Source organism: Capricornis sumatraensis, chromosome 6 (genome assembly GCF_032405125.1).
Source record: "Capricornis sumatraensis isolate serow.1 chromosome 6, serow.2, whole genome shotgun sequence".
Classification (NCBI taxonomy): Eukaryota; Metazoa; Chordata; class Mammalia; order Artiodactyla; family Bovidae; genus Capricornis; species Capricornis sumatraensis.
Window position 1 is genome coordinate 61,710,430 of NC_091074.1, and position 566,401 is coordinate 62,276,830.

General features: G+C 40.1%; 2 protein-coding genes, 1 non-coding gene and 1 pseudogene across 3 annotated transcripts; 3 read left to right on the top strand and 1 right to left on the bottom strand.

Annotated features, from left to right (window-relative positions):
- Positions 1-20,750: 20,750 nt before the first annotated feature.
- GNAQ (G protein subunit alpha q) lies at positions 20,751-337,052 on the bottom strand. The gene is made up of 7 exons (XM_068973670.1): positions 336,917-337,052; positions 231,306-231,490; positions 123,041-123,195; positions 103,507-103,635; positions 100,897-101,026; positions 29,530-29,683; positions 20,751-20,941 (listed from the first exon to the last, which is right to left on the bottom strand). The coding sequence occupies exons 1-7, from the start codon at positions 337,050-337,052 to the stop codon at positions 20,751-20,753; spliced, it is 1,080 nt and encodes a 359-aa protein (XP_068829771.1).
- Positions 305,072-305,144, top strand: TRNAW-CCA (transfer RNA tryptophan (anticodon CCA)). The gene has a single exon. It is a non-coding gene; the product is annotated as a tRNA-Trp (tRNA).
- A 54,520-nt stretch (positions 337,053-391,572) lies between the features above and the next one.
- LOC138081371 (26S proteasome non-ATPase regulatory subunit 14 pseudogene) lies at positions 391,573-392,634 on the top strand (annotated as a pseudogene).
- Positions 392,635-498,359: 105,725 nt separating this feature from the next.
- CEP78 (centrosomal protein 78) lies at positions 498,360-535,644 on the top strand. The gene is made up of 16 exons (XM_068973592.1): positions 498,360-498,612; positions 504,759-504,931; positions 505,023-505,095; positions 506,149-506,252; positions 507,978-508,152; positions 510,581-510,694; positions 513,253-513,317; positions 513,601-513,724; positions 516,080-516,215; positions 517,632-517,677; positions 519,561-519,689; positions 531,189-531,266; positions 532,712-532,878; positions 533,722-533,893; positions 534,220-534,267; positions 535,081-535,644. The coding sequence occupies exons 1-16, from the start codon at positions 498,360-498,362 to the stop codon at positions 535,642-535,644; spliced, it is 2,421 nt and encodes an 806-aa protein (XP_068829693.1).
- The last annotated feature ends 30,757 nt before the right edge of the window (positions 535,645-566,401 follow it).

The following is a 566,401-nucleotide window of genomic DNA, read 5'->3' on the forward strand; positions in this document are numbered from 1 at the left end:
CGGTGCTCAGCTTTCTTTATAGTCCAACTTTCACATCCATACATGACTACTAGAAAAACCATAGCTCTGACTAGACGGACTTTTGTCAGCAAAGTAATGTCTCTGCTTTTTAATATGCTGTCTAGGTTGGTCATAGCTTTTCTTCCAAGGAGCAAGCATCTTTTAATTTCATGGCTCCAGTCACCACCATCTGCAATGATTTTGAAGTCCAAGAAAATAAAGTTTCACTGTTTCCATTGTTTCCCTGTCTATTTGCTATGAAGTGATGGGAACAAATGCCATGATCTTAGTTTTCTGAATGTTGAGTTTTAAGCCAGCTTTTCCACTCTCCTCTTTCACTTTTATCAGGTGGCTCTTGAGTTTCTCTTTGCTTCCTGCCATAAGGGTTTTGTTATCTGCATATCTAAGGTTATTGATATTTCTCCCAGCAATCTTGATTCCAGCTTGAGCTTCATCCAGCCTGGCATTTCACATGATGTACTCTGCATATAAGTTAAATAAGCAGGGTGACAGACAGTATACAGCCTTGATGTACTCCTTTCCCAACTTGGAACCAGTCTGTTCCATGTCCGGTTCTAACTGTTGCTCCTTGACCTGCATACAGGTTTCTCAGGAGGCAAGTAAGGTGGTCTGGTATTCTCATCTCTTTAAGAATTTTCCACATTTTCTTGTGATCCACACTAGTCATTAAATATGTGAATATGTAACAAATATGTGAATAAAAATGATTTAGTGGGAAAACTACAAAGTATGTTGAATGTAAAAGTATAATACAAATTTTATTATGGGAACACACATATGCATCTTTAAGGGACTCAAAGAACGTACAGCAACGAGTTAACCTGCTCTGAGTCATAGCTTTTTGGTTGATTTTAATTCTCTGACATAAAATTATTTGGGGCAGCTTGCATAGAGTAATCTAGGCCCTAATTTCCTCAGCTGTAAAAATGAAAGGGGATGAACCAGAATAAACTCACAGAAATCTCCCGGCTCTAACATCAATTATTTCTTTGAAGATTTTCACTTATAAGGTAGTATAAAAACAATCATAAACCAAAAACTATTGACCAGTGATAACTAGAGAGGACTGTAAAACTAGTATATCACAAGTCAATTATTTTTATACTTTGTGTTTTTTATTCACATCTCATATTTTCCTTTAAGATCTAGGGAAGGGATGGGAATAATTTTTAATTTACTGCTTCATTTGCAACATTGTTACTGAAATTCAGCTTATTGTACATCAATGAGGGATTAAGTCGCAGAAATAGAGGTTTGGGTGAAGCAGAAAGAAATAGCTTTATTGCTTTGCTGTGGCAACTGGGCGCCACAGCAGGCTCATGCCTCAAGACTGTGTGTCTGGCCTCTGGAGGGGGTACTAAGGAGTCTTCCTGTGTGCAAGGAGCAGGACGTGATCAGCTCGTGGGCATTCTTCTGATTAGTTGGTAGTGAGATAACTAGGAGTCAGCATCATCAACTTTCTGGTTCCAGCTGGTTTGGAGTCTAAGTGCAACACACAGTTAACTTTTTCCACCTGGTCGGGGTTTCAGTATCTGCCAAGCAGCTCAAAGGACATGGTTCCGAATATTATCTGTAGCCCTTGAGGAAGAATTAAAGGACGTTGACTTTGTTTAATAGCTAAAGTATTATTTTGTCTTTGCTTGACTGTTTTCCTCCTCTCTCCATTTTCTTACTTCTTGATTAAATATATTCCTTGACTAAAGTTTCTGCAGATAAAAGGCACACAGAGGACAAAGATGGAGGTCTTTTCTGGGAAGACTTCCTTGGGCCCTGCTCAGTTACAACATCTTTACAAGAAGGGGATTTTTGAAAAGAGGTCCCAGTAAAAAAAGAATATTTGTTTTCTTAGGTTATTCCCAAGGTGCTGCAATCCCATTTCATTCCTATGAAGATCAGAGCACAGCTTGAACATGACTTTTCTGGTATCTGCCAAGTGCTGAGCTGCAAAGGTGAATTAATTGCCTGAATGTCCACTGAGCCCATGTCAAGGCTATTACCAGGCTCTGAAAATTTAGACAGACATTCCAGACTTTTGGTGGGCTATAGATAGTAGGAAGAAATAAGACTTAAGACTGTGAAATCTGAAGTCAGCCCTCCTTGCTTCCTCCCAGAGAGTGGAGCACAGAAAAATCTGGGTGGTTGCCCACATCCTACAGAGGTACACAGTGGGCCTTTCAGCTAACATCTCCCTTCCACTAAGCCTCACCTCTCCCATCACTCCTGGAATTTCAGACAAACATAACTATGTGTTCTCCCCACCTCTGTGTCTCAGTTCATGCTCTTCCCTCTTCCAGGAATGCTATATTTCACTCAAGACAGAATTAGGTACTTTCTTTCCCAAACATGTCTCTTCTGAGAAACCATCTTTCTCCACTGCCTGAGCACCTCCTATGTTCCTCTCAACAGCTCGCTTTATTACGCCTCTTTGTTTCTTCTCCTAATTCGTTAGTTACAGGTAGAGTTTTTTCTTGTTCATCTCGGTATTTCTAAATAAAATGTAGTTGACTGAATAAAACTGAAACCAAAAAGAATTAGCTGAGAAAAGAGAAAGAAGAAACTAGAAGAACATAAAGTTAAGGCGGTGGAAAATAGTGAAAAACAAACAAACAAAAAACCCACCGCCACCTCAACAACAGCAAATCGATACATGTTCAGGAAGGACTCTGTCCCTTAGAGGGAAAGAGTGCCCTGTTTCTAAGGAAATTCCAAGGAAATGTGCATTTAGAGGGCTAGAAAGACATCATTCTATTTGACAAAGGTAGCATGTTAGAATTTTAACAAATAACAGAGAATTAAATCAGCACCCTGGTGGTTCAGGCAATAAAGAATCTGCCTGCAATTCAGAAGACCCCGGGTTCTGTCCCTAGGTCGGAAGATCCCCTGGAGACAGGAATGGCCACCCACTCCAGTATTCTTGCCTGGAGAATTTCATAGACAGAGGAGTCTAGTGGGCTACAGTCCATGAGGTTGCAAGAGATATGACATGACTTAGTGATTAAAACACACACATCACACCAAATAGAATAAAAACATGACTTTGAAGTCCACAAGGCTAAAATAGCACTAATAATAATACACCTATGCTGCTTTTCAAATTGCACATATGACCCATTCTTAGGTTGTGAGCAGTATTTTTTAAGAAAAAAGTGGTATATCAATAAGAAATAACAAAAAATGGAACATGTATTTCGGTTGTAAACATAAGTACCAACTCTTAAGCAGACAAGTCATTAGTGGGGGTTTACTTCTCCATATGCTAAGTGGGTTGGTCTAAATAATCCCTAATTTTTTAATTCATTTTTCTGAGACCAACATATTCCCAGTTTTTCACTCAATTTTATAAGTTCAATGTGTTCTCTAAAATGTTGTGAGCCCTCCTCTCCCCTCCCTACGCCCCTCATTCTCCATCCAGTCATTTTTAGTTTTGATGAGTGTGGAATGTGAAAGTCAATGGGGTGGTGATGGGTATTTAGACAAATAGGTAATAATTATAACTGGTGGTTGGATGTACTTAACATCCATTTTTCTAAGACAGTCAACATGTCAACATGTTTCTCCAAAATATTTTCTGCCTGAAGACCAGAAACTGCTTATTATGTAACTTCTACTAAAAAGGCTAGAATCATAGACAATGAAGCCTGCCTTCAAACACACACGACTGTGAGTGGGCAGGAATTGCTATTGTTTGTTTCTGAATCTGACTTCCTATGGGAGGTAGGTATCTGAAGAATTTAAGAAGTAAAAATCTTTAAGATGAGGAGTTTAGACATTTTTACTTTGCTTTTCTTTCCCTTTTTGCTTAAGTCCTCTTTTCCTCCACTTACATCGCCCTCCCCCTGAATGAACAAATGTTAATAACCTATGTTTTCTTCTTCGTTACACTCCTATAATCATGTATAGAGTTATAAACACTCATTAATGTAAATACACATAGACTTACAAACACTCGTTAATGTAAATCCATATACATGGACAGAGTTTGTCATCTTTAGTTTAAAAATGAGACTGTATTATATCACATGAACTCTGTATTTTGATTTTCTCTTTTAGCAGTTTCTTAAATCTAAGTAAACTCTGATTCAGTCTTTCATACATAATATCCCTCAGTGTGAAAGGACTATAGTATATTCATTTTTCCTGTTTGAAGGACATTCTCTTTTATTTCTAATTTTGGCCACCAAAAACAAAGCTGTAATAGCATCTTTGTATGTAAGTCTTCGTGCACTTGTGTTTTTATTTCTGTGGGATAGATTCTCAGGGAAAAACTGCTGAGCTGAAGGATGCATACATTTTTCATTTCACAGATGTGGCCAGATTCCTTCCCCCCAAAATGAAAATAATTCACATTTCTACCCAAAATAGAAATACCCATGTCCCTACTAGCAATAAATATGACCACTTATGAATTTTTGGCTGCCTGAAGGGATTCAAATAATATTAAAGTGTTGCTTTACTTTGTATTTCTATGACTACTTGTGAATTTGTACATTTGTTCATAGCTTGTTAGTATTTGCACTTGTTACCCTGTGAATTGTCTATCCACATCCCTTGCTCATTTTTAAAAATTAAGTCATTTGTCTTTATCTTGACAATCTGTAAGAGGTCTTCAGTAGTACATATCAACTCTTTGTTATCTAAATTACAAATTTTCAAATATATTGTTTGTTCTTTTTATCATTTTAAATGGAATCTTTTGCCATCAAAAACTTTATTTTTACATATCCAAGCATCTCTATTTTCTTGTGTAACTTCCGGAGCCCCAGGCTTTGTAGGAAGGTCTCTCCATTTTTAGATTATACATGCAACATCTTAGATCTTCTTGCAAGCACTTTTATTATTTCATTTTTTAAATTTAAATATTTGATTCCATCTGGTGTTTATTTTTGTAAAATATGTAAGATAGGACAGTAATTTTATTTTCTTCCAGATGGAGTGCCAGTTGTACCAACATTATTTGTTGAATATTCCATTCTTTTTTCAATGAATTAAACTTCAATCTTTGTCACTGTATTACACTCTCATATTGAGATCCATTTCTTTGAGTCTACACCATTCCATGGAGCTAGCTATTTCTTTCTACATCAGTACCATCCTGATTTGATTACAGGGGCTCTTTGAAACATTTTGATATCTGATAGGCCATTGGAGAAGGAAATGGCAACCCATTCCAGTGTTCTTGCCTGGAGAATCCCAGGGACAGGGGAGCCTGGTGGGCTGCTGTCTATGGGGTCGCACAGAGTCAGATCCGACTGAAGCGACTTAGCAGCAGCAGCAGGCCATATCACCCTTTTAGAGTTATCAAACTCTTCTTAGTTGTGTTCAGATATTCTTCCATGTGAAGAAGGCTGAGCGCTGAAGAATTGATGCTTTTGAACTGTGGTGTTGGAGAAGACTCTTGAGAGTCCCTTGGACTGCAAGGAGATCAGCCCTGGGATTTCTTTGGAAGGAATGATGCTAAAGCTGAAACTCCAATACTCTGGCCACCTCATGCGAAGAGTTGACTCATTGGAAAAGACTCTGATGCTGGGAGGGATTGGAGGCAGGAGGAGAAGGGGATGACAGAGGATGAGATGGCTGGATAGCATCACTGACTTGATGGACGTGAGTCTGAGTGAACTCCGGGAGTTGGTGATGGACAGGGAGGCCTGGCGTGCTGCGATTCATGGGGTTGCAAACAGTCGGCCACGACTGAGCGACTGAACTGTACTGAACTGAACATGCATTGAGTGATTACCAGGCACCCAGAACTATGCTAATCACTTTTTACAGCTTAAGTCGCTTCATCCTCACAACAGCCCTGTGTGGCAGGTGCTGTTTCCCCCCCCACATTTTACAGATGAGGAAACTAAGGTACAAAAAAGGGTACAATTGACATATTCACAGCACTGGAGGGTGATAGAACTGGGATTCTAGTGCCAGTCTGACATCAGAGCCCATGCTCTTACCCACTATACTATGCTACCTACGTTAACAGATGAATACAGAAGTGGATCTGGTGCAGGAATCATTACTATTTGTTTAGAATATATTTCACTTTTTTTGTTAGAGTCCATGTGCCTGAGCTGTATTTGTGCATTCAAAATAGATTCACATTGTCTTTCTGGGAATAATGTTGAACTGTTTAACTTTGAATCTGCCCTGAACACTGATTCACCATTGTTATAGCAATTTTTCAGTCCAAGAAAAAGTAGATGGTCTAAGCAAAAGACATATTTGTTTGGCATCCCTATGGGAGATAGTGTCCACCATTATATGGAAATCCTATCTCATCCCTGAGGATTACAAGCAACTAATAAGTGTTCTTTAGCCACCTGATACAAAGAGCCAACTCATTGGAAAAGACCCTGATGCTGGGAAAGGTTGAGGGCAGGAGAAGAAGGGGCAACAGAGGATGAGACGGTTAGATAGCATCACCCACTCAATGGACATGAATTTGAGCAAACTCCAGGAGATAGTGAAGGACAGGCGAGCCTGGCATGCTGAGGTCCACGGGGTTGCAAAGAGTTAGACAGGACTTAGCGAATGAACAACAATAATAACAAATAAGGCTTCTGGTTCCATTCATAACACATGACCCAGGTGTGGCCTATCAGAGCACTCCATCTCCTTAATCACAGAGATTGGTTTAGAGCTGTGCACATGACCTACATGCCTGGCCAATGAGAACATTCCATCTTTTAACCAGAGATTGGTTCAGGGAATGCTAAAGGAAATCCTTCTTGAAACTTCCCAGAGCCATCTGAAAGTGTGTGTTCCCCAATTCTCTAGAAGAACAAGTTTGAAAATATGAAATAATCTGATGGCCATCTTTGCAAAGATATGGGACATTTCTCCCTATGTATGACACCAACGTAGACAGAATGTGAGCCAAGAAATGAAGAGGAAGAGAATATTCTTCTCATGATTTGAACCCCTGAATTCAGATACCTAGTTACTTCAGTTCAGTTCAGTCGCTCGGTCGTCTCCGACTCTTTGCGACCCCATGAATCGCAGCACGCCAGGCCTCCCTGTCCATCACAAACTCCCGGAGTTCACTCAGACTCACGTCCATCGAGTCCGTGATGCCATCCAGCCATCTCATCCTCGGTCGTCCCCTTCTCCTCCTGCCCCCAATCCCTCCCAGCATCAGAGTCTTTTCCAATGAGTCAGCTCTTCACATGAGGTGGCCAAAGTACTGGAGCTTCAGCTTCAGCATCATTCCTTCCAAAGAAATCCCTAGTTACTAGGTCAATAAATTTCTTTGTTTAAGCCAGGTAGATTGGATTTCTATGTCTTGCAACCAAAAGAATCATGGCTAATGTATCTGACCCATGAGAAATTAAGAGGTGGGTATTAGTTTGTAGAAAAAATTGAATACCTTGATTTCTATTAATAATTTATAGTGCCCTAATATTTCAATGCCTACTTTATTACCTTCTATAAGAAAGACTAATCGTAAATGGCCATCAGATTCTTCCTACTTTGTCACAAGAATAAGCTGGACATGGACCAGGAAGCAATCAATATAAATGAGCAAATAGGTCTTTTTAGAGTTGGCATGGGGATGGTGTTTTGGTTTGACTTCCTACCAAATTTTCTTTCTTGATTACTGCTACTTAAGGATCTGTGGTCAGATAGGTTTTTAAAAAATGCATGTGTTAGTAAATTTTTAGGAGTGGCAAATTTACAAAAATTTCCAAATACGTAAAAGAACTAAACATTTAAACCAAATTGTATAAAAAGCGCTCTCTTTAATATGGTGTCAGTTGATTTTTAAAAGCCAGCTTGTCAGAAAGATCTGTACTTGTATCAAGATTACATCGTTGAAATCTGAAGAAATACAAACAATAAGTGTATTGCTAGTAAGGCCAGTCTAGCACTGGCACTGTAGAATTTAGAGAGCAAAGGAGTCCTGGTAAATGATTACACAAACTGAAAGACTTCTCTTTAGTCTGAGTGCTGTTTGTTTCTGTTTGGATGATTTATGTAAGAGTAACATGGTTTCCCTCTGGCCATTGTCTTTATTTTCTTTGGCTCTTTAACCATTATGTATGCCAGAAGCTGCCTAGGACCCTGAGGTGCCTTAGGAACCAAATGACCTACTGGCCATTGCAAACACGTCTGACAGGTTCAGTGACCTCCTGGTCCCCCACCTCTCACACAAGAAGCTGAGCCAGCCAGGCATGGGCCCTTCTCCAGCGGTACACAAACAGGTCTAGGGGTATTTCTGAGTTTAAATTCTGACTTGGGCTGCAAGGCTGTCTTCCAAACTACCCTGACAAATTCTGTCAGTCAATCCATGCCGTCTTCTTCCATGAATGTTTACCCTTATGGCAGGGATTAGAGAAATGAAACTCCTGGCCTGCAGGGAGACTGGTCTAGCACTATAATTTTAGCCTACCCTGAAAGTACTTAGATGTGGATCATAGGCTCCAGGGTCACAGAGAGGAGCTCTTTGGGAGAGAATGTTTTCTCTATTACAAATATTCTCTTACTGAGTACACTAGTGTTTAACCTCCTTCCTTGGACATAGTCCTTACTCAGCATAATACTTCTTTTATAAACAATTAATTAATTCACTTTAAGCTCTGTTTCTTTTTTGGGAGTTTTGCTCATGTGCCTGCTGAGGTTTCTCAGAGACATGGACTATCCTGGTGTCCAAGAACAGGTTGTCATGATTTGTTCTCATCCTAAACGTCTGGCTGGGGTAAGAGCTGAAGAGCTTGTCACCAGTGGTGGGACGAATGCTGAGGCTCTCAGGGTTCTTGATTTGCCTCCCTTTTTCCATCCAGCTCCTGCCTGCCCTCACCTCTTAACACTAAAAGACAGCAACAACAGCCCCATTCGTTGTCATGAATATGTTCCAGGCACAGCATAAAATTCTGCTGGTGGATCCTCTCATTTAAAGGTGCTAGGCTTATCCACCTTTATCCATCTTTAAAGATGTGAACATTGAGGTTTGTAGAGGTTAAGGTTAGGGACGTGGTGGACCCAGAACTATCTGCCTCTCACATCTTTACTCTTAACCATAATCATATACTGGGCTACTTTAGAGCTTCCCTTGCGAGGATGTGGGGGTGGGAGTAGCGTGGGGTGTGTGTGTGGAAGTATTGTTTAGTCCACCAGGCTCCTCCATCCATGAGATTTTCCAAGCAAGAATACCGGAGTGGGTTGCCATTCCTTCTCCAGGGGATCTTCCCGACCCAGGGAGCAAACCTGTGTCTCCTGCTTGCCAGGAGGATTCTTACCACTGAGCCACCTGGGAAGCTCTGTGGGGGTACATGGTGGGGGACGGTTACTCAGAATATGTCTAAATAAAATTAAAAATTAATTTCTATCTTTGTGTGCTATATAACTTTAATATGACTAAAATTTTCCTTACTTGCTATTTGGAAATTGTTCTAGTGTAGAAAAAATTTGCAAGAATGCTATAACGAACACCAGTAAACTCTTCACCCATTGTGAACACTTCCCCCATCTGTTTTATCTTCTCTTACTCTCTCAAAATGTGTAATTGCTAAACTACTTGAAAGTAAGTTACAGACATCATGACACTTCTCCCCTATAGAATTCAACCAATGTTGCCTGAGAATTAGGATATTTTCTTACAAAAACTCTGTATGATGATCACACCTAAGAAATTTAACAATTTCATAATATAATTTAATGTACAGTGCATATTTAATTTTAACCAATTGCCTCAAAAATACATTTTACAGCTTTAAAAAAAAATCTAAGATGTAATCAAAGCTTACTCACTGCAGTTGGTTTTTATCTTAGTCTCTAATCTAGAGCCTTCCTCCTGCCTTTTGTTGCTTTTCATGTTATTGATTTTTTTTTGACAAGTTCAGGCCACTTGTAGAATATCCCACAGCTTCAATTTATCTAAGGGTTTCTCATTTCTCATTATTTGATTCTAGTTAAAAAATATTGGCAAGAACAGTACAGGTCATTTGGGTAGTTCTTATTTCATTATATTTGGAGTAGGAAATGACAACCCGCTCCAGTATTCTTGCCTGGAAAATTCCACAGACAGAGGAGCCTGGTGGGCTACAGTCCATGGGGGTCACAAAGAGTCAGACACGAGTGAGCCCTCACACACATGCACAGTGGGAATATGATTTAAAATTTTAAACTCATACATTAAAACAAACCAAAAACAAGAGAATAGTTGATTTCTTTTCTGATCGATGGATGAGAAAACCCAGTGACTTGAGCCCTTGCTATTCATAGTGCAGTCAGCAGACTTTCAACATTTAAAGCCCCAGCCTCCACCCCCCCACCCCCCAGATCTACTGAATCAAAATCTGCATTTTAACAATATTCCCAGGTGATTCATATGCACGTTAAAATTTGAGAAGGACCAGTTCAAGATATTAACTAGAGGATGGACACCTGGCATACTGACTTTTCCAAGTCAAAGGTTTATTTGTGGCAGACACTCTTAGGGCATAATATCCATTTCCTCCTTTTCCTGACTTAAAGGAAAAATTGTACCTAGCTAAAAAGCTATGTTTTCAATCTATCTTGAAGTTAGAAGTTGCCATGTGACACAGTTTTGGCTGAGGAGATGGAAATGAAAGTCACTGGGGGAAGATTTTAGAAAAGAGTGAGGATTCATTAGGGGGAAACACTACCACAGTAACCACAGACATGAGTTATTTTAACAGGAGGTCCTGGTAAGGAATGCAGAACGAACAAGCTACCACCAACCAGAAGAATTAGGGAACGGTCAAAAGGAGAGGAGATGTCAGCCCATCTGTCCTGCCAACCTCCCAGAATCATCCTCGCTGGAATCTCCATCTGGCTGAGCGCTGGCTGCGCAGGTTACCAGGAGGGACCCGAGTCCGAATGGTGGCTGGAGACAGCCTGAGACTGTGAGCCATGTCGCGGAGCAGTTCTCCTGGGTCTCCTCACCCTGCTGCTCTCCACCCAGGTGCCCCATGCCCAGAAAGCCTGTTTCTTTGTCACCACATGTGTCTCCTTGGACACTTCACTTCTAAATGTTAGAAGCCCGCTCTCGGGTCCCCCTTCCTTCAACAGACTCACCCGGCACACACATTTTGCCCTTCCCCTTCTTCCTTCCCCGTTCAGGGATAGGAAAGTGGAGGTGGAGGTGCTATTGGGGACCCTGAAGCATCAAACCACAGACTAAGGATGGCAGTGTGGCAAGAGCCGTGACGAGCCCTGGTCTGGCTACCTCCGCATCTCTTTTATGCTGGAAAAAAGGAAAAGCCTCTGGTTTAAGGCTCTGTTCAGTTGGGTTTCTTGTTACTCACAGTCAAACTGAATCTATCACAAACTAGGCTGTTTGGAGGATTTCTTGTTGGGAGATTCTGAGGAACTGCAGAGTCGCAGGGAGACGAATTCTTTCTCGATTTTTTTGCTCCACTTATGGTTTTGTCCATTGAGAAAGACTGACGTGACATGTACTCCTCACTCCCTTGTGAACAGCAACAGCTAGGTCTCCTTGGGAGGACTGTCATTAGGGAGACGGATTTCAGCTGCAAGAGCATTTTCACTGAAATTCTGCCTCCACAGATAGGCAGTAATACACATATTTTCCTGCATATGAAGACTATCTCCTACTAACAAAAAAGAGTGAACCAAAGACTTGCCTTACCCTGTGTTACAAACGTTTTTCGCTTCTCATGAGACAGTAATTCTAGCCCTTTTGATGGTTCACTATCTCTATAAGTTTCCTGTGACTTTAGCGTGGAAAGGGAAATATATGTGTACATGTGTACACTATGGCATATGTCTTTCCAAATTGTTATGTGTCTTGTTCCAAAAAATATGTGAAATAGTTCTTATATCTCAGTTTTTATCACCGCTCAGGACTGGCCTTTGCCCAGAAAAATATTTAATCTCTAGCACTTGGCTTCTTCTCCACTAGGTATAATTAATTCCTGCTAGGATGTAATAAGTTCTCACTCCAAGTTTGAAACCCCTCCTACCCCATAATCTATTGGTAAGTCCTTTTAGTCAGTAGAAGGGTTAAATATTTGTTGAATGAGTCTATTTGTTAAACATTTATTAAGCACTCTATTTGCAAGGACTGCACCTGGCCAAAGTGGTTGGCAAACTTTTCTATAAAGGGCTAGATAGTAAATATTTTGGCTTTATGAATCAAGAGACAAAAGTACATCTTACATTGCCACTTACATGATTATTTAAAATATAACTTAAAAATGTCACTTCCTACTTAACTTCATATCATAGACAAAACTTAACTCAAAATGAATCAAAGACTTAAAATGTAAGAGCTACAACTATATTTTTAGAATAAAACACAGGAGTACCACTTTGTGACCGTGGATTAGGCAATGGTCTTTTAGATATAATACCAAAAAGCAAGAAAAGAAAAAAATAGATAACTTATATTTTACCAAAATTAAAAATTTTTATGCATCAAAAGAAAATTATTAAGGTAAAAAGGCAACCTATGGAAGGGAAGGAAATGTTTGCAAATCATATCTGATAAGTGTTTAATATTCAGAATATATAATGAACTCCTGCAATCAACACAAAAAACCAAATAACCCTTTTAAGAGTTTTAAATGGGCAAAGGACTTGAATAGACATTTCTCCAAAGAAGATAAACCGAAGTTTGAAAAGATGCTCAACATCATTAGTCACTTGTGGGTGCATGCATGTTCAGTCATGTCTAACTCTTTGGGACCCCAGTGGAATTGTAGCTTGCCTGGTTCCTCTGTCCATGGGATTTTCCAGGCAAGAATACTGGAGTGGGTTGCCATTTCATCCTCCAAGGGATCTTCCAGACCCAGGGCTAGAACTCACATTTCTTGTCCCTCCTGCATTGGCATGCAGATTCTTTACCACTGTGCTACCTGGGACTTAAGTAGTGACCTTAAAAATCAGTAGCTTAAAATTGGGAATGGTGGAGGAGTATTTCACCCATGGAAATCAGCACACATTACCAGTACCATAGTCCTGCACGACTCCCTGTTAACTGTTTACCAGGATACCACTGGGTGGGTCATCTCATATTCCATGAAAAGAAAGCAGGCCCCTTTTGTTAATGCTGCTCTGAGCCTGGGAACATAGCCATTGCATCTCCAGCAACTGATGTGGGCCCTGCACCTCAGATGTGCCCTAAAGGCAAGTGTGGGATTCCTGAGGCATGGTGTCCTAGGTCAGGGAACCTCAGAGTAGACACAAACATGGTCTTGTCAGTAGCTATGGGAGCTTCCTAGCAGCTAGGCATACAAATGTGGAATTCCAGTGGCAGACTTGTAGGGTTTGCCAAGTTTCCCTTGTTGTTTTATCCTGGGACTTGCATCTCTAAAGATGCTTAAAATACCCACCATAGAAATATACTGGGCAAACTGAAAAAAGAGTGAAAGTTTCAGAGACCTTCTAAAAGTTTCAGCAGCCCATCTCAATGGGACAGGCCCATAGTCCTCTAAACTGCAAAACTCCTCCTTCAAGGCTGCCAAGGGCCAAAGCAGTGTGGTCAAAGGCCTGTGCCAAAGGGAACCCCATCAGCTCTTTGCTACTATGGTTTGGTTTAATTACCCTCTTAATTAAAGAGGGTAAGCTGCCTTATTTTACCCATGGGTTTTTGGAACAGAAAAATATCTGGCCTTTGCATTCTTGAAGAAAACAGGAAGAGAGAAAATCAACCCAGATCAGATTTCAAGTCTTGAGGGATAAGAATTCAAAGAAAAAAAGAATCTTTCCAGAATTCCCTGTGTATCTTCTTAAAGAGACCCTCACTTTATAACCAAGGCCTTATTTTGCAGGGATCTAGGAGGCTCCCTTAAAATAGACTGGGTTCAGTGCCTTGCGGCTTCCCTGGTGGCTCAGATGATAAAGAATCTGTCTGCGACATGGGAGACCTGGGTTTGATCTCTGGGGTTGGAAAGATCCCCTGGAGAAGGGAATGGCAACCCACTTCAGTATTCTTGCCTGGAGAGTCCCATGGACAGAGGAGCCTGGCCGGCTACAGTCCATGGGATCGCAAAGAGTTGGATATGACTGAGCGGCTAAACACTGCAAGCACTCTAGTATTCTGCCTAGGGAATTCCACGGACACAGGAGCCACAGGGTCACAAAGAATCTAATTCGACTGAGTGCCTTTCACTTTTCAGGGCCTTGAAATCACCTGGACCCAAATTTTAGAAAGCCTTGGCAATGAAACAAAGGTAACGCATACGTAACTTAAGAGAACAACCAGAAGCCTACCCTTAACCACGGCATTTCACTCTCCAAACCTGATCAACACTTCACTAAAGGCTTTAAATAAATACGGAGCAGCTGATGAACATGGAAATGACTCAGAATCAGACAACAAAAGAGAAAAATAAGACGCAGGCTAACTATAGAAGTTGCTCTGTACACAGTGTCAAATGAACCACTGTTGTTCCTTGGTGTCAAGTTCTACTCCCGCCTCTTTGCTATGGTTGAATTGGCATTTCAAGAGGAGAAACTGCCTATCACATCCTAAGAGAAAAACGAGAGGAGGCAGGGAAGATGAAGGGCCAGGCAGAGCAGCTCTCAACAACTCTTTGTTTCCAGGATAGGTCTGAAAAAAATCTGACTAGGCAGGCTTGCTCTAGGAGTTGAAAGGTCAAGTTAAAATATTTGGCTCAAATAATACTCAATGAGTTCCTGTCTTTTTCTGTGCATGGAGGGGTCTTCAAGATGATGATAGAGATGGACCAAAGGTCAGGTCCTGGTGGGTCAAACCCCAGCCAGAGTGAGGAGCGCTAGAGGTACTGCTTAACACCCCTGTTTCTGGGGAGAGAGGCTTTGAGAACTGTCACTCCAGGCCTGTACTAATGATGACAGTCCCCAGCACACCATTTCCTTCATAGGAGGATACAAAGAGAAGGGACACCACTTGACTGAAAATAGTCTCTAAAACATGGAAAGGATAGCAGAGCCTTAAAACTAAGGCTTTTAAGTAAAAATGACACTTTCTTTTCAAAAGTATATGGACAGAATATGATTTTAAAAGATACAAAATTCCATAAGCAAGGATTGGGCTGCCAAATACAAAAACCTTATCACAATAGTAGCAGGAGTCTCCTGTTATGGTTTCACATCCCTCCATACACACCAATTTTCTGGAAAGAACTTGCCGCTATCACCCCAAGTTCACAAAACTGCTAGAAAAAGAAAAGCTAGATTTCAGCTCCTCTCAAAAGCCTTGATGTATGTTTCTGAAAGTCACCGTCTTAAAGGACATCTACCTCAGGTCCTTTTGTCACGCGGAGTGGACCTTTCATTCCCAGGCCTGAGACAGGAAACTGTAAGCCAAGCCTCTGCCTGTGAGGCCTGTTTCTTTCTCTGACGAGACAGCCTCAGGGTGAAGACACGTGGCTTGTTATAAGTCTTTATTGAGCAGCTATTTAACCTTGTTTTAACAAATTGCTTGCAACCTAAATTAGGGCAAGATTTTTTTTTTAATTTGATAAATACTATCAATATAAATGTTTCCACTAAAGCAGTTGGAAATTTCTGATTATATTCAGAAACGAAACTCTTTTTTATTTGTTTAAAAACTATTTAACCTATCTACTTCGGGAAATGGATGTGCATCACACAGTGCTTTAGAGAAGGAACGACTGATCCCAATACTTACAATGCAAAAACATTCTAGGAGAGGCTTAGGCAACTTCCAGAGAAGGAAAACTCAAGAATGAAGCATACTGTAGTACAAACTTATGGCCAAAAATACTGTATTTTTAACCAGCAAGATCATTGGGGCATTATTATACAACATTAGGTGTTTTTTTTGCAAAACTAGTTCCCATCCCCAAACAATAGACAATACATGCATTTGAATGACATTTTAAGAACAGTAAATATGATTCTTTTAAATACTGCAAGTTAAAAATGTTTTCTGACAAAACTCCCTAAATACATAAGTCTAGGAAGGGTTTCCAACATGATGACAGGTGAGGAATCCAGCAAGTTGCATTTAGAGAGTTCTTTGAGGAAAAGAAATCCACCAAAAACATGTGTTTCAGTCAAAGTAACCTGAACAAAGTTACATAGTAATTTTCCATCTTCCTTTTCTAAATTTAAAAATATTCTACTGAAGAATATCTTCCTGTTTTTTTTTTCTTTTCTGTCTACCAAAGCTTATATGGAAGTTAGAATTCCTTCATCCAAGTGAGATCCAATTTTACCCATAATGCGTAAATGTCGTTTACTACTGGGTTGGAATTATACAGGGAAATGGAGGATACATGATAAGGGAGGTAAGAAGAAAATTAATACTTGAGCACCTACTATGTGCTAGGTATGTATGCATACTTTGAACAGATGATTTTAGAGGCAAGAGGGTTACTGAAGAGCATTGGTAGTTGAGACAGCAAGAAATTGTTATCCTGTGAGAAAAACAAATGGCAACTTTATACTAAGTATCTACGAAGTAGCAGGTGCCTGGCTCCAAAAATTTCTAGCTAATCCTATACAACTAAGCCATTTCTTTTCCTAAATTGATGGAATCAAAATGAAATCCCAAAGACATAGTTACCAGGACAGATCTATTAATGCTACATATGCTGGAAATATGCAGAGATAGATAAACATACAATATTACTAGTTTCAATTTTTGTGTGTTTCTAACCAAAGAAAAATCTTTGGAAGAAAATATGTATACCAAGCACACCTTATCTATCAATTGAGATGTTGTCAATTACCAATTAAGTGGTTTTAAACCCTTATTTAATTTTAAGAAGAGCAGCAATATACGTTACAATATTTGGGTACACTTTATTTTTATATGGGTTAACATTCTGCTATATTTCATTTCATTCATTCTTTTTGAGAAACTGAAAACAAAGGGAAATTGAGGGTAACTTGAAGATTATTTCCAACCAGTATCTTGAGTCTTGCAGTATCTCATTATGCAGCCCTTTCTTCCCATTATTTTTATATATATTTTTTGCAAATAATAGTCATTTTTGACCCATATCCAGCATAAATAGCTTTTCACCCATTACTAACTTAAGACAACTAAAATTTACAATCATGTGGCAGTATAAATTTTAAAATTACAGTTCGTACACCTTGACAATCAAGATAGTCTGAAGTACAAAAAGTAAATTGTCCTTTAGCTGAATTACCTTTTTAAATATTAGACCTGCTAGCTAATCTACAAAAAATTACAAGTTTCGGTGTTCTTCAAATACCTTTTGTAGATGTCATCTGCTAGTAAACAACATATGCAGGTTTCTAGAATATTTTCTCCCGCACTCTATTCATGACATTCAACAGAGCTCTTTATATGAAAATGTATCGAAAAACAAACAACTTTGAGGGGAGTTATTTACTTTTGAATGGGTGTGTTATTTCCCTTTGTTTCAGATATGAGGCACAAACTTCTGAATTTAAGCTCTGTAAGGCATAGTACAAACCTCCAATTTACAAACAAGGGATTCTCTGTGGGTTGGAACTGCCATGTCACGCAAAAAGGGCAAAATCATCTGTAAACTGGTACACTGCAATGTGTTAAGTGAGTCATGAGACGGCTGCTTGCCTTGGTCTGCGGAAGAAAGGTTTCTGTGTTTTTGTTTTTGAATAAGACATGCCCAAGTCACCACACAACTTGCCACAGGCCTCCGTTACTGAGAGCATCAACAAGAGGGGTCCAGCGGCACACGCTTAGAACGCTTGCAATCACGATAATAATATAAAGCATGAGTAAACTTCGTTTTTATACAAAACTGAAAAGAATCCCTTCCCACCCCAGCCCGTTCAGTAAAACCCCAAAGAAACAAAAAAGAAAATCCTTTAGCTTCAACTGACTAGTGTGGATACAATTCGGTTTCTATGCATCACTGTAACTAGGGTGATCAATTTTTTCCCTTCTCAAGAAAAGGGATCTTATCATGCACCCTAAGATGAACAGTGAAACCACAAACCTCAATTCTGCATAGCAATTCCATCCCAATTTCATGAAGACAATTATAACAATCTTTCCCTGTTTTGCTCAGCTTCTTGGAGCTCTGAGATCAGGTTTAATTGACTACATCTACTATAGCTCTATTAAATAGAATATCCTGATTCCCTAAAACTGTTAACACTTATGATCTTGTGATGAGGTTTTCTCTATACACACTGTAGGCCTTCAAATGTTGTCTATACGTTTTTTTTTCCTTTTTTTTTTTCTTTTTTTTGTTTTTTTTGCTGCACCAAATTTAAGATCGCCCTTTCAGGCAAGCAGTGGTTGCTAGCTATTAAAACATTTCCTTAGTGGATCACAATAGCTTCTAAAACTGCCTTTCTAATAAAGGCCATCAGAGAGGTAATACTAAACTGTGCATTTGCCAAATAAGAATATGAATTGTATAAAAGCTCATATTCCAATCCTAGGTCAAATGGCAAAAGTTCTACAAAGTTGGTTTCCATGTTTGTATAAAAGCTCCAACTGATTTTATGTATTTTGCTATGAAATTACCTTTGGGTCTTATAATCAGTATACCTCTACTTAGGAATGTGCAAATGATTTTATATAGCACGATGCTAGTACCGCTCTGTACGATAGTAAGGTTTTTTTTTTTTCTTTTCTAAATGGAAAAAAAAAATCCCTAGTCAGAAATAAACTGACAAATTTACATTCTCCTCTCTTAAAAAAGTAAATAAAATAACATTATTCAAAATGTGAATTAGCTATGAGACATACAATTACATAGATACATATCAATACAGCACATTCAATCTGCCAAAAAATTAATGATTACAAAGCCAGTAAGGATGATGCAATATCAAGAGAGAGATGTATGTACAATGATTAGAGCATTCATAATTGCACTATACCTACAGGCAGTCTGTTTCTTAATTAAATTACAGGTGCTTTCTGAATAAAGAGAGAAAAACCAGGTAACCTGTGTACTTTGAGGCTGGCAGAGTAAAGAATGGGAACATTCCATTATTATTGAATAACTCTGGTACTCATCTGATAAGCCATTAATTTTCTCTCTCCTTTGTTGTTTCAAAACAGTGATTTACATAAAAGTTTATAGATTCCTGCCAAATAGCACTATAGTAAAATTAGACCAGGATCATGGCCTAATTCTACCTTCCCAGCAGGTTTAAACCATCATGATTTATTTTCTTAAATTATATTTCAATTCAAGCTGCTTGACAGAAGATCATCAATACATGTGCTGTGTTTTTTTGCATTGGTTGAAAAATTGCACATATAGAATTCTAGATCTCTCTCCTACTAGGTTCAGTTACATAGATACACATTCTATAGAACAGAGAGGTTACTTATGAGTTTCGGTCCACAAATCTTCCTTAAGTTCAACTCAATCAGTCACCAGTTTAAGATCCTAAAGATGGTAAACTAGCAGTAACTTCAGAGTCTGCAAATTAAAGGTGTCAGAGAAATACTATTGACCAGTGTTTTTGGCAGACCTACTTGACCTTAAAGAACACAAAGAGAGTAAACTGGCTTCAAATGAAAAGATCAAAGCAGATTTCATGGGGTATCACACAAGACAGCTTTTCCACATTGCTGATTCAGACGCTCAACATGGAATGTGGACACTAAACAGTGTGATTTAAAGGCAAAGAAAGGATGGACTGTAAGAATCAAGTTCACAGCGACCAACAGTTTGGCAACTGGTGCTTCAGGTTCGTGCTCAGCCAAACATTTTAGGCTTCACAGTCTTACTCTCTTACATTTTAAGATACTGGCTTTCATCTTTTAAGCTTTCATTAGTTTTTTTTTTTAAAAGCCAGCTTTGGCAACATATATCCATAGTTAAAAGTCATTTTAAAATTGTGGCCCAAACACTAAGGGGGCAAAAAAAAAGAGGGAGAAGAAATTTAAGGAAAAAAAAATTAAGAGCAACCTATGAGAAGGATCTGGGCAGCAGCCATTGGGATAATGTAGTGTCTGTTGGCATATTTTTTTGGCATCTGCAATTTGAAGAAAAGAGGGTGGAGAAAAAAATGGCAAGAAACAGGAAGAACAATGGCACATGATATTTCAAAAGGAAGAACTCCTTCTGTGTCTTGGCCCTTGCTTTACTGACTTCTGTATGGTCTGCTGAGCAACCAGTTATGGCTGAAGGTAAACTTCAAAAAAAAGACCAAAACACAAGACACTTAACTGTTAAATGGGCATCCACTGTCCCAGCCCAAAGTGAGGCAAGACAATATATTTATATAAAAAGACCTCTATATGTGTATCCAGAGCAATACATGTAAAACCACAGTATTAATACTTATAATCCTTCAGCAAAAACCACAAACTGTTAAATTAAGCTGATGTCGATGGCTTAAATTGAATGACATTGTCCTGACTCTATCATTTGAGAGAAAAACTTGACCAAGAATGGAACTAGGATAAAGGCCATTGTAATGTGGGAAAAATCAAGAGGAAGGGATGGGTTGGGAAAAGGAAAATCAACTTCATTTTGCTTAATAGAAAAGAATGAGAGAGAGAGAGAGAGAGAGAGGAAGAAACAGCTCTTATTTTTGTGAGTGCATGACTGAGAATTTAAAATACATTGAGTCACAAGATTTTGCCTAAAAAAAAGAGAGGAAATGTGCTGGGACTGTACTTCAGCATCCTGTTTTTCCTCTGAATAGTTTAAATAAAATCATAATATTTACTACAAACTCTGTGGACACGCTCACACAGAGTCCAGGACGGCAATAAATTAGTATTATGCAAATTGTTTTCCACAGAAATACAGTCCCTCTTGTTTAGCTTCACTAGCCCACCAGGGAAGGGAAGGGCGGTGTCGAGGAGGCACAAATTAGACCAGATTGTACTCCTTCAGGTTCAACTGGAGGATGGTGTCCTTGACAGCAGCAAACACAAAGCGGATGTTCTCGGTGTCTGTGGCGCATGTGAAGTGCGAGTAGATGATTTTGTCACTGTCTGGGTTCAGGTCCACGAACATCTTCAGGATGAATTCTCGAGCTGCCTGGGCATCTCGCTGGGGTCCTGGTGGCCAAGAGAGAAGAGGGACATTTGTCAGCTGGCTGATCTGTTAATGCATTTGCTCCATGTTTACTAATGCTCATGAAGACCTCTTCACTGCAGATCTGATCTGTTATAAGGGTCCTCCCAACACGACTATGTGTCATGGCTCCTCTTTCTCACTTTAGCTGCACATCCATCCATGTCCATCCATCCACAGAATGTGATCTTGTGAGAACAGGCAGGTAAGTAGTGTGAAGGCCAGGCTAAGTTTAGCTCTGATTCTTTGGGACACAAGGAGCTACTACAGAATCTTCAGGTAGGGATGTGATTAGCTTACTTCTGGTTGGATTTAGTTAACTGTGCTGGTTTCAGCTGCATAACAAGCGTGCATATCATATAACTGCCTCAAGCTCTCTCGTCAACTTGCCCCTGTGTGCTCCCCACCCAACCTGCTCCCACTTCTTTATCAATCCTTTTACAGTCTCCAGACTGAAATCTCTCTAAGAATAGAAAACCTGTTTCTTAACCTCTGGTCTGTCTACAACTGTCCTCTGCAGGCTCATTTCTGGTGTTTCGGGAAAAAAAAAAAAAACAACCCACATCTACGTAGAATTTAATTCACTACATGTGATGATTTAAAAAAGCCAGTTTATGTTTTCTTACATTTATCCAGGGTCTCTCATGTGCCAAGCACTGTTTTAGATGTTTTTAAAAAGGATGTGAGTCTGAGTGAACTCCAGGAGATGGTGATGGACAGGGAGGCCTGGCGTGCTGCGATTCATGGGGTCGCAAAGAGTCGGACACGACTGAGCGACTGAACTGAACTGACTGATGATACATTTATCAGGATATATTAAGAACTTATTTCATAATTTTGCAATAGATTCTTAGATATGACACCAAAATCAAAGGCAACAGAAAAGAAAACAGATCAATTGGACTTAATCAAAATTTAGAACTTTTGCACATCAAAGGACATTATTAAGAAAGTAAAAAGACAACCTATACACTTGACTGTACAGCAGTAATTAACACATTGTAATTCAACTATACTTCAATAAAAATAAATCTAAAAAAGAATGACAAAAAAAGACAACCTACAGACTGGGACAAAACATTCGCAAATCATACATCTGATAATGGATAAATATTCAGAATATACCAAGAATTCCTCTACAACTCAGCAATAAAAAGACAACCTGATAAAAGATGGGCAAGGGATTTCAATAAACATTTCTCCCAAGAAGATATACAAATGGCCAATAAGCACGTAAAAAGATAAACATTATTAACTATTCGAGAATGCAAATCAAAACCACGATATGACACTGCTTCACATCTACCTGGGCTTCCCTGGTGGCTCAGAGGTTAAAGCATTTGCCTGCAATGAGGGAGACCCAGGTTTGATTCCCGGGTTGGGAAGATTTCCTGGAGAAGGAAATGGCAACCCACTCCAGTACTCTTGCCTGGAGAATCCCATGGATGGAGAAGCCTGGTAGGCTATAGTCCATGGGGTCGCAAAGAGCGACTTCACTCACTCATTGACTCACATCTACCTGAGCGGCTATAATCAAATCAAGTGGAAGATAACAAGCAAGCATGTGGAGGAATCCGAACCCTTGTGCATTGTTGCTACAAATGGAAAACAAACAGTGTGATGACTCCTCAAAAAGCTAAACACAGCATTACCATATAAACAGCAACCTTATTCCTAGGTATCTACCCCAAAGAAGGAAACAACCCAAGGGTCCATCAACAGAGGAATGGAAAAGCAAAGGGTAGTATATACAGACAATGGAATATTATTCAGCCATAAAAGTAAGTTCCGACAGATGCCACAACATACATGAATCTTGAAAACTTATCAGATAAAATAAGTCAGACACAAAACAACATATTCTGCAGGATTCCATTAGGTGAAGTATTGAGAAAAGGCACATTTATAGAGATAGAAAGTAGATTAGAGTTTAACAGGGGTTAGGAGGAAGGGAAAATGCGGAGATATTGTTTAATGATTATAGAATTTCGGGGGGCCATGATACAGTTTTGGAAATAGAGATGGCTGCTCTGCACTGTGTGGAGAAGGCGATGGCACCCCACTCCAGTACTCTTGCCTGGAAAATCCCATGGACGGAGGAGCCTGGTGGGCTGCAGTCCATAGGGTCACTAAGAGTCAGACACGACTGAGTGACTTCACTTTCACTTTTCACTTTCATGCATTGGAGAAGGAAATGGCAACCCACTCCACTGTTCTTGCCTGGAGGACCCCAAGGACAGGCGAGCCTGGTGGGCTGCCATCTATGGGGTCACACAGAGTCGGACACGACTGAAGCCACTTAGCAACAGCAGCTCTGCACTGTGAATGTAATTATCGTATCACTGAACTGCATGCTTCAAAATGGTTAAATGACAAAATTTCACATTACATATATTTTACCATAATTTATAAAACTAATGATACATACAAAAAAGAATTGAATTGAATGATATGCTTTAAATGAATGAATTACATAATGTGAATCATATCTCAGCAGAGCTGTTTTAAAAACATAATAGACCCTGATAAATATGTTAATTTAAAACTCGTTGTAAATTAAAAGCAATACCAAAACATTACCACCTATCAAGGACTGAGCACTTTCTTTCTTTATTCTTTATATAATTTATTTCAATTTCTGTCTGTTCTAGAATGAGCATCTTTCTTATATGTATCTTTGTGGCACTATGCATCTGAATTTCTCCCATTTTCCAGTTAGCGTTATACCATGAAAGAGGGATGAGCACTATAAGCTCTATTCCTCCTCTCTCAGCAAACCCTCTTGGGATCCACAGCTTAGATTTTTTTTTTTTTTAATCAATATTGTAATTTATTGGTTGGGATAAAGAAATCTTTGACAATACTACTGAGGGCTTACAGATTCTAACAAAATACATGTAAGTTTCAGAAAGCCAACTTGAAAACTTTTCAAACCAATCTTATAAGCAAACAAGCTTATATCCAACACTGCCAGACACTGGGAGGAAGAGCCATGAAAGCAGATTATTCTCAGTTGTACAGCTTACAAAAGGAATGTGAATTCCTGACGTACCCCAGATTGAAATTGTCAATGATTAAGATGACTGGCAGTCTATCTGTCAGATCTGGTCCCGTAAATCTATTTCTCAATTCCACTGTATAATCATAAGGGATTTGATTTAGGTCATATCTGAATGGTCTAGTGGTTTTCCTTACTTTCTTCAACATAAGTCTGAATTTGGCAATAAGGAGCTCATGATCTGATGAACTATGGACTGAGGTTTGTGACATTGTACAGGAGACAGGGATCAAGACCATCCCCATGGAAAAGAAATGCAAAAAAGCAAAATGGCTGTCTGAGGAGCCCTTACAAATAGCTGGGAAAAGAAGAGAAGTGAAAAGCAAAGGAGAAAAGGAAAGATATAAGCATCTGAATGCAGAGTTCCAAAGAATAGCAAGAAGAGATAAGAAAGCCTTCCTCAGTGATCAATGCAAAGAAATAGAGGGAAACAACAGAATGGGGAAGATTAGAGATCTCTTCAAGAAAATTAGAGATACCAAGGGAACATTTCTTGCAAAGATGGGCTCAATAAAGGACAGAAAAGGTATGGACCTAACAGAAGCAGAAGATATTAAGAAGAGGTGCTAAGAATACACAGAAGAACTGTACAAAAAAGATCTTCACGACCCAGATAATGATAGTGTGATCACTCACCTAGAGCCAGACATCCTGGAATGTGAAGTCAAGTGGGCCTTAGAAACCATCACTACGAAGAAAGCTAGTGGAGGTGATGGAATTCCAGTTGAGCTATTTCAAATCCCAAAAGATGATGCTGTGAAAGTGCTGCACTCAGTATGCCAGCAAATTTGGAAAACTCAGCAGAGGCCACAGGACTGGAAAAGATCAGTTTTCATTCCAATCCCAAACAAAGGCAATGCCAAAGAACGCTCAAACTACTGCACAATTGCACTCATCTCACACACTAGTAAAATAATGCTCAAAATTCTGCAAGCCAGGCTTCAGCAATACGTGAACTGTGAACTTCCAGATGTTCAAGCCGGTTTTAGAAAAGGCAGAGGAACCAGAGATCAAATTGCCAACATCTGTTGGGTCATTGAAAAATTCAAGAAAGTTCCAGAAAAACATCTATTTCTGCTTTACTGACTATGCCAAAGCCTTTGACTGTGTGGATCACAATCAACTGTGGAAAATTCTGAAAGAGATGGGAATACCAGACCACCTGACCTGCCTCTTGAGAAACCTGTATGCAGGTCAGGAAGCAACAGCTAGAACTAGACATGGAACAACAGACTGGTTCCAAAGAGGAAAAGGAGTACGTCAAGGCTGTATATTGTCACCCTGCTTATTTAACTTATATGCAGAGTACATCATGAGAAATGCCAGACTGGATGAAGCACAAGCTGGAATCAAGATTGCAGGAAGAAATATCAATAACCTCAGATATGCAGGTGACACCAACCTTATGGCAGAAAGTGAAGAGGAACTAAAGAGCCTCTTGATGAAAGTGAAAGAGGAGAGTGAAAAAGTTGGCTTAAAGCTCATCATTCAGAAAACTAAGATCATAGCATCCGGTCCTATCACTTCATGGGAAATAGATGGGGAATCAGTGGAAACAGTGTCAGACTTTATTTTTTTGGGCTCCAAAATCACTGCAGATGGTGACTGCAGCCATGAAATTAAAAGACGCTTACTCCTTGGAAGGAAAGTTATGACCAACCGAGATAGCATATTCAAAAGCAGAGACATTACTTTGCCAACAAATTTCCGTCTAGTCAAGGCTATGGTTTTTCCAGTGGTCATGTATGGATGTGAGAGTTGAACTGTGAAGAAAGCTGAGCACTGAAGAATTGATGCTTTTGAACTGTGGTGTTAGAGAAGACTCCTGAGAGTCCCTTGGACTGCAAGGAGATCCAACCAGTCCATTCTGAAGGAGATCAACCCTTGGTGTTCTTTGGAGGGAATGATGCTGAAGCTGAAGCTCCAGTACTTTGGCCACCTCATGCAAAGAGCTGACTCACTGGAAAAGATTCTGATGCTGGGAGGAATTGGGGGCAGGAGGAGAAGGGGACGACAGAGGATGAGATGGCTGGAGGGCATCACTGACTCTATGGACGCGAGTCTGAGTGAACTCCGGGAGATGGTGATGGACAGGGAGGCCTGGTGTGCTGCGATTCATGGGGTTGCAAAGAGTCAGACACGACTGAGCGACTGAACTGAACTGAAGAAGACTGGCACCATAATGAATTAAAGAGTGCCCCAATTAAAAACATGATATATATATATATATATATATATAAAATTATTTAGTGTCCTAGCTTATTTAATGTACTATCGTTAACTTAATTCCATTGTTGTTATTGTTCAGTTGCTCAGTCATGTCCAATCTTTGCAACCCCGTGGACTGCAGCATACCAGGCTTCCCTATCTTTCACAATCTCCCGGAGATGGACTAATAGATTGTTAGAACTGATGCAGTCTTCTATTTTCATAAAAGAACATTATCTCTCTCGTTTGTGAATGAAATTTTACTTGTTGTTTTTGGGAAACAAAAGTCTACTCTTTTGACTCTTTTATTCTTTTTTATCTCTAAAGTATATCACAATATAACTCAAGTTCACTGAAGAGCACTTGGAGTCTGTTATGCTTTTAAGCATAATTTGTTATCTGAATAAACATAAACTACAAAGAAATCATTACGGCCATCACAGCAGGAACAAAAATCCCATAGTCTCTATGAACAGTTTTGCAATTCAAGTCCATGTGGAAATGGTAATTTTCCTTCCTGAAGAGAAATAAAGAAATGACATTCATTATGATTAAGACCTTGTAAGTAAAGCAATGTGGAAGTGTGAAATTTATAATACTATAAACATGTGTATTATAAACATGTCACTGCAGAGTGGGCCTAGAATTTTTTTCTCTCAGGTCATCTTACAAGGGCCTGAAGTCTCCTGGAATGACAGTTGCATCTGCTTTAGGAATAACTATCAGCGTCTTTTATTCTTTTTCCACAGACAAGTTTCCTATATGCGTGATGTGTGTTATCAGGGGAGATGGACAGTAAAAAAAAAAAAATCTTCAGATTTAACAACACTCACAGTGGGCTCATGTTGGAAGGAAGACGCTCTTACTTATAGTGATGGGGAACCTGGGGAACTCACTGGACAAAGGAGATATGTTAAAAGAAGAGGAAGAAGCCACGGAGAGAAGGAAGAACAGGACTCGAACACTTACTGCAGGTCTTTATTGCAGGAAAACCAACCCTGGTGTGGTGTTCTGTGTGTGCTGTGTGTGTGCCTTGAGCCTTGGTGGGTCTGCTCTGTGCTCTGTCCTCCCGTAAGTATGCACATAATGAAAACATGCTGCCTACAGGCTTGTGCTATATCAGGGGGTGGTGGTCATTTCTCGTTCGTGGATTTTCACCAAATTCTGAGAAAAACTAAAACAAGTCTCCCTTTCCAGGCACATGAGGCAAGCATGTGTGTTGGGTGGTAAGCCGGAATCTTCGTGCCCATCTTATTTTGGCCGGTCTCGTGTTTAAGGAGTCAGCCTGTTGCTGTGGGAGAGAACTAGTGCTAGGTTGCCTCCTTCCATGGTTTGCTCAGGAGCACTGAGGACTACAGCCTCAGGCATCTGTGACTTGGTGGCAGGCTAGTGGCCAAGTAAAAGGAGGAAAAGAGAATAAGCTAGGCAAGTATTTGTTTTTAAAGGAACCTCAAAGCACAAAGGAAAAGCTACTTGGACAGAGGATGGGAACACACTGCTGACAAGACCAGTATGATAACATCCCTACACGTTAGAATCCTATGTGCATCTGAGAAGGAACTTCATTTCATTAACATGTAACGTTTCCCTTCCAAGAACAGCATTGCACCAAACACACGTGTGATGAAAGATGAGTGAAACTCCATCCTCGATGTGTTGGCATCTTTGGGGAAAGCTATGAGGCCAAACTGAGTATTAGTTTTGAAGTAATTACCTTTCTTAAGGGGTTTGTAGAAGTACAAAAATGCTGCTGAGTTGACATACACACCAGATAGCTTATGCTGATAAAGTATTTTTTAAAAACAGCCCGTTCTCTTGTTGAACCTCTAGAATAGGTACTTTTGGATTTGTGTTCTTCTCTCTGCCAGGCACCAAGCTACGTGACTTGCATGTGTGATTCCATTCAATTCTTTTTTACACAGGAGGAAACTGAGTACTTAAACGTGACTGAGGCCCCACTGCGGGTAAGTGGCAGAGCTGGTGCAGTACTGTGCAACATTCAAAGTTTGTCCTCTTACCTACTATTCACTTAGATCTGGGTTTGGCAAGCTTTCTCTGTTTAAGGACCACAGAGTAAATATTTTGAGGTTCTGGGCCACTTGAGCTCTATCACAACCACTTAGTTCTGCTGCTGTAGCACAAAAGCAGCCAGACAGCATATACATGAGTGGGTGTGGCTGTTTCAGTAAAATTTTACTTATAAAAAGAGGCAACAGGCCATAGTTGTTTAGTCATTCAGTCAGGTCTGACTCTTTTGCAACCCCACCAGGCTCCTCTGTCCATGGGATTTCCCAGGCAAGAATCCTGGAGTGGGTTGCCATTTCCTTCTCCAGGGGATCTTCCTGACCCAGGGATCAAAACTGAGTCTCCTGCTTGGCAGGTGGATTCTTTACCACTGAGCCACCCAGGAAGCCCACAGTTAGCCACTCCTAATCTAGACTCCAGCGTGTATGCGGAGCTGAGTGTGGATTCTGCAGGTAAGTTCTTACAGGGCAGGGGTTGTGACTCTTTCACCTGTGTCAGAGTGGCTGGTATGGATGCATTTTGTTACCAATCTGTCAGCAAGTAATATTTCTCAGAAGGGGTTGGGTGTTGTGCTCAGTCATCCAGGATTTCAGTCTAGTTGAGGAGGCAAGATTTGTTATAAGAAGGAAGTAACTAATGCAAAGTACATAGACAGGAGTCCCTAAGTGGGTGCTACAGGCAGAGCTTAAAAGATGGGTGCCTTCTCTCAGGATGATGGGGCTTCATGGGGCCATGAAGCCCTCCAAAGAAAATATCTGTGTCAGGCATCATGCAGAAATGTCGCACTTATGTTATCTATTACAGTCAACAAAACAAAAGTTTGGACCTAAAGCCCCAAGCAATTAAGTCACTCGATCAAGGTTTACAAATAGGAAGTATCAGAACTGGGATTTGAAGCTGATAGATCAACTTCAGACCATGGGCTCTTGACCACAAAATTCTGTTTTCTCTCCAGAGAGGAGAGGCAGACTGTTACCAAATGAAAGGGAACTCAAGAGGGAACTATAATGGTTGATACATAGTCAAAACTAGGGGGATGGTTCCCTCCTCTGATACAAAAGAAAGCTCCTTATATATTTTGAAGTAAGTGTAACTTTCATCACTGTTGGTAAGTGAAACATTTCAGGTCATTAAAACACAGGACAAACAATGATTCATACTCCATTAACACACGGGCTTCTGAGGCACTGATGGAGTATGGGAGTGTGTCAGCTCTGGCCCTGGTCTCAGGAGGAGGGATATTTCCCTGGCTAAGGCGCTAGCTGAAGAGTGCAGACTTACCATCGTATTCCGGGAAATAGTCAACTAGGTGGGAATACATAATTTTCTCCTCTAGAAGATCTTTCTTGTTTAAGAACAGAATAACTGAGGAGTTCTGGAACCAGGGATACGTGATAATTGTTCTAAAGAGTGCTTTGCTTTCCTCCATTCGGTTCTGAAAAAAAAAAAATCATCAGAAAAACAAGGCGTGAATCACATGATCACTCACCCTGGGAACTGTTTGCTTTAGAAGTCCAACCCATCTTTGGAATGCATTCAATTTCTGTGGCCTTGGGCTGAGCTTCCATGGCACCAGGATTTACATGCAAAAGGCTCAGCAGCTCTTTTCATTAGGCAAACTCTCAGGCTGATGAGCAGAAGAGAATAATTATAATAAATACCCACTGATATAACTTTTAAGGTAGAAAAAGAATCATCAAAGCCTAGAGAATCAAGTTGTACCTAGCACACTGTCACAAATGCCCACCAAGAATTATTCATTCATGGCCAAATACTTAAGATCTGTATCAAAAACTAAGTACTAGGCTTCATTTTACATTTCTTAATCTATATGTACTAGGGAAGTCACAATTAGTTCTATTACTTCACAGTCAAAACAAAGTTACTTTATTCTTTGCCCAAAGTGCATCAATATTTTTTAGAAGTGTTACTTTTTACTATATAAATATATATGTGTGTGTGTGTGTGTGTGTATATATATATATATACATTCCCTGATTAGAAAAACACATGGAAAAATATTTTTAGATCACACATTTCCTATTTATCAGAACACACTGTCTCCCTAAGTTTCACTGTAATTTTCATATAGAACTGTGGACCTATACATAGTAATTAGTTGGAGATACAAATGTAATATCGCTCACCACCTTCAGTGTTTTCAACTGAAGCTATCTATCAAGTCAGCCTAGGTAATAGAAAACCTCAATGAATTCTTAAGGAATTAGTCAGCCTGCTCTTACAAATGAAGATGTTTCAAGGGTACTTCTGACTTGGGTGATTACTCACCAGCCAAAAGCTAGACAGCCTCCTTGCTTAGCCCACATCTATTCACCAGCTCTTCCTTCTACAGACACACTTGCTTCTAAATCATTCCCGCCCTTGATCACAGACCAAGGCGGCATATTTGGAGAATCCTCCGTGGGCCTGCATTTTCTCAGACAACAGAGAACACTCTCCATCCCCCTGTCTTGGATCTATGTGTTATGACCAAGTCTGGGGCAATGGAAAAGTCTGCTGAGGATTGAGCCCACGTCTACTGCTAACAGGTGGCTTAATGGCTTAAGCCAGGGGATCCTATTCAAAAAGTGGATTTGATCCCTGGGTCAGGAAGATCCCTTGGAGAAGGAAATGGCAACCCATGGCAGGCTACTGTCCATAGGGTCACAAGGAGTCAGACATGACTTGGCAACTAAACAAATAATCCTATTTTCCTTGTACCTGGGGTGATTCAGGGCTGGGCTCTGAATCCAGGTTCCTGTCACTTGGACTACTGCTTTTCTTGTATTTTGGTTACCATTGTAGCCAAGCTGCTCAACCAGTCCAGTTAAACTCTAGGATTTTTGCCAAGAGCTTTGGAACAGAGAACCAGCTTTCATGAAGAAAGTGGAAGAAGCATCGTGTAGCCTTGAGCTTCCAGCAACCATTTTGAAACAGGAAGAAAAAGAAACTAGGTTTTAACTTCTTGGTCAAACCATGCCAAAACCTGGTGATGCTTCTGCATTTTTTAGTAACATCAACCAATTAAGCACTCTTTAGTTTTTAAGCTAGTTAGAACTGTATTTTTTTCTGGATCTTATTATATATAAAATACTCCTCAGAGAAAAACAATATATTATTTATATGCAGAATCTCCCCAAAAATGATGCAAATGAACTTATTTACAAAACAGAAACAGACTCACAGACTTTGAAAAAGAATGCTATTTGTAACTGAATCACTTTGCTGTACACCTGAAACTAACACAATATTGTTAACTCTGCTGCTGCTGCTGCTAAGTCACTTTAGTCTATCTGACTCTGTGCGACCCCATAGACAGCAGCCCACCAGGCTTCCCCCGTTCAATATTAAAAAAAAAAATTTAATGCTTCTTTTTGATATAGCTGGATCCACTTCATTCTCAAATTTCTAAAAGGAAGTGAATGAAAGACGTTTGAAGGATGACCTTGAAGACTAACGGTTCAAGCTGTTTACACATTCTGCTCAGCTTTTACCTTCCTGATGCAGAATGTGTCCTGAGTTTCACAGTTCATTATAGAGGCCAACTATACTCTTCTGCATTACCCTATGACTGCTGTTCCAGAAAAAGTTCTGGGAAGTTGAGCTCACCAAGCAATTTCCTATATCCTGAATATGTCTTGCTCTATTCTTCTATAAAGTGTTCCAATTCAAATCAAGCTGAAAAGGTCTACTGTTCAAAAGGAGACCTTTACCAAACCTGATAAAGTCCATCACCACCAATCGAAATTGGGCAGAATGCTGTGGGCTCCTGGTCATGGAAGCCTTCCTCTGTCCCCCATTTCTTGTTTGTAGGAAACAGGCTTCAGCCTCCATGACCTTCCCTGAGTTTCAAAGGGCAAACAGCTGCTAATCAGGGAAGTGAGGTATGCAGCCTCGGAACAGGGTCCTGGTTCCACTTCAAGGGATACACATAACAATACCTTTGAGCTTGTCTGCAGAACTAAAACCCCCAACAAATGAAAGATATTAATTACTAGACGAAACACTTCACTCCAGAGAACAGGTCACAGCTGGGATAACCCCCAGAATCATAGAAGCTCATCAGTAGACCACCTGAGGCCAGATGCAAGGAGTACAGGTCCTGCACACACCCGGATCCTCACCAGCAATCCCACCCTGATGCTCACCAGCAATCCCACCCTGATCCTCACCAGCAATTCCACCCTGAACACTGCTATGAAATTCCCCACGAAGTCCCCCTGGGTTGGGACACACCATTCTGAGGGCATTAGTCCCCTGTGGCCCCCTTTGCCTGGAAAAGCAATAAAGCTATTCTTTTCTGTTTCATTCAAAACTGTCTCTGAGATTCAATTCGACTCTGGTGCACAGAGGCCAAGTTTGTGGCATCACAATCTCTTTACCTTTACACTTTGTGCCTACCATTAGATAAATATGCAGGGATGGGTTACTTCAAGAGACAGTGTTTATTTCACAGCACATATTTAATATAAATAATATGCACAGCCTTTAAAAAGAGTATTTTTACAATCTATGTGCCTTTTACTGATTGTCATCACCAGCAAAAAGATTTTAAGCCTGGAAACAATATTCACTGAGAAATGATCTCTTGTAGCCTGAGATTTTACAGGTTGAAAATTTCATGACTGAAGGAAAGCAAAGGCCCTACTTAGAACTGAAAGAATTAAAGGATCTAAAGACAGTTAATTAGATAGTGACATCCCTGAGGGAAGAATTAACTTTTTTTCTTATTTACGGTTATAGCAATTCCAGAAAATCATACTGTGGCCTTCAGAGAAGTCATGTCTAAAGAGCGGGTATGTACACCTTGGCCTCAACCAGGCAGCCTCCATCCGAAAGGCTTATCACTGTGATTAGCACTCTCCAGAAGGGGTATGATGGGGTCCCCAGGGGAGGGCCCTACTGGGACCTTTTTTAGGTTGAAGTCTAAGGGTAAGTGGTTAGACCCTAGGTAGAGACTAGAATGGGGAGAGGAGTGGTCCTGACTTTGAGTTCATGCACAAGGAGGCACCTGACGTCTCTCTGATTAAGTTTCAAGTCAGGACTGGATCCCCCAAGCTCCAGATGGGGGTCTACTGGAAGGGGGCCTCATACTAGGACACAGTGGAGACAGTGGACCACGCCCAGCCCTGGGTCCTAGAGAAGTCTTGTGGTGGTGGCTATCCCTCTGTGCCCAGGGCTGCTGCACCCAGGGCCGTGGTGGAGGTGAGCCTGCTGACCGGCCTGGTCCCACTGAAGCTTTGCCAGTGTCTGCAGTCTGGGGTTGTTCTAGGCTGTTTTCCAACTTGGCAAATGCTGTGTGGTCTCGGCAGGAGTTTCTCACTCGGGAAAGCTAAAGAGCAACAAAGTGGGTGGCTGATCAGCAGCATTAGCACCCATATACCTCCAACCAGAACTACCAAATTCAATCTCAGGGACTTGCTTGGTGCTCAGTGGTTAAGATTCCATGCCTCCAATGCAGTGGGCATGGGTTCGATCCCTGATCAGGGAACTATGATCTCGAATGCTGTGCAGCACTGCCAAAAAAACAGCAACAACCAAAAAACCCCCTCAATCTTAGGGGGTGAGCCCTAGGAATCTACATTTTTAGCAGGCCCTCCAGGGGATTCTGATGTAGGGTTAACTTTGGGAAGCACTGTGATGGAGGTGGGCTTCTCCAAATTAGCATGTGTTAGGAATCACCTGGGGACATGGGCTGTCACTCAGCTTGGGGTGGGACCCAGGAGCCTGCATTTCTAATAAGCTTGGAAGTGAGGCTGATGCTGCTGACACACAGCATGCACTTGGAGTTGGAAGGTGCAGAGAGCTTGCTGAGCTAGGGACCACAGCAAGAAACACGACACGCTATCCTGTTTTCGTGATAAGAAGTGCTAGTTGCACATCCAGCCCAGTGCCCTAGTCGTGCAATGAAAATCTAACTGTGCTGGCGTCCTGCTTTTTGTCTCTCCCAATTAAGATTCATCATGAGAAACGCTGGGCTGGAGGAAGCACAAGCTGGAACCAAGGCTGCCAGGAAAAATATCAATAACCTCAGATATGCAGATAACACCACCCTTATGGCAGAAAGTGAAGAACTAAAGAGCCTCTTGATGAAAGTGAAAGAGGAGAGTGAAAAAGTTGGCTTAAAGCTCAACATTCAGAAAACTAAGATCATGGCATCCAGTCCCATCACTTCATGGCAGGTAGATGGGGAAATAGTGGAAATAGTAACTAAGTTTATTTGGGGGGGCTCCAAAATCACTGCACATGGTGACTGCAGCCATGAAATTAAAAGATACTTACTCCTTGGAAGGAAAGTTATGACCAACCTAGACAGCATATTCAAAAGCAGAGACGTTACTTTGCCAACAAAGGTCCATCTAGTCAAGGCTATGGTTTTTCCAGTGGTCATGTATGGATGTGAGAGCTGGACTGTGAAGAAAGCTGAGTGCAGAAGAATTGATGCTTTTGAACTGTGGTGTTGGAGAAGACTCTTGAGAGTCCCTTGGACTGCAAGGAGACCCAACCAGTCCATCCTAAAGGAGATCAGTCCTGGGTGTTCATCGAAAGGACTGATGTTATAGCTGAAGCTCCAGTACTTTGGCCACCTGATGCGAAGAGCTGACTCATTTGAAAAGACCCTGATGCTGGGAAAGACTGAGGGCAGGAGGAGAAGGGGACGACAGAGGATGAGGTGGTTGGATGGCATCACCGACTCAATGGACATGGGTTTGGGTGGACTCCAGGAGTTGGTGATGGATAGGGAGGCCTGGTGTGCTGCGGTTCATGGGGTTGCAAAGAGTCGGACACTAGTGAGTGACTGAACTGAATTAAGATTCTTACTTTATGCCGTGTAAGTTGTTTTTCACTCCACAGTGAGAATTTCTAATACTTTTAACCCCCAGGGGAATGTTTACAAATGGATATACTCCTGCTCAAAGCCCTCAGACTAAATCCTAAATGGGACTAACATCAGGTTTTTATGATGTCTCGCAAGGTGATGGACTGTGCAGAGAGGGAGGCACAATCCACTTTGCTCAGTAAAAACTCAAGTCTGTGAGGGAACAGTGTGTCCCAGGAGACTGGTGTCACTTGCTTTTTTAGTAATTCTCTAGGGCCTGGAGTTGCAAGTAAGAGAACAAAATATATACATATGAGACACTGAATTTATCAGTCATACACGTGAGGATCTGTTCACCTGTAAGACAAGTTTAAAAGCAGTCTCAGGGAAGTGGTGCAATCTTATGCTCCTCCTCTTGGGGTTAAAACCAGTCAGTTCAAAGAGGATGTCAATTAAGGTTTTTATTCTCTTCCAAACACTAAGACTGTTTATTAACCAGGTGGGACTGCCTATACTTGAGGTCCAAGGAGGTTTCTGACTTCTTGTTGACCCCATACACACTTCTCCTAAACGGAAAGCAATGAAGGGTGGCCTGGTGAGAGAGCTAGAACAGAGGGAGCAGAGATCAGTGGGCCTACCTAGTCTCCACCCACAAGTCTGAGCAAGCTCTGGGAGTTGGTGAAGCTGGCAGAAGGGAAGCCTGGAGTGCTGCAGTCCATGGAGTTGCAAACAGCCAGACACAACTGAGCGACTGAACTGACTGAGTCCCCACTCGTAGAGACGCGGGAAAAGCAAAGGGTCACAGGGACCGAGGACAGTCTGCCAGAAAGTGAGCACAGCGGGTTGAGTGGTCTCCACGCAGTCACCCTGCCTCAAGTAAACGTGGCCACAGAAATGTCAGTCTTGCCCAGACCATTTGCTATGAACTCTCTCACTCTGACGTACATATGGTGAAATCCTTACCTCCAATTTAAGTTTTCAAAAGCTAGGCCATCAGGAGGTAACTGGGATTAATGGCGTTTTTAAAAGAGACCTCACACCTTCCGCTATGTGAGGACACAGCAAGAGGATAGCCATCTATGAACCAGGAGGCAGGCGCTCACCAGATGCTGAAACTGCCCAAGGCTTGATCCTCCCAGCCCCCAGGGCTGTGAGAAACAAATGTCTGTCATTTCTAAGCCACCTGGTCAATGGTGCCAATTGCCAGATTCAGACTTAAATTGAAGAAAGTAGGGAAAACTGCTAGAACATTCAGGTATGACCTAAACCAAACCCCTTATGATTATACAGTGGAAGTGAGAAATACATTTAAGGGACTAGATCTGATAGATAGACTGCCTGATGAACTATGGACGGAGGTTCGAGACATTGTACAGGAGACAAGGATTAAGACCATGCTCATGGAAAAAAAATGCAAAAAAGCAAAATGGCTGTCTGAGGAGCCCTTACAAATAGCTGGGAAAAGAAGAGAAGCGAAAAGCAAAGGAGAAAAGGAAAGATATAAGCATCTGAATGCAGAGTTCCAAAGAATAGCAAGGAGAGATAAGAAAGCCTTCCTCAGTGATCAATGCAAAGAAATAGAGGGAAACAACAGAATGGGGAAGATTAGAGATCTCTTCAAGAAAATTAGAGATACCAAGGGAACATTTCATGCAAAGATGGGCTCGATAAAGGACAGAAATGGTCTGGACCTAACAGAAGCAGAAGATATTAAGAAGAGTTGGCAAGAATACACAGAAGAACTGTACAAAAAAGATCTTCACAACCCAGATAATCGCGATGGTTTGATCAGTCACCTAGAGCCAGACATCCTGGAATGTGAAGTCAAGTGGGCCTTAGAAACCATCACTATGAACAAAGCTAGTGGAGGTGATGGAATTCCAGTTGAGCTATTTCAAATCCTGAAAGATGATGCTGTGAAAGTGTTGCACTCGATATGCCAGCAAATTTGGAAAACTCAGCAGTGGCCACAGGACTGGAAAAGGTCAGTTTTCATTCCAATTCCAAAGAAAGGCAATGCCAAAGAATGCTCAAACTACTGCAGAATTGCACTCATCTTACATGCTAGTAAACTCATGCTCAAAATTCTGCAAGCCAGGCTTCAGCAGTACGTGAACCGTGAACTTCCAGATGTTCAAGCTGGTTTTAGAAAAGGCAGAGGAACCAGAGATCAAATTGCCAACATCCGCTGGATGGTTGAAAAAGCAAGAGAGTTCCAGAAAAAACATCTATTTCTGCTTTATTGACTATGCCAAGTCTTAGTGACTTAGTGACTGTGTGGATCACTATCAACTGTGGAAAATTCTGAAAGAGATGGGAATACCAGACTACTTTACCTGCCTCTTGAGAAACCTATATGCAGGTCAGGAAGCAACAGTTAGAACTGGACATGGAACAACAGACTGGTTCCAAACAGGAAAAGAAGTACGTCAAGGCTGTATATTGTCACCCTGCTTATTTAACTTATATGCAGAGTACATCATGAGAAACGCTGGACTGGATGAAGCACAAACTGGAATCAAGATTGCAGGAAGAAATATCAATAACCTGAGACATGCAGATGACACCATCCTTATGGCAGAAAGTGAAGAGGAACTAAAAAGCCTCTTGATGAAAGTGAAAGAGCAGAGTGAAAAAGTTGGCTTAAAGCTCAACATTCAGAAAACTAAGATCGTGGCATCTGGTCCCATCACTTCATGGGAAATAGATGGGGAAACAGTGGAAACAGTGTCAGACTTTATTTTTTTGGGCTCCAAAATCACTGCAGATGGTGACTGCAGCCATGAAATTAAAAGACGCTTACTCCTTGGAAGGAAAGTTATGACCAACAGAGATAGCATATTCAAAAGCAGAGACATTACTTTGCCAACAAAGGTCCGTCTAGTCAAGGCTATGGTTTTTCCAGTGGTCATGTTTGGATGTGAGAGTTGGACTGTGAAGAATGCTGAGCACAGAAGAATTGATGCTTTTGAACTGTGGTGTTGGAGAAGACTCTTGAGAGTCCCTTGGACTGCAAGAAGATCCAACCAGTCCATGCTGAAGGAGATCAACCCTGGGATTTCTTTGGAAGAAATGGTGCTAAAACTGAAGCTCCAGTACTTTGGCCACCTCATGCAAAGAGCTGACTCACTGGAAAAGACTCTGATGCTGGGAGGGATTGGCGGCAGGATGAGAAGGGGACGACAGAGGAAGAGATGGCTGGATGGCATCACTGACTTGATGGACGTGAGTCTGAGTGAACTCCGGGAGTTGGTGATGGACAGGGAGGCCTGCCATGTTGCAATTCATGGGGTCAAAAAGAGTCAGACACAACTGAGCGACTGAACTGAACTGAACTGAACTGATCTATGGTGTTTTGTTACCTAAGCTGAAGGAGATTTAAGACAACACTGATCAGGTGAGTCGCTCCTCCCAAGGCTGTGAAGAGGTGGGAGTGCTAATCTCTATCTTGATGTCTGGCCTGGGCTGAAGGAGAGGCTCCCTGCTCCCCACTGTGTAAATCACAAGCAGAATGGTGGAACCAAGATCATCAGAAAAGGACTGGTTCAGGCTATTGTTGAGGGGGTTTCACACCTCTAATCCTTAACATCCCATATTGATTCTCACACAAATCCAACAGCAAAAACACACAATTTCTGATTAAAACATAGGCAGAGGATCTGAACAGACATTTTCCCAAAGAAGACAGACAGATGACCAATAGTAACTACAAGAAAAGATGTTCAACAAGACTAATCATCAGGGAAATGCAAATCTAAATACTATGAGGTATCACCTCACACCTGTCAGAATGGTTAGCATCAAAAAGCCAAAAAAAAAAAGTAGGGGCAAGGAATGGAGGAAAGGGAACCCTTGTGGACAGTTGGTAGGACTATTAAAGTGGTGCAGCTGCTGTGGAAAGCAGTAAGGAAGTTCCTCAAAAAATGAAAAACAGAACTATTATATGATCTAGCAATTCCATTTTTGGGTATTTATCTGAAGGAAATGAAAACACTAACTTGAAAAGATATCTATACATCCACATTCAATGCAACATTATTTACACTAGCTAAGACATGGAAGCAACCTGCATCATCAACGGATGAATGGATCAAGAAAACTGAGATATGTATAATACATACATATGGATATGTGTAATTATTTATGTATAATGTATATATATGCATATATAGCACATTTAATCGGAGAAGGCAATGGCACCCCACTCCAGTACTCTTGCCTGCAAAATCCCATGGACGGAGGAGCCTGGTGGGCTGCAGTCCATGGGATCGCTAAGAGTTGGACACGACTGAGTGACTTCACTTTCACTTTTATGCATTGGAGAAGGAAATGGCAACCCACTCCAGTGTTCTTGCCTGGAGAATCCCAGGGACGGGGGAGCCTGGTGGGCTGCCGTTTATGGGGTAGCACAGAGTCGGACACGACTGAAGCGACTTAGCAGCAGCAGCAGCAGCAGCAGTACATTTAATATATACACATGTCAGTTCTTTATAATGTGTATATGTATAATATATATAACACACGCACACATACATATACATGCAATAGAATATTATTCAGCCATAAAAAGAAAACCACGCCATTTACAACAACATAGATGAACCTTGAGGGTATTATGCTAAGTGGAATAAATCAGACAGAGAAAGACATACTATATAATCTCATTTATGTTGATTCTTAAAAACAGGGGCTTCCCTGGTGGCTCAGGGATAAATAGTTCACCTGCCCCTCTAGGAGACATGCATTGTCTAGGAAGATTCCACATACTGCTGAGCAACTAAGCCTGTGTATCGCAACTGCTGGGCCTGTGCTCTGCAGCAAGAGAAGCCACAACAATGAGAAGCCTGAGCACTGTAACTAGAGAGTAGCCCCTGCTTGCCACAGCTAGAGGAAGCCTGCGTGCAGCAACAAAGACCCAGCACAGCCCAAACTAACCAGCTAACTCAAACAAACAAAAAAATAAAAACAAGTATACAGAGAACAGATTGGTTACCAGAGGTGGGGAGGCAGAAGATGGCTGAAACAGGTAAAGGTGGTTAAAAGGTACAAACTTCCAATTATAAAATAAGTAAGTCCTGGGGATGTAATATACAGCATGATGACTACATTTAACAGGACTATATTATATATTTGTAAGCTGCTAAGATAGTAGATCTTAAAAGTCCTCATCACAAGAAATTAAAACTGTGAGGTGATGGATGTTATCTAGACTTATTGTGGTGATCATTTTGCAATATATACAAACACTGGGTCATTATGTTGTACACCTGAAACTAATATAATGTTATCTGCCTCCTGCATCTGCATGCATGCTCAGTGGTGTCCGGTTCTTTGTGACCCCCATGGACTGTAGTCCACTAGGCTCCTCTATGCAAGGAATTTTCCAGGCAAGAATATTGAAGTGGGTTGCTGTTTACTCCTCCGGGGGATCTTCCCAACCCAGGAGGGATCAAACCGGTGTCCCCTGTAGGCGAGTTCTTTATCACTGAGCCACCAAGGAAGCACAGGTCTATGTATGAGCCCCCTAAGAGGGGTTAAAAAGAGGCTGGGGTCACATACGCAAGAAAGGTTTGAGTGGGGAAGGCTTAAAAACAATGTGGTTCTGAGTTGACTCTTGAGAGATGGAGAGATTATAAGGAAAAAAGAAGAGCAAAAGGGAATTGAAACCCAGGACCGTCTGGAGGGACCTGTGATGATTCTGTGTAAAACAGTTTGTGGAATTCTGATCTCTGCAACTTAGGTATCAAGTAAGAAAAATTCCCACGTTGAGACTGTGAAACAATTCCTCTTCATTTACATTTTACAGTGGGGGCTGGGAGGCATAAACACACTGGGCCCCATGAAGAACATATGCACTCCTGCCCCCGCCAGTTTGAAATAAGCTGCTGGCTCCCACGGCTTGCCTGTCTCCAGGGCTGGCAGGGAGCAGAGGCCAACAGGAAGCTCTATCAGACATCTCCCGTGTGGCTTGCAGAGAGAGACACAATTACCTGCCTGGAGGTAAGCAGCCTCTGCCTTCCTTCCTTTTGGCTCTCATACAAACCTCCCTCCTATCAAGAAAAAGGCCAGATCCTGTGGACGTGGCCCAAGATCCCTACAGGAAGTTGGCTTTCTTCAGGCTATGACTTTGCCCAAAACTCTGCACAAAAAATCATCAACGGGCCTCAAGGGACACTAGTTCATATCTTTAGCCCTTGTAGTCCAGCTGCCAATGACAGCGTGGGTTGGCACTCTGCCAAGGTGGTAGTTCCCTCCAGCAAGAACCAGCGTTAAACCAGATATCTGAACATCAGTTTTCCTAACTTTTGCAAGTCATTATTTTGCCAGTAAATACAAGTTCTAAGAATACAATTTAAATGAGACCCTCATTCATTTCTATGATCCAACTCACCCACCTGCCAGCCTCTCCCTGTCGCTATTTCCCCCTCATATCAGAGCCTTATTTATTTATATTCTCCGTAAAGTCTAGAACATAGCCTTTAACTAGACACAAGAAGTAAGCGTGAAGACTGCTCAGTCACCACTGAGGGCCTTACAGTCATCTAGGAGTTGTTCTCAGCTGCTATCTGAGGGAGGATGCGCCCCAGACACAATGGGATGCAGCTTTTCAGGGCTCAGAAATGCAGACAGTCTGAGTGATCCACAAATGCACTAACTGATGCCAGAACTTGGGTCAAGGGCCTGTGATTCTTTGCTTATAACTTGTGTTCACAATTCAATGATTCTGCATTTCCTGAGCTTTCTTCTACAAAAGGCCAAGTGACACACTTGATTTAAATGAGTGAGGTCCAGATACATGGACAGAGTGGTTACATGAGCACTTTGGTAAAGTAACAGACTGTTTCGCCACAAGGAAAGATACACATTTTATCATGCCTTAAATATTCTTCAGTTACAAGTTAAGACATCTGCTGGCCACACAATCACGCTCAATTTTAATGCCTAGCTGTTTGTAAGGCTGCTTCCATATACTGTGCATGATGAAAAACGTGCTGCCAAGGTACGTTCCACAAGGTACTAGTTTTATTAGCATCATTTCTGCTTCTGAAAGTGATCAGGAAAGGAGATTATTGGGATATAGGATACAGGATTATTAGGATATGCATTTTAAATACCATTCTTCACCCTTACTGCCATGACAAGCTTCACTATTTATTGTCACAATTTATCAAAGAATACCTCATAAATTACTTTATTAAAGTTATTATTTTAAAAGAGCAAAGACTAGTTGACTGTTAATGTAATGATTCATAATAATAATATAAAATTTGAATCAATCATTATCATTTGTAGTTTATCAAACACTGAATACTTCGAAAAACTCACATCCTTAACAAGGACAACTCAGGTATCAAGTAAGAAAAATTGATTTCATTTACATGTGTCGACTGGGTAAATAAATGTACCGACTCAAAAGACAGGAACTCCAAAGCCTTTATGGAAAAAAAAAAATTTGCAAGCCTGGTCTGCATCTCTTTCTTTGCTTGATTATTTAGGAAAAAGCTTGATGTACTTTGTATCTCCAGTAGGATCTCACTGATATGTGTCCGAGCTGACATCAACGCACATTCAAAACACCTGTGCTGAGCTCCTGTTGCTGGGGGGAGGTGGGAGTGGGAAGGGCCAGGACCGTGAGCTCCCTTGGTTTGAAAAATGACTCTTGTGACCTTGGGCAAGTGACTGCACCTTAGTTTCCTCGTATCTCCCAGGGCTTGGGAGCACAGAATGGAATGCTGCACGCAAAGCACTCAGCTGTGACCCCAGCACACAGCAGTTTTCTATAGTGTACTCTCAGACATGGCAAAATTGCTATGTAAGAACCTCCTGTTAAGGTGATCGCTGACCTTAAATCTTTAGCCAAACTATAAATCCAGTAAAATCTATTTCCTGAAATTGCACAAAGTTAATCTATCCATGGTTTCAAGTCCAGATACATCCGATTTATAAAAAACTGGAAAAATCATCCAGGTTTCTCCCAAATGCGTAGAGTCAGTTTCTTCCTAAGATTCTCCACATGTTAAGGGGGGGTATCTTCAAAGTATCTATAAACGGTTAATACTTACATAATCGGTCCACCCAAAACGATTGTTCACTTGCTCTCTGTATGTCCCCTGCTTGACCAGTCCCTGCTTGAAGGACAGGCTACTCACATGACTGACCTTCCCTCTTAATCACAGAACCTAAACATACTTGCCCCTAGGCCTCAGCTAGTGATTGTTCTAATCTGTGGATCAGAACATCTCCACTGTGATAGTTTATCAAAGGGCCTCCAGAGAAGGGCACACCCATCTGCTTCTTCTGGTAACTGATGAGCCAACGTGAACGTGAAGTAGCTTAGTCATGTCCAACTCTTTGCGACCCCATGGACTGTAGCCTACCAGGCTCCTCTGTCCATGGGATTTTCCAGGCAATAGTACTGGAGTGGATTGCCATTTCCTTCTCCAAGGGATCTCTCCAACCCAGGGACTGAATCCGGGTCTCCTGCATCGTAGACAGATGCTTTACCGTCTGAGCCACCAGGGAAGTCCACTGATGCAACCTGATGTCAATTCCCCTTGTAATGGTTAGCCTCCCTCCACCCCTGGGTAGAGAAGACTGCTCCTTTGTCCCACCTGCTGTCTGCCGCCACAGTGGGGTATCGCTGCAGGGCCCCTGAACTTCAGATGTGTAAGATCCCCCATCTACGAAACCATTAATATGTCTCTGGTGCTGACTCAGGGCTGTTGCCTTATTCTTGGGACTGGCAAATACTGGGCTTGTAGGTGTGCAGCCAGACAACTCTTAACCCCAGAGTAAATCAAGAAAACAACTCATTAATATATAAGTGGAGCATCTGGAATGAGAAATAATTAAAGACAGCTCCCTAGCTATCCCACTTCTGCTATCCAAATTGACAACAGGAAGATAAATAATAAAGATACTAAACTTGGCTAGACATATATCATTTCCTCTGTAATTTTCTTAGTCTTTGCAAATATTTGCAAGTGATTATTGGAGATCAAATTTGGCAAACTCTTTAGGCCTGAAGGTTTTAATAGTATAATTTCTACCCGTGCATGAACCGATGTCTTCTACCTACACAGGATGTTTAGAGAAGCAAAGAAACAGCACATTTGCTTGTGACCTCCAGGTCTAAGGTTTCTAGCAGAGATGAGGTCACAGAGCAGACGGGCCCTTGTGCAATGAACTCGTGCAGACCAGAGCGCATTGTAGGAGAGCAGGGAGGAGAGAAAAGGGTAGACAGAGATTGGAGGGACAGGGCAAGGAGAAGCGGCCACCCTCAGACCAAGGAAACCCCAGAGCCTCAACAGAGGTGAGAAGAAATATGACAAATGATGTAGAAGCCCACAGTCCCATAGCTTACAGAAGACAGGAGTACTTCCTTTCATATTTTCTAATATTTAACTTCAGGGCTTCTCTGGTGGCTCAGCGGTAAAGAAACAACAAGTGACCAAATAGCAACCTCCTTTCAGAGACTATTTTATAGCACATTGATCTTGCTATTGTTTAATTTCAATAGTTACAATATACCTTGTGCTGCTTAAAGCCGGTGAGCCAAAGTCTATCCTTAACTTATATATGCAAATTCCTTCTTTTTTTTCCCATAGTGTTAGTTGCTCAGTCGTGTCTGACTTTTTGTGACTGCATGGATTGTAGCCCGCCAGGCTCCTCTGTCCATGGAATTCTCCAGGCAAGAATACCGGAGTGAGTTGCCATGCCCTCCTCCAGGGGATCTTCCCAACCCAGGGACTGAACCAGGTCTCGTGCATTGCAGGCAGATTCTTTACCATCTGAGCCACCAGAGAAGCCTATGCTGCTGCTGCTAAGTCGCTTCAGTCGTGTCCGATTCTGTGCAACTCCATAGACGGCAGCCCACCAGGCTCCCCCGTCCCGGGGATTCTCCAGGCAAGAACACTGGAGTGGGTCGCCATTTCCTTCTCCAATGCGTGAAAGTGAAAAGTGAAAGGGAAGTTGCTCAGTCGTGTCTGACTCTTAGCCACCCCATTGACTGCAGCCCACATGGCTCCGCCGTCCATAGGATTTTCCAGGCAAGAGTACTAAAGTGGGGTGTCATTGCCTTCTCCAGAGAAGCCTATAAGGCTCCTCTATTACTGAGCTAGGATTCAGACAGTTACTGCCTTGAGTAGTCACACCATTGACTTTTAAATTCACTGACCTTCCCCCCATCTTTCCTGTAATCTACCTATACCTCAAACTGAAAAAGGATTCTGCAGACTGTATTAGAGCTGTTAGCAAGGAGCAAAGTGTGTTTGAGTGCCAGCTTCCTTTGTTTCACTTGTCCACTTTCTGATTCTATAGTTAATGAATAGTGACCTGGCCAAATTGCTGGAGAAGTTGGATAAAGAGAAATAGAAACAGGCTGTCGGGATGAAGAGGTAAGAGATTAAACTGAAAACAGGCATGGACAATACAACTGAGCTTGTAAACACTGAATAGCCTGAAAAGGTCCAAGGAAGATTTGGCTGATCTACACAAAGCAATCACGTACACATTAGTACATCAGATTGAATCTGAACAAATTCCTAGTGTGTTAGTAAAGTCTGGGAAAAACAGAAGTAAAATGAAATAAACTAAGCAATTAAGTAAAATATCTCCTTTGCTGACTTAAAATTTTTTCAGGGATGGGTCAAATTTGGCCCAGAAACATGTGGTTGCTTAATTCTTTGCCCAACGCAATAGGTGTTAGATAGGAATTTGGTTTGCCTTGTGTCCACAGAGATAAACTCAAAGAACTCGTATGGACTGCATTTTTGAGCCCTGTTCAATGGAGGCACTACCTGACCTGACTCATCCCTGATCACACATCAAAGGTGTTGACATTAACTCTTGGTTCCTAAGCCTTTTCTCTCTTCTTCCACTGCAGAAGGATCAGACAATAGGTAAAAATGGAAAATTAAGATAGGAAATAACTCTGGAATTAGAGCAGATAAACTGAACACATAACAAAAAGTTACAGAGAAAGGAGATGTAACATATTCTCAAAAGGAATATATATTCTAAAACTAAGCCCTTTGTAAAGTAAGTTTGGAGTATTATATTCCTAAAGTTTTTTTTTTAACATCTTTAAACAATAATAATTTGTCATGTAATTAACAGGGTTTTAAAAATCTTTAGTTTTATTTTCAGGAACAATATTTGATGAAACATTTCTGACTGTGACATGTATTTTTGGCTATATGAATGTTATTATTTATTTTGTATAAGGTTTAATATTAATAATAACAACCAATATTTGTTTAGTGTGCATACATACTAGACATTGTTCAAAGGATTTTAGTATGTGAAAGGAGTTGGCAGTCCTTTCTGTAAAGGACTAGACAGTAAATATTTTAGGCTTTGCAGGACACACTGTCTCTATTGTAACAACTTAACTGCCCGTGGATCAGGAAAGCATCTCTAGACAATATATAAATGTATGAGTGAGGCTAGGTTCCAATAAAACTTAGTTTTATAATCATCTTCATGTGTCACAAAATATTATTATCATTTTGACTCTTTCCCCAACCATTTACAAATGTAAAAACCAATTTTAGCTTGCAAGGTGTACATGAACAGATGGTGGGCTGGATTTGGCCTGAGGGCCAGTCTGCTGACCCTTGGTGTAGAACAGTATTTAATTCACACATCAACCCTAAGCAGAAGGCATTGCTGTGATTCCTGTTTTCTAGATGGGGAGACTGATAAAAAGCAAGTTAAAGTAACAAACCTAGTATGTAGTTACAAAACTATTTGAATCATTAGCAAATTGATATCTATATGTTTTATATTCACTTCATGTTCAGAAAATTTATAATGTATGACAAAGCACATATATCTTTGCTGTAATATCCTTCATCTTATATTTTCCTCCCTATTTACCTTTTTTTCTATAATTTTTAGTTAGATATTGAGGCCCTAAATTTATCTTCCTTTTCTTCTCCCCAGGAAAAAGTTCCGATTTTCTTTCTTTCTACAGCAGGGAGGATAAAACGTGAGAAAGACATTCAGTGTTTTAATTCATTTGCTTGATTTTCAGTGTCAGGGCAGTAGATCTATTTACTCAGATGTTGCACACATGTAAAAATGCCTTTCCAGTTGTTTTAACACCATACATCTGGCATTTTAAACCAATAAAGTTATTGTGAAATAGTCCTCATTCGAAGATAGAGATATATTTTTCATATTACTTTAAGTAGCTTCTTAAAAAAGTTAATTCTACAAACATTCCTAGTTAATAAAAAAACATTATTAAGGATCTATGTGTGGATCGGCTCTGTCTCTGCTTTTACTCTTTTCTTCCAGTGGCCTGAAGGCAACATGGAGGAAGGGCAGAGAAAAGAACCACAAAAAACTCAAACCACTCGACTGCGGTTTGTGTGTCTACTAAAACCTGAGTACAGGATCTGAAGGTAAACTTCTGGCTAAAATTCTGTTGCATGCATTATCTGCAGTTTTCAATGATCTGTTTGATCCTCGTTCTATTACCAGTGCTTTCATTTTGACACCGCACACTAGAATGAAGTCTTGGCACCTTTTAAAAGCAGTGTTTACTGTTTGCTTAAAAAAAAAAAAAAAATCAGTATCCTCATCTTGAATGACTTATTTAGAGGCTCAAGAAATTCACCAGATGAATTTTACCCGACCCTGTGGGCCAATTCAAGAGATCCCTCCTTGAAAAACAATAAAGTACTCAATTATGCTTTAGACTAAAGCACTTTAAGAAACAATAGGCTCTTTCCCTTTTGTAATTCCCAGCATTTTGTATAATATACACATGACAGGAATTAACAGAAGGTACACAGGATATATTATAAAATTTATAAATATTAACTATTATTTTTCCATCAAAAAAGCATTAATTCCACCAATGAAAAACTGAAACCTGGTTGTAAACTGCTGAAGTGGAAAGTTTCAATATTCTGCCCAAGAGGAGAGTTTGCTACTTCTCTTTGTTCTTTATTCTGACAAAACCTCGATGAATGATTTTTAAAAAACATTTACAATATAATCTTATTCCTAAATTGGGCAATCAGACAAAAAAATTTTAAGTATCAATATTCTACTATGTATGGAATATCGTATTCTGCAGGTGATGAGAAGGTGTAAGATCTCTCCCAGAAACTAACAACCAAGTGAGATCCGAGACAAGTCCAACAAAAACACCATCTGAATAAAACTAACAGAAACCTTAAAAATATACAGAATCAACTTCTTTTACAGTGAAAGAAAAGAGATGGGAGGTGTGGGTGAACAATTCAAGTATCATGAAGAAAGCAACTCTGAAAGACATGAAGGAAGACTTGGAAAGACGAGCACATGAGCAAACAGCAATTCTCATGGGAAAATCTGTGCCTGTGGTCACAGACACGCCATAGCTAGACTCACATGGTGTTACCATGGAGATTCAGTGGGAGAGGGCACACGACTGGCACACAGCCTTGAGAGAGTACATCCAACTTAAAACCTTTGTGGTTAAGGAACTTTTCAGGTATCTGGACAATACAAAGGTGTTAAGAAATTTATGAACCCACAATTCTATTGCATTGGAGACTTGACGACAGATAAAAGGAGAAACAATTAGAACTAATTCTACCGTTGAAAAGGACCAGACGAGGGAAATGGTCACCACAGATCTTGAAAGTGCCAGAGGCCGAGTGAGGCAACAATAGTTCAAGTTTAAGGATGGATGTGTGTTGTAAACTGGCTAACATTCAGTTGTGGTGAATGTCCACTGTGTCTGATCATCTTTTCAGATTAACTGGTAGCTGAGTTGTGCCAAATTTGTCAAATATTCAATACATTTTTAAGGTTTTTCAAGTTTATAAGCTATAAATTTCACTCAACTCTAAGCACATCTGAAATCCCCCAATCTGTCTCCTCCACCCCACCAATATTTTCATCTTCCTGCATGCATGCTTAAATCACTTCAGCTGTGTCCACCTCTGTGTGACCCCATGGACTAGAGCCTGCCAGGCTTCACTGTTCATGGAGTTCTCCAGGCAAGAATACTGGAGTGGGTTGCCCTGCCCTCCTCCAGGGGATCTTCCAGACCCAGGGATTGAACCTGTGTCTCTTCTGTCTCCTGCACTGGCAAGCGGGTTCTTTACCACTAGCGCCACCTGGGAAGCCCCGAAAGCCAAGTAAATGAGTGAGAATGCTATTCCTGATCTAGCTCTGAGTCCCCGGTGGAAGTTCAAAAACAAAGCAGAATGGACTTTGGGTGATAGTGATCATGTGCTCATTCATGGCTGTGATAAAAGAAGACGGGCGTAAGTCTTATCAGTTCAGTTCAGTTCAGTCGCTCAGTCGTGTCCGACTCTTTGCGACCCCATGAATCGCAGCATGCCAGGCCTCCCTGTCCATCACCATCTCCCGGAGTTCACCCAGACTCACATCCATCGAGCCCGTGATGCCATCCTGCCATCTCATCCTCAGTCGTCCCCTTCTCCTACTGCCCCCAATCCCTCCCAGCATCAGAGTCTTTTCCAATGAGTCAACTCTTCGCATGAGGTGGCCAAAGTACTGGAGTTTAATAAAATTATGATCAGGGTAGATGGTGGAAATTACATGAAGTCTGATTAAAATGAAACACCAACAAAGTCTAATGAAAAAACAGAAACGAATCCAGCTGCAGATGTGTTAAGAATATATGTCAGATATGTCATGTCTGCAATGACCCAGAAAAGATGCTGAAAGTTATTATACACCTTTTCATATGTCAGGCAGGCCTAAGACTCTATCAGTGCTAACCTTTCACTAAGAACAGAAGACTGAACTACACTGGTCCTTGGAGACGAAGAAGAACCCAGTGGAGTCAGGCTCTACAACTCATGGCTGTATAGAAACAGGGACTGGCTTATGCCATTTTTATACTTGTCAAACCTGGACTCCTAACTCAGGGAACTGCCTGGTGAGGAGGCATGGAGAAGAAAGCTGCTTACTGTTTCATTATTGTAAAATATGGGCTTCCCAGGTGGCTCAGTTGTCAAGAACCTGCCTGCCAAGCAGGAGAGGCAGGATCGATCCCTGGGTCAGGAAGATCCTCTGAAGAAGGAAATGGTAACTCACTCCAGTATTCTTGCCTGGGAAATCCCATGGACAGAGGAGCCTGGCGGGCTATAGTCCATGGGGTTGCAAAAAGAGTCAGGTATGACTTAGTGACTAAACAACAATAACTGGAAAATACCTAGGAATTCCAAACCTTTGAAAAAAAATTTCCAACATGAAAGAGAAACCTAAGCAAAGAGACAGAGAGGAAGAAAGAGAAGGAAGAAAAAGAAACCTTAGGTAAGAAATCAGTTTAAAAACTGAAAATACATTGAAAAGGGGGAAAAAAAAAAAAAAACCCTCAGGAATACATTCCTGAAACTAAAGGATACTAAATTAAAAGGGAACATATGGAGAATAAAAAGAGCTCTGAGAGGTTTTTAAAAAAGAAAATCTATAAAAGCTAAAATACAAACAATCAAAAAAGATAGTTTGGAAGATAACTTCAGGAAATTTGTCAGGCAGTAAAAAGAAAAAGAAAATTGGAGAGAAAAGTTCAGAAAAATAAAAAGCAAAAGTAGTTCTTCATTTAGTCAAAAGAAGTTATAGCAAAAGAAAACATAAAATTTTCATGTGAGTTCTAAGTAAAATTTCTTATAATTAAACTTCTAGGTAAAAGGGTCCCAGAAGAGCTGAGGGGAGGAGAGGTAGGAAGAGAGCTAGAGCAAAACCGATCTTTCCTGAAATTTGAGAATACCTAGGATAAATAAAAGTTTCTAAAACCTTCCATATGAAACAGGTTGATGTAAAAGAATAAGCAAGCACAAGAGCCACGGATTTTTGAAAGCGAATACTGGCAGACAATGGAATATTTTCAGAATGGCTTCTATCTGAGAATTCTATACCCAGCCATCAAATTTGAGGTCAGAATATGGACATTCTTAGAATGGATGGAATTTTAGGACTATCCCCCTTAGACTCTTATGCAGAAAGCTACAGGAGGATATGCCCCAGTAAAATAAGGAAATAAACCAAGAAAAAAGGCAACACTGGATCCAGAAAAAAGGTACTCAACATAGGGTTAGGGTTAGGTGAACTCCCAGGATGATGGTGAAACAAAGTTCCAGAATGATATGTGCATAAGATGTAGCTGGTCATGATTAGAAAAGGACAAAGGAAACTAGAAGGAAGATCTTCAATTAAAAGAAAAAGGAGCTGATATGTTATCAGATATGTTAACGATGTTTTTGTAAGATTTCAAAGATCTGTTGATGAATTAGGAAAAAAAATCAGTAACATACACAAACACAAAGAAAATAAAAGAAAAATATAAGGCAATTATTAACTCCAAAGAAAGTTTACTACAAAATGATTGAAACCACAATCTACTACTAATACTTAGCTCATTAATGAACAACACTTACATTGTCACACAGTGTAAACACTGAATTATACAAAAATTGTGCTATACATATGTGGAAAGTAAGGGAGAAGAAATGGGATAGGCATGTTAAGACAGTATGATCTTCATCCACCATAACAGAAGGAAAATAAACAACAAATCAACAAATAGTGGTATATGAGGGAAATAACAAAAAACAAGAGATAAGGGTTGACAGTAGTGTATCTGGTTATCAGACTGGTGGTGGGTTGTCAGCTGAGGAAGTGCTATTTTTAAAATTATACCCTAAGTTTTTCAGCTTTGTCACCATTATTGACTTAAAAATACAAATTAATTTTTAAACTAAAAAAGAAAAAAATATGTACTGGTTCATGTGGAAAAAATAAAGTTCTGGGAAGATGTACACAAAACTGCTTACTATTCCTCTAAATTTAGAAATGAAGAATACTGAGTAAGAATAGGAAACAATTTTTACTCTCTTCTACAGTCATCTGTATATAAAGAATTTTAAATGATGAACATGTATACCCTTTGGTTATTAAAATGGTAAAAAGTAGACTAATATACTTTAGGAAATTAACAATATAATTATTTTATATTTAAAAAGTAATATAAAAATATAAAAGCAAGAAATCCAAGGAAAAGACAAGCCCATTGCTAGATAAATGTCACACACAAAACAGACCTTTTAACTACTACTTTGCTCTTGATTACTCTCTCAAGGAGACGACTTCATATAGAAAAACGCAAAGAGAAGATCAATAAGAAGAAAATAAGACTGGCAAGGAGATTATGAGAGAGCACTCTAATTGCTTTACATGAGAGCAAATCTCTAGCTGGAGAGATGACATTCTAAGGCAATACATCAATCTGGTTTTAGTTATTACTGTCCTCATGAATACCAGTTTATAACACTAGCAAGACCAGCATGGAATGAGTCCAAGCTATTCGGAAAACCTTAGGTATTCTGGGGGCAACATGAAAGTCCATGCATCTATCCAGAGGACCTCCTAGACAACAGCAAGGGTAGGTGAGGTAGAATTAGAGATCAACCCCCCTGATTCTATGAATGTGCCTAGAATTGGTAGTTCCTGTGCAGGAACTTATTTCCTGAGCATATGCTTTCTGCCAGGTGGTTCACATGTTACCTAAATTAATTCACAAAACCTTGTGAGATGAAATATTTGTTTTTCCCATGGTACAGATGGAGAGACCTGAGGCCCAATTCTGAATTTCCCTGGCTACTGGGTCCATGCTTTTCCAATGCAGCCATGTGGGATATCAGTTGGAGAAGAGTTTTTCAACAGAATTCTCATTCAAAGGGCTTCCCCAGGTGGCACTGGTGGTAAAGGACCTGCCTGTCAATGCAGGAGGCATAAGAGATGCGGATTCTATCCCTGGGTCAGGAAGACCCCCAGGAGGAGGGCATGGCAACTTACTCCATTATTCTTGCCTGGAGAATCCCATGGACAGGAAGGGTAGGCGAGGAGCCCAGCAGGCTACAGTCCATGGGATCGCAAAGAGTAGGACACCACTGAAGCAACTTAGCATGCACGCATGCATTCTCATGAAAAAGCAACATGTTTAAGCTGCTAGTGGACATTCCCCCTGTTTCGATCTAGCCAGACACTGTGGTATAGAGACGGGTGTCAGGACAGCCAGGTCCTCAGGGCCACTTTGAGGGAAGTCCGTTCACCTCAAGGGGCTCCAGTTTCCTGCTCTAGAGGCCTGTCTAGCTAACATTTTAAGATGAAACAACATTCAGTGAAAGAAATACTAACAGGATAAATATTTCCAGCTTTTATTTTTAAATGGACTATTTCAATACTTAACCTTTTCTTTTAAGTCTACATCTCACTGCACTTCAAACAGTATCTTTTTGTAATGCCATCATTTCAAGGAGCTGAAAATCTAAAACCTAGGCCGTGAAAGTATAGCCAATGGCTGAGGCTTTCCTTAAATGCCCTGGAAAGATCAAAGAATTCACTGCCATTCTGGGAAAAGGAAACAGATGTACCTAGCACTCGCTTATTCCCTGACACCCCTAATTAACTTTAGTCCCTGACACCCCTAATTAACTTTTAAGGACAAGTACAAAAAGCTTTGTAAGAGCTGATGCCTTAAGCAGGCACTACAGTAAAGTGGGGCATGAATTGCCTCCCATTCAACAACTGTGAAGGGTGATGAGTGGGTCAGTTTTGAACAGCTGCCCAGAAGGCTGCATAGTAAAATTCACCATGACTCTAGGGCTTTGGTATTTTTGAAAACACTGGGTAATAGAAAAAGTTAATTAACCTGTCTTTGCTCAAACTCCCAACCCCTTCTAGTTTTAGAGAAAATGTCAAATGTTCTTGCATAAAAAGAATTTGGAAATCAATAGCACAGCATGCACAGGACAAATGTTTAATAAGTTCCACAGTAAATATATCTAAGTGTTTAATAAGTGGTTATTGGCTCACTGGTGCGGGAATCAAGTGTACCACATGGTCCAGGCACAGTGGCTGGTGTTGTATCAGGATTGTTTCTGTTATTATAGTCAGATGCCTCCAGTTTTAAAAAGTTGAGCACAGGGATGGAGAGATTTCTCAGGGCAAGCTGGAGGCAGGGTAAGCAGGGAGGAGGCCTGAGATGAGGAAGGACCCTTGGATCCTTGCTGCTGACATTTCCAAAGGCTGGCGAATCCAATGCTCTTGGCTCCTCCACTCCCCTAGTCCTCAGCCTCTGTATTTGGGAAGAACAGGGGTCCTCACTCTTCTCTCTGCCCCCTAGACTCTCCATACAATGCACGGCTTTGACATTCTCCTCTCTCCCCACTGGTCTATGCCCCTTTCCTGCTTGTAGCCCAGTCAGACTGGTACCAGCCCCTTGTGGGGGAAAAGGCTGGACCATACAGGAGCAATGAGCTGATGATGCCAACTAGACCCTCACAAAGTAAGGCTCCTGGGTGTTCACCCCACTGTACCCCTGGTCAGAATTCTCTTAACCAGGTAACAGAACGTTTTCAAAAAACATAGGCAGCAAGCTTTAAATATGTTAGCAGGTCCTTCTCATCATCTCTTTGCTCTCAGTTTCTCAGGAACATGTATGTATGGAAAGAAGCTCCTGATGAGAATGGAAGTACTTTAGAAACTTTTATTTACATAAATGATAGGCTAAGAGTGGGTCATTTTTCCTCTAGTAACTGACACCGGGCCTTAGACAGGTCTTCCAGACCAACAGTTGTGGATGTAATTCTACTTATTATGTATACAGTTGAAAGAAAGAAATAGACATTTCTCTAAAATAATGTTTTTCAAACATTATTAAGAAATTTGGTAAGAAATACAGTTCATACAGCAATCCAGTAACAAATGCACACAGAAACCGCACAATTGAAGCTGAAGTTTCACAAAACAGTATTTTCCCTTATAATATGCAATGTACTCTCTACTCAATTGCATTCTGTCTTCTCTAGGCTATTCCAACTACTCGTATTAAAAAATGCTGAACAAGATCCATTAAAGTGACTTTATACTCAGTGATGTGTCTTGATGTGCTAAAGAAAAATCTTGTAGGTATTCTGTATTTCTTCACTAATTTGGACTGTTGTCTCCTCAGTCATACTACAGTAGCAAATATTTTGCAACATTGGGCTAAAAATCTCTAGCCAAATGGATACACACGTTTGAAATCTTGCAACAGACTTTCTGACTGGCAAAAGTATAGCTGATCAGTCACAACTAAATCATCTTAAAAAAAAAAACTATTAAAATTTCCACTGAAAATTAGCTGCAAACATTCTCCTTTTATAAATGCCAAATTAATATTATATTAAAGAAGTAACCTTATAATTCTTTTCTATCAATGTGGAAATATTCCTAATGCATAGACTAATAACTTACTGTACTGATCCTTGTATTGTTAGATTATTAAGAACAGATGTACTGGATACCCAATCTTAAATGTAAAATAGGAAAAACATTCAAGCAAGCAAACAAACCTGCCTCTTCCCAACAGTTTAAATCCTAATATAGCTTTACTTATAGAGAAGGAAATGGCCACCCACTCCACTGTTCTTGCCTGGAGAATCCTGTGGACGGAGGAGCCTGGTGGGCTGCTGTCCATGGGGTCGCATAGAGCCGGACATGACGGAAGCAACTTGGCATGCATGCATGCACTGGAAAAGGAAATGGCAACCCACTCCAGTATTCTTGCCTGGAGAATCCCAGGGACAGAGTAGCCTGGTGGGCTGCCGTCTGTGGGGTCACACAGAGTCGGACACGACTGAAGTGACTTAGCAGCAGTAGCAGCTTTACTTAACTAGCAAATATAAGGACTTCCTTGGTGCCCAGTGGTTAAAGAATCTGCCTTGCAATGCAGGGGACAAGGGTTTAATCCCTGGTTGGGGGGTTAAGATCCCACATGTCATAGAGCAAATAAGCCTGCGTGCCACAACTACTGAGCCTGTACACTGCAACTAGAGAGCCTGCAGGCTGCAACAAAAGACCCCACATGATGCAAGAAAGATCATATGTGCTGCAACGAAGGCCCAATGTAACCAAATAAATTAAAGAAACCAATTAGCAAATACAGATGCTGTGCTGTGCTTAGTTGTTCAGTCACGGCCGACTCTTTGCGACCCCACGGACTGTAGCCCGCCAGACTCCTGCGTCCATGGGGATTCTCCAGGCAAGAACACTGGAGTGGGTTGCCATGTCCTCCTGCAGGGGATCTTCCCAACCCAGCGATCAAACCCAGGTTTCCCACATTACAGGCAGATTCTTTACCATTTGAGCCACCAGAGAAGCCCATGAATACTAGAGTGGGTAGCCAATCCCTTCTCCAGGGGCTCTTTCCAACCCAGGAATCGAACTGGGGTCTCTTGCATTGCAGGCGGATTCTTAACCAGCTGAGGTACCAGGGAAGCCTGAATACAGATGGGGAATTAATAAAAACATTTTAAAAGTAAAGAGGCTTTTGTGATAGTAAACCCCATTGGTAATCATCAGACTATCATTAGTATGCAACTTAGAAAAAGAAAGAAAATGAATCAGTCAAGGTCATTCCCAAGATGGTATACAGAGGCTGATCCCACACACTTTAACCAAAGGCAGTGGCTCAACCTTCCCTGAATAGGCCTATATATATATATTTTGATTTATTGCCTGTATCTCCACCATTCTGTCTGGAATATCTTTAATTCTTATCTCCCTCTTTTGAAAACTGCCCTATCTTCAAGTTTCAGCTTAAAACCCACCTCTTTCTTGAGGCCTCCTCATTCATCAAGCTGGAAAAAAGATCTCTGAAATCACACATGGTTTGTTAACATCACTTGTGATATCAACCCCCTTGACAAATTTCCTTACATTTATTCATGTATATGTTACATCAACACAGACAGACCAGGAGCTTCTTGGAGGGTAAAGGCTGTGTCTTACTTCTTATTTCTCGCCAAACTCAAACACCACCTCATCATGGCAGGTGAACAAGTCTGTTGGGTGAGCATACATTTTGAATAGGGGTAAAAAATGGCACCTACCTAAAACAGTGGCAGGAATTCATTCAACTCTAAAGTAACTGAAAAACATACTCATTCGTAAGTCTAATAAAGGGAGACCTGGTCCTGCTTTGCCTTTCCCGGTTTTCCCCTTTCGGTGTCCTCCTTTACAAAGCTCTTTCCCTTCACAGTCTTAATACATCAAGCAACATGTACAGTCAGGAGAATCCCATTTAGCAATTAGAGTTGCTTAAGGGCTGGAAGAAGCACAAGCTAGAACCAAGATTGCCGGGAGAAATATCAATCCCCTCAGATACGCAGATGACACCACCCTTATGGCAGAAAGTGAAGAGCAACTAGAGAGCCTCTTGATGAAAGTGAAAGAGGAGAGTGAAAAAGTTGGCTTAAAGCTCAACATTCAGAAAATGAAGATCATGGCATCTGGTCCCATCACTTCATGGGAAATCGATGGGGAAACAGTGGAAACAGTGTCAGACTTTATTTTTGGGAGGCTCCAAAATCACTGCAGATGGTGAATGCAGCCATGAAATTAAAAGACACTTACTCCTTGGAAAGAAAGTTATGACCAACCTAGATAGCATATTGAAAAGTAGAGACATTAGTTTGCCAACAAAGGTCTGTCTAGTCAAGGCTATGGTTTTTCCAGGGGTCATGTATGGATGTGAGAGTTGGACTGGGAAGAAAGCTGAGCGCCAAAGAATTGATGCTTTTGAACTGTGGTATTGGAGAAGACTCTTGAGAGTCCCTTGGACTGCAAGGAGATCCCACCAGTCCATTCTAAAGGAGATCAGTCCTGGGTGTTCATTGGAAGGACTGACGCTGAAGCTGAAACTCCAATACTTTGGCCACCTCATGTGAAGAGTTGAGTCACTGGAAAAGACTCTGATGCTGGGATGGATTGGAGGCAGGAGGAGAAGGGGATGACAGAGGATGAGATGGCTGGATGGTATCACTGACTCGATGGACGTGAGTTTGAGTGAACTCTGGGAGTTGGTGATAGACAGGGAGGCCTGGCGTGCTGCAATTCATGGGGCTGCAAAGACTTGGACATGACTGAGCGACTGAACTGAACTGAACTGAAGGGTGCTATTAGGCACTTGCTTTCAATATTATTCCAAACACGGGAATCAGTAATATTCTACTTTCCCCCCCAAACCCACTGCCTCATACCTTGATTTTGGAAGAGTCTGTCTAGCTTTCTTTGTGGTCTTACCTTGCTGAGGTCTATGGTGATTCAATAAGTGACAAGGAGGGGCTACCAAAAGAACAGAACTATTCTGGAGTGGGAAGGGTGGCTTCTCTGATTGAACACTTGGCCCTGAAGGAGTCCTGTACTAAGATCTAACTCTAGGTAAGATAACCAGTAAAATGTAACCAGTAAAATGAATAAGCAGATGCTATAATTGTCACTTAAGCAACCTGACTGCACTTTGAGGTAGCTGAGTAAAGCCCAGTGAAGGGAATATATGAATACAGTGGTTAGTATAGAAGTGGGCAGAAATTTTAGAATGGGGGTGGGATGGGTGGGCAGAGGAGAGAAGAGTTTAGAGCGCCTCGACCTCACTCACAGTAATGCTGCCACCCTGTGGATACCACAAACCATCTGTATCTGAGTCCACAGCTCTCCCTTCTCTTTAGTAATAAACAAGGAAGACCTTCTACTTCCTGTAATTTCTGTTTGATCGCTGTTGCCAGGACAACTAGGAAATGAGGCGAGGAACAGACAGACCTCCAAAGGAAAAAAAAAAAACACCCCTCCAAAAAAACAACCCATCCAAGTGAAATTATTATATTAACTCTAACAGGAACTGTAGCTCTGCCAAGAGAAATGTAAAACGGAATAAGAAATGTGGTGCCACGGTCTGCCGTGCCTGCATTCAGGCAGTGTGAGAGACTCGTACATAAAAGAGCGCTAGTAAATGCTTCCCTTGGAAGTGGATGACTAAGTCTTACACTGAGAAGGAAAAGCTCATTTCAAAAAAATTTGAAGTCATCTGTAAGTTAATCACCGTGGCATGTGTTTCTGTTTGCAGTTGAATTGTCAAACAGACAATAAAACAAATAGCTTACAAAGGTCTGTGCAAAACTGGAATAACTGTACCTCAGTAAAAAATGGCAGGAGCATTCCAAAATATTACAGAATTTGAAAAACTGAAGATAAAGTGTTGCAATGGTTCACTAAGAGCCTTATTAAAGAGTGACATTCTTGAGGCTTAGGAGTGTCTCATGCATTGATGGGTTACAGTAACTAGCACTGGGCAGGTGAGCAGGTAATCAATTGGTTCAGTTCAGTTCAGTCTCTCAGTCGTTTCCGACTCTTTGCGACCCCACGAATCGCAGCACGCCAGGCCTCCCTGTCCATCACCAACTCCCGGAGTCTACCCAAACCCATGTCCATCGAGTCAGTGATGCCATCCAGCCATCTCAATCCTCTGTCATCCCCTTCTCCTCCTGCCCCCAATCCCTCCCAGCATCAGAGTCATTTCCAATGAGTCAACTCTTTGCATGAGGTGGCCAAAGTATTGGAGTTTCAGCTTTAGCATCATTCCTTCCAATGAACACCCAGGACTGATCTCCTTTAGAATGGACTGGCTGGATCTTCTTGTAGTCCAAGGGACTCTCAAGAGTCTTCTCCAACACCACAGTTCAAAAGCATCAATTCTTCTGCACTCAGCTTTCTTCACAGTCCAACTCTCACATCCATACATAACCACTGGAAAAACCACAGCCTTGATTAGACAGACCTTTGTTGGCAAAGTAATGTCTCTGCTTTTGAATATGCTATCTAGGTTGGTCATAACTTTCTTTCCAAGGAGTAAGCGTCTTTTAATTTCATGGTTGCAATCTCCATCTGCAGTGATTTTGGAGCCCCCCCAAAATAAAGTCTGACACTATTTCCACAGTTTCCCCATCTATTTCCCATGAAGTGATGGGACCAGATGCCATGATCTTCATTTTCTGAATGTTGAGCTTTAAGCCAGGAAGACGGAAAGAAGCAGGGCAAAGGCTAATAGAGTTTTGCCAAGAAAACGAACTGGTCATAGCAAACACCCTCCAACAACACAAGAGAATACTCTACACATGGACATCACCAGATGGTCAACACAGAAATCAGATTGATTATATTCTTTGCAGTCAAAGATGGAGAAGCTCTATACAGTCAGCAAAAACAAGACCAGGAGCTGACTGTGGCTCAGATCATGAACTCCTTATTGCCAAATTCAGACTTAAATTGAAGAAAGTAGGGAAAACCACTAGACCATTCAGGTATGACCTAAATCAAATACCTTATGATTATACAGTGGAAGTGAGAAATAGATTTAAGGGACTAGATCTGATAGACAGAGTGTCTGATGAACTATGGACGGAGGTTCGTGACATTGTATAGGAGACAGGGATCAAGACCATACCCATGGAAAAGAAATCCAAAAAAGCAAAATGGCTGTCTGGGGAGGCCTTACAAATAGCTGTGAAAAGAAGAGAAGCGAAAAGCAAAGGAGAAAAGGAAAGATATAAGCATCTGAATGCAGAGTTCCAAAGAATAGCAAGGAGAGATAAGAAAGCCTTCCTCAGCGATCAATGCAAAGAAATAGAGGTACTCAATAAATGTTCCCTAATCAATGATAGGCCAGCCTGATAAAGGTTTGATAGGACGATGTGAATGTAGCTTTACACTCCCACTCAAGCAGTAAGACATAAATAGGAAGGAACACTGAGTTCATTCAGACCCAATCTCCTCTGTTGAGCACAGCTCCAACTGCAACTTGCAAGGCTGAAGAAGAGCTGGCTCAAAAACCCACAAAGCATTTCTGGCAACACCAAGATGAGAACTGGTTTTCTCACCCTTCACTCCAAGGCTCTCTGTTTCCTTGTTCTGTTATGTAGAACAGTGTCTGTTGTTAAACCTTGTAACCCTTGTGCAAACTTGCTGGCTTTCTATAGATGTTATTCTGCCTATGATTTTTGTTTTACTTACTCCACAGTGATTTTTAAATTGAAGGCAATTTAAAAATTAGTGTTATTATAGATGCATTTGTTGAGGACTTTTTTTTCATAAATAGGTAGAGTAGGGAACTTAAGTCCAGTTTTGGAGTGACATTGCTCAGACGTATACTTGAGATACACATTCTTCAGTATGACTATTGAGAGGTGGTATACTCATTAATTTATACATGTGTGTGTGTTGACAAGGTATTCAGGGTAAAACATGAAATAGCTACAAAAGGTACGTCTTAGTATTCACTTTTTACTAGTCTAACATGCCTTCTTGGCTTTGATGACGGACAGTTCTTTCATGAAATTAACAGTCACGCTTATTTTGCCCGTGGATGGCTCTGTGGATGCCACTCCTTTCAGAATAAGGGCTAAGATTCAAAGTTTCTTTAATTAGAACACAAATAAGCTTTCACAGATTAAAAGATGCCAGCAGATAGACTCAAATTTATATATATTTAAAATTTGCATATTTTAAAGGAAATACATTCAATATAAATATAGAATTGTTTTGGGAGGATCCTTGAGAATATCGTGATATGATTGGGGGTGACAGGGAGAGGAAGTATATAGTTTGATAATTTAAACCATTCTCATGGGTTAGATAAAAATACTTTTTTCCCCTAGAGAAGTCTAGAAATACCGATAATGATATGTAGCTGGTGATTATGTTTAACATTATTTAAAATGCTTCCTAAAACCACAATTACATAATATGAATGGCAGAAAAGCCAGTGGATATTCTCCCTTGAAAAACAATACATTTGAATTAACTGCAATGTTCACGAGCCACTGGGATATTTAACAGTGTTAGTCTGTGTGTGTGTGTGTGTGTGTGTGTGTGTGTGTGTGTGTGTGTGTATATATATATATATATGTTATAATGATTGACTAACTTTATTTTTTTTGGTGGGGGGGCACACTTCGTGGCTTGTGGGATCTTAGTTCCTCAACCAGGGATCAAACTCAGGACATAGTATTGAAAGTGCCAAGTTCTAACCCCTGGACCTCCAGGGAATTCTGATTTCCTAATCTGAAACAGTGAAAGCAAAATCTCCCAGAACTATTATGTCCTGATGTTATCTTTATCAAACCACTTTCCTTTCTTTGTGTGTGGGGATCAACTTCACAATGCCAAAGAAAAGGTAAAAAATATCTTATGAAAGAAAAATCTTGATCTTTTTTATCTCTGTGACTCCTGATGAGTGGACTATTGAGAAGGAACACTGGAGGAGTGTGGGGAGGCCAAATTAAAAAAGGACGTTCAAGGTCTCGGAGTCTGTCTTGCAAACGCCTACCTGTTAGGCGTCGGTCCAGGCATGCTTCCTTGGGACTGCTGCTACTGCTAAGTCACTTCAGTCGTGTCCGACTCTGTGTGACCCCATAGACAGCAGCCCACCAGGCTCCCCCATCCCTGGGATTCTCCAGGCAAGAACACTGGAGTGGGTTGCCATTTCCTTCTCCGATGCATGAAAGTGAAAAGTGAAAGTGAAGTCGCTCAGTTGTGTCCGACCCTTAGCAACCCCATGGACTGCAGCCCACCAGGCTCCCCATCCATGGGACTTTCCAGGCAAGAGCAGTGCCTTCTCCTTGGGACTAGGTCCCTCCAAGCCAGGGTTGGGTGCCTTTTTGTTTCTGTCCCCACATCATCCACACGTACTGCTATGGAAGAGCTCTGCTGTCACGCGGCACTATCCCTGCCCACTTACTTGCATGTCTCCTCTAGAGGGCTGGGAGGTTGTTTAAGGACAGGGGCCATATCTTACAGACAAGAACATCCTAAGCTTCTAGCACAGTTCTTGGATCATTCCACTCTGTAAGTATTTCCTGACATTTTGTATGTCTTATCTCCCTTAACATTCATAACAAGTTCCCAAATCATAACAGCTATTTTATTTTAATGACCCCAGGTTAAAAACAAACAAACAAACATGTGAATCCTCCCAGGTCTGGATATAATAGTAGGACCTTGAAGGCTGACACCATGTGATTCTGGGTTGTGGGCATGTTATGACCAGGAAAGTGATGCTCTTTGCTATACGAGTGTCCAGCATAGGATATGGGGATCTACAGCAGTTAGTAACAGCAAAGATGGTTCTAAGACTTGCCATGTATGTCAAATTAGGACACTGACTTCAAGGGCACATTATAACCTGGATGGAAACCATGTGACATGGTTGTGGATTTCTGAAAACCAAAACTGCTGACCACACCTGACTGGGAGTCTGGTCTTCATCTATGGCAGAGACCACTCGCTGTCCCTCAGAAAGGCTTCTCCCTCCTCCTTTTAATAACAGAACTGTAGCCAGACACCTGACTTTCTAGCCAGACTCCATGTCCAAGCATCTCCTGAAGTTACATGTGACCATCTGACTAAATTCTTACCAACGGGACAGAACAAAGTGATGGGCGCCAGTCTGAGTCTGGGTCTTGGACCGCAGATATAATCCACATGCTGTCCTCTACTTCCTGTTGAATGAACCCTGATGGGGCAGTGACCCAGCTTCGCCTGCCCACATGATAACCATGCCTTAGGGAATGTGGAACAATGACCTGAGAGAACTTGGGCTCCTGACTGTTCACGAGCAGCAGAACTGCTGGGCTGAACTGGGTTGCTTCCTTAGAAAAGAAATTAATGTCGATAACTCTTGAAGCCACTGTATTTTCAGGATGCTTTGTTACAGAAGCTGAGCTTTCCCCTAATAAACTAAGGAGAACGTGAATTAGGAGAAGATGGTGGCCTCATTTCAGCTTCACATTTCTGTGCTTTAAGTTTCCTTATCTGTGAAATAAGAAGGGTAACTGATATCCTTTCTGACTGCAAAATTCTATGATTCATTGTTATTCTCCTTCCCATGAGACCTACTCAAGCCCACCCTAATAAGCACTCCGCCTCCTCCAGCTTACTTTTCCTGGGCCTTGTCAAGGTCTGCTCCACAGCTTTCATTACACTGGTAACAGCTTTTTATCTCAACTTGGAGCTTGTGTCATTTACTGAGGATCAAAGCCTTAAGACAGAGTTCATATCTGAAAGTTCAGGTATCAACTGGAATTGATGAGATTTTAGAAAAGCAAGGACTCCATGAAATTATTCTAGTGAAATAGAACCTTTAAGTTAAGGTCTGGTTGTATTAAAAACATAAGCATGCTGTAATTTGTAATAACTGTTTTCTAACAGGCTAAAATCTATCCCAAGTACTTCAAACTGCATCCCCTTTGTTTATTTATTTTTAACCAGTAAAGGACCCATCCTCAAGGACCTATGATAACATAATGATTTCTGTGACTTTCGGCTACCCCAATATTTATTTACCTTCAGCAGCCATACAAATAATCAACGTTCTCCCAGGTAAAACATCTCTTCTCCCTATTTCTACAATTACTCTTATGTCCCTAAGTCATTTTCTCTCCCTTTCTGCCTCCTCCTTAGCTCATAAATAGTGCCTGTTAGAAAGAGAACTGCTAATATGACTTTCATATCTGTATCTCTTAGAGTCCAGTATCTGTTTTTATAGGCTTGGGCTTCCAATTCTTACTGGCACAGGAAATACTCACTACAATATTTTCTATCACTATTACCAAGCCATCAGCTATCACCTTAAAGCTCTCACTGCATCTCGGGTATCAATGTGTATAAGGACCTTATCAACCAAAGCTGCATTTCTGGCTTCCACAAGCTCTGTGAGTCCATGAGCTACACAAATGTTCTTCAGTTTCACTAACTGTATACATACCTCCTACTGTACACCAATTATTTCTTCAGTTTCCAAGAGTCTAATAACTAGCTCCAGGCACAACTGAAGCCCTTTTTAAGTTCTTACCAATCAACATACAGCTCCCAAGATATAAATATCACACACACTTGAATTGCTTTGAAATTCTCTAAGCCTGCTAAATTCACCTTTGTCCCTAAGAGCTAAAAGTAAAATTCTAAAAGATACAAATATTAATCATTGCAACTTCTTAATTAAATACCTAATCTAAAAATATTATATAAACTTAAGTCAAATTAAAGTCTAAAAGTTTATTGGAAACCTCAAGTAAAAAGGATTATTTACCTCCAGCAGTGGTATTCTTATATTTGAGAATTTTATTTTTACCCATTTCCAAATTATCTTTGCCTTTATACAAGCTGCATGTGTTTTTTACATGATTTTCCCTAAAGCTACTGAGCGTAGGTATCAATATCTTTGAGTTAAAGCAGCAACTCAACTAAAAGCCCTGAAGACATAAACATTCAAAACACTATGTAAGGGAATACATTCAAGAAACATTTCATAAGTAAAAAGCAGAAGTATACTGAGACGGCACAAATGATATGCATGACACATCTATGTTTTAATAGTTACTAAATATGAAAGTATTCGTTTCTAAACTAATTGCTTGATTTTAAAATGAAAATTACATATACATCAAAAAATAAAGAAAAGTAGGAATTTCTCCTATTACAGATCCATATTACCTCCCATTTTTTCTTCTATCATTTTGGAAAAATAGTATGTACATACAAACATATAATATGTATTAGGTATTCATAATTTTTAGATAAATGGAAATATACTATATGTACTGTCTATGCTTTTTTTTCCACGTAATTATATGCTTTTGAGACTATTCTATGTTAGCACATGTAAACCTAGCTTCCATGTTTTTGAAAAGTTTGAGTAATTTTCTAAGTCAGTCATTTTGATGATCATTCAGTTTTTCTCCCTAGTCTTTTCATTCTCTGCACATAAGTTTTTGTACAAATGTGCACAAACAAGTAATACTTCTGAGGCAAAGGGCATGTGTATTTGAAATTTTGAAAGACATCGAAACTGCTTTCAAAAGAGACTGCTGTATATTTGATTTAAAAAACATATCATGGCATTTGTAAAGACTAAAAACAGCCCATTAAAATAAATATACAGATAAAAGTAAATAAAAGAACTTAACAGAGTGTCCTTAGGATATGAACCAATCTGGATATGTATAAGCCTCTAAAGACATACTTTCTTGGAAGAATTCTATAGACTCCCCTTGAAATTACATATTTCAGATTTTATAAATCAATGTTATTTTTATAGATCAATGTAAATAAGGTATTCAAAACAACATCATGCAAATGTTATCAGTAATCCAAACGTAATGCCATTATGTGCAGAAAAGAAATCATAATTTTATAGCTCTCTAATATCTTTACACATTTTAGTAAATCATTATTTTTTTGGCCTTTCAATGAGTAATTAGAAAATTGGGTATTAAATGAACAGGACAAATCCAAAATCTTCTACATTTCTGTTAAATTCAATCATAGAAAAAAGTGAACTTTCTTCATTAGGGTATTTTTCAAAACAAAAAACAAAGATGGGATAGTCCCTTGTCAATCAGAATTTTGAGATAACATGTTTTTCTCTTTATATGCCAAATATTTAGAAGCCCCTGTTCAGCTCAGTTTCCTTAATCACCAAATGCAGGATGTTCCTATAATTACTGCTCTCTTTACCGCAAATAGGAGGTAGGTCTGTGGAACAGGGCAGAGGACAGACTGACGTGTCCTCCTTCAACACATAACCCAGGAAACCATGCCCTCAAACTTGGGACAACTTAAGAAAAGGCCAGACAGTGACATAGATACTTTCCAGATATCTAGAAGAATGAAACAAAGAAAAAGGCTAGCCACAGAAGCAAAGCAGCTAGTTGGAAATTTTTTAAGATGTAAAACAAAGCTCAAGACTGCAACGTGTGTATTGAATCAGTACAGTACATGAAAGGGGAACAAGGTTTTCGCCTCCCTTTGCCTTCAAGAACTATATACATTGTGATAATAATATTTTATGTACAAAGCAATTTAAATTGTTTTCCCCACATCCCTGTTTTCTATGAGCCAATTATCTTGCCATTTGTGATTTCACTAATTGGTGTACTTTTCAAGGAGGTAATAACTCTGACTTTGGTGAGGGATTAGTGTATTGTGATAGATCAAATGTGAAGAGATATCATTTACATTCATTGCCAGGGTAAACAAAAACTGTTACTCTGAACACTACTGAGCTGTACAAATGTGAAGCTGAAAATGTCCTGTTTGGTGGGATGATTCTGTAAACAGACATACATGGAGTGAAAAGCAAAGCACACTGGTAATGCAGTCCCAATTTACTTAGAAGACAGGTGAGAAACAGCAAGTGAAAATCTGTAAATGATTAGCAGCCTTGAGGACTGCAAGCTCCTCTGGGAAGCCCATAGAAATGTTCCACATAAGCGCTATATTTATACATCCTGCAATATATTGCTATAAAATAGTATTAGAGCATCTTGTTAGTAGTGCTGTTTTAATTGCAGGCTTACATATTACTGGTACTGTTTAGCGCCAACACTAGTAAATGTGAAAATTGCAAAAGGTTTAAAAATGGTTAGCTGTTGCCTAAATTTTCATCCAAAGCCATTAGAAAAGATAAACAGAAATTCATACCATTTTACTGTGGGAAAGAAAAATAAAGCTATGCTCTGAAACTAGAAAAAACGGTTAAATCAGGGAAGTATTGGGGTTCCCAGGTGGTGCTAGTGGTAAAGAACCTGCCTGCCAATGCAGGAGACATAAGAGATGCTGGTTTGATCCCTGAGTTGGGAAGATCCCTGGGAGGAGGGGATGACAACCCACTCCAATATTCTTGCCTGGAGAATCCCAACAAGAGAGGGGCCTGGTGGGCTACAGTCCATGGGCCGCAAAGAGTCGGACAGGACTGAAGCGATTTAGCACACCTGCAGGGAAATAGCAGGCTTCTGGACTAAATTTTTACATAACATAGAGCCTGAGGGTCATCTACATACAGTAAATTCAATCTCTTAATTTAATGATAGGTGTGCTCAGACTGGGATATTAAGTGATCTTCCCAAGATTAATCGGTAAACTAGTGGAATTCTGTTTTCTTAATCTATAGCTCACGGGTACTTCACAAGAGCAATACTGTATCTTGGTCATTTTCATAGTTTGCTTTACGCATGGAAGAAGTTACACAAGCCTAGGTCCTAGCACCCTCCAGGACACTCTAGGAAGACTTTCTGATAGTCAGCAATGGCAATATGGAAAATTAGATTAAATATCAGATGGGGAGTAAAACCCTGGCTTTGTCGGTAACTAGCTATCACATTTGGCAATTACTTAACCTCACTGGATCCCAATTTTCTCATTTTTAAGGAGCAAGTCAATAATAAGAGGTAAACCCTAACTTTAAGTTCTAACATTTTATAAACGTGGTCAGTTTGTCAAAAAAGAAAAAAAAAATACCATATTTTTGTGAAGCAGCTAGTCTTTGTCAGGACAACTTTGGAGTTTACCTTCAGCTTTATGCAAATACTTCCCTTCTTTAGCTAGGGTACCATCTAGTGGACATTTGGTTGACTTGACAGTCAACAGCAATAAGAACTTCAATTTACGAAAGTGCTAATAAGAACTATTTATTCATTTTCAAAAAACCAAAGGACTGGAAGGACATTAAAAGATCATACTGATCATTCTCCCTGCCTTCAGAATGGGTCACAATGATTATCATTGACATATACGAATCTATCTTCTTATTACTAAAGTGACTGTGGGCCATTTAGTAGTAAGCTAGAAAAACAATGACTTCAAGAAGCTGGTATTACCTATGGAACGGGAAAGAATATGCAAATCATATATCACAGAATTTAATATTCAGACTATGTAAATAATTCTTAAAACACAATAACATAAGAAAAAAAAACCTGATTCAGAAGAACTGAAAGACATTTCTCCATAGACACACAAATAAACACATAAAAAGATGCTCAACATCACTAATCATTAGGGAAATCAAAATCACAGTGAGATATTACTTCATATCTATTAGGATTGCTTTTATAAAAAGCAAAACAAAACCCAAAATAATAACTGTTGGGCAAGGACCTAGTAAAATTTGAATCCTTATACTTGAATAAAAATACTCAAGCCATTATGAAAAACAGTATGACAGTTTCTCAAAAAATTACAAATAGAAATACTATATAATCCAACAATCCACTTTCGGGAAGAAGAAAGAAATGAAAGCAGTAACTCAAAGCAAGAACTTGAACAGAATATTTATATATCCATTTCATACTTTGGCCATCTGATGCAAAGAGCTGACTCACAAAAAAGACCTACATGCTGGGAAAGACTGAGGGTAGGAGGAGAAGGACACAGCAGAAGATGAGATGGTTGGATGGCATCATCGACTCAATGGACAAGAGTCTGAGCAAATTCCAAGAGAGGACAGGGAAGACTGGCATGCTGTAGTCCCTGGTGTTGCAAAGAGCTGGACACAACTGAATGACTAAACAACAACAACAAACACCCAATCCATAGTAGCATTATTCGAATGGCCAAAAAGCAGAAGTAATCTAAATGTTTACTGATGGATGAATGGAAAAATAAAACGTGGTGCATACATACAGTGGCCTCCCAGGTGGCTCAGTTGGTAAAGCGTCTGCCTGCAATGCGGGAGACCTGACTTTGATCCCTGGGTCAGGAAGATCCCCTGGAGAAGGACATGGCAACCCACTCCAGTATTCTTGCCTGGAGAATTCCATGGACAGAGGAGCCTGGTAGGTTACAGTCCAAGGGGTCATACATACAGTGAAGTATTATTCAGCCTCAAAACGGAAGGAAAATGTGATACATACTACATGGATGATCCTTGAAGACATTATGCTAAGCAAAATATGTCAATCAAAAAAGGACAAATAATGTATGATTCCACTTATGAAATGGGCTTCACTGATAGCTCAGTTGGTAAAGAATCTGCCTGCAATGCAGGAGACCCCAGTTTGATTCCTGGGTTGGGAAGATACCCTGGAGAAGGGGTAGGCTACCCACTTCAATATCTGGGGGCTTCCCTTGCGGCTCAGCTGGTAAAGAATCCACCTGCAGTGCGGGAGTGCTGGGATCAATCCCTGGGTTGGGTAGATACCCTGGAGAAGGGAAAGGCTACCCACTCCAGTATTCTGGCCTGGAGAAGTCCATGGAGTACAGTCCATGGGGCTGCAAAGAGTCGGACACAACTGAGTGAGTTTCAATTTCAGTTTCACTTATGAAATACCAAGAGTAGTCAAATTTCTAGAGACAAACAATGTAACAGTCGTCAGGGGCGGGGTGGGGGAGGGGAAGTGGAGAGTTAATAATGGGTTCAGCTTGTTTACAAAGAAAAAATTCTGGAGAAGGATGGTGGACTGATAGCTGTACAACAGTGAACTATACACCTAAAAAGAGGGAAATTAATTGTGAAAGGAAGAAGCAAAAAAATGAAGACTGTCTTTAAAGAAAAACTCGTTTCCTTAAAACTTTATTTTAAAACTCTCCTAGTTCTTTTACCATTAACTCAAAATACATACGAGAGAGTGAATTTTTCTTGATAACTGTTGGAACACTTTCAAAAGAGGACGGTATACTTCTAAGCATTTGGGAGAAAGAAAACAATCATCATTGTCCCTTGTGAAGGTGTTAGTTGCTCAGTCGTGTCTGACTCTTTGTGACCCCACGGACTGTAGCCTACCAGGTTTCTATGTCTGCGGAGTTATCCAGACAAGAATACTAAAGAATACTAGAGTTGGTTGCCATTCCCTTCTCCAGGGGTTCCTCCTGACCCAAGGATTGAACCCGGGTCTCCAGCACTGCAGGCAGATTCTTTACCGTCTGGAAGTCAGTCCCTTGTGATTGTTGACTAATAAATAAGGCATATTTGATGAGACTTCTGAGTGTCCCTGACTTTCTCTGAGTGTGATCCAGAAGGAAGAGGTGTTAACCGCACAAACACTTGGTTTCAGGCTGTGTTCAGCACCAGGGGCACACAGACCATGACACTCAGACGCCAGGGTGCTGGTTATGTGGTTTTGCTGCCATGGTCTGCAGCCCAAGGGAGGGACTGTAAGCTAGTGACAGCTGGAACTGCTTCTGCTGGAGCGGACCAGCACTCCATAAAGAATGACTGCCTCTATGTGAATACCCTGTGCTCTCATTTTCAATGAGGTGGCTGCATGGGGCCCATGACAGGGGCAGTTTACAAAAAATGGCTGTCCTTAGCAAAAATTAATTAACTTTAGGTACTGGTGAGGCCTTTCCAGTGCCTTTCCCTTCTGAAATACTCTCTGTGCTCCTGTACTTCATCTTTCTCTACAAAATCTACCTTTGGGAAGAGATCTTGGGCAATTGACATAGCCCTAATATATAATGCCAGGGGAAGCCTGATGAGTGTTGCCATTTTAATGAGGTCTGACACAGGCCAAATGTAGGGACCTCTAACTTTGGAATCCTTGATTCAGTGAGCTGGCAAGGGGATGAACTAGGGGAAAGGTATGGTGGTTCCCTGGGTTCCTTTAAAGCTGTGTTTTCCAACCTCAGCCCTATTGACATTTGGGGCAGGATAATTCTTCATGCTGAGGGGCTGTCCTCTGCATTGCAGGATGTTGAGCAGAACCCTGACCTTTCCCACTTAGACGCCAGTGGTACTCCTCTAACTGTGAGACCTAAAAACATCTCTAATACTGGCAAATGTTCCCTGGGGAGCAAAGAGTCCCCGCCCCCCCCCCTCCGCCTCCCGCAACCCTGTTGTACTGCCACTGCTGTAAATGTACCATGTAGGTGGTCAGCTGCTCCACCAAGAGGCATCACTAGCTATTCTTGCCAAGTAACTTATAAGCTCCCTAAGGAATTCAGATCTACATAGAAACTATTAGAAAATGACACACACCAGGAAACAGGATTAATTGCTCAAAAGTGAAACAATGACAGTAACTCTTGTCAGATTTCAACAAGGGCCTTCCAGTGCAATTTGATAAAATGGAATGAGAATATTAATGTCTAAGGAGAAGTCTCTCCTTTTAAGATGACAAAACTGCTTAAAGGAGAAAGAACAATATAGATCTCAAATTGGACTATTTTCATGAGATCTCATGTGTAAAACCTTCCACCTTCTTCATCCCCCTTCAACCCATCGTGAATATTTAATCAAGACTACGAAGTTTTGAAGTAACAATCCCCCCCTGCCCTCTATCTGGCTCCTTCTGGAAGGGAATAAGCCCTACAATATCCTCTAAAGCAGATAATTCATGTTTTAATGTTTTGAGGCTGTACCTTTGTTTTTAATTAATTTGGCTGCACTGGGTCTTAGTTGTGGCACAAGGAATCTTTGCTACGGTGCTCAGGCTTAGCTGCCCTGTGGCATGTGGAATTGTGGTTTTCCAACCAGGGATGGAACCCACTTCCCCAGCATTGCAAGGTGGAGTTTTAATCACCAGGGAAGTCCTGAGGTTATAACTTTTGAAAACAAGGGCCTGTGTTGCCCTGGAAGGCAGGGATAAAAGCTGGCCTTTGTTCCTTGTACCCCCCTGGAGTAGCACCGTACATTACACCACTCAACAGGAACAAATCTGCCACACAACACAGCAAGGGGAGAGAAGAAACTGCAAACTCCCCTCAACCTTCACACAGCCATCCCCAGGCAGGTGTGTGTGTGCTAAATTGCTTCAGTAGTGTCGCAGGCATAAGGTACAATAAGAATGTTTGAGTTTCTTATCTACAGAGACTGTTATACTCTCTCAGAAGAAGAACACCAATTGTAATAATTACGAAAAGAATTACCTTTTTTCAAAGAAACAGACTCTTAATGGAGGGTTGTATACTTGATTAATGAAATAGCAATGATCACTAGTTTTTCTCCTAGTAATGATGCAAAGAAAGGTAATGCCAAAGAATGCTTAAACTACCGCACAATTGCACTCATCTCACATGCTAGTAAAGTAATGCTCAAAATTCTCCAAGCCAGGCTTCACCAATACGTGAACCGTGAACTTCCAGATGTTCAAGCTGGTTTTAGAAACGGCAGAGGAACCAGAGATCAAATTGCCAACATCGGGTGGATCATCAAAAAAGCAAGAGAGTTCCAGAAAAACATCTATTTCTGCTTTATTGACTATGCCAAAGCCTTTGACTGTGTGGATCACAATAAACTGTGGAAAATTCTTCAAGAGATGGGAACACCAGACCACCTGACCTGCCTCTTGAGAAACCTATATGCAGGTCAGGAAGCAACAGTTAGAACTGGACATGGAACAACAGACTGGTTCCAAATAGGAAAAGGAGTACATCCAGGCTATATGTTGTCACCCTGCTTATTTGCAGACTACATCATGAGAAAAGCTGGGCTGGAAGAAGCACAAGCTGGAATCAAAACTGCCGGGATAAATATCAATAACCTCAGATATGCAGATGACACCACCCTTATGGCAGAAAGTGAAGAGGAGCTAAAAAGCCTCTTGATGAAAGTGAAAGAGGAGAGTGAAAAAGTTGACTTAAAGCTCAACATTCAGAAAATGAAGATCATGGCATCCTGTCCCATCACTTCATGGGAAATAGATGGGGAAGCAGTGGAAACAGTGTAAGACTTTATTTTGGGGGGCTCCAAAATCACTGCCGATGGTGATTGCAGCCATGAAATTAAAAGACGCTTACTCCTTGGAAGGAAAGTTATGACCAACCTAGACAGCATATTCAAAAGCAGAGACATTACTTTGCCAACCAAGGTCCGTCTAGTCAAGGCTATGGTTTTTCCAGTAGTCATGTATGGATATGCGAGTTGGACTGTGAAGAAAGCTGAGTGCAGAAGAATTGATGCTTTTGAACTGTGGTGTTGGAGAAGACTCTTGAGAGTCCCTTGGACAGCAAGGAAATCCAACCAGCTCATTCTGAAGGAGATCAGTCCTGGGTGTTCGTTGGAAGGAATGATGCTAAAGCTGAAACTCCAGTATTTTGGCCACCTCATATGAAGAGTTGACTCATTGGAAAAGACTCTGATGCTGGGAGGGATTGGGGGCAGGAGGAGAAGGGGACGACAGAGGATGAGATGGCTGGATGGCATCACCTACTCGATGGACGTGAGTCTGAGTGAACTCCGGGAGTTGGTGATGGACAGGGAGGCCTGGCGTGCTGCGATTCATGGGGTCGCAAAGAGTTGGACACGACTGAGCAACTGAACTGAACTGAATGATGTATGTTGGTTACTGGAACTGAATAATGAGCAAAATGATTGGCATAATGAGAAATTTCAGGTTAGCTTAAGAATTTAGCATATGGTCTGGAATATTGATAAATCTATGTTGAAGCTGAAACTCCAATACTTTGGCCACCTCATGCGAAGAGCTGACTCATTTGAAAAGACCCTGATGCTGGGAAACATTGAAGGCAGGAGGAGAAGGGGACGACAGAGGATGAGATGGTTGGATGGCATCACTGACTCAATGGACATGGGTTTGGGTAGACTCTGGGAGTTGGTGATGGACAGGGAGGCCTGGTGTGCTGCGGTTCATGTGGTCGCAAAGAGTCAGACACGACTGAGCAACTCAACTGAACTGAATGTTAATTTCAGTGTTATTATGTCTATCATTCAACAAGATTAGGTTTCAAATTTATCTTCAGTTAAGGTTTAAAAGGTACTCTCAAGAGAAGAAAGACAATGATCATGTCTAACAATGAACATTCATTCACTGTCTGATCATGAGTGAGGATCAGACAACTAGATCATTCAACTACCCTGGAAGGCAGGGAGCAAACATGGCCTCTGTTCCTTGTACTGCGCAGGAGTAGCACCCTACATTACACCACTCAATAAGAACAAATCTGCCACACAACACAGCAAGGGGAGGGAAGAAACTGCAAACTCTCCTTGACCTTCACACAGCCATCCCCAGGCAGGCATAAGGTCCAGTAAGAATGTATGAGTTTTATTCAACTAGATGTTGGTTCATTTATAATCTGCTTGTTGCCTGGAGGATTTGTGGAAAGGCAGGTAAACACTTCACTTCATGTGCCAAGACCCCAAAAACACAATCTCAAATGAAACCAGAGACCAGAGCCTGCCTGACTCAAAAAAAAAGCAGGAAACTCATTATTAGTGTCAACAACGGGCTTTTGTCAGAAAAGACCTCCTCCCCCTGGTTCTTTTCTCTGTCTTTCCCTTTGAAAGAGCTCACTTCTGTGTGAGGCAGCGTCTGAAATTCCAACCTGTGAATCATTGAGCTGATGGCTCAAACCGCACTAAATTCCTGCTCCAACTTCAGGAAGTTTTTGGCTTTTGGCTTTTAGGAGCTTTTCCTTTTGGTTTGACAAATTCCAGAGCAAGACCTCAGGCAAGACCTTCCTTCTCAGTAGGAAAGCAACTTAAGGCATGGAACCTCTGGTCACTGTAGTGAATCTGAATCAAAACAAAAGATTATATATGTTTTATATCTGTGCCAATGGGACTCTTACTGGGCGCTGGGCAATCTGGACATTCAATCACAAAGCAAAGGGAGAACTTTTAAGATTTTTATTTTTTGGGTTATGAAAAATAAAACATGCTTCACCCATTTCCTGTATTGTTTTTAATTAGTGGGGGTTTTCTTGGCAGGGAAGTGTTAGCAGTGGACTGGGTCTAGCCATTAACCTAGTTTCATGGACAATCGTAAGATGAGCTGAGAAGTACTCTGGTACATGAACACTATCTGTTAAAAACTCAGTTTAATGAATACACAGCATGTGTGAAAGACCTTTTAAATCTGATGCTGTCTCTTTCTTTTTAGTAAGTTGACAGCCTGCTTAAAGGATGCAGGGCCAGTGAAGGGATGGGGAGAAATAGGGCATACATTAAACATAAGCTTGGGCTGCCACAGATTCAAGGATTAGTTTAGCCTGAGTTTGTTGAGCATGTCAGCCTGGCACCGCTGGGGAAGTGAGGCAGGAAACCAGCTGCTAATTATGGTATGCATTAACATGCTGAAAATTAATCAGAAAGAGCATGTTTAGTGTCATTATTTTTTTTAGAAAATGAAAACGAAGAGGCACCAGGTGAAACTAAACAGAGAATTAAAGATATATTCCTCTTGTCTGTATCACATGAGCACAAGTGAGCGGGAAGGATGTCTACAATCTTCTGCGAGGGACAAAACTGACTTGAACTACTGATCCCTCTGATTCAGTGTTTAGTGGACGGGACTGGCTACGTAATTTGCAGGGCCCAGTGCAAAACAAAGAATGTGTGGCCCACATTCAGAAACGAATATGGTGACATCAGAGCATTAAACCAAAAGTGAGGCCCTGTGTGACTGCATGTGCTTGAACAACCTGGGAAGCTGGTCCCGTCACTGGAAGAGATTCTGCAAGTTAAAACATACAAACCAGATAGAATTTACGGTTGCAGCACTTTCTGACAGTTTTACCTTAAACTGAGCCACAGGAAAAAATATGTCCCCAGACACTCAAACCAAAAACAAAATCCAAACCCAACTCTGTTAACTGGGAGGTTGGGAGGCAACTATTTCCCACATGCCCACTTCAAACTTGCTGTTCTTCCTAATGGAGACGAAGATCCCAGCAACAAGCAGATCACCTTCCCACAGATGACAATGACTTGCCAGTGAAGAGCATTACGCAATGCAGACCTGGAATCCTTCTAAACTATACTCTAAAGTTTACATTGCACTTGGTCCAAACACACACATTCACACAGATACAACAGAAATTGAAGTTTCACGAAACAATCATTCTCCTGACTGTGACATTCTTTGACAGCTTCTATACAATTTCATTTAAATTTCTCTTTAAAAATAAAATATTATTTTTTAATGAGACTGCTCAAGACTCACCATATGGAGTTCACAACTCAGTAACAGTTCCAACTCACTGTACTGAAATCACAATTTGGAAGCACTGTTACAGTGGCTACTGTTTTCCTCTTTTTCCTGCCAGGTGTGTTCTCCTCCACACGCCCCAGTCTTTCGGAAATCCAATCTGCCTCTGACCACTAGGTCAGTGTATCAGCCCCTCCTTGAGATTTTCAGTTCTGAGCTGGAGTGGAAACTCCATTTTCTGTTGGGTTGCTAAGCTGGGAAGATGTAATTTGGGATTGTTTGAGGAGGAGAAAAGAGAGATTAGCAACTAAATTCCTGGTTCAAGGAACCTGGAAGGCAGCTTCCCAGCTGCATGAACCACTATGTGCTTGAGTAAGTTTGTGAGAATTTCTCTCTTTAATTCCAAAGTACTAACATAAACACTATGATAAGCAAAACATGTAAGCAGATAACAAGTTATGAATATGAGTAGCTGTATCTTAAAAGCATATTGACTTCAGCTCCTTTATTAATGCATAATAAAAAACCCTTTCCTTCTGTTCTTAAAGGAATTTTCTTAAAAAAAAAACAACTTCCTTTTTTTAGCATTTGCACAAATAACACTTTTAATCATGTTTTTATCTTATTGAACAAATATTAATTAGGTCTATTACTCTAGCTATAAGGCATAAATGTCAAATTAGAGTTCTTTTAAAGAACTCATCTCTACTGAATTAGCCACAGATGCTGATGTTTAGAAATGAAACTTATACCAGCATTTCTTTCACTATTAAAATTATCAATAATATGAATCATCATTTGCCAAATGGACAGCTATGTGCTCCAATTAGTCTACATATTATTTATTTTAATAATCCTCATGACACTGAGACAAATAGCATCCTTATTTTGTGCATTAAAAGGGAGGCACAGGCATAACTAATATACTTTGGCTATACTTTAATATAAAATAAAAAGGTAAAAAAAACACGTTACACAGCTTGAAATGGGTGTAGCTGCAATTCAAACCAGGACTCTTTTTACTTCCTACTTTCCTGTTGCCTCTTAAAGGACTGTCTTCTAATGTTCCCAAAAAGAAACCTCTGTTCCCTTATTCATTTTTGAAAGTGACAATTCACATCACATGAACTGGCAATTCAAAAAATAAAATATTGCTCTCATTCATTTCATCACTTCATTGATAAAAACATACTAGTGATGTCACTGTAGCAGATTTAACTAAGGCAGCAGAAAAAATGTAAACAATGATGGCTATTCTTGCCTCAGAGAGAGTCTTAATCTAATCTCTTTGAAGAAAATTTCATGCAATCCGGACTTCCTATTAAATACTGAGTCTGGAATTCCATCAAATGTGCTATTTTTCTGGAGAAAATAATCCATCACAACATTGTATAAAACTGTAAATAATTGAGAACAACTAAATTATCCATAAGTAGAGATGTGTGAAACAAATCAGACTACATCTTAAAAAAATACTATTTTAGATACTAAAAATGATATTATGGATGTATAATTAATACCAAATAGAAAGTTGTTCATTATATATTGATGTAAAAAATAAATTCAAAATAACACTATTTTAAAAATAATTTTAAGATTTATTATATTTTAATTATTTTAATATTTAATGATTTAAATACATTTTTAAATGCATCTGATTTTGATGATATAATACAGGTGTTTTTATTGATGCATACAAAATATCTGGAAGGTTAATGTGAAACTGTTAATGGGGATTATCTCTGAATGGTTGGATTAAGGCCAATTTTGTTTTTATGTGTCATTTATTTTGCTCATCTGCATTTTCTGATGTTTTCCATGAACATATATATTATGTGAATTAAGAAACTAGATATTTTAAAAGTTTAAGAAATCTTATTTTTTAAGCTTATGGATTAAATGCAGTTAAATTTTTTTAAAAAGCTTTTTAGGCTGCTTTTTCTTTTCCTAATTGCTTTAAGAAGCATATAGTGGAGGTGTGAGTGAATAGAGAAATAAGTACAAATGGCTAGTCAAAGAAGCTTAGCCATATTAGAAAACATCCATTTTCTGTCAATTTGCTGAAAATGTCTTCAAAACTGAGACAGCCTTTGGAGACAATGCAAATTAAGGAGTTCACTGAAGTAAGGGAGAGAGTTTTATGAGGCTAGGATTTATCTCAGTATTTGTTTGTTCATCTTAGATGGAGCAAATGCAGAGGGTTTAAAGCTCAAAATAAATAAAAGCTCTACCTTTGCAGATGCTTAAAACGCTGTGAACTGGATGAATCTGGACCACTTTAGTGGCTTCCCAGGAGGCTCAGTGGTAAAGAATCCGCCTATCAAGGTAGGAGACAAATGTTTGACTCCTGAGTTAGGAAGATTCCATGGAGGAGGAAATGGCAACCCACTCCAGTAATCCTGCTGGAAAAATCCCATGGGCAGAGAAGTCTGGCGTGCTACAGGCCTTGGGGTCACGAAGAGTCAGATACAACTGAGCCATTGAGCATGAAAGCATAAATCTCTAGCAGCAGAATTACCGGATCAAAGGGCATAACCACCTCAAAGGGTTTTACGTATTACCATACAACTGGCAGACTGTACCAATTTATCCTTCTGCCAGCAGTATAGGGCTTCCCTGGTGGTTCAGACAGTAAAGAATGTGCCTGTAATGCAGGAGACCCGGGTTTGATGCCTGTGTCAGGAAGATTCCCCTGGAGAAGGGAATGGCCACTCACTGCAGTATTGTTGCCTGGAGAATTCTACGGACAGAGGAGTCTGGTGGGCTACAGTCCATGGGGTTGCATAGAGTTGGACACGACTGAGTGATTATCAATTTCACCAGCAGTATATAAGAATGTCTGTTTCTCTACATCTCTTTCCTTTTAATCATTGTCATTCTAATTGCTTAAAAAAGACACTTTCACATATCGCCTGTACTTCTGTGATTATAGAAGGATCAAATTTAGCTTTAAAAATCAACTTAGAGAAACACATACAGAGGAAGAAGGAAGAACCTCCACAACACAAATGAAGTGGTACACGCTGTCAGTATCAGTAATTCTAAACCTCTGAAAACTAATCAAAGGCTTGCTACAATCTAAAGAGAAACAACTTAAGGAAAACTGAACTGGGTGAGAACAGTGAGTTTTGTGGCATTTTAACTTGTGCTATTCCCACCCCTCTTCCCAACTCTACGGTAGTCTTGAAAATTAACAAGTCTCCCAGCCACAGCAGCTGTAAAAACCAGCAATAATATTAAATTTAAATGAACTAACACTCCAATAGGCATACTGGCAGAATGGGAAAAAGAATACAATCCAACCATATCCTGGCTACGAGAGATTTACTTTAGATTCAGACACAAAAAGGTTTAAAAATGAAAAGATAGAAAAAGACATACTACACAAAAGTAATCAAAAAAGAGTTGAGGTGACCACACTAGTATGGGACAAAATGGACTTTAAGACAAAAAATTGTTACTAGAGACAAAATGGGACATTTTATAATGATAAAGGTTAAATTCATCAAGAAAATCTAACAAGTATAAACACATAATGCCAAAATGTAGTCGCAAATACATGAAGCAAAAACTGACAGAATTGAAAGGAGAAAGACAATGGAAGAGTTTAAAAACTTCAAAACTTCACTTTCAATAATGGATAGAACAACTAGGCAGAAGATGAACAAATAGAAAGGAGACTTGGAAAACACAAAAACCAACTAGAACCAACACATATGCACAGACACAACAACAGAATTCACATTCCTCTCAAACGTTCAGATGGCAATACTCTCCTGATTGAAAGACATCTTAAACATCATCCCTATCAAATCCCAGCTGGATTGTTTTTTCAAGAAATGGATAAGCTGATCCTAAAATTTATATGGAAAGACCCAGAATAAGGTCTTTGCATTAAGGAAAGGCCTTTCCTTAACCATATTTAAAAATTAACTCTTATGGATCAAAAATTAAAATGTAAATGCTAAATGCTCATTTTTTTTAGAGGGAAACATAGGGGTAAATTTTCATAACCTTAAATTATATTTCTTAGATATAATACCTCAGCATAAGCAATTAAAGAGAAATTGTTGTTTAGTTGCTAAGTTGTCTGACCTCATGGACTGTATAGCCCACTCTGTCCATGGGATTTCCCAGGCAAGAATAGTGGAGTGTGTTGCCATTTCCTTCTTCAGGAGATCTTCCCAATCCAGGCATCGAACCCATGCTTCCTGCACTGGCAGGAAGATTCTTTACCACTGGCCACCAGAGAAACCCAAAGAGAAATTAGATTTCATTAACATTAAAAACTTTTGTTCATCAAAGGACACTTTCAAGAAGGTGAAAAGATCATCCAGAGAATGGGAGCATATATTTGTAAATTATATTTCTGATAAAAGCTTGAAAAGTGAGTGTGAAAGCCATGTGCTACTCTTTGCAACCCCATGGACATGGGATTTCCCAGGCAAACAAACTGGAGTGGGTTGCCATTTCCTTCTCCAGGGGATCTTGACCACCCAGGGATCAAACCTGGGTCTCCTGCATCCCAGGCAGATTCTTCACCATCTGAGCCACCAGGGAAGCCCGGTGAAAGCTTAGAATGTACTATATACAAAGAATTCTTACAACCTAACGATAAAAAGACAAAAAAACCTATTTAAAATGGGCAAAATTTGGATAGATACTTATCACAAAAAGATATACAAACGGCCAGTAAACAAATAAAAATGTTATTGGTTATTGAGGACATCAAAACTACAATAAGATATCATTTTATAACCAATAGCATGGCTAAAATTTTAAAAAAAGCAGACAATAACAAGTGTTGGCTAGGATATGGAGAAGTTAGAACTTTAATACTGGTAAAGTAATACTGGTAAACTTTAATACTGGTAGGATTGCAAAGTGGTACAGTTACAATGAGAACAGTCTGGTAATTCTTCAAATGCAACCACAGAATTACCAAACAACCCAGAAATTTTACTCCTAGGAGTATCCAAAAGAAGGGAAAATACATGTCCAAAGAAAAAAGTGTACACAAATGGTCATAGCAGCATCATCTGTAACAATAATAAGTGTATCAACCCAAATGGCCATGCAGTGGAATATTATATGGCAATGAACAGGCACTAAAATATTATCACATTATACGATTTCATTTGCATGACTGTTCAGAATAGGCAAATCCATAGAGACAGAAAGTAGATTAGTGGTTGCCTAAAGGCAGGGAGTGGAAGGAAGAGGGAATGACAGATGATCATGAAAGAGTTTCACTTTGGGTGATTAAAATACCCTGAAATAACAGAGCAGTGACTTCCTGTTTCTAGTCTGGCATGTAGGGAGCTTGGAAGTTGCCACTCCATCCTAACAAATAAAAAGGTGAACAAAAGTTAAGATCAATAACTCTTCAAATCCAACAGAGAAGGATGGACATAAAGCAAACCACTGTCCCCTGGAGAGACAGATTATGTGGGTAGAGAATCACAACCTGCTACAGGAGAGACCATGAGAAAAAAATCTCTATAGGAACCAGTGCTGAGGTAGGAAAACCTAAATTGTAATTGACAAATTGCTGGAGCTCAATGTGGACAAGACCATTATGAAAAGAACAGAGCATTCTGTTCTTCTTAACAAGGGCTGCCCTCAAGAGAAACTATTTTACCAGAGTCTAAAGTATTGGGGTTTTATTAGAGCTTAACTAAGCTGGGGAAAGGAAACGGCCACTTTCAAATAATCTGAGCCATGCTATCCCATCTAACGAGGCAGGTGTATATGTTGAGGGGACATGGAAGATATGAGAGGTATCTGCAAAGGTCATAACTTAGTAGCACAGATTTAATAAAAGACTGAGACCTCATCATAGGACTACAGAATGCTTCTCCTTCCCCATACCTGGCAACCACATTACTAACAGACCTACTTACAGAAGTTCCTTTCACCCAGTATATCTTTAACAGCTATCAAGAAAAAAATCACAAGATATATGTAGTTACCATTAAAAGGCTAAAATTCAGTTTAAGAGAGCAAGTGTCAGAATGAGACTTGGATATGGTAGGGAATGTTGGAATTATTCAACTGGTAATTTAAAACAACTATGGTTAATATGCTACAGAAGCTAATGGATAAAGCAGACAGCACGCAAGAACACGTAATATAAGGAGAGAGACGGAAATTCTAAGAATGAAAAAGAAATGGTAGAGGTCAAAAACATTGTAACAGAAATGAAGAGAGCATTTGTTTACTAGAAAAAACATGCTGAGGAAAGAACTGCTGAGCTTAATAATATCTCAATAGAAACTTCCAAAACTGAAAAGCAAAGAGGAAAAAGACTAAAATCATTAAAAGGAGCATAGCCAAGAACTGTGGGCAATGACAAGAGGTGTAACATATGCATAACGGGAATAAAAGAAGGACAAAAAGTGAGAGAGAAAAAGGAAAAGGAGAAATACTTGAAGCAGTAACAACTGGGTATTTCCCCAAATTAAAGTCAGATACTAAGTGGGATAAATATTAAAAAAAAAAAAAAGAAAGCAAAAACAAACAGAAAAACCAAATGTAGGCATATTATATTTAAGCTGCAAAAAAGACAAAGAAAAAATCTTGGAAGAAGCCAGAGGGGAAAAAAGCTCCCATAGAGAAGCGAAGATAAGAATTGCACCAGACCCTTTTTCAGAAAACATGTAAGCAAGAAGAGAGAGCAGTGATATATTTAAAGTGTTGAGGTGAAAAAAAAATAACCACCATAGAATTCTGTACCCTATGAAATTATCCCTCAAAAGTGAAGGAAATATAACACCTTTCTCAGACAAAAAGTGAGAAAACCTACTGCCAGTAGATATGCCTTGAAAGAAAAGAAATTATTTAGAAGGAAAATGATATAGGTCAGAAATTCAGATTTACATGGAAATAGAATAAATGAAGGTCAAACAAAAACATCTGTTTTTCTTATTCTTAATTGATCTTAATTGATTTTGAACTGTTTGCTCAAAATAATAAGAGAATAATGTATTTGACTATGAGTGCTTACATATATGCCTATGTATTCTTATGTAAGTAGGAATGAATGACAGCAATGATACAAGAGGTGGAAGGGAGGAATTAAGACTGTTTTGTTATAAGTTATATATACAACCTAATGCTTTCATATAAAATATTCAATTAAACCCACAAGAGACAGAAAAGAAGACAAAACAGGATCAAAGAATAAAGGCAATGGATAGAAAACAATATCAAATATGGCAGATACTGTTCCAACCATATTAATAATCAGTTTAAATGTCATTGGTTTAAAGACACCAATTTAAAAGCAGAAATTATAAAAATTGATCAAAAAAATAAGACCAATTATATGTTATCTACAAGAAAATCACTTCAAATATTCAGACACGTGTCAATTAAGGATAAATGGATGAAGATATATATACTACACTAATACTAATCAAAATAAAGCTGAACTAGCTATATTAATTCGGAGAAGGCAATGGCACCCCACTCTAGTACTCTTGCCTGGAAAATCCCATGGACGGAGGCGCCTGGTGGGCTGCAGTCCATGGGGTCGCTAAGAGTTGGACACGGCTGAGTGCCTTCACTTTCACTTTTCCCTTTCATGCATTGGAGAAGGAAACGGCAACCCACTCCAGTGTTCTTGCCTGGAGAATCCCAGGGACGGGGGAGCCTGGTTGGCTGCCATCTCTGGGGTCGCACAGAGTCGAACACGACTGAAGCAACTTAGCAGCAGCAGCAGCTATATTAATTTCAGACAGAGCAGACTTCAGAGAAGGATAGTTATCAGGAATAAAGAAGGACATTACATAAAGGGCTTAATTTTCCAAGAAGACATAACAATACTTTAATGTAAGTGAAAGTGAAACTGAAGTCGCTTAGTCCTGTCCAACTCTTTGCAATCCCATGGACAGTAGCCTACCAGGCTTCTCCGTCCACATGATTTTCTAGGCAAGGGTACTGAAGTGGGTTGCCATTTCCTTCTCCAGGGGATCTTCCCAACCCAGGAATTGAACCGGGGTCTCCCTCACTGCAGGCAGAGGCTTTACCCTCTGAGCCACCAGGGAAGCCCCACTTTAATGTAAACCTGCACTTAAAATTAGAGTGTCACAATATATGAGGTAAAAACTGATATAACAACATCCTTCTATCATAAACAGACAGATTCAGCAGGCAAAAAATCAGGACATAGCTGAACTCAACAGCGCTATCAGCTGAATATAACTGACAGCTATTGCTGACTTCATTCTAAAATAGCAGACTAGAAATTCTACTCAAACTCACACTCAACATTAATAAGACAGACCACATTTTGGGTCATAAAGCATACCTTAATATATATAAGAAATGACACAAGGTATGCTCTCAGACCACAAGAGCATTAGACTAGAAATCAATAGCAGAAACATGACTGGAAAATCCGAAAATATGTAGAGGTTAAAAAACACACAAAAGGGGAAAAAGAAATTTTAAGATAAATTTTATAATATTTTGAACTAAATAAAAAAAATTATCACACTTGGGGGAAATTTATAGCATTGAATGCAAATATTAGAAAAGAGGAAAGATCATATAAGAGATTAGATAGAAGAAAGATCAATTATTTATGGTTCCACCTTAGAAAACTAGAAAAAAGGAGAAAATCAAATCCATAGTATGCAGACAAAAATAAATAATAAATATCAGAGCAGAAGTCAATAACACTGAAATCAGGAAATTATCTAGTTGTTCTCCACAAACTGAATCATTGAAAAGATCACATTAGATCATTAATAATAATAATAAATAAATAAAATTAGTACACTTTAAGCCAGGTTAACTGAGGAAAAAAGAGAAGATACATATTATTGATATCATAAATGAAAGAAGGGACATTATTACAGATCTTAAGAACATTAAAAGGATAATAAAAGATATTATAATTTCCCCAAATTTGATAATCTTCATGAAATGGATCAATTTGTTGAAAGATACAATCTGCCAAAACTTATACAAGAAGAAATAGACAATCTAAATATCCAGTAAAGAAACTGAATCAACAGTTAATAATCTTCCAAACCAGAAAACAAAAAGCCCAGATGGCTTCATTAGTGAATTTTATCAAATATTTAAGGGAGAAGTTATGCCAGTTATCTGTAATCCCTTCCAGAAGACAGAAGCAGAAGGAATACTTTCTAACTTATTCCATGAAACCGCATTACTCAAATAGCAAAAGCAAAAACATTAAAAGAAAACTACAGACCAGTATCTCTCATGAACTTAAGATGCAAATATCCTCAACAAACATTAACAAATCAAATGCAACAATGTATGAAAAGAATTGTACACACCATGTCCAATGGGATTTATTCCATGTAGGAAAGGATAGCTCAATACCTTAAAATCAATTAATGAAATTCATCACATCAATGGGCTAAAAAAGAAAAATCACATGATCCTATTGATTGATGAAGAAAAAGCATTTGATAATATTCAACACTCATTCATGATAAAAATTCTCAGGAAAACTGGAAATAAAAAGGAACTTCTTTGACTTGATAGAGAACATCTAAAAAAATCCTACAGCTAACCTCATGCTTAATGGTGAGAAACTAGAAGCTTTCTGGCTCAGACCAGAAACAAAGCAAGAATGTCCTCTCTCACCAATACTTTTCAACACTGTAATGGAAGGCCAGCTTAATGTAGTAAGACAAGACAAGGAAATAAAGGTATATAATTTGGGAAGAAATAAAGATTTTGTTTGTCATAGATGACATGATCATTATACAGTATCATTTACATTAGCAGAAAAAAATGAAATACATAGGTGTAAATCTAATAAAACATGTACAAGATCTCAATGAAAAGAACTACAAATTTGATGAAAAAAATCAAAGAACTAAATAAATGGAGAGCTATTTCATGTTCTCAGAAAAGACTCAGTAACACCAAGGTATCCGTTTTTCCTTACTGACCTACAGATCCAACAACATTTCAATCAAAATCATAGCTAGTTACTTTATAGATATCAACAAACTGATTCTAGGTTTATATGGATTAATAAAAGTCCCAGAATGGACAACACAATATTGAAGAAGAATAAAGTTGGAAGACTGACAACTACCTGACTTCAAGACTTACTATAAAGGTGTCATAATCAAGATAATATAGGTGAAAGAACAGACAAACAGAAAACCCATAAACAGACCCACATAATTATAGGCAACTGATCTTTGACAAAAGAACAAAGGCAATAAAATGGAGAAAAGATAAGTCTTTATAATAAATGTTGCTGGAATGACTGGACATCCATTCATTTTAAAAAAAGGACTCTAAGTCTAGATCTTTCACAAAAATTAACTAAAAATTGATCATAAACCTGAAAGTAAAATGCAAAACTATGAAAACATAGGATAAAATCTAGATGACTCTGGTAGTGCAATGATGTTTTAAGCTATAACACCAAAGGCACAATTTATGAAAGAAATATTTGATAAACTAGACTATGTTAAGATTAAAGACTACTCTGCAAAAAACAATGTAAAAATAATAAGAAAAACTACAAACTGGGAGAAAATATATGCAAAAGATGTAAAGGATAAAGAGCATTATCCAGAATATACAAAGAACACTTAAAATTCAATAGTAAGAAAACTAACATGAGAAAAAAAAAATGGGCCAAATATCTAAACAAACAATTCACCAACAGATGACAAGCAAGCTTATGAAAAGATGCTCCATATCATAGGCTGTTAGGAAATGCTAATTAAAGAAATATCTCTACATACTCATTAAAATGGCCCAACTCTGGAACACTGCCAACATCCAGTGTTGGGGAGGATGTGGAGCAACAGTTTTCATCAAATGCTACTGGAGATGCAAAATGGTATTGCAGTTTTGCAAGACAGTTTGGTAGTTTTTAAATTTTTTTTAACAAAACAACATACTCTTATCATATGATCCAGTAAACTGCACTCACTTGTATTTATACAAAGGAGATGATAACTTAGGTTCACACAAAAACCTGGACATGGATGCTGATAGCAGCCTTATTCGTAACTGCCAAAACTTGGAAGCAACTAAGATGTCCTTCTGCACGTGAATAGATTCACACACTACAGTACATCCAGACAATGGAACAGTATTTACCACTAAAACAAAGCCATAAAAACACATGGAGGAACCTTAAATGCATTTTACTAAGTAATAGGAGCCAATATGACAAGTCTACATACTGTATAATCCCAACTACATGACATTTACTGAAGACAGTGAAACGAACAGCAGCTGCTGGCGAGCAGGCGGGAGGGAGAGAGGAAGGACGAAGAGGCAGAGCACAGAGGGTTTGAGACTAGTAAAACTGTTCTGTGTGACACCACAGTGGTGAATACATGTCATTGTATCAATACATTTTTCAAAATCCATAGGCTATACAACAGAAAGAGGGAATCCTGAAGCAAACTATGGACTTTGAGTGATAATCAAGTTTCAACGTAGGTTCACTGATTCTAACAAATGTACCATGTAACAAACTCCTTGCTAGAGGATGAAGATAATGGGAGAAGCTACTCATGAGTGGGGAAAATAGCTGTACTGTTTCCTCAATTTTTCTGTGGACCTAAAGCTGCTCTAAAAGAAACCCCAGTGTTTTTATATATAAAAAATAATTATACAAGAGTGATTTTGTCCAATTCAATCAAAATACTAAAATCCACTGATGTGTATACTTTAAAAGAGCAAATGTGATATTTTATGAATTAAATTTTAATAGGATGTTTAAGCGGTTTAATGGCTCAGCTGTATTCAATTCTTGGTGACTCCATGGACTGTAGCCTGCCAGGCTCCTCTGTCTGTGGAACTCTCCAGGTGAGAATACTGGCGTGGGTAGCTATTCCCTTCTCCAGGGGATCTTCCTGACCCAGGGATCAAACCCAGGTCTCCTGCATTGTAGGCAGATTCTTTACCATCTGAGCCACCAGGGAAGCCCCTTAATCTTTTCTACTACTTTGCAATAGACTCTTTTCTACTTCCTATATGGCTGGACTCTGCTTCTGACATACTCTTTCCCTCCCAAGCGAGTCACCAGCTTAACAAATCTCTCTCATGTGTATAGTCTGCCCATTGCTGCCCTCGCCCCGATGCTGCCACCAACTGGCTTCCTACTGCTCAGTCCCCACCTCTTATTAAAAAAACAAAACAAAACAAAACAACACAGCGTCTTTGGTAGACTCACCTAGGCTGAAAGAAAGGACACTAGCGCTTCTGGTTTGCTCTTGCATAGCTGCTTTATTTCAGCAAAGAGCATTTCTGCCATCTTCTTGATGACAATAAGGATAAATCAACAGGAAAAATAAAAATTCCACTTATAATGTACATAATAACAAAGTCTCAAACATAAAAGTGTGGAATTAAAAAAATAGACAAGTTTATGACCAAAGTGGGATAGTAGGGGAAAGGAAAAAAAGTAAGTTGGGGGAGAGGAATATATGTATTATTTTTCAGATGGCTTTATTTTCTCATCCCCAAAGTGAGAGGGCATTTTTTCTCTTTTTTTCCCTTCTTTTCAGGGATTCATTTCTGTATACTTTTATGAGCCAACCAAGCTATACAAAATATATTTTTAATAATACAAGATTGTGTATTATATATCAAATTACCCTACAGTGTATGTAAAATTTACTTTATACATATATTTTCATTTACTTAAAAGAAATATATAGTTTATCTTAAAACAGAAGTTTAATTTATATTAAATTATTTAAATTTTCTCTAGTGTTCCCAAATTACATAAATGGGTAGTTACTATGCAAATTATTTTAATATCAAAGAAAAATCACAAGCGAGTGGTTACTTATGTTTATAACATTAAAATGCTGGTGTTAATATTAGCATTTAATTTTAAAATGAATTTAGAATTATAAAAAGGTCCGTACAGTCAAAGCTATGGTTTTTCCAATAGTCATGTATGGATGTGAGAGCTGGACCATAAAGAAGGCTGAACACTGAAGAACTGATGCTTTCAAACTGTGGTGCTGGAGAAGACTCTTGAGAGTTCCCTTGGACAGCAAGGGGATCAAACCAGTCAATCCTGAAGGCAATCAACCCTGAATATTCATTGGAAGGACTGATGCTGAAGCTGAAGCTCCAATACTTTGGCCACCTGATGCGAACAGCCGACTCACTGGAAAAGACCCTGATGTTGGGAAAGACTGAGGGCGGGAGGATAAAAGGGTGACAGAGGATGGGATGGCATCACCGACTCAATGGACATGAGTTTGCGCAAACTCCGGGAGATGAAGAGAAGGACAGGGAAGCCTGGGGTACTGTAGTCCATGGGGTCCCAGAGTAGGACATGAATAAGTGAATGAACAACAACATAGAATCAAAAAATAAAGGTGGAACTGTACAGGTAGCATTCAAAAAACAAAAAAAATTACAGCAAATGTCATGTTAAGAAGTCCATTTCCAAAATATACATGCTATGCACTATAATTGGGAGGGAAGATTCCTTATGGAGGATATGTAAAGGAAAAATTTAAAAGACCAATAGAATGAACCACACTAAAACACATTATTTAAGGACATAAAAAAGCAAGTCAATGAGTAGCAGAAGTTACTTGCAATACAGATAACTTACAAAGAACTTGTATCAAGAATATAAAAAGAAGAAAAAGAATATAAGAACTCTATGTTAATGTTTTTCCAAAAAGGCAGATCAATATAAAACTGGCAACAGAAATGAATAGGCTCTTCAAAAAGAGAACATACAATGGTAAAGAAATATACAAAGAACTCCAACTCATTATAATCAGGGAAATGTAAACTGATACCACAAGGAGATGCTGCTGCTGCTGCTGCTAAGTCGCTTCAGTCATGCCCGACTCTGTGCGACCCCATAGATGGCAGCCCACCAGGCTCCCCCATCCCTGGGATTCTCCAGGCAAGAACACTGGAGTGGGTTGCCATTTCCTTCTCCAATTATACACCTAATATAATGACTATAGTTTAAAAGTTGACAATATATATCTAAGCTGGCAAGGATACTGATCAACTGGAACACACATATACTACTGTTTTCAAAGTTCAAACTGGTAGCATAAGTGGGTTGAATGGTGACCCCCTCAAAAGGTACGTCCATGCTGTATTCCTTAGAACCTGTGAAGGCAACCTGATCTGGAAAAAGAGTCTGTGACTATAATGAAGTTAAGGATCTTGAGATCACTTCGGATTATCTACTAGGCCCTAAATCCAATGACAAGAGTCCTTATAAGACAGCAGAGAAGACACAGACATAGAAGAGAAGGCCATGTGAAGACAGGCAGAGACAGGATGAGAAAAAGAAGGGATTTTCCCCTATAGCCTTCAGAGGGATTTCAGCCTGCTGATACATTGACTTTAGACTTCTAACCTCCAGAATTATGAGCTAGTAAATGTCTCTGGTTGTAATCCACCAAATCTATGGTGATTTGTTACAGCAGCCCTAGGAAATGAATACAGGCAGTATCTAGCACAGTTGAACATATACATTCCTTGTGAATGATCAATTCTACTTCTATCCAAGAGACAATGAGCCATATATAAGACAAAAATATGAGAACATTCATATTACCATTATTTGCAACAGTCCCAAAGAGAAAACCACTTAGATATCCATCAAAAATAGGATGGAAAGATAAACTGTGATGTATTCATTCAACTGAATAATATACAGTAATCAAAATAAAAAACTGCAGCTACGCACAACATGGATTTATCTAATAAACTTATTCTGAACACAAGAAGGTAACACAAAAGAATTTACTTTCATTTATATGAAGTTCAAAATAAGTAAAATTAATCTACAACGTTAGTACCCTGGGAAAGTGGGGATGGAATGGTTTTAACATACATAATGTTAGAACTTTGCACTGCAAAATAAGAAATCACAATTTCAAGCACATATGGAACATTTATAAAAATTGGCCACTTCAATGACAAAAGCAGCATTCTAAACAATAAATGGTGAGCTATACAAATGTCACATTTATGGATGGTGATATTTAATAAAGTTGAGAAACAAACCTCAAATTTACCTATACGTTTATTAAAGTCCCAATCAAATTTGTGTTTTGGAATTTGATAGGCTGATCTTAAAATTCAAGTGAAAGACTAAAAGACCAAGAATACCCAAGAAAATTCTGAAGAACGAGATAGTTAGATTTGATGCTCTAGAGATATAAACTAGTGATTTTATAACTTTTATATTGCTACAGGAGTAGTAAATAGATCAAATAGAGGGCCCAGAGGAAGACGCAGGCCTGTAATAAAACCTGACGCACATCTCCCATGTCACTATTATCAGTGCGAAGGAGGACCACTGAAAGAGCTGACAAAAACAAAACCAAAAAACACCTGCTTAACGTCCTTGGAGAGCTACAAAGTAGTGAAGAAATACAGGTCAGGATTTGGGGAGTGACAAGTCTGGAGGAATGAGCCCAGGTTTGGGGGCTACTTTCCCAAGGAGTTATTTGCTGATTCTGGAGATGGCAGCTGAGAGACTTCAAGGGATGAGGCTCAGTGAACCATCAGGGATCTTGCAGGCTATGCACTAGGAGCGAGGGTATGTCCAATGAGAGAGGCCCCTGCATGCACTACAGCTCAGGTCTACAGCCACCAAAAGGGCTAACAGGACAACATCAAGGGTTGGCAAAGATGGGAAGCGACAGACTTTCAGGCATAGCTGGTGGGGCTGTAAATTGGTTCATTCACTTTGGAAAATACTTTTGCCTTATCTACCGAAGTTGAAGATATGTATTCCCTAGATGCCTTCAATTCTACTCCTAGGTAGATAGGCAGTAGAAATGTAAACCAAGGTACACAAAGACTTTTACAGGAATAGTCACAGTAGCATGATCTGTAATGTTCCCCTACTGGAAACACACAAAAAGTCTATGCTTAGTAGAATGGATAAACAATTTGTGGTATTTTTAGGCAACAGAGTACTATTTGGCGATGTATTGATAAATGAATGAACTATATAAAATATACATACCTTACAAAGATAACACTGAACAAAAGCCAGATATCAAGGTTTATACAAATAGCATTCCATCTGTATAAAGGTCAAAGAGCACACTATTTGATTCCTTTGTATAACAGTTGAACACTAGTAAAAACTGTAGTATTCAGTGATACATATTAAAGCATTAAAACTAAAGAGAAGAGCAAGGAAGACATGCGAGAGCAGTGGTGACCTGCTGGGGGAGAGGCACTAGCAGGGCTGTGGTGGTCTTGCAAAAAGCAATGGCCTATTTCTTGGACACACAGATGCTTTGTGATAAACCAATATGCAGTACATGTTTAAAATTTGTGTACTTTTCTTTACATATATGTGTATCTTTCAATAATCAAAAAGGTAAGAAAACATCAGTGGATATGGATGATGGATTTTATCATTCCATAAGGGATACTGGATCAACTGAACAGAAATATGGCAAGAGTATATCAAATATTTACTTCCTATCACACACACAAATCAACTGGAGGTGTATTAAAAACCTAGGAAAAGCAAAAATCTTTTAAATTTTACTAGAAAATATGGGATATATCATCATATTCTATGAGATAAACTTAATTCCTATAACATGAAGTCTAAATACACAGCTTGTATTCATCGTATTCTATGGGATAAATCATCATATTCTGTGGGATACAGTGAATTCCTGAAGAAAATACAATAATATGATCAGTAAAAGCAAAGGGTGAGTTGACCATATTATGATTAAAACTCTTCTCTAAGATAAAGTCAAAAGACAAACCACACATGGAGAATTTTACAGTCTCCTGAATCAGAGAAGGCAATGGCCACCCCACTCCAGTACTCTTGCCTGGAAAATCCCATGGATGGAGGAGCCTGGTGGGCTGAGTCCGTGGGGTCGCAAAGAGTTGTACACAACTCAGCGACTTCACTTTCACTTTTCACTTTCATGCATGGAGAAGGAAATGGCAACCCACTCCAGTGTTCTTGCCTGGAGAGTCCCAGGGACGGGGGAGCCTGGTGGGCTGCTGTCTGTGGGGTCGCACAGAGTCGGACACAACTGAAGTGACTTAGCAGCAGCAGTATCACTGAAATAGTTTATAAAAACAAAGGTAAACAAAATCTACTTTCCTGACCATTCTTTGTTTTATTCTTATATCAAGCTGTGTATTTAGACTTCATATTACTGGCCTGTCACAAACTTTGATGTTACAACACTGACTTACACTGAGATAAACTGGCCTTAGGAATTCTGATATTTGGTTTCCTGGAAGAGTATTATCACAGATACAATTTACGACCTCCTGCAGTATCTCTGTACAAACAAACTTGCTGGAACAGTCACTTGGAGGGCTCTGTACCAGGAGAAATTTTATTTTTTTAAACAGACAAAGTGAACCCTGTAACAGACTATGATTATTTCCTTTTAAAGGACAGAAATGGTATGGACCTAACAGAAGCAAAAGATATTAAGAAGAGGTGGCAAGAATACATGGAAGAACTGTACAAAAAAGATCTTCATGACCAAGATAATCATGATGATGTGATCACTAATCTAGAGCCAGACATCTTGGAATGTGAAGTCAAGTGGGCCTTAGAAAGCATCACTACGAACAAAGCTAGTGGAGGTGATGGAATTCCAGTGGAGCTGTTTCAACTCCTGAAAGATGATGCTGTGAAAGTGCTGCACTCAATATGCCAGCAAATTTGGAAAACTCAGCAGTGGACACAGGACTGGAAAAGGTCAGTTTTCATTCCAATTCCAAAGAAAGGCAATGCAAAAGAATGCTCAAACTACTGCACAATTGCACTCATCTCACATGCTAGTAAAGTAATGCACAAAATTCTGCAAGCCAGGCTTCAGCAATACATGAACCATGAACTCCCTGATGTTCAAGCTGGTTTTAGAAAAGGCAGAGGAACCAGAGATCAAATTGCCAACATCAGCTGGATCATGGAAAAAGCAAGAGAGTTTGAGAAAAACATCTAATTCTGCTTTATTGACTATGCCAAAGCCTTTGTCTGTGTGGATCAAAATATACTGTGGAAAATTCTTAAAGACATGCGAATACCAGACCACCTAACCTGCCTCTTGAGAAATCTGTATGCAGGTCAGGAAGCAACAGTTACAACTGGACATGGAACAACAGACTGGTTCCAAACAGGAAAAGAAGTACGACAAGGCTGTATATTGTCACCCTGCTTATTTAACTCATATGCAGAGTACATCATGAGAAACGCTGGACTGGAAGAAACACAAGCTGGAATCAAGACTGCAGGAAGAAATATCAATAACCTCAGATATGCAGATGACACCACCCTTATGGCAGAAAGTGAAGAGGAGCTAAAAAGCCTCTTGATGAAAGTGAAAGAGGAGAGCAAAAAAGTTGGCTTAAAGCTCAACATTTAGAAAACGAAGATCATGGCATCCGGTCCCATCACTTCATGGGAAATAGATGGGGAAACAGTGGAAACAGTGTCAGACTATTTTGGGGGGCTCCAAAATCACTGCAGATGGTGACTGCAGCCATGAAATTAAAAGACGCTTACTCCTTGGAAGAAAAGTTATGACCAACCTAGATAGCATATTCAAAAGCAGAGACATTACTTTGCCAACAAAGGTCTGTCTAGTCAAGGCTATGGTTTTTCCAGTGGTCATGTATGGATGTGAGAGTTGGACTGTGAAGAAGGCTGAGCGCTGAAGAATTGATGCTTTTGAACTGTGGTGTTGCAGAAGACTCTTGAGAGTCCCTTGGACTGCGAGGAGATCCAACCAGTCCATTCTGAAGAAGATCAGCCCTGGGATTTCTTTGGAAGGAATGATGCTAAAACTGAAGCTCCAGTACTTTGGCCACCTCATGAGAAGAGTTGACTCATTGGAAAAGACTCTGATGCTGGGAGGGATTAGGGGCAGGAGGAGAAGGGGACAACTGAGGATGAGATGGCTGGATGGCATCACTGACTCGATGGACGTGAGTCTGAGTGAACTCCGGGAGTTGGTGATGGACAGGGAGGCCTGGCGTGCTGCAATTCATGGGGTCGCAAAGAGTTGGAGACGACTGAGCGACTGAACTAAACTGACTGATTGGTAACTAAGAGACACTTGCGGAGAAGGCGATGGCATCCACTCCAGTATTCTTGCCTGGAAAATCCCATGGACGGAGGAGCCTGGTCGGCTGCAGTCCATGGGGTCGCTAACAGTTGGGCACAACTGAGCGACTTCACTTTCACGCACTGGAGAAGGAAATGGCAACCCACTCCAGTATTCTTGCCTGGAGATTCCCAGGGACAGAGGAGCCTAGTAGGCTGCCATCTATGGGGTTGCACAGAGTCAGACACGACTGAAGCGACTTAGCAGCAGCAGCAGCAGCAAGAGACACTTGACTAAATCTATGGACTACCGCTGGAAAGGTACCTAATTGTGTGGTTTTATTTCAATTCTTAATCTCTTTCCAATCCTTACTGTCTTTTCAACCAGATTTTTTAGGTGATTTATTTCATCCTACTGTGTGTATGTGATTATGTACACACACACAAGCACATATACACACACAGAGAGGCATATAACATTAATATAAAGGAAAAATCTAATAGATATTTATTATATTAAAGTTTATAATTTCTGTTGATCAAAAGATATCATTAAGAGAATAAATGGCAAGCTACAGAGTAGAATAAGATGTTGGAAATATGCATAACAAAAGGCTCAAATCCAAGAATATAAGCAACTTCCACAAATCAGTAAAAAAAAAAAAGATAATTGAAAAGAAAAATGAACAAAGTTTGTAGACAGCAGAGCTAAAGTTCCAATCTGATGTCTTGCTTTATTTTACTTAAAAAAATTATTATTTTACTTATTTGTAATGCTATCACCTAGCAACAGTGACAATCACTGTTTACACTTTGGTCTTGGTAGAAAATCTTCTATTTCCTTTCTTTTTTCAGGGGAATGGGTGGATGCTAATAACCTTCTCTATATAACACTTATATATGCAATTTGTTGCAATTACAGAAATCAGATTATACCAAATACAGTATTTTACAATATTTTCCATATAATTAATAAAAAACTATTTCAGAGATTATACTAATACATGTTCCATGTAAAGTCTTTAAAAGATCTGCAATATACACCCACACAAAAAGTATCCCTGTGTATCTACTTCCCCACACCCTTACCAGCACCAAGTGCAGGCCTCTGGTTCAGACTCATAAATGGTGGTCAGAACACTTCCTCCTTGCTTCCTTCAAACATTGAGAACAAAGAAATTAAGAAGGAGCAAAATAATGAGGAAACAGAAATGCCAGGGAATGAAAAGGGTGTGTGATGGAGTTTAGAAAAGAAACAAGTGGCTGAAAGTGAACAAAGGAATGAGGAAATGGGAAAGGGGTTAATGTTTTTTTTTTTTTTTAAGTAGGACATCTTTCAGGAATATTCCTATTAATCAGGCCATGACTCAGAGATAACTATACTAATGACTGAGGAGCAAGATGTAGTTTCTGACTTCATAATTTGATTGAGAGTGGATAAAGGAGGGCTAGACTGAGATGACTTAGCAGCAGCAGAACCAATCCCACCAAGACTGGATACCTTAACTTAAGCTTTAACTTTTGGAGTTTGGGTTTCTTCTCAATTTTTAGTCAGTTTCCTCTCGCCAGAGCTGAATTTTATCTGAGAAAAATTCCCAAACTTCACTTGGAGTTTTTAGAGTAGAACAAAGCATGTGCTTCACACTTTCAAAGAAAATGTTCAGGCTCTGGTTGCAGTTGAATAATTTCAAAATGGCTTCATTTAAAGACTTCATATAAATATGAAAAAAATTGATGAACAAAAATTTAATCTATAAAGTAAGCTGAGAGCAGAAGAATTGATGCTTTTGAACTGTGGTGTTGGAGAAGACTCTTCAGAGTCCCTTGGACCGCGAGGAGGTCCAACCAGTCCATCCTAAAGGAGATCAGTCCTGAATGTTCATTGGAAGGACTGATGTTAAAGATGAAACTCCAATACTTTGGCCACCTGATGCAAAGAGCTGACTCATTGGAAAAGACCCTGATGCTGGGAAAGATTGAGGGCAGGAGAAGCAGGGGACAACAGAGGATGAGATGGTTGGATGGTATTACCGACTTTTGATGGACAGGGAGGCCTGGAGTGCTGTGGTCCATGGGGTCGCAAAGTGTTGGACATGACTGAGCGACTGAACTGAACCGGGAAGCATACACTCAAAGAAGAAGTGTTGAAGAAAAAGAGTCTGAGTTTTTGTGATTCTATAAAAAGCTTGGTCTGTAAGACAGTCCCTGAGTCAGTATCTGAGAAATAACAATGTTTTAGTGCTCAGATATTCACATAACAGAGAACCACAAAAACAGGATTAAAAGATGGAATTTGGATACACACTGATGACCTGAACTATGTTATGCAAATGCTTTATTGTGTTTCTTGGGCTTTAAGGGACACTGAAATAATTATTGTACATGTGAAAGGATTACAGCAGAATAGCTGGCTCCATGCTGGTATGCTATCACAGGGAAACCAAGACAGCAAACGGAATATGGAAATCAACACAGCTCTACAACCCTGATTATGCTCACCCACTGTTTGCCCACATATTTCCTTCTTTGGAGAAAAAAAATAAAGAAATTAATTCCCCAAACTCTTAGAAGACAGAATCTAGACAGACAAAAGCATATCTACATAAAAATTATGAGGACTAATACATAAAGTTTTAAAATATTAAAAGCCAAAGCAATAACCTAAAATAAAATACGTCCTTTAACTGCTTTTGCTAGTGGTCTGCAATGCATTTTCCACAGTTCCCCAAGATAAAAAGGCAACTGTCAGCATCCATTCCCACGTTTTTCTCATGAATATATATCAAGGGAAGTACAACAAAGTCTGCTTTGGATTAGAGTTATGAACATCAGATTTCAAAAGAACAAAATGTTTTAGGAGTTTATTCCAGCTTTGTCTCACCAAACCCTAAAAATGTGGGGAAAGTAGAATTCTATAGTTCTGAGTTTTCTTAAAGATTTTACAAAGTAGAGAGGCAATGACATTTTCATATATTATTCTAATTGGAAAATAAAAAAGAATAATGGACTACATCCCAACACTTAAAAATACTTTTGATAGTGTTTTCCAATTACCAACAGTGATGACTATGGATAACATAGATGAAGAAATTAATGAGCAGCATTATTTTTTCTTATTATGTTTAAGGCCATCTCCAGTACTACCAATCAGACTTGACTTGATGTTTGAGAAAAGAACATCATAAAATTACAAGGTAGGCTTAAAAAGTATGCACAAGTGATAAAGGAGTCCTAATGAATAGTAATAGATTTATTATTTTAATTTGCAGCATAAGACATCACCACAGGAATCAAGAAACTGACATATTTTTAGATGTACATTAAGTACTTATACACTGAATGGCAAGTTACTGTGGAAACTTTCATTCTTTGGAAACTTTAACTGGATTTATGTGCTAGAATTAGCTGATGAGTTGCAAGTTTTGAAGTGGTAAACTCATTAGCATTAAATCACAAAATATATTTCTTTATAAATATAATGCATTTATCTTATATAAAATATGTATTGGTAAATATTTGTTTTCCTCTAGCTATATGTAAATAGTGACAAAAGAAATTAATGTATGCATGCTTCTTATATCTTCTCTGTAGTTGAAAACATCTTAAAATTTTATTTCACTGGACAGCAAATTAAAGAAGAGAAATGATGACCTTTATAACTAAGGACTTTTTCCTCTCCTACTCTCTATACTGACAAAAGCATCTTTCTTTTTATGAGGTCCTTTAGGTCAGTGTCAATTTTTTTCCCCCATTTCTGTATCTCTTTAGATACCCTGGTATCAAGCACAGAGTAGAATGAGCCCTCAAAATATCTTTTGTCTTGATTCAACATTCAAATAAGTGAAAAATGTTGTCGTATTCTCCCCAAATATGCAATGTATTTAAAATATTATATCCAAAGATTATGGAATAACAAACAGCTATAAAAATAAAAATACATACTGAGATATCATAGCTAAAATTCTGATGGCAACTGCTTAACTCAAGTGTGATAATTCTCATATATCTTATACTTTGTAGGCACTTGGTGTTACAGAAGGCAAATGGTGATTAAACCTCATTATTAAAAAGAAGTCCCTTAAATAACAAGATATATATGAAAAAAAAAAAAAGAACTTCTTTGGTTCAAAAGCCATATACTTATAACCCAGGAAACATTCAAAATGTATGAATAGGTAACTTATCTCCATATGGGATATTTGTTCATCAACTTTTTATCAATCCTATATACAAAAGAAATGCTAAAGAGGACTGGGTCTGTATTTTAATGGAAATACTAACACCTGAAGAAAAATAAAATATTTAAAAGGACCAAGAAGCCAGAATTCTTGTGTACCCCAAAAATGTACAGAATTAGAAGTACATTTTAATATGCCAGATCTTATTTTAATCAGCTATTGGGGATTTCTCACGTCCTTCTCTTTATTTTCTACCCTATTAGGATGATATTTAACATCTGCTATTGGCATGTCAGTCTGCAAACTCTGCCTCTAGCAGGAAAACAATGGTGTCTTCTCCATTTCCCCAATACACACACCGCACTCCAGATCAAAGTCACTGCTTTATATGGCCCTTAATTATTCTCCACAATCAACTCTGACTCATGATGGCACCTTTATCATCCTAAAAATCCTTATTTATACTTGTTAGAATTTTATGCAATAGGGAGATGACAACCCTGAATCAGCTCTCCAGACTGGCATATCAAGGATGCTTTTTCATTCACTCAGTGCTTAGAAGAGATTAAGTTATGCAATAGCCTCCAGAATTCTGTAAGAGCAGAGAGGCCACATCACCAGGACACTTCTTGGCTCCAGAACAAACTGATTTAGAGCCCAGCTGCAAAATCACTCACATTTGCCAAGAGAGATTTTGAGTATTCTTTGGGACCCACCCCTCACACAAACAATGATTCAAACAAAATGAAAACAAAACAAAACAGGCTGACTCACTCCAACACTCTTAGCTCCATCCTGTAGGAAGAAGGCTATAAAATAGTGTGATGACTAGCCTAGGGATTTCCTGGTTATTTTCATTTTCAGAGCCTCTGTCTAGTGTAAAAAGTATCAAATGGGGTCTAATTAGACCTGAACACACAGACCTGCTCAAACATCTTATTGTTCTGAGTTAAAAAATTCTCAAATCAGTAGTTAAGAAAGTAATGAAGTCAGTTTACCCCAAGCCCCATCAGTTATTTGTATCAGATATTAAAATGATAATCCATTGCCTGTTCACAGAGCACTCACCTCATTGTCTGACTCCACGAGAACTTGATCATATTCACTAAGCGCTACTAGAAACATGATAGAGGTGACGTTTTCAAAGCAGTGTATCCATTTTCTTCTCTCTGACCTCTGGCCCCCTACATCGACCATTCTGCAAGGTTAATAACATTCATATTAATGGCACATAAAGAAAAGCATCAATATAGCTTTACTTATAAACTTAAGAAGTGTACTTTCTGAAGAGAATGGTCACCAAAGTCAATTCAATTAATATTTATTGACCACCTACTAATTTTCTTTTACCCAAAATCAAAGTCAAGACATTCCACATAATAAATCATTGCAGTTATTAAAAGATTACCTGGCATGTATGAAAATTATGACCTTGTAAAAAAAAAAAAAAAAAGAAAAGAAAGAAATCCTGTGCTAAGCCAAGCAAAGAGGGTATTTTATTTGACCAAGCACAGAAGAGTCAGAAACAAAATGAGTTTTATTTGTGTTCACCTCTAATAGCAAATAGTATCTTCAGTTTCTTTTCCTATAAAATGAGAATGAAGATCTTCATGTATTTCTCAAGGAAGCTAGAAATGTTACCCAGAAGCTAGAAGTATTACCCAGAAAGAGCAGCAGTAGTGAAGGAGAAAGTAGTAAATTTTCATTCTATTTTCCTATGCAAATTTAGGCTAGGTTAATCAAATGCATTTAAAAGATGTAAGATGCCATACATTTCAACATGAGCGTGTAAATGCAAGTAAATTTGCAAACACAACCCCACTGATCTTCAAGCGTTTGAGGCTGTTTTTTTCTTCCAATATTGACAATAATTTGTACAATCATGCCGATAGCATGGTGCAATAAGCCTTACGCACAAATCAGCTTGCTATGCTGCTAGAAGTCATGAGTATAGAATTAAAATGCTGTAAGAAGCCACCATATGAATTATTTCAAGAATTTGTTTTTTACACATCAACTCTGTGCTAACTCGTTGCTCAGGAACTGACATCAATTAACTTGGATGCTAATGTCCACATGAAAATATCTAGCAGAACTTAATACTGAATCTAAGTTTCTTCAAACTGTTGACTAAAATGTACACAATGTCTACAAGATAAATATTTTCAGAAATTGAGAGTTTTAGGTACAAAAGTTTGAGAGTAGGGTTCTGAAAGTGTTTGTTGAGAACTGTAGTTGTTCTTGGCGTCTTCCTGGCTCTCAGGGTCAAACCTAAATTAAGAAATCAAGGTTGTTCCAGTGATTGTTTTGAAAAGTGTTCATGAAAGAGATATCTGAGGGGCAAAACGATGGATCCATGGAGACCTATGAACTACAGCCATCAAAACTAGATTCTTAGACATCAAAACTAGAATCTTATATAAATATTAAAATGCTAGCTCTTCTCTGGTATTGAGTGAATAGTATGTTCATTTATACGAAATCCTCATTTCCTGAAATCCTGTCATGCTAAGCTCTATAACATGCTTTTGATTGTAGCAAAAAATTATTATTCTGTCATTATTTTTATTGAAGTACCAAAAAATGTCCTTTAAAAGCTAGTGCACAAAAAAAAAAAAAAAGCTAGTGCACAAAATGAAGGAAACAACCTCCCAAGATGGAATAGTGACATGGTTTCAGATTTCGCTAATCATAAAGCAAAGAGGAGATGATCCACGAAATGCTACATGTGTTCTGAAAATATTCTAACAAGGTTAGGAGCAGATGGAAATGTGGTATTTCAAATTAAAGATCTCTAAATGCTATGAACTCAAAACTTAATCCAGAATGCTAAAGATATAAGGAACCTTAGTGATCATCTAATGTAACCATTTTATTAATGAAAAAAATGATGCTCAGAAGTTATTTCCAAAGTGTCTTTATGGACACTTTCTCTTTATGGATATGTCTAACAGAGTAGTGTATGGCAGCCAGATGCCACCGCAGGTGCTGAGACTGATTAGAATAAAACACACAGTGCTTTGCAGGCAATGATGAAGGACCTGCTTATCAGAGTAACAGAGCAGAGTCACACTGTAGAAGTTACGTTAACTCCCACTTCACAACCTTGTATTCTATGTAGCTGCCTTAAATGGGTTGGGTTCTTCCAAGTAACTCAGCTTTCTAGACCCAAAAGCATATTCACATGGTTTCATTCCTCCATGCACCATGTGGCTTGTATTCTAACTAAAAGTACATCTGAGCGATTGTGTAATAAGAGGTTAAATGAAAGCAGTCTTATTTTTTGTCATCTTAGAAAAAATTAGACTACTTCTGCTGAAGACCCAGAAAGAATAGCAGTAGTGAAGGAGAAATTAATAAATTTTCATTCTATTTTCCTATGTAAATTTAGGCTAGGTTAATCAATGCATTTTCAAAACCATGCAGTTTTAAATTTTTGAAGCAACTTATTTTGATTTCACTGATTTCTAAGTGATTTAATCTGAAATAAGAAACCAGTTCATGCATTTTTCTTCTACTTCCTCTCTCAGGGACACATTACTTCATTTGTGTATCTAATGATAATAATTGGTATAAAGGTGTTATTGTTTTAAAGTCTAGACATGATTTCAATATATATTCACCAACATGCTCTACGTGTAAGAGCTCGGAAGTGGATTTTCTGGACTCAGTTATTACCTGAAAATGACACTTTGTAAATCAAAGGGGTATTCGATGATCCCTGTGGTGGGGACTCGAACTCTGAGCACATCTTGTTGCGTAGGCAGGTAGGCAGGGTCGGCAACACGGTCCAAGTCATTAAGATAGCTGGAGGAGGGAAGACAGTGAGAATGTCAGTGACGCCATCGTACATGGCCTACTGATGGAGAAGGAAGGGAAACAATGCATCCTAAGAGAAAAGAAAGAGAAAATCACAAAGTGACAGATGCCGTCAGCCTTCCACAAGTCATAGCAAGGCTGTCCATCTACGATGATCCGGTTCGCAGTATTTCTCATTTCTTCTCTTGCAATCAAATAGAACCCAGACCAAAAGTAAAGGGGGAGAAGAAAATAATTAAATCAGTCTCCTGCCCTCTACTTGTTTAGCAGGTCTGGTGATTGAGCAGGAGTTTTAAGCAAATAGCTTTTGAATTATGTACACAAATGTTATTTGTATAAATAAACAGATAACAGAGTGACATATAAGGTCTGGATGCATTTTTTTTTTTTTTTCCTTTTTTACAGAACACCAGAGTCCTTTCCTGGAATGTATTTCCTTATAAGACAAGAGCATACTATGTCCTCAACGCTATCCAAAGTTTGAGTCATTCACAATTAATGTGAAGCCACGAGATTTCTAGCTACTGAGGCATCAATATCTAACGCCAGATATTCCCAGTATATAGAATCATCACACCTAAACTTTAAATGTATCTGCTTATATAACATGTCTCCATTAAAAAAAAAAGGCTTTTCACTGTGAAATAATTTTAGACTCATAAGCAGCTGCAATAATATTACAGAGAATTCTCCTGTGCCCTTATTTAATTTCCCCCAAAACATCTTATGTGACCATAGTACATTATCAAAACCAGGAATCTGACATTGATCCAATAATATTAACTAAACTACAGACATTATTTAGATTTCATCAATTTTTACACACATACACACACACATTTTTGGAGGGTATATACAACTATGAAATTTTATTTCACATAAAGATCTGTGCAGTCACCACCACAATCAGGATACAGAATTGTTCTGCTATCAGAAAAACTTCTTTGTGTTACTCATCCCAATTCTAACCCCTGGCAACCACACATATGTTCTCTACCAGTAGAATTTTGTCATTTCAAAAATGTTGTATTTCATTCTCTAAAATTACAAAAATATCTGCAACTGTGAGAATCACATAATTGGTGAGAAATCACATAACTGATGAGAAACAGGTAAATATAACTGTTCTGCATGGTATCCTCATGATTTCAAAGAGGCCCTATATTTCCTTTGGCCCTGAAAGGGATGGAGCACAGATAAGATTTCAAAACATGCAACTACAAAGGATATACAGAAAGTAACTAACATGTGAATAAGATTTAGAGAAAAGGTAGAACCATTATAGACATGAAAGAGACTATATCCTCAATACCTTTATGCCCACGAACAAGACAGAGTGAGTTCTGAGATACAGAACGGGGGATGTCTGGTGTGAGGCATAACTTAGCAAGAGCATAAAAACTCAGTTGACATGACCTATCCAGGACAAAGATTTTGTCTCACCCTCTGTTATTCCTTACTACGTAAACGAGTGCCTGGCAAATAGTACTTCATGATTATTTGCTGATTGGATGGATGATTTCCTATGCTGAGAGTTAGTTTTAACATTATTCAAATATCCTTCTTACTAGTGGTGTTTCCATATCAATGATACGGTTAAATTTGAAACTGAGTAGTGAAAAAAATACCACATTAAGTCTCTAAGATTCATGGGATCATAAAACAGTAGAGCTAGGTCTGGCTTTAATAAAGAAATAAATTACCGCCTTTTTGCAGCTGTATCAATTGACAAAAAAGTATTAGTCTGGAAATTTTTAATACAAAACAACTAATGAATATTCTAGTGACCTTACCTCAAACATATCAATGATTCTCTAGCTGGCAATTAGCTCTCTACTGACTGATAGGAATCAGCCTGATACTTTTAATTATTACAAAAGTAGCTAGGGGACAAAAGAAGGGAGAGGCTGGGAGAATATGAGCTTGAGAGGCAGGAAGGAAGTATAAAAATGGACTGGACTCCAAATTTGAGGCAATGTCTTGGCACAGTCTTGGAGGTGCCTGATGGGGTTAATGAGCCAATGTTCTGGGAGCTGGCCTGTATCTCATTCTACAGATAAACCAGCTCATCACTCCATAAATGTAAATATAACTGGTTACTCTGTATAATGGAGTATTCTGATTTACCAGGTACTGATTTGAAAAACTTGAAATGAACATACATTTTGAAATCTGCAAGATCATCATTTATTTAACTACCATATACAAAAATTTAATTCAGAGGAATCAGAGAACTTCCAGTTCCCATTGGCAAGCTTGTTTAGAAACAAGCTGCCCAATAAATCACTTCTACTCACTTCACCTTATCCAGAGGTCAGAACAGAAAGTGACCAAGTCTTGTACACAAGGTGTTCATGTGTTCCAGTGGGAAGAGAAATTGTGACTTTCCGTTTCTTGAAGATGAACTCAACAGACCACACCTTGCCACTTTGTTTTTAAATATGCATTTTGCACAGAGGGCTTCCCAGGTGGCACTAATGATAAAGAACCCGCCTGCCAAGGCAGGAGACATGAGATGTGGGTTTGATCCTTGAGTCAGGAATATCCCCTGAAGGCACGGCAAGATCTCCTGAAGGAGGGCATGGCGACCCACTCCAGTATCCTTGACTGGAGAATCCCCATGGACAGAGGAGCTTGGAGGACTACAGTCCATGCAGTCAGAAAGAGTTGGACGTGACTGAAGTGCCTTAGGATGCGGGCGCATGCACTTTGCACAGAATTGAAAGAACCCGCATATGAAGTGGGAGATTTCCTGTCACACTGCACGTGAGAACCTTGCAGGCCTCTCTCTCCAATTTAGAAGGGGAACTGAGCTCTGGGAAAAACACGATGGAGTAAGAGTCAGGATACACATATGCAACTGAAAGCCACTGACCTGAGTTCAGAGGCTGCCCTAAAAGTATTGTCAGTGGTGCGTCTTCCTGAACCTCAGGCACTACTGAGATGGTAGCTAAATATCTGAAGCATTCACACTTGCAAGAATATTTTCCCCCTTCATCATTCTTTTGCTCCTTTTCAATATAAGCATAGTTCAGAGAGTAACAACGTCAACCTAACAATTAGCCTATACTGGGTGCTTGCTGCTTGCTAGGCTCTATTCTGTCTATTCATTGCCCAGGTTTCAACATATTTCAAGGCAAGGAAATGGTCATTAAAGATTCTCATACATTTCCAATTAGCTGGAAAGCAAACTGCACTTCTTGCCTGACATCCTTGTTGTTTTGCTGCAGTTGGATGGTGTAAAGAAAGGTCCGGTTCACTGATATAGTCCAACAAAAGAAAAAAAAACACGAAAGGAACTGGTATCAAGGTCTGCTAGTTGCAACATACATTATCTAGAGCCAGAATCAAGTTAAACAAAATCCAACCTCAGTTCAGTTTAGTTCAGTCGTTCAGTCGTCTCTGACTCTCTTCGACCCCATGAATCACAGCACGCCAGGCCTCCCTGTCCATCACCAACTCCCGGAGTTCACTCAGACTCACGTTCATCGAGTCAGTTATGCCATCCAGCCATCTCATCCTCTGTCGTCCCCTTCTCCTCCTGCCCCCAATCCCTCCCAGCATCAGAGTCCTTTCCAATGAGTCAACTCTTCGCATGAGGTGGCCAAAGTACTGGAGTTTCAGCTTTAGCATCATTCCCTCCAAAGAAATCCCAGAGCTGATCTTCAGAATGGACTCGCTGGATCTCCTTGCAGTCCAAGGGACTCTCAGGAGTCTTCTGCAACACCACAGTTCAAAAGCATCAATTCTTCGGCGCTCAGCCTTCTTCACAGTCCAACTCTCACATCCATACATGACCACAGGAAAAACCATAGCCTTGACTAGATGGACCTTAGTCAGCAAAGTAATGTCTCTGCTTTTGAATATGCTATCCAACCTAGAACACCCCAAAACAAGACTAGAAAAACAGAACAACAAACCCTCCAACCAAACCAAAGACATCCAAACTCTCTTCTCCTACAGGAAGATCTGGGTGGCTAAGAAGCTACACCAGGACTGAAGACTTGTTGCAGATAATTGGAGGAACTGGCAAAACGTGCCTAGATGAGCATCTTCACTGCCGAAGAGGCCAATGTGGACAGCTTCTACCTGCATAAGCCTCAGTCCCATGTGGCCCCCTCATTCCGGGCTTCAGGACTTGGGAGGGACTCACAGCACCTCTTGCATTTCACATTTGCTTAGGGAAAATAGTCACTCTATTCCCTTAGAAGTGGAATTCTAGCACGATAAGACTACTGCCTGCTCATTTGCTGATTCTTGTCTCATTCTGAGAAGAGGTAACAATGGAATAATCTCGTAACTGAATTGCACTTTCCACTGAAGCACCTCCAATTTTGGGGGAAAATTTTGATGGAATATGGGAGGGATGGGTTCATTCTGGATTATTCCATTCATTTAACCTTTAACAGAGAAACACTGAGGTCTGGACAAACTTATATTGCAGAGTAAATTCAGAGAGTTAATTATAGCTACAATTTGTTTTGTAGGAATGATTTTGAGTGGCTGCTGAGGTCATTCTTGGGGTGTTGTTATGGTGACAGGTACAAGGTACATTTCCAAGGCAATGTGTATGTAACAAGTAGCTTGTAGTAGCTCTTTCCTGATGTCAGAGAGAGAAAACTCCATGGTTCACATGGGACTTATTTAACTGTCTAGGAATGAACACTTATTTAGGATTGTGCTAGAAAATGGGAAGTTTAGTTGATTAAACTCATTTTACTCCAATCCATTCATGGGGATTTAATCACTTTTCACTGCTTTGAGACACTTAATAATTGAAAACTTCATAACTGCTTTTTTTTAAAAAAAAAGACTCAACATTTTCCCCACAGACGATTGCCCATTTAGGGTTCTCACATTCCATGGGGTCAGGGACCATGATTCCCTTTGTTCGCGGCTGGTCACCAACACTCCACCAAGGGACTGGAAAATAGCAGTTGCTCAACATGTGACCCAAATTAAAACTACTTTATAGAAAACACTGTAGTGGTTAGAAAGGTAGGTTATACCTTCTAGGAGAAAACAAAAGAGGATGGGGGTTGTTAGGTACCCATCTTCATGTAACTACCTCTCTGGGTTATTACTGGCCTGCATTGTGCAAGAACCAAATTCTGAATTAACATGCCTCTAATGAATGTAAAGACAACACAGAAAGGAAAGGCAGCATCCATTTAACTTCATTGAGTTGATGTGTTTCCTGATATTCTTTTAGGGCCTGGCCACTGAATGATATAATTGGTATATCCGTTTTATGCCTATCAGTATCAAGCTTTCCGGCCCTGGAATTCACTCTGCTGCTGCTGCTGCTAAGTCACTTCAGTTGTGTCTGACTCTGTGTGACCCCATAGACGGCAGCCCACCAGGCTCCCCTGTCCCTGGGATTCTCCAGGCAAGAACACTGGAGTGGGTTGCCATTTCCTTCTCCAATGCATGAAAGTGAAAAGTGAAAGTGAAGTTGCTCAGTCGTGTCCAACTGTTCGCGACCCCATGGACTGCAGCCTACCAGGCTCCCCCGTCCACGGGATTTTCCAGGCAAGAGTACTGGAGTGGGGTGCCATTGCCTTCTCCATATTAACAGATGATTGTGACATAATATCTTTAATGGAAGAAACAGGCTTCTGATGGTTTACAGTGAAAAGCAAGACAACAAAGAGACTCATGTTAGTAAAAGTTCCATGGTTCCTTTCCTACCATGAAAAAATGCAAGGTCATTCTGAAATTCAACAACCATCTCGAAGGGAGCTGAGGAAATGAAGATCCCCAGGATATGGTCCCTGCCTGAAAGGAGTTTACCAACTTGTGGGAAGAAAAGGGTTATATGAAGAGGAGGAACAGGGGAGTTTATCAGGGAAGGAAAGAATGCATATTTTGGAAAGAGTCATTTTCTGGGAAACTTTTTGATCTGTCTCTAATCCTTGGGGATTATCCACGAACCATCCTTCTCTTGCATGACTGATTTATATGAAAGACTTAAGGAAATGATGCCCATTTGTTCATAATTACACTTTGTAATTGCTAAATTCCTTTTACACTTAACTTCAGGATCCCATCTCTGGTTGCAGAACAATAATAAATTCATAAACGGAATATAATCCATTACTTTAAATGATTAAAAATATATGGGATAAACTTGAATGTCACTAAAATAGTATGCTCCAAATTAAATATGGCATCCTTCTTCTGAATATTTTTAAAAGAGATTCCTTAGTTTTTGACAAGTTTGTCAGTTACCGGTTTTGAAAATGTTCGTTGCTCAGTCATGTCCGACTCTTTGAGACCCCATTGACTGCAACCTGTCAGGGCCCTCGGTCCATGGGTTTCTCTAGGCAAGAATACTGTTTTGAGTTGACCTTCAAATTTAATTTATGCTCCAATTTGACATGTAATGAGAACTTTTTAAAAGTAAATAGAAAAAGCCCTACTCTACTACCTATGACTGGAAGGATAATTGAAATCTAAGCCAAGAATAGCATAGAAATTAGAAATTCAAGTGGTTTTTTTTTTTTAAGTGAAAGAAACATGAATAAAATTTTGAGATGACTCAGCAAGTAAACTGTACCAATTTACAGCTGGGGTTACAAAAAGTTAACACAAGTATTAGGCATACAAGCCTTATCAATTACACCAAAAGGGGGAAAGAACCGATGGGTGGTAAGTGGAAAAAGAAATCTCTGACATTGGGTCTAAATCAAACCACACATAGTAAGATAACTGAATACAGCAACTTGGAGCATTTAATGTAACAACACTATGGGCCATGTATCAGGGTTCTTTAACTCCTGTGTAAGAGCCTCCTACCAAGGCTGTTTATTAGTAAGAGATTTGCAGTTCAGGTCAGATATTAAGATGAAGCCCCAGTACAGAAAATGATTCTGTGTAGAATTTTACATTTTTAATTATTGAAAAGGTTAGAAAAACTAGGTTGACTTCATTAAAGAAAAAAACAAAAAACTAAGACCTCATTGTAAGAGGAACAGTTTTAGGGTACTTGAAAGCTGGATCATGCCTGAGATCTTGTTTGACACTGTCAAAAGCAGTAGAAGCTAAGAAACTAGAAACACACAGTCACTATACAGTTGCGATGTGACCACAGGATTCAAAGGAAAAAAGTAAAAGAAACATTCAAAGTGGACTTTTTTTTTTTCAAAAAAGAAAGTAACCGTTCTGCAAAACTGCCATCCTGAGGGGACAGTCAAGCACAGATTTTGGTGCCAAAACCCACCTATGTGTCCCCTTTCTTTTGGTAGATCCTGCTGTTCAGAACAGCCTGGCTGGTAATCTGGTTAGGTGGCTTAGCTGCACAGGATTTCTGATTACTCATTACACAAACACTTTTATCTTCTCAAGAGCTCAACTTTCCTTTTTCCTCTTTAAATCTGGCACACCATGATCAGAGTTCAAGGAGGTAGAGCAGAGAATTTGTTCATAGGAAATTATTTGTTTTAAATACAAAATTCCAGATTTAAAACAAGATCACCTAGTGGTAGCAGGGGGCTACAATCTCACAGTTTATGAAAGCTACTCAAGGGAAAATATTCTGTGGTATAAAACAGGAAAGACCATGTATTTCAATCTTTCTTTGCCAAAAAACTAAACCAACTCAGAAAATCAGATTTTTTGAAAGTAAATTAAATAGCTCATAAAAAGATACTATATCACTACATTTATAAACAGTTTCAGTATGTTATATATGGATAGTTGATCTCAATGTCAACCATAAAAAGACTACCAGTGTCAAGTGGGGAAGGAGCTGGCAGCTCTATGTGATTCAGGCAGGCTCCAGGACCAGGCCTAGGTCAGAGCAAAAGACTCCTAACTAAGTCTGTTGCTCAAACAAATTGACCTTGTAATTAAAAGAGCAAAAAAACAAACAACAATGGTGGGGGAAGGGATAAATCAGGAGCTTGGAATGCATATACACACACAACTATATACGAAATAGATGATCAACAAGGACCTACTCTATAGCACAGAGGACTCTACTTAAGGTTCTATGATAAGCTATGTGAGAAAAGAATCTGAAAAAGAATGAATATATGTACATGTATAACTGAATACGTATACAAATAACTGGATCAATTTGCTGTGCACTGGAACTAACACTGTAAATCAACCATGTGGTGTGGTGGTGGTTTAGTCACTAAGTTGGGTCTGACTCTGGGGACCCCATGGACTGTGGCCCATCAGGCTCCTCTGTCCATGGTATTTCCCAGGCAAGAATACTGGAGTGGGTTGACATTTCCTTCTCCAGGGCATCTTCCTGACCCAGAGATTGAACTTGCATCATCTGCATTGCAGGTGGATTCTTTACAGCAGAACTACCATGGAGTCCCAAATTAACTATATCACAACAACCAAAACAACGGAAGAGACAGTGAAAGAGACAGAGATACAGAAAGAGAAGAGGAGGGGAAAAGAGAGGCCTTTTCAATTTGCCTGTTTGGCTTTCTTAATTTATTCATCTTTTATATGACAATTTTCAAAGCTGTTGACTAATTATGACACAATTTTTATACTTCTAAGATGTATCAAGCATCAGAAGGCTACTTTCTATTCTAGTCTGCCTTTCTTGAACTGTAATGACAGTGCTTAATTCATTTTTCAGTTAATTTACACATATTTATTGAAAATCTGTTGTATGTCAAATTCAAGTCACTGTGTGTGTTGGAGAAGGAGGGGGGCTAGCACAGGGAGCTGGTAAAAAATACTTCTATGTGTATAAATATATATATATATACACACACACACATATATATATACATATTCTTTGCCTGTAGAGACATCAGGTTACCTGGGAAGTAAAGATAGCACAGATGAATCAATTAAGAAATAATTAAGTGCCAAATTGTGAGGTGCTAACTATGAATGCATTAAGAAGGGAGAGATGATTATGAACTGGTCACTGGAGAATTGTGTAGAAAAGTGGAGGATGAGTTACATGGTGCAGACCTAAGGGGACTAGAACAGGCTAAAGAGGAAAGAGAAGAGAGATGGGAAGAAATCAGCAGACACATAAGTTACTTACTCTTTTATCATTATCATTCAACAACTTTCCCTGAAAGCCTATATTGAAGGCTGGGCACTGTGCATAGCCCTGGGTGGGAGCCACAAAGAAAAAAAAAAGATGTGAATCCTGTCCTCAAGGAGCTTGCATTCTAGCAGTGGAGATAAATGTGCCAGCTAACAGCCATCTGACAGTGCAGATAAGATGTGGCTCACCCAGTGACAGTAGACAAGAGATGGCCGTGAGCGAAAGGTTGCTGACTAAAGCCGGCCTCTCATGGTCATGTCTCCATAACTTGGATACTGGTTCTGTAGAATCAAAACTTCCATTTTAACAAGGATGTCTGGGTTTGAGGAGCTGGTCATATTAAGTTAGTTAAACTAATTACAGATCAAAATTCTTTAAATCAAGATGCCCTTGTGCTCATGAAGAAGAACATCAGGGTAAGCCCATCAGAGTTCAAAGAGGGCTTGGCAGGTGAGGAGTCAAAATAAAGGAATGGGCCAGATGGAGAAAGCAGAGGTCCTGAGCTCACCTGAGACGAGGTGGGGTTACCTCCCAGTCAGGCACGTGTTATGTTAGGCCCCTTTCAGAAGCAGGTCAGTCCTACCTTTGGTTACACTGACTGTTAAATCCCATCATGCCCGCCTAAACCAGCTATACCAGGCACCACATGGGGCCAAAGACAAGACACATAAGACACAATCCTTGTCCTCAGAGCCAAATCTACTCAGTCAATGTTTCTGGTCATTTATTCCATCATTAGTACTGGACATCCTTGCATGGCATTTAGAGGTACTGCCAGGGAATACAATCTGGCACTCTCTGAAGCTCACTTCCTATCTGAAATTTTCTTGTGCAAAGCAAGTTTACTGAAGGAGTACTGCTGAGGGCCAGCAGGCCATCCTTTCTCCATTCTCAAAAACCAATCTCCAGGTTGATTTTGAGCATCCCAGGCATAAGGTAGGGTCTCCCTAAATGGCAGAAATGGAAGCAGAATATTAGCTGCCTTTTAATATTCAGTCTTCTTCCATGGAGGAAGAAGTTGCAACTTTTTTCTTTTCTTTTGTGGGGTCGGGGTGGGGGCTGAAATCAGATAGTAAGTATTTTAGGCTCTGTGTGCCATTCAGCTTCTGTTGCAACGATTCAAACTCTGCCACTGGGCACAAAACGAGCTTTGGACAATACATAAACAAATGGACTTGGCTATGTTCTAATAAAACCTAATTTATAAAGATAGGCAGCAGGCTGAGTTTGGCCTACAGGTTTTCCAATCCTGTTCTGTAGTAACAGCGCCCCTGTTTTCATCTGGGTACCATGTCATCCTGAGTGGATTGTGGTAAGGGACTGTAAAGAAGAGGAAAAGCAACTGAACATGCAAATGCTCTGCCGAAACACGAGCAAGCAGCAAGAGTGAAGCGTGTCTCCCATGCCCAGCCTACTCTTCAAGCAGAGTGCATGAATGATCAGCAGGTGTTGAGGTAAGCCTTTTCCCTATCACATCTCTGTAATAAAGGTTAGAAAGAAGTTAGTCTTATCTAAGTCTTACCATCTCTAGCGGCTCCAGGCATTTTGAAAAAGCGATACTAGAGATCAAGTCTTAGAATCTGATGGATTCTTCACTGTGGAAGACAAATTACAGGATGCGTGCATGCTCAGTTGTGTCCAAGTCTTTGAGATTCCATGGACTGTGTAGTCCGCCAGGCTCCTCTGTCCATGGGATTCTCCAGGCAAGAATACTGGAGTGGGTTACCATTTCCTCCTCCAGGGGATCTTTGCAACCCAGGGATCAAACCAGAGTCTCCTACATTTTCTGCACTGGCAGGTGAATTCTTTACCATTGTTTCATTCTTGTGAAAGGTTATTAGGAGATATGGCTCATTAGATAAAAGAAAACAAAAATAGAAGTAAATATGTCACTCAGGTGAAAAAAAGGTCCATTCCATGTTATTACTGTCACTCTTTGGCGGGAGCCGGGGGGAAGCAAACATATTCAAGATCAATTATCCTCTTCTGAGCTCAAAATAGCATTTTGAGTAATTTAACCATGTAGAGAATAATCTCTCTGCCTATACATTTCCAGGTAAATTTGGGGAGGAGTGCCAGGTTTTCACTTGATTGCATAGGATAATGGTTTCTCACATAAAGGCAATCTACTGTTACAGAATCAAAGGATTTCAGAATTTACAAGAGAGTTTAGAGATGGCGCAGAGGTTAAAGTGTCTGCCTGCAATGTGGGAGACCTGGGTTCAATCCCTGGGTCAGGAAGATCCCCTAGAGAAGGAAATGGCAATCCACTCCAGTATTCTTGCCCGGAGAATCCCATGGACGGAGGAACTTGGTGGGCTACAGTCCATGGGTCGCAAAGAGTTGGACACGACTGAGCGACTTCACTTTCACTTTCATTCACTTTAGAGATTACAGAGCACATACATCTGAGGCAAATGAAACTTACAGAGCCAAAGCCCCACAGGTGAGGAGAGGCAGATGTAATTCCACTAAATGCTAGACTTTGACTCAATGGTCTCACCATATGATGTCTCATCTGCCTCTAAAAGCCTGCAGTAGGCTTATACTTCCTTTTAATCATCAGATAAAGGGTAAAGTTATAACGGCTACGAGAGTCAGAGCCTACATACTCTTGGGTTCAAGTGTTTCGTACAGGAGTCAGTTAACAAGGTACTTCTTCAAGGATTCAGCCTGAAATCAAGTAGATATGCTAACCTACCTCCAAAAACTCATTTTGCATTTAAAATCCAACACTCAAATTCCTTGTGCATTTTTAAATTAAAAATTTAAACATGAAGTTAGAAGTAAACTCCAAACCTGACTTATGCTCAAAAGTCAATTATCATGTACTTTGGATTTATGGGCTGTAACACATGCAGAAATTTCAAAAAGGTTTCTGATTTACTGACAACCTTGGAGGGCACTTCAGGAAAGCAAGATTAGGGATTACTTGGTCCCTTATGGTGAACATACACTGTATAGTCCATGGGGATCACAAAGAGTCAGATACGACTGAATGACTTTCACTTTCACTTTACAGTGAACATGGACAGAGCAGCCCTTTGCCAAGCACCTGCAGTGTGAAGACTGCACACTACATGACAAGTTGATTGAGATCTGTGTTCTCTAGCTAATGTCAGGGAACTTTTGGTACTGTAGGCAGTGAACTCATTTGACCTGATGTCTCACTATATTAAGGCAAGTGGTGAACCACAGCAAAAAAAGGGGGGAAAAAAAAGTAAACCTACAGCCATCTGTTTATTGTGCTCTTTACCTAAAGATATTCAGAGTCCTCAGACTTAAAAAAAAAAAAATCAACAACAAAAAAGGTAATAAGGGACTCTACAAAACTCTCCTGCATCTTAGAATGCTTTTTTAGTCTTTCATTAAATAGAACTGGAAGAATATGCCAAATGAAAGCCAACTGCAAATTTTTCCTAAACTGCTCATCTAGAATTTCCCATCTCTTTGCTTCTACCAGTGTTGCCTGTCCTTTTGAGCCATCTGATTGTTTTATTATGATCAGCAAGTTGGCTAATCAAAGTAGAATAAGGAAAGCTCAAATTATTTTAGTGTTTTTATGGCTCTAGTCTGACTCCAGTAAAAAGTTATTGGATGAAATATGGGAAAAAAGGGTTCAAACTCTAGACTAAAATAAACAAACAGTATTCTCAATTATTTGTGACTTACAAAATCTTCCATGTTGTATGAAAAACTGATATATTGTTAAACACAGATAGAGCTTCCTAGGTGGCACAGTTAAATTTTCTGGATGATAATCAAAACCCTTGTGGGTGTATTTCCCAGTAAATTCTACTTAATTTTCCCATTGATCTTACACACACAGAACTACATACAGGCAACACTATCATGCTCATACTCAGTCATGCCTGGCCCTTTGCAACCCCAAGGACTGTAGACTGCCACGTTCCCCTGTCCATTGAATTTTCCAGGCAAGAATACTGGAGTGGGTGACCATTTCCTACTCCAGGGGATCTTCTTGACCTAGGGACTAAACCCACGTCTCTGGCATCTCCTGCATTGACAGGCAGGTTCATTACCATTGTACCACCTGGCACTGCAATAACATTATGAAGATTAATAAGTAATTTGCATCTTTCATGGTAAGTGATTTTAAACTCATAGATATTTATCTACTGGCTTCCCTGGTGTGTCAGTGGTAAAGAATCTGCCTGCCAATGCAGGAGACATGGGTTTGATCCCTACATGGGATCCCTGGAGAAGGAAATGGCAACCCACTCCAGTATTCTTTCCCGGGAAATCCCATGGACAGAGAAGCCTGGTGGGCTACAGTCCACCAGGGGTTGCAAAAGAGTTGGACATGGCTCAGGGACTAAGCAAACAAAAAATTTATTTATTAGTCTATCATCAAAATACCTGTCAATTATCAATCAATCTCTTATTCATTCCTTCAACTCTCTCTCTATCTATCCATCCATCTATCCTCCTTTGTGAGGGTGGGTTTCAGTTATTAAAAACTTGGGCTCCGGAGGCAGCAAATCTGACTTTAGTTCTTCCTTCTATCACTTACTAATTGTGTGACCTTGAACAAGTTACTCAGCCCCTCTGAGACCCTATTTTCTCCTCTGTTTCATGGAGATAATAAGAAATATCTACAGCTTTGCATGTAAACAACTACAGAGAATCTAACACATAGGAAGCGTTCAACAACAAAAAAAAAGTGTTCAAGCTCTTTTGGTAATAGCTTTTCAAGGATGCCAGACATTCAAAAACGGCAGGAAAAGAAGAGACTTAAATGCCTGTAGCTCTGGCACATCATAGTTCATTTACAACAGCCAAAGACAGATAGTGCCTAAGTCATGGTCACTGAAACTGTGGAAATTATCTAAGTGTTATTTCATGGAACAATCATTTGCAAAGGTGAAACATGAGCACCCAATGTTAAGCACTATGGGCAGAGGGGAGAGACACTTCAGTAAGTATGATAACAGATACAAAAGAGATTTGTACAAGTGTTAAGATACAGGGCAGGGCTTCCCAGATGGCTCAGTGGCAAAGAATCTGCCTGCCAACGGAGGAGCATTGGCTCAATCCCTGGTCCGGGAGGACCTCACATGCCACAGTGCAACTAAGCCCATGTCTCACAACTATTTAGCCTGAGCTCCAGAGCCTGGGAACTGCAACTTCTGAAGCCTGTGTGCCCGAGAGCCCATGCTTGCAAACAAGAGAAACCATTGCAGCAAGAAGCCTATGCACCACAACTAGAGGGACGGCCCTGCTTGCTGCAACTAAAGGAAAGCCCGCAAAGCAACGAAGACCCAGCACAGCCATTAAAGAAAACATACACGGCAGAGTGACACATAACCTCTGGTATTGGACAAGACTTTCAGAGGGTGTGACTCTTGAATTGGGTCTTGAAGGATAAACAGGAGTTCACCAGAGAGAAAAGAAGAAGAGAGGCATGCTTGGGCTCTGTTCTGTTTTCCTGGCAAGTGGCCTGCAGTGATTCTCACAACCAGCAGGTTTCTGGAGAAAACTGCTGTTAAGCTGCAAACTTTAAGCAGATGTGCATGGCAGGCACCAATTCTCACACTGCTAGAGATCAGATATCGATATCTAAATGTTCCCCAAATCTAAACTGAAGAGTCGCAAGAGAGACAGTCAATACTCAGGGAGGCTGGTCTTAAATTCTGTAAGGTGGTGATACTGTTCAAGAAATTAGATCCAGAATATCAACAAAGTTTTAAAATTTTTATCATAAAGATAGAGCAACATAGAAGCCCCCACATGGAGCAAAGATGCAGGATAAAATACTGAAGATATATCAGTGGAAAGTACACAAAAGTCAGAAAGGAAAAGAGTAACAACTATCTCGAATTCAGAGAAAGGAACTGTGTTGAGTCACCCTGTGAAAATGAATTCAGTATTGGGAGTGAGTGATGCTCAAGACTGGTGAGCTACAGCCTCATCAGCACCATTCCTGAACTTCAGAGGACCTTCCCTGGACCACACTGGAATGACATGTGGAATACACAAGCAAATGGGTGAATCCAAAGAGCCATTGGACTTCTCTGCATGCTGGGAGGGTTTTCCTGGCTAAGAAAAGGAAAGTGCCCAGGACTAAGATGGGGAAGAATAAAGAGACTCCAATACTTGGCCTCCTGGCACAATGGAATTAAAGGCAGGCCAGCTAGACATCTTGGGCACTGAGCTATAATACAAAAAGTGCCAAAATGTCCTATGAAGATAACAGAAACATGGGGCCAGCTAACTCAGGGTCGACACACAATGTCCATAATTGGCAGGAACTGATTGGTTCTAATCCCTGAAAGTAAAGAAGAGTCTTCAAGAGAAAACAAAGGGAAAAATGAAACCTCCGGTTTCATTTAGCTAAGACGATCAAATGTTCCTGCTTGACTAGGAGATTTCCAGTTTACACCTGTTATTTCACTATAAGTATTAATAGCAACCCTTTCCTTCATAAAATGTCCTGGTTTTGATGATAAATTATACAGTCACCATCTATTTAGTCTATGTAACAAGTTACTGTAACAAAAAGATTGAAACATATACTTTTTGGCAGAAAATGTATTTCAGGATAATCAAATAGCATCAAGAGAAGAAAACCTTGTACTTCACAGAAGAATCCCAATGCAGACCAACCGATAAAAGTTGGAATTCTTATACCAGACAAGACTTAATGATTGGAATTAAAACATCAGGTGAAGAGTTTATGGGGAACTGGAGACTACACAATGACAAAGTCACATCACACAGATTGTTTTTGGTGGCAGAAGGAAAAAAACCTAAGTTTATCATGGAGGCTGTCAGTGCCCAAACACTGTGGTGAAACTTAACTTACCAGTGACAGATAAACCAGCGCATGTGATCACTTAGAGTATGTTCTACTCACTGGTAAACCTTAACTTACCAATGATAAGTAAACCAGTGCACAAGATCACTTAGAGTGTGTTCTACTCATTGGTGAACATTAACTTACCAATGACGTGTAAACCAGTGCACAAAATCTTGTGTGTTCTACTCACAGTGTTTAACTGGAATCTAACCAAGCCTTTAAATGTGACTTTCAGTTTGTAGAAAATCCAAGAGGTGGCGGCGAAAGTTAAATCATGCCATGAGGCAGCAGTCAGACCCAATCCAGGCCAGTCTTTTTGACATGCCAGTGAAATGAGAAACAGGCTTCTATTAGATTAAAACACTCAAGGGACATAAAAACCAAATGCAGTGTATTGTCCTAAAATCAACTGACTCTGAAGAACATTTTGGAAGAATTTGGGAAATATGAAAATGGACTGGATATAGAATGATAGAAAGGACTGATGATTAGTTTTTTAGGTATAATATGGTATTATTTATTATGTAAGAAAATGTCTTTTTTTTTAAAAAAGATGAACACTGAAATGTGGATATAGGGACATGTTGTTATAACGTACTTTATTACTTTTGCATAAATATATGCAATATGAAATAGGTGTATGTGCATACACACATATATCCACATGTATATGTTTAGAAAAGAGATCTCCCTATCCCCACCAAGGGAAACTAGAACTGTTTAAACAGTCATCATCTGCAGGGGTTGATATCAGCCTGTCCCAGGTGCCCCCACATCTTGAGCTCTAACATGAGGGATGTGCCCACAGAGTGAGCGTGTTTTTATGGCAAAGGCAGCCCATGTGACCGAAGTCTAAGATGGTGGCTTTTCCCAGCATCACAGTGCTAACATGGGCCTGGAGTAACTGTCGTAGATAACTCTTAGCCTTAAAGCAACTCATGGGTACCTGTCTGCTGCTGCTGCTGCTAAGTCACTTCAGTCGTGTCCGACTCTGCCACCCAGAGATGGCAGCCCACCAGGCTCCCCTGTCCCTGGGATTCTCCAGGCAAGAACACTGGAGTGGGTTGCCATTTCCTTCTCCAATGCATGAAAGTGAAAAGTGAAAGTGATGTTGCTCAGTCATGTCCGACTCTTAGCGACCCCATGGACTGCAGCCTACCAGGCTCCTCCATCCATGGGATTTGCCAGGCAACTCATGGGTATCTGTCTAGGGATCCACAAATCTGAGCTGAAGTAATGTCACCAGACATGTGGTAGAGTTTTGTCTCAAGAATACAGCTGCAGCAGCTGACCCAGGTGTCCTCAGGGCAAACAGGAATCTCTCAGAAGGCCTATTCCAGGAGCAGGAGGCAAATCATTTCCTAATGGGAAGCCCTAACTCGGTAAGCACATCATTACCGGACACTGGTGCTCTGATGCCCTGATATAGACTTCTCTGTAGAGAGAAGAGACCTAGGTGACAGGTAGAGACTAGAACAGATGAGGAGGGGGAGAGACAGGATTTACGCTGAAGTAAAAAGAAAGGGGTTTAGAAATGATGGGAGGCGAGAGGATTTCTTGGTGAATAAAACTTTTTAATGGAGGAGTTCTTCATTGGTAGGGGCCAGGAGAGGCATCACCGTAGTGAATCGAGAAGTGGAGGAGTTAAAGCAGGACCAGAGCTGAGGGCGAATGAGGAACCCAGCAGACAGGGGAAGACACAGTGAGCAGGAACAAGGACAAGGGGTAAAACACAGTAGCAACGTGGGGAGATGGATGAGATCCGAAATGGCAGAGGAAACAGAAGGACAGAGGGGGCAGCATGGAAAAGGAAGACAGCTGGTCAAAGGTTGAGGGGGCAGAATTTGGAACAAAAAAGAGCTGAATGCATCCTCTCATCTCTGTACTTACAGAAACTTACACAGTTGGAACTCGGGGAGGGGAGAGGAGAGAGGGAAAGAGGAAGGAGGTGGGGCGAAGGAAGGCAGGCAGACACAGAAGAGGAAGACAGGCAGTGTGCAAGGAGGACCAAGGAAGCCAGGAATGAGCAAGCACGCATTTCAGAGACACACGGGGTGGGTATTGGCTTAAACACGACGTACACGGTCTCCTGAGCATTTCGCGTCACTTTTCAGAATGACGTAATTCAGATTTACCTTGGGAATCCAAGTACTGTTTTGGCCAGGCAATACTTCTGTGGCTGACCTGAATCATAACTTATCTTAAACAAATGCCTAGAACTAGGGTAAGAGCGTGATCTACTTTACTGCAAAAACAGAGCCCAACTGCTCTTGGATCTTCCCCGAACTGTTAAGCGATGTCAATCTGCATGTAGGGCTCCTTATTTCCCCTACAGTCCAGCCCTCATTCAGAGGGTCATTTCAACATACAAACTGGCCTAAGTCTCAACCAGTCCATTCTAAAGATCAGCCCTGGGTGTTCTTTGGAAGGAATGATGCTAAAGCTGAAACTCCAGTACTTGGGCCACCTCATGTGAAGAGCTGACTCATCGGAAAAGACTCTGATGCTGGGAGGGATTGGGGGCAGGAGGAAAAGGGGATGACAGAGGATGAGATGGCTGGATGGCATCACTGACTCAATGGACGTGCGTTTAAGTGAACTCCGGGAGTTGGTGATGGACAGGGAGGCCTGGCGTTCTGCAATTCGTGGGGCTGCAAAGAGTCGGACACGACTGAGCAACTGAACTGAACTGAACTGAAAGCTGCTGAATACTTTCCACCCTTTCCTCTGTCTGCCCAGAACCAATAGAAGAGGCAAATGCTGGGTTAACATAATTAATGGAGACAGAAATCTGAAAAAAACCACTAAAAAAAACAAAATTCCATTTTTCAGGCGCCTGATTATCTACATTGCTGACCACATTGATTACATTAATCCAATGATTGCCAAATCTTTACTTTTCTTTTTATTAGGCAAGATTTAATCTAGAGAACTAACGAATCTCTCTAGGATGCAAATCCCTCCTAGGACACATGACTGTGATCGACAGCTCACAAAATAATTCTGGAATGCATGCAAAATTAGACTCACACGCAATTTCCATGCAAAAGCAAACCTATCCATCAACAAAACAGTGGGTCCCAGAAAGCAGTCAAGGACCTATGGAAACCAGGAAGTCTGATGTTTGAGAAGCCATAGTTAAGAGTATTTATTAGAGGTTCATCTGTGTAGGTGCTTTCCAACACACGAATAAGATCAGAAACTTGCATTAAAATTGATTATTATCAGATTTGAAATCACATGAAATACATGTTTGAGAATCACTGGTTTACAATATGAGGGAAGAGATGGGTTAGTTAATGCAGATTCCTAGAGTCTCCAATTGGTTTTCAAACAGAAAACAATAAAAGAAATACTCTCTCTGACTCACAATGCCAATCCCTTACAGAGTCTAAATTTATAAAGCTGGCAGAAATTTAATTCTATACTTCCTAACTGTGCAGTCAGAATCAGATACGATACACAGGACCGAGAAGGTCTCATTGCAGAGAGCCATGAAAGAAAAGAGGAAGATGCAAAGGGCCTCCTGGAGGAATACTCACTATTTGGTAGAGTCAGATAACTGATATTCTCGTCGTCTGTCATAGCATTCCTGGATTCCAGGATCATTCCATAAACTCTTTATTGCATCTACATATGGATTCTCAAATGCAGATACCTTCTCCACATCAACTTCTCGAACTAACTGTGCATGAGCCTGTTTAAAAAAAAAAAAAAAGCAGTTTTAATCTCCTTCCCATCGAAGAAAACTGCCTTGGCTTGCACACTGCATTATGCACAAGTGAGGTCTTTCCTCATATATTGGTTTTCAAACTGGTTTATAATAAAGTAATGCTGCTTCTGTTTTCTTTTCCTTAGATAAAACCCAGCCCCAAATCTTTTCCTCCAGAGTAAATGCTGAAGCTACCTAGAGATGACAAGAGAAAAGCAGACTGTTCAGCTCCCATGGAAACAATGAGGATGGTATGCTACAAATAATGACTATTTTCACGTGATGATCATAATCCTAAAACAGTTCATATTATTAAAAGGAAAAGGACTGGGTTATTTATCCCCTCTATGTTTATAGTTTATTATAATCAAACACATAATATACCCAGCCCATGAGTGTTACATCTTAGCAGAAACTCAATCAGACTCAACTAATCAGCATTAGTTTCTATGATTCACTGTGAGGATTAGGGTGTAAAATTACTAGAAGAACAGTTAGTAGTAATGATTTGATTTTCACAATAGTGACCATGCCCCCTCTACTCCCACACACCCAAATTTTCAATATGTACTTTATATCTACCTCATATCTTATCAGATTGAAGAGCCTATTCAATTTTTTTTTAATGGAGAAAAAGGACTTTGTTATTTTCATTATATACAACATTTAGTAGGAAAGAGATAAAAAGACTTTTAAAAAATTTTCAACAAGATTAAAATCAAAATGTATGGTCAGCCTCCAAATTCACCAGCATACACCACTGCCTAACAATCTCAACAAAATAGATTTCATAGGTGTAGTATACATGTAAATTATACAGTACATAAATGTGCAAATCAACAGATATAATAACTAATTATCTTGAAAACTGGAGGCAGATAGCTACTAATTTATTAAAACAGTTCTGATTGTGTACAGATATACAAACTTCTGAACTAGGTTAGTGAATGGCTATCTTGATTATATGATGACCTAATTATTCCTTCCATAGAGTTTCAAGCAGATAGAATTTAATAAATTTAAACTTGTGATTAGGCATGTCTGGTTCCCAATCTTTCTCTTCCTTCTCATCCCATAAGATGGAAGGGAATCCATGTCATTAGACTAATCTTTACTTAAATAAGGTTTTACAAAGCCCAACATGCCGAGATTGAAGAAACCACCTTTCTTGCTGGTTCTACTTTGACTGTGACTGTCAGATCTGGTAAGTGAGAAGCCCTATAGCTCTGCCCTGCACCTAATATTTGAAGATGAATCCCTAAAATTGCTTTATGTACCTAGCCCCTGCCCAGACAATCTGTCCTATCCCAGCAATCTGACTATCCTGAAGTCCTGTTTCCAAGTGTCACTCCAGGTAGGCCTAGGCCAATCATAGCTTTCCATGAAACTCCCGCTTTGAAAATATGTCACTGGTTCCCCAGTGAATCCCCAGTGCTATGCTCTGCCTGGCTCTGTAGCACCCGTTGCTCTATGTCGATACCAAAGACTGTCCTGGTCCCACCTGCTCAAGTGGACCTCCTCTAAGCACAAAACACTGGGCATGGGGCATACTCCACTCTGCCCAGCAGGTATGTCTATACCTTATACCTTAAGGTCAAGCTTTGGGCCCTGTCCTTCTGCCTTTGCTCACTGAATACAAACAAGTTCTAATTCTTTGTGTCCTGAGATATGACAATGATCATGCATGGTATAATCCTAAATTCGATTTCCTGGCTACATCTGATTTACAGGGTTCTCTAGAGGATTCTGTGCAAGTGGGAAGGCAGATCCAAGGCAGCAACGGGCATGCACAGGATGGTTTCCTACTGGACACACTCTGAAGACATGGTTTTCATCAGACTCTGCTTCTTCTTTTGACACTGGATAAGTTGCATCATCTTTCCAAGTGTTATCTCTGGTGGGCAACATCTTGTCCCACCAAGTCCATGTGGCTTATTACTGTGCTGCAATACAGTAGGTGAGTGGTTCTCAAAAGGTGGTCCACACACCAGCAGCATTACTTGGGAATTTGATAAAAATGCAATCCTTCAATCCTACATCAAAATTTCTGGATGTGAAACTGATTAACAATCTGTTTCAAGAGGGCCTCTGGATGATTCAGATGCATGGAAAAGTTTGAGAACCACGGCAAGCTATCAAGCATCATGTAGACACTAGCTGTTGTGGTCGTAATTACTGGCTGGCTGGCCATGAAATTGTTATTGGAAACTAAAGAGAAGAGGCCCAGAAAGGCAACAGCACTCCAAAACAAGGGGCATTACAAGGGCCAGGAAGCCACAGAAATGAGTAAAACAGGCTGGATGTAGGTAAGAGTGAGTGACGAGAACTGCGGCACACTGAGAAACACAGACCCTAAAGAAAGAGGACAGCTGCTATTTAGCTCCAACTAATTGTTGCCATTGGGACACAAGCTGAGTGTTGCCGGATTTTCTGAGTTATCAAGGGAAGCCAAAAATCTAGATCTTTCCATGAAATATCTCTAATTTTTATTCTTGGCAACGCTATAAAAGATAAAGTGTATCTGTGGCTGAGTTGGATCAGGTACCAATCATTTGCTTCTCCATGGACTTCCCTAATAAGATTGACCAATAACACCATGTCCTACACAGAACCTGGGACACAGCAGCTGGCCACTTAACACATGCTAATGGGGAAGTAATTCTGCAGCACTTTCCTACAATGATATTTAGACAAACTATTATACTATCCATAGGGAGAAATGGACGAGACTTCTTTGAATTGGGTAAAAGCTACATGATGACACAGAATAGTGCAGGCAATATTTAAAAACTGAATCTGATACTCATTACAACAGGCCAACCATGTCATATGGAAGGAGTTCTATTTCTGTTTCTAAGGTAGGGAACTTAGAGAAAACAGTTTTAACAGAGCAGACACTTTTCATGATGATGATTAAATGTTTATTGAACCCAAGTGAAATGCTAGGTAATACAGCAATTAAAGACTTAGACACAGTTCCTATGAGGTGCAGGGGTAGGTTGGCGGTAGGGGGAACAGTCCATATAGCTGGCAACCAAAGCACAGGATTATGTGCTCCAGGAGGAGAAATGAGAGGAACATTCGCATTTCCATCTTTAATTTCAGTTGACTGAAATAGACAACATTCTCAACAGTTGTATAACTGAAAAGTCTTCCTGTAAAATGAGATTACTTTTTACTGTTGGAAAACTCCTCCAATTTCCTCTCTTGATCTACCTCGATGTGCTTTTTCTTACATCTGGAAGACCTTCTCTATTCCCTTCCATACCTCTTTTAGCTTTTGTTCAGGCACCATATCCTATGCTGTCTCTTAGAGGAAGATATTCCCAATGTTCCTCCTCTCTCCCAAAATGTGATCTTTGCATCTTCTGAACCACGGAACTTCTACATTTCTTGACTTACTGTCTTCTAGACCATACATTGAAGGAAGGGGCTGTAGCTCCTGGCTCTCATTTCTTTTGGGGCCCAGCACAGAGTGAGCAGACAACAAATATTTGTCAGATTTAAAAGTCATACATAAACCCAACTTCCTACAAGCCAAAGTCGAGTCTGTTAAGGGAATCTTCCACCCATTACCTACTCTCTCAGAACCACATGATCCTTAACAGCACTTATGTCAGTAGCTAGCGTACATCTATCCGGATGATATTTGTTAGTATCCTTCTCCCTAATCACAGTACAAGTTCCGAGACAAACTCAGCGTTGCAGTATCAGGGTCTAGCAGAGTGCCTGTCACTGATGCTCAACAAATATTTGTTGAACGAAGAATACAGGAAGGAAAAGTAGAAATTTTACTGAGCTGCAAACAGGGACACCTAAATCCTAGGCCTGGCTTTACACCTAAACAAGCAATAACCCTTAGAAGAAATTATTTACTTCTTTACAACTTCATTTTCCTGGTCTATAAGATTATGCAATTGAAACAAATCATCTCCCTATGGCTTCATCTAGACATATACGGCATGATCATAAATAAATACATTTAGTATACACGGAGCACCAAGGACTTATGATCCTGTCCCTCCAGGAGCACATAATATTATCGTTTATTGCAACAAAACCTCACTATTTCAAAAGTGCCTGATAATACAGGGCAGAACATGATGAAGTCTGTATATGAGTGATGGTATATTGGGACTGAACAAGAAGAACTCAGTATGGCCAGACAAGGTGTCAGAGAGAAGACAGGATTTAGCTGGCAGGTGGAGATAAAGCTGTGTGACGAGAGGAGGAGGAACAGATGAACAAAGGTTTGGTAGACAAAATAAACATGGCACTCTCTTAACTGTGAGAAAAACAGTCTAGTGAGGAAATTTCATGCTGACCCTTAATGCAAATTAACCTCCACAGTGAAAGCTATAATATTAACCTCATCTGTGAACCATAACTAATATCCACTTAAGTCAAATCCTGTATGAATTTGCAGTAGAGGCAACGAATAGATTCAAGGGACTAGATCTAGTTAACAGTGTGCCTGAAGAACCATGGATAGAAGTCTGTAACACAGGAGGCAGTGAACAAAACCATCCCAGAGAAAAAGAAAAGCAAGAAGGCAAAGTGGTTATCTGAGGAGGCTTTACAAATAGCAGAAGAATGAAGAGAAGTGAAAAGCAAGGGAGAGAGGGAAAGATACACCCAATTAAACACAGAGTTCCAAAGAACAGCTTAAAGAGACAAGAAGGCCTTTTTCAATGAACAGTGCTTAATAATAGAAGAAAACAAAAGGGGAAAGACTGGAGATCTCTTCAGGAAAACTGGAAACATCAAGGGAGCATTCCACCCAAAGAAGGGCACAATAAAGGATAAAAATGGTAGAGACCTAGTAGATGTTAAAGACTTCAAGAAGAGATGGAAAGAATACATGAAGAATTGTATAAAAAAGATCTTAATGAACTGAATTACTACGATGGTGTGGTTAGTCACCCTGAGCCAGACATTCTGGAGTGCAAAGTCAAGTGGGCCTTAAGAAGCACTGCCGTTAATAAAGCTAGTGGATGCGATGAAATTCCAGTAGAACTATTCAAATTCCTAAAGGATGATGCCATCAAGGTTTTGCATTTGTTACGTCAGCAAACCTGGAAGACCCAGGAGTGGCCAGAGGACTGGAAAAGGTCAATCCTCACCCCAATTCCCAAGAAGGGTAGTACCAAAGAATGTGCTAACCATTGGACAATTGCACTCATCTCCCATGCTAGTAACCACCAGTGAAGTTGCCCAGTCGGGTCTGACTCTTTGCGATCCCGTGGACTATATCCTCCATCCATGGAATTTTCCAGGCAAGAGTACTGGAGTAGGTTGCCATTTCCTTCTCCAGGGGATCTTCCCAACCCAGGGATCAAACCCAGGTCTCCTGCATTGCAGGCAGATGCTTTACCATCTGAGTTACCATGGAAGCCCTCCATGCTAGTAAGGTCATGCTTAAAACCTTGCATGCTAGGCTTCAGCATTATGGAAGCCAAGAACTTCCAGATGTTCAAGCTGGGTTTAGAAAAGGAAGAGGAACTAGGGATCAAACTGCCAACATTTGCTGGATTATAAAGCAAGGGAATTTCAGAAAAACATCTATCTGGGTTTCATCGATTGTACTAATGCCTTTGACTGTGTCAGTCAGTCAGTCAGTTCAGTCGCTCAGTCGTGCCCGACTCTTTGTGACCCCATGAACTGCAGCATGCCAAGCCTCCCTGTCCATCACCGACTCCTGGAGTTCACTCAGACTCACGTCCATCGAGTCAGTGATGCCATCCAGCCATCTCATCGTCTGTCGTCCCCTTCTCCTCCTGCCCCCAATCCCTCCCAGCATCAGAGTCTTTTCCAATGTGTCAACTCTTTGCATGAGGTGGCCAAAGTATTGGTAGATCATGACAAACTGTGGAAAGCTCTTAGAGATGGGAGTACCAGACCATCTTACTTGTCTCCTGAGAAACATATATGTGGGTCAAGAAGCAAAAGTTAGAACCCAGTATGGAACAACTGATTGGTTCAAGAAAGGAGTACAACAGGGCTGTCTGCTGTCACCCTGTTTGCTTAACCTATACATCGAGCACATCAAGAGAAATGTCGGGCTGGATGAGTTATAATCTGGAATCAAGATAAGTGCGAGAAACATTAACAACCTCAGATATGCAGATGGTACCACTCTAATGGCAGAAAATACAGAGGAATTAAGAGTCTCTTGATGAGGGTGAAGGAGAGTGAAAGATCCGTATTAAGACTAAATATTAAAAAAACTAAGGCCATGGCCTCCAGTCCCATTACTGCGTGGCAAACAAAGGGGAAAAGATGGAAGCAGTGACAGATTTCCTCTTCTTGGGCTCCAAAATCACTGTGGACTGTGACTGAAGCCATGAAATCAGAAGATGATTGCTTCTTGGCAGAAAAGTGATGACAAACCTAGACAGTATGCTAAAAAGCAGAGACATCACCCTGCTGACAAAGGTCTGTATAGTCAAGGCTATGTGGTCATGTATGATTGTGAGAGCTGGACCGTAAAGAAGGCAGAACAACAAATATTGACGCCTTCGAACTGTGGTGCTGGTAAAGACCCCGAAAGTCCCCTGAACGGCAAGGAGATCAAACCAGTTAATTTTAAGGGAGATCAACCCTGAATATTCACTGGAAGGACTGATGCTGAAGCTGAAGCTCCAGTATTTTAGTCATCTGATGTGAACAGGCGACTCATTGGAAAAGTCCCTGATGCTGGGAAAGATCAAGGGCAGAAGGAGAAGACAGTGTCAGAGGATGAGATGGTTGGACAGCATCACTGATGCTATGAATGTGAAATCCCACCAACTCTGGGAGATGGTGAGGGACAGGGAGGCCTGGCATGCTGTGGTCCATGGAATTGCAAAGAGTCGGACGTGACTAGGCGACTAAACAACAACAACAATGAACCATAACCGATGTCTACCATCTATGGAAGTATAGTGGCCTCAAAAAATGCAAAGATCACTACTTTGCCTTCATCCAGGTCTGAATTTCTAAGTCACTTTTATTGCCTCCTAAGCTTTGTTTTTTAATTCTATCCTTGCTGTTTTGTAAAATGACATTCAAATATAATCTACTGTAATTTGCATTTATGTAAGAGCTTTCACCTGAAGTTCTCAAGTTATTTAAAACTATGACAGCATTTTACAAAATACACATAGAATTTTTAAAATGCCTATATAAATGTCCTCAACAAAAGTGCAATTCTTTTTTGGTAAAAAAATTTCTGTATATGAAAAGAATATTTTTTAGTGTATTAGAGTAGGAAGATAAATTAGACCCTTTTCTATTTTTCCAAATATCAAATGTGAAGTAGTAAAAATCACAAGCAATTATGCAAAATTAAACCACTTACTAATGAAATAGCCTATGATGAAAAGGAAAGAAGTCATTTCTAATAATACAAATAACAATTAAAATTGACTATCCTTTTTATTTTGAATATCATTCATATAAAAGCAAAACAGGTATGAGTGAATTAATCATATAAACCAAATGCAAAATATAATTCTATTTCAAGTTACAGTTGAACACACTGGATGGAAATATTTAATAATGAATGTGAGCTTTCAGAATTCTTAGCAAGCTGGTGGCAAGCCTCAGAGGGAACATTGTGAGAACCAAGTAACTACTCCTAGGAACTCTGGCAGAATTCTAGGGAAAGACCACATGGAAACCACAGGATGTGCCAATGTGGTAATGTCTTGTTTTTGTGATTCGGTGGTCATAAAATTCAGGTAAATCTTAGGTCTGTTGATATTTCCAAGACTGCTTCAGCAAAAGGAAGGAAGAACTGAGTTCCCACCACAGTGAGTCTTACCCTGCCCACAGAAGGCCAAGACTTCAGATGAAATAAAAAAGATCTTATAGTCACTTTGGACGGATTTTCAAAAACTCATTAACAGCTCAGGGCGGCTTTAGGCTGGAATGTCACACCTATTCCGGTTCCTACACTCCAGAAGTAGAAAACCAAATGGTAATTTCCACATTTGTTGAAGCTCTTAGACACAAATATTCAGCTCATTAGGGCAGCTCTATTTGAAAGGATGCCCAGCACAGACAGAGGGCCTCTGATTTAGTAAAATCCTGAACTTCTGTCTGAGTATGTTTTAATACTGAACTGAGAAGCACATTTTCTTCCCCCTACCTTCGGTGCTTATTTTCATTTTGGCATTTGATTCTAAATTATGGGGGGATAAAAGAAACAGAAAACTCTCAGGCTTTTTTTGTTTTCTTCTCAAAGGAAATACAGAGATGGGATCAAATCTCTGCGTTGCAATACCACCTCCAGCCAGAACTAGTTGAACAAGCTATTTAACATTTGTAAACCTTTATTTCCTAATCTATTAAATGGGGTAACAACAGTACTTACTTTGATGGTTAAATGACGTAATGGATGTAAAACACTTAAAGACAGCATCTAACACCCAAAGCTGCTAATTGTTTAGAAAGCAAAAGAAAAGGAAAATAGCACAGAAAGTGCAAAAGGCATAGTATATGCCCTTCTTAGCTCTGAGACTTTGGGCAAACTGCCCACATTTATTTGCTCAAAGTGAAAGAACATTCTAGAGATCATCCTGGATAATGGATATTAATGAGTCCTCAAATTTGCAAATACTCTGTAAAATTTCCTACCAAAAACTTGGGCAAGAACTGTCATTTCTTAGACCATTTCACCTTCTCTGACTTCATCAGTGTACACTTCTCTGTGTATGGTGCACCGTACACAGAGTGACAGCTGTTGATGCATTTTCTTATGGGCATGACTGCAAAACTGACAAAGAACAGCAAAGTCACACTGAGCTACTGCTGGCTGGGTTCTCAAAACCAGTGACTCATTTCTATAGTACAGCCTCTCCACACTTATGATTCAACTCATGGCTCAGCAAAACTACAAATTACTACATGACACAGCCTTTTGAAGTCTCTGATGAAAATGTTGAATCCTGTATGTAATCTTTCAGTGCTAGGGATCTACCAATTCTCCTTTGTTACAGCACCCATGTCCCTCTACACACAGTATCAGAAGAACAGAGTAGGTATGTGCAGATGCTCAAGGCCCTTATAAAAATGTCTTGGTATTTGTATATAACCTATGCATCCTCCTGTATATTTAAAATCATCTCTAGATTACTTATATTACTTAATACAATGTAAATGCTATGCTAGTTGTTGCTAGGGTACAACAAATTCAAGCTTTGATTTTTGGAGCTTTCTGGAATTCCTTCCCCCTAACAATATTTTCCATCCTTAGCTGGTTGAATTTGCTGATATCGAGGGTCAACTGTATTGAATCTCTCTCTCACTGAGTAACCCAGAGAACCAAAGTAGCAAAGAGGAAGTCCAGGAACAACAGCTTGAGAAGCAACCAGACTTCAGTTATAACTGTCGCATTTCAGCCCTGTGTGTTCAGGCTGGTCTCTCAAGTTTCCTGAACCTCAGCTATCTCATCTATGAAACAACAAAAAAAATTTCTTTTAGGGTAGTTAGGAAGGTTATAAGAATTGTTAACAAAATACATAAAATACAAGTAGTATAATTGCTATGAAATCTTGTGGTATTTCAAAATTATCATTAATAAATACTAATTATTTCAACAAACACAATACTTATCTGGGTCAGGCAATATACTAGATACTAATGAAGTGAATCTGTGTGAAGTAAAATGTTCCAGAGAGCAAAATACTCAATAAAATTTTTATTAAACTGTTGCATATTGTTCTTCTTTAAGATTTTACAAATTGATTATCATGAGTAGATTTGCTTTTCTATGGTGAGAGGCTTTTCCCCCCGACAAACGTCTTTTTTCCTCCAACATGATTTACTTATTTATGGCTGTGCTGGCTCTTCACTGCTGGGCAAGGGTTTCTCTAGCTGCAGCAGGTGGAGGCTACTTTCTAGTTGCAGCGTATGGGCTTCTCATTGTGGCAACTTCTCTTGCCGTAGCTCCGCAACATGTGGAATCTTTCCAGACGAGGGATTGAACCTATGTCCCTTACACTGCCAGGCAGACTCTTGACCACTGGACCACCAGGGAAGTCCTAGGGTTTATTTTTAATCTTTACTGTGGCATTCACCAAGGCAATCAATGACTGTAAGGCACACTTCTTTCCCTCAAGACATTTGCTGAGAATGTATTTCTCTTTTTGGTTTTGTTTCACTAAAAGGTACATTTGCTTATTCTAACATATATTGGATTTCTTCCTTGGTGGAGAAAATACTCCTTTATTATTTAAGATGGTCTTTTTCTTTTCAAGAACTCCATCTCTTTCTTGGCTCTACCACTGTACCTTTTCACACACAAATATTCTTCTATTTCGTCCTCTGCTTATCATTTTCCCTTTTCATGTCTGCAGGCCATGTCATAATTATCAGGATCAGCAACATCTGTAGGTCAGAGCTTGATGCACTATGGCATAACACACTCCAAGCAGTTCCAAAGAGTCTGTTGACTGATGTAATAACATGGTTCCATTATGAAGAATTGTGCCCTCAGGGCTGCAAAATCTTGGGATGAAATAAAAAAACTGTGCGCTGTTTGAAATGCTACTTATTACCTTCATGATTATGATGGTTATACACATGAATACACTATCAATGCTACAAAAAAGTCTATTTTCAAAGAATTTATTCAAAGTCATAGTGACAAAAAATAAATTAGAAGATTCTTTTAAAATTATACATGCTTACTAAGATTAAAAAGAATCAGGTATACTTGTATGGCTGCTGTCAAAGAATATTTGAGGACCATTAGTTACTTGGGATTTTCATGGCTGTTTGAAAAGTAGGTTCTACAGCCAAAGTCAGATAACTGTAGCATGAAAGTCACTCAGTCATGTCTGACTCTTTTCGACCCCATGGACTACACAGTCCATGGAATTCTCCAGGGCAGAATACTGGAGTGGGTAGCCTTTCCCTTCTCCAAGGTATATTCCCGACCAAGGAATCAAACCCAGGTCTCATTGAAGGCAGATTCTTTACCAGCTGAGCCACAAGGGAAGCCCAACTTCAGAGAATAATATTTATAAAAAGCTAAATAGATGGTGCATACTACAGGACTCAGTACCTCTAATAACATAATGGGGCTAGGAATCCATGGGTATGGGGCAAGGGTGGAGACATCACTGTATGACCATGGCAGCATCTTCCCCCTCAAATCAGCTGATGAGACTGGTGTTCTCTGAACCACACTTTGCAAAACAGTGACTGAACAAACACCGAGACTACCAATAACCAAGTGGGGACTGGTTTTACACAAGCAAAACAACCGACTAACTGGTTTTCCCCCACGCTGGCATAATAGGCTAATGCCTGCTTTATAGATTCACATCATCCTCATTGTTGAGTTCACATTTTGCATGTGGTTCATTTCCTGATATTACATCTCAGAAAAAAACATAATCATTTTAGCCCTTTGCAATGTCTGGGCTCCTACAATCTTATTAACCAGAGGAGTGTGCTGCTGGTTTGGAATTTTATTTTGTTTGACAATAGGAAAAACAGATCAAGAAGATTTCCTTGCCCAGCTTGATAGACATTCAGACAAAGATGGAAAAAATAATGGAAAGGACAAGCTTTTCAATGAAGGGAGGCCCAGGTGTCCCCAGAAATTTCAGGAGCCTACAGTTTTTCTGGGACGCCCACTACAAAACTTGACCACTGCGGCTGTAGAAACTGTGTTCAGGAAAACTGAAAGTGAAAGGCTCCTAGCCCCAGAATTTTGCAGAAAAGAAATTTCCTAGAACACATGTCTAAAGGTCTCTTTAATTCAGAGACCAAGAAGTTGTTCCAACAGTAAGACTGTAAAGAGAATCAACAGCAGTTATGCTTACTTGTCCAATGAAGAAGGGTAATGAACATCTAGAATCTGAATAGGAAGAAAGGAAGAGAAATAAGAGAATCCTATCTCACTAGGCACTCTTGGGGGCAAATAGTAATAGATATAAATTGTCACTTTGAGGAAGGACCCAATTTCAGGAAGATTATGGATAAGAATCAATTGTAAAATGTTACTATTTGGACCAGTGTTGAGAAACTGTTAACATTCTAATGAGACTATAATATAGTTTATAGTCTATATATAACACTTTTGAATATGAAAAAGACTATTAAAAATAGTTAATGTTATATATCTTTGAAATATTATTTGTTGACCAACATATCAGGTATATTATATAGGTATTATTACAATATTTTCAAACATAAAGTACTTTCTAAAAGAATAAAACTTTCATATATCCATATAAAGTTAAAAAAAAGACTATTTTTTCAATATGGATATATTATATATTTAACTTTCATAAAATTGCCTGAAATAATTTTAAAAATTGCATTAACCATTTTAGGTTAATAAATTTGAAAATATAACATTTTCAATTGGATCCTACTCTATAGACCTTGATATTCTTAATTGAAAAATATTCTCTCTTAGGGGCTGAATAATCTGGTAAGCACAAAAAAAATTCTGCTACATGGTAGATATTCTTAACTCTATTGTTTTTTCAAGTGCAAATTTATAAACATTTCAGATCAAATATTTTCATAAGAAGTATCTCCTTTATCAATTCATAATATTTTTCTTTCACAGATACTTTGAGGAAACAAAACTCAAGATTGGTAGATTATCATAGCTTGTCTGAACACAAGTACGACTTGTGTGTGAGTCATGAATTGCAAGTACATTTCTGCTCCATAGGCTTAATTTAATAATTGTTTTACCATGACATTGTGCATCACCAAACACTATATTCTTATCATTACCATGAAATATTTTTTATCTTCAACATTTTTTAAAAAGCAAAAACACTTATAGTATTCAAAATAATAATAGATATTTTACTTTATCCAAATTAACTATCAAAAGCTGCACCTTGATTCCACAAATTAAAAAAAGGAGAAAACCAAATTATCAATTGTTCGCAACGGTTTCCTTCGGCTAAGGGAGTTAACAGATGAATAGTTATTGCCTCATTTTTTTTGCACCTGCAGAAGAAAACTTGGAATAAAAAATGAACTAAATTAACTTTGAAGGAAAGTCACTTGATTTAAATGAAGTCATGCTTCACACAGTAAGATAAAAATGCGTTTTCTGCAGCTGACTATGCTAAAATGTCATCTTTGGGCACAATCTACTGAATATAAAGCTAACTGTTGAAGTAGATGCTGATATTTTTTTCAGAAGATCTGTGTCTCTCAAACTTTTTGTGGTTGATGATATCACTGTGGCTATAATGGTGGATGCTAAATATCAACAAGCTGTTTTGTATAAGTTATACATCACCATTCATTTTCTTGAGGAGCAAAAATTCAGTACTAAATTTTGTTACATATGCATTTTCAGGGTTAAAAAAATTTATTGTGGCCAAAAGAATTTATTACAAAATAAAAGCATTATCAAACAACAAAACAAACACCAAAAATAAATGGTAAAACCATGGAAGCAAAAGCTATCAGACCACCATAGCAAGACTGCTCAACCTGATTTTATACATACATTTCATATACACCTAACAATTTCCCACTGATTCTGCTCATTGAAGAACTGGTGTGTTACTGGACCTTGTAGCTTATAGACCAGAGCACAGCATGACTGGCTAATGACAAAAGGTTGATAAAGGCAGCAACAGCATATCCTTCACTACTACCCTAGACACCGGAAGGAACTGGCTATCCCTGGTCACTCTTGTCCACACTTATTCCATTATTAGCGGTGAGTCCCCACACACGGTCTTTGAAAAAAAGATCTGGTTACACTGCATCTGCAAAAGATTTGGAAAAGAGCTGGAACATCTTTCAGATTCAACCAACTGCTAAAGTCAAGAAATCTGTTCAACTGCATGGGCAGGGTTTGGAAATACTAAGTGGAAGTCTATCAAATCCATTTTGGATTATTTTAATGCAGCTAATAATAAGAATGCACCATTAAAAATGGGGGTAAGGGACTTCCCTGGTGGTCCAGTGGTTAAGAATCTGCCTTGCAATGCAGGGAACCAGGGTTCAATCCCTGGTCTGGGAACTAATATCCCACATGCCGAGGACTAAGACTGCACACCTCAACTACTGAGCCTGCGCCCTGCAACTAGAGTTGGTATGCTACAATGAAAGATCTTGCATGCCACAACTAAGACCCAATACGGCCAAATAAATAAATAAATAATAATATTTATTTTTGAAAAAATGGGAAACTAGAACAAATGTTCAATAACGGGGATGCTGGGACAAGAGGTATAAACTACAAATGCCTCAGGCAAATCGGGACTCGGGGTGACCTCTGTGTGGGGAAGATTTGGGGCTGAAGATCAAGAAAACTAGAAGTGAGCTGATGGTCTGTAGACCTGCTTGGTCTTGTACAAATGATTTTTTTTGAAAGCCGTTAACACTTAAAATTGAGAACTTTTCCATTAGACAGATAAACAGATTCCCTACTTCTCTTGATAAACTGTAAGATCCAGCAACACTACCCATGTTCCAAGGAGACAAGAAGGCCACAGTCAGAAAGCTACTATCTGCCTCTCACTATTGTCAGTAATTATAAGAAAGAGCATAATTATCTCTGGAAGTGAAGAATATCCTCTGTTCTGTTAAGGCCAAAACTACCTAATTAACTGAGCTGTGTCAACATAATCTGAGCAGCTTCACAATACCTGCATGCTGCTGCTGCTGCTGCCAAGTTGCTTCAGCCGGGTCTGACTCTGTGCAACCGCATAGACAGCAGCCCACCAGACTCCTCCGTCCCTGGGATTCTTCAGGCAAGAACACTGGAGTGGGTTGCCATTTCCTTCTCCACAATACCTGCATGGTCCTGAAGAAATCTGATTTTATTCTCTACCTTCCACCCTCAACTCCCACACAGTTTGTGTAATCTGTGCATCCTTAGTGTGATAAAGAGGCTTATACATCTGCATAAGAGGAACTGAGAATCACATTGCATTTGATTCCTACCAGTGAGTATTTTCTGAGTGTCCTGGTCACGATCCGTTAAAAAATGCTGTGCACCTGTGATTGTCCAGTGTTTTCCCCTAATCAGCCCCTTAAACTATATCCTGAAGCCGTGGTTACAATGAACCGTAAATGTCTGTATTATCAGTTCCCACCCACTCTGGTTTAATCAAGGGAACCAGGGCTTGTGTTAGGTAGGAAATGGTACTGTGTGGTTTGAGTTGTTTCAAGTGCTCAGGACCACCACAAGGTGTAGCTAAGGCAGGGTCTGTGGCTTTGGAGCCAGTGAGTTTCACCCATGCTTCCATTTACTTGCTCTGGGGCTTCTCCAAGCTTCAATTTCCTTATCCCTAAATCGAGATAATGATACTTTCCTTACAGCACTGTCATGAAGCCTGAAGGTAATACTATACTCGAAAGAGCACAGTAAAAAGCACACACTAATGTCTCAGTAAATAGAAGAAGCCTCTAATTTGTACTTCAGATATGATCCAAGGAGAATTATGGTGAAATGCCTTCTACCCAGCCTTTTTCTTACATTTTGTGAACCAACCCTTCGGGGGTTCAACTTTGGGGAATCTATTTCAAAAATATAAAATAAATTCCATGATTCCTACCAAATACATGACATCACCAACAGTCTAACATCTTAAGGAAATGCTATGTTAAACTCTTACTTAAATTATGGATTATATACAGTATTTAGAGTGACATTGGTGATTATTTTACAGTTAAAATTGTTTTTCCAAATAGCAGCACATTTTTATTCACATACAAATTTTCTCATCTCCACAGGTAGACCCAAGTCTCATTACACTGTATTCATCTCAATGTTGAGTTTTCAAAACATGCAAAGGTCATAACTTGACTAAAACTTTTTCTTAGACACCCAAATAGATATGCATGAAGCTTTTATCAGATATTTTATATCCAGATGTTCTCTTTCCCTTAAATTCTGATGAGCTTCCCATGACTGGCTGATTGGTGAGATAGCACATGGGTCATGAAATAAAAATCAAACCAAATTCACCTTTATATAACTCAAAAAGACAGCATTTTCACTGCTTTTTTTTTTAAATAAAAAAGCATATTGCATTTTTAATGTGTTCTTAGCTATATATCTATTTTTGAAAAGCTTTCATGTAATTTCTAAATTTAGCTCCTACTTCCTTTTTCCTTGTACCATCTGAGCTATAATTCATCTCTGATAACATTCTGATCTTTACTCCAAAGAACCTCCACAGAAACAGACTCTCGAAAAGAAGACTGACTTTCACTAACCTCTTCTTGCACGTAGTACAAGGCGACCACTTTCTTCCCTCGGCAGTTTCTATGGGCTTTATCTACATATGGTTTAAAATTATCTTCACTTGGTGGTAGGAAATATTAACTGTTCTAGAACATCAACATCTTTTATCAGAATGACCTCCTGTTAGGAAAATTAGTTCAGGGAAGAAATTCACCTCTTTTAACCTAAAGCAGATGAATAGGTTAAAAACAATGGCACACATGTAGTTAGGGATTTCAGAATAGTTTATCTAGATTAATTATCATTCTATGAAAATGTTCCTTTCTTTTGATTTTCCAGTCATTAATATCAGATTTAATACCTTGAATTATATAGATAAGAAAACTTTGGTAGGAGGAGCTAACGTCTAGCAATACAGTCATCCCTCATTATCTGCAGTAGACTGGTTCCAGGAGCGCCTAGAATACCAACTCTGTGGATGAACAAGGCGCTTGTATAAAATGGTGTGGTACAATCAATACAGCTGGCCCTCTACTCATCCATGGTTTCTGCATCTGTGGATTCAACTGCAGATATGGTGGGTTGACTGCAGGCAGAAACAATCTGAGTGTGTAGCCAGTAAATGGCAGCATAGAAGCCTTGCATTTATGAAGGAAATCACTGGTAAGGAGCCTGCAGTCCTTAATTAAAAAGGTAACCTACAGATCTGGCAAAGAAAGGATACAGTGGGGACTCAGTCTTCCAAGAATCCTATCCATCCTTCCACTTAAGCTTTTCTTAATTATTCCTGTCTTCTTGGTGCATGTATAGTCTTCATAAAACACTTATGGGGCACCAAACTATATACCGTCTGGCACTGCTATTTACGTGCTCCGTGTTTATAGGTATAGAATTTCCAATAATTCTATAAATTACTTCAGGGTAGGGACTGCCGAATATTTCTTATATTTTAGCACAATGCTGGGCTACTCAATAAATATTCTACTATGGAAATGAACTGTCTTCCTTTCTTATGTATTTGTCCAGAAATGAGATTTAACAAGACTGAGGATAAGAAGACTTAAACTGAAGAAAGTAGGGAAAACCGCTAGACCATTCAGGTATGACCTAAATCAAATCCCTTATGATTATACAGTGGAAGTGAGAAATAGATTTAAGGGCCCAGATCTGATAGAGTGCCTGATGAACTATGGAATGAGGTTCGTGACACTGTATAGGAGACAGGGATCAAGGCTATCCCCATGGAAAAGAAATGCGAAAAAAGCAAAATGGCTGTCTGGGGAGGCCTTACAAATAGCTGTGAAAAGAAGATAAGCGAAAAGCAAAGGAAAAAAGGAAAGATATAAGTATCTGAATGCAGAGTTCTAAAGAATAGTAAGGAGAGACAAGAAAGCCTTCTTCAGCGATCAATGTAAAGAAATAGAGGAAAACAACAGAACGGGAAAGACTAGAGATCACTTCAAGAAAAGAGATACCAGGGAACATTTCATGCAAAAATGGGCTCAATAAAGGACAGAAATGGTACGGACCTAACAGAAGCAGAAGATATTAAGAAGAGGTGGCAAAAATACACAGAAGAACTGTACAAAAATGATCTTCAAGAACAAGATAATCACGATGGTGTGATCACTCACCTAGAGCCAGACATCCTGGAATGTGAAGTCAAGTGGGCGTTAGAAAGCATCACTACGAACAAAGCTAGTGGAGGTGATGGAATTCCAGTTGACCTATTTCAAATTCTGAAAGATGATGCTGTGAAAGTGCTGCACTCAATATGGCAGCAAGTTTGGAAAACTCAGCAGTGCCCACAGGACTGGAAAAGGTCATTTTCATTCCAATCCCAAACAAAGGCAATGCCAAAGAATGCTCAAACTACCACACAATTGCACTCATCTTACATGCTAGTAAAGCAATGCTCAAAATTCTGCAAGCCAGGCTTCAGCAATACATGAACCATGAACTTCCAGATGTTCAAGCTGGTTTTAGAAAAGGCAGATGAACCAGGGATCAAATTGCCAACATCCACTGGATCATGGAAAAAGCAAGAGAGTTCCAGAAAAACATCTATTTCTGCTTTATTGACTATGCCAAAGCCTTTGACTGTGTCGATCACAACCAACTGTGGAAAATTCTGAACAAGATGAGAATACCAGACTACCTGACCTGCCTCTTGAGAAATCTGTATGCAGGTCAGGAAGCAACAGTTAGAACTGGACATGGAACAACAGACTGGTTCCAAATAGGAAAAGGAGTACGTCAAGGCTGTATATTGTCACCCTGCTTATTTAACTTATATGCAGAGTACATCATGAGAAACGCTGGACTGGAAGAAGCACAAGCTGGAATCAAGATTGCTGGGAGAAATATCAATAACCTCAGATATGCAGATGACACCACCCTTATGGCAGAAAGTGAAGAGGAGCTAAAAAGCCTCTTGATGAAAGTGAAAGAGGAGAGTGAAAAAGTTGGCTTAAAGCTCAACATTCAGAAAACTAACATCATGGCATCTGGTCCCATCACTTCATGGCAAATAGACGGGGAAACAGTGGAAACAGTGTCAGACTTTATTTTTTGGGGGCTCCAAAATCACTGCAGATGGTGATTGCAGCCGTGAAATTAAAAGACACTTACTCCTTGGAAGGAAAGTTATGACCAACCTAGACAGCATATTCAAAAGCAGAGACATTACTTTGCCAACAAAGGTCTGTCTAGTCAAGGCTATGGTTTTTCCAGTGGTCATGTGTGGATGTGAGAGTTGCACTGTGAAGAAAGCTGAGCGCAGAAGAATTGATGCTTTTGAACTGTGGTGTTGGAGAAGACTCTTGAGAGTCCCTTGGACTGCAAGGAGATCCAACCAGTCCATTCTGAAGGCAATGGATCCTGGGTGTTCTTTGGAAGGAATGATGCTGAAGCTGAAACTCCAGTACTTTGGCCACCTCATGCGAAGAGCTGACTCATTGGAAAGGACTCTGATGCTGGGAGGGATTAGGGGCAGGAGGAAAAGGGGACAACAGAGGATGAGATGGCTGGATGGCATCACCAACTCGATGGACATGAGTTTGGGTGAACTCCGGGAGCTGGTGATAGACAGGGAGGCCTAGCATGCTGCAATTCATGGGGTTGCAAAGAGTCAGACACAACTGAGGGACTTAACTGAACTGAATTGAGGATAAGAAGAAAAAAAAATGACCAATACAGAACAGAGGAAACAGTTCTGCCCAAGAAGTTGGGAGGTCTGGCTGGGGCTCTGGCATGATGTTAGACTAGCTTCTTTTTTTTTTTTAGATTAGTTTCTTAACATATATAGGTTAAGTACTGACTTCTGTAAATAAGTTAATTGGACTAGAGAATGGCAGAAGTGCCGTGCCCTTGTGATATACATTCAAACGTAAGTTAGGATGAAATTGTTCATCCAATGGTATTGCATAGACACTAAGTCAAACAGAACAGAGCAGGGCTCTGGACTTCCCTTGCCATGCCAGACATCAACCTTTTAGCTCCTGGACTGTGAAGTGGTCAAGAGGGTCTCAGGTGCTGGGGTCACTGAAGGAACTGGAGCGGTGGCTATAATAGAATTTTTTAAAATGTTAATGCTGGTACAATAGGTAACAGGTAGGGCTGGATACCAGCTCTATAAGTAATGTCTTCTGAGTGATAGATGTGCTTATTTTATTCAAAACTGATTATTCATCTGATGGTGCAGGACTACCTAAGAGCTTACAATAAAATGAAAACAGAAATTCCCACCAATACTATCAATAATGAATCTTCCTGTTTCCATTCCTCCCCATACTTCTAAGTCAATCCTTTTTCTTATTTAAAGGTAGCCATTCTACAACTTCTGGCTTTCCTTCATGAGCATGAGTCCACCAGTATTCTTGCCTGGAGAATCCCATGGACAGAGAAGCCTGGCAGGCTGGAGTCCGTAGGGTCACAGGGAGTTGGACACGACCTAAGTGACTTAGCACACACACATGCACCTTGCAATGAGGAGCCCAAACTGTGCTCCAAGTCCTGCTTTGCTAAATAAATAAAGCATAACATCCAAGAACAGACCTAACTACAACCTTGGTTTCGCAGATGAAGAAAGTGCTATTCTCTGTTCACAATAAAATTCCCTGTGACGTGTGACAGCAGTAACGTTTCCATCTAGGGATTTGAGGCCTCTCTGGACACACTGCAGCTCATGGCATACCAGTAGCCCTGAGAGCCAAGAAGATGAAAAGGAGACATGGGGAGGGCTGATGTAACCCTTGCACAAAGTGGTACTAAGTATTAGTGTCACTGAGTTTTTGCACTTCGAGTGAACACTGGAATCACCTGGGGAACTTTAAAACACACACACACACGTCTAGGTCCCACCCTTGGAGATTCTTAGATTCTGTTCATAAGCTTTATTTAATTGTTTTAAAGTTTTTATTTTACATTGGAATATAGCCGATTAACAACGCTGTGACAGTTTCAGGTGCACAGCAAAGGGTCTCAGCCATACATATACATATATCTATTCTCCCCCAAACTCCCCTCTCATCCAGGCTGCCACATAACATTGAACAGAGTTCCCCGTGCTGTACAGTAGGTCCTTGTGGGTTATCCATTTAAAATATAGCATGTGCACATTCTGATTTGGGTTTTCCAGGTAGCTCAGCAGTCAAAGAATCTACCTGGCAATGCAGGAGATGTGGGTTCAATCCTTGGGTCCGGAAGATCTCCTGGAAAAGGCAATGGCAACTCACTCCAGTATTCTTGCCTGGGAAATTTCATGGACAGAGGACCCTGGAGGGCTACGGTCCATGGGGTTGCAAAGAGCTGAACATGACTCAGCAACTAAATCAACAACAATTTGATTTAATTGGTCTGGGAAGTGGTCAAGGTTCTATAACACTTTCCAGGCAGTACAGTCAGAGTAGAGAAACACTGGTGGACACCTTGGGCTCCCAAGTATGGGGCACATAACTAACCATGGGGTACAGGAAGGCACTATCAAAACCTGTGTGTTTAATATGAAAAGGAGAAAGATATTACGTTGTCCTGTATTTAACAGATGGCATAACAATGGTACCCTCCGACGTCTGATGGCCATGTACAGTGTGAGTCCTGAGAGAAAGGCAGGAAGGTCCCAAGGAGTCTTTAATCCTTTGTGCATTTTCAGTGTGCTGCTACACACCCCCATTAATATGTCCCCAGTGGCTGATGTACAGATCCTAGTATCTTAAAGAGAAGAACACTGACAATTTATAAAGAGAAGGGAATTAATCAGGAAGACATTTTGAGGCATGAGAGGTTTCCTCATTATGTGATGGCAAACTACTGACAAGAATTGTAGAACTCAAAGAAGAGTTATACATTTCTCTTTTATAAAATGACAAGTGTTCCAAATATTTTTTTTCTTTGTCATGACGAGGGGAATGAAGGAGCAGTTTTTTTCTGGCTGATACTTTTATTAAAATAAACATATTTAAACTATCTCTTCAAGGCCAAAGAGCATTTTAAAAATGAATGAGAGAGAAACTGCTAGGAAACTTGCACTGTGGAAATGGATATTTGGAAATGTTCTCACCGTGATGTGATTTTGCTGTTAAAATCAACATAAGGTGTGATACCAGGTGGGGGAAAAAAAAAACAAAACTATCTTATGTATAAACTTTAAAAGCTTGAGTAAACCATATTTTAAAGAAAGAGGTTTAGTGGGGTTTTTATCCCATTTGTTAAAGATGAATAATGTAACACTCTTCAGTTGGTTTGAAAAAAGGGCTGACTGATACCCGGTAAGATGGAAATTTACTAGCAAAATTTCAATGAAAAACTTTCACATAATTGGTGAATGGGGTTGAAAACGAGCACTGGGATTTCATAGGCACAGCCAATGATGGAGCTCCTTCCATTGACAGGTACGTATCTTGTGTGATATCTTTTTATTTATAAGACACTAAAAATAACTACTGACTTAAAATGAACTTAGAACGAGACCACTGAATCACTGTCACACAGAATTTAACAATTTTTTTAAACATTTAAATGTTTTACATCACAAAGAACTCAAAAACATCATCAAACAGAACTTCAATAAAAGTCAAAATAATTTTTATTGATGGGGTATGTGTTTCCAAAAAGTGTGGACCATTTAACAGATCCTGGGCATTCACTCAGCCACTCCAAGATCTGATGTGCAGCGAGGAGAAAGGAGGTGTGCACTGCTACCTGTCGGGGTGGTAGTGTACAATAGGAAACATTAGAAATCCTATGCCAGAGAGTGAGCCATGAAGAAACTTCTGGAACTCTGCTAAAGACTGGCTTAGGAATCAAGCATAATTGCTTCAGCAGGCAGGTATACATTTCACTAGATCAATGAACCTATGGAGGGACTGTGCCCCTATTTTCATTGTCTCAGCATCTCGTATGATGATTTTATATGGTAGGTGTGCAAGAGATGTGGTTGACAAAAACAATGACTTTTGGTGAAAAAAAAAACTGTACATTTTCAGTATATTGGTGGGGTCCATTTCTACTAATGGAACACAAAATCACCATTCTTATCATGGATAATGTGTCCCGAATCAATATCTACAATGGTCAGCCACTGGGAAGTGGAAAAATTATTAACTGGTCTCCCTGAATTATAAAAAGCCTCTGTTAAATATAGTACAGTGGAAAACTACGAGACAGTGTTCTGAGCCCCAGAAGACACCCACTTTCAATGTGTCAGAATTATCTGTTTCACACCCCATGAATTAATGTTTGCTTTAGCTGCTAAAAATCACTAAAACATCTTGTTCTTAATATTGTGCCTTTAAAAATGCTCATACTGTTATATAGAGATTACATCTTATATGATCACAGAAACTGTCTCTGCTTTTGTGAAATCTTGCCCTGAAAAGCAAATCTTCATGCAAATGTATTAGGTACAAGCAATAAATATTCATGAACAGTTTTATATATTCCATATAACCTGGCCTTTGGTTCTTTTACAATGTTAGGGTCTCTCATGACCTAAACTAGTTGCATGCAACTGTCCTCACCAGCTTGCCTCTCAGAACACATTAATGAGCAGAAGAATCCTCCACTGGCTTGGGACCACGTGCTTCTCTCACCTGAGGTGCCCCTGCTCTGGGTAACTGAGGATATAGCACATGTAGGTCAAAGACATACTTTGTAAAGATTTAAATCCAACCCCAACCTCAGGCAGCATTTAGAGCATCCCTCCGACCTTCCACTGCTTTTCTATTTTTCAATATGGGGCACAAAGATCTGAATTTTAGTAAGACAAAAACCTCACGCTCCTTATGGTTCTCCACCAAGTATCCATCACATACAACTGCTCTACTCCTTTTCTTTTTTGCTCCCTGCTTGCTGATTTCATGAAGAAGAGACAGAAAAGGAACAAAGTAAATCCAGTTTAGGCTTCACCCACCAGGACATTTTATTGTTCCTCAAACCTAGATGTTCAATAACCCAGGCCTTGCTCTAATTATTCACAATGGCTACTTGGTTTGAAAGTTAGGATAGAGACTAGATATCCAGCTCTGTAGACCTATATATACTACACTGAGGTGCCAACCTAGTGGGTGGAAAGAAATGGATGGGGTACACCTGGTAGAAGATTCAGGGTGCCTGGAGTCAAAGTTTATGGGAACAAAATTTTACTTGGATAAGTGAGACTTCACAGCATCCCTACTATTAAAATGCGTATTTAGAAAAGCACCAAGGAAACCCCAAAACGTGATCTTGGGAGTACTCAAGTCCATGACAACAGGTACTTTCTGTTCCCCTTTTTGGGGAAGGCTGACTGGGTATTTCCCAGTCCTTCTGGACTCTTTTTTATTTGCTACTAATCCTCCTATCATTTATAGGGAGTGATGTGGGAAATACTTTATTCCATTTTCTGTCTAAGCACCTACTTTGTGCCCAGCACTACGGTAGGCACTTCAGGACAGACACAGGTGCACATGGTTAGAAAGACAGTTATAAAGATGAATAATAAAAGAAAGGAAGCTGCAAAAGAATTCAGATATGGAAGGGTTCAATTAAGAGGCATCCCTGTAAGTGCACATTCTGGGGAAATATGAAGGTCCTTCTCGGAGCTCTTCACAAGTTTACCCCCACACTAAAATCTGTGATGCCCCCGGGAGAGGAAGCTGAGAGAGCAGGTTGCACACAGTCATGTGATTTGTTGCACATGGTCCTGAGCCAAGGGGGCAGTGGGAACCGAAACCTTGCCCATGTGCTGCTGGCCAGGCACACAGGGTCCACTCCCAGGAAGGCCTTTTCCATGTCACACAAAGGCACTGCCCTGATAAGGGCTCGCCTGCAGGAGATGCAGCAACTTTATAGCCCATACAGATTTCTCTTTTTTGCCTCCAGGTAGCATTTATGGCATGTGCTAATGATACACTGTCTTGTGCTATTCTCATTTCTTTATTTTTAAATATCATCTCCCTAGCTAGACTTCACTTGGGTGGCATGTCTCTCTGTTGTGTGAGCCCTTCCTTCAAGGGGTTCCCTTAGCTGGTTCTGAATGTCTTTGTTTCAAGAACCTGTTTGGATCAGAAGTGCAAAGTAAACAACTGTGCTTTGTACCCAGCCACTGAAGGTTAATGACAATTACACAGGGTGTGTGGTAAATCATGTTCATTGCTTTCCACGGTTTTCTGGTTCACACCTTTGTACCTGGCCATGAATAGACCTGAAGCCATTCTTGAAAATATGTATCCAGGCTGAAAGTTTGGTTTTCATTTCCTCACACGCTCCTGCTGAAGAAAAATTGGAAATTGAGAAGTCTTTTTAAGAATGTCCCTCGCATGATATAGCAATGGCTTTGAAGAGTGAGGAAGCAAGATCCATTTCCTCTTTAGGCAGTGAGTCTGGTCATAGACACAACTATTTTTAATCCAACATTCTACTGCTAAGGAGGCAATTTGCTCAATAAGGCAAACTGCAAACGTTTTATGTAAATCCTACAGCTGCCACTCTTTCTTTTGTAGAAGCAGGCTCTTCACAAGGAGAAGCTGATCCAATGGTTAAAGTATGAAAGGCTTGGCTGTTGTAGAAAAAATATTTTCTTCCAACATCGAGGCAAAGACAATGTCCAAAATTCCTACAGTCTGATAAAATTAAAACCACATGCTGAATAGTGTTGAGTTGGTTTTTCTTTTTCCCTTTTTTTTTTTTTTAACATGGAGAAAAATATGTAATCATACATTTAGAAACTGAGTACTGGATACTAATGAAGAGTATCAGTTTTTGAAACTGAGTGTTGAAATTCTCAGTGTTAAAAAAGAAAGTAAGTAATAATATTTGTGCAATAATGGCTTCCTGTCACACTGCAGCTATACATTCGTAACTCCTGAAATAGTGAGAAGAGTTTAAGATTTTTGTCTTAGCCCTCAAATGCACAGCAGGTGAGTTTTTATGGAAGGAGTTGTTATAATATTATCTACTTCCTCATCTTGTTTCCCTGTAGTTTACAATCATTTAGGGGACACACTGACTATTTGAGAGATTAATTATAACATACATTCAGTTCAGTTCAGTCACTCAGTCGTGTCCGACTCTTTGCGACCCCATGAATCGCAGCACGCCAGGCCTCCCTGTCCATCACCAACCCCCGGAGTTCACTCAAACTCACGTCCATCGAGTCAGTGATGCCATCCAGCCATCTCATCCTCTGTTGTCCCCTTTTCCTCCTGCTCCCAATCCCTCCCAGCATCAGGGTCTTTTCCAACGAGTCAACTCTTTGCATGAGGTAGCCAAAGTACTGGAGTTTCAGCTTTAGCATCACTCCTCCCAGAGAAATCCCAGGGCTGATCTCCTTCAGAATGGACTGGTTGGATCTCCTTGCAATCCAAGGACTCTCAACAGTCCTCTCCAACACCACAGTTCAAAAGCATCAATTCTTCAGCACTCAGCTTTCTTCACAGTCCAACTCTCACATCCATACATGACCACTGGAAAAACCATAGCCTTGACTAGACGGACCTTAGTCGGCAAAGTAATGTCTCTGCTTTTGAATATGCTGTCTAGGTTGGTCATAACTTTCCTTCCAAGGAGTAAGCGTCTTTTAATTTCACGGCTGCAATCACCATCTGCAGTGATTTTGGAGCCAAAAAAAATAAAATCTGACACTGTTTCCAGTTTCCCCATCTATTTCCATGAAGTGATGGGACCACCAGATGCCACGATCTTCGTTTTCTGAATGTTGAGCTTTAAGCCAACTTTTTCGTTCTCCTCTTTCACTTTCATCAAGAGGCTCTTTAGTTCCTCTTCACTTTCTGCCATAAGGGTGGTGTCATCTGACATACATTATGGACTGTTAAATAACAGTGCTTTTTTATTCAGTTAAGGTCTGTAGTTCTTAGCAGATATGACTTTACACCTTTAGGTTACCCACAATTGAGATTTCAGGGCTTACACAAATTTTGGTACAGAATTTTAAAATTGGGGACTGTTCTTTCACATATACTATGACTCCACCTATTTTCAACGGAACACTGCCAAGATGTACATCATTAGCCAAATTTAATGTACCACATTTTGCAACTCTGGTTGATTTTAAAAGAATTGCAAATCTTATTTTAAGAACAAAGCCTGGCCCACATTTGCCTAAAGTGTCCCGAGGCAATTGGATTCCTGGCATGGATGCTGGCAGAGAAGCCGCCTGCAAGTACTGGAAAGGTAGTGATTTCTGGCATCTGGTAGGAAGTAGTCTTTGGAATGAACAAGAAAGCTTGACCCACCTCCAATCTGCTCTTTAAATTTTTTTTAATGCCTAGGAAGATAGGAATAGTGAAGATTTACTTTCAGGTCCTTGAACTGGAGCTTTGAAAGAACTGTGGCTCCTCAGGTGGCGCTACTAGTGAAGAACCTGCCTGCCAATGCAGGAGACCTAGCAGATGCGGGTTTGACCCCTGGGTCGGGAAGATCCCCTGGAGGAGGGCATGGCAACCCACTCCAGTATTCCTGCTTGGAGAATCCAATGGACAGAGGAGCCTGGCGGGCTATGGTCCATAGGGTTGCAAAGAGTTGGACACAAGTGAAGCGACTTAGCATGCATATTGCAGGCAACTTCTTATTGGTTGAGTTTTCAACTTCAGATTAGCAAAAGAACACATTACTGGGAGAAACCCATATATGGCAACCCACTCCAATATTCTTGCCTGCAGAGTCCCAAGGACAGAGGAGCCTGGCAGGCTACAATCCATGGGTGACAAAGAGTTGAACACAACTGAAGTAACTGTGCATGCTATACACTCGTTACTAACTTTAGAGCAGAACTGACTAGTGAGGAGATGAACTCTAATACTTTAAATCTAATGACAAAGTACTGGGACAGGAGAATAACTTCTATAGTATCATTTTGAACCAAAGAAGGGAAAAATTTTTATACTGAAAAATTATGTATAACCAGATATAGTAAGGACAGAAAAATGTCTATCTTTGAACACTTACTGTGTGCTAGGCAGACACAGTCCTAAGAACTCTAATACAGAATATGCATTTAATCTTTACAACAACCACAGAAGCTAGGTACTATTCTTAGCTCTACTCATTGGGGTGGGAGTGGGGGAATTGTTAACTAACTTGCCCAAGGTCACTCATATAAATGGCAGAATAAATATTCAACCTTATAAAGCTGGTTCCAGAATGCCTGTATCATAATGATACACCAATAATGGAAAAAGAGCAAAAGTAACTTATCTTTATAATTTAGATAATCTGAAGATAGTAATTCCAAGGTGTCGATACAGTGGAAATGTTTCCAAAAGTGACTATGAGATAGGCTTCTTATCAGATGATTTTAAGATATTAAGGGAAAAAAGAAAAGAAAAAAACTGAGGTCTGAACACTCAGCATTATATACTTAGGCCAAAACAATCAATCTAAGCAGCTATATTTGGGGAACTACGATTGAAGACACAGGAGTGGATGGAAGCCACCAGGTGAAGTAAATTAGATCTGCAAACATTTTCCTACACTTTTCTTCAAATACACTCATTTCCTGATCTCCATGATTACAGGCCACCAGGATCTATCAAAGCTCTCTAACTCCAAGGGATTCCAATATACTGGATATCCCATGATTACACTAGTTGGTCAAATTCTTGGAATTAGGGGGAATTATGAAAGTGATAAGAAGAAAATGCTCATGCAGATTACTAAGAGCAGTAAAAAACACCATTGTTTAAGCAGTGTTAGATTTGAAATAATCACTTTTATTTCTTCTTTTATATCATACACCAAACCTCTAGATAGAAAAATCAAGCCAGGTTCAAGGGGGAAAAAAAAATCTTACTGACCTCAGTCTTCTCCACTGTAATTATCAATGCCAGGAAATACGAGAGCAATGTCTACAAATTGAGGAGGGAACTGAACAAGATTTTCTGAAGACAATAAGACTGGGAATATAGTACCCATGTTAAAATAAAAATTGATAATACAAACAAAAAGTAAATAGTAAAATAAAAACAGAACCTGAAACAATAAAAACCAAACTACAAGATGTTTAAATTCATTGAACTTGAGAAAAGAACTAGTAGTAACTCCTGTACCTGGTAAGCCTACCATTAAAATTAAATGGTGGAAATTATGTTTACATTTAGCTTGACAATGTAAAAATAATACAGTAACCTTCACATGCTGAAAGACGGCTGAAGGAGAAGTAGGTCACAGAATTCTTCTAATTTCCTATCTTTCAATGGCAACAAGTAAACAGAAAAGGTGTATATTAAATGTACAGCTTAGAAAACTACTTCAAAATTATGATGTTTCTATTATTTTCTACTTTTATCAGGAGAAACTATTAGGAACTAATTTTCTCTGTGATGAAATGTATATCTGAAATTCAGTGATTTTTTTTCACTGTCTCAGTTTCTCTCTACTACTTCTGAGTTGAAGTAAAATTTAAATAGTTAATATATAATATTTATGTAGAAAGATATAATAAGGTCAATCAGTCTTTCTATCCATTTGGAATGATGTTCACCAAATGCTGATGACAGCTATTTCTCAAGGGTGGAATTCTGAGTATTCTTTTAAAGTTATTTCTTCACAGTGATTGACTTAAAAAAATAGCATATTATTTTTCAAAAGAGGAATAAAATCATTACCCTTAAAAAAGCATCAAATGTATATTAACTGACAAGAAAAGGTGCTAAAAATATAATACTGGAACTAAATGATAGATTGTAAAATAGTAAAATGTCATTTTTAGTTTTGAAATCTATATACATGAAATAAATTCACACACACAAAAATAGAGCAAATGATTAAGGATGGTTCATTTCTAAACTGATCTTCATCAGCATTTGCTGATTTGTCTACAAAGAATTACATTACTCATGCAATTTAAGACAAATAAACATACACATTCTAAATAGTAACTTGAAAATTTTTACTGGGGTATAATTTCTAATGGATACCCTGAAGAGAGTAAGATAGCACCTATGAGTCTAATAAGGTGGCGGGGTGGGGGAAACGATTGTGAAACAGCTTTTATTTCTGAGAACTGATTTTGTGGACGGAACATATACGGAACCCTCTTTACAATCGTCATCTTTGAGGTCCATGCTGGTTGAGATGGAGACTCCCCTTCTCTCTCCTTTCGTTGCTCCCAAACTTCATTTCTGGTTCTTAGGCTCCATCTCTCTTCCCTTCGGTCTCCTGGTTGACTACACTATATTATTAGCAAGTGAATAACCAAAGGGCTTCCCAGAGGCACAATGGTAAAGAATCTGCCTGCAATGCAGGAGATGCAAGTGATGAGGGTTCGATCCCTGGGTCAGGAAGATTCCCTGGGAGGAAGACATGGCAACCCACTCCAGTATTCTTGCCTGTAAAACTCCATTGGCAGAGGAGCCTGGTGGGCTACATTCCATGGGGTTGCAGAGTCAGTAAGACACAAGACTGAACATGCACACAAAAAAGAAACAAATCTCTTTCTGAGCAATGTTAACCCAAACTGGAGTCAGATTTGATTGGTCAAAGACCAGATTTGATTGTTCAAGACCAGAAGACCACATCAAGAATTTTGATTTTTAAATTGAAAGGAGATAGTCATTCAAATATTGAGAATCCTCCGATAGCTTACCTGGGACTAAGATAATTAAAGGAGGACTGATAGGATAATTTCCAAAGGACTGGAATCTACTCTCCATAAATCATTATACCTCTCAACTTCATTCAGCGGGTCTGTGAGCTACAAGGTACCCAAAGTCCTGGCCGACCATGTGGAAGAAAAGAGGGTGAGGAATCTGACACTTTCAAATTATAGCTAGCCTTCATACTCAGGCCAGAGTTGGCTTACGATTCCTCAATGGATTTGGTTTTAACTACAGGCTTCCTGAAAAAGGGCACTTTTCACTTTCCAGCATGTGCTGCCCTGTGATTACTGAAATCATCCAGGGGTTGCCAGGGTCAGCCAGGGGCTCATGTGCTACCGAGCCTTTAACCTCTTGTGTGCCACAACCTAACGACCCTCTATGGATGGGAGAGAACCAGGTGGGCAGGTAAGTGCAGTTCTGATGGCAAGAGTTAATTCTACTTTCCTTGGAGAAAACATGTGATTAGATTTGGATAATGGGCAAAGTTTTTTATTAAGAAATAACATCTTACTCCACATAGTGGGTTAGAAACATGAATGTTATCCTCACCTTTCTGATAAGGGTGTTGAAAAACACAAGAACCTTGAATTTAATTAGTACATTAACTTAGCGATACTCTAGCATTCTTGTGCCCAATTTATGATGACAAGGAGCTTTGTTTTTTATCACTGCTGAGATTTCTGAGAGGGCCAAGTTCAACTTTTGACTGTTTTATTTTCTTCACCTGCAACTGGAGACCTTTCCAAATGACTCAGTGATTCATCTTTAATTAATTTTTCCTGACTGGGAACCTGGACATTTCTCTCTGCAAATGCTCGAGAAGGACATGTTTCATTTTTTAAAGAAAATGTTACAGCTCTTCCTTTGCCATTCTGGATACACAGTGCACTTAGTCAATGGTTGATTGAATAATTTTTAAAAAAATACATATTCTGGTGCTATGAAAAAATTCATGTACTTCTAAATAGAACATTTCCTTCAGTGTAAAAAAAAATGAATGGATTAGTATGTAGATAGGTGCAAATTATTATCTCAGTTCTCATTCCTGGATTGGGTGTTTGGTGCAAATGTGTGCTGTTTATTATGATTTGTAACATTTTAGGTAGAGTCTTATGTCTTAATCAAATATTTTAAAACAAAAAAGTGAATGGACAAAGGATCAGTCTTCCATCATTAATGTTCAAGTCTAGGTCATGACACTGTGCCAGTCTCAGGGAAGGGATGAGAGGAAATGAGGTGCTCCCGGACTTAAGTTGGCAGCAGCAGTTCCTTTTTCTTGGAGCCCGAGGTCACAACTCAGATTCCTCCTGTCCCTTCAGGGACAGCACTGGAGACAGCACGGGAACAAGGCAGCAGGCAAGGAGAACAGATCAGACTTGGCTACACCTGATCACTAGAAAGGCCTCTCAACTGCGGTGAGACATGGTAGGAACACCACTCCTTCTGCAGTGCCTGCCTAGTCCCTCCTGGTACACTTGCACGTCCAGATCTTATGCCTCATGCATTCATGTTTAAAAAAACAACTCAGCCCAGCTGAAATGGACTGAAGCACAGACCCACACATAAAAAATTTTCAGTAATATTTTCTGCCTCCTATGGGAGTTTATGCTGACCTATAAAAGAAAAAACTCTCTGTACACATAACACACATATTAGAGAACCTTTCTTAACTGCTTTGTGGTGAGAGATTGGCATTAAAAATAGACATTGGAAGCATTTAAATAAAAAATTATCCAGCATCTCATACTGAAGTCAAATTTTGCATTGACATATCCTGCAAGGGCAAATGGGAGGGGGAAAAAAAGGCCAAATCCTTCAGCATATATTTAAAACAGCATGGCCACAGAGAAATGATTGGCAAAGGAACAATCATCTTTCTGCAATTTTCACACAATAAATTGGGGAAAAATCACTGCAATTTGGTATAAATGTCCCTGTCAGGTGTAATTCTCAGAGCAGCCATTATATTTTATTCTAATTTTTTTTTCCCCTTCCTTCCTCTGACTTAGTTGCATTCTAGAATTTTCATTCGAAACAAATCTACAATAATCATTATTACTTTGTGCCAGATATATGAAGGGTTATTACACCGAATTATTAGTAAGTAATTAAACACAAAAAATGAGTTAGTAAAACAAAATCATATGTAATTTACACCAGCTTTTAGAATGATAGCTTGGCACTAATAAAAGTCCTCTGATAAAGAATGACTTCATTATAAGAATGACTCTGATTAGGCACCACCCTTCACAGTGAGATTACATTTTTACTTATTTAAAAATTTTATTTGTTTATTTTAGGTCACATGGTACAGCATATGAGATCCTAGTCCCCCAACCAGGAATTGAACCCACATCTCCTGCCTTGGAAGGGCTGAGTCTTAACCACTGGACCATCATGGAAATCCCTGACACTGTTTTTAAAAACAATGAGAAACTGAGGCAGAGGTAAATTCTTACCCAGGGTGCCCAGTAGTTGAGGTTGAGGTAAGAAATTCTGGTTTGTATACTAAAGTTGGGAATGCCTTTCAAAGCCATGGCTTCAGTTATGTTATTCAGGAGGCTCTGTGTGATATATAACAAAATCTTTTAAAAAATAAGAATAGCCCTTTTACTCATCCATAGATATATAGCTTAGAAAGCATTCAATGACTGTTTGACTTGGGAGTTTCACTTTCAATAAATCAAACCCTCCTAGGAAGGCTCATATGCCACAAGAAATGATATGATATTGAACTTCTTGAGGATCTTTCCCCCGACAAGCAGATGTCACAATTTAGCAACGTCCCCCAAGCCCTATGCTGGCTTCCAGTTCCAACCTCTCCTGTTCTGAGGAGGTGTGGGAGTATCTGCTGCTGACCTTGAACTGAGATGGGAGCTACAACCCAATCTCCAGTGCTCTAACCGAAGTGAGGAAAGCTGGATTGAAACTATCAGATGCATTCCCTCTTTATGGCCTGATCAATCTCGACAGTACAGTATGAACAGAAGGGCATAGACTCAACAAACAACATTCCTTGGCTGAGAATATGAACCCAGTATTCATCAAAACCAGTTTCAGCATGTTACTGGGTAAAATGTAGAAAGAAGCCTGGTGAATATTTGGGGATGGAAAACAACTATGTTTTGAAGAAATGAGATTTTTCTTAATTTTGACTTTTATTTGTTATGTTTTGAAGATGTTTCACTGAAGACTGCCTAGAGAGATAGGAAAGTGGAAAGATCATGCTGATGATACACACCTTACAAGGCTGGGGATGCTGGGACCTGAGACATCTACCTGCTGCCCACATGCTGCTGACCCTGGACCTTGGGATTCTCTCAGTCTTGGCAGGAGAGCCCCTCCACTTCCTCAGAGACCAGGTGTGTGGCTCAACAAAGCTGAGCTGGCGTCAGTTTCCAGGGATGCTCTGATGAGGCTCTAATGGATATGTGCACCTCTGCCAGGCTCCCAGAATTCTGTAGGTAACCTCATTGCAAGGATACTCATTATGAGCAGCACCACGTTGACCCACAACTTCTATTACACAGCAATGCCTACGGTATGGAAGAGAATATCAACCCCAAGTTCCAGTGGGTTACAGTGTATAACCGGCACCCCCTTAAGCCTTTCCTGAGCAGAAAACAATGAGATGTACCCAGGGTTTCACCTCTAAAATAATGATCCCACTCCTGGGCAAGAGGGCAAGGAAGCAGAAGAGGGATTCCTCATCCTTTTCCTTAACCACCCCGTCCACTCCGACTCCTCCCCATTAAAATAGAGTCTAGGGAGAAAAGGACCCATTCAGCTGACTGGATGGATGTTTATGTCATTCTTTATATTATTTTTCCAGGGACATGTGTGTTTTGACCAGAGACAAATACAGAGAAACAGAAGAAACCATTCAGATAAATTCTAATCGGAACATTTCGGGCTTCAGCTGCTAAGTGTAGAATGGATCCCTCACATCCTGAAAATCAGAAATTATAGGAAGAAATTAAAAATGGAAGGTGAGTATTTGAACCATCTTTCTGTGTGCCCTTGGGCAAGTCATATCATAACTCTGAATCTGGTTATCTTTAATGTATAAAATAAAATTAGAAATCTTTTCAAAACTATTTTATCTACCTCATCATATAAGTACAGGATGAGGCAAGATCCTAAAGAATGTTTGAACCTCTGTGTGATACTCTAGCATCACCTTATTTTTTAGTTTGTCAAGGCTGTGACTCATTGGGATTATAACTCAAAGGCTAAAGTTGTTAAAACAGTCCATTTTTACATTGGTTCTTGGTGCCATCTTGTTAGAAAACCTAAAATTATAGTTCATTTCACTTCCCCTAATAATAACGTCTACTGTTTGCTCCTTGTAATAAATCAGTGGCAAGTGTCAAAAGCAACTGTGGAACCTAAGCTGGGGCTGAGTCTTCCCTTTTAAACACAATTTTCTGGTGGCAAATTCCTTCAGTGGATATACTTTCACTATAAACTTGAGGTGGAATCATGGAAATTCCTGATAATCCATCTGGCACCAAGAACAGATGTAGATTAAATTGGTATGTTCACACTGGAAACAACAGAAAAATCTACCCAATTCCTTTGTGGACATTATTTTTAAGAAGTAGCTTCACCTGAGCAGGGGTTATATCCTCACATAAACCCCTAAAAAGTCACTCCCAGGAAATAATTTCAAGTTCACCACTAATTGTAAGGCTTGTATCCACTCTCTGCAATCCATCTCTCACTGTCTCACAGGCATCTCTTTATAAAAAAAAAGATGACCTCCTACCCAGGAACAGGGAAAGAAGAAAATATCCTTACTGTAAGCTTTTACAGGGTATAAACAATTAGGAACAGATGAACAGTGATGGGTATGAGAAGTCACCCCACTAGAAAGAGTGGTTCCTTGGAGTGTCAACTACTAGAAAAACCTAGGATTAGAAGGGTTTAGGCAGTGTAGACAAAGAGATCCCAAGAGAATGTCATCATCCACTAAAGAAAGAGTTGCTTGCCTGGAGTGGGAGCTATATTACAGTAGATTAGAGAGAGACACAGCCAAGAGAGGCTGCAGATAGGAAGAGGCAGAAAAGGAGGCTGCTGCTGCTGCTAAGCTGCGTCAGTCGTGTCCTATTCTGTGCGACCCCATAGACAGCAGCCCACCAGGCTCCCCCGTCCCTGGGATTCTCCAGGCAAGAACACTGGAGTGGGTTGCCATTTCCTTCTCCAATGCATGAAAGTGAAAAGTGAAAGTGAAGTCGCTCAGTCGTGTCTGACTCCTCGTGACCCCATGGACTACAGACAACAAGGCTCCTCTGTCCATGGGATTTCCCAGGCAAGAATACTGGAGTGGGGTGCCATTGCCTTCTCCGAAAGGAGGCCGATGGTCTAGCTAAGTATTGCATCAATGTACCATCCAAAATGTGCTCAAACACCTAAGAAGGTCACACATCAGGAGCTCCATAGTCAAGCGTGGCTCACAAATGTATTGTCTGGGTACACTCTGTTTATTCGCAGATTACTAAAAACACAGTGACGGCCATAAAAAAGAATGAAACATTGCCATTCGTAGCAGTGTGGATGGACCTAGAGCATAGATTACTAAGTAAAGTAAGTCAGACAATGACAAATATTGTATTATATCACTTATATGTGGAATCTAAAAATGATACAAATGAATCCATGTAGAAAAACAGAAACAGACTCACAGACATAGAAAATAAACTTATGGTTACCAAATGGGAGAAGGAGAAAGAAATCAGGAGTATGGGATTAACAGATACACACTCCTATATATAAAATAGACAACAAGGATTCACTGTATAGCACAGGAAACTATATTCAATATTTTGTAATAAGCTATAATGAAATAAAACCTGAAAAAATAACAATCACTCCGCTGCACACCTTAAACACAAATTATAAATCAACTATACTTTAATAAAAAATAATGAAGTAGATCCTAGTATTAAAAATTAGAAAATGTCACATAAAACTTGGGATTTCTGCCTTCTCTGGAAAATTCTGGAGACGAGTGACAGAGTCAGAGGCTGAGCTGCCTAAAGCCGAGCGCAGCCAGCCCTCCCTGCAATGGACACGCACCCCTGGCCCGCTGCTTTCTCCACCACCCCTCTCACCCTGCTCTGTTACTTAGTTCACAGGCACACCGCAGCTAGGATAGCAAACTGGCCAGGAGAGGCTGATCATGACAGAAAGAAGAGGACTGCAGGGGTGAGATCTTGGGTGGGCAATCCAGGGTGGACCGTAGTCACTGAGGGGGGCAAGGAGGTGAGTGAAATGTGGATCTTCTTATTTTCTGCTTTAAATAGGGAGAAAACAAAGATAAAGTACATATCCACTTTGACCTAAGTGTCAGGTATAAGGTTCTTGCCTTGGTTAGTCTGCTTGTGGACAGCAGTATCTTTAGAGGGTAATACAAACCACATTGTTACAGCGCTTTAGGATTAGTAAAGCACTGTTATGCACATTTTCTTTAATGTGTCCCCAACTATAATTTTGTGAGCTGGACTAGGCAAACAGTATTACTGTGTATCACAGATACACACACAAAGGAGAAAACAGGCTAAGGAACTTTGATGGGATTCAGACCAGGCTTTTGTCACCAGAGCCCACAGACTTGCCAGTCCTTGGCAAAGATCTGTCTGAGACCAGGAGGAACACTGGGCCACTTCAACAGGCCCAGGCAGAGGTTGTTCAGACACAAGAGCCGCCAGTGACTTAGAGGAGGTGTCTCCCTTACTAGGATGATCTTCCCCTGAGCCGATTCGCCCCCACCCCCAAACTCAGACCGCCAGGAGTTCACTTAGCCTGCAAGGCAGTGGTCATTTGTGTCTAGAAACATCCCTTATTTGTTCACGAAAGGCCCGCAAATATTTTGGCAAATAAATTCAGAAAGCCGGAAACGCTAATTATTAGGCAGAGACAAACCCACGGTAATAACATAAACAACAAAGTGCCTTTTCAGCGCTGCTATTCAATGTGCCTTCCTGTGGCTGGTGCCACAAAAAACACGCCGGGAATGGCCTGGAGGGGATGGAAAGGGAAACGGCTGCTTCCAAGACCTCGTCCCATGGGCAGGCTGCGGCCCTCCCCTTTGCGACAGCAGATTCAGAGAGGAAGGGCAGCAGGGGTATGTGCAGGCAGAGAAAAATGGCTCAAAGAATGAGTTCCTTAAGAATGCTGGAAAGGTGGGACATGCATAATTCTTTAAAGGATGAACTTTTTTTTTTTAGGTTAGAAATAAAAGGAGTGGGGAGGTAAAGATTTTGCTCAACTGGTTGCAAATGCATGAAAACCAGTCCTTTGTCAAGACAGATGCCCATCTCAGTTCTTCACATATGGTTGTGTTTGTGTTGTGCCCTGTGTAAAAGTGAGTGCTCAGTGGGGTCAAACTGGGGCCTGAAACCTTTCCACCATTCTGCCCACCCAGCTGTGTGCCTTGTTGAGCCAGGAAGAAACACCTTCTTGTAAGTAGACGCCTGTTTTCATTTGCACAAAGGCTCTCGCTGTGCTAGCAGCAGCCCTGACCTGGGTGGAGGGCTACACATGTCAGCTTCTGGCCCTTCAAGCCTGTGTCATTTTAAGCAACAGAGTCACGTTGGATGTCCTGAACTTGAGTACCAGCCACACACAGCCTTACACAAACCAGGTAAGAGCTCTTTTGCTTGACTTTCTCCAGGCAGAGCAGTGAGAACAGCTCCATTTACCCGTCTCCTCAGGGCCCCTGTGAAGCCAATGCCAAAAGGCTAATCCTATTTCTTTCTCCAACGTGTCCAGAAACGTCTTCCACTGAGCATTCCTGCAAATTAACATGACATTCCCCTTCTTCATTTATGTTCCAAGGAAATAAAAGAAGAAAGAGTATAACTTCCATGATGTGCTATGTGTCCAGGGACCACTGGCCCATTTTAATAGGACAACTTCCATTTCCCAAGCAAATCATACTCGTTCTTGAGGCTAAATTCCAGCCACAGCCACAGATCTTCAAGCCATTTCACTAGAACCTCATGGTGCAACCTTCCTAAGCAACGCCATGGCTGGCATCTCTGAGGCTGCAAATCAAATGCCAAATTGGCTTGCTTCCCCACAGACTTTTGGGACACAGGCTCCTGACCAACTGCAAGAGAGCTGGCTGCTCAAGACTGCTTCCAGAGTTGGCCTGGCCAGGGTGATGTTAGAACGACTGGTCTCACTGCCTTCTGAGATGACTGTTAATTAGCGTGCGGGGAATGAGGAGCCGCCTCTCCAAGGAGCCAAGCCTCTGCTGTTTCCTTCTGAAGCATGTGGCACTGGCCTCTCGTCGGAGCCCAAGTCTGCATCGTAAGATGTACTGGGGAGGTTTCTGGGCCCCCATGAAGCAGCCTGGGGGGGCTGCTTCACGGGACAGAAGACCTTCCAAGGAGTTCTTTGCTGGGGAACAAGAAAGATGAAAGAACTCCAATATCACTGAAAATTCAACTTAGAACCAGAGATAAATAGTTGGCAGCAAAACGCAGTATGTTAAAGGCTACATCATTCTAGACATAATAAAGGGAAAAAAGGACAAATGTTTCATTGAGAAGTGCCTCAGAGCACGGCATAAGGAATGTGTGGTGACAGGAATCCAGTCCATTGAGGAAAATCCAAGCTCAGTGACAAGGTCCTCAGCAGGCTTTATTAAGCACTCGCACCAAGCGCACGGCTCAACACGCCGTGAACGAGAACGCATGAGTCACAGGATGGCATCCTCCTGACTCGAGCTGACAGCAAAGGACATCACTTATTTAACTGTGGGAGAGGATGACTAATAACTCTCAAGGGCTTTCTAGAAAGGAACATAGTATCTCAACGCACAGATGGGTGAATTAAAACATGACTCTCAAAACAAGCATCCTAAAACTATTTTTAAAATATAATCATTTAGAAATAATGAAAAGTCTTTTATGAAAGGCTGTATATGCTTCATAGTGCACCAAAATTCCTAAGCTATAGGCAAAGCCTTGACACTGGGGTGGGGCTGGCAGTTCAATTAAAGGTCATGTAGAATCTAAAATTTACTCTTGGTTTAACCATGAGCCTGAGATCCCCCATCTTCCAGTTCCCTCTGTCCCTTCCCCCAGCCAAACTGAATTACAGTGGTCATCAGAACTGGCATTTCAACCTGTCCCCAGCCCACCAGCTCCAAGCCTGCTGGAACTTACCTTCCACTCCCCCAACACTGCACTAGCCAAGATGATCAAATCTGAGGGGCCCTTTTCAGTTCTTGTCTTTTTTTCAATATTTGATAATACTGACTGCTCTATCTCAAACCGTATTCTGTGATTTTTCTGATACTACGTTAGCATCAAAATGTAGAAATGCCAGGAGCACCCGGTGTTTTTTACCAGAACACCAGGAGCACCCTGTCTTCCTAGCAGAACTTCCAAACATCTGCAAGGCACTCTACTTGATGTTCTTAGTCACCTTCTACCCCCATATGTCCTCCAAACATTTCCTGTTCATGTCCCAACCCCCCAAAGCGAGTCTTGTTTATCCGTCACAGGTAATGGCATTCTCATTCACCCAATCACCTCAGTTAGAAACTCTGGACAGTTCTGGCTCCTTTCTGCCTCCTGAAACTCATATTCTCAGTCACTGAGTATTATTCGAGTCTTCTGCCTACCCACCTGTTGAGCTGTGTCCCTCCTTTCCACCCCCTCATCCACTGCCTTGGGTCAGGAGGTCATTCTGCTCTGTGTGGACCACACAGCAGCAGCTTTGTCCTCCCCTTCCTGCACTGGGGGAGCTCTCTTTGAAATCCATCTTCCACACCATTATCCAAGAATTTCTCGTGAACATAAACTCACTCACGTGACTCATCTACTCAAAATCCTCCACCTCCCATCCCAGTTTCCCACTCTCTACAGGACAGAATATCCAGTGTAAACCCCAAAGAACCTCCTGGTCTCCTCAGCTCCCACTCTGCACCATTAATCTTAGCCAAGAGGACCCCTCTCAGTTCCCCTGGCAAGCCTATTCGTATTACCATGCTTCTCTCTAGAGGTTCTCTTTGCAGTACAATCCCCCGGTTCAGCCTGCAAAACTGCTACTTGTCCTTCACTACCCAAATCAAATGGCTCCTTTTCTCTGAAGTCTTTCCTGCCCCTCACCATGCCCACTCCCAGGAAGTCACTAGTGTCTCTTTACTCCTTCAGTAAACGTGCATCTTCAACTGGTCAGTCTCACACAGGATCCAGGCTGGCCTGAGGACAGAGACCACTACTTCTTTCCTCTCCTTCTCTCTAGCTCCTAAAGTGATCAGCACCTTTTAAACTATAAATAAACAGTTACTATAAAAGAGAGAAGATGCTGCCCATCTTAGACCTTCACGGGTATATGTAAATTTACACCCTTTCTTTCTCCATCCAAACCTGTGATGGGAATGCACACACACATGTTCATTTCACTCAACAAGCACAAGTCTAAGATGGGGAAGGAGTGGCAAAGTTGTATGGTTAACCTAACATCTAGAAGGCAAAGATTCAGAAACCCAGATTTTCAGATAAAAGATCTGCTTTTTTCCTTTATGACTGACAAACGTTTTCTGCAATAAAGCTCCCTAGAAACAAAATTGGAAACATTCAGTGATAAGTCTTCTGAAATGCATCATTACCTAGGTATTTGGGTATTATCATGTGAGGGGTAATGATCTCTGGTCCCATGGAGAGTATACACAACACATGCTCTAAGGTCATTTTTGTCCTTACTAGAGGTCGCTGAAAAGGACCCAAATTCAACAGGATGGGTAGAGTACACTGTGTGCATGCTCAGTTGTTTCAGCCATGTCTGACTCTCTACAACCCTATGGACTGTAGCCTGCCAGGCTCCTCTGTCCATGGGATTCTCCAGGGAAGAAAACTGGAGTGGGCTGCCATTTCCTTCTCCAGGGATCTTCCTGACCCAGGGATCAAACCCTCGACTCTTACTCTCCTGTATTGGTAGGTGGGTTATTTACCACTAGTGCCACCTGGGAGGATTACATTAAGCCAAATTAAAAACAACTGTTTTAACTGTTCTGCTTTAGTTTCTATCTGCAGGCTGTGTCCCTGTGTGGTCCCTCTTGTCAGTCTCCAACTTGATTACCCCCTCTCCTACCAACACTACCCTGCTTGGTTTGGGGGAGGTGATTTCAGGTACTGGTGGCAGCACGTAGTAGGACAGTGAGATGCTTGCTCTCCCTCCTTTAATTGCTGCTTCCCTCCATCTATTTGCTAGAAGTTTCCTTTACTCTCCTCTCTCCATCATTTTTCAGTCTCATGCAGCCACACACCTCATATACCAAATGACCTGGCATCTCCCCTTCAATGTAAAGCTTCAGAAGAAGGTGTTTTTTTCCCCCCTGACTTATGAGGCTTTCCCTTTCAGCCCTGGGTGGAAATCAGCACAGATTCCTGTTCTTATCAACTGAGTGCTTAAGTAAACAGAGCAGGTGCCAGAGTCAATAGGATATGGAAAACGAGATTTTGCTGAAGATTATTTGTAATGGGGTTCCGCTGCTGACACACAATCAGGAGTTCACACTTGGTGAGAAAGAGCATGACAGGGGAAAAGGGCCAGAACTTCACAAAGGGGGCAGGCCTGGTTTGCCTGGATCTAACTGGCCAGGTAAGGTTCATGCATTTGTAAACCTGGACAGAATTTCCTCCTCTCGCCGAAAGAACACTCTCGTCTGTATATGCAGACAAGAAATACACCATCCTGCCCCACCCTCATTTCAACAGACTGTCCCTTAGGCCACCTGACCACTTTTCCCACTTATGGCACTGCCTGCTTTGCCTGGACTCTGAGTTCAGAGGTACAAGAGCTTTGGCAGAGTGCTGAGGAAAGGGGACACACTGTCACTGTACCGAGGAAGCATAGCCATGGAAACCACGGTTTGGCAAACGGTTCTGCCTTGCTAAGGTCTGGAAGCCCCGTGCCCACTGAACTGGGTGTATCGCTCCTGGTTCTCACACCCTCCATCAGCAGCAGGATTCAAACAGTTGGCTCTTCTAGTCCACCTACGGCATGAATTTACCTCCTCTTTCCAGGTATCCATTAATCATCTCTAGAAGTATTGCTGCTCAGCCGTGGGGCCTTGGGAAGACTCCTGGCACAGTGCCCTTGGTCCCCACTCTTCTCTTTTGTCCTTCAAAACACAGTACCTTTTGCAGGCAGCTCAGGTATCTCAATATCTGAGGAAGAAACCTCAGATATTTGTTCTAATGTTTGCAATGATACCCCTGACCTTGTATTTACAATTATACTTTTTCTAAAGAGCTGAAAGAAGATGACATCAATCCCTTCAAGTCAAGGCAGAGATGACTTGATTTCCATTTGACCAGTGGGGAAACTGAGACAAGGTTGAAGGATTTGTATCCTGGTAGTCAGCGGTAAGGCTGTCAAAATAGAGGCTCTTTTAGCATACATCTTTGGGCATTCACAAATGGAGAAAAGACGATCCAGTAGGCCACATATTTTTTCTTTTCTCTTTCTATAAAAATCGAAGGCATTTTATATAAAAACAAAAGAGAGACAAAGGTAGAGAAGCACTGTCATCAATCAAATGATGCCAACAGAAAGAAAATTTTAGAAGGGCATATTACAGGTCACTTTCTTTAACCCAGAAAAACAGAGAATCTGTTGGTAGCAGTCAGGAGTCAGATATGAGCTGGAGTTATATGACTGTATGGCTCTGCCAGCAAATTTTAAACTTCTTAGCTCCTCATCTGAAAATAAGGATGGGGTAGTTACCTTAAAGGGATGCTATGTACATGAAATGATGTATGTAGATAGTGCTAACAAGACCCAGTCCAAGGCAAACCGTTAATAAAATTAGTTCTTATTATTATTTATACCACTGGGGCATAACAGATCCTGACTTCAGTAACAGCGAGCATAACATTTTGTTTTCAAAATCATAACCATGGAAACCATTCTCTCGACCAAGAACTTGACAGCCTTTCTAATAGTACAGATAGATCAGAAGGGTCACCATCATGCTAGATTTTGCGTCATACCCTGAGAAATCTTGATCAATTGGCAGTTTGAAAAATGGACCTATGTACTCATAACCATAAGTCACAGATACAGACATGCTGGGTATAATACAGAACAGCATACAATGGCTACACTCGAGTGCCCTATTATTCCACTAAATTTCAATTTAGGATCTTTGTAAAACTACGACAAAAAAACGACGGCACTATTTCATTAGAAAAAAGCAATTATCTTATTATATTCAGCCTGTCCCATTTCTAAGAATCTTTCCACTATTACATAAACCACCTAAATGAATTTTGGAGCACCTCCAGGCAAGAGGACAGAGCTTGCTGCAGATCTGTGGATATGATAATGGCAAGTTATTGCTATAGGAAAAACTCAGTTAGGGGCCCAAACTATTTTTGAGCCTATATTGGAAAAATCTCTTTCTGATTTTCATCCTGCCACCCAATTACAATTATTTCATACGGACCACACATCTCCCCTGAATGCTTTATATTTTTGTAACTTTAAAATGTAGACTCATAAATACACAGTATAAGTGTATTAAATCCCTTTCTAGAAAAGGACTCTGATTTGTTTTGTTTTAAATCCTTTTAGCCCAGGGATGAATGTATTTAAGATTATTAAAAAATGCAATGGTTGAAAAACACTATCTCATGAGAAATAAAGAATTTATCAACTTTGAGATTAGATGTAATATAATTTATAGTCTCTACTTCCTTCTTAGAAATTATAGGTTGCATCAATTTCAAAATTAAAATTATGGAAATGTTCACAGGAAAACAGAGGGACTTCCTTGGTGGTCCAGCAGTTACAAGTCTGCCTTGTGGGGGATGTGGATTTGATCCCTGGTTAGGGAACTAAGATCCCACATACCACACAGTGAGGCCAAAAAACTAAAAAGAAAGAAATGAAAATAGGGAATATTCATCATGTGGTCAGACTAAAACACAGGTGAAGAGTCAGTAGCATCAACGCTGGGGTAATGATCTGTTCATTCACTACCTCAGATTTCATTTGTTAATGATTACTCTTTCTTTTTAAATGGCCCCAAAAGCCGGACACAAAGCAGGAAGATGTGAAAATGTCCTATTTTCTCTGCCCTGGTCTGTTCTACTCATTCATGAATAAATGTCCGAGTGCCTTTTAAGGAGACGAGGCCAAGGCAGGTGTTTTCCTTCTCTCTACACTAAACTAGCATGTCATATACCTCAGTTGGAAAGGTGCACTTCATGCAATCTCTAGGGACAAAGATGTAGCTGGTATAATGTACAGATTGGCATGGTATGTATGCCAAAGGTATTGATTCTGCTTTCCCACTGAGAAAGTACAATTACAACGTGTAAGATTTGCTCACCTAGAAGTTCAATGTTTTGTGTGGAATAGAAAAGTTCATTGTAACTGAGAAAAAAAAAAAAATCTAACCCTGTATTTTCAAAGAACAAATAACCAGGCACTTTAAAACTAGGAAATGAGAGAATTTGATAAAGTTCTGCAAATAGTTTATTGGTTACTGTCTTTTGCCCCAAAAATGATTTCAATGGCGTAATATGAAAGTACCTTTTGCCCTTGTCCTAGCCCCAAAGAAATTACATAGAATTGCTTCCTAAGAACGGCCAGACGGCATCTTAGTAAAAAAATTTCTCTGAAAACACAAATGGAAATATAGAAGGAAAACAAGAAGAGAAAGGAAACTTGGTGTAATGCTGCAGGAAAAATTAGGAAGCAGCAGCAGCAAAAGTAACTGCAGAGGATACAAATAATTGTAGAGACCAGAGAACCTTGTCAAAGACTTTAAAAAGCTTTTTTTCCCCTCCCACAAAACGTTCCCTTTCATTAAAAAATAGGAATTAATAAAAGACCCAGATGCTTCTTGGCTAGAGAAGCAAGCTATGTTTTAAATCATGGCCCCTAAAGAATGCTTTTCCAGGTTTACTTTTTGATGATGCTTGGTATATCCGTGAAACTAGCTCATTATCTCACCTCTTTTCCTCTTTGTTGGCTGAAATGAAATCTATTTTGCATGAAAACATGGGATATATCCATCATTAGAATGAAAATTCCATGATTAAACCATGCAGAAACAAACACGATTACTCACAGCAAGAAACAAACGCCGTCACTGGTAATGGTAATCTATTAAAACACTTAAGGGTAAAGATGCTGAGTTTTAATTTCCTAGTGAAAGTCCCACTACCTTCCAATAATAATTTTAAAAATGCAATAAAATGAACTATAAAGAGAAGCCCTCTGCCATTTGCTACAAACATCATAAACATCCACGAGAACAAAAAAAGAAGTGAATCTATCAGATGTATCTTCTGATATTTTGTAACTGCATTAAACATAGGAAAGCATTTAGTTCTTATAATTAGTTCTTTTATTTACACAGACTTTAATCAAAGTATACATTCAGTACACCCAGTCAAAGGAATATGAAAATAACACAAACTATAGCTAAATTCCTGGCATAGGAGTTGGTTCACAGGTTTTGTTTATTAAATGGTTGTTGAATGAATAAATAATCTAAGTATCATTTATATTTGCTTTCTATTTTGGCATGGAAAGTGCTTGCTTTTCAATGAAAGGCACTCCTGGGCCCACACAACTATTTTCATTCCCTGACTGCTGTGGGCAGAGGCTGTGATTTAAGGATATGGTTTTACCCTACTGTGAACCACCACCTCTAGAGGAACTGAAGAGATGTCTAGGTTCTTAGTCTTTTCACTTCAGCCTCAGCTTTTCCGTATGAAAGCCAAGTGTGATAGCCTAGAACAGAGGAGGCGTACATTTTATATTCACATATGTATGTGTTGCATATATAAAGAACTGAAAGATTTAGAAATAGGTATTATTGCTTTGGAATGAAAGGTAGGTATAGATATATATTCTATATATAAACTTATTAAACTATTACATAAACTATTAAACTGTTGCTGCTGCTGCTGCTGCTGCTGCTGCTAAGTCGCTTCAGTCGTGTCCGACTCTGTACGACCCCATAGAGAGCAGCCCACCAGGCTCCGCCGTCCCTGGGATTTTCTAGGCGAGAACACTGGAGTGGGTTGCCGTTTCCTTCTCCAATGCATGTAAGCGAAAAGGGAAAGTGAAGTTGCTGAGTCGTGTCCAACTCTCAGCAACCCCATGGACTGCAGCCCACCAGGCTCCTCTGTCCATGGGATTTTCCAGGCAAGAGTACTAGAGTGGGGTGCCATTGCCTTCTCCAATTAAACTGTTACTAACAAGTAATTAAGCAGATTATCTCAATTTTTAAACAAACTGGAAACCAGAAATTTTTTCTAGAGTAACTGATTATAATCGGCACTTCAGACATGAATAATTTACCTTTGGCAGCATGTAACATCTAAGTGACTCTTTTCTGATGGAGAACACCTAAGGATGAAATTTACCCCAAACGTCCACTTATATGAGATCCTAAAATCACTTGAGAAACAGATTAAACTTCCAACACGATGGTGGCAGAGAAGGGAAAGGACAAAGAAAGACAATCAGAACTAAGGGGACTTTTTTTTCATCTTTTTTTAACCATTTAAAAATTATAGCTAATTAATAGTGTTGTGTGAGCTTCAGGTATACAGCAAGATGACTTCTTTAGATAATTAAAGTTATTTTTATGGTCTGTACTCAGTCGCTCAGTCATGTCTGACTTTGTGCAACCCCACAGACTGTAGCCCACCAGGCTCCTCTGGCCATGGAGTTTTTCAGGCAAGAATACTGGAGTGGGTTGCTATTTCCCACTCCAAGGGATCTTTCCGACCCAGGGACCCAACCCCGTATCTCCTGAATTGGCCAGTGGATTCTTTACCACTGAGCCACCTGGGAAGCCCCTGTATCTATACTCCCGGTATCTTCTAAATGGGTCTGCTTAGTAAGCAATTAAAAATTATTAGAATAGTAAGGCTGGGTATTAATTAAGCCTTTGTTACTTTTAAATTATTTTGCCTTGAAAATCAACAACATGAAGTACAGAAGGGATTTAAATGTGACCTCTTATTGCCAGTTCTTTTAAACATTTATTCAAATGAAAGGGAATTTTGTGAAGAGGATGGAAATAATTCATGAAATCAAGAAGTATTATTACCATTTGGATCCATACCTCTTTCAAATTCCCTCTCTCACTGAGCTCTCCCTTCTATTATGGAAAAAAGAAAAGTGGACCCTCTAGGTAATGGAATCATCACCTTCTCTAAAATTGCAGAAAAGCTGAGAAGTGAAGTGAGGCAATTAGGGAAGGCAAGGGAGGGAAATTCAGACCCATGCTGATTCACATGTGGTGGAAAACCCAAACATGGAATTGACTGGGTTCTCTTTATCACTGTTGGCCTTAGCATGTTGCTACCTCCGGCTCTTTGCTTTACCACACATGGAATTCTATATTGTAAATTTCAACTATTTTCAACAGGCCTCTAAAGCTTGACCTACATCTCTCAGTTTTGTGAGGTTAGTGGTGTACCATTCTCTGAAATGCCATTTTTTTTTTTAAAACAATATGATGCTTCTTATCTAGATCTCTGTCTAACCTGCAGGGATCCAGACCCTGTGTGGTACCCACTGCATTATAACCCACAGGACAAGGAGAGAGGGAGAGAGGCTGCTGCTGCTGCTGCTAAGTTGCGTCTGACTCTGTGCGACTCCATAGACAGCAGCCCACCAGGCTCCCCTATCCCTGGGATTCTCCAGGCAAGAACACTGGAGTGGGTTGCCATTTCCTTCTCCAGTGCATGAAAGTGAAAAGGGAAAGTGAAGTTGCTCAGTTGTGTCCGACTCTTTGCGACCCCATGGACTGCAACCTACCAGGCTCCTCCGCCCATGGGATTTTCTAGCAAGAGTACTGGAATGGGTTGCCATTGCCTGTTCTGAGGGAGAGAGGAATCTACCTAAATTCCTGCCCTGAATGGAAATGCCTGTTAATAATAAGAGAAAAAATCTTCCTGTTCTTTTTAAAAGGCCATTTTCTTTTCTGCTGTTTAACCTAATGGAAAAACAAAAACAATAGGTAAAGCATGTTGAGAAGGCAATAATGGCTCTTTCTTTTCTGTTTTGAATTTAGGTTACATGTTTCACATAGCATTAGGCTTCTTTTCATTTCCTTACAAACTCCCCCAAAGCTTTTTTAAACAGAGCTGTCAGTTCTGTTTGTTCCAGTCTCTGATTTACAAAGAGCCCGTGGATGCGAGCAAGCACCCATTCGAGAGTTGCTGCTCCATTTCCACTACGATCCTGCTTGTGAACTAAGAGTAGGAATTGACCCTTCTTGCTTTCCACAGTGATGCTCCCAGCTCACCCCCAGTACAAGGTGGAGACAAGATGGGATGGGGAAGGGGATGGTTTTCTGCCCTGGCTCCACCATGGCACTAAGTCCCCAGATGGGACAGTAGTATAGGTTCTGTGTTTCATCCTCTAGCACTGGGATGCTCATTCGGAGACTTGGAACCCGGACCGTGGAACCTGGGAGAGCTTCTCAACAAAGCACACAGCCAACCCCACATCCCCCACACAGAACCACAGCACCACAGCCACAGCAAGGAGCAAATCAAAGATAGAGGAGGGTTTGGATGCGACCCGTTGGTCCCCCTCAGATACCTGGAGTGACCGCTGATATCTTTATTTCCCAGCCAGGCCAAGGGTTGGTGCATCACTTCTCACTAGTCCTAATTCCTCTCTCTCAGTCAATCTTTCACTCTCAGTGGGCAGCCAACGTAAGTCTCCAAAGATCTACCTGCACCTTGCCTCAGTCTTCATTCTCTTCCATAACACCTGACACCATTAGTCACCTCCTCCTCCTTGAAACTACCGGCTGGTTCTCAGCCACCCCTGTAGCTCCACCTCTTTACTCTCCGGCCACTTTCTGTCCTCTGGCTGACCCCCGGATGCAATCATTCCTCCAGAATTTTGTGCTGAGCCCACTATTTTTCTCTCTGTCCTTGACATTCCCTGAGCTGCAGCTATCAAAACCCACGTCTCTGGCTTTACCAGCCCACTCATCCTTTAAAGCTCCTGGTTCTGCTTGGTGACAGCCTGCCAGCATTTTTACTGTTCTAAGTCGGTGAGGGCTGTGTGTACCTCAGGTCAATAACTCCTTCCCTTCTCTTTTTCTGTAACTGTCATTCCCTCTATACTTAGGGCCCAACATACCAGCTACACATCTCAGCTTTTTGATCTGTTTTTGTGGCTCTGCCCTACACACCAGACCACAGTAGCAGCGCCCTGCCTGTTCCTCCCCAGAATGGTCCCCCTGTGCTGACATCCCCAAGTTCACATCAGCTGCATGAGTGTCTACACCTCCTTAAAAACTAACTCTTGGAAGATGTCTTCTCCAGTACCCCTCGAACACAAGGCCTCTCTTCTAAGGATTACTGTCTGTAGCACAATTGTGACACTGATGAATTACTAATAAATAACAACAAAATGAAACTCATAAGCTAAGAGTCAAGGAAGGTTTATCCTTACAGTATAGTCAGAAAAATTAACCTCTTTGTTCCCCTAATGGGTTGGTTGGTTTTGCTTTCACTACAGAAACAGGATAATGAGAAATAATGATACATATAATAATTTCAATAAATCAATCCCACACCTATGATCCATCTCTGTTTGGTCACACTGTGTATAATAAAAAGCAGATCAAGCTGATTAGCTCATTAGTATGAAACCTGAAAACATGATGTAGAAATTCTCTCCATTTGTGTAACTTGGAATCTTTGTTTTAACATAAAGAAGCAGCAGTTGCTTTGTTTAACATAAAAATATCAACTCTAAGCCCTGGCAACCATAAGTTCCACAATTATAATGGGATCCAAAGTTCAAGAAAATTTTGAACTCAGTGGGAGAAGGCGAAAGTGGGATGGCTTGAGAGAAAAGCTGAAACATGTACCTTACCATATGTAAAATAGATGACCAGTGTAAGGTTGATGCATGAAACAGGAAGGATACCCAAAGCTGGTGCTCTGGGACAATCCAGAGGGATAGGGTAGGGAGGAACTGGGAGGGGGGTTCAGGATGTGGGGGACACATGTATACCTGCGGCCGATTCACGTTGATGTATGGCAAAAACCATCGCAATATTGTAGTGTAATTATCCTAAAATTAAAATAAATAAATTTGAGGAAAAAAACAACCAAAGTTAAGAAAACTAGGTACGGTCAAGATGCTCACGTGTTCATAAATGTGAACAAGCTATATACAACAGCATTTTTTCAAGAGAAGGCAAGATTTTTAAATGCTATTTTAACGTACTGCTAAGCTGACACCTGCCATACAGAATGCAGAGAAGTATAAGGCCAACTGTGTGGGATGACGAGTAATTGCATTGAACCTACCCTGCAGCTATTCTGAGTCTGAAGAGAGTGAAGCTCCCAATGGCCCCAGCAAGCCACTTGTGAGTGAGCAAAATTATAACTTTTTATGCTGAATTTAGTAAATTATGTAGTGGTAGAAACATTCAACTACTTGAGCAAAGGAAAAAAAAATCCCTAGGCACAGATATCTATAATTTATCCTCTATATTAGGAAGAGGAAGGTCAGGAGAGAAATGATGAAGTGCGATTTCATCCAAATATTCTTCTTCCACATGTAACAGAAGCCAAGAAATACTCGTAGGTTGAGATTTCACATCAAGGTTGCATGGGAGCCGATGGGTATTTCTCAGTAGAGGAGCCCATGGCCCGCAGGACATCTGCTGGCCAGTGGGGGCAGGGAGCCAAGGAAGACCAGCTGGTGTCTCATTCCCCAGGGCTTTCTCAGACCTGAGGCTCAGATTGCCCGCCCTCCTGACTGGGTTCTCTGCCAGACTATGCGCACGTGTTACTACTAGTGACACAAGTGACCTGGAGAAGTGGATATTATCTCTGATTTACAGATGAGGAAACTAAATTCAGGAGAATGGAAGTCACAGGCCTTTACTGGGGAGATTGGTGTGCCTCTAAATACCAGTACTACCCTTTTCACCTCCAGTGGTTCTCAATGAAGGCTGACCGCCTCCCCCTACCCTCCGCCAGGTATTTTGGTTGCTACAACTGTGGGACCCTACTGGTATTGAGTGGGTGGAGACAACAAATTTTAAATGTTCTGTAACACACTGGACAGTCCTTACTTAAGGAAGAAACGGGGACTTCCCTGGTGGTCTAGTGGTTAAGACTCTGCACTTTGAAAGCAGGAGTGTCAATTCGATCCCTGGTTAACTAAGATCCCACACACCGTGAGGCACAGTCGAGGGGGTGGTAGGGGAAGAACTGTCTTGCCCCACATACAACAGCTCCCCATCAAGAAACACTCTGCCAGTATGCTCCTGGAGACTGAAGGGAGAGAAACTGCTTTGAGAGGTCTCATCAATTACTGTTCTCAGTAGGCTTGGGGTGGCCTGGGGGAAGCAGGGAATGTTCACTAACACTGGTGTCTAAGTGAACACACATGAACCTTTTCTTAATTAACAGCATGCAGCTAACACAAGAAGGAACAATTTAAAGAAGACTTTGCTATAAATACTTGCAGATAACAAAAGGGAAACAAATACTGGCTGAACTACAGAACTAAATGATACAGCTTCTCCCATCATCCTAACTCCTCTGCCGGGTGATGGGCACTTCATTAGCAATGACTGCACAATAACTGCTTGCTTGCTTGCTTGCTTAGTTGCTCAGTCATGTTCGACTCTTTGCGACCCCATGGACGGTAGCCCACCAGGCTCCTCTGTCCATGAGATTCTCCAGGCAAAAATACTGGAGTGAGTTGCCATGCCCTTCTCCAGGGGATCTTCCCAACCCAGAGAGCGAACCCAGGTCTCCCACCTTGCAGGCAGATTCTTTACCATCTGAGCCACCAGGGAAGCCCAAGAATATTGGAGTGGGTAGCCTAACTCTTCTCCAAGGGATCTTCCTGACCCAGGAATTGAACCGGGGTCTCCTGCACTGCAGGCAGATTCTTTACCAGTTGAGTCACCAGGCCAGCACAAAAACTATACTGAGGCAGAAAGTCTTCCAGAAGTCAAGACCTAGGATGCCTACAGTTCCTTTGTGGGACAGGTTCAGTTTGCCCCTTCTGGTCCCTCCTTCTCCCTTGCCTCCCTGTATGGAGTACACTACATCAACAGTGTGCCTACACCTTCTGGCTTTCAGATGGGTTCAGCCAATGGCGAGCTCTGGCAGGAGGCTTGAAGGCACAGCATTTACTTCCCTGGCTTTTTTCTACAAGGTTACCTTAGGCTAGATGGATTCCTGACTAAAGTTCACAGCTTGCTGAAGCTAACAAACTCTATGCATCTTTCACTTTTTGTGGTAGGCAGAATAATATGCCCCCCACCAATACCCATGTCCTAGTTCCCAGGATCTGTTAATATATTATCTTACATGACAAAAGGAAATTAAGGTTGCAAATGAAATTAAAGTTAATTACATGATCTTAAATAGGGAAATTATCCTGGATTACCCTGAGTGAAAATATAATCACAGGAGTCCTTAAACATTTAAAAGGGTGGCAGAAGAGGTCAGAGCGGTGCTATGTGAGATGGACTTGACCCACTGCTGCTGGCTGTGAAAACGGAGGAAGGAACAGTGGCCACGGAATGACTCTAAAAGCCAGAAAAGCTAAGGAAATGATTCTCTTCTAGAGCCTCCAGAAAGGAAAGCAGCCCTGCTGACACTATGATTTTTGGCCCATGAAACCCACTTCAGACTTCTGACCTCCAGAAGTCTTGTTTTAAAAGCCACTGATTTCATGGTAATTTGTTACAGCAGCAACAGGAAACTAATACACTCTTTTCAGGTTCTGGGCCACTCATTCTCCTTTCCGGCCTAGGTCCCTGACTCTCCTTGGTGGTTCCCATTCGTACCTTTGCAGAGAGCTTCTTTAAATAAACCATACTCTACATTTTGACTGCACTCCTGTTGGAACCCAGAGTAAACAGACCTACCTTATCATTAGGCTTTTTCCCACTAAAAAAAGATCAAACCAGCCAATACTAAAGGGAATGACTGAAGCTGAAACTCCAATACTTTGGCCACCTGATGTGAAGAGCTGACTCACTGGAAAAAGCCCTGATGCTTGGAAAGATTGAGGGCAGGGGGAGAAGGAGGCCACAGAGGATGAGATAGTTGGATGGCATCACCGACTCAATGAAGATGAGTTTGAGCAAACTCCAGGAGATAGTGAAGGACAGGGAGGCCTGGTGTGCTGCAGTCCCTGGGGTCGCAAAGAGGCAGACACGACTTAGCGACTGAACAACACTAAAATAAAATAAATCCAGTTTCACTCTAAACTCCAAATGGAGCCAAATTAAAACCCAGGCCTCTTCTGTATTTGTCAGTAACTGGTGAGTTTATTTCTCTCAATAAACAACTCACTGGGCTATTCCACGTTTCCTTCCCTACCTGAAAGGTCTCTAGGCCAATCATCATAGGCCAACTCAGCTCAAACTGATGACACCTGGCACAAATTTTTTCAGAATGTTATTTCAAGAAACTGCATGTAGTTTATAATATGATAATAAAAGTGCCCTTCCCTCAATCTTATCTATGCATTTTTGTGAAATTACTGAACTTACAAGGGCAAGAAAGCTCTCTGCTTCATATAATCTGTATTCTGGAACTTCTGGAACTTTCTGGCTCTGTTAGATGTCAGCCTTGGTTTGAAATATGTTACTTCAGGATAATCCAGTTAGATATTGTAAATACCAGGGAGCAAAGTCCTTGGAGCTATATGTGTAGAAAGCAGCATTACCAACTATGTATAACACTGAACTGTTGGGGAGAGAGGACTGAGGAGTCAGTGGGCAGTGGCAAGGAGTGCAATGGGAACATGGTCTGACCACACAGCACCCAGAGCGCCATGCCTGACTCTGCCAGTCACAGGCTCTGTGTCCTTCAGCAGGTCAATGTTTTCTCTGGATCTCAGCTTTTCCCCATTCATAATAAAAGGAATTAGATCACCTTTAATAATCACTCCAGCGCTCATGTGCTATATGACTTTATGAAATACTGAGTTGGAAAGTGCTACAAAATGCTAATGAAGAGGTGAGTAATGATTATAATCAGCTTTAGCAATGCTCATTCACTCATTCAGTAGTCAAAGAAGATAACTGTGCCAGGTACTATTTCAGGTGCTGGAACTAAAATGATGATCAAGATATCTATCCCTATCCATGAAAGAACTTGTTTTGAAGAGGAATACATATTAAATTGTTAATGTTGTTATATTAGAACTTTACATTTGATTTAAAGGGGACACAGATAATAGTGTTCGATTTTAACGTTCGTGGAAGTGGAAGGAACAATGATGCTTGATAATACTTTTTAATTATTTACCACTAGCTGGTAAAATAAAGATAAGCAGTGGTTAAAAACAATTAACAATAAAATAAAACTAGATCATCACAGTCAAAATTGTTTGTTGTGTTATCTTGTCAATCTTTATTGATTGCCAGGGCTGAGCAAATTATCACATTACCAGTTGGTATATATTAACCGTATGGTATATATGAACCACATTGATGGACTAAATAATCCAGTTAAGAGAACTTCTCTAGCAACATCACAGAATAACTTTATAGTTGCATACAACAATAAGTTATAAAAGGTATATAAAAATAACAACCGAGGAATTCTTAAATTAAGCATCACTATTGTTGAGTTGGCTTCCCTAGTGGCCCAGATGTAAAGAATTCACCTGCAATGCAGGAGACCTGGATTCGATCCCTGGGATGGGAAGATCCCCTGGAGGAGGGCATGGCAACCCAATCTAGTATTCTTGCCTGGAGAACCCCCATGGGCAGAGGCGCCTAGCGGGCTACAGCCCATGGGGTCACAAAGAGTCAGACATGACTGAACCGACTTAGCACAGCACACACATCGTGAATAAAAACACATACAGGCTTAGAAAGTAGCTGATAAAAAATTTAGTCAAATATCTTGTCTAAATTAAAACTTAAAATGGTGGCACTAAAAAAGCTATCTTTTTTACTGAAATAGTAGTCTAGAATTTATTAACACTGTCTTAAAGAAATATATTCATGCCTTGCATCTTAAAATGAGAATTAAAAGATATGCTCCACATTAGATTTTAAAACAGTAGTTGCTGAGCTTGAAGAACATACCAGGTGACATCAGAGCTTCTTTAGTAAGATGGAGTACATTCTGAACATCCTTTCTGTATCTCTCATATGTGCAGACAACAACTTTTATCAGCTGCCACCCTGCCCCACCCTGTGCTTCATTTCAAGACCCAGCTCAAATGCCCCCTCTTCTTGCCTGAGCATCCGATTTCTCTAGGAACTCTCTGCTCAGATTGACTGCCTGTGCCACCCATTTGGGCAGCTCAACATGTAATGACAGTTCTGTTGTTGCTTTAACTATTCATTTGTATCCTCTCAACTGAAGCTTCCATAGAAACTAACATCAGATTCCAAAGTTTCTTGAATCACAAATACTGTTTTCCGTTTTTCAACTACTTTCAATTTCTGTTATTTTGCTCTTCGGATCAAGGCTGAGTATAAACAAAAGAAATAAAGGATTCCCCAATAAGGGCCAGAACAGTGTCCTAGATATGGTAAGGGCTTATGCCCATGGTGTGAATGCATCTCCAATGGTATGGCCCTTAGGAGGACAAAGGCACCTTCTTCTGTTAATGGGAGGAAGACTGCCAATAACTGGGTGTGAGAGCATCACCTGAAAGAGCACAAGTTCAGAAGAATAATCCCGATTTTAAAGTGCAATCCTTTCTATGAATTAAAGTTGTTTGTGATTGAGAACTGGCTTAATCCCATCTGGATTATGGAAGAGGACTGGAGACAGGTCTGAAGATACTCAGGAATAAACAGAGCCTTTCAGACATCTCAACATCATTAAGTCCCATTGAAAGAACTCAAGTAGGCTATGAGCACAAATCACTAATCAACCTGGGCCAAAAAGTAGCTTTACAATATGAACCAGTCCCCAAACTACCAGCTCACAGGCACAAATATCAGCACTCTCAGATCTCAACAGAGCTACTTTTGCTTACGGGCAGTCAACAGATGTGAATTACCAAGACTCTGATCTCTAGTCACAGAGGCAGTAAAAGAAGCACCGGCATGTATTACAAAATACAGTCCTCCTCTAGTATCCGTGGGGATTGGTTCCAGGCCCCCCTTGGATACCAAAATCCAGGTATGCTCAAGCCCCCTATATAAAATGGCATAGTATCTGCATATGACCTATGTACTTCCTCCAGTATATTTTAAATAATCTCTAGATTACTTATAATACTTAACACTTTGTAAATAGTTGCAAATACAATGTAAATCTACATAAATAGTTGCCAGTATGCAGTGAATTCAATTTCTACTTTCTGGAATTTTCTGGGATTTCCTTTTCCTCCAAATATTTTTGATCCATGGTTGGTTGAATCCACAGATGCAGAAACTGCTGGTACAGAAGGCCAAGTATACCTTTATGTTTGTAAATATTTATCATAGGATATAGTCTATGAATGTGTGTTACTTAGTAATAGAAATAGTAGCAAATTGTATTACTAAACCAATTTAATCTGGGCTTTCCTGGTGGTTTAGCTGGTAAAGAATCCACCTGCAATGTGGGAGACCTGGGTTTGATCCCTGGGTTGGGAAGATCCCCTGGAGAAGGGAAAGGCTACCCACTCCAGTATTCTGGCCTGGAGAATCCCATGGTCTGTACAGTTCAAGGGGTCACAAAGAGTTGGACAAGACTGAATGACTTTCACAAACCAATTTAATCTAAGGACAGCTCTATGGTTATACTTCAAAATAACACACTCCACCAATTTTTGGTTTTGGTGTGACAGTCACCTGTTTGTTCCAACTGCAATAATGTTTTTCAAATAAAAAGTCAACCTTCACTGAAACAGACCAACCTTTATGAATTACGAATCAGAAGATACTTAACAATTTGTAGCATACCTTAGTTAATAGGCTTATTTTTAATAAGAAAAGTTTATTAAGTTTCTTCTTGAATGATGACATTTCCCCAAATTAAATATACAATTTAACTCTTCAACATGAATGCTAAATAGTAGGAGATAAGTTGTATTTATTGACCTAGTCTATGTATTTATTATCAACAATATTATTTTCAACTATTTCCCCACTGACTGCCTTTGTTAATGCTTACTGACATAAAATTTTAATTTCTAAATAAACTAATCATGTAAACTCTTCTTTCTTTCATTATTTTGATTGGAAAAAAACCACAAAGAATTGACATCCAAGAGAGGAAATTTAGTTGTGTAATTTGTAGGACAAACCTGATTAAATGAAGTCAGAAAATTTTATTTTCTACTCTTCAATATTAAGCCATTTTCTTTAAGTGGAAATAACAAGACTCAACCAAAAGTGCTTTAGGAGAAAATGCTGGACAAAGAATGAGAAAACTAACAGGTCATGGTTGCCTATGTTTACCATATTCCAGGGACATATAGAATATTTATAGAAGACTGGTTATATAGGAACATAATTTTGGGGTCAAAAAGGCTAAACCAGGGTAATCAGATTAAGGATAAATTTGAATTATCCCCTCTTGGGATAATTTACTTAGCTAACTTGGTAAACAACCATATTTGTTACATAAAAATGTAGAGAATAAAACAGGAATTAAATCTTCTTAAATACTACCTTAATGACATCACTGTCTTGCTGAAAAATTCATAACTACTTTCAAATGCTTCTATGATAAAATCCAAACTTCCCGGTGCAGCCTGTAAAATGCTCCTTAATTTGGTCACTTCCTAAGTATATAATTTTATGAACCAATACCCTTCAGCAGGGCCATGACTCACTCTCCCCTCAATGGACTTGACTGCCTTCTCTTTGCTCAACACTCTCCCCTTCCTGGAAGCCCTCCACACTTACCATCACTCCAGGCCTGACACAGGGTCTCCCCACTTTGCCACTAAGCTCTTCCAAACACTCAAGCCACAGAAAATGCTGAAAATATTTAGAATTTCTAATTAGACAGATAGATGTGAAATTTCCAATTTATATATCTAAATGTATATATAGAGTCTAAGAAGGGTCATGATAGTGGGGACTTTGAGATCTTTGAAACATCTGCAAAAAGAAACACTGCTGAGCAGGACAAATAACTGCTTCCCTTCATCACTTGGTTCAATAACTTTTGAAGGTAATATGCTGATATGACAGTTTGTAAGACTAGGATAAAAAATTTACCTTCTGGGTCAAGAAGGCTATGAGCTTAATTAGCTAATGGAAAATTTTTAAATAGTCACCTTTGGGGATGATTTAGTTATGTGATATTGACAAATACATTTGTGACATATAAATGAGGTTAGAGGAAGCAGTTTGAGAAGCATGTTTGAAATGCCAGATATAAGTTTGATGCCATTTTTAGGTGTTAGCTTTTTATCCACCAACAGCACATACTTTACCCCAGTTGTAACACCTCAAACTATATCCTTGAAATAGGCACATTTTATCAGTTGAGAAGTGTATCTCAAATTTAAATTTTTTAAAAAAAATCTTAGTTATGATTCTGCCTACAACACATATAATAGACTACACATGGTTGCTAAAGAAACTATTAAATTAGTTGACAAAAGACAATTCAGTTTCTTCTTTCTTATGATAATATTGTTTTAAGACATATCTTCTGGGTTCATGGGAAGAGAATGATAGCCTTTCATTCAGCACTGACCTCTTCCCAAATCACAACCATTATTCATACCCAGTACTACACTCAGGAACCAGGAACAGGCAGCCAGAACAGTGGTCTGCTCAGAGGAGACGAGTTAAACATACTGTTCAGAAAAGTCATCTCAAAACACTTAGACTGGCTTATATTTCTCCTTGCTTCTTTAAAGCACAGAGTTTTTGGTTTGGGGGGACATTGGAAGGGTAGAGGGATATCTCTTAGGAAGTCTCAGAGGGGGTCTTCAAGAGCCAAGGGCTTAGCTGACCCAATGTCTTCTGCAAAGGCAAGTATTCCAGTGCTGCTCTTTGCTGACTTCCGCCCTCCATACCCTCACCTTGCTTTGCTTCCAATGCCTGATTCCATGGTGAGCTCCCAGATGGAGTGGTAAAGATGTGTCAGGAACCCAAAGTGTGCTACAAAAATGTCACTCTCCTCTGATCTGTAACAGAACTGCAGAATTTTATTACCTGAGCGGACAAATGTGAAACCTGTGGGTCTTTATTATCAGAGACCAGCTGTCATAAGAGGAAAAAGTACTCCCGTAGGACAACTTGAGATTTTTTAATTATTGGAGCAACTTTCCCCAGGGTGTGGGTGTTCACAAAAATCGCTACAGTACAGGGAAGGGGCAAGAATGGAGGCCAAAATTTTGGACAAAACACTGCTGTGCCCTAAATTACATCTCAAGTAGGCTGAATCTAAATGTTTACTTTATTCCAGGGATAATAGAGAATGGGTTTTAATAGTTCCTCCAAACCAAATACTAGGAAGCATGAGCATCCAAACTTTCCTGAAGGACAAATGCTATTGCTTGTTTGTCAAAGTCTTAGAACTTCCTACTATATTATAGTATTATTTAGTATTTCCTAGGCATTCACTCAGCACTGAGCTAAGTAATGCAAACTATGTGAAGTAAAATGCAAACACATTATGGTTTGGTTGTAAAATCTGCACTTGATAAAACTTATATATGGTCAAAATTACCCATGAAAATTCCTAAAATCACTGTCAAATTATCCTTAACTTACTAGTGAATTCTTGAACACTTAGACAAAAATGATTTCTTTTGTTTTTTTTTAAGCATGTCAGCTGTCGCTTTCTACACCTAGGGCAATGGAAGCCAAGGTTAGCTTCAGGGGGCACTTCTAAGTAAGGTGACTTTGCCAGCTGCTAAATGTGTGTATCATACAGCTCCACTGGGTTAAGAAGCTGTTTCTGACTTTAGTAAACTCACACTACAAATATATATTTCATGAGGTGCAGATTACAAGGTACATTTAAACTCACTTCAGCAAACTGAGTTCTTGACCACATACTTGTGGGTCTGGTGTTGAAGAAACGACCCTCCATTTCACAGATGGGGATGCTGAAGCCCTGTGAAACGGAGATAATACAAGGTCCCACACACAAGGACCCTCGGGGGTTCTGATCTGGTCCTCTGCCGTTACACCACACCAGCCTCTGCATACATACCATCCCATGGAGGCAGGAAAGGGGCTCCATACACACAGTAAGCAACACAACAGCCCCCTGAGGTTGTGCACACTGACAGCATATTCTTCCAGGGGTAAAGACTAATGCAAAAGGACACCCAAGGTAGAATGTGGCAGAAGGAAGGTCTGGCTGAGAGGAGAGTGGCAGGATATTCCAGGCCATGAGAATGTGCCCACAAAAGGCAATGGAGGCAGGGAACATGGAGCAAATTTGCCTCACTGGAAGGAAGAATGTACTGGAAAGTACAATAGGATGGTGAGGTTTTGTGTTCCTCCCTTGGGGTCTAACCCTGAGGATGTTACAATACTCAAACACCCCACACAGCTGAAGCTGGTTGAAGAAAAGAAATGGAATAGCAGTAACAGTGTGAGCAGATGCTTGCCCACACAAAGAAACAGCTTTATCGGTTTTCATATGCAAAGTAGAACAGCTGATATCTACTCGTGGTTGGGCACAAATAGGAAATAAACCTTATTATATCTGTCATCCTTTCAGAGGCTGGACTTTGCCCCAAGGATGTAAATGCTCATGTGTTCTCTAACAGGGCTAAAGGCAGAGATGCCTGTTTATTTTACATTTATTTGCAGTGTTCCCAGGGGTTGAAAACTACCCCCCACCTCTGGCCAAATGAAAGCATATGCAGGAATCAAATCACCAAGCTGCTCTTCTTTTACTGCAAATAATGCATTTAGGGATTCGTCAGCAGGTGCTTCAACAGAAGGATAAGGAAGGGATGGGAAGGGCCAGGAGGAAGGAGCCAGTCAAGAAGAAATGCTGCATGGAGGAGACAATGAAAGGCAAGCCACTGGCCTGGGCCCCGGGGGGGGGCAAGACGAGATGAAATGCCCCAAAGCAGCTGTGTGCCAGGGCATTCACCAAACTCAGGACAAAAACTCAACATCTCTTGCATTTATGTTCAGACTTCATGAGCACAGATGGTTTACACAAATGCATCTAAAGCCTTCCACCACTTCTTTTTCTTAAGCAGAGAAAAGGCCAGGCACCTCACATAGGATATTAGGCTCAGACCTGCCTTGTGTAAATCCATAAAGAAGGTGAAATGAGTCTGTCTCACTTACCCTCTCGGGAACTTTCTACCTATTTCTGGACAAGGCATGAACTCTTGGGACAGTGACCCAGGTTCCAAGATGCTCTTCCTTCCACCTCCTCGTACTGCCCACCCGATTTCAATCTATCCCCTTAACCCAGGAGCCCAATCTAGTCCACCTTAACCCAGGAGCCCAGATAGAGCTAGTTAACAGCAGCCTCAAGAGAAAGGAACTGGTCATGTCAAGGCTGGAGGCAGCCTCTGGGGCAGGCGGCTTTCCCCATGGTTCTCAGAGCCCCCTGGACTCAGTTGTTTGGTTGCTAAGTTGTGCCCGACTCTTTTGTGACTCCATGGACTGCAGCCCAACCATTTCTACATACATTTAGGGTAGCCTGGCAAGGTAAGCCATCGAAAGTTTCAAGTTAAGTGTGATTTATTTGACCCACTGAGATCACTGAAAAACAAATTCTCAGGTTAGGCCTGAGTGAATAGCAAAGCAGAAGTTAAGAGACGACTTTATCATTGCTTCAGATAAGCAACACACTTCAAATTTTAAAAAGGGCAGCTGGATACCCTACATCCCAGAACTACTTCCACTTGTGTTAGAAATTAAATACTCTACACAGTCTATGTGAATCTCTCCAGTCAAAGGGCAAGCGGTTACATTAGCCCACATCTTTGCAGTTAGTAGGGCTTCCCTTGTGGCTCAGTTGGTAAAGAATCCGCCCACAATGAGGGAGACCTGGGTTCAACCCCTAGGTCGGGAAGATCCCCTGCAGAAGGGATAGGCTACCCACTCCAGTACTCTGGCCTGGAAAATTCCGTGGACTGTATAGTCGGACACGACTGAGCGACTTTCACTTCCTACTTGCTTGCAGTTAGGACAGTAAACATAAATATAATTTAACTTTTTATTATGCTCAACAACAATCATCTGTGCTAACCATCCCCCAAAGGAAGGAAGCAACCACCAGTCAGGCCAACAAGCTACTAGGCTGAGAGTCTGACCATCACTACAGACGGGTCCATCTGCTGATTGGATTTGCTTCCCGCAAATACATCTCCATGGAGCTCTTGGGAATGGGGAAATGTCTTGGAAAATGACCACTTCCATAGATCAGAGCCAACTTTAATGCCAATAAAGAGCCTCAGAAGCTGAGCTCATCACCCTTTTCCTGGCAATGAGAAGAATCACAGAAGCCACAATGCGGACAGTCATGCAGATGATGGGAACCTCTCAGAGTGAGTGACAGAAAGACCGTGCTCCATCACAGAATTCAGAAAAGCCCAACTGGAGAAGGGATAGGTTAACCACTCCAGTATTCTTGGGCTTCCCTGGTGGCTCAGATGGTAAAGAATCCACCTGCAATGCAGCAGACCTGGGTTTGATTCCCTGGATTGGGAAGATCCTCTGGAGGAGGGCATGGCAACCTGCTCCAGTATTCTTGCCTGCCTGGCGGGCTGCAGTGCATGGGGTCACAAAGAGCTGGACACGACTGAGCATCTAAGTACACAAACAAAGAACCTTGGGATTTCCTTGGCAGTCCAGTGGTTAAGACTCTGTGATCCCAACGCAGGGGGTGCAGGTTCAATCCCTGGGCAGGGAACTAAGATCCCACATGCCTAGTGCCATGGTCAGTCAATTAATAAACTAAGAACCTAACCCCAACCCACCCTCTATTCACACGCCAACTGGGCTGACTTAACTTACCGCTGCTATTTTTTGTGGTGCGGGGGGAAAAGGAGAGTTTGGTTGAAAAGAGGAAGACAATGGAGAGAGAGACCTACACAAAGTGAGGTGCATGCCAGGCAGCAGTTTCCCCAATCCAGTCACCCTCGTGTTCCACCAAACCATTTCCTGCCATATCTGCATACCACCAGGATTATTTCATCCTATGTTAAAAGACACTTTGTATCATAGCTAAAATGAGAAAACAAATATCACATTCTCTGTAACCGTCCCCATTCACACAAAGTCTAATTGCTGACTTTTTAAAAGGTGTCTATTACAGTTGCTCCTGCTGCTGTTTCAACTCTAAAACAAGGACAGGCAAACACAGCTCCAGTAAGAACTGCTCTAAAGTCACTGTTTTCAGCTAAGGTTTATGAAGGGATTGCTTACTGGGTGCCAGGCATTATGCTAAGCACAGAACTTTAATGCTCATTTGATCCTTATCTCTCTCTAGCCTCCCAATAACCCTATAAGGTAAGTATGCCTATTCTACAGAAGAAACAAGTGGGACTTGCCCCTGGTTATCCGGTAATAAATCAGTGAGCTGGCTTCCACTCTGGTCTCTGTGAAAGCAATTAAAAACTGGAGAACTGCAGGAGCATAAACTCTACGACAGCACCACCCTCCACTTGACATTCATTACCTCCTAACCACAAAATATAGCCTTAAAAGGCCAAAACCCTCCATACAGAGCAACTGAGGAAAAATCAATTAAAATAGATTTTCATGTCTATTATATTATAAATTAAATGTAATAAATCCTTTCAACTAAATTTATTTTCAATATACTAGCCAAAAAACCCATACTTGGAAACACTTGAGATGAACCATTTTTAATACTCACATTCCCAAGAAGGATGAGAAAGTCCTATGAATGAGTGGGTCACTGTAATTATCCTGTAACATTTTTCTCTGATAATGCGTCTAATGCTTGTCTTGCAGACCAACTCTCTCCAAAGAATACTGGGGTAGCTATTCAAATATTCTGTACTCTCACATAACTTGTTTACATTCCCTGTTTCATTTCAGAGACTGTCATTATGAAGGTTATGATTACTATACGTTTTTCATGAGATCTGAATACTAACTGCATGGCCTCAGTAACAGAGCTTCTCAAACACTGGATGTAACGATGAGAGGAGGTAAAAACCCATCAGTTCTTTTCAAAGGACACTTGAAATAGATTCAACTTTCAGAGAAGTGGAACTGATAGCTGACAAGTTAATACATTTTCAAGCACAGATTCTATACATTTGTTGACAGACTGCTGTATTATTTTTTAAATTGGGAACTCTGCCAAGTGGGAAGAAACACAGGTGGGTAATAAATGTCCATCCTCCCAAAATGAAGGTTGTTATTTGAGGAGAGATGTGATACAACTGAAGTATTCTGCTTTAATCAAAAAATTTTCATATGAAACTATTTATGATCCTATTTTCTACTCAATCTAACAGGAATAAAACATTTTCACTGAGCCAGGGCAGGAGGAAATGGGTTTAAACTGCCCTGCAAACGACAGAGTCTCTCTGCCATGACTACTTACCTCCGTCATCCTAATTCTTATTTATTGCCCTGAGGTTCAAGTTCCATTAGCTCTGGTAAGTGTGTCATTCCCCTATCCCACCCCCACAACATCCAGTGCATTCACAGTCCAGTCCACTGCCTAAAGCTTACTTTTTTTTGGCGGGGGAGTAGGCAGGGGGGGCACTCTCCATGGCATATGGGATCTTAATTCTCCAACCAGGGATCGAATGTATACCCCCTGCAGTAGAAGTGTGGAATCTTAACCACTGTACTGCCAGGGAAGTCTCAAAGCTTACCTTTTAACTGTCCCACACACCAACTGCTTCCCCATTCGATCTGGTCATCACACTTGGAATGACCACATCCCTCCCCCAGTGGTGTGCTCCATGAGGACGGAAGTGAAGAGTCTCATTCTCCCCTTGAACCCCAGCACCTAGCACAGTTCTCATAATTTGATGTCATGATTAATAAATGTGTTGAATGCATTACTGCTTTTGTTTAGTATCTACCCTGACTGCCAGTATACACAGGAATATTAGATGGATAAAGTTCTGGCTCTCTGGTAGGAATCATGCCAAAGCAGTGTAGGAAAAAAAAAAAGAAAAAAACACAACTTTTTTTCAGAAGCCCCTCCAAATATAAAAATGCTACTCAAAATTTTTATATTCAGTCTGGAAAAAATGGTCCAGGGTAATGCCATAAAGGGAAGGAGAACGAAGACTGGAAAACTATGTGCTTTAATTCAGAATGGCTGAGGTCCACGTGCACCTTTGCGCCTTACAGGTTATATGACTTGTGCAATTTAATCTTTGTGGGCTGGGTTCTTCGTCTCTGAAACAGGGTGTCTGAGGACTTAAAGGTGTAGCATATAAAACATATGCACACTTCCTGGGTCATAAAATATACCCAGTATGTTGCCTTTCTTGTGTTTCCCAGAGCCACTTTTCAATCTCTAATCATTTGACAAAGAAACCATGATAAATACTCTCCTAGGGTATTAATTCAGAGAAGGCAATGGCAACCCACTCCAGTATTCTTGCCTGGAGAATCCGAGGGACAGAGAAGCCTACTGGGCTGCCGTCTATGGGGTTGCACAGAGTCGGCCACGACTGAAGCGACTTAGCAGCAGCAGCAGCAGGGTATTAATTAAGTGGGGAGGAGTAAAAATCAAGGTCAGTCACAGTGCTATTTGGGGTGCCCAGGTGGCGCTAGTGGTAAAGAAAACACCTGTCAATGCAGGATGAGTTGAAGGTTCTATCCTGGGGCGGGGGGGCGAAGATTTTCTGGAAAAGGAAATGGCAACCCATTCCAGAATTCTTGCCTAGAAAATTCCATATGCAGAGGAGCCTGGTGGGCTACAGTCCATGGGGTTGCAAAGAGTCGCAAACAACTGAGCAACTGAGCATAGAGCTATTAAGCTATTTAAGATAGAAATATTTAAGTTTATAAGAGATTTTGACTAATAATACTTTTAAAATGAAGAAAATGATGAGTCTGAAAAGTAATAACAAGAAGCGTGTGAAAAATCTGGAAAAGATACAGGAAAAGACTGCAGTTTTAACAGTTTAATTCTAAAATGCCTATTTTTCTGTGGCAAGTCATTCTTAAATTGGTCTTCCTAGAGATGGATTACTCTTATTGAACATAACGCCTTTGAGTAATATCTAATAGAGACTTATTACAAGGGCAAATTCTACCTCTGATGATTATATTCTTGACAACCACAACTCAATATCTAATAGATATTATACACAATGGCTTTGATGACAAAACCATATTCTTACAATGTTACCACTCAAGGGACAGATTTGACAGAGTGAGCTTCAACAGAAAGATCTGAGTTGTGTCTATAAACAAATCAGACCAGAACAGAACAATCTCATCTAATCAGTTCACTAAGGTGGAACTTAATTCTACCCCTTGGGTTCAGCTGTGTTGCTGGGTTTGAGAAATCCTGGCTAGATGAATTTTACCAGCTCCATCTGGTTTTCATGATGTGTGCAGCACATTTTCTTTCAAGGAAAATAGAGTTCAGTAATTTGTTTATAGTTTCCGCATGCCACACAGCACATTAATGAGTAGAAATCGATTATCAGTTCAAGGAAAGGTGAGAGGAAATTATCTCATAATTGATGTTATTTAGAAATGTACTTATCAATCAGTCCTTCTGATGAACAAGAAGTGTGACGGAAATGGAAACACACAGGCCCTGGGAGAGGTGGGAGCAAACGTAGGTCTCTGTGAATCCGGCTCACAGCAACTCAGCGGTGAGTTCATGTCAGCTTGGGAACAAGTCCTGCAACCGCCTGTATCTCAGTTTTCCCACTGTAAAATGGGGCAAGCTGAGAAAGATGCCCTGGCTGATCCTTTTGGGTTTAGGGTTTCAAAATCACCTATACATTCCACTGAATTCCAAATGGGATTATTTATACCCTTTCTCACGCAGTTTAGACGTTACCAATAAGCCTAAATATTTCACTAGACTATATTTCATTTCAGAAAGCCTACTTCATGAATTTCATGGCATCCTAAATTTTATTTAGCTCACTAGGGGAAAGAATTCTCATTCATTGTAGAGAACTTTTGGTTCCTTCTGAGCCCAATTTCTTTCCCATTTGTTTACCCAGCTGACCCAGGTATGCACAGAGGATGTCTTTTGTACTTTTCTACATGAAAAAGATAGGCTCTCCAGGGCCTGCCCCAGCATGACAGGCCTGGCTGCTCAAGGCTGTCCTCCAGATGACCATAAGCAAGGCAGGCACTGGGGCCTAGTACATTCTGGATTGGTGTGCCTGGGTATGCAACAACTCTTCAGCCCTTGCAGTCCTGGACCATGGCACATCCCTGCCAGGTATAGGTTGGCATACTCCATCCTTCTCTCCTACAAATTTCTTGGCCCAAATGTCAGCGTCTCACTGAGGCCAACATCTTCCTTCATTCTGTACATTATGGCCCATCCTCCTTACACTACTGTCTGTTTTGTTCTTGTGACACTGATATCTTCTCACACACTACGCAAACTACTGCACACCACCTCCCCCCTGTATGCTGCCGCGTCAGCTGCACAGGTACAGGAACCGCTCACTGGTTTGCTCCAAGCACCCAGAATGGTTCATAGGAGGGGCTCAAAATCTCTTTGGTGAATAAATGAATAGTGACCCTCTGATTAATTTTCTTTTAGTCAGATGAAAGAGTTGATTGACCCTGTCAGTCACAACTTGTTTTCTGCCCAATTATTGTCCTTCATGGCATTTTATGGACACAAACCAAGGGTGTATAGAGGATTCCTACTCTAAGTGCTGTTGACTCAATCAGCTGAGATTTTAAACAGTATTATGAATGCACTGCCAAGACTTCAGTTTTGAGAAAAATAGGCCCAGTTAACAAAGGAGTCCATTTGAAATTCTTTTCTCTTTCCCCAGATGATATACAAAATTGAAAAGTAACACACAAAATGAGAGAGGAGAAATGCTGTTTGAAATCTTATATTTAAGTGATCTAAACTGAACCCAGAATCCCAGAAAAATAAGCCCTCCTGGAGGGGGATGTCGCAAAAGCTTGGGAATGAGCAAGTAACACTTCCAAAAATTTATCTGAAAGTTGCAATCAAGCAAGTGTAAAAGTTTTTCAAGAATTTCACTGCAGCATTGCTTGTATTAGTGAACAGCTAGAAATAGTCTAAATATCCCACAATCTCAGTGGATTACACAAGCTATTTATAAGCCATACAATAGGAACCTGCACAGTCACCAATACAGGGCTAGAAAAGACGGTCAAATGACATGAGAAGGCATTCACAATGAGGTTCAAGAAAATGAAAGGCTGAGTTCCAGTTTTTGATTCAGAGCAAAACTAATAGAGAGTTTAGCTCTGTTAATGATTTCCACGCCACCAAGTCTGTTGTTCTTAGCATACACATATACCAAAGGCATGCTTAACAGAGTCAGGGCCCTTCTACGGAAAAAGCAAATTCTTGAAATCAGAATGCAAACATTTCAGTTCATAGCTTTTTAACCCCCAAGAAATTCTCTTATAAGAGAAACAAAGTGATGAGTAAAATCAATTATGATATTGAGGTGACTGGGAAAGTATAGTTTAATAGCTGGAGATACAGAGGAACAAATGTTTTCCCCATCTGAATTCCATCATTTAACTGAAATCAAATTCATACCCCCATCTATTCACCTTCCAGTAAAAACAACACACGCTTTAGCCTGACTCTCCACAGCATGCTTCAGCCTCACCTCTCCCAGCGCCTGGGGAAGTGACATCACACGACATATGGAGTCAGAGAACTGTTTCGGCAGCATCTAAGACACCCAGATGTTTCACTCACCTGAACGCTCACTGCTGCTTTCACAGAGAAGAAACAAAGGAACACGGTAAGGCTGCTTTTCTAGGCAGCCTGAGGATCAGTAGGTGATTCCTTCTCACAGGAAAAAGGGGCTGTTGTTGTTTTTTGTTTTTTTCCCAAGGCTTGGATTTCAACACACTTGCTTCCCTGGTAAGTCTATGGATCACTTGTCAACCAGGGTAGGAACCGTCTTTATCTTCCGAGGAAAATCTACTCCCTTTCAGGCTGTCACACCTTCGTCAGTGCTGTTGACTCACCCCCGTCCCAAACTGCCCAATTCCTGCTCCCTGCCGACCCCCACCCAAAATAACAGTTGGTGAAGTAGAAACTACCAAGTTCGTCCAACACTGCCACAGGCTTTCAGATTCTCAAGATTTTTGTGTTTCAGGAAAAATGAGTTTATCTGAGAACAAAGGATGTCTTGCCTTACCCAGTATGCTCCCTAAACAGACATGGAGGGAGACTTCCCTGAAGACAGACAAAATTCCTGAATGGGTGGCTGCTCTAAATAGGAAGAAAGTCGTGCAAAACTGCAGGAAGCAACAGCCAGCCCAAGAACATGCTCAAAGCTACTAACATTTCTTAACTTCAGAAATACTCTCGGGGTTGGAAATGGGGGGAGAAAAAGATATATTATACATTCCCTCCGTTAAGTTGTGTAGGTGAGTCTTCCCGCACTTGCTCTGGCAAGTTCCTACGGGGGTGTGAAGCCTTTCTCCTCCAGTCTGCCTGGAGCACCAGCTGCCTTCAGGACGTTCCGTACTGGCTGGCTCTAGTCAGCACACTGGCCATTTTGCCCGAAGTCTCTATTCTGCTGTCTTTCAGAGCAAGAGCAGAGGCAAACGATTATGAAATCAAAGGGGGTTTATTTGAAATAGGGGGAAAAATTAAAGCATCAAAGAACACAATGAATGAAGCAAGCTGCAACAAAAGCAAAACTTTCCATAATGATGAATAAGAAGTTAGGAATCTCAGTTCTTCCCAGTGGCAAAGAATGGAGATGCCTAGAGAATACGTTGTCTGCCACACCTCCCCTCTTCAAACTGAGGTCAGAACTCCAGCCTATACATTGTGCCTTTGATCACTGCCCTTAGGAAAGCTCATCTGTTCCCAGAGAGGGCAGGCCGTGGCTGTTCAGTTTTGAGGTCTAGTTGGCACACTAGTCTCCTGCTAATACACCCTACATTTCATTCCTTTTACTAGGGAAGAGCCACTGTCCCAAGGACACTGTGGATTAAGAAACTTGCCAGAAATGAGTGATATGTAGCTTAACAAGGGTCAGGATTTAGAGAGGGAGACTTTGAGGAGGAAGTACTCTTCTCTCCTTTTCAATTTTGTGTTACAGTTTAGCCCTTAAGTGACAACTGACGGTGAAGCTTCTTCCAAAAGAAAGCCAGAAGCGTTCACTGTCTCCTAGTACTGGCTACCACTGACCCTCTCTCTCCTTGGTTCTGTTTTCTTTAAGGGCAAAAGATTGCAGTTCATTTCTCTTTCCTAAACTGTTCAGAGACCCAAACTCGTGGCAGCTGTTTCCATGAAGGGAAAAAAGGTTGTAAAATGGGAGAAATTCAATAAACCCATCTGTCCAGGCTTCCTGGACCCATCTCCCTACTCTTAAATCAGGTCTCTAAGGATGTGCACTTTAATACCACACTGCAAGTGACCTTGCTTTGGAGAAGTGGCAGGTAGTTTACAATTAGGACATTCGTTTATTCGCAAAGATAAAATGTTGTGCGTGCAATAGTAAAAGACAAAAGCAAATGTTCAAAACTTCAGTTTTGAAGACTGACCCTTTATCCATGCTCGTGTCTTGCAGGTAGCCACGATGCTGACGGAAGAAAAGTGCCCACTGTCTGGTGCAGCAACTCAGAACCCTGAGTCTATATCAGAATCACCTGAAGGGCTTGTTTAAACAGATTCCTGGGTCCCACTCCTCCCATGTTCCTGATTCAGTGGATCTGGGGTAGGACCTGAGAATCTACATTTCTAACAAGTTCCCAAGAGATGATGATGGTTCTGGTCTGGGGACCATAATTGGAGAATCACTGCTCTGGTGCAATTTTTTTAAAATGCTGGGTCCCTCTAGCTAACCCATAGGCCATTAAAGTGGTCCTGGCAAGAAACAAACTCAAGCACTTGGTACCTAGTCTATCCAGAATATGGGCACTGACTTCCAGTCCCTAACAGCTTGTCAAACCTCCATTATTGTCCATCCATGCCTTCGTGCATGTCACCTTGGATCCAGAAAGACAGATGTTTTATGGACAGCTGCAACCCAGAATCACAGAAGCTGATGAGAGGAGTCTGTCCCTCCCATTCCTTCTCCTTTCTCAACCAAGCCTTCATAAGTTAGGATTCCTTAGGGGTATTTAAGAGTGAAAGCTTTGTTAAGAGATCTTGATTAAAAAATTTCCTTACCATTTACTAGTGGCTGTTTCTTAAACAAGTTTATTATCTCTGAGCCTCAATTTCCTTGTCTACAAAACCAAGCTAATAATATTTACATCATAAGACTCTGCACAAAGTGCCTAGCAGTTTGCAGGCCACAGAGTCAGCCCTCAATAAAAATGGTGGCCAATGACCTTCCCCTTTTTGGGAAGCAGCAGGCAGAGTAGAGAAAAGCAATTGTATCAGATGATCATGGCTTGAAATCCCAACTCTACGACTCAAAGAGTTCTGTAACTTTGGGAATATCCAGTGACTTGTCAAAGCCTTATATAGAAAATGGAGAAAACAGTGGTGTCTACCTGCTGAATTTCTAAAGGCTAAATAAGACACAGATTCCTGGTCCATAACAAGCTATTCAAAGTTAGGGATTATTACTGTTACTATAACAGCAGGGCTGGGATGTACTTTAGAGATCTCTTAGTCCTGCATCTTCATTTTACAACTAAGACAACTGGAGTTGAGGGAAAATAAGAGATGTGCTCAAGGTCTTGGCTTTTTGGGAACCTCAGACACATAAGTACACAGACCTGTAAGTTCTGCTCATTCTCAGGAAATCAGCATGCTCAAAGAGCTAAGAATGCCAGACAAGCCAGATACAAAGCAAAATAAAGATGAAGATGAAAACAAGAGTCCCAAAACAAATTGGAATTGTAAGAGAGCTTTGCTGAACACTGTGGGCTCTGTAGGTTTTAATGAATTCATTTCTTTCTATTGGTAAGGGGAAAGAAAAGAAAAGAAAAACACACACACACACACACACACACACACACACACACACACACACACACCAAAAAGGTCTATCCCTGACCCATACAGCTCTCCTGAGGGTTAACTGTGTTTTAGTAACCAAGTTTGGGAAGAGAGAAAAAGCACCCAAAAAAAAAAAAAAGAAAATTATAAATTAGATTTAAATAACAGTATAAATTAGATTTAAATGATACTATAAATTAGATTTTTTTAACTTTCTCAGGAGCTATTCTAGATTTACAGCTCACAAAAATGATCTTTTGTCTTTATGATTTTGAAATTACCAGCCCCCAAATCTACAGTTATTGTCTCACTAGAGGTGGAAAAGTCCCTTTTCAAACTCACTAAATCATTCATGATTGTGCATAACTTGTGTTTCCATAAAACTGATTTTTTTTTAAATGACAGTGAAAGAGGGAACCTCCCGGATAAGAGAGAAAAAGAAAAGGATGAGGACTGTGATTGCTGTGATTTATAATAAGAAATATATATTTGGTATTCATCCCCATACCTGGTAAAGGGTTCCTAAAAACTTCTGGAATTTCTTAAGTGACACTTTCCATTAAGGTGAAAGGAGAGTCTTTTATTATCTATAACAAGCCCTTTCCAAACACAAGAGAGTTTATGTTAATGAGTCATTTTTGGAAAGCCTCTATGATAGGGGTTGGTTGCTCTGGGAGAAGTAACCACAGGATTAGAGATCCTGCTTCCCTGGTAGCTCAGATGGTAATGAGTCTGTCTCCAGTGCAGGAGACCCGGGTTTGATTCCTGGGCTGGAAAGATCACCTGGAGAAGGAAATGGCAACCCACTCCAGCATTCTTGTCTGGAAAATCTGATGGACAGAGGAGCCTGGCAGGCTACATACAGTTCATGGGATCACAAAAAATCTGACACAACTGAGCAACTAACACTTTCACTTTTCAATTGAATCAGTTACCAACAGCCAATGATTTAGTCAACCATGCCTACATCATTAAGCCTCTATAAAAATCCCTGAAGTAGGAGGTTTGAAGACCTCCTCCCACACAGGTTGGGCAGGCTGGGAGGGTGGTATACCTCCTATGGAAAGGACAAGGCAGCACCATGCCCTTCCACATTCCTTGCTCTGTGCATCTCCTCTTCTAGCTGTTCCTGGGTTATGTATGTGCTCATCCACTCAATTGTATCCAACTCTCTGAGGCCTCATGGACTGCAGCCTGCCAGGTTCCTCTGTCCATGGGATTCTCCAGGCAAAAATACTGGAGTGGGTTGCCATTTCCTTCTCCAATGCATGAAACTGAAAAGTGAAAGTGAAGTCGCTCAGTTGTGTCCGACTCTCAGCAAACCCCTGGACTGCAGCTTACCAGACTCCACTGTCCATGGGATTTTGAAGGCAAGAGTACTGGAGTGGGTTGCCATTGCCATTGCCTTCTGACCAGGGATCAAACCGAGACCCCTGCCTTGGGAGGATAAAGTCTCAGCCACTGAACCACTTAGGAAGCCCTTCCTGGGTTACAGTCCTTTATAAAAGACCAGTATTCTAATAAGTAAACTGTATTCTGAATTCTTTGAGCTACTCTAGCAAATTTCCAAACCCAAGGAGAGGGCTGGGGAAACCTCTGATTTATAGCTGGCTGGTCAGAAGCCCATGGAAAACCAGGATTTGAGATCAGCACCAGAAGTGCGGTTAGGGGGCAGTCTTGTGATACTGAACCTTTTGCCTGTGGGGTCTGGAACGAACTACAGGAAAAGAAAGTCAGAATTGAATTGAACTGTAGGACATTAGCTGGTGTCACAGAAGTGCTTGGTGTGGGGGTGATCCGTCACATTTGGTGGTCAGGAGTACTGAGTATAAGCAGAGCACAGAGAAGAGGAGTAAAAGCTTTACCTTTAAGGACAAGAAAAGCGGTATTATCATCTTGACAATATGTCTTTTGTTGAAAGCAGATTCAAATTCAATAAATGCTGATGTTAAAAGAACATAAAAATCTTCCCCTTAAGGTTACAACTTCTAATATGATTTAGTGACCTATTAAAATGCTCTAATAGACTGTTCTCAGCATTTAAAAAGCAGTGCCATTTTTAATTTTGAAAAATTAAATAAAACTGGGGAAATCTGTCAGAAAAATATATTAATACAACTTACCTAAACTGAAATTTTAGCAGTGACTATGAGTTTCAGGAAAAAAGAAGCCTCTTAGTAGCTAATTTCTCACATTTGAACCATTTCTCCTAGAAAGTCAGAGCATTATGAGTTGTTGCAGTGCAGAAAAAAGGCCTCTTAGAATCCTAGAATGAATTCTCAATTAAAAAAAAAAAATGGATTCCACTGGCTCAAAACAAAGGTTAGCAGGAAAGATTTTGGTTGGTGAGACATTCAAACATATCATCTAATAATAGGGTGTTTAGAAAACAAATGAAAGAATAAGGGATGTAAAATAAACTTTATTAAGACTGAAATATCAGTGGCTGTATAGGCAATCAAAGAGAAAGAAAATGCCGTGGACAAGCTACTTATATCTGCTCTACTAAAGTTACAGTAAAGCTTAGCACAGCTACCACTTCAGCAACGCCCCCGAAAATAGAGAAGCAGCTGCCTAGAAAAGCTGAGTGGGGTCTCCCACGTTTGTCAAAGAGCTCTGTGCTTACTTTGACTGATGATAGAACAAATGAATGAAGCACAATTTCTGAACACTGGCAGATACACTTAACGTTGCCAAAAACTGAAGACATATATCCTGCATTTCAAGGTAAAGATCTTAAAGCAAAGTTACCTGTTCTTTCAGGTTATAATTTTAAATCAAAATGGATTTAATACCTTTTCTTGCCTTTATCAAAGAAAATAAAGAAACAGGTTTTAGGGCTCAGCCAAAGACTGATTATTAGGCTTAAAACAAATCATCAGATCGTTTCCTATCTGACTGCTTTACTCCCTAAACTTCTATCTTCCCCAAAGACAAGACTAGTTTTGTGGCCTCATATGTAGTTTGATGCTCATGCACACATGAGGTAAGGAATGCCAGTTACACTGGCACTGACACTCAGGTAAGGAATGCCTTCTTCAGCAATCAGTGCAAAGAAATAGAGGAAAAGAACAGAATAGGAAAGACTAGAGATCTTTTCAAGAAAATTAGAGATACCAAGGGAACATCTCATGCAAAGATGGGCTCGATAAAGGACAGAAATAGTATGGACCTAACAGAAGCAAAAAATACTAAGAACAGGTGGTAAGAATACACGGAAGAACTGTACAAAAAAGATCTTCACGACCCGGATAATCATGGTGTGATCACTCATCTAGAGCCAGACATCCTGGAATGTAAAGTCAAGTGGGCCTTAGAAAGCATCACTATGAACAAAGCTAGTGGAGGTGATGGAATTCCAGTAAAGCTATTTCAAATCTTGAAAGATGATGCTGTGAAAGTGCTGCATTCAATATGCCAGCAAATTTGGAAAACTCAGCAGTGGATACAGGACTGGAAAAGGTCAGTTTTCATTCCAATCCCAAAGAAAAGCAATGCCAAAGAATGTTCAAACTACTGCACAATTGCACTCATCTCACATGCTAGTAAAGAAATGCTCAAAATTCTCCAGCCAGGCTTCAGCAATATGTGAACCGTGAACTCCCTGATGTTCAAGCTGGATTTAGAAAAGGCAGAGGAACCAGAGATCAAATTGCCAACATCTGCTGGATCATGGAAAAAGCAAGAGACTTCCAGAAAACCATCTATTCTGCTTTATTGACTATGCCAAAGCCTTTGACTGTGTGGATCACAATCAACTGTGGAAAATTCTGAAAGAGATGGGAATACCAGACCACCGGACCTGCCTCTTGAGAAACCTGTATGCAGGTCGGGAAGCAACAGTTAGAACTGGACATGGAACAACAGACTGGATTCAAATAGGAAAAGGAGTATGTCAAGGCTGTATATTGTCACCCTGCTTATTTAACTCATATTCAGAGTACATCATGAGAAACGCTGGACTGGAAGAAACACAAGCTGGAATCAAGGTTGCCAGGAGAAATATCAATAACCTCAGATAGGCAGATGACACCACCCTTATGGCAGAAAGTGAAGAGGAACTAAAAAGCCTCTTGAGGAAAGTGAAAGAGGAGAGTGAAAAAGTTGGCTTAAAGCTCAACATTCAGAAAACGAAGATCATGGCATCTGGTCCCATCACTTCATGGGAAATAGATGGGGAAACAGTGGAAACAGTGTCAGACTTCATTTTTTTGGGCTCCAAAATCACTGCAGATGGTGACTACAGCCATGAAATTAAAAGACGCTTACTCCTTGGAAGGAAAGTTATCACCAACCTAGACAGCATATTCAAAAGCAGAGACATTACTTTGCCGACTAAGGTCCGTCTAGTCAAGGCTATGGTTTTCCTGTGGTCATGTATGGATGTGAAGAGTTGGACTGTGAAGAAGGCTGAGCGCTGAAGAATGGATGCTTTTGAACTGTGGTGTTGGAGAAGACTCTTGAGAGTCCCTTGGACTGCAAGGAGATCCAACCAGTCCATTCTGAAGATCAGCCCTGGGATTTCTTTGGAAGGAATGATGCTAAAGCTGAAACTCCAGTACTTTGGCCACCTCATGCAAAGAGTTGATTCATTGGAAAAGACTCTGATGCTGGGAGGGATTGGGGGCAGGAGGAGAAGGGGACGACCGAGGATGAGATGGCTGGATGGCATCACTGACTCAATGGACGTGAGTCTGAGTGAACTCCAGGAGTTGGTGATGGACAGGGAGGCCTGGCGTGCTGTGATTCATGGGGTCGCAAAGAGTCAGACACGACTGAGTGACTGAACTGAACTGAACTGAACTGAACTGAAGGAATGCCAGTTACACTGGCACTCAGGTAAGGAATACCAGTGGCATTGGGTAAGGAATGCCAATGGCACTCAGGTAAGGAATGCTACACTGGCACTCAGGTAAGGAATGCCAGTTACACTGGAAACATTTGCTGAGGGTGCACTATTAGTCTGTTCTAGCTGTCATAGCCAGAGATTCAGGGAATCTTGGAATATATGCAGTCCTACCAGATGAAGCAAACTGTTCATATCATTAGTCTTAATGTTAAAAACACTGACTCAATGTATTATATGAATGCTACACGTTATAAAATGTTACTATATAATTAGTGTATCAGTTCAGTTCAGTTGCTAGTCATGTCCGACTCTTTGCAAACCCATGGATTTTAGTACGCCAGGCCTCCCTGTCCATCACCAACTCCAGGAGTTCATTCAGACTCATGTCCGTCGAATCAGTGATGCCATCCAGCCATCTCATCCTCTGTCGTCCCCTTCTCCTCCTGACCCTAATCCCTCCCAGCATCAGAGTCTTTTCCAATGAGTCAACTCTTCATATGAGGTGTATATAATCATATAATTAATAAACACAGTTAATGTTCTGTTGTATGTTTACTGAATGTCATGTTACTAGCATTATTTCATTCATACACTTAAAATACGCGTCTATTAAACACTCATTATGAGTTAACTATTAGCTCTTTTAATAATTCTGTTTCTTAGCAATTAGCAATCTGGATCAGTAGTTCTCTCACAGTATGATCTGGCTACCCTGGGGTTGCTAAAGATCCCTGAAGAAGGTACGGGGGGTTTAACTGCTTTCACGGTTAATAGTAAGACATGTTGTGCTTTCATTGTTCACATTCTCTCATGATGGTACAGTGGAGTTTTCCAGAGGTGACAAATCATGTGATGATGCCTGTTGCTCTGACAACTAATGAAATGTGTGCTTGTATATGTTTGTGTTTTGACAGTGTCTGAATTTTAATTTTTCATAGGGTAAATATCATAGACCTCATTTATATAAACAAAAGTCCATGCTAGAGTCCACAACAATTTTTAAGAATGCAAAGAGGTACTGAGACTAAAAGGTTTGAGAATCTCATTCTAGATAACTAGCAATAATTCCTCCTGTAACTACACATATTTCAAAGTAGTAATTCCTGGATGACTTCTGGAACTCTTATCTTTCAAAATGAGCGTTCCCAGAGAAAATATCTAATTAAGAAAGTATAGCAATAACAGCTCAGCTAAACAACTTTACTGGGTGTGGTAGGAGAGAGACAGGAAAGAGGCCAGTGGTTAGCTGCAAGAGCGAAAACAGTTTACATGTGTGTTAACTGTCACCAGTCCCCTAATGTCTCAGTATAAGGTCACTCTTAAAATACCTATTTGGGGTAACCTTGTGGTTGGAGTTCTGCTTGCCTTGAAAGAAAAAAAAAGAAAGAAAGTACCTGAATCTAAAACACTCAACATTTAGTCTGTTTCTTCTGCACATGGGACTCTTGTTGAGAAGACTGTCTGCTTTTGGAAAACCGTCTTTGGCATGGGTTTACGAGAAAGATAAGGAAGATGATCGTTCCTGTAAATCAAAGAGCAGAGTGGGAGCCTCCAGATGACTCATTAGCAATTAGTCCAGCAAAGTCCCTTAAGTGTCTGATGCAACAGAGCACTAAAGCCATGTGCAGTTAAGAGAGGAGAGAATGGGAGGGGTCATAGAAGAGTTTGTATTTGCAACACGAAGAATTAAGTCAGAAAACCAGAAAAATCTAATATTCTACTTATAAGCCTGAACTCCCCTTTGTCACTCTCACTTTTTAGACCCAGTTTCCCTTTAAACAGTATGTATCATCTTTTTAACTAAATCCCTCAAAACACTTTTTAATTTATTCCCCTATTAGTCAAAATATACATACTGAATTGAATATATGAAAAATTCATTTAATTGTATCTAATCTTGGATAAGAATGTTTATTAATTTCTGACCTGTTTCTAGCATCTTGCCTTTGTAAATATGGCATTCCAGGCGTTTTTCAGGATATTTTCAAAGAAGGATCATCACCCCAATGCTGACACAGTGTTGATCTCTCGTCGTTCCATGCCCTGTTGCAAGGTCATTTTCAATTTGCTGTCTCACTAGACCCTTGATATGAGGCAAAATCATTCCACGTTTTTCTCTCTTCCCTTTATTATCATAGTCTCTAATGAGTTCTGCTTGCTGAATTCAATTAGTTTGCTTCTCTTTGTCAAAATAAATCATTGTTTATTCTTATCTAATGCACTGCCATCTATCAATTCTTTTGTTATGTTTCCCCAGAATCTTACATTACCATAGCCTAGAAATTTTAATAAATAGCCAACTCATTCTGGTTTGGAGCTTTTGTCTTGATCTTTAGAATAATTTTTCAGTTATGAGATAATGTTTTCGTCAAAGTCAATTTATATTAATTTCATATGCAGAAATTCTGTAACATACTATATCATACACAGTGAACTTAAAACTACAATTTAGTTGCTCCTTTTATCTATTTACTAGCAAAACACATAAAAACTAATCCTCCAAACATACACTGATTTATTTGCTTGACACACTTTATTCTTTAAGATTTTAGTAAAATTTTTATTCAAAATTTTTTTTCTCTCCAACACCACATTCTCATGGAAATAATGTATCTTAATTCTCTTCTAATTTTAATTTCCTCTCTGCACATATCTTTGCATTGATTATTTGGGCAGGTAGAACAGCATGATCCTAGAATCCCCCCCAGTCTCTGTCAAACCCCAAACAAATATTTGATTTGACTGTAAAAACTTCATAAATTTACCCAAGCAACCCAGCATTGCCTAAGCTGTGTGTAAGGCAGTTTCAATAGCAGTCATTTCCTAACTTCCTAAGAGAAACAGGAGAATCAGAAACGTGTTAAAAAGTGTCTAACACAAATGCAACGGAGGAGAGGTGATGAGGATACCCACGCTGAGTGTTCAAAAGAGCTGAAATCTTTGTACTGGGATCATTTGGCCAGAGACTCGTAAAGTGAGAATATCTCATTCAAACTCACAGTATTAAAAGAAAATGCTTTCATTTCCATAATCTGTTTTTCAAAAAACTGTCCTTATTTCAGACCTTCTTTAACTTTCTAATTCATAAACATAACATTCAAAGATAAAACGCACTTCAGCAAAAATAAAGCAGCTTTAGTGTTCTTTACTCAGGCTTTTTTTTTTTTTTTAACAGCACCCATTTTGCTGTTTTTTAAATCCTCATACATATTCTCAACTATTCTTATCATGCCTAATCTCACTGACCAACCCATTACACATACTCCCTATCTCTAGCTTTTCTAACAGCATTCTTATCTTTCCTCTGAAAGTTTCAATAGTTTTTGCATATTGTCCTTGGATGCTTTCCCTTGTGCAAAATAGGGTGGTGTTTTGTTTCATTTTGCCGTGTTTGGGGCAGGGGGCAAAAGATAGGGAAGTGCTTATTTTAAATCTTAAAAATCTAGCAATTTACTCATCTTGCCCCATACATATATTCAGAGAAAATTTAGTGTCCAAGTTCATTTTGCAAAGCTCGGCACACACTGCCATTGTTGTGTCTTTCTATGTGAATGATGCCTAATATCTTCATAAGTGCTCCAGCTTTGGGGCCTTGCCTTTGCCAGTGAGTGGGGTCTACTCACTGCCCTCAAGTACAGGAAGGAAAAAGATGGTTCTCCTTCCTCCTCGCTGGCCCTGCTGGAAACACGCGGTCACAACTTTGCACAGCACACTATTTCTTAAAACAGAGGCCTCTGTGCCAGGCATACAGAACATGCTAATATGTGCAGTGCTGGTCCTTCAAAGTGATATGGTTAGAGTACATTCCAAAACTCCCTTCCTCTCATTTCTCAGCTGGTATTTCCCCCACTCTTTAAGCCCATTTTAAACTGTTAAGCAACGGATCCTTGTGGACAGACCCCTTTGAACCAGAGCTTTGAAGCCAGGTCATTGCCTTAGGCATGAAACAGGATGAGAAATAAGTCTTCAATTACTAACTTCACCAAACTCTGCCTTTTTCAGAAGCCAAGGTTTATATCCAGAAAGTCTCCTTTTTCAGCTTTCCAACAGGTTGAGAGCTCCGAATTTGTTTCTTAAAAACGGATTCTAATTTCACTTGTCCTTCTTGGCATCTAGGGAATCTTAAATTCAGTCTTGTAAATAGATCTCAGGTCCACTGAGTTCTCTCCAATGTTATCCGACCCACTCGCCGCCTCTGTCCTCACCTCATTTTTATAGTCAGACCTTCCAGCCAATGGTCAGTCCCCACCCCTCCGCTCTCCCCCTCATCCCTCTGTAGCGCTCCACCCATCACAAACACCTTCTTCCATTCCTTAGGCCATGCCCATTCATTCAGGAGGTTTGAAGCTCTCCTTCAACTTTTACAACTGATCATCAAATGCAAAATAAACGGAAAGGAGGACATGATCTTAAATTAATAGATTCAATGTTGGCTACCACTTACGTCCACACTGACTTCTTCTAGGTCAGTGCCCATTTTCATGTAAGCATTTAGAGGGAGATGATGTTTTCCATTTTACCAGACTGAATTTTGTAATCACAGCGTATTCAATGATACAAAGTCCCTCAGTGTTGCAGAGAGTGATTTTTAACAATAGCCATGAGCAATGCTTTGTTAGAAACTGAAGCTGAAGAGCATTATTGACTATCAACATGACCTGGGTTTTATTCTGTGGCATTATTGGTGTGGAAATTAAATATATGCTGGCCATTCTTCTGTGAATAATGCTTCATTTATGCAACATAGATAAGAATCTCTGAGTAGATTCTTGAACAATCCCTTCTGGAAATAATGCAGCTATTTAGTTAATAACACAGATTTTGAAAAGAAAGAAAAATCTCTTGTCATATCTTACAAAGCTTTTGCTTAACCTCTGGCATAGGAGAAAAATTAAGAAGTGGATAGAATACACTCGTGTTTGAATTTAGTAAAAGGAGAATTCCACTGAAATGTCACATGGTTTTATTCTTCCATCCAATTCCTGACTTTCTGAGGGTAAACTGTCCATTTCATAGGTTAACTATGAGGTTTAGAAACCTCAGTCTGCCCCAGCTGGGTCATGAAAAGGTGAACTAGGAGGTCATATGAATATTTCTAGAACAAGTTTTGGTAAATGTAGAGGTTCTTGTCTGTTTGGCACCTTGAGAAGAATTCAAGAAAAGCAGGTCCTTGGATTTGGGCCGTTAGATTCTGCAGCCTCAGCATCAGCAAGAGTACAGCAGGTCTTCCCACAGGGGCTATCAGTCCTGTATGTCACCTACCCCGCCCACATTCTCAGCAAGTACATTGCGCTAAGCTGCCATAGCCTTGGACACATCTGCAGAGCGACTCTCACAAACCAGGAACTCTGTGAGGGCTTCGAGGCTCTCCTTACCCCCACCACGGACCTCCCTGCAGGCCTCATGTTCCCATTTCAGAGTTGAGGGAGATGTGGCCTCGAGAGATTATCCAAAAGGGCAATAAGGAAAAAAGGTAGCATTCCAATTCAGATGTCTAGTTTCTATACTCTTTCTCTTCCTAGAATGGCATGTCATCTGTGCTATTTCTTTGTATTAACTGTACCCCATAGAAAAGGGTGTTACTAAATCCCCAAAATATCAATTTTAAGTCATGAACAGTAAAAAGCAGTATTGCTAGTAATACACTGACTGAACAGAATTATTCTGTACTTTGTGATAAGATGGGGAGACTAAATAACAAATTACTTTTTTCATCAATCATATAAGCATTATTTCCCAAAAATGTTTTTTATATAAGAAAACCTAAGGAGAATGGTAACAAATATTTATGAGTATTTATTCTATGAAAAGCACTCTAGTAGTTACTTTATATATTTATTTCATTTAATCATCACCTCGTGAGCTATTTATTATCATCACTTTAACCAAGGAAAAAACTGAAGCACAGGAAATGCAATTGACTGGCCCAAGATCACAGCTAATAAGTGGCGGTGGCGACACCCAAATCGTGGTATTAGGGGATCTGATCACTGGGCAATCCTGCCACATTCAGGGAACTCAGCCTGGTTACGTGACAGATCCAGGAGGCCTCAGACATGAGCAGTGAGGTGGAGCACTCCCAGGAGACCCTCCCCTTGGTCCCAGCCCCCAGAAGGGTAGGGGCAGGCCAGCATAGCCTTTTGGTAGGAGTAGAGCTCTTGACACTCTCCCTTCCTTCTTGTGACAGATGACAAGGAACAGAGAGGGCTAGGCAGAGAGCAAGATGGAACATTCTTGAGTTAGAGAATACTAAATGTGCGCGATTCAGTAGAGAATGGTCGGAGGTATAATGAGGTAGTGAGGTATCCTGGGGGGAAACCTGGTCATACTTTTACAGACAAATCTTGAGGGTGAGGGTGGGGATTAGCATTTATTTAGTTAATCCATTATCCCCATTTCAAAACGTAGGAATTTACAACCAAAGAAGTTGAAATGGAACGTTTTGTAAATTACTTAATAAAATACAATAGCTATTTCCTTCTGAAGAACTTACGTCTCAGTCACCTTCAGTTCAGTTGCTCAGTCGTGTCTAACTCTGTGACCACATGGACTGCAGCACATCAGGCTTCCCTGTCCATCACCAACTCCCAGGGCTTACTCAAACTCAGTCACCTGAAGGCACCACTATTCAAACATACATAAAAGTCTGAGGAGGGGTCAAATGAATCCCCATAACCCAACAATCATCCAGACTTTGCCAGACTGTACTATCTGCTTCACCACTCCACCCTTGATAATTTTTCTGCTCAAGTATTTCAGAGTAAACGGCACTTGTCCTAAAGTGGCCATTTACCCCTCCAGGATTCAGAATATATTCATTACACAGAACACAGTCTGAATAATCATTGGTATCAGGCCTGGTCCATTTTTAAATTCCGCTGTTTATCTAAGAATTACTTTCTTTAACTTGTTTTGTTCAAATCAGGATATCCAAACAAAGAACATTTACTGCATTTCATTTCTTTAGTTCCTTTTAATATGTAACAGCCCCTCCTCAACTTCCCTTTTTGAATCAGGCTATCAGCTTAAGGGAGAAACTAGCACAATTACAATCATTTTTAGTCACTTCATGTCCCTGATCATTTACCATGAGCCTCAGAACACAGTGGACCTGCCTGAGACTTTCCAGCCTCACTTTTTGTCTTCAGTTCTTCAGTTCTTCTTTTCCTTCACTTTTTGTCTTTAAAGTAGAAAACAACCACATATGACATGTCATTCGGGCAGCTGTGTTTTGTCTTCCAGAAGTGATCCACATTATGAAGGACTCCGCATATCTGTTATTACAGTGATACTTAATTACAATGGGAAGCACACTGAAGTCCTTGAGAGACGGGTAGGAACCCAGCCAACCCACCCCTTTGCCCCATTACAAAGAAGGAATCAGAGCCAAACCTGGGTAATTCTCTTAAGAACAGAGCTGCCCATTGTTAATTCTGGAGCTTGGGGAATTAGTAGGCCAACAGACGGCTGTGGTGCAGGGGAAAATCAGTTTGCTGTATCACAGGATGTACTGGGCTCATTGTCTTTGTCACAAGTTTTTAATTATTTAGGATGAAGCTCCAGTGCATGTTTTGTAATAATAATGAAGTCTGAGGAACACAAAACCTCGCTGCAGCAGGACACGGCTATTAAATCTTTGCTGAGAGCAGGATGAGAGGGTCAGGGCTTCTGACCAGCTCTTTGGGACTGGCAATGCCCATCAGGTCTGTAAACAAAAAAGGGAGAATTAGCCAGCTCTGAATGGCAAATCCGATTGTGTCATGGAAGCCACCAGAGGCCAAGTGACTCTGGAATGGCCTGTTGTGGGGATGGCTCTCTCCTCTCTGCCATCATACAGCTCACCCTGCAGCAACAGGCTGGAGCCAAGGGTTGATGAGCCTGAGAGGCCCTGAGTAAAGCTTCCTGTGGAATTGTCCCCAGAGACTCTCATCAAGGGCGGCCTTTTTACACTCCTAGATTATATTCTATGAAACAAAACACCAAAAAAGGCATACGTTGAGTGAAGTGAGGCCATCCAGGATCTGGGCGCTGCTGCAAGTGGTCCTTGATAGGAGGCTGGAAGGCACTGGCTCCCCCCTCCCACTCCCTGGCACGCCACAGTTACTCATTCAAACCAATTATTTTATTTCAGAAATTACCATGATTAAAAAGAAATTAGTGAACAATTAAAAAGACTTTCTCTGGGAGGGGGAAAAAAAGGGCAATCCAAGACATGCTTCATTAGAATGAAGCAACCGAATAAGAAGGGCTAAGAAGGCCCGAAGGAAAACATGACTCAGGAGTGTCATGGACCCTGAATCCATGGGGGAGTGACATCTTTATAGACAATGACACACTGCCCTCTTAACTACACAGGGGCCAACTCTTCTGTGACTTGATCATCCAGGTTATTCTCCCTCTTTCTTGCCAATCTGAAGCTATCAGCTCACATGGTGTAGTTTGGCTGCTGCTGCTGCTGCTAAGTCGCTTCAGTCGTGTCTGACTCTGTGCGACCCCATAGACGGCAGCCCACCAGGCTCCCCTGTCCCTGGGATTCTCCAAGCAAGAACACTGGAGTGGGTTGCCATTTCTACTGAGTGCTAAAAAAAGGCACGCTCTCTCCAAGAGCTTATGGGTTTCTGGGGGACACAGCTTATGTTGAAATAAGCCCAGAGGTTTGCACAGAGTAGGCACTCAAAAAATAAAAGCTTGAGCAAAAAAGTCTTAGGGAGCCTCTCTGTGCTCCTCACCCAACCAGACCATTGCCAGTCCAAGGTATGCTATAGTTTCTCCCATTAGAACACTTATACTGAATTGGCCATGTACTTGCTTGTGGTCCCAGCCAGTAGTTTAGCAACCCAAGAGCAGCTTGTTATTAGTTAAATACAAAATGCTTAGCACAGTGCCTGGCACATATCTTGAATGAACTAATGAATGAAGAGGGCAGAGAATGAAGTTTATAGTCAAAAAAAGCTACATTTTTTTTTTCAAATAAATTACATACAAAAGAACTGAAAGTGGAGCTTTGATTCCACAACTCAAAAATGAACCTATTAAGAGCTTATTGTGTATCCATCTAGTCTTTTTCTCATTCACCTACAATATATACATTTGGGGGGTTTTCTTTTTTATTAAAAAAGATTACACTATGCATAACAGTTTGCAATTTGCTTTTTAAAGAACACAATAATAAATATGTCACATATGACTTCCCAGATTTAGTATATACAGTTCCTCTCATTGTTTATTTCAGCTGTGTTAAACTTCAAACAGTGACTATAGCATAATTCACCTATTCCTTTGTTGAGAGATATTTGGGTCATTTCCAAGTGTTCACTATTACAAAGAATGCTGTAGAGAAGCTCACTTTTAGTGTGTGCATGTGTCTGTGTACACACATGGATTTGACTCTGCACCAAGCACTGTGTAAGCCAGGCCTTGGGATATAATGGTGAACAGATACCACCTTGCTCTCAGGAATATCAGAGCTTGATGAGAGAGAAAGACATTATTTAGAGAATCTCATTAACACATAAACAATCACCAAATGGAATATATGCTCAGAAAGAAAAGGATACAATCATATGAAAGCATCTCATCAAAGAATCTAGAGGAATGGGGAGGCAGGTGGCATGTGCAAGGGCCCAGTGCAGGAGGGACCAGAGCAGAAGTACAGAAGTGACAGGTGATCTGGCTGGATGTCCCCGAGCTTCACGCACTCCCATCTTTCTGAGCAGATGGTCCTACCTATCAGTTCTGATGAAACCGATTAGGATGTCTGGTAAAAGCTGCCTTCTTCTCTACCTCGAATTTCCGAACTTTGCCAGTTCTCTTTTCACTTCTAACAGTTTTCAAGCAATGCTTCCAGGCTTGGTTTTATTTTATGTTCTCCATATTGTCAACAGTTGCCCTCTTTACCAGCCATCTTCCCCTGACCTATACACACCCTCAGTTCTCCTCTTACTGAAAAAAACAAACAAAATAACTTGTTTAGATCCTGCTTCTGGGTCCCCACTCAAGCTGCCATTTCAACCCGATGCCCATCCCTTTCATCCTGGTTACGATTCTAATCACCCCGTTTCCCACGCATTCCTCCAGTTTCTAGACACTGCCATCTGGCACACTTTCAGCCCACCTGAACTCTGAGAACATAGACTCCCGTCACCTCTTTTTTCTACCCCTGGATCTCGGCAGCCCTGTGGCAGGAAAAATCAACCTCAGGAGTATGGAAGTTAGGCTCCTCACAATCTGACTCCCTTCTATCTTTCAAGCCTGAACTCCCACCATAAAACCTGCCCATCCTGCTGTCTTTGTCCCTCAAGTCACTCCAGCTGCCCCAGAACTGCCCTGTGCTTTCCTGTTCTGTATCTTTGCTCCTCACCTCCCCACCACTCCCATTCATCTGTTAGAATTCTCTCCATCTTTCAGGAACCAGTGCAAATGTCACCTGGCAGAGCTTTCCTGGTACCACCCACCCACCCCGCCCCCCTCGCCCATGAGAGCTCTTCTCTTCGACTTCACCCCTTCCATGTCTCTCACTGAGCAGCACACTCACCCCTGTGTTCCTCACACTGCTGGCCTAGGATCCTCATCATGAATCCATCTTTCCCGCACTTTTGCAACTTCAGCCTTGTTACCTAGGCTCTTTATCAGTAACTGGGGTTATTAAAAATACCCACCTTTTAGGATTAAATTTAAATTATATTTATTGTAACCCACTGGGTGAAGCAAAATGAAATCCTCTCAGAATTTCTGTATACCTAAGGGAAGCTCCTTTATATCAATAACCTCAGATATGCAGATGACACCACCCTTATGGCAAAAAGGGAAGAAGTAATAAAGAGCCTCTTGATGAAAGTAAAAGATGAGAGTGAAAAAGTTGGCTTGAAACTCAACTTTCAGAAAACAAAGATCATGGCATCCGGTCCTATCACTTCATGGGAAATAGATGGGGAAACAGTGGAAACAGTGGCTGACTTTTATTTTTTCTGGGCTCCAAAATCACTGCAGATGATGACTGCAGCCATGAAATTAAAAGACGCTTACTCCTTGGAAGGAAAGTTACAACCAACCTAGAGAGCATATTCAAAAGCAGAGACATTACTTTGCCAACAAAGGTCTGTCTAGTCAAGGCTATGGTTTTTCCAGTGGTCATGTATGGATGTGAGGGTTGGACTGTGAAGAAAGCTGAGCGCCGAAGAATTGATGCTTTTGAACTGTGGTGTTGGAGAAGACTCTTGATAGTCCCTTGAACTGCAAGGAGATTCAACCAGTCCATTCCAAAGGAGATCAGTCCTGGGTGTTCATTGGAAGGACTGATGCTGAAGCTGAAACTCCAATACTTCGGCCATCTGATGGGAAGAGCTGACTCATTTGAAAAGACCCTGATGCTGGGAAAGATTGAAGGTGGGAGGAGAAGGGGATGACAGAGGATGAGAGGGTTGGATGGCATCACCGACTCAGTGGGCATGAGTTTGAGTAAACTCCAGGAGTTGGTGATGGACAGGGAGGCCTGGCATGCTCAAGTCCATGGGGTCGCAAAGAGTCGGACACGACTGAGCGACTGAACTGAACTGAACTGAAGGGAAGCTCCAAATATAGAGAAGATATGTCCAGTTTGCTTTCTACTTGCTGTTATCACAATTCATTTCAAAATAATATAGTTCATCTGATGAAAAATACCTTTTGGGAGAGGGAGAGGGTGGGATGATTTTGGAGAATGGCATTGAAACATGTATAATATATATATGAAACGGATCGCCAGTCCAGGTTCGATGCATGATACTGGATGCTTGGGGCTGGTACACTGGGATGACCCAAAGGGATGGTACGGGAAGGGAGGAAGGAGGGAGGTTCAGGATGGGGAACACGTGTATACCTGTGGTGGATTCATGTTGATGTATGGCAAAACCAATACAATATTGTAAAGTAATTAACCTCCAATTAAAATAAATAAATTTATATTTAGGAAAAAAAAGAAAAATACCTTTTTCTCTGTTTCATCAAACATGCTAGTCAATAATATTACTTTGACTATTAGAATTAGCATCTTCCTTAATTAAAATCTCATCCTTTTTGCAGACATCCATGATTAAAAAACAAAAGAAAAAAACCTTGCTGTGCAAGATATACCTTAGCAGGTTATGACAGTAACAGATGAGCCACTTGGTCTGACATGGCACATCAGCTAAAATGTTTAAGTTCCAAAAAAAAATAGGTAAGCAAAAATGTTAAAAATAATAAAGGAAAGGAAATCTATTTTTTTTAATATCAAGAATCCACAAAATGTTATCAATGACAATGATATGTAATGATCTGAGACTTAGGAACAGGGTTTACAGAAACTAAATTGGGGTAGAAAAATGAATATGAATTTATTTTTGGATAAAATGGTAAATTTAAGTGGAGACTGTGAAATTTCACCCAGGTTTTCTGTGGTGGCCCCAGAGTGTGTACAATTGCTTCCCAATTAGTCAGCCTGGCTTCTTACCATGAGCCACGGTAACCGAGTTAACTTATTTCACAGTTTTCTTTTACTTCACTCACTAGCTCAACATGCAATCTTGGAGTTTCTGTTTTAATTATTTTGCAATTTGGCCCAGACTTCGGTATCACACACAGTTCATAACCATAAGAGGAAGTAAAATTCATAGCTGTCACCAATCTCCAGGCAGACATCATGGCCTGTTAGGTGGTGATAGAAGCAAGGCCTGGGAGGAGTGGCCAGCATCTCAGCTAGTCAGAACAAGGGCTGGAAGGTACCACGAGCAATGTCGGTCAGAGGTCATAGGTAGGAGATCAACTCAGGGTGGTACATCAGGCACCTAAGGATGAAAGGCAGACTGGACATAAAAGATTAAGCTTTGAGGCACTCCAGGTCCCAGCCTATCCGACCAGGCTCAGTCACAGACACAAGATTAGGGAAGTGAGCAAGGATGGAGCCTGATGGCTGAGGTGGCCTGACCAAGACCTGCGCCATGGAGCCAGGTGGCGTGGGTGTTACACCCATCGAGAGATGCCACATATTCACTTTGTAGCCTTGAATATTATCTTACCTCATAAAGCCTTGGTTTTCTTATTATAGAGGGAGAATATAGTAAGTAGCAGGAAGTGTGAGAAATAAAGTGGGACACCTCGAGGAAGCTCCTAAGACTTCTGGCACCTGTCTGGTATTGGACAAACAGACAAGATAAAAGTAAAGCTCTTATTAAATGATAATTCCCTTCCTTTAAGAGGTTACAGGTGACTCTCCACTCAGCCTCTCTCTGGTTTACAGGTAGGCAAGTGACCCACTCTGTGAGACTGCAAAGGGTAAGGAAGCAAAATAATCTGACACTGGTCATTCTAGTCCAAACACATCATTACAGCTTATATGTAAATCTACCTTACTTTCAAAAGAAGAGAGAAAAAAAAAATGTCCAAAAGTAAATTGTCAGTTTTCAAAATGCAACTCCAGGGTTGTATGACTCTGGGGAGGCCACCTGTTCCTCACATCTAACAGCCAGGCTACATGTATTGCCCATGTTTGAGAGAAACACAAAACCAAACCAAAAATCCCCTCAAATCACTTTAAAACTGAAGGCAAAATGTAAATACCCTCGGGTGTCCCAGGTGTTGCTAGGGGTAAAGAACCTGCCTGCCAACGTAGGAGACAGAAGAGATGTGGGTTCGATCCCTGGGAAGGGAGGATCCCTTGGAGGAGGGCATGGCTACCCACTCCAGTATTCTTGTCTGGAGAATCCCATGGACAGAGGAGCCTGGCAGGCTATAGTCCATAGCGTCGCAAAGAGACAGACACAACTGAAGTGACTTAGCATGCACGCATGTAAATGCCCTTATAAGGACAGTGAGGGGATGATGTTTGACTTTTCATACCTATTTGGGTTATCTGGCAAGCCAGATCAGATTTGCTGATCTGAGCGAACGCAGAGCCCCCTTTCCTGCAACAGTGAACACGTGCAGTGCAGAGGCAATCAACGATAACCCTGTTCCCACTGGGACTCTCCTATCAGTCGGACTTAAACCTTTGCTTTTCATTGAGTCAAAAGCTGACTGTGGGGACCATAAATCATCAGTCTTCAGGACACAAAGGGATCTGGGTGATTGAGCAGATGGGTGTTCACACATCTGCTTATGTTTTTAAGAACAAGGTTCACAAAATAATTAGTCCTTAGGTCACATAATTAGCAAGTATCCTGGGCTGACCCAAATTAACATGGTGTAGGCTAACATCCTTTTATGTTTCTTTGCTCCAGAGTGCTGACCTGCATGGTTAGGTTGGAAAATGATACAAATGATTTATCTATTGTTTACAAACGTGCCTACAACAGGATCCCCAAGGAAGCCACTAGATTCCATACAGGCTCATTTCAAAACAGAAAAATAAAGAAAGTTATACATACATAGACTGAAAGGAAAGGAAATGCAAACTTTAAAAAAATCACAGAAGAGTCAGATCACGTCAACAGGAAAATTTCTAGTTTGCTTCTAGTATTCTATTGCTCAGCTTAAAAAACTAATCACTTTACAAAAATTTCTTTATCATAAAAAACTGCTGCATGTATTTGTTTTGTCTGTGTTTAAAAGTTAAGAATGGTCCTTATTTCAAGTACTTATTTCCTATTACCAAGAAATAAAACTCCACCAGATATTAAGGATGGTGAATACAAAACTGCCTCATTCATTTAATATGAAACTTTGACTAATACTGAGTTATCACATACATCTAAGACATTCCTAAGCATGCCATTAACAAGAACTGTTATGATCATCTTTACTGCATTATAATAACAATACCTCAATTAAAAGTATAAAATCACTTCGGGTGATTACTACCATTGTTGTTATAACCTGATTAAACTCAGACCTGGGCTATTTTTCTCAAGGTAGTCCAAGACCTGCAGGGTTCAATCTCCAGTGCGTGACCTCAGCTACCTGCATGGTAATTAAACTCCCCAGGTGATTCCAGACCTGGTTATCAACATCTAAGAACCACTGTCTCAGATTCAGGGGAAATCTTTTCAGACCGGATAAAACTTCAAAACTCCTCTTTTAGAGTAAGTGCGGCTGTACTATCTTACAGCTGTCAGAAAACCATATGAGTAAGTGCACAGGGCCTGAGGGCACAGTCTTACTCATTCTTACCTGAAAGTTGATGATACGCTCAAAGAGATTTCAAGCCAAACACTTCAGGTGTGAATGCCGTTCAATACCTCTTCTGTATTCAGGAAATTTCTGTACAAATGATCCTTGAAAGAGTCCTCACAGTTGGCACAACCAGACTTATTGGGGACACTCTGATGAACCACACTTGAGAATGAGCCAGCCAGGGATTAAACACAGCTTGCTGACACCAACAGAGACACTGGTTCTACATCACCACTCACTTTTTAAATGAAACAACCACTGCAAGTGATCATACCTGACATATACAGCATCTCCAAAAACATCATGAGGTGATAGTCTCAGTTTAATGACTTGGAAATGTCCCAACCTCTGCAATCAATGAATCTACAAGAAAGTCTACAGGCAAACACTTATGACAAGAACTACAGGGACGTCCCTGGCGGTCCAAGCAGCTGGGGATAAGGGTTCAGTTCCTGGTTGGGGAACTGAGGTCCAGCATGCCACCACGTATAATGCCCGCTCCCACACAAAAGAACTATATCATTAGTACTGAAAAAGGTAAAGTATTGCTTTAGTCTATTAGATTGGCAAGATTTAAAACATCAATAAAATGCAGAATTTGCAAGGATGTGGTAAATTACAGGCATGTTCAGACCCTACACTGAAACTTGGTACGATCTTTCGAGGTGGCGCTACCAGTAAAGAACTCACCTGCCAATGCAGGAGACGCGAGAGATGCAGGTTTGATCCCTGGGTCAGGAAGATCCCCTGGAGGAGGAAATGGCAACCCAACCCTTGCCTGGGAAATACCATTTGTGCCTGGGAAATCCCGTGGGCAGAGGAGCCTAGTATGCCACAGTCCGTGGGGTCACTAACAGTCAGACACGACTGAGTGACAGCATGCACACACTTCAGGATGGCAATTCAGCAGGCTTTATCAAAACTCTTAACCCAGCAACTCCATTTCTAACAATGTGTCCTGTAAGAATGCTCAATATGGCACAAGTGAGAAAGCAAGTCAGAAAAAAAGTATTTGTGGTGTACAGCCAATAAAAACAATTAGTATTTACATACAGGTCCACATACCCGTGTCTAAAATCTGAATTCTCAAAAGTTCCAAGAACTGAAAGATATTTTTTTTATGATGCATTTATAGGAAAATGTGACTTACTACAAGAATATTAAGAGTCTTTATACCCTTAATGATAAATACTTTGCTACTGAAACATTAATGTATTTGATTACAGGGACCTATTCCATACCTCGATGGTAGCTGTACAAAATAAATATTTCTCAGGTTATCTTCCTAAAATCTAAAAAGAGAAAAATCTTTGAATTCAGAAACAATCTGGACTACAAAGTTCTGGATAAAGGATAGTGATCCTCCCTTTATACGTGTATAGTTGAATTTTAGTATGTCTGCCTACCATAATATTCACAGGGACTTTCTCACATGGTAATACAAGCGATCTTTACTTTCTTCCTTTGCTTTCAGATGTCGTCTAAATTTTCTTTTCATGGGCTTCCCTTGTGGTTCAGCTGGTGAAGAATTCACCTGCAATGTGGGAGACCTGGGTTCGATCCCTGGGTTGGGAAGATCCCCTGTAGAAGGCAAAGGCTACCCACTCCAGTATTCTGGCCTGGAGAATTCCATGGACTGTGTAGTCCATGGGGTCGCCAAGAGTCAGACATGACTGAGTGACTTTCACTTTCACTTTTACTTTCTTCCTTTGCTTTCAGGTGTGAAATTTCATAATGAGCACATTTATCTTCATTCTTATAAAATTCAATGTATTTCCACTTGGGAAAAAGAGGTGGGGGAAAAAACCTGGTCCTTATGAAAACACTCAATCAAATTTCTTAATTTCACATATTATAGCTCTGTTCACATAACTATGTATTTTGTAATTAAGAGTCAAGTGATTTTTCTGCTGAGTACACATTCCACTTTCTTGATTTGTGATCAAATTCACATCATGTAGCAAGACAGACTGGCAGCCCAGGAGTGCAGCAGGTGAGACACCTTCCCTGGCTCCCATAAGAGATATCTCCTTGGGCAACGGTCAGAAAACAGACAGAAGCCCAACAGTGTCAGACGTATCACCACATGTACCACCAGACAGACAGGAAGGACAAAGGAAGGGAAAATCACAAAAAGAAGAAAAACATAACCTTTCATGTAGAAATCCTTGTCTTGACTGAAAATTAGAGAATTTAAGAATTTTGTTGGGTATCTTATCTCTCTCTTTCTAATGAGACTCCAAGTCCCCGAAGCAAAATACATGTCTCATATTTCCTTCTGTCCTAAGGAAATGAAAAACGCTTAGTTTTAAAAAATTAACTAGCTGTTAAATGGGCTTCCCTGGTGGCTCAGATGGTAAAGGATCCGCCTGCAATTCAGGAGACCTGGGTTCGATCCCTGGGTCGGGAAGGTTACCTGGAGGAGGGCATGGCAACCCACTCCAGTATTCTTGCCTGGAGAATCCCCATGGACAGAGAAGCCTGGCGGGCTAGAGTCAGACACGACTGAGCGACTAAGCACAGCATAGCTGTGATAGAAGTAGCCACGCTCTTAACTGAAAATCTGTGTGTGCTCAGTCATGTCCGACTCTGCAACCCATGGACTGTAGCCCACCAACCTCCTCTGTCCATAGGATCCTCCAGGCAAGAATACTGGAGTGGGTTGCCATTTCCTACTCCAGATTAATATAGAGGTAATTAAAAAGAGTTATAGTCAGGAAACAGCAGTCAGATGGAAGATTATAAGAATGAAGAGCTTAAAAGGCCCACAATCACACAACCAGCTTTGTTCGATTACATTTTGGTTCCTTCATTCTGCTTAGACATTTACTGCTCCTGAACGTGTATCAGGCAGAGTGCTAGGTTCTGAGACACAGCAGTGAGCAGTGCAGTCTTTCCTCCGGCCGTGAGGGGCGAGGTAGGTGGGACAGCTGCAGTGGCTGCAGAGAACTCCACTTGCTCTCTCATAAGGAATTTATATGTGTGTGTCCTGGTGCCAAAGGTGTGCATGGATGGAGTCAAGCACAGTGCTGCCTTTTGGAATTATTAAGCCTAACTCTGGTTTTAAAATCCAGCCCCATAAACTTACAAATGGAGATTGGAGACATACATTTTAAACATTTTTTTTTTTATTATTAGTGAAATTAGAATACTACCTACACTCACACTTCTGAGCATGGGTGCTCAGACATGGTGCTCAAGTCTGTTTGTTCGGCTGGTTGGTTGGCTTTCCTGGGCAAAGGTTATTTCTCTCCCTTTTCTTTCCTCCACACCCCCTTCCACTTTCTTCACTAGACTGGCTGCCCCCTCTTACTTGCAAACACCCTGGAGTCAGGATAATAAGATACCTTGACCACTAGGAAAGCATCTGTGTTCCTTGACCCCAGCAGCAACGTCAACCACGAACCTCTTCTGAGTCCCCGCTGTTACTTATACTCCAAGAAGCTGTCCTAGGTTTCACCAGAGGCCAGACCGCTACTTCCTGGAGACCACGGGTATATTTGATGATGGGGAACTCACATCTCATTGTTGTGTCGTAGCCTCTTCAGCATCTTCAAACATTAGCAGTTTCTCTTCACACATTCTGTGCTTCATCCAAGGGCTCATATGTCTTCCCTGTCCCAAAACTTTCTGGGAAGAATTTGACACCAACCATTCAGTGAACACTTACTATACTGACGTTACTATCCTAAAAGTTTTGTATCTATATTCTCTTAAGAATGCCCACATTGACTACAGGAAGTGGGTAACATTATCATTCTCACTTTTCAGATGACGAAGGCATAGCTTAGAAAGTTTGTAACCTGCTGAATGTCCTTTAACTGAAATCCTATGGATGTATCGGTTCTGGGATCTTTACTCAAAGAAGTCCACTGATGATTTCACACTGCCTCTGGTGGTTGTCAGTTATTTCAAAGATAACTCTACTTCAGGCAACTTCAGTATCACCTGGGAGCTTGTGAGGAAGTAGAATCTTGAATCTTCCCAGATACACTGAAATACCATCTACATTTTAGCTAGATCTCCACTTGGTTCACACACATTGAAGTTTGAGAAGCACTGTTCTAGAATATAAAATTGCCATTTCCAACCTCATATTCAGTTAGGATGACCCAAAGCTGTCATGCAGATGACACCACCCTTACGGCAGAAAGTGAAGAGGAACTAAAAAGCCTCTTGAGGAAAGTGAAAGAGGAGAGTGAACAAGTTGGCTTAAAGCTCAACATTCAGAAAACGAAGATCATGGCATCTGGTCCCATCACTTCATGGCAAATAGATGGGGAAACAGTGGAAACAGTGTCAGACTTTATCTTTTTGGGCTCCCAAATCACTGCAGACGGTGACTGCAGCCATGAAATTAAAAGACGCTTACTCATTGGAAGAAAAGTTATGACCAACCTAGACAGCATATTCAAAAGTAGAGACATTACTTTGCCAACAAAGGTCCATTTAGTCAAGGCTATGGTTTTTCCAGTAGTCATGTATGGATGCGACAGTTGGACTGTGAAGAAAGCTGAGTGCTGAAGAATTAATGCTTTTGAACTGTGGTGTTGGAGAAGACTCTTGAGAGTCCCTTGGACTGCAAGGAGATCCAACCAGTCCATTCTGAAGGCGATCAGCCCTGGGATTTCTTTGGAAGGAATGATGCTAAAGCTGAAACTCCAGTACTTTGGCCACCTCATGTGAAGAGTTGACTCATTGGAAAAGACTCTGATGCTGGGAGGGATTGGGGGCAGGAGGAGAAGGGGACGACAGAGGATGAGATGGCTGGATGGCATCACGGACTCGATGGACGTGAGTTTGAGTGAACTCTGGGAGTTGGTAATGAACAGGGAGGCCTGGTGTGCTGTGATTCATGGGGTTGCAAAGAGTCGGACACGACTGAGAGAATGAACTGAACTGAACTGAAAGCTGCCATTGGACTATATGGCACTTATACGCAAATTAGAAGGCATCTCATCTTCATAAAGCATTTGTCAGAAAGTGTCACTGTTCAAAGAAAAAGAACTCTTCCTTCAGGCCACCCTTCTCCCCCAAAGCTGGGCACACATCACATGATATCTACACAGGCCATCAGCAAAGTATATGGTATTGGCCATTTTATGTCAATATCAAATTCTTGGCTAAACAGCATACCAACACTGCACTTAGCTTTGCTAAAGCCAAAATTCCTAAAACTCTGACAAGCACTGTTAACACTAAATTTTCCATTACAATATGGAATAAAAGACAAAGGTCAAGTGAAGGACAACTGAATTTACAAATATTTTAACATCCAACTTTAGTGAGAGTTTGGTTGCAGTGTAATATAACCAAATAGTTACATACTGATGCCTCTGCCATGAGGATAGCCTGAGAGTGAAGACAGGGCTAATGCCTTCAATACACATAAGGAAAACGATGACCTGAACAGCCAAACTCCTACCACAGAACCAATGACTCCAAGGACTGTTCACTACCTCCCAGACAGGCGAGTGCCTACGACAGTCGGCACAGCCTTCTTTTTTGCTCAGAACCATTATACTATTTACCACAGAGGATGTGTGTACATTGAAAGAAGCAGATAATCCACCAACCAGTCTATAATCTTACACATCTTGACACAGTCATGGTGTCAAGTTTCTTGATATATGCCGTTAATGCCAGCCCTTTCTAAGTCATTTTACATTTTAAACAACACAAGACTGTAAGAAAACTGCATAATACTCTTACAAAGTAGTGGCGGTGACAACATAAAATCAGGAAAATAAATGTGTTTGAAGTATCTGAATCTGAAGTCGCTCAGTCGTGTCTGACTCTTTGTGACCCCATGGACTGTAGCCTACCAGGCTCCTTTGTCCATGGGATTTTCCAGGCAATGGTACTGGAGTGGATTGCCATTTCCTTCTCCAAGGGATCTTCCCAACCCAGGGATTGAACCTGGGTCTCCCGCAGCGTAGACAGACGCTTTACTGTCTGAGCCACCAGTTCAAAGTATAGGTTTACAATGAATCAGTCAAAACTAGTGATCATAGCTTTAAATGGGGCATTTCTTTTTTATCCTTTGAAAGCCAAGTGTCACATATAATGTGACACAAAAATTGTCATTATTTTCTTAAGGTACATTTCCTTGATGATATTCATGTTTGGATACATGCATATATTCATGAAAATCACAGTAGAATGACAATATGCTATTTAAAAGCACAATTATATAGTATAAGTGACTTATGGTAAACAATACAAAGAAGAATAGAGTACAAGAAACAAGATTTTAGCCTTTGATATATGTGACCATGCTGTCTTTTTGCTAAACCCTAAGCAAGTCTCACCTTAAATGTCAACAACAGCAAAAAGTAAGTTCAGAGCTGAAATTATTTCTTTAGCGGTATGAGAATGAAGAGGAAAAATGCTAGCATTTCTCATACTCTTACTCACGCTCGTGTTTACTCACTCAGTCATATCTGACTCTGAGATCCCAAGGGCTATAGCCTGTCAGGCTCCTCTGCCCATGGGATTCTCCAGGCAAGAATACTGGAGTGGGTTGTCATTCCCTTCTCTAGGGAGTCTTCCTGACCAAGGGATCGAACCCAGGTTTCCTGCATTGCAGGTGGCTTCTTTACTGTCTGAGCTACCAGGGAAGCCCCATACTCTCACTAGATCCCTTCAAACTCCATTAGGCATTCACTTTTTTTGGTTCCAACAAATAGATTTTGACTCTCTAATTGGAAATAGATGCATTGTTTTAAAATTAAAGGGGAAAGTCATGCATTACTTGGTTTAAAAGAACAAGGAAAATATTTATGTGATGCTTTGCCAGGAGTTAACTAAGAACAGCCTAATGACCAGATTCACAACTTCCTACTAAAATGTGTTAAACTATGCCACATGTATTTTATATGGTGGCTGTCAGTCCCCAGACATCCAAGGTCTGAGCAGCTGAAAGGGATTTAGAGGGAGAGTGCTTAAACAGAGTTCTTGCATGTGTTTGGACAAGTCAGTAATGTTCCTTAGAGCACTTGCTTTCTTCCTTTTTAAAAACAGCCAAATTGGTTTATGTTGATTTTCACATAGGAAATTTTACTAAATATTTGTTGAATGACAAAGTAAAAGATGACAGATACTGCACTGCACTGGGCAAAGGATGCTCTTTTCAATAAATGAATTAATTATATATCCATATGAAAAAAATAAAACCTGATCCCCAACTCCACCTCACACCATATAATACAATCCATCTGAAATAGATTTTTAGATCCAAATGTAGAAAGCAAAACAACTAAGAATTTAGAAGAAAAATCTGCATATTATCTATACAACCTTAAAATAGGCAAAGATTACTTCAAAAGGATACAAAAACACAAGTCAAACGGGTAAAAAATATATATAATAAACTGGACTATATTACAGTTAAGTACTTCTTTTCACTAAAGAACTATGAAGAAAATAAAAAGCCACAAAGTAGTGACAATATTTGAAATACATTTACTCAACTGAGATTCCTTAATGTGTGGAGAATTCCTACAAAACAATAAGAAATCAGACAATCCAATAGGGAAGAAAAAGGTATAAAATATTTTTAAAAATATAACCAAATGGTTGATAAATATATAAAAGAGTTGATCAACATGTCTCCTTATCAAAGAAATACAACAATGTGACACCACTATACAGTCACCAGAATAGTAATAAAAAGTGTTGTCAAGGATACAGGGCAAATAGAACTCTCACAGAGAAGAAATACATGCTTATGTTCACCAAAAGACAGGTACAGGAATGTTTATAATGGCATTATTTATAATAGCAAGAAACTCCAACAAATTTCTATGATAGGATGTAAGCAACTGTAGTATATTCATAAAATGGAATATTATACAACTCTACTATCTGATACAGTAGCCATTAGTCATGTGTAAAAATCAATTTAAAAGATTAAGTGAAGTAAAAATTTAGTACCTAATTCACAATGGCCACGTTTCACAGGCTCAAAAGTCACATGTGGCTAACAGCTACCATATTGTACAGCACAGACATAAACCACTTTCATAAAGTTCTATGGGGCATTGCTATTAAACACCAATGAGAATTCCACAAATGTAATGTTGGGTTAAATAAACCAGACACAAAGGAGTCTATACTGTATGCTTCTATTCATATAAAGTTCAAAAACTAACAGAACTAATCTATGTTATTAGAAGGTAGGATAGTGGTCCCCCTTGGTGGTTGGGCCTATTTTGAAGAAAGCCTGAGGAGGCTTCTGAATTTCTGGTCATGTTAATCTGGATGAACAGATCTGTATGCAAATGTGTTCATATGGGAAAAAATACATGGACAACATGAATGACGTGTGTACTTTTCTGTACACAAAAATTACCAAAATAAGAAAAGTAATCAGCCTCAGTCTATTGCTCAAGTCTTTCTTTGCTTCAGAGTTCTCCTCTGATGAACATGAGCTCAAGATAACTCATCCTGCATAAATGATATGGTATGCCTTGGGATTACAGATTAATTTTGGCCAAGGAAGGGGGATTACAAAATCTCATATTCATTTTCTATTTTTATGACTGCCATGGGTGTAGAATGAATAAAGAACTACAGTGGAACAAGGACAGAGTGAGGAAAAAATTCGGCTAGGACATATTTGCAAGATATTAAAAGTGAAGGTATACAAAGGGATTTTGAAAGCAGATAAAGGTAGTAGAGAATCCATGTTGATCAACTCCCCAACATGAGTCCTTAAAGAGAAATGAAAAGGTGGTAAACGAGCCTCAGAAAAAAAATGTGCTTTACAGACCAAGTTGGCCATGGAAAGTCTCTAGATTCCTTTACACTCTTTATTAGAAAGAAAACTCTCAAAAATTTGTAGATGCAGGAGTTGAAAGTTGCCCTGTGAAAAATTATAGGCTGTCTTTGGTGGCCAGTAGTCAACGACCCAGTTAAAATAACTATCACTACTAATACCCACAAAACCTGCATCTGATTTTGAACTTTGAACACTGTTTAAAAAAAACTTACATAGACATAAATATTATAATCACTTATGGGACTGAGTGGAGAAGGAAATGGCGACTCACTCCAGTATTCTTATCTAGAGAATCCTGTGGACAGAGGAGCCTGGTGGGCTGCGTCCATTAGGGTCGCACAGAGTTGGACACAACTGAAGTGACTTAGCATGCATGCATTGGAGAAGGAAATGGCAACCCACTCCAGTATCCTTGCCTGGAGAATCCCAGGGACAGGGGAGCCTGGTGGGCTGCCGTCTATGGGGTCACACAGAGTCAGACATGACTGAAGCGACTTAGCAGCAGCACAGCACTGAGATTCAAAGAAAGAAAAATCTCCGTTTCACTACAGACCACTGTCAAAACAAATCTGTTTTTAATTGTCTTTTTTGGTTCCCTTAAATTTTCATAGTACTCTGGAATGGACCTTGTCCAAAAAAGGTTGGAGCTTTAAATTATAATAAAGTAACTTTAACAACAGCTCATCTCTTTGCTAAAGTTCTGGAATCAGAGAATCGGCATGGAAAAAAAAAAAAAAATTGTGTTGGAAAGCATTTGAGAGGTTGCCTAGTCCATCCCTGGTCTTATTTCAGCAAAATTGCCTTAAAGTATTTCACATGTTAAAAATACATTCTATTTTTGAACACATCCAGATAAGGAGATTTTTGTACCTCCCTTGGTATCCCATTTCAATGACTGTCACTCTGAGGAAAGTTTTCCTTAGATACCTCCTAAATCTGGTTATACTGTTTAAATTATTTTCAGTTTGTTTTATTCTTAATAAAGATGGAAGATGAGTAGCATTTATTCTCTCCATGATAACAAATTCATCTTATAATAATTGACAAACTCACATAGATTATCTATTTAGCCCTTCAAATAATCCTTTTGGCATCTGCACCATCAAACAGATGAGGACATTCAGGCTTAGAGAGTAAAGAAATTCATGTGTCAGCAGAAAATGTGACAATCCCAAGGCTATTCAGTTATTCAGTGTATGGGCCCAAGCTCAGTTACTCACTTTCACTTCATAACTGCTGCTACGTCGCTAACTCCTCAACTTCCCCCACGTCCTACAACAGGCATGCGGAGCGCAACTGGAGGGCCTGCACTGATGGAGAATCCATGTGTCATTTTATTTTTTAAATTGGTGGCATGATTTTGCAGTGGTTAATTGTGATTTGTGCCAGCATCATTCCTCTTCTACTAACTGTACCCAGATTTCCCTCAGGGACTGTCAATCAAATTGCCCAGCCTACTCCAGACAGCTAGCACAGAAGCCAGGCTGGATGAATCCAGCAAGTTTTCCCAGGAATTTGAATCCTGACTGGGGTGACAAAGACTGAAAATGGTCAGAGTTCATGCTTCTCCCGATGAGTTCCGCAGACCTGTCCCGGTTTCCAGGAGTTGGTCCTTTTGCTTCTTTTCAATTCTCTGAGTGACCTCATGGGCCCATCAGTTCTTTTTCTACTTAAATTAATTAAATGCTGGTGTTGGCTTCTGTTGCTTGCAAGCAGAGAACACTGACTGACAACTCTTCAGAGGGCTAGATACCAAAATATACTGATTAAGGTCTGCCTTTATCATGTTCTTACCACTGAGATGACAAATATTAAATTGCAATCAGTCTCTTAGAAAATTCCCCCATGTTGAAAAACGTAGTACAGTAATTTCTTGTCCAACTGATCAAAGGCAGGCAGAAATAAGTTGGCAAACCTTCCAGAATCTTGGCTACATTTTTCTTTTAAAAAATAGCTTCTGGAAGCTTAGATTTTTCAGGGATTAGAGAAAATTCAGAAAGCTGTAAATGTGTTTAAGCAGGTACTTTCCCTATGACATGTCCTTTCTTAGAAAGGTTCTGGGAGGACAAGAGGTACTACAGTAACATGTCCCCTCAACCTCTCCACCCTGGAAACCTTCTGGCTGGCTGGTCAAAGGCGGCTGCAGCCTCGGTGCCAAGAGAGCCCTGGTCATCAGGACTTTCGAGTCTAACAGCAGAAACTAGAACAGAAGAGGACCATGTCTACCCAACATCAGCACATGGCTGAGTTCTACTCATAACTATCCTGAGTTCACTGCATGAAGACTCATCAGATTCTTTTCTCTTCCTGGGATTGGCAACGTGAGCAAAGGCCTGCCAATACTTTAAAACTGCTGTAAGAATACCTGGATTTCACAGAAATCATAAGCCAACAGTAAAGGGATACCGGGACCCACTAGCCAGAGTCATTTGTTCAGGGTACAAAAGCTCGTATAACATTCCTGGCATGCTGTGTGGGAGACAAGAAGAAGCTTCCTCATTGTAAGGTAATCTGCAGTCAACTAAGAAAATAACACACACGCATGTGAAACAACAGCAACAGGCAAAGCAGCAAGAATGCCCACTGCCAGGGACACACAGTAAGCACATACAAATCAAGAGTTCGAAGCCTTGCGATCTACCTCCCTGAGCTGTAACTCAAGACACATCTTAACCATGTTAACAAAGAAATTTTATTGAGCTGATTTCAAGGCTCAACTGAAGAATAATCAGAAGAGCATGCCTGTATAAAATAGGAAAGCATAAAATAACAGGGATGAAAACATCCTTTCTTTTGGAAAGTAAGAAATGACAGAGTGATCTATTTCACTGTTGAATGCCTTGCATCTAGTGGGGTCTTAAATGGATCTTTTGATTTGACTAAGCAATAAATAGTTAGTCCCTTTCAGCGTTAACTATTAACACTTGTGTTTAAGGAAAAGGCAAACTAATATTTAGAAATAAATAAACTCAAGTTCAAAGTGTTCAGAAGTCCTCAAACATGCTCTCTTACTTGGGCTGAGTCCAACCAGCTCACCTATAAATATTACTTGTTTGGCAAAAAACGTCCAAGAACAGGATAGTGGAAACACAACCAGGGAAGAATTAATCTATTTTTGGTAAAAGTTTTCAATTTATTACAAGCTCCCCTGGAACTGAAGATCCCTGGAGCACTGAGCAAGGGCTGTGAAGAGACGTGCAATGTCACGCCATCACCTGGGCAGAGGCTGTGGCCTGGACTCCCTCTGACCGCTGTGCCAGCCCCTAGCTAACCAATAAGACTCTCAATTCAGTGAAGTAACACACAGGAGCAAGACAAATTCTAATATTTTGGCACAATAGTCCCATAGACTAGACCAATTTCACAGTAAAAAAAAACAAAAAACAAAAAACAGTGAACAATTTCTCAGTTAAGAATGGGCCACATCATTTGTAAGCTACATTTTGCTTTACAAAATATATGAACTCAGAAGCAAGAACAAAATTAGGCTGGACAATATTGGAAAATGTTTATTTTTATTTATGCTGCTGCCATAGACCATGGCCAATGTGGCAGTAGATACAAAGAAGCTTTTTAATAAATCAATCAGTTATGTATTTTATACCTTTAGGGTCACAAAATAATACAAATCACAAGGCATGGCCTCCAAGTAATTGCTAGTAAAATGCACACTAACCTTTAAAATATTTACAAAATATTAGAGCACACTGTAACCAGAAACTGTTGTAGAAAATTCTAACCAAAACACAAATTATTATTAAGTAGGTATCATAAATAGAAGAAAATAAAATTCAAACTTCTTAGCCTGGCCAAGGTGTCGGTGGTATAGTGGTTAGCATAGTTGCCTTTCAAACTTCTCAGCCTGGATTCAAAACCTTTCAGAAGCACATTTTAAACTTTTTGTTTATTTTGCTCTTATTTCTCCAGTTATCTTCTATAGGAATTCTGTTCAAGTTAAACCAGCCAGTTTGCACATTGCATACACATCCCTTTCTCTGAACATTTACTCCAGCCATTCCTCCTCTCCAAATTGCCTCTCCCTCAGCTCTGCCCTTGTGTCTTTCTGGATTGCTTCTGCCTAGCCCTGGCTGACCTTCTCTGCTTCCCTGGCAGCCCATTGCATTTATTCCCTTATGCATCAACAGCTATCTACTGACCTGAACAATCACTTCAACAATGGGGTGGGGCTGGGGGGCGGGATTCAGGGCAGAAGAGGAGGCTTTCAGTTGTTTACACTTACAAATGATTTACTTACTCATAAAGCAAGTATTTTTATGAACACTACTGTGTACAAGATACTATGCCAGGGTCAATGAAGAATGCCAAGATAGAAGTTGCCAAGAATGCCAAGATTTACTTTCAAAGAGCCTAGAAGCTAGTCAGAAAAATAAGATTAATACCCAAATCATCATAACTAACACAAGCTAGGCAATTATCAATACTCCACTGTAGGTTCTGCTAAAGGGGGTGGGATCACTTAGTGCTACATAGGGAGCTGAGAAGAACTCCGGGAGAAAGTGGCAGCTGGGTGGAAAAGCAAGGAGACAGACAACATTATTTCCTTAATAAGCTTTAACAAAGGCAAGGAGGGTCAGAGCTCAGGAAGTTAATGGAGGAAGTAAGGGGTGATACTTTAAAACTCATGTGTGTTGTAGAGAAATGGAGCAAATGTGAGAGTGATTTTTGTTATGAACTGAAAGGAATTAAACATTTTAAGGAATTCAGGGGTCAGCACACTCTAATATCACTGTATTAGGTAGTATGTTAAGTAACCAAGAGACATGGGAAGATTTCATAGGCTAATTATGATCTCTGAGAAAACCTTGTGTTATTACAGTAATGTTTTATGATGTTGATTTTTAACTGAATGGTATCCAACACAGTAAAGCCTACTTAACTAGAAGTGATACAAAGAGCTCCAATAACATACACTGAGCATTCTTCTATTGATTAAGGCATCAATTTAATTGATTGATGGCCTTTAATTGATTAAGGCATCAATTTCACGTCATCTTCTACATCTATATGACTGTACAATGTCTTCATGTGAAAATCTATCATCAAGGCAAGATCCTGAAGGAGTCTTCTGGAGCACCAAGAAAAATGGTTTAGAGGTATATAAGGAGTTGGTATTGTACTTTAATGTGTACAAAGAACTAAATAAAGTGAAGTTGCTCAGTCATGTCCGACTCTTTGAGACCCCATGGACTGTAGCCTACCAGGCTTCTCTGTCCATGGGATTCTCCAGGCAAGAATACTGGAGTGGGTTACCATTTCCTTCACCAGGGGATCTTCCCGACCCAGGGATCGAACCCGGGTCTCCCGCATTGGAGGCAGACGCTTTAACCTCTGAGCCACTAGGGACTGGCATTATGTATGTGTATATATATGTATTGATAAGACATATACACACATCAATTACACCACACATGTGATAACCAGAATTCATCAGATCATCATATTATCAACCAACTGTAGTCATCAGCATTTAAAAAAAAAAAATTTCTTCAACAGAATACTCATAACCGCAACAAAACAAGCATACCACCTATTTCAGAAACTCACTACACTGAGATTTCTGAAGGGGAAAATTCCTGATCCTTTTGAATTCAGACTGCTTCCATATCCAGACAGCTTCCTGTGATTCAGGTACCATATTTCCATGAACCTACTCAGATCTTTCCATTCTTGAGAGGAGAAGCTGGGAGGACTATTTGTGGAAGGTCTCGCTGTTATTTGTGGAGAGACTCTCGCTGCCATCGGAAAATGAAGTGTGAAGGTATCAATTAGATAAGAAACAGCCAGTTCATTTTAAGGAACCACCTCCAAAAAAGAAATGCCTGATTTGAAAATGATCTGTATATTTAGAAGCTTCTAAATAGTAAAAGAAGTGGAGGTACAGAGAACTGCTCTATTTTACCTATGATTCATGTTTGTGAGTTACATCTCAGCTTATGAGTCATACTGGGCATGCAGACTTCTTGTTAGTACCCATTGATCCTGGTATATGAAAATACCCTCAAGAGGAGAATATCAAGAGTACTAAGAGAATGAAAATGAATGCTTTGATTGAAGGTCCTCAAACAACTGCAGGTACAAATGCAGTGTTTTATCAACAAAAGGTTAAGGTTTTACCAACTTACAAGATCAGCACCTACATGCTGTAAGGAATGAAGACTGCATCCACCCTTAGACATTCTGATTGATTAATAGGAAGGGAAGACGTTTCTACAATTCTGCTTCCCTCATAAACTCCCAGTATAAACTCAAACCCGAGGACACCCTCAGATGCACCAAACTTGTTAGGGATCACGTAGTTATAATATTTGGAGGGTAAGCAATGACAGCATTTGTTTTTACCTGAATAAAAAAATCTGGCTTTCTATTTCAGTTAAGAAATAATGCTGAATACTGGGAAAGTTTGCTTGGTTTTTAAAAAGCTAAAATTTTAGACTTTTTTCCCCTAACCCTTTCTCAAGTGATTTTAGAAGTTTCCATTATTTTAACACAACTGCAGGGAAACGTGTTTGAAAGGTTACTGGAAGCGACAGATGGGCTTATTTTGAAATAAAATTAAGCCTGTGGTACTACTGAAAGGAAGTCACGAAATCCAAAATTAAACTGGACAGAATGGTCTGAAGCTGTTTTTGTTCTTTATTCAAGGAAGCACAAAGAGTGGGAGGCTGAGGCAAGGCCACCACTTCTCATGTGAATCCCCTCACTCGGGTCAGTTTGTCTTGAACTGATAAAACTCTCTTCTTAACGTAACATGCGCCCCCACATTTTAAACATCCATACACCTACTGTCAAATATCCAGACATGTCCTTCACTGATATCACTAAGAATACAACTCCAATCTTTTATAGCTGTGACTTTATAAAGACTTAAGGAAGAAAAAAACATTTATAAACAACTGTGCTAAGCTATTAAAAACCCCATTTTAGGATGAGATGGAAAATGCCCATTTAAAACAGACAATGTGCATCCCAGACATGTGAAGAGACCATTCGCCCTGGGATGGCTTTGCCAGCCGTTCTCAGGAGGAGCCACGCCTACCTTATTGTGCTCGTACTTGTAGGGGATCTTGAGCGTGTCCATGGCTCTGATCATAGCCTGCATGGCCGTGAAGATGTTCTGATACACCAGCTTGGTGAAGCCCCTTTTGTCTTCATCAGAGTAGCCCGACCCATGGATGATTCTCATCTGCTTGATAAATGTACTCTTGCCACTCTCTCCTGTCCCTGCAAGAGAAACGACAGCAGCTCATCAGACCATGAGACCTTCTCACAGTCTTCCAGACAACTACACTATTAAAAGGAGCAGGCCTTGGATGTGGCATCCTGAGGGCCTGCTGAGAGGAGCATCAGAGGAGAGCAGCATCACCAGCGGGGGAAGGGCCACCGAGGGTGAGCACTCAGCAAGATGAGACGAGTGAGACTCCCGCTCAGAGGCAGACTTTAAGAAAATAAACAAACAACTGTCACCTTTTTGGAAGCCACTCAGCACGGAATTTTGATAGTGATTTGTAACCATGTATCTTATAAGAAACATAATGAAAGCAGCATGGTTTGAACAGAATAAACACTTGATAAAGCTCTCTTCCCTGCAGTATGTCTGAAACGCTTCCAGCAGACCAGGATGTTTAGCCAGGATCTGGATCTGGAGATGACAATGCACTTATACAAATGCTGTTCAGACATCAGTAAGACAACACGCCGGAAAATTTCTAGACACTTTCTCATACTTTAAAATGGGGTATATGGAGAGCATGGTATCCAGGTAAGAATCCAGATACTTCGGGATAGCAAGTAGCAACTGTATTTATTTCCAGGGGGTTCAGTTGGCTGAGTCGTGTCAAGGAATTACTCAATTCAGGAAAGACACAGGAACTTTCCTTCTTTCTGCCTACTCTTAACTATGACACAGAAATTCACTATTACTGATTTTCTTTCTTCTGTGTTCTCATTTTCCCCTTCTTCAGTATTCCTTTTTGGTGACCATGAGCGTACAGAGAATCCATAACAAAGCTACAAATGCCCACTGGGGAGGAGGAAAGACAGAAAGATGATATCATTTCACTGAATGACAACATATTTCTTCTATGGTGAATCTGAAACTATAAATCTAAAAACTTCATTTTTTAAAATGTAAGTTGTTTTGGAGGGTGTGCAACTTCATTTCTGAATATCTCTCTCTCACTGTCAAATCTTGAAATTTTCAAAATGATAAATGTCTTCCCCACGATGTGGGGGAAAAAATAAAAGTTTTTAGGACAGTAAGGATAGCAGAATATAATAATAATAATAATACTCAGGATGATTGCAGCGCTCTTGATGCCATTTCCTATCAACAAGACATTAAAAAAAAAAAAAAAGGCGGAAAAGGAGAACTGAAAACTAGGAATACGACATCTGTCCTAACTTTGGTTTTTCTGGTGGTTGGATTTCATTACTATCTTTATAAACAATCATGAAAAATTCAAATAAGTATTACAGTTTTCATAGAAGCACTCTTAAATGACTACAGATGTCTTGGTAAACACAGAAGCCTCATATAATTACAAAGATGATTTCTAGCCCCACAGTCCTGTGGTCGCCAATTCTTTATCCTTTTCATATGACCTTTAATAAAGTGATCTGGAATTTCTTGAAATATAAAGTTAACATTTCCTTTATCATTTTCATATGATTTTAATAAAGTGATTCAGAATTCCTTGAAGCATAAAGTTAACACTGCAATATGAATGCAATCAACACATTTTAACAAAATTAATGCAAGGAGTTAAAAATGAACATATAATTCCATCCATGAATACTGGGGTGGGGAGGGTGGGGGTGCAATATCTAAAGAGAAGTATCCCTAATGGAAATAAAGCTAGGAAATTGTTTCTCATTAGCAATCAACAATTTATAGGAAGAAACCAGTATCTTTACTTTTCTGAGCAATTCAAAGTATGGAAGAAAAAGATCCAAATTGCTTCTCTGCTTATTATCCTTATCCTTGCTCTGAGGGCCCAACTAGAGACATAATCATCAAATCAGAACCTCTGCCAGTTTTTTCCACACCAAAACCAGAAAGAAACCTTAATATGTGAGGTTACCTGACCTGCCTCTTGAGAAACCTATATGCAAGTCAGGAAGCAACAGTTAGAACTGGACATGGAACAACAGACTGGTTCCAAATAGGAAAAGGAGTACGTCAAGGCTGTATATTGTCACCCTGCTTATTTAACTCATATGCAGAGTACATCACGAGAAACGCTGCGCTGGAAGAAGCACAAGCTGGAATTAAGATTGCCGGGAGAAATATCAATAACCTCAGATAGGCAGATGACACCACCCTTATGGCAGAAAGTGAAGAGGAACTAAAAAGCCTCTTGAGAAAAGTGAAAGAGGAGAGTGAAAAAGTTGGCTTAAAGCTCAACATTCAGAAAATGAAGATCATGGCATCTGGTCCCATCACTTCATGGCAAATAGATGGGGAAACAGTGGAAACAGTGTCAGACTTTATTTTTGGGGGCTCCAAAATCACTGCAGATGGTGATTGTAGCCATGAAATTAAAAGACGCTTACTCCTTGGAAGAAAAGTTATGACCAACCTAGATAGCATATTGAAAAGCAGAGACATTACTTTGCCAACAAAGGTCCATCTAATCAAGGCTATGATTTTTCCAGTGGTCATGTATGGATGTGAGAGTTGGACTGTGAAGAAAGCTGAGCCCCGAAGAATTGATGCTTTTGAACTCTGGTGTTGGAGAAGACTCTTGAGAGTCCCTTGGACTGCAAGGAGATCCAACAAGTCCATTCTAAAGGAGATCAGCCCTGGGTGTTCTCTGGAAGGACTGATGCTGAAGCTGAAACTCCAATACTTTGGCCACCTCATGTGAAGAGTCGACTCATTGGAAAAGACTCTGATGCTGGGAAGGTTGGGGGCAGGAGGAGAAGGGGACAACAGAGGATGAGATGGTTGGATGGCATCACCAACTCGATGGACATGAGTTTGAGTGAACTCCGGGAGGTGGTGATGGACAGGGAGGCCTGGCGTGCTGCAATTCATGGGGTCACAAAGAGTCGGACACGACTAAGTGACTGAACTGAACTGAACTGAATGACATGAAAAGAAAAGGAAAGAGAGTCAAGCAAGAGGCCGCTTCTCCTAGCTGAAGGCTTTTACATACTCCCCCCACATCCACATAAAATCAAGAAAGTAAAGAGAAGACATCTAAACCATGCTGTCCTGTTTCAATTAAGTCATGTTGGGCAAGAGCAGTCAACACCTGGCCACTCTTGGGATCTACACTAAGCTCCGGGGCATCACACTAATGAAGACTCCAAATACAGGTGGAACACAGGACCCATGAATGAATGGAATGGGGAAAGAGGAAAGGAGAAAAGAATCCAAAACCTAACTCCAAAGTTAAGATATTTTCCTGTTGCCCCAGACACACCCTGGGATCCTCTCTCTCCATTATATCATCTTGCTTTGTGCCCCAGGAGGCTGGCTGGGAAGGATTTCACATCAACAGCTCTCTTGGCTTCAGTCTTCTTGGGTTTAATCCATAGGAGACACCAGGAAGAGAACACAGAGCAAGAGGATGAGAAAGGGGCATCTATTTCCCCAGTCTGCTTCCTGCAAGGGCCCCACAGATACGCTGTGTCCCCTTCAAGAGTCTACAGCTCCTGCCAGGTGGCCCTGTCTGGGTTCCTGTACCTGCTCCCTTGCCTTGCTGGCCCCTGGTTACTGTACTCATTAGCTCTTATTGGTTGCCTACACTGGATTAATACCTTGTAAACAGTCCCTGAACAAAACTCTGCTCAGTCACCTAGCTGGAGTGGACCATTTGTTTCCTGCTGAGACCCTGACAGATGTAAATACCCAATGGAGAGCAGGGGCAGCTTGATAAATGAACGAATAAGAAGGCAAGGGAATGGGGGGGGGGGTGCCTTTTCTTCTTCTGCCCTTTCTCTGTAAGTCTTATTTATAAGGTGTGCTCTTGTTTACAAAGTACTTCCTTTTTTCTAGTCACTAATTCACTCTTTTAACACTCTTCTGGCAGCCAATCATGATGATAGAGCCCAAACTAGAATCCAGAGCTCCCAACTCATCTTCAAAGTGTTAATGAATCTAGTACTTGTCCCCCATGTACACTTGAGCCCACCTGCGCCCAAGCAACACATACTTCAAGATTAATCTCTAATCTGACAAGGCAAATGGTGGGCTCCACCCGCTGAACATCCTGTCTCTTGTAAAGGAAACTAAAGAAATGTGTTCAAGGCACGTGGACACAGAGGGGGAGGGGGAGGGTGAAATGAACTGGGAGAGCAGCACTGACATATAGACAATATCACATGTAAATAGCTGGCTGGTGGGGAGCTGCGGCACAGCACGGGGAGTTCAGCTTGGTGCTCTGTGATGACCTAGAGAGGGGCAGTCAGGGAGGTTCAAGAAAGAGGAGGTATATATGCATACATATATTTAACAGCCCATTCACCTCGTTGTACAGCAAAAACTAATACAATATTGTAAAGCAATTATATTCCAATTTAAAAAATGTAAAGAATAAATCCGTGTTCAACCCTTTATATTCTGCCACTGTGAAATACACCGACACTATCCTCTCAAAACTCTGAGATAGATGACTTTTCCCTCATTCCATGGAAAAGAAAAGGCCTTGGAGAGGTGAAGCATCTGAGCAAAGATGACAAGGCTGGTAAATGCCAGCACAAGGGCTCAAGCCCAGCCTGCACTTGCCCAGCCTGGGTTTGGCGATACTTTCACAATCACGGCTGTGCAAATCCAAGATAATTAATTTCTACTGCCTGTAGTCCAAAAATGTCTCCACTTGGTCTTGACTACATTCAACTTTCATCCATCTAACTGAATTCTGAATTTCCAAATATTACTTCAATTAATAGTATTTTGAACCTTGGTGTCATCTTCCAAGACTGGCCATCCCTCCCAGGTAAATTTCACATACAAATTTTACACTCACTCACGCTTTGATCGGAGAAGGCAATGGCAACCCACTCCAGTACTCTTGCCTGGAAAATCCCATGGATGGAGGAGCCTGGTAGGCTGCAGTCCATGGGGTTGCTAAGAGTCGGGTACGAATGAGCGACTTCACTTTCACTTTTCATTTTCATGCATTGGAGAAGGAAATGGCAACCCACTTCAGTGTTCTTGCCTGGAGAATCCCAGGGATGGGGGAGCCTGATGAGCTGCCATCTATGGGGTTGCACAGAGTCGGACATGACTGAAGCAACTTAGCAGCAGCAGCACACTTTGATGCTATTGTATAACTGCTGCAAATTTAAAGTGAATACAACGCTTCACTTAAGAGGAAATCTGTGTAACGCAAATGCTACAGGTACAATGATAAAAGTAGTCAAATGAAGTATTATTCTGTACTATGGAATAAAACATCAACCCAGCAGAAAACTCAGCTTCTTTGTTCCAGGAAGAGTTCTATCATGGGAGATGAATGAACTATTCTTCACAAATGTGTAAACCAAATTTCATGTTTTTCTCCTATTTTCATAAACTTATACAATATTCTTGGGGTTTGAAACGGACATTTAAAATATCTACTCTGGATTAGAATTTCTAGAATCTGTTTAAAAACAAACAAACAAACAAACCAAAACACCCAGCTGTTCCAGATTATAAAAATGACTCTGTTTCCTAAGGCCACATGGAAAGCATAATGAGAGCCTTCACAATTCTTTATCTCTGAATGAACGAAGCACACTTCTACTAGTAGGTTGGTCTGTGAATCCGGTGCCGGCTAAACTCTTTTCACAGCACTGAGCATAAGCAACTTTTGACCTACCTCAAGAAATACAAACCTACTGTTTCCAAAGCCACTGATGAAATAAAATCTAGCAAGGAGCCCTTACATTAAATCTGGGGGTGGGAGCTCCACCTTTGCTAATTTGAGTATATCTCCAATCATATTATATAATAACAAGTATATCAAGATATACAAGGAAGGATGTGAGTCTAGAAAAATTTTGCTTTTCATCTTCATTAATCTCTATAAATGTGGCTGAAAATTTTCACCAAAAGTTATTTGCACCTTTTGTCAAGTACTATGCCTTTTCTTATCTCAGCCCATCAAAATACCCAGAAATAAAACTATTTAAGAATCATGCTATGGGTTTCCCTGGCAGTCCAGTGGTTAAGACTCTGCACTTCCAATGCAGGGGACACGTTTCAATTCCTGGTCAGGGAATGAAGATTCCACAAGCTGCACGGTGTGTTTCAAAAAAAAAAAAAAAGAATCATGCTGGCCACTTCATCTAGCAAGTACAATTGGTTTTGAGGGATACTGTTTTTCTTCCCTACCCACTGGATCCAGATAAGGCACAGAGAGCAATCCCATTTCATTTCACATGTCTTTCCATCAGGACAAACATAATATATAAATTTAATATCCTACTGTGGACTGCATTACTTTGTAAGGTATTAGAATACAGCATGTTTGATGTACAGACTCTCTCACACATACAATGTGATACTTTAGGCTTTGCCAAGATCTTTTCAACACAAGAGTATTCCTATATACAGCTTCTGCCACAAATCCATATTTACTCTATGTATCCTACTCATACTAAGCCTCTATACACTGACTACTCTGCCCATTCTCAAGATGCAGTCTGCAATCAGTTCCATCCAATTCTAAAAGCAGGCCAGTTTTTCTTTCTTTGGAGTTCTTGCTCAGCATAATCTTTTAAAATTTATTTTACTGAAGTATTAATATGCCTTACTGTTTGGTCGCTAGGTCGTATTTGAATCTTTTGGGACCCCATGGACTATAGCCTGCCAGGCTCCTCTGTCCATGGGATTTCCCAGGCAAGAATAGTGGAGTGGGTTGCCAATGCCCTTCTTTGTCCGCAGGTGATCTTCTAGACCCAGGGATCAAATCCCTATCTCTTGCATAGGCAGGCATATTCCTTACCACTAAACTACCGGGGAAGCCTTTACTAAAGTATGCTGCTGCTGCTGCTGCTGCTGCTGCTGCTAAGTCACTTCAGTTCTGTCCGACTCTGTGTGACCCCAAGGACGGCAGCCCACCAGGCTCCCCTGTCCCTGGGATTCTCCAAGGAAGAACACTGGAGTGGGTTGCCATTTCCTTCTCCAATGCATGAAAGTGAAAAGTGAAAGTGAAGCCGCTCAGTCGTGTCCGACTCTAAGCGACCCCATGGACTGCAGTCTACCAGGCTCCTCTGTCCATGGGATTTTCCAGGCAAGAGTATACTTTAGCTATACTAAAGTATAGCTGACTATAATGTGTTAATGTCTACTGCACAGCAAAGTGATTCAGTTATGTATGTGTGTATGTATATACACATTCTTTTTCATATTCTTTTCCATTATGGTTCATCACAGGATACTAAACATAGCTCCCTGTGCTTTACAATAGAGCCTTATTGTTTAGAAGACAGTTTTTCTTATCCCATACCCTGACAGTTCTAAATCCAATAACATATTACCTTCTTAATGGTTTCATGAATTGTCACTTGTAGTTGAAAGCAATCAAGGACTCAATAGTTCCTTCTTTGCCATGGAAGTTGGCTTCCTGGGCTACATTTTATCAAAAGGGCTATGAAGCACAATCCACATATACACAAGAATTGCTCAGTGTCCTAAAAATGTCAGTTACAACTGTCACTGTCTGAAGAATACGCTGTGCCCCGTTTCCCCTGGAAAACAATCACTGACCACTGCATGTGCAGGAGCTGCAAGGGTTCGTTTCTTTTATTCTACAAGTCAGAAAACAGACCTTCTCAGGGCCTCTTATAGGCTCAGTGAGACCCACACCACTGCCACTTTTTTTAGGCTCCCAGGAAAAAGAAGAAATGCCAAAACAGAGCTCTAAAGACTGTGGTATTTAAAGTTGTACAGTGAATATATCCGTTTTATCCTTCCAGTGCCTTTCATGACTGTATTTGGAGATATTGTCAAACCATCAGAGGTCTACATCTAAAGCCTTTAATTAATGTGAACGCTCAGGCCAAATGCCCCTGCCCTGCCCTCTTGATTGGCCAGCACCCAGATAAAGAGCTGCTAAGAACAAACCCAAGTCTCATGGAGCTCAATTGTAATCCAAGTATCTGCACTTAAGGTCCACTGGTTTAGGCCAAGAGTCTAAAATATGGAATCTCAGCACCACCAAGCTGAACTTGGGCTACTTCCACATAAACTTGGATAAAGCAGAACCAGAAATTTCAAGGAGGAATTTTCTACCCACAAGCACATCATCAACCCACACCTGCAAAGACTTAATAGCACTGAGATAAAAGTGATTTAATAACACTGAGTCAAAATGCAATCCATGTGCCGTCCACATTCTGGCTTATGTACTTTAAAATACACATATTCTGCCTCCCACTCATTTTCCTCCACTTATACTGGAAGCCTGCTCATGAAACTGAGCAGCTCTAATACCACAATCACCATGACTTCCTCTCCTTAAAGACGGTCCTTGGAGAGCAAGGGTTGGTAATACTTAACTCTTTATCCCCAGCAAGGCTGAAGAAGGTACTGGATAAGGTACTGAATAGTTTTTTAAATGTAGCATGGAAATGAACTGAATTGAAAATCACCCACTGTAAATGGAAACTGAAGAGATGAATAAGTTAGTAGTAACCAGAACTGTTAATAAAAACTCACTCAGTCACGTTATTTTTACGAAAGGCAAAAATGCACTGAGAATGCAATTTATTGAAGATGTTTTGGAAGAGGGTGATTACCTAGTCCTTCAGTTGGGAAGATGCCCTGGAGGAGAAAATGGCAACTCACTCTAGTATTCGTGCCCAGAGAATCCCATGGATAGAGGAGCCTGGCAGCTACAGTCCACAGGGTCTGAGTTGGACACAACTGAGGAACTTTCACTTTCACTTCCAGGCGTCTTAGAATAGAAAATCCTCCTGAAAAAGGTGCTTCCAAGGTTACTCAAAGATACACGAGTATTTTCTTAGAATGCCCATTTTACCAGAGCATGTTCATGGTAAACATCCATGTATTAAAACCTATCATCAGTTGATTGCACCATCTTGTGACTATACCAAACACCATTAAAATGGACAGTTTAAAATGATGAACTTATGATATGTAAACTTCGTACTAATTTAAGAAAATTTAAACTAAATCAACATGATGTTAGAGATGTAAGAAACAAGCATTCGATCCCTTGGTCAGGAAGATCTCTGGAGAAGGAAATGGTAACCCACTCCAGTATTCTTGCCTGGAGAACCCCACGGACTAAGGAGTCCATAGGGTTGCGAAGGGTCGGACACGACTGAAACGATTTAGCTTGTATGCACGTAGTGTAGTTTGGGGAACAGGAAGTTTATACAAATATTCAGGCTAAAACTTTTTCAGGTTTCTTTGAGCCAACATGCCCAACCTGCTCTGCACCCCCAGCCCTCTCCTCTAGGAGAGCTTGTTCACGCCCATCTGCCTCTGGATATATTTCAGAGAAAAAGTTTAAGAAGCTCCAAACTCACTTATTTTCCAAAGGAGGGAAGCAAAGTGACTTGTTCAAGGATTTTGCTCGTTGAAAACTAATTAGGAAGAAGATGGACTATAATCTACCAAGGCCTGTTTGTCCAGGGCTCTTGATCTTAAGTCCTTGTAAACTTTCTTTTTATTAAACATTCTTCCAACTTAAAAAGTTACAGTTATTTATTATAGAGAATTCGGAAAAACAAGAGAGTTTTCAAAGTTCCTAAAATCTGAATATTGTGGTATATTTCTTTCCAGACTTCTTTTCTGAGCAAGGGCTTCCCTTGTGGCTCAGCTGGTAAAGAATCCGCCTGCAGTGTGGGAGACCTGGGTTTGAGAAGATTCCCTGGAGAAGGGAAAGGCTACCCACTCCAGTATTCTGGCCTGGAGAAATCCATGGACTGTATAGTTCAAGGGGTAACAGAGTCAGACACAACTGAGCAACTTTCACTTCACAAATGTTCCTTTTTCTGTTTATTTTCTAAACTAAAAATGGAATAATCCTGTATACTGTTACTTTTCACTTAACATATTTTGATAATTATTCCAAGATACTAATTATTCTTCAGAAACAGTTCATGATTGTCTAAAAGGCCATCATAAGAATGTGTGATAACTGAACAATTCTCCTGTCATAACACGTTTTGAGTACTTCTAATTTTTCAGTTTTATAAATAATTTTGTGATATACATCCCTGAAGGAAGGCATCAAAGAAATGCAATTAAGTGAAAACAGATGTAAAGGCTCTGGCCAGCCTATATGCATTATCAGTTGACACATCCATCAGACCTTTCTTTACCTCACTTTTTAAGAAAGCCACACCCTTGATTTACGGTTTTATAATATATATTTGGTCTCCATCCAAGTTTTTGGCACAGGGCTCCTAAAACCCTTGGAATTTCTTAAGGAAAGAGAGCAAAAGGGTGTTTTTGTTATGTTAATAAGGTGACTTTTGGAAAGAGCCTAAGGAATGGCTCTGTTTGTCCCAGGAATCAGCCTCCAACAGAGAAGCAGAACTTTTAGTCTCCCCCACCCACCCCCCGACCTGTGGGGAAGGGAGAAGGGATCAGCAATTTGAGTTCAGTCACCAAAGGTCAGGTGGGGCTCGGTTCAGTTCAGTCACTCAGTTGTGTCCGACTCTTTGCAACCCCATGGACTGTAGCACTCCAGGCTTCCCTCTCCTTAACCAATTTCCAGAGCTTGCTCAAACTCATGTCCATTGAGTCTGTGATGCTATTCAACCATCTTGTCCTCTGCTGTCCCCCTTTTTCTGCCTTCAATCTTTCCCAGCATCAAGGTCTTTTCCAATGAGTTAGTTCTTCGAATCAGATAGTGAAAGTACTGGAGTTTCAGCTTCAGCACCAGCCCTTCCAATGAATGTTAAGGACTGACTTCCTTTAGGATTGGCTAGTTTGATCTCCTTGCAGTCCCAGGGTCTCTCAAGAGTCTCTGACATGACAATTCAAATGCATCAATTCTTCTGTGCTCAGCTTTCTTTATGGTCCAACTCTCACCTCCATATATGACTACTAGAAAAACCATAGCAAGTAATGTCTCTGCTTTTTATTGTGCTGTCTAGGTTGGTCAAAGTTTTTCTTCCAGGGACCAAGTGTCTTTTAATTTCACGGCTGCAGTCACCATCTGCAGGGATTTTGGAGCCCCCCAAAATAAACTCTCTCACTGTTTCCATTGTTTCCCCATCTATTTGCCCATGAAGTGATGGGACCAAATGCCATGATCTTCATTCTTTGAATGTTGAGTTTTAAGCCAGCCTTTTCACTCTCCTCTTTCACTTTCATCAAGAGGCTCTTGAGTTCCTCTTCGTTTTCTGCCATAAGGGTGGTGGTATCTGCATATCTGCGGTTATTGACATTTCTCCCAACAATCTTGATTCCTGTTGTGCTTCATCCAGCCCAGCATTTCGCATGATGCACTCTGCATAGAACTTAAAAAAGAAGGGTGACAATATACAGCCTTGACGTACTCCTTTCCCTATTTGGAACCAATCTGTTGTTCCATGTCAGGTTCTAACTGTTGCTTCTTGACCTGTATACAGGTTTTGGAGAAGACAGGTAAGGTGGTCTAGTATTCCCATGTCTTGAATTTTCCAGTTTGTTGTGATTGAAAGTCAAAGGCTTTGGCATAGTCAATAAAATGGCAGAAGATGTTTTTCTGAAACTTTCCTGCTTTTTCTATGATCCAACGTATGTTGGCAACTTGATTTCTGGTTCTGCTTTTTCTAAATCCAGCTTGAACATCTGGGAGTTCTTGGTTCACGTACTGTTGAAGTCTAACTTGGAGAATTTCAAGCATTACTTTGCTTGCATGTGAGACAAGCGCAATTGTGTGGTAGTTTGAGCATTCTTTGGCATTGCCTTTCTTTGGGATTGGAACGAAAACTGACCTTTTCCGGTCCTGTGGCCACCGCTGAGGTTTCCACATTTGCTGGCATATTGAGTGTAGCACTTTCACAGCATCATTTTTCAGGATTTGAAATAGCTCAACTGGAATTCTATCACCTCCACTAGCTTTGTTTGTAGTGATGCTTCCAAAGGCCCACTTGACTTTGCCCTCCAGGATGTCTGGCTCTAGGTGAGTGATCACACCATCGTGGTCATCTGGGTCATGAAAATCTGTTTTGTATAGTTCTTCTGTGTATTCTTGCCATGTCTTCTTAATATCTTCTGCTTCTGTTAGGGTCATACCATTTCTGTCCTTTATTGTGCCTATCTTTGCATGAAATGTTCCCTTGATATCTCTAAATTTCTTGAAGGATCTCTAGTCTTTCCCATTCTATTGTTTTCCTCTATATCTTTGCATTGATTACTGAGGAAGCCTTTCTTATCTCTCCTTGGTATTCTTTGGAACTCTGCATTCAGATGGGTAAATCTTTCCTTTTCTCCTTTGCCATTCACTTCTCTTCTCAGATGTTTGTAAGGCCTCCTCAGACAACCATTCTGCCTTTTGCATTTCTTTTTCTTGGGAATGGTTTTGATCAGTGACTCCTGTACAATGTCATGAACCTCCATCCATAGTTCTTCAGGCACTCTGTCTATCAGATCTAATCCCTTGAATCCATCAGGAAGCTTCCAGGTGGCACTAGTGGTACAGAATCTGCCTGTCAATGCAGGAGACGCAAGATACTCAGGTTCAATCCCTGAGTCAGGAAGATCCCTTGGAATAGTAAATGATATCCCACTCCAGTATTTTTGCCTGGAAAATTCCATGGGCAGAGGAGCCTGGCAGGCTACGGTCCACAGGGTCACAAAGAGTCAGAAATGACTGAGCAACTGAGCACGCACACACAAACACCAAGGCTAATGATTTAATCACTCATATTTTTACGATGAAACCTCCATAAAAACCCATAAGGACAGGGTTCAGAGAGCTTTCAGATTGGTGAACACATGGAGATTTGGGGAGAACACACACTCTGGAAAGGATGTGCAAGCTCTGTGCCCTTTCCCACTTACTTTACCCTATGCATTTCTTCCATGAGGGTGGTCCTGAGTTAGACCCTTTTATAACAAACCTACAAGCTAGTAAGAAAAATGTTTTCCTGAGTTCTGTGAGCTGCTCAAGCAAATTAACCCAACCCAAGGGGTGGAGGGTGGGGTGGGAGTTGGTCCTGGAAACATCTGATTTCTAGACCTTCAATCAGACGCATAGGTAATAGCCTGGTCTTGAGATTGACATCTAAAGTGAAGAACGGTTTTGTAGGATTGAATTTTTAATCTGTGGGATCTGACCCTATCTCCAGGTAGAGAGATCCCAATCTATTCAGAAATCTGTTTCTATCCATATGATATATTCTGCATAAGCTGCCTATCCTGGTTTCTCTTCACAGCACTGAGACCTTGGGGAAGGTACTTGGCCTCTCAAAGCCCATTTCCTCATCTGTAAATAACACTACCTACTGCTTTGCTATGAGTTTTCAGTGAGTTAATCCAAGTAAAAGCACAGTATCTGATACACAGTAAGGTCTCAATAAATTCTAGCTATAATTTACAGTATAAAATCAAATGGGAAAATGAGAGAACAGTCTGATACAGGCAGGGCTGGGGTAAAAGACAAAAACTAAATAATCGAGAGGATAGTTGATGCAGTATTTTTCAAAGTGGAAATTAATGCCTCCCAAATCCATGATGAACACATAACACAAATTTAAATAAGGATACTTTATTTATAATAAAACACAGTGCTGCCTTGTGCCAGACTGATATCTGAGAAGCTGCTTTAAATTTTGTATTCAAGGCAAGTACTTTATTCACCTTATTCTGGTCTCAGCCCTGATCCTAATTCTCCTCCCCAAAATAACTGAGACAATCATCCCTAGTATCTCAATATCTGAAGTCACATTGCTCAGAGACTTTTAGTTTGAATCCTTTATTCACAACTTTATTGGGTGTCAGCTGCATGCCATGCAGTCTTATAGACATCAGGATCCAAGATACACAGTCCTTGTTTTAACAAAGAGAACACCCAAGTGTGACTGGCAGATGACACACAGAAGACGAATTAAAAAAATAAATCTGATGGAGACAGATGATATGCATTGAAGAATTAAAGAAAAATGAAGTACAGAGTGACTTGGGAGGGGTTTTAATTTGGAAGTCAGGGACAGCCTTTCTAAGAAGGTACATTTAATGCTGATATCTGAATATTCAAGATCTAGCCACACACACACATAAAAAAAATTAGAGCAGCAAAAACTGAAACACCATTCCAGACAGTAAACCAGCTGACACAGAGGTCAAGGTGACAACAAGCTTGGGCGGTACACCTGAGGTACAAGACGGTCAATGTGGCTGAGGTGTAGTAGTTACTGGGGAAGGAGGGAGAGAATACTGGTGCATCAGCTACAAATACAGAGGCTAAGACACACAGGGTGCTGTATACAGGACATATGCCTGAATTTTATTCTAAGTGCACTAGCCAGCACTAGTTGGAGAATTTTAACCAGGGAAGTGATATGGTTTGACTTATGCTAAGTAAGGGCTTCCTAAGTGGTGCCAGTAGTAAAGAATCTGCCTGCCAATGCAGGAAATGCAGGAAATCCAGGTTAGATCCTAGGTCAGGAAGATCCCCTGGAGGAGGCAACCCACTCCAGTGTTCTTTCCCGGAAAGTTCTATGGACAGAGGAGCCTGGTAGGCTACAGGCCATGGAGTCGCAAAGAGCTGGACACTGAGTGAGTACGCGTGCACGCACGCACACACACACACACACAGTAAGTAAAGAATGGAGTGTAAGAACAAGCAAGTAGGGTATTTCAGTAATCCAAGCAAAAGAATGGTAGTTCAGACTAGGATGGCAGCAGACATGATGGAGAAAAGTGGAACAATTCAGGATTAAGTCTGGAGTTGGATGAAAAGTGGGTGGTGAAGGAAGGAGATAAAACAGAGATAACACCGTCTAGATTTTTGGCCTACGTAACCAGATGGATGAACGCTCTAGATTCTTAGTTACAGAAGCCTGAACAGGAAAAGATTTGGGTAGAAAGAAGTACGTTCAGTTTGAAATGCTTACTCACGCTAACAATAACCACTTTTGTACACTTACAAGTTTTGCCACACTGATGTAGGCGATACACATGAAATAAAAAATCTGGCTTCTGTCCTACATTCTCTGGAACTTCAACAAAAGCAAGGACACAGTCATGACTGAGGTCTTTACGCTAATGGATGAGTCAGACCAGACTGCAATACTGAGGCTATAATTTCATTTCCTGTGAGATAAAGCTCCTTATGTAAAAAAAAAAAAGAAAGAAAAAATGAGACTTTTTAAGGTCTAAGTTACACACACACATACTTTATAGGCTTCTATTTATATTGCTACACGCACACCTCTTTAGAGAAGACTGGGAATTCAAGGAATATTATCTGGATGCATGAAGATACCATAAAACTACAAAGTCATCATCATAGCAACATTTTAAGAAGTAGGAACCAGTCAGAATAAATACCTACCCACAGATGTTTAGCATTGATTACTTCAGGCCATAAAAAACGTGAATGTAAATGGCCCAGACTTTCAGGTTACACTCAGTCATAAACTGCATACTTTAAAAATGCACGAGTTGGAAAAGGATCAGACACCACGCTCTGGAAAGCACTGTGAAGGCCTCATCAAACCAGTAAATTCCTGCTCAGGATAGAATGGCTCACGTGGCCTTCCCTCAAGGAAAGCAACAAATAAAAACTACAGTGGAGGAAAAGGCCCAGGCCGGATCTGAAATGTCATTTTCTGCCTCGTTTCATATTTCTCATGAGATGATCTACAGGCAGGTGTGTGGAAAGAGCGTCCACCCAGGCTGGCCACATGGTGAGCAGTGACCCTCACGTGGTCACTCGGCTGCAGAGGAGGGGAACATGCCTGGAAGGCCTCAAGGGCTCCCTTCGGCTTTTGGACTTGAAGATTATGTTCCTTCTCTGTATATAGCACAGCATTAAAAATCATTCATTATATTTCTCATGAGGCAGGGGAAAAAAACTGACCTATTATTTTCACTATGTTTTTAAATATTAATTCAAATGACTTGACTAAAAACTACAGTAGCCTTCTTTCAAGGTTAATATGTCAAGATTTTTTTTCCTTTGACTCATGTGGTTCTTCACTTTGAGCTTCTAAAACTAATTATCTTTTGAGGTAGGGGAATTAAGGTGCTGGAAGGAGAGAGCATTGCTCCAATTAAGAGAAGCAATGATCTGGGCTGTCTCACAAGATACATGGGTATTCAGATTGCATGTTTTTGAATTAGGATCACTTCAGTATTTCAATTCGGAGAAGGAAATGGCAACCCACTCTAGTGTTCTTGCCTGGAGAATCCCAGGGATGGGGGAGCCTGGTGGGCTGCCGTCTATGAGGTCACATAGAGTTGGACACGACTGAAGAGACTTAGCAGCAGCAGCAGTATTTCAATTAGTGACACCAGGAATACTGAGAAAGGCTTCGATACATTCCAAGTCTGCCTAATAAGCAAAAAAAAAAAAAAAAACTAAGAAAGGATCTTGAAGAGACTATACTATGGAAAACAAGAGTTCGTGAATCTGCTTACTCGGGTAGAGTGTGGTTCCCAAGCTAGGAGAGACTTTCAAAAGTTCATGAAGCATCTGAAATTTAATTAAAATGAAAACTAAACTTGAGGAAAAAGAACATGATTTTAAAACATATAAAAGTGAGCCAAATCTATGCACTATTCACAGTTTTAAAGTTCTCTCCGGGTGCGGGGTGGGGATGATGATGTTGATCAAAAACCATAATACCTGCTGGGGGTGCCATTATTAGCATGAACACCACCCAGACTTACAGGCTTCCCTGGTGGCTCAGATGGTAAAGAATCTGCCTCTAATGCAGGAGACCTGGGTTTGATTCCCAGGTTGGGAAGATACCCTGCAGAAGGGAATGGCCACCCACTCCAGTATTCTTGCCTAGAGAATTCGATGAACAGGAGCCTGGTGGGCTACAGTTCACAGGGTTGCGAAGAGTCAGGCATGACTGAGGGACTAACGCTTTCACTTTCACTAAAGACTTAAAATTAATCATTTCCAAATGGTTATTTGGGAGGACTCAAAAACCACACCATGGAGAGATGAATTAATCATTCGAGTTCTCCATTCCCCAAGAAGCATAAAACAACAACAACAAAAAATTTAAGATTCCACTTTTTTTAAAAAAGCTGGCTCATTTACCAATGGAGGAGGTAAGCGGCCTCTTTGCAGTTCATGCTCAGGGAGTTCTGAAGACAGGGACATGAAATGCTCACTCTTTTAGATCTGAATTACTCCAAAGTGAACAGCAATGGTCACAGGACTGGAAAAGGTCAGTTTTCATTGTAACCCAAAAGAAGGGCAATGCCAAAGAATGTTCAAACTACTGCACAATTGCACTCATCTCACCCACTAGCAAAGTAATGCTCAAAATTCTCAAAGCTAGACTTCAACAGTACGTGAACCGAGAACTCCCAGATGTCCAAGCTGAATTGAGAAAAGGCAGAAGAACCAGAAATCAAATTGCCAACATCTGCTGGACCACAGAAAAAGCTAGAGAATTCTAGAAAAACACCTACTTCTACTTCATTGACTACGCTAAAGCCTTTGACTGTGGATCACAACAAACTGTGGAAAATTCTTCACGAGATAGGAATACCAGACCACCCTACCCGCTTACTCCAAAACCTGTATGCAGGTCCAGAAGCAACAGTTAGAACTGGACATGGAACAATGGACTGGTTCTGAATAGGGAAAGGAGTATGTCAAGGCTGTATATTGTTACCCTGCTTACTTAACTTATATGCAGAGTACATCATGAGAAACGCTGGGCTGGAGGAAGCACAAGCTGGAATTAAGACTGCTGGGAGAAATATCAATAACCTCAGATATGCACATACCACCACCCTTATGGCAGAAAACGAAGAGGAACTCAAGAGCCTCTTGATGAAAGTTAAAGAGGAGAGTGAAAAAGTTGGCTTAAAACTCAACATTCAGAAAATGAATTATCATGGCATTTGGTCCCATTACTTCAAGGCAAATAGGTGGAGAAACAATGGAAACAGTGAGAGACTTTATTTTGGGGGGCTCCAAAATCACTGCAGATGGTGACTGCAGCCATGAAATTAAAAGACACTTGGTCCCTGGAAGAAAAGCTATGACAAACCTAGACAGCATATTAAAAGAGACATTACTTTGCCGATCTGTCTAGTCAAAGCTATGGTTTTTCCAGTAGTTATGTATGGATGTGAGAGCTAGACCATAAATAAAGCTGAGTGCTGAAGAATTGATGCTTTTGAACTGTGGTGTTGGGGAAGACTCTGGAGAGTCCCTTGGAGACTGCAAGGAGATCAAGTCACACAACCCTAAAGGAGATCAACCCTGAATATTCACTGGAAGGACTGATGCTGAAGCTAAAGCATCAACACTTTGGCCACCTGATGCAAAGAACCAACTCACTAGAAAAGACTCTCATGCTGGGAAAGACTGAAGGCAGGAGGGGAAGGGAATGACAGAGAATGAGATGGTTGGCTGGTATCACCAACTCAGTGGACATGAGTTTGAGCAAGCTCCGGGAGATAGTGAAGGACAGAGAAGCCTGGTGCACTGCAGTCCATGGGGTCACAAAGAGTCAGCCACTGCTGAGCGCCTGAAGAACAACAGCAACAAAGCAGCCCACTGCTGCATCTTGGACACTCATTTGAGTCACCCAAAGAAAAGGTGGCAACATCTGGTACCACCAACTGATGGCAAGACAGTTTCCCCAGTCCATTAAAGAGCTGTCCTATGATTTGTTTCATTAATTAAAATTTTATCCTCTAATTTACTTTGCCTGATAGCCATATGTTTCTCCAATGTTCAAGCCAGGGGCAATAACAGACATGCAGCAGAATAGTAATGGAGCAGGTCCCTTCCTCCTGCTTGTTTCTCCCCCTGGCTTTTTCAAAAACAGCAATGGTCAACCTGAGTCTCAAACAAGAAAGGCCTTTTTCCATACTCTTTAGTAAGTTTACACATTATCTTGGATTATGAGTCTCTTTCCCTTTAACTCTCACTTTTGTTTCCTGGAACAGTCCCATGGATTGTGTAGTAAGAGGAGAGACTCAGTTTAAATCAAGAGAATAATTAATTTCTTGAAATATGTCTTTTCCCTGAAAGGAGACAATCACACACTCTTTGCTCAAAAGGATCACACCTAGAAACGTATAAATCAGTGGGCAGGAAAAAGGAAAGGGCAGACTTAAAACTACATTTGCTCCTTGAAGAAGTAAAAGTAGAGAGAAGCACACTGGTACAATTTACTAAGGTTTCGTAAGGATTGCCGGAGAAGGCAATGGCACCCCACTCCAGTACTCTCTCCTGGAAAATCCCATGGACGAAGGAGCCTGGTAGGCTGCAGTCCATGGGTTTGCTAAGGGTCGGACACGACTGAGCGACTTCACTTTCACTTTTCACTTTCATGCATTGGAGAAGGAAATGGCAACCCACTCCAGTGTTCTTGCCTGGAGAATCCCAGGGACGGGGGAGCCTGGTGGGCTGCCGTCTACAGGGTCACACAGAGTCAGACACAACTGAAGTGACTTAGCAGCAGTAGCAAAGGATTGCACATATGATGACTTCTTACCATTTGACTGATAAAGGAGGAAGTGAAACTAATTATTCTCTTGACTTAAATTGAGTCTTTCCTCTTACTACACAATCCATCAGACTGTTCCAAGAAACAAAAGTGAGGGTTAAAGGGAAAGAAACTCATAATCCAAGATAATGTGTAAACTCACTAAACTCCTGGTTTAAGACCCCATGATCCAACAAATTTTGTCCAAATTATATTAGTATATACTCATATGTGATTTCTTATAAATTGACCCAGTAATACATTAATATAACATTGTTGCTGTATAATAGTAGTTTGAGTAAAAATGAAACAATCAGAAACTGACCATCTTAAGTGTAGCCTTTTCTCTTTCATTACATACACACAGAGTTGGGGCAGAGCTTGAAAATCCTAATGCTTTAGTTTAATGCTAACCCTATAATCACTTGTGATCTATATACAGCTTTCTCAAGTATACTCACCATTGATTATTTAAAAGCCTGTTAATATACTACATACTATATGAAATGACTATTACAATATTCTGGATACTCTACACAGTTAAGAATATAGGTGGGAAATATTCCCTTATCATGTTTATCATTCTTCTTAATAAATATGTCTAAGGTGATTAAGTCATTGCTTACTGTTTGTATTGTACTATAACAGATGCCACTAGAAGTCTATAAATTATGGCAAACAAATTTGTTAGTAGCAATTTTACTGAGACATAATTCATATAATCTTCCATTCATACAGTTAAAGTGTAGAACTCAATGATCTTTAGTAGATTCACCACCACCACAATCAACTCTAGAACATTTTCATCTTGGGTAATAAAACTTCAATGAGCTGCCAAATATCTAACTTGCCAAAATATCAGACTACTTATTAGAAGAGCTTGCTGCTAAATGCATTCCCTCCTCTCTGAAAGTATGTGTTTAGATTTGGGTTTTGTTGGAGCTGTTTTGTTCTTCTTCTGCTTACCACATGCTGAAGAGTCTGATTCAACAGCCTATAAGGAATCACTGAAAATATCTGAGGTGGTCTGACCTCCATCCTAGGAATCCACTAAAAAGACAGAGACATGGCGTAATAGATGGCTTAGATTTTGCATTTTGCAGGGAAGAAACAGACAATGAAATGAGACCAAAGAAAGTTATTGCAAAAGCCCAGACAGGAGGTCTGAGCCTTAACTTCTGTAGTGAAAATAGGCAAGAAGGAAGAAGGTGAACACTACTGAAAAGACAGAACGGACAGGTGTGACTCTAATCTGTGGTGGAGGCGGAGAACAAGGGAGTCACAGAGGACAGTGAGGCTCACGGAGGGAGAGTGGGGAAACTGGGGCACCTTTAGCACAACAGGGACCCCAGGAGGAAACACTCCTTCCAGGGGGAAGCTGATCGGCCACTTTCAGATGTGTGATGTTGGCAAATGCATTTCCAGGGCATGGTAGAGACTAGAAAGTGTAATTGCCAAAAATCATCTGGTTGGGCTTATGGAAGGGAAAGGATGCTCAGTGTTGTGCACAGCTGAATTTATGAGACAAGGGACAAAAGCGTCTCTGACAATTCTGATGGGGTGGGGAGAGCAGCGGGGACCAGGCAGATGGGACTGGAATGACCCATCCGACATTCTGATGGGGTGGGGAGAGCAGCGGGGACCAGGCAGATGGGACTGGAATGACCCATCCGACATTCTGATGGGGTGGGGAGAGCAGCGGGGACCAGGCAGATGGGACTGGAATGACCCACAGTCTCTCTGCATGCACATGGCTACACAGAGAAGAAAGAGGGGTGTGCAGAAGGGCTGGGCATGAAGTCCTGCCTAGGATACCCTGGAAGAGGAGAAATCGAGCCACTCACTGTCACCTCTTTCTCATTATTGCTCCAGTATCAGGCATGTCCCCACATGTCTTCCTAATGGCAGCATAAGGACTGAGGAGGAAGGTTCTAGAAATGCTGAATATACACACACATTTAGTGCATTCCCTTCTAGCAATGGCCACTGGAGGCCACCTCAGAAGCTCCACTGGGCCATAGAAAATTTCTGAACCCTATTAATGCATCCAACACTGGGCTTCAGCCACGTGCCTTCAGTTTGATCAGAAAATTGTGATCCTGCCTCACAAAGAACTGTATGTGTCTCTTCAAACCTGTTCAGGAACATTTGAGTCACCTTATTAAAAGTTCACTTACAAACTCTGGACTGGGACCTTCACTGCCTTACACGAGAGAGGAAGTCAGGATAGCAGCTCGCATCAGATAGCCTGTGCCCTTTTATAGGTAATGCCTTATTATGTGATCACAAGAGAAAATGAGAAGACCAACTCCAGGCTGAATGACTGATCCAGTCATTTTATAAATTTTTAAGTTATAAGAATATTAATAATGAAATGGTCTCTAAGAAATAGGAGACCTCATAAACTTACCTTAATGTTAGCTCATGCCTTGGAATCAATTCTACAAAGGGTCTGAACTCTCGTTAACACACAATGCACTGAAAACAAGATCTAATACACTGGGTCAAACTATCTGCAAAACTGCAAAGAGTTTATACTAAACTGCATAGAACACTAGCAAATCATATTTTAAAATCTCCCAATGAAGAGAAGTTAGGGGGAAAACCTTTAATCAATTAAAAAGCAATTTAGCCTCATCTAGTGTTAAAAAAAAATTACAAATTCAAATGACAATGATATAATTAATTTTCATTTATTAAATTGGTAAACATTGTTTGAAAATGATAATATGCAGGACTCTCAAGTCTTGTAATGTTTCATGTATTCTGTCCCAGTGACTCCATTCTTAGGGACTTTTCCCATGGAAATAATTACAAATTGTGCACATATTAGCTATATAGGATATGAATCCTATAATTGGTTAGAAACAACAAAAATTAATCTAAACATGCACCAGGAAAGAATGGGTAAAATAAACGATGTGATACACATGCAGCCATGAAAAATGGTATTTTATTACATTATTAAGTATGAAAATGTTCATGATAAATGAAGACAGAAATGGAAAACATGGAATACAAATCCGTATGCAAACAACATACCAGTTCTTGAAAATTTAATTACACACAACCAGAATCACTGCAGATGATGGCTGTAGCCATGAAGTTAAAAGACGCTTATTCCTCGGAAGGAAAGCTTTGACAAACTCAGAAATGTATTAAAAAGCAGGGACATCACTTTGCAGACAAAGGTCCATATATTCAAAACTATGGTTTTTCCACTAGTTATGTACAAATGTGAGAGCTGGACCATAAAGAAGGCTGAGCACTGAAGAACTGATGCTTTTGAATTGTGGTGCTGACGAAGACTCTTGAGAGTCCCTTGGACTGCAAGGGGATAAAAACCACTCAGTCCTAAAAGAAGTCAACCCTGAATATTCAGGAAGAACTGATGCTGAAGCTGAAGCTCCAATACTCTGGCCACCTGATGTGAAGAACCAACTCATTGGAAAAGACCCTGATACTGGGAAATATTGAAGGGAGGAGAAGGGGACGACAGAGGATGAGATGATTAGATAGCATCACCAACTCAACGGACAAGAATTTGAACAAACTCCGGGAGATACTGAAGGACAGGGGAGCCTGGTGTGCTGCTGTCCGTGGGGTCAAAAAGAGTCGGATATGATTTAGCAACTGAAGAACAACAGAAACACACACTCTCTCACACACACACAAACATACACACACATCTATACACAGAAAAAGGTAGGGCAGAAAGATTTATAATAATGCATTACAAGTGGTTACCTGCGTGGTGGATGAGCAACTTTTCCTTTTACTAGCGTATTTTCACAATTTAATGCACCAAACAGGTATCATTTTGTTAAAGAAAAATTATTAAAAAGAAACTGAAAAAATATATTCTACCCCGTTACAGAGGGCTTTACATCACAGATGGAACAGCATCAGTGAAAGAGCTGAAAGACTGAAAGAGCTTTCAGTCAGAAGTAAAAAAAAAAAAGAAAGAAAGAAAAAAATGAGGTGGGTTAGAGCTCTACTTGGACTTCCCCAAGACCCAGTCTTCTGAGGATAAAAATGAGATAAAACACATACGAAAATCTTAATAGGAAGTCAAGTATCGTATAAGAAGTGATTTCAGTGGATAGTCTGCCCCTAAATGTGGCAGAACACGCACTTTGGGCTGTGCTGTGTTACTAACTGTACAGTGATCCAACACTCTACTTTATGAGCATTGTGATGCATTTGCACATGGTTTATGAGAGTATAAAGTAAACTGGCGCTGGACTGAAACTATAACCTCACTTCATTAGTCCCTGTTCTAATCAAAGGAAGAAAAAAAATATGTAAGACAGTCACAACAGGTTTCCTAAGGAACTCACTCAAATATAGGAAATGAATCAATTTCCACTAAATACATTAGTAGAAGTCCTTGCTTTTAGGACCTTAAACACAGTAGGGGTTCAAAGAAAAAAAGGTTGATCAATAATTATTAAAAAAAAAAAATTCAAGCATACATTATCAAAAGTAAACAAACACTGAAATTTACCAAAATGGTACTAATAGCTGTTTGAGAGCTATGAGAATACAGGTGATATTATTTTTTTCTATTTTATAAATTTTAAATGATCATTTATTATATTAAATTTTAAACAGTCTTTGCAAGTCCCAGGAATCTACTGCACTTGAACCCAATGGTTATATGACTGTAAACAAGTTGATTTACCTACCCAGGTTTCATGCTCTTCAAACTAAATCTAGGAAAGAGCGGAGACAATGGAATTGCTGACTGAAGACATCTGAAGTGTCTAGTACAAAGCAGAAACTGCTTTAAGAGTGATGCCTGTTTAATGGATAGGAACAGTATCTATGAATAAAATATTACTTGTTATTGTTATTCATTGTAGTTTCACTAATTCCAGGTTAGCATATAAGGCAAATAACCTCAAAGGGCAAGTACCAGGCAGTGTAGAATCCATTTCTGGCCTCTGAAGCTCTCAAGTCAAAACAGATCTGAAGATTTTTCTAACCTATAGAACCAAAAAAAATGGGCTCCCCTTGGAGGCTTTGGTTTGTGGGCCAAATTTAAATCTCAGGATCATTTTAAAGCCAACCTACAAACCACAGAAGAAACCCAGAGATATTCACTACAGTATATGCTGTCACAAGTTCAACTATGTCTTGAGAAAAGGAAGGTGTGATGTATTTGTCAAGTGTGATGTGATACAGCGGACAAAGAACACCAGGAATGCTAGTCCCTGTTTTTGCCATTAAAGACATTTGACCTTGAGCAGTCACATAAATAATATGGGTCATAATTCCCTTATATATATACAATAAGAGAGTCAGACTAAATAAATTCAAAAGCTCCTTTTATTTCTATCATGATATAAATCTCTAGGACCCACATTCATACAAGGCTATCCTTATTAAAGCTGGGTTTTCCCTACAATGCAAACTGGGTTTTTTACTCAAGTACCTTTGTCACGAGTGACTAACATCTTATTTTAAGGTTATCCCACATAATGTTAGGCAACTATAAAAGTAAAGCTTTAGAAATATTTAATAGTGAGAGAATACATTCATTATCTATTAGTGGAGAAGGTAGGCAGTATGAACACGTGATACCTGTTCAAAGTCTACTGAAGCATATAAAACAGACACGTAACAGTAACAATGCAACATCTGCTTGGAGGCAACACCAGTGGTGTTTGCTACTTATTTTGTATTTTCTAAATTCGGTAGACTATTTTTACAATCAGAATCTAATAATAAGGCATATTTTAGAACTATTCTAAAAGGGCTCACAAATTTTCAGTCGTACAAGGTAATCTGGCTCCATTTGTCTTCTTTCTAAGGTAATTCAGAAGCCAAAGAGGTGAACAATAGAGGCTGTTTTGTAAAGCTTAGTATAAGATGCAGGTTATCACCAGGCATCTATGCACCATCAAGCTGCCTCTCTCCCCATCCACCTCTCTTTAGACCAGACACCAAACCACTCATCTACCCTCTCCCCATTACACTTAACCATTGGTCAAACCACACATTCTCTGCGGCCCCTCTAGTTGGGCCTGTGGAGAAGATGTTTGGGGCAAGCGGAGCCTCATGGGGCCCTCGTGTCAACTGCCATCTCTCCTGCAAGGTATTGCTCCAACCTCGGCCACTCACTGTAATGCAAGAACACACTGGGGTCCCCGTATTGGCACAGAGTGGGATTAACCAGATGAAGTGCACTCAAATAATCAACGGACATAATGTGTCACATTGCCTCTCTATAGCAGCTGTGATCCCATAATTACCTCCTCATGACTGGAGCGGCAAGAACATCTGAATAATTCAGGTACTCAATGTCTAAATACTCCAAGATGCACGGGGGGGACATAAGTTCAAAGATGCTGCAGGAAAAGAGAGCTATTCAGCTCGGGAGGATGTCTGACCCCAGAACACGGAGGGTCTTGGCTCACCACAGACAACAACTCAGCCAACTATCTGGGAAGGAGAGGTCTACCTGTCAGCTTTCCAGGTCCTTCTGAGTCTATCTTCAGAGTGGGACTTCCTTCTTTGTAGGAAGTGGTGTAAATTCTCAGAAGATCAGGCACACCCATGCTCAAATCTAAGTACAAAAACACACTGCAAAGCCAAATACAAATGGTTCCTCCACTGTTAATTGGAAGCCATCCATCAGATAAGGTTGATTTTCTTCTACGTGTTTAATATGGCACCTTTACAAGAGATAAGAACACTTAATGAAAATCTACTTGCCAACTTTAAAAAGTTAGCACTCAAAACACATATGAAGTGATGGTAAAGCTGCTTTACACAAAAAGTAGGAAAGTAAGGAGTAAACAGAAAACAGATTTTCTTAAATCCACACTGCTTTGTTACCACTCTACCAAATGTACTGCCTAAGGTCACGTTCGTCTGGGTTATGATCACATACAAAACACAGGCCAGAACTGCTCTCCATATTTTATTCATGTGGCTTTTCAAGAAAATGTAAGATGATATTTATGTTTATTAAGAAGATAGAAAAAGCTTTTCTACTTTGTAAAGTGCTTAATTACATAGGTTAAAGGTAAGCTGCATACTCAAATGAAAAATAGATCCTCTTAGGAAAAAAATATGGTTGTCCTAATTATACATGGATGATCTAATTAAACTGTCATTCACAATTCATTACAGCTATTAATAAAGTGTACACGAGAAAATGGTTATTACAGCTAAATTGACAGGAGTGTTAAACCCTCTTAAACATAAAGACAGCTAAGAACTGGTGAAATTTCATTAGAAGTACATGAATGTTAGACCTCCTTAGAGATCTTTAAAGGCCTCTTCTAAAGACCCTAGACCTGCCTCCTTGTTTATAAACGAGGAAATTGAGGTCTACTGAAGTTAAGTGAATTGTATAAGTTCACATCCACTAACTAACTTTCCCACCACTTACATGCTTGCCACATTTCCTGAACTGCATGTATTTCTTGGTTCTAAACAGATAACGCTAACATGCCCTGCTGCTGTCAGAGCCAAGGAGGGTAAGGATTCCCAGAGCAGTTCACAGAGCAAACTATTAGAAGGAAAGTTAATTGATGCAGAGGAGAGAGGACCAAATGCTGAGGTGGTAACATCACCAAGTACAGGAGAACCACCATGCTGGTAGCTGATGGTACATCAAGGCAGAAGCAGTAGAAACTAAAGAAAACAGAAAGTCCTTATTATATCTGCTGTGTCTAGACAGAAAGAGTTCCTATGAATTTCAAGGTGAATAAAATATCCCTATTACTACTCTGCCTACTGACAGAAGAAAGTTTTTCACTTAAAACAAGATAGTACGACACTATCGACCGCAACAGCAGAATCACCACTATGTCCGTAAGGATTTAAAGAATAAACAGAACACTCTTCTTTTCCAGCTTGAGGAATCTCGTGTTTTCTTCTTAAGATTCCACATTTTAAAGAATGCTCCAAACTACCTAGGCAAAGGAAAACCCAAAGGTAGGTCATGCTGCAGTGGTAGTAAGTGCCTGAACCCCAGCCGTTGCATACAAACCCTGGGCATATGAACCCACACACTCTACCACTGGAAACCTAGTTTCTCAAAATGACTCAGAATCAAACAACAGCAACAAAAACAAAACGTGTAACTGTATTCACTTTAAACATAGTAGTATATTTATGATGACTTTCAAAGTACCTGCTGCTAAACAGACTGCTGGCCCCACATTGGGAAGCACACTGACTAAAGCCCAAGTTCACAGATCCAGACACCATGATTAGCTATGTGGCCTTAGGGCAAGTTACCTAATCTCTGCTGTGACTTTTCCTCATCTGCAAAATGAAGATAACGAAGCTTATCTCACCAAAGGGAATTCTGCAGATGAAATTCATGTAAAGCTCTTCCTAGACTAGCTGCCACAGAGTAATATTCCATAGCCATATTATAGTTAATAAAGCCTACAGCCATTCATTGTGCAGCCTCATCTCCCATCTCTGCCCACACACTGGCCATGCTCCAGGCCACACGCAACTCCCCTCAACCCACAACAGGCAATGCTCTTCAGACCCCTCTTCCCTTTGTTCCATATGCCCTTCTCTGTCTGGCAAAAATCTCCCTCATTCTTGTTCTTGAAGTTGGCCAACACCTCCGAGGCAGGTTAGCTGCTCATTATGTGATTACATTTGGATTATAATTACTCATGTAACAAGAAAAAAGTTTCTTTACTAGAATGAGGCAAGGGAGGGGGAAAAGGAGCACAGGAAGGTTACTGTGGCAAGGGGCCAGGCTACACTTCCCAGAGAGAAGAGGCTTTAAAAAGGGTCTGTCTCAACAGGAAAGCAGAAATGAAAAAATGCAAAAAGCCACACATGAGATGTGACTGCCCTGTTATTAAATCTCACAAAAAGCAGTCACAGATTTTATTTTCTGGGGCTTCAAAATCACTGCAGACAGTGGTTGCAGTCATGAAATTAAAAGACACTTACTCCTTGGGAGAAAAGCCATGACAAACCTAGGCAGTGTATTAAAAAGCAGAGACATCACTTAGCAGACAAAGGTCTACGGTCTTCCCAGTAGTCATGTATGGATGTGAGAGTTGGACCATAAAAAAGACTGAGTGCCGAAGAACTGATGCTTTCAAACTGTGGTGCTAGAGAAGACTCTTGGGAGTCCCTTGGACTGCAAGGAGATCAAACTAGTCAATCCAAAAGGAAATCATCCCTGAATACTCATTGGAAGGACTGAGCTGAAGCTCCAATACTACGGCCACCTAATGCAAAGAGCCGACTCATTGGAAAAGACCTTGATGCTGGGAAAGACTGAAGGCAAAAGAAGCAAGCAGCAGAGGATGAAACTGTTCGACAGCATCACTGACTCAATGAACATGAATCTGAGCCAACTCCAGGAAATAGTGGAGGACAGAGAAGACTGTGGTGCTGCAGTCTATATGGTCATAAAGAGTCAGGCACGACTTAGCGACTGAACAGCAACAACAATATGTATGTATGCATGTGAACAGGGAAAGACAAGAGGCACGAGCGTGTCCACAAGGATGTCTGGGAAAGGTTCTGAAATGCCTGAAGCACTAAATTCGCATTCAGGCTAAGTTTTAGTCAAGTGTCTAAAGGGCAGAAAGTTACCATGTACCATGAGTTATAAATGTTTATATGCCCATTTGCCAGCTTACACTGTTCCCCCACCATCAAGTTCTCATGGCTGGAGAAACGGGAACACAGAGTGGTTTGGGCAGTGATTCTCGAACTTGACTGTGCATTTCAGTCCAGTCTGAAAATATTACTGAAATGCATGTTCTGGCTCCGGGGTGCTGGGGCAGAACCTGATATTCCGCTTGTCTAACCGGCTCCCAGGTGATGCGACACCGAGGCACCACTTTAGCAGCGAGACCTCGGAGCAGACACGAAAACCAGGCTGCCTGTGTTCACAGCCTGGCTCTGCTACTTAATAGCCGTGTGACCTTGAGCACATTAGTTAAGCTCTCTGAGTCTCTCTTTCCCTTCATTTGTACATAAGAGAAAACTTCATAAGGTAGCTATTGACGATTCATGAGTAAACACGCCCAGAAGAGTACCTGGCACAGAGAAAGTACTAGATTAATGCTACCATTTTTCTTATTAACACTCATCTCTTAATATCTCCTGTACCTATCATAATAGTAGAAATTTTAAAAAGCAGAAATTAATGTTTTTGAACAAAATGCTATTTTTGAATAACACTAACATGTTTATCACCAGGCCTTCCCTGGTGGCTCAGATGGTAAAGCATCTGCCTATAATGCGGGAGACCCGGGTTCAATCCCTGGGTCAGGAAGATCTCCTGGAGAAGGAAATGGCAACCCACTCCAGTATTCTTGCCTGGAAAATCCCATGGACGGAAGAGCCTGGTAGGCTACAGTTCATGGGATCGCAAAGAGTCGGACATGACTGAGTGACTTTCTTTTTTTTTCAACATGTTTATCAGACAGCATGAACAATAAATAAAACAGTGTAGGTGTGTTTTAAAGTTCCCAGGAACTGTAGCTAGCCAGGCTTCTCTGTCCATGGAATTCTCCAGGCAAGAATACTGGAATGGGTTGCCATTCCCTTCTCTAGGGTATCTTCCTGACCCAGAGATCAAACCTGGGTCTCTTGCATTGCAGACAGTAACTACATTAAAATCCCTGGAGGACAGTACTGTAATAAAACAGTGACAATATTTAAGACTACTTATTTTAAACTGGGGGCTTCCCTGGTAAAGAATCCTCTAGCAATTCAGAAGACTTTAGGTTCAATCTCTGGATTGGAAAGATTCCTTGGAGAAGGGAATGGCTACCCACTCCAGTTTTCTTGCCTGGAGAATTCCATGGGCAGAGGAGCCTGGTAGGCTACAGTCCATGGGGTTGCAAAGAGTTGGACATGACTGAGCCACTAACACCCACACATTTTAAACTGATAAGAAGTTGCATCCATATCCTCCATCTCTCAAGATCTTTGACTACTTCAGTTCACTACCCCAACTCCAGGATACAAACTGTAGGTACTTGTGGGCCTTTTACCCTTTTCCCAGGTAGAGGAGGCAGGCTGAGATCTGACATGAGGCTACGGGGGAATGCGGGGGCCAGACAGGTGGGGATGAAGAGGACTGAAGGTCTGCAGCGGACTGAAGCTGACGTGGGGGTGAGCCAGCAGGGCAGTCTAAGCTCCCTGGGCTAGAGCAAGCTCTAAGTGATGATCCAGGCTCCCAGGGATGCCAGAACTAGCACAGTGTCCTAACAAGAGGGCAGAGTAAAGAAGAATGATGGCCACTGCCATGGACGGGTTATCCATGATGTTTCAGGCTCTATTTGTCCCATTCATCCATACAGTGACCCTGTGAAGTTAAGTTTTATCACTTCCAGAGAGTAGGAGGCCTCCCAGTGCTGTTTGACCCATCCTCAAAATGAATAATCCCACAGCCACTGGCCCTGGAACCTCGGGACAAAAGAGAGCAGCGGTCGGACCCCAAACCCATGGCTCTTCTAAGGCAGTTGCTCTTGACACTTTCAATCCGGGGTTCCTGCTAGAAACTGACATTTGCTTCTCTGCTCACATGTCTTGATAAAGATGGCACACCTCTCCCATACGACTGTGGTCTCTTCAAGGTGCCCCAGGATCTCTCCAAGAGAATTTCACACATGCCTCGAAGCCTTACATGAAATCCTCCACATTTTAAATCAATCCCTCCACGTTTACCTCTAGCAGCCACTTTCTTAGGATGAGATCACATACATGCAAACAGAAATTCTTATTATTAAAACAAAACGAGGGCACTGATGCTGAGAAGATAAGTCACTTGCCTGAACCCACAGAAACACCATGTGCAAAGCCGGTCCCAGAACCCAGCTGTGCTAGACCCACGCACAGACACTTAAGCCACCATGCCACAGAGCAGCAGGCACACTCAGGAGCCTGGACGTCAAGATCTGAAGAGAACAGTCACAGAGAGTTTCACCCAGACATGGAGATGAAGTTTAAGGGTAGGACAGAAACAAGAAAGAAAGAGTGCAACGGGACCACAGGACTCACGAGAGGAGAGGAGGCAGGAGAGGGAGAGGGAGGCAGGTTGTCATGGCAGTGGCTCACTGCAGGAACCAATCAGAAATCAAGTCCTGAAACTTGACAGTGATTCAGATCAGATAAGTTTCCCAGCAGAAAACTCGGGGAGTAAGGCAGGAGCCCGAGATCGGGATGGACCATACCACAGGTCAGCAGCAATGAGCGCCTCTGGGTTATTTTTGTTTTTTTACTTTTTATTTTACATTGGAGTATACTTGATTAACAATATTGTGTTAGTTTGAGGTATACAACAAAGTGATTCAGTTATACATATACATGTATCTATTCTTTTTCAAATTTCCTTCCCCAACTAGGTTGTTACAGAATGTTAAGCAGAGTTCCCTGTGCTATGCAGTAGGGTCCTTGTTAGTTATCTCTTTTATATATAGCAATATATACATGTCAGTCTCAAACTTCCTAACTACCCCCTCATTCCTCCCATCCCCGCAACCCTAAATTCATTCACAGTGAGGGCCTCGAGTCTTAAAGCAGTTGGCTGGGATAAGGGGGTGAATGACAGCAGCTGGGGCGGGGCACACCAGTATCTCACACCACCCCCCCAATCACATCTCTGGGAGGTGGGTTTCGGAGAGCTACAGGAGGGGACATGTACTGCTCCATCAGTAGAGAATGTGGGGGCTAATGCCAAATCCAGCAGAGCTGGGTGCGTCACTATATATCAAAAGAAAACATTAAGAGACTTGTATGCAAATTCTCCTGTGGGCAGGAAGCTTTTCCATATTTTCTTATATCTTTATTCATATTCAAATTGAGAGGAAACTATGGCTTGGTTCAGAATCCTCTTCTCCAATTCCCTGGAATCTCATTTAGGTATTGAACCCAAGGAAGGAACTACCTTCATAAGATTCCTCATTCATGCGGCCAAGTCTTACCCCGTCTGGTGTAAAACAACCCCTCTCCCCACCACTGTTTCTTCCTGTACTTTATTTCTTACAGATGTACCTCCTTATTTATCCTGACTCTTCCCTTACTAAAAACCTCATCATATCTGGTTTAAACTACTTACTGCAATGCTGTCACCAGATTCCCTTCCTGAAATGATGCTCCTCTGGAGGCTATTATAAACAATTCCATTAAGCTTCCATCCATGTGTTGGTCAGCTCTAAAATCATCACCAAATGCTCAGTTTCCTACAAAGGAAATTTTCCACTTCAGGGAACAACATCATTCCCGGTCTACAGTAGGCTAAGCTTGCTCACTTCTTCTCTGTGCTGGTTCTTTCTTGACTTGTTTCTATACCTCCAGTCTAAATGGCTGTCACTATGTGATTCAGGAAATCACATTATAACATATTTAAATTCCATCTCAGAATCCACACCAGCAGCCATTTGCTCCAGCAAGTCTTCCCGTGAGGCCCACAACTACACTTCCAGGCTCATCTCTGCACCCTAATTGTGCATCCACTCCAAACCTTCGTTATTCTAACATCTGCCTTCTTGTGTATTAAAAACCAAAAACATTTGACAGATAAAGAAGAAAATATTTAGAACTGGTTACCCGCCCTCTAGGGAGGGACTAGGAAAAGGGAAGGCAGTTTTCCCCCTCATTTTATACATCTCTGTGCTATCTGAAATTTCTTAATAAATACTCATTATGAAAGAACCAGTTGAGTGAAAAAAAATATATATATAATGCAGAACTGATTCACTTTGCTGCACACTTGAAACAGAACGTTGTAAATCTAGCATATTTCAATCAAAAAAAAATCTTTTTTTAAAGAACCAGTTAACTAGTGTAGAAAAATATACGTACAGGGATAGTCACTGGCCTGTCATTATGTCTGGGAAAAAAGTAAGGGTAGACAGTAACAGGTGAAAACTAGGAACACCTGAGTCCGTCAGTAAACGGGGTCAGTGCAATAAGTCAGATTACATCTATAAAAGACTGCACCATGCTTAGTCTTTCAGTCGTGTCTGACAATTTGTGACCCCACTGACTGTAGCCTGCCAGGCTCCTCTGTCCATGGGGATTCTCCAAGGCAAGAATACTGGAGTGGGCCATGCCCCCTCCAGGGGATCTTCCCAACCTAGGGATCGAACCCAGGTCTCCCACACTGCAGGCAGATTCTTTACCATCAAAAGACAATACTGGCACTTCATGATGTATGTAAGTCAAATCTCTATGCTGTAGACCTTAAAGTCGCACTCTGTTTTATGTTAATTATATCTCAATAAAACTGGAAGAAAAAAATGAAAAAAAAAAAAAGACAATACTGGGCAGCTCCTAAAAATACTATATTGTCATTGAAAACAACTATAATGTATTAAAAACAGGTTAGGAAACAACACATGTCTTATGTTTAAAATCTCCATCTTTAATAAGATGGAAAGCATCATGAAGGCAAGATTTACATTCTCTACCTACCTTTAGCCCAGTGTGCTTTAAGATGCATCGATAAAAAATGAATGCTGAACATTGTCAACTTTTACCAGAATGATCTTCATTCACATATTTTAATCAGTCAACCATTGCTAAATAATGCATGTGGACTCATCTTTCACAATTACCTTCACAGTCGGTTTACAGATTACGCAAGGCAAGCAAAGTCTCTCAGCTTTACAGTTTTATTTATCTCAAATGTTTTCTTCTAGATGGGCAACTTCTTTGTATAAAGCCCAATCTTTTCTCAGTCCATGGTTGGAATGAGCCCTCACTTGGATTCTAGACAGGAAAAGAGTTCCTTAAAGGAGCAAAAGCTACAAAGATGAACTCCAAGGTCCTTTCCACTCTCAAACTTAAGACTCTCCATACTCAATTAGTAGGAAAGACCATTAAGGGGATCAGCTTGATGAGTCACCAAATCCAAGAGTTCTGAATGATCTCAAAGAAAGTTTACATTTCAGAATTTAATATCTGTATTTTGTATTTCTCTATCCCACTCAATAAAGTGAAAAAATATGCCAAAACTAGGCTGATTCAAAATAGGAAATATAATCATTTTTATATTGAAGAGGTAGTTTTTGTGTGACAGTTGTTCTAAAAGTAACATTAGGGTAGAACATGACCAAGCAGTTCTACAAAACTGGAAAATAAAGAAAGCTCTCAAACTGAACTTTTCTTCCATGTGCCAAACCCAACATAAAAATGAAAACAACACAGAGGATATTTGTTTTACAAGAAATTCTCTTTTCTATCTCTTAATTTTTAGTTCAGAGAAGGCAATGGCACCCCACTCCAGTACTCTTGACTGGCAAATCCCACGGATGGAGGAGCCTGGTAGGCTGCAGTCCATGGGGTCACTAGGAGTCGGACACGACTGAGAGACTTGACTTTCACTTTTCACTTTCATGCATTGGAGAAGGAAATGGCAACCCACTCCAGTGTTCTTGCCTGGAGAATACCAGGGATGGGGGAGCCTGGTGGGCTGCCGTCTCTGGGGTCGCAGACAGCTGGACACAACTGAAGCGACTTAGCAGCAGCAGCAGCAGCAGCAACTTTTAGTTATTCTATCACAAAAATAGAGTGATAGAACACAAATAGGAAAGAAAAAAATACTACTATGACACACTGTGCCTTTATCTCAAAGGACTCAAGTTAATCATATATTTTTTTAAAAGATTAACTTAAAACAGGAAAAGAAAAATAAGACTGCAGGAAAATTCGGTTTTAGCTTTTATAAAGTTATTCTTTAAGTTGTTTACCAAATTTCAACACAAAATGCCCATTACACATTTAATTTATAAAATGCTTTCCAAACTCAGTTTACCATGCTAAATCAGAAATACGTCACTTGGCCACTAAACTCAACATTTGTTTCATTCCATCTAATGCTTAATAATTCATAGGTAAATGCCTAAGAATTGTTCATTAATAAATAATGAACAAAAACAAAATATTGGATGTCATGCTGATGATTCAAACCAAAAGACAAGGTTGAGACTGGGAAAACATGAAGAATACTTCCCACAGAGAGAACAGAGGAATATAAAATGTATCTTTAAAAAGAACCCTATCAAAATGAGCAGTTCTCTATAATGCACTACTCAGAGGTTTTAATAAACATCAAAAAATTTTTTTAACTTAGACATGGACAAAATCACATTCTCCAATAACAGCTGCACGTACCATGCTGCATGGTCAAGTCCATTATCTCCAATACTAGAAAGAAATCATGCGAACAATGTGGAAGTGAGGTCAGAGAAGGCAGAGTGCTCCTAATGCTGCTCTTGGAGTTACCCCTCCACTCTAAGTGTGTTCCCAGTGGGGCCCGTCCCTGGAGGTGTGGGGTCAGGTATATTTTGGCAAGGACCTGAAATGCTTCTGATGTGCATCAAAGTGCAAGATCCCTTGGGTATTCCCTGCTGTCTCTCAACAAAATCATTTTTGGGTGTTTATTGTGGTTCCCGTGTTTATGATATAAAAAATAATAATTTGTACGCTGTAAAAATAGTTCAGTGTTTTTAAGGTAATAACCAAAAGGTGGTGTCCATTAGACTAAAAAACTGCATGAAGGAGAGGTGCAGTCTCACCTTGGCCCTTTCCCAGAACGCAACCTAAAGGAGGCTGGCCTGGCAGTGTGCCATTTGAAAGGGGTGAGAATCAGAAACTGCTTCAGGGGCCTGTCTCCCAACTGGCTCTACCCTGCAGTGAATCTCTGTGCTCCTAAACCCAGTGGCAAGCCTTCTTTTCCTTTTTTAACAAAAATAAAATATTTGAGCAGATAGTTCATGTGTGACTGCTTTGTTAAGTAAAATAATCCTCTTTTGGTGTTTAATCTGCCTATGTTTGAACAGATAATAACAGTCGTGCCTCAAAACTAAGGAAGTAAATCGAATACAGCTGGCTGGCAATGAGACAGAACCAAACAACAATTACAATGAACTCTTGCACCAGTGACCTCGTTTAATACCTGCTGTGGCACGGCCTGCCCTGAAAACCAAACTCAGCCCTTGGGATTTCTCCTTCCTCAACACAAACTCACTGTTAAAGAACTGATTAAACTGTTATCTCTCAACATCACAATACTTAAGTCTCTATTCTCATCAAACTCGAGTCTGGCCATGAATATTTTGTATCCCACTTAACTGAATGGCAGAAAACATGCTTTGTCCCAGAAAAAAAAATTTAAGATGTCTTTGAAACTACATAATGAAAGCTGTTTCCTCATCACCTGAGTTTTTCACACGATCTTGGAAAGTCCAGTTTCATGCTTTGGTTGCATCTGATACTGACAAATGGTCATATCATCATGGAGACTGAATCCCCCTGGGTTGCAATGAAGAGGCACTAAAACTAGATTTGCATCCTCTCTAGAATATTTCGTCTTCTTCGCAATTCACCCACCATACACCAAGTGGTTTTAGAGAATTCCAGTTAATAGGAAGTCATATTCCTGTCATTAAATCGGTGTCAAAGCAAAGTGTGTCGAATGCATCATCAACCTGGTCACGGTGCCGCCATAGTGGGTCTTAAGGAACAGAACTGAGAGTACTTGAATTTTCAGACTGGTGTTTCAGAAGCACCCTCAAGGTTGATAAAAGAGGCGAATGATAGCAAGAATTGGTCTCAGTGACACCGTTGAGTGTACCAGCTGGGTGACTTTCCACTGTGTCTCAAAATTTCCTGGATGGTTTACCATCAAATCCTAATTAACTCAGATCAGCATTCAAGGCTTATCATATTTCAAAGAACATTCAAGCTAAAGAGATACAAAATTAGGATCCCAGTATTGCAAAGGGCCTTCAAGAGCCTCCACCTCGAACCCTCATTTATTGCAGATCTATAAACTGAAGCACAGAGCACTGAAAAGCTCAGACGAAATTCATATCAGGCTAACGACAAAACCAGTTTCTAGCAAAAAGGTCTCTTGACTTTTGCTACAGTGCTATTCAGCTGACAAAATGTCCTCAGTCATTCCTGGGTTAACCACCAACACAATAACAAAGCCCTTCTAAGGAAAGCAATGGAGGCATCCAGATAAAATGCTATATTAGCACTCTGGGTAACATGCTCAATGTTCATTAAATTTGATCCTGACCATTACAAGACTTCTGTTAAACCAGGTCTCTCTTGCATAACCAAAGAATAATAAAGCTAGCCAGAAAATAAGCCTGAAATAGTTTAAGAAGATGCAGGTATGATACCTGTTATACTATCAATTTTGAAAATGTTCAAAATCTACAGTAATTACTCCAGGATACATACAGGTCAGGGGGAGGTACGCTTCTAGAATCTTTACTTATTACTGAAGTCATCAAAGAAAGGTATTTGTTACATTTTGTTTCTCCATATGCAAAGCAATTTATATAATAATACATAACAGTAAGTTCTATTAAGCAAAGTTGGCAAACCAAGATGTTTGCTCAATAATTCTCAAAAAGCTTAAATCAATTTGTTAAAAGTTTGACTAGTATAAACATGAAAAAAAGCAGGCATTTAATTTGCCTACTTCAATTCACTTAGTAGATTAATTTTATGGATTAATCCTAACTCTTTTTTATAGGCATTATAGACCTTTAGATTTAGAGGGTCATTAAATCTAACACTTAAGATTTACAGGACATAAAGGAAGTGCTCTCTACTAACAACGTTGCCTGCAACATTCAGTAGACTTCTTTGATTTAGATTTGTACAAAATCACCAGCACATAAAACTGCCTGACACACTGATGACAGGTAATCACTGTTTCCACTCAAAACCAAGATGTTTCCTTTCTTCCATTCTTCTTCAGTGAGTCCATGAATAAGCCACATCCATGACAAAGAACTTCGTGTGAAATGGTTTTGATTTCTCTTTTTCTTTACCAAAGAGTCATTTTTCATTATTAAATAGTAACAACAATATGGGTGTTGAGCACTTGTTCCTTACCAGGCTTTGTTCTAACTTCCTCTACCTTTGTCAACTAATTTAACCTTTCTAACAACCTTATAAAAGGTAGATAATATTACTGTTTTTACACTGAAACCCAGCATCAGCCCATCTTAAATGGACTGGCATGACTCACTAGACCCCATACTGAGGGAGAAATGCACAGCGCCCCCAAAACAGGGAATCTGAAGGTAGCACCTAGTAAAATAACTGGTGATTTCTTATGCAAATTTAAATCCTTAACTACCTTGCTAAGACCCTGTCATGACCCTTGCCGAGTTTCCTTTCTCATATCCTCAGAATGTGGGAAGGGTTGAGAAAATGGTTCCCAATTCCAGAAAGATCATGTTTTCCATTTAATACAGTATATTCCCTACTTTTGAAGCCATGTATCCTGAGAAGATCAACGTCTAAGGCAAACACTACAAGACTTTTAGATTAGCACTGCTCAATTACAGAATCACTTCTTGACATTCTAAATTCTAGTTTTCAACCTCTCCCAATCCAGTGGCGAATACAGAGCCCCACAAAAGGTGACAATTGATGACACCCTCTCATCCTGGAGAAGGAAATGGCACCCCACTCCAGTAGTCTTGACTGGAAAATCCCATGGATGGAGGAACCTGGTAAGCTACAGTCCATGGGGTTGCAAAAAGTCGGGCATGACTGAGCAACTTCATTCATTCTCATCCCTACTCTCAGCCAAAAGAAGAGAAAATATATAAACTAACCACAGTTTTGGAGGTGGAGGAGACCATACCTCAGCAATGCAACATGTATTCACTACGCTCCACATTTCGGGAGGGCCCCTCCATGCCTAACGCTGGGCACCTGGAATACACCGCCTCCCTCCTCAAAGACAGCAGGTGAGGGAGTTAGAGAACACCTGACTCATACCACAGCAATCGAACGAAACAAAGAATGGTATAAAGAGTCACATAGCGCAGCATCACTTACTCTGGCTTTTGAAACAGGAAGAAGTATTTCCCAAGTGCTTGGACGGATGGGCCAAAGAAATAGTAAGGGTACAGCTCACGCACAGGTATGATAAAGCCCTGACGCAGTACTCTGAATGGAGATGACAGCTGATCAAGTAACCTCATTTCAAAGGACCGTTGGAGACCGTAAGATCGAAATAAATGTTGGCAGTGTAAAAATAAAATAATAAGATCCACGACAGATAAGGCCCCTATCCCTGGGGGCATGCAGCATGTCACCATTTGCACGACACTCGGGAAGGAACAGAGTCACGCTTGCACGGGAAGCAGTTAATGAGAAGTGACTGCTCCAAGGGCGGTGGAGAGCATGGGGAATTCGCCTATTCTTTGCGAACTAGGTCAGATTCACAGAGGCGACGGGATTTCATGAGTAACTTGAATGAAAGGAAGGTCAGGTATCTGAAGGAAGGAGGAGGTTGCAGGCATCAGGGAGCCCACCTTCTGGTGTTAGGGTGGACCCTCCATTACAGAATAAAGGAGGAATAGGTTTGCACCTGCTAAAGGGAGCAAACTGTGGGAGCCCCAGGGGCAAAGTCCAATCCAAATAGGATTTGTTTAAGCAAGCAGCTAGTGCCACCAAGACACTTCTGCTGGCCCCACTGTCTGTGTGATATGTCAACTGTGTGGGTTTATACAGTGTCCTAAAAAAAACAAACAAACATATTAAATGGCAGGCGCATTCTTACAAGATCAAACACCATATTATTAGTCTAAGGTTAACAATGGAAACAGAGACAGCCTTTGTATTTTCTTGGGCTACAAAAATCACTGCAGTTGGTGACTGCAGCCATGAAATTAAAAGATGCTCCTTGGAAGAAAAGCTATGACAAACCTAGACAACGTATTAAAAAGCAGAGACATTACTTAACACACAAAGGTTCATATAGTCAAAATTATGGTTTTTCCAGTAGTCACATATGGATGTGAGAGTTGGACCATAAAGAAGGCTGAGCACTGAAGAATTGATGCTTTTAAACTGTGGTGCTGGAGAAGACTCTTGAGAGTCCCTTGGACTGCAAGAAGATCAAACCAGTCAATCCTAAAGGAAATCAAACCTGAATATTCATTGGAAGGACTGATGCTGAAGCGCCAATACTTGGGTCACCAGATATGAAGGGCCTACTCATTAGAAAAGACCCTGATGCTGGGAAAGATAGAAGGCAGGAAGAGAAGGGAACAGAGGACGAGATGGTTGGGTGGCATCATCACCAACCCAATGGACATGAGTCTGAGCAAGCTCCAGGAGATGGTGAAAGACAGGGAAGCCTGGCATGCCGCAGTCCGCTGGGTTACAAAGAGTCAGACACAAATCAGTGACTGAACAACAACAACAAATTAAATTCACAAACATGTTTTTTAAAACACAAATTTTGTCTTTATAAATGAAATGTGAGCAACTTACTTGATGTTTATAAATATCACTTTCTTCACATTTATAAAAGCGACAATAGCACAGCTATTAACTGATAAACTTGTTGGAAGGATTAAAAATACAAATAATGGTGTTCAGCTTAGCACCTGGACCATAGTAAGTTTTCAGTAAATGCTGCTAGTTATTCTTCATTGTTTTTTAAACAAGGCCTTTTGAGGCCCAGAATTTACGCTTTCCATGATCAGTCATGGGCTACGTGTCTTCTTTATCCTACTGTTAATACAAAGAGAATAAAGATTATTTTTAACAACTGATCAAGTAAAATGTATTTTTAAAGTACAACTATAGACCTAAGCCATAAAATACACTGCTAAAAAAATGATTTTCAAATTTTGCATTATTATGGGTTACTCTGGTCTGCATTAGGCCAAAATTTTAAAACTTCCTTTGGAGGTTATGAAATTGACCAAATGTAAGAATGATTATATGCAAGACTGATTATATATTTACAGAACCAACTAAGGTTAAATTATTTGCTAAAGTTTTTAACTGGGCCGAGATGTCTGTAACTAAGTGACTCTAAGGTCAGTCATAATCTAACGTCATTAACACTGAGCCAGGTGAGGGGCGTGCAGGAAGTGGGAGTGCAGGGCAACAGGAAGTAGTACAGTCTGTGACCAAGCAGATGGCTTAGCCTGTATAAAGTCACTCAAAATGTAAAGAAGGGTGAGAGGTGAGCAGACCACCATGCACAAAATACAAAATATACCTGGAGGCTGATTTCAACCCAGAGACTAGCATACCGCACCCCCTGATAAACTCAGTTCTCTGATGATTTCCCTTTTCCCAACTCAAAGTGAAAGTAGGAGTTAGTAGCCCTGTGACCCCTGTAGCCCACCAGGCTTTTCTGTCCATAGGATTTCCCAGGCAAGAATGCTGGAATGGGTAGCCATTCCCTTCTCCAGGGGATTTTCCTGATCCAGGGTTTGAATTCGGGTCTCCTGCATTGCAACCAGATTATTTACCTCTGAGCCACCAGGGAAGCCCCTCAAAGGTACTCCACAAATTACATGTACTTATGAAAAGAGAAATAAAGACAAATGAAAGAAATAAAGAGAAATAAAGACTTCACTATGCATACAATATAAGCCTCAATGTCACTCTTTTTCCAAAGAGTGTTGTACAAATACCTACATCCGAATCATGCAGGGAGAGTGTCCAGCATTTTTAACAAGTTTCCCGGGGTGACTATTCACACACTGAAGAGAACCCTCTTCTCCCTATAATAATTCTTTTATTTTGTAAAATTTTTCTTTCCTATTCAAAGGGTTAGCTAAGCTCTGTCACTCCAAAGTCTCTAGTTTCATTTAAATTTTCCAACTTTCACTCTATAATCATATATTTTCTTTTCTCATATACTATACATTGAAGAACTATTAGTTTGTAATCATCTATTTCATCTCATTTACTTTTTTATTTTTATAGGTCTTATTACCTCTTTATACTTAGAGATAATGTGAAATGTGTAAATATTAAATGTGTGATATTGAAAACCTCCATAAAATACAAATAGACCTTTAAAAAGAGACTGTCATCACAAATCAGGATTTTATAAAAATAGTTCTTTGAATAAATCTTTACACTAATACTTGCAAATATTAATCTACCTCAAAGTATGCTTTTAAGGAAATCACAGTTTTGAATATTTATGAAAACATTACAGCACAGCATATAATGAACATCCAGCGAGTATCTTTTCAGTTCAGTTCAGTCACTCAGTCTTGTCCGACTCTTTGCGACCCCATGAACTGCAGCACGCCAGGCCTCCCTGCCCATCACCAACTCCCGGAGTCTACCCAAACCCATGTCCATTGAGTCGGTGGTGCCATCTAATCATCTCATCCTCTGTTGTCCCCTTGTCCTCCTGCCCTCAATCTTTCTCAGCATCAGGGTCTTTTCAAACGAGTCAGCTCTTCACATCAGGTGGCCAAAGTATTGGAGTTTCAGCTTCAACATCAATCCTTCCAATGAACACCCAGGGCTGATCTCCTTTACTCACTGTTTTATTCCCTCACTTATTTTTTATTTCTATAGTTACTAAGAATCTTTTTTTTTTTTAGTTTTAGAATCTTTAGAATTAAAGAATCTTTAATTCATTTATAATTACTTTTTCCTTTCTACTCCCCACGATATTTACACTATGATTATAAATATTCAAAGTAAAGTTTTTAAAAGTCAGGGAAATCTAGGCTTTCCAAATAACTGCTGACAAATCTAACTATAATGAAATCAATTTCCTATAGTGATATTCTCTGAAACTAAGAATGTCAACATTCAGACCCAAAGAAAAAGGTGCTCCACAGTTCTGAGAATCCTGTGTGTTCAGCCTGGGCCTCTCCCTGTGGGGCCTCGGGGCCTGCAGGGGGAAGGTGAATGGGACCTGCTGTGTCGCCATCACCCTCCCACCAGCAAAGGTAAATGGATCCCTTGCCTCTCATTTAATGCCAGCTCTTTCCTTTTTACTCACATAAGGATAACCCTGAACTAAGTGTGACAACTATCATTAGTCTTCTGGGTACTGGGGCTTCCCAGGTGGGTCAATAGTAAAGAATCTGCCTGTCAATGCAGGAGATGCAGGTTCGATCCCTGAGCCGGGAAGATTCCCTCATGAAGGAAATGGCTAGCAACTTTCCTGGAAAATCCCATGGACAAAGACTGGCAGACTACAGTCAATGGGGTCGCAAAGTCAAACACAACGCAGCCACTGAGCATGCACGCACACTTCTGGGTATCAGAGAAGACAACGGGTGCAACTTTGGGTTTGTTTTTTATTAGAGATAAAGAAACTATATAATTCTACTAAAAATGCTCTACTGAATCATTCTGCCCTTTCTTTTCAAATCTTTCCATTCTTTCATTTTCTCTACTCTCTTCATTTTCTTCTCTCCTAACCCCCTCAAAATCAAAGACTGGGGAAATAATTGAAATTGGTTGGTTATGATAGGAATCTCTTTTTCAAGTCCTATCTTTATTTTAATATATTTGGCTTACTCTATGAATTTTAATAGATTTGAAAAAAATTTCCAAATGGTATAAAATGTACCCTGGGTTTTATTTTTATTCAGATACAGTGAGGCCAACAGATCAGGAAGACAATGGCATTGAAAACACAGCTTGTTGCTCACAGTTCCCAAGAATGGACATCTCACACCACATGGGGCCTAAAGGGGAAGCACCAGGGTCAGGCAGGAGACAGTGAGGGAGAATACCGGCCAGAGTCCTCACTGCGGTTTTCACAGGAAGAAACAGGCCAGCAGATGGGATGGGCTAATCTGAACCATCTCCAGGGCTCTGGTGTATTGGAACTGCCCCTAGTTGTTTAACACCAAGTCCTGGGGTGATATTAGGGCTGCAGGATGACGGCTCACCTATGAGAGCTCTAGATGTGATAGTGGGTCAGTGTGGGCTCTGGACTGGTTGGTTTGCATATGAAAAGTATGCTCACAGGAAAGTCAGTTGCTATCTCTAGGAATTAGCCAGCCCTGAGAGCAGCAGTCTCTCCAGAATCAGCAAAGCCCTAGATGCAAGATGGTCAAGAATATATGGCTAACACAAAATACCATTTGTAAAAGATGTGATAACCGATTTAAATTAACACCACAGAGAATCCAAAGTATCATGTTAGCATGTTACATCAACTTTCCCTGCACTAACACAAGTTTAAAAGTTCATTTTCTGGGCTTTCCTGGTGGCTCGGTGGTAAAGAACATGCCTGCCAATGTTGAAGACACGAGTTCAATCCCTGGTCCAGGAAGATCCCACACGCCAAGCAGCAACTAAGCCCATGCATCACAACTACTGAGCCCCGTGCTCTAGAGTCCAGATGCTCCAACTACCGAAACCTGTGGGCCCGAGGGCCCATGCTCTGCAACAAGCGAAGCCATCGCAATGAGGAGCCCGCACTAGAGAGTAGTCCTCGCTCACCACAACTAGAGAAAAGTTCATGCAGCAACGAAGAACCAACAGCCAAAAATAAACAAACACACACATCGTTTTTGGCTTTTTTAAGAGTGATGGCTTAAAAAAAAATTTCACTTTCTTTCCTTCATTTTTTTTAATGCCATTTTTTTTTAAATGTAGGACTAATGAGTACAGAAAGCCTGGAAATTATTTTGTACAAGCAACCATTTCATAAAAGATGTATGATATCATTCTCTGTATGAGATATCTTTAATATATTTCATTTTTTGAAACACACAGTTAGGGATCCAACAAACAAAACCATAGAAAATTCTCTTCCTTAAGCATACCTAAGAGAAGTAAATAAAATATTCTTTCCTTCAAAAGTAACAGTTGGTAATATTTTTACATACAAAATTAAACTAACAAAGATAAATGCTTTCAGAACCTGATTACAACAGAGTGTGAATGTATATTCATTATTAAAAACAAACAATGGGAAATAACTAGAAAATCAAATAAAATATACAAAATAATTATTTTAAGATACTGAGTAATAGGCAATACAGGAATACTAATAAGATAAAACCTATGGTTGCCCTCAGATAACTTCCTGAATGCAGTTTCTACACAACATCATGTCAAGGACAGAGGTGAGAGTTCAGGTAGGCTGAGAATGCTAAAATCTGCATGATAGCATGTTGCAAAGAGAGAGATGAGTAGAAGGAAAGCTCTGGAGATGGGAAGAGGCACATTCTTGAATCTCTGACTCAAAAATGATCTAAGAATGAGTGGGGTAACATTCCATGAGGCTTGGAAAAGAAGCACTAGAAAGCATAATCCAAACAATTTCCAAAGTTCACACATGTTCACATTCCCACCAGTCAGAGAGAATAATACACGGGTCCTTGAATCATCAGAAGTTAAGTTTACATAACCACAGAATAAAGACTGCTCTAAGCTCACCCGGAAAGTGAAAGAAAGTGAAAGTGTTGGTCGCTCAGTTGTGTCCAACTCTTTGTGACCCTATGGACTGTAGCCCGCCAGGCTCTTCTTTCCATGGAAATCTCCAGGCAAGAATACTAGAGTGGTTTGCCATGCCCTCCTCCAGAGGATCTTCCTGCACCAGGGATCAAACCTAGTCCTCTGCACTGTAGGCGGATCCTTTATCATCTGAGCCACCAGGGAAGTCCAAAACTCACCCTACCAAAGCCTAAAAGCAAGTCTGAAAACTATCAAACTGATTCCAAGTGATTTAGCTACATGACAGAATGAAGCCCACCGCTATTTAAAGGACTCCCCCAAATCCAGCAACCAACAGTGTAAGATTCACAATGTCTGGCATCTAATCCAAAACTATTAGGTAAATAAAGAAACAGGAAAAGATGATGTAGAAGTAGGAGAAAATCAATAAAATTATATTCAGAAAAGATAAGCACATTGGAATTAGCAGACAAGAATATATTTTCAAAAAGCTATACTAATTCTGTTCCACAAGCTTAAAAAGCAGAAGAAAACATAATGAAGAAAGAAAGGAATACAGAAGAAAATCCAAAGGGAACTTCCAGTGATTAAAAGCATAGTATCTAAGATGAAAAATACAAAAGAAGAAAGTAATAGCAGATAAAAGAAAAACCAAAAAGAAAACATAAGTAAATCTGAAGAAAATGCGAGAGAAATCATAAAAAATGAAGCACAGAGACACAAAAACTGGAAAGAAATTAACAGACTCAGTAATGTGTGGAACAATATCAAGTTACTGATATTGTTCTAATTCTAACATACTTAGAATTTGAGTCCTAGAAGCAGAGAAGAGTGAAGTAGGGACATTAAAACAAAATTTTTTAAAGAAACAGGAAAAAAGACACATTACACATAGAGACTCCATTATTCATTGCTTTCAAGAAACACTTCAAATATAAAGGTAAAAATGGTTTAAAATTAAAAGGAGGGAAAAAATATACCATGCTAACACAAGTCAAAAGAAAATGATAGTAGGTACAGTAAAAATAGACAAAGCAGACTTTAAAGAAAATAAAATTTATTTCATAATGAGAGAAGTGTTAACTTATGGAAAAAACATATCAATCCTAAATGTTTATGTACCAAATAACAAAGCTTGAAAATATAAGAAGCATATGTCAGAACTGCAGAGAGCAATAAACAACTCTACAGTTATATTTAGTGGTTTCAATATATTTTCTCAAAAATTAATACAACAAATAGAAAAGCATGAAATATAAAGAAGACTTGAACAATACTAATACCCAATTTATCTAACAGACAGTTATAGAACACTTTGCCCAGCAACAATGGAAAAAAAAAAAACCTTTCAAGTACATACAACCATTTATTAAGATAGACCATATTCTGAGCTATAAGACTAGTCTTAAATTTTGTAAGATTCCTACAAAATAAAAAGATTCATAGAAATATGTTCTCTCAGTATAATGGAGTTTTTAAAAAATCAATAAACTTATCATGGAATCATTTCATGTATATGTAATTCAAATCAGTATGCCATACACTGTAAATTTATACAGTGCTGTGTATCAATTATGCCCCAATAAAACTGGAAGAAATAAAAATTTAACAATAAAAACTTTAAAAATAAATAACACAAAGATATCTACAGAAAAACTAAGAAGCCCATTTTTAAACAACACGTTAAAAATCAAAAGAGAAAGAAGAAAGCATTAAAAAAATGAAAAAGAAAACAGAAAATGTCAAAAGTGAAATGCCACTAAAGTAGTACTTAGAAACTAACAGCACCAAATACGTATATTTAGAAAGACAAAAAATCCACCTTTAAAAGATGAATTTTTTAAAAAGAGCAAATTAAACCCAAAGATAGATAGAAGAAAGGAAAACTAAAGATCAGAAGAGAAATGCATTAAGTAGTTCACCACTTAACAAACCAAAGAAGCATTTGAAAAAACATCCCACAACCATTCCTTATAAAAATTCTCAGCAAACTAGGAATAGCAGGGAGTGTTCTGTAGCTGGTAAACAGAATCTATGAAAAACCTACAGCTCACATCACTCTCACTGAGAAGACTGAATGCTTTCACCAGAAGATCAGGAGTAAGACAAAGATGTCCTCTCTTACCACTTCCACTCACGATGTTCTGAAAGTTCTAGTCAATGCAATAAGTAAGAAAAAGAAATACAAGGCATCCAGATAGAAAAAGTCCTATGCACAGATAACATAACCTCAGATCAATATTCAAAAATCCTCTTTTTATATACTACCAGCAAATGAATACTAAATTTTAAAAACTACCATTTATAATACAATCAAAAAACTATGATAAACTATGACAACAGATGTGCAAGAATGTACAGAACATTGCTAAAAAAAATTTTTTTAAACCCTCATAAACAAGAAATATACTGTTTTTCTTCAGAATTATTAAGGTGTCAGTTCTCCCTGTACTGATCTACAGAATTAAGTCAATCCTTTGTCAAAATCCCAGAGGTCTCTACCATAGAAACTGACAAGTTGATAGCAAAATTCATATGAAAATACAAGGACTTAAAAGACCCAAAACAAAATGAAAAAAGAACAAAGTTGGAGGGCTAATATTTGATTTGAAGACATTAAAAAGCTACACTAATCAGGACTCTGGTATTGGCATCAAGGAAAACAAATATTAGATCAAAGGAACATACAGGACACACACACACACACACACACACACACACACACATTATTGACAAAGGTGCAAAGGCAATTTGGGAGAGAAAAGATAATCTTCAACAGATGGTGCTGGAACCACTAGACAGCTATATGCGTAAAAAATAAAATTTGATCCATACCTCATGCCATCTACAGAAATTAACTTAAAAGATGTTCTCCTATGTTTTCTTGTAGAAGTGTTATAGTTACAGGTTTTACATTAGATCTAGAAGGAAACAGGAGAAAATCTGTGACCTTGGGTAAAGCAAAGATTTCTTAGCTATGACACCAACTGCATAGTTGATTAAAAAAAAAAAATTTGATAGAATGGATTTCATCAAAATAAAAAACTGCTTTTCAAAAGGATACCATTAGAATAAAAAGACAAGCCACAGACAAAAAGAAAATATTTACAAAGCATATATCTGAACTTGAACCCAAGAAATATTAAGAACTCTCAAAACTCAATAAGAAAACAACTAATCTAAATCAAAAAAATGGGCAAAAGATGCTCATACTTCACCAAAGAAGTTATACAGATGGCAAAGCAGATGAAAAACTACTTGGCAACATTAGTCATTAGGAAAATGTAAGGTAAAACCACACTGAGATACTACTTCACATCTACTGACATGACAAAGATTTAAAGAACTGGCTATGCCCAATGCTGACAAGAATATAGAGCAATGGGGGCTCATGCATGGCTACTGGGAATGCAAAATGTCATAACCACCCTGAAAAACAACTTGATCAGTTTTTAAAAAGTTAAACAAAACCATACCATGTATTCCAGCCATGTATACCTATGGCTGATTCATTTTGATGCCTAAGAGAAGAAAACAAAATCCTGTAAAGCAATTATCCTTCAATTAAAAAATAAATAAACTAAAATAGAAAAAGAGGAAGAAAGCCTATGTCCATACAAGGACCTATATACTCACAGCAGCTTTACCCGTGGTAGCCAAAACCTGGAAACAATCAAAATATTCACTAATAGGTGAATGGATAAAGAAAATGTGGTAAATCCATATAATAGACTATGTTGTAGGTCAAAAAGGAGCAAAAGGATAGATACATGTAACACTATACATAAATCTCAAAGTAATTTTCACTGAATAGGGAAAAAAAAAAGACAAAGTGAACATACTACATAATCATGTATGTATTAAACTCTAAGCAGAGACATTACTTTGTCAACAAAGGTCCATTTAGTCAAGGCTATGGTTTTTCCAGTAGTCATGTATGGATGTGAGAGTTGAATTATAAATAAAGCTGAGCTCCGAAGAATTGATGCTTTTGAACTGTGGTGCTGGAGAAGACTCTTCAGAGTCCCCTTGGACTGCAAGGAGATCCAACCAGTCCATCCTAAAGGAGATCAGTCCTGGGTGTTCATTGGAAGGACTGAAGTTGAAGCTGAAACTCCAATATTTTGGCCACCTGATGCAAAGAGCTGATTCATTTGAAAAGACCCTGATGTTGGGAAAGACTGAAGGCAGGAGGAGAAGGGGACAACAGAGGATGAGATGGTTAGATGGCATCACTGACTTGATGGACATGAGTTTGGGTAAACTCCGGGAGTTGGTGATGGACAGGGAGGCCTGGCGTGCTGCGATTCATGGGGTCGCCAAGAGTCAGACACAACTGAGCAACTGAACTGAACTGAACTAAATAAAAGCAAATTAGTCTGTACTGCTGCTGCTGCTGCTGCTGCTGCTAAGCTGCTTCAGTCGTGTCCGACTCTGCGACCCCATAGACGGCAGCCCATACTAACAGGAATCAAATTAGTTGTTGTCCCAGGGGGACAGAGATTGGGAGAGTTGGAAACAGACAACTTTTGGGTTTGATAAATATGTTCTTTACCTTGATGGCAGTGATGTATATAAATGACAAAATTTATCAAAATTTACATGTTAAATATTTTCAATTTACTGTTTATCAATTATATCTCAAAAAAGTTGTTACAAAATATTATAAAACACTATAAGAGCTTATCTGAATTATATTTTACAGAGATCACATTACATAAAACAGAATATTTTGCCATATATGTTTTTCTTTGTAATAGCATTTTACTACCTTGCAAAGCACAATTTTGCCTTTTTTTAAAGTAATTATGATTCTCTGAAGGGATAAAATTTATTTTCCTTAGGTGAGGTACACTACACAAGATACTAAAGCAGAGGCAAAACTTCACTCAAGGGAAAGGAAACAGGACATTAATAAACAAGAAAACAAAGTTTATTCATCAAAAAGTCAGGAAATCGCAAGCTAAGAGACTCACATACGGGAAGAAACAATGGAGTTTGGGGAAAATAATGACAGTCAATGTGTAACTGCAAACCTGCCTCTTGAAATGTCACAGTTTTCCAATAATAATCCTTAGCATGAATGAGGGACCATGAATCCCATCATTCTCCAATACTCTGTGTTCCTTCCCAGTGTCCAGACATGCTTTCTCAGCAGAGGTTAAAGGTTTAGCCCTCCTCGCATGGTGCCCGACTTGCCCTCTGCCATGGTCAACACTAATTCCTATCCCGGGTCCTTCCCTGGCCTGAGTTTGGTCGGTCATCCATCAGTCGCCACTTCCCCCTCTTTCGTGGCCTCTTTCGGATTCATTCTGCATCATTCTCCCTATGGCTTTTTTTTTCCCCCCCAGTTTTTTGGTTTTTTTTTTTTAATTTCACTTGCTTTTCAAAGCTTTTACCTTCAAGGAAAATCTAAAATAAAGGTGAGGAAGCTTTTTTAACCCTAAATGCCTCTTGGGACGAATATTTAACACAGGAAATGCAGAGTAGGAAGCTAACCTTGTCCTCAATACATTGACAGCCTGGTGACCAAACAACAGCTTCTCGTGTGTGTGTGTTGCTGGGGGGGGGGGGGGGGGGGCAGGTGGGGGTGGGATTGAGGGGCGTATTCTATTCCCTAGGTCAAAGCCAACCATGTGTTACACCACCAAGGGTCCATGTCCCTAGGCTGTAGTTTTTTGTATTTGAATGTCACTCACACAGCTATTAGGCTTCAGCCACCGGCAGTGCCTAGAATCAGCCCCTCTTCATCTCACTGGCAGATGCTCACTCCACACTTCACCATGCTCAGAAGTGCCTCTCTGTTACCCACCATAAAAAGCTGAGAAGTATTGGTTACTTGCTACGACAGGGATAAACCTTAAAAACATGGCAAGTGAACAAAGGTACACACAAAAGGCCACACACTGTACGATTCCATGTATATGAGAAGTCCAGAATAGGCAAATCCATAGGCACAGAAGGTAGACTAGCAGTGACCTGGGGCTGGGGGAGAGGGGCAGGGAGAGTGACTGAGGGTTGCACAGGTTCCTTGCGGGGGAGGGGGGTGGGGGGTGATGACATATTCTGGAATTGGATGGCAGCAATGGTTTCACAACTCTGAATATTCTAAAAACCACTGAATTGTACACTTTACAATGGTGAATTTTATGTAAATTATACCTTAATTTTTTTAAAAAAGATATCTAAAGAACTAAAACTGTACAAAGAGTGAAACAAAGATACCAAGGATTCCGTTTTCTTGGTATAAAGTCTTTAGGGCCACTTCAGATAAAATTAAGTCCCTACAAACTAAATGAACCTCTAAATTCAGAGTGGATTATTTTCTTTTTCTCTGCAGAAAATCAAAAACTAAAGATTTCTTTTAGGTGTTTTCTAATTCTTAGACCAACGATAACAAATGAATCAAGATACCTAAGCACTCATTTACCAAGTTTCCTTCCTCTTGGGCTCTGAAGTCTATCTCGAACAACCTAATGCAACAGTACAGGAAAAAGTCATTTCAATTAGGCTATTAGACAAGGCAGTGGCATTTGATGCATTTAATGTATTTCCCAGACACCATCTCAAATGCTTTCCATTTCCCAATCAACAACACTGTTCTAATAGATCTGGCCATCAGATGTAATTGGCCTTCAATTACATTTCATTCCAAATTAATCTTCACAAGTGTAGCAAACCAAAGAAAAGATGGTGCTGTTTGCATTGCACTAATACGCCGGGCCTCTTAAAGAGAACTCAGGTAGAAAACCAGAGCCAGGGTTCAGTGTGTGAGTAATTACTACATGTGGGGATTTTATGGGAAATCACATCCTGTGGGAAAGTTCATTCCCCTTTCACAGAAGCCAGGGGAAGAGATGCCACGGGCATCTGCATCTGTGTGAGGTCGATATTCTCCCCAGTGATGCATGATTGCAGGGTGCAAGAGTTTACTCCAAATAAAAACTAATTTGGGCAAATCATGATAGCATAGTACTTTTTCACTGAAGAAATTCAAATACATGTCTGCTCTGAGGCTCCCTTAGTGTTCCCAGGTCTGGTATTTCTAAGCACTGGGAGATTGAATAATTCCTTCCGAAAGTGGCCAAGCAGCCCATTCAGCCTTATTCCACCCCTAAATGCTCCCTCTGGCCTTGCCACCTGCAGGTGGCAAATACAACTGTGGCTCCCTTCATGATTTCACACCCCTGCGACTCCCCATAATTTCCTCACACACCCGAATGACTATCCTGGACCCTAAAGCAGCAATGTAAGAATTTCTGCTGGCCTGAAAGTTACTGCAACTATCAAAGTTTCCAACTTAAACTCGGGAATGAGCTTGCTTACTGCCCAAGATGTTGCCTCCCTGAACAATTAGTCCAAAATGACGGTTCAACACTGAAGAATAAAACTAAGCCCAATGTGTAAACAGAAAGTCATGAAATGGAGAGGACCACGTGAGGCAATAAATAACTTAGATGTCCAATCTTTCATCTGGTGAAGGAGAAAACCAGTAGAGGAGAGATTATAAATATGTGTGTGTGTTAGTACATATCACAGGTTTTACTAACATACAAAGGATTTAAATATCATACAGCAAAATGGTTTCCAAGGTTTTAGCAGCCCTGAAACCAACCTGGCTTACTTACTAGCCACATCACCAGTTCAATCCTATGGATTTTCCAGGAAATCTGGGGCAGTTCTGTGTTTATACACATAAAGGCACATTTATTTACTGAGCTTCTACTAAACAGAAGGCAAAAGTAATGTTTTCTCTCTCAAGCATGTGTTTCAGAGATTCAGAGGACCAGCATCCCTGTTTCTCCAATTCACTGTCAAGTTCTTCATGAGCAACTCATGCTAAAGGTTTGAAGTCTGTGATGAAAGCTGACATGGTCACCAACCTCTCCTCGTCCAACGTGGGCTCAGTTACACACTGTCAACCTGCATGACCTCCGCTCTGGACATGTTTGCTTCGGCGGTTCCATTCACCATGCAGCTATGAGAAGGCCCAAGTGCACACATGGCTCGGAGAGCACCTGGAGCCTCTCAAAGGCAGCATCTGTGGGCCACGGTCAAAACTGGGGGCGTTGGTAGGGGTTCGTCCTTCTCCCATCCTGTGGGGTTTATGTGTATATGGCAGGAAAAGAAATCCATCACCTTCACTCTTCTCAGAAAACAGATGAAAGAAGAAGCACTTTCCTGTTCTGGATGTTCCACATTCGATCCATCCAAACCACAGTGGACACATCTCCTAGAACATTATCCCTATCCCAGCAGAGAGTTAAAAACATAACAGGTGATCAAGAATTCTTCTCTAAATTTTGGACTTAGCAGGTTTGCCCTGTTTCTTAAACAAGCAAGCTTTCCAGAGCTATCATTTTAAGTCTAGAACATAAAAGACCAATAAAGGCGCTAAACAGAGCTTTAAACAAACAAAAAAAAACTTATACTCATGATTTTTCAGATTTCAGTGATTCTATCTTTGACAAATAGAACTTTCTTCAATGATACAAATGTTCTTTATCCATCTGGTCTTTATCTATGTTCCACAGTAGTGACTATCTAAACATGCCTATTGAGCACTTGAAACATAGTGCAATTAAGGGACTGAATTTATTTTTATTTCACTTCAGTTAATTTTACGTTAAATTGCCATGTGTGGCTAATGGCTACATTTTGGCGCAGGTTTAGACAGACAGGGTCCTTGATACAGGAATGAGAATCATGGCAACAGACCCTGGTCCAAATCCCAAATCTGCTACTTCCTAACAAACTTCAGCAAGCTATTCAAACTTTCTTGTTACTCCCCAAGTGTAAAGTAGCATGTTAGTGGGAGTAATGTCTGAAGTAAGCAAAGAACTTTTCCATCAGTGTTACTTTCCCTGCTGTTATTATCTGCCCCCCCAATTTATGCTCCTGCAGAGAAAACACACAACCAGCCAAAGCCTGGAAGGGTAGATATCGAACCAAAAATGGTTTGATCTTTGAGTCTGGAAGATCCCCTGGAGAAGGGAATAGCTAACCATTCCAGTATTCTTGCCTGAAAAATCTCATGGACAGAGGAGTCTGGCAGGCTACAGTCCAAAGGGTCGCAAAGAATCAGATACCACTGAGCATTCATGATACATATACCGTGTTAAATAATATTAAGAAAAAATAAATCAAAGGCTGCCATTGGTGTCAGTTTTACAGATGAGTTCTGGCAAACTATTAAGGACTGACATGATTTAAATTCTATCAAAGCCAAAAAAAGTGGAATTTTTAACATCTATTTTATTGGGCTAGCATAACAAAAAATACTGAAGAAATTCTAATTTCTTAAGATATAAAATCATTAAAAACAGAAAATTAAATTCAGTAATATATTAGAACAGAGATTATTCTAGGAATTCAACAATACTTTAATAATAGCACTATAAAGAGGGAGAAATAAATTATCACATAATTCAAAAGTAGACAATCTAATAATCACCTCAATATATGTGTACTGACTCTATTCCTGTTCCTAAAAAAAAAAAAACAAAAAACTCTAGTAAACTAGGAAGAGAAATAAATATCTTTAATGTAACTTAAATAAAAATCTTCCTCAAACTCCCAATAGTAAAACACTATAGATATTCGCATTAAATTCAGGACCAAAAATGAAGCCTACTATGGTGACTATCACTGGATACTGCACAGGAAAGTCTAGCAAAATACTAAGACAAGAATTAAAATGAAAGAAGCAAGTCCTAGAAAGGAAGGAGACAAAATTATTACTATTTAGGAAAAATATAATTGCTTTTCTTGTAAAAGACAAGAGAAACAACGGAAAAATTCTGTAACAATATAATTAAGAAAGTTAAGAAGCAGTCCACAAATACTGAGTACGGATCACAGTAAATCCTGAGATAGATGCTAGGCATATAGCAGTGAATAAAACTAGAGATCCCAGGTACCTTTTTGAATCTAACAGAGAATAAAATAAAAATACATGTTCCCCATGTTTTTTCCTGTGTTCATGAACAGAACACATGTAGACAACATCATTTCCCATTTTCAGGCAACAAAAAATAGGCTTTGGAAACCCACTTACAAATGTACAAAATCAACAGCTCTTCTATAATCAGCAAACATCAGTTACAAGATATAATTTAAGAACAGCCTATTCGCTACAGCAATCAAAAGCAATTTAAAATACCTAGAAATAAATTTAACAGGAAATGTGTAGGACCTATATAAATAAAAGTACAAGTTTTCACTTACTGAGGTAAAAAAGGAGAAGGCATTTTTTAAGCAGGAGGAGGCATACCGTGCCATGTTCCTGGACTGTAAAAGTGTAAATTTTCCCCTAAATTAATCTATATATTTAGTGCAATCACACTTTAAATTACCAGTGGGATTTTTTTTTAAGAAGTTGACAAAACTATTCTAAATTTCATTTGAAGAATGTGTGAGAATGTTCAAATTTTTTAAGAGAAAACATGAAGTGCTCCAAAAGAGATGTCATGACATCATACACAAATTTTCAGACACAAGTGGGCTGAGAGCTCAGCTCTGCTGTGTGTGCAGCTCTAAAGGCTGGTGTGTATTTTTATATGCAGCCAGTGTACTGTTTTATCTCTAAATAATCCCTGTGGCAGAGCAGCACCCTCAAAAAAGGAGGCCTCAGAAGCCAGATGTGTGCAAGGCCATTAATATGTATGAGAGAGTTCTACGAGCACAAAGAACACATCTCCAGTAGGTAGGATTCTAATGTACACAGAAATTCAAGTCAATTCCTTGTGAAAGAGGGGTGGCGGTGGTTGTTGCTTAGTTGCTAAGTCGGGTCTGACTCTTTTGCGACCCATGGACTGTAGCCCGCCAGGCTCCTCTGTTCATGAGGGTGGGGGAAACCTGGTGAATGTATATTCCGGGTCTTCATGTTCAATATTAAAGATTTCCAGGAAACACAAAAATTGAGTGATCAATAAAAAGCCTTTATTTGGTAATTATAAGGAAAAAAAATTTAATTTCCTCACTCGACAAATACTTTATATTTGGATTCCTATGAAAACCCCAAATCAAATCAATAATATTTAGTAGTTACATTTACCAGAGAAGGCAATGGCACCCCACTCCAGTACTCTTGCCTGGAGAAATCCCATGGATGGAGGAGCCTGGTTGGCTGTAGTCCATGGGGTCGCTGAGGGTCATCTCCTTTCATTTTTAGTAGCATTTTACAGTATAATTCATTTACCCACCCCCTTCCCAACAATTACCTCCTCCCAATGCTTTCCAAGTGGATGGAAACTCAGTACACTTGATCAAGAGTAAGAAGTTAGGCCGTTTTACAGACACAGATAAGAAACTTTCAGAGCCTTAAGAATGTGTCATGTATCACAGAACAAGTGAGCTGCAGCTGAGACTGGGGTTGAGCTTTCAGTTTCTGAGTCTGAAATAGGGCCCCTCCAAACTCTCCCCCACCCGCCACCATCTGTTTCCACAGTCATGGAGCTAATGAGGTCCAGAGTACTGTAAAGTTATGAGTTTCTATCCTCCTGTGCTCAGGCAGCTGTATTCTGTTCTGAAACTACAGGCTGCATGCCCAAGCCAGACCAAACAGCAGTCTTTAAAATTTTAATATTGATTGTTCCAAGAGGGACCCATGATAATAACTAACACATGTTGTGCTTCCTGTTTGCCAGACCCTGTTCTAAGCACTTCAAAGATACTTACTCATGTAAATCTGTACAGGACTCCTTATGAAACAGACTAGTACAATCATACCTCAAATTAGAGATGAAGAAACTAAGGCACAGAGAGTCCACCTAACTTCCCTAAGATCTCAGGGGCTCTGCTCCAGGGCCTGCGCTTTCGATCTGGGCGCCAGGCTGCCACGAGTCACGTCTGCTAACAGATTTCCATCTCTCTGCATACCCCAAAGCCAGCTAACAGCAGTCTCTGTAGTGATAAAAGATGAGTATGATGGCCCAACCTAAATTACCTGTGATAAGGTTTAATTATTACTAACGGCAAAGCATAGCTAATTGCTGTTGTTCCACTCTCTCCTCTAATGATGCATATAAAAATACTCAGGTAAGTCCTCATGGTACTTTTTATATAGCTGAAAATATTCTTGTACAGTGTTTGGAATTATTCAAACTATAAAAATCTAGCTCCAAAAAAAGGTCAGTCACTCTGTGAAATCTTACTCTGGTATAAGTCCACTGTGACCATCCCTCTCTGAATGGTTGGGATGGTCCTCGGCACAGCCTGTTTTGTACTGGTTGTGTACACTCATTTTGTCAACCATAATACAAACTCCTTCAGAGTTTCTATTACTAGGGGCCACCCCACAGAACCTTACAAAATACTCTGTACATAGGTACTTAACACATTTTTGGTGGCCAGGGATAAAGTGGAACAAGAGAGTGTGTGTGTGTGTGTGTGTGTGTGTGTGTGTGTGTGTGCAGCAAACAAACCAAAATATTTAAGCCCTGTAAATACATCTTGGATAGCCACATTTTATCATTTTGACAACTAACTTCCCACTATCAGCAATTTTTTCACCTCATCACATAGACAAACACTTCCTGGGTACCAGGAACTACAATGAGTGCTATATTCAAACTAAGCCAGTTCAGCCACACAACTGTCCTATGACAGTGAGTCCATTATATAAACATTTCCATATTACAGATGAAGAAACAGAGGTTTAGGAAAATAAAGCAACCTATCCAAGGTCCCACCACTAATCACGGATTGCGTTAGGATTCAAACCCAGGCTCTCTACTTTCAGAGGCTGGACTCTTCACTGCCTGTCTCCCTAACCATTTTAGGTTATCTCCACCCTGGCTCCCCACTAGCTTAAATGAGACCAACAGAATGCTTTTTTCCTACAGCCCAGTCCTCCTCAAGATCTCATCTCTTAAATCACACTTCAGCGTAAAATGTTACCAGCTTTTTAGTGAGGGCAATGGAAAGAACAGTTCTACAAAACTCATATGATTCAGCAAGTTCCTTTGAAGACCCTGATCTCAGCTTCGGTGAAAGCCATGCTTCTATTCAACAACTTGTTTCAAAGACATGACAACCTGTATATCTGATAAAACTTCTCTGTTAAGCAAGCTGCCCAATCTGTGCTTCACTGAAATGCTTATATATGTGTACAAATAATTTCATTCTAATTCCATTTATATTCTGTTCTCACCTTTTCACCTACTTCTAATTTATCTTATGGAGAATGAGAGCATCTTTAAATTGCTTTGAGGACAAGATGGAATGAAAGCAAAGTGCCCAGGAGATGTACAGCTTGTTTTGGACAATCAAGGCAGAACAACTGGGAGAGAGGATTTACAGTCCTAACCAGAGGAAAACACTGGACGTTATCCAACCAACAGGCTTGTTTTTAAATTCTAGACAGTAGTTTTCATTTTGTAAAATTAGGTGGCAACATTTAATATCCAAGAGATGACACACAAATATCTAAATTCCTTGTTTTTCTTGAAAAACTGGAAGCTCTGAAAACCCTAAGCCTGTTCTCTATACATGACAACATTGGAAGCTCAACAAAGGCTTCAACGAACCATGAGATTTTAGTATGCCAGAGTCCCCACCCTGATGGTGCTACACCTTTAAAACCACCTGCTGTGGCATTTAACTTTGCAGCCCTGGATTAAATCAACAGCAAATCAATCTCTGACAGAGAAATCTGCAACTATAATTAGGCAGGATTTTCTACCTGCTGGGGGAACCTCAGAGAATACCCTCTTTTATCTCCTCTTATCTCAAAAAGGTGGGGGTTATTTAGAAATTTGGTTGGAAAGAGGCAAAAAGGGACTAGATAAAGGCACCTATTTACACAATCTCCTAAGCTAGGGTGCATCCTTGAGCCGTTGGCATGAACTCCCTGGTTTAAGCTCCTTCATCAGACTCCATTCCCCACCCAAACCCCATTACTCTTCTGCTGATCTCAAGAAACACAGACTAAAGCTAAAAGCAAAACTGGCACAACCAAGTTATCATTCTCCCAGGCCTCCTACCTCAGCAAGACCTTCCTTGACCGCCCACCTGGAGGCGCCATGAACACAACAATCCACACAGGGTAAAAACAAAACCAAGCCCCTTCTTGAAAAACAACGCTGCAGCCATTGTTCAATCCACAGGCGTTTGGAAGGTTCACGCAGAAAAGTCAAGAAATTTCCCCTTGCAGGAAGTTCCTGGAAGGAAGTCGATGCCCAGAAGCTCAGCCACTCCTCAGACCAGAGAAAACAAAGGCAATGCCGGCCTCTATTCTCCAGAATGGCTACAGCATTCTAGAAAAGGAAGCAGGATCTTGAGACTGCAGGAGCCTTATTAGCACAGGTGCTGGGCTTTCCAGGCAGGCTTTGATCAGAAAAGCCATCCACGTTGCATCTTTGAGGAAGGGTGGTGGGGGTTTTGCCCCATTTTGATCAGGAACCAAGCATGGAAACAGCTGACTACTTGAAAGGGGCTGTGAGTGTACATTACTTGTCGCCTCACCCCGCTTAACCACTGCCCAGTTCTTTGGAAACTAGAGCCTCCACCACTGGCAAGAGCAATCCCTAGGAGCCTAGTGGTATAGTAGTGATGTCACAGAACGTATGGAAAGTTATTCCTGACACCGTACATCCACAACTGTTGAAATTCTTCCTTTTCCTTAAATTCTTCTAAAAGTAAAGCATATGCAGCTAAATTCTTCCAAACAGAACTAGATGGTAATAAATGTGTTCAGTGTCTCTGGGCCCATATTCCCCACGTCTACTCCCTTCCGTTACTACTGTTCTTACCGTCCTTCTGTGGTTATCAGCTTAACTAAATAATAGGCGTGTATCTCGTCTTGATTTGTCAACTTCAGACAAAATCTACTGACTTAACTGCCTACCTTCCTCCTATCTCCCACATTCACACTTCCTTCACCTCTAATTCTTTCCTAGCTTTCTTGATTGTGCTATTTTTAGTTCTTCAATTGGTTAGCTGTCTCTTGTTTCAACAGCATTATGCGGTATTTCTGGACATCCCACCATGAAAGAGAAGGAAATTAGCATCTGACATATCCCCCAACACCTCTCTTTCCCTCCTACCACCTAGCCAGCCACAAATTCTGTCAAGTCTTCCACTCTTTTTTGCACTGTCAGGTTTTTAAATCTTGGGTTTAGATTTTTTTTTTTTCCCCCTTGTACTTGTATTATATCTTCTTTGTCTTGTGTAGAGATGAACCACCAAACTATTTACCTGCATTTACAACATTATGATTATGCAAATGCTACTTCCTGCAGAACCAATAACTGTACTCAACTCCTGAAGAGGGAAATAGAATCTTTAGTCAGTGAAGCTGGCTAGACCTCAGGGTCAGATGAGTTCTCTTTTCTTATACTATTAAGACAATAAAAAGCATCCCTGAGGCCTAAAGACTCCAAGGTATATGTCCAAGGGGAGAGATGACCACCAGGTGAAGAGATGATTCACTTAGCATGGCTACTTTGTCTTTCTTTTTTACCCTCTGCGTGCAGTTGGCTTATGTGATCAGCTTCTTAGCTACCTAATTTTTTTTTTTATTATTTGCTTTTTAAAAAAAAGATAATAAAAAGCATGCATAATTTAAATTATATACTTAGCAACATTACAAAACAGAAAATAGGTCATAACATCTAGCAGAGAGAAAATTGCTTGCTCCAAAAGACAAATTAATTTCTGAACTAGGTAAAAGTTACAGGAGAAGCAATGTCGCATAGTAGAGAGAACAGCAGTTTAAGGGTAGGACAAAGTTGGGTTTAAATCCTAGATAAAGGCTTTCTTTGTAGTCTTGGTACATTTACTGAAGCTTTCTGAACTTCTGATTCCAAATCTATGAACAGGCCAAACACACTTCTTTCTCAAGGGTACTATGAAGACAAAACAGGATTACGCATATAATTCAACCAGGAGAGTCTGTGCACTTGCTAATCAGCTAATCAGTGCTTACTAACACTAGATCTTATATGCCCAGGAGCAACTATCTCTGAAATGAGCTATAATATGAGACTGGGCAGCAAGTTATATTTATTAAGGTCCTAGGAAGAAACAGGAGAGTGAGGTGGCAGGCAAGTAATATTAAGGATCTAGTCATAAAACTAAAGGAAATGTACAAAATGAAGAAAGACATACAATACTAGACACACACACAATAACTTACTACAAAACTGTTTTGCAATTAGACTTTGGAAGATTTTTTTTTAAGACTGTTCTTTGATTATAATTCTGAACTACACTTATGACAATGTTTCCTAGGCAACATATACCTTACACCACCGACAATTAAGAAACCACCCCAAAAGATACCACTTTACTAGCAAAAAAGGAAAAAAAATTCATAATTCAAATGTAACCAAATGTATGGTTTAAAGAGAGAGAGAGAGGCTTTGTATGAATCACTTTAAGTTGATCACAAAATTATGAATTCTCAAACTCTGGCTGATGAATACTCCCACACATTGTACATATGTAAGAATCATGCAAAAAAATGTGGTGTCACTAAAACTTCTCCAAAACCACGGCAATATTTCAAGCTCCACCTCTCACAGTTATACTGATTTTAGATCTGAAATCTTAAGTCTCTTCTTTAATTTGCTTGCACTTGCTTAATCCATGCTGTATCAGTGATGTAAACGTAAAATGATTTCAAGCCAAAATCATATTACTAGACTCCTACATGCTTACAAAAATAACTTCTGTTTGAAAGTGAGTGGTGAGGTGTTAAGATCTGGACCACCATCTAAATGCATGAACTTATCCATATTTAATTATATTAGTATGTAGTATTATTAGCAAGTCTTTTCTTTCATTATTTCTTTGCCTTCCACTGTTTCTCCAAAAGGTTAACGTTAAATCTACTTTCCATTTCTCCTCACTGCCAATATTCTGCCATGTAACCGTGTTTCTTTCAATCAGCCGAGAAAGAAGAAAAATGGCAAATACTTAAAATGTTCTCCCTCTTACTCATCAAAAGAAGGGAAGAGGGCACGAAAATAAGAAAGATACCTGAGTTCATGAAGGTGATACTTTCAACTATCTCAGAAATTCACTTCAACACAGAACATCTTTCTACTCCCTCTGTAGAAGGTAACTGACAAGATGCTGTCCTACAGGAAGGCAACAGCCAGGAGCCTTGGTGCAGAAGGCGAGAATATCCACTGTACTCCGGGGCAGATCAGAACACGGTAGATGGAAATGAAGAGGCACAAAAATAACCCTTACTGTGAATCAAGTAAATTCATGGCTGGTTGCCCACTCTTAGGTTTGTATATTCAATTTTGTAGCCAACTAAAAGCCCAGCAGCAGAAGTGGTTTTAAAATACTCATCCCTTTGGCCAATCTTATCTTAAATCTCATTTCATATTTCAAGGTTATTGCTCATATCCCAAATCTTAAAGAAGAGCTATTAGGTAGTTAATAAGAATTGAATCTCCATGTTTTCATCATTACTCCAGAACTCTTTTTTTCTTATGGCTCAGAAACCAGAAAGCTGCTGGATTTTTACTCAGCTGCTCAACTTTACCTCAATTATAATACCACATCATTTCCATCTCGCTTGTTAACTGCCTAACCATCCACAAGAGTTTACAAATGATGGAATTATAATCTAACAATTAACTGATTTGGTAGCTTGAGGAGAGTGTTCTGCTTCTATATTCAGCCTCCTGAGGTGGAAATGTTTCTTGGAATTTGATTCAGGTTCCTATCTGAAGGCAGGACCACATCTAAACCATCCAAGGCAGATGCTGTAAGAACCTACTGTTCACTCCAGGCACAAAACAATTACACAGTCTCTGCAAAGGGTGACTACCATTATTGGTAGCATTTCATACACACTCATCCTGTTTGTCTACGTGCTTATGAAAAAAGTCTTTTCTACAGAACATTTTTAGCAAAGCAGAATCACTATTCTCAGAAAGAATTTTATAAAAAGGAAATGATTCTGGTGTTCGTGAGGAGGCGTGGGCTCAAACTCCACTCCTGACACACACTGTTTAAACAAAAAAAAAGGCGGGGGGGAACCTCTGACCACTGATGCCGGGAAAATGCATGCACACACACACACACACACGTGAATCCTTTTATCTAAGGACGTGAGGGGGTCAAAGATTCATCAGTTATGATAATGGCATTATGCACTACAGAAACCCTAAAGGTATTTTTCACACAGAAACTCTACACCGTTTCATGGGACTGACAAGAATACACGAGACAGATGTATATAACATGGGGGAAAGGGAAACTGCAGTCATGTCCTCAAACAAACACGAGCCTTTTCTGAGAAGTAACGTGAAGTTACTGAAAAGCATTTGTAAAGGTATTAATGTTTCAAGGTAACAAAAATGCCATCAAATATTCACTGCACAGTAGCAAAAAATCCATTTTCATTAGTGAATCCTCTACCTGGATCCAGTGTTCGATTCTATGTCTAAAAAAAAATAAAGTCAACATAAGCATTACCAAGATAAATGCTGTTGCTTTTGTGTTAATTTTCAGTTATGCTGGGTCTTTGTTGCTGTGCCAGTTTTTCCTGAGTTGCAGCGTGCGGGCTTCTCACCGCGGTGGCTTCTCTGTTGGAGCGTGCTAGCTCTGGAGCACATGGGCTTCAGTAGCTGCAGCTCCTGGACTCTTGAGCACAGGTTCAACAGTCGTGATGAATGCACTTAGCTGTCCCGTGGTAGATGGGATCTTCCCAGACCAGGGATCAAACCCGAGTCTGCTGCAATGGCAAGCAGATTCTTTACACTGAACCACCAGGGAGGCCCCAAATTAAATGTTTTTTTATCTTTATGAGAAGCCTCATAAAGAAAATACATAAAAGGGTCTCTAACTGGTGCCTCTATAATGTACCAGTGCTTGACTTCATCAGATACTTACATTCCAGCACTCAACTGTACTGATGTATAAAAAACTGAAGAAACGGTGCAAACACTTCCTTAGTAGAAACAGATTTCGTTTTTAACTTAGCAGCTAGTTCTCTTTAATAGCATGATCTCACATATGGTGATAACATTTACCTGGTATATATTCACAGACTGCCAAATAGCAACAAAAAGCAACTTCATTGTTTTCTAAAGGTTCTCATATAATAGAGCCGATGTTATGGTAGCCAGTTTGTGCTTCAAACAATCTGATAGAGATTGTGCGGATGTGGCTCTCTTCTGTTGTTGTTGTCCAGTCGCAAACTCATGTCTGACTGTGACCCCATGGACTGCAGCACGCCAGCTTCCTCTGTCCTCCACTATCTCCCCAAGTTTGCTCAAACTCATGTCTGTTGAGTCAGTGATGACATTCAACCACCTCATCCTCTGTCGTCCCCTTCTCCTCCTGTCTTTCTTTCTTTCTTTCTTTCTTTCTTTCTTTCTCCTCTCAATCTCTCCCAGCATCAGGGTCTTTTCCAATGAGCCTGCTCTTCGCATCAGGTGGCCAAAGTATTGGAGCTTCAGCATCAGTCCTTTCAATGAATATTCAGGACCGATTTCCTTTAGGATTGACTAGTTTGATCTCCTTGCAACCCAAGGGACTCTCAAGAGTCTTCTCCAGCACAACTCAAATGCATCAATTCTTCAGCGCTCAGCCTTCTTTATGGTCCAACTCTCACATCTGTACATGACTACTGGAAAAACTATATGGATATTTGTCAGCAAAGTGATGTCTCTTGCTTTTTAATATGCTGTCTAGGTTTGTCATAGCTTTTCTTCCAAGGAGTAAGCATCTTTTAATTTCATGGCTGCAGTCACCGTCCACAGTTATTTTGGAGCCCAGGAAAATAAAATCTGTCACTCCTTCCACTTTTTCCCCTTCTATTTGACACGAAGTGATGGGATCAGATGCCACAAACTTCATTTTTTGAATGTTGAGTTTCAAGCCAACTTCCTAACTCCCTTCCAAATTCCTCTCCGGGCGGCCTCCAGGCATCTCTACCACTTTTGGAACACTCCCCCTAAGCCCTTTCTCCCGCCACTGAGAGAAGTGCTGCAGCCTTGGGCCTTTCTGAAGAGCTGTCATTCCTCATGGCTGGTGGCTGTGTACTGCACTTCTCTCTCTCAAGGCCCTCCTGCCTGTGGCACTAGCTTGGGCTGATTTACGAGCACCTGGTCCGTGCTCATTTTCTGATATTTTATGGAAATGCAATAAATGTACCAGCAAGCTATGCAGGTATAAGGTGCATCACTGGCATGTCTGGCCTTGGCTGTGGCATCATCAGGAGGAGACTCTGGGGACGCCAATGACCATTCACTCAACTGCACTCTCTCAGCAGAGGAGATCTTTCCCTGAGGAGTCACAGTTGGAACTCACTGTGTCCGAGAGAAAGTGCACTCCCAGACATCTCAGGGAGAGGAGGAATGACCGAGAATTCTGCTACGTTACCAGGCATTTTGCTCAGTACTGGGGGATACGGAACTAAAAGACCCAATTTTTTTATCCTTCTAGCCAAAGACTATTTTCCGCTTCCTCAAAAATCATACTGGATCATTACCATATATGCAAATAGAATTGAGGAAGAAAATTTTCAAAAAAACAAAAAAACCAGTAGACCAAGTGGTCAGGTAGCCAAGCAGGCTACCAACAGGAAATGGCTGATTCTCAGGTGAGCTACCTATAGAACTGTGATTATTATTATTACAAAGTATCGTACAGAGCTGATGTGATAATTAATCAAGTCCTCAGAATATACGAGATTCCTAAAAAGATAAAATTCATTTTATTTTTGTTTTCTTTAGAAACCTTACACAAATTATCATGCCTTTGTTGTCTTAAAATATCTTTTTTTAAGCATCATGAAAAAAATTCCCCTTCTTACAGCATCACTTCTCTACAAGTTGGCTCATGGAGAACAGGCAGGTAAATCATAAGATCTACTCTGAAAAGAATTTGGTCAAAATTTGAAAAGAACCAGCCGTGAGTAACATTTTAGATAATACTTATAAGTATAGACTAGAGCTCTAGAGTGGACTTGTTTAAGCTTCTGATGCTCTCTGCCACCATAGAATTATCACAATAATGTTCAAATGTGTGGGATGAAGTCATGAAAATTACACAGTCCTAAGGACTTGTGGGCACCAAGCTACAACACGAACCCTTATTTGGATCCTAGAGTTTTGTATTCGGGAGAATACAATATATGCAGGGATCTGCAGTTTTAGCACGAGCAGCCAGGAGGCTCTGGTGAAGATGCTCTGGTGCAGATGCCCCTACCCTACACTGGGAAAGCCTGCTGTGGAGGGCACAGAGCAGAGCCAGAGAGACAGAGACTCTCTGATCTACCACTGGAGTCAACAACGGCAACAAGTTCCAGGGTCAGCACTGAAGCAATTCTCAATCATATTTCAGTACTGAAGAGCTGAGAGAAGGCAGAGAATTGCATAACTAATGAGAACTACCATTTGATGATCTCAATACTATGGCAAAGAAACGGCCATTCTACAGCATGGACATAAACCACTTGCTCTGAAAGCAGTTTGTGGAGTTTTGACGAGGTCTGGTTTTCCTCCTATGGAAACCCAAGTCACACTACATCATGGAGCAGGTTCAAGAATCCATCGTTAGTGCTCATTTCTGCAGAAATTCCTATCCCACAGAGTAAAGGACGGTTTTGTCAATTACAATATACCATACTGCTAACACGTACAAGGGGTTCACCCTTACATGGTGCAAAACACTGCAAGCAACTGGCTCTTGCTAGATTAGTACAAGTACAATTTTTTCCAACCAGCTGTCATTCAATCCAAATTTAAATGAACTTTGATCTTCCCAACAAGACAAAAACATGAAGACTTTTTCCTATTTATTTATTTAGCTGAAGAATTTAACTTTATACAAACCTTATATTTGAACCACACAGATACCTTACTACTGCTGTTACTTCCTTGAATTTCCTGGCATTGCCATGGTTTAAAGTCCCACATCAATATTTGCTTATTCTTCGACCATGTCAATTATAGCTGCCACCGCCCTTTCCCTTGTCACATAGCTGCTGCCTAGATATCCTGGTCACACATGCTGTTTGCATACACTCTCTCCCTCTTACAGAATCCTGTTGCTCTAAGCAACATAATCAACCTCCTGTAAACAGACATTCTTCCTAAGTAACCTTTGAATCTCAGGGAACTTCCCAATACTATGTACTCTGTTACAGGGACCTAATACGTGAGGCTCACTGTGACTGTTGCTAGTGAAACAACAAAATAATCTCTTTAAAACTAGACTCTCACACCCACTCAAAGGTCAAAGCTTAAGTTTCTAGGAGAGATCCACCCCAGGCCCTCCACCATCACTCCCTAACTCTGTTTTTGTTCTTTCTCTCCAGAGTTTTGATCACGGTTTATTAGTTATTTACCTACGGGTGTACTGGTTATATATCTGTTTTTCCTACTTTTTTTGAGAAGTTTCATTGAGAACAGGGATTTTGTTTTCTCGTTTTTTTTTCTGGCCAAGTGGCATGTGGAACTCTCTGGCCAAGGATAGAACCTGTGTGCCCTGCAGTGGAAGCACAGAGTCTTAACCATTTGACCACCAGGGAAAGAGGACAGGGATCTTGTAACATTATTTATTTATACCACTATATTCCTAGCACTTAGCACAGTTTCTGGTAGCACAGTGGTGAAAGAAACATTTTTTAAATGACAGAAACTACTCAAGATACCATAAGTACAAAGGCCTCATCAGTCAAAGCTGGTGACCACCACTGCCATATGTATCTCCAGTCTGGTCTGGAGTGGGAGGGGCATCCTTCCTCGCTGAACACATTGGTTAACCTGACTTAGCGCTCTCTTCTTTACCTGTCATCATGCTTTTGGGGTAGCAAAAACAACATTACTTCCATATGAAGTTCTGCCTTCATTTGGCTTATCATCTACAGGTAGCACCATGCAAACTACAGAAATGTCAGTATCATCTTAAGTGTCTCTACGTCAGCAGAATCATTGGCACATGGAAGTATCAAGGTGACTGTCTTCAAGGCTTCCAAACGCTCAAAGTCAGTTAGGCTGGATAATTTTTCATGTAGTTGAGAATTGACATCTAGGTCCTGTGCTTGGAGGAATATCAAGAGTAAAATATGCTGAGTGAAATCAGATACTCTGATTCACTCCTGGTGACAGAAAAGGACTAGATACTGCTAACCTGGTAGAAACATTTAAAGGAGATTTTCCAATTAAGTAACACCATGTCCTTGTGAGTATCTCTCAGCAGTCCACCTGCTTGATCACGGCCAGAGATCTAATCTATGGACAAATCACCCAACTCATTCAATTGGGCAACAACATTTACAAAGATGACACACTGTACCAGGCTCCCTTCTCAGCACTGGGAGTCTAGCAATATACAAAACAGACAAAACCTCTCATAGGGAAAGAGGGACATCAATCAACATACAGGATGTAAACTCCTGAAAATTCCTAAGAAGAAAAGAAAGAAAAACAAGGATTAGCGGTTGCCATGGAGAGTGGTGGTGAGGTGCTCACAGAGATGACTAAGTGAAAATATGAAAGAGAGGAAGGGATGAGCTATGCTGACTCCTGGTGCAAGAGCAGTCCAGGATAGACACACCTCAAACCAAAGTCCCAGAAAGAAGGCTGATAGGTTGAGGAGTAGCAAGGAGAACGAACCAAGGAGCAGAGCCAGAGGAGGAAGGGAAGAGGAGCAGGAGGTGAAATGAGAGTGGAGGGAGCAGGGACAGGGAAGGCAGACAACCAGCAGGTCCTCCACGATGTCAGCTTCTACTCAGGGTGGGACAGGAGGCCCCGGACAGTTCTCAGCAGATCAGACACAACTGCTTTGTGCTTTAACAGGATAACTGACTCTCTGGGAAGAGTAAACTGGGAGGGGGGCAGGGCCAGAGAGCTTCCTTGAATACCTGCCACATTGGCCAGAGTACAGCTTTGTTCTCTGCTGTGACTGAAAGGCATCTTGGAGCATATCGATTAACCTGCTGAAGGGTTAGATCTAGCATCTTTCCATCAATGGAGAACAGAACTTCTGCTTTCTCATCTTGCTTCTTTTGAAGAAGTAGGATACATCAGAAACACGGGATTTAGGACCAGACAGACCTGGTTTTGAATCCTACCTGCTCCAGTTGTAGGATGGGGAGCATGTGCAAGGTTATGTTTTCTCCTTTGGAAGAAAATAAATGGTGAACATACTACCTGTCAAGCATGGGGCCTGGCAGAGCGTGCACAGGATGAAAAAAGATGGCTGTGACCATTAACCTCTGTAGGAACAATGATCAGAGATCTCAAGGCTTTTACAAAATCCCACAAGCTGCAGAAGGTCAATGAAGACATAATAACACCTTCCTCATTTATGCATCTCAACTGAAACACTCTCTTTAAAGTACAGTACTAGGGATTTTTTCTAAAGCAAGTGCAAGTCTAAATACTTACACTTCATTGAGAAATTAACTCATGAGATTCAGGGAGAATGGCAGTGAGCCTAAGAAGATCAAAGATGAGGGACAGCTATAGACTTAGAACTCCATTATTCTTGGTGATGGAAATAAAATGATGATTGATCCTAACCTTATGCCACAAGGTGCCACATGGGAATTCCTGGATAACTGCTCAACTGGGGTTAGTTTTTTAAAAATAAATTGTTACTTTTTGGCAAAATGTGTCTTCTCTTTACAAAAAATAGATTGTTGTTTTCTAAAAGTAACCCAGAAAGCTGAAAGTTTCATTTGATAGACACATTTCATAATCTTTCCAAAATTTCATTCTTTCCCATCATTTTCTGTTTACGAAGGCAGATACCTCTGGTTGCCGACCCAACATCCACTCCCCCTTAACTCTTGCTGCTGCTGCTGCTAAGTCGCTTCAGTCGTGTCCGACCCTGTTAGAGCATCCACTCCTCCCTCACACACCTCAAAAGATGATGGGTGGCCCTGCCCTCAGTTCAGGTGTGAATTCTGAGTCCCACACAGGACCATGAGTGCATCCAAGGTCCAGTTTTACGTGCAAGTGGGGTGAGCTGACCTTGCAAGGCAGGTCTGACTCGGAGACTCAGGGAAGGGCTGAAAACCAACAGTGGCCGCGGTTGTACTGGAGGGAACTTGGGGAAGTTTGCCTTGCTTCCAAGAAGGAAACGCCAGAAGAAAGAGATCTTTCTGTCTCTAGATGGGCTGCATCTGGATATGGAGCTAGAAGCCTCATGGCTGGCCTGCTAAGCACCTATGAATCCCAGAGACACCAGCGCCGAAGCCAGAGACCCCAGGTGTGACATCTGGAGTCTTCCCTACCTCCGGACTGCTTGTTACAAGAAAAAACTAATTTCCTCCTTGCTGAGGCCAATTAGAATCAAGTGTTTCTGCTGCCATCGATCTGCTAACACAGTGGTTTAATAAACAATTACTAATTTTCTTTTAATACAGTCTTATTGCTGAAAATTCATTTTGGTAAATGACATCACACTTGTACAAATGAATAAACAGATCACTTTTTCCTCCTTCTACTTTATAAGTGTAATGTAATCCCTTTCTGAAAATCATTTTAAAATCTCATAAAAGAACTGAGTAAACCCTGAGTTGTTTTTTTAATTGTCTTCACTTTTATGAAACTTACATTCTTGTTTATTTACAAAAGCTAATGGTAACTCTGTATCCATATATGCTCATGGTATTCTCATAATTATAAGGCTGGAAAGATTTACTACAACCTCTGAGTTGTGCTTTTTTTCTATAGGTATTCAGTGCCTCATGGAATTACAGGGTTTTTGTTGAAAATTAGTCTCTTTGGGGCCTTTACCTGAGTCCTTCCTAAAGGTCTCAGACTTCTGACACTTATCCCTGCATCAGTGTCTCAAGAATTCCATGGGATATAAGGGTGCATGCACGTGTGGGTGCATGTATACATACAAGGCATGCGTGAATCTACATTATCAGACGTTTCTGTCCTTGGAGACAACTGCAGTCGGAATCCAAAATTTTGCCTAATCATTTCACTAGATGACAACTTTCCTACAAAATGGATTCACAGAAGCCAAGTGTGGTTACAGTATGCTAATAAACATCATTTCCTTCCTTTCATACACAAAGAGAAGATATTTATTTGCTTGCTCTCTTAGACACACATGACCTAAGAATGCATTCCTTGCATAACTCCAAGTGGATCTTTCTTATATGTAGAAAAGAAAATCTCCACCGGAGCCACTTATCTCAACGCCAAATGAATTTCCTTTGACATGTTCCTAATAGAGAGTCCTGTGAATTTCAGATTTCAAGGCAGTGTACATATTTAAAGTATAGGAACTGCTTTCAAGTATCTACAATAGAAACTGCATAAAGTGAAACAAAAAATTTTTGGCAATAAAACTGCTTTTACACTGGTTAGAGAATAGCCCTATTGACGTAGCACTGTTCACCATTTACAGCTGACACATCACTTGCTCAGAGAACTCTTCATAGCAAAGCAGGTGGTTTTCAGTGGAATGTGGACGTGCAGGTGGCTGAAGCAGTGGCCTCTTCAAGCTAGCCTGGTAGCTTCTTGAAAGGTATGCCAAAAGTTTGCTGATGCCCGCCTGCTTTCTCTTCTTCTCTCAGTGATGGTTCTCACCATAGCAGAAAGAATATACTAAGGGTTAGAGGCCACAGTAGAACTGAAATGACCTGAAATACCAGAGAAGGCTTAAATTCAGTCACATTTCAACACTAACCACTACAGTCCTTAACGGGGACCAGCACTCCAGCCAGCAGCAGGAGACAGGATCACAGCGACAACCAGCTTTTTAATTTCCACCCTCACACATCCACTGCATGTCACATCTTCACTACATTTTCAACTCCTTTCAGAACTTCTTTCCCTCCTGGTTTACCTCTCTCCCCATTTTGTTTCTACCATTTTCCTCTGCAGCGTAAAATCATGCAAGAAACATTTAAAATTGGCCAATTACTGTCATTTCCATCAGAAAGTTAAAGTTTTCCACTGGGCTTTTGGCATTTATGCCACATCCAAGTTAGCCATGGACTAAAGACTAAGGCCACCAAATACTATATTGCCTCGTAGGCATGAGTTTTATTCTAAAAAGTAAGAATAATAAACCCTAAAGTTTACTGGGTTTTTTTACCCTTTTTTTAAGACTCTCAGACTTCTGAGTGACAGGACAGTGATCTGGCCAAAGTCCAAAAATACATGAAAATTTTCTAAAAAATTAAGATGAAAATTCTTGATTCAACAAACCACTACAAAAGGAATAGAAATCATTTATTCTGTCTCTGTAACTTTTAAAAGGCTAGCAGATTTGAAGCAAAAGAGGAAATAGACTGTAGCTCAAATTATATTTTATAATTTTCCTGTTCTAATCAAAACATTTCTTATCCTCTAACAAGACACATTCTAATATTGCTACCTTAAATATCCAGCTATCTTAATGGATTCATATAAAATATGGTGACTTTATTTGCATTAGAAGCTCATTAAATTCAATATAAGTCAACTTCATTTAGCTCATACTCTAAAGGTCTAAACCACAGAATTTATAGTTTGCCTTCTCTCTAATGCAAAAATATGCTTTGATATCCAATTTTTTAACTAGTTGTGAGAAAATACTAATAATCATTATATAAGTAGACTGTGTCAGCTATAATCACATTAGTCTTTAGCAAAGCAAATAACAAAGGAATATAAACACACTATTCATTTTTGCGTATTGCTCTAATGAGGAAAAAAGTACATTAAAGTACAGGTAAATTTATCATTTATTATAAAGTATCCATTCATGTTTACAGTATTACCTGAAGCATTCCTTCGACAGAAAAAATAATATTTCAAGATTAGTTTAGCTACATGGACTTCTAACTGTAAAAGATCTTTTTGAAATGATTTATATAAAATTAAAATTAGTTACTAATACCATGTTTTAAACTAATAAAGGATGAAAAACAACTACAATAAAATTATGAAGTAAGGAGACATTTATAATACTCCCTTAATGAAGCTGCTCTGTAAACACAACTGTGCTGAGTTTGTTTTAGACATGGCATATGTGGAGTTATTTCTGAACACCAGGTATATGTTAATATACTTTAGGGGCTTAATTAGCCCTATTGTTCTGCTTGCTTCCCTGGTGGCTCAGAGGTTAAAGCGTCTGCCTCCAATGCAGGAGACCCAGGTTCAATTCCTGAGTCAGGAAGATCCCCTGGAGAAGGAAATGGCAACCCACTCCAGTATTCTTGCCTGGAGAATCCCCCGGACGGAGAAGGCTGGTAGGCTACCGTCCATGGGGTCGCAAAGAGTCGGACACGACTGAGCGACTTCACCTCACCTCACCTTCTGCTGGCTTCACTTTATGATAAAGACGTTTACAAATGTTACTATTTCTTCAGAGCTGAAGTGGGACACTTTAACCTACCTCCTGAATGAACTACTATTATCTCAGATTCGTTTATTTCCTGATGTGTTACTGCCTTCTAGGGCCCACTTTAACTTATTTTTACTAATTCCTACTCCTATATGCACTTACAATACACCTTCACCACTAATACCACTTCCCAGTCAAGTCATCTCTTCTCAAACTCAAAATGAACCACAATTCCATTCTCATCTAGGCTGAATTACTTCTGTTTTCCTGCACTTTAGCTTGTTTTTATTACTTCTCTCCCCCTTTTCAAAATCATTTAGTATACCTCCTGCAAGGACTTTCATAAAACTCCACCTGAAAAATCCATTCTCATACCATAAGTACATCTTTAAGTAGCTTCTTGATTCTAGGTTTAAATGAGTACCATATACAACCAAATCCTAGTTACACAGTTCATATGAAATTTCTCCTCAAGGTAGCTATTCTAACATTTGAATGTTCTTACTAATAATGAGTATAACTTTGTTTGATAGGTCCTCATTAACTAAGAAATTCCATTTTAAATACATGAGAAATAAGCTCCTACTTTTGTTACAGCAGATCATATTACTCTATTATAATACTCTAAAATAAAGGTTAACAGGTAGTGCCTGTCTTGTGCCAGACAAATATAAGTACTCATTATACAAAAACTCATATGATTTAATCCTCACAGCAGTGATAGTACAGATGAGCTAAAACTGTTAATACCTCCATTTATAAATGAAGAAACTAGGACAAGAAGAACCCTTGCAAATGTCCAAAATGCTATAACTATTAAGCAGGAGATCCAGACGCAAACTCAGTTCTATAGCTGTAGAATCCATGCCTTAACTACTGTGTGATGTGTTATGTTATTTAAATGTGTAGAATTCAAAGGAATTTCAATACGACCAATGATGTCCATCGAGAGATGAATGGATAAAGATGTGATATCTATGTGCAGTGGAATATTGCTCAGCCATAAAAAATGAGAAACCTGCCGTTTGCAATGACATGGATGAACCTAGAGGCATTATAATAAATAAGACAGACACAGAAGGACAAATATTATGTGATTTTACTTAAATGTGGAATCTAAAAAACAAAACGAGTGAACAGACATAACAAAACAGAAACAGAGCTATAGACACAGAGAATAAACAGGTGGCTGCCAGAGAGGAAGGAAAGAGGTGGAGGAGGAGAGAAAGAGGTGAGGAAGATTAAGAGGTACACATTCAGTTACAAAATAAAGGAGTCATTGGGTATGAAATGTACAGTGTGGGGAATGGTGATAGTAACTAGACTTCTTATGGTGATCATTATGAAATGCATAGATATATGGATTCACTATGTTGTATAACTGAAACTAACATAGTTCTGTAGGTGACTTATACTTCACAACAAACAAACTCATAGAAAAAGTGATCAGATTTATGATTATCAAAGGCAGAAGGGACAGGAGGCGGTGCTGGATGAAGCCAGTCAACAGGTACAAACTTCCCGGTAAAAGATAAGTAAATAGTAAGGACGTAATGTACAACATAATAAATATAATTAACACTGCTGTATGTTATACATGAAAGTTGTTAAAAGAAAAAAGCCTAAGATTTCTCATCACAAAGAAAACTTTCCTCTATTTAATTTTGTATCTGTATGAGATGAGGGATATTTATTAAACTTATCGTGACAATCATTTCATGATGTAATTCAAATCATTATGGTGTACACCTTAAACTCATACTGTGCTGTCTGTCAATTACATCTCAATAAAATTGGAATAAAAATAAGATGACCAATAATGGTACAATTGGGGTGAAGTAATATAGGTTGGAGGAAGGCATCATCAAGAAATTTTCAGGGTATAAAATTAAGGTGGGAAGGTAGAAGCATAAGGATACCATTAACACAATATTCTTACATGAAGACCTAAAGTTATATATCACGGGGAATTTTCATTTCTGGAATTCATTAGAGCCTTAGTTTCAAAAACTGACATTTTCACTTAAGAAACAGGGTTTGATAAGTGTAATTCCTTAAAAGTAAAGAAAAAAAAACTGTAAGGCATTTATGTGACTAGCCTTTGCCCCACTTTCCATTTGCATACAGAAATAAGAATGAAGAATTTATTACTTATAAAGAAGGCATCACCTCAGTTGCATCTAGCAGTTCCTCTGTCTACCAGAACATAATCAAGAATTAACACGAAACAGCATCCGTCAGAGAAGTGGAGCACAGTATAGGGCCTAAGAGGCTGCAGCCTAACAATAATCAGGACCCAAGAGTTTCTCAATACGTACCTAAAAATACTCCCAGGCCTATCTCTTGAATTAACTGGGACTTGCAGTGATTAAGGGCTTTCTTTTCATTTTACCCTATTTACTAATAAGTTTACAACTTGAGAGAAAATGCACTGATTTTCACTGCACACATGACAAGCACAAATACTGACACTGAAGTCATCTGTAGCCAACTATCAGAAAAAAGCCATGGCTAGATAAATTAAGATTTTAACATATCTTTCCTTTGCTTACACACATAAAACTTCATTTCGTAATCTATTTCACAAAAAAAAATCCAGACTCAAGGCTACACTTTGTTCTGATCTCATTAAGTTAGAAAATAAGCAGTGTTTCCTAGTCACTAACTTTCTTCTATGAACCTGAGTCAGATATAGATCAACAAGGGCTGCACAGTAATAACAACAACAGCTAACTTTTGTTGAGGATTTATTATTGCTAAGCCCTATACAATACAGCTAATACATATCATATCTCATTTATTCTTTACAGTAATCGCTGTGATTATGCCCCATTTTACAGATGAGGCAACTGAGACTCAGAAAGAGAAAGCAACTTTTAATCCGTTATCACACAGGTAACAAATGCTGGAGTCACAATTCAAACCCAGGCAGGGTTTGAATGTCACCCCTACCTTTAGCTTCCATACTTCATTCATCTTAAAAGATGGCTTGGGAGCTGTCTCATCAAAACAGGTGACAGTAAGACAGAAAGAACCTGTTTGGGTCCCCCAAGGTCTCCAGATTATGCAGTCACCCTTCTCTATAAAATGTAAATCAAAAGGGCTTGAGCCCACCTCCCAAATTCCACCTGCATGTCCACGCTGGCCTTTCACGTCTCCAGAAGTTTCTCAGGGCTTAGGTGCTCTGGAACCTCCAGCTCCAACTTCCTGCTCCCACCAGATTCTCCCCCGGGGTACCTCTTACCTTGCTGAGCTCCTCCCCCAGCAGAGCTTGGCATCTCACCAGGTGACAGAGCTCAGTCTGGGATCTCCCTCCTGTGGCTAAGAGCTGCGCCTGATGCCCAGAACAAGGCCTCAAGTAGGAGGCAGAACCACCAAATCAATAAATGCCTGACCTGACAGAGGAGGCTGCAGCTCCAGGCTAGAACTGGCCTACATCCTCACTCAAGACCTAGATTCACGGTGTAATCGTGCCAAGCCATTCATCACAGGGACCCCGGCAACAGGGGCTGTCCCCAGGCCCCACTGTGTCTCATCCCAAAGGGCATCTCAAGAGGAATCTGAAGAGGCTCGCGAAAGTGATCGTTAAACCGCTGATGCATATGGTAAGTGACTTCCTTAGAAAGAAGATGACCCACATCAGGACTTAGGCCAAGAAACTAGCCGAAGGGAAGGACCTGCTGCCTCTCCTTCAATGAAGGCATTCACAACAGCCGCAAACTCAAATAAGCGCGTGCTCGCTCTCTCTCTCTCTCTGAGGCCAGGGTCCAGAATCAGACCCTCCAGCCCTCCCTCCAATGCCTGTGGAAGGGCGAGTGGCCGTTTACTCAGCAGGAAGGGCAGGGTCAGGCCGCTGGCTTCCTGTTGCAGGCGGCCCCAGGCGTTCCCACCGATACTGAGAACACACTCAGCTCACGGGCAGCTCACGGGTAGCACACGCCAAGGAAAAATGGCACCAGCTTCTCTCATGGCATTTTAAAAATAATTTACAAAGTACATACTTCCAAAACAGATTGGAAGTTAGAACCTGGTTTCTATGAAATACTCCCAACATGAATTGCATAAACTGTAGATTCATGCTGACTATTACTCTGCGCTCCTTAGTAAATCTATGCTCCAGCTCCTAGCCGTTAAAAAAGTGACAACAGCATCCCTGTTTTCTACATTCCTTCTGCTTTCTGCATGTGGGCTGTCACGGGCAACAGCTCCCTGTTACGTCAGGCCAAAGCACTGGATGTGACTCTGACTTCAGAGGAAATACACATATACCACTATCTCTAAGGAGGTACTCAAACTCTGATGAATATGCAGGAGTCAAAGTAATTATCTGTACTACTGTGTACTGTGTGAAACCAAAGACAAAAGTGTTTACTAACCGTATTTAAGAACCACCACCATAAAGACTTGAAGAAAAAGATGAATTTGTAACAGAGGCCATCAGTCTGGCACAACTGTAGACCACCTGTGGATGTTTAGAATTGTCCCTCTCCTCAAATGCAAACCAAATCAGCAAGCAAATAATTCTGGCTTACAATATCCAATTCCAATCATCTAAAAAAGAATTTATTCCAGCCAGGAAGTCAGGGCCAGCCTGGATGGCTAGGAAGAATATGAAATAGAAAGCAAATTTTTTCTGATTTAAATATTTCCCCCCCTACTTCTGCTAAACAATCTCTTAAGCTTGACAGACAAATGTTTCTGCATTCCTTCAAACCCAGATTCAGTATTTCCACAGCTGATAGAGAAATTCATTTACCTAGAAGAATCTGCTGCCACAGAAAACGTTCTCCAATCATGAAAAGATCAGATCATGCCAATCTGCAGAAGAACTAAGGAATTAGGCCTCCAAAGACAGAATCAATACAAAGACCTCATTTTCCTGCCAGGTGCCTAAACAAAAGAAAGACTTTAAACAAGCCTCTGGGGAACTGTTTATTACAGCAAATATTTATCTGTCTCCTCTGGGCCTAGCATTGTGCTAAGAGCTGAGGACATATAGACACAAAGAAATAACAAGAAATGATTCGTTCTTTTAGAAGCTCTGGGCCAACTTTAAAATCAAATTTCATAGACTACTCTACCGAAATCACAAAATATGGAAAATGTGTGAAGTCAACACAAATAAACAAAGAACAACTTCCCGTAATTAGGTTAGTTCCCTAGTTGGAAAACAGTAATGTTATTAAAGCTCTAATATCAGGTAACACTTAGTAAATGAGTTATCTAGGCTTCCCTGAACCAGAGAGACTGCTCCCTCATCAGTTTTAGATTATAACTTAAGGAAAGAATAAGTTAGCATGTTTAGACAATATGAGAAGCACACATTAATGAAGAAATTTTGCTTGTAGAACAAATTGAGCAAGATACTTCTGTTTCAGAAAACCATCTAATAACAGTTCATATATTAGAGAAAACAAACTATTAGTAACCAAAATCTAACATATCACATCGAATTACAATTGAAAGAAGTAAAAAGAGGGTAATTCATTTTCTTTCCTGCATTGAAAACTATGAAATGATTTAGACCGATGAAAACTAGGCTCACAATTACATACCAGTAGAATTCAGAGAAACTTGTCAGTCCACTGGTAAATCTGCTTAATGATCCAACAGTTCACACACAGAAACAAAAGGAGCTTTAAGGTGTCTCCATACATATCATTAGAAAAATTATGTAACAGATGCTATATCGCATCTATGTCTCAGAAAGACCACATGACCCAGAGATGAGACAGGTTTTCTCTCAATTCAAGTGAAAGTGGTTGCCACTAAAAATAACCACAACTATTATAAAGAAAGCTTGTTTGATGATACGTGCAGAAGACGAAGAGTAAGCAAAATGAATATATAATTACAATGTGTCACCTCACTGACATGGATTACACCAATAAGCATAATAATTTGCCAAGATTACACACTGATAATTAGCCTTCCAACGTGGGACTGATAATACATAGTTCTATTAGCATTAACTCAAGATTATTTTGGAAAAATAACTATCAGTGCTTGCTCAGATAAAGTCATAAACAGGAAACTGGCAAATTCTTAGTATTCATCTTTTAATTTAGTAGAATTTACTAAAATAAACTTTTCTTTTAAAAGATATATTCTAAAACTCTACACAGGAAAAATGTTTAAGAGCATGTAACACCCAGTTAAATTCAAAACATTTAGTAACCCAACAGTAACACACCTACCAATCAGAACAAGCACATCAACCCCATCAGAACAAAGACACAAAGCAATCAGAACAAAGGCATCAACCAATCAGTAGAGACACACTATCCATAAGAATAAATGCAGGGTTAAAAAAAAAACATTAGACGCTTAGAGAGAGGAGAAAGAAAAGAGACATTTACAGAGATCCTTTCATGTGTTCAGTCTTATCATTTTATATATTTTTCATAAAACACATAGAAGATATGATTATCCTTAGTTTACAAATAAAAGAGCTCCAAGGCCTTAAGAACTTAAGCAAAGTTATAAAACTATAAGTAGTCGAGCTAAGCTTCAGACCTGGAGGACTCTACTCCACAAGGTCACATAATCTTTCCAGGCCATTCATGATGGGTACTATGTGTGTATTTCATCAAAATCCTCTGTTTTTCAAATGAAATCACTCATGTTGAAGGGCTTCAGTCGTGTCCTACTCTTTGAGACCCCACGGACTGTAGCCCATCAGACTCCTCTGTCCGTGGGATTCTCCAGGTAAGAATACCAAAGTGGGCTGCCATTTCCTTCTCCATCATAAAGTATAATGGTTACATACTTATCCAGACTACAGGATTTGTCAATATGGAAAAACGTGATTTCATTTTTAGTGTTTTGTACTTTTTTCTTTGTATTCTTTTAACTTTAGCAGTCAACCCAACTGTATTTAGTAAGTGATGAGAATGAATCAGAGGAAGGCAAGTTTCCTCCCCAAACACACTGAGAAACAACTCTCATCACTTACTCCTTCCCCTGCTGCTGCTGCTAAGTCACTTCAGTCGTGTTGTGTCCAACTCTGTGCGACCCCATAGACGGCAGCCCACCAGGCTCTCCAGTTCATGGGAGTCTCCAGGCGAGAACACTGGAGTGGGTTGCCATTTCCTTCTCCAATGCATAAAAATGAAAGTGAAGTCGCTCAGTCGTGCCTGACTCTCAGCGACCCCATGGACTGCAGCCCACCAGGCTCCTCCATCCATGGGATTTTCCAGGCAAGAGTACTGGAGTAGGGTGCCACTGCCTTCTCCTAAGTCACCTTATCGAGGGCACCCATGTAAAGAGATTATACCAGCTGTCAAAGGCCAAAAAGAACCAAAGTGAACAGGATTATGAAGTGAGTATTTAAAATATTTATGGACTCAAGAAAGAACACAGAAAAGATAAAGATGAAAAAGAATCAAGAATCCTGATTTGTTTGCTAGTTTCATTACAAGATAGAGGCACCTGCCATAACTTGAGGTCCCATCTGGACACCAAACCAGACCTCGGGTTTTGAGGTAAACAAGGGCTGCATGTCCTTGATCTCCTTGCAGTCTCTTCTATACTGGCCCACTTTCCAAAGATGAGACAGAATACTGTTCATTCTTTGTTTTACTCTCTCATCACACCAGCTTACCATTCCACCTGCAGATAAATTCCACTATTTACAGGATTATACATTTCAACTATGAATCTGAATCCACAATTTACACAATCTGAAAACGAAATATACGAAATCAGGACTGAATGGAAAAAACAAATCAAAGATATACAGCCCTAAACACTTACTGTGACTAGCCCTAAACACTTACTGTGTTTTCTGTCATATTCATATTGACTTTTATCCCCATTTAAATTATTATTGAGGGCCAAGAGAAGAAAGTCTTATACTTCCTTTCAACCAACCAACCATAGAACCATAGGTGGTTCTAACCAACCAGATACATAGGTGGTCTTAAACCAATATTTAGTGGTTATTAAACATCAGAAAAGCTCCACATCATAGAAAGTTATTTAAATGCTGGGCTTTATGTGTCACTAGAAAAATGAAATTTGGGAAAGGACATTCAAAAGAAAAAAGAGCTTTAACAATTCAGAGTAAATTTAGCAACCAGATCAAATATTTGACTTAACTTTTATGATAAGAAAACCAAAATTTTGTCCCTCATCTAGGAAATCCAAATATGAAGCAACACAGAAAACAAAAGAACAGAAGTCCCTGAAGGAATAAAGAGGAAAGTGCCTTCAAGAGGGAAAACTCAATGAGACAGAGCCAACTGCCCTAAAGCTCCGCACCAAAATTCTTCTCTTGAGCCATTTGCTATTTTCATCTTAAAACTGTTTTAGAAATCCTGAAGAGGCAATTTTTGCTTTCTTCCAGGGCTGTCTCCTCTCTTGTATCTATTAACCCTGGCCCACAAGCAACAGGTCACTGTCACCTTCAGAGATCTAGGCCCAGAAAGGACGCTCTGGTAGGCCTTTATCTTAGACCCTGAGATTAGGAAGGTAAAACTCGAGTTTTCACTGGGCTGGACTGTCAACTGCACTTGTAATACCTGATCAAGGTAGAGAGCAGCACCAGTCCACTCATTCACTGTGCAAATACAAAACCATAATGTGAGCTGGATGTTGCTAGGAAAGTAGGTGAATTACAGATCCTACCGTCAAGGATCTGAGAGTCTGGCATGGAGGACAAGAAATGCACAAATAATCATAGTTACAAGACAGAGCAGACTTTGAACCATCTAAGCAGACTTCCAACTGCAGAGACCTCAGATATTTGCACCCTCTTTGCCTGAGGGCTTTCTCTCCAAGTCAGGGACAGCAACTTGACAGGCCACAGGTAGCAAAGAGTCCCCACCTAATGACCACCAAAGCTGATATATAAATACCCTAGCTCCCTCACTCTTCAGGTGAAGAATTTTATAGCATCACTGTTTTCCAAAATGGGGCCTGTGGACCCATGCCAACAGCATTACTACCACCCAGGATCTTGTGAGAAATACAGATTCTCAGACCTCACTCCAGGTGAGAGCCTGCCTCCGCTTTGTAATCAGACCTTCAGGTGAGTCTCATAACACAGTGTGAGAAGCCCTGCTAGACACCATCAACCAGAGCTTCTTCCCAGGCTTGAGCTCCGACTGCCCACCACAGTGGCTGATTTAATAATGTACCTTTCCTGGCTCCCTTCCTCAGCTACCGCACTTCTATCCCCTGCCAATGCTTCCTGCACCTATCCAATAAATGCAGACACGTAGCAAAGATAAAACGTCATGAGAGTTCAAAACAGACTCTGACTAGCAGAGATCAGAGCTGTTGAGGAAGAGGCGGCAGCTGAGACAGGCTTTTGCACAGGCAGAAGAGGAGGGTGGGTAAAGGAGGGAGGTGTGGAATAGAGGAGGGCCAAAGGAAGGATAATGACAAAGATGTGAAGATGGAGAAAGGAAGAAAAGTGTTAATGCCCAAGAGTTCAGTGAGAGTGTCAGGTGCATGAAGGCAAGCAGGAGAAAATAAGGAAGGAAGGGTAGGATCAGATGAATCCGACCAGCAGATGAAGATCCGGTCTTTATTTTGCAACTAATGGTAAGTAATTAATGGTTTGAACCATAATCAAGACAGTTGAAAAGTCACTAAGAGCAACGTGGAAATGGACAGAGTGTGGGCAGTCCTTATCTATAATATCCCTATTATCTATCATTCTTGTAGGGCCAGCCCATTGAGAAAGTTGGTATCTGCCTGGTCTAGTTTGGAGAAAGAGGCCTAACACTATCTGAAGGGTAGATAAGTGAGTATTCTACATGCATATAATTTTGCAGAGACCAAAATGTATTATGAAAGAAGGAAAATAATCCTATCACCGTGCATGTGTCTGGGTGATGATTTGGTGCTTTCAGGAGCATACACAAACACCATCTCACACAGGGCAGCCCCTGGTCCATAGGTCAGACCACAGTGTGAACCCCTGGCCCAGGCACCCACATTAACCAAGCTGAGAGCCTCAGGAGTTGATGACGGAGTCTGTGTCGGGGTCCTCAAGACCAGCCCCAGGTCTGATGGCTCACTCAGTGGATTCACAGGACTCAGCATGTAGTCACACTCATGGCCATGCTTTATCACAACAAAGCAAGATCAGCAAAGGCAAAAAGGTGCATGGAGCAAAGTCTGAAAGAAACCAAGCCCAGGCTTCGGAGGGTCCTCTCTCAGTGGAGCCACACAGGATGCACTTAATCCCCCCAGCCCCAGTAGTGACAGGACCGGGAAATGCCGCTCACCAGGGGAGGTCGCCTGAGCCTGGGAGTTCAGGGTATTTGTCGGAGGGTCAGTCACGTAGGCACCGTCAGCCTAGCACCTGCCAAAATTCCAAACTCCCAAAAGGAAAAGCAGGTGTTCAACATAAACCACACTGTTCATATAAACAGTTCAGGCACCGTGAGCCACTCTAATCAGTTCTGAGAGTGGTGGGAACTCTCTGGAAATCAAAGTTTGCAGACACCCAGTCAGGGGCCAATCCTGTCCTTTCAAAGGACAGCAGCCAGACTTGCTCTGTCAACTCTTTCCTATACAGCGTCACAACACACTCTTGGAGCTTGAGTTCTAATCCTGCTATTGATTTAAAGTCCTGGCTACTTAAGCGGAAGCAACTTCATATGTAGGTCTTTAGGGGAAACCTGAGGAGGTTGAATAGTGAAATACAAGGATGTAGGTAGATATGCCAGTTTTTCCTGCATAAATTTGTTCTAACCTGTCGGCTAATTTCAGGAAGTAGTAGGATATAAAACAAATTAATTATGTGTGTATAATAAGAAATGTAATTACACATTTCTATCTGGCTGCAATTTAAAAGAAACATATAGCCCCTGACCTGTAAGATCCCAATTAATTAGGACTGTCTCCTTCCACTGAAATACGGAACCAGCGGCCCCCCTCCAAAAGAGCATCAACACACACAAAAAATCTTAGAGGAAAAAAACTCTACCAGACACTGAGAGGTAAACCCAGTTTCCCCAGGCTGTTCTCAGCCTGTCTCTAATTAGTACTGCCAAAAAACCAATAATCTGAAACCTTAGGACTTAAACATTCAAACTTAAAGATAGTGACTTTTCCCTTTGGTTTTATCACGCATTATCACGCGTTCAGAAATAATGCTTATCTGCCATTCTCCTAAAATTTCTCTTTTGTAAATTTACTACAAAGTGATGAAGGAAGTTCAGAAGTTTACATACATGTGCTAACTTAAAACTCTCTAAAGTAACAAATAAAGGCAGGTTTGAGACTTTCCTTCTAACTCACAAGGACATTTTACAATGTAACACACAATTTTCTTAACCTCGGAGCTATGGCCTTGGCTGGATGCGGTAAAAGATCACATGAGGTGACTGGATGAGTTCCTTGGCATGCCAGGAGTAAATTTCAGTTTTCTGCTAGTACGGTTTAGCACGGTGTGTGATGTTATTTCTCATGCAAACAAGAGAGGAGCAAACCATTTTCTGCAACCTGGATCATATGGTTTTGCCAGAGTCTTTCACCAGTGCAGATTCTCCCCGTTGACAGAAAGGACTGAGTTCACACTCAGAGGCCAGACAGCATTTGTACCTCAAAAGCACTGACACAGAACCTAAGTCTTTATAGTTTCAAGATAACCTACTCATCACCCAGAGACTAAGAGGAAAGGAATAACTGTAAAGGAAAAAACATTCAACGAAATGAAATTAGCACTAATAGTTGTCCCTTGTCTTTCTATTTCAGCTGGAAAAGAACACTTGAAAACAGACGGAGTAAGGAGCTATTTAAAAGATTATCTGTGGGGGAGGGGGGGACAAAGGACATTTGCAAAAATGAAAACCTTTAGACCAAAATATTAAATTTTTAATAAAAAATAAAATAATAGTATAAATACAGATTCTGATGCTGATAAATTTATTCATTGCATTCCCTCACTTAGGCAAGCCACCCACTGGAAAATAGGGAAGACGGGGGAAAAAAAAAATCAGCCTCTGCACCATCTGATTTACCATGAGTCCTAAGAATTTATATGCAAGAACATACAGAAAGGATTGGAAAAGGCATGGCTTGTGGAGCCATGCATTATTAATTTCAATTTCAACAGGTACAAACTATACTTCGTTTGCTCAAAGCAAATGTCAGCACAACCACATTTTTTTTTTCTCTTAAAAGGAACCTTGATCATTGAAATTATACAAGAAGCACACCTACAACGAGGGCAGCTCCTAAAAGAGCACTTTGGTAAATCAGGGTCACTTCCACGTGCAGTCCTTACCTTGTGAGATCCCGCACATCTTGGAATGTAGCCGTAACTGATCTGTACACACTCAGCATTATTTTAAAACTCAGGTTTGGCTTCCAAGGCTGACATCTCCCGAAAGGTATACAGTATCTTGTTAACTATAACTGGATTTAGGACAGTGTGTCCTGTTGTAAATCCAGGTATAGAACACTTTTAAAACATTGGTATGAAGGCCAAATTCTTTTTAGAATAATCCTCATTGGTAAGAGAGAAGGAAACAAAGATGACATCAGGCATTTCAACAAGCTACAAGAATCAGGACTAGAATAGAATACATTCTAGTAAATTACCAAATTAATGAAGAAATAAACTTACTCCTGATAGCACTGCTTACAAGGAACAAGCCCATTTTTCCAATAAGGTGAGACTAAAAACAATGATATTAAGGTGTATTTGAGCAGCATACACACGCATGGCAGGGAGAAAGATTGCCCCATGAAAAGTGACATGATCAAACTGTCACACACTCATCTTTTCGGTTAAAAGTTCTAGAAAAAGGGCTCCCCACTACCTCAAAATCAATATCCACCCACTGTGAAGAAGAGCCTTCAACCTATGGTTGGGAGCCACATGGGCACAGGCCAGACTCAAGAAACTAGGGTAAGGAAGGACAAGATTTCTTCTCAGTTTTTGCTAAAGAAAGAGAATAATTTACTGTCAGCTTCTCTCCCACCATGACCACCACCGTCCAACTGGAAGGACTGAGTTTATTTCATATTAAACAATTACACATTCACATACATGTATCAGGGCCATGGACAGAGGAGCCTGGCAGGCTATAGTCCGTGGGGTTGCGAAGAGTCAGACACGACTGACTGACTAATAAACACAACATACACGTATCAGGCTTCCCCAGGGGCTCAGAGGTCAAGAATCTTCTCATAACGCAGGGGATACAGATTCATTCCCTGGGTCAGGTTAATCCCCTGGAGAAGGGCACGGCAACCCACTCCAGTGTTCTTGCCTGGAGAATCCCATGGCGAGAGAAGCCTGGAGGGCTACAGTCCACAGGGTCACAAAGAGTCAGACACGACTAAAGCGACTGAGCATGCATGCATACACATATTCATACACCCACACACACAAACCCACTCACACTGAATAAAACAACTTACACTCAATCATCGAATTTCCTACATGAGAAAACGCAACTGTTAAAAATGTGAATATGATGTCAAATTCTATAAAATAAAGTACACAGAATTATAAGTTGATTTCTGTCTTTAACAACTACTTGCCTTATGGGAAGAAAAAAAGCAATTAAACCAATTTGGCTGTGAAGAAAATAGGTACCAAATGAAATCTGTTTCTCCAAAAATATTCCTTTTCTTCTACATTAAAATTAGAATCCAAAGAGGTCAAGGAATTAGAAAATGCTCCTTAGCTCCTTAATGATCATGTGCCTTATAAACTGACTGGCTACCTAGACTTTAGGATGAGGGATTAAAACTGGCTAGTCACAATGTGCAGAGTCAGGGGTGCTACCACTTTACACACTGGCCCCATCTACCCAAAGGCAGGAACTGTGAGTTTCACTGAAGCAGGGCAACCAGACTGCCTGCCATGATAGGAGACCAGGCCATGGTCAAGGAAGAAAAAGCAGATGTACTTTTCTTGATTTCTCGATTTCCTTTTATACCAACAGAAATTAAATACTGAGGTCAAATTCAGGTAGTATACTTTGGGTTCTATTAAGGTTTGCAAACAACAAAATAAAACCAAATCAACTGGAGGTTTGAATGATGGGGGCTTCCCTGGTGGCTCAGAAGGTAAAGAATCCACCTGTAATGCAGGAGATCCTGGTTCAATCCCTGGGTTGGGAAAATCCCCTGGAGAAGGGAATGGCTGCCCCATCTAGTATTCTTGCCTGGAGAATTCCATGAACAGAGAAGCCTGGCAGGCTACAATCCATGGGGTTGCACAGAGGTGGACAGGACTGAGCAACCATCACTTTCACTTTCACACTCTAAATGATAGACTGTGGGGATCTGACCTGAAATCTAATACCTTCCACATCTTTACTGACTGTATTAACAAAAACACTTGTCTTAATGTAATTCTTAATAAATCTTACTATGATAGGTTCATCTATTTTTCTCTGAGAATGAAACAGAAAGGATTAGAAATACTAGATGTTGAAAAAAAGTTGAAATGATCTTGGCATCTATGCTCCCAACAGAAGCAGAATGGAATTCAATAGAAAGTAGTGCTCTCAGCAACTGGCAGGGGATGGGGTGAGAGCCCTATGCAAATATATAATAAATGCAAAAATGCGGAGGATTGTATGCAGATCATAGAAGACCACAAGTCAAAAACAGAGCTACAAATAAATAGTTCTGTACTGAAGAAAAATTATAAGAATCATCACAGTATTGGTAGAGGAAAGTTACAGATGCCCTCTGTACTCAAAATTGCTTTATTTCTTGGGATGATTTGCTTAGACAAAAGACAAAGATTTCTGAAGTCACATGTGTCTCAGTTCAGGAAAAGATACTACTCTGACTTCATAAAAACATACCAAGTGTTAGGTTCCACTTGGGTTTTTTGTTTTTCTTTTTTAAGAAAACTAGAATGATAAAGAGCAAGACGTTATTCCTGCCTTATGAGAAATGATAGAAAGAACTCACAATGTTAAACATAAAGAAGAAAGCAAACCGCAGGTGTGTCATGAGGACAACTTCAATTATTTGGAAAAGTAGATGTGTTCCAGGGGCTTTGAGAATCCCTGTGTCTTCAAGGGATTGATGAAACTAGATTCAGGATAGTTTTCAGCCCAGTATATGAATATTTTCTAAGCAACACAGATGACGGAAGAGAAGTTATTCCTCTTGGGGGCATGATTTCCTACCACTTAACACAGAAGAGAACAAAATAACAATAAATTGGGAGATCTTACAGAGGTGATTCAAGTACGGGCTGCAAGCTTGGACTTTAAAGCATATAAGAGATGCTATAATTATAACTCTCTGTGAAAGACTTCACATGTGTTAATTACAGTCATTGAGACTCATAAAGCAGACTTCCTGGAAAGAAGGCAAAGTGCTCTTAAAAACAACAACAACAACAACTTCCTTTCCATCCCTCAAAATGTACAAAAAGAAAAAAGTAGAGAAGAAATCTCATCTTTATTAATAAAAGCAAAAGACTTATCAACCAGAAGCAATACAAGTAGGCTACAAATCTGCTGGGTCTATGCACAGCTCTTCTGCTGGTAAAACAGTGTAGTTTGAGGGATCAAGTAGCTGACGTTCCGAAAGACTTCCTGGTATCCCTTAACTTGGAGGAGTTGGTAGCATCCTACTGAAACTCACCTCTCCTAGCAGAGGGGCTAAAGAGACACTGTACAGCCAAGCAATCCCAGTCTCTCCCTCTGACCTGGCAGTGCTGAGGGCTGAAAGCAGGCCTCCTGAGCAAAGTGGTCTAAGAATTCGGAGAAATACACCCAACAGATGCACAGAACAAAAATCCAAGGCATCATCTTTCATCAAATGAGAACAATTTCTCATCAGAATGGTGGCACACCCAAAAGGAAAAGGAAAATGGAACTGGTTGTAAAATACAACAAAATTAAGAAGCAAAGCCCACAGATTGAAGCTGCCTGATGCCACAGACCCCACCACGACCTCACTCCAACAACTGAATGGCTAAAAATAGAATATATACTATCATCTTCCAGCCTGCCAGCTCAAGTGCTGAGAGAAAGACACACACAGACCCAAGACAAATAGGGAAGGAAGTCAATGAGATTCCACCCACACTATTTTTGGACAAACAGTGGGGCCAGACAAAATTTGGAGCATTCCTAAGAAAAAATGAAGACAAGGCACAGAACGTGCAGAAAGAAAAGAAAGAGAACACTCTAGAAGACTTACTCTAGGAAACAGAAGAAAAAACTAAGAATATAACCATTCTCTGCTATTAAGAAAATCGAAGGAAATGTGAAGTGTTTGAAACAGGATAAAAGAAATAAAATAACATAGAAATTGTCAGAGGCTTTAAAAAAGGAAATAAGGAGGAAAAAATAATATTGAAGAACTTAAAAACAAAATCAGAACATCAAATATGTATAGCAGGCACTTCAGTCATTCAAAACGTACTTACTGACACTTGACATTTATATGCCAACCACTGCCAAATCAGTTGCTGACAAGAAACTTAAATCACACAAGAATGGAGAAATGAAGCCAAATATAAGCAGTAAAATTAAATAACACAACATATTTCTTTTATTTTATATATATTATATACATGTATCCACAGAACAAAAGTTGACTATATATTGGGCTATAATAAACTTCAAAAAGTAAGAATACAGACCACAATCTGTTATCAAAACGATGTAAGACAAGGCATAAATAACAAGGGCTAAAAAAAAAAAAAATCACAACCACTTGGAAAATTTTAAACTGTCTTAATCCTGGTTCAAAGATAAAAATCATAAATTTAGAATGTCTATAAAAGAATGATATGAACACTAGGTAGTAACAAGCAGAAAAATTCAAAGCTTTAAACACTTCAAATTTAAATCAACAAAATGTTAAAATAATCTAAGAATTTCAAGAAAATTTTAAAATTACAACCAAATAAACCTATACTAATTGCAGGAAAGCGAAAGTGAAGTCGCTCAGTCGTGTCCGACTCTTTGCAACCCCATGGACTGTAGCCTACCAGGCTCCTCTGTCCATAGGATTTTCCAGGCAATAGTACTGGAGTGGATTGCTATTTCCTTCTCCAGCGGATCTTCCTGACCCAGAGATGGAACCCAGGTCTCCCGCATTGTAGACAGACGCTTTACCGTCTGAGCCACCTTGTAAGAAAGTAAAAAATGTAAGGCAAAAATAAATTAATAAGGGTATCAAGACTATACAATGGAAAAAGAATGTCTTTTCAACAAATGATGCTGTTATAACTACATACCCCCTTACAAAAGAATGAAATCATAACCCAACCTCACACCACATACAAAAATCAACTCAATGTGGATCAAAGACCTAAATGTAAAATCTAAAACTATACAACTCTTGGGGCTTCCCTGATAGCGCTGCTTGTTAAAAAACCTGCTTGCCAATGCAGGAGACATAAGAGACGCGGGTTCGATCCCTGGGTCCAGAAGATCCCCCAGAGGAGGGCATGGCATAGTCTTCCTGCCTAGAGAATCCCATATACTGAGAGGCCTGGCAGGTTACAGGCCATAGGGTTGCAAAGAGTCAGACATGGCTGAAGCGACTTAGCATGCACACACGCATACAGCTCTTAGAAGAAAACATGGAGGTAAATCTTTGTAACCTTGGATTTAGCAATATGTGACACAAAAAGCATCAGCAACAAAAGAAAAAATATAAACTGGACTTCATTACAAGTAAAAGCTTCTGTATTACGGTACAATTTTGCACACAGCCAAACCTCACCAGTTCTATTTTCTTTTTCCCTTGGAGACATTCATCCTAGGGCACTCCATTCTTCCATAGATAAAAAGGTCAATTTTCTAGAAATATCTCAGTTATTAAAGTTGAAGCTAAAAGTGGTTTAAAAAATCTAACTAAACCTAAAGTAAACCTTAAACCTAAACTAAATAACAGATAGAGGCACCTGTTAGTTATTTTTGTAAATAGGCAGTTTAGAAAAGAATTTGAAAACTTTATAACAGAAATTCAATAAAAGCAAGAATTTTTTTTGCCCATCAGATTAATAAAAATCTAATGATAATAAGATGGGCCAAAACAGTTACTAACATAAACTAGAGGTGGGAAATAAACCAACACAACCTTTCTAAAAGGCAGAGGGTGGTAATGTGTATCAAAATGTTAAATAAGCCTATCATTGAACTAATGATACAACTTTGAGGAACTTATCTGAACATATAAATGTACAAAGATGGATCCCCTACAATATTGAGCAGTGATTATGAAAAAAATTTAATGGCCTCAAACTAAATATGTATTAACAAGGGGTCAGGTATGCTGGCATACAGGAGCGGTGTGCTGGCAAATTTTTAACTAGTTTTGCAGGCGTGGGTAAGGGAGAGCTCTTATTCAAAATATTAGCCTACTTCTGTGATATGAATACCCCAGTCATGGCTATTTCAAGTATCAAAATGAAGTCAGTGAATGCAGAGTTGAGAAGAAACGTATAAAACGGGCTTTGATGAGCAGGTGCAAGCTAGCCACAGTGCGCCACTGCATGTTTCCTAATACACTGGACCAGTAACAAAGAAACACACTACAACACCAAAAAGCTATAAACATAATACAAAAGATTTATATTAAATGGCAAGATATCTATTACATATTACTAGATGAAAAGAGCCAAGCCCATACAGAACAACTTATGTTGTATAATCTGGGATGCTGTAAATTTATGTGTATGCATTTCATTTTCATTTTCAAAGAAAAAGAACCATACAACAGTGATGTGTAAACATTATATTCAATTGAGTTGCATCCATAGCAAGAACAGCAAATCTGATTTTTGTGGAGTATCTAAAACAGATTAAGATTTTTATTTTAAAAAAGAATAGCAAAAGATCACCAGATTTGGCTTCAAAGTAATTAAAAACTTCTGTATTAAATAATACAAAACCAAGTAAAAGAAAAACAACAGACGGGGATTAAGTTATTTGCAGTAAACATGAAAAAGGGTAATTTCATTGTAAGCTCAGAGTTCACAAACAGGCAAAGGAAATGAAGAGACAACTTACAAACTAAGGAATTCAACTAGAAACAAACATACAGGAAATGGTCAATCTTAGCAGTGATCAAATAAGCACACGTTTTAAGTGCAGGCCTACTAATTTATTACAATCTTATTGTAATGTTCATGATGTTCCGAATTGTACACAATCATTTCAGAATATGTTTAAGCTGTATGTAATCAAGAGTTGTAAAATGTTTCATGTCCTTTAACTTAGAAGTAACGGTTCTATTTATCTATTCTAACAAAAGTGTGCAACTGTGTGTGTTTTTAAAAAAATGCAGTGTATGCCAAGAACTTCATTACAGTGTTACGGGAAAACTGAAACACTGGGAGAAACCTAAATGCTAAAAAATAAAAAAAGAGTAAGCAAGCTAATTAATATATACCCTCTAACAGAATATTATACAATTCTAAATATTAATATGAAGTTTATACAGGCACACAGAAAATGCTTATAACATGTTAAACTGTACAGTATGATTACATCCATACAAGAAACATAAAAATAAAAGTCTAGAAAGGAATATACAAAAAACGAAAAAATCATGCTGTTTGGATCAGAATGGTACATTTAGTTAAACTTATGAGTAAGCTTTAAAACATTTTTCATATTTTGTCTAATAAACTACTGCATTATTCATAAAATTTCAAAAACACTGAAAAACACAACAAAAAAATATTATGAACAGTTATTTCAAAGGCCATGAAAATAACAAAATGTCATTCTTAATCATGTAAGAAAATTCTTATTTGGAAGAAAAGTACTCCTTGACTCAAACTTTGACTGTCTATTCAATACAATAGTTTGTTTCATTATTAAACCTTAAGCAACCATACCATCAGAGGATATATCTCTCAAATGCTTTTCATTATTTCATTTTTAAAGGAGAATCAAAAGCAATATAAATTCAGGCAGTAGCATACTGCTTGAAGATACATAAAGAAAGAATATTTTTTAATAGAAAAAATAAATCATTGTGTGATGATGTGATTCTGTGTTAGTGATGCATAACACTTTAATTCTGGGAAGGAAACATTGTAATTTGAATAGCAATTCACAGATAGACTCTAGGGATTTAGAAAAACCCTAGACAAGAATCCCTGTTCCAATCATAAGCATGGTCTGGAGTGGAAAGCCCTACAGAAAATGTGTTTTTCAAACGACGTATCTGGTGACTTCTGTGAAAATGTATTTGGACTTAAGATTTCCCTGAAGAACTATTAATGAAGTCTAATGATTTCCTCCATTAAAATGCAGTCCTTTGTCAAGAATCATATGGATGGGGAAATACAAATCATTTCTCCAAAACTGATTAAGCAAGATACAGGTATCTCCTCTGACCAGAAGATGGGAAACCAAGGAGACCCCTCATTACAAGAGTTGGCATGTGCCCCAAATGTTCTAGTCATTTCTAAGGTGTTTCAGACAACATCTTAGATGGTGACTCAACACTTAACAGGATGTGCAGAGGTTATCCCATTCATTACTCTTTGAACAGATCAACGCCCTGCCACCTCTAGAATCCATGTCTGGCCCAAGGTTGGCTCGAGAGAAGCCAATACTATGTTAATTCATTACCTCTTAATCCAAGGGGAATGATTAGAATTAGATCAGCCTCTAATAAAAAAAGAGGCTGATTTCAAGTATCTTTTTGTTTCAGCATTCATTAGCTCTGCTCTCAAATTATTCAAAATTATTCAAATTATTCAAAATATATTTGCCTACATTTTGAATCAAGAAATCCACTTAATTATATTATGGACAAATGAAGCCCATTTTGCATGATGGTTGTAAACAGACTTTAGGAACCCTGAATGATATACTCCCTGGACTTGGATATGACAGCCCAGAATGTGAACGGCTCCTAAGAGAACACAACCAACACACAGGTGCCCTTCTCAGCTAAAAATTACAAATGACTTCTATATTACATCACTCCACCCAAGCAAGAATCCACTGGCAAGAATATCTCATGATAACAATTAATCTTACTGCCTCGGGCAACTGAAAAGGCACTCTACTGTAGGAGAAGAAAGCCACTGGGAAAGCAGATTTCCTAAGCAAGAGACGTCCTAATAACCTGTTACCAGATTAGCAGAGTTCTCAATACAGTAATAGATGCATTTCTATCACCTTAACCAGCTAACAGGGAAAAAACAACAACAACAAAAATACTTGGAGGAGTCTGGTTGTAACTCTTCCTTTTAATGTATGAATGGTTTTCCTCAGGACACAGTCTGACCTCAGCTATCTTAACCACCTCTGGGAGCAAAGGACCCAAAGAGTGCATGCAACAAAAACGCCTCCCATGCCACCCAGACTTCTACACATGCTCATCTCCCAACCCGTGATCTGGGAGAGGAAGGGCATGGCAGATGTGACGACAGTGCAGAAACTCGGTAGGGAGTTGGGTGAGTGGAGCTGAGAAGTGGAAGCTGCCTTGGTCGGGCTTGGCCTGATTGGTGTGGTCAAGTCAAGGCACAGCACAGCGCCCCTCTTCTCTGCCCTCCTCCCTTTCCTCCATAGCTTAAGGAACAACTGGCGACCCCACCCCTACAAGCAGCAATATCCTCTGCCCTGCCAAGCCCCTCAATATCCCCCATCACTCTCCCTCACCTGCAGCTGTTCTCCTGTTTCCCTGCACCTGTCCCATTCCAAATCTGAAAACAAGGAAAGTGAGCCTGGAGCTGATAAGATAATGAGACAGCCGTAGGCCAGGAGGAAAGTAGGGTCAAGGAATGCAAAGAGCCTGTCTGGCACCTCCAGTGGGTCTGGGCTCCTGTAACAGTGTTTCTCCAAACCTAGGATTTGAGTCCAGCTGCTCCTTCTTCGGTCACAGAGCCCTTTCTTCAGAGTGCAGACAAGGGACCAGGAAGTTTCTCTGATCGTGGTCATGACAATTATGTGCAGTTCAGAGGCCACAGAAATGTGTGTGTGCACACACACACACAAATATATTTTTAAAAAATATGAAATGTCTTACTTCATAGTATGAATGTGTCAACCCTTATCTATTCTTCTGGTTTCAATGAAAGCCCCAAGGAAAAAATGGACACCATAATGGAAGAAGAAAAGGACTCAGGTGGTCCATCCAAGGGTTAACTCTAAATCTTTCCTAGAAAGCCCTGGAAAAAGGACCCACTGGCTCCAAATACAGAACATCCCCCAACGTGCTCCACTAAGGTGTGTGAGGCACTCCCAGTGCTCAGGGTCAAAAAGCCAACCTGCTGTCACTGAAAAAGGGCAGAAATGCACTTGGGCAGCAGAGATTCCTTGCAAGCAAATGAAAAGCATTACTTAAATGTCAGCGGAGAAGGAGGGGGAGGAGGAAGTCCAAGGTAGCTGCCTAAGAGTATCTAAGAACACACACACAGGCCTGAGCAGGGCCGCTCAGGAGCATTGAGCCTCTGTGTCTCCTAGGATGTCGCCCTTCCTACAGGAAGCAAGAGCCCCATGCTGATATGACAGGAGGCTTTTGATACCACTCCCTGAGAAGGCAGTGAAACTATCAGCAGTGTGCCAGGCAGCACGAGGGCAGCTCCAGGCAGACTCGCTAATGTTGCCTCACAGCTCTGGCCCAGACCTCTCCAAGTTGTCTGTGCCTGCCTGTGGGGAAGAGAGAGGAGAGTGAGAGTGGCCAGGCGGACCCCACCTGACCTTGCTATGCCTCCCATGGTAGCTGATCACTCCTGGGAGGCGGAGTCTCAGGAGCCTTGTCCAGGGGTCAGAGAGGGGCTGCAAAGTGGCTGAGATGCCAAAGCTGCAGAAGGGAAGCAAAGAAAACTTCAAAGTTCAAACAGCCCTTAGATATGGTCCAATCTCTGCATTCTGTGGGTTTCTATAGAAACAGTAAAGGAACAAAGGAACAAAACACCCCTGGGTTAGCTCAGAGTGGTAGGTAGGAGTTCTCGATGGCCTTTCAGTTACGGGCTTTAGAAAAGATACTCATGACTACAGCAACGTGCAGAGCCATAGGAGTATTTCGTGGTTTGCTCAAATAAATTCTTACAAAGCCAGGGTGCCATTGTTTTTGATTATTTACTGGTACTCAACAAGAGTCAGAGAGAAAAAGAGAGTTAAACTCTTAACAAGTACCCCAGCATTCTTTTAAGGGCAAACCAGGAACAAGAATTAAAGTCATCCTATATTATTAGAACAAGTCAAAGGAAATGGGTCAGCTCTTTAGGACAAGAGGAAAATTGCATTTGCCATCTGCAGAAAGAACCTATAATACAACGAAGGAGCTCTGAAAAGTGTAGATCTTAAAATATCAATTCACATGGCAAGAAAATTTCATTGCATCTCTACCTTAAAAAATAAATAAAACAAAGAAACCTACTCAGACTGACTGGGTATAATGAAAGCAAAGGCTGCTGCTCAAGCCACTGTCCCTTTGGGGAAAGGAACACAGAAAGAGATGTTTTAAAGCTCTCAAGTGAGGTGAAGACATTCAATTCAACAAATGCAGAAGAAGCACTATTACCCAACAGAGGACCCCAGCTCCTTCTCCCCTTCTAGCACACGCACTACATCTTATTTTGAAACCGGGTGGCTTGTGACAGATGATCCAGCTTGGGCTCGCTAGCTTTCTGCTGGTAAGTGCACACCAATCTCAAGTCCCCGCCCTCTGGAAATGGAGAATTTTACATTTTGTTTGATAACGTCTTTTGTTTTGCAGACCACAGCGTTGCTGCAGAAAGTTAATCATCTCCTAAAAGCACATTCGCAAGTGTCTTTTAATGCATTAAAGCACCCAACTTCCCCTCTCACCAGCTCACTGCCACTTGATGTTTGAAAGACGCACCAACTTGGAAGTTCCCTAAATCTTAAAGAAATGCACCCACCAGAGAATCTAAAGAATCCCTCCTTGCACTTGGTTAAGAACGCTGTGATAAGAGTAAATGGGTGGGTGGGTTACCATGGAAGGGTCTTCTGGGGGGCCTGCAGCAAAAAGCTGGAAGACTGAGTAACGGGTGGATGAGACTGCTGCATCTCTCTAGAAACAACTGCTCAGCAGCAGTCACCAGGAAATACACGGAAAAAGCCACCAATCACCCCACCACCTCCTCACCAAACAGAAATGTAAAAGACATAAAGTAAAAATGAAAACCGTGGGGAAAAAAAAGTATTTAAAACCATAAAAAAAGCAAAAGAAAAACTCTCTTCAACTATTTACTAAGTGATGATGATTGGAAAAAAACGGGGGGGGGTATCAAATTTTGGAAAGCGGCAATTAATTCATGATTTCAGTTCTCCAAAGGGGGAAAAAACATGAGGCTATCTCTCAGAAATATACATGAACATATTTCTAAACATCACTATCTACTTCCTGCAACAGAGACAAAAAGTCTCACTCTGTTTTTCTTTAATTTGTGGATCAATTATTGCTCCCTTCTGTGAGGTTTCAGAAATCTAATAGCATTAAAAACATTCTGGTTCCAACCACACCACAATCCATCACACACTTCCTTGAAAAAACTATTTTGTTTTCAAAGCAGTCAAACTGCTCACAATCCAAAATTAATCCTGTAAGAAAGGTGTGTAGAATGTTCAAATTTCAAAGGACCTGTGTAACAGTTTTCCATTCAAATTGCTGGATAAACTACGATCGATTTATCAACCTGCAACAATTATGAAAATGTTCAACTGAATCATTTTCCTAAGACAATGAATGAGAAGCAGGCATAGAGACAAAAATGACTTTGCCTTTAAACCAGAATATCTTTTACCATGCCCCAAGTGGCCCACAAAAGGACAAAGAGGTGTGGTAAATGGAGAGCAAATCAATGATACCCATTAGAAGAAAGCAAGATGTTTAAATTCACTCCCTCCAATTGCTCTGCTTCTGGGAACCCAGCTGCCCACCCTGCCCGCATCGTCCTACATCCACAAGTTCCCAGATACTGAGTCCCCAGTTATACCAGAATGACTGTAAACTGAGCAAGAGAAGGTGCTTTGCAGAGCTACCAAGAAACCAGGGCCACTATCTTTGTCCTCATGTACCTTCCCTGGTGGCTCAGATGGTAAAGGACCTGCCTGCAACACAGGAGACCAGATTAGATCCCCGGGTCGGGAAGATCCCAAGGAAGGAAGTGGCTGTCCACTCCAGTATTCTTGCCTGAAGAATTCCATGGACAGAAGAGCATGGGGGGCTACAGTCCATGGGGTCACAAAGAGTCAGATGCGACTGAGCAACTAACAAACACATACAGCTTCCACTTGAGTTAGAAACACAGGGCAAGTGGTCACTAACAGTTTCTCAGAGTTGAAGGCAAAAAAAAGATATGCTGCCTCCGAGGAAATAATATATATCACTCAGGAGTTCAAATTCTCAAGACCATCTGCTTCCCCAGTTGTGTAATCCCCAGGAAGCTTCTAGAATGGCCTTCAGATTATTTTGTCTTTTTCTTTGTATTAAGAGCCAATCAAAAAGCCAGCCCCAGGAAGGATAACACCCAGAAGGACATGTCAGGCTGAGGGCGTCAACTGTAAAACAACAAGAACTGTGAAAATTGCTTGTAGTCTTTCCTGCCGGCAAATAAGAAACAAGGGTGTGTCACACAGCACAGTATTTTATACACAGTAGGTGCTCAATATCTGTTCATTTGACCAGCATTCCGTATGCAACTGTTCTTTCTTATGGCACATCTGGTTAAAAAAGAAAAGAAAGAAATTTTAGAGGAAATGTTTGCTTTCCCAAAACTGGCAAGTGTTTGTTAAATAAATGAATCTGAAGATCTTGATAACTCTATTTTTAAATAATACTAATTTTGTTCTTCAAATTGAAATATTAGGCTCTTAACAAAATATTCTGCACTGATTTCAGAAATTATGGCTAGGTATAAAGGTCAACTCCAGAGCTATTTAGCAAATTCAAATTCAGTCTTTGGTTCTCAACACTGATATGGATGTTTATTTTGTTTATAAAGCCCAGATTCATGACCACCTAAGATTTATGAACTCATTTATGACAGAATATTTAGGTCCTTTTTTTCCTTTTTATTACATGGCAGATAAGAAATTAGACAGGTTTTTTACATATCGGTAAGGTAACAAATCATAGGTGATTGTCAAACAACTGCCTATAATTTTATTAGTAACAGCTGTTCACACAAAATAGTGTTTGGGTCTGAGAATAGCTCTTTCTTTAATGGTACTCCATCCGGCAGAACGAGAAAACACTCACTGTTTACTGTAGTCAGTAAGTGCCACAGATTTAATTACCAACAATCACACATTTTTCCTTCTATTACTATTTCACACTTCCCTAGGATTAATTCTGCAGAGATCATAACATTGCTTTAAAGCCATTATAAAAGTTTCCCTTTGAAAAGTCACTGCCCTCCCCCTTCAACCAGAAAATTAGACTTAAAATTTGCTGTTACAAATACTTGCATTTCCCTCAACCCAAAACAGAGAGTCTGGAGAAAACAGATTCTCTCCACCTTCTGAGGGAGAAAGCAATCCTAACCTTCTTAAAATGGCTTCTCTCTCTTTCAAGATGTACCCTTTGAGCTCTCTTATTTTTCCTCTATAACCCTCAATCCACACTTCCATTAATACCAAAAGAACTAATAACCTCCCCTTAAAGAAAAACTAATATGAATGCTGGAATCAAAATCATCCTTGGCAAATCTTGTTCATTTCTTTTCAAGTATAAGTTTGCCTGGAGCATGAAGAAAAATGTGTTCCTTTTTACTGCTAAGTTTAGCATAGCACGCAGTCTCACAACTGCAAAAGCTGTTTAAGGTCCTTAAAAATTCATCTGTAATAAAAATCATAACTATATTTAATAGGCATCTCTGAAAATTGAACATAAGCCATCTCATATAAAGTGCAGCTGGGTTGTTTGATATTTTTAATGAAAAAGAGGCTATAAAATTTATTTGTAACAAAATGGCTACTATTCTTCTGATTCTCCTTCCTAAGTTTACCTAAAAATACGTGAATAGATATATACTAGATAGCTTCATTGTTCAGTAGGGTTGTAATTTGCCCCCAAAATTCCCATATGAAGAAACAATATATTAATACATAAGTACGAGATTGGCAGTTATATGGCAGATTCAGACAATGAATCTACATGGTTCAAAGCAAAAATCTTACTCTGAAGGCTTTGTTATTTGGTCAGAGCTCCAGTTTTGATTTTTATGAGGGACGCTGCCACTTCACTCTTCAGATACAAACTATAAATACTTGGTTTCCAAAAAAGAATAAACAAATAAGGAAAGAAAAAAAAAGAGGAAATGCATTCAAACAAATCCTGACGTTTAGAAACATATTCAACACTTGGAAACTAAAAGAGTAGCAAAAATAAAACTGGTTGATCTTAAAGCAGCCTCATAATCACCATATTATGGTATTTCCAGGGAGATTCTGTTATTAGGGCTGCTTGGAAGGAAGCTTTCATTCTGCAGTTCTGAGTAGCCATCGTAGACAGCCACTAACCTCTCGGTTAACTTAGGCAATCAACACCCCCATCCTTGCGCCAGTGAACTCTACAGAGGGGTGGTGGGGTGGGTGTTTTTACCCAGACCTGTGTGAATGAACTCTCCACATATGCTAAATTTGTCAGAACACTCCCAACCTTCCAGGTACCTTCCTGCTCTGTAACTGTTTGGTTTTCAGTACAAATGTATATTGCTCAAATTAAAATCATTCTTTCTACAATTCCTAAAAGTTAACCACTGTGGTTCTTCTCATGTAATTATATATAGGTAAATTGTAAATCTCTTCAGTCACCACCACCTGTGCTCTAGAGAATTTAAAAATTCACTCTGCTGAACGTGTCGTGGAGAAAAGTAGATGGCAAAAAGATGAGAGGGTTAAGCTAGCTTCTATACAAAAAAAAGTAATCAAGACATGGCATGATTTTTTTTTCCTTTAAACTTTAATATTTTAAACATGATTGTTATCATTCCCAAATGCAACCAGCACAGAACTGTAATACACTGGTTCACTATTCGATAAAACATCTTACATTAACACTTCCAATCCCGAAACTAATTTGTAATCAATTGGCTCAGAGTTACACATAGTTATTTTCAAAGGTCATGCTGCCACAGAATAAAACCTCCACATTTCTCCATGTCGCTATAATGTCTTCATTGTTTTATGGTCCCAATTTCTATTAGGTTATAAAGAAGCTTACTTAATAAATACTTACTGAGAGCACTCTATGAGTTAGAGATTGTGCTAGAAGCTGGGATTTTATAGTGTGCAACAGGGAAATCTGTTCCTACCCTCCTCAGCTTCCAGTCTAGAATAGGAAAAAAATTTCCAACCACAGTTGTAATTCAGTTAGAAGAGCAAGAACATATATTCTTTCATCTAAAACTGGCCTAAACTTTGCCTCTTCAGTAAGTGGAATCCAATCAATAAAAAAACAGCAAAATCTTTTTTGCTAAATCTTTCTATTTGATGATTAAGATCTGAAGAGTAAAGAGTTTAAAACATGTAAAGGAAGAACATGTTAAAAGGGAGAAAAAAATGTATCTTTAAGAAGCCGAAATTTTCAGAAGAATATCGTTGACCGGAAGCAGGTATTCAATGGCACTTGTTTTATAAAGACTTACAGACAGATTATATTAAATAGTGACCTACGTACCACCAATAGAAATATTTAGTTAATATTTATAAATATTAATTAAAGGAAGTAATGTATATTACATCTAAGAAGTATATAAAAACTTCAGATTAAAATATTCTCTTGTATATCTATGTAGACTATAAACAGTTTTCTGAGTTGTCTAAGAAAATAAATACTAACATAAATGAATTCAGAAAATGAATAAAGAAAATTCAAAATTTAATATATTTTATGACAGTAGGTTTCTGAGTTCACTTTTTAAAAAATAAGCATCAAAATAAGTATCATAGAATTTGAAACATATTGGCATAATTGCTGGATATGTATCAAGGCAGCCCATATTTCACTGCCATGCTTTCATCTAGGCAGGTAACCACTATTTTCTCTTGTTAATTTCTTCACAATATAAAATTAGCTAATTATGTGAACTAACAAGGGGCTCCTGCCAAATACACCCATTTTCCTTAAAATGGCATCATGCTTTGAACTAACATTTACTTTGAAAATAATTTTACACTGAATTTCATTTAAATACAATGGTGATCCCTTAATTTAAATAAAGTAGTTAAAAATATTGGTGAATCTTTTGAAGGGCCTCAGGAATGAAGATTCAGTGCACTCATCAAAGCAGCACATCAGGCATTCCTCAAAAGGAACTCCTTCTGATACCTTCCCTGATTCAAATCAACCATCACTCCTCTCCTGGATTCAAAAATCACGAGCACACACACAAATCTACAGTGAGTATACATCACTGGCTACACAGCATAGGTACTGCAGTAGTTATGTTACAAAAGCAACATACCCAGAACATGAAGCTGTAGTAAACCTTACGTGATGTCTAGGGATTGGGTTTCTAACAAAAAGTTGTACAGTTTTAAAGTGCTAATAAATGTAGGTGCTAAACTGATGTCCTACTTTTCTACCACTTCTAATAGGCCATATTAGGGGGCTGGGGTGAGGCTGTATTAAACCTTAGTCAAAAATCTAATAAGAAGGGGACAAAGAAAGTTCTCCACACTACCACTTCAGTGGTAAAACTGTTTTACTTTAGTTTTTGTCCTTATAAAATTATCTCCAAGTTCATTTTTTAAAGCATAATATGTTACTTAAGTCCACAGTATGTAACTAAGCATCCATCTATGGGTATTTCCCCCAAAGTCCTCCTTCTAGACATTCAAACCTAGGCCCTCAGACAAATTCCCTGAGCTCTAATTCAGCTGCTAGGAACCCAGGGCTGCCACATGTCAGGCAATGGGGTTGGCCTAAGGGACCTCAAATGCCCTATTCACAGCCAAACAAACAAACTCTGCACAGGGCAAAAGAAAAAGAAAAACCATCCTCAAGTCTTTCTAAAACACATGCTTTTCCCCTTAATCATGCACTTAAACTCCATTCGTGTCTCCTACCCACTCTAGTTTCTTCTCAATCTTGAGAATTCAGAAAACATTCAACTACACCTTTTCAGCCATGAGAAGTAGCTCAAAATGAGAATAAACATAAAAAATAAAAAGATCTTCCTTTTGCAATTGCAGTTTTCCCCTTCCCTGGCTTCATTCCCTAAAGCCCGCCCCTTTTATCCAGGGTTTGCCTTCTGTTCTTTATAAATGTGCACATTTATCTAATCTGGTTTCAAAATGAAGACATTAAGCATGGCATGTGAATTAACCATTTGTAACTATTCGTGATCATTATGTTTTGTTCCTTCTTGTAAACGATCCAGTACATAGCAGTTCCCTCCCAAAGGCAATTGGTTCCTTGAACCAGGAGACAGAATGCTCAAGATTAGAAGGAAAATGCATGCTTCTCAAATCAGAATTGACAATATTCTCCTCCAGAAATGTCTGAGAAACCTATTTATTATACACGCAAATATCCGGAACATGAGTGCAGACATTTTTCAGGCCTGTTACTGCAAAGCTGTTCTTCCTAACACAATAGCTCAGAGTTATGTCGCGCTGGCCTGAACGTTGATTCTGAACATTCTCCCAGAGATAACAATCAATAAAATTCCTAATGGAGAAATGGCATTTTCTTGCTAACTTAATGTGAAGGCAGAATAGTGGGTTATTTTTTAGAGATTAAAGGGACATTTTTTGCTGTTCACTTCCCGTTTTCCTTCTAGCCCAGATTCCAAAGATATTAAAAATGCTGTCCGTTTTAAACAAAAGGTTTCTATTTGATTCCATGAGAGTAATTGAGAGGCTGTACTGGCAATTATTGTGAATTCAGGCCTACATCTGGGTTGCCACATTAAACAAAAGATACCCATCGCTGTCAACAACCACACAGCACAACCCTCCCGTATCCCTCATCTTTATCTGGAAGGGATGGTGGAGACAAGAAACACGCCTGTCACCATTAAGAAACTCTTCTGGGTCCCTCCTTTAGGTGGTCTGGTGGCTAGAGAACAGCACTCGTGTGACACATATATGCTCACCTCCCCGCTCCCGGAATATGTTAGCCCCCTTTCTTCAGAGAGCCAACCACTCAGCTCCCTCATCATCACTCCTTGGAGAATCCAGTCGCGAGTCTGCTCACCGTTCCACCATTCGCTCCCGACCCCTAAAAGCACTGATAAAAGATGCACACAGGCCACCCCACCGCACGCCCTGGCTCCGCTTGACACCTAAGGCCACACGCACACACAGTTCTCCTCTCCACCACCCCACCGGGCGCCACGGCCACGACACTGGAAGTTCAACCCTCCTGCCCACCTTCCCACCCACGCTTCTCCCCGAAGCGATTTGCCATTCAGCAGATGCACAGCAGACAAACGCGCACCCCGAGTGCACAGCCCTCAGGGCTACCGAAAGGGACAAGCCGAGGCCCTGGGCAGAGCAGCCGCGACCCCTCTGCGCGTGCCTGCGTCTGCACGCGCGCGCGCGCCCTTCAGGGTGCGGGTAGTGGCCGGGGCCGCGCCCGGGGAGGGCAGGGGCAAGCCGCCCGCGCCCTGGGGCCGGGGCCGTAGAACGGGGACTGGGGGTGGTGGGCAGGAGGCGCAGAGGTCCGGCGGGGGGGCCCGCTGCGTACGGCCGCGGCGGTACTCACCGAGCAGCAGCAGCTTGAGCTCCCGGCGGGCGTCCCTCTTGTCCCTGCGGAGCTGCCGCTCAATCTCGTCGTTGATCCGCCGGGCTTCCTTGGCCTCCTCGCTCAGGCAGCACGCCATGATGGACTCCAGAGTCATTCTTTCAAAGTGCCTCCGCTGCAGCCCCGCCGGCACCCCCTGCTCACACGCGCGCACACACACCCTCCCGCCCTCGCTCCCCCGAGGCAGCGGTGGCCGCCGAGCCCCCGCCGCCCGGGCGCGCGTCCGGGACGAGCTCAGGGAACCGCTGCAGGGGCCGCGGCCACGACCGGGGCCACCAGGTGGGCCGGGGGTGCGGCGGCTGCTGGCGGCTCTGGCTGCCGGGAGGAGCGAGGCCGGCGCGGGAGGCGGCCGCGGGCGCTGGCTTGGGGGGCGCGCTAGGGAAGGCCGCCGCGCCCGGCCTCGCTCAGACGCCCGCGCCTCCTTCCCCGGGAACAGGCGGCCCGCCTGGCCCCCCGCGCCGTCGCCGCCGCCGCCGCCGCCGAGGCTCCCCTAAGCCGTGCGCCCGGCAGCGAGAGCACATCCACCGGGGCGTACCCGCAGCGAGCGGTCGCCGACGGCTCCCCGCGCGTGGCGCGCCGGCTCCTAGCTGCCGCCTGACTCGGCTCCCGGGCGCCCTCGGCCCTGCCCGCGCCCACCGCCCGGCTCGCGCGCAAACCCGGCTCGCCGGCCCGCCCGCCCGGCCGCCGCGCGCTCCTCCGCCTCCGCCAGACGCCCACCCCCGGCCCCGATTGCCAGGCGCAGAGCGGCTGCTCAGTGCTCTCCCTCCCCCTCGCCACACACACACATTTTCTTCTTTCTCTGAACTGGAGCACAGATCCGGGAGGGAGGCGGCGGCGGCGGCAGAGGGAGGAGGTGGAGGGAGGGGAGGGGACGGGCGCGGGAGGAGGGGAGAGGGAGGCGGTGCCGCCCGGCCCCTCCTGGGAAGGCTTTCCTGGGCTCGCAGCCGCCGCGGCGCGCCTCCCAGTGCGGCTTTCGCTTCGCTCGCGCCGCTCCCTCGCTGAGCCGGCCCCCTCGGGCTCTGCGGGCGCCTCCCGCTCCCGCGCCCTCGGTCGGGCCCGCGGACTCAGCGGTCACGGCCGCCCCCGGCGGGAGGCGGGGCCGGGTCGCCGAGGCGCAGCCGGGGCCGCCGCCAACCTGCCGCTGCCGGCCCGCCGCCCGGGCGTGGTAAACCGGGAATATGGCGGCCTCCGCCAGCCGGCTGCCCCCTGCCTCCGGAACGCAGCCGCGGCTTCTCCGGCAAGGCGGGGATCTCGGCCCCGTAAGCCCCCAGCACTCGCCGCCCCGCGAACACCCGTCCGGTTCCCCCGAAGGCAGCCTAGGCGCTGGCGCCTCCCGCCTGCCGCTCTGCAGCGCGGAGCAGATCCGTGGGGCGGCTCTTCGCCTAGTTCAGTGTTCTTTCCCGTTCCTATTTCTAAAACGCCATTCGGTTAGAAAGTATGTCCCGTCACCTCTGATCCAAGTTGAGTAGTAGAAAATAATATACACTCAACTGTGCAGTGCGACTGGGGAGGACACGGGATTGTCACTGTCTCGCAGAGGGGCAAGGGAGACTTAATAGGTGAAACTATCCGCAAAGTTCCTGGAGACAGAAATCTAAATCATTAAAAAAAAAATGAAAAAGAAAAATCTAAATCCTGAGCAGAAAAATAAAGCGGCCCAGTTTCCAAGAGCCTCCTACTAGCTTCCAACTTTTTATGCCATTGGAGTTGTTTTTGTTTTCTTCTTACAAGCTCTCCTGTCGTTTTTGAAAAAGGCACACGATATTTAACAGCCAAGTAAATCGACTTCACCATTCTAGACCGAGATGAAATTATGACTTATGAGAAAATGCAAAATAATGTGAAGATAAAGGAAAGAATGAAAGAAAAATGGGAAAACCAGGATCGCCACAGCAAAATTCCATTCTGGTATTTTGTTTTTCCACTTTCAATTGAGGTAGTTTACTTTAAAATGTGGTTCGCTTATATTTTGTTGTAACATGTGACAGCCAAAAAAAAATCCTTGCTCTTTCAAATTTTATTTGATCTAATAGCTACAAGAGGTGTAACTCATACTGCTTTCTGCCTTAATGGAACCTCAGAGGAAATTGTATCTTAAGAAAGGAATCCGTTTTTCCCATTTTATGTTGTTTCTGAGAAGTCTCTGAACCTGTTGATCCAGAATGGAAAATGAGGGCATGATTCTACTATTACTGCAGGTCAAGAGTGCATATAGGATTGTCAGATGACAGGTGTGTGACTGCCTTCTTTCATTTGCCATTACCTCCACCCCTAGACACACACATACCATGACTTAGATCAAACAAGTCCTCTAGACATAAGATCTATATTTTAGACTTCCCATTTAAAGGATATTTGGCCTAGAAAATGCAGTTGCCCTTAGTTGAATTCAAGGATGCAGAACCTGGAGAAGAGTCGACTATAATTAAATTTCACCTTGGCTAGGAAAGCAGAAAGGGCAGACTTCACCAGCTTCACCCCCTTATGTGAATGCTGTGAAATTAAAATTTAAAATTAACTGACTAATTAAACATTGAAATTCAACATGCCAAAATTTTAAATGGCATCAAGGGAAAAAAATTATAAGTTTGCATCCTCTAAATATGTCTATACATGAGTTGCAGAGAGACAGAAAACATTAGAAAATCAAGTAAAAGTCAGGAATCTTCAAGTAAGTGTCCGATTTCCTAGCCAAAGATCTAAGATCTTTGAAAACGTCTCCCAGCCTGGGCTCCTGAACACTATCAGGTACTCCATTTTGACTGAATTGAGCTATTTTTTGATGAACAGAATTAAATTGTTTCAACACATTGTGGAACAATAAGTCTATTTCATCACCCCTGTATGCCTAGCATCAGGGACAGTCCTTGGCATTTAGTAGATATTTGAATGGATTAGACAAATAGAGGAGGATGTTCCTTCAAGCACTGGGAATAAATTGGGAAGTAAGGAAAACCAACACTCTACAATGATAAAGTCATATATGAGTGTCAATAAGGAAACAGGAAATTTTCAAGTCTGAGCCCAGATCTATTCAGAAACCTTTGCATGTGTATCTGGAAAGCATTTGCCAAGCAAATAGTCACATAACCTAAATCACACAAACAAAATCCATGTAGAAACTACTGAAGTTGTGACCATATTCCACAAGCAAATATGCTAAAATAGTCAACTAAATGTGAATCATGTTACAAAGTCTTAGTTCATTAAATCAACAAATGTATTCATTGTCTACCATATGTAAATAACTAAGATGAAAGTGCAAGAAGACCGATACTAGGATGAATAAAATATAGTCCTTGTCTTCAACAGGCTTGAAGTCTCAGGGCATTATGTAGCTCTGAACACTTACAATAAAAGAAAATGAAATCAATTTGTATTAAAGTTGGGATACAAGTAACACTATAAAGGTATAAAAAGGAAGGGATCCTTCTGTTCAGGAGAACTGAAGACTTCACAGGAAAGGGGACATTTGAAATGAATAGGTTTTCAATAAATACGTTTCTACACCACTTAAAATTAAATCTGCTATTTCAAATCACCCCCAGATAGACAGTGAGAAGATAAACCATTTGGAGAATTCGAAGGCAATTACTGATGGCTGAAAAGCAAACCACAAAACCCTAGGAGCAGTGAACAGAGGAAAATGGAAACTCATCTCCTCTGTGGCATTCTACCTCCACCGTCATGTAACCCTGTTCTTTAGGCACTGGCAAAGAAAAACAGTCAAAGGCACAGTTCAGTCTCCAGGACTGATGCTAGGGTCAAAGAACGAAAAAGCCACAACCACACTCACAAAAGATGCTCCCAGGGAGGGAAAAGCACTTCTCCGGTTTCCAGAATCATCTAGCATGGCTGCTTCACACCACCCACTGCACCACTGTAATACCACTGTCTGTCTATTTCTCTTTCTCATTCTCTTTCACAAGATTGAGAGCTGCTTGAAAGTAGAGGCCTTATCTTTCATAACTGTTTTCAGTGCATCCAAAAGAGTGCCTAGCCTGCAATGGATACTCAGTAAGAGATGAATAAACACAATACCAGAACCTACATCAACAACTCACAGACTGTGCCTGTCACAAGCAGTGCCCTATGCCAGATGCCTGAGGCATACAAAGCCCTTAAAGTCTTCATGATCTATTTGGGCAGGCAGTCTGCATGCATAAAACAACAATGTGAAGTGAGAAACCCTGGCTCCTAATGAGAATGACTTGCTAGAGGGAATTGGGAAGAAGGAGCAGTTATCCAAGCTACCATGCGAAGCAACCTGAAGAAATATGGATAGGCACACGATGGCTACCTGAAGGACCAATTAGAAGTCCGCCTAAAGCACTGCAGCTCCTACAAGAGCTGGGAAAGAGCTCCTCTGTTCTGTGCTTGCTGGCAAAGCTGGCTGACCAAGGAATAAAAGTGGCTTTGCTTTGGGGGAAGGCAGGCAAGCAGGCTCTGGAAGACTCAGAGAGCTATAAATAGCGCCACCTAGAGGACAGTCTCATAACAGCAGAAAGATTATGGTGTTTCTAGTGGAAGATTTCAGGGTCAACAGGAGGAGAAGGGGGCAACAGAGGATGAGATGATTGGATGTCATCTCTGTCTCAATGGACATGAGTTAGAGCAAACTCCAGGAGATAGTGAAGGGCAGGGAAGCCTGGAATGCTGCAGCCCATGGGGTCGCAAAGAGTTGGACACGACTTAGCGACTGAACAAATGCATGAAAAAGAATGCTTTCTTCTGAAAGATAAGATACCCACACTGCAAAGTCACCAGGCAGATATTCTAGATAGAGTAGTTCAGTGACATCTTTCCATCACCAACCTTAGAAATGCATCCAAGTAATCCTCTGTGCTTAGTTGCTCAGTCATGTGACCCCATGGACTGTAGCCCGCCAGGCTCCTCTGTCTGTGGAATTCTCCAGGCAAGAATACTGGAGTGGTAGCCTTTCACTTCTCCAGGGGATCTTCCTGAACCAGGGATCGAACCCCGGTCTCCTACACTGCAGGCAGATTCTTTATCATCTGAGCCGCCACGGAAACCCAAATGATCCTTTGAAAGTGAAAGTGAAAATCGCTCCAATTCTTTGTGACCCAGAATTCTCCAGGCCAGAATTCTGGAGTGGGTAGCCTTTCCCTTCTCCAAGGGATCTTCCCAATATTGGGATCCAACCCAGGTCTCCCGCATTGCAGGCAGATTCTTTACCAGCTGAGCCACAAGGGAAACCCAAGAATACTGGAGTGAAAAAAAAGGAAAGCCTATCCTTTCTCCAGCAGATCTCCCCAATCCAGTAATCAAACCAGAGTCTCCCGCATTGCAGGCAGATTCTTTACCAACTGAGCTACTAGGGAAGCCCCCAAATGATCCTCTGGTTCTAGTCAAATGTATCTGTATATTTTGTGCTTACTCAAGTTTTGCATTGAGCTTGCCAGGTGGCACTAATGGTAAAGAACCCACCTATCAGTGCAGGAGATGTAAGAGATGTCAGTTTGGTCCCTAGATCGGGAAGGTCCCCTGCAGGAGGGCATCCCAATCCACTCCAGTAATCTTGCCTAGAGAATCCCATGGACAGAGGACTATTGCAGGCTATGGTCTGTAGGGTCGCAAAGAGTCGGACATGACTGAAACGACTTAGCATGCACTCACACAAGGTTAGCATTGTCACAGGCAGCATTGTATCTCACAGTGTGAAGGCCATCAAAGGCCCACTGCACTGGAAGGCCCTACCTACAAGATGGACCACACGGGGTCCATTTTTAAGCTGAGTAGACCAATGTTTCAGCCAGAAATGTCATTTACTAAGGTTTAATGAGTGAATCAATGAGCAAATGAATGAACATATACTAAAATCAAGTAGTGAGACATAAGATTACCCAAATCATGGATTAAAATCCTTTTGACACCCAAAGGATCAATAATGACTTAGCTAATATAGGAACTTCCTGCCTTGTCATTACTACAAGTTGGAGCCATCTGTCCCACAAGATTCTTTGGTTTTGCTGGACTCCTGTGTGGATCACAATAAACTATGGAAAATTCTGAAAGAGATGGGAATACCAGACCACCTGACCTGCCTCTTGAGAAGCCTATATGCAGGTCAGGAAGCAACAGTTAGAACTGGACATGGAACAACAGACTGGTTCCAAACAGGAAAAGGAGTACGTCAAGGCTGTATATTGTCACCCTGCTTATTCAACTTATATGCAGAGTACATCAATAGAAACGCTGGGCTGGAAGAAGCACAAGCTGGAATCAAGATTGTCGGGAGAAATATCAATAACCTCAGATATGCAGATGACACCACCCTTATGGCAGAAAGTGAAGAAGAACTAAAAAGCCTCTTGATAAAAGTGAAAGAGGAGAGAGAAAAAGTTGGCCTAAAGCTCAACATTCAGAAAACGAAGATCATGGCATCTGGTCCCATCACTTCATGGGAAATAGATGGGGAAACAGTGTCAGACTTTATTTTTCTGGGCTCCAAAATCACTGCAGATGGTGATTGCAGCCATGAAATTAAAAGACACTTACTCCTTGGAAGGAAAGTTATGACCAACCTAGATAGCATATTCAAAAGCAGAGACATTACTTTGCCGACTAAGGTCCGTCTAGTCACGGCTACGGTTTTTCCAGTGGTCATGCATGGATGTGAGAGTTGGACTGTGAAGAAAGCTGAGTGCTGAAGAATTGATGCGTTTGAACTGTGGTGTTGGAGAAGATTCTTGAGAGTCCCTTGGACTGCAAGGAGATCCAACCAGTCCATTCTGAAGGAGATCACCCCTGGGATTTCTTTGGAAGGAATGATGCTAAAGCTGAAACTCCAGTACTTTGACTACCTCATGTGAAGAGTTGACTCATTGGAAAAGACTCTGATGCTGGGCAAAGGAGGAGAAGGGGACGACAGAGGATGAGATGGCTGGATGACATCACCGACTCGATGGACGTGAGTTTCAGTGAACTCCGAGAGTTGGTGATGGACAGGCCTGGCGTGCTGCAATTCATGGGGTCGCCAAGAGTCGGACACAACTAAGCGACTGAACTGAACTGAACCTAAGACCAAGGCTGCAAACTCCCTGGTCTCTGAGCTACAGAAGGGTTGCTTTAGATTCAGTGGTACTTTTGCAAAAATTGAATTAACTGTCATAACTTAAACATCTAGTGATTCACACAGAAATGGGTGTTTCAGTTCTTGGTCAACATCTGGCAATCCTAGCCCTGTATTCCCAGATGGCAACGTTTTCCACAACCTGCTTTACTCCCCATTGCTGTAAAACCTAAACCAATTTAGATTCCACATTATAGTAACATGCTGTATGTGTGAGCATTCCAGGTGGACCCTGGAAGGCAATTAGCTGGGTGAGGATTGGATTTTGCAATTAATCAGGTAGTTGACAGAGGCAATTGATTTCTTTCCTATTCATTGTTTCCCTGTCTTTAAATCGAATAATCATTTATCCCATTTATACTCATCTCCCTTTGGTGATTTCTTATATATACCTCAATAAGAATCAAGATCTTTGTCTATTGAACCCAGTACCTAGAACAGGGCCTGAAATTAGTAGATGCTTAATAAGTATTTGCTGAATGAATTTAAAAAAAACCCTACAGGCAGATGAACTTAGAGCTTGTTATATACAAAGTGGAGTAAGTCAGAAAAACAAATATCATGTATTAACACATATATATGGTATCTAGAAAAATGGTACTGATGAACCTATGCGCAGGGCAGGAATAGGACACAGACATAGAGAACAGACTTTGGACGTAGTGGGGGAAGGAGAGGGTGGGACGAATTGAGAGAGTAGTATTGAAACATATACATTACCAAATGTAAAAAAGATAGCTAATGGGAAGTTGCTGTGTAACACAGGGAGCTCAACCTGGTGCTCTATGACAACCTAGAGGGATGGGATGAGGTTCAAGAGGGAAGGGACATATGTATACTTATGGCTGATCCACGTTGTTGTATGGGAGAAGCCAATACAATATTGTAAAGCAATTATGCTCCAGTTAAAAGTAAATTTAAAAAGATAATAAGAGACCCTTCCATCAAAGAGTCCATAGATTGGCCACATAGCGGTCTGCCTTTTTTTTTTTTTTTTTTTTTCCTTCACCAAATGGTACCCACTGAAGCTTGGCTCCCTCAATATAAAATGTTCCTTGGCTCTGGGCTTTAAGATCTTGCCTCAAATGGGTTCATCAAAGAAAATTAGCCATACTAGGGTATCAAGAAAACTGTGGATGAAACATATTGTTCCAAACCCAGTGGAAATGTATTAATTCCATCTAAATCAACTGTATAGGAAAGTTGATTTCGTATCCTCAATTCATTTTTAGTAATAAAAATGATATACATTTAAGATCATGACACAATATATAGTCAATTTGTTAATTACTCAATGTAGCTGGTTTTAGAAAAGGCAGAGGAACCAGAGATCAAATTGCCAACATCTGCTGGATCATGGAAAAAGCAAGAGAGTTCCAGAAAAACATCTATTTCTGCTTTATTGACTATGCCAAAGCCTTTGACTGTGTGGATCACAAGAAACTGTGGAAAATTCTGAAAGAGATGGGAATACCAGACCACCTGACCTGCCTCTTGAGAAGCCTATATGCAGGTCAGGAAGCAACAGTTAGAACTGGACATGGAACAACAGACAGGTTCCAAACAGGAAAAGAAGTACGTCAAGGCTGTATATTGTCACCCTGCTTATTTAACTTCTATGCAGAGTACATCATGAGAAATGCTGGGCTGGAAGAAGCACAAGCTGGAATCAAGATTGCCAGGAGAAATATCAATCATCTCAGACATGCAGATGACACCACCCTTATGGCAGAAAGTGAAGAAGAACTAAAAAGCCTCTTGATAAAAGTGAAAGAGGAGAGAGAAAAAGTTGGCCTAAAGCTCAACATTCAGAAAACGAAGATCATGGCATCTGGTCCCGTCACTTCATGGGAAATAGATGGGGAAACAGTGGAAACAGTGTCAGACTTTATTTTTCTGGGCTTCAGAATCACTGCAGATGGTGATTGCAGCCATGAAATTAAAAGACGCTTACTCCTTGGAAGGAAAGTTACGACCAACCTAGATAGCATATTCAAAAGCAGAGACATTACTTTGCCAACAAAAGTCCATCTAGTCAAGGCTATGGTTTTTCCAGTGGTCATGTATGGATGCCAGAGTTGGACTGTGAAGAAAGCTGAGCGCCGAAGAATTAATGCTTTTGAAGTGTGGTGTTGGAGAAGACTCTTGAGAGTCCCTTGGACTGCAAGGAGATCCAACCAGTCCATTCTGAAGGAGATCAGTCCTGGGTGTTCACTGGAAGGACTGATGCTGAAGCTGAAACTCCAATACTTCGGCCATCTGATGGGAAGAGCTGACTCATTGGAAAAGACCCTGATGCTGGGAGGGATTGAGGGCAGGAGGAGAAGGGGATGACAGAGGATGAGATGGCTGGATGACATCACCGACTTGGTAGACATAAATTTGAGTAAACTCCGAGAGTTGGTGATGGACAGGGAGGCCTGGCGTGCTGCTGAATAGCCAGGGGTTGCAAAGAGTCGGACACGACTAAGCGACTGAACTGAATTGAACTGAACTGAATGATAGATTAATGAAACAGCACATGGGTGATGAAAAATACATAAGTAATTGAATTATGTTATGCTGCCTTCTCAGTGATTGAAATGGTCTTAATAATCACCTTTATTTACTAATTAGTTACTATCCTTGCAAAATTTTTCAATCTGCCATTCTGAATTTTACCAAGATGTAAGAAATCTAATGGATTTCCCAGGTGGCACAGTGGTAAAGAATCTGCCTGCATGTCGATGTAGAAATGCAAGAGACTCAGGCTCAATCCCTCGGTCAGGGAGATCCCCTGGAGAAGGAAATGACAACCCATTCCAGTGTTCTTGCTGGAGAATATCGTGGACAGAGGAGCCTGGTGGGCTATAGTCCATGGGGTGGCAGAGAGTTGGACATGACTGAGCACAGTAGCACAAGAAACCTAATGGATTTTCAGTCTTAAATAGGAATATAAAATATCTCTTCCTGACCACAAAATTAAACATAAAGATATCTCTCGTTCATTTTCTCTTTCTTTTCTTATCTGTTAGGCCTACCAAAATCTATTTGAGCCACAAAATTTCCGAGAGACCTCTTCCAAATTTGTCAATGTATTTCCATCTCTCCATTCTTATACAAATTGCATTTTTTTGTGTGGTCAATTTTTTTTTAAATTAGTGCTTCCCTGGCGGCTCAGATAATAAAGAATCTGCAGGCAATGTGGGATACCGGGGTTTCACCCCTGCATCTGGAAGATCCCCTGGAGGAGGGCATGGCAAGCCACTCCAGTATTCTTGCCTGGAGAATTACATGGAGAGGAGCCTGGCAAGCTGCAGTTCACGGGGTCACTAAGAGTTGGACACAACTGAGTGACTAACATGCACACACATTTTTAAAAATTAGAGTGTAGTAGATTTATGATGTTGTCATAGTTTTAGGTGTACAGCAAAGTGATTCATATATATATATATATATATATATATATAGTTGTTGCTGTTTTTTAGTCACAAAGAGTAGTACATTACTGAAGCAGCTTAGCACACATGCATGCATATATGTATGTGTGTGTGTGTCTGTATATACATATTTTTTCAGATTATAGGTTTTCCATTATAGATTATTATAAGACATTAAATATCATTCTCTATATTATACAGTGAAAGTGAAAGTGAAGTCGCTCAGTCGTGTCCAACTCTTTGCGACCCCATGGACTGTAGCTGCTCCTCCGTCCATGGAATTTTTCAGGCAAGAGAACTGGAGTGGGCTGCCATTTCCTTCTCCAGGGGATCTTCCTGACCCAGGGATCGAACCTGTGTCTCCCACATTGCAAGCAGACACTTTTATCACCTGAGCCACCAGGGAAGCTGGTAGGTCTTTGTTTTTCTATTTCATATATAGTAGTGTGTTTTTGTTAATCCCAAACTCCTAACTTATCCTTCCCCATCTCCTGTTTTTCCATTTCATAACCATAAGGTTTTTCCCTATGTCTGTGAGTCTATTTCTGTTTTGTAAATGAGTTCATTTGTATCATTTTTTTAAGATTTCACATATAAGTGGTATCATATGATATTTGTCTTTATTAAGTGACTTACTTCACTTAATAAGTAATCTTTAGCTCCACCCATATTGCTACAAAGATTTTATTTGTTATGGCTGAGTAATATTTCATTGTGTGTATATATATATATATATATATATATATATACACACACACACACTCACACACACACACACCACATCTTCTTTAGCCATTCATCTGTCATTGGGCACCTAGGTTGCCTCCATCTCCCCTATTGTAAACAGTGCTGCTGTGAACACTTGGGTGCATGTATCTTTTTGAATTAGAGTTTTCTCTGAATATATGCCCAGGAGTTGGATTGTGGACCATGTGGTAACTGTATTTTTAGTTTTTTGAAGAACTTCCATACTGTTTTCCATAGTGGCTATACCCATGTATATTCCCACCAGCAGTGTTGGAGGCTCCTTTTTCCCCACACCCTCTCCAGCATTTCTTGTAGATTTTTTTAAATGATGGCCATTCTGACTGGTGTAAGGTGGTACTTCATTGCATTTTTTGACTTGCGTTTCTCTAATAATTAGCGATGATGAGCAGCTTTTCATGTGCCTGTTGGACATCTGTATGTCCCCTTTGGAGAAATGTCTGTTTAGGTCTTCTGCCCATTTTTTGATTGGATGGCTTGTGTTTTTGTTACTGAACTGCAGGAGCTGTTTGTATATTTTCAAAATTAATCCCTTGTCAGTCTCATTTGCAAATATTTTCTCCCAGTCCATAGTATGTCATTTTGTTTTGTTTATGGTTTCTTTTGCTGGACAAAAGCTTATAGTTTGATTAGGTTCCATTTGATCTTATACAAATTCTTAAGAACTTATTTGTGATGAATACTTTCAACAGTTGGAGAAGGCAATGGCACCCCACTATGGAATGGGACCTAGGATAGATTGGAGTGAGCGAAGTACTTTTATTTTTTTGCCATGGGCTCCAGTATGGTTCATCAGAGAACTACTGGTGATCTTCCCTTTATTTAAAATTCTTATAATTTGTTCTTCATGGATTTTTGTATTAATTACTGAGTTTTTTGGTACTCTCTTAAATGTTGTAGCCAAGACAAAAAGCTCACTTGCCTTACCCTTTCCTGGCCCTGGTATGGAAGTTATATATGAGCTGGTATACAAGTGAGAGATTTGTCACTCCTGGGAAGGAATGAGCTGTGGAAAGTTATCTACTTTTTACAACTTAAAAATATCCAGGGCTTCTGCATGTGACACTGGAACAAGAAAACTGGGTTGAAAAGTCATTGATCATCCAATGGAAGTAGAAGCATCCCCAGAATACCTTAAAACACACGGTATCAGGAAAATCAAACCCCCCCAACACGATGAGAAAATACAGGAAAAAATCACATATTTTAGGTTCACTATTGGGCTTACGTTAAAAAGTGAAGATTGTAGAATAGGAGAGCTAAGAAGCCATGTGATCTGGGGAAAATTTTTTTAAATTTATTTATTTTAAACTGAAGAATAATTGCTTTACAATATTACATTGTTTTCTACCAAACATTAGCATGAACCAGCCATAGGTTTACCCCGGTCCTCTCCCCCTTGAACATCTCTCCCCATCCTACCCCTCTAGGTTGTTACAGAGCTCTGGTTTGAGTTCTCTGAGTCATACAGCAGATTCTAGGGAATTTTTTTTTTAAATCCTGGAATCATCTCTTTAAAATGAAGCATACTGGAGAGCCAATCTATAAATCTATAAATAAGTCAATCCACTGGTGGGGGCTAGGGTGTGTAACATGGAATCCCCACACTTCTTTCCTTGTCCCTCAGGCTGTTTTCAAAACCTCTGTGCTAATCCAGTTGGCACATTTTACAACAAGGTCATACCTAGAAGTTCTATAAACTGATCCAGGTTCTCCAACCAGGAAGTGGCAAGAACAGAACTAGAACTTGGATTTCTCATTCTCAGCTTTCTATTCCCTATGCCCCCAAACTGAAGGAGTCTTGGAAGAAGCTGCATTTGGCCTCCAGCTTTCCTGGTCTCAGAATTTGTCATGTTTGGGAAAGAATCTATAGTTCAGTTAATCTTTTACCTTTATTCTCAGGAAGCCTATAACCTACTGATAATAAATCACAGCACCCTTGCAGGCATATTCACATTTTCAACTAGATCAAAGCTCTGGGTTAAAGTGTGGTTCTGACCATTGGCTGCACATTAGAATCACCTGAGGAGACTTTAATAATACTAGATGCTGAATTCTCACCTCACATATTCAGATTTAAGTGGTTTGGGGTAAAGCTTAGTATATTTTTGGTATTTTTTTTTTAATGCCCCAATGTGCCAGCAAGACTGAGAACTGAGTTATAGTAATAAAACTAATTATATATGTGTAGACCTCAGCCAATAGATGAATAGTTAGCCATAATTACCTACTGCAGCTTGGAAGTAAGGCCAGCCTTGACTAACACAGCAGCAGTGCTAGGCTCAATGCTCACATCACCAAACCAAGCAAGCCCCTCCCCAACCAACTGCCTCATTAGGACTTTAGACATTTTTAAACATTATTAATAAATTAGTTTAGGCTGCACTGTGAGACATGCAGGGTCCTCGATCTCTGACCAGGGATTGGATCCATGCCCCCTGGAGTGGAAGGGCAGAGTCCTAACCACTGAACCACCAGGGAATTCCCTCTTTAGACATTTTTAAATTTCCCTTTTCCTCTCTTTATATTCTTAAAATCTTTATCAATGTTGATTGTCCTGGGATGGGAGGAGGGTCAGAAAATACAGGAAAATACATGGAAGAAAATTAATATTATCCATAACCCTACCACCCAAAGATAACCCTTGTTTACATTTTTTGTTTGATCTTGAATCTTTTCTATTCAGATGGATAGACATGAAGTTATTTACAAGTTAAGATCATACTGGACATAATACGTATTTATTTTTTAATTTGTACAGGCATATGGAAAATGCTCAAATAGGATGAAACCTTACACAAGAAGTAAATCTCCCCTCCCACTGCCTACCCACCTCTCACCTCCTCAGAGGCAGCTGGTGTTACTAGTTCTGTGGCAGACTTACAGAAATATTGATAGCTATATCTTCTAGTTACAAAAATGGTTGCATACTACACAACCTATTCTATGATTTGCTTTCCTTGTAATACATCTCAGAGATGGGTCCATGGTCTTCACCTTTCTTTCTGACCCTGCATAATTTTCCAGTGCAGATTCCCTACAATTTCTTAACCAGTCCATTACTGGTGAGTATTTGTTTCCAATGTTCTGCTACTTTTATAATAAATATTTATTTACGTGTTTAGTTCTTTGTTCTTCCCTTAAATTTTTTTCATTTACTAAGTATACTTAAAAAATTATGCTAATGGCTACTGGGCATTACATTGTGTGAATTTATAATAATCTATTCAAATAATACTGAACTGTTAGACATCTATGTTGTTTCCATTTTTATCATTATGAATGATGATGCAGTGAACAATCCTTACATATAAATCTTTGTATCTCCATGTCCCTAGAATAAACAAAACAGGGTATAATTATTGATCCAAAGGACATACTCTACTTAAGGCTTTTGAGAGTGCCAAATTGTTCTACAGAAAGTTCATAGCAACTTCCATGAGTAATATATTAAAAGTTTAATTTCCACATCTTCTTTAAACTACAGTTACTGACTTTCAAATTATAGGATTGAATGATTGAAGTGAAGTCGCTCAGCTGTGTCTGACTCTGCAACCCCACGGACTGTACCCACCAGGCTCTTCTGTTCATAGAATTCTCCAGGCAAGAGTATTGGAGTGGGTTGCCATTTCTTCCTCCAGGGGATATTCCCGACCCAGGGATTGAACCCGGATCTCCCGCATTGCAGTCAGACACTTTACCATCTGAGCCACCAGGGAAGCGCAATTATAGGATTGGCCCACTCTAATTTGAAAAGATACATGTACCCCAATGTTCACAGCATTATTTACAATAGCCAAGACATGAAAACAACTCAAGGGCCATTAACGGACTATTGATTCAAGAGGATGTGGTGGTGTGTGTGTGTGTGTGTATGAAATGGAACATTACTCAGCCATTAAAAAGAATGAAATAATGCCATTTGTAGCAACATGGATGTACCTACATAATATCATATTAAGTGAAATAAGTCAGACAAAGACAAATATTATATGATATCACTTATATGTGTAACCTAAAGAATAATACAAATGAATCTACGTATAAAACAGAAATAGGCTCAGAAACATAGAAAACAAACTTATGGTTAGCAAAGGGAACAGGGAAGGGACAAATTAGAAGTATAGGATTAACAGATATAAACTACTCTACATAAAATAGATAAACAACAAATAAGGATTTCTTGTACAGCACAGGGAATTATTTTCTATATCTTGTAATAACCTATAATGGAAAATAATCTGCAAATGTATATATATATATATAACCGAATCACTTTGATGTACACCTGAAACTAACATAATATTGTAAATCAACTCTATTTATAAAACAATGATGATAATAAAAAAGTATTAGAATGGAAAAAAAAATTATGGGATTGGTTTGGGCTCAAAATACTTATAATTTATTATCTAACTGTAATCTTTCTTCATCATTATGAAATACTCTGAGGCTTCAATAATTTCAGAGTTTTTTTAATAGACATATGCATCTATCTAATCACAACAAACACTATTTTAACTGAATAATTAGCCATGTAGATAACTACGTTTTAGAAACTTGAAAGCCATTTTATTTTAGGGAATTCAAATAAAACCCATCATTCAGAGAAAAGTCTTCTTGGTAGCTCATCCAAAATATTCCAGACTTAAACACAAATCTACCAGATCCCTAGTTTGGATACACCTTGAGCTTGTTCCGTATGTATTTCCAAAACTTCATTCTGAAGATGCACAACCCCCTTTTAACTTTTTGTATCTAGGGGTATATAGTTTGTAAAAAGTAAATAGAAGTTCTATAGGCTGAGCCTTCACTTTCATTCACAAGGAGTCCAAGGGAAGGATCAGTTTGCTTAGCTTCCTGAGGATTGGACCTCAATGGTGACATTTTGCAGGGATCAAGGAAAGGATGTTACCAATTAGTGAGGGAAAAAATGCTCCCTAGGAAGAGAGGAAGTCCTATTTAATATCTACTTAAGCTATCTATTTAATAGGCTACATGCTACACATTTGCCACTGTATTTATAGGGAAAGTCTCCCAATAAAGTACATTTCAATTGATTTTTTAAAAATAAGAGCTAGATTAACTGAGGGTGAAGCAATTTCACAGGAACTCTTTCAACCATTCAGTGCTTAAATCTTTTTAAAGTCAGCACACATCACTTCTCTTGGACTCTATGTCCTGCCAAGTGATTAATATCTAAAGGTCTGAAATCACTCAAATGCACCTAAATTATAGTTAGAATTTACCTGACGTACATGCCTTACAAGATGTTTTAGTTGAGCCTGCCTGGAGAATTTTGAGGCATGTGGTGGAATGTCAATGAGATGGCAGATTGCTCAGATGCATGTGGTTGGCTCTGAAATGCCACCTAAGCCATGACACTATGCCAAAGGTATTTATTTCAGTGTACATTTTTCCACAAGGATGGATGCAAGGCTGCCAGTTCCACTAACTGCACTTCCAGGACTATAGATTCTAAACTTCTTCAAGGCAGAAACAGAAAAAGAAAGGTTATCTGAGGATTCGAGAACCATTCTCTTCTCTTCATTGAAGTAAGAGGAGTATTTCAATACCAGGTTGATCCACAGAAGCTTGATGACCATAAGGAAGGCAGAATATTGATAAAATGGCAGGAAAACAATTTGTGTCTCCTCAATGCATCATATTCAAATGATTTCAGTCTTATTTATTCTGAGGCCACATCTGTCAACTTAGTAAAATAGACATATCTTACAAAGGCTGTGTTATGTCACTGAATAACAACCTCAAACTCTATGATTTAACCGTGGGGACCACTCATGGCATGTCTTAGGACTGGAGTTGGTAGGCATCGTATTAGGGTGATAAGGGGAGAAGTGGGCAGTGTAAGGGGAGGATCATACTTTTTTTGCCCGTTGAAGCCTGACAGATCCTGCTCTAGCTTCTTTCTGAGGCTGTTTAGTATTACTCAGTGCTCAAGAATTGGAGCTATATGAGCTCAAGGTTCAAATAACCCCATTTATTCCTTTCATCATTTTTATTCATTCACCCATATATTTAACCAATTCCCATTTTGCTTAAGTCAGAATACATCCCTGCTGGCTCAGAGGTTAAAGCGTCTGCCTCCAATGCGGGAGACCTGGGTTCGATCCCTGGGTCAGGAAGATCCCCTGGAGAAGGAAATGGTAACCCACTCCAGTATTCTTGCCTGGAGAATCCCATGGATGGAGAAGCCTGGTGGGCTATAGTCCACGGGGTCGCAAAGAGTCGGACACAACTGAGCGACTTCACTTCACTTCACTTTAGGATACAGAAAGAGGAAGAAGACTGTGACTGGAAGGACTGGCATCAGGATTGAGAAAGTTGGCCACAAGGCAGGGAGACTGGAACCTGGTTCTAGTTCCTGGAACAGGCTAAGTCCTCTGGGGAACTGGGTTCAAGGGAGGTTAGCAAAACAGAATTTAGGGGCCAAGACCAAATCTGGTACACTGCCTCAAAGGGGGTTTTGCACAATGTGATATATTGCTTATGCCCAGACAGTAGAGCTGGTGCTGATTCCCAGAAAGTCAGGCTCAACTGTAAGTCCTAGATTGGTCCTGTGAATTGGAGATGGACCATTCCTGTGCTGGGAACTCATTGCTATTTGGTGGAAGCAGGCACTGAGCTTCCTTGGTGATTCAGTCAGTAAAAGAATCTGCCGGCAATGCAGGAGACCCAGGTTTGATCTCCAGGTCAGGAAGATCCCCTGGAGAAGGGAATGGCTAACTACTCCAGTATTCTTGCCTAGAGAATCCCATGGACAGAGGAGCCTGGCGGGCTACAGTCCACAGTGTCACAAAGAGTCAGATACGACTGAGGAACTAACACTTTCACTTACTTTCAGGCACTTGACAATTCTTTCCTTCCCTTTCCAAGCAGGATCTGCTTAACAATTTCCTATTCTAGGTTTAGTTAAAACCAGTTTCCAACAACTTTAGATTTCTTCAAAATTAATCTTTCATAATATTTTGTCTATTCATCAAATAAATACTTTAAAATAATAATACAGACGGATATATTGTTCTAACACTTTACTCATAGGCAAGTGTTCTTTTTAGAAAATAAAATGAAACTTCAAAATTATTAATATTGCTTCTAGAATTATATAGTACACATCCTCAGACATACATTTCTGGAAGCCTCCATATTTTGTTCTGCATGGTAATTGTTAGTACTTAGTAATTTTGTTAAATTTTCTCACCATAAAGAGAGGAAAACAAAGACAAAAAGGAAGAGAGAAAGAAAGAAGCCATTATGAAAACTGAGGATCCTTGATTGCAAAGAAAGGACAGGAATTATCACCTTAGGGTGTCAGTATAATAGTTTAGACCATGTCCAAAGTAGAAACCATACTTCTTTGCATATTTTATAATACTATTTTCTGATTAGAAAATAACATGTGCTTACTCTGAAAAATTTGGGAAATACAAAAAAGTATAAAGGAGGATAATAAAGTTACTCTGAAGCCCAGCATGGCAAATATTTTTCTACATATCATCTATCTATTTTCTTTTTCTTTAAATCACACTGTGCAGCTTTTAGGAACTTCCCTGACCAGGGATTGAACCTGGGCCACAGCAGTGAAAGCCTGGAATCCTAACCAGCAGGCCATCAGGGAACTCTATTTCCCTATAGAAATGTAAATATGCTTTTTTGAACAAAGTTAGGATTAGGTATTACATCCCATTTTGAATGTCTGCTCTTTTTACTTAGTAATCTCTTATGTTTTTTTTTTCTCATCCTTACATATTTTATAACATATTTCTTCATTGAGCATTTAATAATTTATATTCACCTTTCTCCCACTGGAGCACATTTTAATTTTGCCTTTTTCTCCTCATTAATGTAAACAGCCCTATCACAAACATCCTTGTCAAAATCTTTTGAGTACCCCTGAATTGTCATCCCAGTCAGAAAGTTAATGACTGGGACAGAGGAATCAAATCATACTATGATTATTTTTATGGAGATAATTCAAAACTAGAAGATTAGCAAAACATAGAGAAGAGAGAGGCCTGTTTTATCTTCAACAAACTCCCTAATTCCTACCATCTACAAGACTTGTTCTGTTAGTCCTGCGTCTCATTCCTCCCACCTGGCCACTCCTGAGACACGGTGTTTACTCTGGAAGGAATGGTAACTGGTAGTACATGGTAAACAGAGCAGAAGGAGCTAAGACCCAGGCCTGGAACCACCAGAGGACACTGGATATGTAATGCAGGAGCTGTTCCACCTTCAGACTGGCGGAGAAATCACAGCTGTGGATCAGATGATGCATTCGTGGGGCCCAGTGGGATCTGGGGCTGTTCAACGATACAGAAGGGAGTTCTAGCAAATGGAATGAGCCAGCTGTGTGCAATCTAGAATGAGTGCTACTGAAGGATTAGGTAGGCTGTCATTATTCCTAAAATCTGTCTGTGAGGTTGCTGCTGCTGCTAAGTCACTTTAGTCGTGTCCGACTCTGTGCGACCCTATAGACAGCAGCCCACCAGGCTCCCCCATCCCTGGGAATCTCCAGGCAAGAACACTGGAGTGGGTCGCCATTTCCTTCTCCAAGGCATGAAAGTGAAAAGTGACAGTGAAGTCGCTCAGTCGTGTCCGACTCTTCGCGACCCCATGGACTGCAGCCTACCAGGCTCCTCCGCCCATGGGATTTTCCAGGCAAGAGTACTGGAGTGGGGTGCCATTGCCTTCTCCGGTCTGTGAGGTTAGCCAAGGCTAAAGTTCAGAGACAGGGATGCAGTCTGCAAGATCAGGAAGTGGCAAAGTTTTGACAAGGAACCAGGGAAGCAGGTCGAGACCTGGGATTATACCTGTGAATGAGAAAATGTTCTGACTTGGGGACTAAATAAATGAATAAATCACCTGGAGTAAAAATCCCATTTTGGGGGAGGTGTGTCAGTTAAATCAGGCAAATGAAGTGGCAGGAACAAGCAACCCCTGCATCTAAACAGTTTAAAAAAACATGTTATTTGTTCCTCATGTCCACTGCATAGCAGCAGGGGGGCTCCAATGTACATCGTCCTTACTCCGGAATCCCATAATAATCTGTATTATCTACAGTTGCCATACTGGGGTGAAAGGACTGGAAGTTCAACTTCAGTAATTAAATGGTTTCATTTATATTTCCTTGGCCAGAGCAAGTCAGAGCAAGTCACATGGCCATGACTAACATCCAGGGAAGAGCCTGGAAGGAGGGGTGAACTTCAAATCTTGATGAGCATTGGCAGTGGCTGCCAGATAATGACCAAACCTAGGTTCTAAAGAAGAGAGACTATGAAGGGAGGGAAGATTCAAGGCGTTAAACTACCACTTACCTGAATCCTAAGGTCTCTTCATCTGGAACCGACAGTGTGAGTCAGGTTTCAGCAGACTGGGGATCCTGTCCAGCTGACTTTGAGAAGGAGCAGCAGGCACATGGTGGACACTGAATTGGGAGGATGGTGCAGTTAGAGAAACCCCACCCAACAGCTGCTTTCTTGAGTTCATGACTCAAAAGGATGAATTATAGTCTGTCCAGGCTATCCAGGTTGCCACATAATCTGTTCCTCAAATTTGTACTTTTAGGTACAGTTTTCCCCGCTGTCTGAAAGTAGAGCATTCCTATAAAAACTTTCATAAGCCAAAAGGGTGTGAACAAAGAAGCAATTACCTTAAGACACATATTGCTAACAGATGCACAAAATGAATCAAGATGAAGCACAGATGCTCACAGACACAGTTCAAAGCTATGGCGGCTGATGCTGAGATGCTGAGTGTAGTTCCCAGGGAGGGAGGTTTTTGGGGTTGCTCTCTCTGCTCTGGTTGCGTGCTGACTCCGTAACAACTCACTATGAAACAAATGTTGAACGGTGCTGTCACTTTTCACCTCTTGACAAAAATCTTCTGATTTGTTTCGGTACAGAGTAGGTCCTTCATAAAAGTGAGGTGGCTTAAAGTAAACTTCTGAAAAGTGGGATGTACCCACATTTGCTGGCCTATTTTTGATAACCCCTTCAGCAGGGTTGTCATGATTTAGCTCCCATGGGAAGAAGAAAGCATTTGTGTGCATCCAGGTATATAGAAGCAAATGTCAAACAGCTGAATGGCATGAGATGCGTTTATCTCAGGCATATTTGGAGACATTTGTTTAAGGTACATTACATGCCAACCAGGGCCTCTCATTTTGGTTATTATAGTTTTGGGGGGGGCTTCCTAGGCTCCTTACAACCCTTAAGTATTTCTAGAACACCTGCTGTGCCCTCGGGACTGTGCAGGGTGTGGCTCCTGACGTTAAGCAATTATAGCAGCAAGATGACAGGAGAAAGTAAGCACTCGCTTGGTGTCCATTTCAAACAGTTCAAATTTTGGAGGATCTTCTGAAGAGTCAGAAAAATGCTAATTTCACACTCAAATTAACAAGAAAGAAGCTTGTGGTTTTTCTCTTCATAAAAAGCTTTTCTAAAGGAAGAGATTTTTAATTTAGACGAAGTTTATCCAGTCTAAGGTTGGGGAGGGAAACAATTGAGTAAGTGTGGAAATCACTTAATTTTATGATTGTTTCGTTGTTCCAGTTGCTAAGTCATGTCTGACTCTTTTGAGACCCCATGATAACCCCACCCAAGTGCCACGTCATGGCAAACAGAAAAGCATTACTCCCTTAATCGTGTCCGACTATTTGCAACAGAAAGTGTGAATTACAAACCTTCTCCAACACAGGATACATTTTTCGCTAATTAGTAAATGCAGTCTACAAGTCAAGCGTCCTAATTGATTTGCAAAAGGTTAGGGTTGTCAAAACTAGCTCCCATGGTCAACACCACGCTTAATTCTTGCATGGATCCCGATAAAGCACATGCCTGGAATAAACGTGTGGCTCAATTTCTGTCTGCATGGGTTCATTTAAACAGCTGGATACCAAGTAATAAGTGCTTGGACATTTTAAGTGTGTGACCGTAGAGATCCCCAGAAATTAGATCCCTTACAACACTTTATTTCCTTTATAAAAAAAAAAAATGTTCAACTATAAGAATCATAAATTTTCTCCTTTCAAAAGAGAATGTATATGAGTAAAATATTTGACATTTATAGAAACTTTAAAATTAAAAAAAAAATTCCCAGAAAAACTTTTATGATTAATTTCCTGCAAATCTTTGGAAGTCTTTGAAATAGAAAAAAAAAAAAAAGTGCCCTCAGAGGCAGTCTTCTACCTGTTGGTGGTCAATTCAATTACTCTGACCAAAAGAAGGAAATTTTATAATTCATAATTTACTTTGGTGATTTATCCAATTTTCATGGGATAAATATTATTCTTATTAGAAAAATAACCCCTCTTATTATTTAAGAAGCCTCACACAGGGGTTGAAAATGATGATACAGCCATTTCATAGTGACAGCAATGGCAAAATCAAGGACAATAAAGTTTTATCCTATGTATCTTTATGGCATTATGCCCAAATCATTTAGAATGTAGTTGTAGTTAGGACCCTAAACAAGTTTAAAAGGCAAAAAACTAATATTTCACATTCCTCAGGACCTAAATGGCTCAGTGGTTTGAAGAAAAATATACAGCTTAAAGCATTGGAGGTTTTGAAATTCAGGTTAAGTACTGCCAAGAAATCCAAACTTGAATACGTTTAACAGACAAATACAATAAGGCTTTCCTCATAATACATTATTATTTAAAGGAGATGAACCTTGTTTCTTCCATTCTCAGATGAGTTTTAAAATTTCTTCCATTTTTGGTGCTTTTAAAAGATGACTATGTTAATTTCAATTTTCTGATCTCTGAACATAACCCTTCCTTTCATTTTCCCATAGTGCAAGCTGTATCGATGTGTTTTGTTTGGTGGAGATTTAGCTTTCTTTTTAAATTAATTGTCAAGCATTAGTGATAATGTGAAGAAATGGGCATGCTCTACTCTTCTGGAGAGCAATTTAGTGACAGTAAAATAAATGAGTAAATAAAAGCCTAAAAGACCAGGCATTATTTTTGACCTAGTAAAATGACATTTCTAGAAATCAAATGTTAGAGAATTGGCTAAATACATTATGCTGTATCATGCGATAGATTATGAAGTAACCATGAATAAGCGTGCTACATAAAAAAATACCTAATGATTGTTAAAAACAAATGAAATACACTGTTGAAAAGCAGATTTTCAAACAATGTGAACAGAATGCTAATTAGGTTTGTTAAAGTTATATATATTTAATATGATACAATATAATATGATATAATAAGGATGTAGATCCAACCAGTCCATCCTAAAGGAGATCAGTCCTGGGTCTTCATTGGCAGGACTGATGTTGAAGCTGAAACTCCAATACTTTGGCCACCTGATGCGAAGAGCTGACTCATTGGAAAAGACCCTGATGCTGGGAGGGATTGAGGGCAGGAGGAAAAGGGGATGACAGAGGATGGATGAGATGGCTGGATGGCATCATTGACTCGATGGACATGGGTTTGGGCGGACTCCTGGAGTTGGTGATGGACACGGAGGCCTGGCATGCTGTGGTTCATGGGGTCACAAAGAGCCAGACACGACTGAGCGACTGAACTGAACTGAACTGAATAGGGATGTGTTTGAAAGGTTGTACACCAAAATATCAATAGCTGTATCTTTGGGAAGGGAAATTTTGGGTAACTTTTACTTTATACTTTCTGCTCTCCTGTATTTTTAAAGTTTCAAAAAGAACCTATTTTACTTTTGCAATTAAAATTATGTATGTATATTAAAATACATTTCTTAGAATGTAGCATTATGAATGCATTTAATGCCACTGGGTTGTATGTTATGTATATTTTACCACAATAAAAAGGATACATTTATCTACTAAAAAATCTGGGTGTCCTTGCATTTGGTGATGACTTTTTAGGTACAACACCAATATGATGCAGGAAAGAAAAAGTTGGACTTCATTAAACTTAGAAACTTCTTCTCTAAGAAAGAAACTATTATGAGAATGAAAAGATAAGCCACATATTGGGAGAAAATATTTATAAAACATATATCTGATGAAAGACTGGTATCCAAAATATGTAAAGAACTCTTAAAACTTAACAAAAAGAAAATGGCCAACTCAATTTACAATGGGCAAGAGATCTGAATAGACATCTCACTGAAGAAAATATATAGATGGCAAGTAAGCAGCAGCAGCAGCAAGCATATGAAAAGATGCTCAACATCATACATCATCAGAGAAAAGCAAATTTAAAATGACAATGAGATACAACTACCTACCTATTAGGATGGCTAAACTCCAAAACATTGATGCCACCAAACGCTGATGAGGGTGAGGAGCACGAGGAACTCTCATCCACCATTGGTGGGAATGCAAAATGGTATTGTCACTTTGCAAGATAGTTTGGCAGTTTCTTACAAAATTAAACGTATGCTTGCCAGACAATCCAGCAGCTGTGCTCCTTGGTTTTTGCCAAAAGGGTTGAAAACTTTCATCCATACAAAGACTTGCACATGGATGTTTATAGCAGCTTTCTTCAGAACTGCCAAAATTTGGAAGTTACCAAGGTGTCCTTCAGTGGGTGAATAAGCAAATAAACCGTGGTACATCTAGAGAATGGGAAGAAATGAACGATCAAGTTGTGAAAAGACATGGAGGAATTTTCAATGCATATTTTTAAGTGAAAGAAGGCAATGATTCCAACTCTGACATTCTGGGAAAGACAAAACTCTGAAGACAGTAAAAAGATCAATGATGGCCAGGTTTTCAGGGGAGGAAGGACAGAAATGAAGCACAGAAATGTTTAAGGCACTGAAGTTATTCTATACGATACTGTAATGGTGGATAAATATCATTATACATTTGTCAAAACCCATGAAATGTGTAACACAAAAGTGAATCTTAATGTAAACTATGGACTTTAATTAATAATTATAAATTAATATTATCTAATAAAAATAAACCCAAAAAGTTACATTAAAATATTATCTATATTGAAAAAATACAGTTATTAACCGAAATAAAGGTCACTGTTTCCTGTCACAATTCTGCTTTAAAAATATTCATTTCCATAATTACCTCTTGGTTACTTAATGCTGCATGGTAATTTATGACATCTGACAGCAACCTCCAGAAATTTGCAAGCAGATAATTTTCATATTATGTAACAATGATTTGGTCACTGATTCAGTATGAATTCCAAGTCCCATCATTTTTACATTTTGATTAAATAATTTCACTATCTTGATTAAATAATCCACATCAAGTTTGGGGATCTAATTTCTCAAGAGTCTAATAAATGTTTCAATAGAAACCAAGGGCAAAACATACAGAACACTTTAGAATTCTGTCACTTTTGATGATAAGACAGTATAAGGAAAAAGGAAAAACGAGATGTCAAGGGTATTCGTTGAGCACAAATGTTTATTATTCTCTGTGAAGACACACACAGATCTAATTTTCACAATATGGATGGGTCAGCTTGGAAGAATTTTGGGGCTTCAGTACTGGGTCTGGGGCTGAGAAGGACTTTTCTATCAATCATCACAGAAGCAAACAGTATGAATAGCAACATGGAGAATGATGTGGCTAATTCAGACCTGGTCATGCCAAGGGATATGTTTCTGTTTAGGTGAGTAGAATAAAACTAAAGGGGCCTCCTGACAACACTATTACTCAAAGATCCATGGGTTCATGATGCTTCTGAGATTTAATAGAGTAGAATTCATCAGCTGGAAATCTGAAAGCTGAAGTTAAGTTTTGAGGTGAGGAAGGTGGACAGAGCTGGGCACTTTGGGGTGTTCCCAGGTATTTTGCATAGAATTGAGCCTAAGACACCAGTCCCCTCAGAGAACCTGGAGTGAAATCAGGTAACCAATGTCAGAAGCCAGTCTTTTCCTTAAAGCAAACACTGCAGTTCTGAGTTCCACTACTGTTGTGGATGGGACTGTAGTGAACTCACTGTGGTGGTCTAGTTAAGACTTCAGAACTGCCCAGGGCTCTGCTGTCTGAGCTGTGACAACTCCAAAAACGAAGGAGTAACACCTAAGTCAACTTTATTTTCATGTATGTCTTTTGGCCTGATGTTAAGATACTACTTTAGCTCATAGAGTAAAACAGAGTAGTCAGACTTGCATACTGTCACAAGAGCAATTATCCCCATTAGATTCTAGTCCTCTGGAATCAGCCTTGCCCGGAGCTATGCATTTTGAAATATCAGGTATTTTCTCATATGAGTTGGCAAGTCATCCAACTCACTATTTGATGTTGCAATCAGGTGGCTGATGTTATAGATCAGTAGATACTCAAATCTCTACCCTACAGGGAATGCTGACATTGGCATGAGACAGCTTGTTCATTTTGGCTTTGTGTATTGCACATTTGATTGAGCCAGTGTTATGCAAAGGGAAGGTGCATCATAGCTTCTCATAATGGAATAGCAAAGCTAAAAGATACTGAATGTCTAAATCTTGCACTCTCATTTTACATGTGTTCCCCAAAACACTGTAAAATTCTAGAGGGCAGGGACAATGTCTTATTTGTTTCTACCTGATCAACATAACTTCCTTCTTTATACTTGGCATGCAAAGTAATTTAGATGATTTACATTTACATTCCTCTGAGAAGCAAACCTCTTCTGTTTATTGCAAACATGTCTTTTCTCCATGAGTCCCTCATGCTAAGGCCAAAGCCCACAGGAGTGTGGTGCTTACTATGTCAAATAGTCCAGTCTTGCTTATTAGTGCCTCAAGAAGTACAGAGGGAGAATCAGCCACTTCCTCAGGGGTGGGTCCTTTCATTGCCCCATAACATCAATGAGGGAAGGGCAGAGGGCTCAGTGCAAGGCTTGATCTATCACACTAGGCTTTCTTGGTCCTCCATGAGTGAAAGATGCAGAGGATGGACCAGAGTTCCTAAGGTTAAATGTTTTTCCAAGACACTTTATACGCACAGAACAATTTATCTCCCAAGACATTCAGAAAGTGTTTTTGTAGTAGCCCATCATGTGCCTAGAATTAGCTTCTACGAATCTCCTCCATTTCTATCCTTGTGACAATCTTTTATATCAGAAGGATTGGTGCCCTTCCTTGCACATAGGATCGTCTCGGTTCATCCCAATAATGTGTTAGTAATTCTGAGACTCCAAGAAAAGCCTAACTCCTAGTCTCCCTTTTCTCAGAAGGGCCCTTGGTTCTAGGAAAGCTTGCCCACCACTCAGACTGCTTCTAGTTGAAGCATTAATTCCTCGTAGTCATTTGCTCCTCCCTTTCTCCTTCCTTTTGCTATGCATGTCATGGAGTATCCTCCCAATCCCCAGGGTGTTGAATTTGGTCATGTGACCTGTTTTGGCCTCTGCAATAAGAGCAGTTAGTGATGGTTTCAGCTGAGGTCTTACGATTCACACCAACCCTTGTGTACCTCTGCCATGCATCCATAGAAAGAACATGTACTAAGAATCTGTTGTTCCTTTAGGCTGGGTTCTAGAACAGAAGACCAGCGGGTTAGACCTGAAACTGAGCTGTGGCCTAGAGCCAAGCCTCGTTGAATCCTGCTAGGATCAACAATCCCACCAGAGGCTGACTCACCTGCAGACCAATGAGCAAGAAATGTTTGTTGTCATATGCCACTGAGATTGTTTGTTATTCGGCATTAATGTAGTGATAGCTAACTAACGTACTTCATATACTACCAGTGAGTATGGGGGAAAGGGAGCAAGGCACCTGGTGGAATTTAGTGTTCAGGACACTTATTATTGAATCCTCTTGGGATCAACACCTGTGGATAGGAGGAGAGGAAGCAGGATTGCACATAGGGAGAAGCTCTACTGAAATGCCTGCCCGACAACTGACTCAACTGACCATGCGGGACCTCTGGAGATAAAAACAGCAATTCTATTGCAACAAACACACTCAGTGCCCAGATCTTGGTATCTAACACCATTTTGCAATAAAAAGAACCACACCTCCCTGGAGAAACGACAAGGTCAACAGTTGGGGCAGGGAATGTACAAGATGCCTGGAGCATCTTACAGTGCCAGATAGTAAAGAAGTGCCCAAAACAACAACAACGATGACCACAAACTGATGTGTCAGAGAAACACAGGAGCCAACCAAAAGAGCAGCCATGGCCAAAGTTGGAATAATTTGAGCAAGAGAGAAAATAAGGCAATATGCAATTCTAGTTCAAAGCATAAAACAAATATCCAGAGTCCATATTCATATAAATAAATGCTTAAATAAATAAATAAGGATGAATAACCAAATCTTTTGTACAGAAGCATTCCAAATGATTTATGTCCATACTGCTCCCGCAGGAAGGAACAGCATAACTCCCCACTCTTTACTATGGGCATAGTAATTTCTTTCCACAAAGGACAGTATACAAAGAGAGATAAAAAAGTCACTGCATAGTAGGAAAACATAGCAAATACTACAGCAGGCGTATACATAAGTTTCATATCATCAATGATAAATCATGGTGATAGTCTGTACCCTGATTATGACGTAAGGAGAATGGTACTTTATCTCTATTGTCTTCTTCCACAAAACCTAACCTCATTCTAACTGCGAGAAAAACATCAGACAAACCAGAGACAAACAATCATCAGACAAACCCACCAGTTCTGAAAAGTACCTGACCAGTATGCCTCAAGACTGTCAAGGTCATCAAAACCACGGAAAGTCTGAACAACCGTCACAGTCCCCAAGGATCCTAAGGAAACATGACATGTATGTAATGTGTCCTCAATAGGATTCTGAGGCAGAAAAAGAATGTTAAGCAAAGTCTAAGAAAATCTGCATAAAATATGGACTTTAATAAATAACACTAATGTATTAATCAATATTGCTTCATTAGTTGTGACAGATACATTATCCTAATGGAAGATGTTAATGATAGGTGAGACTGGGTACAGAGTATATGGGAAGTCTCTTTGTTTTGCAACTTTTGAAAATTTAAAACTATTCTAAAACAACTTCTAAAATAAGAAGTTTGTTTTTAAAAAGCTAGGACTTAGAAAAGAAGGAGGTGTTTAGCTTTGTTTTCTATCTGTTTTTAAAATTTTGTCCTCTACAAAGTAAAAAAGTCACTTGTTGCATATTTCTATGTTGTAAGAATGGTCTCTGCAGTAGAAGGATGGGGGATTTATAGGTCTCCTGGATAGAAGGTTGTTGTTTTTTTTAAAGGTAACTGTGGATGGGGATGAATAGGCAGGGTACATCATGCCATGAAATTAAAAGATGCTTCCTCTTTGGAAGGAAAGTTATGACCAATGTAGACAGCATATTAAAAAGCAGAGACATTACTTTGCCAACAAAGGTCCATCTAGTCAAGGCTATGGTTTTTCCAGTAGTCATGTATAGATGTGAGAGTTGGACTATAAAGAAAGCTGAGTGCCAAAGAATTGATGTTTTTGAACTGTCATGTTGGAGGAGACTCTTGAGAGTCCCTTGGACTGCAAGGAGGTCCAACCAGTCCATCCTAAAGGAGATCAGTCCTGGGTGTTCATTGGAAGGACTGATGTTGAAGCTGAGACTCCAATACTTTGGCTACCTGATGCAAAGAGCTGACTCACTGGAAAAGACCCTGATGCTGGGAAAGATTGAGGGCAGGAGGAGAAGGGGACGACAGAGGACGAGATGTTTGGATGGCATCACCGACTCAATGGACATGAGTTTGGGTAAACTCCAGGAGCTGGTGATGGACAGGGAGGCCTGGCGTGCTGCAATCCATGGGGTCGCAAAGAGTCGGACACAACTGAGTGACTGAACTGAATTGGATAGAAGGTTACTGATTTTTTTCTTCCAGCGCTTGCTTCTTGGGCTTGTTAGCATTCAGCTACCTTTGGCCAGTGAATTGGCTGTCTTCCTGTGTTTGACAGATTGCTAACTCTCCCAGGCCAATTCACAGTATAAAGCTCCTTAGCTAAATGGAGGAGAAATGTTGACAGTATCCTTGCCAGTTACTGTTTTTAGTCCCACTGATGCTTCTGAAATATTAAAGGAGTAGGCCCTTGTTTAGAGGAAGCTTTCATTATTTTCATTTTTAATTAACTAATTAATTTGGTTGCATTATGCAGCTTATGGAATCTTAGTTCCCCAACCAGGGGTCGAATCTGGGCCCTCTGCAGTGAAGGCACAGAGACCCTGAGGGACTGCCAGGGAATTCCCTCCTTTTCCAAAAAGAATATTCTCTCATAGGTACTTTTGGGTGTGTCCTTCTCTCACAATGATTTCCGCTTCTCTTAATCTCTGCTTTTTCATTCACTGGCTCTCCGGGTGGGCATCTGCACCATTTTTACAGTAGGTAGCTCTGGCCCCCGGCCACTGCTGATTGGATGGATGGTGGTAGCTCCCAGACTCAGTGGACCTGTCAGGATTCCTTCTTGAGGATTTAGAATTGGGGTTGAGATTTCCATCTCAGAACTTAATTGGCCTCTTGAGTTGAGGACATGAAAGCTCCTGAGACCAGCAGCACAATTATCTTTAGCCATGCCAGTTTCCTATTGCTTGTAGCCAGAAGCATTCTTATTGCTTCAGAGCAAATCTATTTCTAGCGAGTATAGAAAAGGGTGAGAAAGAAAGTTAACATCTGATGTGCCAAGTCTCGTGCTAGGGAATTTGTATTTATCCTCTTGAGAATATTTGTGTTTTAATAAAACAAAATTGGTCAGATAATATGATCACAGGATCCATGTCCTCATCAGAACCTTGATAAGTCTCCAAGATTTGGATTATTAGTGTCCATCAAATATATCGACAGAATGTGAGTTCTGCCTTTCTCATTCTAACTCATTCCTAGAATATTTCCTGTTGTGGATGTGTATTGTTTTTGGCTTCCCATTGTCCATTCATTGATCTTCTGGTGACAGGAGACCGATTTTCCTTGAGGAAACTATCCTCTTGGGATTTGGTCATGCTTAAAGATTATCTACTCCTAGAGTTTTCAGTCACATGAACCAATAACAACCCCTTTGTGAAGCCAGTTTGAGCAGGGATCTTGACCCTTGCAATGTCAAGAGTCCTGTTTCACATACTTACAAGAAGTACCTGTTCATGTTATGAATGGGCTCCACTTATTTCCTCTGTACACCCTCTGACTCAGTGCCAAGGCTTCCTTTCCACCTTCACTCTCCCCCTCCCACCCAAAATTCACCCCTCTATCTCCATGAGTGTGTGTGTTTGTGTGTGTGTGTCTGTATCTTCCAACAGGGCCTTGGTTTAAAAATGCATATCATTTAAAAGACAATGGAGCTGGTTTGTTTTCACAGTTGATTAGCAAAAAGTGTTTTAAATGCGTGCTTGAAAATCCTTATTCTCAATTTCTATATATCTCTTTCCACAAAGTAGAAACTACTGTCAATGATATGTCAGAGCGTGAATCTTGGCATGCATCAAAATGATATCCTACATTTTTAGAACCAATATAGCTGACAGTGCACGTTCACATGTGTTAGTTCATTTCACCCTAATATGTAAAGGAGATGTTGCCTTTATTGTTACGATGAGAAAACAGAATCAAAGAAGTTAAGGGCCTCCTCCCTAAATACAGAATAATGGCTAAGAGTTACATGAGAGAGGGCATCCAGTGTGCCAATATACCTTTCATGTTTTAATCCAATGTCAGGAGTATTATATTACATCTGCACTTTACAGATATAGAAACTGAGACAAAAATGTCAAAGCATCTGCTATTCCATATCTGCTAATCGGCAAAACCAGAGCTTGAATTCTGACCCAAGTCAAATGACTTTTGCACAGTTATCATTTAATATAGCAACGTGCCAAGAGCCAACAACTGGAGACAAGAATGAACTTGACCTGATGGGGAGATCATCAAACTAGAATCTGGAAGCATTATTTTTTCTTGTAACTCTAATAATGATGCATAAATATACATGTATTTTGCATCAAAATTTGTACTATTTTAATCAACTAAAACTAAGATAACTTATAGACTAGCACATATGAATAGAGATTTGAGAATTTTCAGATGGAGTACTGAGTTCTTTTTATATTCCATTTCTTAAAAATCAATTAATATGTTGTATCCCCTAGTCCTGCCATAAGTAAAAAAATCTACTTTTAAATCATTTAGCATTTAAGATAATTATTAAGCTTTGGAGAAATAATATTTCTTCAATAACACATAACATATGTATAGATAATAAAAAATCTAATGGTTTCTTTCAAAAAACATAGCCTTAAAAAGGTTAATTGGGTTAGAAGTGCATGTATATGTGTGTGTGAGTGTATAAAACTGTGCAGCTTTAAATTTTATTTATCAGCAGCTGCCCTTAAGGAATAAAACTGGCTTTTTGCTTTTTAGTGATTTTAAAAATAGAATTATAAATAATACCTGCCAGTTAGAGCAATTTGACTTATAGTATCAACATTTCCAAAGAATTACTTGTTGTCTCTTATCAAGTTACTTTTTCACTGTATTTCCATTTCCCCATCTATGAAACAAAGACAATGATATTGATTTTCACATACTTATACAAGAAAATGAATTTGTCACAAAACTTCTGTGGTAGTCTTCCAATGGCAATTCATTGTTCCAGAAAGAAAAGACTAGTGGCCACCAGCTAACTTGCTACTCCCTTAGATTAGACTTGGTACTTTCCAACTTTTATCCCAAATAGGATTTGAAAATCCATGGACATGGTCAGGGTGTAGGGAGATCCAGTGTCCAGGGAGAAGCCCTAAATCAGGCCAGAGAGAAGGGCCAATCCAATGAACTGGGAAAGATGTAAAAGCAAGTAGGAAACAAAAAGAACAGGAGCAGGGACACCAGAATGGAGCCAGCACATTCTGGATGGGCATTGCAAGGGTGCACTGTCATGGATGGAAGAGGCTCACCTAGGGTGCAGAGTACCTACGGGCCTTTCTTAGGAAGAGGAAGATTTAGTACAGAGTGTGGGTCACAGCCTTGTTCCATAGTAGAATTTTCCTTAGGTTCAAATAAGGAAATCTTTGTTTCCCATTTTCAAAAGCATTTTACTTTGGAAATTTTTAGACACAACAGTAAAGAATGATGAATTTCTATGTACTATTACCCTGCTTCAACTATTGCCACAATTTGCCATTCTTCTTTCATTTATCCTCCCCTACCTTATTCATTTATTACTCTGATTGGAGTATTTTAAAGGTCATTCCAGATGTCAGACTTTAATACTTTTCACTGCATATCTCCAACTGGTACTTCATGAAACATCTCTAATTGATAAGTAAGCTGAAAATTTAACAAGCCTTTCATGCTATATAATACCACATTCATATTATATTTTAATCTTTAATTTTATTTTTATTTTATAATATTATGATTGTCTCAAAGATATTTGGTTTGGATCAGGGTCCAAACAAGACTCACATGTTGATTTTGGTTATTTGTCTCTTAAGTTTCTCTTATTCTATACTGGCCCCCCTTGCCCAGCTACCTGTTTTCCATGTCTTTGATTTATTGGAGAAACTGGGTCATTTGTCCTGTAGAACAATGTCCCATATTTTGCATCTTCTCACTTGCTCCACTACCTCCCTTTTCCCCCCTAAATTAGAATATAGATATAGACGCTTGATGAGATTCAGATTAGTTCTTTCAGGCAAGAATATGTCATAGCAGGTGCTATATATAAAATATTTACAACCCATCTGGCAAACCCATACACATGGTTTTATGTGGCCCATAGAATTTATGTTTATTTGGCTCATATATTTTAAAAAAGTAAAGGTTGAATTAGTTTCTGAGTCAACCCAAGTTTGGGCAGGAAACAGAACATTTTATCGGAATATGGACAGAGTTAGGGAAGCAACAGAGCACGGTAAGACACTCTGGGGCTTGTACATGCAAGGAGCCATCATGTCCCCATCCCTGAAGGGCTTGTGGACAGGAGCCTTTGGCAGAGGATTGTAACCAGGGCCAGCCCGAAGCAACCCAATACTCTACGGAGCTGGAGAGGGAGAAATCACTCTCCTCCCTCAATTACCCACTAGTTCGTGACTCCCACTGGCTGAGCTCAACAGGAAGCTGGGGCTATATGAAAAAAGAATTAAAAAAAAGAGTGGATATATGTATATGTATAACTGATTCACTTCACTGTACACCATGAAAGCGAAAGTTGCTCAGCGGTGTCCAGCTTTCTGCGACCCCATGATAGTCCATGGAATTTTCCAGGCAAGAATACTGGAGTGGGTTGCCATACCCTTCTCCAGGGGATCTTCCTAACCCAGGGATGGAACTCAGGTCTCTCACATTGCAGGAGGATTCTTTACCAGCTGAGCCACCAGGGATGCCCCCGTGAAACTCATACAATATTGTGAATCAACTATACCCCAATAAATATTAAAAAGAGAAACAGGAAGCTAGAAGACAAAGCAACCCATTGATACTGACATTAAAGGCCAGCCTCTCTGCACAAAACAGAGTCAAGAAGGGTGAAGAGTGGGTTTAGAGGGGCAGAAAATTTGCCAATATTTACAAGTGGGAATACTTTTACATAAAATTCTGGATTTCTAGTTTCTCTCATCCTACGAGATGATCATGCAGGCCCAAGACCAAGTGTTGACAACTGGTTAGAGTTAAGCATCGGTTGCCCTATGTCGGATACAGAAGCAGTGCTGTGGATGTCAGATCAATCCTAGGAAGGAAGGGAATGAAGAGAGAAGAGAATCCTGGAACAAAACTGATTACCTACCCAAAAGAAACTGAATCCATAAGGAGCTGAGTTTACTATGAAATGGCCAGATAATGTTTTCAGCTATTAGAAGAAATGGAAGCTTATGTGAATTTAGCTCAGTTTGACTAGAGAAAACTAAAGGAATAAAAATTTTTCACATTTGAATATTGTACTAATATGAAGTGTTATTATCCTCATGATAACAAGGAAAAGAATATGGAAAAGAAAATCCACATAGGGAATTCCCTGGCAGTCCAGCGGTTAGGACTCTGTGCTTTCACTGAAGTAAGGTTCTGCAAACCCGGAGGTGCAGCAAAGAAAGAAAGAGAAAGAAAAGAAAATCCACATATATTTAGAGGTGAGCTGAATATGCATATATACATTTTGGCTGATTGCCAACTGACTGTGTGCTAAGATGGATGCTCTGCTGAACGCAGTTGTTACATTTTAGAATGAACTCCTAGCCTACAGGAACAAAGGTGAAAATATTTTCTTAAAAGCAATGATTACTCATGTTTTATTCTTGAAAACCTTAAAACCAACTAAAATTTTTGACATTATAGTGCAGGAACGATCATTTCTCAGCTCCCAGGTTGTTAATAAGGTCAAGATTCTGCCTATTGCTGACACCAAATATACCAGGTCACTGTATATAGCAGCTCAGGTTATACACTACCCAAGGCTAGGGAGGGCCAGTTGCTGTGTGACATCTATAAATAGGCATTTTTTGGTTGTGGCTAAAGATTCCTCATGCTGCAACTAAGACCAGGTGCAGTCAAATAAATATTTTTTTTTTTTAAAGAACTTGCCACAAACCCTTGCCTTCCACAGGGGGGAAGGAAATCAAAGAATGTGCATCTATCCCAGACATCAGAGTATCCTTGAAGCTCACTGCCAAGCCAGCAGCTTAAAAATGATGGGCAGTGTGAAGACACGGAGAGTGTGGGTCAAAAACAAGAGGGGTAGAGATGAGAACAGTGAGCAGGAATTAAGAGGCAGAGCCAGGAAGCTAAGCTTTTGCTTCCTAGACAGACGTTTTTCACTGCCTCTTTTTCTTAATTCTCACAGCCATTGCCATGGGTCCTGCTTCCCTTATCTCTCTCCTGAACTATTGTACAAGACTGGGAATCAGATTCTTAAACTTAGGTTAGAGGATAGAGACTGCACATAAAGCAAAAATTTTAAGTGACTCAGTCATTTCCCACAAAGCACAGCATGTGTGGTTTTGTGTACACAGTTTAGCTACATTCATGCACCTCTAAGTTTGAGAACCACTGAGTTAACAAGAGAAATGGAAGGAAAATAAAGATCATTTATGTCTGGGTGGTCAAGCTGGGCTTTCTTTAAGAAAGAGGGAAAGGCAGGGTAGGATGAATTGGGAGATTAGGATTGACACATATAAACTATTGACACTATGTATAAAATAATAACTAATGAGAACATACTGTAGAGCACAGGAACTCTACTTAAGGGCACTATGCTGACCTGAATGCGAAGGAAGTCCCAAAAGGAGGGAATATATGTATACGTATGGCTGATTCATTTTGCTGTACAAGAAGGACTAATGTAATATTGTAAAGTCACTTTAATAAAATTAATTAAAAAAAAATGAAACTATCAACTCCCTTGTGTTGAGAGTAAATGGGTGAAAAATTTCAAGGTATTTACTCAGTTTCACTAACATTAAGCCCTTGTAACTTTAATGCATGCTGAGAGATTTTTTTCTTTCCTGTTGTGAGGATTTAAGGAGTCACATCTTACAAGGGGATTCAGTTCTACATTCTGACCATAACTTAAAATCATAGTTCTCTAAACTGTCCTAAATTTTCCTTCTGGAATGTAGATCTATTCACATCACTCCTTTATAAAATTCTTCCATGCCCTGAGCTCTTGACTTTTGATTTCATTGCCAATAATTCCTGGGCACAATAGGTGGACCAAAGAGCAACCTTTATCCCCAGTGGAGAGGCATGCTATGGTCTGTTCTCTCTCACATGCAAGCACGTGACTCACGAGGCACAGGCCATAGTTTGGGTTTACTGTAAACTCAATTTGGATCACCGTTACGTTGACTTGATTAAACCACACAGGCAGTTGCAGCGTCAGCCATCATAGATGCATAATCCAAAGGCACTTGGGCATCAGGAGAAGTGTATGAACTTGTATCAGTCAGACTGAAATGAGGGTGTGCCATTCTGAGTACTGTAGCCTTATAAGGGAAGTGGGAGGTGTTTGCATTCAGGAGCTGCTGTTATTAGTGTCAGGTACAAGCCTTTGGAAAATCTGACGCCTGTCAACCGATGGCGCAGGAGCGGCCGAGAGGAGCTACCCCACGTCCAAGGTCAGGGGCGGCGGCCGTCAGGAGCTACCCTATTTCCAAGGTAAGGAGCAGCGGCTGCGCTTTGCTGGAGCAGCTGTGAAGAGATACCCAACGTCCAAGGTAAGAGAAATCCAAGTAAGATGGTAGGTGATGAGAGAGGGCATCAGAGGGGAGACAGACTGAATCCATAATCACAGAAAACTTGCCAATCTGATCATATGGACCACAGCCTTGTCTAACTCTGAAACTAAGCCATGCCCTGTGGGGCCACCCAAGACGGGCAGGCATGGTGGAGAGGTCTGATGGGATGTGGTCCACTGGAGAAGGGAATGGCAAACCACTTCAGTATTCTTGCCTTGAGAACCCCATGAACAGTATGAAAAGGCAAAATGATAGGATACTGGAAGAGGAACTCCCCAGGTTCAGTAGGTGCCTAATATGCTACTGGAGATCAGTGGAGAAATAACTCCAGAAAGAATGAAGGAATGGAGCCAAAGCATAAACAATACCCAGTTGTGGATGTGACTGGTGATAGAAGCAAGGTCTGATGCTGTAAAGAGCAATATTGCATAGGAACCTGGAATGTCAGGTCCATGAATCAAGGCAAATTGGAAGTGGTCAAACAGGAGATGGCAAGGGTGAACATGGACATTCTAGGAATCAGTGAACTAAAATGGACTGGAATGGGTGAATTTAACTCAGATGACTATTATATCTACCACTGAGGGCAGGAATCCCTCAGAAGAAATGGAGTAGCCATGACGGTCAACAAAAGAGTCTGAAATGCAGTACTTGGATGCAATCTCAAAAATGACAGAATGATCTCTGTTCGTCTCCAAGGCAAACCATTCAATATCACAGTAATCCAAGCCTATGCCCCAACCCGTCACGCTGAATAAGCTGAAGTTGAATGGTTTTATGAAGACCTACAAGACCTTCTAGAACTAACACCCCCAAAAGATGTCCTTTTCATTATAGGGGTCTGGAGTGCAAAAGTAGGAAGTCAAGAAACACCTGGAGTAACAGCCAAATTTGGCCTTGGAATGCGGAATGAAGCAGGGAAAAGAGTTCTGCCAAAGGAACATACTGGTCATAGCAAACACCCTCTTCCAACAACACAAGAGAAGACTCTACACATGGACATCACCAGATGGTGAGCACCAAAATCAGGCTGATTGTATTCTTTGCAGCCAAAGATGGAGAAGCTCTATTCAGTCAGCAAAAACAAAACTGGGAGCTAACTGTGGCTCAGATCATGAACTCCTTATTGCTGACTTTAGAATTAAATTGAAGAAAGTAGGGAAAACCATTAGACCATTCAGGTATGACCTAAATCAAATCCCTTACGACTATACAGTGGAAGTGAAAAATAGATTTAAGGGATTAGATCTGATAGACAGAGTGCCTAATGAACTATGGATGGAGGTTTGTGACATTGTACATGAGACAGGAATCAAGACCATCCCCAAGAAAAAGAAATGCAAAAAAGCAAAATGGCTGTCTGAGTAGGCCTTACAAATAGCTGTGAAAAGAAGGGAAGTGAAAAGCAAAGGATAAATGGAAAGATATACCCATTTGAATGCAAAGTTCTAAAGAACAGCAAGGAGAGATAAGAAAGCCTTCCTCAGTGATCAGTGCAAAGAAATAGAGGAAAACAATAGAATGGGAAAGACTAGAGATCTCTTCAAGAAAATTAGAGATACCAAGGGAACATTTCATGCAAAGATGAGCTCAATAAATGACAGAAATGGTATGGACCTAACAGAAGCAGAAGATATTAAGAAGAGGTGACAAGAATACACAGAACTGTATAAAAAAGATCTTCATGACCCAGATAATCATGACGGTGTGATCACTCACACTCACCTAGAGCCAGACGTCCTGGAATGTGAAGTCAAGTGGGCCTTACGAAGCATCACTACAAACAAAGCTAGTGGAGGTGATGGAATTCCAGTTGAGCTATTTCAAATCCTGAAAGATGATGTTGTGAAAGTGTTGCACTCAATATGCCAGCAAATATGGAAAACTCAGCAGTGGCCACAGGACTGGAAAAGGTCAGTTTTCATTCCAATCCTAAAGAAAGGCAATGCCAAAGAATGCTCAAACTACTGCACAATTGCACTCATCTCACATGCCAGTAAAGTAATGCTCAAAATTCTCCAAGCCAGGCTTCAGCAATACGTGGACTGTGAACTTCCAGATGTTCAAGCTGGATTTAGAAAAGGCAGAAGAACCAGAGATCAAATTGCCAACATCTGCTGGATCATGGAAAAAGCAAGAGAGTTCCAGAAAAACATATATTTCTGCTTTGTTGACTATGCCAAAGCCTTTGTGTGGATCACAATAAACTGTGGAAAATTCTTCAAGAGATGGGAATACCAGACCACCAGACCTGCCTCTTGAGAAATCTGTATGCAGGTCAGGAAGCAACAGTTAGAACTGGACATGGAACAACAGACTGGTTCCAAATAGGAAAAGGAGTACATCAAGGCTATATATTGTCACCCTGCTTATTTAACTTCTATGCAGAGTACATCATGAGAAATGATGGGCTGGATGACGCACAAGCTGGGATCAAGATTGCCAGGAGAAATATCAATAATCTCAGGTATGCAGATGACACCACCCTTATGGCAGAAAGTGAAGAAGAACTAAAGAGCCTCTTGATGAAAATGAAAGAGGAGAGTGAAAAAAATTGGCTTAAAGCTCAACATTCAGAAATCTAAGATCATGGCATCTGGTCCCATCACTTCACGGGAAATAGATGGGGAAACAGTGGAAACAGTGTCAGACTTTATTTTTCTGGGCTCCAAAATCACTGCAGATGGTGACTGCAGCCATGAAATTAAAAGACGCTTACTCCTTGGAAGGAAAGTTATGACCAACCTAGATAGCATATTCAAAAGCAGAGACATTACTTTGTCAACAAAAGTCCATCTAGTCAAGACTATAGTTTTTCCTGTAGTCATGTATGGATGTGAGAGTTGGACTATAAAGAAAGCTGAGCACCGAAGAATTGATGCTTTTGAACTGTGGTGTTGGAGAAGATTCTTGAGAGTCCCTTGGACTGCAAGGAGGTCCAACCAGTCCATTCTAAAGGAGATCAGTCCTAGGTCTTCATTGGAAGGACTGCTGCTGAAGCTGAAACTCCCGTACTTTGGCCACCTGATGTGAAGAGCTGACTCACTGGAAAAGACCCTGATGCTGGGAAAGATTGATGGCAGGAGGAGAAGGGGATGACAGGATGAGATGGTTGGATGGCATCTCCGACTTGATGGACATGGGTTTGGGTGGACTCCGGAAGTTGATAATGGACAGGGAGGCCTGGTGTGCTGTGGTTCATGGGGTTGCAAAGAGTCAGACACGACTGAGCGACTGAAATGAACTGAAAGTATCAGCTTGTGTTGAACTTTCAACCTTCCAGCTTCGTCCTTTGCAACTAGCCACATGTATCACATTTCTCACTACAAGGACTGACTTGTGCCCTGTATGATACCTCCATTCCTTTGCACATTCAGCACTTCCTTTCTGCAATGCCCTTCCTCAGTCCTTCTGTGTGGAACTTTTCTTTGACAGTCCTCCTGAATGAGTTCTCTACAAAGTGTTCCTTCTTATTTTACCACGCCTGTAAAATATAGTTCCTTCCTTGGACATTAAGTCCACTATTACTTTTCATAACGATAATGTAATTCATTACCTACAGAAAGTTAAAAAGGAAGGAGGAAGGAAGGAAGGGAGGGAGGGCGGGAAGTAAGGAAGGGTAAAGGGAGGAATGAAGATAGAAGATAGAAAAGATAGAAAAATAAAGAAAGACGGAAAAGAGGAAGGGATGGTAAGACGGTAGGTGGAGCAGAATGCAGAGGGGAAGAAGAAAGGGAAGGAGGGAAGGAAGAATAAATGTAGGGAGAGACATGGGGAAGAATGGGGACATGGTTTAGGATAGAGGATGACCATTACTAGAAGTATAATATGTGAGGCAGGCTTTTCTAAAATGGTTAGGGACAGAGGATCAAAACTATTGCTTCTCCAGCTATAGCTCCTAACTATCCAGGACTCCATAAAGTCTTCTGTAGATTTCTGAAGTCACACTTGTCTCACTCTTTAGGGTTTAATCCACCTGTCCCCATGCCCAGTCAGGTTCACCTAGCAAATTCATCTTTCTCTGTAAACTCCTCTCCTAGCCTTATCATGATGAGAGCTTTCAACTCTGTCTTGCCCTGTGTTATGTCATGAAGCATCCTGTGTTAATTTGATTATGGAGGTCACCATGTGCTTTTCTCTTCTACATCTCCAGGAGCAGGTAACAAGGGGGTTTCTTTGGCAGAGCAAATGAACATTTGCTTATTTATTAATATACTCATCCCCACCTCCCACTCCTATTCCATTCACAGACTCAGCAAACATTTTCTGTGTGGTATTAAATGAAAGATACTTGCCAGGGGCTGCATAATCTACTTAGATTAGAGAAATGAATCATTCTTTGAATCTTCCTTTTCAAGACTTTTCTTTTGCTCTCTTCCTCTCACAAAACCCCACATAACTGTTCTTATCTTATTTCCTTTGTGGGTCTCTATATTATTCTTTGCAGCAATTTTGATTAAAAACTTTTTTAACCATACAGCAACAGTCAAGCAACAGCAGTTCCGGAAGCATCTTCATAGTGCTGAGTTCATTCTTCAACTTTTCAGGCAAAATTTTGCCAAGAAGCCCTTCTCCTGCCCAGTCCCCTTAGAAACATTTTGCCTCACCCAAGTGGCTAGGGTGCTTTTTTCTCAGGTTTCTATTTTAGGGTTTCTCCCCCAGAAAATTCCTGACACACGACTTTGGTTCAGGCAGTCTGTTTGAGGTAGTTTCTACCATTGCAGCCAGGAGTGACTTGAAGAGTGACCCTACAGGCTTTCCTGTGCCCTGGTTTGGGAGCAGATAGTAGACATCACCTTATCCTGATTTACACAGGAGTAGAAAAGCTGGTGACCTGGAGCCAGCTTATATTATCTGTCTTCACCTTTCATTATTTCTTAAATGAATGCAAAGTTTTAACCAGAAACCATTCAAGAGGTAGTTATTTCAATGGTAGTTCTTTCAAACCCTTTCAGAATTTGATTTCTTAGCAGAAAGAAAAGAAGGGTGGTGGCGGCATTTTCATTCTTATTAGTTCAGCTTTGCCCTAAACAGTGGTCTAATCTGCTTAGAAGCAACCCAGGGGTTATGCCAGGGGCCCTAGGGCCTTCCAGAGGCCTGGCTCCAAAGTCAGTTCTGCTTTCCCGTGACCATGTTATTCCCATTCATCATTGTGTTGCTGATGATCACATATTTATTATTTAAAAAGTGGAAACATACAGATTGTTTTCAATTTTAGTTTTTACAGCTTCTCTGTGTCTATAAACATAAAGAATGTCTATTTAGAATACTCAAAAAAGGCAAATAGAATAAAATGAAAAGATTCAAATTAGCAATTAGAAATAATCACTTTTAACATTTTGGCATCTACCTTACCTTTGTATATATAAAAGTTATCCATACATTTTTATGTAAAATTAATAACACATTATACATCTTCACATATAACTTCATTTTTATACCTATCAGGTGTAAATTATTTTCACCTAAAATTGATTTTTAAAGATTTCAGTTTTTGCACTGTGTAACATTTTATTATTTTTTGACATCTTTGAGTAAAGCTGTTTGATTTAAAAAAAAAAGTGAGGCATTCATTTATCTTTCTCTAATGGGTAAACTCATATATAAACCCACCAGTCAATATTTTCTGGCCATTAAAAATTCTCTCTAGCTCAAGAACTAGAAAGTAGCATTAAGAAAAAAAACCAAACAAGAGTTTCTTGGCAGTTTATCTAAAGACTGGCCTTTATAGGATATGAATATTTTAGAATTTGATTCCTATGAACATTTACATTGACCTTTTTCTCTATTTGCTTTGGAAATGTACAAGATGTGATGAGTCTAAGCATTATCAAATGCTTTTAATAAAAAATAAATTCCATTTCTCCAAGAACAAGAAGTCATACTCTTTATTTGAACAATGTTAGGAAGCTATAAATGAAAAGAAAATTACAGTGAAATCATTGATTAAAAAGAACTCAAATTCTCTTCCCACTGTATAAACATACCCGTTTATGGGCAGTGAGCCCCCTCGCTCCGAGGAAACACTGTTCTGAGACCATCAAAATATATGATATTTTTTGGAAAATTACTCACTTTTGTGCAGTGATATACATCTTGAAAAGCACTGTCAAACATACCAGCTTATCGAATTCTCATGAAAAGCCTGCAAGCTGGGCAGACCAGGGTTAATATTCTGTTTTATAGGAGAGTTTGGTAAGCCAACTCTTAGATGGCCTCAATGATCCCCAATCATTCTTGCCTTCATTTAATCCTCAGCCCTTGAACATAGACTAGGGTTGTGACTCTTTCCTAAACAACAGAACATGGCAAAGGTGACAGCATGTCACTCTGTGATAAGGTTAGAAATGACTACAATTTCTATCTTATCAGCAGATTTTCTCTATTGCTTTTCTACTTGCCTGCTTGAATGAAGCAAGGTGTCATGGCTGGGAAGGCCCATGTGATAAGGAACTAAATCCTACCAACAGCCCTGTGAGCTTGCAAGTGGATCCTTCTCCAATTAAACCTAGAGACAATTACAGCCCAACCAACTCCCTGCTTGCAGCTCATGGGAGACCTTGAAGTACAGAAGCCAGCTAAACCAGGCCAGATCTCTGACCCATTGAAACTATGAGAAAATAAATGTGTATTGTTGCAAGTCACTTTGTGGCAATGTGTTATACAGCAAGAAAGAACTAATACCAATGGTAGTCTGAGGCTGAATGTAACCGGTTTGCAAAAATAGTGAAATATGGCCACAATTCTCTGATACATCTGCCATACATAGGTGAGTTCTAGGTCCCTTCCGGTTGCATCTGGACAGGCCTGTGATTGCTTCCATCCACAGAGTTCACTCGAAGTGATGCTCTTTGACTTCTAAGGCAGGGATATAAATACATCTTACTTATATCTTTACATATTTATTATTATTATTATTATTATTTTTTTAAGAGACAGGGTCTTGCTATGTTGCCCAGGCTGGAGTACAGTGGCTATTCACAGGCGCGATCCCACTACTGATCAGCACGGGAGTTTTGACCTGCTCCGTTTCTGACCTGGGCTGGTTCACCCCTCCTTAGGCAACCTGGTGGTCCCCTGCTCCTGGGAGGTCACCATATTGATGCCGAACTTAGTACGGACACCCGATCGGAACTCATGAGCTCAAGTGATCCTCCAGCCTCAGCCTCCCCAGTAGCTGGGATTACAGGCGCGCGCCACCACGCCCAGCTATTGTTCTTTTTAATGAATCAAGCTTATACATTTTGTTGAATGCTTATATCTTTATTGAATTATAGTTCACAGGATATACCATTAAATTCAAGAGTTTTAACTTTCATGGTTCTAAAGATTTGCAAGTTACTCTGAAGGTCAGTGACATGTAAATATTTATCATTTTATTGGGCACACACAGTTTTGATGTTTGATTAATAAAACATTCACTTTTGAAGTGAGCTAATTAATAAAACACTCACATTTGAAGCCCTGAGGTGCTGTTAAAGAAGGCCTACAACCCTGAGGCTGCCATGCTGTTAGGAAGCCCAAGCCACTTGAAGAGGCTTCACCTACTTGATCACAGTCATAGTTGAGCCTACTTATCCAAGCCCAAGCACCAGGCAAGTAAGTGAAGATTCCAGATGATTCCAGCCTCAGTCATTCAAATCTTCTCAGCTGGGTCCCTGAACATTGTGAAGCAGCTTGGAAGAAGTAGAGTTGGAACTGAGATCCAAGTTTTCTCATTCTTACTTCAGTATTCTTTCTGCCATTCCAGATGTTGCCTTTCTATCTAGGGTGTTTATATTTCCTTTTACTTGTTAGGAGAGAATCTCTAGTACAGTGGTGGTCAACTTTGGCAGCATACTAGAACCACTATGAAAGTACTGATTTCTGGTTCCCAGCACCAAAGATGCTGACTCTTTGGTTTTGTGTGCAGCCAAAGCATCAGGATTTTTATAAAAGTTCCTAGCTGACTCTAATATACAGCCATGTTTGGGACCCACTACTCTATACATGCTTATCTCTGCCAAAGGTGACACTTGGTAAAGATCAAATCGATTCTCAATGATCCATCCTAGTGAAACGAAGCAGAGTCGTAGAGAATCCAAAAGAGCAGATTATTTTAAAATCATAGTTCTATTAAATATAAATTATGTGTGTGTATGTGTATGAAAGTACACACAAACACCACTGTGTATGTGATTATCTCGGAGGAAGAAGATAAACTTTCCAACTTGTGTATGCCAGGCAGCATGTGAAGCACCAGGAGTTACAATAGTGCTAAGCCCTAATATGTTTGCAATAAAGAAACTTACCCTCCAGTAATAAGAGAAAGAAGAGCAGAGCCTTGGAACCCAAGAAACCCTAGATTTTGGAAGTATTATTATCCCACCTAATAGGATAATCACATAATAGGACTCATCACTTAGGAAAGTCATGATAAGTATAGAACTGTGAAGTCACATTGAAACATAAGTGCTGAGCACAGTTTATCTTAGTAGCTACATGACTTACTTCTGGATGCTAGCTTCACAGCACTCAAAAATCAAAATTGTGCATATGCCCAATAAAATGATAAATATTTACAAGTCACAGAACTTCAGGGTAACTTGCAAATCTTTAGAATCACAAAAGTTAAAATTCTTGAATATGCAGGTCTATCCTGTGAAATTTAATTCAATAAAGATATAAACATTCAATAAAATATACAACTTTGATTCATTAAAGAGAATAATAATAAATAAGTAAAGATACAAACAGTGGTATAGGAGCATAGAAAAAACAATTGCTTTTTCTGTGATTTGTTTAAACCAAGAAAGATTAAGAAATTTGACTTGAAGGAGAAATTATCTAGGCTGTGTGTATGTGTTAAAGAGTCTACATATACAATTATCCTTATATAAGCTACATATTAAATGCTATAAAATTATAGATAACAATGTTATAATAATCAAACATCTCTAGATCTTAATTATTCCCATTAAAAATGTAATTATGTGATATAATAGAGGTGATAACTAGCACTACAGTGGCAATCATATTACAATACATAAATATATCAATCAACATGTTGTACACCTTGAATTTATACAATGTTTAATGTCAAATATGTTAAAAGTTAATTAAACTTAAAAGCTTTGTAAAACAAATGAAACCATAAAGAAAATAAAAAGACAATCCACAGGATGGGAGAAAATATTTGCAAATGAAGTGATTGACAAGGGATTAATCTCCAAAATATACAAACACTTCATGCAGCTCAGTGTAAAAAAATGAACCAAAAAATGGGCCAAAGATCTAAATAGGCATTTATTCAAAGAAGACAGATGGCTAAACAGCACAAGAAAATATGCTCATCATCAGTAGTTATTAGAGAAACACAAATCAAAACTACAATGTGGTATCAGTTCACATCGATTGGAATGGCTATCATCAAAAAGTACACAAACAATAAATGCTGGAGAGGGTTTGGAGAAAAGGGAACTCTTCCACACTGTTGGTGGGAATTTAAATTGGTACAGCCACTATGGAGAACAGTATGGAAGTTCCTTAAAAATTAATAATAGAGCTGCCATATGATCTAGCAAACTCACTCCTGGGCATATATTCAGAGAAAACCATAATTTGAAAAGCTACATGCACCCCAATGTTTGTTGCAGCACTATTTACAATCACTAGGACATGGAAGCATCAAAGTGTCCATCAACAGATGAATGGACAAAGAAGAGTACATATATACTCAATGGAATACTACTCAGCCATAAAAAGGATGAAATAATGCCATTTGCAGCAATATGGCTGGACCTAAAGATTGTCATATTGAGTGATGTAAGTCAGAGAAAGACAAATATGTGATATTGGATATATGTGGACTCTAAACAATGGTACAAATGAACTTACTTACAAAACAGAAATAGGATCACGGATGTAGAAAACAAATTTACAGTTACCAAGGGGTAAGAAGGAGACGGATAAACTGGGAGACTGGGATTGACCTATACATACTACTATATATAAAATAGATAACTAATGAGAACCTACTGTATAGCACAGAGAACTCTACTTAATACTTGGTAATGGCCTAAATGGGAAAAGAATCTAAATGAGAGTGACTATATGTCCATGTACAACTGATTCAGTTAGCCGTACAGCAGAAACCAATACAACATTGTAAATCAACTATACTCTAATAAAAATTAACAAAATGCAAAAGAAAATTATGCTGCATTAGCTGAGACATGACTGAACAAAATCATGGTTCTAATTCTAAATACATTTGCATTCCTTGCAACATAGCCCTGTGATAAAGAACAGGTTCTCTTTTTAGCGCACACCACCTGTGTGTGTGTTGATAGAATACATTAATTCTGTTTTTATCCTTCTTTTCTGACTCTACAGGTATGTGTGTTGCCCTGACTGGCTGCCCATTAAATTAGACTCTGTCATTTACAACATGCTTTTGCTTGGTGTTAGCCTTAAATTGTGTCCAAGAATCATCCTACTTTGCCGTCCTAGAGCTTTCACTTCTTTATGAGTTTAAAAAAAACACCATGTTTTCTCATTTCCTATTTCAAAGTTCATACTGAAGAAACGCTACACAATAAACCTCACTGTACTGCTTGGGTGAGTCTTCATCGCAGAGGTATTTTTTGAGCTGGCCCTGAAGAAAGCCTGTTGGAAACTCTGAAGTACTAAACAGACTCAGTACAAAGCCTTCAGGAAGTCTGTATCACAGTTAGGGAATCAAGAAGTAAAACTGGTGAAAATTAAATCACAAAACAACACTGCAAGATATGTCCAAAAAAGCTTAAATATTTGGCAAGTTCTTGGTATAGACAACTGATATTGGTTTAGAACAGGAAGATTCCTCCTTGACAAGGAGTAGATTGAAGTAGGTGGACCTCAGCAGACAGTGAACTTGTGGACGTGTACATACGTGGAAAGATGGAGTAGCAGGAGAAGTAAAGGAAAAACAGGGTGTAAGCGGGAATACATCACTGCCTGCCCTCACAGAGAGGGAGGGCTCGTTCAACATGTGTTGGTGGCTTAGTATCACCACCTTGGAGTAAATTCATATAATGTAGTAATTGAAAAGATTTAATAATCCATAAACATCTGCTCCTAAATTGACTGCAGTATTCTGCTTTTGGTGGCTGCTACTTTCATTTCTATTCTTTAGTTCCTCTCCCATGAGCTTGCCACATATCTGCATTTTCACAAGACAGTGGGTGTTTTTGGTGAGTGGACTGGCAAATGAAAGGCAGAGGGAACTAGTTGGTTATTTCCGGTAATGACTTGCGGTTTCACCATTAAGCAGAGAAGAGATGCTATGATGTGTTGTGGTCTTTCAGCTTTCTATCTACGCTAAGTTCATTTCCCATTTTCTAGGCACTTTCTTGGGCAGCTCTGCAGCAATCAAATTAAGGGGGCTATCACTGTGATAATTAAACGCTTTCAATTGTTAATGCTTGATGTTGCACCTCCTCCCAGGGTAGTATACAATGCAAGAGGTGGAAATGCCCTGGAAGCTGGAATTACCCTGCTCTCAGTGATAGGTAAGAACATGCTTCATAATATTTGTGTAAAACAAAAGTCATTTGTGAAGCAAGCGAAGCCTAAATGCTTCCATCTGTACATATACCACAAGTAACTAAATATAGGGAAAATTTGATTAAGGTGTTGGGGAGCAGGATAAGGCAACTATTTGATTATACTTTAGGTTTATAGGAAACAATTTCTAAAAGATTTTTCTCCCTTGAAGATCCTGTTCACATGTTCTCAGAGGCTGGAAAAAAAAATATGTGGGTGGGTAGATCCCAAGGCATTTGCTTAGGGCTGGTTCAGATAACCTGCTCTGCAGATCTTTATGTGATGAGAGCGAATCATCACTTTGATGCACTGCTGATCAATAGAAGGAAATTGTAGAGCAGTAAGTATAACTGTTAAAAGAAATGCAAAGAAAACTGCATGCATGGATAGATGGATGTGTAGACATATCTCTCTAACCATCTATCTGCCTATCATTTGTCTGTCTATCCATGCAAAGGAAAAATCTGGAAGGCTCCACACCTAACTGTTAATCATGGTTAATTCAAGGAAGGGAATTTGGTAGGGATGGAGTGAGAACAATGAAGACGGATGACATATTTTACTTATGTACTTCTGTTTTGTTTAAATTATTTGCAATTAATTACTTCTGAAGTTTAAAGATGCCTCATAAGAGAAGATAGCAAGTAAATAAATCACCAGCTGGGATCCAAAATATAAAAGTGAGTTGTTTAAAATGACAGCATAATATTTTTTTAGCAGTGACAAATTAACTGCTTTGATCTCAGTATGATGAGTTTATAAGAGCTTATGGGGAAAAATGATAAATATTTAGTTATAACAGTTTTTTCAGTGGCAAATATCTTGTTCCTTGGAAACAAACTGAAAAGAATAAGAGGTAAAGTATGAGGATGAAAGTGCTACAAAATAGAAAGTCCTGGGATTGAGCTGTCACTTTCATGTAAAGGTGCATCTGAGGCAATACAAACAGAACAATGACAACAAACCTACATGTTTGAATGATAGTGACTGCACTACTTTGTGTGTGTGTGAGTTCTCAATCATGCCCAGCTCTTTGCGACCCAACAGACTGTAGCCCACCAGGATCCTCTGTCCGTTGGACTGTCCAGGCAAGAATACTGGAGTGGGTTGCCATTCCCTTCTCCAGGGGCACTACTTTACTATCTACATTCAGTTTAATAGACTTGTGATTATGTAGTGTTATGGACTCAGTTGTGGCCCCCATCCCCCCAAATCTGTATATTGAAGCCTTAACCTCCACTGTAACTGTATTTGGAGGTAGGTCCTTTAATGAGATAATTAAGGTTAAATGAGGTCATAAGGGCAGGGTCCTAATCCAATAGGACTGATGTCTTTATAAGAAGAGGGAAAAACTCCAGGAATGTGTGTGCACAGAGAAAGGCCAGTGGGAAGGTGGCCATCTACAAGCCAGGAAGAAAGGTCTCACCAGAAGCCAATCTTGCTGGCAACTTGATCTTGGACTTTCCAGCCTCCAGAACTGTGAGAAAATAAACTCTACTGTTTAAGCCAACCAGTCTATGGTATTCTATTATGGCAGCCCAAGCCAATACATTTACCTTACCATATGCAGTTTGTGTGAGAGTAGAAGAATGATTACAGAAATGAACACTACCAGGACTCTGCCTTCTAGGATCGAAGCACAGTAATACATGATTAAGGACATGATTCTGGAGCAAGACTGTACTGTGTGACCGTGAGCAAGTTACTTAACCTTTCTGATACTCTATTTCCAGTCTGTAAATTGAAGATAATAATAGTATGTAGGTTATATATTATGAGGTTAAATGCTTACTATTTGTAAAGAACCTAGAACAATATCTGGAACACAATAAAAACAATCTAAGTATTTGTTAAACAAATAGATGAGTATTGTCCATTGGAAAAGAGGCTATAAGATCAGAAATATGAAGAATAACTTAAAATAGTAAGGAGTTATTTATAATTTTCATTTAACACCTCAGATAAACTTAAGCATTCTCTATAAAGATTATGAAGTGCCTCTATTAATGTAAATCCAAATTATGATGCTAAGAAGAAGATGAAATTAATAGTAATATACCAGTGTTGCTTTATTAATTGTGACAAGTATACTATATTTCTGTAAGATGTTAATAATAGGGGACATTGACTATGAGATATACAAGAACTCTTTGTGCTATTTTTTCAATAATTATAGGTAAGTCTGAGACTATTCTTAAAAATTATATTTAGAAAAGAAGATAAACTAAGGAATAATTATTTACTTCAGTGAAATATTGACCATTAAATAATAAAATTTAGGCGTCTAGCAATAGTAATTTTTCATTCAAACCTGTCTATTTTACAGAGGATGGTTGATTTCAGTTTCCTTTACAAATATCTAATTTTCAAGATCAAATTCACATGGGAATCAAAAGGTCTAGAGAAAAGGGCATTAATCTAGAAGGCGGGATAAATAATGTTTCACTGAGTTCTGCCTCAAACTGGAGTATGGCCTGGCTCACATCACAGTGATGTCGAGGCATCAGTTTCCATTGGTCACTTTTCCTCCCACTTTTTAAATTCTAAACCTTTTGGTATCTACTTCACAAACCAAGGCAGCTCCAGGAGGCAGACTCTAACCTATGAAACAGTCATCCAGGCCTAGAGCAAAACTGCTATAGGCAGCTGGTGTGCCAGTTTTTCAGTATGTGCAAGAGGGTTGTGAAACAACCAGAGAACACACATTTTAGAGTCAGAATTCAGGGGTAGGTTTTCATAGTGTATACTATTCAACAGATCAGTCATTCAGGTTTATATAGGAGTAACTAATGAACCAACCCTGACACTAAAATATTTACATAAAGCTTGCAAGGGGCAATGACATTATAAATAAGTACATGTCCTAAGGGCATGTTCAGTTCAGTTCAGTCGCTCAGTCGTGTCTGACCCTTTGCGACCCCATGAATCGCATTACGCCAGGCCTCTATTAACAGATAAATTTTGATGCAGAGAAAGAGGGGGCTAGAAATGTCCTGCAGAGGCAAGGAGAAATAAAGTTATGAATTAAGGCAACATTTCAAGCCAAAGAGAAGAAAGCATATAAAGTTTAAAAGAGCTGACACCATCAGATCATCGGCCTGATGCCAACTGATGTTGAAGAAATGCCATCACAGATATACTCTGATGAGATAATACACAGTCTTGGCTCTGAAGGCCACCTGTTGAAAAAGCAGGAATAATGACACCTGTTCAATCAATACATCTGTTGAGAAATTCAGTTGTCCCAGAAGTCCTTTTCTATTCCACTACTAGTTTAAATTGTTATTCATGTTGTCAAGTTTACTGTTAAAGTTGCATTATTTTCCTTTTGTGAATTACTCTCATAACACATTTATATGTATTCAATGATTACATGTAAAAGAAAATAATGATTTGTGGACTATGATTTCTTTTTTGCCTAAAGAACTCATATTCTCATCTTAGCAAATTATAAAACCCATGAAAGCCCCCACATCCTTCATGTCCTGCATGTTGTTTGATTAGATGTGATTGCACACAGATGTGCAGTGAAGTTTATTTTTCTTTTAACCATTTTAAAAGCATTGATTTAGACAGAAGTTCAAGAAAATGGACAGCTACTGTATTGGCTTTGGTCTTGATATAATTTAAAATATCTGTGCTTAAAATATTGAAAACTAACAGCACTCCTAATTGTTCTAACACTATTAACAATTTCAAGTCAATCTTTTTGGGAAGACATATATAAGCAGAATATTTACATTCTAGAAAACAACGATGTATTCTAGGTAGAGTAAAAGGGATTCTCTTCTGCTTATATTCTGTCTAGAAGCATGTTTTATCAAGCAGAAGGCTGGACAGAAGTGGTGAGATATTTGTGTTTTTTTTTTTTCAGTGAAGAGAAAGCTCTTCTGAACCGAAGCAACTTAGGCAACAATTGTTCTTTACAACTCTAGCTCTCATGATGTAAACAGTGTGTCTAACAACCAATAACATGTTCTGAAGCTGCAAATATGTCCAGTCTATATATATATGCAATCAGCTTATTATGTTTGATCTATATTTACATGTAATCAGTTAAATAAAACTTTGCATTTCAGGACTTCCTTGGTGGTCCAATAATAAAGACTTAGTGCTTCCTCCACAGGAGGCGCAAGTTCAGTCCCTGATAGGGGTACTAAGATCTCACACCTAGACCAATTTCTAATCATTATATTCTAGCTTAAGGTCACCACATTGTACAACATCAGGAGACTTTATTTACATCATACTCCACATATAACTCTACAATGAGGTTAGGTGAATTGTGCCCTCTTTCCCTCTTTGAATTGTACAGCATAGTTTCCCTGCTATAGTTCATAAAATCTATGAAATGATAAATGCATATCAATAAATCTTATCACTAAATTATTCCTCTCACTTTTAGCAAAATCAGACTTTCAAAGACCATAGTATAATATTTTTCAAAGCGAGATCTTGTCTTAGATATTTTCTTTTCTTTTCCTTTTCCTTCTAGCATTCCCTTCTTTGGGACAAAGACTCTTCCCCCACTTTCAGCAATTTTGGTGATGATATCATTCTCCAGTGATTACAGTGATGGACATGGCATCCAGGCCTGACCAATTATGGCAGGTATTGCCTAGAAGACAGTGATTGGTCCAAGGGTCAGCACGTGATCCCAGCAGGGCCAATCATAGTTCTTCCATGAGGTTTGATATGTGGATATAGTGCTGTGAAAACGTATTTCTGGGGAAGTTGGCAGCAATTTCCTCTATTAGAGGGAAATCACCGATGTAAAATTAGAGCAAGAGGTAAAAGCCAAGTAGAGAAAAGAAAAGTAAAGGGATGAGAAACAGGAAAATACTCCTGAGGACATCTACTTGAATCCTTGGATTTACCTCTAATCTCCCAGCTATGTTTGAAAATTACTTACTTTGTGTGCAAATAACTTGATTACCAGAACTCATGATTACAAGTTTTTCATTCCTCTCAGGAGACTATTCTGAGTCTGGTCAACTTAAAGCCGTATAATTATACGTCCTCTCTCAGAAAGAGAAACAGAAAAAAAAATTATTTAAAACACTGGTGTTATTAATTCACTTGATCCAAGATATTAAGGCAATGTTTCCAGGAATAGTTAAGGTTACTAATGTTATATAGCAGATATAGTGAGTGAAATTTTAAAAATACCTTCTTCATTATAAAACTTTTTGAAAGAGCACAATTTTTTTAGAATAAGATAAGGGCTACTTATATCACTACCACCAAGTGTTACCAAATCTTCACATGTTTTCACACTAAGAAAGTGGAATTAATTTCCCCTTTTACGTGCTATAGATTCTTTCCCATATTAAGTGCACAGAGGAAAAGTCAAGATATGAGCATTAGCAGCGGAGGCCCGGGCGATTCTTTTGAATGGAATCGGGCTGATTCATCGCCGGTTCGCCTAGCCAGAGCCGGGCCCAGTCCAAGCTGCTGCTGTCGCTGTCGCCGCCGCTGCGTCATCGCTCCTGGAAGACAAGGGTCCAGACCGCGACCTCCCGCTCCGCCCGCCTTCAGGAGAGACAGGCGGGGCGGGGGAAAAGCCTTGGGGAAAAATATACCTGCCAGTATTAACAAGAGCTTGAATTAAGAAATTTTTCAAACTCAGCAAATTGAAGCTTAATACCACAAGAGCTGTAGCTACTGACCAGAAATATGGACAGACTTCTTAGACTTGGAGGAGGTATGCCTGGACGGGGCCAGGGGCCACCTACAGATGCTCCTGCAGTGGACACAGCAGAACAAGTCTATATCTCTTCCCTGGCACTGTTAAAAATGTTAAAACATGGTTGAGCTGGAGTTCCAAAGGAAGTTATGGGTCTTATGCTTGGAGAATTTGTGGATGATTACACCGTCAGAGTGACTGATGTGTTTGCTATGATACAATCAGGAACAGGCAGACAGTGTGGAGGCAGTTGATCCAGTGTTCCAAGCTAAAACGTTGGATATGTTGAAGCAGACAGGAAGGCCTGAGATGGTTGTTGGTTGGTATCACAGTCACCCTGGCTTTGGTTGTTGGCTTTCTGGTGTGGATATCAACACTCAGCAGAGCTTTGAAACCTTGTCAGAGAGAGCTGTGGCAGTGGTTGTGGATCCCATTCAGAGTGTAAAAGGAAAGGTTGTTATTGATGCCTTCAGACTGATCAATGCTAATATGATGGTCTTAGAACATGAACCAAGACAAACAACCTCAAATCTGGGTCACCTAAACAAGCCATCTATTCAGGCATTAATTCATGGACTAAACAGACATTATTACTCCATTACTATTAACTATTGGAAAAATGAATTGGAACAGAAGATGTTATTAAATTTGCATAAGAAGAGTTGGATGGAAGGTTTGACACTTCAGGACTACAGTGAACACTGTAAACATAATGAATCAGTGGTAAAAGAGATGTTGGAATTAGCAAAAAATTACAATAAGGCTGTAGAAGAAGATAAGATGACCCCTGAACAGCTGGCAATAAAGAATGTTGGCAAGCAGGACCCCAAACGTCATTTGGAGGAACATGTGGATGTACTTATGACTTCAAATATTGTCCAGTGTTTAGCAGCTATGTTGGATACTGTTGTGTTGAAATAAAGTAATGGAAAAAGCTTTTAGTGATACTTTCAGTGTATAGTCCTCTGTTGTTCCTAATGCTCAAAATCAAGGGACCTCTGAAGGTGCATTTGGCTAAAAGTAAGACATCTGGCATCATTTGCAGCACTGTAACACCTTCACTCTCCATTGTGCAATTACTTCTATTCCTTTAGTCAGGGTCTTTGCAGATTCCAAAGTTGTAGAAGAACACATCAAAGTGGACAAATCTTGTTAAGATCCCATTTAATATTTGAAGAAATCAGTAACACAAATATACTTTGATTGTTGCTTACAAAATAAAATACATTTACAATCTAAAGATATGAGCATTAATTCTCATCCAAATTCTGTCAGTAATTTATGTCCCCACTTAAAAACCCCCAAAATCAAATCAAATCATACTTCTTAGGATGATTGTGGGAGTCAAGTGATATATATATATAAATCAAGTACCATGACCAGAATTTAACCAACGGGACAGAAGCTGTCTAACAAATGGTAGTTGTTGTTTTATAAACAAGGAGACTAAGGCATAGAGTGCAAAGAAAGCAAATAAAAGTCTTTAAAAGCAGAAGAGTTTTGATTCTAAATGCCATGTTCCAATCTCCTTCTCTGTCCTTCCAGTGAAGCAGTCTGCAAAAAGCTTCTTCACACTTTCTTCTATTTGATCTTTATAACAACCCTAAAAGGTTTATGCAGAAAATTGCTCTTTATCTCTGTGGAGAAGTGAATTTTAATGGATGAGTATTAATGGCTGCTTAAGCTAATTGAAAAGATTGACCAGCATCACAACTCCAACAAGAGAAGTTGAGTAGAGAGACAAAGAATAACACACACGTGAACTGAGAAGCCCAAGAATACGAGGCTGATGGCACTACCCAGAACATACACATCAATAGTGACTTGCAAAAGCTGGAGTCTAAACTCACGCTCACCTGATCCTAATAGGCAGTTCCCTTACTTTTTATTTTTTGTTATTTTAGTTACTTATCCAAAAGCGTGGAAAGAGGTTCCAGAAGGACATAAAGAAAGATTTTCCTTATTCCCTCAATCCTCTCAGGAGGCAAAGTTGCTGCTATTACTATTATTATTTTAAATAAGGTAACATTTAATACAATTGGTAACATTCGGAATTCCTGCTGCTGCTGCTAAGTCACTTCAGTCGTGTCTGACTCTGTGTGACCCATAGACGGCAGCCCACCAGGCTTCCCTGCCCCTGGGGTTCTCCAGGCAAGAACACTGGAGTGGGTTGCCATTTCCTTCTCCAATGCATGAAAGTGAAAAGTGAAAGTGAAGTCACTCAGTCATGTCCGACTCTTAGCGACCCCATGGACTGCAGCCTACCAGGCTCCTCTGTCCATGGAATTTTCCAGGCAAGAGTACTGGAGTGGGTCAGAATTCCTAATTTGTACAAAACACTATGAAAGTTACTTAAGCTCTAATTCTTTCAACAATCTTTCTCTGGTAACAGAGAAGCCCTAGATCACCCAGCTGGAATTCTTTTTTCTTCTTCCTCTTCCTCTTCCTTATTTCTTCCTCCCTCCCTCCTTGTCTCTCTGCCCCTCTCTCTTACACACACACACACACTCACACTCACACTCACACTCACACTCACAGAGGCATTTATTTATTTTGCATTGCTGCAGAATGACAACTCTGTACCATAAGTTCTGTCTCAAAGTAAAACAGTTACCTTAATGTTTTGTATTCTTTTCCAAACAGAATATCCTCAATTTGCTGTACACCAGAAACTATTAAAACATTGTACATCAAATATACTTTAATAAAAAAACATATTGGGCAGCTTCAAAACACTCAAGCCAATGGTTATAAGGGAAAAGACATATTTGGGAAGTTGTGGTGAGTTTACCTTCCATGTTGAACTCTCCATCCATCTAACAGTTTCAATCATCATTCCTAAATATGCACAGATCATTTGTTTAGAAAGTATTCACTGAGTATACATGAAAATCCTACAGGCACCGTTAACCTATTGGTAAGCAAAAAATTAAAATCCTTTGTGATAGATCAAATTACAGAGTTCTCTTTCACTGACTATAGTAAGATGAAAGAGGGAAGTTATTAACCTGCTGAAGAGTTCAGTAAAGTTCAACTTCATATTATCAAATTCCATTCTTTTTTTTATTCCATTGGTTTGCCCCAGATGTTTAAAGCATACTATGGTTTGAATAATTTATCAGGTAGACTTGAAATTCACATGTATTAGTACGCTGACATATACAGTTTTTAAAGAGAAGAGAAGGAACTCCCTAGAGTTCGGCAGCATTGTGGCCCCAGGATTCTACCTCAGAGACATTTCTTCACAATGTCTATTTTCCGTAGATAAGCGGAGTCAAAGACCATACGTTTTTGTAGCAGAGGCTGTGTTGGTGTGGTGAAAAGATTCAAGAACTGACCCTCAGGAGATCTGGATTTTAAAACTCCCAAGTCATTCACTAGCTGGATGACAACAGTGAGCCTCAGTTTTCTTAATAGCAAAAATAACAGATTGCATGATTGGATGATTTTGAAGGTCTGTTTCAGATAGAAGACATGAATCATTACAGTTTTTAGAACTTATAAACTACTTCTGATGTCTACATAAAGAATGGATTAGTCTCATTTATCTGTTAATTTATTCATTTAATTATTCATTCATTCATTCCTAGCATACTGCAGTTAATATCATGAGTTTTATGGTCAAGTCCTTTGGTTCAGGGCTTGGTATCTCTACTTACTAGATAAATGACCATGAACAATTAACTTGCTAACTTCTTTGTAACCCTGTTTCCTCATTTCTCAATGAAAATAATTTTACCTTCATCATAAGACTACTGGAAGGTGTATCAGTTAAGGACTCTTCAAAGAAACAGAACAAACAGAATGTGTGTGTGTGTTGAGAGAGAGAGAGTTTAAGGAATTGGCTTACAAGATTGTGAAGGTTGGGAAGTTCACAATCTGCAAGGCAAGGAAGCAGGCAAGACCCAGGAAAAAACTGATGTGGCATCTTGAGTTCAAAGGCAATCTGGTGGCAGAATTCCCTCTTTCTCGGAGGAGGTCAGTCTTTTTCTTAAGGCCTTCAATTGATTGAATGAGGCCCACCCATATTATGGAAGGCAATGGCTTTACCCAAAGTATATTATTGATTTATATGTTAATCTTATCTAAAAATACTTTTACAGCAACATCCAGATGTATTTGACCAAACTTCTGGGTCCCATGGCCTAGCTAAGTTAACACATAAAATTAACTATCACAGGAGGAATACTGATAAAGTGGGTGACAAACTTACCACAATGTCTAACATAAAAAGCAAAGAATAAAAATTATCTATTATTATCACACTTGTTTTGCTGGATATTAGGTTAGGTTCTGAAGACATAACAACTCCATACGATACAATCTTTGTTGGTCCTTAATGAACTTACAGTCTAAACATGGACGCTAATAAGCTACCTGACCATTACAACAGAGAATTCTGAATACTGAGAGGGAAAGGGTACTATGAGAAATATGAGTGGCATAAGAATACATAAAGGGGCCTCAAATCAGAATGGATAGAGGGATAACAGCTAAGATCTAATGAATGAATAGACTTTGGTCAGGTAAATGGACATGGAAGGAAAGAAGTGTATGGAACTAAAAATGAGAAAGAACATTATCTATTCATAGAAGGCAAGTAGTTTATCATTTGTTGGGACACTGGATGGAAGAAGCAAGTGAAGACAAAAAAGAGAGATGGACAGGGCGAAGCCTATAAACAGCTCTTGCCAAGATAAGGAGTTTGGACTTTACCCCCAGAGCAATAATGATCTAAATATAGTTGCAATGCTGGGAATAGAGAGAAGAGCCAAATTTGGGAGATCTTAATAGATGGGTGGATAAGACATGATGATGAATTAAATGTTTGAGGTGGAAAGAAGGAGGAATGCTGAATCTTAGGAGTCAGCTGATGCTATGTTTAGAAGCTGCTATAACTTTTTTGGACCCGATAAACGATATCTGGAAGAATACTGGAGAACTTTTCACTAGTCATCTACACTTTCTGTTCTTCATTTTCCTCATCGGTAAAATGAAGATGCTAGACTCAATGCTCTTTGAAAGGCCTTGTTTTGCTCTAAAATTCTATAGTCCTATGACTGTTTTTTAACTTTGTACATGAATGCATATTTTGGGAAAACGGATTTTGTATGACCAACTCAGTAAACTGAAGAGCAATGAACAGTATCATCATAGTGGTATTTAACTATGATTTTGCAATTATTACAGGATGCCACAATGAGAAAGATGAGGAAATTAGATTACACATTCTAGTATCTTTTACAATCTGAACTGTCAGAAAAATATGGGTGGTTGATGTTGCAGATCTAAAAAGATTAGATGAATTGTTCTAACTAGAATCAGAGTTGATAAGGAAATTTCTGTGAGTAGTGAAACAGACCAAAAAGCTGATTGGTGAAAAAAATGCATGGGAGAGAGAAATGAGTGAGCTCTTCTTTTTCTGCTATGTGTCTGCAAAAAAAAAAAAAAAAAAAATTGATTGCTCTGGTTTCAAGCACTTGATTTATCCTTTATGATACTTGTAAAATAGTATTTGCTCTATGTGTTACATCACTTCAGTCATGTCTGACTCTTTGTGATGCTATGGACTGTAGCCCACTGGGTTCCACTGTCCATGGGATTCTTCAGGCAAGAATACTGGGGCATGTTGCCATTTCCTCCTCCAGGGGTCTAACCTACATCTCTTACAATTCCTGCATTGGCAGGTGGGTTCTTTACCACTAAAACTACCTGGGAAGACATGTGATTTTGCTCTATATTTTAGAGTTTATTTGGTGTTTTAATAAAGGAGCTGCAGACTCAGAGGGAGAGGATGAAATCAAATGAGGATTTGAACCGTTTGAATTAAAAACCAATCTAGATGGTCATCAAACTCAAGCTGAATTTGAAATATTATGTAGAAGTCTTTTTGAACAAGAACTGAATGGTGAAAAGATTTTCAGAGATAATCTGGGATAAGCAATTCAGAACCTGGTTGATTGGATACTAGTGTTCCTTTTACCTGGAAAACTTAAGGAAACTAACATAATACTGTAATTCAACTTTCTGCTCTTCTAATAGAGTACTGGGAACAAATATCTTGCAACATGAATATTGTATGTATTAATATTAGTTATCATTTATTTGGTTGGACTGACAGAAAATGATTAGAAAACATTTTATCAAAAATTAAGAATGCATTTCTAATTTAGATGAAATTCAAGTTGGTTGGGAAGGTGTCTACAATTTGCTAGACAGTGTCTTAAAAACAATCAACAAATTTAGTTCCAAGTAATTTGTTCTCATTTTATTGTACCTAATTGTATAAATAATCATTACAGACCATATTAGTAACTAACTTTCTTGGGAGAAGGAGGAAAATCTGTATTCAAGCCTCACTTTGACAAAGTCTGCCATAATATTACCAAGTACTATTCTAAGGGCTATGGGATTTATCTAAGGGCTATATGATTTCAATAAATTTTCTGACCTCACAATAATAATTGAAAATAATATTATCTTTATCAATTCACTGAATTAATAATTGAATACTGACTCACATTCTTCCCTGACTTAATTTTAAACCTGTGAGTTACCTCTTCCTGATAGCCATTCTCAAATGATCCTTTCATTGTACAGCTATAACTCTAATTTAACTCTTTTCAAATATGTTTGAATTACAGATCAATTTTTTTTTCTGCCAAATTCTACCACAATGTAAATTTAAATACCTTATTCCAAGGCAATAAATGAATTCAGATAACCTTAGGATTGATGAACCAGGTGAGACTTAATCCAAATAATAATACTTTATATAATTTTGCTGATGTCATATTCAGTCTATTTTGTCTCTATTTTACTATAATCCTCTAAAGGCAAGGATAGCGCTTATTTTTCAAAATGTATTTCAAGTACTCACTGAAATTTTCAGTCCCTACTGGTATTCAAATCAAGAAGAGTTGACCAAGTTGAGGCACCTGTGCTGGTGGTACATTCATACCAGCATTTGGAGTCCAGAATAGAGGAACCAACTACAACTGAAGATGCTTCTGAATTGACAAGGAAAGGTAAGGGCCAGAGGTTTGATTCCAAAATCAAGGCATCAGACATTGTCAAGGAGCAAGCCAGGTAAACAGAGGTAAGTAAGAAAGTGAAAAGGGAAAGAAAAAGAAACAAAAAAAGAGAGGTGAGTCAAGAATCAAAAGCTGAGCAGAACCCAAGTTAAGTGGGTACAAGGGCAGGACCTGAAACAGCAGGGTCCTCTTGTGACCACAACGCCTGCAGAAGGTTCCAGGGTCTCTGTCCTTATGGACTCTCAGGCAGACCAGAATGAACTTTGCATAAACCATGGGACATTTTTCCTGGCCTAGAAGCTAAGTTACCTGGCCTAGTACGAAGTTACTTTTGGGCCCAACCTTGTGCCTACTTTGCTTCCAAAGATGGGGGCATCTCCTTTCAGGCAGAGGAATGAGGTCAGGGACCATTTATTTTTACAAGTTCAGAGAAAGGAAGAAAGAACACAAAGTATTTCCAAAGAGATCCAGGAATATTTCATCTCATTTCTATTTTATTGATAAACACTTTACTTCTCCCTGGTGGCTCAGATGGTAAACAATCTGCCTGAAGTACAGGAGATGCAGGTTCCATCCCTGGGTTGGGAAGGTTGCCTGGAAAAGGGAAAGGCTACCCACTCCAGTATTCTTGCCTGGAGAATTTCATGGATAGAGGAGTTTGGCAAGCTACAGTCCAGGAGGTTGCAAACAGCTGGCCACGACTGAGTGACCAACAACACTTTCCTTTTCCCAGCAGATCTTTGCTCCCTAGTACAGTGGTTTATATGTATCTTTGTTGTCCACTTTTTCTGTGCCCTTTACTTGAGGTCTTTTCTTTTGGTAGAATGGTGAGGTGGTGAGGGAAGACATAAAGCTCTGAGTGTCCCCTAAGGGTTTGCACGTGGGGCTGTAATTCTCCTCTATTATGATGTTTCCTGGATTAACCCATCTACACTATATACCAACCAGAGGTGATGTGGTTGCTACTCACTGCCCCTCAAAGGAATATCAATGGAAAATCAGAAGAAAACAGCTATTCTAATCCATGCCATTATTTCTCTTATTTATCTGGGACCAGTAACAGGGACAACTCAGGTTCTCAAGTCCATAAATGAATGATGCATTAACATAGCTACAGAATCCTCTAAAACTTGATAGAGCATCATTTCAAGTCACATTATGAATTAGACAAAGGAAGTTCCCCTAGTCTCTTCCCCATTTGTTAAGTGTTATCAACAAAACCGTACAAAAAAGGTCCTCATGACCCAGATAAGCACAGTGGTGTGGTCACTCACCTAGAGTCAGACATCATGGATTGTTTTTGAAATCAAGTGGGACTTAGGAAGCATTACTATGAACAAAGCTAGTGGAGGTGATGGAATTCCAGTCGAGCTATTTCAAATCCTAAAAGATGATGCTGTGAAAGTGCTGCATTCAATGTGCCAGCAAATTTGGAAAACTCAGCAATGGCCATAGGTTTGGAAAAGGTCAATTTTCATTCCAGTCCCAAAGAAGGGCAATGCCAAAGAAGGTTCAAACTACCATATAACTGTGCTCTTTTCACATGTTAGCAAGGTAATGCTCAAAATCCTTCAAGCAAGGCTTCAACAGTATGTGAACTGAGAACTTCAAGATTAGAAGCTGGATTTAGAAAAGACAGAGGAACCAGAAATCAAATTGTCAACATCCATTGGATCATAGGAAAAGCAAGGGAATTCCAGAAAAACATCTACTTCTGCTTCATTGACTATGCTAAAGCTTTTGACTGTGTGGATCACAACAAACTGTGGAAAATTCTTAAAGAGGTGGGAATACCGGACCACCTGACCTGCCTTCTGAGAAACCTGTATGCAAGTCAAAAAGCAACAGTTAGAACCAGACCTGGAACAGCAGACAAAATTGGGACAGGAGTATATCAAGATTGTATATTGTCATCCTGCTTATTTAACATCTATAAGAGAATGTCATGTGAAATGCCAGACTGGATGACTCACAAGGTTGAATCAAGATTGCTGGGAGAAATATCAATAACTTCAGACACTCAGATGATACCACCCTAATGGCAGAAAGTGAAAAGTAACCAAAGAGCCTCTTGATGAAAGTGAAAGAGAAGAGTGAAAAATCTGGCTTAAAACTCAACATTCAAAAAACTAAGATCATGGCATATGGTCCCATCACTTCACAGCAAATAGATGGGGAAAAAGTATAAACAGTAAGAGATTTTATTTTCTTGGGCTCCAAAATCACTGCAAATGGTGACTGCAGCCATGAAATTAAAAGACACTTACTCCTTGGAAGAAAAGCTATGACCAACCTAGACAGCATATTAAAAAGCAGAGACATCACTTTGCCTACAGAGGTCTGTCTAGTCAAAGCTATGGTTTTTCCAGTAGTCATGTACAGATGTGAGTTTGACCATAAAGAAGGCTGAATGCAAAAGAATTGATGTTTTTGAACTGTGGTGTTGGAGAAGACTCTTGAGAGTCCCTTGGACTATAAGGAGATCCAACCAGTCCATCCTAAAGGAAATCAGTCCTGAATATTCATTGGAAGAACTGATGCTTAAGCTGAAACTCCAATACTTTGGCCACCTGATGTGAAGAGCCAACTCATTGGAAAAGACCCTCATGCTGGTAAAGATTGAGGACAGGAAGAGAAATGGGCGACAGAGAATAAGATGGTTGGATGACATCACTGACTCGATGGACATGAGTTTGAACAGACTAAGGGAGACAGTGAAGGACAGGAAAGCCTGGCATGCTACAGGCCATGGGGTTGCAGAGTCTACAGACAGGACTGAGTGACTGAACAGCAACAAGAAATCAACAGAGCAGAACAAAAGAATAAACTCACTTGATTAGATTTCCAGAAGAATGCAAATAATAATGATATATTATGTTAATAAAATGGGATATTACAATTAAGATAGCTCAGTAAACATACACACATACACACCTCTTCTCATTATTGATTCCTTTTTAATTAATTCCTTTTTAATCACAAGGAAATGAAAGTTCTGAAAAAAAATCAGAGAGGTCCCATTTAGTTGCCATATTCTTATCTTTTAGCAGCTATAGTCAGGGCTGCTTCCATTAGAATTAAGTAGCTGGTCAGAGGATTGAAGAATTTCAATTTAAAGTCTCTTATGCGTATCACTTTTCCAAAAGTTACACTATCACCTGAACACATAAAATGTCACAGCAGCAGAACTATATCCATATCCATACATTTTAGACAAGAAGATTGGCTAGTGTCTAAATATCAAGTTCCTTATACCGAAATGTTTCAAAACACAATCCGTGGAAATTAAAGATGTGCTTAGCAAGGATGGGAATAGTGGTCAAACAGAGAGGTGTCGCCACAAAACTAAGTTCAGTTCAGTTCAGTCGCTCAGTCGTGTCCAACTCTTTGTGACCCCATGAATTGCAGCACGCCAGGCCTCCCTGTCCATCACCAACTCCCGGAGTTCACTCAGACTCACGTCCATTGAGTCAGTGATGCTATCTAGCCATCTCATCCTCTGTCGCCCCCTTCTTCTTCTGCCCCCAATCCCTCCCAGTATCAGAGTCTTTTCCAATGAGTCAACTCTTCGCATGAGGTGGCCAAAGTACTGGAGTTTCAGCTTTAGCATCATTCCCTCCAAAGAAATCCCAGGGCTGATCTCCTTCAGAATGGACTCGTTAGATCTCCTTGCAGTCTAAGGGACTATCAAGAGTCTTCTCCAACACCACAGTTCAAAAGCATCAATTCTTTGGCACTCAGCCTTCTTCACTAGTCCAACTCTCACATCCATACATGACCACAGGAAAAACCATAGCCTTGACTAGGCGGACCTTAGTCAGCAAAGTAATGTCTCTGCTTTTGAATATGCTATCTAGGTTGCTCATAACTTTTCTTCCAAGTAGTAAGAGTCTTTTAATTTCATGGCTGCAATCACCATCTGCAGTGATTTTGGAGCCCAAATTAGAAAGCATCACTACGAACAAAGCTAGTGGAGGTGATGGAATTCCAGTAAAGCTATTTCAAATCCTGAAAGATCATCCTGTGAAAGTGTTGCACTCAATATGCCAGCAAATTTGGAAAACTCAGCAGTGGCCACAGGACTGGAAAAGGTCAGTTTTCATTCCAATCCCTAAGAAAGGCAATGGCAAAGAATGCTCAAACTACCACACAATTGTACTCATCTCACACGCTAGTAAAGTAATGCTCAAAATTCTCCAAGCCAGACTTCAGCAATACGTGAACTGTGAACTTCCAGATGTTCAAGCTGGTTTTAGAAAAGGCAGAGGAACCAGAGATCAAATTGCCAACATCCGCTGGATCATGGAAAAAGCAAGAAAGTTCCAGAAAAACATCTATTTCTGCTTTATTGACTATGCCAAAGCCTTTGACTGTGTGGATCACAATAAACTGTGGAAAATTCTGAAAGAGATGCGAATACCAGACCACCTGACCTGCCTCTTGAGAAACCTGTAGAACCTGTAAAACAGTTAGAACTGGACATGGAACAACAGACTGGTTCCAAATAGGAAAAGGAGTACGTCAAGGCTGTATATTGTCACCCTGCTTATTTAACTTATATGCAGGGTACATCATGAGAAATGCTGGACTGGAAGAAACACAAGCTGGAATCAAGATTGCCGGGAGAAATATCAATAACCTCAGATATGCAGATGACACCCTTATGGCAGAAAGTGAAGAGGAACTAAAAAGCCTCTTGATGAAAGTGAAAGAGGAGAGTGAAAAAGTTGGCTTAAATCTCAACATTCAAGTAGCTTCATTTAAAAAAGTATTATATACATATATATAATATATATATGGTCTCCTCAGAATATCTTATTCGAAAAACAGATTCGGATCTTCCTGAAAGAAACTGGAAATTATTGCCATGTAAAATAAAGTTTTCCAAGCTGAAGTAGTGCTTCCAGACTATTTCCAATAAATGTCTCATAATCAAGAATCATATGGCTGTACAGCTGTAGATCTTGGGGGCATTGGAGGGTAGGGAGGCTGGGAAAGGACAGCAAAATCCCTTCCCTCTGAGAAAATCAAAGAAAAAACTTCATGGTTTCTATTCATCAAGTGCAATCAATTAATCCATGCCAGTTGACCAGTGACCATCACCTCTGAACTTAAAAACTCAAGTGGCCACCCAGGAATTTCACTTCTGGATATTTATTTGAGGGAGGAGAAAGACTAAGTCCACAAAAAGCCTTCTATGGAAATGTTCACAGTAAATTTATTTATCATAATTCCAAGCTGGAATCAGCTCAGATGCCCATCAGCAGGACAAACTGTGGTACGTCCACACCACAGAATCATTTGGCAATAAAAATGAAACTATGGATACATGCCAAAATAGGAAAAAAAAATCTCAAAGCTATCGTGTGGAGTCAACAAAGCCAGACCAGATAAAAATCACTATGCATTGCATGATTCCATTCACAGGAAGTTCTAGACTCTAAATCTAATGTATGGCAGAAAAAAAATCAGAACAGTGGTGACTTCGGGGAAGGTTGACAGGGAAGGGGCACAAAGAAGTTTCTAGACTGATGGAAACATTCTACATTTTGATTGAGGTATAGGTTATATGACTATATTTGTTGAAACTGGTCAAACAATACACTTCAGAGTTGTGCATTTCACTGTATGAACATTTTATCTCAACAGATTGAACTTGTGGGGAAAATATGTATCTGAAAAATTAGATAGGAGAAAAATTATAAGAAAGTGCTTTTAAAACCTTATGAGCTCAGAGTAGAAAACAATTTCTTTTTTAAAAATTAATTTTAATTGAAGGATAATTACTTTCCAAAATTGTGATGGTTTTTGCCATACATCAACATGAATTTGCACAGCTATAAATGTGTTTCCCCCATTCTGACCCCCCCCCCCCAACCCTATGCCTCTGGGTTGTCCCAGAGCACCAGCTTTGGGTGCCCTGCTTCTTAAATAAGACATTCTAAGTTCTATATAGAAAATATTGCCCAATATCCTTATCAAAATTTAAAATCTGTGTGATGAGGAACACACAGGAAAAAGTCAATTCAGAAATGATCAATAAGCATTCAAAAGGATGCATGATCTCAGGAGTAATCAGACGAACACAAGTTGTTAAAAAAGAAACTATTTCACACCTATCATGTGATGCTAATTTCAGTCTTATGATCTGGTAAAGCTGTGGGATTGTAAATCATACTGTGTTGTGGGATGGTCCAGCAGTTTGGCCATTTTAGTAAAAAAAGCACATTCTAGTATCTGGTCACTGAATTTCTCTTATAGATCCTAAAGAAAGTCAGACATGTGTACAAGGAGCATATGCAAGCATGGTTATTATAGCAGTGTTTATATTACTGAAAAAATGGTTTCCACCTGACTGTCCATTAAAAAAGATATGCATAAGTAAAAGGTGATATAGACTCATCTGACGTAATATTACATGGTAGTTAAAAAGTTTAAACTAGATCAACATCTATCAAGATGGATAGATTTCAAAAACATAAATTTATTCCTCAGTTTTATAGACACATATTTATATTCAAATCTGTAAAAGCTGGATCTTGATATTGGCTACATCTTGGGAGCAGAGAGTGGAAAAGTGAAGTCATTACTGAAAGGGATTCTATCTGAAATGTATTATTTTAAAATACCTGGAAGGGGAATTCCCTGGCAGTCCAGTGGTTAGGACTTCACACTCCCAATGCAGGGGCATGGGTTTGATCCCTGGTTAGGGAGTTAAGACCCCATATCACCTGGTGTGACCAAAAAGATAAAAATAAATAAGTAAAATACCTGGAAGAAGGATGATTATATAAATAAATGAATCTTGATTCATTTCTCACACCTTAAACAGAGATTAACTCCAAATGACTCGTAAACATTTAGTTGTTGATTCTAGTTTATTACTTTCGGATAGGCAAATTAGTTCTAAGGTATGACACCTAAAGCACAAGCCATAAGAGAAAACTAATGATTAAATTGGATTTCATCAACATGCTTTTGCTTTCTGAAAGACACTACTGCTGCTGCTGCTGCTGCTAAGTTGCTTCAGTCATGTCCGACTCTGTGCGACCCCATAGACGGCAGCCCACCAGGCTCCTCCGCCCCTGGGATTCTCCAGGCAAGAACCCTGGAGTGGGTTGCCATTTCCTTCTCCAGTACATGAAAGTGAAAAGTGAAAGTGAAGTCGCAGAGTTGTGTCTGACTCTGTGCAACCCCAGGACTTAGCCCATCAGGCTCCTCCATCCATGGGATTTTCCAGGCAAGAGTACTGGAGTGGGGTGCCATTGCCTTCTCCAGAAAGACACTATTAAAAACATGAAAAGACAAGTCATAGAATGGAAGCAAATATTTGCAAATCACATATCAGACAGAAAACTTGTGTACCGAATTTATGAAGAGTTATCAAAACTCAACAAGAAAAAAATAACTGATTTGTTTTGTTTAAGGAGCAAAAATTTGAACAGACACTTCACCAAAGATGATATGTGTGCTATGCTTAGTCGCCCAGTCACGTCTGACTCTTTGCGACCCCATGAACTGCAGCATGCCAGGCCTCCCTGTCCATCAACAAATCCCAGAGCTTACTCAAACTCATATCCCTCGAGTTGGGTGATGCCATCCAACCATCTCATCCTCTGTCGTCCCCTTCTCCTCCTGCCCTCAATTTTTCCCAGCATCAGGGTCTCTTCCAGTGAGTCAGCTCTTTGCATCAGGTGACCAAAGTATTGGAATTTCAGCTTCAATATCAGTCTTTCCAAAGAATATTCAGGACTGATTTAGGATGGACTGGTTGGATCTCCTTGCAGTTCAAGGGACACCCAAGAGTCTTCTCCAACATCACCGTTCAAAAGCATCAATTCTTTGGTGCTCAGCTTTCTTTATAGTCCAACTCTCACACCATACATGACTACTGGAAAAACCATAGCCTTGACTAGATGGACCTTTGTTGACAAAGTAATGTCTCTGCTTTTTAATATGCTGTCTAGGTTGGTCATAACTTTCCTTTCGAGGAATAAGCGTCTTTTAATTTCATGGCTGCACTCACCATCTGCAGTGATTTTGGAGCCCCCCAAAATAAAGTCAGCCACTGTTTCCACATCTATTTTCCATGAAGTGATGGGATCAGATATCATGACCTTAGTTTTCTGAATGTTGAGCTTTAAGTCAACGTTTTCACTTTCCTCTTTCATCAAGAGGCTCTTTAGTTCCTCTTCACTTTCTGCCATAACGGTGGTGTCATCTGCATATCTGAGGTTATTGATATTTCTCCTGGCAATCTTGATTCCAGCTTGTGCTTCCTCCAGCCCAGCATTTCTCATGACGTATTCTGCATACAAGTTAAATAAGTAGGGTGACAATATACAGCTTTGACACACAGCTTTTCCTATTTGGAACCAGTCTGTTGTTCCATATCCAGTTCTAACTGTTGCTTCCTGACCTGCATACAGATTTCTCAAGAGGCAGGTCAGGTGGTCTGCTATTCCCATCTCTTTCAGAATTTTCCAGTTTCTTGTGATCCACACAGTCAAAGGCTTTAGCGTAGTCAATAAAGCAGAAATAGATGTTTTTCTGGAACTCTCTTCCTTTTTCCATGATCCAGAAGATATTGGCAATTTGATTTCTGGTTCCTCTGCCTTTTCTAAAACCAGCTTGAAGATCTGGAAGTTCACAGTTCACGTATTGCTGAAGCCTTGCTTGGAGAAGTTTGAGCATCGCTTTGCTAACATGTGAGATGAGTGCAATTGTGCGGTAGTTTGAGCATTATTTGGCATTGCCTTTACTAGAGATTGGAATGAAAACAGACCTTTTCCAGTCCTGTGGTCACCACTGAATTTTCCAAATTTGCTGGCATATTGAGTGCAGTACTTTCTCAGCATCATCTTTTAGGATTTGAAATAGCTCCACTGGAATTCCATCACCTCCATTAGCTTTGTTCGTAGTGATGCTCCCTAAGGTCCACTTGTCTTCACGTTCCAGGATGTCTGGGTCTAGGTGAGTGATCACACCATCGTGATTATCTGGGTCATGAAGATCTTTTTTGTACATTTCTTCTGTGTATTCTTGCCACCTCATCTTAATATCTTCTGCTTCTGTTAGGTCCATACAATTTCTGTCCTTTATTGAGCCCATTTTTGCATGAAATGTTTCCTTGGTATCTCTAATTTTCTTGAAGAGATCTCTAGTCTTTCCCATTCTATTGTTTTCCTCTCTTTCTTTGAGCTGAAAACAGCACCCAGTTGTGGATGTGACTGGTGATAGAAGCCTCTTTGATGCTATAAAGAGCAATATTGCATAGGAACCTGGAATATCAGGTCCATGAATCAAGGCAAATTGGAAGTAGTCAAACAAGAGATGGCAAGAGTGAACATAGACATTCTAGGAATCAGCGAACTAAAATGGACTGGAATGGGTGAATTTAACTCAGATGACAATTATATCTAATACTGTGCACAAGAATCCCTTAGAAGAAATGGAGTAGTCATTGTAGTCAACAAAAGAGTCTGAAATGCAGTAGTTGGATGTAATCTCAAAAACTACAGAATGCTCTCTGTTCGTTTCCAGGGCAAACCATTCAATATCACAGTAATCCAAATCTATGCCCCGACCAGTAAGGCTGAAGAAGCTGAAGTTGAACGGTTCTATGAAGACCTACAAGACCTTCTAGAACTAACACCCAAAAAAAGATGTCCTTTTCATTATAGGGGACTGGAAAGCAAAATTAGGAAGTCAAGAAACACCTGGAGTAATAGACAAATTTGGCCTTGGAGTACAGAATGAAGTAGGGCAGGCCAATAGAGTTCTGCTGAGAGAATGCACTGGTCATAGCAAACACCCTCTTCCAACAACACAAGAGAAGACTCTACACATGGACATCACCAAGTGGCCAACATTGAAATCAGATTGATTATATTCTTTGCAGCCAAAGATGGAGAAGCACTATATAGTCAGCAAAACAAGACCAGGAGCAGACTATGGCTCAGATCATGAACTCCTTATTGCCAAATTCAGAGTTAAATTGAAGAAAGTGGGGAAAACCACTAGACCATTCAGGTATGACCTAAGTCACATCCCTTATGACTATCCAGTAGAAGTGAGAAATAGATTTAAGGGACTAGATCTGATAGAATGCCTGATGAACTATGGATGGAGGTTTGCAACATTGTACACGAGACAAAATCAAGACCATCCCCAAGAAAAAGAAATGCAAAAAACCAAAATGGCTGTCTGAGGAGGCCTTACAAATAACTATGATGAGAAGCAAAAAGCAAAGGAGAAAAGGAAAGATATGCCCATTTGAATGCAGAGTTCCAAAGAACAGCAAGGAGAGATACGAAAGCCTTCCTCAGTGATCAGTGCTATACAGTAGGTCTTTGTATATCTGTTTCATATTCAGTAGTATGTTTTTGTTAATCCCAAATTCCTAATTTTTCCCTCCTCACTGCTTTCCTATTTCATAACCGTAAATTTATTTTTTATGCCTATAAGTCTATTTCTGTTTTGTAAATAAGTTCATTTGTATTATTTTTTTGATTCCACATACAAGTAATGTCATTGGCATGGGTTGCCATGCCCTACTCCAGCGGATCTTCCCAGCCCAGGGACTGAATCCAGCTCTCCCTCATTGCAGGCGGATTCTTTACTGTCTGAGCCACCAGCCAAGCCCAGAGGGAATATATGGATAGGCTAATAAGTACATTAAAGATGCTTAACATCACTAGACATTCAGTTCAGTTCAGTCGCTCAGTCGTGTCCAACTCTTTGCAACCCCATGAATTGCAGCACGCCAGGCCTCCCTGTCCATCACCAACTCCCAGAGTTCACTCAAACTCATGCCCATCGAGTCAGTGATGCCATCCAGCCATGGAAATGCAAATTAAAATCCCGAAGAGAACGCACTTAACAGAATAGCTTTTGATAAAAAAAGAACGTGACCATTCCTTGCAGATGGGGATGAGGGGCACCTGGAATCTCGGGTATGTTGCTGGAAAATCAGTAGTCCAGCCACTTTGGAAAGCTTCAGGCAAAGAAGCGTAGGTGCTGCTGTTTAAATGACAGCCAATGAGGAAGTGGTAAGAACAAGAGAATATGGGTGGGGTACCCGCAGTGTCTGTTTCCACCCCCATATTACTGTCTGTCAGTTCCCACTTTACCAAGGGCCCTGACAGATTCCTGTAAGGAGGTCAATCTAGCCATAAAAAGTCACTCTTTTATATCCCACAAGGCTTTTCCCATAACCTTGACTAAGGAACACAAAAAAACAGTAAAGAAAACAGGCTGCCTGTCACCAAACTGGAGACACAATCAAACCAATAGCCTACACAGCAATGTCCTGTGTATTTCTAGGTAAGCCTGTTGTGTCCTTGGAGAAGAATGACCACATTCCACTTTGTGTATGGAATGTTACTCAACAGATGCGAAAATTGCTTTTGTAGACTGAGGTTACTGAGACGGTCTAGTGAAGAGGTAGAGGGTGAGGGAGATGAAGGAAAGGAAAAGAACAGAACCCCCTACATTTCTGCCAGTGCCCCCTCCAGCTCACGAGGTCCTCTCCCAGGGCAAGGCAGATTCCCTCTATATGCAGGGAGGTCCAGAATGACTTCTTCATGCAGTTTAAAGTCCCCTGGCAACTTGTGCCCACCTCTGCACCTCCTCCACAAGTTCATCTAGATCTGCTGTCCTGCACCAAATGTTATTTGTATCTCTGCTGCTGCTAAGTCACTTCAGTCGTGTCTGACTCTGTGCGACCCCATAGACGGCAGCCCATCAGGCTCCCCCGTCCCTGGGATTCTCCAGGCAAGAACATTGGAGTGGGTTGCTATTTCCTTCTCCAATGCATGAAAGTGAAAAGTGAAAGTGAAGTCGCTCAGTCATGTCCGACTCTTAGCGACCCTGTGGACTGCAGCCTATCAGGCTCCTCTGTCCATGGGATTTTCCAGGCAAGAGTACTGGAGTGAGGTGCCATTGCCTTCTCCTTATTTTTATCTCTAGGAGATTTAAATACTGGTCACGATGCCATCTACTATAGTAGACAATGATGGGAAAAAAAAAATTAGACAAGGACCCACTTGATTTTCTCTCTTTTCTCGGACAACTCTACTAGGTAACTTTTAAAAACTATCTTTAGTACATAAAATTTGCATGAAATAAAATGCATGCATTTTAACAAATGCATATTACCATATATAAGTACTACTATAGTTGAGATAACAAATCATTTCTATCATGCCCAAACATGCCCTTTGCAGCCAATCTCTGCCCCAGGAAACCACAGCTCTACTTTCCGTTATTACAGTTTAGTCTTGTGTTTTCTAGGATTTCATATAAACGGGATTATACATTATCGTGTTTTTAGATCTGATTTCTTTTACTCAGTCTAATTTTTGAAATTCATTCATTTTATTGTGCGTGTTAGTTCAGTATAAAAGTTCACTCCTTTTATACTGAATAATATTCCAGATCATTTTAAAGTATAAGAACAACATTTTCACACCTGGATTAAGAGGTAGACAGGAGATAGCAAGCTTAAATTCCTAGAAGCCAGGCAAGTAATGTAAATGACAGGAAGGGGCTGGTGTGAGAAAGTTTATTCTTGAAGCACTAGGCCTCCTTGTTATATCTTTGTTTTCCAAAGGAATATTTTTCCTTCAACTTTGGGGAAAAGATAAGAATAAGTATGATGGTAAATGGCAATGGTGCTTGGCCTTGATATGGCAGGGGGCAGAAAGGAAAGCAGGGGAGAGTGGCAGCTTTAGAATCTACATACTAAAGGAAGCAACTTTGCTAGGTGGAATGGGGAACCAGGTTTGAAATCTTATTTTCCTGGAGAAGTAGGAAACCTGGGTTTGCGTGGGAAATCTCCTGAGTTTTTAATTTCAGAAATAAATTTAAATTTTATTAAATTATGAAACAGGACCCCACCCCCACCCCCACCTGGGAGGCATTATGTTTTCATTCTCCGGACAGACTAAAAGCCAGCCCAAGCCACCCACCCTGGCTTGCCTCCTGTGGCATCACCCTGGTCCTGGGAGAACCTCCCACCTAGAGGAAGGCCCAGGGTTGGCTTACCTCACCAGGTCACTGTAGAAACAGGAAGAAAGAAAAGCAAAATCTTTCCAAGGTCCCAAGAAGAAGAAAGGAAGCAAATATTCACTACTGCTGCTGCTGCTGCTGCTAAGTCGCTTCAGTCGTGTCTGACTCTGCGACCCCATAGACGGCAGCCCACCAGGCTCCCCCTCCCTGGGATTCTCCAGGCAAGAACACTGGAATAGGGTGCCATTGCCTTCTCCCATTCACTACAGGCCAGTTATTATTCTCTTTCACTGCTCCCACCCTGCAGCAGTGTGGAGACACAGGCATTGGAATCACCTGGAGCGGGGAAGACACAGATTCCTGGACGCCCTCCCAATTTTCTTAGACTCTCTAGTGGCTGGGCTGGCTGAGGATTTCTATTTTGACAAGCCCCTCGTGTAATTCTTATCCACATGGAACTCTGACACCCACTGCATTGGATTTTTCTGCCTTTACTACAAATGGTTCTGTAGACATTAGGGGTCCATTTTGTTCTACATCTAATATTAAGGTCTCTTGTGGAAACACTAATGGGGACAAAGGGAAAGCCTTGTGCACCCCCTAGGGGTTAGCTTGTACAGGAACAGCCTTAGCATACGTGCTTTTTTCCAGAAGTGGCTCAGACTGTAAAGAATCTGCCTGCAATGCAGGAGACCCAGGTTCAATTCCTGGGTTGGGAAGATCCCCTGGAGGAGGAAATGGCAACCCACTCCAGTACTCTTGCCTGGAGAATCCCATGGACAGAGAAGCCTGGCAGGCTGCAGTCCATGGAGTAGCAAATTGTTGGACACGACTGAGCAACTAACATTTAAACCTTAAACTTAAGGAATAAAAATAATAGGTAATATTTTTGATCCTTTAGTGGCATCAGACATTGTTATTAGCTGTTTACATAAATTATCCCTTTTAAGCCTAGGAGGCAGGCAATATTGTTACCTGCATTTTACAGAAGAGGAAATTTACCTTATCCAGTGGTGTGGTTGCTCATGCCTTCAGCCTCAGTATAATTTCTTCACTTGGCTTAAGGATGCCATATGGTTTCTCATCTGCCTTCCACATCACTGGTTCTTCCTCCTCAGTCTTTATTGTAATCCTCCTGTTCCCCATACTTATTAATTTTGGTGTATCCCAGTGACAGTGACTCCCGAATGTCTATCCTGTAGGTGACCAAACTCTCTCCTGAACTGTGGACCCATATATGCAACTCCTTACTTGGCACGTTCACTTGGATGCCTCACTGACATGTCAAATTTAACATACCTAAAAGTGACATTCTCATTTTCTCCCACAAATCAATCCCATCGGAGGATTTTCCCCTTTCAGTTAATGAGACTCCATCCTCCCAGCTGCTCCTATTCCAAACTTTGGTCTCACTACTGTCTCCTCACACTCACACCACTTCCCTCCACCCCCACAGCCACCACCGTGGTTTAAGGCATCATCATTTCTCACTTGGATTATTGTTGCAGTATCCTACTTGGTCCTCTTGTTCCAGAATGGGCCATTCAAGAGACTATTCCCAACACAAAAACCAGAGTGATCTTTCTATGATGTAACTCAAATGGAATAATTTCTCTGCCTAAACTCCTCCCAGGGCTTCCCATTTCATCTAGACTAAATACTAGGTTCCTTCAATGGCCAGTGAGGTCCTCTACCAACAAGGTTGTTTCTGGATCTACCTCTGACCTCGTCTCCTGTTTAACTCTCTCTTCATGACTCCATTCCTGTCACGCTGGTCTCCATGCTATGGAGACCATATCCCTGGTTTGTTTCTGCCATTAAACTTTCACCCTGGCTTATCCATCTGCCTGAAACATTCTTCCCTCGGAAATCCACTTACCTGACTAGTTCATCTGCAAATCTTTACTCAAGTGTCATCTCCTCTATTAAAAATGGCAACCTGTCTGTAAGCACAACTCCTTGCCATGCTTTACTTTTCCTTCAGTTCAGTTCAGTCGCTCAGTTGTGTCCGACTCTTTGCGACCCCATGAATCGCAGCACGCCAAGCCTCCCTGTCCATCACCAACTCCCGGAGTTCACTCAAACTCACGTCCATCGAGTCGGTGATGCCATCCAGCCATCTCATCCTCTGTCGTCCCCTTTTCCTCCTGCCCCCAATCCCTCCCAGCATCAGATTCTTCGCCAATGAGTCAACTCTTCGCATGAGGCAGCCAAAGTACTGGAGCTTCAGCTTTAGCATCATTCTTTCCAAAAAACATGCAGGGCTGATCTCCTTCAGAATGGGCTGGTTGGATCTCCTTGCAGTCCAAGGGACTCTCAGGAATCTTCTCCAACACCACAGTCCAAAAGCATCAATTCTTCAGCACTCAGCTTTCTTCACAGTCCAACTCTGGCATCCATACATGACCACTGGGAAAACCATAGCCTTGACTAAACGGACCTTTGTTGGCTCTGCTTTTTAATATGCTATCTAGGTTGGTCATAACTTTTCTTCCAAGGAGTAAGTGTCTTTTAATTTCATGGCTGCAGTCACCATCTGCAGTGATTTTGGAGTCCTTAAAAATAAAGTCTGACACTGTTTCCACTGTTTCCCCATCTATTTCCCAGGAAGTGATGGGACCAGATGCCATGATTTTCGTTTTCTGAATGTTGAGCTTTAAGCCAACTTTTTCACTCTCCTCTTTCACTTTCATCAAGAGGCTTTTTAGTTCCTCTTCACTTTCTGCCATAACGGTGGTGTCATCTGCATATCTGAGGTTATTGATATTTCTCCTGGCAATCTTGATTCCAGCTTGTGTTTCTTCCAGCCCAGCGTTTCTCATGATGTACTCTCCATAGAAGTTAAATAAGCAGGGTGCCAATATACAGCCTTGATGTACTCCTTTTCCTATTTGGAACCAGTCTGTTGTTCCATGTCCAGTTCTAACTGTTGCTTCCTGACCTGCATACAGATTTCTCAAGAGGCAGGTCAGGTGGTCTGGTATTCCCATGTCTTTCAGAATTTTCCACAGTTTATTGTGATCCACACAGTCAAAGGCTTTGGCAGAGTCAATAAAGCAGAAATAGATGTTTTTCTGGAAATTTCTTGCTTTTTCGATGATCCAGCGGATGTTGGCAATTTGATCTCTGGCTTGATAACTTTCAAACATATCAATGTTATGTAATATGTTTATTATGCTTCTAGTTATTTTTCTCTCTCACTAGAATGTAAGCTCCGAAAAGGCAGGGTTTTTTTTTTAATCATTTTGTCCGTTCCTAAGTACATTTTCCATATTCCAAGGCCAAATTTGCCCATTACCCCAGGTGTTTCTTGCTTACTTTTGCATTCCAGTCCCCTATAATGAAAAGGACATCTTTTCTGGGTGTTAGTTCTAAAAGGCCTACAACAAAGGTCCGTCTAGTCAAGGCTATGGTTTTTCCAGTGGTCATGTATGGATGCCAGAGTTGGACTGTGAAGAAAGCTGAGCGACGAAGAATAGGTGCTTTTGAACTATGGTGTTGGAGAAGACTCCTGAGAGTCTCTTGGACTGTAAGGAGATCCAACCTGTCCATTCTAAAGGTTATCGGTCCTGGGTGTTCTTTGGAAGGACTGATGCTGAAGCTGAAATTCCAATACTTTGGCCACCTCATGCGAAGAGTTGACTCATTGGAAAGGACTCTGATGCTGGGAGGGTTTGGGCCCAGGAGGAGAAGAGGACGACAGAGGATGAGATGGCTGGATAGCATCACCAACTCAATGGACGTGAATTTGAGTGAACTCTGGGAGATGGTGATGGACAGGGAGGCCTGGCGTGCTGTGATTCATGGGGTCGCAGAGTCGGACACGACTGAATGACTGAACTGAACTGAATGTACATTTTATAATTAGCTTGTCAATTTTTTTGTACTCATTTATTTTTTAAATTTTTATAATTGTGTAGTCACTAAGTTATGTCAGAATATTTTTTTCAATTTAATTCATTTAATTGGAGGGTAATTACTTCCCAATGTTGTGATGGTTTTTGCCATACATCAACATAAATTTGCCATAGGTATACATGTGCCTTCCCCCATCCTGAATCCTACTTCGACCTCCCTCCCCAACCTATCACTCTAGGTTGCCCCAGAGCACTGGCTCCGGGTGCCCAAGGCAAGGGTTTTTATCTGTTTTGTTTACGAACATACTGCAAGCACATAGATCACTCCCTGAAACATAATTGGAATATTTGTTGAATGAAGAAGACATGGAAAGAGTATGTACCTTGTCCTAAGTGTTTTAATGATCCATTTGAGAAGTAAACCTGAATGATAAACAATTGTTCTCTCCTTGTAGTTGATTTGGGCAGCGTCTATGGGGATGAATGCTGGGTACCAGCATCTAGAGCCCCTCCCCACCATTTAAAGAAGTAACATACAATAAACATGTTAGGTGTATGACTCACCTCTTCTGGAGTAAAGCAGAGCATCAATAACATCATCCACAGAACTGGGCATTGTTTTCTTTACCCAATTTACTTTGGGAATATAATGCTAAGTTACATGTAGTATTTTTCCTTATATCGAAAAGCAATATGCAGTCTGTGGTGTATGTTTTTATATACTATTATTTGTGGTTTAAAGATGAATTCCTAGAAGTTATAACTCACAAAAGGAAATCTTGTAAAATTCTGTGAAATGGATTTTCTATAACTAGGTCACTGAGTTAGGCTGACTTGCCATCTGATATATCGAAAATCTTGATAAAAGATGCAGCAAATGGCTCTGCTTGGCACTTTCTGAATTTCCTGCCATTGTGATTCTCACTGAGAGGCAAGTGACAGCTTCCTGTAGTAAGAACTTCAGGGCACTGGCATGCCCACCGCTGTTTGTCACCGGGATGAGTAGCACAGGGCTCTGGCAATATATTCTTCATGTCCTCTACTTAGCTGGTCAAACCCGAGCTAACCAGTTACAGAGTCCATCTCCCAACCCCAGCTGTAGACTGTCTTCCAAAGATCCAGGCTTCTGAAAGAAACCCAGATCCTCTTCTCCATGCTTCTCCTCTTTACCAGAAAGCCTACCCTGATCTCAAGTCTTGTCTTTCCCAATCCTCCTAACATTATAACCATATGATAGTTTCCAACCTGATCCATATAGAAAAAGTGAAAGATTAAAGACCAGATTGTGCAAAACTTGATGAATTAACAATTTGAAGCATTTGTTTCCACAATTCATTTTTTTCCCACTTAAAACCCAAGGGGCAAGAAAAACAGTCTGTACCTCCTGAAACATTTTTCAAATTTACTCATGCAAATTCCCACCAATCTGATCACAGACTCAACGACTTAGATTTATAGTTCTATTTCTCAGAATTGGACAATATGCTTCAAGGACAAGAGTCAGCTAGACAGAAAATTTGGAGATGAAAGAAAAAATTCTAGTTTACGTCAATAATTAAATTGTGTCAATGCTGTGTTTTTTGGTTGCAGAAGTAAAATCAGCTCAAAAGTATATATAAACAGAATAATACATTTAAATCACAGTGACGATATTTTCTTGTGGCCATCATTTACTCATAAACAGCCACCCCAAAACTTGGCATATTCCACAGGAGCCAAGGTTTTCTTCACAACAGATATCTGGTGGTCACTTATGATAAGGTGGCTTTGTAGCACATGCAACTGAACTTGTTGAAATACTTGCTTCCCTGACACCCAGGCCACTACACTATCCAAATTTTCCTCTCACTTTCCTGCCACTTCTCAGTCTTATTTCTGGTCCTTCTCATCACCTTGGCTTCTGGTCATTTGGACTGACGGCCATGGCCTCAGTCCCTGAACCTCTTCTCTAGATTCTCTCCAGCAATGATCTCAGCCAGTCTTTATGAAATCATCTATATACTGATGATTCCCACTTTCCCATCTTTAGCTGAGAACTCTCTCTTGAATTTCAGACATTCCTAAAAGAAAAGCTTACTTGACATCTCCATTTGTCTATCTAATAAGCACATCAAGTCTAACATTCCCCAAACTCAACTCCTGCTATCTGCCCCACTTACATCCAACAGTCTTTCCCATCTCAGTAAATGGCAGTTCATCTAGATGGTTAGTCTAAAATCCTTGACTCATTCCTTTATTTCTTAGATCCCCATATTCAGTCCTTCAGTAAATCCCATTAGATCTATTTTCAACTTGCATCCAAAATCCAACCACTTTCACCACCTCCTCTGCTACCACCTTGAACTGAAGCTGTCACCAGTTTTTCCTGGAATATTGCAAATATACACCTCACTGGATCCCCTGCTTCTACTGTTGCTTCTCCTAAAAACTCTTCTCTATGTCAGTGATCCTTACAGTGCAGTCCCAGACCAGAAGGATCAGCATCACCTAGGAACTTGCTAGGAGTGCAAATTCTCCTGCACCACACCAGACAGATTCCATCAGAAGCTCTGGGGATGGGCCCAAAGTTGTAACAAGCTCCCAGAAGTGACTGGGATGCATACACCACTTGGGGAACCACTGCTCTACAGAAGTCGTTAGCCAGGATGATCCTTTTAAAATATAAATGGATCATAGGCCCCTCTCCCTTCAAAATCCTGTAGTAGCTTTGCACTCATTAGGGCAGGAGCCCGAGTCCTCGTGATGGCCCACAAGGCCCACACGGAGCCCATTTCCATTCCCACCATGTCTGTAACCCCCTCTCTATTTTCCCTTCACTCACACTGCCCAAGCCATTCTGGCCATTTTGCTTCACTTCAGGGTCTTTGTACTTGCTGTTCCCTCTGCCTCGAATGCCATCGCTTCCTCCTTGCCCACATACCCATGTGGCTCTCTCCCTCTTCTTCCTCTGGCCTCTGCTCAGATGTCAGCTTGTCAGAAGGCTCTTCCCAGCCACCATGTTAAAATAACAGCCCTCACTCCCTGTGCTGTGTTCCCCTCTACTTCCCAGTATTTTCTCCATAACGCCCAACACCATCTGGCATAAGCTACACTGTGTGTATTTACTTGTATAATGGTCATTGCACCTCTCAAGAATATACATTCTATGAGGCAGGGATCTGCTTCTGTTTTGCCAGAGCCTGGAACAATGCTGGCATGTGGTAGAGGCTTCATAATTATTTGTTGAATAAGTGAATATCTAAATAATTATGATCAGAATATTCTTCTGCAGAGATGACACATTTATTCCATTGATATTACCATTGCTCAGAATATTTTTAGGGCAATAGTAGAAGTAGGGAGACCTGTTAGAAGGAGGCTATTTGCAATAATCCTAGAGAAAGATGATGATAGAGTCAACTAGAACAGGTGATAGAAGAAGTGATGTCGAGAAGTTATTGGCTTCTGGATACAATTTGAATATAGATCCAATGGGTTGAGGTTAATTTTCCTGTTACATATGGAACTAGTCTCAGTGTTTATAAGAGATCTTCCCATTAAAAAAAGTAAAAAGTACAGCTGCTCAGCTTAATTGCACACATTATTTGCTCGTCCAAGAATCATATGACATTTGGCCATTGCAGAAATCAAATTTCCCCCTGAAAAGTGAAACACAGAAGCACTGGAGATATTTATGGGCTCCGAATGAAATTCCCTGAATGATAAAAGAACAATTCTGATTTTTTTATGAGTACATTTTTGTATTTATGTGATTTAATTCTCATAGCAATCCTTTGAGGTCCTTGTTATTAACCCCATTTTTCAGATGAAAGAAAGGAGGCTCAGTGAGGTGAGCTAATTCCCTCAGAAACTCCCAGCTGCAGAGCTGGAGGATTTAAATTCAGGCCACTTCACACATGCGCTAGATGAATAAGAGCGACGTGTTGGGAGCAAATGTACATGCTGCTGGAAAAGAACACCCTTTTGGGGCATCTCAGTATGATTTATCTAATTTCTCTCTTTCAACTTCATAGTCACATCTCATAAGGACAACTCCAAGAGCGTGGGAGACCTGTAGCGAACCTGAGACGTCAGAGCCAGACACCAGGACTAGTTGTGTTCTGCTGCTTAGACTGGGAACAAGCTTCTTGTCAATGGCCAGGGCCCTGGGTCAGGTGTTCCTCCAGACACTGTTTCCAGAGTCCCTGGGAGAAAACGCTGCCATTGCCATGGGGATTCTATGCTTTCCAGGGCTATGTAGCCAGCATTGTCTCAAGACAAGAAGCTATTGTTTGGACAGAAAGAGAGCATGTTTCTCACTGGGGATTTGGACTTGAATAAGGATTCACATTCCAACAATGCCTCCTTTTGTAAAAATGACTTTTTTTTTTAGGCTTTTGTGGGTCTTTTTCAGACTCAGATCATGGCTCCTAACAACTATTTCCCCTACAGTGTATGTTTGGGTGTAAGGTTCTCATGGAACAAACATCCCTTTGCATATTGACATGAAGGCTTCATGCTGTTCTGAGTGGACTCTGACTTTGCTGTGGCAGGAAGATGGGGAGTGGCGGGATGATGGGTGCTGGGTGGGAATTGGCATTTATGGAGAATGGCATCTAATGTGACAGACACTTTAGATACATTATTCCAGTTAATCCTCACAATCACCTCAGCAGATATTATGCAAGTTTTACAAGCAAAGAATGTAATTAGGTGACTGGAGCAAAAATCACACAGCTGGTGAGAATGGAATCTGGGATGAATTCCCAGATCTCACTTCAAACCTGCTCTCTTTCCGCTTCCTGTTCCAGGTTCCCTTACTGACCTTTTCAAATTTCATTTTCTCAGATGAGCCACCTGGTAGAAAGACTGCATGAAATGGTGCTTGTGACCGCCTCTGATACAGGGCTTGTCACATAAACACTCAGTAAAAATCACATTTTCTCCCATCTTCCTCCTGCCTCATCTCATCTTACCTTTTGAATTTCTCTTTTTCTTCTCTCTCATATTCTTTCAACTCCTGCTTTCTTTCACTCTCATATGCTTTTTTTCTGTAGAAAAGCAAAATCTAAAGATCCCATTCCCAGTGGCAACATAAGTTTTTTAAAAATCCCCTTGGAATAAACCAACAAGAACAATGCAAGATCCATGTGAAGAAAACTATTAAAATTTCTTGAAGAGACAAAAGAAGACCCAAATACATGGAAAGCTATACATGCTTCTGGAGGAAAGATGTGATATTTTAAAGATGTCAACTTTGCAAATTAATCCATAAGTTCAATGCAATCCCGATTCAAATCCTAACAGGAGATTTACTGAACTTGGGAAGCTGAGTTTAGAGTTCATGTGGAAGAGAAAAAGATGAAAACAAACAAAAAAACTAAAGGGGGGAAAAAAAAGAACAATGAGGAAGGACTTTACTTTTTAGTTACCAAAATATACCAAGTTTATGCTAATTATAGAATGTTGTATTGGTTCAGAATAAAAACATGGAAAAATTGAATCAAAAACAACAATTCAGGGACAAAGGGACATTCAGAATATATAAAGGGAGAGATTCAAATCAGAATAAAAAGGACAGATTGTTCAAAAATGATATTGAGAGGGTTAGAAATCCTGAAAAAAATAATTTAGATTCCAGTATCACATCATACACACAAAAATCCAAGTGAATTAAATTCTACACTAAGCTAAAAAAGAAAAAAATCAGAAAGGAACTTGAGTAAAATATAGTATATCAGTTTGTATAATTTTACAGGGTGATGAAAGCCTTCCTAATAAGTAAGACTCAAATTCTAGGAGCCATTAATAAAAATATCTTATTTCAAAAAATAAAAAGTAATTTATGAAATAAGGCCCCCCTAAAAAAATGTCCCAGTGAAAGGCTGTAAAATATGTAAAACAAAGTATACAAAACATACGAGTTCCTAAAATTATTAAAAGACATAAAATGCAAAACTGGGAAAAAGAAATGAAGAGATAATTCACAAAAATTCAGTCAGTTCAGTTCAGTTGCCCAGTTGTGCCCGACTCTGCAACCCCATGGACTGCAGCATGCCAGGCCTCCCTGTCCATCACCCGATCCCGGAGTTTACTCAAACTCATATCCATTGAGTCAATGATGCCATACAACCATCTCAACCTCTGTCGTCCCATTCTCCTCCCACCTTTAATCTTTCACAGCATTCAGGGTTTTTTCTAGTGAGTCAGTTCGTTGAATCAGGTGGCCCAAAGTATTGGAGTTTCAGCTTCAGCATCAGTCCTTCCAGTCAATATTCAGGGCTGATTTCCTTTAGGATGGACTTGTTGGATTTCCTTGCAGTTCAAGGGACTGTCAAGAGTCTTCTCCAACAACACAGTTCAAAAGCATCAATTCTTTGGCACTCAGCTTTCTTTATAGTCCAACTCTCACATCCATACATGATTATGAAAAAACCATAGCTTTGACTAGACTGACCTTTATTGCCAAAGTAATGTCTATGTTTTTTAATTAGCTGTCTAGGGGTTTTCTTCCAAAGAGCAAGCATCTTTTAATTTCATGGCGGTAGTCACCATCTGCAGTGATTTTGGAGCCCTCCAAAATAAAATCTGTCACCATTTCCACTGTTTCCCCATCTATTTGCCATGAAGTGATGGGACTGGATGCCATGATCTTAATTTTCTTGCAAAAATTAAAACACTGATAAAATATAAAAATGCTTAATCTCAAAATAATAAATGAAATGTAAACTAAAGCAAAGGTATACTTTATAAACCAACCAGGTTGTTTAAAAAATTTAATAGATTGATACCAGTATTATCAGGTGGAAATGGGCAGTTTCACACAGTTTGTTTTTTTTTTTTTTTTGCTGCAACACACAGCTAGTGAGATCTTAGTTTCCTGACCAGGGATCGAACCCAGGTCCTTGGCAGTGAGAGCACAGTGTCCTAACCACTGGACTGCCAAAGAATTCCCTCACATAGTTTTTAGAGTGTAAATTTGTACAATCTTTTTTGATGACAACTCAGAAATAGCTATCAAAATTTAAAATAAGTAGGTTTTTTGGAGTTCTTAATTCCATTTCTAAGAATTGATTCTTTTGAAATATTCACAGATGTTCATAAGTATAGCTAGTAATTGAAGCTTTATTTATAATAAAGAAAAATTGGAAAAAGAGAAATTTTGTTCAATTAGAGGATGATTAGATTAAATATGGTACATTTATATTGTGGAATACTATATGATGATGGGGCTTCCCTGGTGGCTCAGAGAGTAAAGAATCCGCCTGCAGTGTGAGAGACCAGGGTTCGATCCCTGGGTCAGGAAGATTCCCCTGGAGAAAGGAATGGCTACCCACTCCAGTATTCTTGCCTGGAGAATTCCAGGGACAGAGGAAACTGGAGGCTACGGTCCATAGGGTCACAAAGACTCAGACATAACTAAGCGACTAACACTTTCCCTTTCATAGTATATGATAAAAATGAACATATCTGCAGGGCAGCAATAGAGACACAGACATAGAGAATAGACTTATGAACACAGGGTGGAGGGCATTGGGGGAGGAAGAAGAGGGTGGGATGTTGTGGAGAGAGTAACATGGAAACAAATATATTACCATATATAAAATAAATAGCCAATGGAAATTTGCTGTAAAACTCAGGGAACTGGAACTGGGCCTGTGTAACAACCTAGAGGAATGAGATGGGGAGGGAGGTTCAAGAAGGAAGGGACATTGGTTTGCCTATGGCTGATTCATGCTGATGTTTGGCAGAAACAAACACAATTTTATAAAGCAATTTTCTTTCAATTAAAAATAAATAAATTTAATTATTTTTTAAAAAATGAGGTAGATTTATATTTATTTCATAGAAGAGCCTAAAGATATATGGTTGAATGAAAAAATAGAGCAAGATACCACATACTGCAGGTAAAGGGGATTTGGTTTTTCACTCTTTTTCATATTATTTGCATTATTTATAGTAAGCATGTTTTGTTTATGTAAATAAGAATAAGAGGAATCTTACTTCATTGTATGTCATTTGATCCAAGTAACCATAGCAGTATTAGTACTATTCTCATGTATTCAGTAAATTTCCTACACTACACTCTCCCAAGTCAAGGATGAGTTGGTGGCACTCCGGGCTGGAGGCCCAAGAGAATAAAGCTGAGGTGATGCTGAACTAGTACAAGAATGCTTCTCCTCAGCTCTCAACCCAGTGTCTTAGCTATCAGCAAGAATCATTTACTGAATTTCCTCTTTTGCTTTGGGCTTTAGTGAAGTCCTTCTGGCTGTAAAAGCACCTACCGCAGTACCTACTACCCAACAATGTGGTATCCATCTTCTCTTTCTTGGTAAACTCTTTCCTTCATAGGGAAAAAACAGCACCAGCTCACTCCCTCCTCCCTCCTCTTCTCCAAAATCTTCACTCTTGTTTAGCTGAAATATTTAGGATAAAAAAAACTCAAAAAAAATTTTTAGCAGTGTAAACCTACTTGCATGAAGAGTATACATTAAACTTTGCATTAAACATCATTTTTTCCTGGAAAATGTTCTTTAGAAAATTAAAAAGAAAACTATCATCATTTATGACAGTCATTATTCTCCTACAATATTTTTTTAATATATAGTTCTTCTAATTAGCTTGTACTCTTTTTGACCATTTTCAAAATATTTCTCTTCCAATTAGGTTTTTCATCTTTTAATTATTTTTTTAATGTTTTCCGATTTTTTTCAAATGAGTATATTGGTTAGCTGAAGGCTTACATGATAGCAAGCTAGTACTTAAACAGCAAGAATTAGAAAAACATGAAAGCAGAAGGAATAATTCTGTATATACGGAACAATAACCAAAGTACTTCAGCATTTCAAGCAGAATTGAACTCTGGTATGAAAATCAAGAGACTTCAGCTCTGTCATTCAGTGTAACCTTGGACAAGTGTGTATCCTCTTAGATATTTTATAGACGGATAAATTTCTTTACCTGTAAATTAAGTGGATTGAGTAACAAAATTTTAAAACTCCCTTCCACTGATAAGATCCAAAGATTTCCATTGATGGTTGGTTTGTAGAACAATTGGCAAGCAGAACTTGGGAAAAATGGACCTAGAGATTATCATACTAAGTGAAGTAAGTCAGAGAAAGACAAATATCATATGATATTACTTATATGTGGAATCCAAAATATAATACAAGTGAACTTACTTACAAAATGGAAACAGACTCACAGACATAGAAAACAAACTTAAAGTTATCAAAGAGGAAAAGGGGGGAAATAAATTAGGAGTTTAAGATTAGCAGATACAAACTACTATATATAAAATCGATAAACAACAAGGACCTGTTGTATAGCACAGGAAACTATGCTACTCAATATCTTATAATAAACTCTAATGGAAAAGAATCAGAAAAAGAATATACATACATTTATAACTGAATCACTTTGCTGTACATCAGAAACTAAAACAACATTGTAAATCAAATATACATCCATTTTAAAAGAAAGAAACAACAATGCCAGTAACATTAGTAGCTACCATTTCATGTGTACTTACCATCTGCCAAGAACTAGGCCGTGTGCTTTATAGATGTCATCTTATTTCTTAGAACAGCTATTTGAAGTTGAGATTACTTCTTCCATTCTTTAAATAAAGAAATGGAGACTCAGAGAAAGTAAATCACTCGGGATATACAGTCAGAAGTGGGAAGTCCTAAAGGCAGGTCTGATTCCACAGTTTTTGTTCTTAAGCAGAGGGCTCACCACAACCTTCAAGTCTCTTTAAGGCTCCCTCTGCATTGCACCATTACTGCTACTGTGCAGGAGGAGGTGAAGAGAGAGAAGAGGGGAGGCTGGCAAGCTGAGATTGTGGCAGTAGAGGGAAATACCACATCCACCAAGTGAGATTGCCAAGTGAGGGTCCATGGCTCAGGGCAGGAAAGGATTCTAGAGCCAGCCAGAGTAAAGGGAAAGCAAATTTATTTAGAGATACACATTCTATAGGCAGAATGTGGATGGCTCAGGAAATGAGAGCCGCTTTGTCCTGCCCTTTCCCTCCCATCTCAAGACCTTCAAGAGTCCCTTGTTTCAGAAAGTGAACATGACTCAAAGCTTCTTCCACTCCCTAGAATGTTCAACTGTGGATGGGGCAATGAATTTTCTTATAAGACTGGAAAATTATAGCCATGAGGGCATCCTGAAGACAGATGAATCTCCCAGTTGAGTCTTAGCACTTCCAGGTTAGGTTCCTCGGCTGTCCTGGATGCTTGCGATTCCCTTATTATGTGATTAAGTGATGGGCTTATATTTCCAGAGCTAATGATTCAAAAGTTTTCTGTGATGTTAAACTCAGACATGTGAAAAAACAACAGGAAATTAGAAGCAATCAAATCATCCCAAAATTTAAGATTCTATTTCTTCATTTGCTAAATGATTCATCAAAGAAATCAGTAATTTTTTTAAAGCCATGAATATGATATACAGAGAATTAGAACAGCAATAAGTTTTAAAGTGTATCCATGCTTCCCATAATGCTTAGAATATTTAGGACTGAGCCATTTTTCATAGTTTTATTCTGTTGTATTTTTTTTAGACCTGTGCGTTTCAACACTTTTTTGAGTAATGTTTCTCTTTCAGTTTTGATAGATGAATGGGCACGTAACTTTGTGAATGCCAGAAAAATCTTTATAAGCATCAAAGAGTAAAATCGCATTGAGCTATTTACATAAGTGGTCATGTATAGATATGAGAGTTGGACTATAAAGAAAGCTGAGCACAGTAGAATTGATGCTTTTGAACTATGGTGTTGGAGAAGACTCTTGAGAGTCCCTTGGACTGAAAGGAGATCCAACAAGTACATCCTATAGGAGATCAGTCCTGGGTGTTCATTGGAAGGACTGATGTTGAAGCTGAAACTCCAATATTTTGGCCACATGATGCGAAGAGCTGACTCATTGGAAAAGACCCTGATGCTGGGAAAGATTGAGGGTAGGAGGAGAAGGGGACGACAGAGGATGAGATGGTTGGATGGCATCACTGACTCAATGGACATGGGTTTGGGTGGATTCCGGGAGTTGGTGATGGACAGGGAGGCCTGGAGTTCTGTGGTTCATGGGGTCTCAAAGAGTCAGACAAGACTGAGAAACTGAACTGAACTGAACTGAATCTAGTAAATTGCACTGGGCAAGCTTCTCTTCATTGGGTTTTGGTGTGTAAGATGTTTGAAGATCCCTGACGTCATAGTCAACCACGGGGATCTTGAGGTTTGTGAGTGTACCATCATCTTCAGCCAGTAAGAACCTACCAAGGGATAGAAAACAGGATTAAAAATAGTAATTTTTCCATTCAAACAACTACTCTGCTTCTTTAATTGGCATTTTGATTTTGCTCAAGGCTGAATTCAACACCTTTTCATATGAAACAGCATTTTACCATTCAATCCTATATCCTCTTTCCCTGCTCAGTCCATTAGTCATTCATGTCTTTCTCTTCTATTCTCTTAGGTGGCACACATACACCTTTTTCAGTTTCTCTAATTTATTGAAGTTTTTCCTGACTGTCGTCTCTACACCTATTGTCACCTCTGCCTGAAAACTGCCACAACCTCTCTCCCCTTTTCCAGCCAGCTCATTCTTTAGGTTTGAACTTGAATGTCAATCACACCTTTGGAGAGGTCTTCCTTATACCTTTTTAAGTATATCCCCTATTTCTCTCCATTTGGTCCTGTTACTTTAAAAAACTCACATAATGTTACTTCTTTCTTTTAGAGCAATCAAAATTCTAATTGTATATGTAAAAAATATATATTCTTTTGTTACTTCTGACTTTCCAACATGACTGTAAACTTCATGAGAGATTATACCTTAAGGTACACACGTATAATATTGCTCTTAAGTCATATAAGAAAACTACAGACCAATATTCCTCATGAATAGAGATGGAAGTATCCTTAACAAAATAGTAAATAGGTCTCTGCACCATATAAAATTAATTATACATCATGATCAACTGGAGTTTATCCTAAAATATAAGGTCAGTTAAATGTCTGAAATTAATGTAATAGACAATATTAATATAGAATGATGGACAGAAACCATATTATCATGTCATAAATTCAGAAAAGCATCTGGTCAAATTTAATATCTATTTATGATAAAAAAAAACTCTCAACAAACTTCCTCAACCTGATAAAGGACATCTCTGAAAAACTTAACAATTAATATTATACTTGGTGAAAGACTGAATTCTTTCCCTGTAATATCAGGAATAAGACAAGTATGTTCACTCTCATCACTTCTATTCAATATTGTATTGGAAATTTTAGCCAGTGTGGCAAGAAGTAAAGATACTAGAGGCATAAAGATTGGAAAGAAAGAAATAAAACTGTCTTATTTGTGATGACATAGTCTTGTATGTAGAAAATCCTAAGGAATGTACCAAAAAACCCTACTAGAACAAATAGCCTAGGTTAGCAAGTTCCAGTATGCAAGATCAATATACAAAATTCAATTTTATTTCTATAAGCTAACAATGAATAATCCAAAAATGAAATTAAGGAAACAGTCCCATTCATGATACTATATGAAAAACTTAGAAATATATTTGATAAAGAAGTACAGGACTTTTAGGGAAAACTGCCTGCGTGTGGGAGACCCAGTTTCGATACCTGAGTTGGGAAGATCCCCTGGAGAAGGGAGTGGAAATCCACTCCAGTATCCTTGCCTAGAGAATTCCATGGACAGAGGAGCCTGGCAGGCTACAGTCCATGAGGTCGCAAAAAGTCAGACACAACTGAGCAACTAACACTTTCACACTTTCACATAAATAATTGTGGAGAAAAATTAAGAAGATAGATAAATAGAGACATTTCACATTCACGGATGGCTAAGACTTAATATTGTTAAGCTGACAATTCCTTCCAAGTTAACTTATTAATTCAATGCAATTCTTATCAAAATTCCAGCAGGCTTTTTTTTTTGGTTAGAAATTGACAAGCAGATCCTAAAAGTCATAGAGACATAGTTATTTGATTTGAGACTTACTGTAAAGCTTTGGCAATCAAGACAATGTGGTATCAGCATAAGGAAAGGTGTAATCAGTGGAACAGAATATAGAGAGCCTAGAAATAAACTTTCTATATATTTCCAATATGTTTTTTATAAAGGATCCAAAGAATTCCAATAGGATAATAATCATCTTTTTTAACAAATGGCGTTTGGAAAACTGCATACCTGCACACAAAAAATAAACCTAGTCCTTTTCCTCATGCCATATACAAAAACTTACTCAAGACAGATTGTAGACCTAAATATAAAAACTAAAACCATAAATCTAGAAGTAAACAAATATGAAAATCTTTGTGCTCTTGGGTTAGGCAAAATTTTTCTTAGACATGACACCAAAAGCATTCTCCATAAAGGGAAAAACTGAAAAACTGGCATTCATTAAAACTGAAAACTTTTGTTTTTCAAAGGACATTTTAAAAGATGAACTGACAAACCATATACTGGAAGAAAACATTTGCGAAACATAAACTTAATAAAGAACTGTATTTAAATATTTATTTAAAACTTGTAGCTTAGTAATTAGAAAACAACAACCCAATAGAAGAAAATGGACAAAATATTTGAACAATATTTCACCAAAGAAGAAACAACAACTTGCAAATAAGCAGATGACAAGATAGTCAATATTATTAATCACTGCTGCTGCTGCTGCTAAGTTGCTTCAGTCGTGTCCAACTCTGTGCGACCCCATAGACGGCAGCCCACCAGGCTCCCCCGTCCCTGGGATTATCCAGGCAAGAACACTGAAGTGGGTTACCATTTCCTTCTCCAGTGCATGAAAGTGAAAAGTGAAGGTGAAGTCGCTCAGTTGTGTCCGACTGTTAGCGACCCCATGGACTGCAGCCTACCAGGCTCCTCCATCCATGGGGTTTTCCAGGCAAGAGTCCTGGAGTGGGGTGTCATTGCTAGGGAAATGCAAATTGAAATCATAATGAGATACCACTACACATCCACTAGAAAGGCCAAAATAAAAAAGGCTGACAGTACCAAGTACTAGCAAAGATGTGGAAGGTCTTTGCTTTTGAGGGAATTCATGTAAGAGGAAGATAAATGAGTATTATGTGCATAATGATGCCTTACAGAGGAGATGTAGCTGACACTTTTTAATTGGGTAAGTCTGCAAATGGTTCTGCGAGGTGACATATTCTCAGTTTTTAATTGAGAGAACTGTTTTGACTATTAGAGGAGCCATACAGTTAGTTCCTTCCTCCAGAATATGGCTAAGTAGAAGGGAGAGGAAATGTATTGCAGGCAAGGGAGAAAGTTACACAGAGTTTTAAGTGGCTATGATAAGTGTGTGTGTGACAATGAGAGACCAGCTTGAATGGGGATAGGCTGCAGGCAGATGAGCTTTAGGAAGCAAATCTGGAGAGTGTAACATCAGTTTGGTTGTCCTTAAAACCTCAACACTGGAAAACTTGGCTTGAAAAATGTACAAAGCAATATAAAGTATAGGAACAGCATTTTTTACTCTTAAGATAAACTTCTGTTTCTTCACTCATTTGGGTGAGAAATTCCAAAGCAATTTAATTATCTAGGCAACTGCACCGCAACCCTTTAACAAGAAATAGTGAAACATGAAATAGTGAAACAAATTATCGAAGGGTAAGTTTTACATCCTTCTCATTTCTGGCATCTTGGTTTCTCCTCTGAACTATTTTACAATTTTTAATTGAAGGTAAAATTTCATACAGTGACTATCAGTAAAAAATGAATCATTAATATACACGAAAGTTTTGAGTTTGACATGCCTGAGTATGACAGGTGATACTTCATGGATTATTTACAGCGTCCTTGAAAATTTTACTTACCTAGCTATGGTGCACATTCTTATGAGATATCACTAGCTTTACTTTACAGGGAAGATTCAGAGGAAATATATGCGAAAAATAGATTTCATCAGACAAATATTTAAATAATTTGTTTTTATTAATCCAACTTGATAATAACTCAGACTATGTACTGTCTGATTTAAATTTTGACAGAACTAGAACTGACTCGGAGAAGGCAATGGCACCCCACTCCAGTACTCTTGCCTCGAGAATCCCATGGACAGAGGAGCCTGGTGGGCTGCAGTCCATGGGGTCGCTAACAGTCGGACACGACTTCACTTTCACTTTCACTTTCATACATTGGAGAAGGAAATGGCAACCCACTCCAGTGTTCTTGCCTGGAGAATCCCAGGGACGGGGGAGCCTGGTGGGCTGCCGTCTATGGGGTCGCACAGAGTCGGACACGACTGAAGCGACTTAGCAGCAGCAGCAGAACTGAGTCAATGGACATGAGTTTGAGCAAACCCCAGGAGACAATGAAGGAGAGGAAGCCTGGCGTGCTGCAGTCCATGCAGTCACAGAGTCGGACACAACTGAGAAACTGAACAATCCATCTTCCCATTCTTTTCTTTTGATTAGGCTGTTTGATACAGTAAAGCAAACATTCTGTTTAAAAGGTTAGTTTATGCTAAAAAATTTTATATGATATTGAATTAGTGAGAAGATAAATGATTTCACCATCCTGTTTGACTAAGGTAAAGCTAACATTTGATCGTCCAGTCACTATCTGTAAAGATCCTATCCAATGAGAGGGAAATTGTTGCTTTACCAAGTAAGCATTCTCCTTGTTAGATAATACTTTCATTTGCAGGTATAACATGCTCAATTTTATGATTTTTAAATTAAGAAAATTAGGTATTGTTTTCCTATCTATGAACATTCTTTGATTTAAAAAAAAATCAAAGACATGCTATGTTGTGATGCTCAAGGGAAATTAATAATCATCCACTCATTACTGAATGGTCAGTAGTGGGAAACAATTCATTTGTATAGGGTAGACCATTTGATTCTTTTGTGACCAAGGAAACTATATTCTTAAGCAGGATGGTTCAGTGGTTTACTTCGGCTTGTTTTAACTTCCATTGATACTACTATTTATGATAGTATATTTAAACCAGAGAAAAATGCCTATGTGAAGTCATAATCATTAAAAGGAGAGTAAAGTCTCGCCTGAAGCATACAGTGAGACATAAGAGGACATTGAAGAAGGTTAAAGAAAGTAACATATCTGTCTCGCATCTGTATGTTTCAATAGGACAATGAGCATAAGGAAAAGGAAACTCATAATGGTTCCTGAGTCTGATGTAGGTGCCACCATATTATGTAATGACTCTCAACCATTGCTTAAGGCATTAGATGTACTGGACGGGAAGCCAAAATCAAAGAAGTTCTTGAGTCTTCTCATTTCTTACTAGAATATTACTTACTAGTAATATTACTTACTAGAATATTTGCTAGTAAGTCTTCAAAGACTTAGAAACCATCAAAGAAAGCAACAGAAGAGCTGAAGACCAGAGTGCAGAAAAAAAAAATGCAATTCAAGGGAAGTTGCAGAAGTTTCAGGAGAGTGAATAAAGAAACCATGAAGACAGACTACCTTCATAGCTTTATCCCATGGGAAAAGATGTCATCTGTCCATATCAAAACTGGAGACTTTCAGAAGCTCATGGTCAAAGGAGGCACTCTCCATAAAGATAAGTCTTGTTTGGGAGTGATTGGCATCTAGCATTTCAGTCAACTCCAAACATTGAAATATTCCCTGCACATTTTTTCTTTTTGGCCAAATCAGTATAGTTCTTGGTATGATTTTTTTAGTTGATTCAACTTTTTAAACTTTAATGCATTTATTTAAAATGAAAAAATATGTAATGGAAATCTAGGAAAGTTGCTTTTATTTTTTTTATTTTTTTATTTTTTTTTGAAGGTTTTATTCACTTTATTTTTTTTTAATTTTTTTTTAATTTAATTTTAAAATCTTTAATTCTTACATGTGTTCCCAAACATGAACCCCCCTCCCACCTCCCTCCCCATAACATCTCTGTGGGTCATCCCCATGCACCAGCCCCAAGCATGCTGTATCCTGCGTCAGACATAGACTGGCGATTCAAATTCTTACATGATAGTATACATGATAGAATGCCATTCTCCCAAATCATCCCACCCTCTCCCTCTCCCTCTGAGTCCAAAAGTCCGTTATACACCGCTGTCTTTTTTCCTGTCTTGCATACAGGGTCGTCATTGCCATCTTTCTAAATTCCATATATATGTGTTAGTATACTGTATTGATGTTTTTCTTTCTGGCTTACTTCACTCTGGATAATCAGCTCCAGTTTCATCCATCTCATCAGAACTGATTCAAATGAATTCTTTTTAACAGCTGAGTAATACTCCATTGTGTACATGTACCAAAGCTTTCTTATCCATTCATCTGCTGATGGACATCTAGGTTGTTTCCATGTCCTGGCTATTATAAACAGTGCTGCGATGAACATTGGGGTACATGTGTCTCTTTCAATTCTGGTTTCCTTGGTGTGTATGCCCAGCAGTGGGATTTTTTAATATAAATTTATTTATTTTAATTGGAGGCTGATTACAATATTATATTGTTTTGCCATACATCAACATGAATCCATCATGGGTGTACACATGTTTCCCATCCTGAACCCCCCTCCCACCTCCCTCCCCATTCCATCCCTCTGGGTCATCCCAGTGCACCAGCCCCAAGCATCCTGTATCATGCATCGAAACTGGACTGGCGATTCATTTCATATATGATATTATACATGTTTCAATGCCATTCTCCCAAATCATCCCAACCTCTCCCTCTCCCACAGAGTCTAAAAGACTGTTCTATACATCTGTGTCTCTTTTGCTGTCTTGCATACAGGGTTATTGTTACCATCTTTCTAAATTTCATATATATGCATTAGTATACTGTATTGGTATTTTTCTTTCTGGCTTACTTCGCTCTGTATAATAGGCTCCAGTTTCATCTGCCTCATTAGAACTGATTCAATGTATTCTTTTTAATGGCCGAGTAATATTCCATCGCGTATATGTACCACAGCTTTCTTATCCATTCATTTGCTGATGGACATCTAGGTTGCTTCCATGTCCTGGCTATTATGAACAGTGCTGTGATGAACATTGGGGTACACATGTCTCTTTCAATTCTGGTTTCCTCAGTGTGTATGCCCAGCAGTGGTATTGCTGGGTCATAAGGCAGTTCTATTTCCAGTTTTTTAAGGAATCTCCACACTGTTCTCCACAGTGGCTGTACTAGTTTGCATTCCCACCAACAGTGTAAGAGGGTTCCCTCTTCTCCACTCCCTCTCCAGCATTTATTGCTTGTAGCCTTTTAGCAGCCATTCTGACTGGCATGAAATGGTACCTCATTGTGGTTTTGATTTGCATTTCTCTGATAATGAGTGATGTTGAGCATCTTTTCATGTGTTTGTTAGCCATCTGTATGTCTTCTTTGGAGAAATGTCTGTTTAGGTCTTTGGCCCATTTTTCATTTTCATTTTCGTTTACTTTTTCTGGAATTGAACTGCAGGAGCTGCTTGTATATTTTTGAGATTAATTCTTTGTCAGTTGCTTCATTTGCTATTATTTTCTCCCATTCTGAAGTCTGTCTTTTCACTTTGCTTATAGTTTCCTTTGTTGTGCAGAAGCTTTTAATTTTAATTAGGTCCCATTTGTTTATTTTTGCTTTTATTTCCAGTATTCTGGGAGGTGGGTCATAGAGGATCCTGCGGTGATTTATGTCAGAGAGTGTTTTGCCTATGTTAGGCAACCATTAAAATAAATACAGATTAAATTAAAAAATCACTTTTTGTCAATCTTCAGTTAAGTATTATAGATTGCTGAAGGTTCTGGGGAGGAGTTGAAGATATTACTGAGAAGAGATGAAAGAAAATCAAAAGGGGAAACATTTGTATATCAGGTTGAATCATCTCTTATACCATTGGTTGTATTATCTGGTACATATATAGGTTGCTTTCAGTATTTTGAATGAGTTCTATTCAATAATTTAAAAATACATTTTTAGAGCCTGGAAAGGGGAGGTTCTAGAGTCATGCAGAGGAATGTTTTTTGCTTGTGTGTTTGCTTTTTAATATTTACTTACTTATTTGGCTGCACTGGGTCTTAGTTGCAGCATGAGAACTCTTAGTTACCTCTGTGATCTCTTACTTACCTCTGTGATCTCTTACTTGTGGCATGTGGGATCTGGTTCCCTGACCAAGAATCGAATCCAGAGCTTCTGCACTGGGAGTGTGGAATCTTAGCCATTGGACCACAGGAGAAGACACTTATTCAATACTTTTTAAATTCTTTACTGCTTTTTAAACTTTTATTCTGTGAATGGAGTCTTCTCTTGCTCTTGAGTTAAAATTTGAGCAGCTCCCATGATTTTGCTTGGTCATTCTCTGATAGTTAAAATCCAAAGATCATATCAAGTGACAAATACATCCTTGCTTTTAAAACTATGCCTTCTCTCTGCTACCAGAGCTAGCTGTAATCAAGGTGTGAGAGTCTTATTACACAGTTTTCTTTATTACAAGCCAAAATCTACTTTCTGATCTCTCCCATGCCTAGATCCTACCTCTGCTCTCTGGATACCTTCTGCATAAGTCCCATTCTTTTCCTCTGAGTTAGTTCTTCATATAATTGAACACAGAAATCTTGGCTTCTTTCATTCAATCTTTTAAAACCCCAAATTGCCTCTTATCTTGGTTTCTCAGGATAAAATTTCCTCTTTAAAATTTTCAAACCTGCAGAAAAGTTGAAAGACCTATACAATATCCACCTATGTATCCTTCATCTCAAATTTATATGAGTTGTTCTTATTTTTCCTGAGCTATTTGAAAGAAAGCTAGAAACATCATACTACTTTATGCTTAAGGATTTTAGCATGACAATGTGTATCTCCTAAGAGTAAGGACACTGTCTTCAAAATCACAATATCATTACTCACTTAAGAAAATTAACAGCAATTTAATAAATTTAATAATGCCATATATAGACCATATAAGATTTCCCTATTATTCAAATAATGCCTTTTCAGCTTTTATTTTCATTCTATGATCAAATAAAAGATCTCATATTACATTTGGTTTCCCTGACTCTTTCGTTTCCTTTATTCTTGAATAGTTCATCCAATTTTCTATAAATTTCACAGCATTGCTCAAGTTAAAGCCATCCTGGATCAACCTCAGCCTTACAAGATATAGGCCCACAGCCTCCACCAGATATAGACAGGCAAAAACAATTTAGAGAAAGATCAATATCTCCTTTCCTTAAAAGTTTTTTAGCAACTGCAATATTGTCGACAGTTGGTTCCTGTGGTCAAACAAATCACAGCACAGGTCCATTTCTTACACCTGTCAGGTTGGATCTTCTCCATCTTGGAGTTATGTAGTTACATTTTTGAGCTTGCTTACAAAATCCACCTGGTGGCATCTTTCTTGTTGTTTTGGATCACTCATGAAAAATAGTTGTGGTCATTTTGAAGGCTGAGTGTGCCTTCGTTCACACCAGCTGTCACTCTGATTTGTTATGTGCCCATATGAGATGAGTACAGCTCAGCAGCAGGAGAGAAGAGCTGGGCACAGGAGTTGCTCACTCAGCAGGACCAGCACAGGGCAGATTGACTGACTAAAAGATGGCTGCAGAGTTTCAGGCTGGCAAGCAGAGAATGGTGACCTAGGGTCCCAACAATCTCTGTTTTATTCCAGACAAAAGGCCAGCAAGTGTAGGAGTTGTGAAGATTCCAAATGGTACTGATATCTTCACAAGAGGGCAGTGAACCTAGAAGCATTCTGATGTGGAACATTGAGAATCCAGCAGGCAGACAGACCACAGAAGGGAAATGTGTGCCTGGGGAAATATCCTTGCCCCCAAGCAAAGTTTCAGGAGCAGATTTCCTGTCCCCAGACAGAGACCTGCATAAAGCAAAGCAAGGCTGCAATGAAGAATTTGTTTAAATAGGGGGCTAGAGATGGAGTTTATAACAGAGGCAGAAGTAGAAGGTGGGTCTGCAGAAGATCTGTATTCAAGAATATATCCAAAACCAACTGTGGTTTCAGGGCTGGGTGTGTATTTGTCACCCTTTGATTGTCTTCCTCAATTCATTCAGTTTGAGCCTCACTTTACCTTTTGGCTCAAAACCTAACTCAAACACAAAAAGAAAAAAAATCTCAAAATCCCCTCAAATCCTTTTCATTAAAATAATCTCTATTTTACTGAAAGTCAGTGGTTCTTTGTATTTTCAGTTGGAGTAGAAATTAATAATATACTTGCTATTCCAGGGGATTTCTTATGTTTTGCTTTCTCCAGCCAGGTCTCGTGTATATCTTATCTTGGATCCTGCACTTATGGGGATTGCCCTGGTTTTTCCCATAATACTCTTTCACTGCCAACCCCTGAAGCCTGTAGATTCTCCCTGGTGAGCAGAAATGCTCTATTCTCATCACCAAAGCTATTGATCTTGCAGGGTGTGTCAGAAGAAGCTAGGTTATGCTGCAGTAACAAATAGATCCCCTGCCCCATCCCAGTGGTTTCTAACACAAAGATTTCTCATTACAGTTCACATTCATTACAAGTCAGTGCAGCTTTGTTCATATGGCATTTACCCTGGGAATAGCCTCTGTCTGGAACATTGCCAGTCTCGTGGTTGAGAAAAAGGAGAAATGACACATACTGGGTCCAAAGTGACTGTCTGGAAATAACACATGCTACTTCTGCTTATGCTTCATTGGCTAGAGGAAATCTCATGGACTGGCCTGACATCAATGACATGAGGAAGTATAATCCACCCAATAGGATGCACGTATTCAAGAATAATAGTTCAATTTACATAAGTGTTCATGCTATCAGGGTGTATGTTGCTTTCTATCAGGGTTCATGTGCCTATCAGGATATGTCTGCTTCTTCATCAGAATACAAGTGCCATTGATTAAGGATAAGAAGCTTCAGGGCCATTGGCTAGGACTGAGTTTCTGGTTGGTATACTGGCTCCTAGCTCCTCCCCAGGCCAGGTTTCCAGTATTTTTCCTTCTCATTCTATCTGAGAACCAATCCATTGTGTGTTTAGAACCTGCCTTAGGATCAGGCTTTGGTCAGGATTGACAAGCTAAGAATGAGCAAGGGCTGACTCTTTTTCCCTTCCTACTAGCAACTGGGTCACAGCTGAGCCTTCTTTTTGGCCCATGCAGCTTCTTTCTGGAACAGTTTTTGTTTTTCTATTTATTATGTTTTTCATCCTGGTCAACCATTTCATAACACACTGCCAGCAGATTTAATTTGCCTTTCTTTCTTTTTGGAGGGACTTTTTTCTGTAGGACTTAAAAAAAAAATCCAGTTCATTCTTGGTTTTGGCCTGCTTGTCACTATTGTTGTAGGTTTCTGTCAAACTTTTCAATTTATTTCTCTGCAACTAAAATTTTCCCAGGCTTCTTAAGGCTATGAGTACAAATGAGATCACATTTACAGTTATGGCTCAAGTTCTTTTGACTCATCTTGCCCACTCGCTCATGTAAGATTCCCTGACCTCACCAAAGTTCTCAATTTTTTTCTGTGTGTGCAGGAGTGAGGGCTAAGGTCAGAAGTCCTCACACATACTTCTGTCTAGGCCCTCACCAAATGAATGTCCCCTGCCAGTGAACCCAACTTGACACTTTGGTTATTTGGGTCTCACGTCATGGAAACCAACGTGAGCCAACTGAATTAACACAGAGAGTTCATGATAGGCATATGAGGCCAATCTCTCAGAATACATGGAATACAGCTGGCCCTCAAGAAAGTCCTATTAGACTAGAAAAATGAAATGTTTAAGAATCTCCCCTCTTTTATCTGCTTGTTTCTGGGTATTTGCTTTATCAGCTTGCTTTTGCAGACTGGATTTTTCTGCTCTTGCATGCATACTGGAGGAGATTCCCTGGTTTTCTTTGAATCTCAAATCCAGTTTCTGAGAGGATGCCTTTCAGCCTGGATTTTAAATAAAAGTTAATAATGATGATAAGGGGGCATCCCTGATGGGCCAGTGACTGAGAGTCAGCCCTGCAGTGTTAAGGGATGGCAGTTCAATCCCTGATCTGGGAGGATCCCACATGTCGTGGGGCATGGGCCTCTGTGCCCTACCGATCCTATGTTCTGGAGCCTGCGAGCCCACATGAAGCAACTCCCGAAGCTTGCTTGCTCTAGAGCCCATACTCCACAACAAGAGAAGTCACTGCAATGAGTAGCTGGCGTGCCACAACTAGAGAGTAGCCCCTGCTCACTGCAGCTAGAGAAAGCCCATGCACAACAGCAAAAACCCAGCACAACCAAAAAAAGAAAAAAAGAAGATGAAGGTTACTTAGCAAAAAAGGAGTTTGAAGTTTCACTCAGTGATTTGGCCAAATCAGGCAGGAACAGGGGAAGAAAGATTTTTCTTGAGTTTCCCAGAACTTCCATAACAAAATATAGACTGAGTGGCTTAAACAACAGGAATTTATTTTCTCTTAGTTCTGGAGGTTAGCAGTGCAAGAACAGGGTTTTGGCAGGGCTTATTTCTCCTGAGGCCTCCTTGCTTACACCTTCTCACTGTGTCCTTACATGGCCTTTCCTCTGTACCTGAGCATTCATGGAGTTTCTCTGTATGTCCTAATATCCTCTTTTGAGGGCACTAGTCAGATTGGATCAGGGCCTACCCTAATCATTTAAAGCCTACCCTACGATTTTAACATAATCATATCTTTAAAGGCCATTCTCCAAATATAATCACATTCTGAGGCATTGAGATTACACTGGTGGAGGCGGGGGGTACATAATTCAGTCCCTAACATCTATTGCCTGTCAAATCACCTCAAAACTTAGTGGTATAAAACAACATTTTATTCCATGCTCATATATTCTGTAGGTCAAAAATTCAGAAGAGATATGGTAGGGATGGCTCTGCTTGCTCCATGATTTCTGGGCTCTCAGCTGGGTGCTGATAAGCAGCTGAGGTAGGGGATTCCCTTCTAAGATAGCTTTTCATTCACATGTTTCATGCTTGGGCTGAGATGGCTGATATACGTGCTCAGATGGTACTGCTGACCACAACTCCGTGTGGCTTTGGCTTCCTCACAGTATGGCAGCCCAGGGCTTGAAGAGCACTCCAGTGATCAAGGAACACAGTGTCACTTATACTCTACTGATTAAAGCAGTCACAGGCTCAGAAAAGTGTCAAAGAATTTGTGACCATGTTACAAAACTGCCACGTAGTTTGCCATATTCAAAATGTCTACTATAACACTATCCCATGTGCCCTCTGTGAGAAGACCAATTCTCTCCCGAGGCTATTGGTTCTTGATGTTCTCCAAAGTTTGGTAAGCTTTTTATCCATTTAATTTCTATCAGTCCCAATATATCAACAATCACATTTGAGTTCTTTTCTAGCCATACATCTTAAATTTGCAATATTTCTCAGTCTCATACCTCTCTCTCCATTTGCCTGTGGGTACTTAAGTCTGCCAGTCTCTGGTGAGAGAGATACTTTTGGTATCTCTTTTCTGAGTCATTAGAGGCATGCCAAAGTTTTAAAGCTGAAATATAATCGACATACAACATTATATTAGTTTCAGATATACAACATACTGATTCAATATTTGGGTACATTGTGAAGTTATTACCACAATGTCTAGTTGCCATTTGTCACATACACTGCTGCTGCTGCTGCTAAGTCGCTTCAGTCATGTCCGACTCTGTGTGATCCCATAGACGGCAGCCCACCAGGCTCCCCCATCCCTGGGATTCTCCAGGCAAGAACACTGGAGTGGGTTGCCATTTCCTTCTCCAATGCATGAAAGTGAAAAGTGAAAGTGAAGGCGCTCAGTCGTGTCCGACTCTTAGCAAGCGACCCCGTGGACTGCAGCCCACCAGGCTCCTCCGTCCATGGGATTTTCCAGGCAAGAGTACTGGAGTGGGGTGCCATTGCCTTCACAGTTACATTTCTTTCTTGTGTTATGATCTTTTAAGATTCACTCTCTTAGCAATTTTCAAATGTAATACTGTGTTATTAATATTCATAATAAATATAACTATTATATGATAGTTATTTTAATTATTATAGTATTAGTAATTAATAATTGTAGTCACTATGTTGTACATTACTGCCCTCTGCCTTATTTTACAGCTGGAAGTTAGCACCGTTTGGCCACTTTTACTCATTTGATCCGCCTCATACCCTCTACCTCTGGCAATTTACCAATGTATTCTCTGTATCTATGAGCTTGGTTGTTGGTTTTTCATTGTCACTGTGGAAGTTAGATTTCACTATAAATGACAGCATATGGTACTTCCCTTTCTTTGTCTGACTTATTTCGCTTAGCAAAGTGCCCACAAAGTTCATCCATATCGTCACATGTGTCAAGACTTCATTCTTTTTTATGGCTGAACTATGTTTCATTATATATATATATATACACACACACATACACGTACCGCATTTTCTTTATCTATTCATTCATTGATGGACACTTAGGTTGCTTCCATATCTTGGCTACTGTAATAATGCTGCAATGAACATGGGGATGCAGATATCTTTTTGAGTTAGTGCTGTCATTCTCTTCTGATAAATACCCTGAAATGGAATTGTTGGATCATACAGTAGTTCTAATTTCTTGAGGAACCTCTATACTGCTTTCTGTAGTGCCTGTTACATTCCCACCAACAGTGCACAAAGTTCCTTTTTCTTCACATCCTCACCAAAACTTTCTTTTTGATAATAGCCTAACAGGTGTGAGGTGTTAGCCACTGCGGTTTTGACTTGTATTTCCCTGATGATTAGTGATGTTGAGCACCTTTTTATGTGCCCTTTGGCCATCTGTATGTCTTCTTTGGAAAAATGTTTATTCAGATCCTCTGCCCCATTTTAAAATCAGATTGTTTGTAGTTTTCTTGTTACTGACTTTATGAGTTATTCACGTATTTAGGATATCAAATCCTTATGAGATTTATGACTCGCAAATATATTCCCCCATTCAGTAGGTTGCCTTTTCATTTTGTTGATAGTTTTCTTTTGTTGTAAGGAAGCTTTTAAGTTTAATGTGGTCTCATTTGTTTATTTTTTTCTTTTGTTGTGTTTGCTTTTGATGTCAAATCCAAAAAAGTCATGCCAAGGCCTATATCAAGAAGCTTATCAGCTATGTTTTATTTTAGGAGTTTTATGATTTCAGATTTTATGTTCAAGCCTTTAATCCATCTTGGCCTAATTTTTTATGGATGTTAAGTGACTGGGTTTTATTTTTTTTCTTTGCATGTGGCTATCCAGTTTTCCCAACAGCATTTATTGAAAAAACTGTCATTTCCCCTTGTCTAATATTGGCTCCTTTGTTGTAAATTAATTGACCACATGTGTATTAGTCTCTCAGTCCTGTCTGACTCTTTGCGACCCCATGGACTGTAGCCTATCAGGCTTCTCTGTCCATGGAATTCTCCAGGCAAGAATACTGGAGTGGGTTGCCATTCTCCTCTCCAGGAGATCTTCCCAACCCAGGGATCGAGCCCAGGTCTCCGATGTTGCAGGCATATTCTTTACCATCTAAGCCACCAGGGAAGCCTATTGACCATATATGTGTGGTTTATTTCTAAGCTCTCTATTCTGTTCCCTTGGTCTATGGGTCTGTTTTTAAACCAATACCATACTATTTTGATTATTATAGCTTTGTAATAAATTTTGAAATCAGAAAGCATAATGCCTTCAGTTTTGTTCTTTCTCAAGATTGCTTTGGCTATTTAGGGTCTTGTGTGTGTGCATGTGTGTGTGTGTGTGTGTGTGTGTGCGTGTGTGCACATGGGCATGTGTGCATGCATGTTCAGTCATGTCTGACTCTTTGTGACTCCATGGACTATAGCTTACCAGGCTCCTCTATCCATGGAATTTTCCAGGTAAGAATACTGGAGCATGTTTCCACTTCTTACTCTAGGGGATCTTCCCAACCCAGGGATCAAACCTGCATCTTTTGTTCTCCTGCACTGGCAGGAGTATTCTTTACCACTGTGCCACCTGGAAACCCAGGATCTTTCATAGTTCCATTCAAATTTCAGGATTGTTTATTTCTGTAAAAAATTCCACTGGAATTTTTCTTGGTATTGCATTCAATCTGTACGTTGCTTTGGGTAATATGGACAATAAAACAATATTAATTTTTCCATTTATGAACATGGAATATCTTTCCATTTGTTTGTGTTTTTTCAGCTTATTTTGTTGACTTGCTATACTTTTCATTGTACAGGTTTTTCATCTCATTTAAAAAATTTATTTCTAGGTAATTTTATTCTTTTTGATATAATATAAATGAGATATTTTCTTAATTGATCTTTTTGATAGTTTGATATTAATGTATAAAAATGCAACAGATGTAAGTTGATTTTGTATTCTGCAATTTTATGGAATTTGTTTATTACTTCTAACAGTTTTTGCTAGAGTCTTTACAATTTTCTACATATAATATCATGTTATGCAAATACTGAAAATTTTACTTCCTCCCCAATTTGGATGAGTTTTCTTTTTCTGCCTAATTGGTCTGCTAAATACTATATTAAATATAAGCACCTTTGTCTTGTTCCTTGATAATTTTTGAGTGAGTACTGAACATTGTCGATTTTATATTGTTTGGGGCCATTTGTATTCCTTTTAAAAACGTGTTGAATATTTTTTGCTAGTAAGTAAGTTACTGTCAAGGGTTGATCCTTTTCGAAGTTTTCAGAAAGATTTTATAGACTTGGTCTTGAAGACCCCTTTTCTGTAGCTAATTTAGCCCCATTTCTCAGGTGTGTCCATCTTGGGCTCTCCTCAGAATGCCCTTGTACTAATTGAAGTCCCTCCAGTTGGCTTGGAGAAACTCTAACGATCAATGTGTGAGCCTGTGCACTATTCATCTGACAACTCCTCAGAAGTTCCTCAGAAACTGTTCTTTTCCTGTTTCATGGGTTCTTGTCATATGCATTTGCAGACTGGTATTTTGTCAAACACGGAGGAATCCCTACACAAGTTTCAGGGGTTCTTTCTCTATGTAACTCTGTTCCCTCCAGTACTCAGTGCCACAGATTTCTAGTTGCCAAAATCTAATCTCTGTCTCCTTAATTCAAGATGTCAAACTCTTTGTGTCACAGTCCAAGAATTGTCCCAGAAGAGATACCTAGGCAATGGGAGGCATCACCTCTTTTATTTCTCTTTTCTCAGAGATAAAGAGCATTTTGCCTTTTGTCTAATGTCCAAAAAATAGTTTCTTCCTATATTTCCTCCATTTTTCTCATTGTTTATGGTGGAAAGATAATTCCACAATCTTACTTTCTTATAGGTGGAAGGAAAAAATGGGTATGATATTTTAATAACTAATCAAAACACTTAAGCTAAAGAGTTCAGCTACTTCAATTGTTTACTAATCTATGTCTAAGCCTCCTGGAATTCAATGACTGATTACAAGGGCATCTATACAGATATTACAAACTCACAATTAGCTTCCTATATCATCAAGTACATTTAAAACTTTTTTGCATCAGAAACATTTCCAATTGAATAGAAAGAATTTTATTTACAGAAACCTCTTTTCACTAGCCATTTGTCTTTTTTCTGTTTTTAAAATTGCTTTTTATAGTCTAAAGTGTATATATATATATATATATAATTATTTCTCAGTTTTCCCCTCTTCATTCTGACATTCTCCATGTTAATAAAAATCAGATTTCTATCACTTCTACATTGTTATAATTACTTCTCTTTTCTTTAGAATTGGTCCAAGTTAGTAGTTCCATTCATTCCTTTCACCACCCACTTAGGGAAAGTGAGTATCAGAGCAGAATATACTAGTGCTCTGTTTTTAGGAAAATGAGACTTTGAGCAGGCATGTATCTGTTCAGGAGAATTTTTTCATCCTTTTTTATACCTTGTCTATAGGCCAGTCTTGTAATCTGCAAGAGGAAAGTATTTTTTGAGGCAGTCTGTAAAACATATTCCCATATATTAATAAAGCTCACCAAGGGGACGACAGAGGATGAGATGGCTGGATGGCATCACTGACTTGATGGACGTGAGTCTGAGTGAACTCCAGGAGTTGGTGATGGGCAGGGAGGCCTGGCGTGCTGCGATTCATGGAATCGCAAAGAGTCAGACACGACTGAGCGACTGAACTGAACTGAACTGAATCTATTCCAATCTTAGATTAATTTTATCTATATGTCCTCTGAATTCATTTCAGTGATGGGGTGGATGTATGTAATTGGTTTTAGTATAGAATATAGCTCTTTTCACATTAACAGTGTCTCAAAGCCAAACGCCGATTATTTGTTATTCCCCCTAGAATTCTTGCACTCTGTTATCTCACTCAGCAAGAGTAAAGCAGTAGGATACAGGCAACAATGTCAAGCCATCAAACTCCCAGGGTTAGGAAAAAAAGTCTTAGGTTCAAGGAAAGATTGTTTGGTGATATAAATGGAGAAGCAGAGGAGTGGAAGCAGCTGTGTCTATTATTTTGAGTGGGCTAATAAATAAAAATACAGCCTGTACCTTTATCATTGATTAGAATTTTGTGAGGTTAGTTGATTTTCAAAAACTACAATATATTTTCCATGACCATAATTTAGCATCATATACATTAGCTCCCTTTGGGAGTGTACACAAAATTTATGGAAAAGAAAGGTACACACTCTCAAATGAGAAAAATAGCCAGCTCTGTGTGCCTGAACATCAAATGTAAAAGGACCAAGTACTGACAAGCTGACTGGAGTGTTGATGCATACAAAAAGCAGAAAACAAAAGTGGCTTCAAAAATACAGATTTTTCAATGTACTTAAGCCTAACAGTATTTACAGCCCTCACCAGACATGACTGGTATTAGCATGTAGCATCCTAGGTGACTAATGCAAATACTGAAAAGTCCAACAGGGCTTTTAGTTTCTCTAGATTTTGGGCTCGAACCCAGAACCTTAAGCACAGAACAATGGAAGGCTCTCCATTGTGAGCAAGATAGTGGAATTAGAAGCTTTTACCACTCCCATATTATTAAAAGCAAGTTAATCATTCCTTTGAAAAACTGAGTGCAATTTTTTTAAAATAAAAGATTAATTTTTCCTAATGTTTAATGAAGGTCATTGTCTCCCTCTGCAAGGGACAGAGACATTATTTCCAAGAAGTCATAATATAGATGTAAGAGGATTGGTTACTTTGATGATCTGGCTACATTCAAATTGTTTGGTACCATTTCCCCAAACCATTATTCATATGTAACACATAGGGGTGGAGAGAGAGAGAGAACAAGAGAATGAACGCACAATGGCTTATTAACTTAGAGACTAAATCTGCTCTATACTTTAAGTAAGAGTGAATTATGTGAGTGTCATCCCAGTGTTCAAAACTATTGACATAGAGAATGGCCAAGACGGCAGAGTAGGAAGACCATGAGTTCACATACTCCCTCAGGCACACCAAAATTACAACTATTTTCAGAGCAACTATTAATGAAAAAGATCTGAAAGCAAGCAGAAAAAAATCTTTTACAACTAGCTATAAAGGGATAAAGAAGAAACCACAATGAGACAAAAGACTGGGCAAAGAGACCTTCTGATAGCTAGCTACAAGAGGCTCAGATAAAGACTCCAGTAAGGCCATAACCTTCCATCCAGGTGGTGGAAGGTCCCGGGCCAGCCATGTCCGCTTCTGTCTAAGCACTCGCCATGGCTTTCAGGTAGGCCAAGGTCGTCAGTCACAGGAACGCGAACACGCTGGTCCACTGCATACCTTGTTTCTTCTGACAAAAGTGGCGTTTCTAGAATTTATCTCAGGAGGTGGTTGCTCCCTGTTCCTCCAGCTTTTCCCCTGAAGAACCATCTTCAGGAGCATTCATAATGGTTACTAAAAATTACTGAGCCGAGTTCCTCGTACTATACAGAGGATTCTGTATGAACTGAACCACAAGGCAAGCCCAAGAAAACTGGAGTGGGTAGCCCATTCCTTCTCCAGCAGATCTTCCTGCCCCAGGAATGGGATCTCCTGCACTGAAGCGGCTGTGCAGCGCTGGAGGGGTGAGCAGCGGCTGTATGGCGCTGCAAGAGGTCGAGAGGAGATACCCCACATCCAAAGTCAGAAGTGGTGGCCTAGAGGAGATACCCCACATTCAAGGTCAGGAGAGGCAGCTGTGAGGAGATATCCCATGTCCAAGGTAAGAGAAACCCCAGTAAGACAGTAGGCGCTGAGAGAGGGCATCAGAGAGTAGACAGTGAAACTACAATCACAGAAAACTAGCCAATCTGATGACATGGACCACAGCCTAGTCTAACTCAATGAAACTAAGCCATGCCATGTAGGGCCACCCAAGACGGACAGGTCATGGTGGAGAGTTCTGACAAAATGAGGTCCACTAGAGAAGGGAATGGTAAACCACTTCAGTATTCTTGCCTTGAGAACCCCATGAACAGTATGAAAAGGCAGGAAGATAGGACACTGAAAGATGAACTCCCCAGGTCAGTAGATGCCCAACATGCTACTGGAGATCAGTGAAGAAATAACTCTAGAAAGAATGAAGGCATGGAACCAAAGCAAAAACAACACCCAGTTGTGGATATGATTGGTGATAGAAGCAAGGTCTGATGCTTTAAAGAGTAATATTGCATAGGAACCTGGAATGTTAGGTCCATGAAGCAAATCGAATTGGAAGTGGACAAACAGGAGACGGCAAGAGTGAACATCGACATTCTCAGTTCAGTTCAGTCGCTCAGTCGTGTCCGACTCTTTGCAACCCCATGAATCGCAGCACGCCATGCCTCCCTGTCCATCACCAACTCCTGGAGTTTGCTCAGATTCACGTCCATCAAGTCAGTGATGCCATCCAGCCATCTCATCCTCTGTTGCCCCCATCTCCTCCTGCCCCCAATCCCTCCCAGCATCAAAGTCTTTTCCAATGAGTCAACTCTTTGCATGAGGTGGCCAAAGTACTGGAGTTTCGGCTTTAGCATCATTCCTTCCAAAGAAATCCCAGGGTTTCTAGGAACCAGCAAACTGAAATGGACTGGAATGGGTGAATTTAACTCAGATGACCATTATGTCTACTATGGTGGGCAGGAATCCCTTAGAAGAAATGGAGTAGCCATCATAGTCAACAAAAAAGTCTGAAACACAGACTTGGATGCAATCTCAAAAACTACAAAATGATCTCTGTTTCTTTCCAAGGCAAACCATTCAATATCACACTAATCCAAGTCTGTGCCCCAACCAGTAATGCTGAAGAAACTGAAGTTGAACGGTTCTATGAAGACCTACAAGACCTTTTAGAACTAACACTCGAAAAAGATGTCCTTTTCATTATAGGGGACTGGAATGCAAAAGTAGGAAGTCAAGAAACACCTGGGTTAACAGACAAATTTGGCCTTGGAGTACAGAATGAAGCAGGGCAAAGGCTAATAGAGTTTTGCCAAGGGCACTGGTCATAGCAAACACCCTCTTCCAACAACACAAGAGAAGACTCTATACATGGACATCACCAAGTGGCCAACATCGAAATCAGATTGATTACATTCTTTGCAGTCAAAGATGGAGAAGCTCTATATAGTCAGCTAAAACAAGACCAGGAGCAGACTATGGCTCAGATCATGAACTCCTTATTGCCAAATTCAGACTTAAATTGAAGAAAGTGGGGAAAACCACTAGACCATTCAGGTAACCTAAATCAAATCCCTTATGATTATACAGTGGAAGTGACAAATAGATTTAAGGGACTAGATCTGATAGACAGAGTGCCTGATGAACTATGGAGGTTTATGACATTGTACATGAGACAGGAATCAAGACCATCCCCAAGAAAAAGAAATGCAAAAAAGCAAAATGGCTGTCTGAGGAGGCCTTACAAATAGCAGTGAAAAGAAGAGAAGTGGAAAGCAAAGGAGAAAAGGAAAGATATACCCATTTGAATGCAGAGTTCCAAAGAATAGCAAGGAGAGATAAGAAAGCCTTCCTCAATGATCAATGCAAAGAAATAGAGGAAAACAATAGAATGGGAAAGACTAGAGATCTCTTCAAGAAAATTTGAGATACCAAGGGAACATTTCATGTAAAGACGGGCTCAATAAAGGACAGAAATGGTATGGACCTAACATTTTGTTGTATTTGCTAGAAATGTGCTTTTCCCATTGTATAGCTGGGCTGTAGAAAATGACATGGGCATCATTTAAGATTTCAATCTTCATAATTTCTTCTTTTCTCAGTAAAAATGTGACTTTCTTTTTGGTTATTGTTTTTCTTAATATAGAATCAAAGTACATTTATATTTGAAAATTTAAAAATGAAGAAAAACTAACAGTAAGTTAAAAATAAATGCCTTCATTTACTACAAACCATTCAGAGGTAACCACCGAAATGCTGTGTTTGTCATCTGGTAATATCTTCAGCCGTGAAGAGATACCCCACACCCAAGGTAAGAGAAACCCAGGTAAGATGGTAGGTGTTGCAAGAGGGCATCTGAGGGCAGACACACTGAAACCATACTCACAGAAAACTAGTCAATCTAATCACACTAGGACCACACCCTTGTCTAATTCAATGAAACCAAGCCATGCCTGCGCGGCAACCCAAGACGGGCAGGTCATGGTGGAGAGGTCTGACAGAATGTGGTCCACTGGAGAAGGGAATGGCAAACCACTTCAGTATTCTTGCCTTGAGAACCCCATGAACAGTAGGAAAAGGCAAAATGATAGGATACTGAAAGAGGAACTTCCCAGGTCAGTAGGTGCCCAATATGCTACTGGAGATCAGTGGAGAAATAACTCCAGAAAGAATGAAGGGATGAAGCCAAAGCAAAAACAATACACAGCTGTGGATGTGACTGGTGAGAAAAGCAAGGTCCGACGCTGTAAAGAGCAATATTGCGTAGGAACCTGAAATGTCAGGTCCATGAATCAAGGCAAATTGGAAGTGGTCAAACAAGAGATGGCAAGAATGAACGTCGACATTCTAGGAATCAGCAAACTAAAATGGACTGGAATGGGTGAATTTAACTCAGATGACCATTATATCTACTGCTGCGGGCAGGAATCCCTCAGAAGAAATGGAGTAGCCATCATGGTCAACAAAAGAGTCCGAAATGCAGTCCTTGGATGCAATCTCAAAAATGACAGAATGATCTCTGGTCGTCTCCAAGGCAAACCATTCAATATCACACTAATCCAAGTCTATGCCCCAACCAGTAACGCTGAAGAAGCTGAAGTTGAACGGTTTTATGAAGACCTACAAGACCTGCTAGAACTAACACCCCAAAAAGATGTCCTTTTCAGTATAGGGGACTGGAATGCAAAAGTAGGAAGTCAAGAAACACCTGGAGTAACAGGCAAATTTGGCCTTGGAATGTGGAATGAAGCAGGGCAAAGACTAATAGAGTTTTGCCAAGAAAATGCACTGGTCATAGCAAACACCCTCTTGCAACAACACAAGAGAAGACTCTACACATGGACATCACCAGATGGTCAACACCGAAATCAGATTGATTATATTCTTTGCAGGCAAAGATGGGGAAGCTCTATACAGTCAGCAGAAACAAGACCAGGAGCTGACTGTGGCTCAGATCATGAACTCCTTATTGCCAAATTCAGACTTAAATTGAAGAAAGTGGGGAAAACCACTAGACCATTCAGGTATGACCTAAATCAAATCCCTTATGATTATACAGTAGAAGTGAGAAATAGATTTAAGGGCCTAGATCTGATAGATAGAGTGCCTGATGAACTATGGAATGAGGTTTGTGACATTGTACAGGAGACAGGGATCAAGACCATCCCCATGGAAAAGAAATGCAAAAAAGCAAAATGGCTGTCTGAGGAGACCTTACAAATAGCTGTGGAAAGAAGAGAGGTGAAAAGCAAAGGAGAAAAGGAAAGATATAAGCATCTGAATTCAGAGTTCCAAAGAATAGCAAGGAGAGATAAGAAAGCCTTCCTCAGTGATCAATGCAAAGAAACAGAGGAAAACAACAGAATGGGGAAGACTAGAGATCTCTTCGAGAAAATTAGAGATACCAAGGGAACACGTCATGCAAAGATGGGCTTCATAAAGGACAGAAATGGTCTGGACCTAATAGAAGCAGAAGATATTAAGAAGAGGTGGCAAGAATACACAGAAGAACTATATAAAAAAGATCTTCATGACCCAGATGATCATGATGGTGTGATCACTCACCTAGAGCCAGACATCCTGGAATGTGAAGTCAAGTGGGCCTTAGAAAGCATCGCTACGAACAAAGCTAGTGGAGGTGATGGAATTCCAGTTGAGCTATTTCAAATCCTGAAAGATGATGCTGTGAAAGTGCTGCACTCAATATGCCAGCAAATTTGGAAAACTCAGCAGTGGCCACAGGACTGGAAAAGGTCAGTTTTCATTCCAATCCCAAAGAAAGGCAATGCTAAAGAATGCTCAAACTACCACACAATTGCACTCATCTCACACGCTAGTAAAGTAATGCTCAAAATTCTCCAAGCCAGGCTTCAGCAATACGTGAACTGTGAACTTCCTGATGTTCAAGCTGGTTTTAGAAAAGGCAGAGGAACCAGAGATCAAATTGCCAACATCCGCTGGATCATGGAAAAAGCAAGAGAGTTCCAGAAAAACATCTATTTCTGCTTTGACTATGCCAAAGCCTTTGACTGTGTGGACCACAATCAACTGTGGAAAATTCTTCAGGAGAGGGGAATACCAGAACACCTGACCTGCCTCTTGAGAAATCTGTATGCAGGTCAGGAAGCAGCAGTTAGAACTGGACATGGAACAACAGACTGGTTCCAAATAGGAAAAGGAGTACAAGGCTGTATATTGTCACCCTGCTTATTTAACTTCTATGCAGAGTACATCATGAGAAACGCTGGGTTGGAAGAAGCACAAGCTGGAATCAAGATTTCTGGGAGAAATATCAATAACCTCAGATATGCAGATGACACCACCCTTATGGCAGAAAGTGAAGAGGACCTAAAAAGCTTCTTGATGAAAGTGAAAGTGGAGAGTGAAAAAGTTGGCCTAGAGCTCAACATTCAGAAAATGAAAATCATGGCATCCGGTCCCATCATTTCTTGGGAAATAGATGGGGAAACAGTGGAAACATTGTCAGACTTTTTTTTTTTTTTTTTGGCTCCCAAATCACTGCAGATGGTGACTGCAGCCATGAAATTAAAAGACGCTTACTCCTTGGAAGAAAAGTTATGACCAACCTACATAGTATATTGAAAAGCAGAGACATTACTTTGCCGACTAATGTCCATCTAGTCAATTATATGGTTTTTCCTGTGGTCATGTGTGGATGTGAGATTTGGATTGTGAAGAAGGCTAAGCACTGAAGAATTGATGCTTTTGAACTGTGGTGTTGGAGAAACTCTTGGGAGTCCCTTGGACTCCAAGGAGATCCAACCAGTCCATTCTGAAGGAGATCAGCCCTGGGATTTCTTTGGAGGGAATGATGCTGAAGCTGAAACTCCAATACTTTGGCCACCTCATGCGAAGAGTTGACTCATTGGAAAAGACTCTGATGCTGGGAGGGATTGGGGGCAGGAGGAGAAGGGGATGACAGAGGATGAGATGGCTGGATGGCATCACGGACTCGATGGACGTGAGTCTGAGTGAACTCCGGGAGTTGGTGATGGACAGGGAGGCCTGGGGTGCTGTGATTCATGGGGTTGCAAAGAGTCGGACACGACTGAGCGACTGAACTGAACGGAACTGAACTGAATGTCTTTTATGGAAAGTACTTTATTTAACCAAAAACTGGATATTCACATATTAACTTATTGGACATCTTTTGTCTCTCAATTAATTTATTGTCAAACATTTTCCAGTCAATGAATATACTTTAGCCCGGTTAGTTATAATGGCTCAAAGACTGGTTATACCATAGAAACTCAAGCAAAAACTATATGTACTAACATTATGTACGTGAAAGAAAGGAACAAAGGAAAAGACAGATATCATGTGTTTACATAGAGATATAGAGTGTAGATATAGAGATTCCCTTGGACTACAAGGAGATCCAACCAGTCCCTCCTAAAGGAGATCAGTCCTGGGTGTTCATTGGAAGGACTGATGTTGAAGCTGAAACTCCAACACTTTGGCTACCTGATGCCAAGTGCTGACTCATTTGAAAAGACCCTGATGCTGGGAAAGATTGAGGGCAGGAGGAGAAGGGGACGACAGAGGATAGGATGGTTGGATGGCATCACTGACTCAATGGACATGGGTTTGGGTATACTCCAGGAGTTGGTGATGGACAGGGAAGCCTGGTGTGCTGCGGTTTATGTGGTCCCAAGGATTTGGACACGACTGAGCAAATGAACTGAACTGAACTGATGGGACCAGATGCTATGATCTTAGTTTTCTGAATGTTGAGTTTTAAGCCAACTTTTTTCATTCTTCTCTTTCACTTTCATCAACAGGTTCTTTAGTTAGCTCCTCTTTGCTTTCTGCTATAAGGGTGGTGTCATCTGTGTATCTGAGGTTATTGATATTTCTCCTGGCAATCTAGATTCCAGCTTGTGCTTCATCCAGCCCTGCATTTCGTATGATGTACTCTGCATATAAGTTAAATAAGCAGGGTGACAATATTGATACAACCAAGATATAGAAATAAACTATTCCCATTTAGTAAAGTGGATCATTTTTGCACCCTAGCATGAACAAATATAAAATTTCCAAAAGTTCTTTTTTATTTCAAATCACAGTTAAGGTTAAGCATTTTTAAAGGGAAAATAAAGCCTAATCAACTTCAAGATCATCCATATTTACCTGTTCTATCTTTAATCAATGCATAAATATTCATATTTTAACTTAGTCATATGCTGTTTATACTTGTATAATCTGGTTATGGTTTTTCCCTAGAAGTATTGCCAGGTGTGGGAGTGGTATGAGGCTAGAGTGCTCAGGAGGGTAAGAGGGCATAAATGGTCTGTTTTTTGAGGCTTCCATTACCTCATCTAGAATCCAATAATAAATAAACCCAATAAAGTCTCCCTTAAAGGAGTAAACAGAAATGGTACATTTAAATCGCCTATCAGTGCCTGAACTTATAGTAAGCACGTAGTAGATACTTTTGCATCCCTCATCACAGCTGCATATTTTTTAAAAGGGCTTAGAATAATGCTTTGTAGATGATGGGGACTAGCTATCTGTTATATTAAAATGTCATACTTTCAAAGTGAGTCATTAATCTGATTGTTAGTATCTTCAAGCTAAAAACTCTTAGAATTTTGTAAAGGATTCTATAAACAATATTTTTGGATATACTCTTTTTTGGACTTGCTTAGAATTCTCCACTGTGGCAGACACTTCTGGGTGCCTGTCTTACAGCCATTTGCCCATGGTCCCTCTTGATGGAAAGATACTATTTTCCACCATGGATGAGAGAAACCAGATATTCAGTTTCCTAGTATCCTTTGATGCCAGAAAATGGGCAAATAACCCAATCCTAGCCAAAAGGATCTGAGAATATGATGGGAAACCTTCTAGGGAAAATTTCTCCTTTGATAGAATAGAAATCCTCTCACTCTTCCTGCTTTTGTTACTAGAGAGAATGTTGCTTAGAGCTACAGCAGCCATCTGGTGACCATTCAAGCAAGTGAACTAAGTTCCTTTCACCATGTCTGACCCTTTGTGACCCTATGGACTGTAGCCTACCAGGCTCTTATGTCCACGGGATTCTCCAGGCAAGAATACTGGAGTGGGTTGCCATGCCCTCCTCCAGGGGATCTTCCAGACCCAGGGAAGTCTCTTAAGTCTCCTGCATTGGCCGGCGGGCTCTTTACCACTCCTGCCACATGAGAAGCCCTTGTGACCATGAGGGGAGGCCAAAAGAATCTCAGAAAAGCTCAGCCTAGTGCCACTGCCTACAAACTCTAGTTACATGAGAAAGGATCCCTATTATGTAAGCTATTCTTAGTCAGATGTTCTGTTCCTTGTAGCCATAAATATCTTTCAAATATATTCACGATAAATTTAAATTGTATAGCCTTGTAACTGATACCGCATTCTAACTAGTGCTGGTGGAATGGGCAGATTAACACTTGTATTTCTGTTTATTTCTATTTACCAGCTAATCAAAAAATTTTCTTTTTAGCTAAGCCAAATCAGCATATTACCTATCCTCTGCACTGAGTTGGGTGGTGGTGGTTGCTTTCAAACTCAAGATAGCTTTATTCTAAATAAATTAAATTATGTCTGATTTTAAATTAAAACCTAATATTGGTTTTTTTAGAAGTCACATAATTCAGCAAAATATTAAAAAGAAGGACAAATCATTCTTAGTTCTACTTAGGAAAAACCATAGATACCATTTCGCTGTGTTTCCTTCTGGATTCTAACTGCAATAATTTTAGTTATTGTTGCTATTTACTTATGTTATGACAGCATCAGATTACTCTAGAGAGCAAATCCACGGTGCCAGGTGGCTGTCAGAATCCAGAAGTCTTCTGTTTACATAGTCAGAGGAACAGCAGTTTATTAGCATACCTGGAAGCCCTAACTTGTGTTTGGCATGGAATCTGTCCAGCCCACTTTGGAGAGATATTGGACTTATACAAGCTGGACTGTTTTTAATTTCCCTACACTGATTAAATCTAGTCTCAGCACCCAAGGGAGCAGATGTTCACCAGGGGTCTGGAAGGTCCCACAGCAAAGGAAGGAAATCTGTACTGACTCAAAATGTTAATAGTTTGGAGCTGGCTGGGAAAGGAAAGCTACTTTCTAGTATACAGGGAGCCAAGCTGGTAAACCAAGAAGGGCAGCAAGTCAGAATCGCAACATCTTAAGGGAATGTCCCTCTAAAACTCACATTGTGCTTAAACATTTGAAAGGCTCTGACAAGTACTGCAGTGAAGATTTTACAAAACATATTCTCTAGATAGTAGCCTCCCACTTTTTTTCTATTAACACCAGAGTTCTAAAGAACACACTTTGGGAAACACTCCTATTGACAAATTGAAAATTGGAAGTTAAAGAAAGTCCACTGTAACATGTTCCATTTGTGTTTGTAATCATAATAGTTTGAGACCTTCTTGGGAACAAGGAAATAATCTGGTGGAGAGGTTTTCGGACTTTGTTATTTCAAACCAAATATTACATAGAACCCTAGTGTCTAAAACTGAGAGAAGCAGAGCTGCTCTGTTTCCACCAAACCTAAGAGCAAAGCCCCCACGCTGGAGTTCTCTGTGTCACCCTTCCTACCTGTGCCCCTGAGAAAGCCTCACGGAACTTTAGAAAGTCAGTGCAGGTCCCTCATTTTTAGACTGTCACACAACTGGGTCTGTGGTCCAACCCCATCAAGCCCAGTGAATTTTTTACTGCATTATGTTGCTCTAAGTCTTTGTCCTAATACCACTTGTGTATATCCTTGTGATTACTCTGTTTCACTGCTGGTTCCTAATGTCACAGCATCAGTGAACATAATGAACCTTGTTCTGCTTAAGAATCTCCCTGGAAATAGGCATTACATGGAGAACCATCTAGCCCATTACTTGTGAGCTAAATAATAGCATCCTAATGGCATGAACAAGTTAATGTTTCTACCCAAGTGTCAAATGCACTAATAGAAAGTGACTTGACCGTGGGCCAGATTCTGCCACAAAGATTAACAGCTTTTTAGAAAACTTCCTGAACAATAGTTTATTTCAACCTCAGAATAAGATAAAAATTATTTTGAGAGCAAAATTCTCCACAGATTTAACTTCTGAAGATCTGGATGTGATTGTGTTTAAAATATTTCAGAAACAGTCATATAGGTATGGAAGAAGCACTAATAACATTCACCTTTGTGCATGTCTCTCTGCTAAGCCTTCATCTACTAATCAATATGCCCTTTGGGAATCTTACTACTATAAAAGCGAAAATTTGTATATTAAATTGTATAAATAACAGAAAACAAGTAAATGGGACAGCAGTGCAGAAAGTATATTGCTCACAGCCTCCGGAAATCTCCCATGTCGTAAAACAGGAATTTCCTTAATAAATGGAACCACTTAACATCAATCATTGTTTCTCTTTTACATACATTTACAAGAATTTGCTTGCTTACAAGGTGCAGGTTTGTTTGGTTTTTACAAAAATGAGATCACACTACGCTTATTATTTTGAAACAGTCTTTTTTCATCTAAAAATATCAGAGACTTCTTTCCAAATATATAGTTATCTCTTTCTTTTAAATTACTGCATAATACTTTACAGCATAAATCTATCCCAGTTTATTCAACAGTTTTTCATTGTATAGATGGTGAGGTTGTCTTCTTGTTTTCTAACAGCATCAGATGTTTCCAATCCTTGTCATTTTGAGGAAAAACACCTTGTTTTATTAATTGGCATTTACCTGTTCAACAGCAGTTCAGTTTAGTTGCTCAGTCATGTCTGACTCTTTGTGACCCCATGGACTGAAGCACACGGGGACTCCCTGTCCATCACCGACTCCCAGAGTTTACTCAAACTCGTGTCCATCGAGTCAGTGATGCCATCCAGCCATCTCATCCTTTGTCATCCACTTCTCCTCCTGCCTTCAGTCCTTCCCAGCATCAGAATCTTTTCCAATGAATCAGTTCTTCACATCAGGTGGCCAAAGTGTTGGAGTTTCAGCTTCAGCATCAGTCCTTCCAATGAATATTCAGAACTGATTTCCTTTAGGATGGACTGGTTGGATCTCCTTGCAGTCCAAGGGACTCTCAAGAGTCTTCTCCAACACCACAGTTCAAAAGCATCAATTCTTTGGCACTCAGCTTTCTTTATAGTCCAACTCTCACATCTATACATGACTACTGGAAAAACCATAGCTTTGACTAGACAGACCTTTGCTGGCAAAGTAATGTCTCTGCTTTTGAATATGCTGTCTAGGTTTGTCATAGCTTTTCTTCTAAGAACAAGTGTCTTTTAATTTCATGGCTGCAATCACCATCTGCAGTGATTTGGGAGCCCCCAAAAATAAAGTCTGACAGTTTCCACTGTTTCCCCTTCTATTTTCCATGAAGTGATGGGACCAGATGCCATGATCTTAGTTTTCTGAATGTTGAGCTTTAAGCCAACATTTTCGCTCTCCTCTTTCAGTTTCATCAAGAGGCTCTTTAGTTCTTCTTCGCTTTCTGCCGTAAGGGTGGTGTCATCTGCATATCTGAGGTTATTGATATTTCTCCTGGCAATCTTGATTCCAGCTTGTGTTTCATCAAGCAAGGTTAAGTTAATTTTGTCTGTTCCTTAGCCATTTAGAATTTTCTCTTCTCTAAATTGATTGTGCAAGTGTTTGTCCATATTTTTAGTGCATTTGTTAGTTTTTCTTATCAATGAATAGGAGTAATCTGTATATCAGAGATTAGTCACAGCTTATCTTAGCTTTGCAACTTACTTATATTTTTATCATTAAAAGTTTGATGTCAAATTTTAAGATCTTTCCCTTTACAATTTTTGTTTCTGTGTCTTACTTAGAAATTCTTCTGATCTGGAGACCCTAAGGTTTTTTTCCTAAAAGTTTTTGAAATTTTATTTTATCACATTTATGTCTTAGACTCATCTCACATTTACATTTATGTGTAGCCTGAGATACAGTGCTGGTGTTATTTTGTCCATGTGGAAAACCAATTTTCCTTCATTCTCGATTCTTTTCCATCTCTAAAGGATTTTCCTCAAATGCCTGTCAAAGATGAGTTGCAGGCACATCTATATCAAAACACACTGTAGGAGGAAAAGGGAATAACCAGAGCAAGAGATTTTCTTTTAACTAAGTGAAGCTGAAGTCACACATGCCACTTTTGCTCCCATTCTAGTTATTGGAATTTAACCACCATGTCATATGTAGCAATAAGGGACACTAGGAAAGCCATCTTTAGCTAAGCAGCCATGTACCAAAGAAAGTGAGACTGAATTTGAGTCAACAACCAGAAGCCTCTACCAATATCCATTTCTCCCATATTCCTTAGTAAAAGAAGCAAATTCTATTTATGAGAGCAACAAATTCACTAAAAATCAAAAACAAACATAAAGAAAGCAACTATCTTGCTGCTTGCTATGGTTAGGTGACTATATGCAGTTTAAGTTGATGGGTGAGACTTCTGGGACAGGTCCTTCGAATACAGACGGCTAGCTTGGTACACCTTTTAACCTCTCCTGCCCTCTTTCTTCCTATTTCCTGGAAGGTGGATACTACTGCTGGAGTTCCAGAAAGCTTCTTCGAAGAAGAGAAACACTGAGAATGAAAATCAAGGACTCAGATTGGCAAAACACAAAGTCAGAGGCTATCTCAGTGGTTGATGACTTCTGCTCTCCACCCTGGACAGCCCATCTCCCCTGCCTGTACTATCCAGGGGAGGTGTTCATCTCCCAGCACTCTGGTAGTTTGTTTTTTCTCTGGTACTAATTTTTTCTGGCCTTAAAAACTCTAACTCTGTTAATGAAAAGCTTAGTATTTGTTCAATATTTAAGGGGTCTGCTGTGTAGATTTCCAGATCTTCTTTACAGAGCTTTCTTCTCTACATTAGCCTTCCAGGTAGATTCCAGCCATCCTAGGATTCCTGAATCCTGATCCTGTCTCTTTGCCTCATTGAGACTGTTGTGCTCTGCTGTGCTCTGCTCCATTTTTGCATCATCATGCAGAAAGTGTGTCTGTGGAGAAATCCAAAATGTTTATCAGTCTGAATTCATTTGTTTCCATTCTCTCAGGGACCACATTCTCTCAATCCTGAAAGGTCTACTGAATATTGTCTAAAAATGATTAATTACATGTATCTTTTAAAAATTTTTTACTGGTGGAAGCCCTACCTCTGTTAGTTATGTCAATAAAACTCTATCCAGTACTTGAACAAAATCTGGGTGCCTATAAGAGTTTTGAAAGGAAGACAGTGGTATACAGGCTTAGAGAGAGACTTTTGCGGAGGCAGTCATTGCATATTTCATTATAGAGAATCTTACTTTTTAAGGTTTCCCTCTTTTTGTTTTTGCTATGATGAGTACATCAAAGAATTATTTTGTTTATCCTGCTCTGGATTCATTGCTTTTCTCTCATTTGAAAACTGATGTGTGTTTCATCAATTATTGAAAATTCCTCATTATTAAATAAGCAAATATTGCCTCTTACCCATCATTCTCTTTATTTTCTTCCTTTGGAGAACTTAAATATAATTAGGCCATTTCATTCTACCTTTCAGTATACTACTCTTTCATTTTGTTCTTGTTTTAGACTTCGTTTTGCTTTTCTTAGATCTATCATCTAGTTCACTAATGCCATTCAGCTGTGTCTAATCTGCTGTTTAACCTGTTCAGTAAGTTTGTGACTTCAACATTTATATTTTTCATTTCTAGAAAAATTATTTGGTTCTTTTCAAACATGCTTGATTCTTCTCTTTCTCTTTCCCTCTTTTTCTTCCTTCCTCTTTTTCCTGTTACAATCAATAAATTGATTTGATCTGGACTGTAAGTAACAAAAGGCCCAGTGTAAATTGTTTAAAGTACAAGAAGTTTACCCTGGATAATAGAAAATTCAGGGTTTAGGCAGCTCCAGAGTAGTCAAATTCAGTGGATCAGTAATGTTATCATGGACTCAAGGTCTTTCCATGTTTCTGCTCTTCATCCTAAATATTTGGCTTTTGCACAAGATGGCTGTAGCAGCTTCAAGTATCTCATTCTTATGCACTTTGTCCAATGTGGTAAAAAGGAGGATGCACATTGAAATGTACATTTATTTGATCAATGAAGACTTTGCCAAAAGCCTGCAGCAGGTTTTCCTCATATCTTGTTGACCAGAATTGAGCCACATGCCCTTCCTAAGTCAGAAGGCAATGGAATGAGCATGACTGACTATTACAACTTGCCTCCTAAGGCTGGGAAGGAGCCTAGTATCCCCGGATACACAGGACTGCTTATGATCTGAACAAAAGTAGCAATAAGCAAGAAATTGGAAGACAGAGCTATTTGGTACCAATCAATGATATCCATTTGATACCAATCATCAATCTTCATTTAGAAAAATATAATTATGTAAATATTAATAAATACTTATTCTTAAGAGTTGTTCAGATTGTTTTATTTATTATAGTCTTAGAGTCATAATAATTCTGATTATCTGCTAGTGATAGCTGTCTCGTGTTAATCACTTCCTTAATGTGGCATGGAATTTTCTTATAATAAGCATATCTTCATTAGGGATTTTATTTCCCTGTTGGGAATTTTATAAACATGGAATTGTAAAAGTGGTCTATGGTTTTATTAGTTTAAATGTTTGCTTCAGCTGTGATGCCCTAGAGTTCTGACTAATATGACACTTGTTTTTTCAGCATGGGGAATACTATACTAAATGCATAATTCCATGTTATGTATGGTTCAGACATGAGATTTTGATGTCTTACAGAAGGTAAGTTTAATTTCTACTCTGAGGTTCATGGATTCAAACTTTATTTTGGCTTCCCAGTACCAGTGGACATAATTTTTTTAGTTTTCCCTTTCCAGAAGTGGCAGTCCTTCCAGAGACCTGGTTTCCAGGATTTATCCTTCTTGACGAGACTGTTGCACACCTCTAGGGAATTACTGTTCTTGTGGGAACTGTCCTTCTGGCTGAATTTGCATTGTGCTCTGTTTCCTCTAGGCTGGTGGAGCTCATTTCCAAGTCCTTAGACCTAAGAGACTATGTTTCATCTGAGCTCTCCCTCTGGGGGATGTCCTTTCTTTGTTTTGAGTGCTGATGAGAACTTAATCTTTTTTGTTCATGTTTTATCTAGCAGTTCAAAGTGCTTGTGGTTGAGGGAGAGGGGTCTATATTGGTTTGATCACCTTGTTATTAAAATACTTTATTTTACTTATAAACACTTATTATAGCTTTATTTCTTTTTATATTTTAACACACTTTATGTGCTTTTTTCTGATGCTAATTGGTATAGATGTTTAGAAAAGCTACTGAGTTTTGTCTGTTGATTCTAAATACCTAGAAACATATAGTCTTTCTTTTTTGTGGTTTATTTTCTTACATTCTGTCTGTAGCAGTAATGTTGGCTACATATAATAGTATTGCCTCTTGTATGCCCTACTTATATGTAAACCTCTTACCACTTGTTTTCCTCATGTTTTATTGCATTGTTTACGTTTGCTGTGATGGAGAGTAGGGGTATCAGTGACCACCATGCCAAACTTTCAGAGATAACTCTAAGTCACCGCTTTTTTAAATCAAGTTAAGGTGGGTACACAGATGTACTGCCCAGATTCCCTTTCAAGGAAGGACTTGTTATTATGGCTCTCAGTTCTTTCAGGGTTTCCCTCAGCTCCAGACAGCTACCTCAGCCATAAGCACACCCTTCCTGGGTTCCTCCAAATCCAGTGATTGATCAAGGCATGAGTATAATGGTTCACCCTTCTGTATCCAATGCAGGACAACAATGACAGGCTTTTTTCTCTGCCAAATCCTGCTGTCTCCTCCCTTCCACAGGGATTGATGACTAAAAAATATCCTGTATACTGAAATCTACGTTTCTGGCTTTATTTTTGACCATATTCTATTGGACCACTCTCTCATAATCACTTATTTCTATCTAATTCATAATTTTAGCTCTTTAACACATTATTGACTGGAGGATTTTTGCAGAAACCAATGCCTCTGGCTGGCAATTTGTTATGGAAGTGAATACCAAAATGTCTCTGGTCAATAATGTTCGGGTAACAAAATATGTATTGATATGACTTTGGTCAATAAGTTGTTAAAATCTCTAATCCAAAATTCACTTTAAAAACTTTCTTTATTCTAGTTGTGTGACTTTAATGCACACATATACCTACTTTTTAATATCAATTTAAAATTTTTATTTAATTATGTTTGAAGAATATAACCCTGTATATTTCTCTAGAATTTATTGAGATTTTATTTGTGGTCTAATATTTGGCCCAACGCTACATATTATTCAGAGGTATTAGAAAAAAAGGTGATTTTCTTCACACTGGAAACATAGTTAGTATATCCATTAAGTCATTCTTACTGATTAAATATTAAAATTTGCAAACTTTTGCATTCTTATTTAAATTCTGAGTGTTTGATATATCAAGTATGACAAAGTTTTGTTACAGTTTGCCACTGCTGTCATGCATTTTAAATTTTCTTTTAGCATTTCTAGCGTTATTTCCTTTATGCACTGTGGTTCTATGTTACTTGGGGTATAAAGACTTACAACTCTTATCTTCTTGGAGGATTCTACCTTTTCTCAATAAACATTTCTTGGTTTAATGATTTACTTCTTAATTCTGGCATGTTTAACTAAATATTATCATATGCCTTATTTTTGTCATCCTTTATTTAATGTACTTTGCCCTTCCTTCTATTTTAATCATTCTGTTTTGTTTTGTTTTGTTTTTTTAATATAAATTTATTTATTTTAATTGGAGGTTAATTACTTTACAATATTGTATTGGTTTTGCCATACATCAATATGAATCCGCCACGGGTGTACACGTGTTCCCTATCCTGAACCCCCCTCTCACCTCCCTCCCCGTACCATCCCTCTGGGTCATCCCAGTATTTTAAACCCTTTTTGAAAGATGATGTCTTTTAACATGGACATTTTGCTCATACATGTGAAATGCTACATCCTTCTTAGATTTGTACAACTTGGCCTGGAAAAGCAAGGAAATTAGGAAAAGATTAGATAGGAATCATCTGGCGTAAGTAAGAGTTTGTCTTTCCATGAGAAGTTAGAAAAGTTTTATGCTGAGTGCTCAGTCATATCCGATTCTTTGTGATCCCACGGACTGTAGCCCACCAGTCTTCTCTGTCCATGAGATTCTCCAGGCAAAAACACTGGAGTGGGTTACCATTTCCTTCGCCAGGGGATCTTCCTGATACAGGGATGGAACCTATGTCTCCTGCACCAGCACGTGAATTCCTTACCACTGCGCCACCTGGGAAGTCCACCTAATAAAGTTAAACAAACATGTTATTATAGGAACTCAGGACTCAGGAGCCCCTTGTGCTCTGCAGCTGAGTGAGGTGCAGGAAAGCATGAACACAGAGGTGAAGAATGGAGATTTGGGAGCTGACATGGCAGGCCTGGCTCTGACCTTCCTGTGTGACTGTGGGCGATTCCTCTGTTTGGTGTGGCTATTTGACTGTGTTTCAGAAGAGCTGTCACATCAATTTGCAGTTTGGACAACTGGCCAGGGCCAAAGACGTCCTGAAAAGAGACCTAATTTCTGGAGATTTTTGAAACCAGTCTTACTAAAAGGTATGCTCTTTCAGTTGCGGAAGCAGTCTAAGTAAAGCCTCATAATTCCTCTCTCTTCTACTTCCAATGCCAGAAACTAGAAGTGAAAATAAGTTGGTTAATAAAATACATACTTGTACAATGTGGTTAGAGCCTGAACTTGGAGTAAGAGTAGAAAGGGGGTCAAGAAAAGAAGAGGTTCAAACAAATAAACAAACATACAAAAAAGCTCCCCTTCAAATTATTTTAAGACAATTGCAATAGTTTCAGTCCATTTCAGGGCTCAGCCAAGTTTCCAAAAGCCATATTGCTGTTGTTGAAGCTTCTCACAGAAAATACTAAAGTAAACCATCTTGTTAAGAATTGCTTATTTTTCTTCATACTGTTTATATCTGTTGCTCCGTGTTCTCCAGTTTCAGACTGACAAAAGACTGCTGGGAGTAACTCATAAAGACTAAGGGCTTGGCCTCGTTTTGTTTTGTTTTTACACGGGCAGAAAAAAAGGCTGCTGAGTACAGATTCAAATACCTCTGTATGGTTGAGTGCTTTTTGGTGTTCGTGGGTGCCTGAGGTCTGTTTATTTTGGGAAGCATATTGGTATTCATTTCCACTAGAAAGTAGCAGAAGGAAGCCAGATCCTTTTTTTCCCACAGAAAGAGAGCAATAAATATTTTTAAATAATATTTAGAAAGGTTGATCAGTGATAAGTAGGAGCATGTCAAGGAATATTACGTGTTCTGTTTTAGGAACTTTGAAAGTGCTTAGTGCCTGAGAAATCAGGAAAGCTGCTTTTGTTGTAAGGAAATGGCAATTTGAAAGTAATCTATTTCTAAATCTCAGGGGTGGTACTGTGAGTCTACCCAAAGATCTGAGGTCTAAGTACAACGGAAAGGGGAAGTGAAAAATAGGGAACAAGCAGAACCCAATTTAAAAAGAGGTAGCCTATTCCACTGAAGAAACACTGGACACAGATTCTGTACTAGGCAATAGGCATTTTCATGCAGGGCTGTTTGAATTACCAATAGATTCCCAAGTGAGAGATCAGTTAAGAACTGAATCACATAGGAACTGAAATATGAAAGAACATGGTATACTCAGTTTGTAGAGGATTGGCCCATTATTCCTTTCTGCATTTTTAATTTTATACAGCTATCCTTCCAAGCTGAAGAAATGGATGGCTTCTGTGTGATTTCATTACTGGACATTTCTCTGACACTGTGGCCTACATGGTTATTAAAATTCAAAAAGCTTTCAGAAGACTTTTCAGATTTTTTCAGAGAAAAGACAAAATTCTCACCACTAAGTATTGGAACCTTGGACCAAAAGAACCCATCTGAACATCTAACCAAAAGTAAGATGGACGTATGACTTATGACAGCTCATGGGATTTCTGCCTAGAAACAATGGCTGCCCGGTTTTTAGCCAAGGCCCTTAAAACAGGCTAGAGTTGCAACAGTTGATCTCTGAGACAGTTGCATGGACACTGATACACTCCTTCCTGTGCCAGATATAGATCTATTCAAGTAAATTGACACAACAATCCGTCTTTGAATAATCTATCCCACAGAAGTAAAAGCACTAAGATTTAAGTCCGAGAATGTTTATTGCAGCAATGTTTAAAGGAGAAACAAGGCTGAAAAAATCAATGGCTGTCACTGCTGCTGCTAAGTCGCTTCAGTCTTGTCCAACTCTGTGCAACCCCATAGATGGCAGCCCACCAGGCTCCCCCGTCCCTGGGATTCTCCAGGCAAGAACACTGGAGTGGGCTGCCATTTTCCTCTCCAATGCATGAAAGTGAAAGGTGAAAGTGAAGTCGCTCAGTCGTGTCTGATTCTTAGAGACCCCATGGACTGCAGCCTACCAGGCTCCTCTGTCCACGGGATTTTCCAGGCAAGAGAACTGGAGTGGGGTGCCATTGTCTTCTTCATGGCTGTTACTAGGAATGGTCAAATGAATGTTGGAACCTCCATTCTATGGAATATTATACAGCTACTTAAAAATGAGTTAAATCCCAATCTACTAATGTCAGGTATAGTAACCAGCATTTTTAGAATGCTTACTATGTATGTGTCAGCTCTGCACTATGTGTTTTACAATCTTAAAAAATGAGAACTATTATTTTCTCTATTTTATAGATTAAAACTGAGCACAAAGATTGTTAAATAATTTTCTGAACATATCAGAGCTAGTTAGCAAGGAGGCAGGATTCAAGCCTAGTAAGTTTAATTGTGCTTTTTATCCTTATACTAGCTTACAAGTTGCAGAGAAATGGAAAGTGAGATAACATTTGAATATTAACAAGTAACCCCCTAGAACTAGGTACTGTATATAAATATGTACAAACATGAAGAAAAGTATGGAGAGATGCAACCAGGTATTAACATGGATTACCCTAGGGAGCCAAGTGTGGGTGGGGATGGATGGATTGGGAGAGTTTATTAACGCTTTATACATCTTTGTATGGCTTTCCAGGTTATAGGCAGCACATCTAATAGCTGTATCTCCAGTCTAACTGATAAAGTTCTTTGTGCATCCACAATACATTCCAGGATTCATCCAAAGAACACTTATTGAATATTTATTATAGGTCAAGCCCTAAGTCAGGCATGAAAGTGAAAGCCGCTGTCATGTCCAACTCTTTGAGACCCCATGGACTATACGGTCCATGGCATTCTCCAGGCCAGAATACTGGAATGGATAGCCTTTCCCTTCTCCAGGGTATCCTCCCAACCCAGGGGTCAAATCCAGGTCTCCAACATTGCAGGCAGATTCTTTACCAGCTGAGCCACCAGTGAAGTCCAAGAATACTGGTGTGGGTAGCTTATCCTTTCTCCAGGGGGTCTTCCCAACCTAGGAATTGAACCAGTGTCTCCTGCATTGCAGGCGGATTCTTTACCAGCTGAGCTGCCATGAAGTTAGGCATAGGGATACATATATTAAAGCTATCTAGAGACACTTCAAGGAGACAAATAGAACATGTCATAAGCATTAGAACAGCAGTAAAGAAAGAAATTAGGGACAGTTATTACAGGCAGGACTCAGGTGTGAGGGGAGTGGTGGAAAGAATGGTAGTCCTGAAATGTATCCTCTCAAAGCAGCACCAGATAGCCTTAGTTCAGCAATTCCCTATATTCCCCTATCATCTTAACTTCACTATTAGTGCCTCTTTTCTTTTATTCTGTTTTATTTCAGTTCAGTTTCTGGGTTATAGAAATAGCAAGGTGGATTAAATAGAGCCTGGGCTTGAAATCCTAATTCCAGTTTACTAGTTGTGAAACTTTGGGCAAGGCATGTTTTATTTCTCTGAACCACAGCTCCTTTATCTGTTAAAATCTGATATTAGGAACTACTTTTAGAACAAGGTGAGTATCCTGTGCATCTATTAAATACCTCCCCCAATTTACAGGTTAAATATAATTACATCATATATTTTGCCCATGAATCTGCAGCTTGGGCTGAGTTTAGGTGCTCATTCCTATTCCACACAGTGGATCAGTTGGGATGACTTGGCTACAGCTGAAGGATCCATTTTCCAGTTCACTCTCACGGCTAGCAAATTCATACTGGGTCTTTTCCACACTGCTTTCTCCATGGGGTTCTCGGGGCTTTCTCATAGCACGGCAACTGGATTCTAGGAGCCAATGTTTCAAGGGATAGGAAGTGCAAGCTAGCAATTTTTTAAGGCCTGGGCCCAGATACTATACAGACTCGCATCTGCTGGATTCTACTGGTCAAAGCAGTTACAGAGCCCACCAAGATTCAAGAGAAGGCGTGTATTAGGAAACAGTGAGGAATACAAATCTATACAACTCATGGCCAGAGAAATTCCTGAGACAAAGAAATGTAGGTTCTGGCAGTAGAAAGTTGGGCCTGCAGTGAATTGAAAGGGCTAGATTGAGGAGATACTTCACCCAGCCCAGGCTGTAAGCTGCTTGAATTATAGAAATCTTTGGAGAAACAAATAAGTGTTCAATAAATGATTATAGAAGAAATGAATGACTATAAGAAAATTGACCCTAAGTGTAAACATGGGGGCTAAACCCCAAGAGCCTGGCATAACATAAAACCAGGGATCAGAAAACTATAACCAGCAGACCAAATCTTGCTTATCACCTGTTTTTATAAATAAAGTTTTGATGGAATACAGGCCTTCCTGTTCACTTATATGTTGCCTATGGCTGCTTTCATGCCATGATAGCAGAGAGAGTCACTGTGACAAAAAAAACCTACAGACAACCAAGTACAGAATATTTACTCTCCATCTTATACAGAAGTTTGCCAAGCTCTGTCACAGAGCACTGACATCTGAACAGTCTACATCCACACTTCTTATCCGTTCTCCCTTATTTCCTGTTTGCTTTCCTTTATTATCAAAGGTTATCTGCCACTTTTCAAAATGTTGCTTTATACCATTTTGCGTTTATGAGAGACCTACACTAGAACCTGCTTTCTCTAACCAAAAGAAACCCAAAGAGAAACCCTTCGCTTTAACCAAGGGGAAAAAATAAAAAGCAAAAGAAAGGCAATGCCAAAGAATGCTCAAACTATCGCACGATTGCACTCATCTCACACGCTAGTAAAGTAATGTTCAAAATTCTCCAAGCCAGGCTTCAGCAATACGTGAACCGTGAACTCCCTGATGTTCAAGCTGGTTTTAGAAAAGGCAGAGGAACCAGAGATCAAATTGCCAACATCCGCTGGATCATGGAAAAAGCAAGAGAGTTCCAGAAAAACATCTATTTCTGCTTTATTGACTATGTCAAAGCCTTTGACTGTGTGGATCACAATAAACTGTGGAAAATTCTGAAAGAGATGGGAATACCAGACCACCTGACCTGCCTCTTGAGAAATCTATATGCAGGTCAGGAAGCAACAGTTAGAACTGGACATGGAACAGCCTGGTTCCAAATAGGAAAAGGAGTGCGTCAAGGCTGTATATTGCCACCCTGCTTATTTAACTTGTATGCAGAGTACATCATGAGAAACGCTGGGTTGGAAGAAACACAAGCTGGAATCAAGATTTCTGGGAGAAATATCAATAACCTCAGATATGCAGATGACACCACCCTTATGGCAGAAAGTGAAGAGGAACTAAAAAGCCTCTTGATGAAAGTGAAAGAGGAGAGTGAAAAAGTTGGCTTAAAGCTCAACATTCAGAAAACGAAGATCATGGCATCTGGTCCCATCACTTCATGGCAAATAGATGGGGAAACAGAGGAAACAGTGTCAGACATTATTTTTTTGGCTCCAAAATCACTGCAGATGGTGATTGCAGCCATGAAATTAAAAGACGCTTACTCCTTGGAAGAAAAGTTATGACCAATCTAGATAGCATATTCAAAAGCAGAGACATTACTTTGCCGACTAAGGTCTGTCTAGTCAAGGCTATGGTTTTTCCTGTGGTCATGTATGGATGCGAGAGTTGGACTGTGAAGAAGGCTAAGCACTGAAGAATTGATGCTTTTGAACTGTGGTGTTGGAGAAGACTCTTGGGAGTCCCTTGGACTGCAAGGAGATCCAACCAGTCCATTCTGAAGGAGATCAGCCCTGGGATTTCTTTGGAAGGAATGATGCTAAAGCTGAAACTCCAGTACTTTGGACACCTCATGCGAAGAGTTGACTAATTGGAAAAGACTCTGATGCTGGGAGGGATTGGGGGCAGGAGGAGAAGGGGGCGACAGAGGATGAGATGGCTGGATGGCATCACGGACTCGATGAACGTGAGTCTGAGAGAACTCCGGGAGATGGTGATGGACAGGGAGGCCTGGCGTGCTGCAATTCATGGGGTCACAAAGAGTCGGACACGACTGAGCGACTGAACTGAACTGAACTGAACTTGTCTTGCAGGAAGCCCTTATAGAAGAGGAATGAACCCTGAGCGGTGTGAGTGGCACCACCAAGTTCCTTCCCTGGAAACTTCCCTCAGCATCTCAGCGTCAAGCCACCATAGCCTTGAACTGTGTCTATAAGCATCTGGATTTGCTCTGTTTATCTGTTAGCAAGATGTATCATAAGGTAACTGCTTCTTTGCTTTATATCATTTCAGCCTAGGGAAGGTTTCATGGGAATGCTCAGCATTTGGATCACAGGGGAAACCTGTATTTATCTATCATGGGGTACCCAACCCACCTGCCAGTGCAAGAGACATAAGAGATGCAGGTTCAATCCCTGGGTCAGGAAGATCCCCTGGAGAAGGAAATGGCAACCCACTCCAGTATTCTTGCCTGAAGAATCTCATGGACAGAGGAGCCTGGTGGGCTACAGTCCACAGGGTCACAAAGAGCAATACACAACGAAGGAACTTAGCATGCATACACATTTACCCAAGGCCTAGGTATAACTTCAGGGGAGAGAGCGGACTTGACCCTAAGATCCAGGAGAAAAACTTTACTTGAACCATTTCTACTTTAACGAACGCAGCTACTACAAACGGAGGAAGAGGAGAAAAGGAATGGTTAGAGCAGAGAATCTAATAAAAATTTTGATGCTCTTATTAAACAGTTCATTTAACTGCCCCCTTTTTTTGTGACAAGGACTGACTGCTACATTTATACCACATTTGCCTGTCATTTTGCCAAAGAGTCTCAGTTAGGTATAAATAACAAAACAAATTCTGGGTAATTTAATCAGAAAGGGATGATGGAAGAAGGCAAAGTCTTCATGATACTGTGATAGTATTACAGCCCAGAAACAAGGGATATCCAAAGTCCTTACAGAATTCCTAATGGAGAGAATGAAGTAGGTGGAATAATAGGCAAAAGGCCAAAGACATTATTACTTTTAAAATCATTAACAAGATAGACAATGCAAGGCTCTCTCATTGACTCTATGTTCAAAAACATGACTACGGTGATCTGAGTAAGTCCTCCTGCTCCTCTGCATGTGAACAACACAACTGTATTTGCAGAGAAAAGGATGGTCTGTACCCTGGTCCACTTACATGCACAACCTCAAGGAACAGAAGCAGATGAAGAACAGCGTTTTATATCCTTGCACCAGGGTTGAAATTTAGGACCAGATAATTCTTTGTTGGGAAGAGGGGTGTGCTTTGGAGGATGTTTAGCAGCATCCCTGACCTCTACCCATAAAATAATATCATACATCCACTCCAGGATATGACAACTAAAAATGTCTTCAGACACTGATAAATGTTGCAGGGAGGCCAGGCGGGGAGAGGGGGGTAGGCAAAATCCTTCTGGTTGGGAACTGCTGGAGAAGAGAATGGCTGGTCTGTCTCTGGGAAGCAGACTCTGCTTTGTTTTGAGACAGTAAGACAAGAGACACACAGAGATGCAGATTTAAAAGTGCAATAACCCTACCCATAAGTAAACAAGAAAACAAACAAAAACAGCCAGTACCTGCCTTGGGTTCTTCTGATGCTGATTAACGACTGTCCTTCTCAAGGAAGCAGGAACAGGTGGACAGAGGAAACTGACATGTCCCCTCCCCTTCATTTTTGATTGCCTCTCATTACCTCAGGATGGCACACAGAGGCTAAGTTCGCTGATGGTGGGCTCCACGCACACAGGGTGAGATGGTTAATTCTGCGTGTCAACTTGATTGGACTAAGGAATGTCCAGATAGTTGGTAAAACATTATTACTGGGATTATCTGTGAAGGCATCTCCGGCAGAGATAAGCATTTGAATAGACCAAGTAAAGGACACTGTCTCCACCAAAGTAGGTGGGCATCTACCAATCCATTGAGAGTTTGAATAGAACAAAAAGGTAGAGCAAGGGCAAATTTGCTCTCTTGCTTGAGATGGGATGTCTGTCCTCTCCTGCCCTTGAACATGAATGCTCCTAGTTCTCAGACCATTAGACTCAGATGAAACACCATTGGCTCCCCTGGTTCCCAGGCCTTCAGGTCTCAGATGGAATTATCCAACCAGATTTCCTGAGTCTGCAGCTTGCAGAGGGCAGACTGGGGGCCTTCTCAGCCTCCAGCATCTTGTGAAGCAGTAGCTCACCTAAGTCTTTATACACATATATTCGATACGCCCTATTAATTCTGTTTCTCTGGAGAACCCTAATACACAAGGAGAAGGGGAAAGTTTCCAGGACACTAAAAAAGCCCAGGCAAATGAGGACAAGTTGGTTACTTCATCAAAGATCAGTAATACTTTAAAGTACTGAGGCCCTCCTGAAACTTGGAGGAGTCCCTGCAATATTATGTCATCACTTCTCCTTAGAACCCTCCTAGAATTAGCTTAGCTACACTGCCCCAAAGCCTCCAAAATGAGGTACAATAATATATTAAGTTAACTTAAAGCCTAACAGGATACTTAAATTCACCTTCTATTTTCCATTCTCTATGTACAATCAAGGGTCTTTCCAGGTGGTGCTAGTGGTAAAGAAGCCGCTTGCCAATGCAGGAGACACGAGACGCAGGTTGATTCCTAGGTGGGGAACCCAGGAGCAACTCACTCCAGTATTTTCCCTGGAGAATCCCATGGTCAGAGGAGCCTGGAGGGCTACAGTCCATAAGGTTGCAAAGAGTTGGACACAACTGAAGTGACTTAGCACACACGCAGGCATAATCGTGATGTTTAAGCTGGCTCACCAGAGTTTGTAACACAAATCTAAGTAAAACAATAAAGAATATGCCAGACTTGAAACATGTGAATTGTCTCCCATTTAATCCACTAGAGAGAAGGTGGATCCTAACACAAATTCACCCTCCTTTTGTTGAAATTAAAGTCTGAAAGAAATTACAGTCCATTATTCTCTTCATCCTCGTTTCTTATTTTGTTCACTCTCAATTAGAGTTGCTTCACTCACATGGAGTCTCAATTCCTTTTTTCACAGCTGTGGCCTGTAACATCTTCCATGGGATGGGTAACAGCTCCCACAAACTGCTCTAAAATTGGATTAATCCAAACCCACTTGTCTCACCGCTCTGGCTTTCAGAAGTTCATAGGGTTAGTAGAACATACATGAACATCAACAAATCAGTCTACCCCTACAGAGTACATATGAATACCTAGCCAAGACAGCTGTTTATTTCTAAGCCAAGTTATTTCTCTAGATCCCTGCATATGGTATAATCCAGACAGTACTGCTGTTGGAAGTCAAAGAACATAGCAGAGACTTAATGATTTCTGAGGGGAGACCAAGAAACAGGAGAGAGAAAATAGAAGACATGCTTCATATTCTTCTGGTTCTGACTATAAGACTAATGCCTAGTTTTATCGGACAATCATATTCCTCTTTGAGTTTTGAAGCAAACTTGAATCCTGGAGGCACAGTATTTGGGCACAAGCTTTTAAATTTCCTTTTCAGCTCTTAGATTTTTAATAATCTCATGGAATTTTTTCTATGTGTCAACCTAATAAGGGTTTTAATTTCTCCATAAATGTTTGTTTGAAACAAAATCACCTTCCATACCAAACTTCAATCACACTTCAACACAGCTGAACCTACAAGCTTAGCTCACATCTATGATTTGAGCTTATAAAATGAACAAATTAGAAGCAGTGTGAGGCCATTTGCTGATGGTGAGGGGCCAGAGTAGTGGATTCCAGGACCTAAGGACAAGCCACATGAATCCAGAACTGAATTCCACAGTGATTTTCTTTTCCTTGTATCCTCTTCAAAGTAGCATGAAGAGGAACTAGATTTGGAACTACCATTCTGGAACTACCATTCTACCTACCCATGCCAAGTACCAAGAATTAAAAATGCAAATGTTTCACAAATTAGTGTTCTCTAGTCCTCAGAAGTCAAATGGTTTTTATAGTTTAAAATACTGTCTCACAGTCATAGCTGAGTAATACAATGAAGAGAAACATGAGCTCTGGTAACAACAATGACAAACTACACCACTACTACCTGGAACAGCTGTATACTGAAGCTCTGTTTGTCTTGAGATGAGTATTTTCTGACTCAAAAAGTCCCTCTGTTCCTTAAAATCTAATTCTCATATTAAGTCAGGACGTCAGCTGGCCCAGGTGCACAAAGAACCTCAGTATTCCTATACGGTGCTGCTGCTGCTGCTCTCGTCACTAAGTTGTGCCCAACTCTTTGCGACTCCATGGACTGTAATCTGCCAGGCTCCTCTGTCCATGGGACTTCCCAGGCAAGAATACTGGAGTGGGTAGCCATTCCCTTCTCCAAGGGATCTTCCTGACCCAGGGATCAAACCCACAACTCCTCTATTGGCAGGCAGATTCTTTACCACTGAGCCACCAGGGAAGCCCCTTCCCCTCTGGTACTTTGACATAAATATCAGTTTTTCTGTAAATATCCACACGAGCACACATTGGGTATCATTAAGTACTGGTTTGAGATGCTATTATTACTGCCAAGTATCCAACAATCCTGCCCAGATGCTCATCTCTCCTCCTTAGGATTTCAAGTCATATATATGCAAGACGAATAGCCAAGTGGGAAACATAGCCTTTATTAATGGCAAGAACCATATACAACCGTAGACCTATGCCATTGTATTGCAGGCCTGAAGATATGCCACCATAATTCAAAAATCCCTAGGGATTTCTGGAAGAAGCAAAACAGAGGGAATGCACTTATGGCAAAACCCAACAGAACTGAACAATTCTAAACCTGATATGAGATAAAGGGAAATATTTATAAGAAGAACTCTGAAATACACTCGAGCTCAAAAATAGAGTTGAAAAATGTTGTTCAAGGAAAAATCAGATAAACTCAATAAACAGAACTAATCTTCATAGATGCCAAGTCAATACAGGAAACATAAAAGAATAGAGTTGGTAACCTGAGAGAGATTTGGTAGGATATTCTTCAAGCAAAAATTTTGCTGTGAATAATAAGCCCTTAGTAATTTTACTGAAATACAAAACTAAGTTTAATGGAGGGCTGAACAATAGCATGGACCCTATGAAGATTAAATCAATGAGCTGGAATATCAATCACATTATTCTTGCATAACATCCAAAAGAAGACAGAAGAAAGGTATTAGAAAACAAGATAAAAGTCACAGAAGTCTTTCTCTGGGTCTCTAATGTCTCAGCTTCATGAGAAGAATTGAATGGAGAACAGAAGAAGTCCACCGTGTTGGAAAATGCTTGAGCATTCAGATGAGAAGACTCCATCTACCAGATGATGACCAAGAGAAATAATTTTAAAAATACCTACCAAAGTCCTACCTATCAAAACTTGAAGTATAAAAATGAATATACTAAATTATCTAGAGAGAATAAAAAAGTATAACAGAGAAAGAATCAGATTGACTTCAAACTTTTCATTTGAAATACAGGAAAGGGACGCCCCTGGTGGTCCAGTGGTTAAGAATCCACGTGCAAAAGCAGGGGACATGGGTTTGATCCCTGGTCCAGAAAGATCCCAAATGACATGGGGCAACCAAGCCTGTGTGCTGCAACCACTGAAGCTTATTTCATTTAAATGAAATAAATAGTATGATATCAATAACCTCAGATATGCAGATGACACCACCCTTATGGCAGAAAGTGAAGAGGAACTAAAAAGCCTCTTGATGAAAGTGAAAGAGGAGAGTGAAAAAGTTGGCTTAAAGCTCAACATTCAGAAAACGAAGATCATGGCATCCGGTCCCATCACTTCATGGGAAATAGTTGGGGAAACAGTGGAAACAGTATCAGACTTTATTTTGGGGGCTCCAAAATCACTGCAGATGGTGACCGCAGCCATGAAGTTAAAAGACGTTTACTCCTTGGAAGAAAAGTTATGACCAATCTAGATAGCATATTCAAAAGCAGAGACATTACTTTATTGACTAAGGTCCATCTAGTCAAGGCTATGGTTTTTCCTGTGGTCATGTATGGATGTGAGAGTTGGACTGTGAAGAAGGCTGAGCGCTGAAGAATGGATGCTTTTGAACTGTGGTGTTGCAGAAGACTCTTGAGAGTCCCTTGGACTGCAAGGAGATCCAACCAGTCCATTCTGAAGGAGATCAGCCCTGGGATTTCTTTGGAAGGAATGATGCTAAAGCTGAAATTCCAGTACTTTGGCCACCTCATGCGAAGAGTTGACTCATTGGAAGACTCTGATGCTGGGAGGGATTGGGGGCAGGAGGAGAAGGGGACGACAGAGGATGAGATGGCTGGATGGCATCACTGACTCGATGGACGTGAGTCTGAGTGAACTCTAGGAGTTGGTGATGGACAGGGAGGCCTGGTGTGCTGGGATTCATGGGGTCGCAGAGTCGGAGACGACTGAGCCAAAGAACTGAACTGAATATCTATAAAGGAGGGTACAAAATATATATAGGAGATTTATAATTTTAAAGAATAAGCAGTGGGGACTTTTCTGGCAGTCCAGTGGTTAAGACTTCGTCTTTCATTGCAGGGGGTGTAGATTTGATCCCTGATCAGGGAACTAAGATTGCACATGCGTGACAGCCATAAAACCAAAACATAAAAAAAGAAGCAACATTGTAACAAATTCAATAAAGACATTACAAATGGTCCACATTAAAAAAAAAAGTAAATAAAAAAATAAACAGAAAGGGATTCTCTCCATTCTCTGCCACACCATTGCCATGCTATCATATTCAATTCTCTTCTAGCAGGTAATGTCAACAGCAGAGGGGGTATCTTTGTAGCTTCCTCTCAGGTTCTAGATCCAAGAAAAGATCAAGGGACTAATGAGGTAAAGAACTATTTAACAACATGGCATTTTGTGCTTATCTGCCCCTGTACCCTTCCTTTTGTCTCTAGGTGGTTAACCAAAGGTGTTGAATAAGATAAGGGCTGACCTCATGTCATACTAGGGCAAATAGAAATGAAAATGGGCCAAAGAACTAAACAGACATTTCTCCAAAGAAGACATACAGATGGCTAACAAACACATGAAAAGATGCTCAACACCACTCATTACCAGAGAAATGCAAATCAAAACCACACTGAGGTACCATTTCACATCAGTCAGAATGCTGCTATCCAAAGTCTACAAGCAATAAATGCTGGAGAGGGTGTGGAGAAAAGGGAACTCTCTTACACTGTTGGTGGTAATGCAAACTCGTACAGCCACTATGGAGAACAGTGTGGAGATTCCTTAAAAAACTGGAAACAGAACTGCCTTATGACCCAGCAATTGCACTGCTGGACGTACACACCAAGGAAACCAGAATTGAAAGAGACACGTGTACCCCAATGTTCATCGCAGCACTGTTTATAATAGCCAGGACATGGAAGCAACCTAGATGTCCATCAGCAGATGAATGGATAAGAAATCTGTGGTACATGTACACAATGGAGTATTACTCAGCCATTAAAAAGAATACATTGAATCAGTTCTAATGAGGTGGATGAAACTGGAGCCTATTATACAGAGTGAAGTAAGCCAGAAAGGAAAACACCAATACAGTATACTAACACATATATATGGAATTTAGAAAGATGGTAACAATAACCCTGTATGCGAGATAGCAAAAGAGACACAGATGTATAGAACAGTCTTTTGGACTTTGTGGGAGAGGGCAAGGTTGGGATGATTTGGGAGAATGGCATTGAAACATGTATAATATCATATGTGAAACGAATCACCAGTCCAGGTTCGATGCATGATACAGGATGCTCGGGGCTGGTGCACTGGGATGACCCAGGGGGATGGTATGGGGAGGGAGGTGGGAGGGGGGTTCAGGATGGGGAACATGTGTACATCTGTGGCAGATTCATGTTGATGTGTGGCAAAACCAATACAATATTGTAAAGTAATCAGCCTCCGATTAAAATAAATAAATTTATAAGTCAGACACGACTGAGCGACTTCATTTTCACTTTTCACTTTCATGCATTGGAGAAGGAAATGGCAACCCACTCAGTGTTCTTGCCTGGAGAATCCCAGGGATGGGGGAGCCTGGTGGGCTGCCGTCTATGGGGTCGCACAGAGTCGGACGACTGAAGCAACTTAGCAGCATATTTTAAAAAATAAAAAACAGAACTTTAGACATAAAATTAGAAAAAAAATGAATTATGTGGGACTCACAAAAGCATATCATGAGATACAATTTTCTTCAGTATACAGAGAGGTGTTAACAAACACATAAACACATTTCACTACTTGTTTTGAACATTAACTTTCACTAGTACCAATGTAAGGGTCCTTTACTGTTGCTGTCTGATAAAACAAGTTTCTGAGATGCCATTTGACTTGTGTCCTGAGAAAAGAGCTCAGGAGCAGTGCTGCAGCACATGTCCCCCCAAAAATAGCCCTGAGAATGTTTGTGATTAGGCCTCCTGGAATGGATAATTTCCATTTCTATTCTTGACATTTATTCTTATATTATCAATGTGGGGAGTTCAGTTCAGTTGCTCAGTCGGACTCTTTGCGACCCGATGAATCACAGCATGCAAGGCCTCCCTGTCCATCATCAACTCCCGGAGTTCACTCAGACTCACGTCCATTGAGTCAGTGATGCCACCCAGCCATCTCATCCTCGGTCGTCCCCTTCTCCTCCTGCCCCCAATCCCTCCCAGCATCAGAGTCTTTTCCAATGAGTCAACTCTTCGCATGAGGTGGCCAAACTACTGGAGTTTCAGCTTTAGCATCATTCCCTCCAAAGAAATCCCAGGGCTGATCTCCTTGCAGTCCAAGGGACTCTCAACAGTCTTTTCCAACACCACAGTTCAAAAGCATCAATTCTTCAGTGCTCAGCTTTCTTCATAGTCCAACTCTCACATCCATACATGACCACTGGAAAAACCATCTCCTTGACTAGATGGATCTTTGTTGGCAAAGTAATGTCTCTGCTTTTGAATACATGCTATCTAGGTTGGTCATAACTTTCCTTCCAAGGAGTAAGTAAGTGTCTTTTAATTTCATGGCTGCAATCACCATCTGCAGTGATTTTGGAGCCCCCCAAAATAAAGTCTGACACTGTTTCCACTGTTTCCCCATCTATTTCCCATGGAGTGATGGGACCAGGGTGGTACATAAACTGCTTCTGGACTTATCTACTATTAATTTTGGACCTTTGAATAGGAGATGTTTTTAAAAGTCACATCTCCACCTGTGATCTGGAGACACAGAGAATAAGCTAAAAAGTAGACTGTACCTGACTCACAATTTCCAATGCTGTGAAAAGGAGAGGCCACATCAACAGGATAGAACAGAGAAAGGAAAACAGTCTCCTGGGAGCAATTCTGAGACTCATTAATGTACCCTATCACTGATTCTGCAATAGAACCAGCAGGAGTTGTCCTAGTCTCCCATTGGGAGGCAAATAATTACTTTCTGGGAAAGGTAATTCAAATGGGGTTGTTATAGAAAGCAAATAAGCATATGTAAGTCATACTATCAGATAAAAGAATATCCTTGGAACAAAAGAAATAAAGTGCAGAATGAAAGAATGTAGGCTATAACAACATAAAATTTCCCTATTTCCCCCTGCTAGTTTTCTCCTCTCAATTTCTAAAACACCTCTAAACTAAAAAAACAGAAGTGACAAGCATCATGACTCAGATTAATATAAAAGGAAACCCTGTTTGTGTCTGTAAATACATAAAATGAAACACATAAGATTACAAAGAATATCAGCAATATTGAAATGCAATGGTCAAAGTATTAAAATAACATTTATGGTAATATAAGTGCTGCATTATTAGCAAAAAACAATATCTAACAGCTGATCTACTACCAAAATTTTATAGTAAATTATATTACAGGATATCTGCAACAACTGTAATGTGATGTGCACAACAGAATCTCCACCCTGAGTCCCTTGACACACTTCTTCCACCGTCAGTATAAGGGTTAACATGTCTATTTCTGATGCATGGCCCCTTGAGAAGAAGAAGTATTGAGAAGACCCCAGACCATTTTAGTGTCTCCCTTCAGAGTCTCTGAATCTAAGGATGGAGCAAAGCTCTGATTCTGGAGTTGTATCAGTACAACCAACCTTAAGAGGTTCCTTGAGACCTCTCATAAAATAAGCCTTAAGTCTCTTTCAACCCATTTTTCAAAGTTCTGTACTAGCCTAAATGTTGCCACTGAATTTTAAAACTCTCGCAACTTGGGTTGGGTGACCGGACTTGCATGGTGATTTCACTTTTGATAAATAGTACCACATGGAAAGCAAACTAGAGTCTTCAATGCCAGCCTTTGGGAAGTTTGGGGTTGCGGGAGTGCTAAGTATTCCCTTTTGAGGATACCCCCCAATCCATGACATAGTTGCTGGTTAGAGACAGGATGTTGAGGCAGTGGGCATGCCTGTATCATTTCCAAGGCCTATGTCTCCTTGGTGCTCAAATCTTAACTCTATTACTAAGTCTTCTTGGAGTGTTGCTATCAATGACCCCTTTTCTTCTTCAGCCCTGATTCAGTTCAGTTCAGTTGCTCAGTCGTGTCCGACTCTATGACCCCATGAATCGCAGCACGCCCTGTCCATCACCATCTCCCGGAGTTCACTCAGACTCCATCGAGTCAGTGATGCCATCCAGCCATCTCATCCTCTGTCGTCCCCTTCTCCTCCTGCCCCCAATCCCTCCCAGCATCAGAGTCTTTTCCAATGGGTCAACTCTTCGCATGAGGTGGTCAAAGTACTGGAGCTTCAGCTTTAGCATCATTCTTTCCAAAGAAATCCCAGGGCTGATCTTCAGAATGGACTGGTTGGATCTCCTTGCAGTCCAAGGGACGCTCAAGAGTCTTCTCCAACACCACAGTTCAAAAGCATCAATTCTTTGGCACTCAGCTTTCTTCACAGTCCAACTCTCACATCCATACATGACCACAGGAAAAACCATAGCCTTGACTAGACGGATCTTAGTTGGCAAAGTAATGTCTCTGCTTTTGAATATACTGTCTAGGTTGGTCATAACTTTTCTTCCAAGGAGTAAACGTCTTTTAATTTCATGGCTGCAATCACCATCTGCAGTGATTTTTGAGCCCCGCAAAATAAAGTCTGACACTGTTTCCACTGTTTCCTCAACTATTTCCCATGAAGTGATAGGACCGGATGCCATGATCTTCATTTTCTGAATGTTCCTATTTGGAACCAGTCTGTTGTTCCATGTCCAGTTCTAACTATTGCTTCCTGAATTCAAGCAACTCCAGGGGTCACTGGTGAAACCTAATAATTTCTGGCTATAATTTTCTCCCATTCTGACCTAATCTCATTTCTTCAAGCAGGGCTCCCCTGCTCTTCATCATTAATGGCCAATTGTAGACATAGCTCCAGCATGAACTAGTCATTAGAAGATTTTCCCTTTCATGCTGATGCACAGTTGATTCCAACTGATTGCCAATAGGTTATACAACCCACTCTGCAGGGCCCAGAATATAGAAATAGTTAATGTAGAATGTAGAATATAGAAATACAGTTAATCTAGAATACAGAAAGAGCACAGAGAACAAGTCAATGGGTGCTTGGAACAATGGCTCTCAAACTTGGTTGCCTGCTATGATCACCTGTGGAGTCTTTGAAAAATGCTTAGTCCTTGGAAAACAGTATGGAGGTTCCTAAAAAAACTAAAAATAGAACTACCATATGATCCCACAATTCCACTCCTGGGTTTGTATCCGAAACAAACAAAACACTAATTTGAAAGGAGACATGTATCCCAATGTTCACAGCAGCATAATTTACATTAGCCAGGATATGAAAGCAACCTAACTGGCCATCAACAGATGAATAGATAAAGAAGATGTGGTACGTGTGTGTGTGTACACACACACACACACATATATATATAAAGTGAAATATTATTCATCCATAAAAAGAATGAACTTCTGCCTTTTGCAACAATGTGGATGGATGCAGAGGCTATTAAATGAAACAAGTCAGACAGAGAAAGACAAATGCTATATGTTTTCACTTACATGTGAAATCTAAAAATTAAAACGAATGAGTGAAGCAAAACAGAAATAAACTCAGAGACATAGAGAACTAACTAGTGGTTACCAGCACAAAGAGGGAAAGGGGAGGAGCAAGATAGTTATAGGGGACTAAGAGATACAAACAACTATGTATAAAAACAAATAAGCAACAAGGATATATTGTACAGCACAGGGAACATAGCCATTATTTTTTATACTTCAAACAGAAAATAATGTATTAAAACATTGAATAGCAATATATACCTGAAACTAATATTATAAATCAACTATACTTCAATTTTTTAAAAAAGTAAGAAAAATGTTGTATCCAGAACATATCCCTATCAAGTAAATCTGAATATGTGGAATAGGACCCAAGCATTGTTACATTATTATCACAACTATGAAAAAAAATATGATCTCACTATGTCTTTGGGTGATATGACTACTCATGGCTCTTTTTCATTTTCTAAGTTTCTTTGCAGTTTTAGCTTTCTGCCATAACTGTGAATGGCTTTTATGATATGTAAGTGATTAATCCATTTTTGATCTAATAACAAACAGGAATAGAGTTGCAAGGCTTCATATTGTTACTGAAATGCAGATCTGTGTACCTGACGCACAATGAGGCCAAACGATACCAAAACATTGGGGTTTGGAACAGAGAAAGGTTTATTGCAAGTCCCACAAGATGGGTGACTCATGCCTTAAAAAACCCCAAACTCCCCAAAAGCTTTCAGCAAAGCCCTTTTATAGGAAAGGTGAGGGAGGGGTGTAGTTAATTGTTGCAAACTTCTTGGTGTCAGATTCTTTGTTCTTGAGGTCAGGTCATGGTCAGGTAATGACATTTCTGTAAATCTCTACCAAACAAACATTATTCTCTGTTCTGACAAGGAAGGGTGAGATCCCAAGGCACAAAACTTTTACCCTCTAATGTCCTGATCCTGATTTAAGAGGAAGCAGAGCTAGTTGGGAGCTCCCTGAGGGGCCAGTTCCCCAGATTCTGCCAGCTGTCATCACTGAGGGAGCCAGGCACCCAACCCAACTGGCCCTCAGTGTCCTCAGGCCGCCCAAAGAGGGTAAGACCAGGTCCCACAGACTGTGGGACCAGGCAGATGCTACTGCTATTAGGTTGCAGAGACCAGGATGGAGGAGAGGTTCACCGCTGCCTCAAGGCCCGGCCCGAGGCTAGTGGGTGGCCTTGGTGACGGCTCTAAAGCCTTGCAGGACACATCTCCAAGCCTGTTCTCTGGGCATCCCAGCTCACCCACTGGGCTAGGGCCAGGTGAGCTGGAGAGCCTTGGGGAGAAGGCCGGGATCTGCCTCTTAACATCACTCTCCACCTCACAACCACCACTCAACTGTTGTCTCAATCCCCTCACTAACTGTCCTTTCTTAACAGTTGGTTGTTTGTGGGTGGTGCCCGCTGCTGCGCTATCCAATGGCTGAGCAGGACCACTAATGGGTGGCTCATTGACAGTTGGTTGCCAGTGCGGGGGCCCACTAAGGCACCAACCAATGACTGAGCAGGACCAATTGCCTGGGAACAGGGCGTAATGATGCATGACAATGGCTGCTGTGTTAAGAGCCTAAGAGCCGAACTCACTGCGTTCTGTTACGCACAGACTGCCCGCTCAGGCAGACTGCCTCTGCGATTGGCTGCAGAGGTGGGGATGGGAGAGAGGTTCACTGCTGCTTCAAGGCTTGGGCCAAGGCCAGTGGATGACCTTGGTGAGGATCCTGGAGCCCTGCAAGACACAGCACCTAGCCTGTTCCCTGGGGGCCCCAACTCATCCCAGGGAGGCCAGGACCGCATCTTCCTTCACTGCCCGCCTGAAGATCACCACTCTACCAACTGTTGGCTGAATGACTAACTGTCGCTCATTGGCAGTTGGTCACTTGGAGGAGGGGCCACTGAAGGGCTAACAATAGCTGAGCAGGACCACTAATAGTCATGTGGTAATCGTTGCCTGGTTATGGGGTGGTGAGGGAATGGCCGGTGGGGTAACTGGCGCATACCAACGGGGTCGTGTTATGGGATGCGAATGGCTGTGTTCTGTTAAAACCTTATAGAAAGACAAAAAAATCCCCTGCTCTGAGAAGTATAGGGAAAGGTGATGAGCAAAGAGAGTGGGAGAATCTGAAATAACTTGCTTTTTTCATATAACTTGAGTTTTTCAGTCAAGCACGTGACATTACAGGTTGTAACCTGGAGTTTATGAACTTTGGTCAGTCCTACAATCTCCAGAAATTGAGTGGAAGTACTGAGTTTCTGTCTTTCTGGTAAAAGATATTCAATGAGTTAGGCAGATTTTAAAGGAGACTCACAACTCCACTGCTTCAGATCCTTGGTGTCTGAAGGTGTGATGTAAGAATCACCTGCATGGGAAATACCATGGGTTTTGTTAAAATGCAGTTTTAAGTTCTACTGCAGGCCCACTGATTTAGAAATGTTCAGATAAATAAGATACTTTTTTTTAAATTAAAAGTAAATTTCAATTATTCCATGGGTTATACTAAAAAAAGAAAAAATTCATTTACTGTTACCTACAACCACAAGGATAAATCTTAAAAGTATTATGCTAAATGAAAAAAGCCAGACACAAATGGTTATGTAATATATGATTCTACTTACATGATATAGGGGAAGAGGTAAGTTTATAATGATGGAAGTCTGATCAATGTTTCTCAGGGACAGAGGGTGAGTTGTGTGGGACAGAGACAGTAGGGATTGATTAAAAAGGGAAATGGAGGTATTTGGGGGGTGATGAAAACATTCTATATCTTGAGCATGGTAGTAGTTACATTATGTATACATTTGTAAATAGATGTATATCCCTAAAAGGGGAAATTTTATGTGTGTAAATTATATCTCAGTAAAGCTAATTTTAAAAATTAATTTCATCTGAAATTAAAATTTTGGCATATATTTTAATTTACTGAATCTGTCAATCCTGTCTGATACTGAAGTGAAAAAACTCCTTTTTTAGAAAGAACCTCCAGTAATTTGTAGCTACACCATACACAGATGTTTTGTTACTTCAATGCTAGAGCTCTTCTGTGAACTTAATACTATACCACCAATCACTGGACAAACAAGATTGTATCACTTGTTTACGATGGCCTGGGTAACTCTGGTCCCTGCCTAAAGTGGATTTTTATAGTTATTAGAAGCAACCATGTGCTTTATACCATAGGCTGCCCAGTTTTGCAATGTACAGTGGCTAGCAGGAAGAAATTTTTGTTTTGATCATTTCAGCCTGGCAGTTTCAGACAGTGCTGATGCCTCTTTGTGGGCTGAAACCAGGAAGTGTGGTTGAAAAGTTGCTAATGAAAAGGCAGTAAGGCAGTGTTTTCCTTTCTGTTTCAGAAAGGGACCTGCAAACGCTAATAACCATCCTTTTGCTGAGGGAACATTGCCACCTAGCAACAGAATCAAGGCTCCAGACCAAGGATACATTCCAGCTACACATTTTCAAGTGCACGGAGGTGCAAGTTTGGCTTTTAGTTGCTTTCCACTTAGCATTTAGGGTCTGTATGCTTTCCACGAGAAACAAGAGAAAAAGTCATTAACCAGTAGAACCTAGGTTTGTGAAAAGCAAGTGGAAAAGATTTTTTTTAAAAGACAGTAATATAAATAAGAATAGATTCCCTTTAGTAAGCACTAATATGAGGAAAAACTAAGCAAAACTAAATAAACTACATCGAAAAAAACTTCTTCCTGCCAAAAGCTATGTGTATGAAATTCACATTTATTTTGCAATGAATAAATGTCCTAGTTTCTGATGTATACAAAAGGCTGAATAAAAATGATCAGCAATTAATACATAGAATCTCGTATATAAAAACAGCATTACTTGGAAGCATTAAGCTTGGCTCCCACTTGAAATTCCAGGATTAAGAAAATGTTTCTCCCAAATCTAGCTAATCCTGCAGTCTCCAAACTTATGCCTACAAAATTCACTAAGTCTCCTGCCGTGTGTGTAATATAGGAAACAAATCTTGCCATCAGAGAGGAGAAACTAGTTAGAATTTCCCAAGCATTTGATGTGGGCTTTTTTTTTTTTTTTTTTTTGACAAATAGTAACTCCTGGCTGAGCACAACCAATTTTTTAATAAATATGTTCTGTGACCTGTAGCAACAAAGATTATATTGCTGTAATAAATATTTACTGTCCTTTATTTGATGCTGAAGAATCATGATTCCAAGATAGTGTGTGGTCTTACAGTTAGTTTCTAAGTATGGATATGTTTTATAAAATTGTATAACCTCCATCAATGAGATTATTTCATGGAGAAAAAAAATCTTGAATTGTCAATCAAAGCAGTCACCTCTTTCTTATGGCAAACTTATAATGGGTCAGACATAGAAGTACAAACACAGAAAGGAGAGAAGAGTATCATTATGTCCATTTTACATGTGAAAAAACTGAAGCTTGGAGGGCATAAGTAATTTGGCTGAGATCACACAGCTAGCAAGTATCAGAACCACACTTCAGGTAAGGGTGGGATGATTTGAGAGAATAGCACTGACACATGTATATTACCATATGTAAACCAGATGGCCAGTGCAAATTCACCATATGAAGTAGGGCACCCAAAGCTGGTGCTCTGGGACAATACAGAGGGATAAGGTGAGGAGGGAGTTGAGAAGGGGGGATTCAGGATAGTGGGGGCACACATGTAGCCCTGTGACAGATTTGTTGATGTATGCCAAAAACCATCACAATATTGTAAGCATCCTTCAGTTAAAAAAAAAAAAAAAAAAGAACCACATTCAATGCCACTGGCTGGAACTCCAGAGGATGAGAGTTCCTTACTAGCAAGGCAGTAAACACTTGAAATACTTGGCTACATCTCTACTTAAGCCAGGCTGAAGCAGGTAATGCCTACATACCTAGTCAATCTTCTTCAGGTTGTGTCCTAAAAGAAGGATAGTTGAACTCCAGAGAAACCCACAGCCAGATTTCAAGGCCATCTATCCTACCAGAGAAGACTCCAGCTGTCTCAGGTAGGGTACTGAACAGGTAGTGTTCCAGTAATCAAATGCTATCCTAAACCAACTACCTAAAACCTAGTGGATTAAAAGACCAACCATATTTTTTCTATTCACGAATCTGCAATTTGGACAGAGATCAATGGAGACAGCTCATCTCAGCACCAACTGGTACAGCTCAGAGGCTGGCACTGAAGTCACTGAGGGCCTCTTCACTTACATGACTGGTGATTAATACTAGCTGAGGGCTGGAACTTTAGCTATGGCTGCCAGTCAGAATACCTATATGTGACCTTCTCATGTGCCCAGGGCTTCCTCACAAAATGGTAGCTGGGTTCCAAAGGTGAGCATTCTTAAAGAAAGTTTCAGTTAGAAGTTGGATTGCCTCTTATGACAACTTTAGAAATCACTTAACCTCACTGTTGTGCATTGAACTGTGTCCCTTCAAAAGACATGTTCAAGTTCTAACCCCCAGTACCTGTGAATGTGATGTTACTGGGAAATTGGGTCTTTGCAGAGGCAATAAAATTAAAATGAGCTCATATTAGATTAGGTTAGGCCCTAATCCAGTGACTTGTGCCCTTAGAAGAAGAGGGGGATTTGGAGATGGGACACATAAGGAAGAATGCTTTATATAACAACAGCAGAGAATGAAATTATGCATCTACCAACTAAAGAATGCCAACGATCTCTGGCAAACACCAGAAACTAAGAGGCATGGACAGATTTTCCCTTGTGTTAGTCTCTCAGTCATGTCTGACTCTGCAATCGCATGGACGGTAGCCCATCAGATTCCTGTCCATGGGATTTCCCAGGCAAGACTACTGGAAGGGGCAGCCATTTCCTTTTCCAGGCGATCTTCCCAACCCAGGGACTGAACCCAGGTCTCCTGAACTGCAGGCAGATTCTTTATCATCTGAGCCACCAGGGAAGCCCAGATTTTCCCTCAGAGCTCTCCAAAAAACTCAATCTTGCTGACATCTTTATTTCAGACTTCCAGCCCATAAGAGAATAAATTTCTGTTGTTTAAACCATCCAGGTACTTTGTTATGGCAGCCCTAAGAAAGTAATACAATCACATCTGCTGCATTCTATGCACTGAGACAGCCACAAAGTCCCACCCAACGGAAAGGTAAACAAACTCCAAATTTTAGTGGAGACTAGCAAAACTCTGGAAGAGACTGTGGAATTTGAAATACTGCTGTCTTTATTTTGGGGAAATACAATTTGCTGCAAGAAGAAAACTCTAATCCATAAGACTTGACCATCTTTGGGCAGCTGCTTTGCTGAACTCTATATCCTGGACTACCTAAAGTTTTCAATATATTCTTGACTTGATGTTGCAAAGATACTGAGATTAGAATTCACTTCTTACTACATTGTGTGCTGGGGTTAGTTTCATAAATGAAGATTTATCCTATATACATATATATATATATTCCCTCAAAGTAAGAGCTGCAAACACTTCCTTTTTTTTTTTTTTTTCATTCCTACAAAAAGAGCTTTGAATGAACTTTTGTATATGGTTTGACATAAAAACTAGTGACAATCTAGCATGTTTATCCATTTGTACCTAATTTAAAGAATTTTGTGACCCAAGAAGCTGGGCTCTGAGGATGTTGTGTCCTTTTTACTGACAAGATGCAGCCAATTCATGCATTTTGGCTGCCGTGACATGAGAAGTCGGTGTGAGCCTTGGTGGTGAATAAGCCCAGGTCCAGGAAGTCCCATTCCCCTTGTGTTTAATGTCAGTGACATCTGCTAAGGAAGAATTCTTCCTACTCTCTGTACAACTCCGAAGAAATGGATGAGGGCCCCTGGGTTATGCCACCTGTGAGCCCAGGGAGTGGACACAGAGCACTAGAAAATGTTCCCTAGTGCCAGTGTCGTCCTCTTCCTGCCATTACACAGCCACTGAGCTTTACTTTTTTTCCATGTTCCCATACAGACAAGAGTTGGGGAGGAGGAGTTGGGCATCTCTCCGAGACAATTCCCCACTCTCCATTTGGGACACTAGCGCCCTCAGTATAGAAATCCTGTCTGACTGTTCTACCACATACACGGGTGTGTATGAAGATAACAAAAACAAGACCACAGTCCCACTTGACACCTCGATTACAGCCTGAGGCTGAGGTACCCAGGTAAGTCACACCTGGGTTCCTGAAACCAACGGAAACTGAGATCATAAATGTGTGTTGCTTTAAGCTGCTAAATTTTGTGGTAATTTGTTATGAAGCAATATATGATATGTACTCATTTGCATCTGGCTTTTTTCAGTTGACATTAAATTTGTGAGAGTAAGCCATATTTTTGCATATAGCAAGAGTTCATTCACTTTCACTGTTTACTGTTGTATTGAAGTTACCACAATTTATTCCCTTCTTGGCCCATATTTGGGTTATTTCTAGTTTGGGACTATATGACTAGTGCTTCTTTGAACAGTCTTCTGTGTGTCTCTTGGGACATATATGTACATAGATCCGCTGAGGATACCCTAGGAGTGCAATTGCCAGGTCACAGGCTAGGCATCCATTCAGCTTCCCACAGTATGGCCAGCATAAAGTGCTGATACCGATTTACTGCTCCGCTAGCAATGCATGGAGTTCCAGTTGCTCCACTTCATCAACTCTCTTTCTCATCTTAGCTATACTGATGTGGTGATACATATAGTGATATCACATTGTGGTTTTAATTGCTTTTCCCTGATTAATTATTGTTTGCTTTAATTTAATTAACTTTCACTTCCCTCATTAGGATGAGCATCTTATGTTTTTTGATTATTTTGGGTATTCTCCTTTGTGATGTGCCTGTTCAAGCATTTCCCATTTTTCTGTCAAGTGGCCTTTTAGTTATTGGGTTTTTATACAAACTGGAATCAAGTTCTTGTTAAAAACAGATATTGAAAAGACTGGTCATTATTTGATTGAAAAAATCCATTTATTGAAAGACACTGTACTGTCACCTTTGTCATAAATGAAGTGACCATATATGAGTCTACATTCAAACCTTTCTGTTCCATTGCTCTATTTCAATTCTGTGTCAACACCACATTGTTGTAATTATCATAGCTTCAATGAGTCTTGTTGTCTGATAGTGTGAGTCCTCTGACTTTGTTCTTGTTTTTCATGTCTTACATTGCTTGGTCCTAAGAATCTCCAACTAAATCTTAGATTCAGTTTGAATTTATTCACACATTCACACACACATATGCACACACACACACACACACACACACACACACACACAAGGATTCTGACTCCTGTTGCAAGGAACTTGTAAAATGTGTGGAGATCACTGATTTTCCTATTGCATCAAATCTGCAGTAAATGTGAAGATTATTGATTTACAATGCTGAGTCTTGCAATGAATGACCATGATATATTTGTCCATTTATTTACATCTGATTTAATTTTTCCCAATAAAGTTTCTCAGTTTTCTGTGCAGAATTTTTGCAAACTTTCCAGTATACTTATTCCTATGTGTTTGACTTAAAAATAAAAACAAAATACTATTACTATAAAATAAAACATAAAGGAACCATGTAGATAAATTTATAGCTTAATGATTTTCCAAGACAAATTCCCTTGTAATTGACACCCAGGAGAAGAAACAGAACTTTGCCTAAAGCCCCTCCATATGTCCTGATCCAATTATAACTCCTTTCTTCCAAAATATAATCATTTTCCTGACTTTTATAATTAGCTTTTCCTTAAACTTCTTTATAAGTGTATCACCCTACATTACTTCCCTAGACAGGATGGTTTAGTTTTGTCTAGTTTTAAATAATGATTTTTTTCTCTTTTAATCTACAGGTCACTTTTTCATTCTGTTATCGCCCTTCAATTTATCTGCTGAAGAACACAAGGCATTTGACATGTAGCGTTTCCCACAATACAGGTTTTCCTAAATATATGTCCATGGTGAAGTTCAATATGTTCCTCTGTTCTATTTCCTATAAAATAGGAAACTGATCAATCCTTTTGGAAAGACTATAGATAGTGATTGGAGAAGGCAACGGCACCCCACTCCAGTACTCTTGCCTGGACAATCCCATGGACGGAGGAGCCTGGTAGGCTGCAGTCCATGCTAAGGGTCGGACATGACTGAGCGACTTCCCTTTCACTTTTCACTTTCATGCATTGGAGAAGGAAATGGCAACGCACTCCAGTGCTCTTGCCTGGAGAATCCCAGGGACGGGGGAGCCTGGTGGGCTGCCGTCTAGGGGGTCACACAGAGTTGGACACGACTGAAGTGACTTAGCAGCAGCAGCAGCATAGATAGTGATGTATTACTTCATCAGGAAGCAGACAACATCTAGCTCTTTTCTTTTTGTGATGTTAGCAATCACTGATACTTAGTGACTAGATCTGTTAGTTTGCAAAATTATGATATTCAAATTCAGTCATTTGTTTTTCCTTTTATTGGCTGAGCTACTTTCCTTTTTTCCCATAGAAACTGTCCCACAATTTCAAAAAGTTCTCAAAGGTGAAAAAGTTTATACGACATTTATCAAATTTGCAAATGCCAATAAAAATGCTAAGGCAACACTGTCCAAATTGCAATCTTCTGTGAGATCACCCAAATTTAAATATATACACACATTCTAAATTCAACTTAAGATATCTGACATGTTTTGGCCAACGGAGTGTTAGTAGACATGATGCTAGCAGAAGCCTTAAATGGGATTGTGCGGTTGGGCTCACCTCTTGCGTTTCAGTGAACTCTGTGAGAAGACCATGCCTAGGAGCTGCAGCCCTACAGTTGGGCTCCAGAGTAAGATTTGTGGGAAAGACCTCAAAACTACATAAAGCATGGAGCAAAACTGCCCACTTAGAGGTCTAAAAGAGAGACACTGCAGCTAGAGCTCACAGGTCCAAGAAAAATAAATCCTTGTTTGTGTAACTGAGTTTTAGGACAATTCATTCTAAAGCATTATCAGAGCAAGAGCTGACCAATACAACATTCTCCAAATCATTGTTATGTTGATGGCTGCCACCATGCTTACATGTAATTGTGTACTCAAATTTTGAGACTTCTTGGTACCTCTCCAACACATTTTACACAGTTAAAGTTTCCCCAAATAAGTTGTTTAGTAATGTACCATGAAGACGTCTCCCTAAGCTTTTATTAAATGTAATGCAAAGCCTTTCTATTCATTTTCTGCTTGTAGGTAGTTAAAATGCTTTTCATGAATCTAAAAGGATGGAAAATTGTAAAGAAACATCTTTGTGGATAGGTGTTATTCACAAGGTAAAATTACAAACAAAACAGGCATTTCACTGAGTGTAGAGCAGTGATGTCATGGTGCCTCTAAATGCCAAGTGAACAAAGGCACTTAATAAATAGTGAATCCTCCTCGCTCCACTTGAGAGGGAGAACAAGCTGTTATAGAATGGTAGAGAAATGCTCTTAAAAGCTATTTACAAGACCCCGTGAGCTTGGATACTGTGCAGCCACAAAGCAACCTCTGTCTAAGGCAATGGATTATAGAAACTTGAAAGTGGAAAAAGAGCGAAAGAATGAAAGAATACTCTTCTTATGGTGACTCATTCACTCATTCATTCATTCACCAAATATTTACTGATGTAACACTGTTATAATCATAACTGCACAGAACACAGAGAGGTACGCTGGCTCTCAGGAAGCTTAGACACCAGAGAGGGAGATAAGATATAAATGACTTACGCAGTTCCACATATATTCTGTGTAACTGTTTACAAGTTGAGAGGAAAGAAGGGATCCATAGCATGCTTGGATTCTCAGTGAAGTTTTCCCAGAGAAGGAGGTGTAAAATACACTGACTAAAATATATATATATATATATATATATATATAATAAGTGGATCAGGAAGGGAGCAAATATGCAGAGACAATTAGACCCATTTATTTAAAAAAGAGAAAGTGAAATTAAAGTCAAATTACAGAGGGTCTTGAATGTCAATCTTAAAGAGTTTGGCTGTATTGATTGGTAATGGGTGTCATGGATAGTTTGGAACAGGGCGATTGCATAATGAAAGCACCTTGGGAGGTGTAATAAAGGATATAGGCAAGAAGGTGGGACGACCTGAAGCAACCACCATAATTCCGGTATAAAATAATAAATGGCAAGCTAGCGTAATGGCAACACAAATGGAAGGGAGAAGTATGAGAGATGTTACTAAGAAAAACTGTCAGGGCTTAGTCATTGATTGGATACATTCATTTGTTCATTTAACAGATGTTGTCAGTGGCTGAGCCAGTCACTGGGGATGTAGCAGTAAGCAAAACAGACATGATCTCTTCCTCATGGACTATAAGGTGACACCTGTCTAAAAACGGATGTGAAATATGATGAAGGCTATAGACTAGAGGTGTTATGCAAGCTTATGATATGGTGATCTGATGAGGTAAGTATGTCAGGGGATGCTTTCTTGATGAAGTGATGCATGAGAAAGAAGAGATAAGAAGGATGAGGAAGAATTAATCAGGTGCAAACAAAACAGAAGGACACTCCATGCAGAGGGGACAGCAGGGACAACGTGCCGCTGTAAGTATGCGGGACTGAAAAGAGGCCACTGTGGGCTGGACGATTGAGAATGAAAGGGAATGAGGCGTAAGAGCAAGATGAGGCTGTAGAGACCACGCTCTATCATGTCCAGCAGACATCCTGCTCTGCATACTAGTGCGCTAAGAATGCCAGTGCACAAGAGGGAAGCTTACTCTAGAATGCAACTCAACACACTGCTTCTTTCACCAGGAAAGCCCTGCCTGTTGAACTAAACAGTATATCTAGTGGTGATATGATTTACTTTCTGAAGCAAGCTCCTTATCTTAGAGAATGGCAACAGTTTTCAACCAGCAGCCAGTCAGTGACTCCACATTTTTGACCACTGTGAGGAGGTTTGTCTTTATCCTAATAACAATGGGAAGTCACAGAAGAATTTTAAGAAGGGGGGTTGCTGCTGCTGCTGCTAAGTCACTTCAGTCGTGTCCAACTCTGTGCGACCCCATAGACAGCAGCCCACCAGGCTTCCCCGTCCCTGGGACTCTCGAGGCAAGAACACTGGAGTGGGTTGCCATTTCCTTCTCCAAAGCATCAAAGTGAAAAGTGAAAGTGAAGTCACTCAGTCATGTTCGACTTTTAGCGACCCCATGGACTGTAGCGTACCAGGCTCCTCCGTCCATGGGATTTTCCAGGCAAGAATACTGGAGTGGGGTGCCAGTGCCTTCTCCAAGAGGGAGGGTTAGTGGCTGCATTACAGAGAATGAACTGGAAGGAAGCCAGGGTTAACAGAAGAGGAGGAAGTTGGTGTGTGAAATCTCACTTTTCTTGGTGAAATAAGAGGTATTCTCTTCAGATGAGAGAGCAGGGACATCGAATAGTCTAACAGGACAGGACAAGAGTAGAGATTTGGAAGTGTCATTGTGAACAATCATAAGTAAGGGAGGGGAAGGAAGAAATGGGGCCCATATGTCAAAAATAAGACAGCCTATGTTATTGACATAGCTCTGTGACCAGATCCAAAAAAAACGTAATGCTCTGAAAGCAGGTGTGAAGATGAATGTTACAGATGAACAGAAAGCATCAGCACCAAGGTTTCATGGGAAGAGAAGACACCTTGGCAGTGTGGGTACAATGTTGGCATGATGGACCAGGGGTTGAGTACAGGGACTAATAAGAGGCAAACAAAACAAAACAAAACACTGTATTCTAGTCAAACTTACACTCAGCAGACCCCTGAAGGAGGACCATTTCCTGTACCACTCAGTAGGCCTGTCCCTCCCAGCTCAGGTCCCTACGGAGAAGCCAAGGCATTTTGTCTGAGCCAGACATGGACCTAAATTGTCAGAGGATCCCAGAGGTGCTGTGGGAAGGCAGCTTTTGCTCATCATGTTCCTAGAAATATGTGGGTAGAAAACATCAGATGCTGAAAGAGGAACCAACGCTGCTACTAAGCCATAATTAAATATAAGTAGGGGAGAGAATGGGCTTCCTTGATAGCTCAGATGGTAAAGAATCTACCTGCAATGCAGGAGACCCCGGTTCAATTCCTGGGTCAGGAAGATCCCCTGGAGAAGGGCTAGGGTACTCCACTATTCCTGGGCCTCCCCTGGTAGCTCAGATGGTAAAGAATCTGCCTGCAATGCAAGAGACCTGGGTTTGATCCCTGGGTGGGGAAGATCCTCTGGAGGGCATGGCAACCCACTCTAGTATTCTTGCTTGGAGAATCCCCATGGACAGAGGACTCTGGTGGGCTACAGTCCATGGGTTGCAAAGAGTTGGACAGGACTGAGCAACTAAGCACACAGGGGAGAGAATATCAGACAAACTTTGAAAGAAATCCTGCCAGATAGAACACAGTAAGCTCGAGGAAAATAAAGTTTAAGTTAATATGTTAAATGACTAACTAATATGATGAAAGCTTGCCTGATCTGCATCTGCAGTAATGACTTGTATGGAGAAGAGATGAAAATGTTCCAGTAATCATTAATCAGCACTTCATTTGTACCAACACCATGCCAGGCACAGCGAATACAAGGATCAATGAGACATGGTCCCTGCCTTCAAAGGGCTTACTGTTCATGGAAGGAAAACCATCTAAAAAGATGCTGGGAATTCCCTGGCAATTCAAAGGTTAAAATTCTGTGCTTCCACTGCAGGGGGCATGGGTTCAATCTCTGGTCTGGGAACTAAGATCCCACATGTTATATGGCAGTTATAAATAGATTTATTTATAAACAATTAAAATAAATAAATTTATTTATAAATAAATGATTAACAAATAAAAAGATGCTTGCCACTGGAGATATGAAGTATTTGACACGGGGATGTCAGGGAGTAGAGTAGTGAGGCACCAAAAAAGCAGAAGAGAAAGGAGGACTAGGGAAAGAAGGCCTCCCAGGGAAGCCGGTCCCCAACCTGAGGCCGGGAAACCAGTGGACATCAGCTCACTGAAGAGCAAGCAGAAGTGGAGGGTCTTAGTAAAGCAGCAGCATCTGTAAAGGCTCAGATAGAAACGACAGAACATCAGAAATTTCAAGCTGTTCCACACATCTAGAGAAGACATTCAGGAAGGAATAGAGCAAGAAATAAGACAACAGAGGTAGTCAAATCATGATGGAGCTCATATGCCAAGCTAAAGAATACAGACCTGATTGCTGAGGACAATGAGAAATCTACGGCTTTCCAGGAAGCAGTCTGAAGTTCCAGGAGGAACTGGAGAGAGAGATCTTTGTTAGAAGGCATCACCCTGGAGGGGGAAGTTAAGCCTGAGCAGGAAATAAGATCACTCAGAGAAATTGAAATGTCAAAAGGGGTGCACACTGGGGATAGGAATCTGAAGAATACCAACATTTAAAATGGGCCAACATTTAAAATGGGTAAGCAAGAGACATCTGAGAGTGAGACTGAAAAGAAGGCATTAGAGAGGGATAAAAAAACCCAAGTGGCTTGAAAGTGGCTTGATGGAAAACAGAAGAGGGAGCTTTAAGAAGATAGGAGACAACTACACTAGATGATGCTGGAGAATAAACAAAATGGATGCAGCAAGAAATAAATTATACCGAAAATTGGAAACAATTTAAATTACCATCAACAGGAAACTATACAAATAAATTATGCTATCTCCCTACTTGGGACTTCTATACATCAAGGGAAATACATGAAAGCTCAACTTTTTCACTCTGCTCTTTCATCAAGAAGCTTTTTAGTTCCTCTTCACTTTCTGCCATAAGGGTGGTGTCATCTGCATGAGGTGATTGATATTTCTCCCAGAAATCTTGATTCCAGCTTATGCTTCTTCCAGCCCAGCGTTTCCCATGATGTACTCTGCATAGAAGTTAAATAAGCAGGGTGACAATATACAGCCTTGACGTACTCCTTTTCCTATTTGGAACCAGTCTGTTGTTCCATGTTCAGTTCTCACTGTTGCTTCCTGACCTGCATACAGGTTTCTCAAGAGGCAGGTCCGGTGGTCTGGTATTCCCATCTCTTTCAGAATTTTCTACAGTTTATTGTGATCCACACAGTCAAAGGCTTTGGCATAGTCAACAAAGCAGAAATAGATGTTTTTCTGGAACTCTCTTGCTTTTTTGATGATCCAGCGGATGTTGGCAATTTGATCTCTGGTTCCTCTGCCTTTTCTAAATCCAGCTTGAACATCTGGAAATTCATGGTTCACATAATGCTGAAGCCTGGATTGGAGAATTTTGAGCATTACTTTACTAGCATGTGAGATGAGTGCAATTGTGCGGTAGTTTGATCATTCTTTGGCATTGCCTTTCTTTGGGATTGGAGTGAAAACTGACCCTTTTCCAGTCCCATGGCCACTGCTGAGTTTTCCAAATTTGCTGGCAAATTGAGTGCAACACTTTCACAGCATCATCTTCCAGGATTTGAAATAGCTCAACTGGAATTCCATCACCTCCACTAGCTTTGTTGGTAGTGATGCTTTCTAAGGCTTAGGGAGTTGGTGATGGACAGGGAGGCCTGGCATGCTGCGATTCACCGGGTCGCAAACAGTCGGACACAACTGACTGAACTGAACTGAACTGACACCTTCATATGTCAGCATGGATGAACCTAGGAAAGATAACACTAAACAAAGCAAGCAGCAAAAGAAAACATAGAATATTATATGCTGTTTAAGAATAGTTACAAATGTAGCATAAATATAAAGACATCCACTGCAGTGATGAATACCAAGTTCCGTTACCCAAGGTCAGCTGGGGAATGGTTGTGATTGGGAGTCTCCAACAGAAATGGTAATGTTTCATTTCACAAGTTGGTTGAAAGATAGAGGTAGTGTTTGGCTATATTTTGATCATGTTGTAGGTAAAAGTCATTACCATCCACATCTAGGAAATTTTAGTGTAGCATGTGTGCCCATGGAGAAGGCAATGGTACCCAACTCCAGTACTCTTGCCTGGACAATCCCATGGATGGAGGAGCCTGGTAGGCTGCAGTCTATGGGGTCGTCGAGAGTCGGACACAACTGAGTGACTTCACTTTCACTTTTCGCTTTCATGCATTGGAGAAGGACATGGGAACCCACTCCAGTGTTCTTGCCTGGAGAATCCCAGGGACAGGGGAGCCTGGTAGGCTGCTGTCTATGGGGTCGCACAGAGTTGGACACGACTGAAGCGACTTAGCAGCCACAGCAGCAGCAGTAGCAGCAGCAGCATGTGTGCCCATGCTAGTAGTAGGCAGAGGTATCCAGAATGCAGTGGGTAGAAAAGGAATGCTGTAAACATAATGGCAAGGCCGCAAAGAGTCGGACAAGGCTGAGCGACTGAACAGCTGAACTGAACTGAACTGAGGACACACAAAGTGCTAGTTACCAGACACAGTCATCATTATCAGTCCGAAACAAAATGATTACTAGTAATTACGATAATGTTCTTAATGCATGGAACACGAAACCATTTGCCATCAACTGTGTCAAGCAGGCAGAAACTAGAGAAATAAGACTTCTCTGCAGAAATTAACACACACGTGACGATTTAATGATCCACAGGTGTCTTTCATTCAGCCGTTCATGCATCCTTACGGGGTGTACTCCCTCTCTTGGGTGGTGCAAGCACAGACACTTACCGGGAGTTTAGACCATTGTAAAATGCGTTGATACAACCATATCTCACTTTCATTTGGATCAGTAAACGCTTTTTGTAATCCCCGAATGCCCTAAACCACCTACCTTTTGCACCGCCCTCTTCTCGAAGCTCCCGCCCGGATCCTCCGGCACTGTCCCCACGGGAGGCGGGGCCTGCGTGCTGACGCACGGGGAGCGCGCTGACGTATTCGTGCACCCGCCTGCCCGCTTGAATCGCGATCGCGCGCCGCGGAGAGCGATGAGGCGGGCGCCAACGGCCGGTGCCGTGGGGCGGGAGGCAGCGCGGAAACACGGCATCTAGGGGGCTACCTAGCCGGGGCCTGGGGCGCTGAGTCTTCTGGCGGCTCCCCCGCTCCTGCTCACGCTGAGCGGCAGCAGCCGCCCGGCGGTGGGCGCCCAGGAGCCGGATAGCGACCCGGGGCCCCGAGGCGGGGTGCGGGCATAGTGTCCGCAGCCTGCGTCCCCCGCAGCCGCGCTCGGGCCATGATCGACTCGGTGAAGCTGCGCCGCGATAGCGCGGCCGACTTCTTTTCGCACTATGAGTACCTGTGCGCGCTGCAGGACTCCGTGCCGCTGCCCGCAGTGCGCGCCTGTCTGCGGGAGGGCGTGTTGGACTTCAACGCCGACCGCCTCCGCGTGGCCGACTGGACGCCGCTTCTGAGCACCCTCAAGAATGATAAAGATCTGCCCTTGATTTGCATCAAGAGCTTCTTCCAGCCGTGGCTTGGCGAAACAGGTTTGTAGTTCCGGCTTTCAGGGGCCCCCATCACCGCTGCGAGGCGGAGTTTTACATGGTGCAACGCGTAGCCTGGGTACTGGAAGGGTGCCCAGTGCCCCTTGTGTGTACAGGAGATGGGGCACGCGGCCTAGGACTCCTGCTGGCTCCGCGACCCCGGTCGAGTGCCTTAAGGATCGCTGTGTTCATCTGTTAACGTGGGCTTCACGTGTCTGTGGTTGTCGCAGAATTCACTTCTGTTAATGCACAGTTTGGAGCGTTGTTAATTGTTCGACAGATGTTACCTGGTCTATTGAATAACTTTGCGTTGTACAGAACAAAGAGATTAGGAAACTGATATATCCCAGATTCATTTCCTTTTGATTAAGACAGGACTCAGAAAAAAAGAAAAGTTGTATCACATAGTGGAAAGAGCATAAATGTGAAGGCAGCTTAGGGTTTGAATTCCAGATCTTATACTGTTTTGACCTGGGCAGGTTACTTTTCAACTGCAATCTCCACACTTGTAAAATGACATTAAAAACCACTTTTTCCATGGGTTCTTAGATTTAGGCAGGTTATGTGTGTAAAGTACCCTTGCACATGAAAGAGTTCAGTCATCTCCTGCCCTGGATGATCTCCCCTTCTACCAGGCAGCAGGTAGATACAAGCACTGTAGTCAGTACTCTGAAAGAGTGAGTTCTTGAGTTACAGAGCATAGGATTTTTTAAATTGAATTTTTTATTTTATATTGGCGTATAATTGATTTACAGTGTTATTGTAGTTTCAAGTATACAGTAAAATGATCAGTTATACATACATATATATCTCCATTCTTTCTCAGATTCTTTTCCCATACTGGTTATCAAGTAGAGTTTTCTGTGCTATACAGTAGGTTCTTGTTGGTTATCTATTTTATATATAATAGTGTGTATAGGTTAATCTCAGGCTCCTAATTCATCCTTCCCCTCCACCTTTCCCCTGTGCAAAGCACAGAATCTTGGAAGAAAAGGTTCAGAGCAGGCTTCTGGAGGCAGTACCATCCTTTCTAAGGATATGTAGAAGCTTCTGGGGTGGCAGGAGGGAGCAGTTTGTGTTAGAGGTTGAGAAATATAAGAAAAAATGGCAAAACTAAGGTACCAGAGTGGAACTCAGGGTTTGGGAAAGATGAGAGTTGATACTGGAAATACTGTGGGGCCAGACAGAAAGGGGCTTTGTTTGTCCTGTCAGAAGGTTGGTTGTTTATCCTGAGGACTGTGGGAAACACTAAGAACAATGAGATGGACTTTTGATTTAGAAGTTCACTCTGACCTCCATGTGAAAGACAGTTAATTGGATGCAGATGAATTGAATCTAAGGGTCCAAATTAAGTTATAAATGGTTGGACTGGATTTTAGAGATCAATGATTCAGAATGGGTGGGACCTAGTGACCAGTTAGAAAAAGGAAGGCAGCAAGCCTGGGTGAAAAGCCACATCTTTCTGAGAGATACAGAGCACGGTAGGAAGGGAGTGGGGATGGGGAGAGGACGTTACTTCCTCTTCAGTGCTTTAGAGCCAACTGGTAAACAGGCCTGGGCCCAAGGTATAGATCTGGGTTTTGTGGAGGACAGGTGTTTGAAGGCATGAGGTTATGCGCAAAGAAGATCCAGTGAGTTGTAGTTCTGAGATGTTTTTTAAGTGGACACACCTGAGAATGTTTATGAATGAGAGAAAGTAGCCAGAAGAGGAGATGTGTGTAGATCTAGGAGAGGAAATGATTTTTTTAAAAAAAACCTGAATGCTTATCATGTACCTGGCCCTTTTCTAGGATCTAGGGTTCACACCATCTGTTAACTCTTCTCCAAGGACTGCTGCTAAGCTGCTAAGTAGCTTCAGTCGTGTCCAACTCTGTGCGACCCCAGAGATAGCAGCCCACCAGGCTCCCTCGTCCCTGGGATTCTCCAGGCAAGAACACTGGAGTGGGTTGCCATTTCCTTCTCCAGTGCATCAAAGTGAAAAGTGAAAGTGAAGTCGCTCAGTCGTGTCTGACTCCTAGCGACCCCATGGACTGCAGCCTTCCAGGCTCCTCCGTCCATGGGATTTGCCAGACAAGAGTACTGGAGTGGGTTGCCATTGCCTTCTCCAAGGACAGCTCAGCTCATCCCCTGGTGAAAGGAAGTCAGATTATTCTCTGCATCCCATTCAGGTGTAGGAACTGTTCCTTACCTCTGAAGGCACTTACTTACAGCTGAAAGGGACCTTAAAGGCCACTGTACTTAATTTTCCCTAATATTTTGCATTGAGTATAAGAAAAATATATGGCAGAAAGCATTCTCTTCATAGTTCCTTCACTGAACTTTCTTTATGTCTTGCATCCAGTGGGTCTAGCTTGTAGATTTTGGTCTCTTCCTAAACTTGCTTCTTCATCCATATTATTACATTTTGCCTGGACTATTGCAGAAGCACTTAGGTGGTTTTGCTACCCTTGGGCTTAGTTCCTCTAAGGTGATTTTGCTACCCTTGGGCTTAGTTCCTCTAAGTCCATCTGCCTACTTAGCTTGAGTGATGTTCTAAAATAAAAAGATATGTTTAAAACAATGCTTGCAATAACTTTCCCACACAGGATTATTGCATGTTAGTTGCACAGCTTGTGTTTTGCACAGAAGGATGAAATCTGAACTGTGCTCTGCCAAGCCTCATGGGGCTCTTTGGCCCTGAGGAAGGGTTCTTTTTCTAATCATTCCCTTTATCTAATTGGTCCTTCAGCAGCGGGGCTCCTTTTTCTAATCACCGGCGGCACCCTTATTGAGCCAGCGGTAGCCCCAGCCCTCATGACCTATGGGATAAAAGCCATACTCTCTCCCAGACTTGCTTCAGCTAACATCTCTATCATTTTTATTTTTTTAATATTCAAATGTTCAGAGCAGTTTTATTTTCAGTAGCCCCAAAGTGGAAACAACTTAAGTGTCCATCAGTAGGTTTATTGATAAATTGTAGCACGTCCTTACAACAAAATACCACCCAGCAATTAAAAGGAATGAGCTATGCACAACAGCCTGAATAATTGTTGTTGTTCACTTGCTCAGTCATGTCCTACTCTTTACGACCCCATGAACTGCAGCTTGCCAGGCTTCCCTGTCCTCGCTATCTCCTGGAGTTCGCCCAAACTCCTGTCCATTGAGTCAGTGATGCCATCCAACTGTCTCATCCTCTGTCGTCCCCTTCTCCTCCTGCCTTCAATCTTTCCCAGCATCAGGGTCTTTTCCATGAGTTGGCTCTTCACATCAGATGGCCAAAGTATTGGAGTTTCAGCTTCAGCATCAGTCCTTCCAATGAATATTCAGGACTGATTTCCTTTAGGATTGACTGATTTGACCTCCTTGCAGTCCAAGGGACTCTCAAGAGTCTTCTCCAAGACCCCAGTTCAAAAGCATTCTTTGGTATTCAGCCTTCTTTATGGTCCAACTCTCACATCCATACATGAATACTGGAAAAACCATGGCTTTGACTAGACAGACCTTTGTCAGCAGAGTAATAATGTCTCTTCTTTTTAATACACTATCTAGGTTTGTCATAGTTTTTCTTCCAAGGAGCAAGTATCTTTTAATTTCATGGCTGTTGTCATCATCCTAAGTGATTTTGGAGCCCAAGAAATAAAGTCGGTCACTGTTTCCATTGTTTCCCTATTTATTTGCCATGAAGTGATGGGACCTGATGCCATTGAGTTTTAAGCCAGAATTTTCACTCTCCTCTTTCACCTTCATCAAGAGACTCTTTAGTTCCTGCTTGCTTTCTGCCATAGAGTGGTATCATCTGCATATCTGAGGTTATTGATATTTATCCTGGCAGTCTTGATTCCAGCTTGAGCTTCATCCATCCCAGCATTTAGGATGATGTAGTCTGTGTATAACTTAAATAAGCATGGTGACAACATACAACCTTGATGTATGCCTTTCCCAATTTTAAACCAGTTTATTGTTCCATGTCTAACTGTTGCTTCTTGACCTGCATACAGGTTTTCTGAGTGAAACAAGACAGACCAGAAAAAAAAAAAAAGACTACATACTGTATCAGTTCAGTTCAGTTGCTCAGTTGTGTCCGACTCTTTGTGACCCCATGAATTGCAGCACGCCAGGCCTCCCTGTCCATCACCAACTCCCGGAGTTCACCCAAACTCATGTCCATCAAGTCAGTGATGCCATCCAGCCATCTCATCCTCTGTCGTCCCCTTCTCCTGCCCCCAATCCCTCCCAGCATCAGAGTCTTTTCCAATGAGTCAGCTCTTCACATGAGGTGGCCAATGTATTGGAGTTTCAGCTTTAGCATCATTCCCTCCAAAGAAATCCCAGGGCTGATCGCCTACAGAATGCACTGGTTGGATCTCCTTGCAGTCCAAGGGACTCTCAAGAATCTTCTCCAACACCACAGTTCAAAAGCATCAATTCTTCAGCACTCAGCTTTCTTCACAGTCCAACTCTCACCTCCATACATGACCACTGGAAAAACCATAGCCTTGACTAGACGGACCTTTGTTGGCAAAGTAATGTCTCTGCTTTTGAATATGCTATCTAAGTTGGTCATAACTTTCCTTCCAAGGAGTAAGCGTCTTTAATTTCATGGCTGCAGTCACCATCTGCAGTGATTTTGGAGCCCCCCAAAAAACAAAGTCTGACACTGTTTAAATGCAGTACTTAGATGCAATATCAAAAACAACAGAATGATCTCTGTTCATTTCCAAGGCAAATATTCAATATCATAGGAATCTGAGTCTATGCCCCAACCAGTAACGCTGAAGAAGCTGGAGTTGAACGGTTCTATGAAGACCTACAAGACCTTTTAGAACTAACACCGAAAAAGCATGTCCTTTTCATTATAGGGGACTGGAATGCAAAAGTAGGAAGTCAAGAAACACCTTGGGTACAGGCAGATTTGGCCTTGGAATACGGAATGAAGCAGGGCAAAGACTAATAGAGTTTTGCCAAGAGAACACACTGGTCATAGCACACACCCTCTTCGAACAACACAAGAGAAGACTCTACACATGGACATCACCAGAACACCGAAATCAGATTGATTTTATTCTTTGTAGCCAAAGATGGAGAAGCTCTATACAGTCAGCAAAAACAAGGCCGGGAGCTGACTGTGGCTCAGATCATGAACTCCTTATTGCCAAATTCAGAGTTAAATTGAAGAAAGTAGGGAAAAGCACTAGACCATTCAGGTATGACCTAAATCAAATCCCTTATGATTATACAGTGGAAGTGACCAATAGATTTAAGGGACTAGATCTGATAGATAGAGTGCCTGATGAACTATGGGTGGAGGTTGGTGACATTGTACAGGAGACAGGAATCAAGACCATCCCCATGGAAAAGAAATTCAAAAAAGCTAAATGGCTGTCTGGGGAGGCCTTGCAAATAGCTGTAAAAAGAGAAGTGAAAAGCAAAGGAGAAAAGGAAAGATATAAGCATGTGAATGCAGAGTTCCAGAAAATAGCAAGGGGAGATAAGAAAGCCTTCCTCAGTGATCAATGCAAAGAAATAGAGGAAAAGAACAGAATGGGAAAGACTAGAGATCTCTTCAAGAAAATTAGAGATACCAAGGGAACATTTCATGCAAAGATGGGCTCCATAAAGGACAGAAATGGTATGGACCTACAGAAGCAGAAGATGTTAAGAGGTGGCAAGAAAACACAGAACATACTGTATAGTTTCATCTAAAACTCCAGAAAAGCAGTCCAGTGGTGGCCTGAGCCTGGAGTGGAGTGACAGCATCTCTGTTTTAATGTTTCTTCTCCCACTTGTACCCCTGGCCTTTCATCATCCCCCCCTGCAGTATTTACAGTGCCCAGCAGGTGTCAGGTTTGAATATCTTCACAAGGGTGCTCCCTCAGCAGTTAATCCACCTCCCTGTCCATCTCTAAGTAGTGTCATCTTAGTAGACTCAGCTTCAGGGTGATCATGAAGCCATTACTTAGATATAAGTTTTTGCTTCCATAGGAACCTCTGTACCCATAGATTATGTTTCCTTATCTCATGTGATTGAAGTTTTGAGTTTACATATGTCCACACTTAAAGAGGGTTTAAAGGGCAGGAGTCTTTTCTAATGCTTAGCCCAGAGTGGATGCTTTTTAATGATGATAAAATGTATGGTTGAATTCACTCATTTTACAATAATTTTGCATTAGCTTCTGACAGAAATAAAGTTTACAGAAGTCGTGTTCCTGCGATAAGAAATAAAGATGTGACCTTCCAGTTGTGTAAAGCTCTTAAATGCTGTTTAAGTGCATCAGGTGCGCTAAGGAACCTGGAGCTAAACGGGCTAGTTCTGAGAGAGAGAGACTTAACGATGTTGACAAAGGTAAGCCTTCCATGAGTCCTGCCAACATTTGATTATTGCTTTGGGGGAAAACTAAACCAATAAAATTTTGAACTTTTTTTCCTCATTAAAGGGATTGAATAAATCGGCCACTCTGGTGCACCTGTCTCTTGCGAATTGTCCGATTGGAGATGGAGGTTTAGAAAGTGAGTGTCAGTCTTGAGTTTCTTCCCATCAGACTGGTCTTGTGATTCACTGCACACCATGTTGATTCCTGTCTACCTTTTCTTGGTGCTGCCCCCGCCTGGATTGTTTCCTGTACCTGCTCATACCGTGGTCCGTTCTCATTTGTACCATGGAAGTCTGTCATGCTGGATACTCTGAGCACTGATTTTACTTCAGTTTGCGTTAAGCCCCAAACCACACATTTTGTATTTTCTGTTTCTTGTGTTTGTTTATATTTTTGTGGTTTCTCTTTAAGAAATATTGTGGGAAGGGAAATAGCAAGATGTCAAGAGCAACAAAATATCTGTACCTTTAAATTGTTAGGACATACATCTTCAGTAATAATTATAATGCACTGAGGAATGTGTTAAAGTAGGAGATATATTCAAAGTACTGTAAGAGCATTTAAAAGGTGAACAAGCTCAGTAGTGTTGGCAGGGGTGTATCATGGAGGTAATCACGAAGAAGGTGACTGTTGGGGTCCTGAAGCATTCGTGGGTGTTCACTGTGCCCAGTACTGGCCTGGAGGGCTAAGGTGGGCTGCATTTCAATTTCAGGGAACAGAGTTTGAGATCGTCTATCTTATATTTCGGTATTATATTGCATAGTATCTAATAAGATTCTGAGTTCATAGTTGACATTTAAATTGTTGATTGAAAATTGGGGTATATCATTAGAAATAGAAGTAAGAGTCTTATGCTTTTTAGGTTTTTCTCTTTTTCTCATGTGTGTTAAAAGGTATATAATACTTAACTGAGTGGTTAGGAATAAAGTTTGCAGTATTCAGTGTATTCAGTTTTAGTATTTAAGTAGAATTAAACTATTGCTGTAAACTGGAACACTGTAGCACTTCATTGCTGACTTATTGTAGAATACACCTATTGGGGAAGATTGGCGACAGTGATTTTAAGAATCTTGCTATAAACCTCCAGTTGACTCAAGAAAAGCAAATAAGTCAAGTTTGACCAATATATAGGCTCTTCATCTTATTGTGTGTGTGGTTTTCTTTTGTTTTTTGTTTTTTTTTCTTTTAGTTGTTTGTCAAGGTATAAAGAACTCTGTCACTCTTAAGACAATAAACTTCACGGGGTGTAATCTGACATGGCAGGGAGCAGATCACATGGCCAAGATCTTAAAGGTGATTTTATGTTTAAACTTTCATGAAAACATATGTGATTGCAGCACATTAATTTTTTGGTACAAATGGCAGTGATTTTTGTCTTTTGATACATGTGAGTGCAGCTTTAGTTTTGTTGAAAGAATATGACCAGTTTTCAGTTTGAGATTCTTCATTTAGTAAAGATAGTCCACTTAATCTTAGAAATAAGATATTTAATATATACTGCGTAATAATATTTAAATACTTTTATGTCTTTTTAGTTATTGAAAACATTGACTGTAATACTGTGAAGAAACTGTCATTATAGTCTTCAAGATTTAAATAAATGAAGTACTTATTAGCTGCTATAGTCTATAAACTAATAAAAATTACTACTTCAGAGCTCTCTAAATGTAGTTTTAAAAATACTGCCTTAACAACTTTATAATGGTTAGGCCTAAAATTATTGAATAATTTGACATGAAGCCTTTTTAATACTTTGATGGTACAGATCAAGGATAGGTAAACTATGGCTGGGGGGCCAAATCCAGCCCATCCCCTGATTTTGTAAAGAAAGCTTTTTGGAACATAGCCACACCCATTGTTTGCATGGTAACTAAGGCTACTTTCACCTTACACCCATGGTGATAAGTAGTTGCCACAGAAACTGTATGGCCCACAAAGCTGAAAGTTTTTTAATTTAAATTATAAAAATTAAAAAATGCTTTGCATCTATACAGGGCAAATCCATTGATCCCTGGGATAGAAAATGGTGGTGAGCTTGTGTGCTGAAGCCAAATGTCCTAGGTTCAGATTTCGTCTCCCAGTTTCATAGCTGATGACCATGGGCAAATTGCTTAACCTCTGTGCTTTGTTATGAAGTTTAAATGAACTCTTTTGGATAAATAGTGCCTGGCACATAATAAGTACTGTGTAGTTATTGTTAATAGAAAAATGACACTAATGATTTTTCTTTTAGAGTATCAGAGGAACTTTGAGTCTTGTTCAAGAATGTAATAAGATTTTTTCCTTTAAAGTCAATGTTCCTTGTTAACAAAATGTATTTTATGAATATAAAGAACTGGATGTCTTTAAGATAATGCTAGTGGTTAAATGTCAAATTCTCGGCCCATCAAGGCACGTCAAACTGACTTTGCATAGTCCAGGCCTTTAAAGTTAGTGTGTATACCTGAAGCAGTATGTAAGATCCATTTTGTAAATATAGTTTTTAAAGTAATACCTTAGAAGTTAGAAGAAGATACTAGAACCCGTTTACTTTTGTAACATTTAAAAAATATCTGTGTCGTTTACAGTGTACACAAACTATATGTATAGAACTTCATGTATGTAACTTGTTAATAAATAAGATGCATGTTAAAATTTTTTCTTAAGAGGGTGCCCAGTCAAGTGTTTGGAGACTACTGGAGGACAGAATGATATAATTTAGAGCCTCAGCAATGACAGAATTTAGAACTAATTCCCTGGGTTGGCAGATAAGGGAAATAAAATTCATAGACTGTAAATGAATTGTCAAACTTTATATAGCTAATGAAAAACAGTCATCCAGTGGCTAGAGTCTGATCACTGACAGACTTGAGTTTGGGTCACTGGATCCCTAAAGCAGAATCGACTGTTTAATTTCTCCTGTCATATATGCTTGGCACGTGCATGTGTATAAATCTCTGACATAATAAGCTATACTCAGTAGGCATACGCTGTTTCTTCATTCAAGTGACTTACTTTCATCCCATTCAATCTGTGAAGTATCAGACCATCAGAAGGCATGAAGAAACCTGGGCTGAGAGTCTTCGTTACAGGAGACCTGATCTTGACTGCATGGCTGGTTTGAGGCGCATCACTCTGAACTGCAACACGCTCATTGGTGACCTTGGTGCAAGTGGTTTTGCAGAATCTCTTAGTGAGGATTTATGGCTTAGAGGTAAATTCTAAAATTGAATATATTGAATTTTTCATATTAGATGTGCTTAGCTTTTGGCATGATACTGTTGCCATAGGATTTTTATTTTTTTAATTTCATTTTTTTTCAATAGCTTTTATTTTACTTTTAAACTTTCTCTGAGTTGCATATATTCTTTATGGAAAATAGAGAGTAACAGGAGAGCAATTACCTGTAATCTTAATGCCCAGACATAATCACCATTCATTTTGGTGTATATATGTTCAGTCTTTTTTTTTCTTTCTATAAATGTATTTATACACTTAGGTATTACAAAAATAGAATGTAGTATACTTGCTATTTCATATTCCTACTTTTTTCACTTAATGATGTACCATGTAGTATTCCATCATATTGATGTCCTGTAGTTTAATCAATTCTTTGCAATTAGATTTAGACAGTTTGCTTTTCCATATCAGAAACAATGTGAACATGTTGTATATACATCTCTGTGTCCATCAGGATTACTTCTGTAGAATAAGCTACTAAAAGTGGAATGACTTAAGTGTGAGATATTTTTAAAACTTTGGGTACACATTGCCAAACTGCCATTCAGAAATGTGGTGCCAATTTGTAGCCTAACCCTTACAAACACTGGCTTACAGCACTTTTAAAAACTGTAAAACTACAAAAATGAAGACCTCTCCCTTTTTTATGCGACTTTTTTCAGTTAATAAAGTATGAGCATCCTAACAAGTCAATAATTTACATCTATAGCATCATTTTTAGTGACTGTTCAGTGTTCGCTTATATAAATATGCCACAGTACACTTTGCTTATTCACTGTTGTATATAAGCTGTGTCCTGTTTTTCAGTTACAGTTCTCATACACATCCTGGCTTATATCTCTGATTATTTCTTTTGGTTAAATTCTTAGAGAGTTGATGAATCAAAAGGGCATACTGATTTTGAAAGCTTTTATTACATGATGACTTAATCTGATAGGCAAATAATCACATTTCATTTTAGTGTGTATTCATTTGATTTACTATTGAGATTTATGGACTGTTTGTATTAATTTGGCTAGTTGGTTAATTATACCCTGTGTCCATTTGTCTGTTGTAAGAGTTTGTAAGGATTGCATCATATCCTGTCAGATCCACATGTCTGACCTTGCTCTTTCTGTGTGTCACAGGGTTTGGAAAGACTCCAGTTATTTTAATATAATAGTATATATGCTATGGTCAGTTGCTCAGTCATGTCTGACTCTTTGTGACCCCATGGACTGTAGTCCCTCAAGCTCCTCTGTCCATGGGATTTTCCTGGTAAGACTACTGAAGTGGGTTGAATTTCCTCCTCTAGGGGATCTTCCCAACCCAGGGACATACAGCACTTTAGGAAAAGACTGATGATAGTTTCCTTTCATTTAGTATTTTTTAATACCTATGCTTTTGTACTGATGATAACCTTTGGTTTAAATAAATAGGTTGTTCAGCCCCAGAACTATTAGAATTCATGATCATTTGTCCTGGATTTTGTCTGACCTTTTACAGAAAGTGTTGTTGACCAACATTCTTTCATGATCGGTATTTAGCATGTATTTTCTATTCACACATTCTTTGAATTTGTTATTATTTGTGTCCTGTTAGACTTCTTTGTCTTTTTTATTCTAAAGCACTTACTATACTTTTTCTACTTTGTTCTCCCCTTTTAACCAATTTCAAGACTGATTTGGAACTCAAGATCATGATCAATAGAATGCAGTGCAGTTTCTGAGCTTCACCAGTTTTTGCTTGTGAGATTTACAGTGCCACTACTGCCCTTGCTGGGCTTCCCTGATAGCTCATTTGGTAAAGAATTCACCTGCAATGCAGGAAACCCTGGTTCAATTCCTGGGTCAGGAAGATCCACTGGAGAAGGGATAGGCTACCCACTCAAGTATTCTTGGGCTTCCCTTGTGGCTCAGCTGGTAAAGAATCCGCCTGCACTGCAGGAGACCTGGGTTCAATCCCTGGGTTGGGAAGATCTCTTGGAGAAGGGAAAGGCTACCCACTCCAGGATGCTGACCTGGAGAATTCCATGGACTTATAGTCCATAGGGTCACAAAGAGTCGAACATGACTGAGCGACTTTCACTTCACTACCCTTGCTCATTATGAGCTGAGATTCATTTTGTTTTGTGCTCATAGGTTATATGCAATTTATTCTGCAGTTCTGTAATTATAAAATATGCTGGATGATTTGTTGGTACTAAATGCAGGGTAGTCATTGTACATCCAAGAAGAGGCTTTTAAATTGGATTTTGCATTATGTATGTGTGCATATATTTTTATGTTTTTTTCAGTACCCAAAATTACAAACCTGCTATGACTACTTTTATGCAGGACTTTTCCACATGTGGGAAAATGCGAATTGTCTATATGTTAATCTGTATAGAGTTAGCAAGTGACCTTTTTGTCTTTCACCAAAAGCACTTGACCTGCAACAGTGTGGCCTCACCAATGAAGGAGCAAATGCTTTACTAAAAGCCCTTGAAACCAATAGAACTCTGGTCGTTCTGGATATAAGAAAAAATCCACTTGTTGGTATGTGGTCACTTTTTTTTAATTGATTAAAAAAATAGCAAAACAAAAGCACTTTTTAATATATTGACAATTTGAAAAACCTAATGTATTTAACTACACAGTTGACCCTTGGACAACTTGGGGTTACTGGTGCTGACCCCCACACAGTTGCAAATCTGGGTATAACTTTGCAGTCAGTGGTTCTGCCTCTGTGGATTCAACCAACCTTGGATCGAATAGAACAGTAGTATATATTTATTGAAAAAAAATCTGTGTAACTGGACCCACAAAGTTCAGACCTGTGTTGTTCAAGGTCAGCTCACTTCCCTAATGTTGCATTTCACTTATGTTTTTAGCGGATAATTTACTAATTAAAGTGAATTATACTTGTAAATCATTCTTGCCTCTACTCTGAAGATGAACCTAGATAATCTTGCTTCTGCCAAGCGCCTTATTTTCTTCTTGTGCAATTCTTGGAACGAGTGCTTTATTCCTTTGTCAGTTTAACAAGTAGAATTTTTTAATAACTTTTGTGTACCAGATATGGGTTTCGGCACTAAACCAGAGATAAAGCACTGAACCAGACAGACAAGGTCTTGCCCTCCTGGAGCTTACATTCTACTGAAGGAGTTCAGGTAGAAATGAGTAAATAGATGAGGAGTATAGTTTTAGTTCAGTTCAGTTCAGTCACTCAGTCGTGTCCGACTCTTTGCAACCCCATGAATCGCAGCACGCCAGGCCTCCCTGTCCATCACCAACCCCCGGAGCTCACTCAGACTCGTGTCCATCGAGTCAGTGGTGCCATCCAGCCATCTCATCCTCGGTCGTCCCCTTCTCCTCCTGCCCCAGATCCCTCCCAGAAGTAAAAAAATATCTTAATGTAAAGGGAGTGAGGAGGGCAGGTAGGCCTACATTGAATATGCTTTCTAGGGGACAACTTTACCAGAGAAGTAATGTTTGGGTGGAGACCTGAATGAAGAGAGGAGCAAGCCATGGAAGATCTGGGGGAAGCACATTCCAGGACAAGGGGACAATGAGGATGCAAGAATGTAGGTGGGTGGAATATTTAAGGAAAAGCAAGGAGGCCAACATAGCCAGAGCACTGAGTGAGGAAAAGCGTGGTATGCTATGAGGTCAAGGAGCTAGCTGGGGCCTGATCTTGTAAAGTCATGAAGGCCAGAGTAAAGACATCAGTTCAGTTCAGTTCAGTCGCTCAGTCGTGTCCGACTCTTTGTGACCCCATGAATTGCAGCATGCCAGGCCTCCCTGTCCATCACCAACTCCTGGAGTTCACTCAGACTCCCGTCCATTGAGTCAATGATGCCATCAAGCCATCTCATCCTCTGTTGTCCCCTTCTCCTTCTGCCCCCAGTCCCTCCCAGCATCAGAGTCTTTTCCAGTCAGTCAACTCTTCACATGAGGTGGCCAAAGTACTGGAGTTTCAGCTTCAGCATCATTCCTTCCAAAGAACACCCAGGGCTGATCTCCTTTAGAATGGACTGGTTGGATCTCCTTGCAGTCCAAGGGACTCTCAAGAGTCTTCTCCAACACCACAGTTCAAAAGCATCAGTTCTTAGGTGCTCAGCCTTCTTCACAGTCCAACTCTCACATCCATACATGACCACAGGAAAAACCATAGCCTTGACTAGATGGACCTTTGTTGGCAAAGTAATGTCTCTGCTTTTGAATAAGCCATCTAGGTTGGTCCTAACTTTCCTTCCAAGGAGTAAGCGTCTTTTAATTTCATGGCTGCAATCACCATGTGCAGTGATTTTGGAGCCCCCAAAGATAAAGTCTGACACTGTTTCCACTGTTTCCCCATCTATTTCCCATGAAGTGATGGGACCAGAAGGATTATTCTAAAAGAGTAGAGGGTTTTGAATTGGAAAAAGTCATGATCTAAATAATGTCTCAATAAGATGACCCTGGCATAGTGAATAGACGTGGGGGGCTGGGGCAAAGAAGAGAAACAGGGAGACCAGTTAGGAGACTGTCTCAGTGATCCAAATGAAAGATGTTTATGGCTTAGCTTAGCTTGGAAGTTTGGAGCAAGTGAAAAGTGATTGCATTCAGATTGTATTTTGAGGGTGTAGCTAACAGGACTTGGAGATGGATTAGATGTGGGGTTGAAGGAAGTATTAACAGAGAGTCAAGTCCTTGATGATTATGTGCACAACTGAGTGGTACCACTTAGAAGGGGGCTGATGGGAGGAGCAGCTTTTGAGGGAATGTCAAGACTTTGGTTTGATATTTTAGATACCTTTGAGGTATCTGAGTGTTTGGACAGTTCTCAGACTCTGCTTTCTATCCAAAGGTACCCAGTGCCACTTTAGATGTGAAGTGTTTAAATTTGACCTTTGCTGCTACCCAAATAGTAGCCACTGGGTCAGTCTGCAAGATGGCATCTTAGGTTTTTGAGGAAGAAATTAGAATATACAAAGGGAGAAATAGGTATATATTATATAATGTAGATTTCATATTTAATTTTATGGGAAAAGGAGTAATTGGCTTTTGTTTTTAAATGGAAATAGCCACTCATTGGGAAATAAATACTCTCATTTCAATTTATTTTACTTTAGATCATTCTGTGATGAAAGCCATTATCAAAAAAGTTCTCCAGAATGGAAGAAGTGCCAAGTCAGAGGTATAACATGTTTTAGTCTTCTAGAAAGAATTTCACTTTAATGTCTTTCTTTCTTAAAGAAAAAAAAAAATTATAAGGATACTTTTGGCCATCTTAAACTAAAGTTTTTAGTCAAATCAAATGGCTTTTCTGTTTTTGAAAATATTGTGTAATTCTTTAATTCAGGTTCCCAGAAATGCTGTCAGAAACCTTTTATTAACTTAAAATATTTTAATTTCCAATTCAGATCAAACCTTCATAAATTACCATAACTTAAATGGCATATTTTTTATTTCTTTCTCAGTACCAATGGATAACTTCTCCATCGGTGAAGGAACCAGTGAAGGAACCATCCAAAGCTGCTAGACAGAAAAAGAGAACCATAATTTTGGGAAGCAGTCGCAAAGGAAAAGCTACTATTAGAATTGGTAACTTTTTTTTTAATGCTACTGCTGCTAAGTCACTTCAGTCGTGTCTGACTCTGTGCGACCCCACAGACGGCAGCCCACCAGGCTCCCTGGTCCCTGGGATTCTCCAGGCAGGAACACTGGAGTGGGTTGCCATTTCCTTCTCCAATGCATGAAAGTGACAAGTAAAAGTGAAGTCACTCGGTCGTGCCCGAATCTTAGCGACTCCATGGGATTTTCCAGGCAAGAGTACTGGAGCGGGGTGCCAGTGCCTTCTCCGTTTTTAATGCTACTAGAAATTATAGCCCTTATGTTTTCCAATGTGCTGAAATTAAAACAGCCAGTATTAACCACACAGATATTATTAATAGACTATAATTGCCTTGATATGTATTATGAGAATTTATAGAATAAAGAAATTATAAATGAATTTAAAGAGATGTTAGTATTAACCAACTTCCATGTTTACATTTCATAAAAGGTTTGTTATTTTGCCAAAATATTTCCTGGTTGATGATTACTTCCAATATTTTCCAATTGAAATTTATGAAAAATTGGAAATAACCTGAAATAAGCTATTAAAAGCATCTTCAGAAATATAACTTCTTTTTTTTTTCTACTAAAAGATGTATGATTTTGATTTCCCATTAATCAGCTTGCTTAGAGAATAATGTATTAAATAGAAGGTATCCAAAGTGTTTATTAAAAATAGCTTATGACTTGTCTGCCAATTGTTACTTTAAGACAGTGACAGTTTAGTAATCAATCAAATGGTCTATAAAAAGAAATTAGGATTTTTATATCACACTAATCATATACTATTATTAAAAGTTTATATCATATGTAAAGCATTCTTAAAATAGCTAATTTGACTTGCTATAATATTAGAAATAGAAATATAGGTAAATAAAACATGTATGTATAAAACATGTTAGAAATTCTGTAATATTAGTATGTGGTGGTATAGAACAGGGCATCATGGAATGAGAATAAAACAAATTTTTTTTAATTTAGCATGATTAAACAAAGTGGAAATGTAACTGATGTTTGCAAGCTCACTGAGCTATTTTAAGAGTAATTTTATTTTATTTCTTGGGCTTTTTTTTTTCTTTTGTATTTGCTTCAGTTATTTGGAGACATAGAGGTAAGCCAAATCAATGTCTGGCTATATAGGTAGATCCAGGTGAGTATAGGAGTTAAATAGCTGTGTGAATTGTGTCACATCTACAATGTAATTATGTGTGTCTTAAGAAGATGGGAACTTTTATCGGAAATGTTTGTATCTCCTAACGAGACAAATGTAATTTTTAAAATTTTAATTACAAATATATTTGCATTACTCTCTGCAAGTAAAGGTGTACACATACAAACCACGTGCATATAGACTTTTTTCCTTGAATAATTAAGTTAAAAACCAAAATAGCACAAAATGAACTGAGCACCTCTGTATTTTGAGGCATGTAAATTTATCCAGAGAAATCACACAGGATCATGTGGTGGTTATCAGTAAGCTACACTCTATGAAAATTTGTCCTGTATCACCACATACACTCTATTTTACATGCCATCCTAATGCTGCTAAAGTACAGTAGGTTTGAAGAATAAATACAATCATTTTAACTGTGATGTTTGTTTTCAGTAATGTTCAAATTAAACATTTAAATGTGAATTTTTTTGTTCTAAAGAAAATATTAGCTTGTAAGTCTCTTTTTTGCTTCTAAATATTTCTTATAAAAATACTTGATTCTTTAGTACTAAAGTGTAGGGTAAGTCTCCGCATTTCACTCTTTCATCCAGTGGGTTTCACTTTTTTTGTGTGTTTTTTTGTGTGTTTTCTATATGAAATCAAATGAACAGTGAAGGTCAACAGACTTATAGGAGGGTAACATTGACTCATCTACCACCTGGCAACTTGTATACAGTGATAACTTTTATTTGTTTTTACATAGAAAAGTTAATCATAAAATGAAATTTTGGTCTAATCACAAAGATTCTATTTGGCAGAAGTCATGGGTGTATTTATGTTTCTCTATTCTTGGGATTCAGAAATGCCAAAGGTGTTCTAAGATTCAGATTGAGTGTCTCTGCATAATACATAAAATGTATCATTCTTTGCGATTTTTAAAAAATTTATTTTTGCGTGTTCTGCATACCTCAGTACTTTTGTTTTAGTTAAAATAACTTGTTACTGTAGTGGACTTACATTTTTAAAAAGTGCTGGCCTATGTAAAACATTTTTACAAAATGATCCTGTTTTTAATGGCCTTGACATCATTGTAAAGTGCCTGTTTTATTCCTTTCAGTGTGTACGCGTGTGATAGTTGCTCTGTAGGCTTTTAGTGCATTTGATTCCTTTTCATGATTTCTCAAACATAGGATTGGCCACAAAGAAACCTGTAAGTAATGGAAACAAACACTCCACTGGTAAAGATTCTTATGCTCCTGAACCTCTGCCGCCTGGTGTGTCTGGTTTCCTGCCATGGCGTACTGCAGAACGTGCGAAAAGGAACAGGTAGAGCATTTTCATTCCCTGTCTTTTAGTCATTTAGAATTCTTTACTTTGGAGCTTCTATTATGTGGGAGGTCTCTGGTGGTTTCAATAGAGAAAGAAAGATAACTCGCACATGGATTCTGCCTAATGAGTCCTCTAAGAAAGAAAAACAAAAAATAATTGGGAGTTTGAAGTTGTTTCTCAAGTGTCACAACAGAGGTAACCCCGTGGGAGTCCTGAGGAGACTAAAATTCTCTCCACTTGTGCAGATGAGAAAAGTTTCAGTAAAGGCTTATGTAGTTGAGTCAAGCCCCACAGTACAGAAGTAGACATTTGGATCTGTAGGAGTGGGAAAAAAGACATTCTAGGCATGGGAATAGTTTAATGCAGAATGGATGAGAAATATGGATTGAAACTAACCTAAATCAGCCAGCTTAATTCAGTAAATCAGATTTAGTTTGCCAAACTAGACTTAACTAGCTTTAGCTGATTACTTATCCAGGGGATAAGTTCGTAGTAATTTTGTCATAGAGCTGTGAGTAAAATTTTTCAACTATAGCTCTAGGCTTGCTAGATGAAATAAATTGCTCTAGGTTATTTTCAAGTGACTTATTTGGTAATATTCATGAAATTAGAATGACGCTGGTGGTAAAGAATCCACCTGGCAATGCAGGAGATGCAGGAAACGTGGGTTTGGTCCCTGAGTTGGGTAGATCCCCTGGAGGAGGAAATGGCAACCCATTCCAGTATTCATGCCTGAAAAATCCCATGGACAGAGGAGCTTGGTGGACTAGAGGCCGTAGGATTACAGTGAGTCAGACAGAACTGAGCATCTGAGCACACTGATGAAATTCGGTGTTAACAATTGCTTAAGAAAACATAGAGAATTGATTTTAAATAGTACTTGAAGTAATTAATTACTGTGTAAAATACCTGTTCAGTTGCTCACATTTAGTTGGTATTTATAATCCCCATTGGACAACTGACTACTTTTGCAAATGGTAATATAGATTCTTAAAGCATAAACTATAATATTGAATTCCCAGTCTTTGCACTTTAGTTTAAGAGCTTTGTGTTTTCATATCTTCTTCTTAAGACACTTATTAATCTCAGGCCCATCCTCATCACAAGGAGTTGTAAATTAGAGAACGATTCATACCACCAGTTAAGATGCTAGACTGAAATCTCAACCACCCTGAACATAGGAACCAAAGGTGCCTCTCGGCAGTTCAGAGAGTTGTCACAAAGTGGGTCTGCTAAATTGTGTTCACTTTTTTTCATAGCAGAGGCCTTCCAGGTCCTTGTTTTGAGCTGACTTATTTTTATATGCAGTTCTATGTGGATATTGTTCAAGATACTAAAACCTTACATTAAATGCAATTAACTGGTGATATGTGTACATCAAGATATAACTTCGTTTTGTTAATATCTTTTTAGGGGTTTTCCATTAATCAAAGCTCGTGATGTGTGTAATCAGTTGCAGGTATGTGGTTATTTATTGTATACAGGGGGTTAAATTGGAAAGGGTGGGAGATCATACTCTTTGCTTTTTAAACTGAACAGAGCCTTACAAAAAACAGTTCCTTCTCTGAAATAAACCCATTTAAAACCTGTCTTGTCGTTCTCCCATTGCCTCTGTGTAGTTATATGGATATGGCACACTGGGAGCCTTTGTGGTTATGTCTGTAAACAAGGAAATGGGTTCTCCAGTCCCCAAGTCAGCAGTTACCCAGTAGAACAAACTTGATTGCCATTTCTAACCCCTTACGTGGAGCTGTCATACCCAAGAGTGTTCATGTGTTTTCAGAAAATGTTGTTTGGGGGCTGTCTGTACAAGTTCCTGATTTTCAAGCCAATATGAAGCAACATATCCCAAACCTCTACTCTCTGAGTGTTCCTTCTTCCTCACCAAGGCTGCACACTTGCCATCTTTTACAGCCTCATGGCCTTGGAGCAATCTAATCCTGCCAGTGGTCTTAGGAGACTGTAGTTGCTCTGCTGAAATTAAAAGAAGAGCACCTTGGGTGTCAGTCCTGCCCCTGGATGTCTGGTAGAGGGGTGCATGCCTCATTCTACCATTGGGAGTTCCTCTCCTGCAGGGCTTGTCAGAATGATATCCTAGTGAGTTGTCTTCTGCACAGTTATATAAAACTAACACACATCCTTTTGATCTATAGACTTTTATGGGGTTGTGACCAGGTCAGTTTTTAAATGGAAGTGTCTTATTGAACAACATTCCAGTGGCAGTGAAGCTCAATAGGAGAATTGGATTATAATTACACTAATTTTGGCTTAAGGATGATGAGAAAATGAAAGTTTTGATAGGTCAGTTTTAATTGTGTATGTATATGTGACTGCTGCTGCTGCTAAATTGCGTCAGTCGTGTCCGACTCTGTGCAACCCCATAGATGGCAGCCCACCAGGCTCCTCCATCCCTGGGATTCTCCAGGCAAGAACACTGGAGTGGGTTGCCATTTCCTTCTCCAGTGCATGAAAGTGAAAAGTGAAAGTGAAGTCGATCAGTCGTATCCAACTCTTAGCGACCCCATGGACTATAGCCTACCAGGCTCCTCCGTCCATGGGATTCTCCAGTCAAAAGTACTAGAGTGACTAATTTTAAAAATTCTGTTTATTATTCAGTTTAGATATGTTGACTTTCTAATTATCCTTCAGATTCTTTACCAGTCCCCTTACTGATGAATTGTCCTCCTAAAAACTACCTTTTCTTCCAGACTATTTGTGTCTGATGGTGAAGAATAAATTTCTAGTTTGCAGTATAAAGGTGATCTGAGAAAAAATGTTTACCCTGGCTCCTTACTTGTCTTCTGTGAAAGAAACTTAATAAAATAATATGGACAACTCCAAATACTAATCCTAACCATGTACACCAGAGGTCTGTACAGTAACATAGCAAAAATAAGTTACTGCAGTTTTACTTTGTTATTGCTTGTTTTCGGAGAAGGCAGTGGCACTCCACTCCAGTACTCTTGCCTGGAAAATCCCATGGACAGAGGAGCCAGGTAGGCTGTAGTCCATGCTAGGGGTCGGACACAACTGAGCGACTTCCCTTTCACTTTTCACTTTCATGCGTTGGAGAAGGAAATGGCAACCCACTCCAGTGTTCTTGCCTGGAGAATCCCAGGGATGGGGGAGCCTAGTGGGCTGCCGTCTATGGGGTTGCACAGAGTCGGACACGACTGAAGTGACTTAGCAGCATTGCTTGTTTTAGACTAAGGAGCAATGGGAGACATTTACAGATAATAACTTGATACCTCAGATCGCTTGTGTTAAATGTCCTCTAATATTTGGATATTTGGTATCTTGTTCATGTTGTCTTCTATACAATTTTGTCTTCTTTTTTTAAAGCAATCAGATTTTCCTGTGACTGTGACCATAGAGAGTCCTTCCTCATCAGAGATCGAAGAGGTCGATGATTCCTCAGAAAGTGTTCAGGAAGAGCCAGAGAAAATCAGTTTGAAACAGGAAGCATTGCAGGTATAAAGTTATCACTTTAAAGATACAGAGAAGATTATTTTTCAAACAAGATTAGTTGCGTCTGACTGCAATACTTGACAACTTGTGTGGGAGCTTTCTGTTTTCCCCTCCTGTCTGCCTTGTATCCCCTTGAACTTAGCTTAGACCAAGGTGAATGAATGGTGGACTAGTTACATATTTGCTTTTCTTTAGAACCTTAATATTAGATATAGGGAGACTTTTTAAGATAAACTTGAAGGAATTGAGTTCTAAGTGAATGTAGTCAGCTGATTCAGTGCCCTTGTTTTACAGATGAGAAAATTGACAGTTCTTTTTATAGGAGGAGTGTATGACCTCATTTTTAATGAAAAGTTGAAAAAATGTTTCAGTATTGATATTCTTCTTTCCTAAAAATAGCAAGAAGCTCCATTATATTGCCTAATAAACCTGACATCTAATGTCATTCCATACTTCTCTTGTATGGACAGAAAAGAAAAATTGATCTTCATAAGAAATTTTTACTCTTCAAAATAATATATTAATTTTATTTCAACTTAAATGCAGAGCTGATAATGTGTAGTAAATAAGGGAAACACATTTGAGGGCACCTTGTTATTGTGCTAAAAAGTCTGTGTTTACTTTTTAAAAATTACTTAGTATGATTTTCTTTTAGTATGAAATCTTGATAAATTTTGAACTGGCCCATTATTAAAGGACAACAGAAATTACTGTTTGATTTTTAAAAGAAAAAGTTAAGATTTTAATTTTTTAGTTAAAATTAGTGACAATATAGAGAAATTTTATTATGAAATATTATAGTAGGAGGAATCTGTAGTTCATGTAGAATTACCCCCTTTTCATCTTATAAACGAGCACCTAAAATTTGTAGCACATCAGTGGTTTACCGGTAAGTTGTAGAGTAAGACAGGACCCTAGGGCATCTAACCACATTCGCTGTCATTTTAGATGTGTTGTGTTCGTTTCCTTCACCAGTAGGTTGGGATATTGTATTGATATTTCTAAAAGCAGTTGTAGACATTGGGGAAGACCAAGAAGTTTTATAAACTGTGACTACAGAATAGATTCAGGATGCTCTGAGAACCCTTTCAGCTCTTCTTTGTTTTAACAAGACATTAAAATGATGGTATCAAAGTGTTTAAATATATAAACCCACAACAATCAAGAGATTTCAGAATATCTTTGAAAGACAGGAGACTAGTGGAAGAGTGTGAAACTGAAGCAGTAGAACAAGGGAACCATCACCTACAATATGCCCAGGGACCGCCTGCAGCTGAGGGGGAGTCTGATCCCCCTGCGGAAATAGCTCCATACTCAGGTGTGCATGTGGGAGAGAGAGTGATGTTAGTTAAGCAGGTGAGTGAAATAGGGGGAGCTCATTGAGTTTGTGCTTGAAAGAGTTGAATACCAGCCCCACCCTCACTCTCCTGAAATGAGATAATTTCATTTTGAAAAAATTAAACTGGAGACAACTAGGGTAGCTACTGTGAGTTTTTACACCCTAGAAAAGAGTACCTGGGGGTATCCTATTATAGTTACTACCCACTTTTTCCTGCATTAGAAAAGCCAGTCACTGACTTCCAGGGAGCTTTTTGCTCTCATCCTTAAATAGAAAATAACCATCATACACCTGGTAGTTGAGTAAAGCTTACAATAAGAGAGGTGAGGAAAGAGTAAAAACAAATCCTAGTAGGACCAGGGAAAATTTAGGGAACAAAATAATTTAAGAAAAAACCCTAATTTGTGTCCTTAAAGAGGCTTAAAAGGAGCTGGAAACTTTAAGAATAGAGTGTTAATTAAAAAGGGAATGTCAGAAAGCAGAGAAATCTCTTGGAAATGAAAATGTGGTTGCTGAAATAAATTCAGTAGGAATTAAAGAAATTTCTCAATATATAAAAAAGAAAGAATGGAAAATGTGATAGAAGTGATATATTGGGAGAGGCTGCATCGAGGAGGTCCAGCATGTTCCTATTAAAAATTCTAGACCCAGAAAAAATTGGAGGGAAGCTATCAAAGGGCAAGAAAATTCCCCATAGCTGAAAGTAAGCTTCAGGCCTCAAACGGAAAATAGCTAAACAAAAATAGCCTCTGCCTAGATACTCTTCACTATGAAATTTTAAAATACTGAAAAGATACATACATTACAGAGAAAAAAATACTGGTCACCTAAAAAAAAAAAATCTGACTTTATCATTGTTGTCATCAGCACATGGATTCTGGAATTTCACCCTAGGGTTTTGTATCCAGCCAGACTATCAGTCATAAGTAGAGGCTGACTAAGATATTTTATATGTAAAGAAATTTGAAAAGCTTACCCTCTGTTATACAAGTTATTTGTAGAAATAATCCAGCCAAATGAGGGAATAAACTAAGAAGGAAGGTAATAGGGGATTCGGGAAACAGTGGGTTCAGTGCAGAGTCAGCTAATACAGATTTGAGAGCCTTCCATTAGTTGTGTGATTGACAGCTTAGAAACACATTGAGGCGTATTTTACTCACTATGCATTAGGTACTGTTGGAAGGGAGCAGGGAGAGGAAGAGGAGGAGGAAACTGAACTCCAGAGGGAAAAAGGCTACACTGACATAAACATAAGGTGAACTAAATTATGGTAGATTTTTTTGGGGGGTGGGGAGGGGGCTGCACCTCACCTTGCAGGATCTTAGTTCCCCGACCAGGGATTGAACTCACGTCCTTGGCAGTGAAAGTGTGAGTTCCTATAGTGAATAGCCAGTGAATTCCCTAAACTATTGTAGATTTTAAACTACTCCCTGGTGGCTCAGACGGTAAAGCGTCTGCCTGCCGTGCGGGAGACCCGGGTTCAGTCCCTGGGTTGGGAAGATCTACTGGAGAAGGAAATGGCAACCCACTCCAGGAATCTTGCCTGGAAAATTCCATGAACTGAGGAGCCTGGTGGGCTACAGTCTATGGGGTTGCAAAGAGTCGGACATGACTGAGCAACTTCACTTCACTAGTGGACAAGAGAAGAATCCACCTTAACCTGACATTACAGGTGTCCCCCTTTTAAGTGACACACAGAGGCAGTGACCACCTATGTAATTTGTTGTCCAAACCAGAATGCTAATAATGTAAGGAGTCACTATACTTCTGTAACATCAGGACAGCAGGTATAAACTGGAACAGCCCAAGGCATCTGAGGGTATGTGGTCATGCTATACAGGGGTAATGACATGGAAACAGTATAAGAGGTATAATCTATACATAGAGACACAGTATATGTCTGCAGTGGGCAATATTAATTTAATTGTAATAGTAGAAATACTGTCTTGGTTTGCAGCTTTTATTGTCAGCTTGCATGTAATAACAAATAACTAACCTGAACTATATTTAGTATGTATTAGTATTCACTTAGTATGTACTGAAATGTATTGTGTCCTGATATATACTTAGTATATATTATATTCTAAGTATTTTTAACATATAACTCATTTAATGCTCTGAATAACTCATTTAATGCCTATAACTCATTTAATGCCCTGAATAACCTTATGAGGTTGGTGCTAGTTTCATTCCCGCTTTTCAGAAAAGGAAGCTAAGCCAGAGAAGGAACTTGCCCAGCTTGTCCCTGATTTATGGTTGGATTGGGGCTTTCTGCCTCTTCTCTTAAACATTGCTCCATACTGTCTCTCAAATAACAGAAAACTTAGCTGAATATAAATTAGTTGAATAATTTAATTATTAATTTAATAACTATAAATTAATTATAAATTTATAAGTATATACACATATAAATATATATTATATATAAATAATATATACTATGTATTATATAATATTTATCTATATTTATAAATATATAAACACACATTTTATATATATAATAAATTATATAATATATATTTTATAATATATTAATATATAATAATATATAATATATCATAATATTATAATTATATTTTAATATAATTTAAATATAATATAATAATAATATATATAATATATATTAAAATATATTAAAATATATAATATATAAAAATATATATTAAAAATATATTTAAATATGTTTATAATTTAATATATAATAATTATATACTATATAATTATATAGTATATAATTATTATAATTATATAATTATATGTTTTAATATATTATTATTATATATTATATTATATATATTTTAAAATGCAATTATAATATAATATAGTTATAATAATATAATATATAATATTAATGTATAATTATATAATATATAAATTATATATATAATAGATTATATATAATATATAAATATATAAATATTATAAATTAATTATAATTTAATTTAATAATTATAAATTGATTATAATTTATAAATATACATTAGTTGAATATAAATTTCAACTTTGACAATATAAAAGCTAGGTTTGGAAGGTAGACAGGAGGTAGAAAAAAGGGGAAAAGACCAGAACATCCTCATTTTACAAAGCGGAACATTGAAAGAGTTTCTAGTTGATCAGCAATATAGATTTTTAAGTATCTCACTACGTGTGGAAGAGATCATGACCAGTGGGAAAACTAATAATGACATAACTTTGCTAAGCAGTGTGGATATAGGAAAGAGTGTAAAGGAACTAAATCCTTGCTTAGTAAATTAGAAAGTTAACAGATACTGCCTCAAACTTAGTCAGAAATAGTCATATAAGTATAGTATTTGGAAATGGAAAATTAAAAATGAGACTAGTTTTCTTAAACTTCATAAAGAAGGATATCCAGGTAGCCAGTAAACATGGAAAAGTGCCCAGCTTCATTAAGTAGTAAGAGAGAAACAAATCAAAACCAGTAAAGCTACATGCTAGTGAGATTGACAGAGTCTGATAGTATCAGGTACTGTAGACCTGGAGTACTATGGGAATCTTCTACCCTGCTTATACTGAAGTATAAATCAATACTACTTTGAAGAGCGTTTAGCACTCTCCATCAACTGAAGGTATGTAAATACCCTGTAACCCAGCAGCCCTCACCCCCGCCCTGGGTAAATGCACCCGAATAACCGGTACAGCAGGATTCATGTGCTCGCGGTAGGACAAACAGAAAAAACCCAAAGTGTCCTGTAAGAGTGAAACATTAAATAAATTATGTGTACAGTGGGAAAGCTTTCAAGGAATAAAACTGTAAGAACTATTGGTGAAAACATAATTATAGTTTCAGACAGTGAATCATTATAACTAGGCTCAAGCACATCTTTATTAATCAAAATAGGAACCATTACAGTCAACACTTGTTTACCAACAAGAAATAAGTTTTCTTATTCCTGTAGCATAAAGATCTATGCTTCAGGATTCAACAACTCTTTGAATAGCATTTTCTGCATCCTGCTGGTTGTGGAAGTGTTTTTCCTGCAAAAAGCTGTCAAGATGTTTGAGGAAGTGGCAGTCAGTTGGCAAGAGGTCAGGTGAATATGGCAGATGAGGCAAAACTTCATAGCCTAATTCACTCAACTTTTGAAGCTTTGGTTGTGTGATGTGAGGTCAGGTGTTATCGTTGCAACCCAATGCCAGCTGCAGGTATTGGGATTTTCAGAGTATCTCATTGATTTACTGAGTGTACTTCTCAGATGTAGTGGTTTCCCCAGGATTCAGAAAGCTGTCATGGATCAGACAAGCAGCAGACCACCAAACAGTGACTGTGACCGTTTTTTGGTGAAAATTTGGCTTTGGGAAGTACTTTGGACCGTCTTCTTGGACCAGCCACTGAGGTGGTTGTCACTGGTGGTTGTATACAATCCACTTTTTGTTGTACATCACAATACGATTGAGAAATGGTTCATTGTTGTGAAATAAGAGAAGACAGCACTTTAAAATGATGATGTTTTTAAAATTTCTGGTCAGCTCATGAGGCATCCGGCTTCCCTTGTGGCTCAGCTGGTAAACCTCCTGTAGTGCGGGAGACCTGGGTTCGATCCCTGGGTTGGGAAGATCCCCTGGAGAAGGGAAAGGTACCCACTCCAGTATTCTGGCCTGGAGAATTCCATGGACTGTATAGGCCATGGGGTCTCAAAGAGTCGGACACGACTGAGTGACTTTCACTTCACATGAGACACCTACTTATCAATCTTTTTTACCTTTCCAATTTGTTTCAAATGCCAAATGACCATAGAATGATTGATGTGGAGTTCTTCAGCAGCTTCTCATGTAGTTGTAAGGGGATCAGCTTTGCTGATGCGCTCAATTATCGTCAGTTTCTGATGGCTGACCACTATACTCCTCATGTGTAAGGCTCTTGTCTCCTTTGTAAACTTCTTGAACCACCACTGCACTGTACATTCGTTAGCAGTTCCTGGGCCAAATGTGTTGTTAATGTTGCCAGTTATCATTTCCATAGTCTAAAATAAGTATTAAATAAAAACAGCAAGTAATAAATCATTAGCAAAAAAAAAGTGAGAATGCACATTAAAATGATATATTGATATAACCACATTTACTTAGAATGTATTCCAATATCAAGTAGCAAATTTCAACAATGCAGAAAACTGCAGTTACTTTTGCCCCAACCTAATAGAACTACAGATAGCAATCTGGATGAATTTTTTAAAACAATGTTGAGTGAAAGAAATAAAATAGAAAAGACAGTGTACACCGTGATCCTCTACCTAAAGTTGAAAGTGAATGTTGCTGCGTTATGTACGATTCTTTGAGACCCCATGGATAGTCCATGGAATTTTCTAGGTCAGAATACTGGAGTGGTGGGTAGCCTTTCCCTTCTCCAGGATATCTAACCAACCCAGGGATCGAACCCAGGTCTTCTGCATTGCAGGCTGATTCTTTACCAGCTGAGCCACAAGGAAAGACCAAGAATACTGGAGTGGGTAGCCTACCCCTTCTCCAGCAGATCTTCTCAACCCAGGAATTGAACCCGAGTTTCCTGCATTTCAGGAGAATTCTTTACCAACTGAGCTATCAGAGAAGCTCCATATGGTGAAAGATGCAACCAGGTTAAAGGAAATGGTTGTCAAGAAATGAGGATGGTGTTTATAACTATGGAAAGAGGCCTGAGATGAGGGAGGGATATGCGGGATCTTTAAGATGCTGACAAGTACTTGCAGATTTGAGTGGTGGTTATGGGTTATGTAAGTCACTGTAAGTTATGGGTCATGGTCACTGTTTGGTGGTCTGCTGCCTGTCTGATCCATGACAGCTTTCTGAATCCTGGGGAAACCACTACGTCTGAGAAGTACACTCAGTAAATCAATGAGATACTCTGAAAATCCCAACCCCTGCAGCTTCGTCACATTGACACTTTTGTTCTGTGTACTTCTCAATATGCATATAATAATTTACAAGTAAAAACCCTCAAACCTGCTTAAAGAATGGGTCACCTCTAGGGTGCTGGATGTGAGTGTGGGACGAAGACTATTGCGTTTTAAGCCTTTCACTACTCTGCATTCACATGTTCATTCACTCAACATTAATTGAACAGACTCTATGTACCAAGCATTCTTGTTAAAGAGTGCTTATAAGTTTTATTACATGTTTTAGCTCATGTAATCCTCACAAGAGCTCTGTGATGTGGGAGCTTATCTCCACTTTATACATAAGAAAGTTGAGGTCTAGCATTATGGAACTTGTCCAAAATTATAGAGCTAATGGGTAGGGCCAGGATTTTGCCTCAGAATTTTTAAAATATAATTTAAAAGAGAAATTTAATTACTAATTATAAGCAAAGAAGTATACACTTAAGGGAGATGCCAAGTTTTCACTTATCCAGTTACAGAAAAAGCACACATCTTTCATACTGTATACATCTTGCATTGGTAGGGATTTTCCTTATTCAGCAATTATTTATTGACTGTCTGCTTTGTGCTAGGTGCAGGTTTTGGGGATAAACAATAAAATACACCCCCTTTCTTCAAATAACTTGCATTCTAAGTGAGGAAACAAGCCAAAAGTTATTGTAGTGATTATATACCAAGTGATACATTGCTGATGACTGTATAAAATCTTAGGAATCTTTTAGAAAGTAGTTTGGGGATAGGTACCTCAAAGCCTGAAAAACATCTGTTTGCTTTGATCTCAGCCTCATTTTTATGGCTTTGTTGCAAGAACATTTTTTTAAATATGGAAGAAGGTCTTCATGATAAAAATGGTTATTTTGTCTTATAATATTGAAAAGTTGGAAAGGATTTAAATGTGTAATCAAAGGAATAGTTGACCAGTAACCCTACTCAGTGAAATATTTTGTAGCCCACTTGAAAAGAAAATCCAGGTTATGAATCCGCTGATTATATGAGAAATGATTGATTTCAGTCATTTTAAATATAAAAAAAGGTTGAACATAAAATTTGATATACAATATGATGGGAGCTTTGTTCCAGAAAAAGCAACCTAGCCAAAGGGAGGAAGGAGAGCAGATGACCGGAAAGATTTCTCCAAAGCCTTATCATTAGTCTTACCTAACTAATAGAATATCAAGCAATTTTACTTTCTAATTTTTTTGGTTCCATATTTCTGTTTAAGGGACATGAATTATTTTGTAGGAGAGGGGTTCACTTTTTCAGAAAAATTTAATGCTGTGTTCTAATACTTTCCACTAGAGGGAGAAACTATTTCATGTTACTGCACGTTAGTGTGCTATTTAGAACCAGTCAAGAATATTGTAATTTAGTCTGCTTTTCTCAGACGGTGGTGAGGGTTTTTTTGTTTGTTTTCTTATTTGTTTAGAATTTCTTTGAAATCAATTTTAGAAGATTTATTTAACCATTATATTAAAAGTAGAGGAATTTTTCTCCTTTTTCCCATCGAAAACTTGGTTGGCATTAGTAATGAAACTTTAAAGAATTTGAAGTTATATAGACTGTCAATTTTTAAAGCATGTTCTGAGCGTAAAAATATGTTCATTGAGCAAATTTTTGAAAGCAGTGAACAACTTACTGAAGGAAATAAAAGCCACCTCTGTTCTTTTTTCTTAAAAAGGTATTAAAGATATTTTTTCATGTCACTAAATATTTTTCTAAATCAGATAATTTGATAAAGCTTATGGACCATCTTCCAAGAAAAACACATAGATATATTTTAAATATAGAACTCCTCAGGCCCATTCATTAACTCTGGTTGAGCCCTCTTATCATTGTTATTTTCCTAGTGGTTTCATAGAGCATTCCTTCATATGGTGTGCTATTTTTATTTAAACCAACCCCAATTTGGAGGCTCTTAGCTTTCCTCTAGAGTTTGATTATAAATAATCTTATGACATCATGTTTGTAGATAAATCTTTGCTCACATCTCTGATTTCCTTAGGGTGAACTGCTGATGTAAGATTGTTGCTGTGTACCAAAAGTCATTGTCCATAAAGTGATACCAGTTCCTCTCACAATGATAACATACAATAGAATTCCTTATTCTTTAAGTGATTGTTGAAAGCATTTAAAATGTATAAATACGCCTTACTGTTTTCATAGGTGTTCTGATTATTTATTGCTGCATTAGAAACCACCTGGAAACAATGACTTAAAACAATAACAGTCATTTATTTTGTTCTTGAACCTGGAGATTGAGTAGTATATTAATTTTCCTTTACTATACTCTTACTGACTTAAAATAATACCTATTTTACAAGCTCACAGCTCCATAGGTCAGAAGTCCAAGCACAGCATGACTGAGTTCTCCACTCAGATACATAGTGGGAGCATGTGGGTTCCCTCCAGAGAGTGTTAAAGTGTGTGAAATTTAAGTGTAATACATCAGGCCCCCGATGTTGGATGTTCATGTTTGTACTGGATGTTCAACAAACCTCACGAGTGTCATAGAACTAAAATCAAGATGTCAGCCTGAAAGTGTTACTATCTGGAGGTTCCAAGAAAGAATACTTGCAGACTTCTTCAGCTCATTGGCGTAATTCAGATTCTGCACTTGATTGAATAGAGGTCCTCGTTTCCATGCTGACTGTCAGCTGGGGGACAGTCTCAGCTGCTAGAGGCCTCCCCCCTGCCACAACATCATGCTTGACTTCTTCAAAGCTGGCAATGGGGAATCTCCCTCTTGTCCCTTTTGTATTTCAGATCTTTAGGAGAAGTCCAGTTCCTTTTCCTTGGATGCCTGATTATATCACATCCACCCAGAATAATCTCCCTCTTTTCAAAGCAACTGATTTTGGAACCTTAATTACATCTACAAAATCCCTTCACTACAGCACCTAGATTGAAAAACTGGCAGGATTGTATACTTCAGCATAGGAATCTTAGGATCTCTTTTATAATTCTGCCTACGCATAAGCAGTGTCCTCCACTTCAAGGACCTAAGTGTCTTCAGTTCAGTTCAGTTCAGTCGCTCAGTCATGTCCAACTCTTTGTGACCACATGAATTGCAGCACTCCAGGCCTCCCTGTCCATCACCAACTCCCGAAGTTCACTCAGACTCACGTCCATCGAGTCGGTGATGCCATCCAGCCATCTCATCCTGTCGCCCCCTTCTCCTCCTGCCCCCAATCCCTCCCAGCATCAGAGTTTTTTCCAGTGAGTCAACTCTTCACATGAGGTGGCCAAAGTACTGGAGTTTCAGCTTTAGCATCATTCCTTCCGAAGAACACCCAGGGCTGATCTCCTTCAGAATGGACTGGTTGGATCTCCTTGCAGTCCAAGGGACTCTCAAGAGTCTTCTCCAACACCACAGTTCAAAAGCATCAATTCTTTGGCACTCAGCTTTCTTCACAGTCCAACTCTCACATCCATACATGACTACTGGAAAAACCATAGCCTTGACTAGATGGACCTTTGTTGGCAAAGTAATGTCTCTGCTTTTGAATATGCTGTCTAGGTTGGTCATAACTTTCCTTCCAAGGAATAAGCATCTTTTAATTTCATGAGTTTTTAAGAATTGTGAGAGTTTACCAGTGTTCATTTTATGTTACTGACCTTGGTGAATGGAAAGACTGCTACCTCTGTGGACAGGAATGGCACCCAGCTTCCTGAATTCACAGTATTGGTTCTGCTACTTAGTGGTGTGAGCTTGGCTGTGCTGCTCTACTTACTCTGCTCCTTTGCCTCCATTTTCTCATCTGTAAGATAACATGAAGTTAGTATTGTTCTTTCCTCATATTTAATGCCTAGGAAACTCCAGAACAGTGCTTGACATAGAGTAAGTTGGTTTAAAAGTGATTACTCTTTTTAAAAAATGCTTTTGAATCTGCAGTTATGTAACTCGGGTATGTTAAGCATGTTCATTAATAGGGCTTCCTGCTGTAAAGAGACCCACAAATAAAAGCGGAATTTTTCTTTCTTGGTCTTAATTTTTTATTTCTGATTTACTATGTTGTACGCATGCACCTTTTATGGTGAGCTGCCACAGATTTATGTTGGAAAGAGTGGGATTTAAATAAATCTTTACTATGCTAATTTGATATATTTCAATAATTAATTTCACAAGCATGATATAATATTCCAGGTAGCAGATTAAAGTCTGAGTTCACTTCTGGCTCTACCCCTAAATCATGATGAAATCTACAGTTGGAAATGCCTTGGAATATCATACTATGAATTAGGTATAATATTTACTCTGTTTCTTTACGCTAGGAAAAACTGGAGGAGTGCTTGAAGCAGTTAAAGGAGGAAAGAGTAATAAGGCTTAAGGCTGATAAACGAGTCAGTGAGGTAAACAAGTTTCTCCTTACACTTTAGAAAGTTTCTTGGTTTTATTTTGATTTTATTTTAAGCCATATGCATATAGTTTGTAAACTTCAAAACTAATATGTTGCAAATTGGTGGTATCATATGGACCTTTACATTTACTGGTATTTAGTGATCATGTGATCTAGATACAGGATGAAATAGAGCTCTCACGTCTCATTTTCCTTTTAGGCATATGCTTATAGTTTATATATATTATTATATTATGTCTCCCAGAAGCTATGTTTTTAAAAATGCAAAAATTTGTTTTTTTGTGTATTGTGTGTGCTTTATATGATGTTAGCTTATTTTCTGTTCATGATTATTTGATTCAAGAAAGCATATTTTGTGTATATATTGTATATCTAGTAACATAAATGACATGATGAGACTTTACTGGCAGTGAATTAGGAAAATGAGTCATTTAAATAAATATAAGATATTGGAAAACTAGTAAGAATGCAATGAAAGTAAAAATACATACTGTGAGAATTACATTAGGTAATGTGCATAAAAGCAGAGCAGAAGCTAAAAAGTTCTATATAAATAAAATCTATTCCAGAGTGAGTGTAGGGAGGGAGTTTTGAAAGTGCATCTACTGGATTGGTGGACACTAGTTCATTCAATAAATATTGAACACCTGCTATGTAAGACATGAGGGCATCATGAACATAACGGCCTTTCTGAGAAATACTAGAGTTGATTTTTATATAGGGCAAATCATAAATAATGATCTAAAGAAGAGGTGCATGGGAGTGAATATTTCAAGAAACCAAGGAGAATATTGGTGATGGTACAGTTAATAAATTGGGCTAGTTATGATTTAGGACTTTTAAACTTAAGCATTAGATATTTTAGTTATTCCTTAACATTCAGCAGAGTTGTAATATGCTTTGTTCAAATTAGGTTCTGTGCTTCATTTTCTAATTTAAGGGAAACTTAATAGCGGGTAATTTTCTAATGTGGAATGAGGATCCATTATGAATTTAACCAGTTTAAAATGTGATCTTTTGAAAGATCATTAATAAAGCAATCATTTTGGTTTATTTATATATATGTTGTATAGGAAACTTTGTTGAGTGCCTCTGCCTTTCGGTTATTATGTGATGTGGTCTCTGTCTTAACTGATGGAGAGTTAGATTAATTACAAATTAATTACATTTGAGGATCACAGAGGATGAGATGATTGGATGGCATTACCGACACAATGGACAGGAGTTCGAGCAAATGCCAGGAGATGGTGAAGGACAGGGAAGCCTGGTGTGCTGCAGTCCACGGAGTCATAAAGTCAGACTCGACTGAGTGACTGAACAACAAATTGCACTTTGAATGTTTTAGTTTTATTCTTTAAACTAGATGAGACTACTTTTGTTTTCTTTTGATGATAGTGAGAAAAAATCATGTCAAATATTTTCAATCTTCTTTTGTAGTTGGAACATGAAAATGCCCAGTTAAGAAATATAAATTTCTCTTTGTCTGAAGCTCTTCATGCACACTCATTGACAAGCATGATCCTGGATGATGAAGGTGTTTTGGGCAGCATTGAGAATTCTTTCCGAAAGTTCCATGCTTTCTTGGATCTCCTTAAAGATGCTGGGTTAGTTCTTTTCTCTTCATGGCATTCTTCTCTTTGTAACTATAGAGGTAGTTTGCTGAGGAACTTGAGCAGTTTTTATTACTTCCATGACCATATTTAGCCAAATGCAGTGAATTATAGGTAATAGAGTTGGTTTTTTTTTTTTTTAATGAGGAAATGTATAAAGAAAAGCAAACAGGGGAGCCTGCTTTGGTAGAGTGGGAAGCCCATTATAAACAAGTAACCTGTAGACAGAGTAATTAGTAGGTATAATTTTTTGTAAAGACTACGTTGAAGGCAATTTTAATTGAAAATATTTGGGAATGCATACGAATTTTACTGCCTTTCACTTATTTTTCTTGTTCAATAAGTTTGAGTTAAGATTGTTTTTGTCTTGGACTTAAAAACAGTTATATAGGGAAGATGCAGGTCAGTGGTTCTTAACCGGGAGCAGTTTTGTCGAAAGAGGGAAGTGGAGATTGATAATTGATGGAGTGCTGTTTGGTCAGGGAATGAATTGGTATTGGGAAGGAAGAAGCAGACGCTTCTTGGGAGCTGGAGGAATAGTAATGGAGTGTGGGAATGGAGGTGAGAGGCAGTGGATGGTATGTGTGGTTGATGTTGAAGCTGCTAGTGAGAGTGTTTGAAATGGAGTGGTAATAGGCAAGGAGACGGGATGTATCCCAGAGGATGACTCTTTTGGAAAGGGCTGAGAATGCGGAAGAGAGAGGCTTGTAGTCTGGAGTAGGTGTTGGCTTTTAAGATGTTAGAAGTGTTTCCTGATTGTAGGTCTGGGGATATTTAAGCTGCTCTTCCGTGATTATAGTAACTTTTGTCTTTTTCTCCTTTTCTCCTCTGGTCCAGGCTTGGGCAGCTGGCCACAATGGCTGGTATAGATCAGTCAGATTTTCATTTACTAGGTCGTCCCCAGATGAATTCTACTGTTAGTAGTCCACCTAAAGAAAAAAAGAAGGCACTTGAAGAAGAAAAATCAGAATTACAGCAGAGTGCCTTAGGACAGATGCAAAATATCCAAGTAAGTGGACAGAACAGAACTTAATGATTCTAAGAGCAATTAGCAAAAAGGAAATTTCCAAGTCAGAAAGAAGATAATAATGATCAGTCTCTCAGAGTTCATATGGTGAGGAGCTAGAAGCCTCTTTGAGCTACTTTCTGATAGATTAGTACATTTGTGCCTAGTAAATTTCATGATACTGCATTGTTGTAAATAAGAAAACTGGAAATTCTTTTGAAAATTTTATGACTTAAAGCAAACTATCCTTAGTGAAGAAAGAAAACCTTAGAGAAAATATCCTAAATTTTAAATTGTATAAATGCCTATTCTATTCATATTTTATCTAGGTTTCTATTTGTATGCAGTCAGCTTACAATGAAGGAACACTAATGAAGGTACAATTACTGATATAGATAATTATTTAAAATAAGTGGTCCAGACATAGTTCATAGGCAGTATACTATAGTGAGTCACCTGGTTATGGAAATGGGAGGGGGAAACCTGTCAGTTTTTCCTCCAGCCTTATGTGGAGCCTCCAACTTTCACCTTAGCCAGTCTCAAACTGGTCTTGAAAACTCACAGCTTGGATACACAGTCTGGTCACAAACTGGACACATTTTTACATATTTTCCATTTTGTAAAACTGTGTAAAAAACTGGTTTACATATACCTGGAGGATAGAAAAGAAATTAATTTTCTTACAGAATAGGGTTTTATTTTTAGTAAGGGAAAGGAAATAGGTAATAACTACTGTAAACACTGAAGTCTGAAAATGTAGCAGACATAATCTTGGTTATATCTAAGTTGAGAATCACTTGCAAGACATAATTAGAAAAAAACTGGCTCTGAAATCTTCTAAATTATCAATTGACTGTTTTAATAATAAGATCACAGAGTAACATTGAAATTTCAGACTCCACTTTTTAATGGTTAGGCTTCCCAGGTGGTGCTAGAGGTAAAGAACCCACCTACAATACAGGACACGTGAAAAGACATGGGTTTGATCCCTGGGTTAGGAAGATCCCTTGGAGAAGGAAATGGCAACCCACTCTAGTATTCTTGCCTGGAGAAACCTATGGACAGAGGATCCTGGCAGGCTACAGTCCATGGGGTCACAGAGAGTTGGATATGACTGAAGCGACTGAATGCTTTCAATGGTAGGCCTTGTTCATCACTGAATTTTTGTCTTGTCTTGTTTTTCTCTCCAGTTTCAGAAAATTACAGGTGATGCTAGAATTCCATTGCCTGTCGACACCTTCCATGTCCCAGCCTCTACTCAGGAGACCTTAGAGACTTCCAAAGACAACCTGGGAGTCCCAGTCACAGAACAGCGGCAGGAGTCTTTTGAAGATTTCATTGCTAGAGCATGTTCTCCTTCAGCAGATGTAATTTGTGGAACTGGAAGTCAAAGAAAAGAAGAGGAGTTATCTAGAAATAGCAGGCCTGCCTCAGAAAAAATGACCAAAACAGGTGAATATATCAAAAAGCACTCTGCTAAGAAACAGCCTGGGAAGGACCTGCATTCCTGCTCTGACTCACCTGTAAAGCAGAAAAGCAAAGGAATTGGGCAAAATAGCTCGTTGGTTAATGAACCAATTAAAAGCGAGTCTTCGAAAAAACACATTTCTGTTAAGAAAGAGAGTGAAATACTGACTGTTTCATCAAAGACAACTAGAAGTAAACTCAATCTTCTTGAACATTCTGAAAATGATACTCTTGGATCTGATTTTGAATGTCAAGAAAGCATCCATACTCTATCACACCTGACATAGGTCTAAATCTTTTAAAATTATGTTTTTACCTTCAAATTTTAATAAATTACTTGTTTTTATTATAGCATTTGGTGTTTTAAAATATATGACTGGGAGCCATTAGAGAAAGATTTATCTCTACTTTTTATTATAATGAACATTTTGGTGTATGGTAAATTTTCCTTTTTGAAAATTTGCACCATTCATTCAGCTAGTGTCTACTGAAGGCTTAATATGTACAGTACTTTTCTGGGTGCTGTTTCAGCAGTGAGCAAGGTAAAGCTCTACTGTCTTAAAACTAATACTCTATGGTGGGAGAAAATATGAATAATAAAGCTGGCTAAGGGGACTAGAAAGGGGTGGGAAAAATAAATAGTTTTACCACTTAGTTAAATGTCAAACTATGATAAATCATATGGCCAGAAGTCATTGGTGTATTTTAATTCACAGTAACCAGGCAGAATCAAACATTTAGCAAGACACTTAATCATGTTACAGGTTATGCAACCCTATAAGGTAGGGAGCTACTTCCATACCCATTTTGTAGATGAGTCATTACGTGAGTTGCCCACAGTTACACAGCTGGCACAGGAGGGCTGAGAGGAGCTACTCCACGTTCAAGGTCAGGAGGGACAGCTGTGAGGAAATACCACTCGTCTAAGGTAAAGAGCAGTGGCTGTGTTTTGCTGGAGCAGATGGTAGGTGTTGCAAGAGGGCATCAGAGGGCAGACACACAAACCATAATCACAGAAAACTAGTCAATCTAATCACATGGACCACAGCTTTGTCTAACTCAATGAAACTAAGCCATGCCATATGGGGCCACCCAAGATGGGGAGGTCATGGTGGAGAGGTCTGACAGAATGTGGTCCACTGGAGAAGGGAATGGCAAACCACTTCAGTATTCTTGCCTTGAGAACCCCATGAACAGTATGAAAAGGCAAAATGATAGGATACTGAAAGAGGAACTCCCCAGGTCGGTAGGTGTCCAATATGCTACTGGAAATCAGTGGAGAAATAACTCCAGAAAGAATAAAGGGATGGAGCCAAAGCATAAACAATACCCAGTTGTGGATATGATTGGTGATAGAAGCAAGGTCCGATGCTATAAAGAGCAATATTGCATAGGAACCTGGAATGTCAAGTCCATGAATCAAGGCAAATTGGAAGTGGTCAAACAAGAGATGGCAAGAGTGAACATTGATGTTCTAGGAATCAGTGAACTAAAATGGACTGGAATGGGTGAATTTAACTCAGATGACCATTATATCTACTGCTGCGGGCAGGAATCCCTCAGAAGAAATGGAGTAGCCATCATGGTCAACAAAAGAGTCCAAAATGCAGTCCTTGGATGCAATCTCAAAAACGACAGAATGATCTCTGTTCATCTCCAAGGCAAACCATTCAATATCACTGTAATCCAAGCCTGTGCCCCAACCAGTACTGCTGAAGAAGCTGAAGTTGAATGGTTCTATGAAGATCTACAAGACCTTTTAGAACTAACACCCCAAAAAGATGTCCTTTTCAGTATAGGGGACTGGAATGCAAAAGTAGGAAGTCAAGAAACACCTGGGGTAACAGGCAAATTTGGCCTTGGAGTACAGAATGAAGCAGGGCAAAGGCTAATAGAGTTTTGCCAAGAGAACGCACTGGTCATAGCAAACACCCTTTTACAGCAACACAAGAGAAGACTCTACACTTGGACATCACCAGATGCTCAACACCAAAATCAGATTGATTATATTCTTTGTAGCCAAAGATGGAGAAGCTCAATACAGTCAACAAAAACAAGACCAGGAGCTGACTGTGGCTCAGATCATGAACTCATTATTGCCAAATTCAGAGTTAAATTGAAGAAAGTAGGGGAAAGCACTAGACCATTCAGGTATGACCTAAATCAAATTCCTTATGATTATACAGTGGAAGTGAGAAATAGATTAAAGGGACTAGATCTGATAGACAAAGAGCCTGATGAACTATGGACGGAGGTTCGTGACATTTTACAGGAGACAGGGATCAAGACGATCCCCATGGAAAAGAAATGCAAAAAAGCAAAATGGCTGTCTGGGGAGGCCTTACAAATAGCTGTGAAAAGAAGAGAAGTGAAAAGCAAAGGAAAAAAGGAAAGATACAAGCATCTGAATGCAGAGTTCTGAAGAATAGCAAGGAGAGAGAAAGCCTTCCTCAGTGATCAATGCAAAGAAATAGAGGAAAAGAACAGAATGGGAAAGACTAGAGATCTCTTCAAGAAAATTAGAGATACCAAGGGAACGTTTCATGCAAAGATGGGCTCGATAAAGGCCAGAAATGGTCTGGACCTAATAGAAGCAGAAGATATTATAGAAGAGGTGGCAAGAATACACAGAAGAACTGTGCAAAAAAGATCTTCACGACCAAGATAATCACAGTGATGTATCACTCCCCTAGAGCAAGACATCCTGGAATGTGAAGTCAAGTGGGCCTTAGAAAGCATCCCTACGAACAAAGCTAGTGGAGGTGATGGAATTCCAGTTGAGCTATCTCAAATCCTGGAAGATGATGCTGTGAAAGTGCTGCACTCAGTATGCCAGCAAATTTGGAAAACTCAGCAGTGGCCACAGGACTGGAAAAGGTCAATTTTCATGCCAATCCCCAAAAAAGGTAATGCCAAAGAATGCTCAGACTATCACACAATTGCACTCATGTCACACGCTATTAAAGTAATGCTCAAAATTCTCCAAGCCAGGCTTCAGCAATACATGAACCATGAACCAATACATGAACCAATACTGTTACCATGAACTCCCTGATGTTCAAGCTGGTTTTAGAAAAGGCAGAGGAACCAGAGATCAAATTGCCAACATCTGCTGGATCATGGAAAAAGCAAGAGAGTTCCAGAAAAACATCTACTTCTGCTTTATTGACTATGCCAAAGCCTTTGACTGTGTGGATCACAATAAACTGTGGAAAATTCTGAAAGAGATGGGAATACCAGACCACCTCACCTGCCTCTTGAAAAGCCTATATGCAGGTCAGGAAGCAACAGAACTGGACATGGAACAACAGACTGGTTCCAAATAGGAAAAGGAGTACGTCAAGGCTGTATATTGGCACCCTGCTTATTTAACTTGTACGCAGAGTACATCATGAGAAACGCTGGGCTGGAAGAAGCACAAGCTGGAATCAAGATTGCCAGGAGAAATATCAGTCACCTCAGATATGCAGATGACACCACCCTTATGGCAGAAAGTGAAGAGGAACTCAAAAGCCTCTTGATGAAAGTGAAAGTGGAGAGTGAAAAAGTTGGCTTAAAGCTCAACATTCCGAAAACAAAGATCATGGTATCTGGTCCCATCACTTCATGGGAAATAGATGGGGAAACAGTGAAACAGTGTCAGACTTTATTTTTTTGGGCTCCAAAATCCCTGCAGATGGTGATTGCAGCCGTGAAATTAAAAGACGCTTACTCCTTGGAAGGAAAGTTATGACCAACTTAGATAGCTATTCAAAAGCAGAGACATTACTTTGCCAACAAAGGTCTGTCTAGTCAAGGCTATGGTTTTTCCAGTGGTCATGTATGGGTGTGAGAGTTGGACTGTGAAGAAAGCTGAGTGCCAAAGAATTGATGCTTTTGAACTGTGGTGTTGGAGAAGACTCTTGAGAGTCCCTTGGACTGCAAGGAGATCCAACCAGTCCATTCTAAAGGAGATCAGTCCTGGGTGTTCACTGGAAGGACTGATGCTAAAGGTGAAACTCCAATACTTTGGCCACCTCATGGGAAGAGCTGACTTGTTGGAAAAGACTCTGATGCTGGGAGGGATTGTGGGCAGGAAGAGAAGGGGCCGACAGAGGATGAGATGGCTGGATGGCATCACAGACTCGATGGACATGAGTTTGAGTAAATTCCGGGAGTTGGTGATGGACAGGAAGGCCTGGCGTGCTGCAGTCCATGGGGTTGCAAAGAGTCGGACACGACTGAGCAACTGAACTGAACTGACAGAACCAAGGGCTGATGAGGTTGCAAAGCAGCTGTACTTCTCAAATTGCTCGTGGAAATGCAAAATGATGCAGTCCTTCAAAACAGATTGGCAGTGTCTTTAAACATAAATATACCAGCAGTTTCACAAGTTACATGAAAACTTGAAAGCATGAGTGAAAGCCACTCAGGCATGTCCAACTCTTTGTGACCCCATCGACTATACAGTCCATAGTATTCTCCAGATCAGAATACTGGAGTTGGTAGTCTTTCCTTTCTCCAGGTGATCTTCCCAACCCAGGGATCGAACCCAAGTCTTCTACATTGGAGGTAGATTCTTTACCAGCTGAGCCACAAGGGAAGCCCACATGGAAACTTGTGTTCACATAAAAACATGTACACGTTTTATAGCAGTGGTTTATAGTAGCTGTACTCATCAAAATAGCTTCCAGCAGGTAGATGGATAAACAAATCATGGTCATCCACACAATGGAATACTACTCAACAATTAAAAAGGAATAAATTTTTAACTCATATATTCAAAATCATATGCTAAGTTAATGAAACCAAAAGTTTATATCTTTATGTAATCTCAAAAGATACATACTTTGTGATTCCATTATATACTATTCTTGAACAGGCAAAACTATGGTAATGAGATTTGATCATTGACTGCCAGGAGTTGGGGTGAGAAGATTTGATTACCAAGAGGATGTGCAAGGGGTCTCTTTTCAGTAATGAGCTGTTCCATAGTCTGGTTGCGTTGCTGGTAACATGAATCCATACGTAAGTTAACTTAATGGAACTGTACCCACCCCTCAAAAGCATCATTTTTACTGTATAATTTTAAAAATCTCAGGCCTTTTCCCCTCCCAAAAATAGGAGAGGGAAGATATTAAATATTATCCACCATGATTTCAAAACATTCTTTATATTTTCTATCTATCATGAATAGAAAACATTCTTTTGGAGAACTTATGAACCATTTCTAAAAGGACTTTCCTGGTCATCCAGTGGTTAAGGATCTGCCTTGCAATGCAGGAGATGTGGGTTTGATACCTGAATTAGGAAGAGTTGAACATTTCCATAAATGATGCTGAGATTGTTGACTATTTGGAAAACTGTTTTCTTTCATATCGTGTACCAGAATTAAAATCCAAATGAATTTAAACTGCTGTCATTCAATTGCTAAGTCGTGTCCAACTCTGCATGGAAATATGAATATAATTACAAGGAAATAGTGGGGAAAAAAATCTTTTATAATGGTGGAGTGAGGAAAACCTTACCAAGCAAGATGAAAAGCCCAATATCCATGAAAGAAAGAAAGAAAGAAAACAACTGATAGAATTGATTGCATTTTTTTTTTTAAAGGACTTCCCTGGCAGTCCAGTGGTTAAGACTCCACACTTCCACTGCAGCATGAACAGTTTCGATCCCTCACATGCCATGTGGCATGGCCAAAAAGCCATACATAAATATAAAGAGGACACAAAAGATTGAGAGATTATGTGAAATACAACATAATTAAAGATCCATAATATTAAAGCACTTATAAACCAGACAAAAGATGGACAGAAGGCATACAGATATTTTTATAAAGAAGTATAAGCAAGTATAAACTTTCAACTTCATAAACAGTCAAAAATTAAAATGAGGACCACTTTCCTCTTCCTTAAAAAGGCAGATTTGAAAGGATTGGTAAGAACTAGTACTGGAGATTACTCTTGCCTGGAATATCCCATGGATGGAGGAGCCTGGTAGGCTGCAGTCCATGGGGTCACTAGGAGTCGGACATGACTGAGCGACTTCACTTTCACGCCTTGGAGAAGGAAATGGCAACCCACTCGAGTGTTCTTGCCTGGAGAATCCCAGGGATGGAGGAACCTGGTGGGCTGCCATCTATGGGGTTGCACAGAGTCGGACACGACTGAAGCGACTTAGCAGCAGCAGCAGCAGTACTGGAGATAATGTGAGTAAATGAGCACTCTGTCGTTGGAGAAAGTATTAGTCCATATAGCCTTTCAGGTGGAAATTTGGCAGTGTATATCAATTTTTAAAATGTATCTGCCTTCTGATTTTGGACTTCCCTGGTGACTCAGCAGTAAGGAATCTGCCTGCCAATACCAGAGACATAGCTTTGATCCCTGGGTCGGGAAGATCCCCTGGAGGAGGAAATGGCAACCCACTCCAGTATTCTTGCCTGGGAAATCCCATGGACAGAGGAGCCTGGAGGGCTACAGTCCATGGGGTCACAAAGAGTTGGACATAACTTAGCAACTAAACAACATAAACAAGACTCTGATTTTAAAACTCTTGACTGTAGGCCCAGTCTAAAAGATCTTTATACAAGTGTCCTAGGAATCAGGTATAAGAATGTGTATTGAAGTATTTTTTGAAATAATAAATTAGAAACAACATAATTGTACATAAATGAAGAAATTGTTGAATTAGTACATGTCAGTTCCTACCATGCAATACTCTGCAGCACATAAAAACAGGTTTATAGTGTGGACATGAAAATATTTGTAAGACAAATACAAATATTGAAGACAAATACAACTTGCTATGGTGAACAAGTTGCACAATAGTATTTAGTTGCAGTCTCCTGTTTACATAGCAAGGAAAAATAAGAAAATCTTCCTCAGCACCCTTATGGCAGAAAGTGAAGAGGAACTAAAAAGCCTCTTGATGAAAGTGAAAGTGGAGAGTGAAAAAGTTGACCTAAAGCTCAACATTCAGAAAATGAAAATCATGGCATCTGGTCCCACCACTTCATGGGAAGTAGATGGGGAAACAGTGTCAGACTTTATTTTTTTGGGCTCCAAAATCCCTGCAGATGGTGACTGCAGCCATGAAATTAAAAGACACTTACTCCTTGGAAGGAAAGTTATAACCAACTTAGATAGCATATTCAAATGCAGAGACATTACTTTGCCAACAAAGGTCCGTCTAGTCTAGGCTATGGTTTTACCAGTGGTCATGTATGGAAGTGAAAGTTGGAATTTGAAGAAAGCTGAGTGCCAAAGAATTGATGCTTTTGAACTGTGGTGTTGGAGAAGACTCTTGAGAGTCCCTTGGACTGCAAGGAGATCCAACCAGTCCATTTTAAAGGAGATCAGTCCTGGGTTTCCTTTGAAAGGACTGATGCTAAAGGTGAAACTCCAATACTTTGGCCATCTCATGGGAAGAGCTGACTTGTTGGAAAAGACTCTGATGCTGGGAGGGATTGGGGGCAGGAGGAAAAAGGGACAACAGAGGATGAGATGGCTGGATGGCATCACCAACTCAATGGATGTGAGTCTGAGTGATCTCCGGGAGTTGGTGATGGACAGGGAGGCCTGGCGTGCTGTGATTCATGGCGTCACAAAGAGTTGGACATGACTGAGTGACTGAACTGACTGACTGACTGTTTAAATACATATGGTTAGGAACCTGTTTACATATGCATGGCATATGTGTGTCTGTGCATGTCTAGAAAAACGTTTGTAATAATGCATATCAAACTGTTGATGGTTTCCTTTGCCCAAGGCACTAGGATTGGAAGAGGAGGAATGAAAAAGGGGCTTTATATTATTTACTCCATTTTCTTCTGGGTTATTTGATCTTTTTATAATCATGTTTTTGTGGATGACAATTTTCTTTATCACAGAAAACTTGGAAAATGCAAATATATAATCTCTAATACTGTATGTCCTGTGTCTGTTTTTCAAAATGTGTCTGTCCTAGTATAGCTGTGGAAAATGAGCTTCACCGTGTAACCTCTTCTCAATGTTTAAGACGCCTGAGGTGTTTCTACATAATAGTGTATTCAAACTTTTTTAAAAAGCCACAACCCACAGTAAAAATTCTATTTTATGCAAAGTGGTAGGTATTGTCCTGGTCCACACCTACCTGTGAGTACACAAAATGAGTGGAGATTTTCATCAGATAGTTCTCACTGTACTTCTAGTGATTCACTCTGATGTGTTCTATTTGCATTCTTTAATGAGAATTATCAGAGAAGGCAATGACACCCCACTCCAGTACTCTGGCCTGGAAAATCCCATGGATGGAGGAACCTGGTAGGCTGCAGTCCATGGGGTCGCTAAGAGTCAGGCACGACTGAGCGACTTCACTTTTGCTTTTCACTTTCATGCACTGGATTATGTTTGCAACTTGCTAAATAGGGTTTACACTCCACTAATGGGTCCTGTCCCCAAATATTTATCCTGTCTCTCTTGACAGAACTGCTGCATAGAAAACACAGGTCTTTCATACATGTGCTTTATTGTATGGCTTGAAGTCCTTCTCCATTTGTGCATTATTACTTCCAAAGCACAGCTCCCCTTTTTTTATATGAATTAAAAAAATTTTTAATTTAATTTTATTATCTGTTTATTTATTTGGGGGGCTGTGCTGGGCTTTCATTGCTGTGCGTGAACTTTCTCTAGTTGTGGTGAGCATGGGCTTCTCTCATTGTGGAGCACAGGCTCCAGGGGGCATGGGCTTCAGTAGTTGCAGCGTGTGGGCTCAGTAGTTGTGGCCCATGGGCTTAGTTGCCCCATGGCGTATGGGATCTTCCTGGACCACAGATTGAACCCATGTCCCCTGCATTGGCAGGCGGATTCTTAACCACTAAACCTCCAAGGAAGTCCAAAGCCTAGGTTCCCTGAGCTCTTAAACTCCCACTACTCTTCAGGCAATTTTTGTTAGATTCTCCTTTTAAAAACCATTTTGTTACACGAAAAGCTTGAGTTTTCAAACTGACACACCTAGAGGAGAAGTCTAAAATATAATTTGGTTGAAGAGTTTTAAAAACAATAGGACAAGTACCCTTTGACTTCAGACATCCAGTATGGGTGACTGGCTGCTCGCAGGCACATCATGTACTACAGGGTTGAAAGGGCTTGACCAAGCACCCCTGCTCTCTTTGTACATGCTTTAAATTTCAAACCAGTGGGAATTCAAAATACAACAAACAATGAATCAGTTTAGAAGGAGATAAGGCTATCTATAGACCAGATAATCATTAACTTTGTTCTTGAAAGACCAGTGAGCATTAGTTGGGTTATTTAATGTCCTCAAAGTCCTTAAAATGTAGAGCAAGTTTTTCTCTCTTAAAAAAAAAAAAAGGAAAACAAGAAAGAAAACTTCATAGAATTTTTAAAATTCTGATTTTATTGGCATATGGTTGATTTATAATGTGATGTTAATTTCTGCTATACAGCAATGTGATTCAGTTATATATCTCCATATTCTTTTTCATTAAGGTTTATCAACAGGATATTGAATATAGTTCCCTATTCTATACAGTAAGTCCTTGTTGTTTATCCTCTGGAGGTTAACATTTTAGACCTTTAGGTTAAAATAAATACCAGGCTGAAGACTTTCAGTTGTCCACACCTTTGAGTATTTCCTTTTTCAAAGAGGACAAGGATTGAAGTTTCCACTAACCTGAGGTAAATTGTCTCCATAACTTACAGAGGCAATGTAATCATTTAGAGCTTCTCCATGTCTGGTTAACTTGAAACCCATAATTCTTCCCTACAATGAAAAGATGTGTCTTACCTAACTATTAATATTATAATATTATAACTGTAAATATCAATAATATTTCTCCATATCCCCCATTCTCCCTTGGAGGGTCGAGTGCCTTGGGCCTTGGGTTAAACAGCCTTGGTCTTGTAGGTGACTGGCCTTCTAAGTCTGTGGTAGCATCTGCAGCTGCTCTGGTCCTGCAGCTGCTCTTCATGTCATAGGCCTGCCTCTCTTTAGAAAGACTTTTGGATAAGTCAGAAACAGCTCCATTTCTTCAAGAACTGCAGAGGCCCATGTGGAAGAGGCAATGTGCTTGCTATAGCTGGGGCAGTCTTAACCTCCAAGCAGGCAGAGAGGCCTCTTTGAGGTGGGTCTCCTCTTGCTGGGTTTGAGGAGAAGCAGCTTCTGAGAAGAGTTATCGCCACAGCACACACGCCTCAGCCAGCCTTAGACTTCTGCCAGATGAGGAGAGGGCCCTGTGGCTGCAGTACTGACCGCATGAGAATGGGTTTCTCCCATCTGAGTTTAAGTTCACAAGTCATCAACTCCAGACAACTGACCAAGGGAGTGATAGCCTGGAGAGCCTGAAGCCAGGATTGTTCTGCAGGGGAAGCAGCTGTGGAAAGAGACAGACTCTACCACCACTGTTGACTGAGACCCTCTTCCTGACCCTGAACCAAAAAGAAATTGGGCAGGAAATAATTGTCAACTTTTAATTTCTTTAGAGCTCAACCTTCAAGAGAAAGGATATTTATTTTTTTGGACTTTAATTCCTCCCTGAGAATTTAATAATGTGAGGCATTTCATATAGTTCAAATCAGGGCATTTTAATATTGCTGGCATTTATTATTTGGAGTCATTTCATACCTTCATTTGAGTTCCTTACATAATCTCCAGTGAGCTCTGTCGAATGTCCTACATGGGAGAATGTGAAATGGAAGACAGATTGGAGAGTGAATTTTCATGCTTGGGCACCAGAACAGCCTCAAGCAAATTTAATATGTTCTGTGCAGACCCATCTCAGAGCCTTTAGGTCCCATAGCTGACCCCAGGGTCTTCACAAAGAAGTTGTAATGATGTCAGGAAACAGCCCTGCTCATGTGAACACAGCATCCTTTCACAGCAAGAACAGTTGCCTTTTTGCAGTGCTGAGTCTTCTGCTGTGAAGGTGAAAGTGAAGTCGCTCAGTCGTGTCCGACTCTTTGCGACCCCGTGGACTGTAGCCTACTAGGCTCCTCCGTCCATGGGATTCTCCAGGCAAGAATACTGGAGTGGGTTGCCATTTCCTTCTCCAGGGGATCTTCCTGACCCAGGGATCGAACCCAGGTTTCCCGCATTGGAGGCAGATGCTTTAACCTCTGAGCCACTGCTGTAGGAAGCCCAAAGTTAAAGTGAAAGTGAAGTTGCTCAGTTATGTCCGACTCTTTGCGACCCCATGGACTGTAGCCTTCTAGGCTCCTCTGTTCATGGAATTTTCCAGGCAGGAGTACTGGAGTGGGCTGCCATTTCCTTCTCCAGAGGATCTTCCCAACCCAGGGATTGAACCCGGGTCTCCCGCATTGCAGGCAGACACTTTACTGTCTGAGCCACCAGGGAAGCCCTAAGAAACCCAAAGGTTGTAACTATTAGGGAGGCAAGGGGTGGGAGATTTCTTCAACGTCCACAAAAATTAGCTTTTTCAGAGCTTTTGGGGACTAAACTTCCATTCTTTTTTCCAGACTCCTTTCTTCCGAGATGAAGGAGTGGCTTATTTTGGTGGTGAGATTGGTGAAGGGGTAGTTCCAGGCACTGCCTTCTCCCTGTGGTTCTGTTGGGGATCCTGCCTGTCCCTAGGCCGTATGCAGTCTTTCTGTATAGTAAACCCACCAGGGCCTTCTCTGCCTCTGTTGCCTGGTAAATAAATTCCACTTAGCAGGGGAAGAGGAATGGGAAGACAAGCTAGACTTCCAGTCATAGTTTCCAGTCGTCCTTGAAAGGTGCTGACGCTGTTATTTTGATCCCTATTGAAGTCTATTGCGCTTTTTAACAAGTTTTCAGTTGGGTTCCAAACTTTGGAGGGGAAATGGGTAGAATTAATTTGTGTCCTAAAAATTCAACATGGGAACTTCCCTGGTGGTCCAGTGGTTAAAAACCTGCCTTGCAATGCAGGGGATGCGGGTTCTATCTCTGGTTGGGAAACTAAGATCACACATGCCATGGAGCAACTAAGCCAATGCAGCTCAAATACTGAGCCCATGTGCTGCAACTAGAGAGTTCATGCACCACAACAAAGATCCTACATGCCGCAACTAACACCCGATGCAACCACAAATAAAGGTTGAATGAGATAAAATTAAAATAACACAGACTGTCTTCACGTGTCAAGAAATATGACAGTTAACTCTAGAGTCCCATCTCCGTAGCTTCCATCATGAGAGAGTCTGACTTCCTCCCTTAGATTCATTTAAAAATCTTGGGGAAATGAAATCACACCCATTAGGATGACTACTATAGAACAAAAAACTAAAATGAAAGTAACAATCATTGGCAAAGATGTGGAGAAATTGGAGTCCTTGTGCACTGTTGGTGGGAATGTAAAATGGGGTAGGTGCTGTAGAAAATAGTATGATTGTTCCTCAAAAAAGAAAATTAAAAATAGAATACCATATGATCCAGTATTCCACTTTTGGGTACATATCCTCCAGAATTGAAAGCAGAGTCTCAAAGAGGTATTTGTGCACTCTTATTCATAGCAGTATTGTGAATTCATAGTATTTGCAATAGCCAAAAGGTGAAAGGAACCCAAGTGTCTATTGACTGATGAATGGATAGGCAAAATGTGGTATATACATACAATGGAATATTCTTCAGCCTTAAAGAGAAAGGGAGTTCTGACATACGTATGCTATGACATATGCTTAAGAAGGGAATCTGAAAAGGTTCCTTGAGGACACTATGCTAAGTGAAATAGCCAGCCACAAAAAGACAAATACTGTATTACTGCACTCTGATGAAGCTCCTGGAGTAGCCATAGTCATTGGAACAGAAAGTAGAGTGGTGGCCACCAGGGCTTAGTGGGAGGGAGGCCTGGGGAGTTGTTTATTATGTATGGAACTTTGGTTCTTTAGGATGAAGAGAGTTTTGGAAATGGGTTGCATGACAATCTGCATGGACTTACTGATCTGTACATTTAAAAATGGGCTTCCCTGGTGGCTCAGACAGTAAAGAATCTGCCTTCAATGTAGAAGACCTGGGTTTGATCCCTAAGTCAGGAAGATTACCTGGAGAAGGGAATGGCTACCCACTCCAGTATTCTGGCCTGGAGAATTCCATAGACAGAGGAGCCAAGCAGGCCCCAGTCCATGGGATCACAAACAATTGGACATGACTGAGCAACTTTCACTTTCTTTTCACATTTAAAAATGGTTAAGATGGTACATCTTTTGGTATATATATTTGACCTTAAAATCCTAAAAAAGATTTTTGAGGAACACACGTTGGATTGGGGGTAACACTTAAAGCAATCAACTGTGGCCAGAGTCTGAGGCAGCACAGAACATCTGATCCTCTGCTCTTGTGGAGAGGGGGTCTGCTCCTGTTGGCCTTCTTACTGTTTGAAACTAGTGAGACTTCAGAAAGCTCTGGAATCTGCGGCTGAAATACATAAATGGAACTGAAGAGTCTTTGAGACTTTTGTAGAACAAACAATGCTGTAGTTTTTTAAACCAGTCTAAACGAGAGGGTGAAATATCTCTTCTTTTTGAGAAGAGTGAAGAAGAATGAAATGAATAAATCTCAGAAGCTCAATCTGAAATAATAGAACAAGGTGCACAAAAAAGAGAGATTTTTTTTTTTTTTTTGAGGCTCTGGGATAGATAATGTGTTCTTGCCTGTGATAAATATTTTCTAGTGATGTATAGTCTTCTGAGTTCAGTCATTTAAGTTCATGTGCAATTTGCAGTGATAAGAACTTAGTGATTTAAAAATAAAAATGTCTTTCTTTTGTAATATCACTTAAAACTTTGGTTCAGAATATAATGTTAATTGTTGATTTTCTGTTGAAACTTGGATTTCTGCTGGGCTAATGTCTCACTCTGAGGAATCTGCCTGCATGGTGATAAACTGAAATGTCTGGGGGGCCAGGCAAATCAGCAGAACATCTCAGGATTCTGCTCACTGACAGAAGTTGAGATGAAGTCACTGGGCCCAGCTGTGCAAAGGAGGGGAAAGGTAAAGGGGAAAATGTCGTGTTCGCCTTTCCAGCCTTCACCAGCTTTTTTCTGCCAGGAGCATCCCCTTTGGGAACTAGTCCCTTTTGCTTCAGTATCACAGTTCAGGGGCTGCTGCTTCTCCTATTGTTCTGCCTCTGAATGTAGGAGTGGGTGTGTGACCCAAGGGCCCTTGGAGTCCTTCCAACATGATTTTCAAAACAAAAACGAAGGGAGTCCCAGCACATGGGTGTCTTGTCCAAATTGCCCCTGAAGGAAATCCTTACCTTTGCCCATTTGCTCTGAAGTTGGTTCTAGGTTCAAAGATGAATTTATCTCCCCTCTGATGGCTTGAGTGAGATTTTGGTCGGTTGCAATTAGGAGAACCCAGGGACACAGCTAAGTGAGTTGAGCACAGGCCACCTAGTGTTCCTCTAAAGATGGACTAGTGACAGGACTAGGCTACTACCTTCCTCCACGAGGAAATGGAAAATAGCGGGAAATAGCCTTTCGAACGCTGGTCTAAGAACAAAGAAGAGCAATCTGGTTTCTGCTTCTGCCATCACATGTGCTGTGTGATTGGCGATGAATTACTTTCTAGTCCTCTGTAAGATGAGGGGCTAGACAGCACCATCCAGAGGCACCTTTCAACCTTTATATATTTTTAAATACATTGCCCAAAGTTCAATTCAGTTCAGTCGCTCAGTTTTGGTTGGCCCTAAAAGAGGTGTGTCTCAGTGTCTTTCAATAAGCAAAACATGAACCTGAGCAGTTCTGGCTCTTAGACCAGCTCCCCTGCTCCCATCTTCTGCTGTTACCTGTCAAATGGGATCTTCTCATCCAAAACTTTTACATCAGAAAAGGAACATCAGACCTTCTTAATGGTTTATTTCTTACTAAGCCCCATAAAGAGGAGCAGGCTGAACAATTGCTGACTCAGTTAATTTAGCCTGCTTCAGTCAGTCAGTTTGGTAGCTCAGTCATGTCTGACTCTTTATGACCTCATGAACCACAGCATGCCAGGCCTCCCTATCCATCACCAATTCCCGTAGTCTACCCAAACCCATGTCCATTGAGCCGATGATGCCATCCAACCATCTTATTCTCTGTCGTCCCCTTCTCTTCCTGCCCTCAATCTTTCCCAGCATCAGGGTCTTTTCAAATGAGTCAGTTCTTCACATCAGGTGGCCGAAGTATTGGAGTTTCAGCTTCAACATCAGTCCTTCCAATGAACACCCAGGACTGATCTCCTTTAAAATGGACTGGTTGAATCTCCTTGCAGTCCAAGAGACTCTCAAGAGTCTTCTCCTACACCACAATTCAAAAACATCAATTCTTCTGTGCTCAGCTTTCTTTATAGTCCAACTCTCACATCCATACATGACCACTGGAAAAACCATAGCCTCGACTAGATGGACCTTTGTTGGCAAAGTAATGTCTCTGCTTTTCAATATGCTATCTAGGTTGGCCATAACTTTCCTTCCAAGGAGTAAGCGTCTTTTAATTTCATGGCTGCTTAGTTATACCAAAAAATGAAGTGTGCACATCCATGTGTGTGTATACACATGTGTACATATTGCCTTTTATTTTTGGTTTCTTTGTGTTCTAAGCCAGTGCAAAAGTAGTGCATGTAGTTTGTTACCTTTTGTGCAAAAGAAAGGGACAGAATAAATATATATTTGTATTTTCTTATATTTGCTAAAGAAACTCTGGAAAGATCCAAAAGCAACTGGGAAATGTGGCTACAGGTAGAGATGCAATGGGACCTAGACAGGTGGAAAACTAGGACATTTTCACTGTAAAACTCTTATATGTTTGACTTTTGAATCTTATGAATATATTCTCTATTTAAAAAACACACCTAAACTGAAATTGTCTTGAAGGTTGGACATTCTCTGTCCACACTGAATTTCTAGAATACTTAAATATTTTAAAGCAACTGTGTGTAACATTTGCCTCAGGAAAACTTTAAAAAGGAGAAAATCACTTTGGAACAACAAATGCTATCCAGGTTTTTCAAGATCTAAGAAAACAAAGGCAAAATACCATATGTGTCTCCAGGTACCAAAGCAGTATGTAAACAAGCCAAGTTCAAAACACAGGGAAGAAGAGAAAATCTCCCAAACCCTGGGCCTTCTATATAAACACATCTCAAAATTTATATAGCTAAAAAAATTATATTGCACACCAGGCAGAAAGCTGCTCCTCTGAGCCATCCCCCTAAGGATTGTTTAAAATGTCCCTGTGGCACTGAGCAGTTGCAGAAACATGGAAGACCAGCAAAATGGCAACAGTGAATTGGAGATAAATGACTAAAAAGCGGTGAGAAGAAGCTTGGGGTGAAAAGGGATGGTAGAAAGGACAGACAAAAAAAATGGACAAGCTTAACCAAGGCTGCTTGAGATACCAGGGATCAACTCTAGGGCTGGCAGACTAGAAAGCAGCATCAGTACAAAATCACGGAAATAATGTCTGCAGCTTTGCCTGCTGTTGGGAGAGGATGCAGCGTCCTGTGGAGGGAGTGGCAGCATCCTGAAGCATGGGACTGGGCAGCATATGCCCATGCTTGTATGACTGCTCCTGCTCACACCCTTCACTTTCGAGATTTGTGTATTGCTCAGGTTCAGCTCATATTTCTCTGAGTTTGCTCTCTCCTCAGAGAATTTAAATGACTTGACTGACAACTTTAAATCATTTTAATATGGGGGGATGTGTGTAGAAGAAGGGTCATAGTCTCTGGAATAGAAGGATGATGATTTGCTGTTCTCTCCTTGGTCTCAGTTCTCAGATTCTTGGTGACCCTAGACAGATACATGAGCTGGGTTTCAGCTTTTCCTTCTGTGAAGTGGGGGCAGAGATTACCAGCAGGGCACAGGAGATAACATCTATGAAGCCACTGATGGCAGGACAGGCCCAACCTGACACCATCCCTTCAACCTGGGACCATTTTCCTCATCAGAAAAGGAAGGAGTTACACCAAGTTCCTGAGATCTACAATTTGAATCTGATAACAGATACCTCCCAAATGTGTGTGAGACACACTGAAAATCCTTCATATTTTGATATAGATAGACAGCCTTAAAAATGACGGTAATTTCATCCCATTTCCCAGCTCTGCAAACTTCCACCCCAATCTCTGGGCAATCATCTAGGAATGGCTTTGTGCTGACTTACAAGGGAATGTATCATAATTTTCCTGTCCACTGCTCCAGGACAATACTGGGAGAGACCTACTCTCAGATTGCGTGGATAGATAATTTTAGATGACATTCCAAAATTCCAGCTCTTTGAGTCTGAGAAACATTGTGCATTACCACCTCCCCCACCCCCAGCTCTGCTCCTCTAACTACCTCTTCTTTCCCATAAAACATGTCCTTTCAACAGCTTGCAACTTGCCAAGACCTGTCATAAATTTCAGGTAGTTGTGCAAAGTCAGAGAAGTGGGATTGGATCCAGTGCCAGTTGGATAGAAGTGATTCCATCATCAGTGGAAACACTGCCTAGAATTCTAACTGCAGGACAACATGTTAGTACTCGATGCTATGATCAGCCTTTTAGCCTCAGCAGAAAAACCTGGTGGAAAGATGGACCTCAGCAGTTACGGGCTCGTGAAAGTTGCCAAGTAGCTTCCCAGGATCACCAGGGCTTCGTGGAGGGTCTCATGCCTATCCTCACTCCACTATTTAAAAAATAACCAACTTTTTTAAAAAGTTGATTAAGTTTTGAATATTCACTATGGAATGTTCTAGAAAAATAATCTTTCAGAAACAAAGACTGTCAGCAATGCCATCTATTTCATTCCTTCTGCCTTTTTTAATTCACTCTAGGACTATCAAGCAAGCACTCATCAGTATACCTGATACTAAGGTATAGCCATAAGCAAGTTAGGCATAGTCTCAGCTCTCAGAGAATGTACTTTCTAGAATGTACTCATTTTACAGTGAGTAAGTATTAGTATTTCAGAGACTAGCAAGATATGAGAGAAGTGTCCCAAGAAATGAGACGATAAGGGTGGGCAGGGGGTACTTTTGATAAGGTGGTCAGTCACAGTGTAAACAGATGGTGCCTCAATAGACAGAGATGGGCAGAACCAGCCATGAGGAGGCTGTAGGGAGAGAATTTGGTGAGGGAAGGAGCCTGAGAGAGTCCTGGGACTGAAGGAGGGGTTCGGATATTGAGCAAGTAAAAGGCTGAACCAAGAGGTGACCAAGGACCAGGTCAAGTGGGGTCTTGTGAGCCTTTTAGGAGTTCAGTTCTAAATGTAATGGGAAGCTGTTAGAGGATTTCAGGAGGGCAGTTATATGTTCTACTACATGTATGCTTTAAATTTTTTATTTATTTTTATTAATTTTTATTGGATTGCTGTTTAGTTTCTTGCTATATAGCAAAGTAAATCAGCTATACATGTACACATATGCCCTCTTTTAGCTTCCTTTCTCATTTAATTCACCACAGAGCACTGAGTAGAGTTCCCTGTGCTATACAGTAGGTTCTCATTAAATAACTATTTTATATATAGTAGCTGTATATCAGCAACAGTTCAGTTCAGTTCAGTTGGTCAGTTGTGTCCAACTCTTTGCACCCCAGGTACTGCAGCACACTGGCCTCCCTGTCCGTTACCAACTCCCTGAGTTTACTCAAACTCATGTCCATTGAGTTGGTGATGCCATCCAACCATCTCATCTTCTGTCATCCCCTTCTGCTCTCACCTTGAATCTTTCCCAGCATCAGAGTCTTTTCAAATGAATCAGTTCTTCACATCAGGTGGCCAAAGTACTGGGCTTTCAACTTCAGCACCAGTCCTTCCAGTGAATATTCAGGACTGATTTCCTTTATGATGGACTGGTTGGATCTCCTTGCAGTCCAAGGGACTGTCAAGAGTTTTCTCCAAAACACAGTTCAAAAGCATAAATTCTTCTGTGCTCAGCTTTCTTTATAGTCCAACTCTCATATCCACACATGACTACTGGAAAAACCATACCCTTGACTAGATGGACCTTTGTTGGAAAAGCAATGTCTCTGCTTTTTAATATGCTGCCTAGATTGGTCATGGCTTTTCTTCCAGTGAGGAAGATTCTTTTAATTTCATTCAGTTCAGTCACTCGGTTGTGTCTGACTTTGCAACCCCATGAATTGTAGCATGCCAGGCCTCCCTGTCCATCACCAACTCCCAGAGTTCACTCAGACTCACGTCCATCGAGTCAGTGATGCCATCCAGCCATCTCATCCTCTGTCGCCCCCTTCTCCTCCTGCCCCCAATGACTCCCAGCAGCAGAGTCTTTTCCAATGAGTCAACTCTTCGCATGAGGTGGCCAAAGTACTGGAGCTTCAGCTTTAGCATCATTCCTTCCAAAGAAATCCCAGGGCTGATCTTCTTCAGAATGGACTGGTTGGATCTCCTTGCAGTCCAAGGGAGTCTCAAGAGTCTTCTCAAAAACACCACAGAACAAAAGCATCAATTCTTCAGTGCTTAGCCTTCTTCACAGTCCAACTCTCACATCCATACATGACCACAGGAAAAACCATAGCCTTGACTAGACAGACCTTAGTCGGCAAAGTAATGTTTCTGCTTTTGAATATGCTATCTAGGTTGGTCATAACATTTCTTCCAAGGAGTAAGCGTCTTTTAATTTCATGGCTGCAGTCACCATCTGCAGTGATTTTGGAGTCCCCAAAAATAAAGTCTGACACTGTTTTCACTGTTTCCCCATCTATTTCCCATGAAGTGATGGAACCGGATGCCATGATCTTTGTTTTCTGAATGTTGAGCTTTAGGCCAGCTTTTTCACTCTCCACTTTCACTTTCATCAAGAGGCTTTTTAGTTCCTCTTCACTTTCTGCCATAAGGGTAGTGTCATCTGCATATCTGAGGTAATTGATATTTTTCCCGGCAATCTTGATTCCAGCTTGTGTTTATTCCAGTCCAGCGTTTCTCATGATGTACTCTGAATAGAAGTTAAATAAGCAGGGTGACAGTATACAGCCTTGACATACTCCTTTTCCTATTTGGAACCAGTCTGTTGTTCCATGTCCAGTTCTAACTGTTGCTTCCTGACCTGCATACAGATTTCTCAAGAGGCAGGTGAGGTGGTCTGGTATTCCCACCTCTTGAAGAATTTTCCACAGTTTATTGTGATCCACACAGTCAAAGGCTTTGGCATAGTCAATAAAGCAGAAATAGATGTTTTTCTGGAACTCTCTTGCTTTTTCCATGATCCAGCAGATGTTGGCAATTTGATCTCTGGTTCCTCTGCCTTTTCTAAATCCAGCTTGAACATCTGGAAATTCATGGTTCACATAATGCTGAAGCCTGGCTTGGAGAATTTTGAGCATTACTTTACTAGCATGTGAGATGAGTGCAACTGTGTGGTAGTTTGAGCATTCCTTGGCATTGCCTTTCTTTGGGATTGGAATGAAAACTGACCTTTTCCAGTCCTGTGGCCACTGCTGAGTTTTCCAAATTTGCTGGCATATTGAATGCAGCACTTTCACAGCATCATCTTCCAGGATTTGAAACAGCTCTACTGGAATTCCATCACCTCCACTAGCTTTGTTCGTAGCGATGCTTTCCAAGGCCCACTTGACTTCACATTCCACGATGTCTGGCTCTAGATTAGTGATCACACCATCATGATTATCTTCGTTGTGAAGATCCTTTTTGTACAGTTCTTCTGTGTATTCTTGCCACCTCTTCTATAATATCTTCTGCTTCTGTTAGGTCCAGACCATTTCTGTCCTTTATCGAGCCCATCTTTGCATGAAATGTTCCCTTGGTATCTCTAATTTTCTTGAAGAGATCTCTAGTCTTTCCCATTCTGTTGTTTTCCTCTATTTCTTTGCATTGATCACTGAGGAAGGCTTTCTTATCTCTCCTTGCTATTCTCTGGAACTCTGCATTCAGATGCTTATATCTTTCCTTTTCTCCTTTGCTTTTTGCCTCTCTTCTCTTCACAGCTATTTGGAAGGCCTCCCCAGACAGCCATTTTGCTTTTTTGCATTTCTTTTCCATGGAGATGGTCTTGATCCCTGTCTCCTGTACAATGTCACGAATCTCCATCCATAGTTCATCAGGCACTCTATCTATCAGATCTAGGCCCTTAAATCTATTTCTCACTTCCACAGTATAATTGTAAGGGATTTGATTTAGGTCATACCTGAATGGTCTAGCGGTTTTCCCCACTTTCTTCAATTTAAGTCTGAATTTGGCAATAAGGAGTTCATGATCTGAGCCACAGTCAGCTCCTGGTCTTGTTTTTGTTGACTGTATTGAGCTTCTCCATCCTTGGCTGTAAAGAATATAATCAATCTGATTTTGGTGTTGGCCATCTGGTGATGTCCATGTGTAGAGTCTTCTCTTGTGTTGTTGGAAGAGGGTGTTTGCTATGACCAGTGCATTTTCTTGGCAAAACTCTATTAGTCTTTGCTCTGCTTCATTCTGCACTCCAAGGTCAAATTTGCCTGTTACTCTAGGTGTTTCTTGATTTCCTACTTTTGCATTCCAGTCCCCTATAATTAAAAGGACATCTTTTTTTCGGTGTTAGTTCTAGAAGGTCTTGTAGGTCTTCATAGAACCATTCAACTTCAGCTTCTTCAGCGTTACTGGTTGGGGCATAGACTTGGATTACTGTGATATTGAATGGTTTGCCTTGGAGATGAACAGAGATCATTCTGTCGTTTTTGAAATTGCATCCAAGTACTGCATTTCAGACTCTTTTGTTGACCGTTTAATTTTATAGCTGCAGTCAAATCTGCAGTGATTTTGGAGCCCCACAAATTAAAGTCTGTCACTGTTTCCATGCTCCCCATCTATTTGCCATGAAGTGATGGGGTCAGATGCCATGATCTTAGAGTTCTGAATGAGTTTTAAGCCAATTATTTTCACTCTCCTCTTTCACTTTCATCAAGAGCCTCTTTAGTTCTTCACTTTCTGCCATAAGGGTGGTGTCATCTGCATATCTGATGTTATTGATATTTCTCCCAGAAATCTTGATTCCAGCTTGTGCTTCATCCAGCCCATCATTTCTCATGATGTACTCTGCATATAAGTTAAATAAGCAGGGTGACAATATACAGTCTTGACGTACTCCTTTTCCTATTTGGAACCAGTCTGTTGTTCCATGTCCAGTTCCAACTGTTGTTTCCTGACTTGCATACAGATTTCTCGAGATACACATCAGGCGGTCTGGTATTCCCATCTCTTGAGGAATTTTCCACAGTTTGTTATGATCCACATAATCCAAGGCTTTGGCATAGTCAATAAAGCAGAAATAGATGTTTTTCTGGAACTCTCTTCCTTTTTCCATGATCCAGCAGATGTTGGCAATTTGATCTCTGGTTCCTCTGCCTTTTCTAAATCCAGCTTGAACATCTGGAAGTTCACAGTCCATGTACAGTTGAAGCCTGGCTTGGAGAATTTTGAGCATTAGTTTACTAGTGTGTGAGATGAGTGAAATTGTGCAGTAGCTTGAGCATTCTTTGGCATTGCCTTTCTTTGGGATTGGAATGAAAACTGACCTTTTCCAGTCCTGTGGCCACTGCTGAGTTTTCCAAATTTGCTGGCATATTGAGTGCAGCACTTTCACAGAATTATCTTTTAGGATTTGAAATAGCTCAACTGGAATGCCATCACCTCCACTAGCTTTGTTCATAGTGATGCTTCCTAAGGCCCACTTGACTTCACATTCCAGGATGTCTGACTCTAGGTGAATGACCACACCATCGTGATTATCTGGGTCATGAAGATCTTTTTTTGTACAGTTCTTCTGTGTATAGCTCTGTGTATAGTTCTTCTTGCCACCTCTTTGTAATATCTTCTGCTTCTGTTAGGTCCATATGATTTTTGTCCTTTATTGTGCTTATTTTCATGAAATGTTCCCGTGGTAACTCTAATTTTCTTGAAGAGATCTCTAGTCTTTTCCATTCTATTGTTTTCCTCTCTTTCTTTGCACTGATCACTGCAGAAGGCTTTCTTGTCTCTCCTTGCTGTTCTTTGGAACGCTGCATTCAAATGGGTATGTCTTTCCATTTCTCCTTTTCTTTTCACTTTTCTTCTTTTCACAGCTATTTGTAAGCACTCCTCAGACAGCCATATTACTTTTTTGCATTTCTTTTTCTTGGGGATGGTCTTGATCCCTGTCTCCTGTACAGTGTCACGAACCTCCATCCATAGTTCTTCACGCACTCAGATCTAGTCCCTTGAATCTATTTCTCACTTCCACTGTATAATTGTAAGGGATTTGATTTAGGTCATACCTGAATGGTCTAGTGGTTTTCCCCATTTTCTTCAATTTAATTCTGAATTTTCCAATAAGGAGTTCATGATCTCAGCCACAGTCAGGTCCTGGTGTTGTTTTCCTGACTGTATAGAGCTTCTCCATCTTTGGCTGCAAAGAATATAATCAGTCTGATTTTGGTTTTGACCATCTGGTGATGTCCATGTGTAGAGTCTTCTCTTGTGTTGTTGGAAGAAGGTGTTTGCTATGACCAGTGCATTCTCTTGGCAAAACTGTATTAGCCTTTGCCCTGCTTCATTCTGTACTCCAAGGGCAAATTTGCCTGTTATCCCTGATGTTTCTTGACTTCCTATTTTTGCACTCCAGTCCCCTATAATTAAAAGGACATCTTTGTGGGGGTGTTAGTTCTAGAAGGTCTTGTAGGTCTTCATAGAACTATTCAACTTCAGCTTCTTCAGTGTTACTGGTCAGGGCATAGACTTGGATTACTGTGATATTGAATGGTTTGCCTTGGAAATGAACAGAGATCATTCTGTCTTTTTTGAGATTGCATCCAAATACTGCATTTCGGACTCTTTTGTTGACTCTGATGGCTACTGCATTTCTTCTAAGGGATTCTTGCCCACAGTAGTAGATATAATGGTCATCTGAGTTAAATTCAAAAGCAGAGACATTACTTTGCTGACTGAGGTCCGTCTAGTCAAGGCTATGGTTTTTCCTGTGGTCATGTATGGATGTGAGAGTTGGACTGTGAAGAAAGCTGAGCACCGAAGAATTGATGCCTTTGAACTGTGGTGTTGGAGAAGACTCTTGAGAGTCCCTTGGACTGCAAGGAGATCCAACCAGTCCATTCTGAAGGAGATCAGCCCTGGGATTTCTTTGGAAGGAATGATGCTAAAGCTGAAACTCCAGTACTTTGACCACCTCATGTGAAGAGCTGACTCATTGGAAAAGACTCTGTTGCTGGGAAGGATTGAGGGCAGGAGGAGAAGGGGACGACAGAGTATGAGATGGCTGGATGGCATCACTGACTTGATGGATGTGAGTCTGAGTAAACTCCTGGAGTTGGTGCTGGACAGGGAGGCCTGGTGTGCTGCAATTCATGGGGTCGCAAAGAGTCTGACATGACTGAGCGACTGACCTGAACTGAGTTAAATTCACCCATCCCAGTCCATTTTAATTTGCTGGTTCCTAAAATGTCAGTGTTCACTGTTGGGGGCTTCCCTGGTGGCTCTGCTGGTAAAGAATCTCCGTGCAGTGCAGGAGACCTAGGTTCGGTCCCTGGGTTGGAAAGATCCCCTGGAGAAGGGCAAGGCTACCCACTCCATGATTCTGGCCTGGAGAATTCCATGGACTATACAGTCCATGAGGTCGCAAAGAGTCAGACACAACCGAGTGACTTTCACAGTGAAGAGTGTTTACAAATGTATCAGCAACAGCCATTTTTAAAAAACACACAGAGTTTTTCCAAATTGGATGGATGTTGCTGCTGTATGGAGAATGGATTCAAGGGGCCAAAGTGAAAGCAGGGAAACCAGGTCCAGTAATCGAGAGGAATCCATGGAAGCTTGGACAAGCACGTGATAGAAGCAGATGGACTGGAGAAAAGTCTGGAGGTAGAGCAGATTTGCTAAAAGAGTGAATAAGGGAATGAAGAAAGATAAAACCTCCTTTGCAACCTTGTGGAATGAGACTTAGTTCGGAGTATGAGAAAAAGGGGGAAAGCAGGAAGATCCAAGTCCTGCACTGGCTTCCCCTGCTGCCAGCCCCAAATATCCCTGGCTCTGCTGTATCGCCTTTCTTTGTATTTGCTCTGCCTCCAGAAAGAAAAGGGAAGAGCAAAACTACCTTCAGATTATAAAAGTACAGAAGTCGTTCTAAAACTGAGATGATCGTTTCTATAATAGAGACACATAGATTTTGAACAGGTGAGTAAACAAGTGTTCTATGGCCCATTTTCTCATTCCATGTGGGACCCTGAAATGAATGAGATATCCCTGGTGAAAAGTGGGGCCTCTCAGGTGGCACTAGTGGTAAAGAACCCACCTGCCAAGGCAAGAGATGTAAGAGACACAGGCTCAATCCCTGGATCTGAAAGATCCCCTGGAGGAGGGCAGGGCAATGCAGTCCAGTATTCTTGCCTCGAGAATCCCATGGACAGAGGAGCCTTGCAGGCTACAGTCCTTGGGGTCGCAAAGAGTTGGGCATGACTGAAGTGACTTAGCATGCATGCAGGTGGATAGTACTGATCCAAAAGTTGCATGTGTACACGACCAGGTCCAGCACACTGGGTGTGATGAATAGTGTGTCTACAAGCTAGACAGGTGGTGCCAGAAATGTTGTTCTTTTTCTTTTTTAAAAAAAGGCAGTGAAATAAATACATTTTCAGGTTAAAAAAATGATGGTTTTTCTATATCATAATCATTTTAGGGTGTCAGGAGATATAAGCAGTATTCCGTTTCCTGTGTAATGTTGCCGACTGATCCATAGAGAGTACTTCCCCTAAAATGACCCCCTTAGATATTTTATTCATATGAAGTTTGCAGTGGAATGCTCTCTATATCGAATATTTGAAAATGAAGCAAAAAGGGGGAATTGAAGGATAAATAGGCAGAGCCCAGAGGATTTTTAGGCAATGAAACTTCTCTATATGATAGAATAACAATGGATACATGTTATTGTACCCTTGTCCAAACCTACAGAATGTGCAACACCAAGAGTGAGCCCTAATGCAAACTGTGGACTTTTGGTGATAATGATGTGTCAATGGAGGGTCATCAGTTACAACAAATGGACCACTGTGGTGGGGGATGTTGATAATCAGAGAGGCTATGCATGTGTAGGGATGGGAAGTAGTTGGGAAATCTCTGGACCTTCCTCTCAATTTTGCCTTGAACCTCAAACTGTTCTAAATAATAAAATCTATTAAAGAAAAATATTTAGACAGAAAAAAAAATGGATGAACTGAGAAGACATTGTGCTAAGTGGTATAAGCTGGTCACAAAAGGCAAATTTTATATCTTTCACTTATAGGAGATACGTTTGTTACTGAACCAAATTTGGGTTCAATTGATACCAACCCCAGGGTTTTTGGTCTTCCCAAATCAATAGAAATTGGCTAGAGGCCAGAAAGCTCAACATTCAGAAAACTAAGATCATGGCATCTGGTCCCATCACTTCATGGCAAATAGATGGGGAAACAGTGGAAACAGACTTTATTTTGGGGGGCTCCAAAATCACTGTAGATGGTGATTGCAGCCATGAGATTAAAAGATGCTTACTCCTTGGAAGGAAAGTTATGACCAACTTAGATAGCATATTCAAAAGCAGAGACATTACTTTGCCAACAAAGGTCGATCTAGTCAAGGCTATGGTTTTTCCAGTGGTCATGTATGGATGTGAGAGCTGGACTGTGAAGAAAGCTGAGTGCCAAAGAATTGATGCTTTTGAACTGTGGTGTTGTAAGACTCTTGAGAGTCCCTTGGAGTGCAAGGAGATCCAACCAGTCCATTCTGAAGGAGATCAGCCCTGGGATTTCTTTGGAAGTAATGATGCTAAAGCTGAAACTCCAGTACTTTGGCCACCTCATGCAAAGAGCTGACTCACTGGAAAAGACTCTGATGCTGGGAAAGATTGAAGGCAGGAGGAGATGGGGACTATGGAGTATGAGATGGCTGGATGGCATCACTGACTCAATGGACCTGAGTTTGAGTGAACTCCGGGGGTTGGTAATGGACAGGGAGGCCTGGCATGCTGCAATTCATGGGTTGCAAAGAGTTGGACACGACTGAGTGACTGAACTGAACTGAACTGAGAGACCAGAAAAGAAATTCAGGTAAGGCTTTTTTTGGGGCTCCTGCACTGCTTGCTGCAGGAGAGAGCTAAAACAAGTGACAAGTTCCCTTGCACACTCCTGGGGGTGGGGCTCAGGTAGTGGGGAGGAGCTGGTCCTCATATGGGATGAGGGTGGGAGTATGTCCAGGGATCGGGCTAGAGGGAAGGGTGGTTTAAGTGGTTTGGCCGTCCCTTTGTGGTGTTGAGTGCAAAGGGCATGTACTGTACCCTTCTTTCACTTCCAGCACCCAGTTTTGCTTCTGGCCCTTCAGAAATTGCAGTTGGGTTTTTTGCTTTTTTGTTTTTTCTTCTTTGTATCTTTTGGTCCAGAATTTGCCCCAACTTCACATACACACAGTTATTTTTAGTCCCATATAGTTTCTTTGTACTTTGTTGCTGGAGGAGAGGTTTGTCCAGGTGCAAGCACTGCAGCACTGCAGCAAAGGGTCCCAGGTCCCAGCTTATCTCACACTCACCTGACAAGCAGCAAAACTGATTTACTGATACCAATCTGTGGTGAAGGAAAGTATGATATTAATTGGAAAGGGTCAAGCAAGGATAATGGGCAGCTAATGCTCAAGCCCTGAACTTCTGGATGGCTTTCAAGGAAGGGGTTTTAAAGACAACATTAGGGGTGAGCGTTAGAGGTGATTGGCTTGATTGACTGATGAGGAGGTGGCAGGATGAAGTTTTGAAATCTCAGTCATCTACTTTCTGAGTCCAACCAGTCTGGGGTCTATGTGCTGGTGGTCAGCATGCAGTTAACTTCTACCTGGTAGGGGTTCTAATATCTCCAAAACAATTCAAAGATATGCCTCAGGATATTATCTATAGTCCTTGAGGAGGAACTAAAGGTCCTTGACTCTGTTTTATGGACAAACTATTAAGATTTTGTCTTGCTTTCTTTGTTTTTGCATTTTCTCACTTCTTTGGTTAAAATGGCTCTTTGAAACTCGGGGAAGGCCTATGGGGCTAAAGCTTTTCTACAGACAAGAGGCAGTGGACTTGGGGATCTGTTTCAGGGAAGGCCCCTTAGGGTCCTGTTCCATTTCACTTAAAATAGTCAAATTTAGAGACAGAAAGCTGAATGGTGGTTTACAGGAGCTAGGTGAGGGGGAACAGGGCCACTGTTTACTGGGTGCAGACAGAGTTTCAGTTTGGGAAGGTGAAAAAGTTCTGGAGATGGACGGTGGTGATGATTGCACAGCAACGTGAAAGTATTAATGCCACTGAATTGTACATTTAAAAATGTTAAAATTGTACATTTTATGTTATGTGTATTTTATCACAATAAAAAAATGAAGCAAAATAGGGTGAGGATATAAGCTGAGGTAATAAAGTGAGTAGGATTGATATCTTTTCCTACCAGTTGGGGTCAGAATGGAGAGTGTAATAGGACTGTGACATTTCTTTTTGCTACATAAACTCTGATGAATCTCTCTCCCTGTCCTCCATTTTCTCTGGAAATGATGAGTGAAAAGGAAAAAGGATCTTCATCTCCAGTTACAAAAAGAGCAATAGAAGTAACCTCATTCATTCCAAACAAACAGGTTTCTTTCTTCCTCAGAGTTGCCTTCTCTTCTCTTCCTACTCCCCTCTAAACAGAACACCGATCTGATTGGAAATGGCAGCAAAGCTCACCATTCATTCATAGTAAGGGCTCAATAAAAATATCTATGAAAATTGATATTTACAAAGCATCCATTTCATGAGACTCTACCAAGAGGGGAGCAAAGTGAAAATGAAAAGTATTAGCTGCTCAGTCGTGTCTGACTCTTTGAGACCCCATTAACTGTAGCCCCGCCATGTTCCTCTGTCCATGGGATTCTCCAGGCAAGAATACTGGAGTGAGTTACCATTCGCTTCTCCAGGGGATCTTCCCGACACAGGGACTGAAACCGGGTCTCTTGCAATGCAGCAGACTTTTTGCCATCTGAGCCACCAGGGAAGCCCTAGAGGGGAAAGGCCCTCATGAGATGCAGGGGTTCCCTGAGCTATGTTTATACATCTGCACTGCAAAACAGGCAAGAATGACAGAATCATATTTTAAGGTTATATTTTCCCCAGTGTCTTCCCTTCTCCAAACAGGAAGCAAAGATGCTCTTTGTTGAATAAGGGGAAATACGTGACAGAATAAACAGTCCTTAGAAGGAGAGCTGGTGATCAGCAGGCTGCATCAGGCTTCTGAGAAGCTAGGTCTGACGCCTCGCAATATTGATCTGCATATTACTGTCTGAAATTGGTAAACATTTAACAGTTGGGAAACGTCACACAAAAATCTGGGTTTTTGGTTTCTCTTTAAGTATGGGAAGATAGCTTGAACAATCTTGTTTGTTTACCTGGTGACAACAAGCTGGATCTCTGAGCTGCAGCTGTTGCATTTAGATGGTGTTTAAGTTAGGATAACATAGCCCTTCAGATTTCAGTGGCATAACCTAAGAGAAGTTGATTTCTCATGTGTAACAAGCCCAGATCAGGTAATTCAGAAGCTGGGGCTCCTTCCTTTCTGTGTCTCCACCATCCCCTAGGAGTTTGGAGTCTTCAGTTTCAACCTGCAGAACAGGAAAGGAAGTGGAGGAGCATGCTGTTTCTCAACCTCCTTGGTCTGAAAGTGGTATTCTCTGTTCCCTTCCATTGGTGGGTCCTAGCCACATGACCTGCCTTGATGCAAAGGGAGCTGGGAAATATGGAGCTTGACAAAGGCTCTATTCTACGGAAGGGGAAGCATACATGTGGGGTGGGTTGGTGCAACTTTGCCATAAATGGGCATGTGCATGTCAATTCACCACAGTCTCACCACCATCTTTCTATACCTGAGTGGCCCTGGCTGAAGGTGTTTGTAGACAGAATGTTTGAGGATGAAGCATAGAAAGAGATGGATTCTTTCTAGAATGAAAAAGAGACTTCCTCGGGTTGGGAGAGAGACAGAGACCCAAGAGAGAGACAGAGGTCAGCAGGTCCCTGAGTAAAGGGCCTTATCTGTAGTGTCATCTAGGACACTACAAGCCTCTCTGAGGAATAACTGCATGGCATGTCTTGGTGGACAGGATGACAGCCACTCTTGTGTGTGTATGCTCAGTCTCTCAGGCTTGTCCGACTCTTTGTGACCTCATGGACTGTAGTCTGCCAGGTTCCTCTGTCCATGGAATTTTCCAGGCAAGAATACTGGAGCATGCTGCCATTTCCTACTCCAGGGGATCTTCCAGACCCAGGGATCAAACCCGTGTCTCTTGTGTCTCCTGCATTGGCATGCAGTTTTTACCACTGTACTACTTGGGAAGCCTGGATAGCCACGCTTTCTCCACCCAAATGAGTCATAAAAGTGGTAGAGAGCTACTGAAGTAGCATATAGACTTCAACAGTGGCAACAACTCAGCTAATTTTCTGGGGAAGGAGGGCCAAATGGATAAGTGCTTCCCTCTCTACTCCATGCCGTGGAACTGTGTAACTCCCTGGGATGAACTCCCCCACTCCCATAGTAGATTAGCTGCTTGGGGCCTACAACTAAGTCATTACATGCAATAATGGATATGTGACAATCCTTGCACACTAGAGTTTATGGATAGACATTCATACCCTCTATTCAATTTTGCAATTTTCTAAATGAAGTTGCAGAGGAAGACAGTGAACCTTGTTCATTTCAGCTTTTTCTGGAAACTTTGCCCTCCACCACCCAAAGCTAAAGCAGGACCTCCTATCCTAGCGCAATCCCTCCCGCATACCACAATAAAGCCAACAAAAGTCCTAACCTTGTCAGTTTGCAAACCTTTCCAAACTAGGGTGGTTGACACTGGCTGGTGTGATGGTGGAAAGCCCCAGGACAGGCATTCTGTGTATTCCTGGTGTATCACTTTTGCTCAAAGATTTGGGAAAATAGTTTAATAAGAAACTGGGTTAAATTAAGGAGTAGAAGGCAAAATTCACATTTTAAACAAATGATGAAATTCCAGACTTCGAAGGAACTTTTTTCTTGCAGGAAGGGGGCCTCCCTATTTCAGAGTTCCATGTGGGTCTCCACTGGAGTTCTGAGAAGAACACTTTTGTGGAAAAGT

Excerpts from the sequence above, each read along its gene's own strand:
- GNAQ (XM_068973670.1), bottom strand. The coding sequence starts at position 337,052 with ATGACTCTGGAGTCCATCATGGCGTGCTGCCTGAGCGAGGAGGCCAAG. Across the intron at positions 103,636-123,040 it reads TTATCTGACTCTACCAAATA|CTATCTTAATGACTTGGACC; the intron begins GTGAGTATTCCT and ends TCCCTCCTCCAG. Across the intron at positions 20,942-29,529 it reads CTATTTCCCGGAATACGATG|GACCCCAGCGAGATGCCCAG; the intron begins GTAAGTCTGCAC and ends CTTGGCCACCAG.
- CEP78 (XM_068973592.1), top strand. The coding sequence starts at position 498,360 with ATGATCGACTCGGTGAAGCTGCGCCGCGATAGCGCGGCCGACTTCTTT. Across the intron at positions 516,216-517,631 it reads GAACGTGCGAAAAGGAACAG|GGGTTTTCCATTAATCAAAG; the intron begins GTAGAGCATTTT and ends ATATCTTTTTAG. Across the intron at positions 532,879-533,721 it reads GATCTCCTTAAAGATGCTGG|GCTTGGGCAGCTGGCCACAA; the intron begins GTTAGTTCTTTT and ends CCTCTGGTCCAG.